Below are 576,716 nucleotides of genomic sequence, written 5' to 3' on the forward strand. Positions count from 1 at the left end.
GCATATAAATAAAGAATAATTATTGTCATATTAAAGGACATTGAATTATTTAAATTTAGTAACAACTTAGAAGAGTTAGAAAAACTTATTAAGAATAATTAAGAATACAAAATTTCAACTGCATATACAATTTGCATGTTAACATTTACTCAGGATAATTCAAACTAATAATGGTCTGATCTGGTAGATAAAGAAAATCTATCACTGCAGTTCATCTCAGTCTTTTAGACTGAGATAAAAAAAAATCCAGCTGTGGTTAGCTGTTGCTCAGACAATGTTGGAGAGGCAGGGTGGTCCCTCATTAAAAACATCCAATTTGCTGGGAGAAGAATGGCAATGGGCCCAAAAGACCTCTGTAATGCCGAGGATCTGCACAACCTTTCACAGCGGTGTGTGTGTCCTTGTGTGTTGCTTGTATCAATTAGGGAGGCTTGTTGGGTTTCTCTCTTCAAAGTACCTAAATAATTCAAGCATCAGGGGTCAGACCCAATTAACCAGTATGACATCAGGTCTACATCGTGGCAGTGTTTATAGAGCTACAAATTATTGGGGAAGCGAAAGCGAAACAGGGTTAAGAAAGTGTGAAACTACATGACGTTGCCTTCCAAACCTTGTCTGACAGTGAAAGGGTATCACTGTTATAACTACAAGTATCTGATACTCATAGCCACTGCTAAGGTGGGAGGGCTTTAAATTGGCTCTGCTGATTCTTTAACTGCTCCCATCAAACTAGATTAGGGAGGTGAGCCGGAAGATGGACCCCTGATGGTTAATTGAAGTTTCATTAATGGTGCTGAAATTCAACTAGAAAAAAGCCGATATGACCGCAGGGCTCGTGGGGCGCCTTCCACATTGCTGTGTTTTAAACCAATCATAGCTGTCTTCCAGTGTCTTTATTCTTACGTACCTATTTTCTTTGACCTTGAACGTCCCTTTACGGTGGTCTGCTCTGAGGATCCAGGCAGGCGCCCCAGTGAGAATTCTATGTATTATTAATTAATTATTCATCAGCTCATTGCTTGCAGCAGTCTGATGGAAGGACTGAAACATTAGTAGTTCGGGGCAGTCTCTTCACTCAACCTTAATCAGGTGTTGATTATGTAACAATGCTATATTCAACATTGACTTTCTACTTCTTTGTACCACTGTCTCTCTCTCTCTCTCTCTCTCTCTCTCTCTCTCTCTCTCTCTCTCTCTCTCTCTCTCTCTGTGTATATATATATATATATATATATATATATATATATATATATATATATATATATATATATATATATATATATAGATAGATAGATAGATAGATAGATAGATAGATAGATAGATAGAAGTACTGTTCATATTCCACATTTTAGTTCATCATTAGCTTTGGAAAAAAAACAAGAGATATTGCTAAGTAGTTTTGAGACTTCCTTAAATTATTAGCAAGAGACGATGTTCTCTCCTCATTAAAGTAATTTATCTTCTAAAGTTCACACATGGCTCATATTGTAAAAACCCTGACGATTGCATTTCACATTTCCTCCCTAAAAACTTAAGGCGCTGACTGTAGTTATGAATTGGAGAGCAGAAGCAGTGGGTCCGCACAGCGTGGAACAAAATCACACTGAATGAATGGATGTTTAAGGAATAATTAGACATTTTGGGAATACACTTATTCATGTTGCCAAGTGTTGGATGAGAAGTCTAATAGAGACTATAAGACCGTTCTAAGCTACGCTAACAGTCTCCTAGCTGTTTCTTCTCATTAATTAAAGAACAGATAAGCGTGGACTCGTTCCATTCCTTGTCTAACTCATTAAAGCAAATAAGCGTATTTCCAAAATGTCCAACTATTCCTCAAGTGTTGAAAGTCATGTTTTTTTTTTCTAGCAGTGACTCTTTTCCAAAGGTGAGTCAAAAAGAATGAGATTTAGATTTTCTGATCTTCTAGCAAGTCCATGGTTTGGAGAAAGAGTGTATGATGCAGCTGTCTGTGGCTGTTGTGAATTGACACGTTCGCTTGCTGGTGTTACTGATGTTAAGTCAATTGAAAACAGGCAGTGCTTGCGGTCATAAATGTTACTGTCGTGGTTACTGACAATATTTACTGCCTTTCCAAGATCAAGGTTGCCCCTGCACACACAGTTTTTTTTTCAATTTACTTCACTCTTTGCCAGTGAGCACCATAAATATATATTTGAACTCTCAAAACATCTTGCCATATGCATGTAGCACCTTGGAATTAGACCATGAAACTATATCTTTATCGTGTGTTGTGTTATCTTGGAAATACACAAGATAACATGTTTATCTTGTGTATTTCCAAGTGATTAAGAGTTGGCCATTTTTTTTCCATATGTGTCCTGTAATTTGACTCGGGCACAGTGTGCCACGATCCCCCGTGGACAGGAAAATAAGGTGTCAAAAGCACTTTCCATATTGATTGAGCATGTCTTCCTGCAGGATTGGATCCAAACCAAATAGCCCCTATTAAATACACCCAGAAATCGGCTGCAACAACCTTTAGACTGACGACCCCCTTGTGCTACTGCAGCTTCAAGTCTGTATGACATTAATATTCATTTTCTTGGTTTTAACGAACCAGGCAACAGGCATGGGGTGCCCTGGGAGCACTGCGTTTAGCATCAATGGAGATACAGTCAAACAACCAAACACAGAGGGAGGAAGTTGGCTGTCTTCTTCCCCTGGGCTCCATATTAATGAGATAACGCCACACTGCAGCCAATTACAGCCACTCCCAGACAGATGCCTTTGGTCCAAGACAACCTCCCACTGTAGACTCAACCCCCTCCTCCTCCCAGTCACCATTCCTTTACATGAGCATATATACATCATTTCCCCTTAGCCCTGACACAAATCCATACAGGATATACATTATGCATCATTTTGCAGATAAAAAACACCACCAACAATGGGCTCTAAAAGGAAAACCTCAAGTGCTAAAAACCATAAAGAAAAGGTCCAATGTCCCCTTTTCCTTGATCTACATCCAATATATTAACACCTGTATTATTTAATTTGCTTGTCAGTTATCCATAACCCCATTCTCTGAAGCACTCCTGTTCAGGGTCATGGTAGGATGGTGTATTCTAGCATATACTGTGCTAAAGGCAGTGCACTTGCATTTTATACAATTGACATACACACAACCACATACTCCCATTCACATCTACAGATAATGTCATCGTCTCCAATTTAATTATCCTACATTCTGCAATCTTTGGCCTGTTAAAAACCCACACAGACATAGAAAAAGCAGGAGAGCAGAAAAGTGAACGCAAACTCAGAACAGAAGGCTCTATCAGGTTGAGTTAGGTTTACAAAGCATGACCTTCCTGTTGTGAGGTGACCCCCCCTCAATAGTGGAATATGACTCATCAAAACCTTCCCAACAGAGTACTGTAAGAGTTTGGATCGTGGCCTCCAATAAAGATGCCATTACACAGTGGGTTCAAACAGAAAGCCTGGAAAATGTCATCCTCTAGGTGACCAGTCTAGCGTGACAAAAGCTTCCAAATAAGAGTGCTCTTGAACGTACCTCAGTATTTAAAAGTCCTTGTCTAACCAATGTGAAGTGGCTCATTAATTGTGCATTACAAAGCTGAGGCAGTGGAAATAGGGCTACCTGCCTGGCTTCACAGCAGCACATATATTGGATGGCGCAACTACATGGTCCTTTAAATAGGCAGGCTTAGTGGTATGGCTGTACTCAGCACAATGGGGGAAAGCAGCTGCTGTTTGCCTACTAAACTCTGAATTGAGACAGAGGGCAATACTCATTGCCCAAGTTCCTTATAAAAATGTCTCATGGCCTGATGGAATGCACATTTACCAAGAAATGCATCAATGCACAGCTGCTGAAAAATGTGACCGCATTACAAACAGTAACTTCAAATTGTTATAACTTTTCCTTTGTTCTTAAATTGATAGCCAAAATATGATGCAGAACAAATGTGATGCACTGGGCATGAAACATGTCATTATGTTATTTAAAATGTTTCAGCCTTTGATGGTTGAAATCCAATTCAACAGTAGGCGTTTGTGCAGCAATATGTCTCTGTTACATGCAACATACAATACAACCTATGAAGACTACCTGCACAAAGATTGTGTTCTTTACTTTGTAAGGTTTTATGATTTCATCATCATTTGAAACTGTGGATTCCTTGGTAAAATGTATCATATATAGGCGGAACATTGTTAAGCAAAGAAAAGCTTTTGATTTTGACATCATCTGTGGGTGTGGAAATAAAAAAACTCCTGAATCTGCCACAATCTGGCAGCTACAACGTGTGTGCAGACAAAAGACTGGCCCATTTTGAGAGTGGAGGCAGACAGATAGCAATAGGGGCCTGGGGACCTGAAAATCGTTGGGCTTGGCTGGTATTCAGGGTGAATCAGGGCCAGTAGTGCGATGCATGGGCCCGATACAACTCAGGGGAGGGGGAGGGAGTGGCATGACTGGAATTAATTCCCTGTGATTGAGGCAATTGCCAAGGTTACTGCAGATAATCAAACAGTGGAATGTCACAGGAAGTGTTGTTTTCACAGGCACAGTATCTTTGGCCACAGCTCATACCAAGGAGATGCTAATGATAGCTTTATCTTGTATCTCTTTGTAAAACTCATAAAAAAAACTTTTCCCACGAGGCAAACTTAGGTAAGAACCATCAGAGTCTTATTTTCAAAAGAAATGTATCCAGCCCCGCTGTTGCGGGCACAGTGAAAAGACAATACATGTGTATCAAAACAATTCAGAGGCCAAAATTCAAGCGTGATTCCTTTTTTGCAACGATAAGGTATGCACCCAAGCAAACTGAGGAACAGTTGCATTTTGCTAAATGAAACATTCGGGTCTTCATGATGCATCGTCATTGTAGTGCAACTCTGGGTAATTACAATGTGCTCCAGGTTTGTAAGGACCTAAGGAATTAAGTGTAACAACAATAAACACAACTCAGGCAACATAAGTGATTTCATCCAAATGTATATCAGATTGTAAACCTTGTGTAAACCAACTGTAAACATTGAGTCAGTTGTACACATATCCCATGAGCCTTATCCAGTGGGACGCTTTTAGAGCCTCGTGAGAGCTGTATTTAGTAATTGCAAGCAAAGTAATTGTTTTACAGTATAATATTTACTGAAATGATGAGAGGCTTCTACTATCCAATGCAGCGGTGAATAACCATTTATTTAAATGAATATATAATTAGTGGTTAGCATTGTCATCTCCTTCTGTCTGGAGTTTGCATGTTCCCCCCATGGCAGCATGGGTTCCCTCTGGGTTTTACGGCTTCCTCCCACAGTCCAAAGACATGCAGCTTAGGTTAATTGGAGACTCTAACATCGCCCGTAGGTGTGAATGTGAGTGTGAATGGTTGTCTGTCTCTCTATGTGCCCGGAGATAATCTGACGACCTGTTCAGGGTGAACCCTGCCTTCGCTCAATGTCAGCTGGGATCAGGCCCAACGTCCCTAAACTGGATAAGAGGTTTAAAGAATGAAATGGAATATTTATATGTAAAACTTTTATTATGACTATAATGATTTTTTGACTGCCAAAAAAGGTGTGAATTCGATGTGTTTTAGAATAAGTAAGGTCATAGTTAGTGGTGGTGTTGTACTGAACTGCATTATATAGAAGTGTTTAGATAAAAGTGTATAATCGCCTGAAAATAAGAATCGTGGTCTTTTTGTTACCTTAGAATGTTAAGAGGCTGTATGTTCCAAATAATTGTAGGAAGTAAACATTACAATATTTACTTCTGAAATGTAATGGAGTAGAAGTATAAAAAGGAGTTGTAGTAAAATGGGACGACAACTTGTTACATTCCACCGCTGTTAATCGCAGAGCTATTTTATTGGGTGCCCATTTCACTGTGCCCCATTTCGTAGCGTCCGTTGCTGCACTGTAGCTTTCGGCCACTAGGGGCAGCCACCCATTAAATCAGCAATGAGCGCAAAGCTAGCGTCTGAAATTACAAGCCATGTTTGTTGATTCTTTTCACGTACCCCATGGACTAAAAGCCTCATGGTAAATGCTCATTTTGTTAGCCTAAAGGCCTCTGGCGATGATGCAAAATTTCTTGAACTACTGATAAGAAGTTCACCTGTCTTCCGACAAAAATACATTTTCAACGTGTGTCTAATAACCAACTTTATTAGTATCAAACGCCCGTTCAGCTATCACCCAGACGGATACAAACGGCCTGACTACGACTTAAAAACGTTACCAAAATGTAAACTTTGTGCCAGTGAAAGCAACGCTGTGGGGACATGACACGACCTCTGAAGTCAGATCACCAGCAACAGGTGCTATCATCCGTTAGACCTGCTGCCAGGAGCCAGCCATAATCAGACATCAGCAAAGATAATGGTATTGTTGCAGCAGACACATTAGTCTCACCGCAAGCATCAGGGCTGTCATCAGCAACGGAAGTCGTGTTTGCTTTGGAAAGCTTGTAAACTGACAGCTCTTACGGTGCACCAGGGCAGATAAAGCAAAGATGAGAGGGAACTCTGCGGGCCTGCAGTCGGGACCAGCCGGAAGCCATGCGCAATGTCATGGATGTTCATCTCGAAAGAGAAAAGAAATTGGGCTGAGACAACACATTTGTTCCAGCCAGGAAATCAGCAAAAGGATTAAAAAATGGTTATCTAAATAAAGAAAAGCTGTTATGGAGCCTGCCAAGGAAACTGCTGTTCATCAAAGGTTTCAGAAAACTGCTGAACCGAGCTGTGAGGCACTGACCTTGAAAGGAAACATCTTCCCTTACCGGTGACCTGTTGCATAGCTTCCTTCCAGACAAACTGCACCAAGAGAATAGTTTATTTAATCACCATCAGGAGGGTTTGGCATTGATTGTACATTGCTGTCATTGGCCCAGAACTGACTGACTCTGTGCTGTCATTGCTGGCTATGGAGTCCATCCTGGTGTGATCGATGGGATTTGAGGATCGGATGGATCAGTTTGCACTCGCAAAGTCAAGGAGGAAACTCTACCAAAGGTAATACCTCATTAACTCTGTGTAGTGTAATACAGTTTGGTGGTTGGATGTTTGTTCATGGTGCAGTAGACTGAATGTTTATTGCGGCTTGTCTCGGTTTGGCTTGGTTGCGCCGCTCATGATGCTTAATGAACATCAGCCGTGCTTTGGATTCATCTCTATATGACATTGTTTTCATAAGCTGCAGTTTACACGGACGCATCAGCCTGTTGTGCCCAGTCAGCGGTTGGTGTTATTGCTCTTTGACAGTCTGTTACCTTTGCTGCTGTGAGAGGAGTAGCACGGCTTAGTGCTGAAGTGGCAGTGGTGGGCAGTCATTCAGATGAGCTCTCATATGAAACTATAATTATGCAACTTAAACATACATTACATGCTCTTCTTTTTTTTCTTTTAACATTTAGACCTCATAGTGTGACTTGTATAATTTGCCCCATGATGTATCTGTACGTGGTAATGACCATTTACATTGCCATAGACACAGTAGGTTTATGGGTTGAACTATAGTAGTGTTGTATACTATGTGTATATATTAAATCTAAGGTGCAACTATAATAAATCAATAATAGACTAATCTATAATTCAGCTCAAAGCTCTCGACAGTCTTTGCTGTATTCAACCTGCTATATGGATGTGAAACTATAGGATCTGGTCCTGAGGCCACGGTTATCTGTTGATGTGATCATTTGTAACCTTTAGCTTGTGGAGGCTTGTTTAGGAACCAAACCAAGACAGCTAGTTCTGCTGACCAGTGGCGAAGTGGTGCCAATGTTCCATCAACTAGAGATGAGGATTGTACTGCAGTTAATGTTTGAGAGGCTTATATAAGAATTTTCAAGCATTGGTCATACTCTGTTCATGAAAGAGTGGAATGAGAGGGCTAAACCAAGTGTCAAAATTGTGTGAAAAAGAGAGCGCTGAGGATGCAAGTTAAAAGGAAATTAAAGGCGTAACTGTATTATTTTAAAGAAATTTAGGTATTTAAAGACATGTCATAATACGTGTGGAGCAACCGCGGCCCTTCTCCTCCTTGAGTTTGTCAAATCCTGACAAGTGTGTGTAATGCCCTGCAAAAAACACAGTTTTACTCTCCCCATTAATCAAAGTTTTCCTTGATGCACTGTAGAAGGTTGAGAGATATGCCACTATGGATATACAACTACCAATTTATATTAACGCTAAATTAGTAACCACCTTGTCATTTTGTTGTTGGACCAAACCTACTGAGGCTTGCTGTGCACGTCCAGTGTCAGACACTCTCATTGTTGATCAGAGTATCGCCGCTCCTCTCGTTTTCTCACACTGATAAGTTGATGTCGGAATTTACTTTAATTAGTTAAAGCAGAGTCAGGAGCAGAGTCTACAGCTGGTATCTGTGATGTGACAGAGAGGAAGCTGTCAGCATCAGACTGGACTGTTTGTTGTGTACATAATGTGTTTATGTATATACATGACGTTGTTTGAGTGGCACAGCCGAGTTGTGTCAGTCGCAGTGTGGTTAAGACGAATAGGAAAAGCAAAAGATAACGAGGAAATGACTCGTTGAAATATAAATTGTTTACAGCTGCACTGACTGTCCTTCGTCAAGTTTCAAAATATCATCAGGACAATAGGCCGATTTGTCTTACTAAATAGGAAACATAAATACCATGGATAGTTTGTATACTTGTGTTGTGTCAATGAAGATAGTAATGATAGTAATGTTTCTTTAAAAGTGATTTGGTGCGTTTGGTGACAGTAGTCAAACTACATATAAAAAGCAGGGTCTTACATCTGCAGGGGTTGCTGTAAAGTTCAATCTGATTTAACACAAACACAGATGTTTTACACAAACGCAAATGGCCTTAATTAAAAAATAAACAGAAGAATGGGTTTGCCTTTGCAGCATTAGAACACAGTTCATCTGGTCCAAAGGGACTGACTCGGGAAGTTCGGCCACCAGAATTACACTGCAGTAGAATTGAAGTTCAGAGATTTTGAGAATATGCCTACGCTATCTTTTTATTATTGAGAGAGAGAGAGAGAGAGAGAGAGAGAGAGCGAGAGCGAGAGCGAGAGAGAGAGAGAGAGAGAGAGAGAGAGTGCAAATCACCCTTCCTAAGAACTTAATGTATTTCAGAAAACTGTACAGTGGAGAGAGAAGAGAAATTTGGCACAGAGTGATCAGAAGAGCTCCGGGAGGTCTCAGATCAGCATATTTCCCTTATTGAGTCACGTGCCAGCAAAAACACTGTACTACAGAAACGGTAAAGCATAGTCGGCATATGAAACCGTTGTGTTGTAATTTATACTATGACAGTCTTTAAAACAAGTAGAGACAATGTTTGACGCACAAGTACCCACAAAAGAACTCATTCACATTTTAGATGTATCTAACCGTGATCGTTATACACCTGGCACACCGGCGATGCATTTAAATTGAAACACAAATTAACAGTCACACTTTTGGGAAACAAATTGGGACTTTATGCTATAGCACCATGACGATGCATGCAGAATGTAATTTTAATGATGAGTAATGGCAGCCATTAACAACCGGTTTGAAATTTAATATGAGAAAGACGGCAAATAATAAGCAACACTAAATGGCTTCTGGATGAAATGTAATATTTAATCGATAGCAAAAGAGACACCTTGAAATAGCTACACATGGGTACGGCTATGTGTAGCTAGAAGCCCGGCTGCGCTGTGATGTTTATCACATTTTGTTCTCAGCATAACAAATAAATAAAAAAAAGGAATAAATGGATCAATACATTATAACATAAATGACATCTTTAGAAATAATAACAAAATAGTATGCTGACCAGACCAATTCAGTATTATAAATGTAATGATAAACATATTTACATTTAATGAAATAATTTGTTGAGGCATTACTTGATGTCATCTGAAGGACCAAACAGCACAACATGAATGGAGCCGGGCACTGCGTCAGGCATTTTATTCACACCTTAATTTACTGGGAGGAAAAAAGAAACATCACATCAGCCGAGATGATTTTGCCTGGAGACCAGAAACTATGATGCCATTGGAATCAACTCAAAACTCCCCTTTGGCAAAGACTGTCCAACCTTGGAGGGGTCGCTTTCGCCTCTGTCCCGATAACATCTCTCTGTGGCTGAGGTGTGGTCCTTAGTGACATTTACCACTACGTCTAAGTAATGCGATGTGGGCAGACAGAAGCGCCCTTTGCCCTCCCTGTTGCTTCCCACAAGGCAAAGAGAGGCTTCGGTCTTGTCAAGGTCAACTTCCCTTTCAAGCAGACAGCACTTCAAACTGCAGGGGCTGTAGTCACCTCTGAGCCACCGAGGTGCCTCTCACTTCTGGCAATTACTGTCGAGAACACCACACTGCTGTTGCATCTGCAGAAGCTGTAAGAACAGAAAGAGAGAAGTGTAAACAAAGAGGTGGTTTAGATTTACCGCTGACACTTTTGGCCAATTACTCATGTCTGTGGTCTGCAATCGGCTGTCTGGAAGGGAGAAAATGGGTCTGAAGTGAAACATCATTGAGGTCCAACTACACTAAAGGTAATTTTGTTATGTTTTCCCTTCTCGCCGTCATTGGAATAGATTTGTTCGGGATTCAAGGCTCTATAATTAATTTGATAAATGGTTTTTATCAATCTGTGAAATGTCATAAAACACTCACGAAAGAGTGCTTGTACCTTTCGGAAGGAGACATCCTTTACTACTGATAAAATAGAGATTGACTTGCAACGTCTTGTCAGGTTGCGTGGAAGCTGGTTAACAGTGCCAATAACGTGTGTTCAAATGGAGGTGTGGGTGTGCTGTGAACAAGGCCTTTTGTTTTCCATGGTTTGTACATATTGCATTTTTTGTTTATCAAAATCAAGCATAAGCCAAAGCAGGACTGCACTATTATATTAAGTATTATTATACTATTAAGTATTTTCCCAGTTTTGCCTTGGTTGCTTAAAATAACTGGCTTTGCAACCTGTTACCTTTGCTGTAGACCAAATGTGCTCAATTTACCTATTTTACATCCAAATTAAACCTATTAATGCATCAACAGGCAATATAGTCATACTGCAGGCTTGCGTTGCCAATTACAGGAGGCAACACGAATGAGTACATAACCCTTACTCTACCAACGCCGATATGGATACCATGCACTGAGCGTAATGCAGACTGTACCAAAAATGTGCTGGCTGGTGTGAGAAGTGTCAGGGAAGAAATGTGCATTTCAGTGCATTCGTTGATCCTGCTGTCGCTCAGGCCTGGAAGGAGTTTGAGATGCAGCCAGTGATTTTTTAAATTTATTTTAGCTGATTGGATGACGCTCCACAGTATTCATGTTAGTCAGCCAAAGGGAAAGATAGAAGACACTTGGTGCTGGCAGTTAGTTTCTGTGGCCGCTGTCCTCAACTACTACAACTACTACAGTCTTATGTTTTCAGAGTGTTACTTTTACTCGATGTTGAATGTCCGCTTGTTGATGGGCCTCCCTCGAGTGTTATTAAGGTGAATGAGTGTCCTATGGTGTAGTGTCACTGATGACGAGTCGCATCAGCTCTTTCCCTTCAAAAGGAGTCAGTAACTCGTCCAAAAAAAAAACCCCACTCCGCACATCTTTTGACACGTCTGTGTCAAAAGATGTGTCTACCACGAAAAACACTGTCTCTTTTTCCTGCTTGAGGGGTTTGTTTCTTATCCACTGACAGTTCCACAAATGCTTGACCTAGCCTGATCATGTGGGCCATTCATGTGCAAATCTTTATCATCCTTGACAAAAATGTGCCCTGTATCTCCCACATTGACGTCAATTCCATAGGTTGTCGGCAAAATACCAAATGCAACAGAGCAACTCGCAAAGAAAGCGTGATTTCTTAACTTTCAGGATTGGCGCAATCGATCACACCAGTATGTGGGTGGGCACATGGGAAACTGTGGCTCAGTGGTAGCGCAGGGTCGTCCTTCAATTAAAGGATCGGCCGTTCGATCCCCAGCTCCGCTAGTCCACGTCGATGTGTCCTTGAGCAAGACACTTAACCCCGATTTGCCCCCGGAGGCTGTTCCCGGTGTGTGAATGTGGTATGAATGTTAGATAGTCCTAATGGGCAGGTGCTACCTTGCAAGGTAGCCATCAGTGTATGACTATGTGTGATTGATGACAAGTAGTGTTAAGGTGCTTTGAGTGGTTGTTTGAGTGGACTAGAAAAGCGCCATCCAAGTACAGTCCGTTTAACATGTATGTATGTCCATCATCAAGCTCATATTATGATTCATACATGGAAGTGAAGAGACAATCCAGACAAGTGAATTATCATCAGATCACATTTAATGGACTCATCTTTTGATCCATAGAATGTCAGAAAAAATTCAAAACAAATGCCAAGTACAATTTTCTAAAGTGGATGTTAACAAATTGCTTGTTTTGCCAACAAATCATTCTCACAAAATATAATAAAAACAATGTATCTTCAAAATTGAGAAGCTAAGACATGTTTGCTATTTTTCTTTACATTTCATTACTCAATAAAAAAGTTGGTGAAAATGTGTAGATTTGTTATTTTGGTGTTATGGCGTAACATCTCATACTAGTGGAAAGTGCCTTTAACCAGTTTTTTGTATGAGTAAAGTATGGGCTCCAGATTGTCTTGAATTAGTTGGTTTAACTATCAAAGCCTCTTGGCATCTAAAGTTGTGGGGACACATTTTAAATACTGAATCTGATGAAAGAACGAAAGCTTCCGCTATTTCATGATGATGCAGATTCATGAATGTATTCTCAATGTGAAGTGAATGGTACTGCAAAGTGACAGAAACAAGAGAAAGGTTGATAAAGTAAGATAGAAAACCCATTTCTGTCCTCCTCCACAGTTCCCTCCATACCGTCTGTGTTTTTGTGAATTACCTTTCAAGGGCACAGAGTTTCAGCAAATATTTCATTTCCCAAGATGGCCATCACTCAAGCTATCACTTGACCAACTCAAATCCGTCTTTTGTGAAGGAAAAAGGGAAAAAGATAGAGGGTATATAGAAAGTGGAAGATGACTGAGATTACGCTGTGATCTTTTTTTTTCCAGTGTCAATATCTTGAGACAGAGGTTGGAAAAGTAAAAATTGGAATCCTTCAGATTTCTCTGTTATCAGTGGACAATACCTTTTGAAACGTATCTCTATACGATACTGAAAATAAATTGAAATCTAATTATTTTATATTTAAATGACACCTTTGCACATCACATGAAAAGTTTCACTTCAGCTGATTAGGATAAAAAGGACCTATTTTAAGGACAAAAAGAAACTGCCCGAGACACGGAAAAAAAAACTTATTTTTTGCTTTCTTCAAATGTATCTATTTTTAATTGATTGGGTCTTTCACTACTTGTTTGTCTGTCCATCTGAGGGTGTGAGAAACATGGCAGTTACCCAGCAGCGATGTAAATTGGGCTTCAAAGACTAGGTTTATTTTTAAAATCAGAGAGCTTGCGGTTCTTATTCAGGTTGATTATGTCGACATCCAAAGGCTTGACGCAAAGTATTAGAGAACAAGCGGCAGCATGTGGAATCAATGCATTCCATTTCCTTTACACATTTTGGACTCTTTGTGCTCAAAGGAAACATCATGATGGGCCTCATCATGGCACTTTGAAGAGTAATGGTCTGTTTTCATGAAGCATTCCAGCAAACTGATAACACAGTGTCAGCAATTCCTCGGCTGAATTAGGTATGTCGACAACAAAAGAGCCAAACAAAAACGATTGCATAGTCTGCATTTCCAGATAGGGAGGGGGGCATTCAAACATTTATCACACCTCTGTGTAAATTGCCTTTTTTCTCCTCACTATCTTTAAATATCATATGATTATTATGTTTTGGGGAGGACAAAATAGTCAGTGTTTGATGCGTTCACTTGTCGAGGACAAGGCTCTCGAGGTCAACGCTCTCAAGGTCAACGTCTTACTGCGTGCTGCTTTCACAGTGTTGCAACAAGAGGCAAAAGGTCAGCTTACCCCCACCAGGATATGAAAAGAGAAAATAGTGCATTAGCCAGCCTTTTGTTCCTCGAGCATGCATGGACTTTTCCCACTGGTGCTGCCGGTTCATTGTCCCCTGGGTCTCAACGGGTCACAGGCTTTTGGGGGAGAAAAGACAGCGGGGTTGTCACACTGCTTTCCAAAGGTCTGTGTCTACGTCTGTCAAACCCCTGAGCCATCAACGGGAAACAACTGTTGCCCCGTTATCGCAACACAGGGATATTAAAACTATTCATCTAGATGCCCTGCCTCTGCACAGACGGCTCGGAGGGGTTCTGATGCATGCTTAATGCAGTAATCACGCTCTCTCCCTAGGACCCCTACCCTAATCTCTTTCTCTCTCTCTGCTCCTCTCTTTTGCATAACTTTGATAACCCATGCAGTGCAAACACAAATTGACAAGTAGAACACTGAAAACTACTGACATCCCCTGCACAAATACATGATTGTGCGCTTGCGCTGTCTTCTGCTGTCTCGTACACAGAAAGACACTCAGGACAAATAGGCTGATTTTCTATATTTTTCAAATGCAGAGAGCTTCATATGAGGGCTATTTTGATGCCATTGTCCCATCCTACACCTCCGTCTGCGTGTGCATTTGGTGTCTATGTATCTTTTTATGTTAGGATGCTGGCATGTGGTCGCGGGTACTCTGTGTTATCCAACAGAACTGCTGATGTAATGGACATTATACCATCACCGAGGCCTGGACATTTTCAGAAGTGATAATCATTTGTTATAAGCTTAATCATTTTGTAAAACATCGGATCGGATAAACTGTCCATAACAGTTTTCTTTTGTTATGTCCGGGCTTCTGTCTAAATTGAAAGATATTCAGTTACAAACTAAAGATGAGCATTAAATACCCACAGCGGAGGAGCAGGAACTGCAATGTTTTGCAACTCAACTGGGAGTTGTATACATCAGCAATGAGGTAACATTATTTTTAGAGCATAATCAACATTACTATTAGATTTAATGTCCAATAAATATCTGTCAGAAGAGAAGAAATGCATAATGATTCTGATCAAAACAAATGTCTGTAATCCATAAATGACAAATCAATATTTTAGTGTGCTAGGGAGTGCTACCTAACAGCATGTTGACACACAGCCACTCATGTGGGGCAGTAATGGCACGGCAGTCGCTGTGAGAGAAAGCTACATCCTTACACATCGTCAGTTGTCCTGGATTGTACCGATGCCCACGATGCTGAAAACTGCAACTTGATGGATCAATTGCTGTGGCAATTTTCCTTTCACACTGTTCACAGCTGTTATAAATCGATAGCTTTTAATGATGGGAGGGTCTATGTTTTCTCGGTTATTGTTGTCAGTATTCTTTTTGGAGAGAAAAAGTCTGACAGTAATGTTTGGTTGCCACAAACCAATTCTTGTACTATTGCCTAGCGTAGAGGTAAAATACATTTTCTGGCCATTTTAACACTCTCCAGTTGGTGAAATATCAATACTAAATATTGGCAAACCATTACTTTTGCTACTTCTAACTTTTCGTTCACTTCCTCTCGATTTTTAAGTTTTATCTGTTGAGCTCTTTTTTATAAGTTTCATTAACCGATTTATTTGTTACAAACGAAAGAACACCTTTAATTGTCACGATACTTTCAATATCGACTATATCTATTTATCTATATATAGATATATCTATATCTATTTTTCTATAACTTACATATAGACATAATTAATTAATTATGTCATAATTTCTAGATATTGCCTGCTGTATTTACATAAGAAATTGTAATTTTTTCATAAACAGAGTCCAAGAGTCCGTTTAGTTTATTCCTTTTGTTTTGTGGTTTTATTTATTTGAAATATTTTCATTATTTTACACAAATTGCTCCTTGAAAGGGTCCACTTCCAACTTCCAACTCCTACCACACGCTGTAATAACCCTCTACTTTCATGCACATTTCTGGTGCCTCAGGTTTTCCCCCACTGAAAGGGGCATATGTTTTCTGATATTAAAATGAATAGCACTCACTTGTAATGTTTGCACTGACATTTTAAAGGAAAGTGCATTGTGCTAAAACTCCACTCAAGCCATTCGTCATTGAAATTCACCTGCAACAGTGGTTACGAAAGCTTTATGTGGAGTGAAACCAAATGCATCTGAACTGTGCCATGCATGCTTTTGCTTTGCTACACATCTATGGTAATTAGTAGAATAATTGAAATAAAGATTTTGTTTGATTGTTTTGAGGTTATTGCGTTATATTACTTAATGCTAATACATTTGTTGCTAACTAAATTGGTACTATCAAAACAGTTTTTTCTTGTCAGGATTTGACGCACAAAACAAAATCATACTAAAATGTAGTAAGACAACAAATGCTTCTATTACTATTAAGGTGAGCAGTACAGTCAAACCGAGTCAAATGCTTTAACTGTTCTTTTACTGTGAATTCTGGCCACAACTCCAGTGTGGCAGCTTCTGGTGTGTCTGCAACAAACAACATCATGCTGAACCCCAGGTTAAGAAGTCAGTTGCTGAAAAAGAAGCGCATGATGTTTTCATGGTACAATGCAGTTTGCTTTGATTTGCTACAAAGCAAGCGAAGCAGATCATTCTACTTTACACAGCTCCGCTTTCCACTTGTTCACCTCTCTTCTTGACTTTCGTAAATGTTGTCTAAACAGGCATTATTATGTAGACTTAGTCACATTTGAGTTGTATGTTTCTTAATGTGCTCAAAGCACATAAGGCTGCTGAAGGATAAATACAAACTATCCAACTAATTACCCCATCCACACACATAGATTACACAAAGAATACAACCCATTCAATTCACATTTTCAATTATAATCAATGTTACAATGGACAGTAATGAACGTTGAGTGTAAAGCTATCGCACTAGATGTATATTACTTATATTTTGCAATGAAACTGACTGTAAAGGAAGTCGGTCTAAGAACTAGAATGAAAAACTCTCAAGCTCACCTTGACTATTCTTGTTCTTAATAAAATAAAATTAATACTCAGTACTTTAGAAGTACACCAAATGTACTTTACAACATGGTTATTTTACAGATTATTAATGTATTGAACTACCAGCAAACATGACTTTAGATTTTAAAAGATGAAGATTTTGGTTGTATCAGAATTTCACTTATTTGGTCAATTTATTTTTCTGTGGTATACTGTCCGAGCGTGATTAACAATATCGGATGCAATTTAGAGACTTTATTGAAAGCAATGGCTGTTCTTTCACTAATATTTCCTTTCAGTCACAGTGAAAAAGATGGCAACAGATCAAGGCTTTAGTAGAGCTCAGTGTGGAAATGTGTTTGATGACTGAGTACCAGGCAGTGAAGTTAAAAGCTTAACCACGGTACCACCCTGTGTAGCTTTTGGTTGTCAACCTAAAGTATGACATACTCAACTCAGGTCTTATTTATAGGAGGTGGGGTTGACCTGGGAGGTTGCCGGTGGCTCAGATAGGACTGTGCTTAATTTAGACTTAAGCGCATTGCTTTAGAAGGGAACAAATATTCACTAAAAATGTCTCAATAAAAAAATCTGTTGTTTTTTAATTAAGAAATATACGAACGCTAATGCACAGAAAAAATCCCTATTTTACAAGCTACCGTAGCGAGCTCTCATCAGCTCCGGCTCTCATTGTTGTCGACGTTTATTCAAGGCTTTCGTCATACAGAAGGAGACATGGCCTCTTTTCTCAGCACCTTTGCCCACTTTAAAATTATGCCGTGGGTGTCCTGAGGCTCAGCCTATGGGGTTAAGGTTACTCTTTATTATTGAACGTCACTGAAGTCTTCTTGAGAAATGCAGGCCTTGAAAGGCCATATCTGTAGAAAATGTTAAGCAGAGATAATTGAGTGATTAAGAGACAACATATTTCAATGGAAGGGAAGTGAATGTACTAATGATAGAGCCTACCTCTTTATACTTACTGAGTGAGGTTCAAGGTCACTCACTGAGGCTGACAAAGCTATTCATCACGGCCATAACATATTTCCACTTGCTCACTCTGACTCATCACACCCGTCCCACCTCGATAGAAGATTACTTCCGTGCCCTCTGGCTCAGCCCACTTATCAAAAAGTTCTGGTCGGAGGTCATTAGAAAGCTATCTGAGATTCACAGTCAGAACCTCCCCTGACTGTGGGACACACAGTAAGGGGAATTCTCACTGACTGAAAATACCCAAACACCCTTCTTTCTGAGCTTAGTAGCCAAAGTCAAAACCAGAATTGAAAAGACAAAACAATACTATCCTCAAACGAACGGTTGAACCTTTTAACAAATCGTATACATTTTGAGAAATGTATAGTATCCAAAAAAAGACAATGATAATTTATTTCGATAATCAAGCTCTCACATCCTGTAATACCTCCAGCACTAATTTGTCTTTTGCTCTACATTTCAATAATATTATCTCTGTTTCAATTTTCATTGCCTCGTTTGCCAGAACTTTTGCAGGACTTATTGATTAAAAAAAGGATATTCAATTGTTTGAAAAGACGAAGCATACCCACAGTTTCCACTTTAAATCCAGCTAACACAGATTCAGTCTCATACAACGACCCTGCATTGAATTGTACCTCATTAAGATAATGTTCAGCTTTGTTGCGGTTTATAGAGGTGTTTGTTCACCATTGTAGAGGCTGTAGTTTGCATGCTTTTCAGTTGTACTAAAATATACTGAGGTGTTACAGTTTGTACTCCCATTTATCTATTTAAAAAAAAACCCTAGATAAGGATTTAATAGATAAATACCTCAGGTATGAATTCTCATGATTCTATTGCCTGTCAACGATACTCAATGTAGCGCAACCCGCAGTTTTCTTTACCACTGCACATGCCGACTTTTCAGCTGAAGTGAAGTGGTTAACAACACCACGATTCAAATTTCACGCGCGTTTTATATCAGCCCAACATGGTTGAATCAGAGATGCTAATATTGGTAGCGAGAGCGACAAGCTCGCAGACGTCCGAGGGCCGTCTCTCTGCTCCCGGCACAAGGGGAGTGTGCGAGCTCCACCCCGGGTGAAACGGCGATCAGAGGAGAGCGAGAGGAGAGTGCCGGGCGTGACGGACAGTAAATGACAGCAAAGCGCAGTAAAGACTCCCACTGAGCTGAAACCAAACTCCCGAATATGTTCCCTCACTGCATCGATCCAGAGTCGTTCATGTCTGCAGCGTGATGCATCCTCCAATCGATACATTTCCACACTCAATAAGTGTTTTTAAATGTTTGGTTTTATCTTTCATGGGCAAAATGTAAAAGAAGCTCCCTATTTTAGGAATTATTATTAAATGTTTAAACTTCTTGATGGAATACCATTAGAAGTATGCTTTGCTTATGTATTTGTGATAGATACATCAAATAATACCTTAACATTATGTATCTTTTTCAAATGTAATTTAATCTATTTTACTGGAGTACAACATATACATGGTTTGAATTAATTGTATTCTATATTTACTTATATTTGTATGTATGTAAACGGCTGCTTGGGAACTTTTGTAATCCTTTTGTAGTGTGGTCTTTGGTATTTACTTTGTTCTTGATGAATAAGGATTTATTTTAACATATTTCCGACAGGCAGCACTAGTTATATTTCTCTCAATAGTGCAGCTGTCATTTTCTAACTCCTTTTGAATATGGCTTCATAGCGTTTCTTGACCTCATATAATTTGTTTGCAGTTGAAAGAAACATGGTCAGAAAGTAACAAGCAGATGTATTTGTTGGCTGCATGTTTCCATGTGAAAAGCCAGCTAAACTAAAAGACAATGCTGCTTCAGTGCATTATTAATCCCTCACCAAGAGAAGAATTTAAAATAGATTACAAATCTGTTAACCAACTGAATGGCTCTATCTGTTCCCGGCAAGACATTTGCATGACAATCCCAGCTTTGCCTCCAAAGTAGCTAATAGGTGACAGAGACCAGAAAGTGTAGTATGCCATTATGGCTAATTGTCCCTCATCAATATTACATTACTTAGTTAGCCTAAGCTTGATATCATCAGTTAAATGCTCTGGACAATGTCTTCAGTTGGCGTGAGCCGCTGAAAGAATCCCTTGAGCCTCATTTAAGACGAAAAAGGAAAAAAGGAAAAGAAGCAAAACTGTTTATTCTAGTGGTCGGTTTGTTTGAATAATCTTGATAAGGCTGAAAGAGAAGAGTTTCTATCAAATAAACGGATTATTATGCCAGTGAATGTCAGCCTCCTATCACAGACAGTAATATTCTGTAAAGAACAACGCAGCCATCCATTCAGAAGCTACCTATATGTATTAGTATTTAAAAGATGTGCTCGGGAGGTTTGACCCTCAAAGATGATTAAAAGGTTAAACTAGGCCCCATTTTCTTCCAAGGAAAGCTCATTTATTTTTTTAAATGAAGATGATTCATGTATCGTCATTTCAATGATCTCGTAAACAAGAACTCAATTTGGTTTCTAGTGGACTGCTAATCATAAATTAACATCAGAATAATTAAATTGTGCTCTATTTAATGCTATCGTGTGGGTGTGACATTGTGAGAAATGCTTCTTTGCAATATGTACAAATACATCTCCATACAAACTAAAATCTGCAACAAAAAAAGGTAAAAACTCGGCCAATTATGGCAGCTCACCATACGGTTTGGTTTACTGCAAAAGTAATATTGTAGCTTTCCAATACAGATGGCGAACAACACTCATCTGTTCTCGATTACATTTTCGAGGATATCATACATAACCTTCTTAACAGCCTCATCTCATCACTTGAGCATAACGAACACGGTATAATCAAACAGCAGTGATTGTATTTTATTTATTGATGAGAGGAAATCAAAGTGAAACGCCACTGAGCAATTACAATGCTGGTCTTAATGAGGGCCTCATTTTACATTAGTTGATTGCCAAAGAGTAAAGTAATGTTTTGCTGTACTCCTCAATTGATCATTGAAATGAATCCACTAAATGTGCATGATGAACAAACAATAAACTAAGTTTATGATAATTTACTAGCAAAGCCCATAATACATTGCCTTCGACACCAGATGTTGTGTTTATGTAAATGTATAACACACGTTTTAATATGTAAAGCAGGCAATCAATGGCTTTTGACGAAACACGTGCAATGTTTTTGGCTTTTGGTTGATGCAGATTAATGAAAGAAATAGTGGCAGGTATCAAATGATTTGATTTCAAATAAACTGTAAATGATCATGCGACATAATGCATTATCAGCCGATTTTATGTTGGATTGGCGTAAATCTGTGTCCGACTTACTGCTGCAACAGCATTGACACTACAGCTTTCAATCAGTAAACTCAAATCAATGACTGCAGCACAGTCGGTGCACAGTGACACAGAAATGGTGCAAAGCTGGAAACATAGTTGCTTACAGCAGTGCTCCTAAATTGGCAACTGCATCACTAGATTTAATAACTTCTCAAACCTTCCTGGTGACTGTATTTCTTAAAAAGCTGACCGCGACACATTTTTCAGAATATCTGCGAAAATGATAGAGTATACATTTCAACACATATTTCTACAATTGACATGTGTTCTAAACAAAGTAGTTCTCAGCCAATTGCCACTCTGGGAAGAAAAAAAAAGTGAAGCAGGTGGGCTTTTGATCTCCAGTGACCTCGCGACTGGTCTCAGATGAGCGGAACACTTTTGCTACAGAGTCTGCTGCAGGCCAGGCAAGATAAAAAAGACTCGTCAGCAACAGGCAATAGGTGCAACAGCAGCTAACCCACACACACACACACACACACACACACACACACCAATATGTTTGCCATGAGTGATTTAAGCAGTAAAGTATAAAAAAGTTTTTACAGTAAAGGAAAAAAAATGAGTGAACCCTCTGCACTGAGTCGGTCCACCTCTGGCGCCCAACTTCCTGTCGTGTCGTTTTCTTCATATTTACTATGTCAGTAAACCTTGGAGTGCATTGTTGGATTCGTACCAAGGCTACCTACCAAAGACAGCAGAAACAAAAGCCAATTAAAGGGATTTTTGTTGGAAAATAACTTTAGTTTTAAAACTGGTTCACCATTTATGATTATAGTCATTTAAGGTTAAAGTCTGAGAAGTAATTCTTGTGGGTGATTAAACTATCACACTGTGTTGTCTTGTGCTTTGTGTTGGCACATTGGGTATGCAAGGTAAATGAGCAAATCATGTGACCAGGGAATTTAGTAGGTAGGTGCAGTATTTCAATAGACATGATTTTACTGTTGTTGGTAATCTTCGTTTTCCACAGTCATCCAAAACTAGGACGTTTATAGAGCCCAATATAATCTTCAAAACACAACGACATGTTTTGTTTCAGCCATTATAGAAAGAAGTGGACATTGTTTGGAACAAATATAATTGGCTGCTGAAGTTTTTCATATACAACTATTATAACCCTGCAGTCTCTATGTCATTTCTTGCTATTTTAAGAAGTAAAAAAAGAATGGTCAGGAATCTTTTCATTCAACTTCATAGCGACAAGATGCATTGATGGCATAGTGCAACAAGGGTTGCCCAGCATATCTCCATTATTTTCTGTCACTACCATAGAGGGCAACGAATTGAGAGATTTCATCTTAATACAGCGCTAATAACACTGCTCCAGAGCTGGGCCAGCTACTTTATCAGACATCAGTCAGGCTATGAATAACAATGTTCAACAACAGTTACACTATTACTATATTCAGGCAGAAAAGACACACGTTAATGAAGGTAAAAATGCATAATTTATTTTGCAGTAAGGCACAAATAATTGTAATTTACTGAAAATGTCATGTTACCGTCTTCCAGGAAAATATATTACACGCGATGCCTTGTTCTGGTGATGAGTGCTGAACACAATTTTATTTTGCTGGTATATTGATTATTCATTGGATACATTTAGTGTACATTTATATTTAGTCTGTGTCATTTCTTTACAAATGTAGTGTGCAGCACTGTGTAATGAATTACATAATTACCATTGCAACAACTTAGCCAGCAGCTCTTATTTCTTCAAAGTTATCTGATTACCCTTGATTTCCTGTAATTCCACAGATGCCACTTTATCTGCGCTTTCCCCCTGAGACGGCAGCCATGAGGGAGAGGGCCTCGATGACTGAAACTAAAGCACAGGGAAAAAGACCCGGTCCCCTGTGAACTGAAGGTGTATCACAGTGTAGGACCCTTGTGAGAATGATAAAACTAAAACACCCTGAATAGAAGTAAGAGAGAGGGGGCCAGAGAGAGAGACAGAAAGATATTGCTGTTACATTGCTGTTACAACGATACATTTATCCATTTTCGATATTCACATACTCTGTTCAATGTCACAGGGAGCCGGAGCCTATTCCAACATGTATGAGGTGTGAGGCTGGATACAACCGCCGCAGGTCTTCAGTCCATCACATGGCAAACTCAGTTACACAAACAGAACCTGAGTTTCCAGTCCACCTCACCAGCACGTACTGTACTTTAGGTTTTCTCACTTTGAATGAGCCAGCTGCCCGTTACATCATTTCATAAATCAATTAATAATTCAAAGCACCTTGACTTAATAATGTGAATTCACAGACCGAATCATTTATATACCAAAACTCCTTCCAAGTCGTATCACACAAAGTTACGCACACTCACAAGTGCCACTGACTGCACACGTACACCAACAAACATGAATCACAATAGGTTCATTACAGTTAAATTATAGATGTAGTGGTGGTAAATTACAGGAATTTACACAGAAGACAAATTCATTTAAAGCACTATTTAGTGCCAATATTTACAACATTACAACAAACCCAATAAATACGACTGTGTACGTAGTTGTTGTCTTGTGTTAGTTTCTGTTTTTAGAGTAACAGCAGTTTCACATTTCTTCCTTAATTTTGGTGTTGGCGGTTTCTCTTCCCTGTTTTTGTTTTGATCACAGATTGTGACATGAATAAAAATAATAATAATAATAATAATACTGACCATTTTACTGCTCAAACTGTGGGCAGGAAAATTATACTTTGAATCACTATGTTATAAAAACCTGCATCTAGTCATCCCTGAGATGGAAAAAAAAACAAAACTACACCAGACATACAAAAGACCTCATATTTGTTTGTTTATTTCCAGACTACCCTATTAAATGAGGGTGGGTTTAGCATATCAAGCACTTGGCTATGTCCAGCTTTGTCCCTACTCAATTCATAAAAAAGACAATGGAAGAAACAGAAGTATCCCAATACTTATTAATAAATGTTTCAATCTTTATTAAATTGGTTGCAAATTGGTTTATTTTTGATTATGTTTCCCTCCGCAGATGGTCAAATTGCAAGTCAGGACGCAGGCTGTTTCTAATCCAAATTAGGAATATTACTTCACTGGGCTGATAAGGCACTAGTATGTGACACTCAATTTTTAAGACTCAAACCCTATCAAGGAACTATCGAGTGATAAAATAGCTTCAGGACTAGTAAGTGAATGTCTAATTAACTTATTATAAGGCATGTCTGGCTATCAAATCCCTCCTCTGGGCAGTAAGCACCAATGCATCCATCTGACCTGATTTGATTGCACCGCCGCATTAATGAGCTCTGAGATGTCCCACATACAGGCTGAACTCGCTTCCCAGCTGCAGCCAACAGCAACGAGGTATTAGGGGTGGGAGGTTGATAGTGTGTGTGTGTGTCTGTGTGTGTGTGTGTGTGTGTGTGTGTGTGTGTGTGTGTGACAGCGAGAGACCAGACTTCTAATAGATAAACAATGAGTGTAACCAGCACTTAAATGCCCCTACTGGTACTTAAAGGTTAATTTGTTTGTTTCTGTGATTAAATGGGCTCTCCATTAACTTTGTGCATCAAATAGATGTTCGATAAGTCGGAATCCTGTCAAGTGTGTTGGTGTGTGCCTGATCTCGGCGTGGTTATGAAATGAGGGGGAGGAGTGAAATAGGACGACAATTAGTCTCGAAGCAGGGATATTCAAAAACACTTCATTTGGAGACACACAACTCGCCCGCACAGCTTGGACAAACAACATTGTGTGGAACCAAACCCCATGTTCTATCTATGGGTGTCATGTGTCTGTGCTGGTGGGAGAGAAGAAAGGGAAAATGTATTTTCATGCAAAATGAAATAATTTGCATAACACGCGTGAAACTCATTTGCCCAAACTTTGCATGAAAACAACATAGAAAACAAGCAGACAGAAGAGATAAGAAGTCAATCGTATAGCCGACTGAATCAACTACTCTGTGGAATTCTAGATAGTGTAACGTTAGTCAGGTAGCTAAATATTGACACTTTTCTGAGTGTTTTAAACCTTTGGCATTGACTTCCACCCATCGATTAAGTTGCTTGTTTAACACATCCTTGACTATAGTGAATGTGACCGAAAGTATAACCCAAGGTCATCTCCTTAAGTTGATTGTGAAAGATACTGGAGAGAGATTTTGTTAGGATTATCGTCTCTGTGTCTATAAGCCCTGGGTTTAAACTTTCACTTTATCCATCTACTGTTCTTTCTCTGAATCCCTCCGCTGGCTGAAGTCAAGAGAGGTTCACTGCACTGCCCCCTCCTGTATGGGAACGACTATGAATATAAATAGGTGAGCTCCTCAAGGTATTACAACTCATCCATGCTTGGCAGCTAGTTGAGAATGTCAATACCTGAATAATACAGGGATTGTAATTTCCCTCAGTTTCTAAAGGTTACAATGGCTGAAGTTTTCACCTACAATATAATTTATATTGGCACCATAATATGCCAATGGCATATGGCGAATCTATACGCTGATCGATCCTCAATGTAACCCTTTATTAAATCTGGTATTTTATATATTTGGGAATAAATGAATGATATGGTACTATGATAGATTGTTGGTGATGATGCTTCTGGGATTTGAAAAACACGCATGCATTATTATGTCTATTTTGTTCCAGATGTTTCTGTTTTTTACATTTTTTATCTCAGGGAATATAAAGTTTCCTGTCTATGGCACCAGTGCTGATACTCAATCAAGTGAACAATGTGAAACAGAAAAGGCACTTTTGGTTTAAATTGCTCAACTCTCGATTTATGCAGCCTTGAGGAGTTTACCACAACAGTATTGTAGTGTTTGACATAATGTGTCAAAGTACAAAAAGCAATATAAGATTCTGTAAACTATCACAATGATCTGTTAGTGGACCACCGCATACCTGGTACAATACGACTCATCAAATACCAAAATGATCACCAAGAGCATTATCATGCAGAAGACAAATCCCGAATCAAATGAAAGAAGACAATAATGCGGTTTTAGCAGAGTAGACCATTAAAATTCCATTTGAATCTTAGCGGTCTGCAATAGTGAAAAACAGCAAAGCTGGGTAACGCATAAAGCCTGGTGCTGGGACTGTGTGACTCAATTCTCCCATGAATTCAAAAATGTTGCTCTTTCCTGTGATCAGTCAGCCTGGGGCAACACTGGCATTGCTGGACTGTGCCTGAGTGAGGGCGAAAGAGAGAGCAAGACAGAATGAGAAAAGGGGAAGGAGAGAGGAGAGCGATGTTGGTGTGTATGTGATTCAGGCTCTAGGCCATGATACCAAACTTCCTTTGAACCAGGCAGCAGTGGGCTGCAGGACTGATACAATATTTAATGAAATAATTACATATACAGAGAAAAATGCATTGGTTAAGGAGTGTAGCTTTCATGCTGAGGATCTGGGAAAATGCGGCACTAATAGATATGATTTGGCTACTTGCCCTCATCTCTCTCTCTCTCTCTTCTTCTCTCTGTATAATGCATGCAGCCCAACACTGATATTACAATTTGTGCATTAATCCAGAATTTTAAGTGTCTGTAATATATGCCTGCAATCATTTTTATTTATTTCTGCGGGCAGTCTCATTGTCAGCAGCATTACAGAGAAATCATTAAATGCAGTGTTTGCTTTCACATTTATATTATATAAGACTCAACTTTTCAATTTAAAAGTTGTTACCATATCATGTCTAGAATAAACATGATAAAAATCCCACAAGGTTTATTTAAAAGTTGTGTTTCGCCAATAGACTGAAGCGGAAATGTCTGTGCAGGCTTTTTGTTTCCATGGTAATGTTCAGATAATAGTGTTTATAAAGTATACAAACACATTGAGAGCTATTACCTAAAAGTACATACAAACACAATCAGCTTTTAATAAAGAAATGCTAATATACTACATAATAGTTAATACATGAAATAGTGTTTCTTTTTTATCGTGTAGAATAATGTTGTAATAGACATAAAGTAGGTATTTAATTTGAAATAGATTCTTTGGGGTGTTACGACGTCCCATGTGATGTATGCCAACGTGTCAACGCTCTCATCATTTCTGCTTACGCCGCATCCCCTGCCAAGCGGTGCATATATCAAATCCTCCCAGAAACCCATAGCTCATCTTTCCTTTAACAAACTACAACACACTATGCACTGTTACCTGGAATTTCACAGAAGATTTATCGCTTAACTCGGAAGTGTTGGACAACGTAGAACCTGCTGATAAATCTGTGCTGCCTTAAAAATGTGCCGTTCCACCCATAGCGTTCACTTTAATACAGAGAGCCTCATATTGTCCCGTTTCTGCTGATTGGAAATGTATTTCCATAATTTGGTCTCGCTCAGTCTGAGGTGATCAATTTCTGACGGCGTGCAAAAATATATCCAACCAAAAAAAACACAGTTTTTTTTTTTTTTTTTTGGTGAAGTGCCGATATTACCAGTGATTTATGCATAAAATAGCCGAACCCACAACAAGTTTTCTCAATAACAGATAGATGGTGTTGCCTAGCAACTGCTGAGTGCCATAACAGCAACTAGTACCTGCTCCTGGAGGCAGACTCCATCTTGTAGGTTTCTCTGTCTTCTAATTGGCCAGGTGGGTAAACACTGATCCCGTGCTTCTCCGTCTTCCCATTTCAGCCACGGTCTTAAATGATGGATAACGCTGGCATTATGCTAACCTTCCGGGTGAGAGGGTGTGCACAAATGCACCGCACTCGGCATGAATTGACAACAGCAAATTCAGACGACTTTCACTCCCGATGAACGGTGAAGCGGCCTAAAAGTATCCTGTATTACAACAATACTTCAACGTGTGTTGTCCCTCATTCCCAGTCAATTTGAAATTATTCAGTAGGTAAATTGCATGAAATGTGCTGGTGGCACTTCAAGCGCAGAGAAGTCAACAGGCTGCAGGGAGAAATTGGTAATTATAACCAGAGGAGCTGAGCTGGATGCAAAACATAATTTGGGCCGTACACCTTGTCCTACTTGCCAAAAGATGGACATTGTTGTTATGTTTGCGTGACAATAGAACAAAACACTGTCCTTTGACAGATGAGGAAGTATTAGAGTGTAACTTTCACCATGCAGGCTTTGAGGTGTTTCACTTCCTGTCTCTGTTTCACCTTTGACCACACGGAAATACTGATGGGTGTGGCCTGTATTGACGGGCAACAGTGAAGTCACAGCTGTCACACCCTGTGTACATGTCCCTGCGTTTGTTTGTTTCAGTTCATTCTGGCGGTGAGCATTTGCCTTGAGATCATTTTTTAGTTTCATGTCTTAATTGTTGGCACCAACCGAGCCACCAGGTTTGATCCAGGCTATTTGACTGTCCTAGCCAAATAAAGCAGATCGACGCGCCTATGCATATGCGAGTGAAAATTAAAATGTGTCAATGTGAAAAATGATCTGGGCGCCCCTGTGAGTAACTCTGAGTTCAGACATTGAGGTTGGCAAAATACATGAATTTCTACGCTCTGGCGCTAATTATCATTAGCAAAATAAAGTGTACATGACATTAGGTAGCAGTTTCTCATTTTCAACCGGTGCTGACCGTCGGTGGCTTTCATTGGTTAAAATGACAAACGGTGCCTGGGGCTGGTCACCAGCTGTTGCTTATTAATGTTAATTCTGTAACTCGATAGAAGGCCAAAATATAACTCCTCTACACTTGTCAAAGATTGTGCGTGTGTGTGTGTGTGTGTCTGTGCGTGTGCGTGTGTGTGTGTGTAAGGGAAGAAGCCACCACTGTTCAACGACAAGTGTCCTGAGTGTTTCCACCACTCCTACAGGGTGATACGTCTTCTCTCTCGCTTCTCCTTCCAGCAGTTAAACTTCCATTAATTTTATATCAATAATTTAAACATCTTTAACATTTCCACCAGGTTGGATTAAGTAGCTTGTGCAATGAAAAATGTACCAAGTTGTGTAAGCTAGCTGTTATTTAAATATGTCAGATACATGTTCAGTCAGTATTTGAGTTTAACTGTAAGTATCAGACTCCCTTTACATCAGATACCAATTTGTCAATATGATAGTTTTAGAGTTTTATATATGAGAATTCATTTTTAGTTCTAATTCATTGTCATGTTTTGCTTTTGTTTGGAGTAATCAAAAAAGAAACATAGACATATGTCTGAAATAATGTCTACTATTCATTTGCATGTCCCTTTTTTATCACAAGACTTTAAAATCCATATTTAAGTTTATTTCAAACGTCTGTCCCATGCATACACAGTTGTGATATGTTTCTTCTGTCTGCCTTGAAAAGATATGTCACCTCACTACTTATCAATACTCCCAACTCTGCCTAATTAGCTACAATTGAGTCTGCAAGGAGCTGCAAATAGTAGAGCAAAATAGAACACTTAATTATTTTTCTCTCAAGCTGTTTTCAGCCCTAGAAGGAAAACGCGATGCTAATTAACTGGTCCCTAAAATAGCCTGCGTTTTGGATTACCTTTTATCAACAATAAAACCACACTCAACTGATTTCTCATTGATGTTTTGCAATTTTATCATCTGAAAGAATGAAAGATGTCATGTAGTTACATTTGTGACCAAAACACTTAATGGGATATATTTCATGGATGGTGAAAGCCATTATCAGTGGGAATTTATTGAGCCTGCAACTACTACAAAAATCTTCATTTTGGATTACCTTTTGTCAACATGTTCTGAGATATAATCTGCTTTCAGATGCCAAATAAAAAGTTGACGAAATGTGTAGTATAGTACAGTGTGATGCTCTGTGCATTATGGTAAACAGGCATTTCCCCACTCCCCCGTGAAATGGAGCCTCCATTTAATCAATAATTCAAAGTACTTAGGAAGATTCTCACACTGAGACGTTGAGCTCCTTATTGGCTGACATCACCATCCCCAATGTTTACAGGTTTAATCAAAGTGCGTGCCCATATATAAATGAGACTGCATTGATTATTGGCATCTAATAAGCACATTCCTCTTCTATCATCATTTTGTAATTCCATAATTTTCTCCACATATTCCTATGTGAGTGTGTGCATATTTCTCACATGGATTTGTGTGTGAATAAATGAGTAGGTCTGCATCCTATTGGTTACAATATATACAGTTACCGGGCTTACCTCTACATATTTCACATTAGGACTTATAGATATGGAACAGCAGCCATGTACCTATAATCAGTCTTCCTTCATGTCTGCAACACATGTAATAATTGCCTTGGATGGCCTTCAACTTCGGCTGTCATAACCTTGCCGATTCTCTCTGCGTGTCACAGTCTCTATCCTCATACGTTATCAGTCATGTCTCCCCATTTATCATCAGCCCCGTGGCGTGCATCAGCGAAAGTGAGAAGAACTTGGATAGCCGTGTGTCACTGTGAAGACAAGTGTTGGTGGCCATCTCAGGACATTTTGAAGGAGAGCAAATTCATTCGCTGTGGTGCTGATGATGATGCAGGTCATCCGTACGGACTGGATGGCAGTCCCTCCAGGAGAGAGGAGCAGAGGGGAGGAAAGGGGAAGAAATGGAGCATGGGGAAATGGAGGGGGGGGGCATCCAAGCCCCTCTCACACTGAGCTGGGAGGCGAGAAGGAGAAAAAAAGCCATCGTGGCTGATAAAAGAGCCATTCAGCTGAGAACACCAAGGACCTAATCGCCAAAACCAGTCTTGAGATTGAGCCAGATCCCAGAGGAGGGAAGAATGGGGAGATAGAGGGATATCTGTAACTCCTTCATTAATAGCATTTATTTATATATTTGTCCGCATGACTTATATCAAAAGATATTAGAATCAAATTGAATTAAGGTCCATCGGTGTGGGAACACATTTGAGGAAAAGGGAAGGGGCTGGAGCCCAACTGGGTAAGAAAAACAACTTGAGCAACGAGTTGAATGTTTTAGGGATTAGATAACGCCTGTAGACAATTCAGGAGTTGCAACATGGCTGGGAATTATGTGTTGCAGCAAAGTGTGTTTACATTTTTAAATGAAATCCAGATGGAAATGGGATTTTTAGCCTTTAGTGCTGTTTGCCATTCTGAGCAGCTTTAACTCTTCACATTTGATTGCCTCTCATGCAACAACTTGGAAAGGGCTTTCCACAGCACTTTAGGTGCATTCTGGAGACTAACATTGTATTTTAGTCTACTTATATTATTCGAGTCGGTCTCTATTGGGAAACATTTAGCCTGATGTTTTGGTTTTGTTTATCTTTTATTGAAAGTAAATTCCAAACCTGTTTTCCTAAAGTAAAATATAAAGTGTAATATATGATTTGTTGGTCAAAAATATAGCAATGTCATTTATATTACAGGCTTAGTGTAATCGTTAATGTAAATTCTCTGAATATAATGGAAACTATAGCTGTTAAGATGTAAATGTAGTGTAGTTAACTGTGAAATTGCATTATAAATTATAAAACAATATTCAAAGTAAATGACCAGTACATCAAATCCATATTTACCTCCAGAAGCTTTAGAAGATATTACATTTATGTGTTCATGTACATGTGTTTAAAGCTGAGCAGCATATTTATCCACAACCACTGCAGCTTCAGGCAAATATTCGTAATAAAGTAGGAATTTGTTTTTCACTCTACTTAACGGAATAAACAAACATCTGTAGACATCAGTGGTTTAGTAAATACTCTCAGCAGAATTATTCTATATATTCTAATTTCCTCGGACCAGATATGGACATACATGCTACGGGAGCCTGCAAGTTTTCATACTAAACAATGATCATGCCGTGTTAGAGCATTGTTGCTGCTTTTCTTGAAGACAAGTTAATCAGTAAAATAACCTGGGCAACCTTTTGGAGGTTAAACACTTAAATGGTGTTAAATGCTTAGGAAGAGGCATTAAGTTATAGCCTGAAAACATATATCACAATAGCAAAATGAAGCATACAATCAACGAGGTTCTGGTAATGGGTGGACTGAAAAGCTGCAGGCTATTTCCCCCTCAGGGCAGATGATTTCTGGGCCCTAATTTTCATTCTCTCAGTCTCTGACGGTTCTCTGATTGAGAACTTACATCGAGATAAGAGAATTGCATGTAAAAAGTGTGTGATGTACATAATGATAGATGTTTGGAGAGCATTGGATTGAAGGAGGTCATGAGAGGTTGGAGCATTTATTCCGCTATAAACTGTACACACGCGGCACTGATACATTCACAGCTGTATAACATTACTTAGGGCTCATCCTCAGTCATGCGCTCAGTCTCGACCGGACTCTTGTCAACATTACAGCGGGCTTGCAACACACTGGCTGACACCCAGCTGACAACCTGGCAGCAAAACTAAATGATGTGGTGGAGACTTACTGGGGACTTCCTGCTTTGTGCGTGCACTGCGGCTGTTGATAAATGATGGATTCAACCTGTTTATGCAACTGCGCATCAGCTCAACTGACAAAAGGTTTTACGGGTGGGAGTACATGAGAACCGTCTCGGGCCCTCTATGAGTGCCTCCCTCCTTTTGAGCTAATTTTTCGAAAGCATACTGAAAGTTTGTCTAACCAAACAACATTAGAGCTCATCTCTCCTGATGGAAAGTCTATGATTTTGTTATTTATCCATTATATGTGCAGCAAATAATGGAAAAGGCAGAGAAGCTTATAGGGCTCTCCCTGTGTTTGTGGAACAAGTGTTATAATACATAATGGTTGCTCTTTTTCACACAAGCGGTGTCCTGTAATGAGGTTGTTTTGGCAGACGGAGTGAAACCGGATAACTTTTTTGTCTCACTTGGTAAGACTATTAGACTCGTCCTGAGCTTCAATTTAGTGCTTCTCTCAGGTCTAGTTGTCAGGCTTGTAACCTGAGAAAGGAAAACACAACCACACATTTAACTTTGTTCAGAGAATCTTTGCAATATTAACAATTAAAAGAACTAAATATGCCAGACATTTACATTTGTGGCCGGAACTGCATGAATATGATAAATTTCATGGACGATGGGGCTATTATGAGTGTGGATTTAGTAGGGCTGCAACTATTAATTATATCATCTGAAGGATTTTCTTGATGAATTGTTTTGTCTGCAAAATGTCAACAAATGGGGAAAATGGCTCATTTCTTCCAGGAAAAAGTCCACATCCAGAAGACATTCAGTCAACTATGACAAAGAACAGCAGCATGTCCTCATATATGAGCAGCTGGAACCAGTGAGTGTTCGACAGTTTGGCCAGAAAAAAAGATTTTAAAGGGATATTTGTTTATCAAAGTAGTTAATCTGCTATTGTTTCCGCTCAGAAGTTCTGGAGCTGTATTGCGACAAGATGTCCCCATCAAAGGCTGTATTTACAGTATATAGTGAAATTAAAAATCTGTTCAACCTTTTGTTCCCTGGATATGCAAGGCATATTATTATTTTTATTAAATTTGGGCCATTGACATTGCACTGAGAATCAACATGTTTAGCATGTCACTTGAATTTGTTGTGCAATATGTTTTCTTTGACGATTACAAATTAATTCTGTGACGGGAATGCACAGCAACTTCAGAAATCGCTACGGAATATGAGGATGCACTTTGACAAGACATTCTTCCAGGTAGACACAGTTTTATGTTGCAACAATGCCAAACAAAAGAACGTGGATTCTTCATCAACAAAGGCTTGTTGATGAAAACCTTCCCTTTGGGTTTATTACCTCGCTGCAGTCATTTGAGGCAAGGCAGCAGGACAGATATGCGTTTTCCACCTGCAGCCTCTAATTTAAAAAGTGCTGCCAAACAGCAGTGACACATTACACAAAATGATTCATTGTGGTTACTGTGATTAAATCTATCTCAGTCAGCACCAGGCTGCAAAAAAAAACAAAAAAAAACACACAAACTTCTGTGCTTCTGTGCACATTATGCTGGCTGGATATAAATTGTATCATTACAGTGTATACACTGGTTGAACTATCAGATGCACTTTACACAGTTCACTTTTATTCAATGTCTTTTCCAACCAGTTCAGTCCCTGTATCCTCATCCAAAAACTCCAGTTAAACGAGGACAACAATTGCATGAAACTTCTTTTTAACATGTTCGGTAAAGTCGGTGTTGCAATTGGAAGTTTTTGTTTAGACGCTGTCAATCTCAGAATGACGTAATCACATAGCGACAATGATCAAAGCAAGTATTTAAACAAAGATACAATCCTTTATTTTCTATTCATTTCACTGGTGTTTTTTCTGCAAATAATATAAATCATAGATGAAAATAACAAAGTGGAAAGATTTTGGAAAGATTTATAGTTACATTGACTTTTGAATGGTTGAAATTAAGAAACATTAACATTGACATTCAAGGGAATCCAAATATACTGTGAAAAACACAGTTATCGTCTATGCTTAAAAATACATTCACCCCGCCCGAACTGTTTACCTGCTTTATTCTTCTGCTGATACGATCTGTAACTCATAAACAGTGATATGATCCCAATTGTGCATTTCTTGTGATCCCTAGCACTCCCAGAAGAAATGCAGTGGTTTGCCAGTGAGCTTGACACGGACCACTATTGTTCATGAAAAAGCCTTCTACAAAACAAGACAGCGGTCATTTTCTGCATTGTTTGACAGCGGCTCAGTTTGAACTATAGCAGAGTAATGAAACATGGAGCAGTGGCAGTGAGTTGTTAGATGAAGAGCTGAAGGCGACAGGCTGCAAACCTTCAACTTCTTAGCGAGGTAACCAACTACTTTCACTTTCGCTGTTCACTGACTCACCGTGTGCAGCATAAAGTCAGATCACAGAATGATGGAAAAGGCCAATTATTGCTTGACTTCTATATTAGAAGGACCATAGTTAGTTCTCCTTCTCTCTGTGTTATGGGACCTGCATTAATAAATCATATTTGATTTTGCCACCAGCAGGGTGTTGCCAAATCAACTAAGACTCAACTTTTAATGACAGCCACTTTAAGGATAGTGAAGGAAACAAATTCACTCTCCGGACACTTTTAGCACCAAGTTTAGTGTCTTCACCTGGGCCGTCCTCTGGTCGAAATTTAGAAGAAGGAAAACAAATGCATTTGTGAAACCGAGCGTCGTCACCGGCGTCTTAAAAACAACCCACACACAATTGCAGTGAAGTTCATTCATGACAAGCACTTTGTAAATGCAGGTTCAGCAGTTTGTATAGAAAATGGAACAACATCCAATGACCGATTGTCTGCCCCGTGATGAACTGGCGACTTCTCCAGGGTGAACCCTGCCTTCGCCCCCTGACAGCTGGGATCAGCTCCAGCGCCCCGCGACCCTAATGAGGATAAGCGGTTTGGATAATTGACGGATGGAGTTTTGTTAACACTTATTTATGATGAAGACTTTTATCTGTGTGAGAGTCATGGATATATACATCACAAAACACAATTGTTAATCCTTCTGGGTGCAATAATTAATATTGAGACTGATCTGACCCCATATTCATTCTATTCAATTATATTTGTCCTCATGTGCGCTACGATGAATATTGTAGCCTACAGGGGCTAATATCATGGGTTTAGGCTTCTGTCTTGATTAAATTAATGCAACCACCTCCTGTGGGCATTCTCATTCTGCTCTTTGCATGTTCACATGGTCTTAACGCTGCAATTTGTGTTTTAAACTTGTTGGAACAGAAGAATGAATTTTCCCAGGTTTCTGTCTCTCTTGGCTGTGAATGATTTTATTTGCCTCCCAAATGCCTGAACTATGACAACTTGTCAATTAAAATCAGGATCACGGCTGCTGACACATGACACTTTTCATTTCATTCACTGCCATGCCGGGGCGCCGCTCCATATTTAATCACAGCCAGCCATGGGAACTTTGAAATGCTTTTTAATTGTACTGTATTACGTATACAGCCATTTTGCCATCTTCATACAAACGTCCCTTTTGAAGCCTCAGGTCGGCTGGGCCTTGACGCCTGAACCCAGATTTGTCCCTTGCACGAAACTTTATTTGTATATTATTTCCGCTGACTCTTTGAAGGTCTTAACTGTAAATGTTTAGTGAAGGGGAGGAAGTAGCATCAGCCACACACTACTCACTGTCCTCTTCCAATGATATGAGAGCAAGGCATATGTCTGCTCCCACTGCATGCACATAAAGGGATAATACATGCATATTAGACCCCAGTCCTTTATGTAATGTACAACCTGAGATACAGATCTCTAACAGTGGTGCAGAAGGTTTACACAGATTTTTCAGGGCATACTCATTAGTTCTTCTGAAATGTAACCCTCACACACACCCACAGGCTAAAACGCATGCAACCGGTGCATCTTACGGAACATTGTACGCGTTCATTCAGTCCACAATGGAAACTGAGCAGTGAAATAAGAGCTTGACCCAATTCACCACCAGTTTACACGGTGACAGAGTTCACTGTCAAGGGTAAACTCTGCCAACTGCACCTACATTGAATTATGCAGGAAGTAGGCAGGGGATCATTATATGACATCTGCAGTGCCACCAAGCGCTGGCAAAATTATAGCCTGGAGTACTGTGTGATTGACACTTAATGAGCAAATGTGAGTGACAATGAGCCTTAGCCTGGGGGCAACAACAGCATGGGGTGGTGGTAGGTCATGAATGTGGAATAATGAAACCGTAAACGGTCTCCATCACTGGTATTGATTTTCTTCAGCCTTTATGTTTTATGTCTATGACGATTATCCACCAACATTGTTGCCACTCACGCACAAAGCAGTTGCAGGCGCTATGCATGTCGTTAAACAGAGACAGGCACACGAGGATGAATGACCTATTCCTTCCCTGATGGACTCTTTTAGCCCATATCTCATACGTTTTCATATGGACTGACCAGACTTTATTAAACTGAGCTCATTTAATATGTGGCTGTACCTTATATGATCTTGTACAGTGAAAGTCCTGATAAAGGTTCTCTGTCATCACTTTTAAAAGGACAGGAAAGAGACAGGCTTGCAGAAATTATACCTTAGCAGAGGACTTGCACTTGACTCCTGCTCTGTTGTCTTATCAAGTATTTCATTAGCATGCTGCTGCTCGAGCGCTTCATAAATGTAGCTGGTAATTCACAGGCAGCACCCCCACCCACTGAGGCCTTCTCCTCCCCGTCCCCAGCCATTATGCAATTCCTCATGGTTGTGTGAATTTTCTCCACACCCACCTACCTCTTTGCCAGTCTAACTCCCCTCCTGTCTGCCACTCACATTTAATCTACAACAGCCTCCGCTCTCCACAGCTGCTCTTACTTTTCATTGTATGCCTCTATTCGCTTTCAGCTTCTAAGAACGAGGATGGGTATTTACAGTCACAGAGCTGCCAGATTTTGATTTTATGTTTCATCATCGAATTAGCTGTGCGCCACATTTGAAGGATCTGTTTTTTCCCTAAGTGATGTTAACAGGGGGATATGATATTCTCACCAATGCATTAAGGTTATCTATGCATCATTACTAAGCTTTGAATAACGATACAAGTGGATGCCTGCTGGGGAAAGATAGGGGCATACTCTAGATTCTCAAATGTGTTTCATTCATCAACATGAAAAACTTCCCATTGCGAGACAACAAATGGGATGCAGCTTGGTCACGTTTTAAAGAGCCATTGAATTAATCAAGCGGTAACTTTTCCTTTATTTCATTGGACTTAAATAAATTCAAGATTTTGTTTGACATTTAGAAATACATGGCGCAGTACCCAAAAACCCTAAGAGTAGCATATTTAAATTCAAACATTCGAAAATTGTATTTAATGTAAGATGTGTAAGCCAGCAGGACTTTTTTTATTTTAGTTGTTTATTCGAGCAAACTGGGTGTTTGTGGTCGTGTGAGGTTGAAACACAGTCAAAATAAAAGCTCACGTTACTAATATGTGATCGATTCAAACGTTCAGTCAGGTTTTTAAGACATTTCTGAATTTGCTTACCTTTTCCAAAGTTGAAATATATTGGTTCAGTAAGGACAGAGAAAACAACAATATGACAACAAGATAATGTGCCAAATTAGAAGCTATGGCATCACATGCGCTTGGCAAACTTGAGCCAAGTGGGAGCTGCCACAGTGTCCTGAGGCATGCTACGGTTAGCCTTTGCGTCCACCACAACAGACAAATGTCACTGACCTTCTGTACTGCTTCGCAAGCCAGATATTGGCCTGAAGTCTGCCTACTGTACCTAAACGACTTCCATTCATTTACGGGAGGCTTTTGCTTTTCTTGGTAATTTCTCTGACAAGAAACTGTGTGCAACATGACCTATCGGATACATTATTAAAAAACCCACAACATTGTAATTTTGAAAGGATGTTATTCATTTACAAACCACATCACCTTGTTTTAGATGTCAACTCAAGATTGTTTTCTCAAGCTGTAATTCTTTTCTCTGTTTGAAGCTGAAATGCAGTGTTTCCCCGGAGAGTTAAGGGTACGTGATAGCTTAGATATTTCTGTCTCTAAAGAGGAAAGAGTGATTTCAGCGTTGCAAATGCTATTTAGTCATTTGTGATTAATTTGGCATGCAACTTTCCCTCCCATCCCTGGTCTTTAGTAAAGCCTGTCTGTCTGTATAATTTAACCGTGGATATAATACCATCCAAAAAATGATCAGTTAATGAGGATTGATTGTGTCCTTAACTATCACCCATAATAAGTATCTTCCTTTATTGAATAATGCTGTTGGAATGGATTTATTGTTGGTTAGTGGTAATACACTCGTGAGAAACACACATCAAACTTTACCGGTCGGTGTTGTCAAACTGCTCGAAAATTCAACGCTGTTTCTCAACTTTATGAATTCATTTAACAATTCATAATGGATTTTTATTATTTATGATTGTGTAGCATGGTACAAATGTGGTGGTGTGCCACAGATGGCCCCATGCCTGGGAAACACTGAAAATCCAAAGAGCCAATCAATTCAATATGAACCGAATGCTGTCTCAGATAACTTGCAGCGTGCACCAAAATAAAGGGCATTTTCTGCTCACGCGGAAAGAATGCCTTGCACTAATGAGTCAGACTTTCCACTCTATAGATCCATTTGAGAAAGAAAAATACTATCAGTTTTAGCACGTCGGCAACCGAATCATTAATGATGAAATTCACAGATGAAAATACCACCACCGTCCAGTAACTGTGCCGAAATACAACCTAAGCCATCCCAAAATGAATCGTGACCGTTGCGGCTGTCATGAGGTCAGAGGCCGACAGTATGCGCTGTGCTTGTGTGGTTTAAATCACTTTCATAGCCGTTGATTGTAACGTAGCATAGTATTTGTCTTCCAAATTTTGTCATATTTTTAAACCCGAAATGTCAACCTCAGGCGTAAAAGTTAATGGATCACCAACGACTTCATAAAACATTGTCAATGCACTATGGGTATCTGTACCGAATGATGTACCAATCCTCATTACTCTCTTTAACTGGAAGTATGTTATTATTCTAGCTTCTCTCATCACTCTTATTTCCTGGAGTTCACTGGCAAGTATAATCACTTGTGCACTCAGTGGAGATAAGCATCCAAGACACCAAATGACTCTCAGGGATTGTTTTTAATTGGATCCTATGGATAAAACAATTTGTTATCTCAGTTTTGGGGTTTTTGTGACTCCAGGCAACAACAGAGCGATATGATTTAAATGAGTGGAGCGTTGTAGCAGTGGCAGACTTTTCAATCTTTTGCAAAAGTAAGAATGACCACACATACATACTTATATGCATGAATAGAGAGCGGACTGACTATAAATAGATTTGGACCCTGAAACCAAACTAAACATCCATAATGTATATCTGAAAAGAGACAGAAATGTCAACATATCAACAAAACACACCTTAATGTTTAGATTTTCACTAGCAAACAAAGAAATGGAGCATGTACAGTACAATACAAACACTACGAAAATATAGGAGGAGGAAACAAACCAAAAATAAACTATATAAGGAACATCTGTGAACTGAACATTGAAATAAACCTAAACTATTGAAATCCCAGCTGAAAATAATTGAAAGTAAAGTACCAATTAAAAAGTAAAAACATGAAAAACATTGTTGGGCTCTTTATTGCTTGGTAACACTTCTGATATGTATATCAGATTAGGTTTTTAACCTTCAGGCACACGCTGACAAGTACATTTATGAGGGCTGAAAGTTGTAATATTAGCCAAAAGTAAAAAAAAATCTAAATTTTTGCCTTTCAGCCATAGTCTTTTTTTCTTCCTTTCACAGAAAAACTCATTGCAAACTATTCAACAATGTTAATGGTTGACTCGGGAGTGCTTATGGCAGATGTTCAGGGTTTATGTGATGGCTCAGGGGTGTGAGTTGTCACTGCTGAAGGTCTTTTATTCAGTTATTGTGTAAGGAATCTACAGATCAACTTCATCCTAGCTTAAAAACCCTTTGCAAATGGCCTATTGATCCCTCTCTCCCTCCCTCTTTCTCTCTTTGTGTGTGTGTGTGTGTGTGTGTGTGTTGGCGTAGCGTAACTAGGTATGACTTACTGTCCTTGTTTGCGAACTCACTCACACTCATTCACACTATTCACACACGTGCAAACATGCTCATGTCTGGGTCCTGGAAGTGGAATCTGAATGCAGTGGGCTGTGAGGACGGGTAATGGAGGACAGTATGTGTCCTGGGATCACGGCGGATGGATCCTCCATTGCGAGGGCGATGAGACCTGAAGGGCGACAGGGAGATGGAGGCATTGAGGGAGAAAGCAGCCGCAGACCAACGCTCTGTTAGGCGCCTAATGGAGAGACCGCAAGGAAGCGCAAGCACCAAGCACCATAGGGCCTTCTGCTAACAGAGCAACGCTGGAGGAACACAAACTAGCAGACAAGGAGGAAAAGCCGAGCTGCAGGGGCGTCTGCAGGACTGGGGCATTTCTGATTGACAGAATCCTTTGGTCCTGCATTAGTAGAAGAGTTCTTTGAAGGTGTAACAAGGTGCCGCCCAGTGGCCCAAAACGACCATAATGCACGTCGGAGATTGACTGATTTGTTGATCAATGCCAATGACATAACGATTGCTTCTTCAACATGTAAGTGGCTGATTTAAAAGGTCAAGTTACTGAAAGAGAAGGCTTTTTTTTTTTTTTTTGCTGAAGATGTAAGACCACTCGCCTGTAGTGACATCAATATATGGACATTAGCTGCTTAGACTCTGGTCATTGTAGACAAACAACACCAAAAAAGGACAAAAAAAAGACAACGTATTAAGCCACAATGCAGAATGAAAACATTTTTAGCCGTCCATAAACCAAAAGATTTGTAAAGTTTTACTCACTCCCTGGCTTCTGAACAGACATAATCGATCCTGTTGGTCTAGAAGACTGCAATTAACAGTAAATGAGCTTTTATGTTTTATACCAGCGCTGCTTCCAGCTTCTTAATTTGTTTGTCAGCTCACTGCTCTCATCATGGCTTGGAGATCCCTGATTTACAGGAATTAAAGCCTCGCCCTAATGCTAACCACCAATATCCCTAAAAGTGAGTATACAACGGTCGTTGTTAAAACCTCCACACTGCCCCTTTTATTTTACTCTTGGAAGGAGTGTATTTAAGTCGGGTTAAAACGTTTTTGGTGGATTTATTGGTGTTTCTTTTAGATCAGTTTACATTTTTCTGTAAAAAACATATATGTATCTTCTGAGATGGAAAAAGATGAAAAAAGGACTACACTGTATTCCAACACTGGGGCTGCATATGTAAAAAAAATCTTTTGATCTTTAAGTCTGGGACAAATACAGATGGTGGGACCCATTTTTTCATTTTCTTCAATTTAAGACTGTATTTCCAGATACAGCACACAACTCCGTCTACCTTGGACTGCTGATATCCCGCTTAATTGGATCAAAGTCTTCCATTGAAACAAGAATTACAATTATTCTTCCTCAGTGGCAGAGCTATTTTAATGAGTTCCTTTTCAAACACCCTCACCTTGCTAGCAACTAATCTACATCATTGCTGTTTTCTGTAGAAACAGCCTGAAAAAACAAACAGGGCTTCATATAAATGAGATTGCTTTGCTTGACAAAAAGTTGAGCAACAGTTAATTGTGCCTAATTCTGCAAAATACAAACATGCACACATAGTACATCTTGCAATAACAATCTTTTCTTTGGTGTGTTGATTCAAGTTCATCGCTCTTCTTAAAGCTCATAAAAAGCTGTGCATTTCAAACATTTTAAACACCTTAACCACACTTAGAAAGTTACCGGAAAACAATTTAAATTAATAATTGAAATGAAGGCACTGCACTTCAATGATAGGATAAGAGCACACTGGTTACATAAAAAGCTATGAGTAGGTTGTTCAAGTGTGACCTGCACAGTAAATTATCTTTCTGTAGATTTCATACATAATCACAAGGTGAAGATGAGTGCAGACTGCACATTTCGATGGTTATACAGCAAGTCCCTGCAATCTACTGACTTGTGCACACATATTTAATGTTGCTCTCAACATAAAACATGTTCAAAGTATGATAGTCACTGACACGCCAATTAAGGCAACACACTTAGAACAGGCACAAACAGCCTGCTATGTCTCCTTCTGTTTTAAAATGCCTTTGTTTTGTAAAATGTATGAGGACAAAAAAATATTGCTTTCCAATTATGACTATCTTCATCTGTGGGAAGTACACTAAAGAGAGTAAACAGCTCTTTCAAGAGTGGTATGAGAGTCTTGTAGTAAACAGAAAATCCTGTCTTGAAATGCTTACTACGAACAGGAGTGTATTGCAAGGACTGCTTCATTAATAAGCCACACCAAATCTTCATATATATTGAGATGTATATACCAGTCATTTACTTAATTGGTTGTAAAAGTGTATTAATATAAGAGTAGCAGCAATTTACAGTAGCTCGAAATACACTGTGAAAGCTATTACTTGTAAAACATCAGCATAGAAAGATGATGAACAGATACCCACACTTAATTAATCTCATTCTCCTCTCTCATTGGCCTTTCTTCTGTTTCCATCTAGTGAACACATGTATTCACAAATGGGAGCAGGTTCTTTGAAAAGACACAGAGGGGGAACTAGGTTAGAGAGCTGAAGCCCCAGAAGGACTGCACTTCACTCCACTCAATAAGAAAAGCCCTAAACGGATTTCTGTGAGGAAACTGCTCAGGGAGAACTGAACAGATTGATGGATACACGTTCTGCATGCTATTGCTGGTGGAACAGCAACACCAAAAGCTTCTCATCGACAATTACAGCTCAGAGAGCAGAGAGGGAGATAAGGCCAGGGGAGACGATGCATTTCAGGAAGATATTAGGTTTGGGCAGGGGGAAAATATATCCACACAGCCTTGTTCAGTCTGTTTCCAGCACGGCGTGTCGCGAATCCTTGGCAGTATTACACGACTGTGTGCAATTCAAATCCTCTCATTGTATTTCTTCAGATTCAATACGTTTCAAGGTCACTCATAAGCACCTGTAATTGATTATTGCACGCAAGCAGCACCATACTGATAAGCTCCTTTCACCATCTTAACACTGAGCCCGTTTGACAGAGACTGTATTCATCCCTACTGATGAATGGTGACACGGGAGGTGTGGCCCGTTAAAAGACGCAGGCAATATGATGACGGATCTTTACAGTGCCATCTCAAGACACGGATAAAGCAACACACTGATATGACTGCACAGGCATTTTGGCTCCCAAGACAGCCATGCATTGTACATCAACCATGCAGCATGGTCAATCAAGCGTTGTGTGACACAAAGCAGGTGTACATTTAGCAGGCTGGAAGAGAAATGGATCAGGTGTCGTGAGGGTCGTTGGGAGAAAGCGACATGTTGGATCACAAACAGAAACGGATTTGTTTCTTTTCTTCGGGTGTCTGAAAGGAAAAAAAAACAGGATAAAAGGGGACCCGACAACTCTGCTAAACTGTGTAATATAACAGTGTGGACCACAATCTCTGTAGGAGAATAGGCTGTGAGACGAGCATCCCCACGATTCAAAGGGACACAAGGCTTCAACAACACATCATGGGTACCATCCAATGCATATGGCAAAAAAAAAATAACATCAGTTTCTGGGGGGCTTCGATAAGAAATGTCTCTCCTTTTTCCCCCTGCACCACAACTACTGTCCCTCCCACAGCGGGAAGCGTGTGGCTTGGCACGTTTGAAGTCTCACTTGGACACGCGGCAAAGGGAAGGGTTGCAGGTGTTGATTAGACGTCAGCTTCACTTTGGGAGATAAGTTGCTGTGTGAACAGGCCATTCTTGATTTTCAAGGGCACAGGATGCATTTGAGAGACTGCCAAAGGTTTGCCTTCATGCTGCTGTTCACACTGAAAACGACCAAGGGAAGAGTGATACTGTAGTTTTAATGTTGGCTTTTTGAACACCGTGAAAAAGCTGGAAAATATCAGTCATGCACAGAATCTAAAGCGAAAGAGCCTACAATTAAGCAATACATAAGCTGTGCTCTCAAAATGAAATGCTTATCAACAGATTAAGTGTTATTGTCTTAATCTTGCAGCTCTTTTATTTATGAACAATTAAGTCCAGATTGCCAACAAAACATATTTTAATAATCAGCTAGATAAAGTATACTTATAAATTCCAATTCATATAATCACCTATGAATACTGGGTCACATGGAATATGCAGAAAAAATAGAAATGATCATGATTTGCTTTTTTTTTGTTTTAAATATTCACTTAGCTGCAGGCAATAGTACCTGGTGAGGACAAAATCACTTGAACGTGAACCTCCTCTTTCTACAGTGTGCTTTGGGACTTGAGCTCAGCCTATCATTTAGTGTGTTAAAACAATCCTCAAATATGTGTGTGTGTGTGTGTGTGTGTGTGTGTGTGTGTGTGTGTGTGTGTGTGTGTGTGTGTCTGTGTCCATGCGTGTATGAAGGATGGTCTATTATTAATTGAAATTACAGTTATTTTTCATATTCTGGCAATTCTTTCTCTCTCAAGGAGTGAGGCCATGTGATAGCAGCGCTCCTCTGCTTATCAACATGCTGCGCTACAGGGCTGACACAGCTCAAGGCCAGAAGTGGTGAATGAATTTATGTGTGGGTGTGGGTGTGTGTCCATGTATGCACAGTTTTTCTTTTGAGCAAACAGTGTGCATAGTTCAATTAAAAATCCGAGTCCCGCAAATGAGAAACCTCTCCTCAATGGGAGAGAAAGTCGGTCACTGTAGCATTTAAGCTGCTCATGCTGTTGACCCAAACAAATTGAACACACGCCTTGTTTTTCACAAGGCAGCACATAGCGTAACTCAACTGTCATTGCTAGTTTCAGACCGATGCAGTTTAATTTTAATGCCCAGCTCTCAAGTTGTGTATGAAGCAAATGTACTTGCGCCCATCTGTTTGCCCATCTGTGCGCCCATGGGCCTGTTGGTCTAAAATGAGGTGTGGTTAGGCCTGTTGTCAATGCCTCGATTCTTGAGGCAGTAGAAAGTTATTCCACAAACGAAAATCTGGCATAAAATCAATGGCACATTATTTTCCTGCTATTTAAAGGGCACATTATTCAGCTAGTGGGATGAAACTTTGTAGGCGAATTCACAACAGAAATTCTGCGTCCTTCTTGTGAACGGTTATGCACCATAATACTGTGGAATGTTTTCTTTTTACATAAAAAGGAACCTCATATTTCTTATTTCCATATTTGTTTGCATGTAGCCTTTAATATATATATATATATATATATATATATATATACATATATATATATATATATGTATATATATATATATATATATATATATATATATATATATGTATATATATATATATATATATATATGTATATATATATATATATATATATATATATATGTATATATATATATATATATATATATATGTATATATATTCACTGCAGAAACTCTTCTCTAATTTGCCAAATTTAGCATTTAAATGGCAAGGTGTCAGGTTCAGGCTTTTAAAGGAAATACAAGATGACACTCTGATTAGTTAATTTCATGTTATACCCAAAACACCATATGATTAAGAAACATAATACAACCCCTCTAACCTAGTCCGCCAGATGGTCTGTTACCCAGAGCCATCTGAGAAGTCACCATTAGAAACTGCTTCGGAAAGGGCAGGCACTTTAAAAAGAAACTTTCAAACTCTTGCCAAAGAAAGGCTCGAGAAGAGCGAAGACATCTGGTCCATCGTGAAAAGCCTTTACTGTCATTCTTTGCTCTTCTTACAATAAAGAACAACTCTCCAGTTCTAATGTAACTGATGCTATTGCATCATCTATCCTAACGTCTTTACAAGCTGCCATGGTTTCGACTCTATTGCACTTGAACCTTACTTTGCGTCCAGATTATGCATTGTTTACCTTGCAAAAGTGGAGGAGGACGCGCTTTAAATGCCCGTTAGAGCATGCGCCTTAGAGAGTTTAAATAGGGCTGTATCCCTGGTAAATTAGTGCTGACTGAATCCTACTAACAGGCCAGTTCCATTTCTGGAGGCAACAACATTATTAGATGTCGACCATGTCCTAAGTCCTTGCATTGCAGCCGGTTTAGGAGAAATGTAGGTCATCATAGAAAACCCACCTTCAAGCCCCCCTCCAGCTCAAATCCAACTGACATCTTTGTGGTAAGAGATGTCTTGGGCTGCACACTAATCCTTCCGGTCATACTGAGTTTCAAATTCCATCTCCGTTTTCTCATTATAGGTTTTGGAGATACTGAGACCCCATATTGGTCAAGCGATAGTTTAGCTAATCTGATAGGGTTCTGTAGTAAGGCCTGTCGAAACCAATGATCCTGGATCCATGGGTTAGGGATATTCTCAGCACAGAGCAGGTGGTGAAAACTCTAGAGAGACAGTGGGCTAGGGCCAAGCATGGCGAGTCTATTCCCACTGATTGTTATGTTTGTACAGCTGAAAGAGTGATTCATTCTATGCTTTGTTCCCGGAAAAGTTGCACTGATAAAATTAAGAAATGAATAGTATGGAAGGAAGAGGCAAACAAAAAGTATGCTGCACCCTATAAAGCAAAGATTTGCTGATTGTGAATCCTGTGAAGAAACTCATGCAGCAAATGTAACGTGTGCCCTTGGGACTTAAGAAAGGACTAAAAATACTCACAGGCAAATACACACAAGCAAATAAATACATACACATATATATATATATATATATATATATATATATATATATATATATATATATATATATACATACATACATACATACATACATACATATATATATATATATATATATATATATATATATATATATATATACATACATACATACATACATACATACATATATATATATATATATATATATACACACACACACACACACACACCTTTTATTGTTGTACTGCTGTTACTCTGCATTTCATATCATTGCGTTTTTTCCTTGTGCCTTTTCTTGATTATACAAAAGTTTTTATTTTGCTCCAGCCTTAAATGTTTAGGAAAAATCACAGTAATTTGATATCTGTGTGACAATCTAATTCAATCTCATAATAGACTAATATCCTCCTCATTGGGGTTAGCAGTAAGATCAATAGAAAAAAAGGTTGGATGTGTCTGAATACACATATCCAGTATGCCGCTGTCTGAGACCCTGCATAGCTCTGCATGTGGTTTGCTCGGACGAGGCAGACTCAACATACCATGTAACCAGTCAAAGAGATAGAAGAGGAAGCTATGCTGAGAAGAACTGGAGGAGAATGTGCAAGGTTGGTTGATGTGTACTGCTCATCTAACAACGATGTTGTGGATTTAATAAACTACTGATTTAAAAGACGATCCGCATTCTTCTGGTGTCCTCAGTGTGGGAAATGTCGCCACAGACACGAGCACCACAGCTCCGGTCTACTGAGAAATACAGAGAGCTTTCCCTGGCGGCGGAAGGCTTAATCAGCATTGTGTGAAATCGTTTGCCAGGGGCCTGAATGTAACGGACGTTCATTTATATGCAAAAGTCCCGTACTCTGGCTTTAACATTTTTCCAGGCATCACCAGAGGCGATTTAGCGCGCACACACACACACACACACACACACACACACACACACACACACACACACACACACACACACACACACACACACACACACACACACACACATACGAACGCACACACACACACACACTTGGAAGAGCTTAGCCACATCTGCACATGGATGTGGGTGTACACATCGTGGTGGGAAAATGACCTTGGACCTTGGTCTGAAGCTCTTGTTGCACAATTGTTCATTAGTCAAAGTTTATGTAGCAGTTGCTCAATTTCATTTGTTTGGAAACATTACACGTCTCTAAAGTGCTTTCTTTGTATCCTCATTTGTTTTTATATTCTCTTGGACTCTCCAGTTGTTGGCTCTATGAATGGTTTCTGTTTTCTTTTTCCCTGTTCAAGATGTTCAGGGCTAATCTCAAGCAGGGTTCTGACCCATTTAGACCGTCTTTATGTAAGGCAAATACAACTGGAGATATGATGCACATCAGTAGGATATTGAGCCGAGGCTGACAGGCGAAATGTCTCCCAAAATAGAATGACAAGTACAATATCTAGGTTTTCAGCGGGAGTTGATTTAAGTTATGTCCCAGGCTGTAAGAAGCAGAAAGTTGTGTATCACAGTAGGCAATTTGGCATTGTGCTACTGGGTACTAGACCTTGCCGTGGACCTGTGTGGGCAGATGTGCTGCTCTGATTTGGCTGTAGGCTCACAGTGGGAATGCAGTCGGCAGGATGGAGATTGAACATGGAAATAGATCACAGATCTCTCTGCGTATATCATGCAAATACTTTGGAGGAACATATCAAATTTGAGAGCTTAGTGAAATTATCACAGATTCTGAAAAAACATGTTTGGATCAAACTTGCTTTGGAAAAAATAAGTGATTAGAGGTTGTATTATTTTTGTTTCAGCATTTTTGGATTCACAAACATTTTACCCATCTTAAAAATGGCTCAAAAACGATGGTTAACAATCAACCATTTCAAAACTGTATGATTTGATAGAATAGGAAGAATGTGTTCATTCATAGTAAGTTTGCAAAGATACAGTTCAATGTTTTTTTTTGGATTTATTAAGAAAAATCACACTTTGCAACAAGACACCATTAATTATGATTACTCTCTTTTCTCTTGTGTCTCAAACAAAGCCAGCTCCAAATTATTCCAAACCTTCCACTGATGTTCTTTTTAATATTCTCTGGCGAGTGAGCCAATGCACTCATATCACTGTTTGAAAAATGGGACCGCCTTCCCCTTAATTAAAGTCATATATGACCCCATACATAAGATTGACCTGTTTGTGATGTGCTGAGTGAAGTCAATATCATCAAAGCCAACCTATCTCCAAGGGGATGGCTTGCTGATTAAAGGTGGCTTTTAAGACAATCCTCTGCTGACATTCACCTGTATTGAAGGCTTATATTGTGTTTATAAGCTACCTGACTGACAGCTGGTCTTTTTTCGATGGGGGATCATGCTTAAACACATGCACACACACACACACAGACACATAGAGGTCCTTGGTTTAGACCCAGACCATGGGCACGCACTGAACTGCAATCCATGGCTACAAGCCTGGCACGCTTAAGTGCACAGCTATGGATTAGCGGTTAGCCCAGCAGTACACCTTGATTATGCACTTTGTGGTGACAACCTGAGCACGACTCCATTATAATTGACCTCCTGTTAAACCAAGCAAGCTCACACTTTCACATAATGGTGCCTTGAATAAACCTTTAGGTTTCTTTACCTGATGCATGGCCAAGTCACATGGTATTTGGCTCTGTACTCACCAGACAAAGAAAGACCTCTTGGTCCTCAGACTTTATCATCGCTGCATTCTCTTCGGGTCTTCAAAATGGCAATCATCTCACAATGTTCACAGGTGATTCATCGTTAGTTCCATTATTCTCTTGGTATAATGCAGTTACATTAATTAATGGCCTTTGCCCTCTTGTTAGCTTCCAGGCTACAGTAATGACACATTTGAACATGACTCAGATTTCAAATAAAAAAGAAGGTTTTAATAAGGGGTAGTGCTAATTTAAAATACAATATTTTTTTACCAGCAAGACTGGCAGTCTGGTTTTTACTCACCCCATTGCATGTAATGCATGTAATCGGCATGTAACTCATGGCAAAAACATAATAAAACTTGCCGAACTGTCTTCTCGCTCACAACAGTTAAGTGTCAGCGATGAAGTCAGTCTTGTGTTTACTGGTGGTTCCATTAGCTGTCAGCTATTAGCCAAACACACCGTCCTAGATGCTGAAAGAGAGCATATTCACCTGTGTAAACAGTAGTGAGTGAGGAATCAGCAGGCAGTCATTGGCAGTATCAAAAAGGCAATAAAAAAAGGTGTGAAAAAGTGTGAGTCACTGCAACCACAGGGGTTCTTGAGAATGCATCCATAACTGGGCACCCGATATATTATGCAGTTCACTGCAGCAGAATGCCAGATTAGCCGTTGACAGACACAGAGGTGTAACACGTACTCATGGATTCTAGATCATAGGAAACCAATCTCATAAGATAAAGACACAAGAGTGAAAATACAATTTAAATCTAATCTAAAACATCTGGTTGTAATAAAAAACTAGCGCATTTTTATTTTTTCAAGCCTGATTTGAACAACTGAAAACAAAGTGAGAACATGATTTGAATTTGGAAATGTATTTGTTGAGACAAATCTGCTCAGTATTGTGTTTGTTCGAGGTGGGTGTTTTTGTCATTGATTCTACTTTTATTTGGCTACTGAGGCATGATAGTCATGGTTCTCCATCTACATTACAACAACAAGAAGCCTGAAACAGCACCATTGTATTGCACTCTACCACTAGCGTAACTATCACAGCGAGGAGAGTTACTTAATTGGGTAGAGCTAACAACTAACTGAGCCAATTAAGCTAACAAAGTTAAAGACTAATGCCACTAGCAGCTAACTCGACATAATATGGATTTCTTTTTTTAAATAAATATGTTTAATCCTGTATCTTCTGTGACTTTTTCTTTTAAAATGGCCGAATAAATGTAATCATTTTTATTTGTGATTTTTACTATGCCACTATCAACTCACATCTATTGATGATAACAAAGTAGAGAAGCAACATTTACATTTTTAATTAATAATATATTAAAATAATATATTAAGTTTACTCAGGTGTTATAGTGTCGGTTGATTTTTGTTCGTAAATATTGTAATTAATAGCACTAAAAACTGGTTTGGAATGTGAAGAAAGGCAAGACATCAAGTTTCATTAGACTATGGCTCAGTTTTACGCTCCCAAAAATATTGCTGAACATTTCGAGGCATTTCTTTGTTTTATTAATCTCAACATAATTCCAATTAGTGGGTGTAATTCACATTCATGTTAACTGGATCAGGTTACAAGATTGGTAAGTGCAATACATTTTGTTTAATCAAGTCAAGCTATTCATAGAAGTCATCTCGAGTTGTTACAGATGGAGACTTTAAGTGTCATGTCATATTAACAATACTAATTTCAACTTATATAGCGCTTTTCATAGTACACAAAGACGCTTTACACAATAGACAATAACAGACGGAACAGAACACAAACGGGAAGACAAGAGCAAATAAAAACAAACAGGTTCATTATCCTCACGTGAGGTGCTAACTGTATGCTATATCTGAAGTTCTGCCAAAAAGCCTTCTGTCAATATGGCAGCCACCAATGAGCAATCAAGTTGCCTGTTTGTGAAGTGATTACAATCATCCAGCTATTCCCTGCATAAAAATCTGTGTCAAAAGAATTTAGATCTCTGGCCATCATTGGAAAGAGAGGTTCCTGTGGTGCGTGTTGCTCATCTGTGTGATTGATGATAGGGCCTTGCTCTCTGTGGTCTATGACAGGGCCTCAGTGGACTAGTCCCATAGCAACTACTCAAATGTGACAAGCGGACCAAGCTGGCAGACAGTGGCCAAGGTGAGAGCAGGACAGATGGGAAGCCTCTCTCCAGAGTATCTGCCACAAAGCAGAACCAAACAAACTGCTTAAAGATTCACTTTAGATTCCCCTCCCTTACCATCTTGCAGGCATGGCCCTCTTCCGGCTCCTCCAACAGGTCTGTTTCGTTTATGTTTTGACGCTGGTGTTCTTCCCGCTCCCTTTCCACACTGAGCCCCGGGTCTTCAAGGTTAATCAGTCTGGTTGGTTGTATATGCCAGGATGCAGCTGCGATCTCATAGACTTGTCTATACATCACAACGAGAACATTAGGGAAAGCCGGAGCGCAGCTTCTCTCAATAACCCACAACAGCGCACTGATAATGCGTTTAGACAGACAATGCTCCCCTTTGATTTGCTGTCAAATTTTACAACAATGAAGAGGGGTGCGAGTGGATCTCACGTGAGTCACCTGAGGGGACGACAATGCTCACACCACCAGTCAACCAGGTCCGGCTCCTCCTCTTCACGCCTGAATGGCATCCTAAACATGGCTGTGCTGACCTTGCAAGCAGCCATTAAACACCTGGAGGAATTCTCCCCATTTAATTACATTTGCCACTGTCAGCCCTTCAGTGAAAACAGGGACTGTTCCCCATAGTGATGTTTTATCAAATGTGAACAGTGTCAAGTTTAAGTTCATTTTTAATTATTCCGTGATAAATTATAGCCAAAGCAGAGTATTTGGATGATTCAATGTTTTATAGCATAACAATGGCAGGATGTATTTGTAATGGCATGGATAGTGTGTATCTGATGTGATAATAAAACATAAGATTCAGTCAATATAATGTTCGGATTAAAACAAAAAAATATTTTAAAAAAAATTTGTATTTTCTGTTTACTTTCTCAATTAGTCGTGGTTTGAAGAATGTGATTAGATAGTTAGATAGTACAAATATTACCATAATACCTGAAGAACCTGAAGATAATCGTCACCAAATTGGTTTTGCCTGACAGTTCAAAACTTTAAGATGCTTAACTCAATGTCGCATGAAACAGATAAAAGCAAAATATTCTCACAATTGAGAAGCTGGAACTGAGGAGCTACTTTTTGTCTGAAAAATCCCAAATGAGATTATAAAAATAGCTCCAGATGAATTTTCTCCAATTCATACATTAGGTGAAAAAAAGTTGTTGCGAAAGGTATTTAGGTTTCTTTTCTAACGTCTTCATTTTCAAGCTATACATTTTAGATTAGTAAAAGTTGAAATTAATCAAGCTTTTGCAGATGGGGCATGGTCTCCATATGCACCAAGTCAAACATAAAGAAATCTGATTTGCAAATTGATGTGCATCTACCCACACTCAATATTTGTCTCTTTGATTACACAAAGCTGAAGACTATGTTCTTCTGGACCCATGCTGAAAAACTGCAGTGGGTCTGACAAGTGTTGGAGCAATTCCAAATAGGCCTCATGGTTGAGTGAATGAAAGGCGTCAGTAATAGCACTTCATTGTAGATAGACAGGATGCTGAGTAGAGTGAGGCGGGTGGGGGACCGTGGTGGTATTTTGATATCATTGAAAAGCTCAACCATGACTTCTCAAGGCAATTACTATACTGTCATTGTTGAAAATGGAGTGTCAAAGTCAGATCACTAGAAATATTGCAATTAAACCCAGACCTGACAGGAATGAGAATAACTCCTATTGTTAACACAAAGGCTGACCGATGCCTTATGCGTCTCTCAGCACAGTCATATACAAATTGTTCAGACAAGCGAATAGACAGAGTGAGAACGTTGCGGTCCTCTACCACCATCAGCTTGTCAGAGAATAACACAAAATTAACTTGGTGGTTGATAGTTTTCAATTTAATGTCACTTTCTGGAATTAGAATAAGCTGTTTGAATTACTCTGTTTATGTTTTAGATGAAATTTAGGGAACTTAACGTTTCATTTAAAAAGTAAACCACTTTTTTTTTCGAAAGTAAAGACAGTCACTTAATTACACTATCTATAAATCTAGCCCACCTTTATAGTTTAAAACAAGACTTGTATTGTGTTAAAGTTTGCATACATCTTTGATTTTCTAATGAGAGCGTGTTCAGGCTGTAAAAGGGTGTTACATTGCTTTAACTTTACGTTTAGCAATTTATTTAAAATTAAAGCAAGATTTTGGTCAGCTGTTGGTCAGATGTAATCATGGTAAAATCTTAGCCATGAACTTAAACTGCGTACAAAACAGATTTTATTTTCCATAGAGTAGGAACTGCACCTCTCATCAGAGTTGTAGGCTGGGGGCGGATGAATAAAAGAATCCTGAGTATATTGTAATGTTTTCCAATGCCTGAAATAATCTCTATTCTTTGTGAAGCTTATAATGTGCGTGTTGAAACTGAGTCAGAGATTTTATAAGGATTCTTTGAAGCTACAGTATAGTTTGGTGATATTGTATAAGATTGTATTACATAGTGACAGGTCTCCCTTGCCTAAATTTACCGCCCATCCACCTCTTATCACCTTCCAGTGTGATATCAAGCATCCAGTTCTTGTTTGTTCATTTTTCATTCATATATTTGCATTTAGGATGGCGTGCTGATTTCATATCATTTTGGAAGCCCAGGCCCAAATCACCCAGGAAGGTAGACTCGGCTGTGTGAACAAGTGATGAGTGATTTGATTAAAAAATGCGTTATTTGTAATTACGTCGGCTATTTAAAACTCTACTTGGGAAAAGCAAGAGGAGAAAGTAATCAGGCATGTCGTCTATTTCCTCCCATAGGGACCGAAAAAAGAGCTTTATCTCGAGAAAGCTAACTAAAAGCTTTGGATATTTTTTGCTGTAGTGAAAATAGGCTTTGTCACTCTGCGGACACATTTCTGGACTTTCCCTCCTTTCCCCACCCATCATCACACCTGTTCCCACTTTTCCATTCAGCTGTGCGTGGCCTTCCCCATCTTCTCATCTGTATCCCATTCCCTCGTCAGCCACTCTGCACATACGCTGGTCCAATTTATGCGTTTCTTTGTCTGATCATCAGAGTTGCAGTGCTGTGTTTTATCTGAGCGTTGCTTTACTACCTACCTGCTCTACCTACCTGCTGTTACCTGCCAGCCATTTGGACTCTTGACCTGCCTGTGAGCAATTTTAATACATATTTGAAGTCCAGTTTTCCTGTTTGGTCAGCGTTTGGTTCCTTTTCTTGCACCCTACAGTTGCCAGCATGACTTGCCTGTTTCCTTTGATACTTTGGCCAGAGAATTACCTACTCTACACGATATGTCCTCTGCTACTTTATTTGAGTTTTTTTGTGTTGCTGTTTATGCTTTAATACTGCTAAATAGTGTGTACTACACATTATAAAATGTTACCCAATATTCTTTTACTTTTCATGTTCAAGCCTTTTCAAACCAAGGCCGACACGAATATTTGCAAATTTCCCGAAAATTAAAATGTCAGCCCCAACCCACAATCTTCAGTTAATTTGAGTTTTTACTCAAATAAAGCATCACTCTACACACTGAATAGTTTTATTCCATATTCCATGTATTCATTATTTTATTGATTGGCTTGTTTATATTGGCATCAGATATTGAAACGGCTGCAAAGAAAAAAATATGCCCTCTGAAATACGAATGTTTTGGATTCGGTCTGGAATTTCATAGAGATAGATGGTGTGAACTTTGAATTTATAGTGGATTTATAAGCAGACATTATTTGCATTTGGTGTAAAAACCTGACCTGAATCCTATCCAGCTGCTGCAGAAACCCAACCAGGAGCTCAAAAGCAAGTGTGTTGTTTCAGCACTTTTGGCAGAGTAGCCTTTTAGCCCAAAAAGTCTTTGTGTTAAATGTTAGTGTCTTATGCAGCCTGTTGTGATGAACACAAGTTTAAATCTGAGAAACAGACCCATATAAGGGCTCAGTGTTAGTTGGTAAATTGCATTACACTTAAAAATCATAAAATGAAAACTATAAGAGAGATGCAATTTTGTGTTGTGTTGTATGGCGATTTAATAATTAGTGTCTACTCAGGACCTGGGTGAAAAGTGAGCATATAAAAGAGAGTAACTTGAGAGTAAATATGAAAACATTGCTAAACTCTTGACAGGAAAGCCAATAGAAGTTCAAACCCAGCTAGCATTTAGTTCACTTGATAGCTTCATGGCAAAGTAGAAAAAAAGATACATCACAGCAGTATAAAAACAATAATGCAATAATATGACTGTCTAAAACACAAATGATAAAACTGGAGAAAAGTGTGATACACAGCTTTTGACAGTGAATTTGTCCTAAAGTCAGAATGACTCATGTGGTTTGGAGTTATTCACCCTCTAAGGAGTCTACCAAAGAGGATATGACCAATTCACTTGCAATTTGGAGTTACTGATGCATTGATGTAAAACGGTATTTTCCCTGAAGATAGGCCTTCATCATACCTCAGTCTCTCCAGAAAGAGTTATAGTGATGAGGATGGATGAGGATCTGTGCCCTTGGTCCTTCCTTATGAATATTGCTTCTATTAGTGCACACATAATAACATAAAAAAATACCTTTTTTTTCATGATAGTATTTAGATATAATCATTCCACCAGCAGAGCAAATCCCTTTAGCTTTAAGTGGACTAGACATGCGTTAACGTGCTTCTGTTTGTTGTCAACTTGTTGTTTACTTTGTCTCTGATAGGGCTAAGACAATACAAGCTTCTCAACTTCTGTGGACGTAAACAGTTCACTGGTTGACATGAGCGAAGCCCTGAGGGGTTTAGGTTCAGTGGTCAGGCGGCTTTCTGCCAGTTCGACCACTTTGTAGCATCTCAACTGGACAAGCACTCTGATCCTTTAGTTGGCCCTCTAGTCATCTAACTTCTACTGTGCTGTCAAGAAAACAGAATTATTTCCTAATTGTTGTCGAGTTCCTAATCAGTGCACAGATTGTTGACAGCTTGTTGCTTGAAAATAAAATGTGCTAGTGCTTAATTATGTGCACAATAAGGTTAATCCTCCAAATCATGACTAATCCACCAGGAATACATGCTGCACATTTATTCCAAACCCAAATATTGACATCTTGCAAAATGCATTGCGATTTAAAAAATAAAAAAAAAGAATGATGCACCTTCCACACAGCTTGCAGGATGGAGATAATAGGTGGGAATTTATTCATTCAAAGTCTTGACCTTTTATTAAAATTGGCACATTGTCATGTGTTAATGGCAACCGTCCCAAACATGACCTTATGTAACAATGATACAAATTTGGTCTGAAAGCTGAAAACTAAGTTACGACATGAGAATATTGCGCATTGCGTGATTATTAGAAATCACAGAGCTTTATGTTGCTTGTATAACTTGCAGAATGCTCAACATGTCAGTACTGCTCTAAAGTCCTGTTACTTGAGTGAAGCTTGTTCGTGAGTGAAGGCTTCCAGGTGTCATGATGGCTGAATGGACCAGTGGCTCTGTGCAATGACATGGTAGCATTTCATGGCACTCCCCAATGGTCAATGACTCTCTTTTTCATCATTGTTCCACGCCATTGTGCAGCATTTTATGGGCCCAGCTGCCACCTGTCCTCCATACAGTGTTATCCAGCATGTGAATGGCATTTTGACTCTGTTAGAGCAACAAATGACAAGCTTTGGACAAGCCATTTGAAACACAACACTCTCAACAGACAACAACTTTTAAAATCAGCCTCTTTCACACATACATCCTGTGAAGTTACAAAAGAGATTACCTTTCAGGCTCCGCTGGTGATATACATATACACACATGCACTTTGTTCAGGAATATTTACATTTTGGACCTTGAACGTCATAGCATGTGTACATGCTATGTTCCGAGGTATATGGCCCAAGAGACAGTCCAGCAGATGGCGATAATACAACATTGGGGCAAGATCGAATGTACGTTTGTTAGTGTACGTGGCGGACGATATCTCTATTATTTTCAGGAACAGGGCAGATTTGTGTGTGTGTGTGTGTGTGTGTGTGGTAAATGTTAAAAAAATGCTTGTTAGTTATCAAAGCATCTGTTAAAGCATTGGTGTGAATGCTAAACCATAAAGAATTCGTAGATTTAGATTTATGTTATTGGTTCGCTTCCTTCACTTGTGTGTCTTCCATCCGATGGACGGACCGTCTACATGCGTGTCTCTGCATTGCTACTGCTTTCATTCACAAAAAGGTCTGCATATTCCCCTGAATATCATGTCCTGTTCCCATTCACACAGCACCCAATGCAGGAAATGTTCCCGGACATTTTAGGGACCGTATCTGTGAAAAAGCCTTCAGCCTCTGCTTTTGTATGACATTATTAACAGGCTGTTATATTTAGCTTATCTGTTGTAGCAGATTGACTCACAAAATAGCCAGTTTCATACTTCTTGAGTGGTATTCCTCCAGCTCTTCCATTAGCTTGCTGTTAATTTCATGCAGAACGATCCACTGTCCTCAACATCCTCCCTGTGTGCGAGCACATAGTGCCTGCATATTAACTGCTGAGTCAAATCAGACATTTACAGAAAGGGCAAGACATTTGTATTAATGGATAATTGACATATTAGTTTTATGCAGAATATTACACCCACCCAGTCAATAATCACTTATGTGCTGAAGTTCAGCACTGGAAAATTAAGAGTTTGAAATGGTATTTTTTTCTGAAATTTTGAATCAGTTATGTTGCTCTGTGACTGTCTGAAATGGTTATTTTCTTTTGGATTATTATTGAATTTTATTAAATGAGTATTATCAAAACACTTAAAAGAGAATGATGGGAGAAATACAGTAGCTCCATTAATACTATCAGCACAACATATCTGCATAGAGTTGCCTCATCGTGCTAATAACAATGCAGAAGCATAGACATTTGTGAAAGTAGTCCACCAGCAATTAAGGAGTTCCTCAAATGAACTGGTGTGAGACGTATATTTGATTGTCTCTGTTCTTTATCTTACAACTATAAACACTGAGTGGTTTTGTCCTTGAGAGTCATAGTGAGATTGCACAGTGTTAAGAAATTACTAATTATGTAACCATATAGCACGATAAAACTCATCTGACACTGGAAACCATGCTGCTTCAATAGTCCTCCAGCAGTGCAAAATGCCTACCTCTTCATATGCTCTGTATCCTATGAGAGTGGAGTTCTTAATACAACCCAACTGCATTTTCACCCTCTTACTCTTTGCTTATGTCAGCAGGTGATTATCTTGCACTCATTATAGCATTTTTTTTTCTTTCCATTCAGCAGTCAATTAGAACAGCCTCACCTGCTGCCTTGACTCTTTAAAGTGGAAGCACATTCCAGTTTGTACCTTTACCTGTCTTCTGACAGACATATTTGGGATCATACTGCTGTGGTCTAATGTTTGAATACAAAGTTAACTTGTTATGAAACCATCTCAGTTTAATAGTCCTCTATATGACCAAGAAAAGTAAACAAGACCATCAGCAAGAAGATTCACTATTTCTATGTAGTTATTCGTAATGCTTGTCATCAGTGCCACTGGGTCCGATTCCACGGGAAATCGGATGAAATCATGCAGGGTTACCACAAAGTCTTCCTGCTCAGTCTCTAGAAAGGCCTCCAGCAGCATCCAGTTCACCCTGGACAGACCCTGATCCGGCTTCGACCTGCAGTCTGAAGCTCTACTGTGCAGAGGAGAGCTCCGCGCCACATGAGCTAGCTAGCTAATATTTGTGGTGAATGCAAGACATTCAATTCCAGCTTGAACTTTTACAAATGTGCACCAGTACCTTCATTGATCCTTGTCTTGGTAGTAGGCCTGATAATTTAGGTATCTTCTACTTCCAGGTGGTGGATACTTTATGTTTCTTAGTTTATTTTCATTGTGTCGGTTTGTTGGTTTTATAAGTACAGTAGCTTTAAAAACCGAGTTTACAAAGTGCTTTGACAGACAAAGCAGCAAAAGCGAGGCAATAAAACAGAAAACTCAACAGTGAGGCTTCAACAAACGGTAAGGGTAAGAGTTAAACCCTGATGAAACGGTTCAATAGATGAAATTGTTATTATTACTTCAGTGATATTGACTTGGTTTGTGTCTGTCATTGAACTTTAGTTCTCTAAAGTCTACTTCCAGAATCAGGAATCTTTGAGAAAATGTGTTCATTGTTGTTTCAATTTTTTATGACTGCTGCTAAATGTTACTAAACAGATTGTATTATTATTACAGCTTTGGTGCAAATGTTATTTTTATTAGAGAATATGAAAGCTCTCCATCTCGTCAAGAACATACAAGATTCGAGTGCAGTCAAAAACAAATAGAAGCTGTAACAACAATGAGACTTGTGAATGCCAGACAGGGCTCTGATATTCAGTTAGAGGAAGGTTGTATGCCATGTGCAACAGTGAAGCTGTTCGGTCCAGACCTCAGTGGTCCTGTTAGCTTGTTTAGATGACTGGTCCGGTGAAATGACCCAAATTAGGTTGTTAGAAGAATAGCTTGTATGTGCCAAAGTGCCCCCCAATGGGGATGCATGAACAAGTGCATGCACAGCTTTCAATCTGGTCAGTGGAAAGTTTTCCAATATTTCATCTGGATTGTTGGAAGGGGCTCAATGAGAGCTTTATTCCACATCTGTCTAACTATGTGCACAGGCAAATATCGCATTAAAACTATAAACAGCTTTGATTGTCCAAGTCACCACGTCATGTAGCATATATTTATTTTGGAAATAACAAACGATTAACAGTTGCTATGACGCAAGAACACTCATAAGTCTCTAAGTCTGTTTATTGAAAAGATCAACAAAATGTTGAGTAAATATTTATTCAAACTTAAATGTGCTCTGACTACTGGGCCCAAGTTGTCCTTTGCAAACATGACAGAAGTGCTTGTAACATTTTAATCTCCATTGTGTTTTCTTCTTCTCGTAATTACAGTTTTGAAAGTTAGTCCAAGTCGATGTTTTATCCATTCTGACTCAAAATAATTTTTCACTCAATTAATTGCTCCTCTCAAAACCAAGTTATGGGAATACTCAGAAGCCACGCCTATGGAGGGACACAGCCAAGACATGAATAATAAATGATGATGTCCGTAATATAGAAAGAAGAAACCGTCACACTCAAGCACATGGTTACTATCAAAACGCTAGCTCACCATAGCGTGTCCACGGTTGCTGTAATTGCATATGTTCTATGATTCGTTTTAATATAGAGTGTAATGAATGTGCCAATTACATTTTCACTATGAAATTATGACTCTGTAATTTAAAGTATCCGGGAGAGTGTACTGTATGGTTTACATGGGTTGGCACAGTAATAAGCCTCAAATGCTGACAGTGCATCAGCAGCAAAGCACCATGGCCCTCAGAGAGCCATCAAGCAGAAAATGATAATTAATTAATCATGGAGTGTGAGGCAAACTCCATTCTATTAGCCCTTTGGTAATTCCTTCCCCCCGGCCTCCACACTAACCATAGAGATCATGCCTCTCCAATAAGGCTTGTTTACTCAGTAGCACTTTGGTCACTGCACTGACAGCTGGTTGGAAAATGTCTGTGACCTTCAAGATTGACCTCCAAGATTCGCCTGTTGTTTATAGACAACACAACACAGATGAATTGCTTCCTACTTTTCTTTCGATAAAACCCCCAAACAACAATAAAGAATTTAAAATACAATCGGAGCAGAAGGTAGAGTCCCATTCAAATCAATGAAGCCTCAGAAGCATATCGCTCACGATATGCACCTAATAGATGAGGGACCATTTGGTTCGGCTAATTTTCTCTAACCAGTTTAACATTTAAGTATTGTGGAATTAGCGAGCTACTCGGGCTCCACTCCTTTAAAACAAATGTATCCCAACTGTGGGCTGGTGGCAGCGCTGCGTCCAACTATCCCCCCGCCTCACTCCCAGTCTCTCCGGAGAAAGACAAGCTAGTTACCGAGCTAAATAGCCAGCCATCCGTCTTCAGAGCTGCATACGCTCTCTTTCCGGCGATCTACGCCAACACAACGCTGACATGGTTCTCATCATAACAACCAATAATAATTGCCGTTTTCTTATTTACTCATCAAATCAGGGCTCAAGTTTTGAAGACAGGCAAGTGTGACATATATCCCCCTGGAGCCGTTGACGGAGTGGGAAGTAGGGAGGGGGGTCTTTTGGTCTGTATAGTCCAAGCTCATTTTCTGTGTTATCTTAATGGAGACTTACAGTTTCCACATGTTACCTACCTATAGATCTTTATATTGTTACTATACATACTGCTTTATAACTTGGTTCAAATATTGCAAGCTGCTGTCATGCTTCAAGTCCACATCCAACTCCTCTCCCACTCGTCCAAGCTAGATTCTGCTGAATCATGTCTCCCTCATCTCTCAAGACTTTGCTAATTTCATGAGTGTGAAATTGAGATTCAGCAGAACTTGATTCATAGGCTAAACGGTTGTGCTTTCCCTCTAGATTTTATGCAAAGTGTAAGGTACAACAAAGTTCCACTGTTGTATAATAAACTGCTATTTGCTTTTTGTATAACTGCTACTTTAGGGTTGTGTATTTACTGAATAAAAATCAATTAATACTAAGTTACTAAATTCAGATTATGTTTGAGTAGAACAAGTAAAATATTGCTTGGTGATATCAAACAGTCACAAGACTGTAATCATCACTCCAACACACAATACATTAATGGCTGGTTGACAAGAGATAAGTATTGAATTTCATTTCACAACGAATAATGGTTACAATTAATGATTCTAATTAATCACTGTAATTAACAACGTGATATATAGTGTAACTGTAAAACCTCAACAAATAAGATAAATGTTCTTTAAAAATACACAAGAGCCAAAATTTGTATTTTGTTCTCATTAGAAAACTTGATATACTGAGATTAAAATGCTCCTCCAGGCACAGGAGTCATCGCCATATACACAGTCAAAGTAAAGATCCATAAATTGATTTCTAACTATGTAAAATTGACTGTCTGGCACTAGCAACGTGGCCCCGCACACCGGCTATTACTTATTGGTTGATTTTGTAAGCGCAGACTTGCCTCTGCAATTACAAAGCAAGCCCATAAATTAGTCGCTGAATCTGTCTTAAATCATCAGGGAATGCATCAAATACTATCTCTCCCCGTGAAGATGAGTGTCTACACTGTAATAGGAGCTGGAATACTGAAGTTGCAAGTGTGACAACAGATAACTGGCCGCCCCCCAAGGAGAGAGAGGAAGATAACTCTTTGGTAGTGGGAGGGAACTGAACTTCTGAGTTTCAGAAAGGGATTTTCCTCTCTGGCACAACCCTGGAGATATAAGAATGTTAAGATGTGTTTTGACAAAACAGACTCATAACATTTCTACAACTATTTGGTTGTATTTGCCATACCTGCGTAGATCGCGTCGTAAGAATCTGACGAGAGTGAGAGAGACTGTATGAGGGTTCAGAGGCCAGGTAATGTGATTCATTTTAAGTCACGCGGAGGCACAGTATGTGCCAAAGTCCAAAGAAGACACAACCTTAAACCGCACTTTAAAAGTGTTAACAATCTGGCAAGATTTTACCATGGACATAACAGCCTGTGGTCTCTACTTTTAAGCTGTTCTGATCACACACATGCAGATGCTTTATCTCATGAATTCTAACATCAATGCATGCCCCCATTAAACTGGGAGTGTTCAGGGCATGGGTTAGGGTTTTGTAGCATTCATGTTCGTACTTGCCTAAAGTTATTACTTTACAGGATGCATATGTTTTAGAAGTTACGCAACTTCCCTTGCAGTTAAACATGAAACATGTTCATGAAACTGATGCCTTTCAAATCTTTTAACATCTAAAAGACATTACCTCTATTACTGCAAAGACAGCAGAGCCGCATGTGCTTTTATTTCGGCTCAGTGTCCCATGGGAGCGATGAAAATTTCCATTTTGCTACAAACCATTTCACCCATGCAGGTCTGTATATATGGGTATTTTATAGGCCTGCGGTCTGGCAAGGACAGAGGAATTAGCCTGATCCACATTCATTAACCTCATTCTCATTCTCCAGAGCAACAGTGCTGTAGAATTATCTGTCACCACAGCACAAAAAAATGATGAATTGGTAATCAGTTGAGAGCTGTCAAGAAAGCCCCAGGAATGCAAAATTTACTCACTTGTTTGCCCTTGCATTAACCGTTTGTAATCAAATCACTATTTATCGTTGGTTCAGTCAGACATGTTTTATGCCACAGTGTTGTCATGTATAGACAGGAAGACAACAGTCACAGTCTTTAGGTGGGAGGTGGAAGTGTCTATTTCAAATAACTAGATACCCCCCCTAAAGCTTATAATGTGGGTTGGTTGTGATTCATTTTTAATCATCCTCTTAAATTATTCATAATTTCCCTAATGAAAATGGAGTGGGTGCAACAACAAATCAATATGTTTAGCTGTGAAAAAATATAAATAATCCCGAAGGTAAGAAAAATACATTTGACATTCCACTAAATAAAATCGCTCTAGTTTCGAATGCACAAACCATCAGACAGAAGTTAAACTCTGCCTATATGTGCATCCTCAACAACAATTAGAAGACTGTCAGAGACATCACTACCAGGGTTTAGTGCCCAACCTGACCACTCCATGAGCTTGAGAATCCCGCGGAGGAATCAATACACCGACAGCTGAACTCCAGATCCAGACTGTATCCTAATTAGGTGGTCAGTGGGTTCCAAGATTTCTCTCACTCACCTAATTGTGCTTTAAAGTTCAGACACAGAGTGCTTGGATAGCAAAGTGCTTGGGAGGCCAGCCGATGGGTAGTCTACCAACCTGTTAATGGCTCATGTTTTAAAAGTTAATGAGAGCTGGAGTTAAAAGCAGCATTAGCTAAAGGCTAGGTGGAGTTGAGCTATGTGGATTAACTTTTCATTACCGCCTCATTAGGTGGGCCTGGGGATTAGAGAGACCCCTGTATTAAATGAAGCATGGAAATACCTAAATGGGCCCGCATAAAGACAGTTTGGAAGTGGGAAAAGTGGAGGAGTTAAAGTAAGTTATTAAGCTTTTAGCCTCTCCTCACCGCTAAGAATCGTCTCTACAGTTGACATCGTTTGCTCCCTATTAGCCAATAAGATGGCTTGTAGGAGCAGGCAAGCCTACCTGCAGAGGAGGTGACTTTAAAAACTAGATTGGGTCATTAAAAGTAGAATAAGAAGGCCATTATAATGAAGTTGCCATTTATTTGCATTGTGAAGTCCCTGGTGTAGTAGTTAAATGTCACTTGCCAACTTTAATGAGAGTAAAGTTAGGGAGTGTGGCCAGAGCTGATTAGAGTGTTTCCTACAGCAGCTCCTCGTCCAATGCTGTGTCCAAAGGAATCATCAACACTTCACACTGAGAGACTAGTGGACAATCAGGTCCAGACCTCCCCCACCGACTACACCCATCACTCCGACTTAATTAGCCTCAATGAGGAAATAGAAGGCCACTGATCTTCACACCCGCTGTAAGTGATTTGTAATGTGGTGTGCCAATGAGACGTGCCATTAAAGACCGTGCGTGAGCAGCTGTCTGTGTGTATGGTATGCATGTTTTTTCCTCATGTATTTTGAACATTCATTAAAATTATGTTGCAGGGGAAAATGGAAGGTCATATCAACATTGAACACGCAGTGTCTTGAGTGGGTCGGTTTGTGACAGTAACTCCAGGGACACTTTTCCCCCCCCAGTCTGCCCGTGATGTGGACTATACAGCACTCACAGAAGGCCTAGGTCTGAAACGCATGGCCCGCCACTGCATTTTACCAACTTACATTCAAGTAAAACGTCACACTGTAGCTTTTTTTTTATTGCAACTGCTTATTGATAGGGAAAACCCCTGTGGTAGAGTCATTCTTGGGTCCAGAGGAACCATAGTCAGACTAAAAAAGTCCCATTGTGTTTTTCTTCTCAATTTACATTGGTCTATCACAATCACTCTCACCCGACCCCATTGCCTCAGTGCTGTCATTAAACATTGCCTCTGCAAGCTTTCCATATGCCCAGAACGCTAAGTAGCACATCTAGGTAGGGAGCACATATTAACGTAACACTGACGGTGGCCAAACCACCATTGAGGTGACTCATTTAATCACAGTTGGCTATTTTGACATAGCTAACAGATTTTGTATTCTTATATAATAGTTTTTAATTAACACGTTGCGGTACATGTACATTTTACAACCACGAGCCTCTTCTTGAAATCAACACAAGCATGATGATAGAGAGACGTCTTTCTATATCCGTCCCATCCCAACGTGCTCTATATGAATGAGTGCACACGCTCAGCTGAGAGGTCGTGTCCTGCCAAGTTGAGAGCAGAGTCTTTTTCAGTGTTTGACAAGTATTAGCAAATTCACTGATGACTGGGGACATCCTCATTAGACTCAAGCTTCTCCAGAAAATGCCGTTGGCAGCAACTTGACGATGACAGAGTAAGCATTAAAAGGTCCACTGAAATGCTGCTTTTTCCATTTAAACCACACATAAACAAACAGATGTTTTTAGGCATAATGAGCAAATTAATGAATTATTGTACTTACGATAACTATCATTGTGGCATGTCTTGATAAACCTTGCTGGGAAAGTGTCAGTAAATAAATCAAAAATAATAAATACGTCTAATGATTCTTCCTTACAAAAGTTCTTGTCAGTCAGGAATGGGCCTAGTTTTAAATATGAATAGCTATTTACAGACTGGGCTAAAATACACAAGAAGCCATGTGTCTTCTTTACAATCATTCACTACATTTTTACAACCAGGCAAACTCAATAAAATATACAGTAATGAAGATCAGTGTAAATGTTGGAATAGCGGCATTAGAATATCCCAGAGGAACCTCTGATGTGGGCCTTTTACTGGCTGCCTTTTTCATATCTGTGTGGAAGGCCTCGCAGTGGAGCAAGCAATTTTGGGTTAAGTGTCTTGCCCAAGGGCACATAGATATGGGCTAGCGAAGCCAGGGATCAAACCCCACATCCTCTGATTGAAACACAACCCTGCTCACCACTGAGCTACACTCTGTCTCGTTATCCTCAGGTCTGTTAGGATTGGGTTCAACCGAGTCTGAGACCCCTTTGGAGTGGGTCCCTCTTTTGGGAACGATTATGCATGTCTGATTGGTAGGTTGGTCCAGTTTAGATTGGATCAAAGTTTTGGACCCTGGAAGACCTTAACATGCAGTAATTTATATCCAAAAATACTCAAAGTAGTAGGTAACCAGAGCCGTTACAGATAGTGAATCATTGAACGTCATTAGGACGAAGAAATAACTTGGAATTGTAAAAGCAAATTGTAACTTATTGTTGTTGCTCTACCGGTTCTGTAAGAAACTGATGTAATCAGCTAAGAACAATCAACACCTCTAGAAATATATTAAAAGGAACTGTGTTCAACGCCTGCAAAGTTCCATGTTTAATCCCTTGGAGATTTTTTGTACATTTGTGTGACCTGTCACACAAAAAATAAAAATAAAATGTGTGATAACAACCCTGAGAGGTGTGAATATAATCTGAATTAATGAGGCCATGTCATATGAGAGGAACAGTCTGGATGAGTGTGGATGAATTCACATCATTTGGATAATTAAAGCAACTTATTTTGACGTTTGCCGCACGTTTATGAGATTCACATTAATAATAAGCGGCATAGTAGCTGGCCTTTTGCTGACTGTGTTTATGATCAAGGAGTTGTCCTAGTTTATTCTGCTCTGAATTGTAGTTTTGGTTTAAAAGAGGGAGAAACCACAGGAAGAATATTTTCACCTCTCATCATATACGTACTTTATATGATTATCCTTGAGACTCATTCTGTGATAATTAGATGTAAAGCATAGCGAGGCATCATACTCTTTCACCTTCTAGAAATGTCGCTATCCATTTAACTGCATAATCTTTCCTGTAGCAAATAGAAGTATATTTTTAAATATCTGCTAATGTTGGCCCTAAGTTCCACATACCACTCCCTCATTGGGCCACGTTCATTGTAACGACATTTCAATGGCAGATGTCCCTTGCTGGCCAATTAAGGAGCAGCTCAAAGGAAGTTAGTTGTAGTCACACTCTTGTTTTATTTCCTGTAGTGGAATGAAATGTTCACTCACAAGCCCATGACACAAACAGAACACAAAACGTCCATTTCTGGGATATTATGAAACCACGAATAATAAAATTATATTCTATACCATGGCATTTTGAGAGGGATAAATGCTCTGTCAGAGATAGGTGAAAATTCACAGATCGATTCATAATGGATCCTGCATTTTGTATTTCTATGCCGGGAATTTGTATGTTAGTCATAGTGACTCGTGCAAAACCTCACAGGGAGGTCTGATAATAATATTCCAAACTGAGAATGCCAATTATCGATCTTTATGCGAGTGGGTATTTATCATGCATTGTAAACCCCAGGGTAATTAAATGCAAGTAGTATGCTTATGATAGCCATCATCAGTTTCTTTGCCAGAGCGGTCAATCATTCTATTAGAGGCCTTGCAGGAGCTCTGTATGCTACAAGGCCAGTGGCAATGCACTGCCTCGGGCGAGCAGAACTAATTAGAAGGTTGCCCAGTGGAATTCACCACCATGTCCAATCCACCCAGCACATTTCTGCTTTTCGTCCCAATTTCCATCTTAATTTCAACATGCTATGTGTCTCTGTTTCTCTTAATTCCCCCACCGCCCTCTCTAGGGCCATCCATCACATTTGCTTGATATGTAGACTGGAAAATGTGATGCCACCTTACAATACAGCAGGGAGTACTAGAAGTGAAGTCTGTGAATTGATATGATACTCTCACACGGCATGCTTGATATGACAAAAAATATATTTTATATGGTAAGGATTCTTCTTTTTTATCTCTTTAAAAATATCCCACTGCCATAAAAAATGACTTTTAAGCTATTTCTTACTGCTGGCATGAATCACTATTCTGAAAGAATATATCTTTGCGTCTCCAAATATTACCATCCCTCCTTAGAAGACACGTTGTCAGGAAGAACATGCTAATTTGTTATTTATTTATTATTCTGATTATTTTCTCAATCAATAAATGTGTTTTTTCTTTATCAGAGGATCATTCAGTCTAATGTGAGCAATTCTCTAAAGTTGTTAAATAGCTTATTTTCTTCAACAAACAGTCGATATATCTAAGGGTGGATCTACTATTAAACAAAACAGAGAAAAGCTGCAAATTCTCACATTAGAAGAGTTGTCAGTAGGGTATTTGACTTCTTTATGACCTCCATGTAATTAATTTTAACTGCTACATCAAATATCTAATAATTTCAGCTCTAGTTATTATATTATGAGACAATCTAAACCAACAGAGGCTGTAAGACATCTAATCAAATTGAAACCTCCAGACCAAAGGTTTTTCTCTTAAGTCAGTAAAATCCAATAAATAATAAAATGTGGAGATTTGTTACTATCCCAGTCTACAGAGCTTTTAGTCACTGATATATTAATCTTGATATGTTTATTTAGAATATTTACAATGGTTTTTGTCATTCCGATAGCATATACTATTCAATGTTTTTTATTCCTCCTAATTTCCTACTGTCCACTGAATCAGAAGTAGCACCATTATGTTAGTCATATACACAATGCCCACTTAAGTGCCAATTAATTTACATTAAAGTATATGTATGTGTACATCACATTTTTTGCATGTATTACACATTGCTATAGTTGAATAGATGGTTTGTTGTGTACTGCTACCAGACAAAATTGTAATTCTCAATATGAATACATGTTCTATACATTTTACACAATTCCCTCGAGTTCTGAGTCAACTGTTGACAATACTGGTGGTTACAGATTGCCAAACACATTTAAAAAAACAGATCCCCTCCCATTCTGTCTGGCACGCTCTCAGAAACAGGCACATAAACAGCCGTACACCTGCCCAAGCATATCTTAATGAGTGTTTGATCCGCCCCCATGCTAGTGCCCAGCCATCCTTCAACTGAACATGATGAATTACTATCTCAGCTAGTCACATGTAAAATCAAAAACATTAAACAGAACGCTGGTAGTACAATGATTATACCCAAGGGTTCATCCGAGCATAACTTTTCTATTCATCTAGAAATCACTGTATTCCACATCTCAAAGTTGTATCATGTAATTGTTGTCTTGTACTGTATTACCATTGGATGCTCAAGCTCCAAGTATCCCATCTGATCGAGCCAATGCTCATACAATACTGGCCTTTTTATTCAACAGACCTGCAAATATAAAAACAGACTGACAAATGGAGACGCAGACACAAATAAAGACACATAGACCAAATCAGAGAGAACACAGAGAGTAAGAAGTAAAAGGGAAGAATGTGAAAAGCTCGATTTAGACTGTGTGACATGAGTTGTTTCCGTCAGTGTCAGGACTACAGACATCCTCTGGGGTTTGTGGAGTGTTCCTATACACTGCCAAAGATGGATAATTGGTTATTTTGAGTAATTTTATGAACAAAGCTCAGCTGCGGCAGCTCAACCTCAAGTAAACAACACACCTTGGGAATAGCCTGTGTTCATCCGTCTCGTGTCTGTAGATTCCTGTCTGGATGCATGTTTTTGTCTCCCATATTTAAAGAATAGGCCTCACCCTTTTAGCCCAGATGGAGCTATTTTGATCCACTCTGATCTATACATAAACACCAGTAGAAATATAGATTAATTGTACAACAAATAACTACAATTCATTCCAACGGCAAGCGATAATTGTATTGTGCTTAAGGTATCACCATGTTAGTGTATGCAAATGTGTGCATTTAGTATATTTAAAATCAACATTAACTTCAGTATTTGTTGAATAACTGCTTTAGATTTTGTATGTTGTTATGCACCAGTACATTTCCCCATATAGAAGTTATTCCAATCTGTTGAGAAACTCTCGTTATTAAAATGTCAGCTTTCCAGAAATTTTGAATAACAAAAAACCCTACTGTTTGACATTTCAAACTTAATTCTTGTTATTTTTTTGTGCCCAGTTTCTTCTCTAGGGGTTTGTAACGCACTGCTGTAGACACAGCACAAAAATGATCCAAGTCACAGAAATCGGAAAAATTAAATATGTACTCACCCTTTTATAAAGTAACACCACACACCACTGCAATACTGGGGAACGATTAACAGGATATGGACTGGCTTAATGACATTGTAATTTATTTAATAATTTATTAATTATTGACTAATTAAGCTGATGGAATGTATTAAGCGTTAAAGACAACCCAGGATTAGAGGAGCAGGCCATGAGGATACACACATCATCTTCATGTACAAACAGATTCCCTCCGGTTGCCCCATACTGTATCCCCCTCCTTAATGAGAAGCAGGATTTCACATGAACATCTGTTAGCACAGCTGGTTTCATTGTCCAGATCTTTGTATAATAGTATTCACAGAGGATCCGGGTCTGAAGGGTTGCATTGTTCTCTGCTGTTGGCCTTGGCCAAGTTTCCTTCCTGTGAAGCCAGTTTTGGGAAGTAATAACTAACTATCTATGACTATCGCCTTAACAGTGATCTCTGTATTACCTTGACAATTAATACATTGATGATTAACTGGGTAGTTGCAAATACACAAATCAAAGATAGGCTTTTGGACAGGAAGCAAACAGGTTTACCTGGGCCGCATGGAAGGCCGAAGTTGCACGTGAGCTCGATCGTGACTAATTTGTTTTGCTAGAAGAGCGTAATAACTGACTGGAACACGTTGATCCTTTAATTATTAACATTGTGTTTAACACTACATGAATCGAGAGCATGCAGCGTGGTATAAGCATTACAAAGATTGCAGGTGTTCAACACTGATAGTGTCAACTTTATATTGTCAAATGTATTGTGTGGAAATCAATGTGAATTTCTGCTTTTGAACTGAGGCATTTCCAAATGGCAAGATGTAACTGTAACATTTCAGCAATTCCTTATTCTTAACTATATGATGCCTTATAGTATAGTTGAGGTCTGAATCATTTGTTTATTTAAATTATACTTGCGCTGATCAAACGAAAGCGTTAGGCATTTTTGGTACACAACCGGTCTGGGTTTATTAGAGTAAAATGTTTAATATTGTTGAATGGCGTTTAGCATAATATGTCATGGCATCAATGGATGGATAACTTGGCACATAGAGAAACAAATCTCACAGTAGATATGATGAATTGGCTGCTGTTCATTGAACGGAAAGTGTTAGTAAGCCATTTAAAAGTCTAGCTGAGATGCAGTATAATACATCAAAACACTTACTAAGGAGAACCAGAAGAACACATCGTCTGCTTTTTTTCTGCTTTTTATTCAAATCAACTCTAATATTTCATCATCCATCCATTTAATTTCAACTGCTTATCCATGTCAAGGTGTGAGCAGAGCAGCCAGGTGTCCCTTTTCACTGCAAATTCCTCTAACTCTTACTAGGGGAACCCCAATTGTGCTGTGTTTGGAGCACCTCGAAGGAGAATCCTGCAGTTGCCTGAACGCCTTCACATTTTGGCTTCTGTTTCTGTGGAGGAGTAACAGTTCAATACCGAGGCCCTCTCGGCTCATTTAAGTCATCACCTTATTATGCAGACCGAGGCCAGTCACCCTATGGAGGTACATCATGTCCTCCTTTTTAAGCCACGTCTATTTATTTAGGTCTCAAGCAAAACGATCTTGACTGACCAGTGAATCGAGAGCATTGGATCTCGTCCAACATCAGCAAACACTCTTAACTTCAGATAACTGTGGTAATGATCAGCATGAACACGATGAATGCCACCTGCGTATAAATCTCATGAGAAGTTGTGAATAAGCCATTGCACCAGCCACTTAAGAAGGGAGCTGTTTGTACAAGTGGTCCTTGCATGAGGCCCATTGCTCTGTGGCTGGCAGGCCTCAACCAACTACATCATAGTGTTGAATATGAATCTTGAAGCCAAACGTCCGTTGTGATCTTCGGTGAAATGTTTGAACTGCAGTAGATTCTCTGTGGTTGGTGTTTCTTCTATGGTAAAAAGACACATGAGCATTGTCAGAAAACAAGAGTTAAGAGAGATAACCACAAATTCAGTGTCTAAGCTTTTAGCTGCGCTCGGAGCAGGAGGTCAAACATAAATAACCAGATGAGGCCCTGCTCCAAAACGTAAGGTTCCATATTTTAAAATAAGGAAATTAAGAAAAATTTAATTAATTGAATTTGCACATATCGGACTAAACATTAGTAGTCAGTTCGAAGCTGCGTATGACTAAAACACACTCTCTGTGCCAGATACACAAAAAACAAATAAGCCATGATTAAATGCCTTCGATGTCCCAAACTGGTCAGCTTCATTTTCTTAAATACATATTATAAGCTAACAACACAAGCATTTGTTTTCAGAGTCGAATGTAATACAGTCATTACGTTAATTGCATCACTCCAGATATACGCTCAGTGTTCCTCTGTGTTGGTAGAGAGAAGCCAATCACCAACACACAATATCTAAGTGAAGTCTGACCAGTAATTATTACATTTTCATTCAAGTTGATGCTATTATATATATATATATATATATATATATATATATATATATATATATATATATATATATATATATATATATAGTTGTGAATAAGCAATGGCTTATTTATATATATATATATATATATATATATATATATATATATATATATATATATATATATATATATATATATATATATATATATAATAGCATCAACTTGAATGAAAATGTAATAATTACTGGTCACTGGTATATATATATATATATATATATATATATATATATATATATATATATATATATATATATATATATATATATATATATATATATATATACACACACACACACACACACACACACACACACACACACACACACACACACACACACACACACACACACACGTTTGAGAGGACTTTCCTTCCGAGACAACGTTGCTGTCCTATTGTGACAGCAACGTTGGTATTTTGGATTGTTTTAAAGTGAACAGCGATACGGATAAATGTATTTTTGTTTTATGTACACTTTTTTAATTTTATTTGAGATTCTAATTTGGCTGTTTTCTTTTGTTTGGCTGTTGTTTTTTTAAAAATGTATTAAGTTGAAAAAAGTATTATTAATAAAAGTACAACAACAACATTGTTAAATTGGCAGAAAAAGAAAAATGTTGAGAAAAAAAATAAACGTTGTAATAATACTCTAATACAACACTGGAAAAGTTAGGTCTTGCACTATCATCAAGACAGAATTCATTATTGTCTTGTACCTGTTTCCCACAATTGTGTCAACCCCCAGTATGTTGTGGATTCATCACTATTCCTCCCACTATTTTGGGAATTAATTTCTCAGTTGTGTTTTTTGGTTAAAGCCTGCACAGATACCACATACAGAATGAATACTTAATGACCAGTAACATTTTAATTTAGAATTCAAGACGGCCATGTGGCTTTGGCATAGAGAGGAGGATGTCCTCACTTGTGAAATGAAACCAGTCTTGATATTCAACACGTTCCAATATTTCATATAAAAATAAGCTGCCACGATAACCTACACCAACCCCATTTCTACTGTCAATTTTCATTAACAATAATATGTGATTTGAGTATTCAACCAGCGTTATCTATCAATCATTCAATAACAATTCCATTAGCACATCTTTCCCATGTCTACTGTATATTCAGAATGTATTCTGAGTCGAGATGAATATATTGTCATATTAAAATAACAAGGATGTGATTGAATTGACTTCCTGCCCACACGCTGGTGAAGAGTGATTTGTGTAAAATTGCATGAAGTCCCTTTCGTGTGTCATTGACCAATATCATCTTACCAATATGCTCCAACACACAGCAAACAGGCATAAGCAATATCTCTTCAAAGTGCCACTGGATTGAAATGATGCGATGAAAGTTTTCGACACTGTTTTGTTTGGAAATGTTTTGAAAATAGTGATATATGCACATTAAGTGGTATTTTTACCTCCATAAAGTGAGGAACTCATGTTTTAATATTGAAAATCTAGTTATGGCAGTTTCAATATGGAGTTGGTTCTCCTAATCTAAGAAATGTGTATTTTAATTATCCTCAAATCTCCTCATGGCAAAGCACAGAGCAATTTAAAAAAAAGAAGAAGAAAAAGCAGTGGTGTCATTTAATAAAATGGCTATTAAGTAATGTATCTGAAAAACTACTCATTTTATCTTTTAAGCTTTTGGTATGATTCAAGGCTTTCTTTTAGAAGCTAAACTTCTTCTGGTATTTGGTAAGAGATCCATAAGGATTTGAATTCAATAAGAATATTTGATATTGAACTCAGTGTTGACAGCTGACAGGAACCAACGGGCTTCACAAACAACTGTCTTGCCCTAGTTGAGCAAATTATTGTGATTGCCAATTACAGATCACATTACTGTATCGTACTGTAGTTCCCTGGAGGGATGAGCCAGGTTTTGAGCATCGATAGAAATGGTTCCTGTGTTTTATACACAGAACTTTCTGGAACAGATGATACATGAGTTGTTTACATTATTTCACTTATTAATATTCAACTGATTGATTATTTATTAGTCAGTTAACCTTTTAACAATATTTAGAATACATATTTAATTTCTAAGCCCCAAAAAGCTCTAATATTAAAGTAAGGCTGTATGTATGAAATTTGTATTTAAATACTGCATTATGATATATTAACTCCCGTGTGCCACAAATATATAATGGCATTAACCTTTAGATTCACAACTTTAAACTGCGTTCAATCCTTTAAGAATAAGAAAATCAAAGTTAAAAGACAGTTTGCAGAATCAAACCATTACATTTTAGCCATTTTGATTAAATGTTTATAAATAAATTGGTCAAAGTACAATACAGTTTTTCTCCGTATCGTGACTGCCAATATTGTCTCTGACTGAGCAGTTTCAGCTCAGATTACCAAAACATGCACAGTCATAGTACTGTTTAAATATACAAACCGTTGGTAATATTAAGCGTTGCTCAAATCTTGAGCATAGTTTCTGATCAAATTGCAAGGAGATGACAAATATCATCTTCTCTCCACAATCAAAAGCTTCTCTTGTATAGGATCAAACTGTATTTGCTTTACAGTTAAAGTGTGATTGGGAACAAAGCGGCAAAAGCTTATCCGTCAATGAAATGCAGAGTTAACTATTTGCCTTTTGCCCAATTAAAACTCGCTATAACAAGAAAACTTTTCTCTTAGCCGAGGCACTAATGAGTAATAAACTCAACAATGGCTCAATGCGAGAAGACAATGAGTTCACTCCAAGGAAACATAACTCTGGAGCTAAAGCTCATCTGTCAAGTGTTTAGCCTCTCTTGCCTTCTCCTTCAACAACATTTCCAAAGGTGAACAATAGCTACTGTATAAACCAAGAGGAATCTCTTGTATACAAGCTGCTGTAATATTTAACAAGGAAGGTGTTTGTTGCATAGCGAGGGTGTATACCGAGGTGTAAAGGCAGCCAAATGCACTGAAAAGAGAACTTCAGGGTGGAATGTACAGACGTGCTCAATCCACCGGCACATGAAGCACGAGACATCTCATTAGCAATAATTACTGATGTAACCAAAAATTATGCACACGCACTCAGTACAAAACACTTTAAACTTGTGCATGCACACAAACATACACACACACACACAGAAATACACAAACTATGCAAACGCCACAAAAAGAGGGACACATATTCCTGCTTTGTGCAATAAGAAGGTTAGCCTCGTTACTAATTATGAGGCTAATTAATTATGAGGGACAATTAGAGCCTGGCCTCTGCTGCGCCCAAACTCCAATCAGGCTGCAAATGAGGCAGAAAAAAAATGGGCTGAATCGGGTAATGGAGAGACTCTTCAGACATGTGAATTCTAACACCTGCACACGAGGAACTCAGTTCTACATTGTTAGGTACAATAAACAGCGGAGTTACAGCGGCGTACAAGCGACTGGAACATTATGCATTTCTGGTGCATCCATGCATGATGATGTGCACCCTCACCACACACACACACACCTACATTTGAACCAAGTGATCAATGGATCTATGCTTGTTGTCCTACTTGTGAACTAGGAAGCTTACATCTGCCACTGTTTTAAGTTATTCTTATCATAATATTCAAAATCCAGATATTTAGGACTTACCTGCTTGTGACTATCGACACTGGGAGATGACCAGACATCTATGTATTTGTGTCCTCACCTTTTCGCCTCTTCCATATCCATTTTGGATATATACAGCGAGTATCCAGGAGGACTGTGGCCTTTTAAAAGAGACTACAAAGTAATACACTGGTGAAATATCCTAGAAACCCTTCCCATTGTCTCTGTTGTCCAGCGTCAAGGGAAGCATCTTTTCTGGAACTCCTCTCGGCCATACTTTGACAGCTAATTAAGAGGATGATGAGTGCGACATTGCTCTGATGTGACGGTGAAAAATTAGAAATGAAAGAGGAAATTACGTTTCTATTAATAACATGTTAGTTTGCTCTTTCCACACCTTTCGTCTTATGGTGCACAACCAAAGTCCACTGAAACTAAGAGTGAAATTTGCTATTGCATACAAAACTTATATTGCCAACACAATAGTTTAGTGTTACTGTACATAAAGCGAGGGCGACATTGAAATATTAAGATAATATCCACAAACACCTCCATTCTTTTTGAGTGGAAGGTGAGAACATTAGTGGCAAAAGAAAATCATCTGAAAAGCAAATCAAATTCTAAATGCAACACCGCCTGTTTATTTTAACGCCAGTTGAAAGCTCTGCTACGCTTTAAAAGATATTCTGCTGTGATGTGTTTTAATAGATATTGCTGTATTGTATTTACACAGCATGTTTATATACCGATATTCAAAACATCTCTGTGAAACACTAAGCAGACATTTATACTCCACTCGAAGCATTTAGAGCTGCTGTTGTTCTGTATTTTCCTTTTGTTACACATTTATTGTTTTTCTTGTTCTTCCGTAACATTAAGAACATCTCAGGATGTAAGTATAATTTCACAATGGTATGCAAAGTGGAGGAAAGAAGAGATTTGAGTTCATTCTCTTCCTTTTACATCATTCTTACACCACTCATTTGACTAATGCTGTCGCACAAATATCTGGTTTATCGACCTCCAGAACCTCTCAGACTGAAGGAAATGATGAAATTCAATCAAACCGCCAACGAATTGAGGTTGATTGATGACTTGCTAGTGGTCTGGCCATTGTTATTCCAAGTGAAATCGGATAGACTCTCCAAATATTCTCTGGGTGAGGCCACTGGGAAAGAGAAAAAGATATCACAAATTTAGTAATTTGCACACTTGATGAACTGCAGACGTTGAGTAGAACATCCATGCACGCATACGGTAGATGGAGACAGCAATATTAAGAAGAAATTGGATCGAACGCACCTTTAAAAACGTTCATTATCATTCATTCTTCCCCGGAGGATGAATCTTGTCTTTTGTGAACTCCTGTCTTGTCTTGTAGCATTAGCATGGCATTGACAGTTTAGTTTTTTTAGTGAAATATCTCCAAAAGTACTAAGTGGATTGCCTGGGTATTTTATACAGATGTTCATAATTGCCAAAGGATGAATCCAAATTACTTTGGTAATTTACTGATTTACTTCATCCAGTGCAATACATGGTTAATTTTTTTCTGAAATATCTAAAAACCTGATAGCCCAAGATAGATTGGGTGAAAATGTTGTACAAAAATGTATAATTTCCAGAAAACGTATGCTTAAGATTTTGATCTAACTTTTCCTCTAGCAGCACTATGCAGATGATCTTTGTGTATTTTAGTGAAATGTTTCTAATATTGGACTACTATTGGATGTATCACCTGTAATGACATTCTCATGAGCTTCAGGTAGACTTTGTATAAAGTGCGTATAAGCAAACTGTAAACATGCTACCATGCCAAACAAAGCTGCTGAACATTCTGTCATACATGCTAAACATCAGCATGTTAGCATTTAGCTCAGTGTCCCTGAGCCTCCCAAAGCTGCTAGCGTGGCTGTAAACTTTAAAACCTGTATTCAATCCATTGTTTAAGTTGCATAAGCTGCTATATCACACTTTACTGCCAACCTCTTAAAACTATTTATCTCAATAGATATATTTCACACCTGTCTTAGATGAACAAACATTTACTGGATTTCATTTTGGAGTTTACACCCCGCATATGACCGAACAGAAGAAAGAAGAGACCTTTAAGTGCTTTTTGTGAACAGTTCATCTGGATATTTGTCTTTGCTATATTAAGATAAACTTTGAAAGTGACTTTCTGTCAAGGCTACCTCCAAATGTATTTGAGGCTTGGCAGCACAGCTCCCTGACAGGTTGTGCCCCCGCTGCCCTACTTGCTGCTTGGCCCTCCGTTTCTCTGTATGGTGAAAGCGCCACTCAGTACTGGCATGCCTGTGGAGAGGCTGTGTGTAGGGGTGTGGGCTGGTGTTGCTAGTTGTGTGTGTGTGTGTGTGTGTGTGTGTGTGTGTGTGTGTGTTTGGAGGCCTTGGCTTGTGACAATTTCCTTTAAATAAATCATCTCTCTGGTTAGTAGTCTTGATTGACTGACGACGAGCACGGAGGGACAGAAACGGTCACGCTGCTTTGACTCCATCTGTATCTCAAAGTCATATATTTTGATGATTTTTACTGAGTCATTTCCACAAGATTAATTGCTCATTACTAATAAAATATGTCACAACATTTCAAAGGGGAAATAAATAAAAGATTCTCTTCACACAAAATAGCCATAATCCATCAGGGTTTGATGAGGTTGTTGATCCATATTCGTACATTAAGAATATTTGGATTCAGTTCATTTTTGGCGGAGGTTGTTGACTGTAGAAGAAACAAGATGCCACACCCGCTCACATTTGTATTTTACCAACAAGCTGGATGTGCTAGACTTTTCAGCTCGGGCTACGAAGGCTCATTGTCCAGTTAAAATAGGACAGGACAAAGCATTGTTGTTGTATGTTACAATGTGATATATTACCTCTTTAACGATTGTTATTAAACTAAATTGTTTGCTTGAATCACAAGGACACCGTCACTCAGGGGTATTGATCGAGTGTGCTGTGTTGGTGGGTTGGTGTAGCTTGATATTCCTCTTCTGACACTCAACACACCCACACAGGATGCTTGTGTATGCTTGTCATGTGTGGGCGCTTGTTGACATGTCATCATGGATGTGCGCATTGGTAGCAGGAAGGCAGAGAATATATAAATGTAAGGCAATGTCGAATCTTTTCTTTGTAGCCACCAGTCACAGTTTGTCACACATTTGCAATGTGTCCGAGCTTCATTCAGAAGACAGCCTTGGTAATTGTCCATGTTGGCATTTGCTTCAATTAAGGCTAACCTACACGATGATTAGAAACATTACGTTGTCTTCATTGCTCAACCAGCGAGGGTCATTAAAACACAGAGAGTACTGTCTCAGGGTTTGTACCATCAAACCTAATGAAAACAACTGTCAGTGAAAATGTTTTGCTGGTGAACAGCCACCAGATTACAATTGGAAAATCTGTAAATTTATATACGTATTGATTATATCATTTAATTAACACAATGTACTGCTTCACCGCATCGCTTTTTATTAAACTGGCCAGATTGTTATTCAAGTCGTGCAACTTCCACCAGGAAAATTACAAGGTGAGGTTAAGGTAATAGCAGAGTTAAGTAAAATATGCTAACTGTGAAATGTTGTACTGAAAACTAACTGTGGTTAACACATTCATACATATTTAAAGACGCAAACTGTGCACACACATACACTACACACACTGTTGCATACAGGCACAGAGTGGGTACCTGCTGGGGATGTCTGTGGGTCTGGACATGACCCTGTCATGAGTCTTCAGGAGATTAATTTCCCAGGCCTGTTTTCTGAGATAAAAATTCAGACAGAATTTCAAATATGAGATGTGGGTAACAAATCCGAAAATTATATGTATATTTCAACGGGATTAAGGAAATCAGCACATTTCTCAGTCTCTTCATTTGTCCTTTGTTTCAGTCCAGTATTTAAAGGACTGTTACCTTTGTCCGAATGCATGACGTTGCTATAGGAATTTCCAGTGGTGGACATTAGCAATGCAAAATAAAGATTGGGAGTCCACGCAATGGTAATCTAGCCAAAGAAAAGCCATCCTAAGTAATTTATCCTCCACAGTCGTTTCAGTATTTATGGGATTCACCTTGAAAATGTAATGCAGCATTGCAGAGAAAAAACATGGGAAATGAGAAATCCAGGAAGAACGAGAGTGACGGAAAGAAATCCAAAGTAGGGGTCATAAAGTAAGTGCAGTCTATATCCAGACAGGTCTCATGTGACCTCCATCACCAGTGCCACCACTACAACCTTCACATCTCACAAAGTTGGGAGGACACAGTGGAAATATGAGGCTGTCTCAGCCTCCTCTATATTTGAATGCACTCATTATATCTCTGTCTGGATAAGAGCATCTGTTAAATGACTGAAGAGTAAATTGTGTGCTGAGGACAGCAGACTAGCAGGGCAGATAAAGGAGCTTTGTCTTAGTTACATTTCAGCAGGTAGCAGCATGGCTTAGACTGCCAACAGGTTTTGCTACTGCGCAAGCCTAATGGTGGATGACTGAGGGGAGGAGAGGGAGTCACTGGGAGAAGACATGTGATTTTCCACTTGTCCAAGCAGTTTTCTGTGAAATCACACAAGTCTCTTTGCACTATTTTCAAGGAATGCACAATATAGATTTAGAAATATGCATTTTATGTCAAATGATGCCAGATATTGATCAGATAACAGTGATTGTAGTTTTTTTTTTGACAGGAAAGACTATGCTCATGCCCAGTTTTTACAATAGTGGCTCTTTAAATTGTTGTGGTCGTTCCAATATCAACTGATGGGAATTTTGAAGGTTGCTTTTGTTGGATTGTTCAAAAAAATAGAACATGTGTTTGAGCTTTGGATTGAAAACTAAATGTTGCCACCTGTAGTTTTAATAAATGTGTCACTATTCAGTGGGAGAGTGGGTAATATTTTCCCCCAAGAAAATGTGAGAAACTGATTTACAATACTCATGGTGTTAGTGAATGAAGACAGGCCAATATTCAAAGGTCCCCTGTGGCGTTTTTAAATTAGCTTTTTTTTTTTTTTACACATTTCAGTAAAGAAAAATCATGCACTTTTATTTATATAAAGATAGAGGTGTATTGATAAATATCAGTAAGCAGTATGACATATTGCAAATAACCTATCCCAACCAGACATTCTAGTCATGAAGACATCTCTGAGATACTACAAGCTAAAGAAGCGAAAGAAAAAAAGATGCTCTTTTCATTTATTTTTTACTTCTGAGGATTGTGTGTTCGTACTTGAACATCATCCAGAACAGTTTTCTTGCAGCTGATCAGAATTCTTGGCTTGCTTTGCTCTTCGTTCAAACCTCCTATTTAAGGATTGCACCCCCTCCGAGCTATTGTACCAGTGCCACTGTGCTAATCAATCACAGACCACGCTGTGTGTGTGTGTGTGTGTGTGTGTGTGTGTGTGTGTGTGTGTGTGTGTGTGTGTGTGTGTGTGTGTGTGTGTGTGTACTTGCACATTCGTGAAAGGGTGTTTAGCTGATGCTATTCGAATGATTATGAGTCCTTAAACATCAAGCCTATTGCCAAATTGCCCTTGACAAACAGGAAATATGTTCTTAGCTAAGATAATGTGCTGCCTATTATTTTAGGCTATAGTGCTCTGCCAGAATGCAGGATTATTTGGAGCTTGCAGGGCGGCGGCAGCTGCACGCTTAGAGATACACAGAGCTGAAACGGGGAGCATCACCACCATTATGTTGCCAGTTATGGTGACAAGAAAGAAAATTGTAGGTTATACCTACAGGCAAAATAAAATGCCTTTTGGCACCTCAGCACATATAGTATTTAAACATGCAACAATTCTATGCAATAAAAAAGCAACAGGATTTGCTTAGTGTCATAATGATACACTCTTGGCCCTGAAAAAATAACTTGTACACAAGGTATGGTAGCTACAGAGATTTGCTTTGTGCTTTCATGTGGTCCAATTTAGGAGGTCTCCAGCTCAATTTCCCACTAAATCTAAGAAAACGCTCTCTTTTTTCTACATTTTTCCAACTGGTGAGTTACATATCAAAACCAGTGGGAGGAAAATAGATGCAAATAAAAATCAGTTGTCCTTTTCACAATACTTTTGAAAAGGATATAGAGGAATGTCTTCATGAGTTGACTTTACTTTTATCTCGTTCAACTAATTGCGTGTTGGCCATCATTGTTGTTTTTTTACATAATCTATCTCAAGATTGTACTGACAATCTACACTATGAACATAAAAAAAGCAGCAAACAACACATTGCTATGGAAAGCTATGAGGAGATAGTAGAGTAATGTCTTCCTGAGCAGAGAATGAAGTCACACTCCCTCTGTGTGTCGTTGTTATTGCTTCTTTTTGCTTTGTTGACATAGCTGGGCTCATCGTGGGTGATTTTGATGCATATTGGTGCATGTGAGCGGGCCTCACTGGTTAGCTCACAACTGACAATGCCGTCCCCAACACTGTTCGATCCGTCGATGTGTTGATAGCTGTGTGGAAACAATAGAAAAGCTCCCAATCTCAGATATTTTAGATTGAAGACATGGAGTAATGTTAAACTTTTTTCTTTTGCATTTGTTTAAGAGGTACCTGCAATAATGCTGGACACAATGTTTGCAAATACATGTGCATCCATGTTGGTTTGTTCTGTATTTCCATGTCTAAAAATGTAAATCAGTTCTATCACTTTCATTCTGTAGAAGCAATATGTCATCTTAAAGCAGGCTTTCAGATGAAGCAGGGAATATGTGCTAATAGCTATTGTCCTCCATATTTTCACTATATGGCAATGTTTGTCTGAGGAAGAGACTGTAGCATAAATCATTCATCCGTCCCACGATATACCATCTCCATGAACATGGATGCATGTGGCATAAGAGAATCTCTCCAGGTGTCAATCTCACGTGGCAATTCATGGCAGTTGAACAGAAACAGAAACAGTAGCATGATGAATAAATACCCCTGACGTAGATGCACCATAAAAGCAGCTTAAGAGGATGCATGTTCCACTGTAAATCAAATGTCTTCCAACAAAACTGTCAGGGCAGTGCTCAAGTCAATCACTCGTCTATGTTAAGACTGGGGAGAAGGCACAGGCGAAAAACCTGAATATTACAGAATGCATTTTTAAAGTTTAAGGTCTTAAAGTTAGATTCACAGTGTTAATCGTTGAAATAGTATCATAATTGCACATGAATGACCTATATGATCATATTGTGTGCTGTGTTTTTTTTCTCTCATAATTTCTTTCTTACAATTTTTCTGCCAATGGAATAGTAGTTAACTAATCGTTTCAGTTTAATATTGTATGATGATCATTGGTGCATTATCATGCAAGCTGCATGTGCATTGTGTTGCTTGTCGAGGAAACTTTAAACAGGATAATAAATTAAAACCTCAAATAATGCATCATATTTTATAAAATCTTAATGAGCGAAGTAACTAGTAAAGTAAATGTAGGAAAGAATGCAATATCTCCTTGAAATAAAAGTACTAAAATCTGTACTTAACTGCAGTAATCAAAATATACTTGTTTACTTTCTACCACAACATTCGGGTCCAACTTGCACCACTAATAATGTCAAGAAACAATTTCATGTTCAGAATGTTTGGTGTTGAGGTCCAGAATCACTGCCTTTAAAACATTGCAAACGTGTTTGAATCTGACTTGCATATCTTCATAATAAATGAAAGAAGTGGCAAAGCAAATATGGAATATTAGGCTGCAAATGCAAGAAATGAATTAACTCATGCCATGTCTTTAAGACTTGCATTAAATGTGCCCATAGCTTCACAGCAGGATATTATCATGGATGGATGTCAAAGAGGGGAGTCTGGAAAGCTGCTAGAGCTTGTACCAATTAAACCAGTTTGTGTTTTGTGGGAAATTGTACAAATACATGTTCAATAGATGACAATAAATAAATGGGAACACAGCAGCTGAGACCATTTCTGCATCAGAGGCTTGCCATGGCTAAGACCGTGTCGGCAAGACTAACACAACAGATGCGTTGTACACCACCTGGCTGATGCATCCCACAGACTACAGCATTTAATCACTGACCCTTTGGCTCTGAGGGAGAAAGAGAGAGGCAGAGACTGCAAGAGAGGCCTCAAAATTAATTCTGAATCCATGAGATGTCATATGAAGCTTTAATTTTAGAAGTCTCATGTAGCGAAATGACCAAATGTATTAACAGCCAAGATTAATCCCTTTTATATAAATCCCTACATTTCCTACTTTGTCTTATTATGAGGGGCCCAGTGTGTCTTCTGGATTCTATTCTCTTTTTTTCCTCCCATAAAAGCATTAACTACTATGTGTGAAGTGGTACACAATGTCATCCATCATGATCAATATCTCCATGTGACGATCATATCATTGGAAAACAAAAACTTGCGCTACTCGCTGTTCCCAATGATGCAGAAAATAACGGAAACACATTACAGAAGTGAATTAGAAAGCCAAGTAAAACAATAAGTATCAACAAAATAGACAGCACACGTAATATATTGTGCACAACAACGTTTTACATTTAGTAATTTACTCCTTCAGGCGGACACAATCCATGCTGCCTTACTGGTTAGATCGTATTTGCTTATAAATCTCATTATGTTTCTTTAAACTACGCAAGTATGATTTTCTTTGAGTAAAACATGACTCGGGGGAGGGGGGGGGGGGCAGTAAAATAAAAGAAGTCGCAAAAAACGAAGTCCAACAGTCACATACTAAATCCTCTAATATCACCGAGAGTAAAATGCTTTGGCAGGGCTTTTAGATGGCTGAGGTCTGGAGAAGATTATTTTTGCTGAGTGGAGTGACAGCTATAGCTTGTGAGCAAGTTTAGCTGGTTAAGCTTCTTCCAGGGAGGATGATATGTGGCACTGTGTCGATAAAGTGACACTATATATATTTATATATATATTATATATATATATATATATATATATATATATATATATATATATATATATATATATATATATATATATATATATATATAATAATAATAATAATAATAATAATAATAATAATAATAATTGGTGAGGTCACTCAAGTCACTTTTATATATATGTTTTTATCTTTTTCTCTATCTCTGAATCATGTATTTCCTCAAAATCTCATTTGTAAATAATCCGGAGCAAATTCACAGCAAACTCATCCATTTTGTTTAACTGTATTAAAGACATTATTGTATATTATTTTGGTCTCAAGGAATTCAGAGATACTGCATGAGCATATAAGGATTTAGAAGATGGAAAACAATACTCAGTACCAACTTAAATAGGAAGTAAAATATACAAATGGGCATAAGGCTGAGAAATGGCTTTTAAACTATGTTGTAGGTCAGAATCGTTTATACACAGCATATATATATATATATATATATATATATATATATATATATATATATATATATATATATATATATATATATAAAATAGATATATATATATAGATATATATATATAGATATATATATATATAGATATATCTATATATATATGATATAGATATTCCCTAGGAAATGATTTTCTCTGCCATACCATCAGTAGTTAACACTGGTAGTGGTAATCTGTATTGTGTGTCATTTTTATCTATTTTCTAACAAGAATGAATTTTCCACTAGAGTGAAGCTCTCTGAGTAATTTTAAGCTCTGCTCCTTGGTCAGTGTTCTCTTCGTGGTGTTGGTTTTATCAATAACACTGTCTGGCTGCATGTCCTTGTAAATAAAACAGCACATAGCTTTAGTATTGGAAATAATTTGGGCGAACTCACCCAGTGTTCCTTGTCTACTTAACTGCACACATTGTGTGGTTTGGGATCACAGATATCGTGGATAAACTTGTCTTTTGATGAGACTTCTGTGAGTGAATGCGTCAGATCAGAACGCCGCTGTGGCCGCTTGTGTGTGTCCTCGCTTGCAACCTGCCTGAATAGATACTGATCAGATATGTTTCAGTCAAAGGAGCGGCTGTAAAAAGGTGGATAACAGCATTTCATTTCCTAGACAGTAAATTCAAACGTGTTTGTTATTATTACTGCTTGCTCTTAGTACACTTCTTTAATGGAGGAATAGTCGCAAACAAAGCTCCAATAATTTGGTGTTACTAATCTGGTGACCCTTTCCGATATATTTCTACACAATAAAGTTCCGCCATTATTTTGTTCTTCAAAAAGCTTTTAATTCTAAACAGCAAAATAAAACTGAACATAAACACATACAGGTTATGGGTTGGAGCGCTGTCGCATTACTGACTGCAACAATTAATGTTTTTCATGTACTATAAATGCAACCAATTTGCTTTGGCTAAGAGGCGTAAGGAGGAATTGTAATGACACTTGGATTTCATTTACAAGCAACATGAAGCGCCAATACGGGAAGTAATGTTACTAAGTGTGTATACCGCTGGATTGCCAGTGCACAAACATCATGACGTGGACCACCCAGACATGTATGAGAAAAGACATGAACATGATATAATAAAGATAAATACATAAAAGAAAACCTTAAATCTAAAACATGGCTGCAGATTCAACAAATAAATTTGGTTGCCAATAAAATGCAATTCATCACAGAAAATGTATTTGTCAGAAATAGAATGCATAAGCTTTGGTAGACAACATGAATCCTAATAATGTTAAAATCATTACATTTGCAAAATATGAACCATGAGTACAGCTGTGTGCACTAAAAGGTCTATACTGCCCATACACTGTATGTAATCTGTACAATCCGTCCATACGGTTGTGGCAGTGCAAGTAGTAGATGTAATCACACGTTTTGGCTTATAATCTCGTCATCAACCGGGCAATGGTTTCTGAACGTATTTTTTTGTTGCAATTTAGCTGTTAGTCAAATGAGGCCAGTGCAATCAGCCTTGACAGATTTAGAGCACGTTACAAGCCCTGTTTGTCACAGGCTGTACCTGCCACTCAACCAGCAACAGAGAGAGAAAGAACAGGAGAAAGGAAATAAGACCATTTTGTCATTTGCTTTTTGAATATCTTTAGGTAACCTGAAAATAAGTAATTTTAGGGCCCCCTGGGGCTTAAATGCTGTGCCTTGATTTTGTTGAAAAGCACTGCCACCCACACAGGAAACGCTACTAATTCCATACTTTCTGCTAATTGCTTGTAATTGCCACGCAAACCTTATATAGTTCAAGACTGGAAATCTTATTAATAGATTTGATTGATTTGAAGTCACGTTGACAATGAAGATGTATCTGTTCTGTTGGAAGAGCTTTGTAATACAATTCGAAGACAATTCAATTATTATTATTGCAGATTTCAACTTTAGAGAATCTGTAAGCGCCTGAATGTCCCCGTCTTGATTGGTTACCATACCATATTTTCACCAGGGTCTGGATTACTGTTTGGTTTGTATTATTGAACACAAGGCAGAAGCCATGGCAGACAATGAAAAGCTTATATTTGTCCACGTGTCTGCACACCTGCTTCCTACCGTCAAAGTGCATCTACATTGAACCTTTTCTATTCATCACATTACAAGTTTAAAGTCCTTTTGTCCCAAAGTAGGTCAATCGTTCCTGACAAAACCACAAAGAAAATGTGACTCTTTGAGTCCTCTCTTGATAGCCTAATTTAAACAGACATGGATTGACACGGCAGGTGACGATTTCAATGTTTAAGAAACAGCAGGTTTGAAAATACGCGTCCAATCCTATTCAGCTTCAAGGTGAGACATTGGAAGGTGAGGAGTGGTTCGAAGAAAAAAAGAAACGAGCCATGGTGACAGAAATAGTGAAGAAATAGCATTTATCTTTGTGCTTTGACAATTGACATTGGCCAAAAAAATAACATCATACTCAAGTGTATTCATATTAAAACAATCAAATCATCATATTACAATATAAAGGATGTTTTACAACCACACAGTATTAAGGTAAAACACAGCACTGCACAGGATGCATAGGGGAAGAGAGCAGAGGGTGTAGCCATGTTTTTTTCAAATTCTCTCCACATAATCACCTGCAACAGGATTAGTTCAGGGGCTCAGGGTCTGTCACGAGGTCCTAAATATGTTTGCCAAAAGCCCCAGCTGGCCTTCCCCAATATTTGGACCAGGTACGGCAAAGTCCTCCCACCCCCCAAGAACATGCCATGCCTCCATCTTTTTCTGCATCCTCTCCTCTGTCCATCAGCCCATGCCCATCAACAACACTGGCTTCTCTCTGTGTCTCCTTCTTGATGGAGCCAGAGGCACCATAGTTATGTTCGTCAGTGCTTGATTACCCCTGCAGTATTCAAAAAAGATGGACAAGCAGACGGACGCTCTGCTCCACTAGTAAAGGGGCTCCATTCACTCTGCTCATGTCATTTAACTAAGGTCATGTGTCGGGATTTTTGTTTCATGCAGTGTCATCATTTGCTGATTGAAGGCGTTTAAAAACTGCATGTTTGTATTTTTTAAATGACCGCTCTTAGCGAGCAAAGCAGTAAGCAAGCTAGCTAAGAGTTGCCAACACAGCTACAGGGTCCATGCAAGCTGCATACAATGCACATTTGAGAAAAGCATGAACATGAACAGGATATTTTTGATGTGCTTTACATTTCATGTTGAGATGCATCAATTTAGGGACAACATATGTTGATGGTGTTTCATCACAAATATGCTCTTTTTTATTCATGGTAACAATAATTGTGGAAAAACAAATGTGGTTTTCAAACAAGGAACTGCATGTGGGTGCTAGATGTGTGATTTTACATAGAAATGCTTCTAAATATCAGCGAATAAAAATTATTCATAAAAACAAGGTAAACGAAGTTGCATCTACATTTGCAGAGACACCAGAGCAGTATCTTGGCGGTAGCATCAGAAAGGCAAAATAACAACAACATAAGGCTCCATTTTTAAAATCAAAGAATACATTAATGAATCAGAGCACGCTCATAGAAAAAAAAGATTTTTATTTTTTATGAACGCTTCTCTAAAATCAACTCCCACTACATAGAAACAGCAGTTGGTGGCTTGCAGCTCTCTTTCTCAATTGAATTGGAAATGTTCTATTGGCATACATGTAACAAGGTGGTGGAGTGGCTCGCACTGACGCCAAACAGCATGAGTGGCCAGGGTTCGGATATCGGTCTGGCAGGTCCTTCTGTGTGGAGTTTGCATGTTCTCTCCGGGTTCTCCGGCTTCCTCCCGCGGTCCAAAGACACGCAGGTTCGTTTAACTGGACTCTAAATTGTCCGTATGTGTAAATGTGAGCGTGAATGGTTGTCTGTCTCTATGTCTGCCCTGCGATGGACTGGTCACTTGTTCAGGGTGTACCCTGCCCCTTGCCCATTGACAGCTGGGATCGGCTCCAGCGCCCCGCAAACCCTCAAACCGGATAAGCGGTTTGGATAATGGATGGTAACAAGAACATGTCTGTTTCTATGTCTGTTTCTCTCTAGGTTTTCCAACCAGGAAAAGCAAGCCGATGAAACCTTGTCTGTCACTCTGTTCCAAACAGAGCGGTCCACTATCCTGAAACAACAGCGAAACAATGGTTATAAGTATCTCGGACAATAATTGTTTTGCTTTTACGTTTACTTTTTTTTATACCCAATATTAAAAAGAGGGTGCTCAATGAGCAAAAAAAAAACTGAACAGTCGACGAAAGGCTTGACTTCAGATTTGACTGTCAATTTTTAGTCAGGGACTCCGTTGCTACTGTGGACCAAATTCAAAGGACCCTGTTTGTTGCTACTCTTTCAAAGCCTGCCCAATCAAAGTACAGCTCATCAAGAACCAGTGCACTATGGTGGGCTGTTTATCTTTTTGAAATAGCCAATATTGGCTTTTCTTCAGTTTGAACAGTGCATGTCTATAAATCATATCTATCTAAAAATGTAATGATGACTCATAGGCGTTGAACTAAGCTCCCGGTACCCAAGTCAAGTGGCGAACGCAGCTCAGACCGCTTATCATGTGAAGACAGCCTGAGACGAGTGAGAGAGTATGAGGCTGTGTGTGTCTGAGGCTTGGGAGGCAGGAGCGAGAGATGATACAACTGTGACAAGGTCGCCTGTCTTAATGACAGGTAGTCACTGTATTGAAGCAATATAGTGTGCTTTTTACATCAATAATTAAAATACAAGGGTTTATGCATTTTCACCCGGCAATGCATCTTTTCAGTTTGTTGCGTCTGACTGGAGATTTTTTGTAAAAAATGGAAATTCCTCCTCGTTGACTACTTTGAAATGTAGCAATTTTCTATACACATTCCAACATTTTAACTTAGCTGTTGAAAATTAATAGACAGTGTATGTTGTTGCATGTTGTTACTTATATTCTCCAAACCTTGACCAAAAATTTGTAAAGAACTACTGGAGTTACAAAATACAGCATATCTTGCATTGATGAAATTCAATAATATGGAGAATAAGTAGGATAAGAGGGTTTAGTAAGCATGCAAGAAAAAATCAAGCTCTTAAATTGCTTTAAAAAAAAAAAGAAGATAATCCTGAATACAAAATGGGCTATTTGGCTTTTTGAGTTAAATGTGCTGATGACTATGCCAATAATGCATCATGAAAAAAACATGACTTTTATTGATTTAGCTTGATCTTTCGACATCGACTTCTCAAAGTATTACTGTAAATAATCACAATGTAGGTGATATATGAGGTTTTTTGTTTTTTTTAAATGCAAAAAATAAAGGTTTGACTATGCACAGCCAGAGTGTGAAACCCAGAGTCAAAGAGACATATGCACATCGATCTTAGGTCAAGCATAAAAGATTGAGATTCTAACACCTTACAATCCTGCTAATCTCTCTATGCTTATCAGCGCGGAAGGACTAGGGAAAGATGAGAGCGTCCTGCTGTTGCTTATCCCTTCCCAGCATGGCCACCACACTGATCAGAGAGGGAGGACACAGGTGGAGACCTGGAAGCGTGTCATCATCAATGCTCAAACAGAAACGAAACCGTCTGGCCCCGGCACCAGGAGCTGGATTTAGCCAAGGTGGAAAATGCCAGCCAAGTGCCTTTCTGCTCTTCCTGATTCCATGCTCCCTCTTATAACAATATCAGGGGCTGTTCCACGGATGGAGAGAAGGCTAATATTGAACAGGCAGGCCAGACAAATAAGAACAAAGTGTACTTAGCCACCTGTGGCCCAGCTGGAGAGGAGATGGTCATAAGATGGCATGGAGTCCTCTGAGATTCAGCCTGATGAACAAAATGAATGAAAACAACAGAAGCACTGGACCTGCTGAGGCACAGAAATTATACAAACCCTTTGTCAGAATGGTTCTGCACAGCACCTAAAGGCATCTGTGACTTGATGAATAGTGTGTGCGGAGTCGCTGATATTGTTTTGGTCAAAATAAATCCGACTGTTATCCTTTGCCACTTGCAGATTGAACTGCAACATTTTATAAAATGTGTACTGCATTTTGTAAAAAAGTAGTGCTAAGTTGGTTGCTTGAATTCAAATTACATTTCTTGTTTCAGATCATTTCTTAATATCTCCCCTTGTCGTATGTATGTCTCAATTTGGACAGAAAGGGTCTATCTACACATTCCTAATCAATAATCAGTCTGGTGCTGAAATGATCATTTCAGTCATAAAAGTAGTCAGATTCAGATTCTGTGCTTTGAGGCTTTGATTCATTATGAAACAGACAAAAGCACACGATTATCATTGCCGCACCAAGTAGGAATGCAGTGTGTTGATGTTAAAGTTGAAAGTTAATTGAAGAAAAAAGGAAGTAAGAGCATGGCAATAAATCATTTTAACAACATTACGCATTATTTTGGTTTGAAAGTCAGCTGCTCGGCAGTACTAGCTTTAAAAGAATAACGTTCAGCTGAAGCTAGCTCAGATAGTTACCACCAATCTACAATATTACATAATATTTTATATGGGCAATATTACATTATTATATGTAATTCAAACTTTAGGGATAAAATTCAAAAACGCTCCGTGCTATGATGGACAGACTTCTTGAGGCCTTGTGAGTCCTTTATGCACATTGCTGACAGAGGGAAACCTTTCCAAGTACTGTTCTGAGAAGCAGCGGGAAGGGAGGACGAGATTCCACTGTGTGTCAAAGCAAGAAGGTGGCCCTTTCTGATCGTCGAAGCGAGCTGATAGCCAGGAAGCCGCCATGCGCTGTGCTTCTTCCCACACATGGCCTCATGTTGCGAGTGGAGAGCGAGCCCAAAGAACAACAAGGGCTGGTGTGCTACCATGCCCAAGGCTTGAGCCTGCCAGCAAAGAAGAACCAGTGGGAGAGCTACAAGCAGCAGCCATCTCAGTCCTTCGACTCCAAGGGAAAGAGCTGAGGACCAAGGCAATGCAAGAGAGGAAGTCTATTCTTTAAGAGGATTGGCGAAGATGAACCATCAGACCATTTCAGTAGACTCAGCTCTTTGCGGTGCTCTCTGAGTGTGTGCTACTAAATCTGAGAACTGGGGGAGCATATACTTGACCTGTGGCCATAAATCTTCACGTTGATATTACAGTAAAGTGCAGTTTGAGAGATTGGCGAAGTTAGGCTAACACCCACTATCAAGCATACTTGACAAATGGTATTTTTTGTGGCACAATATTGACCTAATTTCTAATCATTGCAAGCTGTGTTTTTGTTCAGGTCATACGCAGTGAGTTCACTTGAGTAATGGGCATTATTAACAGTGGCATTGTAGCACTGCATTGTTATATCTATCTTACAAGGCATTATGTTTTAATGAGAAATACATCATACTGTGTCTATAATTATCCATCACAATTCCCAAAAATCAAATCAGTGGTTATTTCCTTTCAGATATGTGTAGCAGTTTTATCACACTAATAACATTTTCTAAACCATTTAATTACTGATAATACATTCACATTAACTCACTATATCCAATTATCTGCTTTACACTGACATCAGTCCACCCTGTGCTCCATGTTAGCACTGATCAGTATTAATATAATCAATTATAGAATCATTTGACAAGCCAAAGGCTGCACAAATCTTATACTAACTGAGATCTGTAAAACATGCCATGCATTGTAATGAGTCTACTTGAGGATATCCTCCAGCCAGACACATTTGAGAGGAAACAAGGGATGATTGGAAATATTGAGCATTCAAATAGGAGAAAACCACCATGGCATTGTTGCCAATTATACATTCCTGAAACTGGAGGGGTGTGGCCCCCAGAGAGCTGACTTTCCCCACCCTTGATGCACTTGCTCAGAAACATCATATCCTTGGTAATATTGGCTGAGCTGCATTCTGCAGTTCATTAACCTATAGTTAAAAAAAACTCCCCAGATGGTTGATCTCATAGCAAGGACACAGTACTCTATCCCCGTTGCTGCAATAACTGAAGAGTAAAGATAATTAGGGGCCAGTTTACAAGAGGAGATGCAAATTCTCTTTTCCACATTATAGTTCAATTATAATTTGCTCCCAGTGGTTGACTGCCATGTATACCCAAGGGTCAACCACATACACTCCTTCTGCTTATATTGGATGGCATTTCCACAGTAAGGCAGGTGTAATCCACTGGTTATTGCATGTCAATAACCACAACTCAAACGGAATCCTTCATTTAGCTCACACTTGGGGACAAAAAGTTGGCCCTTCTAATAAGGGGGGAAGTACAAAGGAGTATAATAACGCCAATGCATAATGGATTAGCACAGGTTTGCCGGCTGAATATCAAGCAGGCTCTCTAGGAGGCCACCTGAGCTCTGTTGCAACAGAGTTGTTAAGGTGGGAATAAGCCACTCAGTGAACGCCCACCCTGACACTCACTTTGACACACGTGATATAGATAAATGAGCATGCTAATGAGCTTTCTAGAGGCTTCCTACCAACAGGAACAGATAATCTGTAAGGACTGCTTGGATTCATTGTGTAATAAGAGAGGGGGCAGAATAACCAGAGCCCTATATATGTCTGTCTACTGAAGAGGAATATTGTATGATTATGAAGTCATATATATTGAAGATTATTTTTTTTTTAATTGCACGGTACTTTAATTCAAATGTATATTTCTCCTTTTAAATCTTCAGTCTTTTGTAAGATGCATTTCATTTAAGAGAACCTGTGCTACAGTGTCGTGGTTAAACTGGAAAAACTGATTAGGTGGTGTCACAATGTTGGTATTTTCAATGACCGCAGCCAAGATGTTCACATAAATACGCAGATGTTGAATGGGTGGAGGATGTCAGAGTGAAAAGTTGCTGCAGCTGGTGCCAAGATACACAGCGTTTGGAAATAGACACAGGTACACATACCCGGCACTGCCACGAGCTACTGGCACATGTTGAAGTGGACTTGGCACGCATGCTTCGAACAGATGTTATTCCAGGACAGATAATTACATCAGTGAGTGAGCAGACATTTTTCCACTTAATTTCCGTCTTTTAAAAGTGTGACTACTCCCCGGAGGCATTTGCGTAAGAGATGCCTCTGGACCTGGTACCTGGGAAGAAGCCCAAAGCACCCCAGTGAGAGTGCTGATCACTGGGCCTCAGTGTGACCTCGTCCTCAGTGGGACGCCTGTCAGTTTTTCTGTGTCACTTCCACAGATCTGTTGCAGTGTTTGTGTGCGAGTGAGAGAAGTTAAGTTGTCGGCCAATTGCATTTCTTTGCTGTTATTTCTAAACATCTTCAGAATGCTCAAGTTAATTATGAAGTACAAAGGCTTTCATATTGTTGTGCGAAAACAAATTTGCTTTTTATTGTCAATTTTATTCTGTGGCAAGTACCAATTTCCTAAACTCCTAATTTTCAAGAAGCAATCTTCTTGAAAAAATCTTGATTGCTTTAGACTCCCTCCTCAGCCTACTGTTTCCATTGCAACTTAACCTGCATTGCCTTGTTAATGAGTCATCCATGTCTCTACATGTTACCAATTTACCTTTGCTTGAAATATAGCCATTGTGGTTTTTTTTTAGCCAACAGTCAGGCTTGATATTATGGATAGCATGATAGGAAATTACTTTAATATGCTACATTTCAATGTCAAATGATTCTTAATTGTTGTCTGTCTGGAAACCGGTAAGTAGGTTAGATGAGAACAGGACAATTCATCAGCAGCTCTTGATTGTAATTTAGAAACCCAGATCCACAATGGCAACGAGTTGAGCTACGGACAATGGTTCTCTCCTGCCCAGGTCACAATAAATCTCACTTTAAATTAAGTTAGCATGTTCTGCTACATTGCTTAATGAGCTGCACTAGTAAACAATGGTGTGGTACTCTCCCTGATTGATTGTTGACGGCAGCTTTACTGCTTTCCTAAGGGTCTCAGAAGGACATTGGGGTGTCTTATGGCTGATGCTTTCATCACTTACCCCTCGCAAACAAATGCGGGCACTTTGTTGCCTCAATACACAATAAAGCTGAGGGAGTAGTCCTACAAAGGGTGACTTCAGGGGTATTATGATTTTGTACGTGTGGTTGATTGTGGTGTGTGCTTGTGTGCACACATGCCTATGTTTGTAGGTTAGTGTAGAGGAAGGGCGCAGAACTACATTAGGGAAATTTACAGTCCATAAGACATTAGATAATTCATGGTGTGGAACCATGCGATAAATAAAAGCACAAGCGTGGGTAAATAGTCTGCAGCAATGAGTGTCACACTTGAAAAAGACCTTCCAAAGACCTTTTTGCCTTTGACAAAGCAAGTGGGCACCAATAACTCCTCCCTGCCACTTGTCTGAAATATAACTGCCCATTTCTCACATGCTCTACTTAAGACAGTCTTTTTCTAATGAAATAGATAGCCTATAAAGAACTGCAACTTTGAGTCAGTTATGTTATTAACGCCAGTTTGGATTGTGTTCCTGGGTTTTTTAATGTGTATTCTGTTTCTGTCCCTGTTTTACTCGGGAAAATATACATTAATTCTTTACAGTGACGTGTTTCTGTCTTCCTCTCATTGACAGCTAAAGATAACAAAGTAGGAACAAAAACCATTCTATGTGGTATAATTAAATGTACGGGATGGGAAATGAAGTGTGCAGTATTGAGCAGTGTTGATATCCAAAAAGCCCTTTCCCATCGATCCTGAGGAGAACTTAGTTTTATGTCCTTGGGAAGTGCGGCAGGTAATCTATTGAGTTATCAAACTGTGAAGGGCCAAGGAATGCTGAGGCAAATTGTGATTCCTAGAGGAATTCTTGTTGCACCAAAGCTTTCACCACCACCAAGCTCTCTCCCATTCTAAACTCCTGCACAAATGTACAATATTAATAGACCACCCATTTATCTTCTGACTTTAGATTTTACAGAGTTTGAACTTTGGTGAAGGGGAAAAACGTATTTAAGTGAGAGCTGGCTTTGGGTCCCGATGGAATTAATTTGCTATAACTTTTTGTTGACAGGGAGACATGACAAAGAGGCATGTCATACATAGGAAACATGGTAACACTTCCAATTATCTCTGGTGTGAAAAGAGAAATCACCAGGATAACATGTGTGCAGTGTGGAGGCTTGTCTTTCTGTCACAAAAGACAAGCATGGTAAGGCTGCTTACCTGCAATTTTAAATTGTGTCATTTTTGACGCGTCCTTTCCGATAGTGTTCAAACCTTTGAGCTCAAATGAAGGTGGCCCTCATTCAGGCAGTTTCGTTGCTTCATATAGGTGATGAATTAATTTAAAAAAAGGGCAAGTGGCAGATGAGGCTCAGCAATTGAGAATGAGGACATAAGCCAGGGTGTATTAGGGATGCCGATATGCATATGCATACATATTTAATAACTCATCAGGGAGCAGGGATAACACTAGCCCAGACCTGGCACATTGTACAATGGTTTAACAATGTCTGTGTGTACCACAATCAGGCAGATGAGCACAAATGACTAGAGAAGGAAGCTGAGAGAATGAGACAGTTCATTCATCTGGGAGGACGGAGGGTGAGAGCTGGAGGTATGTACTCAGGTTGTGCCTCTTTGTCTCCACGGCCAGGCTTGTGTTTACCTCCATCTTATGTCCATCTCCCACAAGAAACCTAAGCTCAGCAACAATATGGTTCAATTATGGACAGCCATTACCCCTACAATTCTCCAGTGGCATGCAAGGAGGTATTCTAAATATGTAATATCTGAGGAACCACACGCCCAGATACACTGCCCTGATATGTGGGTTGTGAATCCTCCTGCCTGGAACTTTTTTTCTGGAAGACTAGTCACAAGAAAAAACATGTTCAATAAAATTGGTCACACTGTCAGGAGGGGCTGAGCTTGAGGACAATAAGCGAGTTTACACAATGTGTTCGATATCGTTCACAGTACAAGATATTTTTTCACAAATATCGGAAGGGGGTTAAGTGTGTGTGAAGTTGCAGGGCTGAAAACAGATACTAGGAGATGTCATTACATGAATGACACCTAACATGCAGAGTGTTCTTGCGAAAAAAAAAGCATAAGGAAATACAGCAGGTCTGATATTTGGAACACAATTTCATCTTTTCAGGTAAAGAGGAAGTGTCTCCTCACTTGTATAGTTGAGTCCGCTCAAATAAAAACATACACACAGAAAAGAAAGACCTCTACAGTGCCATTGCCTGCATTCAAAGAGGTATACACAGGTTCACCTTCATGACAATATCCCCAACATATTGCAAGCCTGTATGTATTGTAACGATACACATGTACACTGGTGAACCATATCACTGCCATATCATGCAGATGAATGTCATACAATGTTTGTCCCCTAAGAAAGCATTATGGCACCTGATAAGAACACAATGTAAATTAGGCCCCAGGCTCTACTGTACTATAAGGGAAACTGTCACATCCAAGAATTAAATGCAAATCATGCATTATCGCCAAGTACACTCCCTGTCCAGGAGAGTGATGCCTTTGTGTTTTCATGCAGCAGCAGAAGGTTCAGGGCCTTCTGAGGAAAAGAAGAAAAAAAGAAAAGCAGGCCGTACAGAAAACTGCACTCATGACTGAAAGGGACTTGTCAATCACATGAACAATACCCTTCCCTTGCCCTGTAATTATGGGTTTCATTACACAGCCATGCACCGCTCTCATCCTGTTGCTATACCTCTTTCTATGTCTGCACTTGCAGATACAGGCAATCAAGCACACACATGAAGTGAGATACAGAGAGAGGGAGACTAACTGAAAACAGGATATATGACAAGACTTGCTTTTTTTCTTGTAATCTTCTTAAGGAAATGTACGCATCAAAACAAAATGCAGTACATTCTCAGGCTTGGCTTTTTGGCTTGAGGGAGGAAAACAAAACCGTGGCAAGTTTGAGCAATGCAAAGACACAGCAACAAAGAAATGTCAAAGGAGATTTTAATCACAGATTGTGTTTGGTGCCTATAGAGAGTTACATCTACAGACAGCTACAACGGGACTCAGAGCACTCACGTCTTTTTATTCATTTAAAAGCTCCTTGCATATGCAGTCTGCATGAACAAAGTTGGAAATCTCATAAAGAGCATCGCAGTGATTTAGGAATTTATAATTTTGTGTTTGGGGTAAAAATACAACTCGTTTTCACAGGTTATGATTAAAAAAGGATGTCTATGGTGGAGTCTTTGTGTACATGTGTGAGCAATTACACTCCATTTGTTCTTACATGACTGAGCTGTAAACACCTGCTTTGGATATGTGTTTGGAGAAGCCACTCACGCAAAGCTCCAATGTCCCATGAAAACTATTGAAAGACATTGAAAATTGGTGGTTTGGTTGTACACTTTCAAAAGCGCATATTGATTAATGTCAGTAAGTTTACAAGGGCTGTGTGTGGATGTGACTGCGGAGGTTTTAAATAGAAACTTATTATGGATTGACAGCACACACAAATGTGTATTGTGTTGGATGTTGGCCATGTTACATTCATTCTTTTGACATTTGACAAAGGACCTCAACATTTTTCATGAACTCCCCCGAAATAATAAGCCAGTGGCATGAGGGTAGTCTACTCAATCTTTCATTCACTCTTTTATTCTCATATGCATGTGCTATAATGCGGTGGTGGAGGCCATTCAGAGCTAATGAATGGATATAATTGAGAGGCTGGAGAAATACACAATTGAAGTCTTTCACGGGTTTTATGGATCTGAGGCTAATTAATGAAAAATAGGAGCCACATTGTCTCCCATCAAATCCAATCCTTAATTCACCAGGGTCCCAATCACCCCTTCACTGGAGCCTTACATTTTAATCATCCTACCTCTAGAGCACAAGGCCAGTCCCCTAGTCGATTATTGCAATTCAATTTAGCATATTAATTCTAGCTGCTGCTGAAGGGAACGCTCTTTCTTACAGTGCTAGGTTGAATAAAAACATAATATTGCAGAAGACCACTAACCTTTACCAACTAGTGGCTGAGTATCAGTCATTATATATATATATATATATATATATATATATATATATATATATATATATATATATATATATATATATATTATATATATATATATATATATATATATATATATATATATATATATATATATATATATATACTGTGTACTGTGACTAGACCCATGTGTCTAGTCACAGTACATGTATGTGTATATATACACATACATGTACTGTATTTCTCTGGCCGTGTTTAGGGCATGTATGCATTGTTATTGTGGGATACAGAATGGAAATTTACCTCCCTGCACCCCAGACACAAATGAGTGGACAACTCCACAGAGGAGCTCCCACTGTTAATCCTTCTGTAAAGACTAATAAGATCAATGATCTCCCCCCCATGGGAGGTCAGGCGCTTCGAGAGATTTGTGTGCTGGTGTTGCAGATGGCCTTGACCTTTCTAAAAGACCTTTGTGTGAGTGATTTAGAAAACTGTGCAAAGGCAGTCTGCGGTAAACTGACCCACTCTGGTCAAGAGCCGTTGGCTGAACAAAAGGAACTTCAAGGCAGAGAAAGTACTCGATGCCTAATGCAGTATGTATGTTAGAAGCCACAGTACGAGCGGCCTCTTTGACTCCCAGCCCAGACTCATCGTCATCACTAGGGTTTCCACCGGTGCATTGCAAACCCGGAAGCCAACAGTATATATTTCCTACTTAATGAATGTGCGGTTTAGAGCGAGAGAAAGATTGCATTTGTGTGATGATGAGCATGAAGTTAGGAGTATGCTATAGCAGTGACCATAACAATGCAGTGTGTATACAATTAGGACTAGGATTGCTCCTATATACCAATATTGGGTATTGGTTCGATCCTGTGCTCATTTACTCATACTCCTAAAGATACTGTGATACAACCACACCCAATGCTATTGTGTGCATTGTCCTTGACAAATGCAGAAACTTTTCTCAAAAGTCTCCACTAGGGCAGTTTGTTGAGGTGCGAGCTTGTGAGCTGTGTCTGCCAGGCCTTCGTTGTCAGGGTTTCACACGATAATGGCATTAATAATTACTGATGACTTACTCTGTATTTGCAAATATTAAGATGTAAGTTGTTGATCATATGCTTGCTTTTGAACACTTTGTGGGAACAGTGCAACGCTGGTAAAGACGACGTGTCATTGTGTAAGTGCCACAACTCATCAAGCCTGCTCTGAAGTCTGGTGGTTCGGCAGCTGATATCTTCGTATCTCTTGCCAGACGGCAGCAGAGTGAACAGGCTGTGGCTTGGGTGGCTATTGTCTTTTAATATCCTTCGCAGGCACCTCTTGTCACCAACATCACAGATGCTCAGTAGATGGGTATCAATGATGTTTTAAGTGGTTTTAATCCTCTCCCTATAGAGCCCTCCTGGGCTGTGAACATCCCAAGACAGTTTGTAAGGTTTCCAGTCAGGAGGCTTCTATTGCTTCCATCTAAAAGTTAACTATGACTTGGCATGGCTAATTTACCTTCTTGAGTCTCCTGAAGAGATACAGCTTTTCATGAGCTTTCTTCACTAGGATGGAGATGTGTGATGACCATGTCAGGTTGTTTGTGATGCTGATTCTCAGGAACTGAAAATGTTTACCTCAGCTCCATGTAGACATGAGTGGGCCTCCTTTTTTTCTAAAATCAGCGTCTTGGTTTTACTTACATTAAGCAGTAGGTCAGAGTACCACTCTGCAAGATTGTTGATTTCGTCTCAGTATGAAATCTAGGTGTTTGAAATTTGGCCGATGGCCGTAGTGTCATCTGCAAACTTCACAACAGAGTTTTCTTCATTTTGCTCGTGGCAGTCATGGTTGTACGGCATGAACATGAAGGGGATGAGCACAGAGCCCGAGGGGCTCCGGTGTTCTACACTAAAGTGGAGATGGGTTATCTGCCAATCCGAACTGCCTGGGGTTTGTTTCTAAGAAATTCTAATAACAAGTTTCATTGAGACATTGTGTAAAATGTAAAGTTAAAATCAACAACAAACATTTTGATATACAGTAGGTACTGTCATTTTCAACATGTGTGAACGGTGTGTTCTGATAGCCTAAAATACTTGCCATTACTTTCAAGTTTCATCAGTTAATACAAAACGTTGTCTGTTTCTTGCCATTTAATGGTTGACAGCCTGATTTGTATACACTGAGAGTAAAACAGCCAAAGGCAGGCTTTGCACATTAGAATGCTGCAGACTCTGCGTGATGTGAGGTGATGATAAAGTGAGTCCCCCTGCTGTGGGTCTCTCCTTGCTTGGTGCAGAGGACTACCAACCCCAACGCAGAGGCCTCGTCTCTGCTGCGCTGTCCCTGGGCTCCTGGCATTCCTGCCCAGACCCCTGTCAAATCCCAGAGAAGAGGCAGATGGGCTTGGCTTTTTATGTACTAATCAAGGAGGAATTTGCTCCCTCACAGACACGTCACCTCTGACCCATGTGTCTAGTCACATTCATTATTCATACTCACCGAGGTGAGCCGCTGTAAAGGGTCGAGAACAGAGTGGAGGATGAGCAGGCGAAGGGGAAGAGGATGCGGGGTGGGGTGGGCCGATGAGCGCTTGTCGTGGTCGGCTCCAGCTGCCAGCTCATCCCTGCGTTCAAGTGTCCCTCAGTCCTTCATACCAAGATGGAGGCCCTTGTGTAACATTTAGGTCAAACCATTGTGGTCCATAAAGTGCCTTTCACTCCCACACACTCCATACCTCCTTCATGTATTTTCCTTTTTGGTGATAACTATGGACAAACCATTTGCAGGGTATTGTCAGAAGAAATGGCTGAATTAGGAGCAAAAGAGACAAGAGTCCAGCTACGGGATCCTGATGAAGGTATGTGTGATAGTTACCTTGCTGTAAACAATATTAAAACTTGTTGCTGTCCGAATAATTCTTAATAACGATATTGCATATGATATTTTACTGTACGGTTACTGTAATACCATTTTATAGGCCTACTTCAAATTATCTTGAGGTTTCCTGATGACCTTTTTCACTGAAAGTTTTTCACGTTGCAAGTCCGGTTGGACAGTAGTGTCTGGATTTTCCATTTCAAACCATTCACATAAAACCTGCAGGGCTACCTTAGATGGCTGACAAAAAGTTGATTAAAACCCCCAGGTTTTGAGATATGTGCTTATGCTATAATTTAATTTGGCAATTTGTATTACCACTGCTACGTTTTAGATCGTAATGCTTCATCTTTTCTTCCTTCATAAACTTGCTCAATTTACCATGAGAGAGTAAATCACAGAAGTTTGAAGCTTTGTAGCCTTTGCATACTAAAGGAATCTTATGGATCTTATTTTTCAAGCCAGGAGGAGGAACACTAATTGTAGTCAATAAAATAACCACATTCAGAAAAGGTATATGTTTTAGATCATTAAGTACCCACCTGTCCAATAGTTTTCAGAGCGTCAACTAATGCGCCAACAAGCAGAGTTATCAAAACTGTCTCTATACTGACAACATGATGACAAATGAATAAAACGTTCACTGTGATAGATGGCTTCCCTTACGTGAGCAAGTATCACATCTCTGTAAGTTTATTTTAAAACCATACTGAGTTGAACTCTAATACTGCTGGATAGAAACTGGTTTGGTTATTTTCAGGCGACAACCCACAATCGGTTTTACATGAACTTACTACACAGATTCACAAGAGACTATAGAAATGTATTGTCAGTTTTATACTGCAATCGACGGCGTGCTGACTCCTCCCTCACGATTCCTAACTGGCCCCGTTGGTAGCACCGCTGAGGGAATCAACCCATGCACTGGTAATCTAGAGAGAGGATTAGCCAACGTGAGCTTGTATTCATTCAGTCGCCCAATACGTCCGTAGGTGTAGAAGACACACATACTGGAGATCTGCACTCAACTGTGTGCACCTTTCTTGTTTTAAAAATGCATCTAGTAATTTTAAATATAAGTATGTGACATGTTTAAAAACTGTTTGTATTTTTTTTTTAAGCCATTAAGACTGCTGTAAAAACATGTACACGTACAGTGGTACATTAGCTACAGAAACACTCATGTGCCTTCTAACGTTCTATTCTTATCACTTTAAGTTCATTATAGTCATGACAACACATTTATGAGAACATCAATTTATATCAACAGAATGGGAGGAAGAGAAAAAATCTGGAGTGAATACAATACAATGCAATGACTATTAGCAAGACACTAAAATGCTAGAATGTAATAAGGTCAGCAAGTACCAGAAAAATGTGATCACACTTTTCAAAGGCTAATTCCATATTACATTCATGTTAGCGCACTAATCAATTTAGATTCACCCATCAAGCTTAGTCAGATCATTAGGAAGCAATTTTCATTTTGCCTGAGAGTCCATTAGTTGCTTGAGTAACATTGGACTCTAAATTGATGCGCTCAAATTGCATCTGGACTGATTTCAGAACAATAACAAGCACAGAGAATTACATGCAAATGCATCATTACATTTAAAAACACATTGTCAGTTGCCACCACTGATGGTGCAAACACATCAGCAGTAGCATCTTCGCATTACTTCCAACGTTACCAATCATTCCAATCGCTTCTCTTATTGATGTGTTTATGGTGGCTTTGGGCACCCTTCCTCCTACACATCTTAATAGATGGAAATAGCAGTGTGTACACTCCACTGAACATTACAGGAAGTGACTTTCAGCTACCTTACACAAGGTGGGCAAATCAGTGGGGAGCCAGCCATTATGGCAGTGTTGTGGTTCATTTGAGTGCCATGCAGTGTGCAAGAAAACATGATCTTTCCAAGTGGCCAGGGGATTTGGCACAGCGGGGTCGCTGGGGAAGAGTTGCCCCGTAAATTACAACTAATTACAGCTTCTATTGAGCTGAAATCCAGTCTGCTCAGACCCACAATTCCACTAAGGCACAGGAGGGATTTCACTTTTCCCCACTTAAAGCTCACTACCCATAGCCAGCGCTGAGAGACTTAACGGCATTCAAATAAGCAGCCTCACATGATGTGCTGTGTTGATACATGTGGAAAGAGCAGAGTGGGCTATATGCAGTCATATACACAGGAAGAATATGTGAAATATAAGTCTTATAAAATAATAATATTTCCATTAGTGTAATCTCATTTCATTATAAATTAATAATTGCCGTAACATTGACAATCTATCTCAAATTGCTAATAATATTATTACTGTTGTATAGACCATGACATTTGAAAAATTGCCTTGTTTTGTTTTCCCACAATACTGCAATTAATATAAATAAATTATAGGCTGGACATTCTGCTCAATGCTCGACACTCTGCTCAATGCTAGGTATGATGTAAGTGTGATGCAATTCCCTTGGCCCATGGTGTCAGAAAAAGCAAAGCCGATTTCTAGTCTAACACAATTCTGTCAGAAAAGAGAAAATTGTTTTTTTTTAAATGAAAATAGAAATCTGCATCTTAGTTTACTGTCTCATGGCAAAATACACAACCTGTTATCATGTGCTGCTCCACTAGACCAGTGCCTTTCATGTCCCTTTAAAACCACACATTATGCACACAATACGAGCTGCAGCCCAGAGGATGCCAGCATTGTGAATTGTGTTTACAAGCATCTTCTCACAAGAAAGAAAAGGCCCACAAGCTAAATAGGCTACACCCTGAAGGAGATAGAATGATAGAAAGGTTATGGTGTTACCTGAAAGGGACACAATCAGAGTGATTAATTCATTTCAGAGATCAGTAAAATAGAAATACTATAATCACAAACTGTTCCAGGGGTTTGCTCTGTGCGGGGGAGATAGATGTGTTATATGACCATTGAGAGAAAAAAAAAGAGAAAGATTATCGTCCATGTTTGGATTCCTTTCAACTCCTATCAGAAACTCCACAGAACCAGAGTGACCATAAATCCTCCCGGCCCCACTCTGCTTTTTTAAAAAAAAAAGATGATCTCAAAGGAATTTTTCATTGTACTGTTACCATGGGCACAGGAACAAATTTCCCCTCTATTTTTCTCAGTTTGAGACACTATTAAGGATAAAAGAAAAAGGTATTACTCAATCACTGCATAGCATCAGACTTACTCGTCGGACTCACTCAGCCTGGCACACGGAGGATTGCCAGCAGCCTGGCCTGCTATGCCAGTCATTGAGATGGGTGCAGCTCTCTCACCAGCTAAGAAAGGGGAATTGGTAGAAAGGGCCTGGGGTGGTAACTTTTGAGCCAGACACCGGGCTGTTGAAAGTGAGTGTGGTGCCCAATCTTCTCAGTGAGGGTGGCAGACAAGTGCGCACATTAACACCTGTGAGACTCGTAAGCCAGAGCTTTGGCAAAGCCTCTTAGCCCGGGCCTGTGGCATTCATTTGATGTGCCGCTGGCATAGGATACATTTATACACTGCTGCATTACTGAGGAGTATATGCTTGACAGCACGCCCTCCGTGAAAAGACACTGCCTTTATCTTGGCACAGTGGGGCCTTCACATTTGCGTGACTTTCACAAGCAGAGCGGGGAACTTTATGCAACTTGGATAGATGCATTGCAGAAGTGTCATGTACACACACACACACATACACACACACACACACACACACACACACACACACCTGTATGTAACCACACTAACCGTTCATGGTAGTTTACAGAACATGCACTCACAGTTCAATTCCAAGCTTCCAAGCATGTTTCAACCGTTTCAAGCTTGTCTACGATCCCATTAAGAAGGAGTTAATCGGTGAGAGGAAGACTTATGTTGCTAGTTTGTTGATGGTAATCTGGTGCAATTAGTTTGCAATGCAGCTGTGCGGCGTTTTTTGAATCTCTGGCAGTGACTGCTCTGTCGGGTGTGGCGTTCCTGATGTGGGGATGCAATATTCAACTTCGAGTGTTCAAGATTGATTAGTGCTCGACCAACTGTGAAACACATCTCATCTCCGTTACTTGAAGAACTCTTGCAAAATAGATCAAGCCAGAATGAGCGTACCCTTTGCAACTAAAACCGTTTATATGAGATTATATTGAAACATGCAGTACAGCGCTACGACTTGAAGGCATGCAAAAATCACCATCGTGATGTTACTGCAAAGTAAATGTACGAGGAGCATTAAAGTAGTGTCATTAAAATGTTAGATATAAGAACCGCAAAAAAACATTATTACAATATTAATACTGAAGAAAGCAATTTCATATTTTTCATTTATAAAGCACTGCTGTTGAAGTTTCCAAACAACATCACATCTCTTCTCTCATTTAATTCCAGTAACCTTCGATATCCCTCATGTACGCTCTGATGTGGGCAGAACTGGTTTCAGTTCTCCTTTTAAATGAGGGAACCGCAAACTGCCCTCAAACTAAAGTCCTGCTTTCCGTTTGGAGATTGTAAAGCTTTGTATTCTGATGTTTTTTTGACTGATTTGTTTTCAATTCCTGTTTATTGTGTAGTTATGTTGCTTCTGTTTTGCTGATTATGTTCTTGTGAATGTTTTTTGTTCACTCTCTTGGAGTAGAGCTCTTAATCTCAATGAGACTGTCTGATTAATAAAGTTTGAATAAAAGAAATAAAATGGCGGTTGCTGTCAAGACTTACAACTTAAATTGATTCAACATTGTGCTCTAGATTTTACATATTCCACAGATATTGTTTTGTGTTTGTTAAAACCTTTTCTCTGAATTACATTTTGCTTTGCTTTGTCGTATAAATATGTGGTTAAGTCAAGAGAACAATATACAGTGTGATCATTAAAGTTTCATATTATTTGCCCAATAGAGTACAGAATGCAGGAAAATGGACATCATTACTGACTACCACTTCCAGGGAAACATAATTTTTTTCTTCTTCTGGCTGACATTAATGATTGGCTTCTTTGTCGTGCCATGGCACGCTAGTCAGATGCAGCTGCTATGGAGATGAGATCCACCTCAGGCAAAACCATGTTAATAGGATTCCCACACAAACACCTATCACATATATCTTTAAGATGCTACACACCCACTTCGGCGTATCCTCGCTGCAGCAGCAGGACACTACAAATCTAAACGCTTTCTCTTATTCTGCAATGTTTTTCTTAAAAATTGACTTCGACAAAAATAATAATAGGAAAAAGTACATTTAAAAGTTAAACATCTGCAAACCTTTTTGTGGATTTCTGGGTGACCCCTTTGGCTCAAGATATGGCCGAGGTTAATACATGGAATTCTCTTCCCTGAAATGTATGTCACATTAACACACTTTTACTATCAGTCCTGTAACTTGACATGGGGCTAAGTGATGTCACCGCTGTGCTGACAGCTCTGCAAATGCATGGGGGTGGCGAAACAACAGTTGCGAGGAAGTGTGGAAAGATACTGGGGGAACAAGTAACAGATGATGGAGGAATATGGAGGACGCACGTGTGTGGAGGACGCTGCGGCATGGAAACACACATACTCTGCACCAACAGACTCTTATCGGGAAAGGGGGCTGCAGTGGGCTGCAGCTTATGCCACATCCCTGTTGCGTGGCTGCAAAGAGGAGTGGAAGCTAAAAATGATCATTTAAGTCATTAAATCCAGTTGACGGGTTGCTGCAATCAGGTAAATGCTGGATTCTGTCCAGTATTGGTGGGATTAAGCAGTAACGTGAATTCCTTGTCGGTAATTCTTCAAGACAAATAACAGGGCTCCCTAGACACCGCCCTCTTCATGGCAGCAGGCAGCCTGCACTAATTAGCAAGGGAGGTGTGAAGGAGAAATCATTACTTCATCCACACACTGTGCCCTACATACCCCTCTCTTTCTCTCCCCCACAGACACCATCAGTCCAACTCACATCTATCCTCTTCCCACAATCTGCAACATGGTGCATGGTCATTTTTCTATAAGCCTGTACCCCACCCAGCATCACAGAATACTGCTAAGATCAAAACTGAGTCCACAGATACAGGCATGAACCAGAGATGGGGGGAAAAGAGACAGAAGGGGAGGAAAGATGATGATGGAGGTGCTGGAGGGAATAGAAAAGAGCGTCAGACTAACCACTTGATAAAAGAGGTGGGAGGAAGGGAAGGGAGGAAGGGGCATGTGCTGCAAGGTGTGGACGGCACATCGCCATGACTCCCCGGGTGTAATTATGATAGAACGGTCTCTGATTGATTGTTTGATGCTGAGACCCTCGCCTGTGGACCTCAGCTGGGCTCTTATTCCCAGAAGCATGATTCATGTGCGCTGGAGCACACTTCTGACCCAGGTAGGCCCGCAGCCCAAACCATCAGGTAGAACTCAAAACAAGTTGACTTCCGAGCAATTAATGAGCTAAAGTAGCTGAGGGCAACCACCACCAACTTCCCCTTGTCATTCTCTTGTTTTAAAGCCTGCATCCACAGTTGTTCAGGACACGATCTTGTTACCGCAGAGCACAAATAGCCAGAAGGGGAAAAAACCCACGATGGGCTGATCTTGCTAAAAGCGCGGCTGTTCATATAGAGACACAAACTGCCACGGGCTTACCAGTGGCAGTACATAGTCAAACCAAACAGATTTACGGCTAAATGCCACAAGTAAAGTGGTGCACTTAGTACATCCTGGCCACTATCTCTTCAAGAGCATCTTGAATATTTAACCACGGCTCAATTTTACGTACAAGCTTTTAAAATACGTGATATTTATTTCATGGGGACAGAATGCATAAAAGCCCCGAAAATTCCCCCTTTCAAAAAAATCACTTTTGAGCAGCACTTACCAACACAATGCACTCTTTATGTTTGTGCCAAAGTTAGACTAACTACTATCTCCAAATAACAAAAGTTAGAAGTGAATGCAGGAAAAAGTATGTAAGAAAGAAAGATATTGGGGAAATGTAACGGGAAAGCATGCCCGTTAAGACATGCGTCATTCGTACAGAAGAAACAACTGCTGCACCAACACAACACTGCAACACAAGAGTCACTCAGTAAATCAAAAAAACAAGCCAAAAGGATAGCACAAATGAAAACGGTGCTCAAAAAGACAGAAATCTAACATGAATAGATGGATCACAAGAGCATCTAAGGCAAATGATAGCATTGCACATTAATCCCCCTCAACAAGCCACCCACTCTGTCCCCGCCCCTGGAAAAGCGCTCTTTCAGCACATATTCATAAAGGTTCTCTAATGGCTTCCAGAGGGACGAGGGGGCCTTCTCCAGAGAGAGAGAGAGAGAGAGAGAGAGAGAGAGAGAGAGAGAGAGAGAGAGAGAGAGAGAGAGAGAGAGAGAGAGACACAGAGAGAGAGAGAGACACAGAGAGAGAGAGAGAGAGAGAGACACAGAGAGAGAGAGACACAGAGAGAGAGAGAGACACAGAGACAGAGAGACAGAGAGAGAGTATCATGAGTGGAATAGGAATGACGCCCCACTGGGGTCTATTAGTGAGTCTTTACATAAAATGGGAGCATCACCATCTTCCAAGCGTGGCAACAATGCAAAGTCTCCATGCAGCTCACTGTGGCAGGAAGATAAAGGTTTGTCGAGGAAAACATACCTCTTGTCAAATCAAGTAGAGAGACTCACAGATTGCACTGGGTAATACTGCAGGGTATTTTTGTGACGAAGATACTTGTGTCAACAGCATGCCTCTTAGTGGGACATAATTCAATTCAACAGTACCTCTTGGACACTGAACTGAATTGGAAGGGAGGAGCCGGGAATCGAACAAGCAACTCAACAATTAAGGATCTCCATCCTAAAACAGAATATGCACAGTTTATATTGTGGTGGAATAGCCGGCCCTTATTTGGTGTGTGTGTGTGTGTGTGTGTGTGTGTGTGTGTGTGTGTGTGTGTGTGTGTGTGTGTGTGTGTGTCGTACATAGGAGATTTAGTCACTCAATGACACTGTTTGACTTTGGCTTTAAACTAACTTTAGCTTCAAACACACCTTGTTGGATTAAACAAGAATTTGACTGGTGAGAATGAAACTTTAAGGTGGTGTTTATTCTTTATTCTTCGTTGGATCTCAATGAGCTTCCACACAGTGCTGACTCGTCTTTCTGTTCTGTTTTTGTTTTGCCACTTTACTTGTGCAGTTTTCTCAAAACTAGGAAGGTGTTCTTATTTCCCCGACATTATGATGTGAAGCTCTGGTTAAATACCACACAGTGAATGTGATCAATCGTCTCCTGCTGCGGGTAACGAGGCAGATTCTGACGTCTTGTCTGGCATCCATTTTGTGGCCTTGTTGTGTGATGTCGCTCCTCCGCTCTTTTTCTCTGAGAGTTCATGTTGACATACCACTTCTGGCAGCGACGTTAGTTTTACCAGCCTTGTTACTGTTGTATGTACTCATGGCTTAAATATGTCATCACCATGACAAGATTATTTAGATTGTGATACGATCTATTTTCATCACATTAAACATTTGACCAATGCCATATGCTATAGAGATGTTAGACACATTAGGGTTTGGTAAACATTGCTTTTCTAACTCTGAAAAACAAAATGTAATACATACATATGCATTGAAATAATTGTTATTCATTATTAATAATACATTTTACACGAGACATTTAACTTACTTAAAATAATAATTGTAATTTGAGTGTCGACCTTTTAAATGCAACAGATTGGTCAAACTTTAAACAGAAATTAAAAGTCCAGCATGTCACGTATTTACTATATAAAGATAGTCTTTGATTGAAAAGATAAGCCCCACTGTCACTGGTATCCAATCCAGCTGTTTAAATCAGTTCCCCGATAAATTAATATCAGTGCCTCACTAACACACATCTTCTTCTTGAACTTTTAAATTGTGAGTCTGGTGGCAGGGGAGGAAAGACGAGCACACAAAGCAAGACAACACTGGCAAAAGTGTGTAAACTTTACAAATTAATAGCAACACATTGATTTATATTGAAGGACCACAATTAGGCTTGGTTAACTACGAACTGCGGCCCAATTATGGAGAGCCTTTAGTTCAAGTGCATTACCATCTCTGCCCCAGTGCTGAGAATCAGAAGGAGCCCATTAACAATTCCTCCTGAACAGATTCCTCAACTCAACATGGGGCTCATTAAAATTGCATTGGGAAGGTGCCATTTTCACTTATTAGCTTAATTGTCAGGTCATGTAGATTGAACAGATGACAGTGAAGGTGTCAATGCCAAAGGACATGTTATTCTCGGTCAGCAACTGCTGCTCGACAGTATAAGCCATCAATTGCAGAACACGTTCATACGTCATATATATACGGGCCAAATTAAGCCACAGACAAATTAAACACGCGTGCTCGTAAATTATAGGACAGGGACGGGGCCTCACGATACATCATCGCCGTGTAAGTCATCAATCACTGTAAGGTTGGAACTCTTAACTTCCCATCTCATGGATAACTGACGGTTATTCTCTCACCTGCTCTTTCAGCGGCACTTCGCTCCGAGATGAAAGTGAGGCGTCAATGTCGAGCCGGCTGCCTCGGCAACTGCTAATCTCACCGTCTTCCTCACCATGGTCTTGCTTCATTACACTGCTTGAGTTCTGAGTCAACGCGTGAACACATTGCTACAACCTGATGAGCTCATCAAGTCAATCATACGAAAACAACACAAACATTAAAGAATGTACTAATTTAGGCATGAAGCCCATATTCTGCCATCTTCAGTCATATTGTATATTTATCCGCTCGGTCAATGGTACTTTCGACTAGGAAATATGCAACGAGTGCGAGGATTATAAGAACTCTGATTCTTTGGGGTTTGAATGTGCTCTTTATAGCGCGGTTCGTTTGCAGGAGGCGCTGTAATGTACATCCTACACAGTTAGTCAATCCAGCAGCATTTCGCCCATTGGGCCTATAATAGCTCTGCTGTAGACATATATATATATACCAGGTCTTTACATGCACTTATCCCTCACTTTGCACTTTACAGGCAGAACCAGCAGCACCTTTGTTGAAACCAGACCAGACTGCTTTTCATGGCTGACATAATAGTGCATATTGCCCGATAGGCAATTGTATAGGAGACACTTCACACAGGTTTCTTTAAAATTCTACAGCTGCAAGAGAAGTGTTTCTTTACTGTTCCTGTGTATCCATTTTGGAAATGCTCTGCTTGAAATAAGTCAGGACAAATGAGTCTCTCCTCAAAACGAGGAACTATTGTTATGAAAATGTCTTGGCTGGGCTGCTGTCAGTGCTATTCCACAATGTGCTATCGTTTCATGCTAGCAGTCCAAATGAGAAGAACGTGTGTCATGTATGAAAAAGAAAAACTCCCCAATAAGCCCATGTCAATATATAAGTGTCAATCAACGGCATATTTAATATGTTTTTCAACTGCAAATATGTCTTATTCATCGCATTGATTCGCATCATCAAAATGATTGCCATCATTAAAAACCTTGATGGATTATTTACAAGATGCTGGAACATGTCCACAAATGACCATATCATGCGATCCTCTTGCGCTTTGAAAAACAAAAATCAATCATGAAAATTAGCTCAATTCACTGAAGTGAGACACCGACACAGATGTGACTGAAGGACACACATAACCCTTCAGTGAAGACACTTTCTACAATAACCTGTGAACCCGCAGTTATCGACACTTCTTGTATTTCTGAGACTTATTTTTGTTTTGTAATCTGTTGCTAAATGTTATCGCTCCAACCTTTTGAAGAACATTAAAGTGTTACCTGGCATGCTCTAAAAGCATCGCTCATTAATCACTTACTCTCTCCATCGCAACCACAAACACATCAGTTTGATTAAGAGTAAGGAAAGCCCTTTGAAAGATATGCTGTTCATATTCAAAGCATTTAAAGAAGAAAAGAAAAGATATAGAAAGTGTACTCTACTACCCTCAAGACAGATTCAATATTCACATTAAACTAAGGTCATGCACTGCTGAAAGAATAAGAACCCATGAGGAATAAGAACCCATTCTTCACCTTGTACCTTATCAAGAAGATGTCATCATGTCTTTAGCGTCGCAGTACATATATCTGAAGAAGCTAAACTGTACAGTTTTGAACATAAAGTGAGATGGCAACTTTTTTTGCTTTGGCAATAACAACAAAGGTATCACAGGTGCTATACTCCATGCTCTCTTAAACCTGCACAATGGCTCTCCAAAAAGATAAAAGGGAGGAAGTGAGAGGGCTGTGCTCTGTGCTTCTCAGGTGAACAGCTGGACTGTGGAATATTTGGCGGGCAGAAAGTATGAGGCACAGCTGGCTTTTAAGAGGAAGAGCTCCCCTGGAGCCTCTGGGAGGTCACAGCCTGCTAGGCCGTGAAGCGCTGCTCGGCAGGAGCCGTGTGTAAAGGCAGAAGGCCTGTGCCACTGTGTGCAGATGTTCCCCCCGCTCTGCTGGCTGCCTCAAAACACACAACACACACACACACACACACACGATGCACAAACCTTGGTGCAGAGATGATTTAACACACAGAGCAAACACTTAACACAGACACCTTCGCCAAACATATACATAAACACACAGACACTACACGCTCCTTCATTCTGCACGCACATATTCCCTCCTATACCCTGTCTGCACCATCACGCCACTTTCTTGTGTCCTCCATAGCAACAAGCACCACCTCAGTGCTCCTGAATGGTGCTGCTGGAAACAATGAGGTAGGGTTTAAATGAGCTCTCCAAGGTCTGAAACACACAACCCAATGTAGAAAGGTGCCCCTCAAATGCACCAGCAAGCTGTTTTTACTCACTTAATAGCTGAGCAACTTGAATTCAGTTACAGAACAAAAGTAGAAAAAAGCTCAAGGCCTCCTCTTTATTCTATCTCATAATGTGTGTCTCCCAAACTGTGACACCTTTGAACAACGCTCCGCAACAAACACAAACAGTAACACAAAAAACGTCCTTCGTTTTATTCTTCAGCTAAGTTTATCGACCCGAGTGCTCCTTGGGGGAATATATTAAAGGACGACCCACGCTATCCGCAGCGAACTCAGCCTAGGTTTGCGGTATCGCAACGAAATAACTTGGTGAAGAATGTCAGTCCAAAGCATGTGTTGTTGGCATTCTACTTCAGGTGAAACATGTAGCAGGAGAGATGCCAGTATAGGATAGGTAGAGTCATCAGACACCAGCATCAGCAGTCTACTGACAGTGATGAATAGAGAAAAAGACAGTATGAGTGGCAGGCCCTAGTGAGGGACAGCACTCAGCTCTGCAACCTCCTCTGCACCGTCTGTCCACCCCGACAAACCCTCGCAAACCCAGGAGACAAATCCTGCTGCTGACACCGATGAACAAGCACATCTGGCGAGCAGAGTCCATCGGGTTCCTCAGTGACATCCCCAATCAGCCACTTGATATTCACTATGCCGACTCCCCATTCTCTCAGTCCGATGCCAGAGACAGAAGGAAAGCGAGCAATTGAAAGAGGCGCAGTGGTGGCAGAGGGAGGGGAGGTGGAGGGGGGGGGTCAGCCTTTCAACAGAAAATCAAATGTTAATCGGCCCAATCACAGGCATATCTCCATAACTGCAGCCTGACGTTGATATTCACCCAATCCAAACGCCTAAATATGGGGAGATCACCATGAGATAAATAATAGAACAATAGACAGTTCAGAGTGAATGATGACAATGGGCGCATGAATATGAATGCTTCAGTGGAGTGCTAATTATTTTTTCCAGAATTCTGTCACACAAAAAAAAGGGAATGTTTTTTTTTTTTTTTGTCGATCTCAAGTCATCAGCATGTGTCAAGCCTAAATGCTCAAGTATCAAAGTAGCGTGTCCTCATTGTTAAAACCCGCGCCGTTGTTTTATAATACATTGTTAGTTCTATTGCCCTTTCATTGATTATGCACCAGAAAATGGCCAAAGGCTATATTGTTGTCTACAGTAAAAAATTAAATATTGATAAAGCTCCAGCTTTCACCCCAGATTTCATTGTGTTAACAAATATGTTTTGTTTGCAAAACAATTTGAATTTAATAATTCATCAAAACGGGGAGAGGCCATTATCATTCAGCATGAGCCCTGTGCCGGCTCCAGATGTCAGGGATCATGTCCTCATACTGACAATACATGCAAAGTCTGCGCCCTCTTTTATACATTATTGAAAGGAAAGTCTGCGAGGTGGGTTTAGACATGGGCATGGGGGACTGATCCATAGCGTGTATAGAGGTGACCTGAGACTATCAGGAAAAGATTGTGACAGAACTACAAAAACACATGGACACCTCTGTGTGATCACTCCTATACAAGCAATCGCTTTTACTCAAGAGGAATTTTATAACAAGTATACTTATTCCTTTGCACACTACATGATGTCTGTGTTGAGCCCTGCGTGAACTCACCATGACTACTGGCGGTCAAATGGTTAAAACTCAAAAGGCCACAAATGCGATGTACAGAGGGAGTGTAGCGTCCCAGCGGGCTATAACATTAGTCACCAGCTTCATGTTGGTCATAAATCTAACAGAGCGGCATCTTGACTGCGCCTGGGAGCACAAATGTAATCCTTAAAACTAAAATTATCCTTTATTTGTCATAATGGGCTGAAAGGAGGGTGAAAACAGTGGCAATCACAACCTTAACCTGGAACATCCAAACTCCATTGCCCACTCTGTCAGCCTTCGGTAACAAAGCTTGACTTGACATTCTGTTAGCGGCGGTGCAGGGCCGGCAGAATAGAGGGGAAGTGGTGGCTGATGGGCGTGACGGAGAAGAGAAAGAGGGAGAGACAGGGGACGCCTGTTTGGGATTTACAGCGGTGGTATGCTCACCTAGCAGCTGACCGTACTGCTTCACAGGTCAGCCGCTATAACCGGACTCCATTAATACGCCAGTACACCTTGTGGCACACTTACTGCTCCAGCGCATCCACCGCCTTAGGGACAACTTCCCTGGCACTTTACTCTAGAACAGAGCAAGAAAGAGAGGAGGCCCGGGGTCCAGGAACAAAGAACCCTCTGAAAATAGAGGAGGGATAAGAGAAAAGTCACTCGGAAAGTTTGAAGAGTTTCTCTTCAATACATTACTGTAAGAACTGCAGATGGAGTGAACTTTCACAGTTACATGTCTTATAGAAAAACAACTCTTTCTGCAAAGGTCAGAGTCTGTTGTTTTTCTGCTTTGGAGTGGACCAGGTTCCACTTTTTTGGCCACGTAGCCTGAAGCACACGTTAGGGATGGGCATGGACATCATGGTATAAATGTGTTTTATGGCCAGGCAGCTGCCGGGGGCAGGCTGTTTTTTATGCTTTCTGGCCGAGTACAACATAGCCACCTGCTTGGCGTAAAACCCTCACTGCAATGCTGGGCTTTATGGGCACGTTCGGCAACTAAACAAAGATATACAAGGACGTGTGTGTGGAGAGCTGCCTGCTGCATATGGTGAGCACTTAAGCAATTCATCGGTGTCATAAGCATCGGCTGGAGCAAATCCTCAGCTCCTTGTGGCTTTCAGAGCACCATTGGACCTGAAGGATACCGCTTGCTTCATGAACCCACTGATGAATTACTTTCCCCCTGCAAGTCCATGTCGCCCCAAGGCGTGACTGTATGTGTCACTCCTCTGACAACTCTGTTTGCCTAAGCTCCAGAAAGCCGGCTGATTATCCTCAGACCCTGGGTGGAGGTACTGCAACTGGGAGGAGATTCACAGACGATCACCCCTTGGATTCACAGAGGTGAGCCTGTGTTTGGGCTGCAGTGGGAGGTAAGTGGCAATCAACCACCTGCTCTTCTGATAAACAAGTCCATGTATGGGGAAGAGAGAAAATGATTATTAGAAGGATTTCAGAGTGTCATCCCTCCCTCTCTGCCGCTATCTCACTTCCACAACTGCGAGCGGCAGAACAAAATTACTCCCCGCCAGTGAATAATAAGGAAGTTTATGAAACGTGACGAATGCGACGGCGCTCGACATGAAATACCAATGAGGGAGGCGCCCCAGCGTAGCAAACGCTACATCCTAATATCAACAGTCACCTTGTGCTACTCCCTCTCCTCCCCAGAAGGACACACCACGGAGAGAGTTTGAACACACGGCGTAACCGGCCGCCCGGGATGGGGCTCGGGCAGGTGAACGGACACGTGCACACGGCATACCACCACAGCGGGCCGGCAGCAGGACGGGCACAGAGGGGGAGGCCGAGTGGAGACGCAGTGTTGTCAGACATTGTCTCAGTGTCGGAGGGGGGGTGGCACTGTCACCTGCGTGCTGACACGCTGGCTGCATATTTGGTCACAGCAAGGGTCAGTCAGAGGAGGCGGGCGCATGACTGTGATGCAGCTGTCACTCAGTGTATAGTGAACGCCTCCGCTCACTCACGCTACACTGGAGGAACGTGCGAGCTCGGTGCGGCCTCGTGACCTCTGATGCATTCAAGGTCTCAATACCAAAGGAATACTTTGTTCAAAAACTGTCGTAGGTATTTGTCGATGAAACTTTGAGTCCTAAAATAATGTACGGTGAAAAGAACATCTCAGCCGTTGAATATCTGTACACGTGCTACCTAAAAGTGGAAAGATTATGACTTAAATCAGAAATTGTGCTCATAGAATAAGATAAATTATGAATCTGAGCGAACATTTAGTGACAGTGTCACTGACCTTAATACTGTGAAAGGGTTTTCAACAAAACACAGGGAATATTATTGTCACATTGCCCAGACAAGACTATTATTCTAGTAAATGATTTGTCTGTGGTATTTTTTTCATTATAAAAGATTTGTGAGGCTGATTAACTTTAACTCTTTGAGATACAATATGGGTCAAAGTGACACTATGGAGTTTTAATTGTAAATATCTTTGCAATACATTTATTTCATCATTCACCATCACAGCATTCCTCAATTAACTTGTTTTTTTGCCATCACAAATTCTTAGTTTTATTTGTCCTTTTGTGCTTTTTTAAAGATCATTTTTGTATCACTACCCTTCTGAGGCACAACGTGGGTCCAAAATGACCCGTATTCATTTTTTTTTTACTAAAATAGTTTTTGCGTGTCAAAAATGACCCATGTGTGTAAACTTCATGTACAAATGCAAAAAAAAACCATTTTTGTTCATAAAGGAAACATTTCAATAATGATTTGTGGTAATCAAAAACAAGATATTTAATGAATACTTTGATCATTAAATGATAAAAAATATAGCAAAAGCTTCACTGAAGTAACATTGTGGGTCAATACGGGTCATTTGTGACCCATGTTGTGCCTGAGAAGGGTTATTTCTTTGTCAATATCTGCATCGTTCATGTTATGTTCATGTTTGCTAGCTTACAGCTTTCTCATTGCTGCCTTTGCCAGACAATTACAAGGTTTCTTGACGGTTGCCTGACTCCTGTCAATGAATGCTCCACAGCGCTACTGGTGGTCTCTGGCTGCAAAGGACACCTTCATACATCCATGTATACATCAAACATAATCATCAGCCGACAGCCATGACGGTAAAGGAATGGACTCCTCAGCTTCTATCTTTCAGCTTGTTTAGCTAGCTCAACACTGACATTGCAGTTTTTAGTTTTGTATCACGCTGCAGGTTCATCCCCAGGTTACAGCCGCTCTCCCTCTCCCTCCTCTCACCTTCCTCCACAGCTGAGTGACAAAAGCCTCTCTGGTGTTAAATCATGTGTTTCCCGCTCGCCTTCATCTCTGATGACCATTGCACTCGCCTTGCGGGTCATTATTTGTGGCTGAGCGAGACAAAGATGAAAAGTCTACGTTGTTTGCCTGCTCGCACACTTTAAACCTTTCAGTGGAAAATGAGTTGTTATTTTTCAAGTAGAGCATTATTAATAATCTCGGGTTAAGATGCAGAGCCTGTATGGAATGCACTCTATTTTTTATGAGTTACTGTGTGTGAGTGTGTTTGTGTTTTTGTACACATGCGTGTAAGTTAGTATTTGTGGGGTCAACCCTTTTATCCACGTCTTTCAGGAGAAAGTGCGTAAGTGTTTGTGCATCCTCCACAGGGACTATTTCAGTTGAGGGCAAAGAACAGAGAGAAACTTTGAAAGAGCTTTCATGTACTTTTGAGTGAAATGATCCTAAGAAAGGCTTTTTATAAAAAAAGAAAAGAAAATACTTTTTATTCAGGCTTCTACGTCCAGAAGGGCACTTACTCAATTACCAAGCTGCCTCCGTCCCTTTTTAAATCCATCAACCTCTCCTCTATTCTTAGGCCTGCATCTGTACTGTGTGTGGAGGCATGGCCATGGGCTAAGAGCATGAGCCTCGTAGTAGAGTAATGTAGGGCACGTCAGGGAGTATACAGTGAGTCAGGCATTACTAACCACTTTTCGGTCATATTGTAAGGCATCAAAACAGAATGCAACCAAAAATAAGACAACATACTTGATTACTAATCCCGCTAATGTCTCGCTTTCTTGAAGCAAAGGTTTATTTGCCGCGCACTTTTTCTGGATGAGTCATATTTGACTTTTGCGATTTTTCCAGAAAGACCACAAAAAAAAATTGTTTGATATCACACATTGGCTAAGGTAAAATAGGGCATGTACAGATAAGGCTGATACTGTATGACAAGCTAACTGAATTAGAGGTAAACTCATTCTGTCGCCCTCACTTTTGCATCTCGGCTCTCTTTTAACTGCAGCCTTGTCACTCAGTAGCCTGAAAGGCAAGACCTCACACGGGTTTGACAGATAAAAGTCTCCTCACTTCATTGCTGTTTGACATTCTGCCTCCCAGAAAAGTTTCTTTCTCTCTTCCTCCCTTTGCATGTCTCACACACACAGACACACACGCACACACACTCCCCTCACCTCGATGTGAGTCCATCTTCTCTCCTCCTGTCCATCTGCCAGGCAAAATGGAACCTCAGACAAAGGAGACGGAGGCTTACTCAGTGATCTGAATCAAATGGCAAAAGGAGGAGGGTAGAAGAGGGGAAGAGGAGTGATGGGTGCCAGGGAAGGAGCAAGGGAGGCGTGGGAGACGGAGGGGGTTGGATGGTGAAGGGAGGCATGAGGGGCGAGATGTGAATTTTGTCTGACAGGTTGAAGTCTCCTCTGCGCTGACCCTCTCCCTGCTGGGAGCCATGTCTCCCGTATGTGGGTGGTGTGAGGCAGGATGGAGAAAAGGAGATATAAAAAGGAGCAATGAACTGTGATCATGGAAAGTCCACGCTGCATGCAATAGAACCAGCAGTGATCAATAGTAAGCATGCAGTATAGCCATTTGAGCATCACCAAAGCGCTCGCTCTCTCTCTCTCTCTCTCTCTCTCTCTCTCTCTCTCTGGAATCTGCCGGTATTCAATTTTCCAAGTCAGGTTAATACCACCATCACTCAGTGTCGTGGAGCATTATTGGACACGGTGTTACAAGCCGTCACTTGAAGTACGGTGACACAGAAGACACATCGGCTGTCTTAGACATTTTAAAATTTCATGTTGTGAACAAAAAGTATTGATTTGTATGTAGTAACACTCTGGCACTGCAGACTGGACAAACACAGTGACAAGTGACTTGCAGTGACTTCAGGGTTGAGAGAGAGAAAAGATATCGAGGCCAGATCTTTGTTTTTTATGTCGGAGGGGGATTCCCGGATGTCTGAAAGCGAACAAGACATTGCTAAGTGAATGTGCGACAGTCAGATGGTTGGAAACACGCACACAGCTGATTATAGATGTTGATGCAGGGCAATCAGTCAGTCAACAGACACATTATTTTACTTTTTTATTTTTTCAAAAATGCAAAAACATTTCATTCTCATGCCAGTTGTTTGTTCAGGGATCAGTTTTACACAGGAGCTGAGTACAGTACGCACACTATTGAACTGAAAGAATAGAAATGGACCGCGGATGTTATAACACTTATTTTGATTTTTTTAAAAATGCTATATATGTAAAAAGTATAAATCATGAAAAAGTTATCGTATAGTGTGTTAAAAAAGACAAAAAGAAAAGAAAAATTCAAACTCATAGATCAGCATGTCGAAAAATGTCAGTGTGTTGAAAAAGTCAAACTAAAGTATGTCGAGTGTGTGTTGAAAGAAGCCAGAATAAAAGTTACAGTGGAGTCTGTTTAAAAAAGCCATGGTGTAGTTTACCATGTCAAAAGAAGCAAGACAGAAATGTGTATTTCAGCATGTTTAAAAACTAATAAAAGAGTCATAATGTCATACAAAGTCATTCTACAGTATGTCATAAAGACGTCATAACCCAGTATATCATTAAGAAAGTCATAGTATGGTAAATGTCAAATAGGTTCTCCATAAAAAAGGTCATTCAAGGGTAAATGTACAGTATGTCATAAACAAATCATAAGGAGTTATAGTATGGCATGTCATGAAGAATTGAATTCAACCTTCATATTATAGTATATATAATGTAAAAGTCTGAGAAATGTTTTATAAAAAGTAGGATAAAATGCATCATAAAACATTTCATAAAGTCATAATTTATCTTTTTGGTGAAAAAAGCCTTGGAATATAATCTTATTAAAATCATAGTATAGTATGCCAAAAAATAACTTTCTTCCGTTTACTATTACAATGTGTTTAATGTAAATACAAATGTTGAAAAGATGTCAAACTATTCGTCATAAATGTCCTGATATAAAACACATGGGATAGTATGTCATAAAAAAGTCTGAATTATGTTAAAACAAATTATTTAAAGCTCCCAGTATGTCATAAAAAGTCTTCACAGAGTAGACCATAAAAAAGTCAGACATTTCATTAAAAGTGAGAAAAGAAAACATTGTATATGATGTCATAGTATAATAATGTCAGTATAGTACGTCATAGTATCTCATAGTGTCTTAAGAGTCCTAGTTGGTATGCTATTAAAAATATGTCATAGCGTTTCATGAAAGTCTTAAAAAGGTAAAGTTTATTATAACATAGAATGTCATAAAAAGTGATGGAACAGTACTTCAGTCTATGTTGTATATAACACAATTTGTCGTAAACATGTCATCATATGACATTAAAATGTAAAAGTCATGGTGTATAACCTCATGAAAGAACCCATGAAAGGCCTCTGTAGGCTGTCCAGGCTCATACATGAGTCTCACCATCAACAGCCAGTGACCATTGGCGCTGCATTGCAGTAGATGGTCAGCTTATTTAACTCCCTTCAATACAGAGCTATTTATGGCACACACACCTGCAGTACATTAGACAAGAAAATTCTCTCACAGGTATATTTTTCAAACACCCATTTACCCAAAACACACAGATTTATCAAACTCTCATGTTCAAGTCGAATGTGCAGCTTGAATGAGATTTCTCCTCAGACATAATTAACTCTGATAAGGAGGGTATTGTGACTGTCTGCTTTGTCTCATCTCCATAATGTTTGCGTATTGTCAAGTAGGTTGAAATGCAAAATGAAACGTAATTATGTTGTACTCCTGCTGACAACTGATCCGTCACCAGCCGCATTAGAAACACGTCTGTTTATAGCTTGAAAAAAAAAAAAAAGAGCGTGGGGAGAGAACTTGTGTGGGCTCGGCTCATCTCTCTGATTCTGACAAGGCTACTTACCTGGAGGTTATGAAAATAAATAAAAAAACAGGATCAAATAAACATAACTAATACCTGCCACATGCACACAACTGTAGCTTATGAGCCGCACACACATTCCATATCTCAGTCCTAGTGCTAGCCTCCCAGCCAAGATGGATCTCTCACCTCCAGTACAGAGCACAATTATAGCAGACCAAACAAATCGAGCATGGGGAAGTAATCTTTCTGAATCACCTGGAAAGTCTCGAAGATAAAAAAGCCATCCTTCTCCATAGATGCAATACTGGTGCCTTTGTGAGGAACGAGGTTGGCCTCTTTCAGAATGTTTACTTGCAGCCAAGTACAAATTAACCTCCCAAGATCAACAATAAACCTAATTAGAGTTGTGTTCTGCAGCACACATCTCTAAACACAGATCACAGCTTGTTGAGAGATGAATCTCCATCTGTCTGGCTGCAAACTGGGAGGAGGAGAGACTCAGAGAAGTCCCAAGAGTCACAGAATGAAGCTGTGTGTGTGTGTGTGTGAGTGAGTGTGGATCTGTGTGTGTGTGCAGGAAGAAAGTGAGGGAGGCCCTTGTGGCCACAGGGTTAGTTCCCCATGTCAGCCTTTATTTCATGATGTCATGCTGCAGCAAAAAAGCGGGACATGGCACATGCAGGGAGAACACGGCATTGGATTTGAGCAAGTTTGGGGGGGAGGGAGTGTAACGCTAAGGCGCTTGGACAGGAACAGCTCTGCCCCGCCATTTGACTCTCACTCCTGGGACTCAGGCAGCCAGACGGGGAGGAACACATGGACGTGCAAACAGGAAACAGGAGCGTCTATGCACCTCACACAGCGAAGCACACACACACACACAGTGGGTCCAATGTTCCCACATTTACTAAACTAAAATATGGTCTCACAGTAAATTATTAATCAAAGTCATATTGTCCATAACAGAATCGGGCACGATGCTTGTTTTTGTTTTTTTCACGGTGTACAAAAGACGAAATCCACAGAAAACATTTCCCTGCTTTTTGCATAAAATCCCGTCAGTATCAAACCATGAATACATTATGGGATCTTTATGATTTCTCTCCTTATCCTCCAACATGCGCAGAGGAAATGTGTAGTGACAAGGGAGATTTAGGGTCCGGAACAAATGATTAAAAAAGGGCAATTTTTCTGGAGATGCGCTTTCTGACTCCGTAGTCATTTCCGTAAACGGCCGTTGGACATGACAGCATTATCCCTTTGCCTTTGACACTGTGCAAGATAAAGCAGTGGGGGCACCGAGGTTCAAACATGTTGCTTTTATGGGGAGGAGGTGTCCGATTCATCATGCACTTACACCTCGAGCGCTCTGTAATCCCTGTCCATAAATCAGCATGGGGCTGGCATCTCCTGCCCAGCACAAAGTAAACTGAGGATACAACTTTACGACAGCTTATTTGGGGGGGAAAAAGAAAAAGGGGTTGATAACGGCATGTTTCAATACTTCTGATGAAGTAATAAATAAATACAAGACAAAAAGACAGAGAATCTTTCAGAAATCAGTTTATATAACAAAGTGGTTATCATATTCCATTACATAATCTATGGTAGGACAATGTGCATAACCATTTATTTTTAAAAAAAATGGTTTTAAGGATACAAATAAACTTAAAATGTTACAAATATAAATGTTTCTTAAGACAAAACATACTTAATGACAACTAGGAGGGTAGGCAGGGATATGGCAGCGTACACATGGTGGTTGGAAAAGGTTAGTCAACAGTCATGAGCGTTGTCTGTCGATTCAGCCGCAATAGGTCTTCAACAAATCAACAGTAAGCACTCACAATGTAGGAAGAACTGGCGATGTGGCAGCTGGAACTATTCACCAAAAGAAAGACTCTTTTTGCAAATATTTCACTCTTGTTAGTAGCAACGTTGTATTCAAACGTCTCAAACAACTTTTCCTCTGCCTGAGCTTATATCTCATGAGGTGAAGTGTCCAGTCATTCACTGAAAGTTAGGCCGCAAACTTTAGTAGTTAAATCGCTTCCAATCAACAGCAGCGTGGCTTCCTTTACAATTCTTTGAGGAACCGTTCATACCCCTGCCTCCTCTTGCTTACATTTACCATGAGCACAAGTCAAATCAACAGTTCTGGTTTGTTAGTCACAAGCTAAAGTACAATGGGATGATTGGCGTGTTTAGAGGCCTGTTTTTTACACCACAATGATGGAATAAATTCAGGTTCTTTGACAAGAAACATTGTCGCTATTTTCTATACAAACACATAATTCTTACGGATGATCCTAAAAGATGAAATGGCGGAGGGTGGGGGTACAACAACCACATACAGGGATGATGACGGTGTTGTCGTTGCAGAAGTTTCTTGTATCATCTTAAATTGCCTCAACTTTAGCTGTTTTCTTTGAGGAAAATTATTTTAATGTTTGTGGTTTTATTCACTGCTTTCCAGTCATTTAATATATTGAATGGCAACAAACTTGAAGTTTCATAATGCGCTTCTCCTCTTCAGTTTTGTGTTGCATTGTCTGTTCTTAGTCATCACTGTTGCAGCAAAGATGCATAATCTGAACTTCTACAATTAATAACACCTTCGCTCATCATGTTCTACAATGGCATCATGACAATAGATTAATTTAAATTCCCATTACTTTTTTTTTAAAGAAATACCACATATCTATCATTTTGTTTCACCAACATCTCCTACTTTGCAGTTCCAAGTTGGATCTGTTTATTAAACAATGGTTTGAATTAAATACAAATGTGTTGTTTTTTTATTCCTGAACAATGTTTCCAAGACTTTGACAACACCTGTAAATCCCTTTGATATACAAAACAAAATAAAAAAAACAAAAAAAAACACAAATTTTCCGTCATTGTACAGAGAGAACTGTGTAGGCACCCACCCCCGAAAATTTGGCACATGTAGAAAATCTAATTTGATTTAATAATCAAGAAAAGGTTTTGACTCCGATGGTAAAACACACACATCTGGTTGTTTTTGCATGTGCGGTATCCGATGCCAACATCCCAGAAGACACGGGTGTTGAGGGAGAACTGATTTTCAATACTTTGCTTAACTGTACTTGATGGCGGGTTTGAGGACAGAGGATGAGTCACGATTACAAAAAGGAAATCAGTGCCTTTCACGGCACGTCTCTATCGCTGCCGTATACAAGACAGCCCAAAACTCTCATCCACACAGAATCCCTTATGCGGAAACCTCATTCTCCACGCTTCCTCTGTGCAGCCGCTCAAACCTTATATTCAGAGGAGAATTATTGTCTTCTTCAAAATGCAGACTTCCCGGAGCATTGTGGATGCACCTTGAGCCAAGACGACGTGTACAAAATGCATTTTTAGAAGCGTGCGGGCTGGAAGACGAGGGTTCATGGAACAGACACATCACGAGCAGCACCGGCAGATTGTTTCAATGAAAAACCTCCATCCAGTCAGTTCAGGAGTCAAGCACACCGAATCCTACATTACCTGTGTTCCTGTCAGACTGCTGAGCACAGCACACACACACGCACACGCACACACACACACACACACACACACACGCACACTAAGCCTAAAGCAGAGTTATAGTATTATTAGAGTAACTTGTGGTATGGAAAAAGGGTCAGTTATGCCATTAGTGGGGAATCGGAGGGCGTGGGAGACTCACTTGCCAAGACAAGCATCATCATCGTGTCTTCTTGGCCCCTTAGTCGAAGATTGTGATCGAGCCCACTCTCCGTGTGGATTCAGCGGTTGTTTATAGGAGCATCTGCGTAGAGTTTAGGGCAGTGATGGGACAGGGTCGCTCCAGGCATGAATATATGAATAAATAGTTCACGTGAAGAAACTGTGCGAGAGTGGTTCCTTACAGCGAAACAAAGCTTACAAGTTTCAGCTATTTTGTACACAAACAACACGCACCAGGTGCTGAAGCTTCATCAGTATGAATAAAATATGCCGTGTGGGTCATTTAAGCCTAATAAGATTTTGTATTTTAATCTACAACACTTTGCCATTGAAATCTCAGCTGTGATTTTGTAAGCTGCTTAGCACTGTTTATATTATTCAGTAATATTCATTACATGATCTCTTCAACATAGAAAAATATGTATACTTGTTGAATTAAATGTGTTTGTTTGACATTATTTTACTTGGTTATCCTGCAGGGATTATTGATCATTCTTTTTTAAACGAGATATAGTTTGAAATCTTGGAATTCTATATATATGGAGTGAGTCATTGAGTCGTATTAAAGCACAACAAACCTCTCCTAATAAAAACCTGTGTGACTTCAGGAAATGTCAAAGTGTCGTGTTAGCTCCTCTTGGCAGTTATATGCATTTAGAAATGTGTCAGTCTCTCATGTTAACAGCGACCTTGGGACAGAGATCAGCACCTGGAGGCATTGGTCAGATATTACACAACTAAAAATAAAATGCATCCTGTCAAAATGGAGATTACAGTTTCAAGATCCATAAGTCACATGCTCTGAAATGTTGGCGTGGGCGGGCCAGCTCTTGTGGCTTACGTGGAAATATGTAATGAGAAAATATTCAGATGGACTCCTCGTACATGTCCTCGTAAAACTGTCTCGATGTTGATTGACGGAGGGTTTGACAAAAAAAACAAGAAAAAACATTTTAAGCGACTACTCTCTCTTCTGTGAAGAGTTGAGAGACTTGTTGAAGAAAGCACCATCTTCCTTTTTATGGGCCGCTGTCCCGCTGCCCCGCTGCTGGATGAACGGTGTGGTATGTTTTTCAGGACGATTAGCCGACCCAACGGTGCAGTCCTCCCTGGCTGGATGTTTCGTGTCAAATCTGTCTCTGAACTGTACTATTTTGTTGAACAAAAACAAAAAAAAAAGGTGACAGGACGTTGAGACTGACACAAATCAAAATGGATTTCCAAGCACAGCAAACCTTTTCTGTTAAAACAGCAGCAGCCCTAAAAAGACGCTACGTTGTTTTGTTTGTATGAATCAAAACCATCGAGAGAGGACATGAACATTTAGAGTGAAAGTGTTGAATAAATATGTAAGGCATCAGATGAACGGCATGGAAATGAAATGTCTGTGAGTGATGTACTGCGGATGCTTCCGCTCTATGTGGATTCTTTCGTATTTTCTGATCCACGTTTGTGTGTGTACGAGTGAGCGCTACAGTGACAGGTGTCCCTCCTTCAGACGTCATCCAGGTCTCCACCCCGCAGGCCTCTTTGGCACTTATCTAGCGTCTTGTGGTAGGCGTGGGCGATCATCGAGCTTGGTGATTTGCGTTGTGGCGCGAACGGGACCTTTCCAGGACTGCGCGACGGTTGTCTGTTCAGAAAGCAAACAAACAGAGAATCAGGAACAAGAAAGTGTTGTTACACTGATACATACTGGCCAGCAGGAGCTCAACTAAAGGAAACAGTGCAGAGAGAAAACTAAAGGAGACAGGGAAAAGAGAGGGAGGAGCAGAACATTTGGACAGTTGGAGTGCAGAGCAGCAGCAGAGGCCGGAGTGACAGAAGAAGCTGATGGAGTCGAGGTGCTTGTGCGTGGTGCGACAGCGACTCCATTCAGCTCCTGATCCGGGCTTCCCCTCGACTGCTCATGCACAGAGGGAGCACACGAGGACAGCGAGGCGTGTTTGTGCTGTGTGCGTGCGTCTAATTAGTGGCGGTGGCGGTTTCTCTGCCGTGTTCGTGGTCGGGAAGAACTTTGGGCTTTCTCAGTTCACAAACACTGCTTCACCCTGCGTTCCAACCATGTCTGCCCAGAAATGCCCGTGGCATCCGCTGGGCAGCCAGGTGGCAGGTTGGGCTGGACACAACCAGGAAGCACAGCCACGGAGATGACTGCAGGCACACCCACACCGGACTGCCCGGTGTTTCCAAGCGTGCCACCACCACGATGCCCATTACTCAGTGCCAGCTGTAGGGTGCCAGGCGTCCCGGGCTAGGCGTTGTTTAATGGCTTTCGCTCCATCCATCATGTCAGGTAATGAGCTGAGAGTGACTGTGATGGCTGGGAACACGTACACAAAACATGTGCGCGCACACAGACACACACACAGACTCCCGACCATCGCGGTGTAGAACAGAAAGCACTCCTTCAGATTGGATACGAAGCATCATGCGGATGATGCGCGGGTGGAGAGAGGAAGAAAAAAACAAACAGATGGAAGATTCTGTGTTATCTGCTTCTTTTAGTTTAACATATGTGCTTATACAGGTGATTGTTCAAGGTAACATGTTCTGGCAGCGTGTCCAAAAACATCACCACTACTTACCCACGCGCTCATTTTTTACATGCACAGGTTGTGCTTCAGTCTCAAAACAGGACTCAAACGACCTTTTTCCTTTCAAAACAAACATTCATAGTACACACACACACAAAAAAGTGGTTCATACACTATCCATCCCTGCCAATTATCTGCAAGCCCAATTGCTGTAACCTAATTTCTGGGCAAGCAGTCCCCTTCAACCCTCAGCCTATCGGAGGAGCATGAAAACCAGAGCAGGGAGAACGCAGGCGCTCTGCTTCTGATGCAGGGGGCTCTTTAGCTACATCTTACTGTACACAAGATGGGAAAAGACAGCGCAAAGGATGAAAGAAAATACTATAAAGGCCATAAATGAATTGGGAGACAAGTGAAATCTTAAAAAACTGGAACAATCCACAAACGGATCTATAAAAATCTATTGGGAGTTGAATACAGGATGCATAAGAACTATTTTCCCAGTAAGGCGCAGCAAGATATACACACATTTTATACAGAATACGCACCATTAAATCAACCTTTCGAAACAGTTTTTCATTTGAATTGAACACTCTGTGGTTTGTGGGAAGTGATTTCAGTACAAAAAAATCATAAGCAGCCAAGTCTTGCCACCAGCTCCCTGCAACAATGCAGCGTACTCGTAGTTAACCCTGGTGTTGATTTAAAGGAGAGGCGTATTGATACGTGCATGAGAAGCGTACGTTTGCCAGGACCTCTCAGTCGTCTTTGTCATTTGAAGAGGCAGCAATTTGTGTGCTTTGTGAAGTGAAAACAATGTGGCGCATTAGTGTGACCACTCGTAAAAACCCCACAACCAAGTATAGCAGGCGGCTTTCTGTGGAACAGCAAATGAAAAGTGCCCTTTTGGGGGGTTACCTAAATACATGGGAGGGCTTTCGACAAAGACTTCACAAAACGGGGGAAAAACTTCCAGCGAAATGCATCTCCCATCACAAGATCCTTGAACGGAGAGCCATTGGCTTCTCGTAAAGACTTTTCCGTGCCTATCTTCAGGTGCATAAAAGCCCATCTTTTCCAACCCCACATCAATCTATCACAACAATTGAACAAACAGCAGCCACTTCTACTGGGGGACAAACATTACTACTAGCCTTGGCTGAATTGAACATTTCAAGCACACCTACACACACATTATACAGACGGGGAGGGGAACAAAGTGAGACTGGAGGATAGGAGTAGAAATCCACACATAAGACACTTTCTACGCTTATTTGCAGCACTGATTGCAACTCTTTCTACACGTAATGGTTTTGATGGCTTCTGTTACCTGGTTCTCCCAGCAGCGCCATCTTTCCAAGTTACAGAAGGAGAAGAAATTGACAAAAAGAAGAGCAGTTTTCCATGTTACAGCCGGGAGAGGTTGGCACCCCAGAACTTACTTAAACGCTGGCACCATTTCTGATACACTCTCTCTCTTTCTCTCTTTCTCTCTCTCTCTCTCTCTCTCTCTCTCTCTGTCTCTCACACACACACACACAAAATAAAATACATTGTTGCTTAGTCTTGAAATGTTACACAGAAAAAAGCCCAATGCATTGCTTTGAGAAACTCTCTTTCCATCACACACACACACACACACGCACACACTTGTATGTATATCATGATGATCTCTGCAACAAGGGAGCGGCTCTGAATAAGACAAGGGTAATAGGAGGAGGGGAGGACGCCAAGATTACTAAACAGCCAGAGCGAAGGCCTTAAGCCGGTGCAGTTAACTCCAACCCTCTCCTGACTGTTTAGAGGGTCTCCAGTGAGATGTCGCGTCATGTTACGATAGAGTTTCCCTGGTGGATTCCCCCGAAATAGATTAAATATCATAATGACTTTTGTGTTACTGTCATCTTTGGCTAATTACCGGGAATTACATCATGATAAGGCTCTATGATCCGCAAAAGAAGGAAAAGCTGCCAGTCATCTATCAAACGCTTTCAGCATGGGATACTGTGAGGAATTGCCTCTCGGTGGCCGTTGTAAACAGGAAGACTTTTGGAGGGATTATGCTGTGTTTGTTAAATATCATCTGGGTAGCGTCAGACCCTGGGCCCGCATCTAAACATGGTACTCACATTCATCAAGGCCACAATAACAAGGTCAGGCTCACATAATCACCCATCATGTGTGTAAATAGCTGCAGAAGGCAAACAGGATGCATCATGAGGCTTCACTCGAGCTCCATCTATTTTAGAATTAGCTTTGCAAATCATGCGTTGACTGTCTTTTGTGTGTGAGCAACGACATGATTTCTCTGACATGTCACTGCCTTTGTCTAATTCACTCTGAGTCTCTCTGCACTTTATGTCATTTTTGATAACGCAAAACATAATAAAGGTGATTAAATCTGGGCTTGCTGCGCATCATCATGTTGTGTTTGCTTCTCTGTCGAAGGGGAAAGCGTCTGCAGCATTAGCAACAGCAACAACCTTCTATCACCTCTTTTCATCTTCTGCACCTCCCTTCCCCCGTCTCCTCTGCCAGCCTCCCAGCTACAGAGTAATGGAACTCCCTACACAGAAACAAGATACGCTGTATAAATGGGATGCAGAGGGAGAGAAGCTATTTCTTCCCACTGAAAGTTATGGCCCGGCTATCGCAAAACTACAGTCGTGGCAAACACAGCCCCTCGTTCACTGGTAAGAGTAATCACCCCAACGGAGGAGGAGGGGAGGCGGAAAATAGTGCAACTGAAGAAAAGGTGATTTAAGTTGTGGAGATTGAGCTGGAGGAAAAAAACAACTGGACAAGGACGACGGTTCAAAGAAGAAAGAATGTCAGTGACCCTTTTCTATCAGATGCTACAAGTCACTTCTACGTGGATTTATAACAAGCAGTTGAAATGAATACGAGTGCAAAGTTTAAAGGATTAAAAGTCCAACATGCTCTCTCAGCTACTGCAACATACAGGTTTAGCTTTTTTGGGGGGCGAGAAATATCTAGGTTCTCAAAAAATAACTATTTAAAAGTAAAAACTTTGGTTATTAATTTTGGAATCGAAATTTAAATGCAATTTCCATTTGTTTAAAATGATTTCAAAAATATGCATCATAATGAGGACATATTTTAAATATTGCTACTTACAAAAATCTTGGATCGGTATACCTCTTTGATTAATCAATGACTTTCAATTCCACTCACAAACAAGGTGGAGGCATAAACACACGGAAATGTTGTGTAAACAACAAAGCTGTTCAGTGTTTCACTTGATGTGTTTGAATTTGGGGATATGCCTTTTAAGTGTATGTTTTATGTAATTTACATTATTGATATATGCAATGTCTCCTATTCTGCCTCACCAACATGTTCACTGACCGATTTCCTATATGTCCTAGAATGACTTTCACAAATTCTCTGGGTAATAAACTCCTTTCAAAGACAACCTTACGTGGCTTATAGTTATTCTTTGTTCGCAAACCTGTCTGGGAATACAAGGATACATCCATGATCCTCACTGTCAAAAGCAAACAAATACAAACTGTCTCTGACTTTTCTCCCATGTTTAACCGTATATTAACCTGTATAGTGTGCTTTAGCTCCTATAATGTATTTCTTGTGTTGGTATCTTCTAAATGAGGGGAGTGTACACATGTCAGGGTATCTGAGATGTGGGGGCTGCGATCCAGTGCTTGAAGTGTTTTGCTGTGTTTTCCCAGCATGCCGTAGCAGGCAGAGGCGATCAGAACGGCATCACAGAGGGACATGCTGAAGACAGGCCGAGATAATTCTCCCACTCTGTGTTACTAACCCCCTTCTGCACCACATTGTCTCTCTCCCATTTTCCCTTTTTAAATGTCTTTCTCTTGCTCTCCTCTACTTATATATTTTTAATCCTCTCCATTGCTGACATTACCTCCAGCGTTCATTACTAAAAGTCGACCGCTTGTGATTTCTAAAGACCCAGGAAGCCGAGAGAGCGATCTAAACACTGACAACACACTTTAACTTGAAGAATTCAAATTCTGCATGCATGCATACGAGTCCACCGTGCTGCTTGACAGTTTGTATACCGCATTCAGAGCAAAGTGAGTTTAACTGACAGTCTGTTGAGATAAACGGTAATGAGGAGAGGTTCGCAGAGAGCAGGGTGGTCATAACACATGCAATCGGTTTTGACAGCACAGGGACGTGTTTAATCTTTCCATGCTTCTATCACCACTCTATCTCAGTGGGTACAGTGATGTGCATGCTTGGCAATACTGGTGACTGACCCAGATAGTAAATACAGCCAGTCAACCCCGCCGCCACACGCCTCCCAAACAGTCTCTAACAACTCTCTCTCTCTCTCTCTATTCACGGATTACATTTAAGTTCAAAAATTCTCTCTGGGCTGTGCACCGTCACTCAAAAAATGGCACCAGGGCATTTTTACCCCCCCCCCCCTCCCATTCCCAATTTCAACTCGGTCCATCTGTCCTCAAAGTGTGATTATTGTCAGACATACTGTGTATAAATGCATCCTATTTTTCTGTCCTGAATACACATGTACACAGCGTATAATATGCATATATTCACTTACTACCCCTCGGCACCAAATTTTCAGTTTCAGGAGAGAAGGAAATCACTGCATATACAAATGGAGGGAAGAAAAGTACTAGTTTATCTTCTCAGTGGGTAAGCTTTGACAGGTCTACCAGGGACAAAACAGCAGGAGAGAAGAAAAGAGGTTTCACATGTTGTTGTTAAAACCTGTGTGTACTATATGCTCGTGTAACTGTGTAAATCTGTGTGTGGTAATCTAAAAAAAAATCCATCTTTCTCTTTGAAGCTCGGCTAACATTTGTTAGATTTTTGATTGAAAACAACAAGCTTGACAGACCGCTGCAGCACAGATTCCTCATTGGGCCCCTCAGGTTCAGAAATCTCCTTCAAAATATCTCTGCTGGACTCGATTCCTCAGTCACGGAACAATACCTCTTTGCATTCTGGGATGCAGCGGAGGCACACACAGTCCAAATGAACAGTTATATGAAAACACTTTTGTTATCGATCAGTGCCTGAGGCAAAACTCTCATTCATGATTGTCCTCTCAGCAGTCAAGTTTCAGGAGGCAGGCTTTAACTCCAAAAAGTATGACAATGGGAAAAAAAAACCTCATATCCTTTAAAATCATGAAAGTGCCCACCTGTATGCATGTTTCAGAATATTTTTTGCCTTTGACATTATCTCCTTTCCTTGGCACAACACTCAAATATACAGTGTAGCTTAGAGGCCGAGTGGTATCAGGATGTGTCGTACATAAAGTGTAGAGGGAGCAGGAGCATTCCTACGACTGTTAAATGTGAATCTCTTGATTAATAGATAACTGTTTGCTCAATTAAACATCAGATATTATGAGACAATGTGTCCTAACAACAAATATCTTGTTTCATCCAAACAACAGAAAATATTTAATTAAGACTAAACAAGAATTTGACGTTTGAAATCCTGGAACCATGCTTAAAAAAAGCCAAACTAATAATTGCTTATTCAAACAGTTGCAGATTATTACTCTACTTATTGATTCACCTTAATTAACCTCCATTTACTTGAGTCTACTTCCTGCATGAGGGCAACCAGCAGTGTCAGAATGTGTACACTTGACTTAAGCTTTTTTAACAGATTATTTTCTGTCCATTCGTCACCATTGTTGGACAGATGACAGCGTAGAGGCACACTGGGGTTGAGCGACATGCAACAAGAGTTGGAAAAGCTGGAATCAAACCCAGAATGTTGCATTTATATGGCATGCACTGTCACCGTTTGGCTGCCACTGCACTCCTAGACTGAAGTTTTTGGTTTGGGGCTTTACCAGCAGCCAAAGACTTTGACCACAAGGCATGCAGGAACCATGGAGAGCACAGATGGGCCCTGTAGCAGAGGCCTGTGTTTCACAGGCCCGAGCCAGGAGAGAGAGCAATCCATCAGGCCAAGGCACTTGGGTGCCTAGGGGGGCCCGTCACTGACCCTATAAGACTGATTGGAGCTCTGTGGGAGGCCAGACCCCCTGACTACACGGACATCAGTGCCTGGCTTGCTCCACTGAGGCTTGATCTGAACTGGACCCAGCCAAAGCAGTGACCTGCTTCTGTTTGATTTCTGTGAAGGGAGCTATCTAGATCACAGATAATGTTCAGTAGAAACATGTGAAAATACAGCTTTAACTTTTATACTTCACATAATAAACATTTCATACGTCAAAATAGGTCAACCGTCCAAAATTCACAGCCTCTATATATTTAGCCTCATTTCAACCCTAAAACTGACATAATTTTATGATAACAATTACATTGTGCTGTAGTTAATACAGTGTAAAACCTCAGATGAAGTGATAGGAATCTAATTACTTTAACGGTCTTCTGATCTGACGAGGTCAGACAAAGCATCAGCCAGACGTGCGGCTGGAACCTGTGGTAGCCAAGGCGAGCCACATGATTGACAGGTGAACGAGTAAACAGAGAGATAGTTAGACAAATGGAAGCTAAGATATAGTTTGACAGACAGATGGGAGCGTAAATGGATGGTTTGGCAGCATGATAAGGTAAATAGGCTGATGGATCACAAAACAAATGTGGGAGGAGGAAGGAGGAAAAGAGAAGAGAAGAAAAGAAAAGAGTGCCTGCCTGCAGACAACAAAAAATAGAGAGCCAGATAGTCTGATGAACACAGATGGATCGTGTTGATTTACAGGGAGGTGGGGCAAGATCAATAGATTGTTTTATTCTATTTGCTTGGCAAACTGGAGATTTGATGAGGCTGATATCAAGGTGATCTGCTTCTGACGACTCCAGGCATGACTGTTACAGATGGCGAGATAGCGACACATCTCAATCTTTGGCGAGCTGGCAGTCTATCTCAGCTTCAGTGCTCGCACCACCACCATCACTTCTGAGCGTGCTATCAAAAACGCTTCGTGTGCAATGTATCCTTTCCAATAAATTAATCACTATACTTTCAAACCTCACACAGGATTTCAGAATGGGTGGGTCTAAATTAGTGAGTGTGAATCACCAGGTGAAGTGAGGACGCCACGAGGCGTCAAGCCGCTGGTACTGGCAGGAAGCTGTAGCTCCAAGTGAAGCGGGTTTCGGTGTCTCAAAATGGTGAACGGGTAGGATTCTTTGCTTCCACTCAGATTTGAGAAAAACAAAATGGATGCCCTGACAACCCCGACGCCTCATTACTGCTGCTTGCGTTTATCATGTCAAAATGGAAGACAAGGGTATGTGAAGTTTAGAGGCAAGGGCTCTCCTAGTTAGAAAGGTGGCTTTTCTCTGTGGCTGCTTGAGGGACATGAGGGTGCACTTCAACAGCCTTGATGAGTGTTGCAGGGCTTATAATAGACAGGGAAGGCCCAGAAAGCATGCCCTTTAGAGGTGCAGCATCTCTCACAGTTTGACAGCTTACAGGGCCTCGGCTGCACAATGACACCTTCAGTGCGCTCACGATGACACACAAACACACACACACACGCGCGCTCACAGGTGCATAATGCTCAGCCTCACATTCTCAGAAACACAAATAAGTTTGGCAACACATGCGCACAATTACATAGAGACGCACCTAAACTCATGCGTGCACACACTCACGGTCATGCACGCACATACACTAATCCATCCTGGAGGTGGATATAATACTTGACAAGCTGAAACTCAGCATCATCCTGACAGTATTAATACTTATAAAACAAGCCAGGCTATAAACACATCCTGCATTCTCTCCAAGAAGGGGGTTATGGAAACAAACATCTGTTTGTGCCATGTTCAGAAAGCAGTACAGCTCCCTCACTGTAGACAAAAATACAGCGAAAGCTCCATCTCTAGGAATAGTGTTGGATTTATGTCAGAACCACATAGTAGGTGAAGAAGAGTATCCAGAGGTGCTTGTTTGACGAAGAGTTTGCAGTGCACGTATCAAACCAAGTGCATGAGGATAGAGGGCAGCTGTGGATCAGGATATAGAGCAGGTCGGCGGTTCAATCCCCAGCATCCATGACTCAACAGTGTGTGAATGTGTGTGAATAATCGAATAAAATGTGATAGCACCTCGTATGGCAGCCTCTGTCATCACTGTGTGAATGTGTGTGTGAACGGGTCAATGTTGGCATGTGGTGCAGTAACATGTTGGCCCATCATATCCAACATTTCATGATTACATGACGTAAATGTGTCCAAATGTGCTGCTTCGCTCTGTTTTGTATTGCAAATTGAATATCTGCACTGTTTTGAAATTTTGATTTAACAAAATGAGCTCGGGGAATATTTTCTGACATTTTGTACACCAAATAATTTATCAGTTTAAAGTTCTATACATGGAATTGAGTACATAAATAGAGGAGTAAACAACTTTGCAATGTAAAGTTATAGTGGAGTAATAATAATTAACATTCACCAATAACAAAAATAACTAAATCTTAGTTGCAGCCCTCCTGTAGAGTATCGTAATGTAAGTGTTGATGACTGAGTTTTTAAATAACTGTAGGAATGCACATGTAAATGATAAAGTAAAATGAATAAATAAAAACATAGTCAGCTGGGAGTTACTGTTGTGGACATTACATAAATAAATTAGTATTTATGCGTCTGCTTTTCACTGTGACACACGCCCACTGATTATTATATGAATCTATCACAGTGATTATCAGATTTAGTCAGGAATATAACAGACAGGTAACTACAAAGTCATCATGACTGATGGCCCGGGTCAAGAAAGACTTCCTCACAGAACCTGCAACTGGTTAGACGGCTGCTACAAGTTTTCCAGCAACAAACCAAGCCGCCCTCCAATCTCAGGATTCTGTGGGACCGCTCACCACGGATGCCTTCCCTGTGTTAATAAAACATGGTGTTGTGTGTTATTTATTAATTCCCTTTTTGATGTGTCCCAGCGCGCAGCAAGAGTGGTGGAGGAAATCATAGAAGGCTCTGCAAGCGAGCAGCCTCGCTCTGCCTCCTCCATGCCATCACCATCAGACCCATTTGGCCATGAGAGGAAGCTCTCTTCTGTTCACATGAGGGGGTTTGCAGTATGGGTGTGCTTCCAGAAAGACTTTTCACTTTCTTTTTTTCTATGAATCATTCATACTGAGAGATGCTCCCTCATGTACACAAAACACCAGAACCCTTCCTGTGATGGGCTACACTTTGCTACCTTCATGTTTTTGCTTGTGCGATTGTCATCGTGAGTTTCTGTGTACAAGACTTAGAGGAGAGGTGGTAGACGCACAACATGAAGGCGTACTGTGTCTTCTTGTGTAATTTGATTTGGAAACTCCTCTTGATCATCATGAGCCGGTCAGTTTCTGTTGATATTGTTTGGTTATTGTCCTTCTCAGAGGGAAATAATCATTTTTAAATTTCTAAAAGTTGAAAAGTTCTTAAGAGACTGAAACCTCACTAGCAGTCCTATGAAAGAGTAAATACTAATGCATCTCTTCCTTTGCAGCGCCAGACAATAATTGCTGATCAGAGCTCCATGTAATCAACAACTTTGATGGGGGATATTGTGTGTTCTTGCCTTTATGTGTGATATAATCAATACGTTATGAGCTCACACACACGTGGGTGTTGTGCATGTGCGCTATTGTCTGAGGGTGGTTATGTTTTTTTTTTAACCGCCTGCAGGTTGACGACATACCAACAGACCAGACATCTTAGGCGACAATGAATTCTGTGTGAATGAAAAATGTATCTGTCCCCTTCACTTATTCATCAACGAGGAAGATATTTCTGCAGGGATGCCCTCTAGAGATGTGGCGCTCAGATGGCAGGCGGCCTGCCGCCACTTTACCCACAAGGTTTTCAATAAAACAAGCAAACAACACAATTCCAACACCTATAAATAAGTGATCGTTCCTGAATAAAGTGCTGTACACAGAGCCCCTCACTGAGGTCACTCATCACACTTTAATGGGGCCCTGTACCGGCCAAAGTTATTTCTTTACTCAGTCGCTCTCTCTCTCCTCCTTTCTATCTTTCTCCATCTCCGAGCAAAGTGAGGGAACAAAGTCATTGGAGGTAGCTGAAATATGAGAAGCAGAGTCACATTCAGATCATCATCGTGCCATCACCTGGCTCAACACTGGTTAAGATACAGCACTATCTGTTTCATGATTTATGAGGCTATCAACATGCACTTTCTTCCCCCCTCTACCTCTTTCTCTCTCTCTCTCTCTCTCTCGCATCACTTTACCACACACACTCACACCCACACACTGACACGCAGGTACACACAAACTCCCTGAGATTCCTTCGCAGTTATTTTCTCTCTTTCTGGAGACAGGTTGCTCACAGCAGTTTGAACATTCAGAGCGGTGGCTCGCCAGATGCCTGGGCGTCTGTCAACGTGGCGCTATTGTTAGCTAGTTTTTGATAAGATTTACATGGCAGAAAAGCCATCAAATAAGATATACTACTGAGAATATGAGAAGGGATCACACCTAATCCGCACACCTGCGTCTTGGCAGTGCCAAGTCTCTTTTCTATCCAGACCAACACACACACACACGCACACACAGATACATGCAACCATGTGCCCACACACTCTGTAAACTTCTGGGAGTTACACAGCAGCTTGAGTTTGATTTAGATGTGGGTTTTCCCGGGGCTTAAAGGCTCAAAATTATCACATTTGTTCAAAAACCAACACACATATAGGACACGACTCAAGCTTGTGCAGGCACATACATACAGGAGCATTAATGTATATTGCGTCTTCTGGCTGCCCCTCACTCCAGGAGCTAAATAGAAATTTTACTTGCAATTGGGCCGCAGGAACCATCCAGGTGTATCTTAACATTTGCAAAAATGATGTGTCAAACAAACCAAGTGGTTGCTTTAGGTTCTACCGGTCTAATGAGCCTAACCTTTTGCAGTCCTAATGGGAATTTTAAGTTGAGCAAATTAACTTCTAGTCTCAGATTTAGTTCCTGGGGCCCCTTACTTTCTGGTACTATTTAGCTGGAAAGGCCCATTATACTTTTTCTCTCTCTGTCTGATGTGTGTGCACACACAGACACAGACACACACAGACACACACACACACACACACACACACACTGCACATCAAACCTGTGCTGATTAGAAAAGAACTGGGTCACTTGTGCCCCGGCTAGTGGTACTTTCTGCTCTGGCCCTGTAAGCCCCTCGGTAACCCAGAATCCCTTGGCATCCATGTCAGAGCCAGGGCCTGCGGCAACACACCTGTGTCCACACTTCTTCACTGGGATCAATTAGCATTAAAGTTTCAGCGCTGCTCTCCCGCAGTGTGGACATAGTGTACACTGGAGGGGTACAGCCTCAGAACAGCCACAGAAAGAGACTGACAGAAACGTGAAGGGAGAGATAAATTTGTAGACACACGCCACAGCGGTCTGACAGACAGACACATACACAAGTTCCTCTGCTGTTAACCCCTGGCTAGCTGCAGTGCTGGGTCAGGTCCAGGGGGTTCTTTCACGGACGAACAAACTAACAAATCACCGCACATCACAGAAATGTTTTCATTGCAAACTTCTCAAAGTTCAGAACTCATCCACATATTGTATCTCACATGTGTTATATATTCTGCTGTGGCTGCACCTGTATTACACGCCGGCTGCTTTTCTGATCACTCTTCCTCTTCCGTTCTATTGAATTGATCCCTCCATGACAATACTAATGCTTTCTTCTTTCTTATCTTTGACTGCATAATGCACTTCTGAAGAAATGCAGAGGAGATTATTCCACTCACAGACTGACAGGATTCCAACCTCTATTTTCCGTAACACTGGTTTTACATTATCAACATCTTTTTTTTTGTTGGCAGATTGTCAAGTCTTACAAACACAACTGGATTCTAACGAGGTCATCCATTCTGACTTGGAGTATATGACTTCTCAACCCACAGGTTGCAGTTGTTTTTTAACCTTTACCCTTTCAGTGTTCAGTATCTGGCTCTAAACATCTTCAGTATGGGTGTCTATCCTTCCAGTTCAGCCACAAATATGTCAGAGCTCCAATCCTCCCAGACCCTAACGGTGTCACGTACGGCTAGTCACCAGGAAACAGATAGTCAACAAGTAGGCGGTCCCATTGGTTTTGAAGAAACTGAATAATCCTGGGGCTTTCTCCCTGAGGGGGGTCGAGGGCTTTCCCACCACCATGTGGCAGTTTACACGAAGCATGTTTGTCTGTTTATCCCTGCATATGCGTGTGTGTGTGTGTGTGTGTCTGTGTGTGCCAAAAAGAGCACTGAGGCCAGCTGTACCTGTGCTGCCTCGTGGTTGTCTCTTGACAGTGCCCTTCACATCACAGCATGGGCCCGGACGTTGGATTTGACAGAAGTGACCTGCATGCCACATCAAGCTCGCAAGACACACAAACACAAGCCTACGCACAAACACAAACACACGCGCACCAAACCCAGACAGACAGAGCTGCACACGCACCTGCTCACTCTCTGGCATATATGAAGATGCCACACGTATTCAGACGAAACATGGTGGCACATACACACACAAGAACCTATTAAGCTATAAAGCAAATGCCATACGTTCTAATGCGCTCATATGGTGTACGGCCACCACACCACCTCGTATGGGGTACTTAGCCATCCAGCCCCCCTGTCAGGCCGCTGTCAATAAGGATTGCAGAAGAGCTGCTGCTTGACAGCATGGGTAAACAAAGAGGGGTTAAAAAGAGGAAGAAAAAAAAAGTCTGACTGGGGTCCCTGTTATTCTCCCCGAGCAGGAAATCATTTGCAGGCAATTTGTGACTCATTTCAAAGCGTTTTGTGTGGGGGTGTTTTTGACACATATGTATGTAGTGATGGGGGAGTGGGTTGAAAGCAGTCGTGGTTTGGTGGTAAACTTTGACTTAAATATTACAAATGTCAAGCATTTTTGTTCTTTACAATGCTGCTATTTCCAGAGAATTGTTGGCTAATCAGAATTGGACCTGCATGTGTCAAACCGTAAACAGTAATTGATGGCATTCAGTGCGGGCACAATTCATTGTGATTGATAGGGAGCAAAAGAAAGCACTAAGACTTGCATTTTTTCGCTCTCTGTAAATATTAAAACAATATACAGTTTGTGTGCCGCTGTGGGGAATTCGGTAAAATGATTATTTCATTTGGCATGTCTTTTCTAAACTTGTCAATCACTAACCTCGACACCTTCTTCCATTGATTAGCCTCATCTTAATCCCCATAAACACAATGTCATTTCAAGTAAATCCATTTCCTCTGCACTATTTCCAACAGTGACATATTTTCCTGACCTCCCCTGGGCCTAATTGAAATTAAGATCGGTGACCTTTGGGGAGGCTATAGTGGCCTCCTTGTTCTACTAGCTGCTTACTATATTTCATTTGCTAGAAACTCATAAATCAGCCTGTTGAACTGGGTCGCAATGATGGTCTCGACCTTTCTCATGACATTTCCAAATGGCCACATCCTCTACCTAGGATCATGGCACCGTGAAAGGCACCCAACCATGGTATATGAAGATGAGAACGAGCCCACTACACCAGGCACAGGGGAGCAAATAAACCAGTGGCTTGGGAAATGGCACTGGGAATTGGCATCGATTGTCAAAACCGCTGTTCTGTGTGCAGAGGTAGTTTCTTATTGAAAACACTGCACATTCCTCACATATCTTAAGTATGTTGAAAATGCTTTTGACTTTGAAAATGCTCAGTCAAACCAATTAACAATACACACTTGAGTGCTGTGAAGAAACGTTTGAGATTTTCTAAGGACACGATCTAAAACACTGTTGGTGAGGGGAAAAAAAGCCTTATCATTGAGACCATGCGGGTTTACATGTTCTTCACTTCAGCACCCTTTGAACAAGATCCTCATTGTATGCAAATCTACATTGGCAACAGCATAAAGTAGCTTTCCGTTCTGTGTTGCAATGCATGTGCTATGTATAGTCTGCTAAAATCCTGTGTGTGTATGTGTGTGTGTGTGTGTGTATGTGTGTGCGTGTGTGTGTGTGTACTGCAGGGAGAGAAGTAAAGGTCCACTTGTGACAAGCCTAGTGGGAACAGAACATCTGGTGGACCGGCTGCTCCTCTGGTTAACATGCTCCTCCTCAGTGGCCCCCGACGACACACACCTTGGTACCACATGCACAGGTACATGCAAATACGCACACATAGAAATAGATAAAAACAAAGTCAGGTGCATGTACAGGAGCAGACGTGTGTACAAACCCACACTCATTCTCCTTTCATGGCTGTTCTTGTCATAAACGTCCAACGTAAATCCACATCTACATTAATCTCAGGAAAATAACAGTCCATCATGTCAACAGACTCAACACCATTATCACACTGGAGAGAGGTATAAATAGAGGGCCCATCATTCATGCAGTGATGCTAAGGAGCAACAATGTCCAATTTGCACCAGATGCTCTTCAGAGCCGAATTAAGCCGGCATTATTGCTGGTGGAAAATGTCATGTTATTGGCAAGGTGAACGCTCTCCACTCCAAGCCCTGTGCTTGATGCAGCATTGCTGGCTCACTCCCATATTCACCCTGTAATCGACTAAATGCAGAGCCATTCCTTATTATTTTATTTTTTTTATCTTTCTCTCTCCGTCACTTACACATATTAACACATGTACTTCAAGTCATCACTTATAGCTCTGCTGAGCTTCCGTGAAATGCCATTTAGGCTGCAGTGGATGGCATCAGTTAACACTTTACCTTCGTTAACTAAGTTAAATTACAGGCAGACGTCTCATTAGCTCCGAGTGTATAGCTGTGGAACAGAAGATGACATGAAGAGGGGATTACTATTCTTTCATGAAAGGTTAAATAACTTGGTAGAAGTGGCAGCAGTCTTGCTAGAATGATTGCTCACTGCCTGCAGGCCTGGCATTTGGCGCCCTAGGCGAGATTTTGGACTAATAACTCCGACCTTCCTTAACTCTGTTCCTCCTCCCTCTCTTCCTCACACACACACACAGGCATAGATATTTGTTCCATGTCTGTGAGGACTGAAATTTCATTTTTGGGGTCAAATCTTCCGTTTACAATACCGCAACCTAAAATTACCATAGCTCTAAACCCAACTCCTTCTCCAGAAATAATCCAAATTACCTTGGGAGGAGTTAAAATATGTTCTCATGTTTCATGAGGGTATTTGTTCCTCACAAACACACACACACACACACACCTAATCTGTGGGCTGCAGCCAGCTCTCAATGGAGACATAGTGGGAGGAGGGTGTTTGTGTGGTGGGAGCAGACTACACTTCCTGCATGACCCTGCCAGTCGGAGGAATAGTCAGCTGGTCTCCTGCCAGGGTCTCAGCACCCTTCCTTCACCAATCTATGTAATAGTCGCGCTAATGATAGTAAAGCAGCCAGTACCTCAGAGAACAGTGTTTTAGGCACTGCGAACACTATCACCAGTGCCGTCATTCCATGGCAATATGCTCCTGATATCAGCTACTCCAGCACCCAGCGGTTTCTTTGTGGCAACATGACAAAAGTAGATAATTAGACAAAGAGCGTGTGCACACACACTTTCAGAAACTTGGAATCCGAACAGAAAACACCACTCTTGACTTATTGTAAGTGTTTACTTTCTCAGCTGTTTCTCATGGCTGAGAGAGGGAGTGTATTGATTTTCCTTTTTCTGAAAAATAATTCTGAAGAAGAAAGGAACATAAATAAAGGAAAGCAAATTTGAGAAGGTTATGGAGAAGAGAAGGGACTCCGGAAGGCACCGAGGAAGAAAAGAAATTGCCAAATATGAAAAGGCTTTTTAATATTATTGGGAAACAGCAGTGGATAGATGTTTGAACGCTTGGAACAAGGGGCCACTTTTAAATCCAGCACTCATGAGAGCTTGCATGTGTCGAGCGATAAAATCTATTCAATATGGATTGACATCCCTAATATTGAACAACATATCAAAGTAGCTTGAGCAATGACCTCCAGCAGTTGACCATCACTCACACCCGGCACCCAAATTGATAAAATCTCACCAAGGGTTCCCTGTGCTCAGCAATCGTTATTGCCTGATAATAGGATTTGTTTGTGTGCATATGTACAACTTTGTGTGTCACGCTGCACCTGAGCAAATAAAAGACCACAAGATCACTAGTAAAAGATTAAGAGAAGACACAGACGCACACACACAGAGTTATTAACAATGAGACAAAGTCCCGTTCTGGTGCCTAAATCACAACTTTTTAAACTTTAGAAATCTGGTGTTGCCCTCGCCAAATGGTCCATTCAGCTGTGTCTTTGTGGGCAGCACTAAGGCTGATGATGTTATCAAGCTGTATTTAAGTCAGACATGCAAGCTCTTTAATAAATATCTCTTTTTTTCAAACCTTTTATTGTCCTCAGTTAATTAAACACAATTTACTCTTTTATGTTCTTTGGTAATTGGCAGTTGTTTCTCTCGATAAAGATCTCTGAGGTTTCCTGATCCACGATAATAATGGAGTTGGGAGGTAGTTCCATAATGCGATAGGAAAGTTCACACCTCAATCTTGTCTATTACTTTCTTGTATCAAGACATCTCTTGTGCTTTATTGGTTATTTAACCACATAATGTTTACTTAAATCAAACCACATCTTCTCAAGCAAATACATGAACATCTTTACTGATTAAAAATATAACCATGGATGCATCAGAGTGAACAACTAAAGTTGTTCAAGTAGCTGCAGCTAATTTGATTGGGATACATTTTGACAGAAAATCAACTTTTAATGAAGAGCCGTGTGGTGGGAGAAATTAGCCATTACCCTACAGAGCTGGCATAAAATGTTTATAAATGACAATGATGTTGGCGCTGACTGTGAAGGAAGTGCATAGCTTGGGGAACATCTTGACGTTTAGGCTGTCAGAGAACAGGGCACAGCTTTTTACCTCGTCCAGGGGTATGGAGAGACAGAAAAGAAAGGGAAGGAGAGAGTGTGAAAGCGGAGGAAAAAGGAGGAGGAGCAAGAGGGGAGGTCATGCAAAAGAATTGCAGTTATGATGTGCATGAGAAGGGGAGACAGTGAACGACAGGGCGAGAGAGTTTAAAAGGCACGGCGTCTGTTGGCTGGCAGGATGGACAGAGGGAGAGAGGGAAGTATGCGACAGCAGAGCATGACAAGTGCGGCAGAACAAACCGGTGGTGACTCATGGGCTCCTTCATTCACTACTGTGATCAGATCCAGCAGGACAGCCCACCATATGGGATGGCACAACTTATTCATCCAATCACTTGGACTACATACACGACCAGAGGAGAGGGGATGGTGTGTGCCTGTGTGTGTGCTGGGGAGAAGGTGCCTGAAGGTTTCTTGACTATGACAGTAAAGGAAAGGGGAAACGAGGAGAACGCTACTTCAACAAGGAATGCATTTAATCTGCTAAAGGTTCAACATGCTTTGAATCAATATAAAAGAGGCATAATTGTCACAGGTAATAATACATTGCATTAGAAAACATGTAGCGCCCCATGCTTTCCTAGTTTGGATTATAAAAACTGATCAATTAACTGAAACACTTTGGGGTTTCCCTAAGATGATCCTGTAACAGTTTGTTTCCCTGAATTACATCCAATTTACATCACACTCTTGTCCTAGACACCACACTAATTTTTCCCACAACTTGAAAATAAAAAACATGAATACAAGACAATTGAATGGGGAATTCTCAAATAATAAAATGAGCTTCTGTCTCCTCATACTCTATTTGTTATCCTCTTAAGGAAAAAAATCTAACCTCTGAAATCCAGATGACACGTAGAAAAGAGTCAAAGACATAAAAACAAATTATTAAATAAAGGCTTCTGTGCACATGACGTTGTGATAATCACTTGTGTCTTTTCCGGGCCTCCGTTAAATGCAGATTAGGGCTAAGCTATGAGAGGTGAAGGGCCTGGCGAATTGAGCCCCAACACACCAAGCTCAGGAATAGAAACAGACATAATCTAACCAAAGCCAGATATTTTTGTGAAGAAAAGAATGTTTTACCCGGTTGGCAAGAGTCGCCGTAAACCCTTTCGTAAGGTACCTAAACTACACAGTGCTTCACTGAAAGCAGAACAAATTTGCTTAACTTCACAACATGCAGGGGCCCTCTGATAAAAGTGTCTGTCCTATGCGGTGGCTGGCAAAGATATTGTTATCCACTTTGTTCCTCTGCCACCTTGCCAGCTTAGTCAATTTTTGCAAGACAGATTGCCATCGTTGTGGGGTAATTTAGGGATTAGACTGGAGGTGTATTGTAATCGTATGCTTCTGGGGTAGAACGACAGTCATTTTGGATATAGGAAAGGCGAGACTGTCCAAGATCTACCTTTTGTCTGTTATCTAAAACAAAGGTTCTTAGAAATCCTCAGACCAATGCTCAATTTAGGATTTTTTTTCATGGTATTCGCGTACAGTTGTGCCTACGGTGATCCCACAAAAAATAATGTAAAAAGGCGGATTGAGAACATCTGTATGTGGCAGTATCTCAGTATTTGGCAGAATACGAATATTAAAAGCTTTCCCAATAATTTATTCTGGTTTAATGTTTACATAATATTTAATAAGATCCTAAGAAACTACTTTACCAGCATCATTTGAAATGTAATTGTAATAGATTTTCTCATAGCGATCAATTTAGTCTCAGTCCTTATTAATAATCTCTGTTTTGTGACACAGATTAAACTGTAACTAAATCACTTCAATACACTTACGTATACAGGAATCACCTAATGTGTGGTTATTCACTATGAAGCACTATACAATTAGAACATTATGAAAATACGTGATCATTTTGTGGGAAGGTCAGAGGGCAGAATTAGCTGAGGTAAAGAAACACATTACAAATCCCAAGAGGTTAGTTACAGTGTCATCACATTGGCAGTGAGTCTTATTCACAGCCGAACCCTCTGCTTCCTTGTTCCCTCTGCCCTATGCCACAGGCTCACTTCTATTCTTAGATCCTCCACTCCAAATGATCTACTTTTCACTTTTTTGTCCCTTTATTAAAGTCAATTCAGGAGAAATTCAGTGGTACGACACTGCACTTGAAAAAGGTTTTACGAATTGAACAACGAATGTCACGTCATGTTGTATTATGTCATTGTTGTGGAGCTGTCAAAAAGAATGAAATATCTTCCACGGACTAAACAGCTTAAAAAAATGCATTTACTTTATATAAATTGCTTCCTAAAAATAACAAACCTATTCAACATTTCAGTACCAGTTTTAGTAAGTTGCCACACCCTTATAAATACAATGGATAACAACAATATATTGATTATGAATAACCACATATTCCAGCAGTAAAATCATTCAGTGGTCAAAGAGACAAACCAAATGTTCCTTCATCTAGCTGCTGCATAATAACCAGATTCTGAAATAGTCGGGTAAGAGCCATGTGTTACAGTCATCAGTGCAGAGCTCCATCTCAAGGCTAAGAAGACATTAACAGTTCCTCTATCTGACCACTGCCTGAAGGCTCCCGCACTCAACATTGTGCCTGTTGCCCTATGTGGGGCAGCAATATTTGATGAGGTTTGACAGTAGTAAAAGACTGTCCGCATCAAAAAAGAAAAAAAAAACGTCTTATTCTGACTCGAGATAATAGATGTTGCCATTCTAAGCCAATAATAGTGTCTATAATGAAATCAGTGGAGCAGAAAAGAGGCGCTCTTTCATTTCCTTATGCAGGGCCGTGCGTTTTGTACATCCCATTATTCATCAGGTTCTGGCCGCTGATAACTGTCCCATTTGCATCTGAATCAAGAATGCCTTTATAACCTTCCCCCCTAACGCAGCACTTCCAAGCTAATGAAGTGACCTAAAAAGAGCAGGTACTGTATTTAGGTATTTGTGAGATACTGTGACCTACTCTGGAGGGTGTGTTCATGTGGCTGCAAGATGCAACCTACAGTAATGGCAACATTGTGTGTACAGTAGCAGGATACTTGCATGTATCACACGTGTGTTAACACAGCGGTTTCTATATTACTTCCAACTAAGGATGTTTCCACAGAATGTCTGTATCCGTATTGTTTCTCGGGCTTCCCTTTTTTACTTGACATATCCTACTTGAACAATTATCTGAGAATCCAGTACAATCTGCAGTTCAAAGGTGCTCGACTTCCCTATTTAAAATCTCTGCTGCAAGTCAGGAACATACTCTGTGATATTTGTGATCAATCATGACTGTGGAAAAAGATTGCACTGGCTCAAAGTAATAAAAAAAGATGCTATCCATAAAGTGGTGATCTGTTGAGGGATGAACTCCACAGAGAAAAGTCTAGCTGTGCCAGACAGACTGTTCAAAACCCCCAGTAGACGGACAGATTAATGGAGTATGCCTTCATACACAGTCGTCTTAAACCCGAGATGAAGTTGGGTGCAATCCTCAGCTGTCTCAGTGAAGCAGCATATAGTGAGATATGTGTCATTTGTTGAATCCCAGGTGGGTTGCTTCAATGTGTCAACTGACATCTACTTATGTGCGTAACATTCAACAATACTGAAAAGCCTTTTCTATAAACCCTGCATTTATACAAAAATTAATGAACAAAAACTCACACACCGTCCGTTTCACACATGTAACCAACACAAACACTTCCAAATGCCAAAGGCCAAATGGGTAGAAAAAGAGAGTGGGGGTCTTTTGCACACACTGAGTTTAGGTCGTGGCCATTAAATAAGCTGGCGCTGCAGAGGTGAGCAGCATTGACAATGATGTATGAGAGAAACACAATCCATTGCTGTTATGAATTGGTTGGCTCTGGTGCGGCTATACTTGCACACGTGCACACAGACAGATACCCACAAACAGAAACAGACACTCACAAGCAATTGCGCTGACACACACACACACACACACACACACACACACACACACACACACACACACACACACACACACACACACACACACACACACACACACACACACCAACAAGAGGCAGTGGTAGAGCCAATAGTATCTTCCTCTCATCCAGACAAATTCAATTTCCATCCAGGACATATGTAAGCTGATTAAAGCAGCAAACAAAGACTGGAGAAATATGTCACATCCTTCAGGACTGGACACAATATTGAGTGCTGTTTGGGTAATGGGAGGCCTCCTCTCATTCCTCGTCCCCCTCTCCCAAAACTCTGCTCTTTTCTCTCATGACCTCTCTGTGTCACCTGACACAATCGTGCAAGTCCCCTTCTTTGTTTTCTCTTCCGCTTTCTTTTCCTTTCCCCCCTTCGTGGTTCTATTTCCAACTCTTCTGCTCATGAAAAGGCAAACGTATTACTCAAAATATGCTCTGAAAAGCTACAAGTTTGCAGTAAGCTCTAGCAGGAAGCAGGTGTATTTGCTGGCGCAGACCATGTGAAAACAATGACAACTAAAAATATAAACCTTCATTTTTAACAAATAAGCCTGTAATTGTAACATAAAGAAAAGAAGTGGCGGCAGCTTTGTCTTCCTCCATGCACTTGTGGCTAGGGTGGAGCTTTGACAGTCAAAAGTGTGTCAGGCAGACACACGCATGCATATGCACCTGGGGCGTCACAATGTCTGTTTAGCCAATGCAAAATAATGTCGTATCACCAGAAGATGTGTGAAGAACACATCTGAATTATGAATAGAGGGAGGTTAATTATGGATGGAGGGAGGGCAGAAGTAATGCCTTAGACATTTCCATGAAACACATGGTCGGATACACGGCGACATACTCGCTGCACACTTCTTGGCAAGTAACAAGTCAGAGAGACTCCATAATTAGCTAGTCGGCACTGATAATAGTTAGTCTCTGTTGCGTGTGGATGTGCAACCTAATTTTTGTTAAAGAACACTCTTCAAATGAGTGCATAAGATGAGTGTGCTTAACTTAACTTGACAAGGAAAACTGTACTCTTGTCGACAATAAAGAAGCAAAATGATTATATGAAACGCAATTATAACCACTGCTCATCCTTAGGCTGATGTGAAACGTGATTGTCAAGACAGACATAAAAGAATTCCATTAAAGGAGAGAATAAAGGATTGAAGTTGATTCGTGTCAAAACTTTCTTTTTGTGGAAATTATATCAGTTTACTTAGCTTTGTTTTTAGTTCTTTTGTACGTTTTGGCAGATGACACACAGCTTGACAGCTTTAATATTTCTCCTTTTCAAAGATTTAGAGTTATATATGTTATCCGTTTGAGGCAATCAACCGCCATTTATGTGGACGACTAATTCCCTTGCAAGTGGTCCGCACCTGGAGCTCTGATGGATTGAATGGGCTGTCAACCACAAACAAAAGCAATGCCCTCCAAAAAGGGGGTCAACGATGTGGTTCAATAGCTAGGAATTGGGGGATGCGAGCTGGGTTGGTGGTTTGAGTTCAAAAGAAGCAAAAGGATCCGGGTGGAACTAACAAGGGGCGTGCCTTCGCCTGCATGGGAAAAAAAGACAAGGCCATTGGGAAAGAATGATGTTCCAGACACCCATGGAGTCTTGTTTTAGGGGCTTGTGACCCCTGGAGGTTTTGTGGAGTTGTAGGAGGATTAGTCAAATGGCCCCACTGCTTTTGTGTCATAGTCACGAAAACTCACCCTGTGCAGCTTGTAGTCATAATTGAACTTTTACAAAAAAACATCAGTTTCTCCTTAGTCACCCACCAGCTAAAGGCACCATCCATCCATCCCGTCAGCTTCAAATCAGAAAAATTAAAATATCTGAATCATGGGCATGTCAGTTAGTCAGAGGGAACTAAAAATATTCTATTACATTGACCTGCCTTCTGTTGGTACAATTTTAAAAGAATGTTACACATCTTTTGAGATCTGAACAGTCTTGTTACATTAAGCTTACTCAAATCTGTCTTTTCAGCCATGTGAGCCATTTATCTAACTCTCCATCACCTCTGCTAGTCCACAGATCAAACCCCAAGCCGAGCTATATAAGACTGCAGTTTCTATATACAGTAGATTACTTCATCTGCATAGTTATGACATGGTATTCTAAGTTCATGCTACTTCATTCAGTAGGTATTTGCAGCTGATTACCAGCCTCAGCATGAATACAATACCAATAAGTACAATTGCCGAAAACCTTTCTGATAGGTTCAAGGTTGAAGATAATAAAGGAAGGGAGGGCAAGGGGTGCTGCACAAGACCTTGCCTGACGTCTGACTGTTGCAATCCTTAGCACTTGGGACCTTGGGACATCAACATGGCCCATTCACCCAGCTCTACTGAAACATTCAAAGCATTGCTTCCAAAAGGCCAAACTTTTGTTCCTTCACAAAAGGCATGGCCAGAGGTTCTCCTATAGATGAGAGCTCCGTTCAAAATCTGATTATTTCCAATGAAATCCTCCTTTCTCCACCTGCCAGTTAACTATGTCAGTGCCATTGTGTTTTTCCTGAAAAAGCTCTCCATTTTGGCACAATGGAGGCTGGATGTGTATTATTGCTTTTACTGCCATTTGCTCTGGGAGGAAAGCGGCACACCCCACCCCCACACTCCTTCTTCTCCTTAGAATTTCTTTTTTTTTTCAAGAAAAATCTGGGCCACATGCCCCCAGAGGAACGCAAAGTGCTTTAATTCATTCGCACCTTTTCTCTCTGGCTGCCATCTCCAAGGCCTCTCTTTATGCCCAGAAGTGATTTTTTTTCAGGCTGGACCATCAAAGCAATTATGGTAGCGGCCTGCTTCCCTATTATGAGGAGAGATGACTGACAACAGAGAGATGGTGTGCGGGTGGGAGGGCACTTGGCTCCAATTTATTTGATCTAAAAACATTTTTTTCTTTATTGGCATCCACTCATGTAAGAAAACACAAACAAACTCGCCAAATTATCTCCTTGAGATTTTTTGGACTAAAAACATCTTATCCAATTCTCAATATAACGTTTTTCAATTACCTTTCTCACCAACCTGGCACAGGGATTGTGGTTCACAATTGGGTGATGGAAAAGAGATAATGCCAGGAGTGTAACATAAGACTGAGGGGCATAGCAGGCAGTGATGTGTGGCAATTAATGTAATGGACATAAGAGAGCGCACAATCCATGGGCTAATGAGAAAGTCTTATATTACAGTGCAAATGCACAGGGTCACCAAGACTCTTATCATTACAGGGCTATAGGAAGATGGCTCACCACAAAAGGGGATACTCCATAAATGGATAATGCGGAGAGCAGAGTACGGCGCCACTCAGCCGATGTTCCATGCAAGAGTAATAATTCTGCCTGGAGTGACACAGGGTCATTGGGATGGATGGAGACAGGATGTGAGGCTAAATAACACATTTAAAGATGGGAACGGTGAGGAATGTCGCAAAGTGAGGCTGATGAGGAAGACATTGGAGTAATACAAGAGTAAAGCGGTGGAGGTGGGAGTGAATGAGTTAGTAGGGAGAGTAATAGACTAAGACATGGGATGAGTGAGAGGGCCAAACGAGATGAGAGAGCATAGTTTACAGACAGCAATGAAGCAATATGACACATTGACTAATCAGTCTGCTGTCTTTTTCTTTCACAAGCTGTCATTGCGGCCATCAAGCCATCAAGACCTTGGTCCTCTCCCCCTCTCATTGACTGATTCCCCTGTTCAATTATTCAAGGTTTATAAGCAGGATCCATCTATTCAGCAAGCAGCAGATCCAGTAAAATAATGAAAGGGCTGCTTCTTCAGCCATATTGACTGTCATAAAACTTTTACAATTGGCAAAAGAAAAATCAATTCTTCAGACAGACTGTTTTCACCACCATCAACATATTAATGGTGGTGTCACAAGTGAAGAAAGAGCCGTACCGTGTATGCAACTTTAATAATGCAGACCATAAACGATTTTACATGCTCTCTCACTAATCATAATGTATGGTGGCTGAATATTTACAATGATGGAATGCTATATTTAGCCAATACAGAATATTTATGCAAATTCAACGTTGCCAGAGCTGGAGTCTGTCTGGAATAAGATTCAGGCGACGTATCTGTGGCAGTAGTTTCTACGCTGACCTTACTGTCTCCTTAAAAAGCAAACCTGTGTGAGTCACAATGTGACACAGAAATCCGGTCAACCGCTGGCCTGCCAAGAAACGCTAAGCTTCAGTAAACATTCCCACAATCACACGAGAAACAACGTTGACACACACAAAAAAAAAGATCAAACGTATGGATGCACACACCCAGACACACAGTATTTTCCCTCACTTGTCGGAAATCTTAAGGAACATCACAGCTTCCATCGGCCATAATCCGCCCCAGGGCAACAGTGACCTGAACCACTTGAAAAAAGTCAAAAAAAAGAGTGAAATGAAAAAAAAAATATATAATAATAATAGTTGAGTTGTAATGTAGTGTGCAGCCTCATCCGTTACTTGGCTGGCAATGCCTTCAAGGTGGAGATGTTAAAATTCAGCAACCTCCACTGGACTTCACTAATGCATGGCCCATGCCCACAGTGTGCAGCTACTTCTCAAGCCCTCATCCTGCCGCCATAACTTTATGTTATGACCTTTACATGTACAAAGAAACACACACACACACACAAATCACACACAAATACATCTTTGCATGTAAACAAGTCAAGTCAGACACCACACTCACAGCGACACAGACACAAACACACCAAATCACAAATCTCTCCCCTTTACCTTCTATCTGTTAACCCTCATCCACTGGAGGCAGAGGGTCTGAACTGTGGCAAAGTGTCTATTTTTAAACTTGACATATTAGTCATCTCGAAGGGGAGCGACATTGTAATTTATGGAATTCATGAATACCAAGCTGTTGTGTTTCCTTCTTGTTTATTTCCCCCCTCCTTCTCAGCACAGTAAGTGTTTTGGATGAATTCAAATAAACTCACAGATGCAGTTGGGTAGGATCCATATCTCCGTAAGAGCACAGATGCTAATCAGCTCCTGCTGAAGAGGGAGTTTGGTAGCTCCTCATATCATTTTGGGCAAGTGGTAAAAATGTATAAAGAGTTGTAACTGATTCATTTCCTCTTCATCTCCCGATGGAGGGATACAATTGCCCTCGAATACACAGGTGCAAACACTCTGTATTTTGGTTTTCCTGTCTCTTTCATCCTCTCCCATTAATCCTATAGTGAGTCTTGAATCAGACAATTGACCCCCTTATTAGAGAAGATCCCCAGCTCTGTTTAGTCCCCCTTTACCCACCTTTAGAGGCATTATATTTTTAAATCAGCTGGAAAATCTCCATTTATATTATGCTGCTGCTGATCTGAGACTTACCCTAGGAAAAAGTTAATCAAAATTGCAGATTAAGGAAACTGATTCTCGGAAATTTAACGATGAGGATTGTGTGGACAGGAAGGATGCTTAAACAACGACCCTTTAGCAGTTATGTACTTGGCATTCTTCGTACCACTACAAGAATGAACCAGAGATCTTCTGCCCAACCTCAGGACAGAGATATTGCTTTCCAAAGCTAATGATCTCAAATTGTACACTTGTGGCCAATTAAGCATCGCTGTTCCCTCCCAGAAGCTTACGACAGCAAATGTCATTGTAAAAATAAACAACAATTACACTTACATTCATTGCGTTCTAATTGCATCATCCTATATAATAATCACAAGAAGCAAAGGGACTTCTCTTTAAAAGCTTTAACAGAAATCATGTAAAGCCATAAAGAAAAAAGACCATAACCCCAAAACTCAACAAAAAAAATTGATTCATACAAAAATAGAAGGTTGTGTAAACACGAGGCATTAAATAGAGCATGCATTTAAAAACCCTTGTGGGTATTTGGTGGTCAGCTACAACAGCAACGTGCTGCATGCTGCATGCACTTAATGTGGCTGAGAGTGCTGCTGAAGCTTTGGAAAACTCAAGCACGGGAGTAATTTGACCCCACTCAAATCCTTCCATCAGACACTAACCAAATAGAAGTCAAAAGAACGAATGAAGAAAGACAAAGAGATAAAAGGGAAGAAAAAAATAGAGAAGCGGCTAAACCATTGGGATTAGTACTAAGTAACTAAATGGGCCATATCACTTTTCCATTACCAGAAAGGAATGGCTATTTCAACTGCTGGAATCTAAATAAAAAAGGTGAACTCTGTCCTCTCGTCGTCTTTTGTTCATTCATGTGTAAACGTTGCACATTCTTATAGCCTCCCTGTTTCTTACTTCCCTATATGAGCAAATGGAGATTTGCCATCATACCCTCAAGGCCCATCAATAAGTAAAATGACACAAATAAACAGATAAATAAATAAATGTGAAGCGCCTACCTAATGGGCATCAGTCAGCATCAGTGATGAAACCATGTCAAGCACAATCATGCTTGACTGGAGGGGGAGTGCCTGAGTGTAGGGAGCATTCTTGCTGATTGCACACCTAGTATGTGTGTGTGTAACAAAGTGAGTAGAGGGGGGTATTCTGCCTTATTCTGCTTTTCACCTTCATTTTACCCTCCCAGTCTCTTCTCCCGCCCTTTTTCACTCTTTATAGCTATCTATTGCTACAACTAGCACATAGGCCCTATAGTCATATATAACTATATGATTATACTATCATACATATACATTGACATTATTGCACACACACACACACACACACACACACACACACACACACACACACATATATACACACATATATAGCCTCTTATATTCTTAATTCTAATTCAAATTTTTACCTTAAGTTTATTGTAATTCTGTGTGGAAGAAGGACCGACCAAAGTATGTTTTTCATTGTACGGTGTAACTTTGTTATCTGTGTATGACAATAATTTTCATTCGCGATCATATGACATTGCTCTCCTGCGGATCAGGATTCACTTGACGCTTCACAGATGCCGTGCTGACCAGCAATCATGAACAGATTTTTTTTGGCCTTAAACTCAGACTCAGGTCAGTGCTTATTACCAATATCTGACTTTAACTTTTGCTTTTTTGTTGTTCAGAAAGCCAAATAGATGGCTTACTGCATACATTCTCATGGAGTAAACAAACATATTTTTTTGTGAAAACATGCTCATCCTACTAAGGGTATGGGAGGCTCATTGCTGTTGTGAATGTTCTCAAACATTATTTTCTGAGTGTTGATTGAAGGATGTGCACAATAATCCAATTAAAGCTTTTCACATCTTGCCTCTGATCTCCAAATGAGGCCGAAATAGGTTCGCAACAACATTTTGAAGACTAAAAGAAGTTATGTATTTATATCAACTATAAGTCAACACCTACCACACTTAAAAAGTGACTTTGTTCAGTATTGTAATCAATCATGCATTTGTCTGCAATGTTCTGCTTTTACAATGATGTACTTTAAAAAGCCTTCAATTATTTGTTTTGTGTTTCCATTTAGGAACTACAGGGGCTTTTCTCAATGCCCTTTAAAGATCTATGTTTGAGATCACAGGGTAGTGTGTAAGAAGGGTATGCCATGATTAACACACCTAAATAACATGTTAAATTCATCATAAAACACTATTGACTTAAGTGAGACTTCTAACTTCTTCAAGCTGCCAGTGCGATATAGTTATTATCCTTGTTCCCAACATCACCTTTACTAGTCTATTTTATTAAATGGAACATTTACATTTTTTGACACAATCTCTTTTATCTGGATCGGGAATTCGCCCAAACTGTCGTTACTTTCCAATACCTCCCTATTACAGACATCAGGCCTGCCTAATGCAAATGTAAAATATTAATTCCGCCTCATTGAGGCTGACAGATTGCTGTGACTGTCACTTCAAATGCAAACATCAGTCTGGGCATTATATCGTATACTTCAATAATAGCCACATCATAATAAGGAGGTTAAAAAAAGCTCATGAGTATGACAGCAGAGGAAGAAGCATTTGATTCTGGCACTGCCTCTTATTGTCAGTGGAACACATAACCATACAGGATGGCATACTATTCAACCGCACATTATTTGTTCTCTAGCTGATCATCAGTAGGCCCCGCTGTATGCCTAATGAGCGATAAATAAGGTTTAATTCAACCGACACAAGTCGCCCATCCTTCAACACAAAGCATTATGGCTTGGGTGAGATTCCTTTAGAATTATATGAGGGCAATTTTTCAGCTTGTGGGATGGTCCGACTTTCACAGGCATTCCTGTGGCTTAAAGCTCTGCAAGTTTATAGGTCTATTAGGAATTCATCAAACAATGAACGATATCAATCTTATTGTGTGAGTGTGCCCTGGGTAAAAATAAGATGAAACCTTCCATTATGGGGCCTCCAAAGCATATTTGCCCTCTAAAATTGATCCAGCATTGACAATTTACACTTAGGGTGACCTTTCATAACTGCCCACATACTTGAAAGCAAATATTGTTTGGAGAGTGAGCAAGAAAAAACCACAGCCCACTGCAGACACTCTGGGATATTATTGAATATGATAAGCTAGTCAACATTTTTGCTCTGCAGTTGTTCGTTGACGGTCCACTAGGCGGGAGGGCTGAGTACTTTTTACATCAATGAGGCCCTGTGCCAATAAAGTCAGACAATATTGGACATAGGCGTTGAGAGCTCTGAGTCCATTATAGCACTAGGTCATTGACGTTATTTCAAAATAAGAAAAGAAAAAGTAAGTGTTACCATAGGGAGCTGCACTCCACATGCTACGTCTTCTCAGACATGGAGCTGTAAAAGGGCATAATAGCATCAAAAGGGCACGCAGAGAGCCCCCTGTTGATACCCTGTACTCAAGTAGATACCGTCAATATAAAATAAACAGCAAATAGTTTAGGGTGTATTTAACAGCAGAGGCTGAGCCAAGAGACCCCCAGTCTCTACTCAGAGCGCCTTTTATTAAGATTTGATTTATCAATTGGCTCCATGTCACACTTCACCTACTTTAGGTCCTGTCTTGGCAGAGTCAAGCAACGGATCAGTTATGCGCCAAGGGTACTCAAATGGTACATCAAATCTTCATCTATATTTCCATGATGGCTTTTCTGTTGTGGATGAAAAATGATCAGGTCCAGAGAAAGGCCCTACGGGTCAATGGGAGGGACAATGGCTTTGTCTATGCTCTAGGACATAAAATGTTAAATGAAGTGGCTGTCCATGCCTCAGCTCCTTCCCATCTGCCTTTCCCTTTGGCTGTTGATATATATCCTTATCTATGAGTAGCAGGTGATAGATTTCGAGCAGCACGTCTCTACAGAGCTCTGCTCTCATCTACTCAATTGATATCTCACATCTACTAAGCGATCCAAGCTAGCAAGAGGCACCAACACCCTCTGGGTCTCTTCGCCCCAAATCATGTTAGCTCCACTTCCTGCAGGATCGCCTCTGGGGTTGCTTCGATGAATAACATCTATCAACACCCTGAAGTGGAAGCTAGGAGCTTGTGGAGGCGAAGGGCTTTAGCCCTCAACTCAGAGACACCCTACAGCAACAGTCCCTATCTGATAAGTGACACAAGCTCGTGTGTGTGTTTGTGTGTGTGTGTGTGTGTGTGTGTGTGTCTAAAACAGTACAGGAGAACAACTGCTGGAGGTTGAGAGACAACAAGAGAGAGAGATAAAGCGATGCGTACAACATATGTGTGAGCAAATTAATTGCTTAGGGATTTACGATCACTATCACTTCCTGCGATGTTATTGAAGAAACAAAACAGTGATTTTCCCCCGGATCAGCGTGAAGATAAGAAAATAGCTGCCAGGCTGAACATATTACATCTGTCTATATCGGGGTGATGAGGATAACAAATGCAGGAGTAGTATATTTAAGTATTAAAAGATCATTTATGTCACCAATGAGGTTGGGTGATATTCGAGAACAAGTTGAAACTATTTATCTTTGCTGTCATCTCCTTCTTACAGACATCCCTTTGGTCTTTTCATTTGCCTCTTTGCAAATCATCCCCTTTATTCTTTCAAAATTTCATGAGAGAAAATAGGTAATTTAATCTTCATTAAACTTACAGGGGGCCTACTCTCTGGCCTGACCAGCTGAATTAACTGCCAGGCTTCGGGGGATTAGACAGTTGGGCTGAATTTCCGTAACCCTGACAAGCATTATATCACTGCATCTCTATTTTTTTAATGGGCATGAGATGATCCCTCCCTGGTCAATGTCAAATAAGTCCTTAAGAGGCTTACTATATAGAACACAGGAGGGAACTTTTGATGGACTGACCTGTGAAGGTGAAGCAGGAGAGTGGGGCAGAGATATAAAGAAGAGAGGCGCTGGTTTGGGATTGTAATGACGTTGAAAAGGCAGTAAAAAAAATAAGATTGGCTCGGTTCTGTTTGAAATCTGATTGATGTGTCTTTTGGGATGCCCCCCAGTATGAAAGACCTACTGAGTCTGTGGCTTTCATCACTGACCGAAAATCGATGAGCCAGGATGTACGAGATGCTCCTGTTCTCTACCCACGAATCTCCTGCAAGATACCCAGGTAACTGTCTCATCGGAAAGGGAATAGGAGACAGAAAAGGAGTAGGCTAACTCAGATTTTTTTAGATCAATATCAACTTAAACGTAAAGAACACTGTCTACTAAAAAGAGTTATATACAGGCTAAAATTAACTACATTTAAGGCCACTAAAACTACTTGATATTTTATCTCACTGAAATGAGTCGAACCAACAACAGAAATGTGGATTCTCTGGTCTCCATCAATCCATCCAGCTTCTGTGTGTTGAATTAGGACTGGCTGGAGTAATTACATAACACATGAGTATGGACTACTGGGTTAGATTTTCCATCTTACACAAAGTGGAGACAAGGAAATAGGAAATGCTTCTGGAATTGGGTGTAATTGTGACTGGCAGCGCCTAGAATTGTGTTCAGCTTGACACTTGAGGTACTCTGCTGGAGTAAAATTTAGCCTGAAGGACGACAAAAAAACGCCAGGTTTAAATGAAGTTCTTCGACGTAAGCGAAGATTCTCCTGCGACTCTGAGAGACTCTCTCTTGTACACGCTGCTCGTTTGAAAATGACAGGAGGTTAATCAAGCTTTAAAGCATGAGATTACAACAGACACGACAAGCAGGAGTGAATAGATTTGGTACAGTGTTTGATACAACGGTTTAGAGAAGCTCCTCTAACAGTAAATTCAGAAACTGAAATGCCATCAGTCTAAGAGTGAGAGGGAAAGCAAATGTATTCACAGAAGTACAGACGTATAGACACATAAATGTTGCTGTGCTGACCCTAACATTATAACGTCACTCTTTAAGTACTGACTAAGGCATTGACAGTTGCCACAATGCAGAAAGTAGTAACAACTCAAAGAAAGCTTTCAGTGACTGAGATGCCTTTTGTCACAAAATCATCCGTCACTGGGGAACTTAATTGTTTTTCTTTAGAGTCGTTTAAAACATTCCCTCAAACTGTGTGTTATAACATCTGTTAGGCTCTTTCCTTGGTTTCTAAATACAGTTGCAAGACAACATAGGGGGAATTTGTCTCAATTCATTAAAGGAGACAGAAATGCGTATACCCCCATATTCTATTCAACTGAAGTCACTTCCAGATTCTTTTGAAAAAGAATCCATGGAGCCAACATGTAAAAAGGATTTACCCCCCTCATCACCTCAGAGTAAAGAATGCATGCAGCTGTTTATCAAAACCTTTTTTGAGGTCCACATCAGGGGACCGTCAGTGTATAATACATTCTGGTAGCATAGGGATGTTCACTTGGAAAAAAGTACACTGAGAAGAGTGTCATGCACAATGCCATGCAGGAGAGAGATCACAAGGAACACAGCTATCCTAGTTGTCTCACAAGAATAGTAGAATACAAAATATTCAATTAAATATCAAGTATATTCAAAAACAGAGACAGAGCGTATATAGTTTCACAATTATTCCATTACACTTAATTTAGTGCACGCGGAACCAACTTTTTACCGGTCTGTATGAGGGTCCAGATGGCATCCATCCAGCCACATCCAGGCAGGTTATATCAAACCAACAATCCTTCTCTGGGTCTTTTTTCAATTGGCCAATTAAAAAATACATGAACAGATCAAGAAAGATGATCAGGAAGCATCCCGATCAGATGCCCCGCACACCTGAACTGACTTTGGAGAGCTGCAATTCTACTGATGTCTTTTTTCCTCAGGAGGAACCCAGACTCTCAGCAAAGGAAACCCTGCCATCCCTACTCATGAACTACTTTTTTTCAATCACTGCCCAGAGTTTATAACCATAGGAAAGGGTTAGAACTTAAATTGGTGCATTGCAAGCATAACCTTCTTGCTCAGCTTACGACGACTAGGTGGTACCCTCTCCAGGTCCCACAAGGACTAAAAGAAAGCCTGACACCCAAAACTGCCACACAGTTACAGTCAGTCAGATCCTATCTCGACCTTTATGTCATTGAAATATTGATCATAGCAGAGCTGTCTTGGGGTTTGGGAGTATCCCCACCAACCTGGCGACACCTAGTATGTCCACACATGATCAGGAGTTTGGTTCTGGAGATGATGATGTACAAAGAGGTGAGCCTATCGAGAGCTTAGTATTGCTCCACATTTTTGTATTTTTCTAAATTTGAATATATATTAAAATAAATATATTTGAATATGAAAATTCTTATTCGATTGGGAAAACGCATAATGATGGTCGAGAAATTGGCCACAGAGGGAACGAGACAAGATGTCCTTGCTGCAAGCACAATATTACATCAAGTACAAACCACATAACTATCCGCTGTGTGCTCCAGATCAGCTTGGAAACATAACCACATAAAAAAAATAGGTGAGCCCGGAGCTCCTCATCCATCCGCCAGAAAAAGTCCGGCAGGTGACGCGAAACACGCCATGGACGATGCCAGTAAATGAGTGGGGTGTTCCAAGCCAATCGACATTTATCTGCACACACTACGATGACACAGAGCCGGATGAAAATCTGCAAGGTTTCACTTTGAAGACAGTCAGCTTGCCAAGGACCTCTCTTTGGGTGACTGAAAAATACTTTAACCAGGCAATTTGTTTTTACCTACAGTTGCCTCAAAGAAGGACGTCACAGCATGGCAAGAAGCAAACATATCTGGGAAGCTTTTGGACATCAGTTTGACATTTACAAAACATATAGGGTAAAAATAACACAAAACCATGAATGGCCAACGCATGGTCCAACAAAACACTGCCTCAATAGTGCCACACAACAGGAAGTGAGTTCATGCTTCAACAGCACAGGCTAACAGGTAAAGCAAGACAATTAGATGACAACTGGAGCTGCTCTACAAGACAGAAATTATGCCAAATGGATTAAAAAAAATTGTCCTTGAAGTAGCTTGGCTGCTATTAGTGTTACAACTTTAAACATTTGCAATCAAGCGGCCGACTCAAGGGTAACTTCAATACTAGTGTACATTACTCTATTGGATTTTAAAGGTATTCAATGTGAGATTTACATCATGTCACTGAGCAGAACCAGCAGTAGATTAAAGGCTCAGTCCAGTACAGAGTTGTCTTCTCTACTGCTACACCTTTTAATGGGATCCTATGCTCAGAAAAGATGTATTACTGGACATTAAATAAGCTGCATTATTTAAGTAACATGTGTTTTTCTGTTTGGTAGACCTTTGTTCATACTGATTCATACATTTGATGTGCCCGCCACTGGTGTTGACATCTACTCAGCTTTTCACAATTCCTGGAATAGTGTGACTTGATTGTATCTTATAAAACACAGTACATCATATTGTCTGTGACAGTTAATATATATATATATATATATATATATATATATATATATATATATATATATATATATATATATATATATATATATATATATATATATAGTGAGCTGTGTGTGTTAAAGTGTGTTGTCTTAGTTTTAATTCAAATGTGTGTGTATGTCATCAAGCTAAAGTTGTTATGGTTGCCATTTTAAATAGAGTAAATCTTACTCTCATATTAAACATTTTCATGCTTTGCTAAGTCAAATTTAGTAGCACAGGACTCTGCATGTTGTAGACCAGCTCAGCGTGAATTTTCTGACAGGAAGGATGCGTGAGTTATGCAGCAGAAGGTGGTGCTGGGTCGGCATTTAAACGGTAGTTAAATACACACACCTAGGGTTCTGTTACCATAGTTAGCACCCGGCCACCGAGAGGATGGACTGGAAGGGCTTTGATCACCTGTAACAGTGTTGGTGGTAAATAAGATAAATTAAAATAAAAACATGGAAAAAATAAATGGAAAAAGAGAAAAGGGAGAAGGGTGGAGAAAAGGGGAAAGAGAAAAAGACATCAGAAGTGACACATCTCGAGTATATTGGCAGGAATTTAAGAGAAGAGAGGAAAATTAAGAGAAAAGTGACCAGACCAACATGTCTTGGCCATGTCACCAATCAGGTACCTTTTCACTGCCAAATGCAAATAAAAAAACACACAGGACACAGCTTTTTTCTGTTACTACTAATCTTCTCTTTATCAATTAAAAAACACCATATCTTGTAAAAAAAACAGAGAATATTTTCTACTAATAATGATTCCACTATTTATAGCAATTGATGATTAATCTGAAATGACTTGGTCAATCTGCATTACATAGACAAAGATTAACTAAGAGTCTATCCGCTAAAATGTATTGTATTGTGACTCTAGAAGATTGCTTATTGCAAATCAACAGTCTAAAAATATTGTTTTGACAAAGATTTACCTGCTTAGCCTCAAAATGAATGCTCATTTTTACAGATGATTCGCAGTGGTGCATCTGTCTACTGCAAAACCATCCAATCAAACCACTGGTCTGATTTTTTCCCCCTCCATTGTTTTCCCTGATTGCCAGTGTGGTGATCAGGCAGCACCTGTAGCTCTTCTGCAGAACTCTGACTTGCACATGAAGTGACCCGAGGTGGTACTCCTCTGGGTGCGGGCCATTCAGATGGCAGAATGGAATATGTAAACAACAGGATTACACTTAATCACTCTCTGTCTAAATGCACCCAGGTAAGACTGCCAGAAACAAAGAGTATGACTTGGGACATACACACAGTGTTTTTGTATGACTTACCATTGCGTGGTGTGCGTTTTCGCCGATCGCGGAAGGCTGCTCCGGACTGTAGAGCTTCCATTAGGCTATCCATCACACCGGTTTCATCTCCTTCTGTAAGAGAACAGATAACAGAGGCAACGATGTTTAGAGGACATACATTAACACTGTACATGAACACATTAAACACAGAGAAGAAGACTACTTCATCGACTAATTATAGGTATTCGAGTGTGGAAGCAAAGGATGCTCTCTAACTTAAGATGCATTAACAATCACCCTACACGGTAGCAAGAGAGAGCTGAGCGTGATAAACAAGCCTTTTATAGAACGTATGAGTGAGACAGAGGCCTGTCACTCAGGCCTGTTCTTCTTTTCAGTAAACAGCTGGGGAGGAGGAAAAATACACTTAGAGCTTAGCAACTAATACAGGCAAAGGAGCCTCAGGATGAAAGCATCCACTGATGGTCATCGACAGATATTCTTTCTGTGGCTAACGCAGGGGAGCTAAGTGCTCCTTACAAAGATTTAGTGTGGAGCCCGCTCAATACTCGGGCGCTCTATCATTGTTCAGTCAATGACACCAGGACCGGCCTTCGAAAAAACATCCCCCTGGCCCACCGTTCCAGCTGTCGTGTAGCTCCATGAAACTAGAGAATTGGAGTCAGTCAGCATGGCTGAAAAGTCAGGTAGGAGACACTTGAAGCACTATGAGGCCGACAGCAAGGCAAGCTGTGCACACACTGTGCAGATGCAGCATACTGCTCAATGGAAACAGGGTTCAAAAACAGGCTTAGATTCTATATCTGGGTCATCTATCTTTACACCCCACTACTAATGAGTCAGAGAAGCACCCTTTTTATCATTCCGGCCCAGTACAGACATTATTTTAAACTAGGATCATTAGGGTGACTTATTGTGGAGCTGGAGACTTGGCCATCAATTCTTTTGCGTACATGAGTGAACTAGCTCGTCCCCAATGTTTACCATCAGGGTTCAGGCACCTTGTTTCTCTACTGCGCTTAGAGCTATGGCTGAAGGGAAACGTTCGAAAATAAGTGGAGACAACTGCTACTTTCAGCACGCAGCACTTTTCCCGACGCTGGGGTGATCAATCTTTTGTTACCCGCGTGTGTTCAAAGAGACACGACACATGGGCAAATTGAATTTATGAACAAAACACGTTGACACGGAATGCTACACGATTGATTTAAGGAAATGGCACATATTTTGCCATTACTAGAGAAAGTTGGTGTTGCACATGTTTTGCCTTTCTCCTCCAGCAACAAGCCATCTCACCTGCAAGCAAGTAAAAGAAGACAGTACAACTAAGAATAGAAACAGGTCTTATGCAAATAAATTTAAAAAAGAACTCTTCACTCGTACTCACACTAATTTTACTCTCTATCTCATTCCTTCTCTTTCTTCCTCAAGTCCTTCCCAAGGGCTACTTTGAAATCAAAGTATCTGTTCCGGCTGTGTGCTGTGCTTAAAAGCAATTCCGATTAAATCAAGCTTAATTAGACCAGCTTTATCAGAACAAAACCCAAAGCCGAGCCAAGTAGTGCTTATCTCAAATTGCAGCACTACACCTCAGATAGCAGGCTCATTGGTTTAAAAGAAGGAGGGGTGGGGGGGGGGGGCATGGGTTTTGTCTTCTGCGGACCTAAAGAACAATATGGTGAACAACTTGCAGCTACCATAACCTATCAACTCCGAAGATCTTTAGCTCCTTCTTCTTATGTAGGCTAGCAAGGACACGCGGTGAGGCTGACGGAAGGTAGAACGTGTCAAGTGGCAGGTAAACATTTATCCACAACCACCTTGGCACAAGAAACTTTTTGACAGCCCCTTCTTCACTGCCGTCTTCATGGAGACCGAGACATCACAGGGGGCACCTGACACTTTGATCAATTTGTCCTACTTCTAGCTTAACTGTAGCGCAATTCATCATTTGTAATGGCCAGGACTCGTGAGCCATAGTAGACTGTGGTTCAGCAGGAGGACTGCAGACACAAAGAACCAAAATGACTAAAATGGGAAACATACTCCCCAGTCACTCCACAGTGCTCAATTAACTCTGTTCTGTTGGACCACAGTTTAAACTCAAGCAGGCCTTACCCCGAGCAAAGAATTGTCACAAATGAGCCTTCAGACTGTGCACTTATTAACATAGAAATGCATTTGTGTGTGTGTGTGTGTGTGTGTGTGTGTGTATATATATATATATATATATATATATATATATATATATATATATATATATATATATATATATATATATATATATCAAAGACAATGTTAACTCTGAGTAGACAAAGAAATAATGCTGAATAGTATTTGACGACACTTATTCGAGTAATCCTCAGAGCAAACTTTCTTCATCACTTATTGTAACATTGTCCACTTCAGTGGACATTTCTGCCACGTTCCCGCAATTACTCTTGTCTTATTTTGAGCTGCTAAACCTAGGGCAAATATTCATCCTCTTCTCATTAGCAGCAGTGGTAGATTGCATGCAGGGGGGAATTACAGAAAAGCTAACCTTTTATGCCCAAAGATCTTTCTCAAGAGGAAAGATCCCCTCTGCTCACAGGAAATTGCTTTCTAAATGGGTTAAGACGGGCTAAGACCCAAGACATTGACAAACCCTTCCAGTGATGAAACACCTTGGTGGGCGCCTCAACAGACAGCCCCGGGGTCCTTTAATGATCTTATTAAATCTTGTGGAAGTGTGGAACATGGTTGCGGCTTTTGCACTTTTAGGTACTTTCTTAAACAGTTAAACCTTTAAGAGCAGAAATAAAGCTCTGTGAAACTCTACCTCCCAGAGAGAGTCGGTGTACCTATTCCATATCTTTCCCTTTGATCCCTGCCGACCTCCGCTCCCCCCGCACCCTCTCCCTTACCTGAATATCAGGTGAACCCAGAGGCTCTGCCAAATGTAACAGTGAGCCTTGGGGATTGGCTCACTCTGCAATATATTTACAAGCGGCACTATCACGTTTTCTAATTAGAAGGGATAACAAGAGCAATGTGCTCTCAGCAGGATTCACATACAAACTTAACACACAAGATTAGTTTTTCCCTAAGAAGAAAAAAGTATCCACAGTACAAGTGGAAGAAAGCGGCTGCAATGTACTATTCCCCGATCCCAGGAGCTGAACACAAAGTCAAGTGTCAACAGTTGCAAGAGAGAAAAGGGGGGGGGGGATAAGAAAAGAAGAAGTAGATATTGTGAAATTGTATAAGAAAGGAAGTAGAGGAAAAATATTAGAGAGGAGGCAAAATACAGGGAGAAAAAAAGAGTAAAGAAAGCAGCTGGGGAGAAAAGTGAAGAGGGTGTCTTTGGATGCGCCAGGCAGTGCGGTGGAGTGGGTTATTGAGAGGGACTAGTGGAGCGAGGCAAGACGCAAGGTCATAAAACACCTTCCTGGCTACTTGACGGCCTGAGCCCTGTGACATTTAATTATTTCTAAAACATACAGTGCAGTATGCAAGCACAGGAACACAGACACGCACCTCCACTTAAAAACCTGCCTATACATTTTGAGTGATCTGCATGTTGTACTATTAGTTCTAACTAACTAATCTAAATGAATGGGCAAACGAGTGCTTGACAAACGGAGACAGTGAGTGGTGGATAGATAGTTGGATGGAGGCAGCGAGAGTGTGTACTCCAACTAATGTCAGCAAGATGACCTCTACTCACGGCTGCTCATGGCAAGATCAGTTGGAGGAGACACAGACATCCAGCCAAGTCTTTCAGAAAACCAATGCATCATCGAAGCACCCATACAAGCTTTAAAACCACAGCCAAGGACTAATTAGGATTCAAGCAAACACGCTTAAATTATGCAAAACCTGACATCTTATTTGTTTATGTCTGCCAATTACAATCAGTCATCTACAACAATCGAAATATAGTAAGTGTAAAAGAACAGCTGTCGCCTCGAAAACGTGACCAAGCCTTTCACTCAATCACCCAGGCAGAAAATGTATTTGAATGAAATGCTGGGCTTTTTTCTTAAACTCCAAAAGCAGGGCATTCCTATAATTATGCCGCAGTGTCAACAAAGCTTGTTCATAAATTCGCTATCTGTCATCACCTGCATGTTGTGCAGGGGAGAAAGAACACAGTAGATCGATAGAGAACTCAATTTCAGATGGCTCACATGCAGCCTTCATGATCCATGGGGGAAAAGAGAGACGCATAATTTGTAGAATTCAACGCTTTTCACTGATACACATGGGTTTCTAATATAATGGCAAATTATGACATCTTTTTTGCCCCAGAAGGAGCTAGAAGTGACAGTGGCATGTTAATTGAAAAGATAAATAACAGTGTATGCATACAAAATAATGACATTGATCATTGTGACATATTTGAATCAATCACAGCTATAAATCTGAATTTATACAAGCGCAGTGCGCTCCTCCTTAAACAAATGACAGTGTTTAACATGAGGAACATTGGACATAGGAGATATGTCTATTATCCACTCCACTCCTCCAGCAGCCACTTCCTGAGTCTAATTTGCACTGTAATGAGATCTAATGAGTGCTTACAGGCCTTGTGCTTGATGAATTAAAACCACTGTGTGAAAGGATTGCAGTGAGAGTTTAACCTCACCCAAGTTGCCCTCTACGACTCCAGGAGAACAGGTGAGAAGGAAATGGAAGAATCAAGAGGAGAGGAGCACGTCATTACAAGTTATTTGTGCTTCCTGCAGATTGTTTTTGAACACATTTGAGCCCATCTGTTCCCCCACAGAGAGTCACCTGTGCAATTAACCTGGACCATTAGCCGTGAAACAAAGGACTCGGTGGAGGGGGGCTGCTGCTTTATGGCCAGGTGGAGAGGCAACAACCACACTTTATTTTAATCTCGTCTCCCTTTCTCTACTCTCACTTGCCTCGCACCTGGTTTTGTGTTCCTTCCACATCTGAATTCAGGCTCCGCCACCTAGACATACATAAGCACCTGCATTACTTTATCCCTGTACTCAGGTCGCTCTGGTGTCTACTCTCTTACTGTCTGGCTTTGAGTGGAGTCATCCCTCCCCTCGCCCTCTTGCCTGCAGTCCCAGCAGCTCCTGAGGCCCGCGCAGACATAGACCATACTGCCACAGAAAGCACAGAGAACTCAAGTGCCCAAAGGACAGCAGTCATGCACCTGTTAGATGTCTTTCCTTTGTTTTCCATTCTCTCCCCCCCGTTTTTTTTTTCATCTCCCTGCAGTACAACCACTCAAATCTGACAAAAGCTTTGACACAATGATCCGAGAAACTTTTCAGACAGGCCTGTAATTTGTAGGTGTGTGTGTGTGTGTGCATGTTTACTAGGCTACTTTAGCGAAACCGAGAGGAAGAAAGAGGGGAACGGAAGGGTAAGATGGCTAATAAAAAAGATAGATTTGCTTGCTGATTCATCTGAATTGTTTTACTGTAACAACCTGATGGGCAAACCCACTCATGTCCTCCCTAACTCAATTAGAGATGCTCCCACAACCCTCCATTCCATGGGGAATGGCCGGGTAGCTTCCACTTTTCTCTTGATATGGCCCCTGTGTGGCGCCAGGGTCAGTCGGGGGAGAGGAAGGGAAAATGTGGAGGAGGCAGAATGTCTTGAAGGTGGGTGGGAGGTGAGAGGTATATTGTGTTTCAAATGCATGAAGTAGAGGCAAGTGTTGATGCTAGCGTGGCCTGGTCACTGCAGGCCTGATCTCATACCCTGAAAGAAAGAGACGTCCTGGCTGTGTGAGACTGTGGGAAACGTGGGGAGAAGTTGGATGTCGACAAGGGAGCGATGAAAGTGGATTAGCCGCCGTGGCGATTTGCATTCCGTGGTGGAACGAAAGCCCCTGCGATGCCCCGAATAGCTGGATGCATGAATAAGTAAACAAACAAAAACAAAAATAAACCCTCCATCTGGATGGATGCTGCCAGGCCCCAAGTGAGAAACAGTAGGGAGGGGAGGTTGGAAGATGGGAAGGGGGGGAAGAGAGATGCATGCAATGCAGTAGTCACCCTACTCTGCTTCTTTGGCTATAATTTACTTCTACTGCCTGCGGGCTCCCCCTGTTACCATATTGCTCTCCCCAGCTATCCACTGCTTCTGGCTAGTCTGCCCAGTAACTCCACCAACACACAAGGGAGAGCTCCGACACAGCACTGACAGATGTTAAGTTGACACACTTTCTCTCGGCCACATGGGGTCAACATGTCAGGGTGCCAGCAGGACCACAAGAGCCTGTCGTCACAGCAGAGTAAACCACTATTGACAATACTAGGCTGGGTACTGCTAAATTTAGCAATATGGTAAACCCTGAACTGTATACATTCATATTGTGGTCTCACACCAGGCGTGAAACGCTCATGGTGTCTGCTCAGTGTAAAAATATCCAAATGTATGGTCTTACAGCACAATCTTATAAGACTCGCTCATCTTATTAAAATTTCAGCACATTTGCACCTGTGAAAAGCAAGAGTTGCTCTGTTTCGTTTGTTAGGTTAAGACGCAAAAAAACTTTGTATTTCCCACGTTTTCATGTTAAAAGAATAAAAAAACATGGGGGCTGTTGAAACCAGCAAAACTGTTTGGAAATATATGTTTGAATTCACATTTATATATTGAGTAATTGTTAGCGTGAACAATTACTGGAAGCCTGGTGTCGCCTCCAGAAGAATTCAGTTAAACAACTTCTCTCCTCGTAATTTATTCTCTCAATCACAGGTAAAGTAACAAGCGTTGCAGTTGCAAAAGCAATGAGTTGAACAACCAACTTTCAGGTAGGCAAAAAAACAACTGCCCCACAAACAAAAGTATATATATATATATATATATATATATATATATATATATATATATATATATATATATATATATATATATATATATATATATATATGCATACTGATAAACAGGTGTGAGTGTTGAGGAGTGCAGGCGTGTGACTGAAGTTCCCTTGAGAACCAGACATTTCATTGACAAAACCCTCTGCAGCTGCACATTGGTTGCTGACCTTGCTAACCAAACCTGAACTTCACTAGACATCCACAGAAATGTAAGATTTATATTATCAGTAATTGATATGAAAATGATAATTATGAAGGTGGAGGATTCTTTTCATCCTCAAGTTGAGTGATGAACTGCTCAGTGAAAGACAATTTCAGTGCTTTAGATGAAGAGGTGCAGGTGATGGACATTTCTATTGTTTGGGTGAACCTCAAACCCTTTTACAGCGTTCACTGTCCAGCTCTGGCGTAGGGACCAGAACAGCCGGGCTCCATTAGTGCTATGCCAACATACCAGGGTCTGATCACAGTATGTGGCAAGGCATCATAACTGTACTGATTTTTGGCATAAATTAATTACAATGGTGGGGGCGTCAAAGAGGCTTTGGCATGTGGAAGTATATTGGAAGGACACTTTAAACATTTTGGGTTTCATCCTTCCTGAGCAGCAAAGTTTACACATTTTACACGCGTGGCACATTTGGATAGAGGATGCAGAGATTTGGAATCCAGATCAAGATAATGTCTGAACTAAAAAAACATGTGGGCTGTTTGCATCAGTGAAAGGCAGTGCTGTCTGAGGAGGCTACGGGTTTGACAATGGGATTTGATAGTCTTTGTAGTGAAAGTAATTAGCTGTGATTGACTATAAAGTGACTGGAGAGGTCCAGATCTGGGAGGGGAAATGATCTGACATTTGAACCGTCCACAAATTAACGAGATTCAACTGCGCCAGAGCCGAGTTCACCAAGAAGAAGAATAGGGACATTTATAAAAAAGCAATAAGATGAAAGAACAGCACATGGCGGGATGAGTATCGTGAGTGTGAGACACCGAGAGAGAGGCACACAGATTAGAATAAGAGGAGGGGAAAAAAAGGAAGTAGATATCTGATGCATGTCTCACTTCCTTGATTGCGACCTTAACTACATTAAGTTAAAGATAAAACATAAGTGTTTAAAAGCTTTAAGGTGCAATTTACTTAGTGTTCTATGTCTTTCTCTCAATATTGAGTGCCACAAGACTATAAAAAATAAATTTAAAAACATATTCAGCTTGAAAGAATCACTGCAAGGAGCAGAACGACTAAACGTGAGAGAGACTATTCCCTAGTGTTGCCTTTAATTGCTAATGCATGGTATTTATTATAGAATATTAAAAGGCTCCCTATGAAGCCAGGCTTGTTCTCCTCATGCTGTCATATATCCATATAAATGCATTGGAAATGGTACAATCTGGGAGGATAAGTATGTTATGGTAGTACTTTCACTTTCAACATGGCATTTTGCCGTCAATCTGATGTTGTTAATGCTCGCATGTCATTTATTTATGAATTATTCTCTTTTTCTGCACGTTTCTATTTATGCTGTTTGCTCTTAGTCGAGATGCAGTGAGTCGTATTCTGTGCGGCATCATCGCCTTGGGGCAGATTCTGAATTCGACCGGAGATATAGCACAATCTAATATGCTGTTATTTATTACAATGGGTGTATGACAGCAGATAATCCTGGTGCCCTTGTTCCCATCTTTCAAGGTAATGATGGAATTCGCCAATCTATACTCAGGAGTTCCTCAGCACGCCTCGCACATCCTGCACTCTGGAGCGACAGCTCAAATGCAAGGACGAAGAAAAAAAAGCAATTTGCTCAGAGTTTGGCATTCCCCTGCAGCAACATCCATATGCAGATGCAGTGAAAGATCCTTCAATTTTATAACTCATCAGATACTACAAATATATAACCCGGCATGAAAGCCATCAGTGGCATGACAAAGAAATGACACTTAAGGGAATAAACAGGCCACAAATTCAGAGGCATTTTTGCCATAAATCATCATTACATCCTGGAAAGGTCTGTCCTTGTTTGTTATATTCTGTAGCGAACATGAAGGTCAGCTTTAGCTTCCTAATACTGGCTTCATTTCCCAAGCTAAGCTGAAGAATGGTGAGTCTTCGAAGAAACATTTCTTTTATCTCCATAAGTTTCTGACCTTCACGTCGCTGTAAGGCTATCTCCCCTGGTGATATTGTTTGCCATGTCGACTGTGCTGCAGAGACACAATGCAAACTTATAGCGCTAACCCCGTCCACCCCGCCGTGGCCTGTCAGCCCTTGTCTATGATCACCTAGCTGGCACGGCTGCGACGCAGGTATGCGCTGGCCTTCCGGCAGCTGTCAGTGCCTCACAAAGCCATCAATCCACATCTCTGCCACTGTCATTGCTGACAGGGCTTTGTCGGCCACAGTCGGTCAGACAACTGCAAGTCAATTCAATACGTCAATTTAGTTTAGCATGCCACACTAATAGACAATTGAATTTGGAAAAAAAAAACTGTCTTTCGGGAAAATGCACAGGCAGGAGAAACCATAGGGACAATAGACAAATACACTGTGTTGAGGACATGCGAGCTTCATACAATCAAGACAGGTGATCTAAATAAACTTCATTAGCCTCTACAAACAGTTGAATGTGAGTTTATGTGGATCCTAAATGTGTATTACCTTGCAAATGCTACGCAATACTTCTTACAAGCATGTTTAAATGTCTGAAAAGGACTGATAAAAACATGCAGACACTGAAAGGCAGCCAAAACTAACTTATTTTGATTTGTATTTAGTAAACCGAATGCTTTTTTGAGAGGAGCCCACGTTTATTTATGCCAACATACCCTAGTTCATCCTCAGCGTGTGAAAGGTTGACAAGAAGGATGCATAAATAGAAGCTGTAGGCCCATCATTGTCAACATGCCAACTGCTCTCTGCAGAGAATCATAGAGACATGGAGACCTCGTCCCTGCAGGCCTTGCTGAACGTAAAAAAACAACAACTAGACAACTATTAACAGCCCCCAAAAAAAGAAGCTTTTGGGTAGTAATAGGAAGAGGCTGAATAATTGTAAAATACATTGAAATATAAGCCCATTTAACTTATAAGAGACAATAAACCATACGCCGCAAGCAGGGTCTTAAATTATTGGACATTTTGTTAAATATCTCATGCTGTGTTTCTTTGAGATGTTAAATATAATAAGACTGACATTTTCTAATAATGGGCTCAGTCAATTTTATATATCAGTAGACACAACTTCCAGCTGTTGTGTGAACAAAGACAACCACATTAAAGAGGATAATGATGTGTATTCAATACTTACATTAACACCTTGACAGAACCTATTTTATACGATAGTATTCCCTCAGAGCAACTCGCTATATGTGTCTGCATTCTGCTGGTGTCTGCAAGCTGTTGCAAGAATGGATTGAAGCGGCTGAGTGGGCTCTAATTCATACAGGGAAAAATGATCACTTTACAGGTACAATGTATGAAAGCTGCATCTGTGCAGCCTCTTAATGTGTTTTTAAGGTTTTAACATTACTGTCTTGGGCCATTTCAATAATTGTTTGAACAAAGTTTTTTTCCATCAAATCATTTTTGAGAGCTTCGATTACTTGTGAAAATAGTTTCCTTTCATACATAAATCCAGTTGGATTATATTTAATGTGTGTAGTCACATAGCAAAATAGCAGACTGTCGGTGCACCCATAAAAGGTGTTGTAAAACCCGCAGGCTCCAACCAATATGCTCCTAAACTTGATATTCCTCAGGTTAGCAATAACAATGTTTTTCAGAGGTTTCTATGGTGAAGTAGGCTGTGACGCAACTACAACTTTTCACATACTGACAACCATACTGTATAAAGTAGACCTGAGCAAAGTTGACAGTAAATATGTCAAACACAAAGTTCTTCACTATTTCTCTCTGGTACATACAGTACCTGGGCAGATTGCCTGGACTTTATAAAATGTTCAAATAACTTTTTTTTGTCCTTGTTTGTTTATTTCTGTGTGCCTAATGCCAAGCTGCATTGTGCTCAAAGCGGCATGAGCGCTTTCCGGCTCTGTTCAAAGCTTAGTGGATTTGACTGGGCTACACAGTTGACATGTGGGTGCAGACACTTGCCCCAGACGGGGGCAATGACCCCGGTGATGTCAGCCGAGTACGCGACCAGAGGGGCCTGCTACTCCTCACAAATGCCTTAGAGAAACAAAGTCCAGATGCTCTTCCATGCTCCAAATCCTGACACACTCGGCATGCTGCTTACAACATTGTTTCATTTGTCGCAGGCAAAAAAAAGGAAACAGAATCCCGCTGTGATGAACCACCATTTCTAAACCATCTTTAAACAGAAGCAATAGTTTGGGTTTATTCTGCAGTGTTCAACAGTTATTCCCAGTGAAGTAAAGCAATTTGGTAAATGTTGAACATCTGGTCAGTTCAAGAGAATATGGAAATCCACTTAGAGGAAATTAAAACAAATGGAGTGAGCTGGTAATGATTTCATAAGCAATTTCCTACATGAGGATTTCTAATACTTTACAAGGAAAACACGTTTAGCTCTGCACTTGTCTCATCTATCAATCATGCTTGTGGAAGAACTGCACATATCAATCCACTTACAGAGGGTATAATCTCAAGCTGCATCAAATAGGTACAACGTTTATATATTTTTTTAGATTAGTTTCCTAAAAGCGTTTGTCGGTTTTCCCTCCCCCACCCATTCTGGCACAGGCTAAATTAATTAAACTCTCATTAAATATGCATTTCATTGTTAATCATTTGCAAGCGAAGAGGATTAGGTCGCAATTTGTGAAATTACATCAAATCTATCCCCTCTCAAAAACAGGCTCTTTAAATTGCACCAAACACAATAGTACGATGCATCAAAAAAGTCTTAGCAATAAAATCAGTAAATCAGTAAATCCATTAAAGAGACATTGACCTGTACTTAATTCTTATAATGTAATGGCCATATGTTTACTCCATCTGTTAATGCTTATGGATTTCTAAAAATACAAACCATACAAATGTACTACATTTTGGTCAACAATCGTATCCATCCGTCTGAAACCAAAGTTAGGATCAAAACTGGAGATCTATGTATAACGCATCATTTAGCCTTTCAACCTTTAAAATGAAAAATTTATGTGAAAAATGTTTGGACATGATTAATTAATGAGAAGAGGAATTAAAAAAGCCGTCTTTGTGCCAAACACTACCTTATTTTCATCAACCTTCACAGAAAACATGGCTGGAGCTCGGCATGCAATATTGATGTGAAAAGGCTCCTCAAATAACTAACTCAAAATATCTAAAGCACACAGAATTTTAGAACAGAAAGGGAGAGAAGAGCCAAGACACTCAAGCCAAGCCTGTCAACTGAGAGAAGTAGAGGCAGAGAAAAGAAAGATGTGCAACAAGAAAACACTGAATATCTTGCTATGTGTGTTCCAAACCAAACAGCTTAAAGAGAAACTGAGAGAGAACACAAGAGCAGAATACCAAACTCGCCGCAACCTCCAACCTGCTTCTGACTCAAATTCAGATTTCCATTCACAGCATTCATTTAAAGACCGCCACATCTGATTGTCCTTTCTCTGATTACATTAGAGACAAGTTAGTACACAGGGAACTATTCAAGGTTTAATGAAAATGTGTAGTCAATGCAGGTAAGAGCCTTGATAGTCTAAAACAGGTAGCTTGGATTCAGCCCAGCTTTGAATTCAAAAGTGTGTATTTCACAACGGCCAAGGTCATTGTGATCGTGACAGTCCAAGCAGCTAGGTATTGGTGTGGAGGACAATTCCCACTATCTCTAAAGCTGCAGGCAATGCTGCCCATGTCATCCTCATGTTTTATTCATGCGAGTCATATGATGGCATTCAGAAACTGAGATCAAAATCTGCTCTGGTAAAAATATTTAATATCATACCTTTAAGTTCATCTGGTTAGCCAGCATGAGAGAGAAGGGTAGACAGACTCCTTCAGCTCAGTCATGTTGGATTATTAAAAGTGAAGCTTTCAAAGAGGTCACTGCTCAGGGTAAAAAATAAGAAAAAAAGCTGTAGCATGCGTCAATTATCTGAGAGAGTTTGTGGCATACGGAAGACTGTCTTGTCACATTTCCCCATGTGGCTGAGCTACAGAGAGGTCCTTGGCTGACGCTGACATTTAGAAGCTGGTGAATTGTGGAAATCTCAGCTTGTTTGTCAAAAAATTTGACAAAAGACCACACTCACTACTTGCAAAGCCCCTTCAGGCTTGAAATTCTGTCTCAATGTCATTGGTATAACTAGACACAGGCATCCAGCTCTGTTGCTCTAATTTTTCATGTCTGAACAACTGCAACTTCCACTGATCAATACATGGTTGACTGGCGTCGCTGGAGGACAATAGAGTAGTTCCAGCGGTTAACAATAAATACAACGCGCTGCTGCAAATAGTCTTAACTGGAGGAATGATTACTTATCTGTCGTGTTGCTTGCACATGACCAGTAATAAAAACAAACAACAACAGCATGCTCGTGTTAGAAGTGCCATCGAGGGCCACTTTCAGCCTCTTTAATAAGACAACCACAGCTTCCTGTCTTTACATGTGACCTACGTATTGCATGTGGCTGCCACTTCTAAAGGACTCAAAACAAAGTCTAAAACCTGGTACTATCACTGAATTATAACAATTAGTTGTGTTAAATCTTCAGACGTGCATATGCATGTTATTGCAGAAGGGAGTGCTATTTTCTGTGTGGGCAAAAAAACAAACAAAAAAGGCTGAAAGTAGCATAATCTGTCTGTTGTTTGGGAGCATTGTATTGGCTATGAGAGTAAGATATTCCTTTACAGCTGAAGAAGATGACTCCCCCCCACTTCTCCACATTATCCTCTTCCTTCAGAGTTCAAATCTGTGTGAAGCACAATTCCATGAAACCTTTCTATCCTCCTGCTCTCCTCGTCCTAACTCCCCACCTGCCTCCCCGTCTCGGTCTCTGTGGTGGCGCCGGGAAAAGTGGCGTACCTTTGTTCATGTCAATCAGCTGCTTCTTCTTCTGCTGCCGCTCCTGCTTCTCCCGCTCCGCTTTCTCCTTCGCCAGCTTGGCTCTCTTGATCTTCTCCTCCATCTCCCTCTTCTTGTGGTTCTCCTTCACCGCTTCCTGATGAGGCACACACACACACACACACACACAGATATAATCAGAATCTGTCTCCTGCCACCTCAACTCTTTTAGTGTCTTTGCTACTGTAGAGTGTTCAGAAGCGGCAGCATGCCATCAGCACATTCTTATTCAGAGAAGGGTTTGATAGTTGGAGATAAGCTGCTGGAATAAACAATAAATCATCTGTTTTAATACAAGCATATTTGTCTGCAAGGGTTCTGCACTGCTTTACATATTTTCAATGACACACAGAGCTGATTTGTTGTCAATAATACATCAAAATAGCTCTCAAAAAAAGGCTAGATGATCATCATACATATGTACAATGCGAGGGTATTTCCTTTGACAATATGGGGGAGCCATTGCATGAGAAAAGAGTCACAGCAGTGGGCCAGTCTCTGAGGACAGAGACAGAGATATTATCCTCCTCCTCCTCCTTCGTGACCGGCTGAAATGTCAGAAAGGAGTCAGAGAAAGAGAGATAATCAACGGTACGGATTCAGCCTTTACAAATGTGTCAGTTTGTTCTCAGGCCAACAGAGTAAGATGCAACTGTGTGACCTTTGAAGACAACAAAATGTTCTCTCATCCCAGGCCTGTGGCAGAGTGCTTGACAGGACCCATCATAGGTGTTATGTGTGTGAGAGGTCATACTGTATATGGATACATACGTATAAGTCTGTGTGCCTATGCTGTCCGCGGGCGTCTTTGTGATTTTGCTCATCTGTGATGTTCTCCATTATGTATGCATATATGTGTGTGTGTGTGTCTAAGTGAAGGCATGGCCCGGTCTGTGCACTGATATAATAAGTGTCGACAGTAGCCCTCCCCCCCACCTCCACCCACACATCTAATGCCCCTGTGGTGCTGATGTGTGTGTCGTGTTGGCAGCTAAAACAGAGGGATTACAGGGATTGTGGGGAAGGAACAAGGTAAGAGCAGCTCATGATGCCAGTCAATAGTAGAGCTTTGCTCCATGTCCAAGGACACGAGCCCTCATTGTCTCCGTCTCCTTGTTGGATGACAAGGGCGAGAGAGAGAGAGAGAGAGAGAGAGAGAGAGAGAGAGAGAGAGAGAGAGAGAGAGAGAGAGAGAGAGAAGAATAATAACAGGGACTGAATGTGTTTTCGTATTACGTGCATTACGAGAATATAAAGGGACGTTTTGCTTCGTCAGCTCCCGGTGAACACTCAAAATCAACCTACATTTTATCACCGCATCACGGCTGTGTAAACGATGCAGCTACACTCTATGAGGGCTATCGACTGTGTGCACTTTGCTGCTCCTTTGAATTACAGTGGATGAGGGCTGTGATGTGTATTCAGCGACAAAATAGTTAACGTGTGCATTTTGTGTTGGGCTGCACACATCAGATTGATTACTGTCCTCGTCCACTGTCAGGAGTCAGGTCATTTTGGAAGTAATATCACTGCATTGCTCAGCCTCTTCATCAGAAATTGGAGGATAAATTATGCAGATTACAAATACAATCCTGCCGGCTAAACTTATTTTAAACAAACAAGTAATTCTGACTGTAAACATGATTATGCAATGTAATTATGTTGCTCTAATCACACAGCACTACTAATTGCCATAGCAACAAATATGTTTTCACTGCTCTCTTGATTTTCCCTTTACCATTCTCTTTGACGGCCTCTATTTCGCCGTTGGCAACAACCGATCGTATCAGGTCCCATTTTCTTGCCAACATTATATTGTAGGAGGACATATGAGAGATAAACAATCCTCATGGGATGTGTTTTCTCAAATAATCTTCAGCGCACAGAACCAGATCTAAAGCTCATCTGAACACAATTCAAAAGATCTGGTTTCTCTTAAATATTTTGTATGATTCTTGAAAATTATTTTTAGAAAAAAATCTCTGGGTTTCATTTAGTCTCTTAAGGATTCTCATCTACAAAAGATCAAATCACAATATACGATTTCAGGTGACCATAGAAACAAGCGAGTTTGAGCATCTGTCCGTTGTTTAAGATAATCACAACCGTTATGGAGAGCTTAATTATGTATTAAAAGGGAAACCATCTACTTTCTACTTTGAACTTCTACTCGAGCTAAAAATATAGTATACATACAGCGAAGTATACATTTATAATACCCATGGAGAGCTTAATTATGTATTAAAAGGGAAACCATCTACTTTCTACTTTGAACTTCTACTCGAGCTAAAAATATAGTATACATACAGCGAAGTATACATTTATAATACCCATTAATTCCCACAGTTTACTCAAGACGTGTTAACTTTGATGGTCTTGAAACATGACATAATTAAGCGCCACAGAAAAATGTAAATATTACAGAAGAAATCAAAAAAGATCTGAATGGAAGTATCTATGAATTTAATTTAATTTAATTTATCATTTACCATAAAGGTACATTCATTCAATTACATTCAGTATTATTTGTTCAGCCCAATATCTAACATCTTCTGTCCTTGGACACAAGGATCACTTACAAGCTTTTCCAGAAATATTGACCACATTACATGGCCTTCTGTGATGACAGATGTTATTAATGTTTTTTAGGTACCGAGGCTGATATTTTTGCTTTGAGCTAAGAGATGTTGAGAAGAAGAAAGAAAATAACACACTTTATTTTTAGTACTGGCTACCAATCAACAAATGGAGGATTCTGTTCGCAAATAAATAATCAAATTCTTATAAATAGTTTTTTTTTCTAACAAAAAGAATAAAGATTAAACCAACATAGACAACCACAGGCACATATTTTTGGAAAGTTTTGACAAATACAGCATGAGGAGTTGAACAAAAGATACACCAGAAAGAAGTCAGAAGTCTAGTGCAGCTCTTCAAACTAACCCACACGGTCAAAAGATATTTCCCCGAGGGTTATCTACCGTGATAGACTTTGTCCTTTGTGGCCTTGATTCTACCTAATAATCCTTTAACCCTCCTATTGCCTTCACATTTACTAACACCTTTCACCCTTGGGGTCAATTTGACCCCAGCAATTTAAACCTTCAGAAAATTAAAATTATGAATATTGTTTCCAAAGTTTAAGCGTCAGGTATTTTTATGTTGATTTGTTGACGACCTAAATAGCCCTTTAAAAACACTTAACCCTGCAGTCCTCAGGCCACGTTTATGAATGGCTTTGTGCCCTGAACCCTTCTGGTCTTCAGTTGGAAAATGCGGCCCAGGTATTGTATACATATTGCTCAAGGGGGTATGTAAATGTTATGTAAATCTAGAGTAAGAATCTTCTTGAAAAGACAAAACAAAACGTGTGGTTTAGCATAATATCACCTTAATGCCAGCTGGGGTTGTCAACAACACTATTGAGGCGGCACATTGAGGCTTTATGAGCCAAAAAGCCTGTCCATCTTAGACACACCAGAGGCCATGAATGTGACATGCACTCATTTCTTCTCATGGCCTCCGGTGTGTCTAAAATGGAGATTTTAAGTACTCCTCTATCTATAACTGGCTGGGAAACTGAATATTGTGCAACCCACAGGTCCAATCCACCAACAAGGGCAAGGCAGCATTTTCCTTTTCGGGGTTTGTTCTTTCAATAATTCATGTAATGTATTTGCTGCTCTTCCTTGACCCTGCACAGCACAATACATCTCCCACAGCACGGCTCCCTTCCCGTGCATACGAGTGTGCCAATCCAATGAGGGAGCAATGAGTATTTCCAACTGCTCAGTTGCACCAGTGATCTCACACAGAGAGTGTCACTGCTATATCTCATTTGAATTTTACAAACACTACAGCGTCTGGGCTTTAAGCTGCAAATGTGTTTATTAGCCATCTGTTACACTGTGTGCCAGGGTGTGTGTGTGTGTGTGTGTGTGTGTGTGTGTGTGTGTGCGGGAGGGGGGGGAGTGGCTTCAAGAAGTTATAGGTTACAGATTGTGAGACTTCTGCTCTGCGGCATAGATGTATTCCCATATTGAGAGGTGACCTCCAAAATCTGGTGCAATGCTCTTTATGTGTCATGCTAGTGTAAGAGAAAATAATGAGGAAACATGACAGTTATTCAGCAATAAGGTGGGGAGAGTGACACTGACAGAGCATCCACTTCAGCAATATTAGGATAATTTGTCATATTGTGAAGGAATTAGTCAGCTTTAGAAATAGCAAATGGGCTCAAAAGTGGACACACACACGCACACACACACGCGCACACACACACACACACGCACACACACACACACACACACACACACACACACACACACACACAAACACACACACACACACACACACACACACACCATCATCATCATCATCATCATCATTCTAATCTCATAGATGCTCTATCTTGCTACTTTTGGGAACCCAGTCTGAATCTTTTGGTCTTATTAGAAAGTCACTCAATTAACAAGGAAGACTGTTAGCTCATCCCAGCCCATCTGCTGCGCTTTGATAACTCATTAATGGAAAAATCCTCATCCCCAATGCTCCTGGTCAGGATTACACATACAGACCCTGCGATTGCATTTCACTCATACTCCATTTCAGAATATGGAAGCAGCATTGAATTAACAAATTGTTGGACTCTTCGAATACTGTCTCCATTTACTGGAATCAAATAATTTTTCATTGGTCACAGAAGAAAAAAAAGAATGGGACGGGAGTGAGGGAGAGAAAGAGAGATGAAACATAAGGGAAATAGAGTTAATGGATTCTCTTATCAGTTACATTCAGTTCTGTGTGGACTGTCTGTCAATGCGTTTACTCAAATGCTCATGTCGGTCGGGTGCATTAAGCCCTCGCTTTTTAGTAAAAGCAATTTAAGGTGACTGCATTCCAATGGAATTCTTTAATACTGCAGATGCTTTGTGCTGTGAATGCATTACACAGGGCAATGCAACAAAGACAGAAGTTAGCAAACATGTTCTGTCTGAGTCAAACAACTCAATATTGAAATAAAAGTCTGAGGCACACCAGGCATATCAAGAAGTTAAATTCAGGGCTCTTCCCTAAAATATTAGCTGCCAAGAAGTCATAATATTCATTAGATTTGCCATTTGAAACAAATCAGTGAGGGTTGATGTAGGTCGACTTTGTCAAAGATAAATAACTAGCAGACATCTCCCCAAAATTCCTTCACTGACAAAAAAAAAGAAGAAAAAAAAGCTGAGGAGGATGCTGCAAAGGAGCTAGCTCAGTTATTTTCAGAGAAGGAAAATAAAAACATTCAAGTAGAAACAGCCATTGATTCCTTGTACTCTGCAAGCAGATGGGATTAGCCTTTCTGTCAGCACAGCGGAGGAGCCAAAAACTATAAATAATATCTGAAGAAAATGGTGATTAAAGGATTGTTTTTATATGAATACATTAACTTATAACCAGCCCCCCCATTGCAACAGCACAACACTTTATCCCACTCAGTTCCCTCCCCTTATCCATAGCAGGGAAGTTTAAATCAGTAATAAAATATTCATATGCAGCTATTTGCTTGAGAGAATAATTTATTTTCTTGGGTGGATGCCTCTTTTAGAGATATGCAACTCTGGAATCCTTGAGGGAGCGTTGTGTTGTGTGTTGGTACACTTTGATCAGTGGGAATGAAAAGTTGGTTTCAGATGGGTATTAGAATAAAGAGAGAAGGATTCAGACAAGAGGACCCTGCCATTCACAAAAATGGATTGAGAAGACAGAGAGCATAGATACCAAGTCATCATCCTGACACCAGGAACATTGGGGTGGTGCCAGGAGGGATGAGCAGATGATGTGGTGTTTTCTTGTCATTATTATTACCTCTTTAACAACTGATCTGGTTTTCCCTGTTGGCTTCAGTCACTGCTCTCGGTGACCACATTTCCTAAAACACTGCAAGAAGCGGACTTTTCCCACTTGTATTCTCTTTCTAGATTTATCGGAGACATTTGGACAACAATTTAAATGTGTTACATAATCCACACATTGCATGTTATAGTGCCCATGCAGGAGCGTTTATGAACTATATTTTAGAAAATATTTATTTTTTAGTAGAGTGTCCCATAATTTAAATTTTAGTAGAAGTAGATACAAGACTTATTTCACCCCAAGCATAATCATTTAAAACTCTCAGGTAGAGAGTGGATTGCATTTTCACAGACTTCAGGATTTTAAAATCCTAACCTCCTCTCTAGACTCATTACCCACTAATACATTCCAGTGGGCTCTGCAGAGATGCCCTGTAGCGATGGCACATGCACACACAGGCACACACCACTGCAAGCTAATGAAACTACGTTTAACAGGTAAAGCAGCTTGCTCAAGCCTTTATCGCTCTTTTATCAGTACGACACTGTTATTATTCATTATCCTATACATCACACTATGTATTTAGGGTATACAAAGGGTATCATTTGTTTTCTTATCTTCTCATGTATCCAGATTTAGAACACACGCCAGATATAACATGTTAATTGGACCAAACTAATCTTAAATAAAACATCAGCAACCCCATTTTTAACAACAGAAGCGGGTAAGTTTTACTTTACGTGGCTCTAAGTTAAAATAATTCACAAAAAACATTTAATAACTGGTTTATAATGTAATACAACGTACTTGTGGATAGATGTAAGGACAGTTTATTAATGTATGTGATTTGTAAGCTATTCGAAATTCTCGTATGAAGACATATTTTCTTCCATTACAAATGCTTTTTACTATATTTTTATTTATTATCTCATTATACAGCAACCTCCAGGTAACCACAGGATGGGTTGTAGTTGTTCACCAATGAATTATTAAGCACATATATCCGCTAACAATTACATTATCATTGGTTATAAACTATTTATATACTGATTATATATCATAAAAATGGGCTTTAAAGTACAGTGTTAGCACGACCAATATTCATAACCTTCCAGACTATGATGGCATTGGAGAAAATTACAAATGAAAGTGAAAGTGACAAAAATAGAGGTTTTGTCTGTGATTCCTAAAAAAGATCTCTGGCAGACGCAGTGGCATTATGTCCGACTAAATAATGACTTGAAATTACACAGCAGGTGCAACAACTTAGGAGAAAAAGTAATCAGCATTTCAGGGTCAATCAAGGGAATATAAAGACCAAAATAGGTGGCCAGAATAAAGGGTGCACTCTCCATCACCAAAACCTTTCTTGCATGTTTTTATACGAGGAAAGTGAAATTAGCCCTTGAATTGAAAATAGAAATTGATTGGCTCAAATGCACAACTCTTGATGGACCAACAGATGTAATGTTTCACTTGTTACTTACTTCTAGATTACAGTTGTATAATGTCTTCAAAGGCTGGCATGAAAAAGTGGAAACACCACCTGTGTACTGTTTTGATATGACTGCATAATAACAGGCCATAGCAAAATAATAGAGATTGATTTTCACTTAATAATTTCCCAAAACCAATAGCGACACTGCAAGTGACACTGACACAGTGAAAATCTACACTGCTTTTTCACGATGCCTGGCAGATACAGACATGTGGACGTAATTAGCAACTTTATGTGAGACATATTGTTCAGGTACAATTTCATAATGGTAAGAGATCAGCTCCTGTTTGGTAAGTTTAAGTTAAAATGTTGTCCATCACATTAATCATACCGTTTATCATGTAAGTTGAACTATAGGAAACGTAAAATGTTGTTTATTCTTAATATTAATAAACACGTGCAGGCAAGCGTGTATACAGGACGGCTACTACTAAGAATAACATTGTAGTGTTCGTAAGGACCTCCTGGAAATCTGAAGAAGATCTGCGCATATTTAACACACAAATTCTGTTCACATTTCAATGACACCAAGTGAAACTGTGTCCAAACGAATGTGCATGTGTGGGCTTCTGTTAGTTTGCATGTTTTTTAACTTGAAAAGAACCACAAACATGAGATATTTCATACACGTGTGCCAAACAGCATTCTATATACTCACCATGAAGAGGATGCGGAAGTTGGCCAGTTGTCCAAAGAAATCCTCCACACCGACCGAGTGGGGGTCAAAGGCCAAATAGCTTCCTATGCTCTCATAGAGCTTCTGCATGTTTTTGTGCATCGTGGACAGTTTTTCATACTGCTCCCGTGAATGCTTGGAGAAGTCGTGGGAAAGACAGCGTTAAGGAAAAACACATTACAAACTAAGAAAAAACTACTATAATACTGCGGTAATCCACAATGCAATGACACTTAACAAACATGTTCATCCCTGACAAAACAAGCCATACTGAGAATAGATCACTTCAGTCTGGATTGCGTTCAAAAAGCCCACCAATGTCAATGTCAACGAAAGACTGGGTGCAGAAGGGTCAGGGACAATCTAATGTGCCATTACAATAACCTCTCTAAATCACTTTGGAGTCAATGCCATGGTGAGCTAATAGCTGCATCCCTGGAGTAATGGAAAGGTGTTTTGTAGTCAGCAGCATGACACAGATGGTTGCTGGAAAAGCTTATTGCAGTCATTGTTCTATTGTTTCTCCCAACAACAGTGGGGTCAGGTTGTTGTGAACCTCAGAGCTCACGTCGCACTGTGTAATTTACTGAACAGGCGAGCACTTTTCTCCTGGTGAATGGCTATTGACAGCCGGCATCAGTTCAGCATTATCACAGCAGCCACTGACCTAATGGAGACTGCACTGTGCGTGAGTCTGAGACTACTAAGAAACACGCACACGCACGCACGCACGCACGCACACACACACACACGCACACACGCACACACGCACACACACACACACACACACACACACACACACACACACACACACACACACACACATCTATACTTAGTTGCAAACATAGAAAAGAGAAAACTACCCACGCTATAAACTCCACCAGCACTAGCGTCTATGCATCAACAATTTGTGCCGACCACTTTAGGTGCGTTTTGTCAAAGTGACCGTTCACATTTGTTTTCTCTGACTATTTGAGTTAATGCAGTGCATGACCTGGTCACGGGCCCAAGTTGTCTCTAAGTATCTAAGTATCTCTTGGGCAGAGGGGCTTTGCATGGCCAGGCATGAACACGCTATTTACTCCAATTTAACTGATTGTAAATATATTGACACAGTTACTATCTAATGCTGACAAACGAGAACTGTGATTTAGATTGCGCCACTACGCGTCATGCTGATGTACAAAGGCAGCAGCGTCACAGGTACAGATATACACCCGGCCAGTGGTTGTCAGTTCCCAAGATCTTGTTTTTTGTGATCAATTTGCCATTGTCATGTGAGAACCACTGTTTCTCTGCCATGCCATGTATTCATGGTTTGTTTGTTGTCGTCTTTGTAGATGTCCATGTTGAGGTTCAGGCAGTGCTGTGTGTCCTTCGGCAAGTTATTAACTCACATTTCCCCCGATGTGGATAAAAACAACACATTTGTGTAAAAGAGGGAATAAAAGCAGAAGGGTAGGCTGCTTGGATTACCTCCCTGCAAGTGTTTACGAAAACAGAAGTATCACTGGCACAGTCTAGGTTAGCAGCAAGCCCACACACGGGCCCGAAGGATGGACTGGTCTCATCCTTCTGTCTTTCCTTTACCCTCGCTCTATCCCCTTGTCTGCCTGGACTTGATTTATCCCTCTTGTTTCTGTCAGCCGGCCCTTATCTCTTCTGTCGTCCACCTCCCCCTCGCTGCTCTTGTGTGTGGAAACTCAGGGGCCCGGTAGACCTAGAAGTAAAAGTTTGCCAAAGAAAGAAATCTTTTTACCATCCAAACCCGACAGAGTTGTACTGTATACTACAGTTGTGTGTGTGTGGTTAATTCTCCAAATGAGTCTTGTAAATCCAAATAATGTGATGAACGTCTTCGCAAAAAGACACGTTGATATTATTTTATCATAACATTGACAGAATAACGACATTTAGATACATTATTGATTCTTCTCTACGGAGTCCATAATGCCTGGACCTCAGGGAATGTTAAGGTCACAACTGTTGCCTTCCTTGTCGAATGGTAGTTTAAAAAATGGAGGCCGTGGTAACTTTTGCTGCTTGTTGTGGCTCTCGGTGTTTCATTTTCTTCCCCCCCCCACCCTCTCTCTCTCTCTCTCTCTCTCTCTCTCTCTCTCTCTCTCTCTCTCTCTCTCTCTCTCTCTCTCTCTCTCTCTCTCTCTCTCTCTCTCTCTCTCTCTCTCTCTCTCTCTCTCTCTCACGCTCAAATACACATGTATGCACACTGGTAAAGTGTCCTGTTGGGGACTGGACTGAGGCTCACTGGGTGTTTGCTCCTTGCATTTCCACATCAAAGACATGTCATATTGATGGAGCCTGACGCACACTATCCTGCAGCGAGACAACCGGTATGCTGGAGCCTTCATCAAATACACACAGACACTGAGCAGGCGAACACACACACATACACACACTTAGATATATATAGTACGCATTCACATCGTCACACACATATTCTTTAAATGTTTCTCACTCAGGTTTTCTGTTACTCTTTTCTTTATCAGTTCCTCACAGTCATTGTAGCCTTTATTGTCTCTCGTTCTCCAAAGATAAATCTTGTTCGATGTCTTTCTCCTTGTTTCCCCGTCCACCACCGTCTCTTTTAAACACAGGCCCTTTATAATTCTTTCGACATTTCCCCTTGATATTCCCTCCATAAAAGTCTCTCACTCAAACGTAAACTTCTTTCTTTCTTTTCTACTGAGAGTGAATTTTCAGCAGCAGGCTGTCTGAGCTGTGTCTGGTATTCTCGATGCTGGGGCTTGAAGCCGAGCAGGGAGCAAAGGCGACGGGTCTCATGGTAAAGCGGCATGCAGCCTTTGGTTGCCCCGACTCCTGTTTGTCAGTCTCCGCTTTCCTCTTCTAGCCGTCCTCAGAGAAGTGCTGCACTTCCTGTGCACTGCACCTCCACAACGCAAAGCAAGACAATTGCTCCAGAGCTTTGAGTGCTCAACATTGCAAATGTCCATGCTACTAAAGATATCCGGGGATTTTATGCTGCGGGTCAGATTAGAACACAAATATCCTATGCAAATATGGGCATGTTATGGCTCAGTGTCTTGTCTTTCTTGGGTTTCTGCAAAGCCCTGGGATTGCTAAGACTATTTCAATAACCGAGGCTGGAATAACTGGAGGATAAACAGAGTTCAAAAAGGGCTTGTGGAATAGTCGCATGTCACTAAACATAACACACTACACGGCTTGGCTTAAACAACTGCAGTTTCTGACAGCATGTCATCTGACAGTGTTGATTTACAAAGACAATGTCAGATGTAAAATGTGATGTCAATGGCAGTGCTCTACTAGTTCATGTTTTTATAATTTTCTCTCTCTCTCTCTCGGATCTCTGGTTGTTGCCAAAAGCCGCCCTGTCCTTGTTAAAGTCTCGAATTAGTTCCTTGTCCTGTCACAGTGTCCTCATTACTGTGTTTAATCAGTCACTTTTTATCTGTGTGTTTGACATGCCAAAAAGGGTACATTTAACATCAGTAAGCTCCGATTAAGGGCACTCATTTTTAACACCACAAAGTGACATCAGAATCATATCCAAGTCAGACTTACCCTAGATGTATAAAGAAATTTAAAAAAAAAAAAGAGAAAAAGAGCTTTTTGGAGCCAAACTCCATTCAATTTTGTGAGAAAATCGAGAGAAAAAGGAGGAACGAGCCAAAACTAAGTTAAAACAGTTTTTACAATGGCCACCTATGAGGATGGCCATAAATTACCTGGTTTGTTTACCGGTGTGCATGAGAGAGTTATTAAAGTGCTGCATAAAACCCAACAGTGGAGGCCCAAAAAGCCTCCTTAATAAATCTCCTGTAACCTAGTTGCATTAATGTTTATTTAATGCTTTTCCTATGTGCTTGCTGGCCCCTGCATCCAAGGCCCCACACTAAGCCTGCTTTTCTCCAAACCCCACCATCCCTGCTCCCTTTATCCCCACACCTACTGCCAACAGCCCCTGTGGGCCAAATTACACCAAAGCTGCCCACTGACTGGACACAACCCATCATGTTGAGAGCGAGGGCAGGATGAGAGAGGGATGAAGGAATGGAGTGCAGATGTAGGGCACAAAGTGAGAGAGAGAGAGAGACAGAGAGAGAGAGAAAGATGTAAAGGCCACTAGATGTAACATATTTTTAGCTACTGAAATCTGTGAATGAATGAACTATTTTTATGCTGTAGTACATCTAAAATTGTTTGTCTTTGCTTCATCATTAGAAAAAAACGCCTGTGATATAGATGTCAATAAGCAGAGTAAGTTCATTAATACTGTGTTGTGTTGTTTTGTTTACAGGGGTTTTCTTAGTACAGTAGGCTAGGATCCTAAGTGAGGAGGACAGGTCCATTCTGATGCTGACAGCGTCCTGAGTTGGACCAAAGCACCGGCAATAGTGTTCCCAGAGGGAATTAGTAGAGCAGCCAGTTCCGGAAAATTGGAATGGGACCTGGTGGTGAGGTGGAGGGAGGAGGGAAGTGTGTGAGAGGAGGGAGGTTATAGTGAAAAGAGGGAGGGCAGAAAGGAGGGAGGATTTGACAAAATTTAAACAAGGCAGCATATTGTCCATTTAAAAGTGTCGTCACATATCTCATTAAACAACATGTTAAGTACAGAAGTGCTAATTTTTGTTGAATACACTACATCTACAAAGTCAAAGGAAATAAAACAATAGGAATTAAAAATAAAAAAACAGCCTTTTCAGACATTCTAGCTCTTCTAACGATGTCTGTGCATCAAAGTAGTACATCTAATTTCTATGACATCAAAATCGACAACTTCCATATGCTGTGAAAGAAAATTCAGGGCATGAACAAAGTCGTATATTTTTCTACCATTGCATTCAGTTGGCACTTTTAATTCATATAATTCAATCTGTATCTGCATCAAATTCCACTGCCATCAATCCAATATGTGTGGAGACGTTTCACTCTGGATCAAAAGGGGTGGACTGACCAAATGATTGACAGGCCAACAGATTCAGTCCTGCAGTAACCATGTCCAAAAAAAACACAGCAGCAGTTTAATTTAACTCATTTTGTATAGCACAAAATCACAAATACACATTTGCCTCAGAGGGCGTTACAATCTGTACATGACTTCCCTGGCCCGGGACCTCACCTCGGGGACCTCACCTGGTTGTCTCGTGTCTTTGAGTCAACATAGATTTTCCGAACTGATCTGGATAAAAAATGACTTGAGACTTAAAGAACAAGGTAACATTTGTTTGAGGCTTCTACAATCCCAGCTTGTGTGAAATGGGAGCCTGAGAGGCCAAGAATAACGTATTCAAGTCATGTTTATTTCACATGGTGAAAATAATTAAATCTGTACCAAACTGAATGGCTTAGTGAAACAATACTACTCTCTGAAAATTGCTGGACTTTGTCCAAAGTAATCAAAGCAACACCTTGGATGAAAATCAATCGTGTGCCATCGAGAAACTCTATCCTGTTGATCCGTCTTTGTCACTGCACACAGGCAGATATACACTGTACGCACGCACGCACACACACCCACACACAGTCCCGCCCTCCCACAACTCCCCTCTCCGTTGGATTACAGAAGGTGCCAACGGAGTAGTGATTACTTGATGCCATCTCCCTCCCCTTCACAAAATGTAATTAATGTAATACTTAGTGTGCCACTGCAGCGCTATCAGACTCTACCTTAACCTAAGTGTCTATATATATATATATATATATATATATATATATATATATATATATATATATATATATATATATATATACATACATACATACATACATACATACATACATACATACAACTGTGAGGGATGTGTTTTTTACACATCACAGGCTCACTAAATAATATTTCCACTTTGCACAGAGGTCATGACCTTCCTCTCTTCTTCTCCATCAGCTCCCCTACAGCTCCTACATCCTTTTTCTCTTGAAATTAAAAGCCAGATCTGATGTCAATTTTACTGTCAATTTATTCTGCCCGTCTGCCTCTGAAATATTTATACCTGTAGAGAGGAAGGTTGTCTCTGCTTAAGCATTCAAAGCTCTTCACTACAGCACCCAGCTGGTGTTGGAACAACTCAATGAGGGGCAGAATGTTGGTCGTAATGACTACATCTGATAAAGGAAAAGAGACTATATAAATAAGATATGAGGGGATTAGGTCCACGGGAATGACCTGTTGAATCATGTATAGGCTATTAAAAAGCCGAGAAAAATTTGAAAAATAATGCAGTGTCCACTATAATGGTGCCGATGATTGAGTACATGTGAAATGAACACAGTCCTATTGAGATTAAGATTATTGAGACACACCCTACTGCACACACAATTGTGCTGTTGTCATCCTTTCATCCGCCTTCAAAGCAATCTCATGTCACATCAATGCCCAGGGCCTGTGCCTCTCAGAGTACTTTTCAGAGTGGTAACATGATGATGCAAATCCTCTGTGTTTACAATGTTTATACTTGTCAAACTGTGAAAGGTCAAGTCCCTTGCTTCCCCTGACGCTGATCTAATCGCTACACATCAATCCCTACCGCTACATTACAATAGCTCACGAGGTTCCCCTTGAAGAGACAAGCATGTGCCGGGACGCAGACACATGCCATTTAATAGACACAGGTACGCCTGTAAACCGTATTAGAAAGATGAAAATCCACAGGAAATCCAATCGGAGTGCATGTTTCAATATTTATTATTTGGAGAGAAAAAAACACCCATGAGTAATCTTTGAGGTGGAAGTGATACGCAGTGTTGCACATTCATTGATTCGGTCTTCAATAACTACAACATCTTTTCCTGAGCAGAAAGCTGTCGGATACCTGTCGGAAAAAAAACACAATATTTTCCTGATATAATTACCCATTCTTAGTTTAATGATTTACTATTGTTTCAATTAACTTGCTGTACACCTATGAATACTAGACCAGTGCCTTATCCACACAGCTTAATATCCCAATGTGCTGCCATTGGCGCCACATTGTGTCTCATTTACATTGCCCCAGTTTCTGACCTGGCTCGCTTTATTTCTAGATAATATATTAGCCTCCTTGCTTCGTACTGGGGAGAACAACCAGTTATTTTCTCACAGTATGATCCATTTAAAAGACATGTCTACTGAGGGAGTACAAATAATGTGTGGCACAGTATGGACTTGTTTCCTTGCATATATGTCTTTGCTGTTCTACGTGACGATGACAGTGAGGAATTGCTTGGCTTTCATGCCCTGTCTCTGTTTTAAGTCTATCTGCCTCTAACAAGTGTTTCACAAAATGACTCTCACACAGACTCGCACACTCTTTGTCAAGCCTGTTTTCACCGGCTGATACCTATTGCAGGTGCATGGCTGTCCTACTGATCCGTCTGAAATAAATTCAAATTAATTGAGGATTCTGCTGCGAGGTTAATATGGATACGGCTAAACTTTATGTACGATTTTGTGTTAATCTTCAGTAAGAACTTTTTTTCCGAATCTGATGTTACAATATCTCTTTGAATTTTCTGATCCGACAATTAATTCTCATGGTCTGCAGGGCATGAGGAGCCTGGGAAGCCCTTCAAAATATAAAACACACAAAAACACAGCACCAAGCTGCCACTGTGGTTTGAAAGACATAAATCACTGCAGCTGCTGCGTCTCCAGTCATGCAGCTACTCTTGCTTATCTTCACTAGTCATTACGATGTGGTAAAAGCAGAAACATTACACGTGAAATCTGGAAGAACGCTTGCAACGAAAAAAGGAAAACGATGCGAATGTTAAAAAACTAAAACTAATTATCACTTATACCAACTGACAAATCACAATTGCCTGAGTGATTGTGACGTCTCTCCAATCTGCTACTTCCTAGAAGCTTTAAAAAAAATAAAAATAATGTCGGGAAGTATTTGAAAAGTGCTATTTGACCAAGGTCTGCTCTCAGCATGTCCAGATTTCATCTTCTTCCTGTGATCACTGTGCATAAAGCTGGAAACAAGACCTCTTAGGTGGCCACTTAATGCATGCCTCCTGAAAAGAGCAGCAATCAAGCCTGGCAGCTCTGTTTGCATAAAGATATCATGTCGAGCTGCCTTTGATGTGTGCCTCTTGACTGCTGGGAGTGTTTATATGTCAATGGAATCTCCTGCCTTCAAGCTAGACTGTTTCAACCTTCTGCGCTGCAAAAGGAACACAACATGGACGAGCTGAATGTCTTGATAATATGTAAATGGGATTGATATGCTGTAAATAACTCAACGGTAACATCACAGGTCTGTCTGTATTTGCATGGGATGGAGAGCAAGGGTTAGCGCACCAACAAGGAGAATACAATTGTGAGTGTGTCTGTGTGTGTGTGTGTGTGTGTGTGTGTGTGTGTGTGTGTGCGTGTGTGAATAGGAGGAGTCTGACACCTTTGAAGGTCAACTCGGGTTGTTTGTGTGCAAATTATTAAATTGCTCAAATAAGAGGAAATTTCACTTATTCATTCAGAATATGATAATCAACCTTTCCATCAAAGATAAGGCTGTCTGGAGCAACTGCTCACATGTGTTAATACTTATAGCCTTCAGAAGCCTGAAGTGTTGATATGAAGATGCTTTTAGTTAGCACGCATCAGTGCAAATAGTCAACAATTGATTGAGTCATCTGTTTGTAGACAAAGTCATAATACTGGCAAGAGCAATAAAAGAGGGGTTGAGAGAGAGAGAGAGAGAGAGAGAGAGAGAGAGAGAGAGAGAGAGAGAGAGAGAGAGAGAGAGAGAGAGACTGCATATTGATCAGATTCCTTCAGTATGACCACTGGCCCAGCAGCTGGCATGCCAGAGTACAGCTCCATTCAATAGCCTTATCATTACCACAGCACAAACCCATTCAGAAGGTCAGCCTGTTTGGCCTCTGGCTCTGTGTGTGTGTGTGTGTGTGTGTGTGTGTGTGTGTGTGTGTGTGTGTGTGTGTGTGTGTGTGTGAATGAAGGGGTGGAAAATAAAAGGAAGAGTACATTTTGAATGTTTAAGCCAATGAATAAGACCACTTCCAGTACACTTCTTTGTTCAGGATACTTAGTCGAGTGAAGTGTCTTAAGAGTAGAGTTAGAAGTAAAAAGAACATGCACTGCAGAGTAGAAAGATAGTGGATGTAAACAGCTTTTCATATGTATCGTAATCGTAGGTTCAGTTTCCTGTAACGGTGTCATCGTGCTCTATGTTAAACATGCTGTAAATTACACCTAGTTTTCTAAACAATGGCAAAGGGATGCATGACAAACACAAGATAGCTAAATTAAAATCAGCGCTGGAGCAATAAGCCTAAATTGGTTTGCTTTAAATACAAAAGGACATTCTCCTCTTTTATTAGATTAGAGTCAGACATGAGTGGCAGAGGTAGCTGTCAAAGCCGGGGAGCGAGAGAAGAAGAGATGCAGACCGGAAGCGAATAATGAAGCAGTCTCCATTGGCAACGCAGAGGCACAGAGGCTATTTTTAGCAAATTAATTTAAGTCTCTAAATAATTAACTGATAATTATCTGGCAATCAAGATGAGATAAAATGATCACCCCAAGAGTTTTTCTGTCATGTGGCACATCAGGCGGACAGAGGAGCTTAGTCTGACTCACCACTCAAAAAAGTGCTGGGTGGCATTGTATAGACAGGAAAAATAAAAATAAATGACAGGGGGAATACAGTAAGATTTACTCGCGAGAAGGCAAGTGGATTTGACAGTAAAAAGTGCCTAATGAGTGACAGAAAACTGGCACTTACGATCTATTTGTTTGGGGATAATACACACACACACACACACACACACACACACACACACACGCACACACACACACACACACACACACATGTAAAAATAAACAGCCACAGAAGGCACACAAACTACCTTGCAAAAAGCACCATAAACTGCAATGATACCACAGTATTTCTCCTCATTCTCTACTAACGTTTGCCAATTTATAAAGATTGCAGCCTCGTCACAGTGTGACCAAACAGAGAGTGGTGACGAAAGGTGCAATGCTTTCGGTTGTAAGTTCAGAGGAGATGCTTTGTGTCCGAGTTAGGTTATCGCCACACCTGACCCTGACAAGATTCCCTCTAAAGAGAGAAGAAGAGCGGGAAGAGAGCAGTGACAAGCAGTTGATGAACTGCCTCTGGCTGTGTGTGTGTGTGTCCTCCAACTTGTACAAATAAAAGGTCCTTTATTGCCAGTTCATCTCCTTCTTACCAAGTATTTTCCTCTGCCTTCTTGTCTTCATCTCTCTGACCCATCTCTCTGAGTCATGTTGCACTCCTGCTCTCTCCATCCCATTACTTCCTCCGTCCCACCCGACCAACATATAACTGCAGAAGCTGTCAAACTACGTATGCAGGTCCATCAATCCATCTTTTCTCTCTGTTATTATTTTTTTTTTAGCAACTTCCTTAACTTCTAAATCCATGGAATGTGTCTTACTGCAAAACACTGTTTCTGTTGAGAAGTGCTGGGTGGAGAAAAAAAGGAAAGACATTATTTGAAAAAAAAAATAAATTATAGGATGATATATGAAGAATACTCTTCGGCTACAAAATGAAATGTGTTAAATGTCAACATATACACTAGTGAAACAAGATCCTCTTATGTCGAAACCAATAATACGTTCCATTTCTATAGACGGCACTTTGCAGCTTGTGCACACAACTGATCAAATTGAAATATATAAGCACCTGCATCGGTGTAGCATTATTAGAATAACCAGAGAAGACGATACAGCAAGCCGGGTTATTAAGCCACATAGCATATACATAGCGTGATACTTTATATAGAAACATCAGTGGGCAGCGAGATATGTCTTTTGAGTGCGGATGCGACTTGAAACATAGAACAATATCTGTGTGAAAAGGTAATGAAGTAACAGTAAAAGTATACAAAAAACATCTTACATATCTCTGTGTACTGTATCCATTTTAGGGGTTTTGGAATTACAGAGAGGGCACAATTAGCTTGACAGTGTAATGTGCTTTGGTGAGAGCTACGGTTGACAGGCCTACCTAGCCTCCCCACTGCGCAACCTTTTATAAAAATCAATGCCACCACTAAACACAACTCTCCCATGTGGAGCTGGGCCCTGTTACAGCCTCCTCTCCCTTCTAGTGTGGGGAGGAAAACACAGACAAACAGATAAATTAGAGCCTTCCCAACTGCCCTCCTCTCATCCGCCAGCCTGTCTACCACTGTGAAGTGACAAAATTACTGTCAGTAATAGAACAAATAAATAAAAGAATTATGTTATTGAAACAAGAACCCCTGCTTTTAAACATCACTTTTTTCCGGCCAATTATATTTTCTTTTCTCTCCAAAAACATAGAACTATCTGTGAAAATCATTATTATTGGCTTAATTGGTTGTCGATGGGTGACATTGCAAAAAGGTTTTGAAGGCTTTGTACACATCCAAGAACAGGATCTTAACGGTGAGCGGACAACTGAAGAAAACATTTGCTCAAACTGTCTCTGCTGCAATACATGACTTGCTCTCCCCTGAAAATACTGGAAGAAATATGTATTATCACAACAAAAATAGAAAAGTGTGTGAGGAAGCGGAGTAGACAGGGGACAAAAAGCATGTTGTGTAATCGGAGTAAGTAGACAATAGGCGTATTATCCTATTTTAAAAACCTTTTGGGGACTTGCACCTCAAGGAGGAAGCTTTCATAGACAGTTCTGTGAGCACATGTTTAAGGAGGGACTAGCGTTGGGGTATAAACAGTTGACATTGACAGTGGTGTCGTGTGAAAAAGCCAGAAATCAAATTCTGAACACTTCCTTTGTAATCGTAACACCCATCCATTGCTGCAGTGTTCAGTTTTTCTTAGAAAATCAAAAAGCAAAGAGACACTAAGATCAATGTGGGGAATCATCGGTTTCACTGAATTTCCATCAAGACGGGAATCTGAGTAACACGCAAACACACCACAACACTATGGGTATGTGGCTGGCTGTTACCTCCTCAAACCGCTCCATTTGGCAGTCTGTTGCTGTAATTTGCATCAGATTACATGCCCACAGAGGCAAACTCTTCTTAATGGGTAGCATCATCCTCTGCAGGTGGCAGGGGAAGAAAATGAGTTGGGAACACAAAAATGATCTGCCTCCTCACATGCTGATTGCTGCTCCGATGACATCCGTTTGTGCTCTGAGATATCATTTTCAAACGCTCAATCTCTCTTCATTAACATGAACTGCACCATTCCACAATGTGGACACATTAACCCAGTTATTATATTCGTAATTATCATTTCCAGGCTTTTTTTTCCTTTTCATTCTTGGCCTGCGTTCACCTAAAACCTTGGAGAGTTTATAGGCCACTATACCGCTTTAAAATTAAGCACTCTTCTATGCTCGTGGATACTAATTCTGCGTTCTAATTGTCACTTTCAGTGCGGTGTGTTTGGTAGATGTTTTTAACTAAACCAGGTGCGGGCCTCTTTGTATCCACGTGGGCAGGAGTGGTGGGTTGACGGTGGTATTGAGCAGGAGAACAATCTATATCAGTCATTAAAATGCAAATGGTTTACCAAGTCTAGCTGTTATGCTGCACAAATAACAAGCAGAGGGAAACGACCATGAATCAAACTTCTGTAGCGACCTATTGAACACACACCAACGCCATGTAATGAAACAAGAGCTGGAATAAGTGCAGGTTCGACAGACAATACAAAATCCTGGAACAGAGACTTAAGCAGCACAAGATGACACTGGCATAATTCCCAAACTGCATATTAAAGGAAAGCTAGATGTTATGCCAAAATCAAACACTATTGCAAGTGAGGCAGAGAGGAAATGATGGTGTGCTCTGTAAATAAGCATGTCGGAAAGCACGGCACCTATTTATGTATAGGGTCTCCGCCTGACGGTGTCAAGTAAGCTACAGTTACACACTCGGTTACTCGTATGAATACTTGTGTAATTATTGGCTTCCGCTCTAATCCATTGGTTCTCAACCATCGTTGGGCTTATAACCTCTAAAATGGCCCCTCATTTACAGGTGCATGTATGAGCTGAGAGTACGTCATCTTAAAAGTAAGTGTTTCTTCCTGGATTGTTTGATTTGGCCATTTTCAGAGGCCTGAAAAGGTAAAAATAACCAGCACTAAGCAAGAGAAACACTTTTGTGGAGAACAATCGCTTTAATGCACTGAAGCTGTTGAGAATGAAACGTTGCCCCAATACAATTAAGAGAAAACAATGTAAACTTTACATTTCATTTAGCCGACGCTTTTATCCAAAGCGATTTTTTCTATGCACCGTCGACAAATCGGGGTTAAGTGTCTTGCTCAAGGACACATCAACATGGACTAGCTGAGCTCGAACTACCGATCCTCTGATTGAAAGATGGGCATGCTAACCACTGAGCCACACTCGCCCCATCAATAACAATCTTGCTCGCCAGTATAGCAAACCACATATAGTTGTAAATATTGTAAAATTGCATTTTGCACTTTAAAGCAATCCAACATTCAGTATGCAGACCAATGCACATTTTCACCACATCTCTCAGTGCTACAGCAAAGCTTCTAAAAACTACCGTTATGATGGACAGAAAGAAGACGCTCTTTGGGGAAAATACCTTAATTCATCTGTGCTCTCTCATTAAGCACCTAATTGGCCGTGACGACTCCTTTCCCTTACTGGCTAGTGATCTGTGAACATGTGGAGACTATCGAGCAACACACCCAGACCTACATGAATACACTCCAGATGAGCACAGAACAGCAACAGGAAGGCTTGGTCCCTCCCTTTACACAGGGCCAATTGTTTGTGAAAACAAAAAGAACAAAAGGAACTAAATCCATACCAGATACTCAGACGCTTTCCTCCTACTACTTCATCAAGCTTTTAGTTGAACAATGCATTACTTTTTAGACCAGAGGCAGTACATATTATCAGCATATTGTCAACAAGTGGTGCAGACAATGGTACAGCTAATCACTAAGAATGGACACGAGGAAGCTCTCACATCTGTGGGGACAAAATGAAGGGCTCCAAAAAGCTAATGGATGCCCTGGGAGTCCGTAAGGCAACACAAAGCCAATTGGGGCTCTGTTCAGAAGATCTACTTACTCATACAATCTCTTCCTCTTAGAATCGTAAAAAGAGTTAGCAACCCACTTTCAAGCTTAGTGAATCTGAAAGAAAGGGATAAAGAGAAGAAAGACGATGGGTAACATGAGAGAGTGTGGACAAGCCAGTAATATATGGGTGAAGGAGACAGAGGGAGCAAGTGAGAGAGAGAAAAGGGGGTCTCATCTTTTGCAAATCGTATCATCTCTGTGAAAGCGGACAGAGGAGAGTATTACTACTAATCTCCAATCCGCACCTTGAAAAGGAATCTAACTTTCATTTGCCACTGACAAGCTCCCTCTTGTGATCTCTGTGAATGACAAAAGCACTTAATGAACAGATTACATACTGTATTTACTGTCCTCCAGTACAGAATAGTCCTCCTTGATTTGAATGAATTTAATTAAGCAAGTTATGTCATGAATGTTTTTAAATACTAGGCTTTAAAGAATCCAAAAAAAAAAGAAATACATACATACATACATACGTACATACATTAATCCATATAAAGTTCTAGCGATCGGTTGACTGTGAAATTAAAACTAAACTCAGAAAGGATTACCGGATTATTATCTCTGATCAGCCTTGCATCTGGGAGAATACTTGATACTGCTCTGTTTCAGATCAAATCTAATAAGCTTAAAGGTAAGTATAGGGCTTAGTATTCATTTGTGGATAGAGAAGTCCATTCTGAACATAGTTCACTTGTAATATGATAAGGAGATATTGTTGGGGGATTAGGTTATCTCCCAGGAGATCTATTAGTGGATAAGTCCTACTGGCTGTCTTATGAATCATTACCTTACTGGTTACAATCTGATCTCCTTCAACTACCAACACAATGACCACACACACACACACACACACACACACACACACACACACACACACACACACACACACACACACACACACACACACACACACACACACACACACACACACACACACACACACACACACACACACGCACACACACACACACACACACGTTTAAGGAAAGCATACCCACACACTATGGTTTAAACCCTCACGCCTGACAGCACACGATGCCCTTTCAAAACATATCTTAACGATGACTAAACACAGAGTGCCACAGTGGTGCCCTGATAGGTCACTTCGGAAGAATAGTGAGATGGTAATCAGTGAATGGCCAACGTGTGTCTGCGGCACAGCGGCGCATATCCATCGCCCTGTGTGGGATGATAACTAGTGAGGTAGAGAACAGATGCTGCATGAGCTGTAAATCCTGTAATAATGGCTAAAGTGACATTCAATGACACTGGGACTATATCTTCTTCGTGGAGAATACAGTTTCAGTCAAACTGGCTCCAGCAAAGTGCTTTTTAGCTATTAGCACAATAACCAAAATGGAGGGCTATAACAGGATGGTAATGGAGAGGCAATTGGTAGAACAATTCTGTGAAGTCACAAAGTCTAATGCCATTTTCAACACATTGGCACGATGTATCATCAGGCCGGCTCTGCCGTTACACATTCAGCTCAGACATTACAGTCACGACTGTGGTATTTAGCAAGGAGAAGAAGAAAAAGAAAAAAAGACAACAAACTGAAAAGTGTTCCTGCACAGAGCCTAAGGGTTAGACGGGCAAAATTCAATCCTCTTTTTCCCCTACCTGTTAGAAATCTATTAGAGGCCAATAAGGATGCGGAGGGGGGAGGTTTGAGATATTTCAGGTCAGCCTTAGAGGTTAATTGTTGATTCGTCTGTCTGGTCAGTGAGGGGATCACTGTGTGAAACCAATCCAGAAGGCAGGGGATGAACGGTGAGTGTGGATGGCATTCAGGAGATTAGAGCGGTTGATGGGAGAGGCAGAGATAGTGAAAGAGAGAGAGAGAAAGAGGATGGAAACATGAACCGAAGGACCTCAAATCAACGTCCTCACAAGGCTGCCAATGCTAACCGGGTGTAGACATGCGCTTAATGTGCTTGAGAGTGGTTATGTGTTATAAGTCCATTGAGGCTCGCGGCACTTCCATTTAAAGTATAGGGCATGGTTTACCATTTGTGTCAGCTCGAGAGAGAGATAATAGAAATGTTACTTGTGTCAAAATAAATGATCTCCTGACTACTTATGACCTACTGCAATATAGAAAACAAACAGGCACATTGAAGCCAGGCACACACGTAAGACAAATAATTAGAATCAGTTAAACCGAGGAGACAAACCTCGATTGCAGTCCAGTTTATTCACATCCATAGAAACCTCAAGGAACTTCCATTCGACTACGGTCACTCCTCTTATTCAGCTTACCGTTGAAGCAAAATGCAAAAAACAACCAGCACTGAGGTTGGCAATGAGGAATGGTTTTCTTTGTTGTGATGAAGGTCAAATTAATATGTAGAGTGTAGACTGTGGTGGGGTGATGATAAATATTTGGCTGTCTGTTCAGATGCACAGTGAAAAGACGTGGCCCTCCTGTGGGCATCGCTCCACATCGCTCTGGCCGCCTCCACGCCAGTCCCATTTCACAACTTGTTCTACATCTGTGACACACAAACACACACATGTACACACTCTCACATAAACATTAATGCGGGGAAGGACCTTTCTCACAGGCGCTCACACATACCGAATGTCCCTCGTCACCTTGCTCAGAGATGAATGAGTTTGCCACTGTCCTCTATCATTTTAATCACTTTAAAGGAAAATACCTCATTCACTGCTATCGTTCTGTGCTGCCTTGCAGCGATCTCATGTGTACACATTCCTCACTCCCTCAAACGCCCCCTCGCAGGCACAATGACCATCCCTCTCCCATCGTACAAACCCCTGTGATACAAGAGCTCCTTCTAACCACCTCGACTATCTTTCCTGGCTAATACCAAGATGCCTGATCACAGTTATTACAATTATTTAAACACACACATTAATGTGTATACATATAGTTCACAAACACACAGCAGCTGAGGCTAATAGCAAGATCTACAGTTTGAGTTTATATGAGAAAAATAAAACAATATTATAGTATTCACACCATGATGTTTACTATGCTATCTATTTGTTCCTTATGTAAAATATATGATTACAAAAACATGAGCACGTACAAGTTCATTTTGAGGTTTGAGGACAGCTGAATTTAAACCCACTTAGGAATGATTGTACCATTTAACTGCCTTAGCTGAGTATAGGATACTCAACAAAACACAACTCCTCACCTCATTGTGCTGTTGTTCAAATAATAAGGGAGAGTACACAATCATATGACGAGTCTTTGGAACATTTTGAATTTCAAAAGAACATTCATGTGATGAATATCAATGATAATATAGATGTGAGGCTTAGATAAGGTTGCCCTGAATGTTTTAGGGCGCAGAAGCTTCCTGTGTAGCCATGGCACTCCAAGCAATGAACATGCTAACATTAGAAATGTAATTTAAATGATTCTTCTTAAGGTAATCTCTAGCCTTCATGCACAGAAAAGGGGAGGGTGCGACAATCCATTATTTTTTATCGGACAATGGCAATGCTAAAATGAGAATTATAATTCAAGTTGTTTTTTTATGTTTGGAAAAAAGGTAATCTCTTGTCTTTATGAAATCCACGAGAAAGGGAAAGGTGGAATGACCCATTATTGTTATTGGACATACAAAAGCAAAGACAGATTTGTCAGTTGAAGAGCACTGCCCTGAGTAGGAATCCTGCTCTGCTGGTTTTGGTTTCGACATGTGAGTCTTTTCTACAGGAGGCAGCCCCAACGACGATTACTACTTTGCATTTTCTTTTGAAGCATATTGTTTTTCTTTTTTTTGTTACTTGCGTAATTGTCACAGCTGAGATAAGTTCATAGGTCAAACATGTTTTGGTTCCCAAAACTGCAAAAGTGAATCAATTATGCGTCAAACATTTTTAAAGATTGTTCTTACTATGGTTTGTTAAAATAATGTAAGACAAGCTTTCCAGACAAGTTGCAAGTGTGTGTTACAGCTGAACACACCGTATGAGCGCAGAGCAGCGGCATTGAGCAAACCCGTGGAGCACGCTTACATGCACTAACATGCACTCAGAGCATGCACGGCCTGCATGTCTATGTCATCGAAGCCAGGAAAAGCTCTTATAACAACGCCATCACAAGGAGAGCGTCTACGTCATCTTCTCGAGTAGACACTGGTCCACTATATCTTCACATAGCAAATAGTTGCTTTCGGCCATATTGATGTTCAAAATATTAAGTAAAGCTCCTTTAGGCATCCATTTATGTAACCCTTCTCCCCCCCGGAAAATAAAAACAAACAAAAAAAAAACAATAGGCATTGTAGTATTTGTGTGTATTACCTTGTTCACAGTGTAACCTTTAATGATTCAATTGAGATTTCCGAACCAGGTGGCACAGAAAGAAAAATCATAGTTCAAATCCTGTCACCAGTATGAAGGGAAAGGGTCAAATAAACACAGTCCCATCACAATATATATTGTTTTATTTAATCAGTCTTTAAAAGTGTCATTGGTACACACAAACTGTAGCTAATGGAGCACACGCAAATATATGATATTTTAGATTCAGCACATTGACCTTGCTCACAGAGGTTTAGGAATATGACTACTTGATCAATCGAGCCTGAGGCATCATAACGCCGCTGTACTATTGATCACAAACATGACCCAAGGGCACATTCAGCCTTCGGGTGCGCATACAAAATGCAGTCATTTAAATCGCTCAAGTTAGTCTTTATTTTTGTGATGTTTCAGATGTTTCCGATTGCCTCAAGAAACATTGTGGGAACCTTTTCAACATGTATCAGTGATTGGTGCCAGGATCTGCTCTGTGCTGGTTATCTTATTCACTGCATTTTTACAAAAATAATGCAAGAATAGTGCTTTGACGATGTCAACCACTGGCCGTCAGTCTGATGCACAAGTGAACCATTAACCAGACACTTTCACCTACACTAGCCGCACTTTCTGAAACACTGTTTTTCTGTTTTCTCAATGTCTTCTTTTTTGGCTTTTATATTTATCTTTTGTATATGTTCGAAGAGCAAAGAAAATACCGGATTCAAATTCCATGTATGTGAAAATTCAAATGGCCATTAAAACTGATTCTGCCTCTGATTCTGGTAACATCCCCACGTCAGCGCTGAGCTGTGGGAGCACCAAAGTGACGTGTGCCTCCAGTTAAAGCCTGTTTCTACCTACACCTCTGGATATGTGTTTTCACACCTGCGCCTGTTCTGTGACGTGTAACATCAGGATACAGTGAGACAGAAATGTGCTTGAATATATTACAGTTGCAGCCGCTGTTAGTGTGTTCAAACATTTCTGCACTCTTGGCTTGGAAGAGCGGAGGTATATACATGTTTTGAAAAACAAAATAGAAAAATAAATCTCATTATCACAAAGGAATTGTGTGAAGTGGGAGGAGACCTTGGTTTCAAAGGCAGTTTTGCTCCACTGTTAACTAACATTTCAAAGACGTTTTTTCGCAATAACCTCAACGCTCAGTGAGTCCAGTAGCAGAATGGAAGTATCTTGGACAATGCTATGGGAATAAGGAGATAATGCTAATCGTCGTCGTCTCTCTCTCTCTCTCTCTCTCTCTCTCTCTCCCCCCCGTCGACGGCTCCAGGGGGATATATGTCACGCTAACATGTCTTCAAAACTTGAGAGCCCTGCAGCACAAAGTAAGATTTTAATAAATTAAAGGGTCTTTTCTTCCTCAGAATGCTGGTCATACCATGTGGGTAATTCACACTTAATTTTACTTTGGTGAAAGTGAATGAAAGAAGAAGTAATTTCCTTCATAGAGAGGAGCAAGTCATCCTCTTCTGTATTGTCCGATGGAATCGCAGACCAATGACAAGACAACCCATATGAGCAAAGGAGAGTCAATGTGTTTCTAAAAGTGAGTAGAATTCTACAGTCTGCAATTTAAGGTTAAGAAGAGTATTCAATATGTGTATTATAAAGTCGTTGTGTATAAAAATGCGCAGAATCTCAAGGGGAGTTTTGCAACTTCTGTACACCCTGCACCCTGCACTGGTACCTTTGAAAGTCGTGGCACAGTAAAATAGAGGAAAGCCACAGAAAGAGAGATATGGTCGCTTTATCTCCATATATGCTCTCTTCCAACCTATATTCTTCAGTTAGGAAGGAAAGCTGAAAGGCATCAAGGCAAAAAGCCCAGGGATCAACCATAAGTCTTAATCATAGAAAGTCAATTCAAGGGCAGCAGTTGCAGGTTCGGCTAGCAGATGTGTCTCACACATTCCTGTTGCCGTTAAATGGCAGGGCTTAGACCCACCAGCAGTATACAGTGTGAGTGTGTGTGTAATGTGTGTGTGTGTGTCCTCAAGAAACAGAAAGAGGAAACAGAAAGGGGGGGGAAAGGATTAGAAACATTTACGGCACTAATCAGTTGTTATTTTGGATGTCACTGCTATTGCACCTAACAGCAAGGTGTAAAATGCCTCTGTGTGTGTGTGTGTGTGTGTGTGTGTGTGTGTGTGTGTGTGTGTGTGTGTGTGTGTGCGTGTGTGTGTGTGTGTGTGTCAGTGCACCAGCACCGCAAAATGGCTCATCTCATGTAATCATGTGCATGGAAGAGCCATCAACAACACAACAACTGGCACTTCTGGAGGTTACCTTACGTATGCATGCAGTCCATCTGCTATTTAGAGGTTAATTGTCAATAATAAAAAAAAAAAAACACACAGCCATGGCTATTGTTTTGACTCACACTACCGTAGCCCTTTAAATGAAAACTACATAAAGATATAGCGTGTCAATAGTTAATTTGTCGTGTCATGCCTGACATAAAACTGTTTTAATGAATTGCAAAGCGGTTATGAGGATATCAGTCCACAACAATGCAGATGTGGGAGTGTGTGGACATATCAGGTGAGGTTATAGACTCTGTGCCAAGTCAGTTAAGGTAATCTGGACCACAAAGATAGATCAAGTGAAAAATAACAAACACAGATGAAGCAGAATAAACCAATATTCATGTCTAATTGCTGTTTTTTAGAATTTCAACCGCGTTGCTTTTGCTTTGATCAGTGAACCAAGATCTACCTGCTTTGCAGGAACAGTGTTTTTCATAATTGTCTTCTGTCTTGATTGCCAGGTGATGTGGTGGTCAACTTTTACACTGCAGTCTGTTTAGCTTCTATCTTTCTACATGTTTTCAGTGAATCAGTTAGTGACAGTGTGTGCTTCATGGTTGATGGAGTAGCCGCGAGGGTAAGGGTCAATTGATAAAATAGTCAATTATTGACTGAATATTTATTGACCTGTCGGCAGAAGCGGTATGTTACCTGACCCAGCATTTAATTGGCTTGCTCAATCATTGCAGCACATTGCTCATCAGGATCATTTTAAGTTCAAACAAAGTTTATACAATGCTCCCATTCCATACCAGTTCTAGTCCCCCTACTAATTAAGACTTTTGAGATGTCAGTATTGAAAGTTATTTTCACACAAAAAAAAAACTGAATATAAAATTAGCAGTAGCAGTATTTTCTTGATCGCTTGAATGAAGAGGAAGTATGGAGGCCTCCTAGCACATGTCACAAGCAAATAATATCCTCTAAAAGCTGGAATTCAACTGTGTGTTTTGACAATTCTGTCTCGGCCTTGACTGGCAGAGAATGCCAGCCAATCCCCATTTGAAATGCGACAAGGAAAAACAAAGCCTGTCAGAATGAGTTGGAGAGACGTTTACTGAGAGCCACATGTGGTGGGAAACAGAGTCGGGGGGGGGGGTGGATGGAGAGGGAGAGAGAGAGAGACGTATAGGGAGCCTGAGAGAGAGAGAGAGAGAGAGAGAGAGAGAGAGAGAGAGAGAGAGAGAGAGAGAGAGAGAGAGAGAGAGAGAGATAGAAACTATTCCTTCTCTCCATGACTCTGTCCCTGAGACACACGTCATGCTGCTCCCCCAACAGTGGGTGACTCTGACAGGATACTGTCTGTGCAGCATCCCCCCTCTGTGTGATTGATGAGCCTCATTTTGCCAATTACTGGAGAATCCCCTGTTGACTACCATCAGATTGCCGTTTGTAACTGTTAGTGTTTCTGACTGTCACAGATTCATTTTAATTAGAGATCTCTTTCTCCTCCGACTTTTCCATTGTGCCTCAAATTTGCGAAGCTGAGTGCACAGCGACATGCTGGGGAAATGGTCCACTGCGTTATTTGCTGTCATTCATTTATTCACAAGTACGTGTCTAAAACTGTTAAAGGCCACATCTTTCTGATGCCGTCAACCCTGATGTTGACTATATACAGTATCTTATAATCAATTAGCACATGTAAGGTAATTAGTGCACTTTATTTGCATAATGAAGTGCTTAATTGCCCCCAGGCGTGCAAATGCAGTCAATAACTTCAGCTAATCGCTTGTTGGGACAAGTATATATGAGCAGACTGCATCGTGATCTCTGGGTCCTGTCGGGGGGAGGAAGGATCGCCACCGCCGAGCAAAGTTAGAAATCAACAGAGAGTCCAGTAGCAAACAGCAGAACAACACCAAATTCCCTCGACAGCATCAGCAAGAAAAGAATAACATTACTGTGGGGAGAGGAAGTGTTTGGGCATTAGTTTGATTTACATTTTAGAGAGGCTTTCAACTGGCATACACAGCAACTTCAGCTAATGATACTCAGGCCTCTTTTTTTTTATCAAGGAGCTTTCCCCAGTCTTTTGGGTGCTGCCCCATCATAATTATTTGCAATAAGGGGCAACAAATGGTGCTACTAGGTATTATACTGGTCTGTAGAGAAATAAATATCTTCCATTGTGTAACTATGTGCTCTCTACACTATCTACTACCATTAAGTACATTTCATCCAACTCATTTAACAATTTACCTGAATGGATAATGCAGTGGGCTATCAAGCACATGGAAACAGCATTTAATGTGTCATTTGGTCTGCATGCTTTTGTCCTGTGAGTCAACCTGCGTTATTCAACTCCAACCATCTTCTATTGTGGATTCAGATGCTGGAAAACACCCTAAATGCTTGGTGGCTCATATTCACTAGACAAATAACTCCAGTCACGTTTCCCTTCCACTTGCATTTGATTGAATAATTTGCCAACAATAGGGCTGCCATTCAACTGAGACTCAGGGATTTCATTAAAACATCAAATGAAAGTGAAATCATGAGCCATGACGATGGAGAGTGGGGATGGCTAAGCAGAGAAGCGTGGCTGGTGTCTACTGCAGGATTAGAGCTCAGCAACAAGTGCTCAAGGGGGGCTTTGCATCAAACCCAGGAGCCCATGACAAATGAGGGCGGCTGGGCTTCTGTCTATTACCCTGCACTAAGCTTAGGCCTTTTGGGGAAGTAATGAGGTGCAGATTGTTGCTGCTGCCACTGGGTCCTTAGCCCGACTTTCTGTAGAGCAGAAATAATCAGTGGAGACCTGGGCCCACAGGGACAAAGCAGCAGAGCAACACATGGATACATGGAGATAAAAGAGATTAACTAAAATAATTTCCTATGAACACTAAAGTCTGTGACATACATTGGCTCCTCTCCTCCTGCATATTGTCCGTGACCCTGTATACTGTGTACCAAGCATACACAGGAAGTATGAATGCATATGGCGTGTGAGGAGGAATTTCTGATTGCTGAATCCCGATAGGACCCAGTAGATCCCAAAGGACACCCACCAAGACTGGCAGGGCATGGAGGCTTTATAAGTGGAATATGACAGTTGTTCACTCAGGAGCAAAGGGCTAGATCCAGTGTACATCATTGGTGTACCTCCTGCACTCCAACACCACACCCCCTCCTGCCCCTGGGAGCTTTAGTCCAGGCAGCTTGTCAGCAAGCTTACTCTACTGGTTAATGGAGCTGCCACATCAGGCCGGGTGTCACAGCCTAACAAGATACTGATTGGCGAACTTCTAGGGAATTCACTCATATGACCAGAGGGCACCAATATATGGTCTTCTGCCTGGCGGTGAACACGACGGCCGACAGACAAGGCAATGGCAACATGATATTTTTTTGTACAGTACATGTATTCTGTGAAAACTATCACTTTTTTTTTCGGAGGGGATTCATCAGACTTTGATGCATGGCTGATGTGTCTCATATATAATTCTGCTCTGAGAGGCAGAGCTGTCTGAGCCAAATTCAAAGATCTGTGTGAAGAGTTGTAGTTTGAATACGGAATGTCATGTGCAGCGCAGCAGCATTATGTGTTGGAGCTGCAATTCAATATATTTTATTTATATCTTTGGCTTCAAGTGTCAAGAGGTTTTAAAGCAATACATTTAATTCATAGACAATGGTCGGGGAAACGATAACATTTTAAACAATTATTTGTAGGGCTGAAATGATTGGTTATCAATTGACTTGCCACTCATTTAATAATGTATTCATTATTTTATGAAATAATTAATGTATCAAACAAACATTAGGTGGTTCTACCTCCTGAAATGTGAAGATTTGCCTTTGTCTGTTCTTTTTCTTATTTCAGATGATATTGATCGTGATTCGATGCAACAATGAGCAAGACTATGAATCAATGAGATACAGATAGTCTTATAAATAGTGAAAACATTTGCTTTTACAATTATTGGATTAATTGAAAAAACAATAACAAAAAGTATAAGCAACATTTAAAATATATATTAATGTAGCCCAAGCGAGAAAGTTAACTGACATTATTACAAAAGTGATTAAACAAAAAAGTGCATACCGGTACTATATACGGCAAAGGAGCAGTGAGGGTGTTGTACTGTAAGAATCCCAGCAGGGCAATATGAGCTAAATACTGTACGATAGTTGATACTGGCTAAGGTGGGTTGAGAAAGCTTTATAAAGCAGTAAATGCAAATTTTGGTCACAGCGTTTGTGCTTTGGAAAGTACATTTAATGGACTCAGTCTGCAACAATGCCAGTTCATGCCTTACTTAAGGTTATTAAAAACTCCATACGAATGTGGTGCTTTCTTAATTGTCATCAAAGGTAATACGACAGCATTGGCTAAATAACGAAAAAGGAAATCCTGGTTAAGGCAGCAGCATAATCAACAACCTTTTTTAATTTACATTTTGGGCTATTTCTTTGCAAAACCATAATTACAAATATCATTTTAGTTTTAGCAAATGTTTTTTTTTTTTTTAGACAGGCACCTATTAAAATGTGTTAATTAAAATTGTAATAGCCCCTCTGACATGTGGAATGCAACATGAAAGATTAATATTTATTGTAGGGATTGCAATTTTCTGTTTGAACGAGGCTGGACTTTCATATTGAGGGGAGAGATACAAACACAATATTCATCGAGCCAAATAGTCTGCTTAATGCACCTTTATTTATTTACACTGGTTTCTTCTCATTTTTGATAATTAAAAGGCTTCGTGGTTTATCTGTGCTTCAGTTAATTGGCCACACAGTTCACAGTGAATTTCATTAGCGGTAGAAAACACTGCGTGTTGGGGGGGGACTTAAAGTAAGGTGGTGATTAAGTCGGGAATTGTGTATAAGGCAAGGGGGTGGGTGTTTGTGTACATGTGCTTTCAAAATTGTAATGTGCAACTGAAAGTGCCACCAGCATGATTTAACCCAGTTTTTTAATCCACAAACATTCAGAAATAAACATGAACATTCTGTAAATAATTTGACTTACCTCTCTTTCACACCCATAAAGGTATGGTAAAGAGGAATAACTTCTCCAAACAGCACTGTGTTTCTCCAGACAAAACAAGCCAGAAGCAGGGGATGTTTTCGCAGTTTAAACTCAGCAGCCTGCTAAATAGAACAATTGCTTCACTAACAACCATTTATTTAACCTTAAGTGCCTGGTGCCGAAACAAGAGAATGCCGTGCACACCTGTACACAAACCCAGCCTGAAGACAACATGGTCCACAACTACTGCTGTCTGACGAAGGCCTTCCATAAACACATCGTCTTTGATGTGTGAACTAAATCAGGCTGAAGTATCTTAGAACAACAAAAAAGCTGGTAACTGTATAAATGCATCTGTCGATTTTTAGGCCACAAAGGTGGTATAGTGATATTATGGGCTAGCCTCGGGACTGGGAAACGTGTGTTTGAGCTGACCCTGTGTGGGCAGATACAAATTTGGTGTGAGAAGCTGGCAGTGGTAGGTGTGTGAGCTTTGTAGGCTCATAGGACTTGAGGCTCCGAATTCATCAACAGGTAAGTCAGTAAATCTGTATTGCTGCTTCAACAGCTGCTTCTTCGTGACGGCAGGAAATTGTCAAGGAAGGCGTCAATATGATCGACTTGTTTGGAATTGGAATAATTCCCTTCCCTCTTGAGGAAGAAGGCAATTTCCCAAATGCACCTACTGTTACTTAGATTTAACAAATACACTTTAGATACATAGCCATCACATATCTAAGCTCATCAGTGCTGCCCAGTCCTTGACTATTTTAAAGAGGTTGCTTGGAAATCTGGGCAAATTAAGATAATAAAATGGCCATGAGCAATGGCTTCAAGCCACTCACCTCCATTCACTCATTCTTGTAGCTGTTTAATCGTTCATTATTTTTACTCAGTGGATTCAATGACTGTGTAACTACAGTACATATACATGCACAGGGGAAAACACATTTTTCTGATTTAAAAAAAAGTGTCAGTAAATGGCAGCATAAAAAAAAGTATTAAGACATTGTGAAATAAATAAAAAAATAAAAGATCTACTGGAAAATATGAAAGATGCAAACAAACAATGCTAGCATCCATAAATCACAATAGTTCCTTACAGTTCATGATTGTTACCATTGAACCTCAACTCTTGGTGTTAGCAAGAGGAACAAGGGTGGCTAACCCTCAGGCAAAGTTTTGATTTGTTATTTGCATTAGACGATTCTGAGAGACACAATTAACACTAACATATCCTCATGAAGCTGGCCCCAGAAGACAGCAACGTGTCACTCAATGTCTGGGAATTGGAGAGAATGGTGTGATCTGACTCTGGCCTCGTGGGAAATAAAAGGCTAAGCGACATATCGGTGGGTTGGGTTAAGGCACTGAGGACAGTGGCGGAGATGCATTGGACATGACCAGGCACCCAAGGTTCAGTCCGGTCTCTCATCATCCCCACCGAGCCACCTCTCTACTATTAATATTCCAGTATGCAGAGTCCCGCTCCAAGCCCCCAGCGCTACTCTATCATATCCCGCAGGAACTGGCAATGGGTGTGTGAGAGTGAGTGTGTGAGAGTGAGTGAGTGGGTGTGTGTGTGTGTATGTGTGTGTGTGTGTGTGATGGCGATAGCCTCTCTGGTGAAATAGGGCTCTCTGGGGGCTTGTGCCTCAACTCTACAGCCTTTGTGGGCTCCCATTACTTCTGACAGATAGAGATCACTAAACTGCTGAACAAACACCCCATTCAGTCATTTGCATATATTACAGTAATGGAAAGAGAAAAATGTATCAATAAAGCCAAATGAAGTGCTTCCACTAAGCTCTTCACCGCTTTCTTCCTATCATTCCATACTTTCTTTCTTTCTGTATCTTCTCTTCTTTCTATATTTTAGTATTTTATAACTGCTACTGATCTACTGCAGCACAGTTCTTGTCATATTATTTTGTGGAACGATTTTGTCTGAAAGGTAAACACATATCAGATGACTGATAAAGATGATAGATTCTCACACATTGTTTGTGCCAGACATAAATCTGACTTTTTAATGGGTCAAAACCTGAAAATTCTGAAGCCCAAACAAATTAGGAACACTAATCATGCGTGGTGGGGAAAAGACAAAACATAATTTATTGTTGAAGGTTTAATTAAAACTATGCTGCTTTGGGGCACATATTACATTTAAAATACCCTGCAGTGACCATGGCCTCCTGAAATTAATCTCAGGAAAAAAGCTTACAAAAGTCAGTGAAATAGAGGCACATGTACTCACCTATGTACACACTGTAAATTACTTTTTTTTCCTTCTCACACACACACACACACACACACACACACACACACACACACACACACACACACACACACACACACACACATCCAGACTGACTCATTCATCACAGTGCCCAGCAGTCGAGACAACAGAGCTTCACTTAACTTTTTCAGGGTTGCTCAAGCATCAAAAGCATGACTTTTAGCTGTTGTTGTTCTTCCATCTGTCATGCTTCAAGGAACCAATATCCTTTGTTTTAATCTCAGGGAAAAGTTTAAAGAGGTATGATTACCTTGACTCTGCTATCTTATATGTACCAAAGGAAATGCCAACCAAAAATATACAGCACTGTATTCCACACTGTCATTGTTCCAACACTTTGCTGTGTGACACAGATTAGAGTGCTACCTAAGCTCATTGCAAACACTGGTACTAAAAACCTCAGCAAATCAAGCACAGCCTGGGCTTTCTATCTCTTGCACGAAAACAGCCCGAACTGGAATGTCTTGGGAGATTTCAGGCAGTAGAAAATATTGTCCTTGGTGACAGACTTCAGAAAAGTAGGTTAAGTTGAGACACACACACTTGTATATATATACACAAACACAAATGTCCTGGTGTAACAAACAGACGTGTAGCTACTCCAAAGGCACTGAGGAAAATGTGATTGCAGACTAGTGTCGTATTATTATGCATTGTAGTATGAACATCAAGACAAAGATGGCAAATAAAAATGTTTTATACTAGATGGGACCAAAATACTCACTCCCACATAGTGAGAGCAAGCCTCGTTATGATGACATTATTATTAATTATTTCACCGTATTACAAACAGGAGATGAAATCCTGATAAAACACCTGGTAGGGAAAACAAACGAGCATGCACTTTTAAAAAAAAAAAAATTTAAATACCTTCCTGTGCCTTGATTGAAAAATTCAAGAGTAAAAATTATTATTATTGTTAAGCAATTCTGCCACTTGGAAAATCAAGGGATGGGAAAGTACTAATTATTACAAAAACACTCCAAAGTAGGAAACCGCGCAGATGGAGAATTAAATATATATGCTTGTCAGTGCTTTCCGACTGGTGGATACTTTAAATAAGGCAGCAACCAAAATAGATCTCATTAAATCCTATTAAGCCTCCTTCCTAGCACCAAAACTCGATCGGGTGGGATGGGGCGAAAGGGGGAGGAAGTGGGGTGTTTCAGGTCACGGCCAGCCAGCCAGCTTCTCTCTGCCACTCTCTGGGGAGGAACTCCAGACAGTGAGGGAGAGCCATGCTGCAGTATATCTTCTCTTCTCCATTTCCTCTCACTCAAGCCTCTAGTTCTCAGAGGAGCCTGGGAATCAATACTGACATCGGGGAGCAGAGTAGCTTGCCTGCTTTGCCTCCGAGCCGCCGCCAGGGAGGTCTCTGCTTCAGTTTTTTTTAATTACACAAATTTAAGTGCCCTTCTTTGACTGGGAGCAGATTGTTAATGTGTTAGGAGGCTATTACTCTTAAACCACCCAATGTGCAAACTCAGCCTTAATAAATCTTTGATTAAAAGGAAGCAAAAATCAGGTTGAATTCCATATTACGTGAGGGCGCCGAGCATATAGATACACATACTCACTTGTTAAATCACTGAAGTAGTCCTTTCTTAATAATGCCAAAGACAAGCAAAAAAGACACTGCTGACTGCTTTACTGCCCCCCCGCCCCCATCCCCTATGAAAGGCACCCTAGTCTCAGGGTATTGACAACAAACTTGATTTCCACCATTGATCAAACCTATACAGTGAGGACCTTTCCTCTAAGAAAGGGCATTCAAGAAAGTGCAGAGACATGGCTAATTCAATTTGAGAGCAGAGACGCTTGGCTTTAAGTGAAACACTTTGTTATCGAAACAGGAGAGGTGCCATGAGAGATAGTGCACGGATGGTTGTGTGGACAGACTCGTGGCCGGTCAGGAGATGAAATCAGGGATAGGCGATAAGTTGGTGTGAGGGGCTAGTGCCCCTATTAGAGTCTCCCAGGGGACAGGCAGTGGTGGCAGAGTGCGGTAAAAATAGCCACGGGCAGGATTTCACTCTTGGGACACAGGGAGGAGTGAAGGAGGAGATCCGATCAACATCTCATCGCAAGGCAGCCAGATCCATTCCCTACAATCCCTTGGGTCCCACCTATCACACCAAGTGACTCAAACTGCTTACCACTGCCAGAGAGAACACAAACAGCATGCTCGTTTGCCACTGCTGTCCACAAAATGAAACATACGATGCCTAATATGCCAGAATACATGTGCTTCTGTGAAGCAGAAAGTCTCAAACTATTCAAGGTATGACCACCATAAAAAGGATATCATCATCTTCTCCACAAACTTATCTTGTTGGTCATCCGTCTTGGGGAAGTTCTTGATGTCGTTCTCAAGCCGCTGGATGTGACGTTCCATGGTGGCCAAACTGCTGTTCAAGATGTCAGCCGACACTGTGGGACAAATGAAAGAAAGTACACATAATAAATTAACCACAATTCAAACACGCTGGGCGCATTGACAGGTTTCCAGTAACGGGACATGTCTAAAACAACCAATAGAATTGCGGAAGTTTACAAATAAAAACAACCTATGACTGAGTTAAACATACGTAGTGACATACTGACTCCTGCTTCATGCAGTTGTATGTAGCCTAGAAAGCAGTCATGTGTAAACGTGTCTGTACAGTGTGCGTGTGGCTCATTAATCAGTGTGTAATCACTGCTTGCAGAGTTGCTGTCGAAATCCACAGTATTCAGATCAGGCCTTTCAAGTGGAGACTTCAAACAGTAAGCAGTGTCTTAGGGGATCAGACGGGACAGGAGCATGGATGCTGTACCAGGTTTCGGTTGCGGCTCAGGGTTTAGTCTTATTGACATACATTTACTTACACACACGCACACACACACACACACACACACACACACACAGTATATAGGTCTCCCAAAACAACTGGTGTTGGAAAAGAAAAAAATAAACATTCAATTAAAAGTTGCAGAAATCAGAAAGTCTAAAACATTTTCCTTGATCTATTTCAAGATGTAAATATATTCAAATTGCCAGTTTACAATTCATTCATCACAGGCAGCGTATCAGTTAACTAAAATATAGACTGGATTTCGTAAATAGAGTACTTGATAGATAGATCTTGTGTTTTTAATAATGTATAACACAGAATGTATTATATTATATAACATTTACTGTATTATGAATTTATATTGCTTTTGAAATTATTTTACACAGGCACAGAAGTGTCTGAAAAGACAGACATAGGACAAACAAGAAAGTATGGAGGGCAAACCACTGCCAAAACTATTTTTGTAAGCCTTATGTGCAAAGCCAACATTGTACTGTAATGTTGCCGTACTGTAATGTACCATACGTAGGTTTATTTTCCTCTTTGAGACGACGTGAGTTGGAAGCTACATTTATCTGAAACTTGAAGTGTGTGCCTGTGCAAGAGGGACGGTTGCAGGGTCACGAAACCAAAGAGATTCTTCCTCCTGAGATTGTTAATATGCACAAAACATCCACTCCCAGTCCAGCCATGTTGATGTAAAACAAACACATAAGCAAACCAATGGGTGAAGACAATCACACATCATAAACAAACCCTGCTGCACGAATGATGTCGTCCATTGATCAGTGATAGTGCTGGGGGAACTTGCTTTGCCTTGTTTGTGAAAACCCTGGTGTCTACAGACTGTAAGTGACACATGTCAGATATATATGAGAATGAGATGATAATTATCCGACCATTGACCAATCATCACAAGACGGAATTTTGTATCATGCGCGAGTGCATGATACAAAATTCCGCCTTGTGATGATAACGGTCATAGCAAATGGTCCATCCTATTGTGCGGCTGGTCTTTGTGATTTAGACACTGGTTGATAACCAAAATAAGGCCCAATAAGCACATCCCTTCTCACCAATTTATGTCATTTAACCTACACTAGTCCCACATCTGCTAGATTAGCACATCCACTAGACTGCAATTGAAGTGCTGAGGGAGTGAGGAGTTGGGTAATGGACAAGCTGTCAAGAGATATGACATCAATGACATACGGGTCAACCTTGTCTTGCTTTACATCCATTCCATAGCTTGGATTTGCTTTTCCTCCCTCTCTCTTTTTCTGACAATGAGATTGAATGACACGATTGTGGACGCGCACCCCCGGCACCCTGAAACAACCTTCAACACAAATACAAAGGTATCTAAAGAGAATTCCCACTGGAAAGCACACATTCACAGATGCACACAAACTGCCAGCTGCGATCAGCCTCGAAAAAAAATACAATAACTGTAAGGAGTGAGGTCACTGTCATTATTAGACTTTGCAGCCAGCCGACTGGCTGGACAGATCCAGTGACAGGGAATTTCACAGTCCCTCCTCCTCAAATCTAACAGAATTGTCTCCTGGAGGATTACAGTGAGAAAACCACATTATATGCCTGTTCCTCCACTGATAGGCCCTCTGAGATCCACATGCTCTTGTCACTGTGATCTCAGCCTCAGTAATGGTAAAAAGACTTTATGATATAGTTGGAAAGATGGATGCAAGAGACAAAACAATTACATTCAAAGAAATGTATTGAGCCGGGGAAAGGTCTTCTACACTCATTGTGGCTGTGGATAGTTACTTGTGGCATGAGTGATAGTGTTTTGGTTATATTTTGTCCCTAACACTGATCATGGTTGCCAAAGAAACAGTGGCTCAAGTTAACTATGATGGCGTTCCAGGGGAGCCATCATGGGACTACAATACAGCGAATACGACAACATTTGTTGACATGGGAATCACTCATAGTTGAGGCAGACTGACACGTCAATGTATCGACTGACAACTATAATGTGTTGGTCTTCATACAAAACAATCTTACCTTGTAACATTATACTAATGACTGCAAGGCCTGCCAGTATCTTTCAATGACACTGAACATATTGTTTTTGGTGTTTCTAAGCCAGCCACCCAATTTCTTCTCAGGGACTGTAACTTATTCTTCTCAACTTTTGTTGGCCTTCTTGTCAAGCAAAATAAATAACTGCAGAGGCAGAGTGACGCATGGAGGACACAAAAGAGGACAAGAAAGACAAAGGCAATTTGGAGGACAAGAAGTGAACTTATGTGAATAACAGACAACATAAAAAAGCTCCTCTGTGGTCAATATCTTTCAGTTATTGACATGAGCTCCGTAATGGTGGCCATGGATGCATTATTCATTCCCATGAACAAAAGACAGACAAAGCGTAATTCATTAAGCTTTGCCCCGTTTCCTTCAAATAAACTGCCAGGGAAAAATACAGTGTAGCTCACAATACCAAATCAACTGCTATAATGTGAATATGTCAACTTTATATTCAGTCATTTGTAGAAGGGGGTAATTTTCATTTTGATTTATAGACAAATAATACCAATCTATCATCCTCTGCTCTTGCAATGCCACCAAAGGTTACAAAGGAAATAAAGATTTATTTTGAGTGTTGCTGCCAACGCAGAATAAAAGATCAAGTTTTAAATAATCTACACACTTGTGAAAACAAAGACAAATGCAACATAAAAACAAAGGAGAAGGTCGTTCGTGAATGCATTCATCACTTTAGCCAAATAAGTGTATGTCTGTAGGCGTCGAAAGGCAGATGAGCATGAGAGAAAGGCAAACAGACAGAGACGACAAAAAACATAATCTGGTGATATATTTTCCTGGACTGATCTAAACAGTTTTCTCTCCTGTATTTATGACCAGGTGAAAAAGCATTTACCAGGACAATCTTTAAAATGTCGTTACACTTTTGTTTTCACCTGTAAAACATGTGGTTAAGGAAAACGATCCATGCAAACGTTTTGAATTTTTTAACCTGGCTTTACTTTTTTTTTCTCCAGCTGATTCACAGATGGAAACCATAATATATAAACCCATAATATGTCCATATTGCATATTTAATCATGTTTCAGGATAGCCTATAAACAAATCTAAAAATAACAATGAAGTAAACATCGTGGTGAACCATATCAAAAAAGTTTGTGTTCTACATGAACGCTACATTGTAATGTTAATATTGGTGGAGGTCTGTAAATTAAATTAGGACCGCTGGACATTTATGCCATAATGACTTGCATGATCAAGACAAAGACTCGTTTATGATTTAATGGGAGAAACAAAAGTAAGGAAAACAGAGACACGTGAACATATGTTACATGTTATATGTTAACCGCGCTGATGCTGTATCAATGTTGGCACAGCGGCACTTTCAGCTACATGCCAACGTCATCATTTGAAACCAAAGCGCTGAAAACATTTACATTTTGATTATGATCACCAAAGTCATTCCAATTCGTCCTCAGGTGGACACTATTTATCTTCAGTTGAATTAAGTCTGTTTGGCTGCTGGAGTGCGGCCATGATAATATCAGCACTATATAGGTAAAAGGTCTTTCAAGCTCCAGAGATTATAGATGTTAAAACCTTTCAGGGCCCTGAAGAAGTAATCTGGCCCTAGCTTGTTATCTTTTCATCAGACCTCCTCTCACTGCCTCTTTGAATATACAGGGGAATATGCATGGGGTGTAAAGAGGGAACGACCTTGAGGGGACTCTATGCATGACCAGATACACATGTCTGCCAAAGGGCATATTCATCACATCGGGGCAAAACTGACTATTGATCAGCCGCATGATACCAGGACAATAATGCACTGTCTGCCGATTCAAAAGCCTTTTGGACCAATTAGAGTCATTTCAAATGCTCCCACCCCCGTTTAAAATGAACAATTGCATGCTTTCCCCAATAAAAATCATGTTTTTTGTTTTCATTTAGCTGTTAGTGGCACCTGAGAGTGAATAGGATATGAAGTGGGAGGCAGACTACAGTACATCAGAGGAAAGAGACAAAAGGATAAACACAACTCTATGTGTTCCCCTTTCAGCAGGAATCAAAGCAGCTCCAGTTGCAGGAGTGAACGTGATATTGTTGCTGTGACAAAGCAGTCACATTGTTTTTGTCTGATTACCTCGGATCATGTGATGTTAAAAACAGCAGGCTGGGAAAAGTGGCAAATGAGGGAATGTAATGGACAGCGTAAACCAAAGAGAGGAAGGAGACCTTATGGCATATTCAACAGTATGGTCCAGGCGGCAAGCACATTATAACAGCTTGTTTTGGATTTCCAATGCAGTGGAAATAAAACATCAAGTTAATTATCTACTTGTAAATAATGAAATGCACTACTTTGTTGCCTTATAAATAATTACACACATATAGAATAATTATATTGCTACACCATACCAGTAAATAAACAATGACAATGGTAGACAATGCAATGAATCTAATTCGGGTGACGAAAATCCACACTATGCACGATCACAATTTCCCATCAATGTTACACTAATTGCTTCCACATAAAAGGGTAAATCCTTTTTACTTTTGCTCTATTTCCTGTTTTAATTTGCATTTTCCTTAAACCCTCCATGTTACAGAACTGTTATCGTAATGAAGGATTGGTTTTCTGATTAGAACTGATGGCCCCCCATAGAGAAACACCATAAGGTTAAAATATGTTCAATCTGCAAATGCCTAATGCAGCAGGGATCACACACCCAAGCCTTTTCAATAAATCAAGATGTAATTAATATTGTTTTTTAATATTATATTATGGAGATGCATATGTTGTATGTTAAATGCGCTGATGCTGTACCAATGCTGGCACAGCGGCACTTTCAGCTACATGCCAACGTCATCGTTTGGTCAGCAACCAAAGCGCTGAAAACATTTACATTTTGATTATGATCACCAAAGTCATTACAATTTGTCCTCAGGTGGACACTATTTATCTTCAGTGGAATTAAGTCTGTACGGCTGCCGGAGTGCGGCCATGATAATATCAGCACTTTCAGTCTTTTAAGTTCTAGAGATTATATAAGTTAAAACTATATATATATATATATATATATATATATATATATATATATATATATATATATATATATATATATATAAAAAACATGAAATATATTTTGCATCGGGTCATCCAATATCTTAAAACTGCTTTCAGGATCTATAATGGAGTAGAAGCACATGAGCCAAGAAGAATAAAACCTGACATGGGAACTGCATAATTGTGAAATTTCAACATTTGAATGGAAGTATGAGCTGGAGCCAAAGAGCAGGCGTAGAGCCAGACACGAAAAAAAAAAAACACTTTACTGTACCTCCCACTCTGGAAGGAGGACTTGTTTACAATGGGGGTCATGTCTGTGAGACTTTATTGCTTTCGGCAGCCATCAGAGCTGCAGCCCAGTGCCAGATCTCTGGAGGAATTACAAATGGAGTCAATTACAATATATTTTGATGCATGGGAAAGTTTAGACATTGACCTGGGGTGATGACAATTTCCCAGGAAGTGCTGAGGAAATCAGTCAGGGTGATGTGCTGGTGCTATACGCGAGACTCTGCCCTCTGCAATAAAAAGAATCAGGAACTCACAGGGGCACAATGGTTTACCCCCACTCGACTGACAATCAACCATCTAAATGCTTGTCATAGACTTACTAGAAGATGGTTATTTCTCGTTTCCAAGGTATATTTTTATGTGGTATTGTTGTGGTACAGTTCTAGTGTCACAAAAACAACTGGAAGTTAGGAGTTAGGAGTGTACTGGGTGGCTGCAGAGACAAGGTATTTGATGCATGAAAGATACTGATGCGTTGTTTACGAACACCGTGGTTAGAGCCGTCTGGGTTGTTGAAAGAGTGAGATGTCGGATGAAGGAGATGGCTCTGCTGGAGGATATTTTGAGTAAAATCTCAACTCTACCCCCATCAAGGTAAATTAACAGATGCAAAGTCTCTGGTATCTTTGTGAAAGCCACACATAGTAAAAACCCTAATTAATTACAGTTTGTTAATGACTTAGCTCAGCGGCTAAATGACTGATAAAACTACAGACATTAACTTTCAGTAAACAAGTAAATATAAACGGATTAATTTCAACATAACGATGCAGGTAAATAACAGACTTTAAATGTTGAATACAAACCAGACTTGCTTTCACAGGAACACGGTGTTCTGGAGGCAGCGAAAGCACATGACTTGTGTCACCGGAGAGGTGCGGCAGTCATTTTCGCTAACAGAGGTTAACTTATGCCTCCAACCTCATTCACAACTTCAAAGTAGCACCTTATCACACAGCTGACCTCCGAGGGACACTCCCCTTGACATTTCTAGAACCAAGAGACCCAAACCCTTACTTGATTGACCAGGGATCAGTCACAAAGAGGGTGAAGAATCTACAAAATGAAGCAAAAGCAAAACCTCAGCTTTTACATATGTACTATAAAGTATGGCAACGTCGATGTGTGTGCAGCTGCAAGCAGCCCAATTATTAGAGTGTGAATTATGATCACGCTTTTGGCTTCCTACATTCAAAATCAACATGATTGCCATTTAACTTGTGTGCTCCGCATATGGGAGGCTCCGCTGCATATAAAATAAAGCGCTCTCTAAACTAACAACCAGCCACCAGGAGGCGGTCGCTTGCGGCTGCAGTCCAAAGTAGGAGAGTAAAATGACATACATTAAAATAAATTATTAGCAGGAATGTAGCATGACGTGGAAGTGAAATTTGAATGTAAAAGTGCAATGAAAAAGTGTTCGCCTTTAAATCAAAGAAACATGATAATTAATAATAGTCTTAGTATTGATCAACATAGTTATAATTATCATTTTGGACATAATTGTGCTGGCCTACAGCACACACATACACTCACATGCACACACACCATTTAAAATATGTATATCAGAATGATTGTCGCAAAATAAAAGATTGTGATATAAACATCTTTGCCACACTATCATCTTCATTTTCATTAATGAGTCGTGGACAGCCATGGCGGCAGCAGTAGAAATATGGTTTGTGTAAAGTGCAGTGTTTACTGGGTCGGCCTGGCAGGAGCAATACACAAAAAGGTGTCAGAATTGATTTTAAGATTTACCTGTTTTTTTTTAAGCCTTGAATGGTCAGGCTCCTGCCTATATCTGTGATCTACTAACTCCCTATGAGCCTGATCGGTGCTTGAAATCCTCCAGCAAGGTTGTGCTAATGGTTCCAAAATCTCAAATTGTCACTAAAGGTGACCAGCCATTTGCAGCCCGGGCCCTCAGCCGTGGGCAGACTGACTCTGTGACGTCTCTTTTACCTCTTCTTTTATCACCGTGCTTTTTGTGACACGATAGTATTTATCTTGGCAATTTATCAGTTTATTGTAACTAATAATATTTAATCCCTTTAATGTTTTCTAAGGTGCTACATGCATGCAGTCACTATTTTTATGATTTTGTTTCTGTTTACCAGCTTATCATTCATGATTGACAAAAATGCCACACATGGCAAGAGACACATATTTATTAATGTTATGCTATAGCTCAAAGTTCATATGATCTATGATGTTTTGCCACTTCGGCACAGCAATATAATATATAATCACAGCATCTGGCATTGTATTTGTTACATTATCCAGTTGCTGAGGATTACTCAGTAGCAAACACTTCTAGTTTAAGTCTCTAGCAGACAAAAGAGCCACGTTAGCGGTTACAACTATATTTAGTTACTTTCTGGCCTCATGCTACATGCAAATAATCCATTTAGCGCCACTTAGGTCTAACAAACAAATATGCTCTACTTAATGGCAAATTGTGTCTGTCTGATGTATGCTACTGAGCACGTAAACACACATTGGGTTAATACACTTTATAGCTGTGCAGAGCAGAGTTTGTCGGCGAAAAAGAGACTGAAAACAGCAAAAGAATTTTGTTCAAGAAACAAGACGCTTATAATTCTCTGTGGAATACTGGTGGTGATACCGTGTTCATCAAAACATGTCTGTCCTAATCTATCATAGCTGACCCAAAGTCGACCATGGTGTTTACAAGAAGGAACATTTTTTAGCCATCTATAGGTCTATTTATGAATTTGTGTTGTCCTGTTGGATTCAAAATGTATCATCTTTGTACATGGAGCAAATTCAAGTCCAGTGTGTTCATGAAACATGCAATGTTTCCACTCCAAGTAGTGCATTAACCTCTTATAATAATGATGATACAGTAATTATAGCAACTCCAATTAAATCTCTCTGCGCATTAGTGGTCAGAAGTGCCTTGAACTCGATAATGAAGCCCTGCGTTTTGGTCATATGGTTCTTCGGCTTATCGGTGAGCCATTTGGTAAGACATGGTTTACTGATGTACTCTACAACCTCAAATACTGCAATTGTAACCTCTCAGAAAAATATGTTTATATATATATATATATATATATATATATATATATATATATATATATATATATATATATATATATATATATATATATATATATATATTTAATTGACGTTAACATTATTTGTCATGCTTATGGCATTTCAGTATTTTTCTTTCTTTCAGTAATCTCAGTGGAAAACTGCCTGGTTTTCATTTCCAGCAGCATCGAGGTCAACTGGCTGGGAGTAGGTGAGGTATATAGTAGATGCCTTGATTGCAAGGCTTTAAACCTTTTTTGCTTTTCCAAAACATGTTGCTCAGATTTCCCCGTCTTTTCCCTCATCCTGTATCTTAGTCACTCTTTGTTCTCTTCTTTCCTCCGACTCGGTCCCTTTCCCTCCAGTCTTTTTGGTTGTCTGTTATGTTCACATTTGTAGCTCAAGAGCTCCCTCTGTGAGAGATATCGTTGCCGCACAGAGAAAACACTGTATGGGCATGTTTGCACAAACCTTACCAAATAAAAATAATGACATTTTGTTTTTAAATAATCTGGTTGAGACAGATGAGTTTGATTCTGTCAATACGGTTCCTAAATAATATTGTTTTCTTAGAACATCTACAATGGTCTGCTTTTTTTTGACAATATTTTTCTTTGTGATGATGGAAATAAGCTATGACATTACATACATAAATTGTGACTATAAAATAAAACGTCCGACCATGCTTTTAATTAAAATCTAAGATCTTGAAAGAAAACAGATGCATACATTATGATTAGTTCTACCTAAAAATCTTCAGCTATTTCATTTTGTGAAATCTGTGTTTGTTCAAATTATTAGGTGGACCATTGAACATATGTTGGTTATTAGATTTTTACCATCTGCACATGTGTGGAGGCAAATTACTCATGAGAAGAGGGTGGGTGATTCAAGGACTGTGCTTGCCTATTCCCTCCTTTTGTTGATGAACCAATGAGATATGCCCCCCCCCCTCACTCTCCCCCACACACACTCATAACCACATATTTTATTACTCAGCGTTTGTCATTGACGCATCCGGGTGAATCATTTATTTTTTTGCCTTTCTTTTAATCTTTTGATGAATATTGTAGTTGTGGGGGCCTGCGCCAGCTTTTTGTTCTGATGCTGTTTGGACACTTTGATACTTCTCGTAAACACCCAATCTTCTCATCTGACTAACAAGATAAGACACATGTTTCCCAAAAGCTGTGACTAATTCTTTTGATTAATGTATGTATTTAGGTACGTACAGACAATGGGATGTTCAAAATTAAAAGCAAAATAATTTCACTGCCAATATTATGAAGACTAACATAACGTGACCTCAAAGAGCTAGCACAAACGAGACCTTCTTTGTTTTATTAAATGATGATGCATACTTACAAAGGAGCATTAGAAGCCATTCTGCTGATAGTACGTCATGTCATGTGTCGCAAGCGACCCCACTACCCAGCACTCCAGTGGCTCAACCATGAGGAATGTCGGTCATTAAACACGATTCACACCATCCATTCCATCCAGGCAGCAATCCTTCACATTGTTCCAAACATTGCTGTGAACTCTGGCCATCGTGCCAATTGCTGCCATCCCCATCCCTGATTATTGATGAGATATGATTTAGTCAATGGAGGAGAAAAGACAACCAGCCTCTTCTTGATCGGCTTCAAGCTGAGCAGTCATACTAAAGAGGAATCTGTCTGATGGTAGGTTGTATCTTCTCGCGCAGATGACTGGTTATGGTGTTTTCCTAACAACAGAATGCCAGGGGATGGGAAGGTAACTGAATGCACCGAATAGGCTCACTGACTGGAAGATGTGGAACTGGGTACAAGCTATTTGGCAGCGGCAGCAGGAATACTTTATGAAATATTTAGTTAAAGAAGCCTCAATATAAATGCAGCAAAGATATGACATCATCCAAACCATAGCAACTCATGCATGTGCATGCAAGGAAGTAAACAGCCAGGGGTATTGGATCATGCACTTACTGATCCCACTATAACCTAACTTTGTTTTTGCGATTCAAAAATATATATCATATAATCTGAATATCTTGTCTTTGAAATCCCAGCAAGTTATACCACTCAATAATTACCTATGTTTCACAAGTGTTTATTTACACCACACTGATAGGTAGTGATGATGACGCCCATAAGGGGCATTCATGGGTATATTTAGACGGTGGCAGTTTGCATTTGCAGTACTTGCAATTTGACAAGTTTGAAAAGTGATGTTTTCATTTTCAAAAATCAACTGTTTACTAATTTCTGAGAACTCATTGTCTTAACTCATTTCAAGAGAATCTGGTAAAAATATGTAAAGTAATTATACAGGCGTGATCCAGCAGCCACCACACTAATCAACACAAAACAAACTGTGACCCTGTGATGAAAATTAAATGTAACACACATTTCTGTCTGATTGGTGCCTCCTCCATGGACACAAATTGTGCAAAAATTATATTATTTTTTAAACTCATCTTTACGCAACTCTAAAATGAAATGTGTTGGAATATGTAACTAAATTAAATACATTTACCGCACATATTTTGAAAATTAAATACAAACGTAGGCCGACAAGATACGTACAACTACTGAAAATATGTTGTAAGAAAGAAAGGCACGTTACCCGTTCCATTTCTGCTTGTAGCTGTGCTGCGACCTACATGTAACCGCCTGAACTCGGGTTTCTTGTGTCCCTGTATCACACTGATAAAGTAGATGCGGAGAGATTCATATCCCTGACACAGCGAGAAAGGTCAGATCAATTCTCCCACCAACCATATCTGTCTTCATTTAGCAGCCACCATATAGAGACGACATAGGACATAACATCTCATAAGAAACATATGTTTAAATAAGTGTACACTCATGGAGTATTTAAGCAGGGATGTGTTCGGTATTAATTTGCCCGGAGTGTCGGCATGTCTTTTGTCTTCCATCCACATGAGACGAGGAGACTTGGCACGCACGATTGCGGAGCCATAAACACAGCCCCTTTCCACCTCAGGCAATCCTTAAACTCATCAGCAGTGTAATGAGACTTTCGAGCTGAGAGATGAATTAACTAGCTGATTTTCTTGTTTTTTTTAACCCCCCCCTTCCCACGTCCCTCCCTCCCTCTCTCTCTCATACACAGTAGCTGAAGCTAGCACAGAGAGCAATCCAGGACGTGATGTATGTAGCATGACCACGACTCAGAGACATGTAGACGTGTGAAAACAGATAAATTGATTGTCATTTGCTGAGTACAATCGAGCTTTTGCATTAATCAATGTATTGAAGAAAAAAAAAGCAAGCTGAAAGGCACCCTTAAGCAGTGAAAGCTGTGATGTATAAGCCCATGGTCACACAAACGTACATACAAGCACACACGTATAAATAGAAAAGAGCATATTTTATCGCAATTGCACATCTTTTATTTAAAAAAAAAAAAAAAAAGGTTCTAGTCCGTGCCCAGGTGGCACTGGGGAAAACCACTTTTCATCCACTGCAGGGAAGCAACTCAGTATCAAAGCAATATCAAAACAATTTCTATGTAGTGTGTCTAGACTGGCTAGTGCCAGAAGCTGGAGAGGGATCATGTTACTGATGCTGCACTAGCCACTTCTACTAGTTTGGTAGGATCACTGCAACCTCACAAGCGTCCAACCATACCTCCCTTGTCCCGATCTCAGAAGCTGGGCTGGGCCTGGTTAGTATTTGGACTGCTTGAACATATCTAGAACTACCGAAGCTCACACAAACGGATTCGCTGCTCTCGCTGTGCAAGTGTTGTGTTAATGAGAGGCAAATTGGTTGGTAGTTCATTAAGCAAATTGTTAGGTAGTTCATTAATCGTTCAGGTAGAATAGAGCAGTCAATTTACCACCGACAAGTTAAAAGAACTGGGGACGACAAACGACGATCTACACCCTGAACAGAAAGGGTTAGTTCAAATGCAAATGCTGATTTATCGGGTGACCATATGAAATTGGACATTATACTCTGAATCTCAATAAACTATAAAAGTTATCTAACTCACCAACATGTTTAGATTAATCCAATTTAAGTTCATGGGAAGACAATTCTATTTAAATTATATTCCAAGTTATAAAAAATAGATTAAATGAAGTAAATACATTTCAATCTTTATGATTCTTGCTTTTTATCAAATCAAAAGTTATCTTATAATCTATTCCAGTCGCCACAGCCACTGGACTACCAAGGAACGAAAGAACAATTTAAACAGTTTTTACATGGACCAGGTGGGTTATTCAGATGTATTCTGTGGATAACAGTAAGTTAAGGCTAATATGCATCCTCAGTATTATAGCTCAACAGCAATAATCTGCATCCAATCATGCTGTTTCTTAGACAATGTCTAAGCTCTCCCTCAAGGCCATCAGTTTACCCAAAAGTAAAAAAGGTTTCATGCAGTAAAAGCATATTTAAGTGGACGGTACCAGACGTGTGTGTCCCCGCACACAAATGGTACACACTACAAAAATTGTCTTGAAAGGTATTTTCAAGTTTTTGTTTTCAAAATGTCAGTTGTATATATATATATATATATATATATATATATATATATATATATATATATATATATATATATATATATATAAATAAACACAAAAAACAGGTAAAATAGACAATGTCAAAAACAGCCATAGTGCTGACAAAAACATTTGTGAACTAACTGCAAAAGACATACAGTAATCAGGGTGTTTGTGCTGTTATCTTGTAGCCCAAGGCAGCTTCAATGTGTGCTCCCATTTAGACATTACTTAGGGGGTTTGTAGCTTGCAGCCAATCAGCCTATTGTAATAACCAACAGCTTTAGGCTTTGCTGAGAGCTGCCATTGCCCTGAATGTACAATATTACCCCATGAATATAGGTCACCAAGAAAATAGAAAATTTAACCTGTAATGTACCACTTATATGTTTGCGAAACATATCTTTCGAGACGCCATTCCTTTGGAGGGTAATTAAACATGACCTTTCTTGAAATTATACTGCATTAAGACAATGTTTCTGAATAGTATATGGATCATACTGTGGATATAACTAAAACAAAACAAAAAGATCTGAAGGATTGAATTAAGTAACTATTTTTTCCACCATTGGTGACAGCAGATGGTCAGCATGTGAAGGTAAATTGGGGCAAGAGTAAACCATACAACTTGGCAGACAACCAGGGGCCTGACCAGGGACATGTGTTCTGTGTCCATCCAGCTTCATCCACACAGTCAAATTCAGACTTTACCCAAATACGACTTGAAGCTGCAAGTAGTTACTTCCAGAAGTGAACCTCCCCTCGAAACATTTCTGAAAGAACAGAGGGGGGGTCTAGCTTTCGGTACCCATTTTCCGTTAAACCAAGGGGTGGGTGTGTATGTCAGTACAATGGGCCATGAGATAGCTGACATCCAAACACATTGTTAAGATCTATGCTGCATGCTTGAGAAACACTGATATGATTCTTTTCTGCACTTGATTAAGTCAGCTTGGAAACATAGCCCAAGGGTGGAAAGAGGGGATTACCATCATCTTCCCCAAAGAGGAAAGCTTTTAATGTTGCCATAAAATTACTAGAGTCATTGTCATTTCCTGCTAATGGCCTGCCTGATTAGCTCCGAGGCTATTGCCCACCTTCTCTGGGAACAGGTGGGCAGTCTTTAGCTGGCCATCCCAGATAACGACTGGTGAAACAGAGATAGCACACTACACTGAGTATGTAGTGGCTCACAACAAGAGTTATTGGTAGGCCAGGCAATCTTGAAAAATACATTCTTAAGACTAAATCACAAGCAAGGTTCACACAAGCCAGGAGTGACTGCGCTGTTGAGGCATATCCAAGTTCAAGGCAGATCAAAAACACAGTATGCTTCTTCTACCGAGGTTTTACACTCACAAAGGCAAACTATCTCTGTTGCTGGAGGGAGAAGGCTTGGCTGAGGACGAGCAGTAGCAATGCAGCTATTTTGCTGCTGTGTCTTCAATACAATCAGATGAGTCAGGCCTATCTACTCCATGTAATACGATTGCGTATCGAACTGCCAGTCGATAAATATGCGGAACGAGTATTTTGTATCAAAGTGAACTGGTCAAAAAGTAGATTGACAGCGGCACGCTCAGCACGCACTGTTACACTGTTACAATCAATACATTACGTCCAGCTAGCATCTGGCTGGTGGAATTGCTGTATTATGGTGACAAGGTATGAGTTGATCAGCCATATGCTGGGAGTAACCTCTAATCATGTGTACCGCTCCAAAATGCATGCATTACTTTATTGAGAAAAAAAGACAATTCATTGTCCTGCTGGGTGTGTGGTTCAATGAGAAAATGGATGATTCTGTTTGTTAAAGCAGGCTCCGCTCTGACCACATACTTCCCATATAAAGAGAAAGCATATATCTTCTCTTGACCCACGCTTCACAACTGCAAGTGAGTCATGGCCAGCATAATGAAGAGTAAAGGCCCACAATCAACTCAAATGCAAACAAATTTCAAAGCATCACATGAAAAACTTTGCCTCTTGAATACAAACAAAAAAGGGGACAAAGGAAAAGTGGCATAGAAAGCCAGAAAATCAAGGCAGATGCCTCTCCAGGTGAAAAAAAGTATACAGGGGAAGCTGGAAACAATAATGGGCTGACATGAAACATAATCCCCTCTGTCTGCGAATTTATTGGCAGCCCCTCCAAAGAATGGTGGCTCCCTTATTATGACTTAACACATCAAAATCGCAGCATAGCACACACAGAAAAGGCCACCTGATGATAAACACAGCAGACAGCGTCAGAGGCTTTATCTTGCGGCTGCCTGCAGCTCGACACAGGTTCAATTTGGCCCGCAACAATCGATTCTGTCCCTCCTTACCTCTGCTTCAGTCGGTGGAATAAGAACAGACCTTTCTGTAAGGGGCAGGTCTCAGCTGGTATGCCATGTCAAGGCAAAGAAGAGGAAAAGTAGAGGCAGAAACACACCTGAATTCTGCTCGCTGATGAAACTGGCACACTTGCTTTTCTTGGCAAAACCGTTTTAATCATGGTCACAGTAAAAAAAACGTAAATTTTAAATGTATAAATTCATTTAAATGCAAATGAAGTGTGTGAGGATGGCTTTCAGATGGTCGAATCAAATTCAAATTCAGCCTGCAACATTGCTTCAAATTGAGGTTAGTTTATGAAATTAAGAACAACCTTTATATATATATATATATATATATATATATATATATATATATATATATATATATATATATATATATATATATATATATATATATACACACACACACACACATCATAATGAATACTTTCATTCCTTCATTTTAAACACAATTATACAAAAGTGTCGGTTCACTTTGTTTACATTGTTTTGGTTATTTAAAATATGCCATATGATAATCACAGAGACAGAGGATACCACTTTAGTTATTGATGTTGCAATATTATTCAGGTTTTACTGCAGTTCTACTGAAACACTAACTTGACTTAAACTAGCATCCTTCTGTATCAATAATTAATAACATGATTTAATCATACTACATTGAATATTGTGCTGCAGTATGACAATTTTTTTTGCAGAGCACAAAGGGAAGGTAATATAACCTTCTATGAACAAGCATTATTTGTTTCTTTTTCTTTTCTGGTCGCAACTATAAAAAGGTTTTTTGGCGTGTGAACAAGCTGCTGTCTTGTCAGTAATTTTGTCCTAAAAAGTGACACCATGTCTGAGTCTCTATTTAAAGAGAGTATAATCATTTCCTGAGCTGAAAGGGTTGAGCATGATATCAGATTCATTACATGCGAGGAAAAACACTCTTTTATGGCAGTGCGCAATATAGAACCTTCCTTTCATGACAATTATTAATACCCTGTCCCATTTATTTGCAATATCAACCCTCACTGAAATGAAGGTTGTCCCTCTGATCAGTATGCAGGCGACCTGGCTTCAAATTGTCAATTTCACATGCAAATGCGGTGCAACTGATTTAAATAATATTTGAATATGGATCACACAGTGTGACTTCATATCACAGAGCTGGGAAAAAGGTGGAAAATGCAAATCATCAACATGTAAGAGAAAGGTCATAGTCAGGCCCTGTTGATTTATTTTGGAAATAAATGGATGGCTGCTAAATTAAAGTCATTCCATATTGCCTGAGGACAGAATTGGAGGAGATCTGTATGATTTACATCATAAAGACAAACAAATGCAATATTGTTACACACAAAGGATGCAGTTTCTGATGTGGTGAGCTTAGCTGACGTATATGTAACAAAGGTACCTGTTTTGATCCTACATTGTAAAGCACAGAATGAGATAAAAAACTATTACAAGAGAACGGTGACATTTTAAAAGTTACAAATTACAAAGAAACAAATCCTTCAGAAAATACACATTGTACGTTCACAACAACACAACTTTGATTAATTTGAAATTCACCTGAGCATCATATCCTGGAATGGGGTGTTGCCGTTTGAGGACAAATACCAGGAAGATATTCCATAATATAAACAGAGAAGTGTTTTTTTTAGATCCTAAACCAACCTGAGAGGAGCATATACATGTTGCAAAGCAGGCAGTGAATGCCTATGTTTTGCTCTATCTTTGCTCCTCCTCACAAGTTATGGTGGAATCTTCACACATAGCGGCATGTATTAACTGAAAAAGGCCTGGTGAGCTAACTCCCCTGTGCCTAGTAAAACTCCAATGAGCATCTATGCAACGCTTGCTTCAGCCATGCCTTTAAATTATATATATATATATATATATATATATATATATATATATATATATATATATATATATATATATATATATATATATATATATATATATATATGACAGCCCAAGATAAAAATGACCCAATTTGGTATCCAAAATCAATTCCCACCCCCACTGATGTGCAGGGGTTTGGCAAAAGCTGCCATGGTTCTTATGACAGCATTTGAGCCACAGACACGTTCTCTCAAGCGGTGGTCAATAGAGGCAAAGAAAGTGGGAAGGAATGTAGAGAAAACAGAGCTCCTTTTTTGCAATGACCACCTAGTTGGTAAATGATCAGTTGCCTTTCTGGCTATGTCTGGTATGATCAGTATTTTTTTCCATGGCATGGTGTGATTGGTGTGAATAAAACAAAGTGGATGGACTGAAATTGGCCGAGCATGAGAGCTATGAACTGCTTTTCTGATTAAAAAAATAAATAGCCTCATCTATTGTTCATAAAACATAAAATTGTGACAAAGGCCTGTGAAGGTCTGGAATACTGAAGTATTTGTTGTAATTTGTTTAAACATAGCAACGACGTATGCTTATGTTGGGATACATTAGTTGTGCAGGAAGCCTTGCTCTTAAAGAGGACAACACCCAAATGCACAGCAACACCAACACATAGACACACCGAGCTTTATCTTTGTGAGGCACTTAAAGCACATTTCTGCTCACATAATGCTGAAACAAGAGCGTTACGTCTTCACTCCCAAGGCAGTGGAAAGAATCATAAAAACTCAGAAGTGATTTGTATATTTTACTCTCCTAATCTAGCCTAGATTTTTGAGTTTTCGAACACTCAAATACCCCAAAGTGTTCAAAGAAGCAACCCGACACATAAAAGCAGTCAAGTTCAGGTGCCCTTTGTTGATCCTGGAGGCACATTTTTCCTTGATTATAGTTGATAATTATTACATTTTGTATTGCCTTTGTGTAATTGTATCTCTGTTTTGTTTAACATTATACTGTTTTGCAAGTTAATTTGTGGGATGCACTACTATAATTAATTGATTTGATCATTTATGATAAGTTTAATTAAACGTTGCTTAACTTTTTCCAGGTCAGTTTGGCAGCATGGAAACATCTATTAAGTGATAAATGTGAGACATCTGAGGAGAATACTGTACTGACCTGATGATTCAGTCTATTTTTATCCAAACTACTTTCGATGAAACCACGCCCAAGTTTCGAGTGACGAAAGCCTAGTCGGCTGCATTCCCATTAAAACCGTGCTCACACAGTCCTTGTGAATTATGACAGTAAGTTGTGAAAAAGCAATATTGGGCACTAAAATTGATTGTTTTTTAGACCACAAATGTGACATGAAATAGCTAGCTCTCACATGCCACGGTCCGTCTGCCTCCATCCCCACCGCTCGGAGACTACTTCTATGTTAGGAGAACGGGGGGCAAAATGTTTGTTTCTAGTGGCTGTAGAAACTGTAATTTAGCCACAACAAGCCGGCGTCTAGCGACAGCGATGGGTTTAACCGGTGACAGAGCAACAAAAGAAAGTTTACTGATCCGACAGGAAGTCTGGGTGGTCCGAGATCAGCAAACTTCCTGTTGCTGCAAACTGAAGGTCTGTCTCCAGAGCTGCCATCCGCTCTTATCACGGCGAAGAAGGGTCCTAGTGCAGGGAGTGAGGCGGAGTTTGATAAAACTATATCAGTCATCCTTGGATTCTGAAATAACATTTCATATCCCACTTGTGCTGGAATAGAAAAGAAAATACAAGTGGTATGTGGAGTAGAATTTGGAAGGGCACTTCATGTTAATACTAAAATGACTATTTAACAATGGTATGATACCTCTTTGGCGAGCTTAGCCTTTTAATATAGATCTCACCACTGAGCCATCACATAAGCACGCGACATAAATCCGGAACAGGGTGGACATATTGCAGTGTAGATTATGCTCTTTCAGTCAGTCAATATTACAAATCCCTGCACTTGTTATTGTTATGCCTCAACAGGGCCTTATCTGGAGGGTGCAGGGATCACCTCGGAGAAAACTCAATTTCCTGCTCATTTGTGCATTTCACATCATTATCTCGTTTATCAGAATCGCCTGACAGACATACTATCACGGGTTTCTCCATTAAAACAACTTTAAAGTTCCCTAATGTTTAGTCAAATGTCCTATCAGTGACAGCTACGGCTCATGAATACAGCAGTTCTCAACAATTGTTCTGAAGGCTGAAAGCATTGGCTCTGCCACACCTCATGTTACAAGCTTTTATCAAAACACAGCAAACTGTAAATCACGCTTTGTGATAATGTCCAAAGTGTATGCAGACGTCAAGCATTGTGATAATGTGCTCAGCCAATCACTGGAGATCTGAACCACTGAGGAGCGCAGTGCCGACGGACAGAAATATTCTAAATGTATTCTACAATCTAAATAAACACTGCAACTGAATTAATAAATATGCAGGTGCACAATCTGCCTGATTAAAATGTAAAATGTATTCTCTATGAACACATCATTAACATTTCTGAGGGGAAAAATAGACATGACTTTAATTGATACGAGTACCACCTGCTTCCTACAAACATGCTGAGACAGGTGGTTAGCAGAGAACATAGCTACATCCACTGTTTTGGTAAGGATTTAGCAATCCTACTAACACAGATTGAAGGCCAATTATGCTGCTAGAGAGCTTTGAGAAGCATATTTGAATGCTTTGTTATGTTTTTGTGCAGCGACTCTAGGTTGCCATTGTTGTCCATTGTAACTGTTTGAGTCCACGCTGACTAGCTACCTGCTAGCTGCCTCCGTGAATGAGCGACGCTACAGGGGTAGAGACTGCTTATAACAAAGAACATTGTTTGAAACATAAAATGTGTTTAAATCATTTTATATAACTGAAATGAACAAATTGGGAAATAATATGGGTTATTACTTGTAATTAAGCCATATACTGTAGATGAGGAAGGAGGTAAGTGCAATTAACAGATACCATCTGCTTATTGCTGGAGAATTATCGTCAACTGTGGTCATCGCACAACAGGAAAACATCATTTTGCTTCCATTCTTCAGCTTAGCAAAAAACTATGGTAATGTGTATTTTAAAGGAAACAGGACACCATCATTGATAATGACTTTACAAGTAAACAGTTCAGCTCCCCGATGTGCCCCTGGTGCACCAGGTTGCATTCCCTCTACTGCAAAGGCACACTGGCTAGCTACCCATGGGATTTGCCTGGTCTGGGTCTTGAGTTCAGCCAGTGTATGTCATTAAACAAGCCTTTATATTTGGCAGTGTTTGAAAGATCTGAACGCATATGAACTCGTTTGAATTTAGGTTACCCCTAACAGCTGTTCTCGAGGCCAGTTTGTTGATCCAACCTGAAAATACTACAATTATTTTACATTGTATCTACAGGGGTGGATTGGTTCTTGTTAGGAGTTAGTGCATAAAACACTTCTTTGTTCACCTCAACTCATGAAATACTCCCAGCATGGGGAATGGTCTACTGTGGCAGGCTGAATTTCTAGGATGGCAAACAGCATTATTCTCACCCCTGGTCCAATTGTCACCTCTCATTGAAATCTGCTGTCATGGAGTGGAGCCTGATGTTAAACAGGGCTGCTGGCCTCCCTGCATGCGTCTATCTCTGTCTGCATTCATACTGGCTGGCCAAAGTGGTGATGTAAGAAATCAGAGGTGGGGAGAAAGAGAGATGGACATAAAGAAAATAAAAGGAGAGAGAATAGTTGGTTTTGGTCTCAGAATGAACTACTCGTCCACCATGAAGTGAGTAATAAAAAAAGAAAAGGAAAAAGAAAACAAAATGTCTCTGGAGCTCATCACTCATCCTGAGCTGGTGGAGCTAGACAGGTCTGTTTCCTCTTCCTAATATTCTTCATGACAGACTGTCCATTTAAATGGCTGGCCTCACTGATCCTGAGCTATCACTTTCAGGGTCCAGGGATGAGGATACCTTAAACAACGAGTGTGTAAATTGTTTCCATTTCTAGCCACAGTGAACACGTTATATTGATGTATGGCTTTTTGTACTTGACGTTATGCTGGCGGGCAGATAAAACATTTTTGATGTAAAAATGTGACTTTACTACTTATGATCCAGCAGGTTGTGGAAGCTTTAAATGATACCAGTGTGTCAGCCATCGCAGTTTTTTATGTGTATGTTTTACTTCCAAAAAGGACATGTTGTTTGGTGATTCTTAATAAACTGTAAATAATGAAATTATTTTGGCTTTAGTTTGCTATGTTTTGAAAATACTCCAATCTCTATGCAGCAGTGCATAATATGTCCAGTCAAATCAACATGAAATCCGGTTCTTAGGAGTCAAAGACAGCCATTGGTTGTGTATTACTGAAGACTGAGCTTTCAATAATACAAGTACCCTTTGCCAAATTTCTTTGATGTATAAATGATGAGTTCTCAAACAAAAAAAAAGCTTCCGAGGAGATTGCCTGGTGCCTGGACTCAGAAATACAGCAAATGATAGAAGGAAAGGTGCAGACCTGAAGCAGCGCAGGGTAATAAAATGTAAACAAGCCCACAATCATTCACAGCACTTTTATGACTTGACCAACAAGCGATGGCCAGAAACCCCAAACATAATAAAACATAACTGAAGTGCATGTATCCAGACTTCAATTGAATCTTCAGCTAACATGCCAAATCATTAGGGAACAGTGTTCAGATGTTGTCATCCTAAATACACTGTATTCAATTTACTGGATTTTGATTTCTTAAGATCAGTCAAACATGTTATGTATTGTCTGTGTGCACCTACTCCAGTCATCTAGCATTGATAACACCTTTCTTACTTTTGACAGTATAAGTTGAAAGTATAAAACTTAAACAGGAGAGTAAGTACATCAAAAAATGTATCACATTTGCCAAAGAGCGATTGGAATACTTTTTGTTTCTAGTGGGAGCTCTTAAACTTGTGGCTGTAGTTTCGAGTCATCTTTGGTTTGAGATTTAGCTCTTCTTCCTTGCGGACCCTCTTCATCTCAGTTGGACTGGATGGGAAACATCAGTGAGCTGCACTCTTCAGGTCTCTCCACAAGTTCTCAAAGGGGTTTAAATCCAGTCTTCCGTTGGGCCTCTCAAGTAGATACAGAAACAAAGCCACTCGCCTGTTGTCTTGGATGTGCAATCTGGGTCATTGTACCACTGTCAGGTGAATCTCCACTGGGTTCTGCAGTTATGTCAACATTATTTTACTTGTAGTCATGATCAGCGTCTCTACTGCTGGAAATATTGCAATAAAGACAATAAATTCAAAAAAGGAAGACTACTTTCTCAAAAAATCCCAGATTAAAAACATCTTTACTTTTATCTCTACGCAATTTCCGACTTTCTAAACAGCAATAGACTTAAAATGCCTCACATTCATGAGCCTCATACCACACCTTATTAACTCCCACGATTACATGGCAAATGGAATTCCCACTGAGAATATTAATATGCACCTAAATCCAATTGTCATTCAATTACTTCTGATGGAGAATGGAGGAGTTTGACTACAGATCTTAGAAGGGAAACATCACTTAGTGTGAAATAGATTCGTATTATTTTTTCCAAAGGTTGAGATGGTCTGATGTTGGTGTTGTTGATAGTCATTGTTGTGACACTCACAATTTATTTTTCAAATAGCTGAATATCTCAGCAGATTTGAAAGCTGCTAATTCAGAGAGCCAAACCAGAATGCCAACCCGCTACTGAACATAAAATAAAGTGTCCAGATATGAACATAGAAGAAGGAGCTTGTTACTGTGCACTGGCGAACCAAAGGTAATACTGGTTGTGGTCAGAGGGCACGGGTGATATCGTGGCTCACAGCCTCTGTAATTGGAGAATCCCTTGTCAGGTTACCACAAGGGAAAAAATACCTGGCAATGGATTGAGCCACAGAAGCTTTTCCTTTCTCTTGTGTACATATGACTACAAAATAATGTAATATTTGTAAACAACTTTGTCATTCTAACCTGGCAACTGATGTCAATAAAACTAGAGTACATGCCTAAATGTTCAGTATAAAGAGGAACAATTTGGCTCTGTTGTTTGATAAAATGCAGAATTTCACTAATTCCTTGTGTCCTAAATATTTATAGATCACTTGTTTGACATTGGGATTGGTAATGGACTTTAAACATGGTTTATTTCACAACTCCAAATATGTAATTCATCATTTATGTTTCTGATTTTAAATTATAAAACAGTGCAAATCTAACTCTCTGTTCCTCTGCAGTCTCGTAAAAAAAATCCACTATATTATAACAACCTAAAATAGTGTTTTTGAGCTTGCCGCTGGCTTTTTGGTAGCACAACCCAGCTGTTAGCTTTCAAAATGTTCCAAAAACAACAATACATTTTGTTTTTCCTCTCATAATTTCCTCTGCAATCATTTTTTTTTTAAATTGTTAGTCAACATATCTGCAGTGAAATAAAAGATGGAGCGACTGCTTCAGTGCAAAGCATTACCTTGTAGGTGACTCATTTCTCAGACAAACATCTCTTAAGTAAAAAAAAAAGAACATTTGGTCATGTTGCAGTAGTACTTAAGTGTTTGGCTTGAATTACATCCATTCTTCCTCAAGCCTCTGCGGCTGACTACTAGGATCCCCTCCACGGACTGCCATGAGGGAATATCTTCTCAACCGCATAATTCCCTGCAACTCCATTGAAACCAAAAGACAAACGACCCCTACTGTGTTCCACCCCATCCAGAAAGGCATTTTGTCTACGTAATACAAAGCCAAGCACTGCTATGAGTTTAAATGGGAAATGGGCACTGCTTTATTATGCTGCAGAGCCTTGAAATGAATGTGGATAATAGATATATTCACAGCGGTATTAATATCCTCAGAGTTCATCTTTATTTTTTTTCTCCCCTCATTCTCCATTTCTCTCTCACAGGCTCCAAAGTATTTTGCCCTTGGCTAAGCCCTATACTAAATAGATTTATGAGAACATTTGTGTCATATTTCCTCTTTTCCAGGATTGTCAAGACAGATTGTCAGCGCACCACTGATTGAGTGGAATCACCACACAGACTTAGTTCCCATTGTCAGACCCCACATATTCATCTCTGGGGGGAATTTAACGAGGCAAATTGGCCACTGACACTTCTCTTAAGCTTTACCGCTGCCATCAAGATGAGGTCAGGGGTATGAAAATAGTGTAATCTATGACTACATTTCAAATTATAGTCTCTATAACCAATAGTACAGTTATAAATAATTGCATAAACAATACATGAATAGATCATTTGCAACTCAGTTTCATTAATATTCCCTGGGAGGGCAAAACGCATGTTATAGTATGTCATATGAAGAATATAGAAAAAGGAACATAATTAAAATCTGATATATTTACTGAACCCTTCATATATGCAATACCTACTGTATATATGTTTATCATATGGAATGGAGTCTTATTCAGTGGTACGTCATCCTAAAAAGAATGAGCATGTGAAGACAATACTCATCTATGTTTAAGAAGGCATATGACGACGGGGAGTTCATGTGAATTGCTTTTGTATTGTTACGATCTGATCCGTGGCATTAATATATGCATCCATCACCAAGACACTCATGGTATTATTAAACACATATCGCACAAGAGATATTGATGGAGAACATATGGCTGAGCCTCAAGTGAGTTATGATTGGCATATGCTAACAAAATGATGAGGAAATCATTTTTGTTCTTAATTTACAACTAATATGGGAGAAAATATCAGTCAAACACAGTGAACAGCTTTCATTTGTATGTATGGAGAGAACTTTGGATTGTCAATATGATATATCACACATGTTTGGTACAAGAGTGCCAGCATCACATCTCATATTTATAATCTCAAATACATGATTAAGTAATACAATAGATCACATGTGCATGGCACAATGTTTAATATGAGAATGGTAACATCTACCAGGATTGTGATGATTAACTTACTACATACATTGTAGTGAAAATGATTTGTGTGGCACGATACAATATTTATTCAAGGCAAATGAAGGATGTACGGTGTATCTTCACAAAGTAAAGCGCAGTGTGCTGGTTGGTGTGACCAGTCGTTCTGGAGGCAGAATAGGAAGAATGCATTTAAATTAAATACATTTTCTATGAGGAGACCTGCACCCGTTGAAGCTACCCAGAACTCCTTCAAATCCTTGACCCCTCAGAGTGATTTATCAGTAGAGATCAACAACGGCATGGTGGCAGGAGAGGTTACCGATCCTCTGCAGAGACAGAGATGGAGCGCACAGTGAAATACGCTCGTATGGTTACAAAGCCGATGAAAAAAGCAGAATCTATATCATAACAGAATTCAATAGATTGTGGCGAAAGCTCTTTAAGGCACCAGCCTTGATGTTTTCAAAAAAGGGCAATACAAATAATAATTTAAAAAATGCATCCTGCACAGGATTTCATATGTGCATGTATATGTGCTGGAATAAGGCAAGTTTGGGTTTTGTGCCAACCCAAGGGACTCGATGTGTACTATCCACTTTGAGATGAGCACAAACAATTATTTGATGTGCTGCAAAACGAGATATACTGCTTCAAACTTTCAGCTGCCATAGACTTTCACAACTTACAAATAACCTAATCAATTCAGCGCTGTATAATGTAGTATTACTACTTGACTACCTTTATTAAACATATAGTGTTGTCAAAAAGACACATTTTTATCTGTGAGACATTTCCATTTTTTTATCTTAACAATGGTACAAAAAATGGTTGTACTGGTGTCAAGATTAAACTAAAGATAAAATACTCAATATCAAGGTTAAAGATTGTACTGTGCAACACGTGCAATTCAATAAGCGCCATGTGATATAATATCTCTTCTCTCCACAAGGTCCATTCCATTTAAAGTTAATTTGAGTTCCTGAATAACAGTGGTTTGTCTTTAGCAGCTGAAGAAAAGTGTGACTAAAGATGCTGGTTCAAGAAACATGTACATGTCATTGTCTGTTATACAGGTTTCATAACCGATGCTTTTAGAAGAAATAAATAGAGCAGCACGCTCCTCTCTTTCACTGACCTTGAAGTAAGAAACAATAGGTGCCTGCTTTTTTTCCTTGTGAATACAACTTGTCAAATAGAGAACGATTAATTCTGAAATAGATCTCATCTTAGTTGGATATGAATCTGGCTCTATGACCCAAAGTGTATACACAGCAATTCTCAAGATGCGTACGATGTATTTGTATGCAAAATAAAGAACTCCATGGTTTGCTGCTGCCGCCGTTTGTATTTCTTGTGTTGTTGACAGTTGAAAGTGTTTAGAGATCAAACACATTTTTTAAAATGCACTGTAGCATGTTTGAATAATGGACAACTATTATTAGTTGTAAATTGCTTGTGAATCTGAATTTGTATCAAAGGATACATAAAGACTATTACATAGTGATGCAGTCGTATAATCAATGGATCTATAGTAGGTCTATAGGAGTCGTCACAGCAAGCGATGGTGGTGCAAAATGCATAAAAAATCAATGTTCCTTAGCCCATTATTAAACTTTTCAACATATTCCATTGAGACCGTTTACGTGTTTAATACATTTTTTAAAAGATATGCTGCTAACAACCTCCTCGATGAAGGTAATTAAGATGGGAAGGCATTGGCAGCCGCAAGACAACCAGATCAAACAAAGTGAAGGCAAAGTGCTGCCCTACATTATACTGAAAAGGGCCTCACTACATTACACTAACACTATGTCCACAGCTATTATTGCACAATACTTCCTTGATAATCCCTTAATTTATTCCCTTGAACAGAACACCTAAAAACAGCTGTATTAGTGGCGTGGGTAGATTGCATGCAAATTGTCTTTGAGAAATAAAGTTCACATCAAATAAACAAGTAGTTCTTCTTGTTTTGTGGTTTTATGACTGTACTGAAGAGAGGTCTTTTTTTTAAGAGGCTATGAAGTATTTTTTAGCTCAGTGTGGTTATGATTTATGTGTGCTTACTGTGTTACACCAAAACTTATTCTTAGTAATAATAGTAATATAACAAATATCATATATTATTTACATTTAAAGCTTAAAATGATGTCTTAGTCTTGATAAAATCATGTCTTTATGCTAAGTTTGAGAATAAAACTAGAATAAGGGTTTTGCTGTTGTTTACCTCTGCCAACCGGAGACATTGCAGTTGGTGGTGCTAAGGAAGGTACACAAACAAAAACATGTATTTTTAGATTCTATTACACATTTTCATTTAGATCTTAATTTCCATTGGTTGTAAGAACATGGCTGCTTAATGAGTACCAGAGTATATTTATTTTACTAATATTACATAAACTGTTATTTTCTGCTCAATGAAGCCATTAATCCACAATGAAGGCCAATGCACAGGTCCTATGCAAAGCTTCCTGCACTTTCTACATAATAATGTATGTTTTAATCAAAATTGACTTTGATACATTTTAGTCAAACATAAACTACTGTTATAGCACTACAGTGAAACTTTGTAGTGGTATATTTAATAACAATGGATACATAGTGCCATGCTAATAGATATATGCAATTACTTTTTTAAATGTATATCACTACCTATAGGTACTGTCAATACTGTCAATATGCGTGAGGTGTGTGTGTGTGTGAGTGAGTGTGTGCGTTTGTGTAGCGGCCCCACTTGTGGAACTCAAATAGCCACGTATACGCACATTACGCACAAAACTGAAGCGTGCGAGGAGAAAAACGATCTTTGAGCACTAGAGTGTCGCCTGGTGCGCAACTTGCATCACTGCTCTCCTGGTGACAAAGCCTTCACCTGGTGTTTATTTTTGACAGTCGGTGGGTGGACCCAGTCAACATTGTATCACTCAATTTAATTGGTGACAATCGTTGTCTTTGGATTGGCCGGATATCAATCCCAACACAGCTGTCGAGCAGTGGCATCCACAACTAAACACTACTCCACTACCTCTCAGAGGTAACTATTGCACTGCCGTGTAATAACACTACACACATATGCTTATACATGATACATTGCTATAGATTACATTTACCAACAGTATATCAAATAGTTAAAACCGTACATAACACACATTAATGCAGCAATAATATATATCCTGAAACACGAACAGGAACATTTGAGTGCACATGCACTTTTACTTTCGGTACTTAAAGTAAATTTTTCTGAAAACAACGTAGCAGGACTTTTACTCATAATTGAATATTTGATCTGTATGGCATTAGTACTTTTACTTCAATATAGGATCTGAATACCTTTTAAAAAGTACAATATTTACCTATGAGATTTAGTGTAAAAAACACAACATTAACCTTTGAGGCATAAACATGTTTGTGCCCGCTGATATTGACGGTATGCCAGTAGCACCTTGGATTATCAATTAAGGAATTAACAATGATCATTTATTAAATAATGAACAGATCTGTCGCTTAATATATTTAGACATTTTAAAATGTACACCATTTGTCGGTGAAATAGAAATTGTGTCTAGACGAAAACAACTAAGGTTGCAATCTAATTTCTTTGAGAAACTGCATGAGTGAAAGTCTGAAGCAGCCAATCAAGGCAGGGGAATTATGATTTCCTTGGGAAATCACCACGGCCTGATTGCAATTATTATTGAATAAAATAATTGTACAATATCCAGCTATTGAATATGACCATTTGATTACATTTGAATCCCTCTCCTGAAATCCAACAAAAATAAATAATGTGCAGCGACATGCTTTACACAGGTTTCTTAAAAAAAAGATGAATGACCCAAGTCTGCAAAACAAGATGAGCTGTTTCACTTATATGTGATATTTTAGTTGTTTATGTACAAGTATCATGTTGGTAAAGCTTACTCATGTAATGCAAGTGCAGACATTTATTATAGTGTATAATCACTATAATATGAGGCCCAGTAAGAGTGCCTGTTGCCATGGTAACAGCTAATGGGTTTCCAAATAATCAATGAGGATTTTTTTCAAACTGTGGCTAAATGAATAAATAATGTTTGGCATTAAAGACATTCCAGTCATTCAAGTCACTATGGCCTACGCTGGAGGAAAACGCTCCAATCAGAGAGTACAAAACTAAGTAAAAGGAGGTTAAGGTAAAAAGACTAATGCTAACTTAAAACATGAGGAGAGGAGGCTGTCCTTCAGTGTATATTGGTAAAGGAAGGGTAAGCAGCTTTAGGGGAAAACCAATTTAAAGTATCTAAATAAAACAAATCATAGCTCTTCAGACCTCCAATTGTTTTGCCCACCTCGCCTTGTGGAAGACTTCGGTCCAAGAAGGAGACGGACAAGCAGGTCGGCCATCATCCAGTCATGATGGCCGATGGCCAATAAGACGGGCTTATTACAGACCTGAGTCCGTCACAGATACCAGAATATTTTTTTTGTTTATTTAATTAACATGTTGTGTATTCATTGCGTTCATGATGTAAAGAAAATAAAATGAATATAACAAAAATGCTTCTAGAATCATTTCCTTGCCTTTGCTTTAAGATAGAAAGGAAGCTTTGTGTATTTTCTTTAGCTAGTTTACCTGATATGAGACCAAAAGCTTGTAAGGGATCTGAAGATAGTGGTAAATAATTTAATGATGCTCTACTGTTTCTACAGGCAGTAAAAGCTTTTCAAAGACTTGTAGTCGGCCAGCACATGGCCTCTGGTCACTATGTTCCTTTGTGCCTCAAAGTAAATGTGATGAAATAGATTTTTAGAGGCTCGTCAGCAGATATGTAAGCTTTTCTCATTTACCTAGCTCCAACATGCTAAGGACACTGTGAAATAAATAATGCAACACATACATTATACAATGCGGCAAAACAATTATAACAACAATACAACACTAAGAGAACGATAATTAAAAAAGGTGCAGATGTTTGTGTTTTAGCACTTTTGATGTGAGGTGGTCTCCTTCACTGTTATCGTAATCTCCTGAAATCCCTGTTGAATTGTACGTGAAGTTCAATGACACAAGAGCTGTATAGTATGAACACAGTAAAGTCGGATATTTTTTTAGTCCTCAGTCAATTAACTGACGTCTTTTGGAATAAATCATTTCCATGAAATAACAAATTGATATAATTCAAAATGTGCAAATATAGACATCTAAATATATATACGGCGCTTGAGACTATTCATTCCACTTACACAATGGCTGGCAGCCTCAGTCAAGTGCATAATTAGTTGAATTAGATTAAATAACCAATTACGAGGCTAACAAAGTAAATAAGCCTTCAGGGATTCCACCAAATTCTTGGGGATAGATTTAAAGTGGAATTAGTTTATTGACAGGCTGAATGACAGCGTGGTCACACAAACAACTCTATTCCTGTCACGAAGAGAGAGCGCTAGCTGCTGTCAAAGAAGGAAATACGATAAGTAAATAGTGAAAATATGTTGATAAGAAGCTAACATAAATGAATAAACACCAAGCAATGCATTTATTGATATGTTTCGATAGTCGTATCAGCCACGTCCCCAGCCTGGTACAGGTTACATCCATCACCAGATGATGTTGGTGCTGTCTAATGTATGTGTGGATATTATAATACGCATCGACCTCAATACATAAAGACATACCTTTGCTGGCACTCTCCACATGCTCCAGTTCATCTGGAAACCTCAGAATCTCTTGGTGACTCTCTTCACACTTCTCAGCAAGGAAATGTAGCAGTGTTGTCTTCTGACTGATGGATTTAGTGTCTCGTAGCTAAAAAAAACACACAAGAAAATATGTTTTAAAGAGAAAATAATTCATGTACACATATTTCTCCCACTGATTTAAGTGCTAAATGTACCACACAGCCTAATGATTAAGGTGCATACATAATGGCAACAACTGTGACTACAAAAACCAAGTACAAAGTCTGTTTATGCTCTTGTGGGTACGGTACACAGCCACCAAGATAATGAGTACATCTCGAGGATTTAAAAGAGGGACTGGATAGAGTCACAGTGGATGAGGACTTCATAAAAATAAATTGCAATATGAAACACAACATATAGTTGCATCCAACTACAAAAAGTTAGAAAAACAAACTCACATGCTCAAATACTGTACAGTAGATACACACATAAAATGATGGTGCATTGATGAAACAGTGTGGCAGGAAAGTCTGATGAAGGTAGTGTACTCTGTTTGCCAAGAGAGTGTGTGTGTGTGTGTGTGTGTGTGTGTGTGTGTGTGTGTGTGTGTGTGTGTGTGTGTGTGTGTGTGTGTGTGCGCGTGCGTGTGTGTGTGTGTGCGCGTGCGTGTGTTCATACACAAAAGCCAGAGTCTTCACATCAAACTTGTCCCATATTCATTCCCCATCGTGATTGCCATGCTGTTCGAATGGCATGCTGGGTAGACTAATTATCACAACCCACCTCTGTGTACTCCTACTGATAATATCCTCACTGTAAACAGCCTGCATGTGGACATGCCCACTTATGTGTACACACACTTACACACTATCTCTCACACAAACGCACACACATTTAGGCAATAGTGAATTGAAACAATCACAAGCAGTCAGAGGCATGCAATCACACACCAACACAAAAACGCACACACTTTCATTTGGTGAGGATCAATCATTTGCTCACATTGGGTAATCACATTTAATTTCATGGATTTTAAATTCAAATGTGTTTTTTGTTTGACCCACAACTGTGATTACCGAGCAACGAGGTGCATATGTCGGAAAAAACACTGGAATGTGTAACATTCATTGTACATTTTAATGCTATGTCATATGTTGAAACACTTCAAATGGTCATTGCACTTTTCAGTAGCGGATTAGATCATTTACAAGGGGACTAGTTTATATGGCAGGAGCAAAGATTCCGTTTTTAAATGTACTTTGCTGAAAAAAAAAAGAAAGAGTTGAGATAACACATTCAGCTAAGCGTCTCTCTGTAAGGGCAGGGGGAATCCTACATAAAACCCAAGGTGCTGATGCTATTTTCACACTATTTTACATCAGCAATTTCATTCAATGCAGCTTCTCGGTATCGTGAGAACTGTTGCCGGGGGCTGTGGAGCATCTGTGCAAAGGTTGTAGTGAGATGGTATATGTCAAAGTCCTGGCCTGATTTAATCCTAGTCCATCCCTTATCCTGGCCATTTTAAGTTTGTGCTGAAAGCCAAAAGTGAAAAAGGCTTTTACTGTCAGCGCTCCTATAGCTTTGAAATGCTTTACTTGAATAGCGTATGTGTCTTATCCCATTATGTTTTAATGGTTGAGCTGGATGGAGTGTAAATAAATGCCTACTCCTTCAAACAAGTCGGCTCATTTGAAAAAGATAGGGAATGCTTCTTCATTAATGTTATGCCGAAAGCAAATTATGGGATATCATTCAATCTTTCATAACATAAATTGCCTCGAGGTAGCATTATTTCAAATCCCTCACTACTTAGCACAATACATTCCAATATATTCCACATTTAGATCGGCAAGGTATATTACAAGCAAACTCACTTCCATTTGAATATCCAGATCGGATATAAATAAATAACACGATAATTAACTACTAACGGAAGAAGTGGCGGTGGGAATATAGAGACACTCGCACTAACAGAAGAATCGTCGGCCCTTGATTGCTCAATTTGACTTCTGCAGATGGAACAGCCGGTAAGGCCAAACACATTGCACACTACACACAGTTCTATATTATGCCGTATTAGATGAGAGGAAAAGGAACATAAAGTATGTATTATAAACAGGATAGCATACAAGGCCAAGAGCAACTCTGTCAACGCAGGTAAATACATACTGATATACATTATCACATGTGCTGTGGACATTTTGACGGCAGAAGAGAAGGTCGCATTGAATTTGAGTAGATGAGTCCAAGTCAAGCACCTAATAGGTAGCCACTTCAGTTCAACTTAAAAATCAACAACAAATCATTGCCTAGTGGTCATAATTATAAAGCAGAGCATGTTAGAAGTGTTCACCTCTTAAGTAAGACTGTGGTGAAATAATATTTCTTTGTTTTGATACATGCAGCAGATGGTTTGATCCAATATGTAATTATGTCATTAGTCACTTCTATAATCTTCTGTGAAATAAATGCATACATACAAAAACTTTTCTATTGTGAAATTTGCTCACACGTTTTTCCCTCGACGCTGTAGAGACATGAAATCCACATTTCATCGCGGTCCTTGTGAAGCCAGAGCCGATGCTCGGCTTGATAAATATATGAGACCAGTCTAGCTCACAGGAGATTTGGGTGTCCTTGGCAAGACGTGGGGCTGTAATAGAGGACGGAAGCTGGAACGCAAAGGTGAGTCAGCCTATGCCCTGCCCCTTTCTGCTCTTTTCCATCATCAACCTCCCACTCACTGATGAGCCCATTAGGTACCCCAGACCTGCCACCTAGGGGGCCATTTACTTGATTGACTAAAGTGAGAAAGCAGACTTTTTTTCTTGTCCATCTATAATAGCCCAATCAGCCTCCCAAGGCATTACCAGGCTCTACACTGACACTCCACACTGATTCAGTCAGCTTTCAGGAATAAGAAAGGCACACTGCATTCACTGTACTAAAGCCCCTTTCACACCTGCAAGATTGCTGGCTTTGCAGTGACTGTTAGGTGTGGCTTTTGGCATTCACAGTTGGATCTCCCATTTTGAGGGTTTTCACGTCACATGACGGACCTATTTCACACGTTTTTTTTCTCTTCTTTCTCTGCTTATTGTAGCCCTTTTCCAAACAGCAGAGAGTTTAAAAATGATGCCACCAAAAGTAAATGTCCTACACAGACTGCCTTAAAGATGGAATTTGCAACACGTTTATCCCCAGAGCTTGATCGCCAATCCAAGGCGTGTTGGGGAGGCTTACACCTTCTTAAGCACCGCCACAAGTTCTCAAAGCACTCTGAAGGCATTGTGTTCATCATCAATTAGATAAGATATTGACTATTGTTGCCTATGCTACAAAGCACCACACATAACTACTTGTAAGGGACAGGACAACAAAGTACTTTTTTGGCTCTCTAAAATACAAATTTGTTGACATGCTGTTGATTTTGAAGCTATTCCTTTTTTCTGAATTTTCATCTTGAAAGTATTCTTGCAGAGCCAGAATACTTGCACATAATATTTCTCCACAGCGCTATGTCAGCACTAATGAAAGGTCTCGCTCAACGCAGCATCACCACTTTGGCTTGTTTGCTTTCCTTTTTGACTATCACGATCATTGTGGGCGGCACTACGCACAGGATGCAGTAACAGTGCCCGTGCAAAATAGATGGTGCAGATAGTGGAAGGATAATGCAGGCTGAAGTAGAGTTTACATCTGCTGTGTCAAACTAGTCTGTAAGCAGTTGCTATGAAAGAATCTTAGGGCAACTCGGTCTGATTTCTCTCATCTTTTTTTTTAAAGCATTTTGCATGAGGCTGTATCTCAGTGTTTTGGTCGAGCGCCAGGCAGGAAAAAACTCTCAAGACAGCTTAAATATTAAGGAACTCTAAAAACTAAAATGTTCAAAATATCTTCAAATAATTTCTTAGAATACTTTAAGTGAACTGGATCTGTTTGTCATTTCTACAACTACACTCATATAATTATGTTTGAAAAATTGTTAGAATCTGACAACATGAAATCAATTGTTCTTGTTCATGAAAAAACTAAATGGGAAATCAGAGAAAAAACTATGTAAAAATAAAGATGTATACAGCATTGTCTTGAAAACGTAGAAACGTGTCCAAATACATGCAGACTATACACATGCACTTATGCAATAATGCAGAAAACCACCCTCTGAACAATATGGTCAATTCTGATGCCATAACAGTATATCACTTTACACTATACCATACATTTTCTTAATTCAACGCACCATTTATGGAAAAGCAGCTAGACTTCTATATCTTCCTACTCTTGCAACCACTTTCTCTGGTGGTTCGAGTACCTTTTGGAAATCCAAACCTAAAACCTTGTTTCCATTGTGACCCTAGCGTTGTCTTTCTCAGAACACTGTATAGAAAAATCACACTTGTCATGTTTCCTTATGGTCAAGAATCTTTTTTTAAATGTAAAAAAAAAAAAAAAGCCGATTAAGTGGCATCCATCAACTGGTTTGGATTGATAAACTCAGCTACAGCGTAATTTGTTTACAAGTTTGCATTACTGTAAACCACCAGTAAACAGACAGCGGAAACAAAACTGTTGCCTTGTACATCTATTTCATCTCAGAGAGATATATCAACAGAGGTCTCAGGAATTTGTTTTAATTGGGTTAATTTTTCTCTCATCTCGGCTATTATTGACCAGATTACATATTGTCTGGAGACAAAGACAAGCATTCATATGTTATGGGAATATCCTAGAAGCAGAAACAGCTGAGTTAAATGTTTCCTAAATCCACATTTATTCTGCTAAGTCATCTCCTCAATGGCCAGAACCACCTCAACATGAGTAAAACAATTTTTGTTTCACAGTTGAAAAGGTATTATTAAATTTGTCCTTTTTGCATACAGCTTTTCTCATGCGATACACAATGCATATAACATGTGCTTACTGCTTAGTATAGCATCCTCTCTCTAACACTCTGCATGCTCTGACAGTGGACACAGCTGCTGCACTTTCCTTGTTCAAGTTCCACTGTGCGCCTCATCATGGTTTGTTCTATTGAATAATTATGCACTTGAAAGGTACTGTTGATTTTTTATAATGTTAAGTCTCTGATGAGTACTAAATTATTATCATCCTGCATACATACATACATACATACATACATACATACATACATACATACATACAATCACTGCCATGCATGTTAAAATGCATGTATCAAGGAATTAAGCGTCATCACACTACTCTGTAATTTCATGTGGCGTGGATTGAACCTAATTTTACGACGCTTCTAACGCATATGAACAACTTACAAAAATCAATGTATGCCTTTCTGTCTTCTTTTTACTTGTGTGTTGATGTCAGTTCATGTTTCCGACATTTTCACAAAACGGCGTTCATCTGGGTTGTGCGGCGTGGTGGAGCGTTACCTTGCAGAGGAAGTTGATGTTGAAACCGAACGTCTGGGCGTTCCTCGAGCCGGCGTTCATGTAATTGCCGACCAGCAACACCAGCTCCAGGAGTTGGCTCAAGCTTTCACTCTTCTTCACCTCCTCACAGGCAAATGTCACATTCATGATGTCTGGCCGAATGTTATTCACCTGCTCCTCAAACGTCAGCTTGAACAGAATGCCGTTGAGACGTGGTCGTAGGAGTTTGACTGAACTCATCTGAAGGCACGGAGAAAAAAAAAAAAATAGAAATCAACAAAATAGTAGTACTTTGTTTTGTACATTAAAACAAAACAAGAGTTAGTTAGTTGCACATTAAGCATGTATTATATTCTTCCTTCCAACTTTTTATATATATATATATATATATATATATATATATATATATATATATATATATATATATATATATATATATATATATATATATATATTATTACTTCATTAACTTTAGGCAGCTCTCCTCGAAATATTATAGTGAGCAGCCCAACAAGGCCACCCACTACCGTTGGTATTCATTTTCAAACAAACACTCATGTTCTCTGCACAGCAGGAAATAGCATGCTGATTTATTTACAGCCACTACTGAAAACAACACATTGCTTTTTGTAACACAAACCATTCTTTTTAGGAAGCAACAGCATAAGAAACTGACACAATCGGAATTGTAGGAAACAAGTGCAATGAGCGTGCACACATTCAGTATTAAACATCAGCCCATTGCTTGTGTGATCCACCCTTAACTAAAGAGCAAAGAGCAAAAAGATGTAACACTACAAGTTGTGGCTCACTTGTCAGATAAATTGCACTTAAAGAAAATGCTTCCATAATGAGTTCAATACAATTGTGACTTGCATGGTTGTCTTTCATTAATTATGTTTCTCTCTAGCTCAGTTATTTTACCGTTATTGTATGTGGGCTTCTACAATAGCTTTTGGAGAGAGCAAAAATCCTAAAAAAGTTACACAACCTTGCCACTACCGCCACGTTGACTCTCCAGTGTAATTACGGCTACAACTAGTTTTAAAGAACGTAACATCAACTACCCTTTTTTAGCAAATAGGATTAACCTCTTTCCTGCCTCCATTGTGACTTTCATAAGAATAAAGGAATCTCCCATTAAACCGATTTGTCATGAATAACATACCAGCCTCAATCAATACTTATGGGCTTATGTGCGGAATTACTGAAGCCAGAAAAAAAAAAGAAAATAGCGAAAATAATATTTCTGGAAATGGGAGGAAAATTAAAACAAATGGGGTTTTGGGTGTAAGATATGTGGCAAAGCAGCAACCACAGACAAATTCCACAGATTGACGCATAATCCGGTGCTTCAAGGCAACCTTCAGATCCAACACGTTTCATTACTGCTCGAAAATATTCATGTGTATGGGAGAGTTGTCTGTCAAATACACACACACACACACACACACACACACACACACACACACACACACACACACACACCCTCTCCCTTACTTGAATTGATTTGTATACAATAAGGAGAAATCACAATGAAAGCGAGCACACTGGTGACAGGTCTGGCAGAGAAAAGCTTGAACACAGCTTATTTCCCAGGGGAACTAAATAGCTCTGCATTGAGGAGCTACTTCATCAGTGGGGAGGTATGTGATCACAAGATTGGAGAGATCACCAGGGAAACTGCCACCCCTGCTTCATTGCATCTCCTAAAAGACATATGCAAAGAAGCCTTCAACAAATAAGGAACATAGCTCGGGAGCTGGAGCACATCTGCGACCCTAGGGTCTAATTGAACATTTCTTTTGTAAATCCATGTAATGTACCTCTATGATCTTGTTGTAAAGTTAAGTTTAAAGATAACACTTCATTTTACAGTTGATTAAAGTGTTGGGTATTCACTTGGTAAATGGATGGAAAGAGCAGTTAATTAAAACGTAATTATAGCTGTAAGTAAGCCGAAAGGTCAGGCAACTGATTTACAGTACAATTCTGCATTTTCTCTCACCCTCAGTTATATGTGGGAATACAGGTAGAACACAGATCGGTGAGAAAAAGTTGGAGGTCAATATGTCAAAGTGTAGCTGACACAACGCACGATTGGAGTGTGAGCATGTGTGAAACACATGTTGCTCTATTTTGTTTTCATCATTAACTTAAACATCTCAGTTATGTCAACAGATAAGGTCTAAATTACAGATTGAGCCTATACAATTTGACATATTAATTCCAGCTGGAAATAATTTCTCATCAAATCAATCAAATATATCTGGGGAATACCAAGTTCCTTTGAAGACGGAGCATAATAGATTACGTTGCTATATATATATATATATATATATATATATATATATATATATATATATATATATATATATATATATATATATATATATGTTGGTCACAGCATTATTTATCCTATTGATGCGATGGATAAAACTTTGCCGGTCATTATAAATTAATCAGAGGAGTGTAAAGCATCACCAAGCTGATTGACTACAGTGGCATGCTTTTCAAAGAACTTTTAAGCAGGCATGATTCATAGCCTTAGGGTATGGTTTCATCAGGAGGAAACGTTGACAGTTGATGTAAAAAAATATGGCATTCGCTGAGTTTTTGTTGCGGATTGCTTATCAAAATCAATTTGAATGTTCTTAGCAAGAGTCAAAACACAGCCGCTGTCATATTGATGTTGGGCTGCAAAAAGTTAAACTTTTTTTATTAAATATGCCCTTTATGTTGTTGGATGTTTCAATTAAACATCACTGCGACTTGCAGGAAGGTATCCCTCTAAATTATTTCTGAATCCCCTTGTCTCTTTGCTAAACTGCTGTCCACATCCAGCAGTCCACCTCAGAAAACAGTGTCTGAACAATGGCGCAAGACAAAGAGATGGTCAACATTTAGTGTTTGTGAGTCTGTGCGAGGTATAGAGATACAGAGAGAGTGAGCAATGAAGAGAAATATAATTTCTCAACTGTGCATGTGTTAGAAAAATTCACTCGACCCCTCAGAGTAAAATCATTAAAACAGGAACATGTATTCGTTGCAAGGAAGGAGCAGAGTTAGAAGTACAAGGTGATAGACAAATTGCATATCCAAGACTGCTCAAAGATCTCTCAAAGAACCACCTCTTAAATACTCATCATGACTCACAAACAGAAACCCTCATGACGTCTTCGGCCTAATCGGGAACCTTTCCCCTCGTCCCATAGAGCGGTTTGTAAGAAAGGGTCATACGATAACAAAAGGAACTGCTCGTTCTTTCAGACAGAAAGATACAGATTCCCCTAGTCTCCCTGCTGTCAGGAGACATGCTGAGTTTGTGTGTAAGATTAAACAGAGACAGTAAGATGAGAAGTCTGAATATAACAGTGAAATAGTACATGATTAAGTGTGAATATTGTTTTTCTTCCAACAGCATGCTTGCAAGTCTTTGACTATAGCAGACTGGGACTATTATTGTGTATACTGTGCATTCTCTTGGGGCGATCTAGTAGTCTCCAGGAAATTATACTCACCACAATGCCAAACTGCTCCGACTCCACCAGCTCTTCATATTCACCCTTTAGTTCTGCGAGCGCATTCAGCTCTTTCTGCTCCGGCAGGTTCTTTATCAGGTTCTACAAATGGGAGAGCACACACAAACACAGACATACACCACACACACACGGACAAAAACAGAGAGAGAGAAATTGTTAATGCAAATTTAATTTTCTGTCCATGTCAGGATAGAAAAATGACCTCACAGACATGGATGGAAGGGTATCTTACAGAGTAGCAGGAGAGAAGAGTCCAACCAGGCAAAGCTGATGTGTATAACCGAACAAGCATTATACAAATATGTGCCTTTGGGTGCGTTTTTCTAAAACCATGGAAGAACAAAGCATGCCCCTCGCATGTACAGTAAAGCTGCTAGTCATACATTTAAAAAAAAAATACTGGTTGTATGGAAAACCTCCTTTGGGGTCTGACACTGTCAAAACAATATCCATCCTATGTCTTTATCCTTATTAGACCTGATTTCAGTCAGAATGGATGGAGGTTTTCTGGTGAGCTGATAAGTAGATAAGGTCACATCATCACTGCTCACTGTTGGCTTTTTACTGTGACAGTCGTGGCCCTTAGCCAATTACTGAACATGTCAAGGACCTTCAGATAACTGACCTTTCCTGTATAATCTACACTGCCTTGCAATTGTCTTAAAAGCACATGCAACGGTTTTGCCATTAATTTGCAACTTGCCTGTATAATTTCCTTTGCAGAAGCAGAAAAATAGATGCTGCTGGTGTTAAGGTTGAAGATTAAGATGGAGATGAGGAAGATAATGGGAGGGACTGTGTTTTCTGTAAATGTTAATTGTTTGTGTGAAGGTCAGCCAAGTTAATAAAATTGACCACAGCGACTCTTCCCCCTTTTTCTCAGAGGAGAAGAAGAAGAAGAGGTGCCCTTTTCCAGGTCTTCACAAAGCTTCCCTCCTCATTAGCTCCCAAAATGTATTCAGCGGGAGCAGACGACTGGCGCAGCATCACGTGGCCAGATGGGAGCCTCGACAAGGAAAACACAGAGTAGACACTGCTGCTGGGCCACGGCCCTGGCTGACCACTCCATAGACCTCAGCGCCACGGCCAGTGTCCACTGCCCACTAATGATGACATCTCTGTCCTTCCCTCCGGGAATGCAGCAATATAAAAAGTAAGCTATAATGCAGGCCTGGCATTCCTGTTTGGGAGGGAGCCATTATATCAAATGTTGCTTGCTTTTGCTGAAGCTCCAATTAGGGTCTGCGGCAAGCGACGGTGCCATCGTAATGAAGGCTTTTGATCATATCAGCTGACGCAGAAAGGATTGTTGATGATATAAGAAAGCAAAAAAAACCCAACATATTTGTGTAATTGGATTTGTAAGGACGACTTTATGGAGTTAAATGATGACTGGGCACATGGGTTTCCTTTTTGTGTCTCCTTTTGGTAGAGAGCAATGAATATACTGCATTCAGCACAAAGCGAATGTTGTTAATTATTCACTCATGACCTTTTGTAAAGAAACTTTTCCTGATGTGGTTTCATACAGTGCACCTGATAACTTTTTTATGAGGGAAAGGCAAAAGAAAAATAACATATTTCTGAACAATAACATAATCCTTAAACTGAGGTCCCCTTTCAGAGCCTGTAATTCAGTCCATTTCTATAATGTATGTTGTTCTGGAAAATGACTTTGTTTTCATTTGTCAGCATGCAGAAGTCCATGATGACATATAGAAACATAGACAGAAAAACAAATAACATCCGATGGATTCGCCATTTCCAAAGTGGAAAGTTTATAATTACATTAGAATGGATTGAACGGTTTGAGGTAAAATCATAACATTTGAATGCTTCAGCAAGATCGTCTGAAAAACACAGACAGAAGACAAGGTAACGGAAAATCAAAATTCACCTTGTGCTCGTCATTTCACTTGTCTGTCATCTTGTTAATTGTTAGAGACCCCATCGAGCATAATTGACACAAAGACAGCGCCATATGTGTGGCAACGTGGGAGACTGGGTGAAGATGCTGGGCCAGACTCCTCACCACAGGCCACCAGACGCACACAGTGGTCTAGAAGAGATTTCTGGAAGTCTGCTAGCAACACTTCAGTATTTAATATTACGCAAAGATGGAGAATCAACATATGAGCGCATGAGCCTAAATAAATCTATATGGCAACAAAGCAAACGGCAAAAATATGGTTATTCCAAACATGGAGACCTTTAAAATATTCTGCTTCTTTCAATAGTTGTAGTTGCCTCCACATTAAAACAACAGTCAAAGCCTTCACTTCTAGATGTATGCTTCCTTAGCTGACTTTCACAGTTCAAAGGTAATATGTATACGTCATGCATATCTTTTTCTGGCTCAACAAAATCTGTCTCACAAAATCTGGGTGTGATCATTACAATATGTATTATTAGTAACTGCCAATCAACCACATGCTCAGTCGACAAATTATAATCAATTAATCTTTGTCAGGGACGGCGGTCGTCCAATAGCACATGCACAAGCACAATGCATTGCTATTAGGGTGAAAATACGAAAATACACGATCTGTGCCTGCCTGTCAAAATGTATCAATGTTTCATTTAAAGTATAAGCATTGAAATGATTGTTCAGGTCAGTGTTTCTGGTTGTTATCCTTTTCTGAAACAGAATAAGGATGTCATTCCATACAAATACTCAATATATGTATTATAGATTTACTGTCAGCAAGTCAACTGAAGAACTCTGAGAGAAGCTCACAACACTGCTACTTTACCTTGGAACTGTACATTTTTAGTACGCATACAGAAAAGACAAGGAAAGTAAACATTACTGGAATATTTCCCCGACTGCTTTCCAGTCCGTGAAAGGTGTGCTAAAGAAATGGAAGCGGTTGTGAGGTTAAAGTAATGAGATGCAGGTTTCCGTTCACTAAACATTTGTAGAAGACGACAGCATCTGTAGGGTTTTCACTTCCACACTTTGATCTCTGCCGCTGTCAACTAGCTTCCAGTGATTCAAGTTTAAAAGAGGGCTATTAAGCACGTATCAGGAACACACTTAACCATACAGTTTACAACACTGCACGCTGTTAGAACAGCAGGTGCTAAAGTGCTGCAAAGTGAAAATGCTTAAACATTCAGCACACAATGAATGTCAGGAGGTGTACACTATTCCACATATGGATCAAGAACACTTTCTGCTAAAGGCTTTGAATTGCATTGTTGAAATGTGCTATATAAATAAACTTGCCTTGCCTTATATGCTGTATACGTGTATATTTATTATATGTTGCCTTACTGAGCCAAGTTATATTGGGCCCTCGTCGTGCAGAGAAGGACATGTAACATGTACCACACCTAGTTTATGACCTGTGCCTTTTGAAATTTAATTACAGCACAGAGAACCACATTCCACACAGTAATGTCAAAATACTAAAGAAAGCCAAGAGATCTGGAGACACGTCAATCGATGAAGCTTTTCTCAGAGCAATAAAGGCTTTAATAAGATGGGTTAAACAAAGGAGAAATCACCTGATGTCTGAGAGATGATCGGAGTAAACTGTGTTCCTCTCTACTAGGCTTAAGGGAGGTCTACAACAAAGAGGAGAGAGGAGCCATGTCTGCCATGTGCTTGACAGATGTGATGTTCTCCTTTTAATTGATTTCCTCCTCAATGTTGGGAGAGAGTGAAACATGTGGCACTTTGCCCATGATTTGTGACGTGGAGTTACATGGGAGTGCCATCTCCCTGCCGTGACACCTCAGCAGGCTCCCTACCTGGCTCATGGCAAATCAGTGAAGACTTCAGTTTGAATCAATAACAAAACAATAGACAGACAAGGCGGCTTCTCAACATCCTACAAGCCTTAACTTCTGAAACCAACATTTGACAGTTCTAAAAAAGACGTGGAACTTCTTTCTTTTTTTTTTAAACTCAGCTTAAGAGCCAAAGGAGAAAAGAGTAACTTTGCACAGCAGTTTGTGGGTGTAGACAGCACCCATCTCAAACAAAAGGTTACTACCAGAGAACTTAAAAATGAATATGTGGCTGTGGAACAAAGGCTATCAAGTTGTGTTTTTGTTTACAAGAACGGGGACAGTTTTGACAGATAATGCTTAGTAAAATGGATCGCAGCTTCTTTAAAAATATTGGATTCCTCATCTTAATATTTTGTTAATTTTACAATACAATAAATCAAAATTCTGTTTTGTATGGAATGTTAAGTATTTACAATCATTTTGTAGGTTATTGTCTAAAATGTTAAATCAGTAGAAGCAGACATTTCCAACATTTAAACTCAACATTATAAAAAAAGCAAAGAACAAACAAGAACAACAACAACAACAACAACTGGCAAATGTTATCTAACAGGTAAATATGTGAAACAATGGCCATCAGTTAGGCTGTTGTAGTCTTATAGATTCAACACGCTGCCAAACAGCAAAAACACCTCAACCCTCACTATGAGCAAAGCCACAGTGACATGTTGACAGGCAACACACTGAGTGTGGCAGATTCTAAAATCGCATTAAACCAAATGAGAAATGTAGTCTGGGAAAGAAAGACACAAACGCAGTGAGAGGGAGGGGGAAAAGGTTGAGCGAGAGATATAGAGAGGGGAGGGATTAACTTGAGGGTTGGGGCTGGAAAATCTGACAGACTATCTGTGACATTAAATGTGTCTTTTAGAAGGAAGTATGTTTTTTTTTTCATGTGCATACCTGAGCACCTACTTGGATTGTGAAGGTGTGAAGCAGGATTAAGAGAGAAATTAACCAGGCAAATAAGAGGGGGGTTACATTAAGAAAGAAAAGACACAAATACAGAGATGGAAGTGTGTGAAGAAAGAGAGACAGACAGAAAAGAGTAAGACAGGGAGAAAAGAAACAAGACAAAATTTAAAAAAACAACAACAACGTATTGTTGAACGCGTGTTCCACTCTAACCTGAATCTAATGCGAGCCCTGAGGACTTAGAGATGAATTGAATATAATAACTGCAATGGGGAAATGCTTCAAAATGTGAATACATATATGCTCATTTAATGATATCAACTTTGATAAAACTGTTTTGCTTAATACACAAAGACAAATTTGAAAGGTTTGAAAAAAAGGGGATGAACTCCATCGCACTGCATTGAAATCATCTCTCATTTGGGATTATTCTTCTTCGACAATATCTCAGACAGTCATCCTTATGCAGCGCCGGTATATGATGAGACTGTCAATCAAATAAGAAGAGAGCTAGCATGCAAAACAGTAATATAAATTAATTTGTTTGTGGAATGTGCTGTCTGTGAGCGTCTCTGTGAGTGATGTGCCATCTGTCACAGAAACAAAGACGCTGAATTGGAGAGTAAAAACAGAAAACAAATTTTACTCGGTTAAGATAACACAGAGCCCAGTGTGCCCGAGGAGAAGCTGCATGGACTCCAACTAATCAAAATGTTACTGCTGTGCTGTATTGCGCATGAACTTGTCTGTAAGTGTGGATGTGTGTCTGCGCGTGTGTGCGTGTGTGTGTGTGTGTGTGTGTGTGTGTGTGTGTGAGAGCTTTTAATCAATATTCAACCTGAGGACAGAGTGCCCGGCCTGGACCCTGTAGCTGCAGATCAGCAGCGTGCTGATGATCGGTGAAAAGTACATGTAGCACCTGAGGTCCTGGCCATCAATTTGATATTGTACCAAGCCGTGCCAAGCCGCACCTCTCGTTCCCCTGCCTTTACTTTGTTTATTCAATACTTCTCCTCCTTCTCTGTCTTATTTTTTCCAGCCCTAATCAGCATAATGCATTTCACATTTCATTGTTAAATTAGCATTTGATGCCGAAGACAGTTATGTGCTGTGTGCCAAAATAAACCACAATTAAGCCCAAGGGGGATCCCGTTTCTCCTGCTTAAGCTCTAATCCAACAGGCGCTCTGCACAGCCATACTTATCACCTTGCCCCACATGTGCACTTTTACACCATGCAAATGATGCCCGACAATGTGCCAGACTGCTAAAATCACCTGTTGTTACAGCGGAGAACAAAGGCTGGCACGGGCACTGCCAGACCCGGCAGCCAATGAGCTAGCTTGTGAAATGATGGGCTCATGCATACGGATGAGCTTCGTGGTGATCTGTGTGATTGACAAGAGGGATAAACAATAATAACAAGCATGGCTAATACGAAAGGCTCCTGTGAGACCCGGCGGAAAGGTTGTTGTCATGGTGAAGTGAAGAGAAGTAGCGCAAAGCCGAAAACTGACAATGCTGATGTTTACTGCGAGACAACCACGTCAGTGTGCATTATATTTATGTCAAAAAAAGTAATTTGATACAATTTAAGAAATAAAGGAGTATATATATATATATATATATATATATATATATATATATATATATATATATATATATGAGCGAATGACATTTTTTGGAGGGATGAAAGTCATGTTGTTATGGGGAAATTATATTTAATCAACCACAGCCACATAACCATGAGGGGAACATATTGGTAAATATAAATACCAAAATTGTACATTTGACATGAACTCACCAGAGCACACAGAGCAAGAGGGGCCTACTTCATGCAGTAAAATAACATGCAGACAAGTAGATGAGTTCTATATTGAAACGTATACACTTATATCGAAATAGAAAACTCAAAGGTCATGAAATTTAAAAAAAAAGAGAGAAATATTAAAACAGGTGTTGATCTGGTCCATCAATATAATCTTACATGTTATAAAATCACTATAAAACATGCTGTGACACTGATTCCTGTTCAACATTATTCTTTTTTCCAGCGGTGCAAAAGTTTGATTTTGACGTATATTTCCATGCTGAAAGTGGATTTGCAAACATTGGTTTAGCATAGCAACATTCTACTCATGTGTAACATTTTACTGCTCAAAAGCCCTGCAATGTCAACCAACGAGTGCCCACTATGATTTGCACACTTTGATATTAGTGCATTTGCACACAGAATACAGCACAGCTAATTACAAATGAATAGCGATGGTGCGGTATTAGTCATTAGCCTTTCCTTTTGAAAAGGAGATGGGGTAATATAAAATACACTGGCAGACATTAAACATTAAGAAGCCACTTTGATATTCCACAAAACAAGCCCCCAGGGCCATATCATCCACTGACTAGAGTTAGCTTACCACACACACCAAAAACTGGGCTCGCTTAAACATTTAGTGATGACTCCCTCATTTCAAGCAGCGAGATCACATAACATGCTCTGGATACGGGTTGGGCCAGAGCGGCTCTACAGCAGTCTACTCATTGCTTTGACTGTTCGTTCAAAATACATCCTTAGTCTGTGTCATGTCTACTGTGTGTTTATTTACTATATTCATATCTTTCTCTTTCTTTAGCGACATGGAACTGGTTCAGGTCACCTTTGGTCTCTGGGCCTCTATTTGTGCTTCATCACATTCCCAGTTTTGCAATGTTTAATTTGTCATAATAGCTAGTCAGCAAACAAAAACAATATGGGCATAATCCAAATTACATGACTTTTTGTTTTTGAAATAAATATTTGAACTTTTAAAACAATCAATTGTTTCATTTACATTTCAAATGTGTGCCTTAACATCTATGAAACACATTCCAAGCACTAGAAGATAACTGACTCAAGAGTTGTAACACCAAATAGTTGCAATATTACTGAACCCACACACACTTGCATGGCAGCCTCACAATGTATTTGGGGTTAAAGTCAAGCTCTTGTTTAAAATAGATAAAGCAAGTTAAGTGCACTAGAAAACTTGTTCCACAAAAACTCAGAAAAACCTGATAAGCCTGAAGGCATGTGCTGGATGTGGGTCATTTCAAATCAAGTTATGTACCTGTGGAGCACAAGTCTGAATTTATATTACTTTACTGCTGATATTTTTATGTAACTTTTGAACTTCAGTGCTTGACTTATTGCCAACAATATATATATATATATATATATATATATATATATATATATATATATATATATATATATATATATATACACACACACACACACACACACACACACACACAAGGACCCTTGTCCTGCTTTTGCACATGATGGAGGTAGAAAAGCTGATTAGACCTTAAAACAAAGCTTGTATTTGCCTGGGGGGCATTACAAGACAATATGCATTTACTGTATGAAATACAAAAAAAAGTTTAAACTGTAACTGCATTGTAACATCTCCCAAGATGAGCTAATTAAGCAACTAGGGAATACAAGGTAGTCCAGTAGAATAGTCGTATTCAAGTAGAACAACATAAGAGAGACAAAAAAGAGGAAGCTTGGGGAGCTCGGAGAGTACATTTGCTCAGCATTAATCTACATTCCTGGAGACTAAGACCACTTAATCCCTTCTACTGTGAGTAAGAAATCTTCCTAACGGCGCCTTTGGACTCAGTTCCTCTCAGAGACTATGTAATACAACAATAACAACATTGTCAGCCACTTGAACTCATTTAAATTATTTCCAGAGACCATTTTCACAACAGAAAAAAACAAACAAAAACAAGATGAAATACATGGCCTGTGACTAAACAGTCTTAAGTAATGACCCTACAACCACAAAAAAACACAAGTAACATGGTTTTAAATACATTTGTTAAGACAATGCTACAATTATTTATGCCCATCACATCATAGTTATCGTGCCAGTTAACCTGGCCATTGTTTGGCCTGCTACTGTTCAGCTGGCAGGAACTGAAATGCAACATGGGACCAAAGACAATTAGTATGCTAGTTAAGCCTTCTACCTGGGGCAACTCGGCTTTAGGCCCTTTTGGAGGAATTAAAACGCCAAAAGAGAGTGAACAAGTCAATGACAGCAGAGTCAAATAAATGGCCAGATCATGATTTAAACATGTGAGTGAGGTATATACACAAAGATACAATGGAACGATTATGTATCGCCAGATCAAATGCAAACATAATACAACCAGGTACTCGCAGACTAAGACCATGTGGCTGACTCTTTCCCACACGAACAAGGTCCACAGAACCTTCCTTTGTAGCTTCTGTTGCCAGCTAACAATAGCAATGAATAGCTTTGTCAGGCTGTCAGCCTGTTAAAAGCAGACCTTTGCCAAGCTTTCTGAGGCTCAATCTGTTTTCATTGAGCCAACGTTCATTATTGTCTTTCATTGTCCTCTTCATTTCATTGTTCTACAAGGTATGGTAGTCAGGTGGCTCTGATGGCTTTTTGAATTTGATGAAACTGACCTGATATACAAAAGCGCCCTTTGTCCATCAGCAATATGCATATTGGAAGCAAATGAGATGTAGAGAGAAATAATATGAGAGAGATTGCATGGACCTAACATGCATGTATCGTTTGAATGATAAATGACAAAACTCAGCAGGGACTCGAACACAGAGGGCATAACTAACAGCATCTATCCATATGCATTCGCTGTTTGTATGTTTGTACACTCGTCACGTGGGGATGGAAATAAGTGTAGATTCATGCAAGGATTCATATGGAGTCTGGATGAATGGTGAGACCAAGGACTGTCTGCCAGCATCCAGGGATGTGTACATCATCTCTGAGGCGTTGATGGGCCCTAATGCAGAATAAGGAGAGCCAATCAACTCCTATATATCCACTATGCCAGGGTGACACATTGTAGGGGTAGTTTCAAGGCCAGCACACTGCCATATTCTGCTGACAAATCATTACATTAGACCTGTCGACGAAGATGGAAGATAATAAGATTGAGTTACAGAGTTTTAGATACATTATGAACACCTCTTGCTTCCTTCCATTTTCACTTGTTCTTTCATTTATCAATTACCTGCTTGCTTGTCATTCCTCTTTGCAAAATAATGCAAAAGAAGATATTTATTTGTGAGTTTAATTTGCTCATAATTTTAAAGTACAATATGGTCAGTTAAAACAGAGCCATTTTTATTATCAGAGCTCCACATTAGAGTATCAGAATCAATCAGAAACTACTCAGCATTGTGACATTTGACATCAAATTGTCCGCGTCCCGGTAATAAGCCACTTTTGTTTGGCAAAGCCTATTTCATATGTTCCAATTGTTCAACACAAAAGCAACAGGTGGCACCAGGCATCAAAACTGTAAAACAGTAGCTTCGGCGACAAGAGCAGACTAATTAAGCAGTTCAGCAATGGCTGATCAAATGCAATAGAGGTTTCATCTTGCATATACCCTTGATTCCAACAGCTTTAGTTCCTTCTTTCTTGCACCATTCAACTCCATGCATTGCAGGCCTAGTCCTTCTAGCATTTGCAAGATGGTAAATGCATTTCCTCTTAGTGTTGCCCGAGCCATTCAGATGCATCTTCCTACTCAGTATGTGTGTGCAGTTGTCCATGTGGATAAATGGTGATTGGCGTGTGGCTTAGAGTGGGTGGTGTCGAGCGATTAATCAGCATAATGAGTGTAGATGAGCCCAGTGCAGATGGAGCCCACACTCAGGACTGTGTCACCCAGCAGGAAGTCTCTTTGCTCCCCTTCGATGACTCCGTATTGCTCTAACAGAATTTCTTAGGTCTGTGTCTCTGACTTCCTTGTTTAATTTGTGAGCTCATGTTTGCATGATTTCAGCCTATAATGATCTCATTCTTATTTCACCAGGGGGTTATCCAGGTATACAATATGTGACCTTTTCATACGAGTAAAACAAAATAGCACTTTGACAGTAAAATGTCCATGCTGTTGTAAAAACAGCATATTGTACAGGCAGAAAAACACAAATACAAGGACGGAGCTTTCAGATCGTCTTCATATGAAGCAAAAGCCAGCCTGGCAACAGTGAGGCAGACAAAAACAGTAATATGCACTAGTGGACATATTGACAGTTTGCCAAGGCCTACTACTGCTCCCAGCTTCACATGAATATATTTTAAAACACTACAGTATGCATTATATAATGGAATAATAGAGTCTAAAGCATTCAAATGAGTTCAACACTGTTCAGACACATATTCAATATAATTCAAGTGAACTAATGAACCCCTTGAAATAAACAATTACTATTTGGATCTAAATACAACTAATGTAGTACATATCAATTATATTTGCTATGCTTTCATCACTCTTGTTAAAATTCTAGGTATTTTAACATAATATTAATGATAACATTCAAACAAACAATATGACATGTTATGCCTGTAAAACATTTAGTTATTACTGAGTGTAGAGCAAAACTAAAAGGATAAATATTCTTACCTTCATATATGTCCAGTATCTCTTTGTTTAAATGTTACTCACATTGAATACTACAACACTGTAAAATATTCGTAAAAGCAAAACTGAAGGGGTATAATTGTAACAATAGGTATAACAAACAACAAACAATGGGATAAGAGCTTCATTCTGTAACACTCATAAGTATTATTGTTGCACATAAAATACCAAAAACTATTATTGATATAACTAACTAATGTATAAACACTATGGTTAACTTGTAGCTAACAGTACACATAAAGGCTGGGGCACGGTATACTGTTGGTATAAAGTTAATATCATAATTATACTAACATTACTCCTACATAATACTACTACTAAAATGAATAATACTAATGATAATACATATTTTAGAGTGATGTCATTGTCCAGTCCAGTCATTAATCTGTCTTCAGCATCACTATATGGACGGCAGCGACACACTTGCCAGATGTGTGCTCCTTCTGCACCAATAAGTTAACTCAGTTGGTCCTCCCACCTCCCCCTGGACCCTGTGACATTCGCTTGGTTCCCAGATGCTTATGCTGACTCACACTTGTTTTTGGTTGAGCCCTCTTTTTTTCCAGCCTAATTGTCCTGCTACACATTTATTAAAAATGGAAATTAAAGAAGTGTTTGACACAGTGGCAACCCTAAAAAAAAAAGGGTGGTTGCATGTGGAAAGGAAACGACAAAAGCACAATTGTTGTCACTTATCCCTGACCACTTGTCATATCCCCAACATGATTGAGTCAAAAAGGTTTTTGTTAAACAATGAACAAAAGGAAATTGAAGGTTACAGCGAATGCCTCTAGCAAGGTAACTGCATCACGAAAATGATCTGAGAATGGATGGTGTAGCTTGTTTTGTTGTTTCTATTCGTCTCGTGTCTATTTGTGCTTTTTAAGTGCTGCATTTTGGTACTATTGAAAGCAGCTTAGTGTCGGTAGCTTGGTCAGAGTCGGTTTAATGTTAGTTGTCTGATAGTGGCTCTTTTCCACGTAGGCAACCAAAGTACATATGTGCAACGAGGCCCTGGTGGGGATCTGTTAGGGACACAGCTGTCTACACTATTTCTATTTTACTTCAGAAAGGCTGAAGGTGGGAAAAGGTCAACACCTTAACTTCCTTTCCCCCTCACGAAGCAGAGAGGGGTCTGCCATCTCATACCATACACTCTGTACTTTCTGCCAGATTTCTGGCCAATTAAAGGTTATCAGAGCTCAAAATAATAGTCCGGCAGGGTAGCTCTCTAGATAGGCTAAATCTAAATATATATTGCTTCGCCACCTTTTAAAAGTCTATGGGATCTAATCAGGGAGGAAGCAGACCAGCTCCTGTGGAAGTGTTGGTTTAAAAGTCAGGTAGGAAAGGACATTTACTGTATATCAATACAAAGTTAATGTACGTATCTACTGGTTGGTAAGATAGGAAAGACCACTGAACTTTAGCTTGAAAGCTGTACTTCAAGGATGCCCACTGCTGGCTGGGGGAAATCAAGGATTATTGGACACAAAGTGTATCACTGCAATTTGTGTATTGGAATGAAATCTTCCATTTGCAGCTCACTCTTGAAATGTACACCTCCTACTACTGAAATAAAACAAACAAAAGACGACAGCACTGCTTTGGTGCTTATCACAAGGACAATGCAGCTTATATTATTGCTATTGAGGCTCATGCTCTCAAGTGATGCGCCTCTACCTCGGATGCACCCTTTCTGCTTTCAATTAATGCTTTCTGAGACAAAACAATGAAATAAAATGGAAGCAAAAACAAGTAGCCTTTAGGAAGCTCATCAATTATGGTCTAAGACAAAGGCAAGAGGAAAGGAGGGTGGAGTTGCGAGGACTTTGCCAAGCCTTGTCCTTCATCATCCATTATAAGAGGATGAATGGGGGGTCTCTATGGTCTGCATGAGAATGGCAGAAAAAGACTTGGGCCAAACATGGACTATAGCTGGTGTAAAATGGGGTTGAAAAACAAGCTGCTAGACACTGAAATTAAAAAATATATATCTTTTCACATGAACGGGTATAGAAAGTCTCTGTCACTCGCTGCCACACAAGTGCACACATTTTTCAGAGGGTAAAAATAAGTGTGCCCATGTGTTTGTGTGTGTGCCTGTGCAAAAAAACTAACACACCACACTGAACATCAGTCTTACCTGGATGAGTGATTCGCTCAGTCTATCCTCGTCCACCTGCAGCACAATGTCCCGGATCTCTTCATAAGGCAGGCGGAACGAGCCCAAGAAAATTGCTGTTGTGATAGAGAGAGAAGAGAGTCATTTCCTCCCCTTTTTTTCTTTATTAGACCGCAGGGTTCAAAGAGACATTTCAGCACTCATTGCTCCTCTGACAAAATGACCACAGACCGAACTTGTCACTTGAAAAAACAAATACACTTTCTGGATAGTTTGTGTCCCACTGACAAAATTGTGAAGAAAGGAAAACATTAAAATAAACAAGCAACATAGAAAGATGCCAAAGTCATGCAAAACAAAGTTATAAACAGTGAACAATACTGCTAACATTAATAATAGTTAATAACAGTAAGTAAGTCGTAGTTCTGGTAGCAGTAATGGTGTCATCTGGCAGGGCTACATGGGTTTGTTGAATACAGAGAAGTACACTGAATTTGCCTCAGGGAACAGCCTAGTGGGTGTTTCACTCTCCAGGTGGGGTGCCTACAGTGGAAACTGGAGCTGATGGTGTATCCAGGTGGAAGTCACAGGTGGAGATTTGGTAATGAGTTGGAGGAGACTCACTCAACAGCTGCTATTCTGCTGCTGCAGTGGGACCCGACGTCTGTATTTGACGCGCAGCAAACGGAGACGGAGAGCATCTTTTTTGTCACAGTATAACTATGTATTACACCATTAATATTTACTGCAATTACTCAGTACATAGTCATGGCAAACCTCAACGATTGCTTTTGATGTGAGGTTTATACACAGGTGTATTTACTTAACATTAACATTCATGGCTTCATTGTGGCTCAGAACTGAAGAGGAAGTAGCTCTAGAAATATATGTTTGTCGTTTTCTGTTAGTAATCTATATGTACACATTTTTCCCCTCATTAGCGTGAAGTGTTCCTGATTTGGATTTATTTCTCATGAAATGGATCGTGTCATCCTTGTTTGCTGTCTAAATGCTATACATTTATTAGTGTCACTTCAATATGTGCTATATCCTCCCCATATGAAACCAACAGCTGGATACAATGTTCTCTTGGGGGAGGGTTGTCAAAGGTAATCCTGGGATATATTGTAAATTACAAACTGAAATAGATACAGACAGGGGAGAAGAGGCAGGTAGAGAGTTACAGACTCTCTACCTGCCTCTTCTCCCCCGTTTGTATCTACTTCAGTTTGTAATTGTTGAGGTTTGGCTGAACATTTTACTTTCGCTGCCATCTCCAGTAGCAGGCTTTTAACTTGCTCAAATCTCTGTCAGTGATAGGTGTGGTCACCCTGCACCTGCCTGGTCCTGGCTGCATGCTAATCTAACTGTGCCATGATAAGCAAAGGGGTGCAGATGGGGGTTTGGTTTTGCAGTTTTGGTACACACTTTGGCAACAACTTGCCAAGATTGCATCTCAAATGTTGCTTTGGTGCGATACAGTTTTTGGAGGAGTACAAGAAGTAGTGGTGTCTTTAGTTAGAGGCAATGTACTTGTTTTCCACACAAGCTGTGTGATGCAAAGGTTCTCCACAGTTGCAGCTCAGAGATGTTTCACAAATTGAGTATTAGTGGGAAATCTACTATTTCTGTAAAGGAAATTGTTTAATTAACAAAACACAATCAACTAGAGTCCACATTAGTTGTATAACTGCCTTGAGAAGTCACTGTGCTTGAGATACATAAGAGAACAGTGTGCACTTTTAGAAATAATCTGTAATATATGCCGAGCCTGAGTGCACACCTACACTGTAGACTTGTCAAAACTGGCATGAGTATATTGTTTTCATATCTATACAACCACATTTTAACAAAATTAACACACACTAGCTTGAACAAATATTTGTATTATATTAATTTCAATTTCCTCTCGACTCAAGTGAATACAACCTAAAATAATGTGTGTCAAACTGAGTACACTTATAATGGCTGATACACCTCCAGTTACCTCATGAAGTTACCTAACAACGTTACTTCTAAGTCTATCGCAGGGTTTACTTCTGGCCAAAGATATCCTTTTCTAAACTCACTGATTAAATTATCTTAAACATTTCAAGCAGACAGTATGTTAATGCAATCATTTCTTATTAAAGATTAAAGATAAATGCTTATAACCTCTCACCTACAAAAATGTCCAATCTGGCTTCTGCTTCTGTTTTAGCAATGAAACTTCTCAAGACTAGAAATTGTTTCCTGATTGCCGATTATTTTAATTTGTATTATTTATTTTTTACATATAATTTATTTAATTCAAATTTAATTAACAGAATTGTAGTCGATAATTACAAAAACAACATTTTTATCTACTTAAAAAGTCAAGATATTTTAATTTGACTCAGTATTGTTCACCCACAACTTGATGGATGATTCACTAATATAAAGGAAAGTGTCACAAACCTGTGGTCTGTTTGTCTTCAACCTTTGCAAAGTGCCTACAGGGTAATGCAACTATCCCTGACGTAACATACTAGTCCAAATTGATTTTTTTTTTGTTCATTGCAATAAGTATTCCATGCAGCTGTCTCATCTCATTTTAACAGCTACAATAATCTATCTACACGGTTTAGCCGTGAGTCAACTCAACTGAAGCGCTTTGTAAAAGTTATGATTTTACCAGAATACATAAAGTGTCACTGGCATTACAATCATTAACTTTGTCCTGATACCTATCCCAGTCACTGAACCTTCAATATTAACACACATCAAAATTAAAAAGGGAGCTGAGACAGATATGAAGGCAGTGCATATGATCATGGATACCTCAGTGTATTGCAACTATTATTCAATTTAGTTTATTTTGTATAACCCAGAATCACAACTTACACATTTACCTCAGAGGGCTTTACGATCCGTACACATATTACATCCCTATCCAAGGACCTCACATCGGATCAGGAAAAACTCCCCCAAAAAATGAAAAAAAAAAAAAAAAACAGGAAAAAAAGGGAAGAAACCTTTAGGAGAGCAACAATGGAGGATCCCTCTCCCCGGATGGACAGAAGCAAAAGATGTTGTGTGTGCAGAATGAACAACGTAACGACTTACAGCACATTCAATAAACATGACAGACTAGTTGATTAGGACCACATGCCTTCCACCCATTGCCATTCTGGAGGTGAGATTTTCTACACTTATCTTTGCTTCCTGACAAATGTGAAGCCCATCTGCTGGGGCTGTAATCAGAGATGATAGTGACACCTATCAACATGGTCACAGCCCTACGCAAGTGCAATGACATGTGCACACTGAAACACACACTCGCACACACAAGCAAACGCACACTCGCACAAGCAAACACACACGCATATGCTACTATGTGTCATACCCACATGCCCCATCCTGATGTCATACCCCAATATGTTGCCTGATGAGCTCATTCATCTGGCCTCTCTTCATGGAAAACGCTAAAATTTGAACCTATTGCATAATATTACCAGCAAACAGGAAGGGAATGGGTTGGAAGCTCATATAGTAGTGCGTGTTTCTCTAATGTAGGTTCATCCCTCAGCTTATTTTGATATTCTAGTTTGCCTCTAGTCCCCATAAACCGTGAACAGGAATTTATCCACCAACAAAAAAATACTCGTCCCAGTTTACAGTGTGCTATTTATAGTTTTTGGTCATGTGACTGGTGTGGCGAACTAAAAGGCAAAACAATGGTCTGACATCACCACTAACACTGGGAACTCCATGGAGGTACCGTACAGCACAAGCCTGCCGGATTGTTATCGCTTGATCATTAGATCACCTCTCAAAAGAGAAACAAATAAAATATATAAACAAACTGTAAGCCTTAGACACAAGTGACCCACATATAGCATCCACTGCTGTATTTCAATCATTATAAACAGATAAGTCCCTGTCAGAGCTGTACTTTGTCGATGTTCATATTATTTAGAGAATCTATACTGCTCCCAAGATGAAAGCGTACAAAAATAAGGAGAGTTACTACTATTTTCAATATGAATGAGCCAATAATGCTGTTCAGGAGATAGAGGACAATACATTCTTCATCGTCAAAGCGAAGATATGTGGTAATTGGAGACATGCCAAACATATTGTGTGTGAGGAAACAGCGTGCAGAGCCGTACTTTCACATCTAACACAGTACATTAAAGATTTATTTCAACAAAACCACAGTTGGTGAGTGTTGGAACAATGGGAAGGCTAAAGAATAGGATATTAATGTGTTTTAGCTTGTTTCTGCGAAGTGAATTCAATATTTTACAACTGATTACAATGATCAGTTAAGTAGAATTACAGTTTCTGTCAATGGAGATTTGTAGCTATGAGTAAGTAATATCTAAATGATGTATTCTTTATTGGCTTACGATAAAGAATGTGTGTCAATTTTGTGGCGTGAACACTTGACCCATTGTCCAGTGAACTATACTCCTAAATGATGCACTGTTGACTGGTCTAGTCTGGGTCGCTGGAAGAGAAGAAATTAGTGTGATTTGATTTGCATGGCAGGTTTAGAAAAAGTGTGCTTGTTTCCTCTCTGGGTTTTTCACTCTGAGCTGGGATTCTGTAGAAACACAGCCCTGGCTTGTCTCCTCTTTGGTTTGTGCATCCAATTGAACAACAAATATCTGTCATTTTGGCTAACAGTGGGGTAAAAGCTAAGCTGTCGTTGGCGGGCAGTGGAAGGCCGCTTTGTTATGCCTTCCAGGGGGGCGTTCCCATACAACCGTGACATCACGTGAACACTATGAATTGCATACCCCTCTACTCGTCCTTTAAAGAAGAAAGGAAAGAAAAACATGGAAAAGCAATGAGCAGGGATAAGGGTTGAAAGGAGGGTGACCTGTAATCTTAGCATATAACATGCATATTTCATAAGGTGTTAGTATTCAGCATTGTATCTCAGAGGTAAAGGATGCCGAGGCTGCAGATGAAATCCCAAAGAGTTGGAGAAACAATGAGAAATGCTCTACCCACCAATCAAAACAAGGCTGCCAGCAGCCAGTCAATTTTTGTGTGTGTAATGAATTCATACACACATTTCATGGATTTGGGATCAAGAAGGTTCTCATAGAAGAGAGAAGGTGCATGGGTTGAGCTGGTAGTGAAAGCCGAATACAGCATATTTTTGCAGATCATTTGCATCGAACCTAAAATGATCCCTAACCGAAAAACCTTTTCTCCACCAGAACAAAAACAGGAACACTTTGAAGGTGAGGTACAAACTGTGCACTATTATCAACTTCACATTTAGTCCACTTAAGCTCCTGGGGGTTTTAAAACACCTACAAGTAGCATTAGTGCTCAGTCCTAGTAGGACTTTGCTTTACACATGATTACAGACAGGGAACTTGGACACAAGCTGTATGTACTTGTGGTGACCGCTAAACAACTACCAAGGAAACATGTCCCCAATGAGCTTAATAAAACACTCTCACTATAGGGGGCTTTCTACTGTTGGTTTCCCACAAACAGCTTTGTTGCATTGTTCATGGTGGTATAAAAAAGAACAAAGACCGTCGTGGAAATAGCACTGACATTTTTGAAAAAAAATGTCATGGTTAACAAATAAAATACTTCATAGTCTTTTAAAAAAACATAACTGTATACTTACAAAGATTCTGTGCCGTTTTGGAATCCAGGATACGAAGCTCTTTCGCCTTCTTCTTGAATTGTTGCATTCTGTCATCGGTTTCATCTTTTACATCTTTTTTCACTGCAAGGAGAAAAAAACACTTTCATTACTACATCAACATTTTGAAAAATGATATGCAATGCAACAAGACTGTGCATCACACTTTAGTCAACACGCTACCCTGACAGCTTGTGGCGCTGTATGCTGCTTTGAACAATAAAATGATGTTGAAAAAAATTCCCAACACAAAGTGGAAAGACAATTGACGTAGTTGAGAATCAATACATTAAGTCATATTAAAGCCTGAGCTGACGGGCAGAGATTGGTTCCATGTCAACAAATGGCCTTCAAAACCATCGTTTCCACATCAACAAAAAGCCTACTCTCAGAGCTACAACTGCTGAAAAATGTTATAGGCTACTTAACTGAGCACTTCATGATGAATACTGCATCCAACACTGAATATGATATATCACAGTGTATGTCTTAAACAAGATGTTGTACCAAATAAATCAAAAACAATTGCTCTCGCATTACACATTACTGTTGTTCAATTGGATAACAACATAAAGTGACTGACAACTTTAAAAAAAAAGGTTATATTCTTGGTGTCCAGCCTTGCATTCGTAAGGCCACTGCACAATTGGTAAAACATTGGTTTGTTTAAAGGCAGATGTGATAGATGACAGCCCCCTTCCACATTATAATGGAACTACATAATGAGCAATAATGTCATTTGTATGATCATAGTACAGTCCTGCGGATGACTTCCCCCTCTTTATTTGTTTGCATGTGCCATCGTTTCTGCCATTGTGACAGTGTGTAGATGGTTGATAAACACAGCTCCTTCCCTTTGGCCCTATTTGTCAGCTTGCTAGAGCAAATGAGATAATTGTTTAACCCCCCACAGTTCCAGAAAATGGCATTATGTCTCTGTTACATGACTGAACACAACAACAAATGGGTCCAAGAAAAAGGAGACCTTTGTTGCCATAATGGAGACTTTATTGAGGCAGAACACTGGGGAAACACCACAGGCCAGTGTGTATTACTCTTCAATTACACTTCAATAACATCAATCTCTAAAAACATGGATACCAACATACGGGACAAAAGGTCAACAATATGTCAGACTGGAATAACAGCACTGAAGATGAGTTAATAATATGGAAGAGGCAGAGATGTGAGAAACGGTCCCTCTTCTGCCGATGGCTTGTGGGAGAGACAGCACACTTTGTTGCTAATAATCACAACTGCTCTGTTTAAGCCCAAGGTGAGAGTCTCCCAGGAAATCTAGAACAAACAATCTGCTCCCCAAGCACTGGCTTGCATATTTAAGAAACAATCAAAGAGGCAACATCTCCTGGGCAGCCAGAAGACGCAATGCTGAAGGCACCTGCCTAACTCCAGTGCTTTATATCAAAACATGACATCAGGGATGCAGTTGTTTATTGTATTAAGTAGGGATAAAAATGGTTCAAGTATGTACCAATGCTATGGTTTGATTTTCTGTCAACATCTGAGGAGGTTCCTAAGAGACTGACAAGACTCTGCACTCTAAATTTTAGTCTACTCTGACCATGGTTCACAAAATGCTGTATCACCTGCAAACTCAATGGAGCTCAGGGATGCAAATCAGCCAATGGCTTGAACTTTTCTGTTTGTTAACAGGAGCAACATGAGAGGAGCTTTTCTTGCCAAAAATTGGACACAAACCTTTGATTAGTGCCTGTAATCTTGACTACTGAGAGGAAAATCTTACACACTTTTATTTACACCACTTTCATGGTGCTTTGAATCGGTGTCAGGATTGTATTACTACTTACAAGGATTATTGACTCCTCAAATAAATGCATTAAGGTCAATACATATAATGGTGTATACATGTGTAACCACTGATCTAACATACGGGGAGATATGATACTTTGATCTGACAAAGATCAAGTCAAGTTTCAATTAAAGTGGCACTTTCTTTTACAGCTTTAGATTTTAAATGGACTTGTATTTATACTGTTCAAACTGGTTATCACGAGATTAGAGGAGGACCCTCTCTACCTCTGAGCCAAAAAGACCCTCTTCATCTCTTTATTTCATAACTCAGTGGAGCTGAATGGGGTGAAAGTATTGTATTTGTAAATGACGCTAACGCAGGTCTTCAATTGCTGACTGTTATAACGCCAATGTGTTCACCTGCTGTCAGAAAATAAAATATGATAAACCTGATGTTTACTCTGCCTTTAATGTAAGACTGGCAGATATGAATGTTAATGTTTCAGTGTCAGCTTTTTTCTATCCAAATTCATCTATAAGCAGCAATATAGAGAGACACAAAATAAATATTACTAACTTCATAAATAAATCAAATGATAACAACAATACAGCCACAATACCCTGACTCACATAAACTGAGTGAGTAACCACTGAGGCCCAAGGAATCATGCTGGATTTCTTATATGGCAAGTGCCTTGGACAAAGAAACTGACGAGCCAGCAAAAATAAAAGAGGAGGAAACAATGATGTCCCTGAGAGAATAGTCCACAGACAGAGGGCAAATTAAACTTAGAAGTGGGATTTGGTTGCTCACGGTACTAAATTGTTCTCCAAAACCATTCTTTTCTCTGCTGCCACTTAAATCTCTCACCTTGGTACCTTAAACTCTCAGCAGGGTGCTTGCTCTCAGCCCATTCGTCAGTGCCTCAGCAATCTTTGCTCTTACCCCATGATATATCAAATTAAAAAGGAAAACAGTGCCTTTAATAATCTAAAACAGGGACACGTCTTTCTGGTGCCGCCCTATACAGCTCAGAGTTCTCCCGCTGTGCTATGAGTAGTGGCATCAGTTGGCTGCTCCAGTATTTGCTGGCTGACTCAATTATGCCACATGTTTCCTCTGAGCACTGCGTGTGGACTGATGGTCCCTGGAGGGCTTGCACACATTGGAGTTGCCACATTTGTCTGAGTCCCAGGTGTGTGGAAAGGATGACTATAGGTGGCATATTCCAAGCAGATGGTCGACCACAACAATAACGCAAGTTTTAGAAATGTCTCCAAAACATAAAAGTTACTAAAATTCACAAGCTCCACTCAACAAAAGTTTGTGTTTTCGTTAAAAATAGAGATGCATGTTCCATTAGCATGATTTTCAGCAGATTGTGTTTGACATTTACATGTGTGCCGCATGGTAGTTTCATGTTGGCAAACAGCGGAACAGACAGTAACGTTTACAGTCACAGACGCACACCAACACACAACATGTTATTTGTGTGGAAGTTCCTCAAAGTGAGTAAAGTCCCAAATAAGCCATGAAGGAGGAAGACACATTTCAAACAACTAACTGAATCATAGTAATTATATTGTAATTAATTATCATGCATTACAGTTCAATTTAAAGGTTAAGGTAACAACTGAGCTAACAGCTAACATTGACCGAGGATACATTTACTTGATTATAATGCACTCAAGCTCTGCTCAGTAAAAAAAAAAAAAAGGTAGATTATAACGATATTCAAATATAATATTGTAAAAAGTAGTTTTGGGAAACTTGAACTGAAATAAAGACATTTATTTGAAGGTGTTTTTATAGCATTATAAATTAGATATCAGGGAGGAAATTATGACTTGTTTAATTCCCGAACACTAGCTCCAAGAAGTGTTTTAATAATAATAAAACTACTAATGCCAAAATCATTTAATTAAATCAAATAAGGTATTTAAATGAGAATAATATGAACTGTGTATGTTATGCAAATAATCACTAAAGATAAACATAAAGTAAAGGAATTAAATGCAGAATATGTGCCGGTTTACACTGACTTTGGCATCGTTCAAGCTTTGTTCTGGAACAGTGATGAAAAAAATTGACAGAAAAGTCCATGACATAAAATGCAGACACATTTATAATCAGAAGTGGAATTGTCTCTAGTTAAAATGCAACGTTTATTTTTCTGCCAAAAAAGCTTAACCTGTCCAACAGTGTAGCGCCAAAACAGCTGATCAAAGTCATTGCCAACATTTAAACGTGCTTCATGAATTGCCCAGTAGCTAAAGAGTAATACTCTGACAACAAAACCATCCATTGTGCACAGACACATATTTGTTATTGAAATCTCCAAAACAATGAGTCAGTAAAGAGCCATTTGTGATGGGCAGTGTGGGAGGGGCCTTTTGGCAGCTCGCTGGTTTCCCTGAAGCCATTTTGTACAATAGTGACATAAATTCACTTCACATCGAAATACATTATGTCAGTTTATGTATGAAGCATATAATCGTAATGTCAAGATGATAAGAACAGAACCATTTATTAATCTATGTTAATAGATTAATACATTATGGGTTGTAATTAGTTAAAAGGTCATGATAGGAATGTGAACAAACACAGTATGAAAGTGTGAAGAATATCTGTGGAAATAATACGATTTGAACTGACTGTATTATGCAGCACTTCGGCAGATGGTCCTCTAAGGAAAATAGTAGGTTCAAATGCTTCAGATTTGATATCAGCCATGCAATCTAACAACTAACTCTGAATAGTTAGTAATTCACATTGATTTGTTGTAATATATTACATCACAAGGATGACAAGACTTGAGAATAATGTCAGAGAGGAAGTGTTTCAAAATCACAATTTAACAAAATACATGAAAGATTTATCGGGGCTAACAAAATCACGTGACGAGAAGTCCCTGATGAGCGAAACTGTTACACATCCCATTAACCCAGGAGGAGTTAAAGCTTGCCCCGTGCCAAAAGGAGTCACCAAATTAATATAGGTTCCACTGAAAAAACACATGAATGTTTGCGCAAAAACAAATTTGGCTTATTAAAGATGACTTGGCATCCATTGCAAGCCTTCTCTGTGGACCATGGACTGAGGTATACCCTTGGGAAGCTCTGTGATAACAAGAGTTTTCCAACACTTGGACATCCAGTCTGTTTGCTGGCCCAGAATCACTATTCTGGTTGCCTTCCATGAGATATCTCCCTCAAGACGTCCATAAAACCCACGGCATTACGAAGCTAAACACTACCACATGTTCACTTCCGGACGGAGCCTCGCCACCAGGCACATTATAAAATGAGCAGGCCTTGAAGAGAAATAAAAGAAACCGCAGATGACAGGTCTTCAACAAACATATTTAAAGGCAAAGCAACACAGAGTGGAATAGACAATGTGGAGTCTGGTCCTCTACGAGGCAATTTATTCACTCAAATGTGCAATCTGCCTGCAAACATGTGCCCTGTCCTCCATCTCAGAGACTCCCACTGAGGATTGAGCTACTGGGGAGCTGCCAGAGCGTCGAAAGGAGATGGATTCTGAAGTCATTGACCTCAGTCATGTCTGATCCACAGAAATACAATTACACACACACAGACACACACACACACACACACAAATTGACCTATGAATATAATCTGAATCCTTTGAAGTTACATATCTGTACCATTTTAAATTGTCAAACCCGAACAAAACAAAAACAAAACAGATGCGATGGGAAAGCTATGAGTGAATAAATGGAAAGTATAACGGTATTAGGACACACAAAGGTGTTTCTGAATGTCTGCTGGAAAGATAAAGTGCCTTGCCCAGTTATAGCTGGAATAATGAGCGAGACCTTCAAAAATAGAGAGCACTACCAGATCTGAACGTACCAATTGACCGGTGAAATCCAGCTGTGACCAATTTCTCCCACTGACTAAGGCTAAACAGAGGTCTCTTTCTCAACCCCAAAGCCAATTTGCTGTGTGGATTCACACCTCTCTATCTACTCCTCCCGCTATCTTCGATCTCAGAAGCATGCTCCCGCTTGCAAAAAGGCAATCCCTCTCCCAGACACTTAAAATCATTTATTTTACTCTCAGCTTGGCAAACCTGCATTGATTATGTATACCAAAACATAATTGAAAAGTATCTACAAATGCAGGATGACTGAGACACGACATATTGGCTCTGACAACAAGATTAGAGCCTGATAAAAACACTTGATAATATACATAATCTACGTGTGTTAGAATGAATAAATGACTGCCTGCGAAAGGAATAAGCATCGCTTTCAGCAACAAAAGTACAACTCCAAGTATTCTGTAACGATTTTTTTTTTTTTTTTTTTTTTTCTTTGTCAGGTTTTGACTTACAATGCAAGAATGTTGAGACAATGGAGCTGCAGGTCATCATCATGCCTTGTGATACCAGGGGGTGATAACGATTATGATGAGAATGGAAAATGGCGATAGTTTATTAAACGTTACTCACAACCACGTATGACTTTGTGAGTCTTGAAACCAGTTGTCTTGAATTATCTGAAGCCATCTGGTTCTGGTTATCAGAGATCTTGAAAACAAAGGTGTGTGTATAGGGAGCAGAAGTCCCACTGAGTGACACTCTGACCTGTGGCCAGTAATGTTTTCAGTATGCAGGGAGAGGCTCAGCCCACGGTGGAAGGTACACAGCTGGGCTTGGAGCAAGGCCCAGTGAGAAAAACGCCTCCTCCTTTAATTGAGACAACACAGATCTCCCTTAGTGACCCCTGTTTCTATTCCAAGAGGAGAGGAGGAGGCCTCCTGCAAACGTTTAATGTCTCCTATTGAAATGCAGTACTGTTTGGGCTCTCATGATTATACATGACTTGCTTAAGTTTATGCCTGTGATTAGGAATCTCTTCTAGGGTCAGTTTAAAAATGAATATAAATCCTGAGAAATGTAGTAGAGGGATTAGCTTCATGTTGAATTAAAAAGGGGAAGTATCCACGGACTTTAGCAAAGCCCATAGATTATCTAACACAGTGAGACTTTATATTCATGGAGGGAGGAGCTACTATGCCGCAGTATCTCAAAGGTTACAAGTTAACTTTTACTCCAACACGGAGCAAATATGTTCAAAACAGACTGTGAAAATGAACTTAAAAGTGAAAACAACAATGTGGAGCAAATAAAAAATCCCTCAAATCAATAACTCTGAGCATTGTCAATGACCCGGGGCTTGATACGGCCTTTTAACAAGTATATATTTAATCTGCCCACATCTACACATGACTGTTGTTCTCTCTCTGAGGCAGGGAGTGTGGGAAGGCTCTGACTCTGCCTCTTAAATTGGTCATGGAGACATGCTCCTGGGGGCAGCGAATGGATTGAGCCTGACAGCCAATCAGTTCTAGGAAACCATTCTCTGGTGGTGCCAGGGCAGCTCGATGTGACCCACTGCGCTTGAGTGCTGGTGGGAAGGCACTAGCTGATGGTCCAAGCGGCTGCCCTGCCGTCCTTTACCACACCACCATGTCGTCCGACCTAAAGCATGGAGTAGACATCGCTGAAGCCCCACTCCCAGTGTCCCAATGATGGGATGAGGAATACAGATTCATAGGTGTTCTATTGGATAGCTGGCAGGATGACTGTTGCCCCCACGGTCTCCATTAATGTACCTTTCCCAACACAGCGCCTCATGGGACCAAAGCCCAGAAAAGGGAGTCCAGAGTATTATGGGCTGAAATGTGGAGATTATGAGGTGTGCACCTGTACTACTGGTTATCTTTAAAGGATATATGGAAGGAAATGTTTTTGTGGTCAGGTTTTCCGGCAGTTACATGAGCAGATCTACATCAGTCTCGCCCCTGTGCTTCAGCAGAGAGATTGGTCCTTTCCATGTTTAACAATGCAATACTGGGAAGAGCAGGAGACCGTTGCCAGGGTTTGTCAAGGCATTGGTTGTATTGTATATGTGAAGACATGAAATATTGAACCACACTTGAGTCTTTTACGTTGAATTCCTTTCTAAAAGACATCTCGCTAGGGTAAGTGAAAAAGGTCATGGACCAAACTCTTCATTGAGGAGATTAAATTGACAGTGGTTTACCTTGAAAACGAAGTACAATAGGACACACGTTGTCCTGGTTGTCATTTATAGTACATGCTGTCTTTGTAATGTCCTACTTTGCAGTGTATACAACATAGTTGCATTTTGTAAGTTTGTCAGCTAATGGAACATCTTCCCACATCTTTTCTAAAGCAGTTACTCCTTCACCCTGTTTACTCCATTCCATGAGCAAAAAAAACAATGTTTTGATTCGATATGTGTTCTGTCTCAGGACATTTTAATGTGTACTGTATCCACCAGTGGATTTGCTCAGGATTTTATAATTATAAAACAGCGTTCCTGTAACGTCTGATTGTACGAGAGAAAAACAAAAGACTCAAGGGTCTGTGCATCATTCATCTGTTACAGACCACACCCACTAGTAGAGAGAGGTAAGAGCAAGTTAAAATGTTAATATTACGACTACCACTACTACTACTTATAACGATACACACGATTTGGTTAAGTATGTCTTTTTCAGTGTAACATCATTGCTTTTTGGAAAATGCAATGTGCACGTGTGTCTAAGCAAGCAGCTTAGAAGAGTGACGCATGAAAGGTTGTCAAACAAGGAAAAGAAGAGCATGCACATGTTTTATTTTTAAGAAATGTGCTCAAGTATTATCTCTTCTTCTTGTGAAGGTTAACCGATAGGTTGATCCAATTTGTCAACTGAAGCGTGAAAGGACTTAAGAAATACTTCACATTTCTGTGCTGGAAAATGTCAAGGTTTGCTGAGAGATGAGGACAAGAGGAGGGGAAATGACTTTTTCTCATTCTGGCAGCTTGACTCCACGCTTGTTAGCAGCAATAGGTTTATCCTTGGCAATCAACGCCGGGACGGATATATACAGTAAAGTTGGAAGTCCCCAATCAAATTAAAGACAGCTGGTGCTGTGTCTGTCTCTAAAATGCATGCATGGCCCCCCGCAAACACACGCAGGTACACAAAAACGCATGCATAATATAAAAAGCGGGAATTGCTCGCAGAATGTGATTGAGGCTGTAACGTCGCTATCATGTCACCTCCTGATGACTATTCTTTACACAGCTACAGAGAAGCATGTTCAGGGGACATAAGGGTGTCAAGGCAGACATGCCCTGATTAAAGATGCACTCTGCGGCACCTGGGGATGGAGTTAACAGCGAGGGGAAAAGAACATGAACGCAAAGAGAGGCACTCAGTCATGAACTGCATTTGAATCCCAGAACCACACCGGTTGTTGAGCTTCTCAATGGCCACAATGTTTACAAGGTCTATATTTCTCTCACTTCATGTTTCCCTTTTTCTATTTATTCATCATAGCTGTTTTCAACCTGATGATACTTGTTGACCTCTTCATTGCAAATAGTGTGTCCATCATGCCATGATGACCTCCAGCGACAGCCAACTACTATTATATGTCACAGCAATATTCCAAACTAAATATAATAAAAAAAACAATAATAATGAGCCAATGTGAAAAAACAGATCAATTTATATAAAAAATTAAATAAACAAGTGCCACTCTTGTTTCCAAGACAGCCTGCATCATACTGTACTCACTCACAAAGCCTTCGAGGAAATGTACTTACCACTTGCTATATAATAACTACCTCTCGTGAAATCACTATACATCAGCCACTAACGGAGAGACGAAAAGACACGCGAAAGACATAATTGTGGGGAGAAACACACTGAAAGCACACAATTCTGTAAGAAACAGGAAGAGAGCTTCACAAGTGAGTGTAAAGAAAATAAATAGATGGACTGTACACTTGAATTTGAGTCATTATCCTTTTGTGATATGAAAAGCAGCTAAACTGTAATTATTTGAAATAAGGCTTACATGAGTACACCTCATGATACTGCTGCACAGTACAGATACAAATCTTGAATACAATGATCCTTTTTTTAGTCAGTGGGAATAAAATACAGGTTAACTGGCTTAATGATGTATAATGGCACATTGCTTTTGTGCTGCAGAAGGTAGGAAGTCAGAGCCCAGTATGTAACACAGGCTTTTGTCTCTGACATTGCAATACCTGATGACCCTAAAGCAGCAGTACTGTAATTGGATGCCTGGCTTGCGATACTGGAAGTAAGAGTATCTATGGTGTTTGGGGGCAAAAACCATTTAAGTGCAACTCACCTCTTAGTGGGCTGATTATGATGTTTTTATGAGTCCTGCTGTCAGGCTGACTTGGATAGGATTGGGTATGAACCTGTAAAAGGAATGGTGCTGCACTGAGTCAGTCACTAAGTGGAGTTTCTCTTGTAAAAGTGAAGCCTGTGAGCGAGTGGATGGGCCCAATAAAAGACTATAATGCTGACCTAGGCTTTTAGTTGTTACTATCCTTTCCGTGCAATACACTATCAAATGTTATAATGGCATTACAGCTGGCCACCGCAATTACACAGACAAAAAAGGTTGTTTATTTGGTTTGTCTTTTTGTGAGTCACCGATAATTCTTTTCCATTTTCGTTTCAACTACAAACAGAATCCAGAATGTGATGGTTATTAGCTAGCTGGAAGCGTTAAACTTAAAAGCAATACTTGTACTGAAAGAAGCTTTTTAGTCAATGTGTTCACAGCCATAGTTTTTGGTGCAATGGGAAAACAAGAAGCGGGATGTAACATGACAACACCTGCTTTCTTTTAAAGCAAGGACGTGATCAGTATAAGTATTAAAATTAAACACATGGATGCAGTGGGAATGCATCGTAAGTAATGTACTGTATACCTCCTCTAAGTGAAAGGACATTTGTATAAAATCAACCTTCTGATGACTTCACTCAACTTGAGGCAAATGCACAAAGAAAGTGTGATTTGACATTGGATGTCTGTGATAATCCCCTTTATTGAGTAATTCATTTCATATAAGCAAGATGTGAAAAATGATGATTGTATTGATAGCGATTCGCGAAATGTAAACGAGACTTGAGCCCAGTGATGTTCATATCAGAAAGCCAATACATAATCCACTGAGGCTTCATAATAATTGAGTTAAGGCATGTGGTGAAACATATACTTTGCAGGGGTTGCTGTGGAAGATCTGATCCAAAGGAAGAATACATGCCTCGGAGCCTTTCAGTAGGTACAGCTCGATGAAGAGAAACAGCATGAGGGCACATACATGTCCAATGGCAGAAGACGGTCTCCGGTGAGTTCTCTCTCGAGTTTATTTGGCCCGCTCTGCCTACTCTGATATACACTCTCTTAAACACACACACACGCACACACAGACACACACACAGACACACGCACACACACACAGCCTTTATCTTGACATGAGCCTTTAGACTTTCTGACTCACTGGTCCAACACTGATAGATTGAAACAACCTCTCCAAACAAATGGTGCACACATTTAGATTCCACAAAAGAATATGCACGCACATCTGGAGTACACAAAATAAAAAAAAAAGAAGATCGTTGCAAAATTATCTGATTGTTCCACTCCCACTTGCCATGTCATCCCATAAACAACAGATCGACACAGGTTGTGCTACCACCAGATGTTATCTCCAGCCAAGTGTCAGGTGTCAGGTAGATTTTATGGATCATCCGAGGTGCCTCTGACATATAAAGCGTAAGTGCACACATGTTAAAGAAAAATGGCTGAATCCTGCCAAGACCAATCGTACAAGATAAAAGACAAATTCATAATGGCATTTCTCCAGCTGCCAGGGAGACAGAATTGGGTTAAAAAGCAAGAAAATGTGGGGAAAATATATGCATATCGATGACACTAATAGGCACAATCTGTTTATTCCATGGTGCATCGTTTAAATGCGTTATCTGCTGTACAGAGCAAAGCAGATGCAGCGTTTACTGCAAAAAAGATTTGTTGGTAGAATACGAGGGCACATTTTCAAACTTTCCTGAACAAAAGAAGGCTGCCAGCCGGTTCCACACACTGTACTGTGCAGTGTGCTGCAGTCTGCTATCTCTAAACACACGATATTTACCTACAGTTGAAATGCTTTTAAGATACCACTCCTGTACTGTCATTATAGCTTTACAGGAAGATTTGATGGTGCTTTGACATGTAAGTACATCACTTCAGCAATGTGGTGCTCTGAATGGTTTTTGCTGTCATTCTCTTAAGCACCAGCCTGCACTAAAGAGCCCCACCTGAGAAATGTGCCTGTGTGACCACGTACTGTCGCAAGTGTTTCATAATGCCGGGTTGCATGAATAGTTACATTATAAATTATAGAGTGTGCTCTGCCGTGCCGCATTCCTTTGAAAGCCAATGTTGGAAAACATGACACAAGTTAGACACATTTCTGAAGTGAAATGGACAAAAGGATGAACTTGAAAAAGTCACTGATCCACGCTCATGTGAAAAGAAAGAGTAGCACGATTACATTTTTGCTCCTTCCTCCCTTTTCTCCTTCCAACCATATCGGCACCTGATTCACACTGATCCTTGCAGCAGTGCTGGGACAAGAGAGGAGGGGAGCCCACAACCCGGGATAAGCCTTCCATTGGAGGAGGTGGAGGAAAGGGGAAGGGATAATCTTGAAAGAGATATACAGTAGTCTCATGCTGGCCATGCATTACACTGGTTGAAACCAGTGTAATGCAGGATTGTGTGTGTGTGTGTGTTTATGTGTGTATGCAAATGATTACTGTAGGTGTGCTCACATGCACACAGAACTCGACATGTGTGCTGGATATGGGGTCATTTCACTCATTCTGACAGACAGCTTCCCTGTTCCTTCATCTTTTTCAACCCAGAAGCTAGTATCTGTAAAAGCAGTTGAGTCTGGTGGGGTGGGTCGCGAGTAAGATGCACAAAGAAACATGCGGGACCACCAGGCCGCTGTGTTTATCTCAGGCCGATGCAACCAGAAAAAGGGGACAAAAAATAATCTTGACATTTACCAGGGAAAATCTGTGCAAATTAAATGAAATAATAACAAATTAAACATTTTAGAAGGAATGCCTGAATAAATCAGTTGGAGCTCCGATAACCTAGTACAGTACATCAAACATTAACAAAGGTTGAAAGGGCAGAAAATCTTTGTCTCTGACTCCCTCTGTGTGTGTGTGTCTATATATATATATATATATATATATATATATATATATATATATATATATATATATATATATATATATATATATATATATATATGCCTGGAGGGCTGTTTGTATGAATCAATATACAGGATGAATTGCCTTTTTAAGTTGTTACTTAAAAAATAAACATATAAAATACAAATATGAATAAATATACGAGAGTCTTCGTTTTAAGATGGTTACACAGCTAAGTGGACCAATTTGGCTACGTGTTCAATCTCAGACATGTCAGAAAAGTTCATCCCCTTTCACAAGACGCACTCAGAAAATGAATCTGCATTACCTCCAAGCTGCACATGCACTTCAGGACCAAGATAATTGCACGGCAGCCTATTTTAGACAACCAGGTGGCAGCATGTGTTTTTGAGGCTTATGACTTTCCATACCACCCACAATCGGCACCGTCCTCCAGGACTTCAAACACTCCCTCTGTTCTCCAAACCCTCCGGTCCCCGCTCTCTCGGGGAACCAAGCACCTGGCCCAGAGTTTCATATTCCTCTCAGGTGTGCCTCCACCGCATTGCACGAGCCTGATATACACACATATTAAGTACTGTATTGGCATTCTATTTTTCCAATAGCTGCTATTTTACTTTTAAAGTAGGCCACCACTGAAGGATGGAGCACATTCTCCAACTACCAATTTCACAAGATAGCAAATGAATGCTCTCCATATCCCCTCAGGTTCAAAGTGTTGTGCTTGTGTAGTGAACTCTCAGAAGGTGTTTTAAAAAAATAGAGACGTTAACTTATTGATGTTCACATTTATGTTATTATATTTGCTTATTAGCATAAACTCCCTGACTATTCAAAACTAGAGATATACTTATTCCTTGTCCCTTTCAGTCCTAAAACAATACCCTAAATTGCAGTAGTTTACTCTCTCACTCCTCTGCATCGCATTCCAACTTCATCTCCTCTGTCCTTCCTCTACCTCTGTTTTAAGTAGCTGTCTTCTTATCAGAGCGGGAAGCTCACAGAGTATTCCCTGTGGTCATTCATGGGCTTCAGCCTTATGGGAATCCACAGATTTAAAAGCAGCAGAGGAAGCCCACACTGACTTTGTTTCCCGGGAGAACAAAGTGCATAGGGGAAGATAGTGGATACATTACAGGTACCCTCACATCCCTGTCACTTACAAAGTCAGCCTCGAGTCATGACAGACCCTGTTGCATGTAGCAACAGCAGCTCTCCACAGCACCGGGCTTGACGTTCTGCATTCTTTTGTACATTTTTGCTGTTTTACAATGCAGTGTATGTGATTCATGAACATGCTCACAATTTACAATTTCAAATTCTGTGAAAGCAATTACAAACAGCGCAATTCAACCAAAGCAAATCATATTAAATGTACTGTTATTGTGTACAAAATGTATTTTACTAAACAACAAAACATTTCTTTAAAAAGGAGATGTTCTGTGTATCCAACAATTTAAACAGAAATGTCGCGTTGCATATCAAGCAGGCCCATCACCAAATTAACCCAATAGAACAACTGATCCCCAGAATAACACATTCCACGAGATTGTCATCATCAGTTCACTACATTTTTAAGAAGAAAAAAAAAAAAAGCTTGCATACACAAATAAACAAACAAACAAAACAAACAAACCCACTTCTCAAGAATCTTCATTCAAAACAAACATCCTGATCCCGCTGTGTGCTTTCGGTTGCTTAAAGGGCAGGACAATCATAGAATAACAATCAAAACGCTCCGCACTTAAAAGCCTGGGCAGGAATTCAACAGGAGCACGTGCCGGCTGTGCTCCTCAGATGCTGGATGAAATAATTGTCAGCAGTCAACTACATGTTTACCATCCGTCTGTTTTATGCTGGACTGAAACGGACATAATTCTTCTTCTTCTTCTTTTTCAGTTTAAAGTAAAAGGAAGGGAGCTCTCTGGTCCATGTATGGGATTGAGATTATTAACCATGTATTACTACACAGAAGCGAGTAGTCCATGTAGGAGTCGCATTTATACTTTTTTTTGATCAAAGTTATCATATTAAGCTGATCGTGAAAAAAAGATTTTTAATGAGTTGTAATTTCTCTACAAAGACACACACACACAGGCCACAAAGGAACTTGCAGCATCCATTAAGAGCAATTTTGTACCAGAACGACTCCACAGGAGGGAGAGGTTAAGTGAGCTCATAGGCAAGAACAATCACTCGCATGGCTCCTGGCACTAAGAAAAGCACACTTAAATGGCTCGTGGCTCTGTTGTAAACAATAGGGGGTCCTTACCTGAGAATGTTCAGAAATTACATACATCCGCCACTTGGGTGTGGAAACTGCTTTGCTATACTTAAAGCTCAAATAGGCTGTATTCCTCAGACGACTGGCCTCATTGACCGGCAATAAGAGTATGAAGAGCACATCATGTTTGTGATGGATGCAATAGGTTCTATGCTATTTTCTCTCCTGTAGCAGAGCAAATCCTGCACAGGGAATGAATGTACGTTTCCATCTAATGTAATGCCATCACCCCGTCTCCAAAACACAACGGCTGCCTCAGTGTTCACTTCTTCTGTCCATCACTTAAAACATCTGGATTCATTTTAGAAGGTCAGGGCCAGTGAAGCGAAAACTGTCAGTGGAAGTCGTCTTGATGCGTTTCATGAAGAGAGCAAAGAAATGCCACCGTGAGATGGACCGGGAAATAACATTCCTGTTGACAATGTAAAGTCTGAGAAGCCTTCTGCTGAGCCAAAGGTGTGAATGACATAAACAGCTGCATGAAATAAATATATAGGAAATAAGAAATTGAAGCTGCATATTTTTTTGTATATGTATAGAATACTTTAACATACAATACAAAGACGTTTAAGAGAAGGGAAAAATTATTGTTGAATAATTTCACCAGACTAAAATCCCTTCCTGCCCTGATAACAACTAAATCTTGCATCGACACATACAAACCTGTGAAAAATTGTATCAAGACACCCTTTTTTTTGACAAAGATATATTGTAGGAGAAGGAGGCTTGCCTTTCAAAGCCCCCTTATAAAAATAACCATATTTTCATTATGAGTATCTTTATTAGGTGTGTGCTTTTGGGTCCTCGCTCATTTCTGCAGGGGCAAACAAAAGTAAGCTAAGCACTAGCTCCACAGTCCCTCCCTCCCACCCACCTCACCATGCCAATACTTCCCTCTTAACTCTCTCCCTTCCTATCACTCCTCCTCCTGGATTAAAAGCTCTTAATTTTCACTAATTACACATACTCATTTCTTTTTCTTCATGGCTCGGCATTTCTTCCTGTTTTCTCTCCATGGGGCTCATAAACACGTTTTGAAACTGGGTTTAATAAACCTGCCTTCTGAGGGTTCTGGGCCTTTAATGGACACAGGGCTTGTTTGATAAGTCTCCACTTCATCACACACTTTATTAATTAAAGTCTATATTACATTAGAAACAAAGTTAAAGCTATTTGCTCCCCATTAATGGTTTCATGTAGCTGCATATCTATGGCCAATTAATTGGAGTCTTGCCTCCCTGTTTGCATTTTCCCCTTGTTTGACAAAAGTGTGTTCGGGTTAGCTTCAGGCAATGTGTTGCAAGCAGGAGCAATACTGCACTTGTAATCCATAATTAACAGAGGGTTGACTGCACCAGTGATTTAAAGGTGATGTTTAGGTGCCTGAATGTGGCAAACTATCTGCAGACTGCTGGCTCCCTGCTAACTGCGATACAAAAATCAAAAGTCCATCTTATTATGAGATAAGGAACTATAGCAGATATATGATCACACAAGTCTCATATTGACTGTGAACGATAGGCATAATTTCTGAGCTGCAGTTAACAGATTTGTTGTACAGGTGTGTAATCACTGAAAACAAAAAATACATGCTCGGCATGAAATAGCCTAAGATTTCAAGAAAAATAAGCTTCAGCATAGTAAGTAGGTGCAAACGAAAAACTGACAGACACCCTGTGAAGCTTTTCCGAAGCCCTAAATAAGTCGACCCGGTGCCATCATACACCGTGTGTGTGTGTGTGTGTGTGTGTGTGTACTGTAAAGGGGGATGATGTAGGAGGCAATGCACAGGAGACAGCAGGAGAGCACAAGTGGTCTGGCCTGTCAGACATAATGAGTAAGCAACAATACACACAATAATTGTAGCCAACACCAGGGAAGCCCCTCTGTGTGTGGTTGTGAGGATATGGACATACACACATGCCCACACACACACACACACACACACACACACACACACACACAAACACAGCTCAGACACACGCTGAAAGCAATAAGTTGAAAGAAGAGAGGGCACATTGGGGGCAGTCACACCGGGTGAGACTGAAGGGAACAAAGAGGGCTATAAACACTTTGTGTTGCATGTTGATTCCCCAAAAATATTTTAAAGGCACAATTGGCACAAAGTTACAACTGTAGCATAAAGAATAGGCGATAATCCAAACACACATTAAAAAACCTACATCTATACGATGCAACTATATATTTGTTACACACGGCACCAGATTCAGTGTGTAGTCCAGATTCATTTATTTTCCTTTCAACAGTGAACACTGTAAATACAAAGACAGTCCCAAATAAGTGTCTAGCTGTTATCACTGTAGACGTCTTTTCTTGGCTGTCACTTCTTTGTTTTAGACAGTAAACACAAATACAACATTAGCTGTGAAACACACAAACCGGACCTATAAATAGCCAATGCTAACTCAGTATTGTAGCTGTCGCGAGACTCATAACACTGGCGTGAAACAGCTAGCGCGCGAGTAGCATCTGTTGCTAATTAGCCGCAGTCAGCTGTCTTGAGTTTCAGCACTAAAAACCCTTCCTTAACAATCAAAACACTAAATAATCAAAACATTTCACTGTGAACGTGACGGAACTCGACACAAATACATGTATGCTTGTATGACCTAATCTCACCTGTAAATACAAAGACAGTCCCAAATAAATGTCTAGCTGTTATCACTGACGACGTCTCTTCTTGGCTGTCTCTTCTTTGTTTAAGATAGTGATGTGTCTTTCGTGAACGATTCGTTCAAAATGAACGAATCCTTACGAGGACTCAAAGGTAATGAGTCTTCTCAAAATGAGTCTTCGGTATGGATCTTTGGATTATTTTTCACGTGACCAGCAATGGCTCAGAAGAGGAAACAGAAAGTATTTGTTTACCTCACATTTTTTGTACTTTACTTACAGTTCAGCGTAATTGTTTGCCGTGATAATTAAATGGTAGTGTGATAATAAATGAGCCTTTTCAACTAATCCAAACTGTCACGATGCATTATTTTAACGCAGGAATTTTATGCCCCCCCCCCGCTTACCCTCCTCCCTCCCGCCTCCGCACTCTCCACCCCCCATCCCCTCCCCTCCCCTTCCCGAAATGAACGAGTGATTCGAAAAAAGATTTGTTCATTTTAATGAACAAGATTCAAAGAACCGATTCGGTAAAATGATCCGGTCTTCACGTCACTAGTTTAAGTTTCTGCGCCCGTTACATCAACACCCGCCACTGCCACTCACTGGCGACAATAAGTATTGTCCCGCAGCCAGGACAGGCGAGTCCACCAGTAACAAAGCATTTTAAATTATAATAATCAGAAAATAATGCTGTCGGGGGGCAAGGTACTAACAATGTACAACAGTAACACTTGTACACTTAAACAATGTTAGCCCTTAAAATGTCCAGGGTGCCACATATCCATAGACGTGCACGACATATTATACCATTACTACTACTTTACTGTATAGTGGTATAATGAATGCCTTTAAATATATACAAGCACAGTTTTTTATTCTTAAGTGTAAAGCCACTTGGACAGTTACATTGAAAATAAATAGTGAAGTGTTTGTTTTATATTTCAGCTTATGACAAGACCTTCAATTAATTAAATGTGTAATTAACAAATATATTTCACAAAGGGAAGAAGAAAAACTAGTATAAAACTAGAAAGTACATATAACCAAATTAACCAAATTATTAAAACTAAACAAAAGGTGCATGTCTCATTTCATGCACTTGGTTAAATAATGTTACAGCGAAAAAAATCATTTATTGTCATATTAATTTGCTTGCAAGGGGTTCAGTGTATATACAAACTAAATTAGGCTATCATAGAAATATATATATATATATATATATATATATATATATATATATATATATATATATATATATATATATATATATATATATATGAAAGTAGAGGGACTAGTCCAGCATTGGAAAACATATCATCAGTATCAAATGAATAAATATTAATGAGAAAGGAGGGAATTAACAGGATTTAAAGTTGATTGATTCATTGGATAAGGGCAAAATGAGATTACGCTGAGCATCAACATAAATACATACTGCCATCTACTGCCCCCAAACACTAACACTGGTGTGTCTTTCACAAGCTATAAGTATATGTAGAGGAGGTTAACGGGGGTTGGCCAGCAGTGGTCCGCTCCTTGTGAACACTGTGGCCTGTGGATGACCAATACTTTGTTGCATTGCCTGCTACTCCAGATTAAAGGAGAGCCGTACCAGCCGTGGGGGATGGGAGGTCATATCATTGTTTACCCTGTGTCAGGACACCAACGCAGGGCCAAGGCAATGCTAAAATGTTCCTCTATTGTGTGTCTGTCTTCCTTTGTGTGTTTGACAAATGAAGTATATAGCGACACAGGGTGGGAAACCAGGAGGGAGGGGGAGAATCCCACAAAGGCAGCAGGTGCACCGGGACAACTAATATTTGCACAGCAGCTTCTCCGGCAAGCAAGCAACTCCCCCCCGAAGAAAAGGGACAACTGTCTCTTCATAAATGGCTCTGTTACAGACACATAAATCCGGGGCTGACTCCACCAACCTATCTGTATCCCCATTCCCATCCCTCTTCTTCTCCCTGCAAAACCCTTCAGTGCGGGACAATTGTGGGAATGCATCTTGGCAACATGTGACATTGTAGAGGTCAAGCTGGAACATATTGTGTGAATGCAGTGTGTGTGTGTGTGTGTGTGTGTGTGTGTGTGTGTGTGTGTGTGTGTGTGTGTGTGTGTGTGTGTGTGTGTGTGTGTGTAATGTACCCACCTGCAGTGTGCCAGACATATTGCCAGCCACACGTTAGTCTCAGTCACACTTTTACCGTGATGAATGTAGAAGAGTACTATTAGTTTTGTCTGTAGCCCAATTGATCGTCTACTCTATAAGGATGCAATGGACAACTTAATGCACAGGTCACAAAATCCTAAAGCTACAAATTCTGAAAGAAAACATAGTGAACAAATAAAGTGTATATTGAAACTGTATCTTACAATAGTGGCACATGCCTCAGTATTTGTTTTTGTCAAAACATTTATCATGCCTCTGAGAATAAGCCGACGGCCAAGGCTTTGAAAACCAACACACAATGTGTCCAGTTGTGTTCATGGCTCGGCTATCACTAACTTTAAAAACGATTCAAGCAAAGACTAAACTATAAGAGATACACAAAAGACACTAAGCCCTCATATATATGCATAGGCTTTGCTCAAAACAAGCTGATCTATTTATGTTAGGAGCCCCCAAAAAGGTGGGGGTCAATCTGAAGGGGGCTGAGAAGTAACTGAGTGATTGTGTGAAGGCAAAGCCCTTTATCTCATGTTTTCTTGGTTCCTAACCTCTCTTTTTGGTGGTTGGGCATAAGAAATGAAAGCTTAATCCATTTAGATGGAAAATCTATGGCAGCCGCCCTGGCAGTATGGGGGTATTAATAAGATGACAATGCAGATTCATCAACAGGACCAGACTATTCCACTGTTCCATCACTGCCTGTCCAGAGGTAATAAGTAAGCCCCACACCGGCGGAAATGCTGAACCTCTCTAGACTTTCATGAAAATCCACTGTGGACATGTATAAAATATTATATATCATTAGATGAGCCGAAATAGCTATAGATAACGTTCCAGCAGGCCAAAAAGTCTCGGCAAATTCAGCTGAAATGTCATATATGCTCATTTAAAACAGAACCAGATCAATAGCTGGTGAAGAAAAAAAGAAAAAAAAGGTGAAACAAATGTATAATATTTAGTTGTGCTATATACTTTAGTTATAAAGTGTACAATATAATAAGTGATATAAAATTATATTAACGTTGGCATACACAACTCATTCTAAGATCTTGCACAGAATGCAAAAATCTATTTTTGGACTTTCTCTGATATTGCGTCTGCTGAGAAACAATGTTGGCAGATGTACAGATCTTTGCTTAAAACACTGATAATAGTTACCAGTGTATCGACTTCCTGCCTGCGTAGTGCAGCATCAGCAGCCGGCCAACCATCTTTAATCACTCAGACATATTGAGGGTTTTGAAAGAGGGTAATGTGTATATTTTCATTCATAACGTGTGTCTTTGGTTTGGTAATTTGTAGAAGGCAAACCTGGAATTGGGCAACATTTTAATGAGAAATAAACAAGTACAGCTTTACTTGTGTAAGATATGCCGGTTTAGATGAGCTAAAAACCTGTTTTCAGGTGTGAACGTGAGTGTGCCCATCCGTCTGCGCGCCAGCACTGGTAGACTGGCCCACTCCTCCTATGGATGGGTGAATGTGTGGATGGATGGATGCTTGGATGATTGAATGGATATGTCATTGTTCGTCTCTTGAACGAATAATATGTATCGACAAAGAGATACCTTAAAAACGCTGTGATCGAGGGTGCAGTGATTCACTTGGGTCTAGCTGCTGGTGTATGAACCTTTAGTGGGTACCCAATCCTACAAATCCAGATGGTCCATGAGAGTTGTAGTCACAGAAGCTCAATTGTGGGTGACATTTTTGTCCTAGCTGGACACAGCATTGTTGTGGATCCCAGTTGGAGTAATCACAGGATGACAACCGCTGGGACTGAAAGACTGAATGATACAAGAAAAAGAGATACCAACAATGTGCAGCTCCAACTTCAAGAAACCTTAAAGTCACAACTGAGAACACTACATGGTAAATTACAAAAGCAGAATACAGTTGCATGCGGGCTACAAAGGTGAACATTCAAATCAATAACACATGGACATCTCTTAAGACTTGGCAGGGCTCTAGGAAAATACAGCAGGCAGGAATTGGGCGGGTTAGGGGTACTAGCTTGGTCAATAAACTGGAGTCCTGCCCCAAGGCAGCACACTGACTCCAGCTGTGGGACAAGACCGTAGGCCAGTGTTTAACTTTCATCCTGTCAGCCAAAGGCTCTCCCACTGCTCCCACACCACTTGCCACTCAGCGCGACATTCACCTCTTCCTCAGTGCACACCCCCGCCATTTGATGAAAAGGCAATCAATGAGCTGGACTGGCCTGCATGGAGGCCTGAGGCGAGACTAAAAATGCTGTAGTCAAGATTTTTCTATGTGAGATGGCACACATTGGGTAAGAAATTGCAATATATATATATATATATATATATATATATATATATATATATATATATATATATATATTGTTACAATTACTATTTCTACTACGGTATCTGAGAACTTGCTATCTTGAATTAACACTTACGTTCACTGTGAATTAATGGAACTGAATTTGTGGCAAACTAAAACCTAATCTTGTGCACATCACAAATAGCAAACTTAGGCACTAACTTTTGCTTTACACTTAAATCATAGAAATAGATCCTTAAAATATATGTATAGATTAGATTGCACACATACAAATAGAGCACATAACAAGCGTAGGGGTGTCAACTAAATGGACAAAAAGCCCTGTCCACAGCACATTGCATGTGATTGTCATGGTAGCAGAGACGCACCGCTTCGGTAACTAATAACACAAATAATGTAAATTGTGAGAGTTCAAAAGTGACACTATGCAAACACAGACACACAGTCACTCATGCTCACTCGCATGCTTATGAGCACCAAATTTGACTTTTATGAATCGCTAAAATTTGCAAATTGAAGGAACAATCTCGTGAACTTGAAGTAGCGTACTATTTCCACACTAATCAAGCTGCAAGTGAGAAAGTGAGAACACAGAGGTGACGAGATGCGGAAAGCACGACATAAAAATGTCACGCTAACAGGAATACCTCAAGAACTTGATGAAAACTGAAAGACCCCTGCCATTGACTGCAGGGAGGTGAGTAATTTCTCAGCCATCCTTTTTAGCCCCAAAGTGACAAAAGACAAATCTACAGTTGCAAATTAACCCCAGAATAATGAATGAGGTATGGAGCCCTGAGGTCTTAATTGAATATTTGCTGGACTCATTTTGTTGACAATGATGGATGTCTGCAAAAAAAAGGAGGCCTCAGCAAACTCATAATTCATATTTCATCGTCTCTACATCTGACTACAGCTGTGCAGATTTATTGATTGGTAAATGATGAGTTTTCATTGTGCAGCAAAACTGAATGAAGGTTGACATGTTCCCGTGAGGTGTGATGAATTGGTGAAATCTGGACGTTGAAGAGATGAGCATGAGCGCCTCATGGAAACATCTGGAATACCATGAAGGTAGATGAAGACCAACAGGGTTTGAATCTGATCGGATGTATACACCCATCTGCTGCATGTGCTAATTTGTTAATGTGACCCTGTCCTACCCTAGCTTTGAACTGTGGCCCTGTCGTCCCAGTTTTATAAGGAATGGATTGTCTAATAATAGGAATCTGTCTAAGGTCACTTTGGGCCGCAACCAGACTTGAGTTGTGAGGTTTTATGCTGTGAGCTCAAAAGATAGTCTAGCAATAAGCAGTAAGTGTATTTCAAGTACATAAACCCAAATTATGTTCTACAAAATATGATTACGAATGTCAATCAGGCTTTGAGTTAAGATTAGAAAGAGGAAGTAGAACAAGGTTGTGCTGTGCTTAATAGTGTATGACCTCCAGAACAACTATTGTGTGGCGTCCCCATCCATCCTGCAATTGGCATCCATAAATAGCTTGATACATTAGAAATGTAAGGCCTCTGAAAGATGTGTATCAATATTGTTTATGAGCACTACCATCCAAAGCTTAAACAATGTGTCTTTAAATCTTTATAGTGTGTTTATGGTACTGGTTCTCTGCTTTCTTTCGGGACAAATCTGCTGGATGGCAGTGGACCGACTTTGAAAATGAGAATGTCATTTCAAGCATTTAAAAAGACTAGAGCATTTGGCAGCGACCTTGTTTTGGTTGCTATTTCTGTGGGCAAGCAACACTAAGCACGTTACTAGAGTAAGACGATTTTGATGTGGGAGAAGTCACTCAAGGAAATAAGTCAGATCGCAATGCCTGAAGCACTTTAAGGACATGTTGGATATGCACAATGCAGTGCTGATCACAGAGCACACTGGGGTAGATCTCTTTAAAATGCTGCTCTGTGAATGTGACAGTGCTGCTCTAGGCATACTTATTCATGGGATTAAAAACAGCATAAGGCAGTGCAAGAATTCCACAACTTTTGTCCCAGTTGTCAGAACGGTGCTTCTTAAGAGGGGAAAAAAAACATTCATTCAGAGAAAAAAAGGTTTGAACAGTGGATCTTGATTGTGTTTGCTCGAGCTATCAACACAGCGACTGATTTACACCTGGGCTGCAAGGTGACCGCAATTAACGACCTCAGTGGAAAGATAAGATAAAAACATTCACACAGGAACACAAACTAAGTACATATTCAAAGATAAAGCCAACAAGTATAATTAGTTGAATATAGCAATGAGTGAATTACCTTTATTTTGGAAAGCTTTTTTGTTTTGGATTTCAATATTAAGCCGGTTACAATTAGTTTCCTTCTTGTTATGTTTTAGGAATCAGGCAGGGATACAATATTCCACACGGCCCATGTAGCAAGAGCTTGTACAACGAAATATGAATAGGACCAAATTTCTCAGGGTACAATGTTTTAGTCCATCCACAAAAAAATACGGAACTGCATCATGAAAGGTTTCTTATAAAAGGCTTGACCAAGCCAACACCAAGTGATACAAGGTATTTGTCTTGTCTCTGGAAGCATTGGAACAAGTGTCTGTATGTTTTTAACCACAAGTGACTTTTTTTAACTAATGTTTATACCTGTGTCCTTGTATTGTAGTGTATATCATACAGTATTTTTTATAGAAGAACACATGTTTTTGTTGATCCTATATTGCCGTGAAAACTGAGAATACATATTAACAGTATGTTATTGTCTTAGCACGAGTATTGGGACAGTTGGCTGTGGAATGTAAAGAAGATGTTAAGGTTAATGCACTGACTTTCACATTTAACTTCAGGGTGAGTACTGTACATTAACTCCTGATGAACTGTAGAGCAATTCTAAAACATTATACAGAAGCCCAAGACTTGAAGACGAGTATAAAGCCTGCATTCACACCATGCATATTGGAACAACCCAAACATCCTCAAGCTGAAGGTCAGTGGTCTTGGTTATATTTGAAATGCAGTAAGTTGGAGTAGAGCCAAAACAATGGAACACATTTCACTTTTCCAGTACTTTCAACCAGCACTGTGTCCATTTTGGCAGAAATATCCTCCTCGGATCATATAGTTAATCTTGAAGACACTCAGAGTAATAGTGCAGATAAAAAGACAACTTCTGGGAAGTAATGTTAGATCATGAATAAATATTTTCCTCAGATGATTAAACTGGGAGCACGGGGTAAAAAGGTGGGTGAAGGTGGCCGTGGGCCCAGGCTGTGTGTGTGTGTGTGAGAGAGTTTATGTGCAGGAGGTTAGGTATGGAGAGAGGATAGGAAGGCCGCTATCTGGGGCATATAAAGTGGTGGGAGGCTCTGAAACGGCCGAGCCTCACCCCACCACCCTCAACCAGCAGACGCAGCTGAGGAATGTCTCCCTTGAGTTCAGAGGCCGCCAGAAGCTTCCTCTATGTCACAAGGCTCAGCTAAGACAACACTCCCTGCCAAATAAACAGCAAGACACAGCAAAAAGGGAACAGATAATACCACAGAATCATTGCAAGAGGAAAAGCAACTGAGGACTTTGTTCTGTATGTTACACAGAAACGCGACTCATAGAAGAACACTAAATATATGCAAATGTGTATTTCAAATATAGAGTTTGATCAGCGACTTCATTTTGATGTCAAATGGAAAGTACAGGGAAGAATGGCGGCGCTCTATTTGCATGTGTGTCCGTGTATGTTCTGAAAGTATGTGAGCACTCATGTGTTGTGGGTCTTTACAAACTACAGTACATCTGGAGAAGATGCCTTTGATTGATTGAGCAACCATGAAGTGGGCGTGCAGTAATTGAGTTTCACATCAGCTCTCGCGGTCTTGCGTCACTTTCCTGTGTAAACTACAAACAAATTGCTTTCCAGCATTTTTTTTTTGATTTACTAAACTCATAAATAAACATATTAACTTGCACACATATAAACTAGGGCTGGGCAAAGTTGAAAAAAATTAATCACGATTAATCACATGATTTTTCTGCAATTAATCGCATTATGCGCCAATTCAACAATGAAGTAAAAAACTAAGTTATGTTACCAGAACAATATAACAGCACTCTGGAGCAACAACAAGTTAACATATATATATATATATATATATATATATATATATATATATATATATATATATATATATATATATATATATATATTCGTATAAGGGCAACAAATGGCAAAAGTTTATGCCAAACAAAATCAGTTTTGGCATGTTTTCAGATTGCTGTTGACTGCAGCTCTGTGCGCTCACAACAAATATACTCATTGAACATTAGGTCTGTCCATTTAATGGCTTCCACACCAGATGGAGCTTGCAAGTGACAGTGGGAGCAGACATGACTTTCAAGTTCCTCATAACAAGAAGTCAACATACTGAAGAAATAAACCAAGATATGCAACCCACAACCAATTACAGGACATTGTTGAAAAGTAACAGGCAAGAGGGGGCAGTGAACCACATGTGCAAAACTTGCGAGTGCAGATGGCCATCCAAAGAACACCGCGGGATTGTAGTCAAATGTAGATGTCAAAACCAATGGCTTACACCCTACTTACAGTTTTACACAACTGTAATTAGTCATTGGGGATCAGGGTCATTTTATGGGATATTATTATTATTAATATTGGTTATGTAAAGCACAATGGTAGCTGTCAAAAACACCCCATTAAAACAAAGGAACCACAAAGTGTTGTAAACTTAGGCAACATGGAGTTCACAAAATCCATACTAACCAGCAACCAACAGTCTTCAATAATGATGTGAGAATATGGCAGTTGGCAATCAGTCAATGACAATTGTTTTCTGTGTGTACTTTATTTTAAAAAGTGAATTTGGTTTATGCCTCCCTAAAATTATGTTTGAAGTTGCAAGACCTAAGATTGGGAGCATTTCGATGTTGCCGGTGAGCCGGCAGATAACAGCAAACGGTGCTATCGGCGCTAAAATTGCTGACAGAGCTAACGGTCTTTACCTGTGGAGGAGCTGGAGGGTGGGCGATATATTTCAGCGGCAACGATATCAGTCTTGATGGCACTATCAGCTGTAACTGCAGTATAAGAGCCGTGCAGAGCAGCAGTTGTGAGCTAACCAGAGAGCACACTCGCATGCACAAACATGCACAAAACTAAAAGCATGCGCTGGCAGAAGGGCTGCAACTAACGATTATTTTAATAATCGATTAATCGGTCGATTATTTTTTCGATTAATCGATTAATCGGATAAAAAAATAATAATTTTAAAGCATTAATTTGCAACCTTTTATTACAAAAACAGAACTAACAGTGCACATTCACAACTTTTTTCAACTTTTTCAACACATTCAACTTTTTTAATAATCGATTTTTATCGATTTTATCGATTCGTTGTTGCAGCCCTAGCCACCAGCCCATTTATGTCACCAATGCACAGAGAAGCTAAGATAGCACAAACAGATGGAGAGCAGACTCGTCCTCTGCTCAGATAGACATTATGCCACATCTTTACTTGGCAATTATTATTTTTTCCTGTATCACAACCTTTTTGACTTGGGATGAAAAAGTGTTGTAAAATTGAATGTAGATTAAAAAAGCATGTCTGGTTCACAAAAAACATTTAATATTCATTTTTATCAACTTCTATTCAATTTGGTTGTTGAAATGATCTCGAAATGGGGTTTTCACGATGCATTCACTTGACAAATATATAACCTTTGTGTCATCTGAGTCATTGCTGCGTTAATTATTTTTCAGGAAAGGCGGTCTCCCGACCAACAGTCATATAATCTATCAAACAAACATACTGTATATCTGGGCATGCGGCGTCACCCAAACAGATGGCCTCAGATTGGGCCTGGCAGGGAGTCGAGGAGAGAGGAGCATACTGTAACTGTCAGGCCAGGTCCCTTGAATCCCACAGCTTTCTGCAACACTGATCCCAATCACACCGTACGCCTGCTCTCCATCTCTCCCACTTTCAAACTTCAGCAGTAGGACAGACTGAGAGGTTTGAGGAAGATGCGAAAAAGGGAAATTACTTTCCTCGATGCTTGAGCCCCAACTTTAGACTTCAAGTGAAGGCTGATCCAAGACCACTTCGTCCAGAGAACTTTTCTCAGGCTTTTCCAAAGAACACAGTCGGTTGATACATGGCAGATTTGGTGAGGTCACAGAATAACTGGAGGCCATCTGCCTACTCATGCTGGACTGTGATTATGAGATTTAGAACTCCCTAAGGTGAGAGGAGGGAACACAGGCAGTTCACTCTGAAGCCTGCTGTCTCCTTGAGTGAATTTCACACTTACGTTTGGTCAGTTTGTCTTTTTATTTCTGTCTGCCTGCTATATTGCCCTTCTTCATGAGCCCTCGACACTGTGGCGTCATCAACTTCACCCGCACTAAAGTCTATGTGTTGGATATTATTTTTTTTTTCTAAAAAGAGAGAAAAGAAACTTCCATCCTACAACACACACGTGAGGGGATATTCAACAACTCAAAATATGTTCACCTTGTTCAGCGTGTACGTCTGTAGATCGGGCTTATTCAACTGTGGAAAATATCATATTATTTGTTTGGCTATTAAAGTTGTATTAATTAATTATATTATTTCCAATCATAGTTGTTCTCTTTACAGTGTTTTTTTTTATACGCACAAATAATCTAACACATTTAGTGATAGCAGTGCAATGTTTGTATTTAACTTTTACTTTACAAATACATTTGTGCTGGCAGTCGTGTTTTGCCAGCGACAGCACCAATGTTTAATTAATGGGTTTTCTTAATTAACTCATCATTAATAACCCATTATACATCAGTTTTTAAGAAGGAGCAATCCACTACTTGAAGGCCACTAACTTGATGAAGTCATGAAAAGCTAATTCTTAGTTAATGATTTGCAATTCAACTGCATGTGTGTGCTCTGTGCCGTGAAGGGACAGTTATTAGTTTGTCCATTTAATTGCAGACAACTATAAAAGAAAACATGAACATGCTTAATAACTCAGAAACCACTATGATGGAAATACGTCACTTCTTGAACTAATTTATGTATTGTACTTGCATTTAGGTAAGCATGAGATATTGTTAATTATTGCACAACCCTGATAATTCAAGAGGTATTACATGCATGAAATCATGCTGTTTCATGCGTGAATTCACAGCAATTAATTCACCCTAACAATGGGTCGCCACATTCTATATTCTCACATTTCCACAGATATCTGTGGGGGACACGTTTAAGCATTTTCTAAATCTGCAGAAAGGTAGACGGGATTAGTATACTTCTACTTCAACAACTTGATTACATGTGAGAAGGTTAAAAAAACAATAATAATTACGAGCAGATATGGATAGAAAGACAGAACAAAAAATAATTTAAAAAAGCTAATATTAAATGCTATTCAATCACTGTGTCCGCCTGAGTCTGACAGCATTTTACAACATCACTGATGCTGGGCCAAGTGTTTTTGAGTTTTAGAGTCAGACTATGATTTGGGAAGCATTGAAGACATGCCGTCTATGGAGCACAGAAGACAGCAAGACTCAACTGTTGACAACGATGGTAATCCCGCCCTTGGCGCTGATTGGCTAATTGTTAGACCCCCCCACTACACTCATTGGTCGATTACTTTCTAACTGAGACACTGTGCTGTCATGTCACAATGCCATCTGCCTGTCCACACTAGGGGTGGGGGAGAGTAGGGGCACATGTTGCATGCCTGCTAGCATGGCTAATCAATTATCTTGTTGCTAACTGTGGGGCCCACAATAACAATGAAACTGGACATGGACCCCCCCACCCATATATTCTCATTTGTTTATTATTTTTATTGATTGTTCATTGTTTTGTTTGTTCGCCTGGCTTCCTTTGCAAGGAGGTTTGGATGATTTGAGAGCTCAATGCTTGGTGATGAGGATTAAAGTTCAGGCAGGCACTTGGGTCAGCTCAGGGGTCCTTTAGCAAGAAAGCCAGGAAAAAAGTTACGCCGTTTTACTCAGTAGTAGTGGACTAGAATAGCCTGCAGTATGCAGTGTATGGCTGATCAGAGTGTCTTTCTGTACTTTCAAGTGGGTGAAAGTGATGAAATGGTGTAAAAGTAGCGACACATGAGCATAACCGTTAGTAAGGCAAATATGAATGAATGTCGAGTTTGGAAGTTGAATGTCATGACGTGTCAGGAATATAGTGAATCACTTAGCTAGCTAGCGAACAGGGAACACCATAGTAACCACCAGTAGCCTGTGAGAATGAGCGTTGTGTGGATGTGCAGAATGTCGCCAGTGTGAATGAAGTTGTTAGAGCGACAGTACAAGCCGATATGTAATATGTATGTATGTGTAAGAAAATGTTTTTTATTCAGCAGTGGGCTAAAATTGTCTGCAGTATACAGTGAGTGGTTGATCAGTGTCTTTCTGTACTTTCAGTGCTGTCAGTAAATCAATTCTTAAAACCCATGCACGTCTGGATCTCCTGTGTCCAAGTGTGCAACATAACATTTGAAACAAATTTAAAAGAGCATTAATATAACTTTGCACCTTCTACAGTTCAATATGGCCTAAATGTGAGCTCCTCACCAGCAAGCTGGATAGCTAACAACTCTAAATAAGCCAGGCCTCTTTCTTCCTTGCTTGCACACCTGATGGCTAGATAGGCTTTTACCTTGACTCTGTTCCTCTCCCTCTTTATTTTTCTCACTTATTCGTCCAATACTTGGGGATCAATTTAGAGGCAATGTAATTGCCTGAAACTATTGTAGCATCATTAGACCAGAGTTCTAAGATGGCATTTGCAGGAAAAAGAAAGGGCATAGCTAACAGCTTCTCCGTAGCTTTAAAGGTTACTTTTAATCACCCAATGAGGAATCCTCGTCCACCTCCCCATTCCTTGTTTAATTTTACTCCCAGTTCCAGTCAAGGGTCCACATCCACCATGCATTGGCTTATCTGGCAGGCAACTCTACTAATTAAGTGGTGGGTTTGTTTGGGAAAAAGAGAAATCCAGGGCACACAACATGTGGCTCTCTATGAGGCAGGGGAACTGTTCAAAAGAGTACAAGTGCCGAGTTTCTTACTATAAAGGAAGTTTTAGCATTTTGAATGCATGTGTTTTTGTTTTTTTTATCTCACAGAATGTATCAAATATGTCATGTACAGTTAACAGCTGAAGGGTGTTATCAAGACACTTAACTTCATGCTTAAATGGCCTCAATCTTAAGTGTCCAAATCATGTTGAGAAAAAGGCATGGTAGCAGATGTAGATTTTGTGTCATTGGAAGATGATTACACGAGAGTGGACCTTTCATTCTTTCATTCCCGGAAGAGGCTTCACTTTGCTCTACTAACAACAAAACAAAGTGGTTGGGGCAGAATACCAAGCTGCCAAATTGAAACGAAGAATGCTATAATTCAGTTTTAACCCTGTCAGTGCATACACTAAGCTTATGACATGATTGTCAATGATGAGTCTTCCATTTTTCTGCTTCTGTCTGTCTGACTTTTCAACCACTCGCTCCTTCAGGAAAAAGGAGGTTTTTTTTATGGAACACAAGTGACTCTTTCATAAAAGGCAGAAATGAGAGGCAAATTATTATACACAGCACAGCGCTGAATGTTGATGGTGCAGCCACACAAACGTGAATCAGACAGACTTTATTTTTCTGACTACATTATTTCCTTGAGGAGTGAATTCAGGCTCATGTCAGTGAGAGGGAATTTCTGGCTTGCACTACATTTTTGCTCAGCTACCCCGTCCCCCATCAATGGAAAGTGTGTTCAACTGACAGTGTTAAGACTGACATACATCAGGCACACACATAAACCAAAATCTAGGTCAAAGATTCATTAAAATTTCAACAAAGTCCTGTGCGGTGCCATGAAGGTGCAATGATAACAATTCAACTCGAGGAGGAATGCCCACAGGGCTGTGCAATACCTTCCACAGTGGCCAGCAATACAACACACTATAAAGCCTGGGTAGGCTGTGGACCAGTACACAGAAGAGAGAGAGAGACACACACACACACACACACACACACACACAGTAAACCTCAATTCGGTGTACTTCTTACATTGCACATATGACTTAATCCTAAGCAAGATTCATAATCTTACAATATCCCAAGGGCGGACGCCAACTTTCACAAAAGCCTCCCCTATCAAAGTCTACAAACACAAAGCAAATTACAAACATGGATACCTTATTGTCTGTCTGACTTTGTTTGTGTGTGTGTCGGGCAACATGCAATGCACAATCCAACGCACATTCCTCAATCCCTGCCCACCCACAATGACACACACACACACACACACACACACACACACACACACACACACACACACACACACACACACACACCTCTAGCAGAGTATAGGTCATGGCAGTGTCACATAGCTGGCAGGGCTGAGCTTGAGTCACAAGGACAGAAATTGTACGCCTCACTAGCAGTTGCAAGCAAAACTTTGGAAAACCTTTGCCATTTCACGTATCCAATAACAACACAACAAAAATAATTGAAAAGCTAAGGCCCAGCTCGATTAAAAAAGTCAAACATTGTCATTCTTCATGGTTTTTCTTTTGTTTATAGAAATGTATATTCTTCAAGGATAGTTCATTATTTTCCTCAGCATGGCTGTGGGGTGGGCAATGTGACCCTGTAGCAAAACAAGTTGTATTTCACTCACAAGAAACTTTGCTTGATTTTTTTTTGTATTATTATCAACACTTCTGCCAAAACAAACCAATGAAAATAGTATTTCAAAAAAATGTGGGAACTGAAAAGAGCCAAACAGCACAATACAAAGCAAAATCACAAAATAAATATATATTGGTATTTTTTTTTTTCTATTTGTTTTTTTTTAAATCCATAAAAGTTGACCACAAAACATAACACTGCAAAAAGAAAATACCTTAACAGCAATTCATGTTAGTTTTTTTAAATAAATCAGGTAGAACAAAAATTGTCTTCGCTGAAAAGAGAAAGAAACGAAAATAAATTGACTAAATAATTCAGAAAAAAATATATGTGTACATTTCTATTGAGAACACGGTAGGTCATGGGGTTGAGTTGTAGATGTACATGTAGAACTCAGTGATTCTGAAGCAAGACAGTGCTTCTAGGAAAAAAATCAAGTAAATTGCCTTGGTAGAAACCGGTGTACACAGAACATTTGACTTGTAAGAGTCTATATCAGAGGTAGACATGATACCACTTCTGTGTAAGAGTTTTATACACTGGATGTTACTTTGGAGCACACAGTGGGAGGATGCCCCTAGTAAAATCAAACCATTTCCAGCACTGCTGGAGGATTATATCTGGTAGAGAGCACATTCAAGTTGATAAATTATCCTCGGTGGATTCCACTGATCACAGTGGAGACTCCTGTGTTCAGAGATGAGGGTTGAAGGCACAAACAGAGCGCTGCCCAACTGATATGAGCGTCCAAACTCACTGGACACTGGGGAATGCTAACAGTGAGTGAATTGGAGACGTAGGAAGAGCAAGAAAACACACAGAGAGTAACAGGCTTTGGTGGAATATGTTGTACTGTATATTGTGAAGGGCCCCAATTTAGTCTGCTCCTGTGTGTGTGTGTCTGCTGCACCGGCTGCTTTGTTTACCTATGTTGTCCTAAAGGTGCCAAAGAAGCCAGCGTCTGAAACCCCCTTTGCTTCTTAACCTTAGTTTCCAACCCAAAGCAGAGGTACTAAAAGGGATAAGCTCTTGTTGTTTGTATGCTTACGATAATCAAGAAACTTTGATTATCGACCGACCAACATTGGAGAAACTAAAAAAAAACGGCAACCAGAGGATTATTATGGCAGCAAAAAACTATGTGCTATGTAAAGATATAATGTTGTAATATATGTACAAGCAGAGAATGCCACCGGCTCAGGCATCATCATGTTGAGGGCCATTGAGGGGCAATTTATAAATGCTCCTCATCTCGTCTATTGCACCTTTAATAGAGCCAATAGCCACTGAAGAGAAGCTCATAGGGCTACATATATTTTGTTGTTAAAAAAAAAAAAAAAATAAATCATATTTATCTTGATGTAATCTGACAACCTAGCTCTTTTGCACTATTTTTGAGTATATTGTGTTGTCAGAGGGCAGAGCTGCAATTCCAAAATATATTTTTGGTTTTCCATCAGTGGCCATCAGCAATTACTAAATCATTAATAACTACAGTGCTATTCCAATGACACTAACGGTATGAACGTGACAATCTGAATATTGACTCGTATTTCATTCTAAGCACTTGCTGGTGACATTTGGAAAACAGTGTCAGATTCAGGAGCAATTCGCAGTGGGTGCCGGCAGCGCCTAATTAAACGACAGAGTCTACTTTGCCTCTCTTCTCTGTCTTGAAACTAAACAATCTGGATCCAGACTCTCTTGTCTTCTTGTCTGTCTGAGTGCTGGCCTGCATGTGTGTTTATACAATCATATGCGTGTGTAACCTAATGAGTAGTTATGACTTTGTGCATGTTGGGTCTGTATCATAAGGAGAAACAGCAGAAATCGTATGGAAGAGAGTTATGTTTCACCCTGTGCCATTTGCCCTGAGGAGAGGTTTGCCCATAGTGCTTAATCTCTGTGGGGATGTGTGTATGTGGGACTATCAACCTCCAACGAAGCCAGATATTCTCATATCTTCCCCTGCCGAGCCAGCAAGTTCCCCTGCTGAAGGAGAAATACACACACGTGACGCTCGTCCACAAGAACACACCGAGGCAACCACGACTGCACATGCAGAGGGGATGAACTCAACACAGCCAACACCGAGATAGCGCCCCATTTGAAGCTGCCGTTTACATCGCTGCTTTACTTGATTCCCTGTAACTGCAAGGTGTACATTATTAGGACAACACAGAAGGCGCATGTCTCAATATAGCACAATCAAACGCAATTTCCAGACTGAAATTATAAAATGGTTGGTCAACACCTCTCTGACACAGCTAAAACACAAATGAAACATTGCAAGTTACAAAACTAGTATTATTACTAGGCAACTGGACTGCTTTCAACCACCCACATGTACAAACACGGCGCATCAAAGCCACAGCAAAAGTAATGCTTAGTTTCAATAAGTGTTTGAAGGTTTTGGTCGTATTCAGTCACAAGCCCCCCAAAATGCTAAAAAATAAAATAAAATATTCAGAAAAAAACCAGAGGCAAGTGTGTCCTTGTACATTTCCCTTTGCAAGACATTTTCATAAGTTTTGCTCTCCTTTTCATGTTGTAATTGGCATGCAATGAAGGTCATCAATGCTGTGCTGTCACTGGCGGTCTCTGCGTCTGATTGGGCACAGCACAGTCCTAATTATCACAGAGGAACACAACGGCGCTGACCCATAATACCCTCTCATAGCATGCAGTTGAGTTTTTGCACACTTGTATGTACACGCACACACAGATGAAATGAAGCCCGGAAACATGTCATGTTCTCAGCCCATAGAGCTTGCTGGTGCCTACCCATTGCATGTCATAATGACAGTAGCCCTAATACATTCCTTATTAACAGGAGAACGGCCTGCCTGGGGTTTTAATTGGTAAAGTGAGCCGGTATTGGCAGTGAATCAGATATGATAGTTGATGGGTATTTCGAGTGGTCTGATATGAATTGTAGGGGGTCCCCTCCATGGCTTTGTTGTGGTTATTAGTCATATGAACAGATAACAGATTGCATCTTAATTGGAAATCCCACCAGAAACCTTGGTGACCATATTGTAAAATGATCCACACCTTTGTAGTTTGTGTTTCCCGGAGTGCTTTGCTAATGGTTACAGGTTAGGAGAGACAAGTTTTTAGGAAAAAGAGAAATATAAAATAGTGTAACTATGTGTTTAAATATGAGGAATGGACAATGTATTTAATGAAAAACTAATAGGTAGATATTAGTATTGCATCCCAGGTCATCATCTTCCCAAATCCATGAATACTCTGTTTGTAATTGTACACAGCGGACACTGCCACTCATTAATCCATCTACTTATCTTTTTAACAGTCTGCTCATTGTCGCATGGAGGGAGTCTACAGCAGTTAGGGCTTGGGGATGATATCTAACCCTGCAGGGCACACATTGGTGACACAGGCGAGGTGCAGCATACAGAAAATAGGTCAGGTGGGATCATTTTAAAAAGATGCTTAGTCAATAAATTGCAATGATGTGATCCATACATTTCTCTTAATGCATGCAATATAAATGATTCATTAAACTGGACAAACTGGATGTTTGGAAGTTACGTGACAAACAGCAGCAGACGTTCAGACCAGAGCAGGTGGCAGATGGAGAATGCACTGATAACCAAAGGTAACAGCAGCCGTATTCCCACTATCAATGGATCCGTTTTCAAAGGACCGTAAACAAGCCGTGGTGTATGAAAGCCAAGTCTGTGGTCCAATTCAATGACCACATAGCCACAAGTATGTATCCACTGTTGCTGTTAATGAGTTATTAAAACTTCCCTGCACACTTTTTGTGGTGATTCCAGTAGTGCGGGACCAGTGAATCAGCCAATATTATTATACAGCAGATATACTGTTAGCAGTCTTAGCCTAAACTAGGGCGCAGAGGGGCCCAAGCCTAACCTTTAAAAACACTTATTTTAGCACATAAAATGATAATAAAGCTAGTAACTGTAAGCAAAGTAATCACAATGACAAAATGTGCGGTGCCCTCTTTCAAGCAAAGATCAGGTAAATAGGACAGACGACAGTACAACAATGTAAGTACATAAATGACAATCTAGGTTTGAGGTCATTTAGTAACAGTGTGATTATATTACATAGTGTGTCCACCAGAAAGTACTGACTAAATGATTTGTCAACTGTAAAATGTCACGATCATTATCTTGTAGTGTCACGATTATTGAAAGAAATAGCAATGCTTATAAATAACCACACTGTGAAATAATAGTGCCCTTATGATAAGCTCTATTGCATGTTTGATACATGAAATCGCCTTCATGTATCAAACGCTGCTAGGACCTTGCCGAAGGACCACTTAAATGAGTACAACCATCAGGTGAGCTGAAATAATGTAAAACATAGCATGAATGTTGCATAGTATACATAGTAGAATAACCAGTGTCAATAAACTGACTTTAATTGGTATTAGAAGTGTATAGGTCCGATCGGATCAGAAATAGAAAAATAAATGCATCGAATGCTCTGTAGCGTCAGATTCCGACAGTTTAAAAGGCTGATTGAAGGTTACTGAAACGACACATTGATATTAACATGGCTTGACCCTGTTGAATTGTTTTGGATGGTATCAATTGTTAATGCACCTGGTTCCATGAATATATTTTCACTGGGCTTGTTATGAAATATTAAAGGGATATCTTTCAATGGCGTTACCGCTCAGTTGGACAAACCATACATAGGCTCTACAGGGAGAGACAAATCAAATTAAAAAGAGGGAACCAATGCACAGTTAAGTGTCTAGTCAGTATTATGCCTACCTAGAATCCAAAAATATCAAAAACAAATCTGCAGATTATCAAACACATGTTACAACATAACATGCCTGTCAAAAAAGAGAGGACATTTTAGATTTTGAGGAAAATAATAAATCGCATGAAGTCTTAAAAGGGGGTTTCTCTGCGTTTGATGGCATGGTTTACTTAACCCAGATCTATGGATCACATGACTTTGAAATACAAACACTACATTCTTAAGCAACAGTTAGATCCCTCCCTCAGCTAGCCGTTTTTTTTTTTTTTTTTTTTCAAAGCTGTCTCAACACATAAAGCAACGTGGTGGAGATCCCTTGGCCAAAACACTAAACTTGCGGTCTTAAGGACACAAGCTCCTGAGAGAAATGGTTCAACTGGTCTTGAAGAAAAAAAAACATTACACCTGATAAAGAACAGATGGACTGTGGCATTGAAATACACATATTCCTCCGGGATATGAAACATGTGAAAGTTATTATTTTGGCACTCATTCAGAAAATGAGTCGATTTTGGTGCGACACAGTTCAAACATCCTGAGTGGTCCCTGTCTCAACATATAGAAACCCCTCACTGTGTGATTTGATGGAATTCTGATGGTGGATATGTTATGTTGGCTTGTATTAGATACTTCTATGATTTCCAAAGCCCCAATGAGCCTTTGCGAAGATTTGTACTTGCTTCCACTTTCTATAGATTCAAACCACAGAGAGGCTCCACTCATTGGCCTGTATCACAGTGCCCCCTACTGGCAGATAGACTCTCTGATGCCGGCAACTTGTGTGGAACGATGGCAGGTAACGTGTGGATAAAGCACTCATACAAGAAAAGAAAAGACTGTGGCATGCAAACGACAAACATGTTTCACTTAAAGTGGATGGGGAAAGAAGGATATAATGATATGTATAATGCCGGAGCCAAAGATAATGATGCAACATAAAGCTTTCCTTTGGTCTACATTTTCCTTTATGCACTTGCTATGAATCCAGTTCTGATTTGTTTTATTCAGGTCATCATATTTCAGGATTAAATATCTTCAAGAATAATGGTAAAATATGAATTTAAAACCTAATGGTTCACAGAACAAGTCAATATCAATGCAGACTAAAGTTAATTACTAGATAAACAAAGCTTTGTAACTGAGGAGGTTAATATTGTATGAATTGTTTATTTTCCTTATTAGTGGATATTTACCTTTTGTTTAAATGTGTACTGAGGGAAGTTTTAGTGAGCGCCCTGGAGACATTTTACTGGCTGGAAGTTCATGGTTGTATCGAAGTCACACCAGGCTCAGCAACACTTTACCTCCTGCAAGTGCTTTCAGATAAACATGTCCACCGAAATTAGTGTTTGAACATTTGGTCATTTAATTGATGTTATGGTTGACAGAAAATCCATCAATGTTCACAGAAAAAAAACTTAATCATTAGTAATTTATTAAAGAAAAACTACTAAAGATTGGCTTCACAAAAGGCAAATACGGGCTTTTCACCCGTAGTTGAACATTTCTAATATGTGTGCTTCTTGGAAAAAGCCAGAAGAAAAACAACCGTCTCCAGATACTCGTGATGGATCTGTGTCATTATTTTGCACCTTAACACTTTTCCTGCTGGGCTAAATAAACACCAACACCTCTCCTTCCATGTTTACGGTGCTCATTCCCAAAAGAGCTGGCAATGACAAGTTCCCATGTTGCAGGTGACAGCATTTTGTGCTGACTTGGTCTAGCACCAGAGAGCAGGAATAGATTTCCTCCAGGTTTGGCAGCGAGTTCAGTGATGATTGTTGGAAAGTAGCGAAATACCCTTGACCTGCCAGCCCTGATCAGCAATTAACCGCTTTAGAGACTTTGAATTGTGCAAAGAGCTATTCACATATTCTGGTGAGAATGTCACATTAATTGGGGCTTATTTACTCTGTGCTGGAGGACACGAACATCAAGCCACATTCAGCTAAGAAAAACTCAGACTCCAGTGAACCAACGTTGATTTTTGGTTTGACGGCATGTTTTTCTTAATTACAACAGACAGAACAATAATACTAGTGCAGGCAGCCTTTTGAGGCCAGAGTGTGTTTGTGTTTAAATGTGCATTCATGGCCGTACGTGTGTCACAGAGTCCACGTGTGTTCATAATATACTCACTTCAAAACCCTATGTCGATTAACCTTTGTCCAATTTCAAACACCAACACAATACAAGTGTAATAAGAGCGTAATGTCTCATTGCTAGTGAAGACACAAGTTGGAAGTCTCACTCTTCATCCAATAAAGTTGACATTGGTGTGGAGCAGTATGCACAAAACCGCGACTGAGAAATGTTATCATTTTCTTTAGCAGCAATCGCAGCCTCCACGGGCGAACTTATCACATCCCTCTTACTCTTTTACTGCCTTCATCTCAAATAACACTACTTATTTAAACATCTCGTTTGTGTCTGCTCCATCTATGTCTCTCGTATGAGCCCCATTTATTTTATTTTCTCGGTCTTTCACACATCCTCGCTTGCTCTTGCATATTCTGTCTGACTACTCAATTCAATAAAAGTTCTGTGGCATGATCGTTAGATCAAAAAGCAAGTCCCCAAGGTATGTATGATATATGTATGTATGATATATGTATGTATGTGCATATATATATATATATATATATATATATATATATATATATATATATATATATATATAGATATAGATAGATAGATAGAGATGAAAATAGTGAAAGTAGTTTTTCTAAAACATTTTTCCAGGGATCCACTTTAAAATATAAAGTCAAATCCCCACTTCTGAATCAACAATAGGCCAAATGTATATATTGGGAGAAGAACACATTTGTGGGTAAATGAACGTTGAGAAGATATAAAAAAAATTATTAAAAACAACTTTGTTATATTCATATACAGTTCAACGATTTAAAAATTAAACTTAACACATTTAGGTGGAGTTACCAGGCAATCTCATTATTTTGATTTCCTCTCATCAGTTGAACAGACTTCATACTAAGTGATAAACGGTAGGAATAAACAAAACATAACTGTAGTTACCAAAAACTCTAATATAGTAAAACGTGGTCAGCAAATGTTCTGGTAATAATTTGTTGCTTTGAAAACACACTTGTCGGTCAAAACATTGGTCGAATGCTTGGTAGATACTAAAAAGGAAGCCAAAAAAGACGTTTTTCCCGTTGACTTTGCTGGGGAAAGAGAAAGAAATTCAGCGGCTAAATTGTATATTTTAAAAATAATTTGCTCCTGAAAGTTGTAAAAATAAAACACCAGTATCCAGAGTTGTTTTTCTTCGGCTGTCCATAAATGAATGAGGCAGGACGAAGAGCTGTGAGGTGGAGTTGGACAGATTACTAGCGCACTTGCTCTAAGGGAAGATCCGGGGAATTTTTATACCTCGAAAATCTAACTTTCTTTGCTTCATGTGACCCTGAGCAACTTTCTTAGGGGACGAATGGGGCATTGCCCTTGACGCTGTATTCAGATCTCTTTTTGCATCCATGACACTGACTCCGTCTTCGACCAAACGTATTTGCCCACCTGTCGGCAGCAGCTCCTGGGGAGCTGAGTGGACAGCTGCTCGCTAACCTGCCATCACCAGGCTGAGTGACAGCAGACATTTACTGAACCAAAACAGTTTTCATGTCGGCTTCATTGGAAGAAATGAAATTGATTTTATTTTCATCCACCTACCATAGAGAGTGAGAGGAATCTGCCTGAAGTGTAACAGGTGAACTCACCGACAGGCCTCGGTCAATCATAGATACGGTTGATATGTTAAAAACACATATTGAGCAGGATATTTGTGTGATTTCACTAGAAGCATAAAAAAAAAAACACAGGGTTTGGATTGGTGTCTCCCAGTCATAGGCGGACCAGTAAACAGCACCTTTGTGTTTAAGTGCTATTCAGTTAAAACTTGGGCTAGGAGGCAGTGGCCTTTAAAACTTGGGCTAGGAGGTAGTGGCCGCCTAGCCCAACTTCAACTCAAAGAAGGGGAAAGGTAAACTCAAGAAGGGGATTCCGCGCTACATGTGTTACTGGTCTTGGCTGCCTCGCTTCGAGTGTAAAACGTGAGGCTTTTTGATACATTTAGTGTGTCAGTGGTTCAAATTATAATAATAATTATAATTATAATGCCAATATTTTTTGGGAATGGGAATATTAGGCACCTTTTAGGCATGTGTATATCACAAAACAGGCAGAACAAGAGATTTATTTAATTGCTCCAAAAAAGTTACGATGGTGCCCCCCCCCCCAAAAAACAAATACACCATGAAAGAGTTATGCTTATGCCTTCACTGCACCACAGTGAAGGGGAACGTCATGAATTCATTGCACTTTATTATCTAGTATATTGTACTTTATAAAAGTATTTCATCTGTATTAATGCACAAAGAGCAGGTCTGTCCAAATAAACCACCTCTGTGACTTACATGACATCTGATGCAGAATTGGATTTGCGTGCCGTTGTCAATTTCAGGTATTTCACTGTCAAGAGCAGCAGAACCCACTCAAACTCGTTTGAGGAATTTTCCAAAAAACATCTGATTTATTCAATCCATTGTAGTGCAAGCTGTATTCATGGCTCAAATACTCACGAAGGAAATATTCAGCCTACTGCAATGCATGCAAACACCTCTCAATTTGTTTTCAATTCAAAATCAGGCATTTCAGATTGTAAGAAAATAAATGTTCAAAAATTGTGTCTTTTTGTTGCAGAATAACACAGAGTCTAAAAGTAATGTCATGTTTGTTTGGAAACAAGCAACAACAAAAGTCTGGCTCATGGCGCTCACATTAAATGCTGATCAAAGGTCACCCGTGCGTAAGTCTGTGGTACCCCAGTAAAAAAGTGATCTTGACATGAACCTGGGTGGTCAGTGTGTATTGATAGAGTTTAAACAATGGAAGTATATCTGTTCCATGAGATGCACGGATTACAGAGGTAGAGAGAGAGGTAGAGAGAGAGAGAGAGAGAGAGAGAGAGAGAGAGAGAGAGAGAGAGAGAGAGAGAGAGAGAGAGAGAGCTGGCCACCATTAGATGGTTGTAGATAAGTCGTACTTGCTATATTCCGAACTTTGCATGTTGAAAAGGGAGACGGAAGTTTTATTAAACTGAAAAAAATTAGTGGTCTGAAAAAAAGAAAAAAAAAGCAGTCTGAAAAAATGTGTATTTAAAATGTTTTTTTTATTTGGCCAACTTTGACAGCCCTTCTGTTCAGTGTTCACTTGGCATCGGAGATTGAATCATATGGTTTTCCTCTCGGTTGGTTTTGGTGTTCTGTCAATATCTGCTTTTTACATGTAGTGTCCATTCAAAATAAACTTCCATTTTCACTGAAAGTTAGGTTAAGGAAACGATCACGGTTGACATTAGCACCACTGACAAAATGACTGGCGTGACCGACGAGTGACAACCGAACTCACTAGCAGACTAGCAGATCCCGTGACTCGTGCGACTAACAAGATCTGGGACTAACAAAGCTTTTCGGTAAAATGGGTCGAGGATGAGGGAGTTTGCCACTGACTAGTCGGTTATGGCCACACAGACGCAATCACCTCTATCACTTAGTACATTGTGCAGTTGATGTCTAAAATATAAAACCAACACTCCTTTACAACACATATAATCCCAGAGCAGTCAAAGATGTGTTTTGTCAGCATGGGATTAGGAAAAAATATGTTTCCATATCTGTATAATACATCTGTAAACAACTGCCCATCCCTACCCTACAAGCTGCGAGAACCACCAGCAATGCCATTAGTGTAAACAATGTGCCGGCAGTTCCTTTTGACAATGAAATGTCATTGAGTCGGTTATAGCTCTCATGCTGGTATCAGCGCCCACCTGTGTCTAAGTATGTATCAGAACACCCTGGGGGTGACTGCATCGGATTCTACAAGGTACCACCACGTTCGGAGCACAATGTTGCACTTGCTGCTCTCCTGTGGGGCCCTTGGTACTTCTCTAATAATCTACCCAGCATGTGTTTATCTTTGTTGGACCAGGTTGTGTGGAGGAGGCGGCCGGGAGAGGAAGGCTGACAGAATCCTGCCAGCCTGTATGTTAGGAGCCTGCAAATCCTGAGGGACTGCTGGCTTTGTCTGGGCGTGTGTGTGTGTGTGTGTATGTTTGCGCGTGTGTGTGTGTGTGTGTGTGTGTCTCAGAGACAGAAGTGGCAGCAATACAGTTATGCAAACATGAATTATGGTAGTACTTGCACAGACACACACAGACACCGACACACATACACACACACAAAACATTTAATTGCCAAAAAAAAAAGTCTCTCCAGGGCTCCATTGTGTCTAATGTGTTCAACGTTAATCTTACCCTTTGGGGACATTTGCTGTTGTGTTAATTACACACCACCAGGAGTCCTCATTAACACACATACAAATACGTGCACGCACCAGCACACACACACACACACACACACACACTACGTACACAATTTAGGATGCGCGAGTGAAAGCCCAGATTAAGTGAGGCAGTCCAGTATGGGAAAAGCAAAGCTGATGAGGCATTTACAGAGAGTGGGTTCATTCAAGTGTTGCCTAAGGTCAGACCGTTTACCACACCTTGCATGTACAAACCAAGTCTCAGTAGAGAGGGGTTTGAGGGCCCGAGCGGCCAGTGCGCCCTGCTTAGTCATCCATTACACCGCTAGCTCATCACAACCTGGCAGAGGCCTTTGCTCTCACCACGGCATGAGCTTTGGCTAATGCCAGTAAAGTGAAGCAAACTGCAATCATGACACGCAAACAATTAACCCCAGAGTGTTTTCACTGGCCCGCCTGTTTTCAGCGCTCATTACAGCCGACTGCATCCATTAACACCAGGGAAAGATAACGAAACATTACCACAAACTGAACAACAATTTACAATTTGTTTGTCTCACTCAAGTCAAACTACTCTGAGGAGCGCATGAGAAGAGTATTATCAGCACGCTTGTTTCCCCTCACGGGTGCACCCTCCTAGAGGTTGGACCACGAATGTCAGGGGCAGCGTAATGGGCTCCAAGGTGACCCTCTTGTGCCTGTCTTTCCCGAGCTTTCTTCCCATACAGCAGGTTCTCTAATTGCATTGTAGTGAGAACCAGTCATAGATAATCAATTGTAGATACAGCGGCAGCATATTTGGACAAGACGTATAGTATTTCCTTCGAATAAATTGTCCCAGATCAATTGGCACAGGTAACTGGTGAGTGAAGGGAATACCTCTACAATTAAACATCTGGTCATTTGGCGCCAATTAGTATAGAAATGAGTGTGAATGCATGCACATCTGCCTAATCAGCTTTGTTTTGGTCGTTATTACATCTGTGGAGAGGCTACTAAGAGGGGTCATCCCTCTCAGGGCGTGTCATGTGCCTTACTGATGCAACAGCATTATGTGTTTCATAATTAACATGAACACATGATAAATATGAATAAGAAAAAAAATGCATGTAATAGTGTGAACAAGATGTGATCCAGGCATAAGTGTTAATTGACATTGTATCCACAAGATAGGGAATATTCACATTGACATTCCTCCAGCACAAATCTCAATTTCAGTGTGCCGGAACTTTAATAAAAAATTGTAATATGTTCATCACATTCACATCAGACATAAAATATTCAATGCGTTTCGCCGCTTAGTGTGATTAAAATAAAAATCAAGGCGTATCAATCCTCTCAGGTTAATTTGTCTTACACAGTGCATCTGTGGAGTTTTTCCATCCTGGGGATGCCTGTGGCCTCAGAAAGGTTAATAAGCTGCTTTACCTCAGCCAGAGATGGATCGGAGGAGAGTTGGAAAGGTGAACACCTTAATGCAAATCCACACAGTCAAAGTAATCCGTCTAGTCTTTAAAACCACCGTTTTAACAGTTTCCAACCACGGCTGGACCTGAGCTTCCCATGTAGCGTAACATTTATCCATGGACTTGACAACTGTCAGCCCTCATACAGCAATGAGCAACTGGGGTCAAAGATCTGGACAGGATGTGGTGGTGATGAAATACCTGCTGGAATATATTGTTCAGTGCTCAGCCTGCATACTGTGGATTTTATTGCCGGATGAGTGAACGTTTCAGGGGAATGAGCTTGATTTGGCGCCGCATTACAGCTGGCTTCAGCGTGCTTGTGTATACAGCACAAGCAAATGCTAAATTCCCATGGCCCTGCCACTACCCTGAAGTGTTACTGATGTCATTTTCCCTTGCTTGCGTGTGTGGGTGGAGCAAAAGTGCAATAACGGTGCAACACCAGGGAAGGACCTAAAGCTGAACATGGATCTGTCTGAGTGAGGCTTTACAGCCGGCACAGGCAAGCCCGGAGTTTGTGAATTTCCTGTTTGTTTGGACGGTAGCAAAACCACAAGCCAAAAACCACATTAAAATAATAGTTTACACTTACAGCAGAGTTGTTCCATTCTCTACGCGTTCATCACAGAACGGCTTACAGTTTTTTTCTGCTTTGTTTCAACACTATACTGTGTTTAATAAAACATGATCAAAAGGAAAAGTGAAAAAAAAGAAACGATCTGCAAATGCTGCAATTCAGAGAAAGTCTCTTTCCCCTGAAGGCGTCTGTGCTGCAAAAATAAATAACACACATTCATGTTTCTATAATTTCTCCTGCACAAAAGAGTAAGCTTTGCTATCTTGATTTAACACGTCAAATCTTAAATGATAATTTCACTATTCATCTTCTTCAGAGGCTGCAAAAAGACAGACTAAAGGAACTATAACATATGAAAAATAAAGCTGTTCAAAAATAACCATACATGCTTGTTAGATGAGTCGATTCATTATCAGGAGGTTTGGAAAGTTATTTTTTACCATCTTTCTCGGTTAAAGAAAGAGGGAATGCAGGAAATTGGAAGTAGAAGTGAAGAAAAATAAAATAGCAAGATGGTAAACCGAAAAAGAGACATATATAGTTTTTATTTTTGTATATATGTTATCCCTATTCTTATTAATTTTATTTTATTATTTTGTGTGTTTAGTTTATTTCATTTGATGTCTGTAAGTGTGATTACAGACATCCCTGGGGATTAATAAAGTACTTTTCATTAATTGCATTCATATGGACAAAGGAATACAGACCGATGTAAAATATGTTTGCTCTGGATACTACGGCAAGACAATGATGAGAGAAAAAAGAAGGGAAGATACAGACTTAAAGTTCAAGGGAGATGACAGGGAGGGAAAGACGGTGAAGAGTAAAGAAAGGGTGGGGGGAGAGGGACGTGAGCCGAAAGGGGAAATAAATAAAAGAAAAGGCTAACTGTATGCTAACTGTATACTGTAATATGCGTATCCTGAAGGGAAACTGGAAAACGTGAAATGGACAGTTTATGTAGTGTCTTCCATGTAGTGGTGCTCATTCTTCTGGCGGGCGTTCTTTTAGCAAAAGTGATGCATCTCAACTCAACATTAATTTCCTCGTGCATGTTTTGGGACTGAATCATTCCTTGCTCTATTGAGGTGATTTTAGTTTATCTGTGTTGTCATGTTGAAGCATAGCTGAAATGTAGGAAATCCTTTTGATTGTTCGCAGATAGAAATACTTTATTGTTAATGAACACCCAAAATGCCAAATGGCACTTAGACCTCTGGTGAAAAGGTACTTCACAAACTGCTAAATTAGCTGTCTGAAAATCACTGGAGCCTATTTGTATGTTTTATTAGCTGCTGAATAACATGTTTTACCTCCCTGCACATTATACAAAAACAACAATAAATCAAAATCTACCAAACGAAACTGAAACAGCAACACAAGTCATAACCTTTTACATTTTAGTATCCCAGCTTTAACAATTTCCCTGCAGTGTCACTCTGTTTTTGTTGTGTTGCGTTTTGTCGCTTTTGTTTCTCAGGTGACTGAGGATAACAGACTGTAATCAGACGGGTATGTCTACCTCACTCTCCCCTTCCCTCATCTCAACCTTTTCTGCCTGTGCAGTAATTTACCTCGCTGTGGCATGAGACGCCATGATTGTTTATATTCAAGGAGGCAGCATCTTGAACACGCAGGACTCTGATTGTTTACCCATCCCGTATGCAACATCGAGGTTTTTTCTCGCTCCTCCCCCCACTGTTCCTCTCTGTCCCTTTCCAGCCAGAATGACGATGGAGTATCACCCCCTGGCACACTTGTAGTCACAAACCAATTCCACCAAAGACAAATTAAACATAATGCCATGTAACAAACACAGCGGGCTACTGTGCATCGTGTTAGGCAGTGGGGAGACGGGGCTTGTGTGCACTTTGCTGTCTATCCGTATTGAAATCATGAGTCAACATGGAGCCGGATGCTTCGCACATTTGAAAAAACAATTGCAACTGATGAATTCTGTCGACTGTGTGACCGATGGAGTTTGTGTTCAATCTTTCTTCAGGGGAGATTATGAAATACAGCAGGTGATTAAGTTAAAACAGCTTGAAAAACAAATGAGTCTACAGGCCTATCAGAGAAAAAAGAAGGAAAAAAAAGCCAACCATTGCTTGAGTGTCACTGAAACACTTGGCCACAACAGAAATAGAGCTTTAGAAAAGGCTTTTGTTCCTTTACAAATGATAATTATTGGAACATATGTGCATTTCCACCTCTTTCTCAAATAGTTACTCCTTCAAAAGAGTCACAAAAACAAAAGCAATGGGGCAAACTTTGACTGATTTCTCATCCTCTCACACGGCACTCAAAAACAGTCAATCAATCCTGTGCAGCGGTACAACCCAGTGGCGGCCGTGCGTTTTTGACTTAGGCCTTCAATGAGTGCCGTACAATCCACATTACAGGCGAACTGAGGGAGTTACTCTCACAGATCGACCCACTCAATACACGGCGCGTTCATACAGTCCACCATGTGTGCACAGCAGACACCCACTCTGCCACACGGCACCACCACAAGCATGGAGGGAGGTCACACACCGGGCATGCGGGACCGATCCACGGAGCCACTACACCACTATTACGGGAAAAAAAGGAGACGCTACCGTTGAAGCCACTTCAACCACCAGCGGACTCTCCTGTCGAGCAACGCACAATTACCCAGCACCTCAAGGTCGGACGCCTCGAGGCTGGAGGCGTCTCTACACGTTTTCTCTACACACGAAAACACATGAAGCTCTAGTGTAAGTTCAGACCGGAGATCACCGTCAGAAGCACCCAGCTGTTAAACAGCTGGGTGCTATGACTCCGCACACCCGCACCAGTAAATCCTGAGATTCGAGGTTCCAGGTTTGAGATCCTCGCCTCACTGGCCAATCACAGCGCATGTTAATGACGCCACTGGTACAGCCACACAGGTAACCAGTGAACTATCACACGGCAAGTATTTCCTTTAAAAAAAAAAACCTCACCGCTCTCGTACTCGGAGCTGGATTAGATATGCACTCCATACTCTGCTGTCTGGGATCATGGGGGTAAGTTAATGAAGCTCTGCTGGGGCTTTTCCATGTGAAAAGCTCCAGTGACAGCGCTGACATTGTCCTCATTTTAAACGCAAGTCCCATTGTTAATAAGCGTCATATGACTCAATTAGGCAGGTACGCAAACACAAAATACATACTACAAGGGGACATAACCACAAATGCACATGCACACATCATTCATTTTGTTTTATAACCAAGTCTCACTTGGATATAATAGACACACTTACAGGTTGATATTTTCTCGGAGGGTGGTTGTTATTATGCATGGTGGAACACGTATGGTAATTCTGGTAAATGCCATGGCATGGAACTGGTGAGGGAACATGGTCAAGGTCTTGATGTGAAAGCACAAACACAATATGCAAAACCCCAAAATAAATACAAGCTTAACATTTGACGATCAACATGTATTATGTTTTGAACTACTACATTCAGGAAGAGAACTTCTCTTGGATACTCGGTGTTCTGTTTGAGTCACTTTCTTTCTTTTTTGTCCCTGTGTCCTTGCTCCAGACTTATCGGTATTCAGCAGGTGAACAAACATAGAGCTCGCTGTGTGGGCTATCTGAGTATACAGAACAGTTCCAGACATATGAAGAGGCAGACAATGCTTATGCAAGGGTGACAAACTAATGTGAAAATAACAAAAGGGATACATAAATGAGATTCCTTAAATATATTGTTTATGAGTTACAAGACAAAGTGAAACACACTATATGATAAGGGCCAGAGGAGAATTAGATAGAAACGTAGAAAGATTGATTTATCCCAAACGTGTTAAATGAGGCTTTCCAGCAAGGAGAAAAATAAACAAAATATTTAGACGCACAGGGGATATTTATTTTTGAAGAGACCGATTTTGATGAACATTACAGTGTACCTGAAGGCACATAAAAGTAAGCAGGGTGTAGACGAGGAACGCTGCAAGCGGCAAGTATCAAAGGAAGCTAATATTCAGAGGGCTAAAGTTAAAGTGCACCGTGATAGCCAGAATGGCTCTCATCTGAGAAGAGAAGATTAAAATCAGTGGGACATCACAGCATGGCAATATGAAGTAGGAATGAGAGGAAATCGCTCTCCCTCCCTCCCTCTCTCTCACAGACACAGATGCACACGTACATAATAAAGTCTCCTACAATAAACCAATTACATGTCATTAATATTTAAGGGTCTAATTTCCATTCATATGTGATATATTAAAAATGTGCAGGGATGAGCAAGGAAAAGGGCTGACCCTGAGATATTCACAGTGGGCTGGCTGCCCCAAACAGAGAGTAATGAACATCAGGGTGTTTTGTGTTTTAGTGAGACAAATGTCTCCTGCCTTTGCCAGCAATTAATGTCCTTCTTCTGAAATGAGGGAATCTGTACCATTGGAGGCCTTTCTTTTCTAAAATGCTATAATACCCGCTTTGGTTTGCTTCAAGTAATAATGGACATTTAATCCAAAATGCATGATTTACTGGAGGAAGGGTCTTGAGTCATTTCAACAATTCACCAAAGGGAAACGTCTCTCCACTGACGACAGTTAACAAAATGAGCATCTGCTAAAATGCCAATTGTGATCGTGTTTGTGGGACACTGCATCTGTTAAACAATGAGCCTGAGCGAGTGAGTGTGGGGGATGTTTTTTTTTTTTTTATTAACTAGGCTGGCCCTGACTCCAGATGGACAATGTCATGTCCAAAGAGATGAAGCAAGCAGAGAAAAACAAGATAAGAAAAAAGAAAGGGAGCGATGGCAGGAGAAGAAAAGCCCGGGAAAAAGACGCAGAGGAAGCTGCCTTGGCGAACGCACCATCCTCTCAATTAACAGAATCCGTAATAAACAGCCTCGCTCTCCAGGGAAACATGGCAAACCATCGAGCCTGACTTCCCAACACTTTGACATAGAACGTATCAAAAGCTTATCGTTGTACACAGGCTATTAATACAAGGCAGACTATTCCACAGTGGGCTGCAGTGTCTTGAGTTGAGCTTAAACTCATTAGACAAAAGCCTTTATTACATTGCGACTATCTGAGAAGGCAGCGCTCCAACAGCAGTCTGGGGATAGTGTTTTTTTTCAAGAGCAACAAGCTGTACAAAGGTTTCTACCAACAAGACATATTGTTAGTGAATGAATACAGCTTAATAGGATTAAAATATTTTTTGAGTGACACTTATAGTGTCTGCAGTTGCTACTGTGTTCTGTGAGCCAAAACGTGTGTCTATAGACTTGTATTGAACATACACTGTAGAGCCCCAGAGCACACAGTGTGCTAGTCAGCAACAGTTTTCTTGCCTGACTGAGAGGTTGCCGAGTGTCATGTGGGGCGGCCGGCCATGCGTGAGTGTGTTTGATCTGGTGGCAGGGTCAGCCTTGATGTTAACAGAGTTATTAGGGGACTTATTAGGGAGAGTCAGAGAGCCAGCTAAACCCCCCACTGATTCCATCATTACTGCCGTTGTGGCAGGGTCATTACCGCCCTGCTGCTGGGGCTTTGTAGCAAGGATTGAGAATCTGCTGGTGTGCACACCACATTGGCTCAGTGGGAAGAGGACATGTGTGTGGGTGGAGTTGTAGGGACGGAAAGAAAATGGGTGTCAAGAGTGAGGAGAAGTCCTGAGGGATTTGATCAAATCCCATGTGATGAGGGGGTGGATAACTGCAGCCATCACTCGTAGGGAGGTTTTAACCAAGTTAACTTTCCAGGGCTGACCTTTACAGACACAACACAAGGGTGAGTTGTTGTTTTTCTAAAACAAGATGGTAACACAAGTAACACAGTTAAATAAATGTCTTAAATGTTCACATGTTCACTTTTAAAAAGTGCACATGTTGTAATTTAAATATCGGGAGAACATGATGTGCCAAAATCTGCTTTAAAGTTCTCCAGGCAAAGATTTCCCATGACGTTCACTCCAACAACATTTTCGATGCCTCTCTTTCCCTCTCTCAAGCAGTTTCAAGATATATTTCCAAAGGTGCTGTTTGGTTTAGTAACACTTTCCACCGTCCCCTCCGGCCTTATTCGGATGTTCATTAGCTGCCTCGCCATCATTAACACAGAGGCATGCTGGGAAAGAAAGTCCCAATGACCCTGCACACAGGGGTGGCCTGCAGCCTTTGATTCCTCCTTCAGCATGCACATGCATCTTCATTAGGCCTCTGTCCCTCTCTGCAGAAGTATGAGTGTCACTGACTTTCAAACCATAACGTGTATGAATTTATTGGGCCACACAACACCAACAACCCCCTAGAGGAACCCTTAAAGATGCTGTAAAATATGCAGGTTAACAACATGACTGCAACCCCAAAATATATGTATTTGATTATAGTAACATCATTATTTGGAGAGTCTAATATTGAAAAATTATTGTTTCAGTTATTGTATAGTTAAGTATACAGTATTTGGATTGTCGTTGTTGAGTTACCGCTCTTCTTCCACGGTGTTGTTTCTGCTGAGAAGCCCAGACACGGCCATTACAAAGTGGCATATGCCCTTTGTCCATCAGCAATTGGTGCGTGCAATGGAGGAAACATTTTGGAGGAAAGGGGGTGTGAAGTTTGCCAACATCAATCTTGTTTCAAATTGAACTGCAAAGTTCCAGCTGAATGAATTGCCTTTCAAATGCAGCAGGCCATGGCTACACACATTCAATCCCGAAGTGAATCTGATTTGATCCCAAGAGCCATACAAAGGCACAACCCACTGATTGATAAAGCGCACTGAGGGGAGATGAGGGTAAAAGAAAAAAGGGAGCGCCAAGTCAATGGAGAAGAGCATAAAGAAAAAAGGAATAAGCCGATACAGTCAAGCGAAGGCAGAAAAGGAAGAAAAGGACAAGAGAAAGGACGAAAAAGTGGATAAACTGTTTTTTTTTTTTTTTTATGGAAATGGAATAACTATGACGTTGCCAGGTTGATCTACAATGTCTATGTCTTGTATTGTATACAAGTTCAAAAGATTTTGAAATACCAGGGTGGTGAGCTAGAGCAAATCGAGAGATGTGTGCCTTTGATAACAGATTGCTCAGTTCTATGCGTGGGTGGTAACAATTTTGCGATCACAAAGTACTTGATGGTGCCAAAGGTGGAATACCTGCCTTGACATCAGCGACTGAGGTGTAGCTTTAAGTGCAACGCTTTTTCATCTGAAGGGAGGAAAGCTACATATTTTCCAAACGAGAACAAGATGCAGCAAAGAAATACAGAAAATAATAAAATTACAAAGAGTATTAATTCTCACTGCATGGAAGCTATAGAAGCACGTTACAAGCTCAAAAACATGATACATCACAGAGTTGCTCCTGGAATGAACAAAAAGCTTCATTGTCATTTTTCTGCAGAGGGATGAATCATAGCAACATAAGTACTTATTTTATATATGTGAAAATAATTACCTAAACTGCCTCTTGTAAATTCCCATTGCACTGTGCAGAGCTACATTAGCCTGTGTTTAATGCAAGACATGCTGTCGGCTACTTACAGTGGCTACAAGGGACAGATTTAGATTGAATGTTACTTTGAATGTTACTTTGAACATGCAGTTGCATGCACTGACCCAAAGTGAGTTACACATTGATGTCCCATAATTACCTAATCTGTGGTTGTCAAACCTGATAACTGACACGTGTAGAATTTTCAATCAGGCTAAAGAACCATCACAAATTAAATGACAAAAGAAAAGTCACTTTTAGAAGATTGAAGCTGAGGTTGAAATCCCTCTTGACTATCATTTTCTTTTCTTGGAAAAACTCATTAAACAGTGGGACTCATAAAAGCAGCAGGGGAGATGACAGTCTTGCATTCTCGGTTGTTTTAGAGGCCTCGGAGTGTAATAAGCATCTGAAAATTGGGGGCTGTTAAAGTGATTCTTTTTTCTCTCTTTTACTGCTAAAGTGTTGTTCTTCAACAATGCAAGTAACAAGCAAGAATCCCAAGGAACGTGAAGTTAACAGACGCCTCTTTCACCAATTTCTGAGGGCTGCTCTGCAGGGAAGGCATTTACACCTGCTTGCCTCATCTTTCACGATACACTAGTCCCCCAAAGTGTGCTTTACTTATAAATATCCACGTCTAAGATGTAGCAACGCTGGAAATACCACGAGAAAACATAGTAAAAATAAAAAACAAAAAACAAATGTGTTCTGAAGGTGTGTGTGTGTGTGTGTGTGTGTGTGTGTGTGTGTGTGTGTGTGTGTGTGTGTGTGTGTGTGTGTGTGTGTGTGTTATTAAAAAAGCAGGGGCAATATCGCAGACAAATGAAGTCGGTTTTCACAAGTGACATGTTTGTCAAATCAGCACACAGGATTTATGGTCCGTGGTTACAATAAGAGGTTACAATGAAAGTACAAGACCTCAGGAATTAATCTTGCAAGACTTCGTCTCTCCACCTGATCTTCTGAAACCACTTTTAAACTACAACCAAAACCAGTTAACCAATTTGACTTGAGATGAAGGAGTACTCACTACCCAAATAGGTCAGATTCAAAGCGGAAATAAAGCAAGGATCTTTTCGACAAAGTGTTTCATGTTCAAGCACACTTATTGTTGCATATCCTCAGATGGCATCCATTTGAAAGACGATACCGCATGAATCATGTAACAGAGGAAAGAGAAAAACAAATGAACTATCTCATTTTGGGAAGATTTCATCTAGCACCTTTTTTTGCAGTACCATCTACATCAAAGGCCTACTCATTGACTTTCAACTTCGCTGACGAGGGGGGGGGGGGATATCAAACATTAAACAGCATTTTTCATTCATGAGCAAATCATGTTCTCTTTCAACAATAGAGGGAAAAGAGCTGATTCAGTGAAGTCGCTGCAGGGGTAATTGATAGGGATCCAGCAAAGGTAACTCCCAGGGGAAATGCTGGATCATGAATTCCTACCCTGCCAGCGGGAACATGGACTATCTATAGTGCCTTTTTTTAAAAGCCCAGTGGGTGAGAAAGTGAATTTAATAAAGAGTCTAAGAGGGCATTTAAAGCTGAATTAAAGTCATGTGTCTGTGGACCTCCAAATCGACAGTTGTATTTAATCTTAAAGAATCTATTTGAAAATGTCTTTTATAGCGGGTGTGCTCTGCAAACATGCTGGTTTGTTGCTTAACTAACTTTAATTATTACATTTATGTCCCCTCAATAACAAAGGTTCTACTAATACAAGAGCAAAAATGTATACAAGGTACCGGAAGGGTTTGTTAAAGGTCTGACTCAGTGACTTTAGAAATGTCCCATGTTGAAATATAAAATGTCCGACAGATATCCTCTTGCAAAAGAAGAGAAGCCCATCCTTGCAACTTCTGCCTTGCAACAACCCAAATTCTACTTCCATCTGTATTATGCCGGCAAATCACTTTGCGGCAGCTGAGGCAGAATTGCTATTTATTATTATTATTATTATTATTATAACACTGAGCAAAAAAGAGTCAAGTCTAGTTTGTAGACCTTGAGGCTGCAAGAAAGAAAGTGAGAAAGCTGCTGGCGGGCTGACTGGTGTCCAAACAGACGGTGGGAATATGGGAAAAGTTGGTGGATTCTGTACAGTTATGTCCACACACCCTGACAGAGCTCCGGTTTGACTGTTCTGCGCTTGACAGGGCTCTGACTTCTCCCCTCCTACTGCTGCCAGAATTAGAGGGGTGTGCTACACAAATGCACACGCACTGTCAAAGAAGTGGAAAACACTCAAATTGCCACGGGAGGAATACATCAAGTGCCTTCACACACCCTTTTTTCCATACAAAAACAAACTTGCTCTGTACTGCTTGTGTTATTCATCAGCAACTTAGGTAGCCTGGTTGTGTATCTGAGAAACAAACTGGCCGGGACAAGAAAACTCCCAGAGCTTCCTTCACAAAAGCCTCCCATCTTCCCCGATGGAAGATTGGCCTACTGGACTGGAAAAGGCAAGAAGCAGACGAAGCATAACCTTTCTCGGTTCACACATACACTGTACGCACAAGTTCAAGTTACGCACACGCACAGACACACAGATTTGAAACTACTCAATGGGTGCAAAGAACACATACAATGTGCAGCCACGTTGCATTCTAGCTTTCACAAAGACCCAAACACATAAAAACACTGTAGCAAAAGCAGCTGTATCGTTAATTGGCACAGCTTTTTAGAAGCATACATAGACGTGTTGAAAGCAGTGAGAAAAGTGCTAAGTTTAAAGATAATTAACATTTCAGTGAGAAAAAAATGCTTCCGGAAAGTGTCACACGATGAAAGTGGCTTGGCATCTTTGGCCCGAGAGGCTAAACGAAGCATGTGTGTGTAGATTAATTAAGGGAAGAGTGAAGAGAGATGACGCCTCCTTACCTTTGCTCTGCGAGGAGAAGCAGAGGGAGAGCTGAGCAAATAGGTCAGGATTCTCGAACTTCTCTTCTTTGACTTTGATCCAGAAGCAATTCTCTGCCATTTCCTGAGGCACTATCTGCAATGACACAAGGATTCCATTATCACAACAATCACAGACCGCCATTCCACCAAGCTGCCACTCAAAAAGTTCTTCTCACTAGAAATGGGGTGTGTGGGTGTGTTTTTTTTTTTTTCTTTTTCTGTGTGCGGACACACGCGTGCCCTTGTGTGTGCATCTCGAGCATCTGAGTAGCAAACGCAACAAATGAGGACAAGCAAAAGAGGAGCTTACGGGGTTGAGGAGATTTTTTTCATGGGCGGACAAATCGCAGGAGTATGACCATGTCAAACCGATGATGTGTGGTTAGACCATTCACATCAAAGCACTTGATGACCTCACAGAAATGAACGAAGTGTGTGAGTTTGCGGCACAAAACATCAGCAACCCTGTTTATCTACTCCTCCTACCTAGAACAGCCTGAACACCTGCACATCTACACCCTCTCACACATAAAGGTGATAGCAGGCCACAGGGATCCCTTCACACCGCTCAGAGAACACGAGTAGGAGCGTACAGAAATATTCAGATGTAAACAAACCCATCTGACAGTTATTACTACTGTAGCTAATAATGTGTGTGACACTGGGATCAGCTGTACACTGTTTAGTGTGATGGTGAGCTCTCTTTTCAAGGGCCTGTCATAGTAATTGTCGTAATGCGTTGTTGTCGTTAACCTTTGTCAAACCACGGTAATTACAGGCTGGAAGAGTGGTAAGTGCAACTATAATGCATATAAAGCTGGAAAATCATTCAAGTCCATATGAAAAATGTGGACAAGTATAGCAATATTGCAGAATCCTACAATGGCAGCAACAGGTGCTTTAATGAGAGGCTTATGAAACATTTAACATAAGCTGGTGTGGAGTGTATATAACCTCTGTCCACAAACTCTCACACCACACACACAAGTCATGTGAAAATATCTATAATAATAATAATCAGGCTATGATGGCCAAACCCAGATGAAGAGGTAAAACGCCATATTGTGATTTTATAAACAAACTCCTACTACACCATTATCACTACCTGTCACGTGGGGAATAGGGGGCACAAAATAAAACACGTAAAAACTGTGGGACCATGCAATGTATATTTTTACCGACAAAACTGGCAGACAGAGGGAGTCAAAAAATTAACAATTTAAAATCACATTGAAATGTGAAACAGGCGAATGACCAAAAAGGAAAAGGAACTTTAGAAAAACCACACAAGGGAGGCAGGTAAACATAGCCGCACAAATACCAGGAAAAGACACAGAAGAGCCAACCCTGAGACAGGAGGCAAATAAGGTTTAGATACACTGGGGAGGTGCAGGTGATTAGACACAGGTGGATTCAATTAGGGGCGGGGCAGACAATCACAAAGGCGGGAAAACGTACAAATGCAGCAAGTGCAGGGAAATTCAAACTAAACAAATAGCAAGACCATGACAATACTACCAATACTATTATTATTAGTAGTAGTAGTAGTAGTAGTAGTAGTAGTAGTAGTAGTAGTATTAATAATAATAACAATAATAATACAAATACAGCATATCTTGCTACAGCTCATGTTGCAGGAGTCCCAAACATCAGCAACAATTACCTGTAAAACTGTAAAAAGCCTGAGACTAAATTATTAATTAATTCAAATTGTTATTAATTCTATTATATTCATTCTGTCTTTCAATAATTGTATTCATCATTTGCTCAGGTGCAAGTGTATAAGGCCATTGAAATGCATGTGCGGATCTTTCAGTCCACTGAATATGTATCTGAATGACAGAATTAAATGCTGAAAAATCAATCTCAATTTACCTTATTACCAGTTAATTGTTGCTATAATCTGCATCCTTCTTTAAATAAGCTCTCCCTGAACTGTCCCTGAACTACAACGAGTGAAAAACAAAATATAATAGGGTGATTTCCACTTTGAACTCCAAACGCTGGTAAAAAGCAGCGCAGTATAAGTAATCTTTTTGGTGATGTTTTAGAAATTAAAACAAGCTGCTGAATAGTTCTTTGATTTGAAATTGTTTTGTTTGAACTGAGTCAGGTAAAAAATAAAATAAAACAACATTAGCATCTACATTTAACCTTTATCAACTTATTCAAGGGCCAGCTAATTACTCATCTGAGACTCAACAGAAAACCAAAGACTGTTTTCATGTCATTCAGCATGGTTACTGATGTAATAACTGTTAAATGTTTAGCATCCTGTATTTGCGTTTCGGAAAAAAAAAATGCCAGTCAAGAAACAAAGAAATGCTATTAGCTTCATCCTGCTAAATCCCGATACCATCATGCTCATATCAGTCATGGTCTTCAACTTGAGTGTCAACTTTCTAACAAGCGAGCAGGATCATTGCATAAGCTGACAACGCCATGGCCAGGACGCCCTGTTGCTCCAGAGGGCAACAAGAGACATCACTAGCTTCAAAGAGGATATCTGTAGACTCTGAACTGCAGAAGAAAGACTCTTTGCTGATAACTGTTATCAACATGGCAGCTGCAGATGAAACAAAAAATCATCCATAAGCTTGTTCATTTCGACCATCCTGTGGGATCCAACGTCTCATCCTCTGTTGACTTGATACCACATGTTACTGAGACCACACAAACAGTGATGACCTTGTTGCTGCTTTTACACAGTGCTGGAAAGTGCATTGCTTCAACAACTAAAAGAACCAAAAGTCTTTCTGGCTGAATGTGAGCTCCATAGAGAACAGTGGAGCAACACAACAAAATAACCCGAAAGAAAAATGTTTTGGAAACATTTCTGAACTCATAGCCCACTTTGGTGAGGCCCTGACTCCAAGGTAATACTAAATAATGCACATTTAAGTCACTTTCAGTAGAAACTACAATATAAAGGATTAGTGATTATGAAAGTTTTACAGGCCTACCCCAAATAAAGTTGTAACCACAAAAATCTATTTATTCACAGGCATAATTAAAGATTGTGCAGTGCGCTGACAACCCCCGATGGACCGAATACATATCTGGTGAAAATGCAATGATGATTTTCCGTTACTTAACATTCAGCCTGGGGCATAACTCTTGTGGTTTTCTGCTGGGCCTGACCAAAATAAAGATGTCATCGCTAAGTTTAAAAACAGGGATGAGTTACAACTTGAGATAATTAACTAATGTTGAGCTTAAACAAATCTCTTGGTGCTGTATACTACATTTACCATTTCCTTCATCCCATTGCATACATGCTGCCATTTGTTCTGCCATCCCCATATGTTTACAGATGACCTTAATTAGCACGGCAAGATTTGCATTTTTTTGATTTTTTTATGGGGAGTCCATATAAAATGTCACGATTCCCGTTTTTGTAATTTAAAACTTAACAGTCGAAACAGCAGCTCGAACTAAATTGTTTATGTGTTGTTTGGTTTGGCATTTGGAGGGATATTTATTCTTCACTAATAACTTTCTTTGGGAATCACTGACACACAAATATAGAAGTAAATGCAGGGAAATGAACAACTTGATCTAAAATGCATTTATTGCTTAAACAAAGATGGCCGTTCCTGATCTGTGTCTGAGCTGGTCTTTCCCCATGTGGGTACCTCGCACTGCTCCTGACTGAGAAATCACCACCGACACTTTATTTCCTCCGAAGACTTCTTATGTACAAAAAAAAACAAAACATTTTGAAGCGTCACCGGCTGATTGTGAATGTCACTCTAGCTACGGATCCATGTATGCAGGATATTTGTATGTTTATTGGTGCGTCGGTAATCATCATCTGTGAACAGAAGATGCAACAAATCATGAACCTTTAGCTGCCCCCATATCTTCATTTGAAACTCTGTTGTCCATTTTATCCTTCTCATCTAATCTCTGGGATTCTTCCTCTTGACCAACATGTTTGGGGTAGAGAAAAATAGGGGATGTAGGTACGCAAAATAACAAGTCTCTTTTCATCCCCCTTTCTTCTTTACACAACCGAATCATAGTTGCTCCTGGCACTCCCATACTTCCATCTGCTGCACACAGAGAAGACAGACGACTCTTGTCCCACTTAATCGACACAAGAGACACAGATTGTTTTTCCTCAGGTGGTTATGAATTTCATTTGCATCGCCAAACTACAATTCCTGTGGAGGCAAGGTCAATGCACCTGAACATTAACCTCTGTGCACTTCCCAGACAATGAGCATTTGCACATCCACTCATGCACACAAACCATATGTGCAAAAAAAAACGAGTAGATAATGCACAAAAAGTGACTAATAATGTTGAAAATATCACAAAGCACCATCAACCCCACCTGATATTAACAAACAAAAAGATTAAATTGTGTTTTTTCCTACTGATATTGGCTGTTTTTCTTGTTGATATTTCATCCTGCAGTATGATACCATCAATAATTGTACATAGCTTTTTCAAAGAGTCGTTGAGGTGACAGAAAATTCCACATGCAATAGTCAACATTGACTTGTATTTTCACATTTATTTCTCAGATTTATATGTCAAGTGGTGGCCTATTGTTGAATGAATAATTAATCACCCAAACAAAAACAAAAAATACTAATTTCTTATTGAGAAAATTGTGAATAGCCAACTTTTGTGCAGTGGCCTTTGACACAGCAAAAAGTCACTTTTAAAATAGTTTTCCAATATAAAACTTGGTTCAACTAAAACCATTAAACATAATGTGCAGCACTAACGTAAAGTCAAAAGAACTAGTGCAATGTTTTGGTTGCTGTCAGTATTTGAAGAAAAAGACGCACGGTCACACGCAGCATCAGCAAATAACCATTAAATTAGTACTAAGGCAACAGATACATTATCTATGGTCAAATAGAGACCCCACACAAAATAATACCCTATTGAAATTGTATTCAAGTCTGATGGAACCTTCGATAGTCCAGTCTTCATTCAATTATAGCAATTGTGCAAATCCAAGGACATTTGAGTAATGAAAATTGTTTACTGTAAAATCCTTTGAAATGGGTGCTGGATGTGAAATAGTTTAGCTTTTGGCTGAACGGTTGCCTGACTAGATTGTATTGCTGCAGTGCATTTGAATTGAGCGCCGATCCTCAACATCACATCGACGTATTGTGTGGGTTTACTTGAAGTCATTATTTTAGTATGTCCCTGAAAAGTCTCACACCACCAACATTATTGATCTTGAGAATATTTGCTCAGGTTTCCATACCTTGGTCCAGTTCACCCTTTTCATCACAGTTTCAGGCTTGTAGGTCTTCTTGGGCTCCAGTCCATAAGGCAGTTTGATGACGGGCAATGGAGGTGGTGGAGGTCCACCTGGGCCCCCGAAGAAAGGCGGAGGAGGTGGGGGCCCGCACCCAGGGGGGGGTGGAGGAGGCGGAGGTCCTCCGCCAGGAGGAGGAGGCGGTGGAGGCGGTGGTGGAATGCCAGCGTGACCAGGGAGAGGAGGGGGAGGAGGAGGTGGAGGAGGACAGCCACCAGGTGGAGGTGGAGGAGGAGGAGGAGGTGGAGGACCTGCTGCTCCCCCTGGTAGGGGTGGGGGAGGTGGGGCTCCAGGCGCAGTTGGCCCTGCCGCTATCTGCAAATAGAGGGTAGAAATGTTAATAGTGGCCTACAAATCAAAACATCTCAAATCTAAACATTGATCTCATGTCACTAATAGCCATATTTGTTTTTTTTTCTTTGCTAGTGAGGAAGCATTTTTGTGCTGTGAAAACCGTTTTACTGCCTGCACTTTAGTATCTTAGTAAGTAGCCATGGGCTATGACTGTCAGCAGAGCATGAGTCAAAAACAAGGATTACTATGTTCTGTGGGAGTTTTGCGTCTAAGTTCAAATCACATGAGGAGGCCATGTTCTCTGCTGTTTAACTTTTCTGTTTTACAGATCTCTAACACAAAATTTGGCATACAAAAATGCAGGCAAACTCCGTCTTTAAAAAATGTGAAAAATAAATAGTCATTTTGAAAGCTATTTCATGCAAGCAAATCCTTGTGCAGCTACCGAAATAGAAAAAACATGCTTGTATTAAATGCATTTAGCTTGTTGAGAGAAAACAAAAAGTGTTCACATCTGGTATGTATTGGGGGAAACAAATATAATTTCCGAAGGTGGATTTAAACTTAGTGGCGACGAACAATAGTTTAACATTGACTTTCTAGATCTACTGATATTCATAGCAAACATATCGATGGAGAAAAACTGTTGAGTTTCAAGTTGGGATATACTGCATAATTGTCTGCCTACATGGGTTACGTCAGAGGAGAACAATTATGTATTTTTGACCAATTGAACTTTCAAGGCAAAAATAAAATACACTTGCATATAACAGGAAACTCTAGGTGATTTTAACGACGCCTTAAAAGCAATGTTAAACACAGAGTGAGGATATGTTCTAGCCAATGGTCTTGACAGATTGGTTGTGTGTAGTGTATTGATTATGAGATATGGGCCTGTACAGCTGTTATGAACATCATGTAAGTGTTATTATAAACAAAATCATTAATTGTCAGGTGGTAACAACGGTACTGAGTTCATCAACGTCAGCAGACATGTGATTATTAATCATATAACCATAAAAAGGCAGATCTGCTGCAGCTTGGTTATAGTTGCTTATTGGAGCCACCAATTTGATTTACAACTCTGATGTTAAACACAGTCAGTTTATCTAGTTTTATGACAACACTCTTGAAATTATATTGTAAAAAAAAACACGATTTATGTGGCGACTTGTAAATTGGCCAAAATGTTGGCTTAGTGTGTACATTAATCTCTGCTGATATACATGTAAATCTAAAGCTGTTGGAGAAACACCTGCGTTCAACAACTGTTTTAATTTACAATAGATAAGAATGAATCAACTCTTCATCACAATGGCAGGCTATTACACATTAGACAGGGATGTAATTAGACCCCGGAAAAATAAGACAACGTCTTTCAGTCCTTTGACATGTCTGCACTATCACACACACACACACCATGTATACAGGTAGTTAGGGATAATGCCCATGAAAAAATGCGTGAGAGAAAAAAAGTTATGCAAATACCACAATTACAGACACCTGCAATAAGACGGGGTTTGATCCCTGAAGGTGATTAGATGTCGGCTCTTACCAAAAAGCATTTCCATTTGCACTTCTCATTTCCACACCCAATTCCCCACAATGTGCTTTTGCCTCAGTCACTTGATTGTGTGCGTACAATGTAATTGGCTTCATATTTAAAGACATTACGTTGTGTTTCATTACATAATGGCATTGGTAGAGTGTTTATTAGGGACAAAATTAGGAAGGTGGTCTGCAAGGAGCTTCTTGCACAGAACGCCCAGAGCACTTCAGTGAGAATCCACATCCAATGATTACATGTCTGTCAATCTCAAACCCCCTGTGGCCCGCTTCCGCTTTTAAGATTAATATGAGAGAATGGAGGCAAATTAGCTGCTAAATTAGAGCGCAGTTGTTTCCGTTCTGAGGGACTGGACGAGTCTCTCCCTCTCTCCCCCTCCCTCCCCCCCCCCCCCCCCCCCCCCATACCGTCTGCATCTCTCCCCCTCTCTCTCTCCCCCCCCCCATACCCTCTCCATCTCTCCCCCTCTCTCTCTCCCCCCCCCCCCCCCTACCCTCTCCCTCTCTCATCTACCCAGTGATCTACTGGACCCTTGGGATCCAATACCATTGCTACTGGCTTCTTTGTCCTCAGATACCAAAGCAAACATCAAACAAAAAAAGACATCCATATATTGTAAAGTGTATAATACTTGTGTATGTTGACTGAAATAATAACTGCAGTTTTATCCTGAATTCTTATGGGACAATATCAGACTTTAATTGCGTTGTAAGTAGCTCATACATGTAGAATGTGCCATCTTACAAGTGTCTGGGTCTGAAGTAGCAAATACAATGAATATAGGTAGAATAATACATGAAGGTACCATGTGACTGTGAGAACCACACACACACACACACACACACACACGCACACACACACACACACAGAGAGACTCTTAGAGGAATAGCTATTGTGTTTCTCGGCAGCTTGAGAAGGTCTCTTTGAGGCTTGTCGGCTGATGTTACTTTAGATCCATCTGGAGCTCTGTGTATAGTAGAAAACCGGACTCATGAAATAACCATCCAATTTTGATTGAAATAGTCTTCCAGACTCAATTGGGAGGTCAGAGTGGCAGGTAATCAACTCGGAATGTTATGTGATTAAATCTTGGCAATCAACCTCATCTCTGATAGAGAATTTCAATCACAAAGGGTTTACTCATGAACATTGCATTAAACAGGCAGGATGTGTGTGTGCAGTAAAACTACCGAGTGCAACAATAGTTATAATGGAAAGAATACATTTCTGATGATAAAGCATAATAAGAATAATCATAGTAACAATCAGTTTGAAATTAATCCTTCGCAAGTCAGTTCACATGTATTCAAATATGACAATGTAATGTGGGAAATGTACACTTTGGACAGTTCTGATCACTTGAATTCATTCACCTGGTGCAATTTTTTATTTTAATTTTTTTATTTTATTATACACAACTGTGATTTGCCGGTGATTGAATGTGTGAATTGGTCAAGGTCCGAGCATGCAAGAAGGACACCCACCTTAGCTTCAGATTCCCTGATGAGTTTCTGAGCCTCTTTGAGCTTGTCTTTTTCAATAGTTAACTGTGTTAACACACACACATACACACAAACCACAGATACACACCATGGGAACACACAAGTCACAACAGACACAGAGGGCATCAGAGAGGCACAAATCGGAGGGAGGCGTTAGACAGAGAAGAAGGAGAAGACTAGTACAATGGAACAGGTACAGTACTCACACCAAACACAGAAAAAGTTTGAAAACAAGGCAAGCAGGAAAAAGAGGATGTCCTTTAAACAGTTAATGACAAATACAGTGTTATATTCCCATTTTGTCTGAATGAGCTATTTGATGTGCAAAAGGCAGAGTGTACTGTACTTTTACACCTAAAACAAGATGTAATCTACCTTCAAAAGAACATCAGTGCAGTGCACTGACTGCAACATAAAAGGACCAAGGCAAAGCACCATTGACAGTTGGTGCACCTTCAAAATCCTTCTTACATTTCCCTTTTCTTCTTTTCTGGCATTGTAAAATGCATTTCAAGTTAACACTCTCAGATGTGTGATGGGCACTGATTTCTCACTGCGTTCTTCGTTTTAGAAATGTACCCCTTTTGCTTTGATATTTCTCTGAGCGACCTTGTCAAAAGAAAAAGGATGGAAACGTATCGCACAGAAGAGGAGAAATGCAACATTCTTATGAAGAGATTCCTAAAGAACACCTTTTTCCATGAACCATAGAGAACTAAATATTTAATATCGGTAATGGAACAAGAGATGGAAACTTTTAGCAGGGTGACTCAAAAAGAATATTAATTGTGAAAGAATTTCTGAAAATGGTCGTAAAGTGCAATATTTAAAGCCAAGAAAAGTTGTGTAGTATTTTCATCTTCAGGGATTAATAGTTAGAGGCTTTGAGATGTTTCATTTTCAAAGAACAAGCCTCAGAGATTTACAGGTCTAGTACATTATGTCTTGCTCTTCTGACCACCATTTTCTGTAGAACTGTTAATGCAGGGATGCATGTACAACACATTTCAATGACAGTGAATTTGACTGTACGTATTTTCTCGATGAACAACTAAACTGGCTCCATCTCCTAACAGCAAAGCATACGTTATAATCGTGAGTAGATTGTGAGTTTTGCTGCCATTATCCGTCGAGTCAAATTCTGTTATCAGCCGGGGAGAAAGGCAGCCTGGCAGGAAAAGAGAGAGAAAGTGGTCCACTACACCTCCAGCTTCTCTTGGGGCCGAGCTGGGTCAGCTACAAGACCGCCAGGTTGTTAAAACCTATTAATGGGATGGCGCAGAGTGCTCCAATGTACCACTGCAGTGCTACATTATTCATCACATCCAGAGCCTATTCAATGAATACCTTCCTTCCCCTTTCGCCTTGGAGGGCTGCAAGCAAGGGTTTGGGGAAGGGTAGATGATTTCCACTTGTTGCGATTCCTCTGTCCTGAGTTGCTGTTTACAGGCAGAACCTCCACTCAACACAAGTGGGGGCTAGTCAAAACACACACATCAAACAGGCATCTACAATGCCAAAGGTCCCAGACAAAGACTCTCATTAAATGTGTTGCTTCATAAACAAGGTGAGAAGAAGCGACACAGGCATGCATGTGTTTTAATATCTGACAGGAATTCTGTCTGCGAGATGAAAGATTTAGGGTTAGCTGCTGCTTCATTCATATTCAGCAAAACGTCGTGATGGCACAGCAGCTTTGATGGACAAACTGAAAGCGAGTCCTTACGGTGATTTAAAGGTCCTGCGCTCTCACAGTTAATGGTCTTCTACGACACTGCGTCAAACGTGAATTAGGTTGCAAAATACACCCTGTCATTCTAGGGTCGTCCTGGAGTAGCAGGAACTCTAGCGTCTGAGAGGACGACACTGTTGTATGCATTTCTTGAAGTGGCAATGAAATCGAATGGTCTATGTGAACACCTGCCCAGGAAATAACTAAAGTGTTATTACAGAACTTGCATACATTAGATTTTTTTTCTTTCTTGTTAAACTCTTACAGCCCAAAAATGTACTCTGATCAAGAATAAATTAATATGTGAGACCTTTGAAAATTAACTGCACTTTGCATCAACCTGACTAATTAAATAGATTCACATTCAAAGTTAAGCATATTTATGCTCAATAGTGTATCCCTTTTGTGCAAATATTTTATTCATGTTCTGTCACAATGCAGAGGAAACATATCTGTAGGACCTAATGCAGGTTTGCACTAAACATGTGACATATTTTCCCGCCGAGGTTAATGTCTGTTGATGTGTGGTTCTCCAGCAGTAACGGCTCTTTGAAGGAGCATGGAGAAATGCATGAAGAGTGAGCTTGACTCTCCAGGGCTTCCCTGCTCTACACTACCTGTTAATGCACCGCAGTCAGTCTGTCTGTCTTCAAAAGGCAAGAGGCCTGCCATGGGAGGGTGAGGGGAAGGTGTGTTATGAGGAAGAAAACACTTGGAAACAACATAAAAAAGCCCCAACAAGCGAAAGAGGGCAAGCAAAGGTAACACCGCCTGATGCATTCGTTTCTGACAGAATGCGGAAGAGGGAGCGAGCAAGGGAGAAAAAAGGCCGAGCGGGCAAAGCAGGTGGAGAGAAGGTTTAGATTCTGATGGTCTCGTTAAAACAGGCAGGCATTAATCAGAAACACAGTGAGTGATGAACCAGTTCAGGGACAAGTGCAGGGAACAAGTGGTGAGAGCTACACACGGGTTAAGTTTGATGTAAGGGCTGCAGGATTATTGTCACAAAATGATAATCACGATTATTTATCAAGAAATATTCTAATTCATTGATTTATAATATATATATATATATATATATATATATATATATATATATATATATACACACACACACACACACACACACACACAGTTGTCCCTCGCTATATCGCGGTTCACCTATCGCGGACTCACTGTTTCGCAGATTCGGGCTTATTTTTTAAATCTGCGAAACTTTGAGAGTGTTTAAATAAGAGAGAAATGTGAGAAAATGTTAATGCCTGTCTGAGAAAAGTGTATAAAAGTGTGGGGTCAGAGGTTTTACACCCTTAAAACATGTATAATAATGGTAAAAAATGAAGCTCACCACTTCTAGGATTTTGTCTATGGCGGGTTGCTTTAGGAAAGTATCCCCCGCGATAAACGAGGGACCACTGTATAATAAAATGTTACCAAAACCCCATACCAAAAACTTAAACAACAGAGCACTGCGCTACCTTCCTGTTAATTAACACATATTTGCATTCAAATAACATTGGAAATAAGGTTCTTCTTCCCGTACGTTTTGTGCATTTCCATTATGCCCGTCTGCTCTCTGTATATTACTCATTTACTTGGGATTGCAGCCACAACATTCAGGAAAGTTGATCACAGTTTGCCGCAGGACAACTCCACAAAAGTAAAGCCAAAACAGCTTGATCGCCCACCCTGCAGCAAAGTTTTCTATTCTAAACATCAACTTCGCATCATCATTAAATTGCGGGAAGCCAAACTCTTGAAAGATTGATAAATTGTGCAGCACTAGTTTTAAGAAAAAAAAACCTTGTGCGACTTTGGTGAGAACAAAAGCCAAAGCTTGTACGACATAACATTTGTTTTGGACAGAAGGATGATCGCTAGAAGACTGAAGTAACAGTGACGCACGGACAGTTTATCAGATGGGGACTGCTAACCAAAGCAGCCAGAGATATATGTTTGAAAGATAAAGCAATATCTCATCTAAATGTCGCTATACCATCTTTCAATGTTGGTTCATATTAAATTCACTAAGCAGGGATGGAAACTGCCCTTTTGTCCCAAGGCAGTGCTAAAGTATTTGGAATTGGGTTAAGGGGGAAATAGAAGTCATTTTCCGTGCTCAAAATGGAGGGTTTTGACTGGGAAGAAATGATGTAGAGAGAGAAAAGAAATGCAATCTTTCTCTGTGATGATAGAATTACATAGGGAAAGCTTCAATAGAGCAATTTGCTCATATAAAGAGCTACAACTTAAGAAGGAGATTGACCCTTTATTAAATCAAATGTTCTTGCATGGACGATAGCTTCCACTTACAGCAGTTGCACATCTGTAAGTGAGGTGGAAAGCTATCCTTCTGAACAAATCCCCCCTTTTTATAGTGGAGCCATTACTTCTCATTGCTATGATCTCAAGAGAAACATTTTCATTCTGTATGAGATGCTTTTAAAATATATTTATATTAAAAACAACAAAAACGATTAAGAAAGCTTCAGGAAATAGAAATTTTCACTATCTTCTTTTCCATGCTTTTTTTTGGGAAAACATACAAGATAAAGGATCCCTGGGGGAATGTAACACTGTTTTGCGGAGTGAGGTTTCTCTTTATGAATTTACCTGGGACTCCAGAGCCTGGATCTTCCCCTCCAGCTCTTTGATTCTCTCTTCCTTTTTTTGAGACTCGGCCTGGGCCTCCTGCCGTGCACTGAACTCCTCATCAAACTGCAGGAAAAGAGACACAAGTATTGCTACGTGCCCAAATCAAGATAGATGCACGCACACACACACACACACACGTTGTCTCCGGAGAATAGCCACAGGGTACATCAAAAGACACCGAAACATGCTGTCTTACACTCTCTGGCCAATTTCTATTCATAGCTCTCATGTCCCTAGAGCCCCGTTGTCTTGTGTCTTTGTTTCCGGCCTGGCTTTCATGTATGTTGATGGATCTAACCTTTGCAGAAACCAAGCCATGTCGCTACAATGACTTCACAGGCCCAGCAGGGTATGTGGTGTGCTGACGGGACCGGACTCTTAAGAAAAAAACATCCAGGACCCCCTTGGTCTCCCCAGACAGTGGCAGTGAGGCTCCTTTAAGATACATTAGAATAGTGTACAAAATATGCAGGAGGTAAAGTTTTAGATCTACAGTTATTGTATTTCTCTCGAACATATACAAAATAGAAAAAACATGTAATCAATTTAACGATTATTAAAAGGAAATGTGAGCTAAAGAGGGAAGGAGCCGGCACATAACGTAACTCTGTCCCAGCAGTGTGAACAAATAAGTACACATCAGAGCATCGGCATTGATTCTTGTAATGCTGATACGGATCATGTAGCGTCACACCCAGGTATTGATCAGGGCATGGAAAATCAATAGCTTGTCTGGGCGCTCTGAGAAAGGAAAAAACTTCCATGATGGGAGCCGGCCAACCAAGAGGGGTTGTTGGGGTGATTAATGTCTCACCTTTTTGGAGAACTCTGCAGCCTTCTGCTCACTCTCGTCCACTTTGGCTTTATCCACACACTGATCTGCAAGACAAGAAAGCCAGTCACAAGGCGTGTTGCGCATCATTAGCTCCTCATGTGGGATTTTCAATTAGACCGAGGACTTGTTTCTCAAAGTACTTTAGAGTGCACGGGACTGGAAATGTTTCTTCAAAAGTCTGTTCGATCCGGAAGATGTTTACAACTTAAGATGCTCTTGAAAATTGTTATAGCTCTTGGGTGCATTTCGCCATACTGGAAAAAAAGCCAAGTGTGTTTTGAGTAATTGATCTTGACACTTTAAGGTTTTTCAGCGAATGAATTACATACCACCTACCCTTATATGTTTTAGATGAGATGCTTGACTATGTGGTCTAATATAAATGTTGTGTAAAATAGATAAAATGCTAAACTTATTGATTGTTAAAATAAACAAAAAAAATGTATAAGATGTGAAGCTTTGGCAACTGCTGCATTGACCTTGTGAAACAGTATTTTCATGACATGTTCTATAACTGCTTTAAATACAGCAAGATCATGCTGAGCAACTCTTTGCTCGTGCAAATGTGCTAATAGTTTCGCCAGTATGTTTCTAAATGTGGATGTCATCACCTAACAATGTGACTTGTTATCTGTAAAACAAAACACATCCTTGAAAGTTTCTTATTAACTGATTAAATCTCAGTAAAGTGAGTGACAAAACTTATTCACTGCTGCATCAGTCCTCTGTGGATAGATTGAGAAACTTTTAATGGCCCCTTTGTTGGCAAGTTAGAGAACTGTTAGAGAAAATAAATAACACCACTGTGTGTCTCTCTGTGGTGTCACTGTTCGACAAAAAGTGTCTATTATTAATCCAGTGTAAATAGATGTTTTCTCTATGAATCCATTGACAAGGCTGACGACTGAGTAACTGAGATAAATTACATTTGAAATGACTCTAAACAAGCTGAATTCATTCGACCAAATATAATGTATTATTCATCAAGAATTAGATGACCCCCATCTTATATGTCGAGCCACTGCAGGTGTTTGTCAGAGGAACTTTCAGGGAGATCTGGGAGGATAATGAGAATGACTGCGAGGTACCGAAACATTTTTTAGCAACATCATTGATATGCCCCCTGCAGCGCGGAGTTTAAAGAGAAACAAACTGATCTTGAGAATGATTTCAGGATATAAGAATCTGAACTGCAAGTCTTGGGATACTTCCAGTTCACATTTTAGACTTTTGCCAACATGTGTTAAATTAATGAGGGAAGAATTATGGAGCATTTCAATAGATTTAAGTACCAATCAGATGGGTGAAATCCACGTCCAATCTTTTACTGTAGCCGAAGTCGGGGTCCATGCCATTGCGATGCAGGACCACCTGAGACACGCATTCTTCTATCACCTTGTAATACTGAGGCCTGAGGGGTCAGATAACATAAAGCAGAACAATTAGACAAGCCATAGGACAAATATGACTGACATAAACTCTACAAGACTAATTAACCACTAATTATTCCCTTATACAAGCTAGAGGTCACAAAATGCCATGTCAAAAACAGAGCTGTTGGATGGAGAAAATAGGCACCCTATTAAATTTGATCACTTGCTTCAGCGCAATCATGAAATTAGCCAATTAATGGGCACACAGAGCCCAGGTCTGTGTTAGTCTGTCCATTTCAAGGTGACAGACGGTAGCCAAGGCTACGCTTGCCCTCTTGCTTAATTTGCAATCATCTTTGCCAATTAGAGCAACCATAAAAAGTGAAATGTAAATCTAATCAGTGTAATGTGCGTAATTGAAAGCACAATGACCAAGAAAACATGTCGGCCAGTTAGGAGTGTGACTGAGTGCTTGGTGTTGTCGAGCAGGGTGTCTGAACCAGCCTGGGAGTCTGACACACAGGTTGCTATGTGACCTTTCCTCACTAACATTATCAACTTTAATTGCAAGTGACATTTAGCAAATACAAAGGCACCTTAAGTCAAACCCCAAAGTGAGAAAGAATTATTTCATAAGCATGACATTGACGAGAAGTGGATGGTTAACTTTGCCAAAAAAAAAGAAAGAAATGTTGTATTTCTCTAAAGACTCTAGCTTCATTTCATGTAAATTGGAGGTTGAGGTTTGAACTGAGGTAGGTGTAGAAAGTAGACCCTTTATAATGAAAAAAATATCCCATTATAAAATGATAAAATAACTTTTCCCTTCAACAGAAATAACACCAATAACAGGCGCATGTGGCCGTGACCAGCTAGTTGTTGCAGCTTGTGAAAAGCTGGGCAGTCACAAATCTTGTCGAGCACTATGACATCTGGAGTAGAGGTGGAGCGGGATGAATGCATTACGAGTAGGAAGAATACAGTCTTCTGATTCTATAATCACACCAAACTCCTTTCATCTGGTTTTACAATGGCAGCTTAGTCGAGCTTCTAGAGTAGAGGCTGTGTTTACCTTCCAGTCCAAAGCATAAATATCCAGTACAACTTTCCAAACATCCTTCCAGTGGCAATTTTGTGCAATAAAAAAAGCACATATATCAAAGTTTCAAAAAAGAAAATGTGATAAACAGAAACTTCATATTGTAAACATGAAATGGAATAGGTGTTTCCAAGGCTGTAACTAACTGTTGCCCATAAATTCACAGGCTGGGTTGTGTTGCTGCCTTGTGGGTGGACAGGCCGCATCATGCTATGAACTAAAATACGTAAGAACACAAAATTCGGAGCCAAAGCAAATGGGAATAAATCAGCATTTAGGTGCACTGTTTTGAAAGCATGAAATGCCATACATTAAGCTTGAGCTGGCGGATTCGCCCACTCATGATTGGAACGAGCTAGTGAAAGCGCACACATCGCCCTGCATGGCTTAAGCACTGTGGCACTCGGCTTACAACTGTCACCCATGTACACCACATTATTATCTCAATAAGCCGCCCTATTTTCCCTTCGTCCTCTATCCTCCGCCACCACCGAGCAGATAGTGACTGGGTGGAGATAACTACAGACGGAGAGAGTGACCCAGAACTGTCAGGCCCCTCCACAGTGGGCAGGGCTGGGCTCCAGAAGCAAGCCTATGTCCCCTGCATCATATCCCACCTCGTCTTTTACGCTGGCACCTTCGTTTCTTCCAATGATAGCTTGCAGTTCAGCACAGCCCCAGCCACTTGATCCAGCTCTGCTCCACATAACCAGTGTAATCCCCATATCACTAGACTCCAAAAGAGCAGATCTGCTCTACATTTACTGGGTGGGTTTGATGTGCTCCCATTCATTAAGCTTGCAGTGAGAGATTAATTATCAAAAATAAACCAGGGCCCGGAGGGGAGCGCAACAACTAATGTTGTGTTACGAGGAATGACAGTAGACAGAGCACTTAAACCACTTGCCCACTGCAGACCTTCTTATTATTAGAATACTTATTATATTATTCAATTAATTATAGTTTGATGTAGATTATCCTTTGACACAGGAATCAAGATACCAAGTGTACTATCAATTCCAATAAAAACTGATCGAAACAACGTGACCATTCACTTAAAAAAGGATATGATCAGCACAAAATATAACATTTCTAAATTAAGATTGCACAATTAATCGATTTAAACTAGAGCCATACATCGCTATGACCTGTCTATTTCTGTTTTGGTTACAAGTTGAGAAAATAGTATGCATATATACTACACTACTATCGTGAGAGCTTAGTATAATTTCACATACATCCAATTTTGACCGCAGCATGAAAAGATGGTCAAAAAAAGAGAGCTATATAGTATGTATTGGAAATAGCTGCATGTACTGCAATCTTCTATCATCCTAAATCACACATCATTGATATATGATGAATGAACTAGCATAGTCAAAATGAATTCCGGGTGTTAATGCATGTGTGTGCACATGTGTGGGTTTGTCCTTGCATTTGTGATGAAGGTGGGAGGGGAAAAATATTTCAAAAACATATCTTTAAAAAGACCATCGGTTTCTTTTTCTCCTTTTTTTTCTCCTTCTGAGCGCTAGTACTGATCCCTTGTTATTTCTGTCTCACAGAAGGGTACATGGACACTGGAGCCGAGGTGGACGTGGCTGTACTAGCTGGTTAATGTGAATTCTATTTCTCACTTCCTACGAATAGATGTGGAATACATTATTCATAACTCCAAGGGAACGGCAACTTGTCTATGGTAAATTCATCTTCTTCCTTACATTCTGCCTCCATCGTTTAAAAATATATATATTTAAAGTCTTTTTTTTTTTGGCAAAAAGGTTTCACACAGCTGGGAAATAATCAGCGGCGTTACAGCCCAGTGAAAGACATAACTGCTCTTTGAAGGAAAAGTAAACAGTTTAAAATGACCTAATAATTCAAAAATACAAAATATCATCCCTACTCCATCATTTGCCACCTGATCGCCATTGCTTTGGGTTAGAGCATATATATATATATATATATATATATATATATATATATATATATATATATATATATATATATAAAAATCTATATATTTATATCTATATATTTATATATAGATATAAATCTATATATTTATATCTATATATTTATATATAGATATAAATCTATATATTTATATCTATATAATATTTAAACTTAAATCTGCTCAGACAATGAACTTAAACAATAATTGAATTAATGAATGAGAGGGCTGAGCAAAACATTGTTGCTTTCTTGGTGAATGACAAAAGAAAGATACAGTTATATATAAGTTGTTCAAGTTTGGCTTCCAAACATCTCTTACTTTTGGGTAGATGTACGAAACACATTTCTACCCGACTTTTACTTTTATGTTGTCAAAGCCAAACAAACAGACCCACGGAGGCAATTACTACCTCCTGGAAGTAAACAAATATGTGTTCAGAGAGCTGCATGAGGTGTTGCTCATGGACTGCTAAAAACAAAACTAAAAAAGCATCACATGATGATCAGTGAACGAGAGGCCAGTGGAGACGTAAAGATCAAACAGAACGTACCTGATGTAATAGTCGTTCCTGATGAGCAAAAGGTGCTGGAGGACTGACAGGAAGTACCCCTCAGAGCCAGTATCTTTCACCATATTGGACAGGAGATGGTACACCTCATTCATATCAGTGCAGGAGCAAGGTTAAGGAAAGCAACTTCATGACAGTGTGAATTCAGTAACTGTTAAGATTAACTTCTTGAGAAAAACACAACATTTTGAGTTCAGTATAAAGGTGCATTCAACTCTGTGTAAACATTTACATTTGTATTAGTACTTGTATTGTTTATAACTACTTATTTTCACCCCGCTCTTGTTTTCTGACAGGCATCATTGTTCAAAAGCGTGATTCCTCTCATCCGCTGCCTCTCCGGGGAGCTAGTGGCGTGTAAAGAGCTAACTTGAGGAGGGGGACTGGTGATAAAGAATGCTCCCTCTGGTTTACCTGTCACTCGAACCCTCTCGGCACAGAGGGAATTAATTACACGAAAAACTCACGGGTTGAAATGTTTAAGGCAAGAATGATTGGGATGTAGTTCAGCTCTCAGATTGAAAATGGCATGTACTCAGGAGCAGAACTGCATGTTATTACATTTGCAAAAGGTATTGATTATGTGTCTTGTGTTTGCTTTCCGCAGGAGGAAGTAATGCTGGCTTTGACATCTAAAACAGACCTTTGAAAACTGTCTGTTTATTCTTCCTTGTTACAATACCACATAATGCATACATGTATTGATTATTTGCTGAGTACTTGTAATTCCTCTGATTCACAAAAATACTAAATGTCTGATATGGACATTTTTGAATCAAAACCAATGCAAGGACTATGTGACAGGATAAACACCAGCATTGCAAAACATTTAAAAATCCAATCTATATGTTAATGGTTGATTTTCTAGAACAAGGTTAATTTAGAAATAATAAAACTTCTATTAGTGTTCTAAAAGTGAAGCTCCAAGAAGCAAATAACCCAGGAAAATGAATGATTTGGAGCCTGTTTAATTTGTTTGCTTGAGAAAGGAGGATTTCCCCGTGGAGACTCATCTTGTTTGAAAAAGTGAAATAAGCCTCTCAGATATGTGCACATATGCAGGAAAAAAAGAAAAGAAGACTAAAGAGACAGTACCCTGTTAAGCTCACAGTGATGAAAAAATGATTGTCATAATATAAAGTGCAGTTCTTGACAATGTGTGCCAAAACATTTGCATAGTGCGACATACAGACTGCAAAGCACTAAAGTGACACTTTCAGCATGGCGATAGCGTATGTTGTGATTCTCCTCCATTCTGCTTTTGAAACATAAATGTTAGTACAATGCAGTTCAAGTTTAAGGATTCAGTGTAAATCCAAGTCAATCGAAACCGAGCAGCAAAGCAACATGTTATAATAGTTAATGGAGATACTCTGTTATGGATTAAAAAAAAAAAAACACACAATATATGAGAGAAGACCTCACTACCTAATATGTGTTTCAAAGGTCAATGTGAAGATGTTTACAATTTTTGATTTGTTTCCAAATAGTATTTGTCAGGTTTCATCCACAGCTAATGAGGGATGACTCTGTTATAGAGCATCAATAATGCAGATAATGTATTTCCGGCGAAAAAAAACCAGCACATTCTCCATTCCCCATGCTATCATCCACACTAACAATCTGCAACCGTTGCAATTGGAAAGGATCAATTATTTTAAATACTGTTTGACACTTTTCCTATTAATTTCAACAATGTCTGTAATTAAACTCCTATCCCATATCTTTTTTTTTTTTTTTTTTTTAGAGAGAGGATGGGATGGGAATACAGCCTCCTCTGCAGTATCATTGCCCTCCCTGGTATTAGCTGAGTATGAAGCCTGGGAGAATTACCAATCCTGTGAGATTCAATTATAGCCTCACCACAGCAGCATTTGAGAGGACATGAGAAGGAGCTCAGACTGGGAAAGTATCCAACTAGCTTCATCTATCACTAAGCTGCAGACATAAACCTAATGTCGAATGCCAATCCGTTCAATGACAACCCCTACACGCTCGTTCTCGCTCTCTGTCTCTCTCTATACACTCCCTCTCCAAATAATGAATAAACATAAGTGGCAGTCATGTGTGACGTAGGCCGGTGGTGGGGTCAATCAATCACCATTTCACAGCTCATTAATATTCATTAGTGGCCTGCAGTCACCTCCTCGGCACCTGGACCCGGGCCGGACACAGAGGAGCCGAGTCTCTCCAGGTTAATATTCATGAAACCGCCTGGAGAAACAAGACACATATGCAAGGCTCAGGTAGTACCTGCACTGCCAGCGTGATACCGTATGCGTTTCAGTGTGTCCGTGTGTGTGTGCTCTGCAGGGAAAGCAACAAAGGCTAGTCGCCGAGGCATTCGAATCATGCTCGGAGCCCACAGATCAATACCACATTGTCCTTGGAAGCGAAAAAAAAAAAAACATTGGGCCTTCTCATTTGTGAACTTGCTCAAGCACATCATTAATCCGGGTGCACTTTTTTTTCCTACCTCTCCATCTTCTCTCCAAGTACACGAACACATGACCTCGGGGCCCCTCACCTACACGTGTCACTCAGGGCAGCACTTTGTGCTAGGACTAGAACTCTGGGATTTGGTGGACGAACGGTCGTGGGAATGAACATCTGCATAACAATGTCAGCGTCTGGTCTGTCTGCTCACAATGTCTGCCATTCACACATAGCCTCGGAGAAGATTTGTGAATTATTAAAGGGGTCTTCTTCGGGATGCTTGAGGAAGTTTCCGACTCTGGATTAAATTACTGCTCACCTTATTAACTTTACTCTGCATGTTTGGAGTCGAATATAGACATTGGTAGAGAGCCGGGGGAGAAAATTCTCATTCCTAAAAATGGAACAGGAAGACAAGGGGTTATGATGCCTTTACACGAGAAGCCTTGTTCAATTAATCCAACCTCACTCCACATAAAATGTTTAATTGTCTGTTGTGAATAGTAAATGGAAAGAAGGGGAAAGCGTATTTCTGTGTGATATCTTCCTCTTGAGTCTTACAACAGTCCTACTCAACAGACAAAGGATGAAAAGTGAAGAAGAGAGGAAGAGAAGTGTAAATAAGACGGGGAAAAAAAGGCAGAAGGTTCAGATGATTGGATTATTTACCTAGAATAACTAGACAGAGATGGATATCGAGCTCTGGCTTCTCAAATCCTTCTGGAATGAACCAACCCATGAGAGGGTTTGGCCTGTAAAGATTGACCAACCCCACAACATACACTCAAATCTTGTTCTACTTCTGCAAGCCTCTTTATCTGTGTATTCACACAGAGGGAGAGAAAAAGGATATTCCATCTCTGCTCGGATGTCATCCAGGCGATGGGAGAGTTCGATAGAGTCCTCTTCCTTATTCTCGTTGAACACCTTCAGCTGGATGTCCAGCTCCTCTGTCTCTTTTAGCTCCTGGAATGAGTTACACAAACAGTACATAGCTGAAAATGTGAAGTTACACAAAAGGTCATCTTGCAATGCGGATGATAATAAGCAATTGTAGCACATTCAAAGAATAACATAGACACAGTGTTTAAGAATTATTTCAAGATCTTGCATGTGTAACTGTTAAGCAGGCCTATTGGAAAAAAAAACATTGTAATCCTAGGGTATTAGTTTTCCTGTTCCAGCTGTAAAAACTGTGAACCGAGACGCCCTGAACCCCCTCACTAGGTATTCCAGACAGTACCCATTCCTGCACACCTGTTCCAGCCACGAGGGGCTACAGCAGTGCTCTTTACCACCTCTCTATGAATCACCGGCAGTGGAGTTTACAGACGGAGACAGGGCCAAATGTAACCCAATTTCTGCAGGTATCAATCAACCTGCACTGTTTTTTTTTTTTGTTTTTTTTTTTTGGGTGCACCATCTGTCTTGGGCAACAGAGGATCGGAGGGAGGTGCACAATGCCACCAAACAGGGGGGAAGAATGAGGGGAGGGGAGGGCCAAATACACGTGTCAAGGACTATAAGAACAAAACTAATCGTGACTCTTTTTTTCAGCGCAGTTCACTTTTTCTTTGCCAACAGCTACACTGGCTCCAGAGCATAACTCACAATTACATGAACGAGTGTCAGCTTGAATGTGGGCATTAAAAGCGCCGAACGTGGCATTCATAAATGACTGTACACTGAGACTCTTTCATATCGGGGGGCAGAATTGAAGATAATTAAAGTAATGACAGTAATAATCAACGGGAGCAGCTGGGATGACTTATTAACAACTGGCTCGGTGACACGTTCACCCCACTCGCTACAAATGAGAGTTTGAGTGATGAGTTGGAGCCCGTTTGCCTTCGCCTCATGTGAAGATGTGTAGGCCTGCTGATAATGATGCCAGGACGACCTGTGTGAGGAGGTGTTGGCACTGCATCACACTTGACACAAGCTACAACGACTAATTATACCACCACGATTAATTGCATTAATAATAATTAAGGCTATTCTTATTCATGTCACTTGTGACACCTGAATTATTTGGTTTGAAGCCCGAATGTTTCATCCACACACAATTACATAAATATCACGTGCATTTCAAAGTTGATGCATGACTGAAAACGCTGTGAAGCCATCTGTTACTTATAGTCGATGAAATTGTATTATTTCCAAATTTGGGCACTTAACCAGCATACATTGCAGCTGTAATGTATCATGCTGTAAGGCTTTAATTCTGTTTGGTGGACTGTACTCAAAAGCAAGAGGTAAGACTAAGTGCATGGTTGTAACAGAACAACCACCGCAATACCGTACTGTGCTCATGACCCACATTTTGACAGAACAGACTGAATTCATTGCTTCATTATTTCCTGTGATACAGGAACAATTTGATATTTGGGCCACGACCTCTTTCACAAAGTCGAGGCTAGAACTTGGATTTTCACGCAAGTGAACAATCGAACGACGTGCTGTTAAATAGCTTGATAACTCACGGGCAGGATCTTCTTCAGGCCGCATCTCAAGAACTCATTGCGTAGATGTATTCGGAAGTCCAGGTCATCTGGGGAGGTGACCAGGGCATTGATCAGCTGCATGCACGCAACCTGTGGAGTACACGGACAAAATGACAGAGAAAGAAATTAAAGAAATAACAAATGAAACCAGAAAAATTGATTTTTCATACCAAACAATATCAGTATAAAATGTATTTAGAAAACTAAAGAAAATAGATTGCAAAGAGGAGGGGAGAAAAGTAGAGAGAGAGAGAAGATACAGGCCAGGTGAGTTTCAATGTGTATTATTAATAGATTTATTGGTAAGGAAAAAGCCTCAATGTGTGTGCGTGTGTGTGTGTGTGTGTGTGTGTGTGTGTGTGCGTGTGTGTGTGTGTGCATGTGTGAGTGTGTTGGATGGATGAGGGGGTTAAGAGGAAATCACTGGTGGAATATAATGAGCAGTAAGGTGTTTCAGGGGAGCAAGCCATGGATAAGACAGGTTTTCTTGGACAGACAATCGATAGCAGGCTGAAGGATTCCCATGGACGATGTGAAAAATTGTCTCCTGAAACCTTGACCTTGTACTGTTGGCTCGTATCTGGTATTAATAAAAGTACACTACAATGCTGATTCTCCGTGGTTTCCTGAAACAGCTTTGATATTGTTCAGGGTTAACATGTTTCAAACCTCTCAACCTACAAATGCAGACACTTCTTATGTTATGCCATCTGCATATCAGCTATTTAATACTTTATTTTCACTCATTGTTTTAAATACAGTTCCACACTATTTTTGTTACTGTAATATATAATATTATATATCTTATTGGAGTTTTTGTTTGGTGACTGGCAGAACAAAAGGTACTTTAAATGCTTTCAGGAAGCTTTTGGTTCCTTAAATGTACGGTATGATACTGCATAGTCCTTTGGGAAAGCACTATCGTGTTGCAGTAAGGGGATGCGCCGCCATTGGCAATGTTGCACCAGAGCACTTCTCCATGTTCCACTAAAGTGCGAGAGCCTCTCTGCATGAGCCTGACATTTTACTGAATCCACCAGAGGCTGGATTCAAGAAACTCCACCAAATCTTCACAGAATTCATGCAAGTAAAGAAAGCCACGGAGCTCATGAAACATTCTTTCTCTTCTTCTGCACATAGATTGATATTTAGTTGGAGCACCTCAAACACACCTCAGTTATGTACTGTGGAGTGGGAAGCAATTGTGTTGTGGGTGGGGGCATTATCTGTATTAGGTTTGGAGAGCTGCAGTAAACATTGTAATTAAAAGTGGCATGGCTGGGACATTTTTTTTCAAGTTGGAATGCTAAGTTTCTCTCGTGTTCACCGACAAGTACAACCAAAACACATTTTAATCACATTAGCTGAGTCTACTTCCACAGCCCTTCACAGGTTTTGGATAAAAAAAAGTCTATTAATTTCCTTGAACCCCCTGCATCAGCAAAGCATTTTAATTTACTTCACAATTAGCAGAGCTTCATTTCATTAGCCGCAAAATTTAAGGGAAAGACAACAACCTCCTAATAAAAGAATATCTACTTTCACTTCCACCACCCGCCTCATCAGTTTCCTTCATGACTTTTCCTTCATGACTTCACAATCCATGCCGTTAAAAAAGTAATTCCTTAAGTAATTCCCTGCTTTTGGTTTCACAAAAGCATGTTTTAAGCGGTGTTTCTATTGCTTGTTGTGTAGTCTTTCCTGCTGCTGGAGAAAAGTAATGAAAACGAAGAGTGGTATGGTGCTTTAGTTGCCCTTTCACATTGAATCCTAAGAGACTCAACTTGACAGCAGCATGGAAAAAAAAAGCAAGGGAGTATTTGTAAGACGTGAGAAGACATGAGAAAGATAGTAAAAGAAGGAGAAAATGTGAGAAAGACAGAAGGAAGACAAAGGCTGAGAGGAATTCAATCGGTGCTTTCTTAAACATTATATTCTGGGGTTCATAAAATTCAGCAGAGGTTCTCAATGAAGCAGGCGTTTCTGATTAAAGCAGTGGGGATGGAGCTCATGGGGCATTCCAAATAGACCAGTGATCACATGCCATCATGTGCAAGAGGTGTAGAGGGGTTGACAAGTGGACCCGAAGACAGTAAGAGAAGCAGAGAAAAACACATGTATGAGGACAGCTGAGGCACAAAGGGCCCTAAAGTGACACAAATGTCACTTCCAGTCCTGCACTGAACGCATCCAGGACAAAACAGAATGTGTGTCAATGTAAATGGACTGAGCTGGTTTCTGCCCACTGGAGATGGCCCAGCTGCTGCTTTTGTCAATAAGTCACTTACCTCTTTTTAAGTTTGGGTCTTATCAATCAGTGTGTTAGAGACATTCTGAATCATATACTGCAGAACAAAACAGTATTCAAAGGTCCATGAAGTAACAGTGGTAAATATATGGGCGACTGAACCATCAGGGTCACTTTTATCCTTTAAAAGAAATATTTTAATAAAAAAGCAGCTATGAATACATGATGAATGTCAGACAGGTGCGTTAACTTCTTTCTCCGTGTGTTTCCTAACCTGGAGCTGCTGGGCTTCGTGGTTCTCCAGTCCCTCCACAATTGAAGCAAATCTCTCTTTATTGTTCCTCTCTGCAGCAATTGTCATGGCAGCTAGAATCTTATCCAGGCTGGAAGAAAACAGGGAGACACAGCACAAAAGTCAACACATACTTTTATCACCTCACTGACAGAACATTTACTCACAATTTCCAGCTCCAACACCAGCTAGCTTATCTTCCTTTGTGTGTGTTGGTGTGAACATTTGCTCGGCCAGTCTTTGGTCACCCTGACAAATGCTACTGCTTTCCTTCTCTTTGATTGCAACCCGGTCTATTATGGCCGCAGTATCCAATTTTGACCTCATCATGCTTGTTGCTAAGGTGATACCAGACAAAAACAGGGTTTTACTGCAAATGTTCAGTTGTCAAAGCAATTGTGGTAGAGTTTATTTGGCTGGGTGAGAAACGGTGCAAATTATAGCTGGGACCAGACTAATGTGCAAATACACCTATTGAGAAGGTAAGCAAATGGAGTCTTTGCGAGGGCTCAAGGCAGCTCATCTAAATAGCACATTGGACAATTTCAACCTCTAAATGTGAATGAAAGAGAAATGATGTGCTGCATATACAAACACACACACAGACCGCAATTTCAGTAAACTAATGTCTTCTGAGCACTTGTGTAAACACTGATTTACAATACGCGTACATAGTAATTGGCTACAGGTGGTCTCGCTGTTACTGCAAAGCCACGTTTGCTATTTTGTCTTCATAAATTGCAAAACTGAAGAGCTTAATCCGCTGGGCTGAAACCTTCTTACTCCCGTGGGTACAAAAGAGCTATTAGCTTGATGCACAAGTTTGCTGATCCAATAAATAAATTAAGAAATAAATAAATTGTCGCGCTCGCTGTCAGCTGTAGGGATAAACCAATGTATGCACGTTCAGAAGTGTCCTTACACGAGCCACATCGGCTTGCCGGTGCCATTTGTATTACCTTATATCAACCCCGCCAAAAAAACAAAAAAAAACACTTTCAGGATGACAAAATAGGAGAGGACTGTATGTGTGGAGAAAGCTTGACAAAGAGATAAATGGAACGGCCATGCTCTGTGATAGGGGTTACAGAGTCACAGACAAGCATGGGGAGCTGCATACTGAGTAGCTTTAAAGCCAGTTCAGACGGTGCTTCAAAACAGGCGAGATAGATCTGCTTAACTTGTCTTGTTCCCTTTTGATGCTGTCAGCTGAAGTGGGTGTTGAACATGAGCCAGCGTCACAACATTGGTTGGCAGAGAAGTTTCTGAGCAAGAAAGTGACGCCTCAGCTACTTTGGCTGTCATTTCTACGGTAGGTAGGTACATTTTAATGCAGGGCTATGATCATGGCAGAGATTTGGATGTTTACTTCAAACTATTCGTGAATACTTTGAGAATGAAGGGAAAGAGAGACAGAGATACACTGCCTAGCCAAAAAAAAGTTGCCACCTGGATTTAACTACTACTGCCTACTGTACAAGCCTGTGGGGGCAGTGCTTTGATCTGGGGTTGCTGCAGTTGCTCAGGTCTAGTTACAGCAACGACCAGGTTTAGCAATGACCAGGTTATTCCATCAGTGGAAGTTTTCTTCCCTGATGGCACGGGCATATTCCAAGATGACCATGCCAGGATTTATTGGGTCCAAATTGTGAAAGAGTGGTTCACAGAGCATGAGACATCATGTTCACAAATGGAGTCCAGACTTTAACCCCATTGAGAATCTTTGAGATGTGCTGGAGAAGGCTTTGGGCAGCGGTCAGACTCTACCATCATCAATACAAGATCTCGGTGAGAAATTAATGCAACGCTGAATGGAAATAAATCTTGTGACATTGCAGAAGCTTATCAAAACAATGCCACAGCGAATGTGTGCCGTAATCAAAGCTAAAGGTGGTCCAACAAAATATTAGTGTGACCTTTTTTTTGGTGGCAACTTTTTTTTTGGCTAGGCAGTGTATTTGTACTATCTACACACCACGCATCTACTTAAATATGTTTTTTTTGTGTGTGTGTGTGTGTGTGTGTGTGTGTCAGAGTGTTATCGTGCTGACTCTAATAAACAATTTTAAATAAAATATGTGATAATTTAAAAGAAAAGGTTTTGTATAAAAATACCTATTGCATTCTGTGTTTAATAGAAAAAAAATGTTTTTTAGAATGTGATTTAACTGAATCTAAGTAGTATGCTCTTCATGCAAATTGTCTGAAATTTAATCTTAATTGGCTCAAATTAATGTTAAGTGCAAGATTCATACTCCTTGATGTTCTGTAAACCATGCAGAGTGCCGGTGCCACATGCATCAAGTCCTATCTGGATGGTCAGAGATGTGAGACACACTGTTGAACTCAGCTCCTCCAACACAATTTGTGGGTCTGTTTATTTCCAACACTGCATACAGACTGACTTTGAAGTGCTATTGTTATTCTAGTCTGGCCCTGTGGGAAACAATAAAAAACACTCCCCTAAATCCAATTTATAAGCTGTCAGCCAGGTTGTGTGTCCGTGGCAAACGACACCGAGTAGTTCAACACATTAAACAGACTAAACTGCATCATCTGACCATGTGACCGGACAAACGTCTACACTGTCTGAGGTCGTCTGTAAATGCAGGATATCCTCACAGTGGATAACCATGTGGTGTGCAATGCAATCTCTGTCTGAGCATATGCCACCCGGTGGGAGAAGATTGAAGCAATAGGGATTTTTTTTTAGTTTACAAGAAACAGCCATCTCCTTCCCTCTCGCTAAACATCACAGAGCGTTTACCCACAGCGGTGATGGAGCATATCTCTTTCATTGTCATATGTTTTTTTCTGTCATCAGTCAGGATTTTGAATTGGCTTTGTGCTGTTTTCATATCAGCTGTGATTTACTGAGAAAGATAAGGAAACATGTCCCTCACTTAATGTTGAATACTGAAAATGTGCTTGCAACTTTGAAGGAAAGAGGTTAGGCAAAAGTGTTTAAAGTGACAGTACGTCGCAAAATAAAAAAATGCATATCTTCCTTTTTATATAATTCTCACATGTTTTTATTTATCTATCTTCTTCCAACTTCTCAATATAATGGGACTATATGGCACCCAGCTTGGCATTAAAGGTTTATTAATGCATTAAACTGCTCATAACAAGGTGTGTGTATTATCTTGAGAAACCAGGTCAGGATTTATGGGAAAAGACATTGCTGTGGATTTTTTTTTGTTTTTGCGTTTTTTTTAGCACCTTAAGCCGAGCGCCAAGGAGTCTTATTATATTTGAGAAAAGGCCGACTTCTCTATGGCCAATATCTGCAAAACTAGGCAACTCATAGCAAAATAATCTAGATTGATAAAAAACTACAGCACTACAGTTAAGACTTAAAATTAGGTATTGGTAGTTTGCACAGTCCAAGTAAAAGGGTTCCTGAAAGGGCCAGGTAAGCCAAATTACAAAATAAATACCCTGACATAATCTTAATTTTACTTAGCATTCCTGGGACATGAGTAGGTGGGCAATTGACAGTCTATTTAGTGATGTCTGTTTAATGGTACGCAAGATGCATGAGAATGTGTGCAAAAGCAAGATGTGTGACAACGAATGTGACAGATTATCACATTGACTTACATATTTTCCTCTCCAATAATACAGAAAGCAGAAAGGATCTTGACAGTCTCGGTCATCATGCTGGTCTGTTTGGGGTCAATCGCTCGTGCCAACAGCAACAGGCTGCGCTCATCTCCCAAGATCCTTTGCAGTCCATACTGTGAGACACAGAAGGGAGGAGGTAGGTCCATTGAGTATAAATTAATGAGAACATTTGCATGTATGGAGAACTTTCAGTTTAAGTGGGAAATTAATTATAAAAAGAAGCTTATATACGTAATTTATCGTTAGCCTTCATTTTCCTTTAAGGAGGGACAACGAGGCCATGGGAGAAAATGGAGAGGATGATGAATTAATTCAATTTAGGACAGGACTATAGGGACAAATACTTATAGTATAGTCTCCCGTACCTTTAAGTCCCCCCACAACTGAAGGAATGGGCGGAGATGACCACATGTGGGGATTAACTGACAGAAGCAACACCAAGAGTCCGTCTATCCTTGAAATGTGTGCCACTTGTAAGAAATGACCAAGACCTTCCCAAATGGATAATTCAAAGATCTCAGACTGTTGCCTTGAAATGGAACAACGAGCTTCACTTTTCTGTGCCCCTATCCTCGGCTTGTCGTAGTCCAGATTCAAATCAGGCTTTGAGTCCTGGCCACCGGAGCTCTGATTAGACATGTCGGAGATGTTTAATATTAGTGCACAGAGAGAAGGCCCACTTATTTGTGATGGACATTACATTTACACTCCTACTCTTTCAAAGTAATTTAGGACCGCATCAAGCAATATCATTTCATCATGCAGATATTTTTAAGCAGAATTAATGTCATCAATTTCTCTTCGTTGTTGACTCATACAAACCTTATTGTTCATGAAAGCCTTCAAGCACTGGATAAGTTTGTGCTGGTTCCGCTTATCAATATTCTCTTGCCTGAAAAAAAAAAAAAAAAAAACAATGAAAAGGAAGTTGTGATTATATGAACACAACCTTCTATTAAAATTACACGGAGATGGGATGTCATCGGGGTAAACTTACTGTTTTTTGTCCAGCAGCTTCTCCAAAGCTTCCAGAAGAAGACCAAGGCCTTCATGACCGAAGTTATTAACCCAACTAGAAAGAAGACACAGACACACAAAGAAAAACAGTTACTCAATGTTCAGAAACAATTGTTATTGCCCTGCAGGTTCGTTGTAAACCACGCTGATTCACAGAAGGAAGCAAACACAAGAAATATTATACTAACATCAAAACAAATAAGTAATTCAGACTGATAAAGGTTTTACACTCACTTGGATACATTAACTTGCAGTTTAAAATTCCTAATAGGGGGAGCAGCAAAAAAAATATCATGCCCTCCCTGATAATGCAAGCGCTCTAAATGAGTTTGAATTTAAACTGTACCCATCTACAAGCACATTAAGATCCATCCATCTTAACTAGTGTTCCCATCGCTAAGCAGTTTGTTTCCAGGCACCCCTCCACCCCCCTGTGAGCTGCTGTGTTCCTGTGCCAAAAGATTAAGCAATGCAAGAAAGATAACACTGTAATCGATAATGGATTGCAAGAGATAATTGGCTATAAACCACAGCGTATCAAGAGACGGCAAATGATCCAGTACAGATGAGCCCGTTTGTCTACGCCAGGAGCAGAGCGCGGCGGGAGCAGGGTTGGCAGGACCGTGTGGCCGCAGCCAGATTATGTCATTAGCATTGCTTGTTTTCAAGGCCGCTGACTGTCAATAACGCAAATGCATGAAACCATCTTCTGACATTAATGGGGCGTTTGTCAAGGATTTAACCCGTCTTTTTGACAATGATTTCAAATAATAATGGTTTGAGTATTAAAGTCGTTTGTATTGACTCAGTGAGTTGAAAGGAACCCTCAATTGGGGTGAGATGCATTAGCCTGAGGAGACTGGCAAAGTTGGGGTGCGGTATTTCTTTGAACTGTGACTAAATTAGTACGCGCAAAACCCCCAACCTACAATTACTCAAATTACATTAACAGACAAGATGAACCACTTAATATGTTTTTGATATTTAGTGTCATGTATAACGATGATCGGTTTCCTTAATATTTTTTTTTTTTGAAAAACACCATAATGTTGCAGATGTATGAACGTCTGTACATAATGGACCTTCCAGTTGGAAGGTTTTGTTCCACACTGGAATGCTGGCACATGCTTTGAGCTAATTTAAGGACATGAAAGAAGAAAGAACTGGCACCATTTACAGCAGAATAATAATACAGTCATCTATATGTATAGACATTTGTGATACGGAGGTGGTAGGAGTAAATGAGACATCAGGACCACAAAGAGGGAAAGGACACAACATAGCTGAGCGAGCACAAATCAGTAAAGCCACAGTCTTTGTTCGTGCTCCTGATGGTTTTGTCAGTCTTCAGAAAAAAAAAGAAATGGGAGCAATAATTGTGATGAGAACCATGGTTCATTACACGGTGTAACTGCAATATAAGATTCGGGGATGTGGTGTCACCAATAAGAACAGCACCGGGAAGAAATACTTTAAAGCAAGGACAACAACAACATAAGCTGTAATGCTATTTAATTTATAATCATTTTATAAACTAAAGTGAGGCATATTGTCACCGCACATGTTGATCCCTTTTAACAGATATTTTATTATCTGTTCAGTTTGTAAATATTACTAAATTATCTCATTAATTTAGGAAAATATCTTCTTTGAGAGGATTCTGTCCCCACTGTGTTCTTCCAAGTAATGCAACAGCTGGCTGAATATTCAGCTAGATTTAGATTGTACAGTTTTTAAAGTGAAAATTTGTTATGAACTTTATCTTCTTTCCCCATACTCTGTTTTTGGTGTAAAACAACAATAATTGACTCTCTAATATAAATTTTAAAATGATCCGTGTTTTAAATGTGTGATCTTTATCTTCATAAAACTCTACTCAAGAAAAGAAAAATGCAACCATATGAATGTCTTCATGGGGACTCTCATGAAGGCTCTCGTGGACTTCTGGTAGGTTTGAAAATGAGCTTGCTTTTATAGTCACGCACGCACACGCACACACACGCACACGCACACACACACACACACACACACACACACACACACACACACACACACACAGAGACCAGTCAGCGAACCCATCTATTGACTGGCTGTGACCAATAGACTGAGAGACCATTCCAGTGGAGCAAGCCAAGCCACAGAAAATGCAAAACAACGCTCCAACTCCCATTCTGCATTTCTCAGAGCCAATTGGTTGAGATTTTGTAAATATTACGATCCATTGTATTTTCAACTCTATCACATTTGTATGTAGTGAACAACATCCTTGTTACATCCCCGGTTCTTTTGAGTAGCCACAGGATAGGACTACTATGTGAGAATCAAAGTGAGAATTAAAAACTTGGATGAAGATGAATATCTTGAGGAAAGTCTAGTCTTGCAAAACATCACAAGTACAGATGTTTTGCTACAAGTTGTTTCTTCACCGTTTCACAAAAAAAAAAAATCAGAAAGCTTAACTAATAACTACCTTCGACAGAGAAGTTGCACTAATTAAAACTGAATATAAATTGAAAATTTGGCAGCAGATGTTTGTGCAAATTGTCTGCTGTCTGCTCCATGTCTACCTTCTCTCAGTTTTTGTTGGACTGAAACAGAATAGAAAGCGGGACTGGGGTTGCCCGTGCAGAAAGTTTCTCATCTAAAATGTATGCCTTGCTGCAGGTTGCAACATAATGCTGTCCTCCTCAAGGTTTTTAAAGCACTAAATGCTTTGACTCCTCCCTACATCCCAGACTGTCTATCATTTCCTGTCCCCTCACGTATACCCTTAGGTCCTCCGCAGCTTGCCTTTTAAATGTCCCCAAAGTTACCACAAAAAAAAGAGCTATGGTCCTTCTCCAGTGTTTGTCCTGAGGCTCTGCAATGTCATTTATCTGTTCATCTGAGAAACTGCCTCAGAGGACAACTTACTATTACAAGTAATAACTCAAAAAACAACACTACTACTAGGCCTTTTGCTTGTAGTAATTATGTTACCGCCCACGTTAACAGGCTGCTGGCTGATCAGTCTTCTTTATTTCAACATCCCATTAGCATTAGCTCATAAAGAGCAGGGACTTGTTGTGAGGCTAAAGCGTTGTTTGGTCAAACATGACAATAAAAAAATATAATTTATCATTTCAACGTTGAAGGAACAAGAAGTTGCATCCGTTCCTTATCAGTCTCTGCCGCTAATGTGGCCACACATCCAAGGATTTCATCAACTTGGGGGAGAACTTGTTCATTTAATATTGAAGTGCCACCAAATTGAGTTACTTTCTGCAATCATGTATATTCCGCAGGCAAAATAATAAATTCATGGCCGGTCTTTGGGGAGCAATTTCTTATTTTATATGTAGTGTTATTTCTAGTGGCTGGATGCAATTATGTCGCAGTTATGCTAACTGCTATGAAACGTATGCATTGAAAATCTCAGTTTAGCACACGTGTGCCGGCAAGATGCATGATCACTGAAGAACTCTATAGCCGCATGGAAAGTCCATTAAGTTGTGGACTTTCTGTGACCTTGAGACAACAAAATCTAAATGTCTTGCAGGGAAAGGACCATCTGGCTCTATGTCGAAAGAACATTTTTTTCTTTAAACGACTAAAACATGATTGTCTTTCTGAGATGTGCTGCCATAACATATGTAGTTATGCATAAGCAACAATTCATCAATGCAATTTATACACTGCGTCCTTTCCAGGGGTTATGGGGGGACTATCCCATCTCGCATTGTGCGAGAGGCAGTGTAAAACCTGGAGAGGTCACCAGTCTATCACTGGACACACACACAGTCAGAGAGACGGAGAAAAACTCAACGAAACCCACAACTTGTCAACTCCAGAAACACCCTCGATGGCCTTTTCTGCTGTGAGGTGACGACATAAAACACTGAGCCACCATATTGGCATGTGTGCAATGTGTCTATGTCTGTTCATATACTACAGGGTTTTCAAGATAAACAGCAGTGAGACTTTAATAAAAACGATCATATTCAGTCGTCAAAAAGCTCACTTCAAACTGACCTTTAAGGTGCTTCACGGAAACGTAGAAACAGAGCAGGAACAAAATAAGCTGCTGTGGCACTTCAGTCACTAATATACATGTCGTCTCAGCACCTGATTTTTTGAATGTCTCCTACCACTTACATGCAGTTTGCTACATTTTGCCAAAGTGGACAGCGTGGTATCCCTTAGTGCCACTCCAGGCCGTGTGCAGTACCTTGCTCAAGGGAATACAAGTAGTTCAAGTGTATTAAGCGCTGTATACGGATACAAGTGTTGACAGACTATCACAGCAGAGGGTGTGGAAAACGATGTAGAGCTCTGCAAATACTTGGCAAGGGAAATGTTAATGCATGACAAAATGTTACTGTGCATCGCCAGCCGCAGTAAGTGACTCAACAGCGGCAGGAACAGCGAGAGGCCCGACACCCTCTCGCCCTGCGTTTGACTGATGGCTGCGCTCGTGTTTGGATGGCTTGTCAGCGCATTGATTTCAGTCTATGGACCGGTGTTATTATTTTATCATGGCTAGGTGGGGAGCTTTTTTATTGAAAGCTTCTGTGCAAGTGCAATATCTTTCATATTGTATTACAGGCAAAGCCATACAACTGTCCCTCTGTGTGAGTACTGACCTATTCAGTGCTACAGTGTTCCAAATGAAGCCCCAAACTCGGAGCAGCAAAGAGCTCTGAACATTATAGCTTGAAACCGAGCACCACCACTGTCTTGCGTAGTGATTTAGCACACCATACATGGAGCTATATTATACTCTGATCAATTTAATAGCCTGCTGAAATAACAAGAATGCACAAGGCATATCACATGGCAGAAATTAGATATAAAATATTTACCTTATGTTTCTGGTTATTATAACAGAACGTGTTTCAAGGAAAAGCTAGGAGCAACTTTTTTTCTTCTTCTAATGTGACCATATATATATATATATATATATATATATATATATATATATATATATGGTCACACTGGATACATCTGTTCCCAGTGCAATCACACTTCGCTAGTATAATTAAATCATTCACTTGTGTGCTGTTAATTCTGTGCATCTTGGTGCCTTTACGAGTCAGACTCTCAGAGCACTAGTTTGATTAATTCATCCCATAGTTATGAAACTACATGAAACCTTACAGACTGCATAACAAGACAAACACACGTGTTGTAACCTGTAAGCATTAACAAATATATGTGTTTTCTTAAAAAAATCCTTAAATCCAGCATACACTGTTGCCACTGTGGTTTTGAATCTTCCATTTCACACGGAAAGTCCGTTAAATATTTAAAAGATTATCGACTCATATGGTAGAACCAAGGTTACATAAAGAGAGCGCCAAAAGCATTGACCTGTGCTGTCTTTAAAGGACGACGAGCAGCTGCTATCCTTCACGTGTGACTCCAGGTAACATGCACTCTCTCTCCATCCAAGTGACAGGTGCTATGTCACTGCACTGAGCTGTCCTGATAATATCTCAGGTCTCCATCTCCTGCTGGCCTGCACAGTTCTTAAATATAATACATCACAGCAGGTAATATGTTGTGGCTGGACAACAACGACCGGAGGTGTGGACTCCAGTCACATTACTTGGACTCGAGTCAGACCCAAGTCACAAAATTGATGACTTTAGGTTTGACTTGACAAAACAAAAAAAGACTGGACTTGAAAACCAATGGCTGTAAACAGTACTTGAACTTGAGCGTTTGGCTTGAAAATACTACTAATGATAGAACAAAATGTTTGTCAATGAGCAAAGTCTGCTACAAATCTGTTAATTTCCTGAATCAACTAACTTCAACATTATTCATTCAGAGCAAGTCGACATTGAATTCTCCAGACTATTTAGTTTAAATCAATGCCACAACATCCAATCACATTGCAGGACAGAAACATGAAGAACGAACGGTAATTTACTGAGTAGCAGTTGGGAAAAATTAGATCAAGGATCATTTTGTTAGTGCATAAAAAGTCAATAAAAAACTAAAGGAATCCAAGCGTTCAGGACTAGAGACTTACTTGTGACTTGCAAAACAATGGTATGGTCCCAGTTCTCTTCGTAATGTTACACACCTAATTTGTGCTATTGATTTTGAAATTTTTCTTCAAATTATGTTTTATGACATAAAAAATAAAAATAATTTAAGCCACTGAAAAAGAACTGTCAACAGGAGCAGTTTCACTGTTTGATATCGGTACTAAAGCTAGTAACACAGTCTGAGGAAAATATTCCTGGTGTCAGCACTCCAACAATATGATTGCTGGTGTAACCAAGCAAGCACAGACACAGCAGCAGTGCAGTACTCCAAAGGAGCACTTTGCACTTCTAATAGTATTTGAGTCACAGCTTGATTCCAAAACGGGTCTCTAACAAAGAGTGAAGCTCCGCCTTAAGACATGAACAAATGCTCCACTTTTCCCTGGTTGAACTGAAGCTGCTCGGGTGTGTTTGTGTGTGTGTACAGGTGCACAAAACTCAATGAAGGCAACAATTGGGGAGTATCCATTAGAGTTAAATCAACTTGTAAGTGTCACTTTGAAATGAACCCCCAAGGAGTGCAAAACCCCACATGATGTTTCTAATTACCCCCTGAACAACACCCTTCAGACTCCTTCCTGCTCGATGGCGGCCGACAGAAACCACGAGAACAACGGGCGGATTGCAGCTTGATTAGACAAACTCATTGAATTATGTGTCTGGCCTCCGCAGAGATGAGTTTCATCTTCCAAGACAGAGAGAAACATGCAGCGAAAAGCACATATTTGAATAAACGGTTACTCTTAAAATGTTTATTAAATATGGGCTCAGGTCAGAGGATTATGTCCCACGAACAAAAAACAGGAAGACAATAATTCAAGTTTGCATAGATGTTTGAGGATATATATATTTATATGTACACCAGATATTTTGTCAAACTGTACTGTTTAAATACATGTCAAAAATACACTTTATTGTATATCGTTTTGTGTACAGGCATCATATGTGCCAAATTTAGAAACATTTTTTTCTAAATTATGTAGTATGTCTCACGTAGGGCCTTAACAGATATGGGTATCTTGGAGGTTAACAGATGGTGTAATAAAATGAAATAGGCATCACTCTTGAAATATACCCAGGCACTGAGGACATTTATGTCTCCAAAATCGTTTCCACTGCCTCTGAGGGAGAAGGGCGAACGTCAACTCTGAAGTCAGCCGCAAGGGTAAAAACTAGTTAACTTGCTCATTTCTGACTGCTCGTCACGTCTGTTGGAAACAGCGTCATAACATTTGTGCCAAATTTAACAGTCAAATAAATCTCTTTGAATGCTATAAAAAGGAGAATGATTGCACCATCCTCAGACATAAAAGACAAAATGAGTGTGGATTCACTAATGAGTGAATCATTTCTGTTACTTTTGAAAACACCAAAGACCAGAGAAGCCTTTGCCTACAGATCATTGAGAAGTTGTTATGTCATTTCCTCATCTTCCCTGTCTTGTTTCACCTTGACAAGTGACAGAAGATACTTGAATGAGGCCTGAAAGGCGAGAGTGGTTCATAATGACACTGGGAGTCTCGAAAGTAGAGTCCCACAGCGTGGCGCAAAGGAAATTCCCCCAGTGGAAAGTTTCCCCCTCCGCTTTACTTCTTTGCCTTTTGTCTAACAGCCACAACATATGTTATCGCCCTGACAGGATAGATTTGTGGATATCTTGTGTCTCTCCTCCCACCTTACTCATCCCTTCCGGTAAGATGTTAAAATTGTGATCGTCGTCGGGAAAAGTAATTGATATTTATTCTTTTTTTCCATTACACTACAAAGGGATGGGAAGAAATGGTGCTTGATCCAGAAATGTCGAAGGCAGCAGACTGTCATGTGTCCTGAAATAGCCTGCTCCACTGTACTCCACTAAGCACATCCCAATTGTTCATGCTACATTTAAGATAGTCAAATTGACATGGAGTCTGATTGTGCTTACAAATACCCTATCAATTGTTGATAATGGGGTGGGGCGATTACAAATGACAGCGCTGAAACAGTTATTTATCTCTGTGAAGAATCTATGTCACACACAGCTAGTTGATGTCTATGTAACCAAGTCCTCAACAGGTATCATTTATGAGTGCAGTGTTAAGTCATTGCAGTTGTGTTGAGAGCCACTATTCACACATTGTGCCTGCACCAGACAAGATTTCTGGACTAATCTGTCGAGAGAAGGTTTATACAGCCGCTGGGACGTTTAGATGCTTGTATTATTTGGCGGAGTCACAATAGCAGATGGATATGCTCTTTTGTGCTGGTGTTGATTGGCTGTTGTGCACACAGTGGACAGAAGGGACCGAGGGAGAAAGAGTCAGTGGTTGTAAGTGTAGCAGTTAGTACTACTAATAAAATACATTTGTGCCAAGGGAGGAGATTCTGTTCACACCTTTTAATTGTCTTGGTTTTAATTGTACGAGTAAGTACCACACACATAAAATGTAATGACAGTCATGTACAGTAATATATTTACACCTTTTGGTTAGCATTCGCTATTTTTATACATCAGAAAGCATGATTACGCTGATATATATATATATATATATATATATATATATATATATATATATATATATATATATATATATATATATATATATTATAATTTGATCACGAGATGAGCGAGTGCTTTGCTAATCATTATAAAGGGAGCACCACCACTGCACTTGGCAGGCATGTTGAACAGAAGGGTTTGTCAGTATGTTGCTCAATGCTTTATCAAGCTGTGCATTAGGACAGACAGTCAACAAGACGAGCAGCTTCATGTGAGCAGGCATAGTAATTTCAAAGCTCGTAAAAAGCCCATTACTAGCGTTCCATGCATCCCTCTGTGCTCGGCTACGGGCATTCAACTGAGAAAAGCTGGTGAGACTGATTCAGACTGTGAGACACCCTGTGTGGCAGAGCAGCAAGATCATCACAACAACCCACACCTTGAGTATCCCGACACAGAGAGAAACTCTGGTGTCAGCAAATGTCTCCCGCCTCCATAAAAAGAGCTCACAAGAAAATGCCCCTGAGAAAATGTCTGACTTGTACCGTGAAGATTTCACATAATGAAAAGTTGGGAGCCCAGTTCAATTTTGCTTAAATATGTCTTAGGGATCTGAGAGCTAGCAGATCTAATATGGAAGTCACTTTCGGGATTTGACAGAGTCATAGTGTAACGCTGAGGGCTAAACATAGGGAACTCAAAAGCTGGGGCCATGGATGTGTGCTCTGCTGCTCAAAACCAGCCTCCTATTTTTATATTGGGAAGTCTATTCATGGAGCTGCAGCTGAGGTAGATCAGAGGAGGTGAGCGTTTACCCTTCAGCTGCAGACTGAATTATCAAGTAAAGTGGAAAAGTATGGTATGCACAATAATGCAAAGACAAAATTCAAACACATATGATACAACATGAATGAGTTTTGCATTGTGACTGTATTTTTGTTCATGATATTAACTTTGTGATATATTTTGACATGCATTTCATCAGTTTCCCTCTATGCCAGACAGAGACTGGAAATTGTGAAATGAGTGTGAAAAAGAAGGCCGGACTGAAACACCGCAGGATTTCTCTTCCACGAAATGAGATAATAAGAGGGTTGTAATTTTCTGTAAGTTGGCATCTCACTTCATGTCAGTGGATTAAGAAATTAATGAAAAGGAGCGAGTCAATCTGACACTTTTAAATTAAGAAAAGAGTATCCAAATGACAGAATTAAAATGGGGAGAATGAAATAGAGGATAAATAATTGGCTGGGGAGATTCTGACAGAAAGAGAAGTGGAAAACATGGCAGCTGAGGAAAAGAGAGTGGAAACAGAGTAAGCAGCGGATGCTCCAGGCAATGCCATCTGTGGGTGGATCTGCAAAGGCTGCATGCCACACACCTGTGTGGAACTGCCTGGGAGATAAGGCCCTGAGCGCAATGGCCCTGTGGCCACCTGCGCTGCCAAACAGGTGCACAGCCCAGCCAATTAAACTATTAGACAAACACAGGCCTCTGGGAGCAAATTAGCAGGCTGCCCAAACATCACAGCAAAAACAAAAAGCAATGGTAAGCACTAACTGTGAAAGAACATTTGATGTGAGGCTCTCCTATCAGTGTATAGAATTATTAAGTTTAGTGTTACAAAACAAATGACTGGTTTTGATTTTGTTATCACATAAATGTCTTTTTTTATATAAAAAGTATGAACATGAAATTGCTTAGCATGTATTAAAGCTCAGGGCTATATTTTGCTACAATATATCCACATTAAACTGATATCGGTTGATAGAGAGAAGAGAAGAAGACACACTGGATACAGTAGGTAGTGAACTCAAGATTGCAAATTGAAGTATTGTACTATTTGTGTCTTAAAAATATTGAAACTTATCCTGTTTAGCTTCAGCTATCCTTCATTCCTTCTAGATTGAATGTGGCCAGATATTGGATCAAATGTTTTGTTACTTTAATAAAATACAGTTAGAAATAAATAAATAAATTATACTTTATTAATCCCCTTGGGGAAATTCAGAATCATATATGCATTCTTCTGATAATTTCCGACTGATTCTTGTAAAATGGTTGACAATTCCAAAGCCCAACATTAAAATGATGCTCTGTATTTCACCAAATCGTGTCAATACAGGCAAGAAAATCTTAGACAAAGTTTGCTAGGCCTTTTCCACTGTGGAAAAACTAGAAAGTAACCATCTCTTGACTGTTTATCTTTGTTTATTAGGCACCATGTAAATGCCATTACCAGTATAGCTATATTAATACATGCAATAAGGAAGGAATTTCCTAATTGCACTAAGGGAAATTCAAAATATTGTCCCCAAAATATAAATATTCAAAAGCAAGTCAGATGATCATAATTTTAAGGTGTAAATTGCAACAACCATGAATGCTCTGCCATCTACTTCATGGTGATGTTCAGTATATTATAACATAGCGTACAAAGGTTACATTAACATAGTGGAGTCAGAGGAGTACCAAACCAAATGTGGATTTCCTGTGTGTTGTGATCCATGACAATTAAGTGCATTCATATTCATTAGGGGTAACCTTATCCATGCTTCAAGAAAACAATCAGTCCCTTTACCCAAGAGAGAAATAATGAGAGGCGTAAAGATGAGCAGGGGGCCGTATTCAGTCAACACTCGCACAGTCCAGCTCGGCACAAAACACCCAAAGGGGGCTTTCTCCCTGCATGGACCGTGCCATCCTTAGGAGGCATCACGTCCACAAAGCACTGGTCTCTTACATGCTGGTCAAAGGTTCAGCCATTTGAAAACACCCACAGGGCAAGCCTGGCCTCACTTACGTCCCCTCGGCACCAGTTGGCCTTTCTGAGTGGAGAGGCTGACTTGACTCCCCACAGCTTGCTGCAGACTCGAGACTTCACAGCTCTGCAGTCACTCAAGGGACATGTACATGCTAGCACTCCATAACACAGGGAAACATTATGTATAATAAATGTGCATCTGAGTTAAGCTTGGCACATTTTACAGCTATCTATGGTTCCTGAGTGTGCCACCAGCTAACATCTCGTTTTAAGTCAACTGAATCTCTTTGTAAACTTCTCATGAATCAATCTAACATGTCCGGTGGATTCTTTCCTCTCCTGAGTTTGTTTTGTGTTAAGAGTGTATAGCTACGAATCAAAAATGTCCACCGTATCTACACATGAATGGTTGTCTCCAGCGGCTCGTTTTAGTTAGAGAGCACAACTCTTTGTGGGTTTGTTTCCTTTAAGATTGCTTAATGCAGGGATGCAGCGGTTAAGCTGGCGGTAGCACAGATTAAATGAAAGGTCTTCGGGGCCATGCTGGCAGATTCTTTCTCTGTATCACGGGTGAACATAAAAAAAGCATTCCACTTATCCGATGACCATTTAATATGCACCACTCATTGATTCACATTAAGAAACATCTCCTCAACAGCGGGCTGGTAAATAATTTAAAGGATCTGCTGTCGCTTAGGGTTCCGTTGCAATAGTGGGAGCAAATTAAAATTGAACATCCCATTTAAAGAGAGAAGGCGGAGAATTTGGGTAAAAAGTAGAGACAAGCCTGAAAAAAAATAAATCAATGAGATCTTATAATGAATGACTTTAAGACAATCAAGGCTCAACAGGGTGGATGGACAAAGAAATAGACAAAAGAATAGAGTAAACTCTTTGAAACTCTTGTTCATCTTGAAGGCATTCATGTAAGGCAGGTACATGTAAACCGGTTTTCAGTGTATTGGGTAAACCTACACAGTCCTGCAATCCTGTGACCTTCACAAAGGTTACAATGTTCTGTTATGTCAAAGAGGTGTTGATTGAACAGTGTGATCCTTTTGGAGGATGCTGTTCAACTTTAGTGGATCATAGAGGGATGTTTCTGTTATCTAGCTTACCCTGTGTAAATGGATTAGATCAAATAATTGACACCTGTCAGCATCATGTAATGCAATGTAACTGCACTAAAATGCAGCCTCAACAATGACCATAGAGGTAAATCAACAATTCTCAAAAGGTTTTGAAAAACTGAAGATTACAAGCTTCATGAACTGAATGAGCTTTCTTTTTTTTTTTTAAGGATTCTTGCATTAGTTCTGGCCGTGTGCACCTACTAAACTGGGACTGAGTGTATATCCAAGGCATTTTCATATACCTTTACCTCCACGTTCATCCTATACAAATTTAAGCAAATTGTGTTTAGATCCCACTAAGATGGAGGGAAATCAACACCTTGCATTCAACTTAATCTCACATTTAAATGCTGCTCAACATGAATAAAAAGCTTGATAGCATGATAAGAGCTTGTGTGTGTCCTTGCACTTTATCACTTAGTCTGAGCTTTTGTCAACCCACTGTGCTGTGCTCTCCTGTAGACAAAGCTGATTCTTTAGTGAAGTCAGGAAGACATTTGATTTTACAATACGCGTCATTCCACTACATCCTTTAAGTGTAGATGTCTTCAAAGTTCTCTACTTGGGATAATGTCACGTAAAAGAGCAACCAGGGCCACACACATGAACTACATTTGTCTTATATTACCTGAATAGAGAAAACACGTAGTTTTGAAGAATCCACTTCACAAAAAAGTGTCAATTTTCTTAAAGAATTAAAAGAAGATTTGCAAAAAGTACAACTGCCAAAAGCTATTGTGGAATATATCCAGCTGTGCATATCTGTAGTGTGTGTGAGACGTTTGTTTAAAAAGGATACTTTCAAACAGCAATGTCCACAGCATACCTAATTAAACACTGGTTATCAACAGGATACTGTTGATAACCAGTGTTTCACAGCAAGCTCCGTATATAAGTTTAACAAGAGGAGTCCTCTTTTGATTTCCATGAACCTTCTCCTCATTGTGCTTGTAGTCAGAGACACTTTGAGCTTTTGATATTTGTGAATATTACTCAGAACATTTCCAGGCACAGTAAGGAGTGTGTGAAAAAGTGACTAACCTGACAGGGTTACTCGTGAGGGACACTCTGAGAGACTCCAGGCAATTGAGCAGCTTCTCCTCCGCGATGCCAGAACGCAGCTCGTGGACATATTCTTGGGATGAAAGTGTGCACTCATGCTTGCTGTTCCTCAGTCCTCCCTGAAAACAAAATATCAACAGGACAATTATTAGAGCAGCATCTAAAACGCCTTGGTAATGTCATTAAAAACAACAAGGGTCATCGAAAGCAAAAGAAAGTTGTGACCACAGTTTAAGGACATTGTGGTTTAATTTCCATCAACATCTTTAAAGACTTGGAAAGGTTACTGAACGATTAAAGACCGATAAAATCTGAATAAACCTTTGTTTTTGTCTGTTTTCTCGGGAGGTGTAGTTGTAGAGACTTGTTTTGACTCACAAAGATGAAAATTTGGCCAAAGCGTCTGTTTTCAGAAACAGGATGAGTGAGCGTCTTGAGATGAGTTGGCCAATTTCTCCTTTTCTCAATGAGAAAATATTCGTATGATGGTCTCTCCTCACAAAGAGCCAAACGCAACCTCTGCCTTCTATCTGCAGCACCTCCTGCTTGAAGGAAATGGATTCTTGTGTTTAATCTCCACACAGGTCTCTGGAGACATGTTGCTACACTGATGCGTACACAATAACACTACCTATTGGCACCAATATACACAATTACACCACAACAGGGAAACGTATATCTGCACACTCACTCTCCCAGCAAACTGCAGTCAACATTGCACAATAAATTGAGCCCCGCCTTGAATCTAAAGTTACAGAGTGACTGAATACTTGGCCCAACATCGTTGCTATGCAGTCCAGCAATCAACATACATTTTGAGAAACACAAATGGAAAAACATTCATTGTACTCCATTAGCTCTCCTCCCAGAACAAACTCCAAGAACAAATAGGTGTCACATGTATTATTTTCAGGTTCTGTTGTCAAAATGAGCATCATTGCAGGTCGGGGGTTGCGTCGAGGTATTTTACAAAACAAAATGAACAAACACACCACAAAAAAAAATCTTTACATGCCTGAACCGGACTGCCAGACCAAATCATCCACACTGTGTTCATCCCTGGACGGATGGTTCCCCACACAGCTGAGCTGTGCTAATAGGCAGTTTGGTAAGTAATAAGCTCGCTCATTTATCTGGAGGAAAGAGGCATGCTGCTCTCCTGCAATGCACGTTCAACATGAAAGAACCATTTTGTTGTCGGTTTTGTGTTGTTGTTGGAAGAAGCTGAGGCAGTCTAACGACAGCGTGCTACTAATAACTCCATGCTTTAGGTGTGAACTGAGCTCATGGTTTGATTGTTAGTAAGGAGTGCAAGTGTGTATTTGATGCAGGCTGACGCAAAGCCATGACACTTCAACCCGTAGAAGTGGTGCCTCTTCTACAGGGAGTGTCAAATGTACATTTAATGAAAGCACAGTATGTCTATGAGCAGGGCATGAAAACAAGGATATACTAATGCCACTCCACTCAATTCCACCATTTATTTTATTATCCTGAATGACTAAATCATTATTATTTATTCTATCGTTATTATCCGCCATATGCTTTCTGCTATTGTGACACAAACAAATTTAAAGTCTTAAAACCAAGTTAAATCTATATGCTTTTTTTTCTCCAGTGTACCAAACAATAGTTTGATTTTTCCATGAATGCATTTCTGTGTTTCTGTCGTGTCTCTTTCGTTCTCATCTTCATCTATATGCCATTCATCTTTTTCTCAAGCAACGTTGTGTGAATGCGGGGGAGCGACTGGCTCCCCTTTTATCTGACTGAAGGTAATTATCAGACCGTAGGGAGAGAACAATCCTTCTCGCTGCTATCTAGATGTTTCTTTTTACCTACCACAGACTCTTTGTTGCACATGTTTTCTCCACACATTGTTTTATATTTACGAAGAAAATTATTTACAAAAAATGGTAAGACTATACATACACAATGTGGAAGCTCAATTAACTGGAGCAAAGACATCATTCCAGACACTTAACAAAACCCCAGAGGTGAAATGTTGGGAGTTTGAAGGTTAAACTTAGACACAGTGATGTAAAACTTTATAGTTAGCACAACCATCTTCTCTTTTCTGCTTGTTTAAGTATTTCAATGTGCTTTGAATTCCTTGAGTGACAGTGCTTCATTTTTTTTTTATACACTCTTGAAATCAGTGCACGGAGTAATGTCAGTCGTGTCTGACTCGCTTTTGAGAAATGTTCTCAAAATGTTATCCTGGTCATGGGAAGAAAAGAAAGTTTTCGTCAAGTATTCAAGGTAACACAGGGTCAGTCTTTTATATATTAATGGTACTTTTGTGGGAGATGTATTCTAGTACAGAGTTCAAGGTCAACAGCATGTCTCAATCATCGCCCAATGATCTTATGTGCAACCAAATTTCAGATCATTGACAGATACAAATGTATTAACAATTTCCTCCAACTGCATTTTGCTGATCAACCCTTTGGTGGAGAATGATCATACATTATGATTGAACCTATAAATAAGGTCATGAGATGAAGAAATAAATGTGCTACTCAGTTAGTATATGAGGCTAATACTCCCTGGACAAAGATCGGCCAAAGGCGCTGGACTACAATGGATTGGCACGTTGCTTCACAAGAGCCCGATCTAATCATGCCAGTAATGCAGGAAAAACATACAGTACGTCTAAGTGCCCTTTGTTTGCCAGAAGGTAGAGGGAAAAAGATAAACAACGGCGGTTATTTATAGTCTATCTTTAGGCAATCACAATTGCATCGCAGTCAAATCATCAACTGTTTTTGCCGTAGCCAAGGCCGGGGTTTTGAAATACACTGCTGTCAGCATCGGATTGGTTTCAATGAATAACAAATGCCAAAACAACACAGTTGGGTTAGACAGTAGAGAGGCAATGTGTCACCACTGTGCTGCATAAAGTTTCAAATATAATGGCTGGTGAGATGTCTTTAAGTCACAGTCCTGGGTTTCATGCAAGTCTGAAGACCAATCCCCTGCCATTTGGCCGAGGCGGCTGTGTCATGAACAGCTCGCACGCAAGAGCGAGAACTGTGGTTCACATTGAACTGAAACTTTAGATGTTATTGATCAAACTTTAACTGTAAATGTATGTAATTTGGGCTTAGTAATCAGACCTGCACAAAATAAATGTTGACCCAAACATAGCAAGAGAATAAACTTGCGATTCCCTTTTTGGTCATGGACGATTAAAAGGCTTCCTTTTCAGAAGATTACTTCCAATAATACACAGGGCAGTGAGAGGAAAATGCATCACCCACTTTGTATTTATCTTCTCACTTCTCGGTAGTTCCCAGCAGGCATACCGCTATGTCCAGAAAAACTAGAGCTCTGGTTTCACCGCCTGCCCTGACCTCCGGAAACCAAAGACTCTGACCATGAACTGCTTTTTCATGACCCTAGCCCAAATCAATGGAATCCTTTGGGGGTAATATCAACATTACACCACCAAACTGGCAGCAGAGAAACAATCTGAGGATTAGAGTGAGGTGGCATTGCCTGCTGGCGACTGGGTAATAGAGTTTCCTCCTTCAGGCTCACAAAAATGGTCAACAGAAGAAAATGGTCAAAAAGAGGCCCTAGAGGAAGGGAGTAAGGGATGGGGGAGAGAGCTGTTGTGTGGGTGGTGTGTGATGAAGTAGTAGGACGTGAAACGTGAAGGAAGCAGAGGGAGTGTGAGGGAGATATGAGGAAAAAGTAGGGGCTTGGCGCAAAGACATAAAAGGTGTATGGGGGAGAAAGGGCAGGGCAGAGAGATAGAGCACCAGTAGACAACCTCAACAGTAGAGGACAGACACAGCCTTTTGACCACAGCCTAGAGCCTCATCTCCTGACGCTTATTGAATCCCCTATTTGCCGATAACAGTATTTCCTGCCAAAGAAAATAGTGCTGGGAGCAATTACTTCGGTGAGCCTGTCAATTTCATTTTGGGAGGGGCGGAGGGGGGGGGTTAGGGGAGCATTGTTGCTCGTTCCCTCCTCCTGCATCACCTCTGTCTCCCTTTCTCTGTGCCATAGGGAGTGACAGAGTGCTGTGCTTTCTACCGAGGGCAGGGCAGGGAGACAATGCCAAGGCGGCGGCACCTCCACATGTCATCTTCACCTGTAATGAGCCTATAACAAGCTGGCAGCTTCCTCAGTGCCCAGTGCGCGGCACACTCAGGCAGACTGATAGATACATTATTCAGCTTCTTTGTCAGCTTCCTGGAAAACCACATGGCTGCAATGTGTCTGGCCTGGAAGCCAATGCTGGGAGATAGCTGATAGCTATTGCCTTGCCTCTTCTATTCAGTCTGCCTTGCTGCCTTTCTCTGTCTCACTCAGACACATACATATTCTGTGAAACAATGTTCCCCCAACTCTCTTATCTCTTCAGTGTCGCCTGATCAAGAGGTACAATTAGCAAGTGAAGCAAGAACAGTACTACGCTCAAGTCCGTGTCATTCATCACAGCATGAGATTAGCACGTTACACTGATTCCTTTAGACGGCAAGTATGAAAGTCATCCGACGCTTTGTGTCTGAATGCGTTACCCTTTTAGAGATGACAAAAAATGAATCATGACCCCACTGGACCCATTGCTGCACTTAATGCTATTTAAAGAAGAGCACATATTTTGCAATCAGTTTATTCTTAAAGCTTATTTTAAGGAGAAGCAAACATGTGACAACCAAGACTGCAGCAGAACTGTGCAGAATAACAAATCCCTACAACTCCGTCGAGCGGATTTGATGATCTGAATATTACAAAACAGCTTTCTGAAGAGCGATGATCTTAAAAACACTGCTTGTTTCACTGTTCTGAATGAAATGGTGTCGCATGGAAGTCTGAGAATAGGTAAAAGAGTGTGTTCAAACTCCCTTCCTGATATTTCAAGGTGACAACGATGACAAATAACTGCATGTGGGGACAAGTGGTATGCAGGAACACATTCTGTTAGTGTGACGTGGTATTGTATGGACAGAGGGCTTTGCGGAGGGGATTTCGAGGGAACATCCATGCAAATGTTTCACATAATGTCGAGAACACTGTGCTTTGGAGGTAATGAATTGAAATATATGAGGACGCGCACACACACACACACACAGACACACACACAGACACACACAGACACACACACACACACACACCCCATACACTTCCATAAAAAGCTGACAAAAAGTAAAAAATGTAATAATGAAAAATCTAATTACTTATTCTTTGTGCGTAATTAATGAAAATTACTAGCGCTCCCTTATACTCTTTGTGAAAAAGAATAATACAGATACAATCAGGGCAATTAGAGCATATCATGCTGTATGATAGCTGCGTTACAACTTAATTTCCTGCTCATTAGTGGTTAATGGATTAGTTGAGAGAAAAGATACCACAATAATTGGTAGAAAACTACAGTCAGGTAGATTCAAATGTCACGCCTCACCCTTTCTCTTATGATACAAACATGACCTATGAAGAACGCTGTCAAGTCAACCCAACTGTGCAAGGAAGGTTTTCAAGCGACGGACCAACGGACACACACACACACACACACACACGAGACGTTATATAAATGAGCAATCTTACATTTAACACAATCTAAAGTTTGGCATGTGTCGGTGGCAGCAGTGGCAAAGGTCAAAGGAAACACGGATCAGTTGAGATGCTGGTTGGCTGGACAATGACTTTTCCCCAGCCCTACTTAAAGGACAGAGTCCTGCTGCCGGCAGATAAGACATTTCATCCAACCACCAGGACGCTGGGCTCCCAGCTCAGAGGGGGATTTCCCACCAGACCATGTGGCCAAGCAGGATTCCCACTCTTTGCTAGAGATTATTTTCCAGGACTTTTCCTGGATATTTCCACTGATTATCTATTGCCGCCATATAACCAGACAGTAATAGGTTCTGCTCTGTGGAACATTTGAAAGACATACAGTCTGTGGTTGTAATTTATCTATGAAATAATCTCTTAACCTAATCTTCAGTAATTAGGACAAATTGATTTTAGCATGATGCAAACACACCTGCGGATGTTTATTGTGAAGCGTTGAACACCTTATGACAAGTTATAATCCATTTGACATTAACAATGCAGTGTCGCGTTTGAAGACCCAATGCTCACAAAGTAAAAATGCATTTAGGGACAACACAAGATTTTCCAGGACAAATTACTTTTTTGCTCGATTTTGTGTGTTTTCATGTCCGAAAAACTGTTTTCCAAGTTTTCCAGTATGTGTGGAAAACCTGCCAAGCATTTCACACACACTTTCTCTCCAATTCAGTTTTCACTACTTTTTCTTTCCATTCTGTTTTCCTATCTGTCTTTTGCTGCCTTCTCACCCCGTCCATACTGAGGAGTTCTGAACCCTGGGTGACCGTCACAAATATCTGTTTATCTGCAACATGACTTTTTCTGCTTTTTGTATTCATTTTCTTCCCTTTATCTTCCGCCTGTTGTGGACAGAAAACAAAATCTACAGGCTGCTTTATTCTCTCATGTCTGCACAACTATAATTTTCTGATAACACAGACACAATTAGGCCTGCAACATTCCCTCAATAATCAGGATAGTGGCATTACATAGTGTGTCCAGACGAGACAAGCACACCACAGCTGAGAGGCCGACTGGGAAGAAAACACAAAAAGAAGCGAGGTATTAGGCTGGAAACAGCATGAAAATAACACCGCAGGGTTCACTTTGTAAGAAACACTGGGCAGCGGCCAATGCGTCATGTTGTGTGTGTGTGTGTGTGTGTGTGTGTGTGTGTGTGTGTGTGTGTTGATCCCCAAGAGAGGAAGAGGAAGAACAAGCAATGACAATAGCAACCACAAAACCTGAGGATATTAAACGATTCGGTTCCCTTTTTTCATTTCAACACAAATATGCTCACAATAGTTTGTAATGGTTATTCAATTACAAGCAAGAGCGGTATCCTATTTATGTGTGTGTGTGTGTGTGTGTGTGTGTGTGTGTGTGTGTGTGTGTGTGTGTGTGTGTGTGTGTGTGTGTAAAAACACACTCAAAGGTCAGTTATAAAATATGGGACAGCTCAACCATGGGGTTGAATATATATGAGATTTATTTATTCAGAACTAGAATTTATACAGGAAAATGTTTTTTATTAAAAAAAAGGGTCCATGTTTTTATAAATTGGTTTTAAACTTTCAAACTAAACTAAAAGGGACAAGCCACCTTGTTTTGTCTAGAATTAACTTGTCATGCAGTGATGAATAAAGGATGCTTCTCTTCCTAAAGTGAAAGCCATACAATACTTCAGACATCAAAAGATACAGCAGTAACTTCACCTAATAGCTGATAAAAGACATTTTATTTTTGTGAAGATAAATATCTATAATTTTTTCCCCGAATTAATTGTATGCTCTTTTTGACGCGATGAAATCAATAACACAATTTAAATAAATATATACATTTTCAACAGAGAAAATAAGAAATGTTTAACAGCATATTGTTAAATGGCTGCTTGGCAACTGTTGTGGTCGCAAAAATGATGAAAAATATGGAACACTTTTGTTGCAACCTTACACCACTTTAATCCTGCCAAAGTCAAAAGTGGGTTCAAGGTTAAGCTGTTTGTGATACATCCACCTTGACCCTTACCAGAACAACAACAAGGACGATCGAGTTTACCTCTATCAAAGTGGCGCAGCTCCCCCTTTCTCTCTTAACTTTAGCCTGACCCATGCCAGATAGTTCAGACTTGGGAGAACCCCTCGTCCACACACACACACACACACACACACACACACACACACACACACACACACACACACACACACACACACACACACACACACAGGCTGTGCCCCAGATGTGGACAAGGGGAGGGCAGGCCAACCAGCACCGTCAGCAAACTCACTTGGCTATAGTCCCACTGAAAGTTGACCTACAAGGTACCATCATCAGTGTTTCAAAGAGTAGCTGAAAGATGTCCACAATGCTTGTCCACAAATCAGCCAGGGGCAGCTGGGTTCTTGATCACTGCAATCCCCAAGGGGTAAAGCAGTCTCCATCAAAGTGGATCAAAACTCAAGTCTACGTCCTGGTGTTACAAATAAACTCCAAAAGATACTCATTCAAAGAATATGCAAACAAAGCCAAGTAACTGAACCAGCGTAACCCTTTTAAACTGAGGGAAACGAAAGAAGGATTTAATGCAGGGGTGTCAAACATACGGCCCGCGGGCCAGATCCGGCCCGCCGTGGTGTCCAGTCCAGCAGAATATATATATATATATATATATATATATATATATATTTTTTTTTTTTTTTAAGACTAAAATTAGCAGAGCTTGGATTCAAACCTCTGATCCTCTGCTTATAAGACAGGCATGCAAACCATTGATCCACAGTCACAATTGATGTGACATTGTGTTGCAAGTCGTTAAACATGGATCACGTCATGAAAGTGGCGTCACAAACGTGTCACAAAGCGAGGGAATCTGCAGAGGAGAGCCCAGGCAGATAAACACAGGGCTGATGTCTTAATTTATGGTCTTTATGTAATTGTTGAAAGACCTTAAAATAGAGTTTATCATCTAAAAACCTTCACCAATGATTGAAACATAGAGAAACATTGTCGTTATTTAAGCGGTATTATGCTGTGATTTTTCTGGTTCGGCCAACTCAAAATGGACAGCATGTGGCCGCTTCACTAAAACGAGTTTGACACCTTTGTCATCTTGATCATTGATAATTCTTGGTTTTGTTTTTTGCCAACGAGAGGTGAGAACAGAATGGAAGTCACTGTTACAAAACATCTCTGATTCAATTATTAGTATATAAAAAATAAATAAATACTGATAATCAAATAAAAGCACAAGGCCAGGAGAGAGGGACGGTGGGAAGCCGCAGTAAGAATAGCAATTGAATACATAAAGAAAATGTCGGAAGATCAAAGAGCTCCGTTTTGAAAAAGGTATATTTGAGCAACACAATCACTTATTTTATTTGTTCAGCAGGCAAAGATGAAAGAATAAAGACAATTCCCTCACAATGTTCTCGTATTCTCTTTTTTAGGCACACATGTAACACACTTGTAGTACAATCCATTTAATCTTGTTCTCACATTTGTCTTTTGTTCATACTCTTGTTAACATGTGCTTTACTTCTTGTGAACATTAATAAAAGAAATCTTGAGGAAAGAGATCAAATGGAACACTAAAGCGTTACCTCGTCATTTGAAATGTGCTTTCATCATTTCAATCAATTGTGAAATGTAATCTCTTTGATATCCTTTATTTATGTGTAATTTGTATATACCCTTATGAATACTGTATTTTGAAAAATACGTATTGAACTAACTTCACCATCACTATCAGCTGGATCTCGGCTTTAAATACATTTACCGTCGGATGATTTGACCCAAACATGTTGAGTAACAGAAGAAAACAACTGTGATAACGAATCAATTATATCATTATCTCAAGTTTAAAAAGCGTGTTGTTTTTTTTCAAGATAACGTCAATTTTAAATTTAACAATATATTTAAAAAAAACATTATTTATCATCATGTCACTTTTACATTTTCCGTATCTTTTGCAATCCGTTTTGACCTATTTTTTTGGTGTAAGGACTGAGAAAACTACAGAGTGGAGGACACGGTGTTGTGTCGCCCTCTGTGTGTGTGTTTGAGACAGAGAGAGAGAGGGTGGAGAAGAAGGTGTTTCTTTAGGTTATTAATAATAATTTGAACGTTAACATTGTGAATGGAGTTTCAAAGCTTCAAACTATTGTGTACAGCCCTAGTAATTATCCATGGAGCCAAAGCTCCAGCGGGAAAGATTTCACCTCTTGTTAAAATGTCTTTCAAAAAAAAAAAAGGCAAATGCACCTAACTGCCATCTTTGACTTCTTAGCAAAAGAAAGAGAGAGAGATTTGCAAACTGTGCAGAAAACAAGTCAGGAATAAAGATGAAAACACACAAATCCATTCCCTTCTTGAAACTCTCTATAAATGTCAGTCTGCCGCCGACCCCATCCACGAAGAGCAGCCGGACCAAAGCACCACTGTGGTGAGCAATAACCCTCCAGCATCGGGGCTTCCCCAGCCGCAACAAAATATAAATGAAAGCAGTAAATTCCAGTTGATTGTTTTTGATTTATTGATTAGTGGATTTAATTGTGTGAAATAGTGCTTACAGTTTTATCTGTTTGTGTCTCTCTTCAGCATTTTTTTTTCCAGGCAATCATTTTGTATGTGGTTTTTCTGAAAGCAATATCAGTCAGTGGGGGGGACTTCTTTGCTCAAACCTAGCTGACACTGTCAAATAATTGTTTAGGGAGAGGAAATAGTGGGCAGCTATTCACCATTGTGACGTGACAGGCCTGGAGACCAACCTGCTCATGGTTACCTAATGTGTGCTGTTTTAGAGCTTAAAGTACCAAAAGTAAAAGTATACTGATTAGACAGAATGGTCTTTCAAATAATATATGTGTAATTATTAATAACCTATAGCATATTATTATTACTAAATTATTATGCAAATGAAACTACTTATAAACACTGCTAGTTAATAATACATCACATTTATTTGTTGATGTATATATTTTATTAAGAATCAAAGAATGAATTAAATCTGCACAGTGGAAATTAACTAATGTTGTCAGTTAAAGTTAAAAATACAACGTTTCCCTACTAGTAGTATAGCGTTACTCGTATACAACTAGGTAGGTTACTAGCACCTCAAAGTTATACAGCACACAAGTAGCCTGAATGTACTCACATGCCAACATGGCTACAACCAGAGCACACAATTGTTTCCAAGAGCACAAGGTTTCTCACAGACCTAGGCTTTTCATTTTGCTCTCAATGTGCAACAAATTGATGCATTTAACTTTAAAATGCGCATCATTTTATTCTAGGAGAGCATGGCCTCGGACCCCTGTGGAGGTTCTCAGGTCCGCCCACTATAATCTGACTAAATCCTGCAGGGACACACTGAACTCCATCACTCTTTTTCAAATATGCATGTGTGTATTTAATTAAAGGTCATTAATGCCACAGCTAATAAATGCCTCTCTCGAGGGAATGCTGTAAATCGTGAATTACATATTTTCCGTGTTTTGTGTCTTTGTGTGTACGAGTGTATGTCGACATGTATTAATACGGTTTTACTCAAATCTCTACGTGCTTGTGTGCCAGTGTTGGCACATATGCGGTTTTGGTGTTGTGTTTGTGTGTGGTACAGAATATTCCTCTGAGCTGTTCTCCCTGTGCTTTGCAGGACTCATGTCTGCACTGAATTTAAATGACACCTCTATAAAGATAGCAGCAGATGTCAGCCAGCTCGCTGAAAGTCAGGTAGAAGAGAGTGAGAAAAGTAGAGTGAGCAAAATTGAGTGCACACTAGCTGCAGAAAGAAGTCTTAAGTTATGTGTCAACCTGCTGTGGTGTAATACAAGAAAAAACTAGGATCTACTGTTGAGATATACCATGAAGGAAGACAAGTATTTCAACATGAAAAACAAGAAACTCAGAAACTACATCAGACTGAAAGTCGGCTGATGGACAGGTTTCTGAGAGTTGAACCTTTGACAATAGGATTATTATGGATTTTCTCCCACCACTAACTCAACCTAAGAATAAGTCCCGGCATCACTGATTCACCCACATGCTTTCAAGAGAATGCACTGCACGCCAATCACTCGCCGATCTATTCAAGGTCAGCATATGGCTCAATGTTGTCGAAAAGGTACCCCAAAAGACTAAAAGACAAGGAGTGTTTTATATGTAAATGAGGCAAGAGAGCTGTCAAATTTCCACAGTGATATGAAAAGTGAAAAATAATGACTGAAAACAACCTGAAAGTCATGTCAAGCCATCTTGGCACTTCTTTCCCCCGCATGTACTCCCAGCATTGTTGTGGAGGGGGTTACCAGTGAGCTGTTAAGCAGGTAAAGTCACACAGGATCTAATTTAGGTTTTCACTGTGGTCTCTGCTGCATTGATTGCAATGTGAAGGCCTAATGAACTCTGTGCTCTTGCTTCCAGCTCGGGGAGCTTGGGTATGAAGCCAAGAGCTGCAACTGCTGACTAAAAGTTTGGGGAAGGACTACAAAAAGGATTGGGAAAAAAAGGGAAACAGCGCTGAAACTATGAATAAAGGAGGAAGAGGACTGATGTTGGTTTCTAATACAAGTCCCCTTTCATTCTCCTTCGTCCTTCTGTATCGGCCATCTCCATAAGGAACTGACCTTGATAAATCATACATAGGGCAAACATGCAATGGGGGCAAAAGGTCGAGGTCAACCTGACCGTCTTCTCTTCTGCTTTCCCCAGTGATTCAGCTGAATAACAATCCTAGTGCCTAGAATAAACAACACTTCAATTATCTTATTGCGAGAGATTGTGTGTGTAGACACAACCTGAGGCAACATATCACAAGTAGAACCTTCAAAGAGTGAGAGAAGTGGGTTTAAGTTTGTCTTGCCATTTTTGGGTCATAAAGCTAACTTATAGTGCTATAAAAGGATTGAGAGTCACAGGAAGAAGTGATATTATCATCTCACATGTTCTAGATATTTTCAACAGTTATACACGTTCACCGACAAAAATGAACAAACATGAGACAGACATGCACAGGCCGTTTGTTGTAGGGTCTCTCTGTGGGGAACCAGAATGTGGTTCTCTCTTTGTTGTTGGGTGTGGTGTTATTTGTCCCACATGGAGCCCTTTGTTTGGCTTACATGTGGCCCTCGCTAAAATTTGCATGTACTGGTTGGTCTAATCAAAACAGACTCAGGAACTCTTGCAAATGGCTGTATAAGCAGCTGTCTTTGTTTCAGCAAAGATTGCTTTGTCTTGTCTTCCCTTCTTTGATATAATGCTGCACTCGTCTCACCATGGTGACATGTCAGTCTCTGCCTTTAACATCTGCATGCTGCTCGCTCTCTCTCTCGTCTGTCTCTCGTCTCTCTCTCTCTCTCTCTCTGGCCTTCATCTGACAAAGTCAACTTGGAAGAGTCGACTGCCCTGCCGCACCTGTTCAGTAACAGCAGTCACTCAACTTCACAAGATCAGCGTCTTATAGGAGTGAGTATGTCCGTAAATAAATTGAGAGAGAGAGAGCAGATTAATTATTACGCATTATATCATTGCCACAAAAATGTCCTAGCTCCGCTGTGATGTATGTGTTTCACACATCACCACCCACCCACCTCAAGGCTCTGTTGGCTTAGCCTTGGCCCTCTGACCCTCCTATGGAAATGTGTTAGAGTGGTGACCCAAACCCTTACATGACCAGAGGTCACAGCCTTGTTGTATTGGTTCCACATGAGGGAATATCTAGCTTCACCTATATAGCCTGTTACAGGTTGAATCCTGGGTGAAACATAACAATGATCATGCCCTATAACCCTAATTCTATAAGTGCAGGCAGATCCCTCTAACCTGCTCTCTTGCTTATTGACTGTGGATGCAAACTTTTGAGGGCACGGTCCATTTATATAGCTTGTACCAAGGAAAGCTGCTGGGTCTATCCTGATTCACTTCACTTTTAATGCACTCCAACACAGCTTGAGTAGGCAAGCATGTCGAGCCAAACAGAGGGAAGCTTGTGCCCATTGAACACATGGCGTAATTTGTACCCTTCCTTAGTTAACCTCTGCTCCTCCAATAGTGTGCACTCTTATCAGTCCAGCACACAAAACCCACTACCCATCATTCCCTAGTCATCTTTTCTAAACTGAGAGTAAACTGCCAACAATGTGCAATAAATAACAAAGAGGAAACAGATAGGCAGGACAAAAACTGGGCTCAGGTAAACATGATTTGGCAGGAACATTAATGATGTCCAATCCCTACACAGGTTGTGTGGGCAGATTCTGATGGAGGGGACAAGCATGATTTACAACAATGGTAGTCTGGGGAGAATGGTGATGGACCTTGCCAGAAGCAGAACGGTTGGTATGTGAGAGGGTTTGTATTTGTGTTCATGTTTGTGTTTGCAGTACTGACCCTCAACTTGGACAGGATTGTAAATGGGAGTAGACTGCGCTCTGATCAGGTAAACACACATGCACATGCACACACAAAAGCATGTGTACATTACCACAAGAAAAAGCTCTTATATTTCCTGAAACTCAAGACAGTGGGTTGGGTGCATTGGATTGAGTTATTATTTCTAGGGCGGTCAGCTTTGATCTCCCTCTGATGTCTGTATTGGGGTCGTTTCATCTTTAATAATCACAGATACATTTCCTTTCCTCTTCCCTGTTAGCTAAATAAATAGGATTTCAAATTGTCTGGTGCTCCCCCATCAGAAGAAAAACATGATCTATGAAATATCTTCCCACGAAAACCCATTCTGAAAGATTATCTTCTCATCACACAGACAGCACAGCTAACAGATGCGGGTAAAAAGGTGATATGTACTGAAAGGGAAACACATTTTGTATGTGTAAAGTGGGTAGAAGCGTGTGCATGGATGTGTATTCGTCGTTTTATGTGTGTCTGTGTGCCTGTTAACAGAAAAAAAGTTAAATAGATTTAGAGAGAAAGCAAGTGCAACGCAGTGCCAATGCATTTTCAGCTATTTACTGTATGTTTTGTCTCACACCAAAGGGGCTCCCCTTCCAAACAAGCATTATTGGATGTGTTCACCTTGAGATCTCAGGAAACAAAAAAACTTTTCTTCTAATATCCACACTATTACTCCGTCTCCGTTGAGAGGCTTCAGCCTATTCAATAGCAGTAGGATTACCTATTCATCAGGACGCCTGTGTCTAGGCCCTGCTTAATAACAGATGGAGAGATCTTTAACTGCCCGTGAATGAAGGCTCCAAACTTACAAGAAAAGACTTGCATCAGCAGAGCAACAGCTAAATGAACTCTGTCCCAGGTTGGGCTTGACTACTTCACAAAGCAAGATTAATTTGCCTGTGGCATTGAGGCCAATGCCCGAGCCATGGCATGCTGCCTAGCTGATGTTAAGGTGCAGTGGTGCCTCCAATGCACCAGAAACATTGGTATAATGTCAACAGTGCAGCATCACAGGGAAAGGCAGAAACCGTCTTCCACAGCTTTACTGAGGAGAAGCGAACATACATTTATTTAAATGGATGAAAAGATTTTCAGTTCCTACCACAGACCATACAGAGAAAAGATAAATGGATAGTGGCTGTACAGATATGCAGCTAGAGACACAGAAATGAACACATCAGTGATATGGGAAATGGTATTCAAACAGTGCCAAGCCAACATAAATATTAATAAGAACTAGAACAATTACAGCTTTGTTCAGGTGCTATGGCACAAGGGACAATTTAGATTTCAGAGTAAAATAATATTATTTTTAAGTATGGTGAAGTACCATTAGCACAAGATTAATTAAAGAGATATCTTTTTGAAAATATAATGGCTCCAAACTATATAAATATTTAAAGAAAACAATTGTGTCATTGAACACAAAAGAAAATATGGGGAAGATAATATGTGACATTAATTAAATAACTCGATCTGTGCAACATGTGAGCTGAGGATGCAGCAAGCGAAACTTGGTCAACAAAGAAGTGGAAGAAGAAATGTAATTAGTTCAATAACAGCGACTTAATAAAAAAAAAAAAACATACACACACCGACACGTTCACACATTCATGTGTCTGTGTGTCTGTGAGCTTAACTGTTTGAGGCACGAGGAAGCTGTACCTTTTCAAGCAGAGGCCACTACAGTGCTGGCTTCCTTTCTAACCTCTTTTTTCCCCCACCTCTGACAGGTGTGACCTTTCGGCTCTGCTGGTAGTGGCCACTCTCGCCCCCAGACAGTAGGCCCGGATTAGTCACCATCTCTGAGGATTCTGTTTTTACGCCTTGCACGAATGCGCATGTGAAGCCCAAGCTCTCTCCAGCATGGCCAAAGGGCCTGCTATGAAAAATAGAACACCTAATGCCTGAAGATAGAGACATTCATCAAAGACCAGGGCCCTGCCTGCCTGCTTTGTGCGCTGCCTTCACTCCGTATTCTCTATTCAGTACTGAGATGCAGAAACAACTCACTTATTGGAGAGTCATAAAAGAGAGATGGGGTGTTTTATTATTATTGCTGTAAGAATTTTATGTTATTACTCGACCTTTTTTCCTCATGAAAGAGAGAGTCCCTTGGTTTTTATTTAATATATATTTATTTTACAACCATTCTGATGTTTCAAGTGATCTCTTATGTTTAGAAGGAAAAAAGGATATTGGAGTCTCATGAGGTTATACATCAACAGATGGACGTGTGCGAAGCCTCTTCACCACTTGATTCAGCACAGTGGGTTGCCTCCATTGGCCACATTTTGAATGACAATTGCAGGATGGCTACTGAGAATACCAGGAGGGGGCCAAAAACAAAATACCCTGGGATATGGTAGCCATGCCAACTGGCGCAGATCAGCCGGACCAGTTAACCTCTGCAGCGAACTGCTAAACCCTGGGGTATGCCTTGGTAATGACATATCTTGTTCTATGTCTTTGCTCCATCACTGCAATCTTTAATATTGATCCTGGCAGGTCACAGAGGAATACTCTGGTGGAAGATGTCGCCAAATGTGTGTTTATGCCCAAATATAATCGGATACAAGGAAAGACCACTTTCTCTTAGTTTATTCAAATTCCACTCTCCCAACAAAGGGGGTGAGTATGATACTGAAGGGGGGCAGCTATTGGAAATACCAAAGCCTAAAGGTTCTGCGCCACGGGATTTCTCCTTTGCCTGGAAGACATGGTAATAAGAGCAAACTTCTGGGGCAAGAAGAGTAGACAGCTCAGATACAAGGTTTCACACATTGAAATCAGGAAATATATATATATAAATAAATAAATAAATGTCATAAATATCATGCTTCCACGTATCGACTACTCAAAACATCCAATAGCCATCGCAATCTACTGCTTCAATTTGCACTCATCTTACGGGACGGAAGTAATGGGTTCAAAAAGCTACGCTGACGAGCAATGCCCCAAAAGATTGGCCTTCTTTCAATGGGTGAAAGTGATTCTTCACACAGAGCCAGTACATAACAAACACAGCAGAATATGCCAAAGGCTAGCCGGCAGGATTTCAGATGCACACACAAACGCACACACACCATATTTCTCAGTAACACCAGAGCTCCAGGTGCCTCATGGGGCCACTGCCTTCCTTCCTCCATCTATCCACCCATACCCCGGTCTTTCTGATCCTCATCTTTTCTCTCTCGAAACCGTAGGTTTACATGGGCCTTCGGTGTGAGAGCTCCTGCTGTCATACCTCGTTCTTCCAAGAAGCAATAGAAAAATAAAATATAAATGAGGCAATACTAAAACAATAGTTCAGCAGTGCAGCAATCCAAACGTAAATCCTTCCCTCCCATTGTTGTATGTAGTAAACAACCCATGGAGAGGAACCGCATGAGGGTAAAAGCACGGTTTCACTAACAAGAACAGACACACTGGAATGCTGGTTTGGGTTCACGAATGTGTCTGTTTGCTCTAGTGACTGAACATTGCATCAGGCATGTAGATGTGCCATTGTGTGTACGTGTGTGTGTTCTCTGCCAATGCCAAGGGCCTCTCAGACGCGGAGGGTAAAACACTCTTTGAGAATGGGATTTAGTAACACACAGGCAGCTCTGGCATGGTTGCTTCAAAGCGGGAGGCAGGCGGAAATTCCTTCCGCACATGTGTGCCTTCATGTGATTGTGTGCACATGTGCGTGTGTGATGTACGTTTTCTCATGGATAAACCCACTGCCGCTCCAAAGGAAGCTCAATTGAAGAGCTTCCCATGGCGGTACCGCCACGCTCTTGGATGATTCCTGATATTACTAAATGTATGTTAGGCAGGGACACAGAGCGTAAGAGGGCGGACGAAATAATGAGGTGAGGCACCTCCAGTTTTAGTGAACTAGTAATTTCTCCAATGCAGATTCTGTCTCGAGACAACAGCATCAGGGAGAAGCTCTATCAGAATGCTTGACAGCTTTTCTCTAATGTAATAAAGAATCAACAGATGCAGGAGGCTTTCACCAGGTGAGGGCTTTATAGCGTGGCACAGACTCAAGCACCAAGACACATCCATATGATGCATATAAGGACACACAACCACGCATTTAGACACAAGGATCTATATTCAACCACACACAAGTAATAAAATGAATTGATCACGTGGCATGTGAGGAGTCTGGATGTAGTTGAATGCGAGGAGGCAGATGTCGGAGTGTATTTTGACAGTCGTGTCAGTCTCCATCTCTTCAACAAAACATTTAAGATGAGCAACACAAGCTCCTGGTATCTGACTTTCAATCATGCCAGTGTGTAATAGGACATGAACATATTACTTGCCCCAGAATCACTCAGCGTTTCATCTCATTCCATTTGGTTTAGCTGACCGTAACTCTGTCTGGTTCCAGTGCCCCCGCCAGTCACCACAGACTGATAGGCCTCCTCCAAGAGCCTGATGAGTAGGCAGAGATTGCTCAGACTTCTGTTCGGGGGCTACCCTCTGCCAGACAGCCAGCCACCCATCCAGCCAAGCTAGAAGATTTATAATTTGATCTGAAAATTAGTTATCTAAATTTGTCTGGTGACAGGGACAGGATTTTATGATCTTTCCATAGAGACCGTTTTCTGGACTGCCTCTAGACTGACAAGGATAAAAGTGAAATGAAGGAGTCTGCCAAGATGCCAACCATAAAATTCCATCAGCCAGAGGACTTTACTGCTCCGGGCCCTCAACCAATGGGCAACAGGAGACAGAAAGAGAGCGAGAAAGAGACACAGAAAGAGAGAGCACTATGAAGGAGGAAACGGGAGAGGATTTACGATGGGTGACCGTCTCCTTTTAACCCCAATATTTGCTAAGAGGAAAAAGGATGGTGAAATTACATTACGCGGGCAGCGATCAATAACCACAAATATTAAATAGTGCTTCTGCCTATACACATGGCTTTATGTGGAGCAACACCACTTATTATTAGCTGGTGTAGCGGTGACAGATGCGTTCATGACGCAATCAAGTGCTACTGAGCATCATGGCCCGGCCTTATCTTCATTTTTTACAGGTCACTAGTGAGATACTATAAAACCAAAGCGCAGAGTCAATACTAATGAGAGGAGGCATATTCCAAGTGGAACTGGTGACAGCAAGTGTATCAGCAGCCTTTCCCACCACTATCTGCCGATCAGTGGGTGAGCAAGGCCATGCTGGAGATTAGGTTTCAAGAGAAATACGGTGAGTGAGTATGACTTGCCTGTCACTGCATCTACAAACACCTCAGAGAGTTGTAACAATAATGGAATTTTTTGTTTGGAAAGATGGTGGTAGCAGTGGGAGCACAGAGACATACAAGAGTATAGGCTCAGGTGTCAGTGCAGATGTGAATCGGGACACTAGATTATCAACTCTGATTCGACATCAGGACAAAAACATATGTACCACAATTTGCACCGGATATCATGATCAGAAAGGGATTTTGCAGCCTTAATATAACATGTTTTTTTTTTGGGGGGGGGGGGGGCTGAACCTTGATATATCACATTTCTGTTTGAGCCAACTTTAAACACGTCTGCCATGAAACCAGTACTAGAATCAATGTGTCACTACTCAATATGCACAAGCAGAAGCAAGGGCTTGAAACAGCTATTCTAACGTTTGAGCTTTGTCTTTTTCACTTCCTCATTCATATTTAATTTCAATTCATGCAACACATGTGTTTAAATCGGTTCATAACACAGTCCACAGAAATATAGATTGGCTAACTTCACCTGTGTGTCTTGTAATGCAGCTCTGCTTTGGCTTTTCAAGTTCTTCGCCAAAGTATTTTCTCCCTCGTAACATGAGTGCAAGACTTGGATGATTAACATGCATAAAGGCACATTCAACTTGCTATGCACCAGTGACAGCAATAATGTCCCGCCGTGGACGCAAAATCCCTGGGGCTTAATCACCTCTATACAAAGCCTCCAAAGGAAGAGCGCATCCTCATTCTGAGCAAGAGTAACATTAGCTCAGTCAGGCTAAGACAAGCATCACATTCATGGACCAACAATGGAACCAAGTGCTGTGGTAAATTGGCCTGTATAAGCCCCATAAACCATTTCAGATAATGCGCAACTAGTTAGTGGGCTTACATAATGAGGTTTATCGCATTGTAAATGCACACAATTGGCTCTGTTTGGTAAAATACGCTGAATGCACATGGGCACTGGGGTGTGACCCTCTTTAAGCGTCTAAGATTTGCGGAAGCTGGTGATGTTGATGTGTGCTTTCACACTAAATAAAAAATGTGCACTATCCAGCATGCAAGAGGATTTAAAAAGCTTAATTGATCTATCATCAATTAAATTCCTGAATCTAATGTCAAGGACCAGATCATCCTCACGCTTGATATCAACAGCATTTGGTATTTTTAATGAAGACTTCCTTGAAACTGCAGCATCTGAGGGAGCTTTACTCTATTTCCCCTGGTGAAAGCTCAGTCCCGGCATGAGTGAAGTGAATGCTGCTTCCCAAGTGGCATCCTGAGAATGCACCTGGACTCCTTAATGGAGACACCCACACTGCAACAATGAAATAATTCACAACCATCCCACAAAGCCTTTCAGCTTGCGCTCTATTCGAATGTGACGACAATAACAACCAGAGGAGAGAAAAAATATACAATGGCAGATAAACAAGTGTGTATTAACGTTGCACTTAGCAAAATCTCTGCCCTGGCAACAGTATCAAAAACATCCCGGCTAATTAATTAGAGAAGGGGACTTGACCTTCAAGGTGCATTCACTGCAGTTGTTTGTTGATAGAAAACAAGGACGGATTTGCTTATTTGTCATTAGAGGGTGGGGGGTATAAATTAATAATATATTAATGGCTGTTTATTAGATGACATTCGGATGAATTTGTTTAATGCTGGTAGAAAAAAACAGCAGACTAAGCCAGATGACTGGTATCAAGGGGCCAGACTATTTCTTTTTTCATCATTTTAGACCTCCATCGCTCTTAAAAGTGAGGCCCAAGTGACATATCACTCAACAATAGAATTAAGAAAACCCACCATACAAATACACATTCAAAAAACATAATGCCCTCCAGGATGCTTGAAAAAGATATTGATTCAGACATCACTGAAGCAAAATAGATGCAATTAACAAACACATTAGCAGATATGAAATCTAAAGAGCCCCATTTACATATATTATTGCAGATACTTTGATTGAACAAACATAGGTCATACCCACTCACCACATTGGCCAACTGCAGCACTGGCAAATAGTCAATACACAATTATCCATTAGTCTCAAAACTCCAACAATCATAAATAAAACATGGGAAAAAAGATACAATAGATAATGAATCGAATATTTAAAAAGAAAAAATCAAATACAAAAACAGCACAGGTAACAAACTTGAGATGAACTGGGGATATATATTGAAAATCTGATCACACCATCTTTATTAATTATATATTTGTTATATTATTTAAAATGGACTATGTACAGTATAAAACATGAATGTTTTTACTTGAGCAGCATATCTCAGGACTACCAAAACATACTGAACATTAAATCAAACATTACTGTTACTAATGGAGCAAACCTGTACATACCAACTGCATGAATACTGTTCACACACTGCGTCGTTTAGAGAAAACTGTTCAGCCTGCATTATCATTCTGCACTTATTGTTGTTTAGGTGTGTGTGTGTGTGTGTGTGTGTGTGTGTGTGTGTGTGTGTGTGTGTGTGTGTGTGTGTGTGTGTGAGAATGTATTCACACACACATTCAGATTTCGGTTCGCGAGCGTGGTTGTGTGTGCTGTATGCGTTTGAAAGGATGACAGGTGGTGGGAGGGTAGTAGATCTTTTGAGACTTGTCATGGTGTTCCGGTTTATGAGCCAATGACAGGAGACACACACCCATCCACATCAAAGTTTATTACAGTTCATCACCTCCCCACCTGCAGTGTAATGACATTTAGCCAATCCTATAAAAATCCCAGGAAACCTGTGGGTATAAATCAATGCCTTTCCACCTTTCCAGCTGCTGCTCGCATCCATTATTAAAGCTTCCACATCATACTTGAGTATGAATGTGCTCCAATGACAAGCACATGTACAGGTACGCATTTATGCCCGTCTTCCCACAAATCTGGCTCAGGAGAACAAATAAATAGACATTACAAAAACACAGCACACACAAACAAACACACACACATACACACACACACACCAAACTGTTGCAACTCCCCATCCCGTGGAAAAAAGGATCAGTGGGTGTCTCAGCTGACAAGCAGTTTATATAAAATCCCATTGGTTTCATCTAGGCAACCCTGTGTAGGGTTTGTTGCAACCTGATACAGGGCTGCACCAACTCCACCTGTTTGGGACTACGGTTTATCTGCTTTAAGAAAAAAAAAGAAATATGTTCCGACTTGCCATCACGTCTCCAGTCCCTCTCACACACACTTCCCTAATGCCGAATCAGATACAGATGTAACGCTTAGATCGAGTCCAGAATATGGTGTAATGATAGAGGCAGGTTTGCTCCTGTGTTACGGTGTGTGGGTGTGTGTGTGTGTGTGTGTGTGTGTGTGTGTGTGTGTGTGTGTGTGTGTGTGTGTGTGTGTTTGCTTGTGCACCTGCATACAAGTGCGTACATGTAAGCCTGTGCTTGGCCATCACATAGAATGAGGGGATTGGAGTGTGGTCCTGATGCAGTCATTGACTACCCTCTGCAGGCAGGCTCAGTGAACATCACACTGCGAGAAGAGGAGAGGGATGGCGAGAGGAGAGGAAAGATTATATGACGCAAGGAGAGTAAATGTTGATGTACAAGCATATTAAAAATGAGAACGAAAAAAACAGTGCCCTGTTGTTTTCAGTTTATTTGTGATTAGTAGCAGTCATTTATCACCAGCACTTACTGCGATACCGGATGGTTGCTTGTATTATTTTCCAAAGGACACATTTTTAGAACCATTTACCCAATTGATGATCTTTGGGCTGCTTTTTGACTACTTACTGAAAACCATTATTTAAAATGAGCCATCATAGCAGACAAGCACATTATCAATGAGGGGAGAAAAATGTTTTCATTGCAGCTGCGTCGTATACGTTCATGTTGTTAAAGAGAGAATTGTTTTCCTGTGACAATCTGTGTCTCAAGTACAGCTCATTTAGAGCATTTTTCACATCCAGTACATTCTGATGTAAATGTTAGCGCCTTCTAAATATAATATAAAGCTCAGAAAAAATGATGATGATCCTTCATTATATTGAATTCCGAACTGAATGGAATGGCATAGGTTCAATGGTGGTTATGATCATTTTGATAATAACTTTCAAGGACCAAAATTCTGTCTTCATTCATTTGCAACTTGAATCAGGTCGGACGCGGTAGCTGATTGCTCAATATGACTATTTCAACAACAACACATTGTATTTCTTTCAGCTCGCACCGTTGAAGGAATAGCTCAATGTTCGACAGATCTACATGAAAAACATGAGCATCAGAGAAACTATCAACAAACAGGAGAGCTAACCTATCAATATCGTTGAAAGGTATGTGCACATCCACACCGATTTCATTTCCATCTCTGTGAAGATGGGAGGTACATCAAGCTCTATTCCCCATAGGTTAAACAATGCCAGCTGAAGAACCTCATTGCTGCACATCAAAACACAATGCACCACATGAGTCTTTGAATGAGCTGTTGAAGGAAAACATCCAGTTTCCTGTCAAGGTGAACATCCTGAAATTATTAGCATTATTTACTGCACCGGCATACTGTGCAGACAATTGAGGCAAGAAACAGTACTTGAAGATTGCATTTAAAAAAGGTGAAATATATTGACTTGCTTTTTAGGAAAAGGGTTGAAAAACATAATAATTTAACGGGGTGTAGTGAATCCTATGGGGGCCTTAAGTTCTCTCACACACCAGGCTGCTGGAAAGTGAAGTAAACATTGGAATCAGTAACTTTATGGTCTCAATCGCCGGTTTTCAGTCTTTTTTGATACAGCGGGATGTTCACTTAGTAAACAATAGTTCCTGTTGGAGTAAAATAGACCATGAAGGTGTTTTAGGCCGTTGCTCTCCCTTGTGATTTGCAGGCATTGTCTGGTCGACATCTGTGTTTTCTAAAAGTATTTTTTTTTAATATTTTGGTTGCCTAAAAATGTCTTTTTTGTAATTGACCATCTTGTGTCACTTCAGGTAGCTAAAAATATGACGGCTTAATTTAATGCTTCAAAGATCAATGGCTGAGGTTATGGTGACCACCTCCACTTCAACCCCCCCCACACACACACACACACACACACCTCTCCTCCCGCACACACACACACACACACACACACAGACACAGACACACACACTTTCCTACAGCCTGACTTTCTAGTCCACTGCCCTGGCGCTTAACACATGTTAAGTACGAAGGTCAGCAGGATGCTAGAGGTCTCTCTGTTCTGTGAAAAAGAAGAATCAGCTTATTAAAAAGGGAGCTCTGGAGGAAGCATTCATGCTCTACCTCCCACTGCACACAACCACTTTACTAAGCTAATTAGATACTTGGGCCAGTAGCTGGTGTCAATGGACGAAACAACATATGTCACCCTTTCAGCTTCTACCAGTGACCTCAGCTGAACTTTTGATACACTATTAAAGTAGAAGCCCAGAGACGTCAATGCCGCCCAGCGAAATACGCTCATCTTTATAAATACCTACAGCCAGTGTCATCAATTAGCTTATGGGTCTAAAAAAAAAAAAAAAAAAAAAAGTGAACTGTTTTTCTAACATAGTTATGACTGTGTACAGTTGAGTTTTTTAATGTGCTGCGAGGAACTTTGCTACCACTTGGTTTTTAAGGTGGAATGCTTCCCGGTGCTATAAATGAGCTACAGGATCCCAACATAACACTGATGATTAAAACAATTTGACATGCAAATAGCAATTACTGTAGATACACTTCATTTGACATTAAACTGCTCTAGCTTTTCATCCACCCAGTTTGCTGTAATCACAGTTGAGGATCAGGCCTTTGCAGGAACCAAAAATTGTGAAAGGTAGAAAGAAAGATCAGACTCAGAAGGTTTCTGGATATTTCCTGTGAGTCTCCCTAAACAAACACTTACTGATTGCTTCCTCGTGCTGCCTTCTGGCACGGCAGCACAGATCTTTGATTAGAAGAGACTCCCCCATAATCACTAGTGTATGATTATGGCATTTGGCCGGATTCTTCACAACAGAATTTGCAATCAAGAAATTGGCGTGAGTGATCGATACAGTGCAGCACCTCATCGGATGGCAGAGAGGGGAGTGCAGATTGTGTGTGGGAGGAAGAGGTTTAAGATCAATTAGGTAGCGACTGCCACATCCAGACATTACTTTTAATCTTCTAATGCATCGGCATAAAGGCGTGGGGGCCCTGTGTTTGTCGACTTATAACCGGAAGGAATCGATCCTTTCTGCACATCTCGACGCCAGCGCGTCCTGGGCCGTTTCAGCAGCATTCGAAAAATAATGAAAGGAGAAAGTCTAAATCCGCTTACCCTCCCCTAAGTGAAGAAACTGTATTTGATGTCACACTTTAGGTGAGGCTGAAACATTTTAATCCTTTGAAATAGTTTCTAATACATCTGAATACCTGGTTAATCTCTCTGATGTACTGTAGTCTTCTGTAGAGCTGGAGGCTTGCCTACTGTGTTGACATCCTGTTTCATCATACCGATGCACCGAGCGTACACAGCGAGGAAAGAGGTCTTGATTGACCTGCGGAGTAGCACAACCAATAATCTCTGACAAACACAACCAGATGTGGGAGTTTTTCCTCCTGTTCCTTTACGGTGAAGACAATTACTGAACTCAGAATTGAGAACCCGTGATGCACTGGCAAACTATTGCACTGTGGGTAATATTGTTTCATGAGATAATAACTGCCAGGAACAGATTCTCGCCACAATTGTAGTAAAAGTAATAATACAGGTGACTCGATGTGTTGCATGGAGTCCTTATCACTGTAGTCAACGCGGAGTGTTTGACTCATTCAATTAATCAGGCATCATTTAAAACCAGCAGGCTTGGTGACAGGGGACCCAATCACTGGTAAAAAAAAAAAAAAAAAAGAAGTAATTCCCGACATTCCTACTTCAAGTCCCCTGGACTAATGCACTGTGGCAACCTTCTAACTATCCAATTCCAGACCCAGACCCCTACAGTTTACACAGTCCCTCAGCTTCTTCCCAGTCCCCATCGCTTCACTCTCATTAGACCCCACACCTCTATCAAAGGCAGAGCGCAGGCAAGCCGCAGCTCTATCTCGTGTCAGAAACTCGCCTCTGAGGTCTGGGATTGTGCGGGGAGAAGGAGAGAAAATGAGAATGACGAGAGACTGAGGAGCCAGGAGCCTCCTCGAGTATTATCATTCTAAAGGAAGTTTAGCTAGAGCCCAAAAAATGGAAACGGTCATTTGACGAGGCATGCATGTGTATGCGCACATAAAGATATGTACATGGGTGAGCACATGTGCACAATAAACACTGCATCCAAAAGGATGTTAACATTCAGAAGACTAAAGCACAGCTACATACTCCAGCGATTCCCAAAGTGTGGACCGCAGCCCAAGGTACTGCAGGCGGGCCGTGAGAGGTCATTTATAAATAAATAAAACGTTTTCAATTTTAAATTTTGAAAAGTTTAAAATGAATAACAAAATAGTAATGATTTAAATTGCGTGTTATTATTTTACTGGTGTAACAGAGGGTTTTTTTGGGCCTATACTGTGTGGTATTAATGAAATAACACGATCGTTCGTCAGCCAAGCCGGCAACTTCTTTATTAACGTCTTTCCTTTTTCACCACCAGCATTTCTCCGCACCTCTTCTTCCGTTTTCTTCCTTCAAAATAAAAGCCCCGGAAACAAAATACAATAGCTTACACTGGCAACAAAGACTATGCCTGCGGAATTAAAGGCGGTTTTGAATGAAGCGGTGAGAACAATAAATTTCATCAAAAGTCGTCCACTGCACCTGTTTGCCATACTATGCGCGGAGATAGGAAGCGACCACCGGCAGCTTCTCCAGCTCACTGAAGTCCGGTGGCTTTGCTGGTAAGGTGCTCACCGACTTTTTGAACTGCGTGACAAAGTCAGGACATTTTGTGTGAACTCCCGGTTTGAACTGTCAGACCAATTATGTGACTTCAAGTGGCTTTGTAAGTTGGCGTATTTGGCCGACATGTTCGGTATCTTAAATGGACTCAATCTATCAGTGAAAAGCAGCTCCCTGATACGTCGGTGTTTGACGCATTACAAATACTTTGATTACACATGTATTTTAGTTGTATTGTTTATTACAAATATGTTTAGGAAAAGAAAAGAAAAGGGGCGGTGTGAGGCCGGTAACGGGGCCGGTCTAAAGACCGCTTGCCCGAAGGTGCCAGTAACGGCCCGCGTCGCACCGCGTCCAGGGACATTAACGGCCCCCGTCGCGTCGGGCCTGGGGGACGGTAACAGCCCGCATCCCGCCGGGTCCGGGCTGCTCTAAGTCGGGTTGTCAGCTGCAGCTGGCACTGACGTACGTTTGTGTTTAACATTATAAAACAGTTCTGTATGACCAGTACAGTTAACTGACGTGAAAAAAAGTCAAATGGGGCGCCCTCTTGTAGTATTAAAGTAAATATATATATGAGCTCTGGAGAAAATGGCATACAAAACATACATTGTTGTTAATACATTTTTAATCACTTGAAGTGATTTAATAATCCCTAGTTGATGTATGTTTTGATCAGAGTTACAGGGCTCTCAAGTGTCACGCATTGAGCATGACTGTCACTCATTTCAGTCTTAACTCACGCCCTACCGCCACACAGCTGTTCGGCAGCGCGTATTTGTCGTCTGTCAAAAAAAAAGAAAAAAGTCTGCTGATTAAATGGTTTTCATCAGAATTACGAGTCCACATTTAGATGAAAACCATCATCATCATACAATCATAATACATTTTGCATTCAAGGTTGAACCCACGAACACCTTCACAAAATGCATCGTATGAAGATCATAAAATGCATAAATTAAAGTGTTGGTTGTCAGATTATTAAGTGATTTTCAATCATCAATGAAAAAAATAAGTAGGAATAAGCCTATTTATTTAGTTCAAAGTCGTCCTGATTTCTATCTCCAAAAGGTTCAGGAACAAAAAGACAGCCCCTTTTCCAAAGGCATAGTGTGCCTTTACGCCATAATAGCTCGAGATATTGTTATACTGTAGGGTATTTGTTATATTTTCCACAGCCTGTGGACGTGCGTGTGCACCCAACAGTGAGAGGAAAACTAGTCCTGCTGACAGATTCTAAAACTGACCTGACTGGTGACCCCGAGCCGCAGCAGCCCATGTAGAAAAAGATGGACAAGCTGGCAGGATGCCTGAACTTGCCAACATCTTCTCCTTGCCGAGCGCTCTCAGGAAATCACGGGACTTTCAAGGTGCTGCTGAGATGCTGAGACCAGTAGCCTCCCGCCCTCCTCACACACACACACACACATCTAAGAAGAAATGATATGCTGTCCTGCGGAGCGAGGAAGTTATAAATCTGAGATCTACACCAGTCCGATGATTAAAAAGGTGGAGTGAAAGATGGGAGAGGAAACTGGCAAATGTTCAATGTGACTGTGTAATTGTAATTTTATGTGCGGGTGAGGATGTGTGTGTGTGTGTGTGTGTGTGTGTGTGTGTGTGTGTGTGTGTGTGTGTGTGTGTGTGTGTGTGTGTGTGTGTGTGTGTGTGTGTGTGTGTGGTTTTAAGTAACAGAGATAGCTCAAGGGAAAATTATTGCTCCAAAAGTAGGAGCTAAATTGAGTGGGCATAAAAGTGACAAAGGGGTGCACTGCCTTGATGACTCAGGCCTTGTTTTAAATCTAACCAGAGACCCAAATGACGTCATCAAATCAGATGCCAGACATTAAATAAAAACATTTAAACTAAATTGGGAGCTGGAAAATAATAAAACAATTCAAGTGAAAAATAAAAGTATGTGTTAGTCTGTTATCCTAACAGAATACACAATGTGCAACAACCATGTGTCATCTCATTTTAAACCTCCCAGCAAACTTAATTTTAGCTCTGAATGCAGAGACCACCTTCAGAAATTGAGAGCAACAGCAGTATATTATTCAAAGGTTCAAAAATATGCAACACACCGTACGTACACACCCTCGCTCCATTTAATACGAGCAGCACAACTCAAACCTTCTGTACTTGGCTTTTCAATGTACATCCACGTTTAAAAACTGCAGCGAGACAGCATATGTGGGTTATTTTAAGGAAAATGGAAGTGAAGGTGTAAAATGAGATATATACAAGGTGTTTGAGCTATGCTGTGTGTCTAAACATAACGGTCTGGCATGGTCATTAACTCGCAAGTTGAAAGTGTACAGGGTAAGATAGAAATAGAGAGTCCCTCTGGGTCTCAGCCACTCCAATTTCAACCGTAGCGTCCCAATTAAAAGAGTTGCAGGCGGAAGAGGTTCCTCTGAAACGCTGGAAGAAAGTGGTTCACAGACCCCCATCGGAGAGGAACGACGAGGTGGCAGATTTAAACCACAATTTCCAGAGTAAGGATAAAAAAAACCTCATCGCCAATTTATGTCACAACCTTGCCCAAATAAACATTTTTGCCGCCAGAATACGACCACCATGTATCGACCGATATTCTAGATATGTATGTCTGTGTTTGTGGTGTGTATGTGTATTTCAGATCAAAACACACATGACCATTTTCCGTTTTGCACTATTATTTCCATTTCAGTGTCAGTGATGTTGCGTTTTTTATGTTTATGTTTATATATACTTTTGGGTATACATTTATAGTGAGACATAGTAGATCAAATGGTAATGCTCACCTCTGTTTCTCTTTGTTGTCATTGTTTTGTTTTATGTTTGTCTATTTATGTGTAAATATTTCTGTATATTTACGTTTTGAGCATTGGAAAATCCAGATTCAAAATCCCCTTGTATACGCAAAAATGGCCAATAAACCTGATTCTGATTCTGTTTCTGATAACGTAGTTTTGACAAAGATGGTTCACTTTGAAAAGAGACCGCTGCAAAACAGAGTGTGAAAAAAATTATCTAACTTTCACACAATAAAAAGGTTATTCATGGTGGTGGTAAGAATGTCAAAACAATATATTTTAATTAAAGCAAATCGAAGTGTTGGGTCTTTGTTTGTCTTCTTTGTCCCAAAGTACACACATTTCCGCTTTTCCAGACAGAAAGTGACAAAAAAGAACCATCCCAACAACAGCATCCTTTGTATTTTGCTTCACTTGCCCTCCAATAGTTCTTCTAAATCTGACTGCCAAATTACTGCTTTCTTTCACGGCAATTACATTATTTGTTTGTTTTTTCTTCCTTTTTGGAGTCATCTGCAAAAGGAACACATTATTTCGTTACTTGCTTTCCGTCCTTAAAACCTAATGAAACAGACAGTCACAAATGGGCTGTATAACCAACTGGTCCGAGGAAGGAAGTTGCTTTAAAAAGCCTTTTGTTTTCATTGATGAACATAAATGGAGACATTAAAAACAGCAGAGCAGAGTGCTGCAGTTCTATCTAACTGCAGAGTTCACAAAACAAAGGATTGCACAAGATTCTGCTGACAAAAGGTCAAATAAAAACATAAATCCCACTCTTCACACTGTCACAAATATCTGTTTTATGGAAGAAAGTTCTGTCATAAAATCTGTGTCATTTTTCATGTAGCCAACAGAAGGGAAAAATAAATTAGGTGCAAATATATGAATCATGTGACAAAAAAACAACAAAAACAAAGACAGTAGTAAACATGTCATCCCCCACCATTATTTCATACCCTTCTGGACCTTTCAATCTTTGATTTGCAATAGTTCCACTCTTCCACATTTATGATATTTCACCGCATTACAATAGGAAAAAACTCTGTAAAAAAGATATATCTCATATCACACTATCAATATTACATTGATATTATCTCCCAGGTCTCAAGTCTCTTAAATAAAAAAGGAAAAAACATTCTCCATAAAAAAATAAAATAAGTGTAGGTACAGTATAAAGGTTTAAAGATACGCTCCATTATCAGACAAACTATGGTTTTTGTCAGAAACGCATTTGAAGGAATTAGGAGGTACACTTAACGATTACTAGAAAGTACAGATCCCAGTTTTACCAAGTTTTTTCTGACAGTGCATTAACTGAATATCAACTCTGAGATGGCAAATACACGCTATTAATCCATTGCCTTCCAACTGATGCAACACAGAGGCAATCAGCCAGCTTTATGTGTAACTTCACCATCTCCTGCCTCTGCATCTATGGCAAACCTTTCCAGTATGTGGATTCAGGTGCGCAGTGAGGATATTTAACTGTCTGTCAACTTGCATTAGGGCAAAAGAAAAAGTTGTCTGTCGAGGGGGAACAATGGCCGACCAGGATATATGTGTGCCTGCCTGACTTGATTTTCACCTACTGCCAACAACAGGGGGTGAAGTTAATGAGGTTGTTCCACCGTCCTATCACCACCCACCCCGGTGTCCTCTAGCACTCCATATATTCTCATTTCCTACGCCGTCATTGTGAAGTCTCCTGCTCGCCATGTTTTTTTCTCCTGAAAGACAATGCCTCCACATATATAGAAAAATAAGAGCTGGGACATTCTTTGTTCATTAACACAGGCATTGAAAAGAGAATGGACCGAAGCATGGCTGTGTGAAGTGGCAGTGATGTGTCATGAAGTCAGAGGTAAAAAAAAGACAAATGGGGCAATCATAACAAGAAACAGATATAAGTGACTGACAATGTACTTGTATAGCAATGTTCCAGTCTTCTGACCGCTCAAAGGGCTTTAACACTACTTGTCATCCTTCCCCCATTCATACACAGATGGGAGGGGCTAAGGCTGCACCTGCCCATCAGGAGTAGCTAACATTCATACACCGTAGGCTGCGGGAGCAGCTAGGGGTTAAGTGTCTTGCCCAAGGACACATCGACATGGGCTAGCGGAGCCGGGGATCAAACCGCTGATCCTCTGATTGAAGGACGTCTGTGCTCACCACTGAACCACAGTCTCTGTGTGTTTGTGTATGTGCACGTCTGTGCAGATACAAACGGCAGCATGTGAGCCGACTTGAGTGAAGTAGGTGGGATCACCGTCCTCAATCACAGGGTTGAAATGATGACAAGAGTTAGTGAGAAATTTGGGGGCAGAAGGTGGTGTCAGAGTGCATACTGCCGTTCCACTTCCTGTAAGAAAATCACTCCTAAGTGCAGCCGTTGAAAAAAACTTTAAATTGTCTGCTGAACCTCAGCAACCCTAAAATATTGTGGCCTCACATCTCTTAAAAAAAATAAAACGTACAGATCTCCAGCTTTAAAGAGGGCAGCATAGCTGAAATTAGAATTTTTGCCAAGCGTGGTCTTCATAACACTTTTCAACATACAATAATACACACAGCTCTTTTTCTGGAATGCTTACCTTTCTCATGCAATCATTACTGTAATAATACAATCGCTAAATTATTAAGTTGGTGTTACAGTGGCCTAACCTCATCCAATCACGCCGGTGTGATCTATAATTCAACAAGGGCTGCCGAGGTTCCCTTATTATTACCAACACGCTGGAATTCCAAATGAGCTCACTACTCATCCTCACTCTGTGTCACTCTCTCGCTCTGTCTCTCTCGCTCTTTCTCTCCGTCTGTCTCGTCTGTCCTCTGTGACTCCATCTCTTTCTAAACTTGACAACACCCCACTCTCTTAAATTCACCGCATACAGTCATTACTGCCGCGCATGAGAATCGTCATTAGCCGCCACTACTTTGCAGCGAAATGTATAATTCCAAATGGAAATTCGGCATTGGTATCAGTGTTACTCCAAGCGGCATGGGAGACGCTGGGAGAGTGAACGCCACCAAAAAAAAGCCTGTTTGATCATCTTCCTAATTACGTCTATAACAATACCCAAGTTGTTTTGCACAGAATCAGCGAGAGAATATGCAAATAGGCACCGCTGCACTGCACTTGTATGCTGTGCCTGGGCAGAGGAAAAAAGTGCATTGTGGCTCTTTCTTGTTTTGAATTTCAAAAGGAAAGTGAAAAACGTTTCCAAGAATTCTCTTTATAACCCTAGGCATTAATTCTGCATATTACAATCAATTATAGAGATCTGAATAGCAGATTTATCTATGGAGAGAACATCTGGAGAGGAGTACTTCAATGAGACTATTGTATCAAAAAGGACTCCTCTGTGGGAATGAAATGCTGCGCTGCAACCAAAGGCGGTGAGAGAAAAGAGACGGGTTAGGGGTGCAATTAGGACAGTGGAGACAGCAGACAACTCCCTGATTGATGGTGTTGCATATTCAGCAACACACTGCTAACACAGGAGGACAAGCCACGCAAGCCTCCACATAAACACCTAAAAATACAAGCACATGCACTCAACCACACACACCACTCACATAAGCGCGCACACGATGTAGGCGAAGTAAAGCACGACAGAAACTCAATCTCATTCAGTTCCCCGACTTCACTGAACCGCTTTCTCCCAAACACGAAACCACAAGTACTCAACACAATAGCAAAGAGAAAAACCCCAGGAGATTAAATACGGCGGATTCCAGAGAGCAGCTCTTGTCTCATATCCAGCAATCCTCAAGGTATCATGTAATATAAATCTTGCAACAAAAGTATCAAGACTAACACTTCTCAATGCTTGAATTCTTCAATAACATATGGATGAGTATATGATAGGATAAGATTCCTGTGCTTTGTTGTCTTGATTACTTCTGCAATTTGCATACACCTATACATCAGCAAGCCCCCGGGGAAATGTAACGGCGCAAGTGACATATCTGCCTGTGTGTGTGTGTGTGTGTGTGTGTGTGTGTGTGTGTGTGTGTGTGTGTGTGTGTGTGTGTGTGTGTTTTGAGTTAAAGGCAGAAAAGTCACTGGCAAAGACAGTTTTGTGCTGCGCAGGCCCCTGTGCACTCATGTTCTTCTGTTCAATAATTAAACTGACAGAGTTCAGGCTGCGAACAGGTGGGGCCTGTCTCATATCTATCCATGAAGGTCCATTGAGACAAAGACATATGCATTAAGCAAAGCTTTTAACATCCCAGAGCCCAAGTGAGAGCTGAACTTTTGCCCAAAACAGGAAACTGGGAGCCTGAACAGGGCCCTCCAGAGTCTGTTCAGACCTGGCAGGACTGCAGCTACAGCAAGGGAGAGGTGGCTCGTTCTCCTTCACATGTCAGCTCTCCAGGGTTGTGGAGGCTAGAGAGTACACCAAGTTCATCGAGATGTGATGGAGTGCTTGTGAAAACAGGCTAGGGACAGAGAGGGGGAGGCGTCGTCTGATGCATAGTGGCATTTCAGAGAGAACGCGGACAAACACCCAAACATGTGACAGAGTATCTGAAGCATATGTTGAAAGCTGCACATCTCTACCGCGAGAATTTAAGTGTTGATTAAATGGTGTGTAGGAACAGAATACATGTCATGTTTCTACTGCTATCCTACAGAACAGCACTGTGAGAGCATAAGAATCGGGGAAAGAGTCAATTACACAATCTCCTTTTGTGGAGCCTTAATAAATGTTTCAAAGTCTTTGCAGCCACAAGAACAGGACAAGTTATTCTTAAAGAGTAACTAGAGAGTTTGGGCTGAAATGTCTTTACCCTGGATTTTACACACACAAAAAAAATCTTCTCGAATGTGAAAAGAAACTACTCCTTACTCTTTATAGTGTGACAATCACAGCACAAGCCTTTTCTCCCTTACTTGCTAATTCCAGCTCATTACAGTTAGAGAATATAAAAAATGTGCACCTCGTAAACTGCAGGGCTACTTTAACATGGAGCCGGACTCAGCGGTTTTTAGCTTACCTTTTACGAAAGCCGTTACCTTTTCGATTAGCTCATACTGTTCATCGTTAATACTATTCACTGGCATGCTGACTGTTGTTGCGATTACGGTTCGGTAAGCTAAGTGCTGGAAAAGGTCCGTGATACTGACACAATACAGTGTAAAGCCGAGCATATTAGCACAAGCGATTTACAGGATAACTGACAGGCAAATAGCTCTCCTTTGCACCAGTCCTCCCTCCACGGTCTGCAGAGTCTGTGGCGATAGCTGACTCCATGTACATCAGATCAGCCATGAACAAAATGAAGTTGCATTAGATGATTGTTGCAAAAAGGGAGACATGCTCTGCATGTTTTGTAAACACACTATGTCGGATTTAAATACTTTGCACGAAAATGTCAAAACTAGGACCTAAACATCTTATCAACATTACTAAGAAACATTAATCATTTTAAAATAAAGGTGTTTTGGGCGGTTTGGTTACTTTTCAAACAGTATGCTTGGTGAGTCCGAGTCTATAACCAAGTTAGTGTGCACCTTTGTTGGTTTACTGTCCAGCTCGCCACCAAACACACACTTACTGAGATGTTTCACGTGGCCCTCGTGCTCCGGCACAGCTTGGCCACCGCTTCGCCAAATAGAGAGCGGAGAGCCAAAGCGCACGCCTTTGCATGTGAAGTGATACGGGTTTGAACAGCCGGGCAAAAAGGCCTACACAAGTGCACCAAGAGGAAAAGCAGCAAGTATGCACACACATGCATACTCTTCATGCAGGCATGGAAGCACAAACGAATACACAAATGCCATAGCCAGCTTGCCATCTCTCTGCGGACAGGAGGAACACTCCCGCCACATCATCTCAGAGTGCTTTTCATCACAGTGTGACAACATGTCAGCTCCAGTCCCCGTCACTACGCCACACTGCATTGATATTCACCAACTGTGCAGCAGCCTGGGACACAACACAACCATGCCAAAAATATGACACTGGAAGAATAACTCCCCTGCATTGACTTGCCCACACATACACACACACCCAAAGTGTCAAATATTTGTGTGTGTGTGTATTTGTGCATACACACCAATTGTATTCAATGGATGAAAGCCGCAAGCAACTATTCACACAAAAGCGTTGACATAACTAAGTCTGTCTTCCGTATGGCGTCACCTGTACAGAGTTGTACAACTCATTTACGTCCCCATCAGATTAAATTGTGCTTTTCTTTGTGCGCGGCCCTTGAAGAGAGGTTCTGAATGTCTCTGCTCATGATATCAGGGATCCTCTCTCGACCACGAGTCAGCTGGAATGACAGACGGATGTATTGACTGGCTGACTGACAGTGCCAATTCTGTATATATTCCCTCTGCAGCACCCACTCACATTTACACCCCTGAGGCAAAGAACAGGAGACTTTGGGTGAGGGAGGCTGCTGTTTAAGCATTGGGCGGCACGCTTGCGTCCCTCACTCTGTGCGTGCGTGCGAGCGATTCTGTGTCAGTGTTTGTGGGGTTGCATTGCAACACCATGGTGTGATTTAATTACAAGTTCTATCTGTCATTTGCTGAAGAAAAAAAGAAAGTGTGGCAACAAAACAATCATCTGACAAAACACAACAGTGACTGGTAAACAGTTTTATTACTTTGCCGTAACATGAGGGTATTATGCATTTTTATGAATGCGTTTACATTGCAGGGAGCTGCAGTCTAAAGTATGAATCATTGATGGTCTCCCTTGACGTGGCGGGGATATGAAATTGATGAGGAATCAAATAGGCAGCCAAGTCAATCCGCTCAACAAATATTGCAGGCGCTGGAACACCAGGTAAGCATGGAATGAAATTTCTACTTTGGTCTAAAACTCCTGCATAAGAGTGTGATTATGCGTCCTCTCCTTTGACGACTCTGTGTCTCTCGCAGAAGCGCGAACACGTTGGCTGGGGAGATGCATTCAGTGGAGCAATTAAACGTCCCTGTGCGTCTGCATACAAACTATCAGCCAAATCAGACTCTACAGGTATCCTCTGTGGAGAGGAGGTAGTGTGGATTAATCCACCTCTGCGTGTCAGAGCTGCATGGCTGCTCCACCAGCCGGGACTACTGGGCTTGTTAAAGTTGATTTATTAGGCCTCTGTTTACTCTGGCTTTCCCAGGCAAGGCAAGGTCAACAATAATGGTCCTCTGAATGGAAATAAATCTCGACCTGGCTACATGGCCCACACTGCTTCTCCCCAGCAACCTTTCATGGCATACGAGATCAAATCACCCCCTCATCTCACTCTCATGCACACACCCACACGGTTTCCATCCCTTAGTAACCAGGGGGATCACTTGGGATCACTCTAAATTGGTGCCCCTCCGTACTGTACCCTCCAACCCTCCCTCGACTCTTCTAGCACTGCTTGTAGTCTGCATCTGCTCACATATGTGGGAGTGAACAACCATTGAATCAATTAAGGCCTTACGTTTTACGTAGCCAGAGGCAGGAGGGAGAACAGGAAGACAGAAGATTCAACATGGCCTCCACATACCCGGCCTGATAACAAGGTGTATCTGCACACTTACTAGCTCTTACTAACTGCACTGTTTCTCTCTCTGTGAACAAGACAACATGAATGTGTGACTTTGCAATAGTAGAAGGACTTTGATTATTCATCTAATATTTATTTACAACCCAATCCCTCAATCTGTGTCTGTGAATTGTCACCTGGCACATGGATGTTGTGTTTTTCTTTTCATAAATAAAGACAATTCCACCATAAATTGATGCAAAAAAACTCAATACAATTATGTAAATGAAGTGTTTTTGATGCAAAGAATGTTTCAAAAATGTATTTTGTATCATCATTAATGTAAAAACTAAAAAACCTACACCCTTCAGCCATACCGTGTGGAAGTGGAGAATCCTGAAGGTCTGCACGGAAATAGAGCACTTTAAATCTCATAAATGTCCACCCATGCAGATGAACAAATGAAACTGGTCCAGGCTTGGTTTACGTGCACGTAAACATGTTTGTCTCAACTAAATATTCCACTTAAGTCAACAAACCATCTTTCTGTGCATCTGCCTCACTTCACCTCGCAGTATAGAGCTCGGACAAAATGAGGAGGTGAATGTGCTATTTGCAGGCGTTTCAACGATAAAAGAAGAAAAAGTGGGGAAAAAAAGAAAAAAATATGATGAATATTTTAATGCCTTGTGGACTTCTCTGCATGGTCAGCAAATAAAGAAATATGGATGCTTTCTCAGAGTTTCTCTATTTACAGATGAAGCCTTTATAGAAACCTTTTTTTTATTATCATTTCATGCTGCAACACTAATGCAGTGGTGCTCCACTGTGGGCACTCATGGACCTCTGAAATCATAATCCAGTTGAATCCACCTGCAGAGAAGCACTTTACGACTCAAACATTGAATCCGGCCTGAAAATTTAAAATCAAAGGAACGGATTTTGTTTTGCAACGGATGTAATCAGGACCTGAAGAAGGAGGAAAGACAGCGCGTGCGCCTGCGACTCTGCTCTTAAAAAGTGACTCACCTCCTAAAAAGGTATCTCACCTTGTGCTAAGCCACCTTTCATTCAGTGCTGCCAGGGGAGATATTATAATGGGGGAATAAAGGTCGTCATTTGAGCCCTGCCATTAATTCTCATCTTCAGCTGCCCCTGCACAAAGACTTGGCCATGTCATTGACCATGTCATTAGGCCATGTGCCATGCGTCGCCTTCCAAGGCACTGCATCAGGAAAACTCACTTTTAAAAGACTTTATAGTTCGAACAGGACTTTTAAGTTCGGCCATTTCAAAGTGTTCAAACTGAATATGGCTGCCTAAGCACATCAGAAGAATACTGAACCTTTGAAACACCGGTGGCTCTAAAAGAGCACACGATCTTAAGTCCCCACCTCAATGTCTATTGATAATATATTACAGCAAAAATTGATCTGAGAAAAACTGCTGCATCCAAAAAGGTGCAGTGAATTAGGGCGTGAATTACACATGCACCAATGTGTGTGTGTGTGTGTGTGTGTGTGTGTGTGTGTGTGTGTGTGTGTGTGTGTGTGTGTGTGTGTGTGTGCGAGAGAGAGAGAGTAGTTTGCAACCTTTATCAAATGGCATCCTCTTTTTCACACCTACATTTTTCATGTTTTGTACTGTATCTAATGAAGCACAAGCACAACAAAATAAAATTCGAAAAGAATACAAAAGATGCATCCTAGGTGATTTGTCAGGATTCTGACATGTTGGTGCAGAGCTCAGCTCAAAGCTCTTTGATATAGTCATTACCCTCTCTGTGTGGTTGATGGCAAAAAAACTTAAAGCAACTTCAGCAGCAGCACCACCCCCCTCAACCCCTTCATATTCACCCACTGTTCCTCCATCACACAGCAACGTAATCCTCTTAATAACAAACAACTAGCTATTTAATATTCCCCCACAAGCGCTGAAAAACGTCTGTAATGCCCCAGGAGACATGCTGGTCAGATTACCATAAAACTCTGTACCAATATGCTTAGTTTAATTTTAAGAAATTACCTCTAGCCTGCAGCATTCCTCCAAGCTCAAATGAATTGTATGTCAATGTGTTGCCGCCGGTGCTAGCTCGCTCAGCAGCAACACGTTGTGCCGCTATCTAAAAGCTTGCTGTGTATTTAAATGCTCGGCGGAGGAGGAGGAGAGACAAATGTAACAATTAAAATGTTGCAGTAATTTATTTTTCCCTGGTGACACATTTAAATGTAAAACAGTAAAGGTTTCGAGAGCGTATTTATTAAAGGGCTGATCAATAACAGAAAGGACGGGAGGAAGCCAATCTGTTGGTACAAAAGAGGTGTCACGGCCTAAAGAAACTTCAAGACTGGGAAATAGTGTTGAGTGGTTTCCAGAGCGGGTCAGCGTGAGCGTCTGGCGCTCTGCTTCCACTCCTTTTGGACACAATGGGCCTGCCAACATTTAGTTTTTGTGTTTTTTACTCTCATAATATGCAAGCTGCAAATACAAGTGCTCTTGCCGCCCGTCCACATGTGGTTGACAAAGCAGACGCGCAAAGCAAAATATGGCACTACTGTAGCCGAGGGTTCGATACTCATGAATGTAATGAAATAATAACACGCAGGTTAAGTCGTCTGAAGCAAGGCGGTTAAATCTAAACTTCCACCACGTAGTCGACAGCAGCTTCACTCTTTCCGTTCGTACCTTTCCCGACAGAAGCTCCAGACATCAACTGCCTACCGGAGCGAACTTAAATTCACTCAGAGCATTTCCCTCCGAGGCAATGAAACAGCTCACAGCAGTGCTCGCACTTATCTCTGCAAGGATTTTACCTTTTATCAGCAGGAGTGTGACATGCGAAGGTGGAGAGACGTGAACGTGCAGAGAGCTCTTAATTAGGAGCTTTTCCAGTTCAGGTTTGACATTAAAGTGTATGAACACTATATACAATAACTCACTCTTTTGTTTCATGGCTTCTTTTCACATACTCCACTACCTTGCATTGACGAAATATTTTCATTTTTCTTCCCCAAAAAGTTTTTGGGAGTTTCATGTTCTTTTTATCCCATTACTTTCCCTGGTGTTTTAAGTGTTTACTGTGGTATTGTTTCAGTGTTAGTATTAACATATTTAGAAAGGTATCGTTCAGAAGTCATGATTTTTGTAACACTACTAAGAAAAGTAAGGCTATGACTGCAAAAAAAGCTCTTGTAAGACAAAGATAAAGCACCAAACATTACGTGTCCTCTTACAGTCAGCCGCAATCTAAAATCGTCATCTCCATTAATACAATCACAAAACTTGACGGAGTTGTATTCCTTGAACCCGTAACCATAAATTAAAAGTAGATTAGCAAGTTTTGTTTTACTGTGATGCGGTTAATAACCAAGTCCTCGTGTTTACAAGAGTTGCGAGGCTGCTTCCGCTCCCTGCCAGAGTTACGGGCAAATCAGCAGCCGCTCTCAGAGTTTTATTCACAACTCCTGCACAACTATTAAACTTGTACCCTCGTGATTGCCTTTGCGCAGTGCAATCAAGTACACGCATGCATACGTGCACTACACGTGCACTCCCTTTTTGAGCAGTCTTCTGCATGAATCAACCGTTTTTTATTCCAGCAACTAATGTGAAGTGTTTTCTCTAACTTGAGAGGCTACGATGGCTGTGAGTGAGCATCATTCCAGTCATTAGATCATGCCAAACCCCAGCTCTTGAAGCGCTTTAACACCCCATAAATGCACCACTCAGTCGCCGGCATTGATGAGGCCTTTGATATGCCTTCACTCCATTAGGCAGTCAGAGGGAATATACTAGCATATAAAGAAGAAATAAAGTCGACTTAATTCCCTTCATACAATATCCTCAGATCAAAGAGCGCCTTTAACAGTGATCCTCGACACAGTCCTTATCAGTATGTATGCATCGTCGTTTCACTCCCTCGGCTGGTATACGGTTTTATAAATATAAAAAGACAAAATGGACAAAATATAACACATGAGAATGTTTTGCTACTTCACGGGGTACGGTCACATCGAAGGAGGTGTGTGTATTGGTGTAAAACTGTGGCAGCACTGTGTTGAAGAATTGCAATTGTTCTCATGGTGCTGCCTCTCCTCCAGACAGCGAATAGCAAATTACATGTCTGAGTACTGACGGGTCAGATCACTCCACCCGAACCAGAACACACTACTTTTACTTGTATCTGTGTTTGAGTGGACGATATGAACTAAAATGGAGTCGGCAGCCCTTGTGAAGGTCGTTCAGTGCATCTCCATGTCAGCAGCTGAAAAAGTATGTTTTCATAGCTTGGTTCTTTCTTTTGGATAAACTCCAGCAATATTGATAAAGCCCCTATTTCCAAATGAAGTCATTGTATGGTCCACACCTTACCCCTCCCTCTCCTGGGATTATCCCCCCCAAAGAGATAAACCAGATAAAGGTTGATCAGCAAAGCCTTTGGTGGTATACGCGATAGTTTGCTTGAAGCAAGAAAGACTAAAGCAATGGACAGGAAATGAGTGACACAAGACCAGGAGTGGGATGAGATAGATAAAGGAAGCAGAAAGAAAGAGATATGAGGGGAGAAAATGGAGATGAAACAGATTAGGTCCGTGTGAAAGGGCATGGGGAGATAAACAGAAAGAGAATTGTTGAACAGAAAATGAAAATGACAAGAATATAGACCCACAGAGATACATTTCAGCAGCGACGAGCATAATTGTGTAATTGATCCAAACACAACAGCACCGTATCTCTTCATCAGCTTTTCTCCTTGGAGTGTTCGCTACCTCTCATGGAGACGCTCAGTACAGTTCAGCACTAAAGAGAGCCAACTGTAATTTCCCACCAAGCCTTAATAACGGAAGTGTAATGGGTACATCTGTATTGACTGCTTGTGATTGACATGTGGCTTTTTAAGTCGGCATAGAGGATCTTGTAAATACAGGTTAGGCTTTGTTTTTAATAATTTCTCCACCTTACAATGAATTATCTGACACTTGTCTAATAGGATTGGCTGCTGCCTGGTCTTGTATTGTATTGCTGCACTTCAATCCCCCTGCTTATCCTGCACACCACTCCACCCACAAGCGACTCCCCTTTCCCTCCAAAATCTTTCTCTGTTTGTCAAACCTTTCAGTCAAATTGAAAACGCCTTTGTAGTCAGGGTTTCTATGGTGACATGGCTGGCAGATGTGCACATGTGCGAGACAGCCACCCAGCAAGATGAAGGTGGCATTGGTGTAATGCGGTAGAACAATTGATTGTGTTGAGTGTTTTTGTGTCTAAGATAATTTAATATAGAGTTTGATTTAGGGTAAGAGTCTGTTCAGTTCTGGCATGTGTACTATGTCACATCCACTGGCTTAATGTTTTGTTCATAAAAAAAGATTACTAGCATGATTTTATTTATTTATTTGTTATCTCAATTGGTATTGGCCTTAAATAAAATCCAGTATTGGTAATAAGACATATTCACAGCAGGGTATGAATAATATGTTAATAAAGCTACATCCAATACTGTAACCTCATGTAATCTGTATCATGGACTCAGGGGCAATTCTTGGTTTTACTCCATTTGTTTTATCAAGCTGATCTTGTAATCCTGCTTTATGAGACAAGCAGATGTTATTGGCTTCCAGGAGATCTGACCATCTGACTGCCAATGCCAATAACTTTATCAGGCCCTTCTGCAGAAATTGGATAACATCCCACCACTACACACTGAGAACTCCATTGGTTCTCTGCTCCCGAGATGTCAAGCTAATGTGCCTGCAAGAGGCAATTACACAAGATACTGAATAAATGTAGGATTTGTTATGGTTTTCTCAAAATATTTTACTGCATTCATGTTATTTGTTCCTGGCCAGACATTCAAGGTTGAAATGCTGTATTTCTTTCCACTTTAGCGGTTTTTTTACATTTCATAAAATATAACAAAAGCTCACCAATCTGTGAAACTCTTTGTTTGAAATACCTCCAACGAATGAAACAAAGTTTATAAGCAGCATCTCTTTGATTTACAGTAGCTAATTCAGGGAGACGACCAGGTGGCCACTACCCATTAGTTTCACACAAAGAAAAAAACTCTCCTGGTTCTCGGTAAATAATTAGTAGATTTTCTGCTGCACTGATTCCCACTCTGATCCGCAGTTAAGACAAAGGCCCATTTCATCGGTGGAACCATCGAGACATAATCTATTTTGAAAAAGATGAAAAGAGATGTGATTCTTATTATCTAATTAATCCTGTCCATGCCCTGAGGTTATTTAATTTGTTGAAAGACCATTAAAAACCCTGCATCCGGCAAATAAAATAATGAGGATCTTAATTTGCTCTAATTCGGGAAAGCAGTGCCATAAACAAGAGCTGGCAATATCAGACCCTACAGACAGGCCAGGCTACTCACAAAATTTGGCAAATGCTACTAACAGAGAACTTTTGGAAATGTAATATCTCTGACAGCAGTGACAATAATTTACTCATTGTGCACCCATGACGTCCCATAAACAGGAAAACAAAGCATTAACTCATCAGAGGGAAGTGATGTCTATTTAACTGACTCCATTGTGGAGCAAGGAAAACTGCTTTTTGTTCGAGAACTTGATGTGTCTATTACGGCAAAGACAACGTAATTCATCAAAGGGAGATTAGGGGGGTTCAAAATCTTGGTTTGTCAGTTGAAGCACATGAAAGGACAAACTGAAACCCATCAGTGACAGATTGCGAGGGAGAAAGAATTGTTTCAGGCAGAGTATAGTTTAATAACAAGTTCAACCGCAGGGGTGAGAATTCAAGGAAATGACAATGAGCGACAAAAGCACTCCCTCCTGTCTGATACACACAAAGTATGGCATGCGGTATGACTTTGTTTTAGGAAGGAACATTATTCAAAGTACTCTGAATCTCATTTGTGAAAAGACTCACTGAATTAATTAGAATGATACAATAGAGATCATCCAAGTGACAAGATAGAAAAAGAAAACAAAAATCACTCCAGCCAACTTCAAAGACTAAAACTTTTGTCTGAACTTGCCCATCCATGAGGTCCTAAATATTCTTACAACCATCTTCTTAACATCCATCATAACCAAGTAGATGTGGCATCAAGTGGCAGCACAAAATGCGTTATCTTAAAAATCGATCTGTGACTTTAATTAATTCTTTCGTTTTCTGAAACCAGCACCCGATCGATAAGGGCTGGGCGCTACTTGAAGAATGTCATAGATACCACTATGATAATTTTGAATATTAAGCTCCACTTTATCTGCAAATGCCATCCAAACTGCAAACTCCCATCAATATTCCTTAGGCATCCCAGTGACAAGATTCATGTTTTCTAATAAAAGCGTGATTCCCCAGCCCTGGTCTGGCTTGATGCCGAAGAATAATGTCATTCAAGGAAGTGTTTATTGAACCCAGAGAAAGATGGCACTGGGCCATTGCTCACAGAACAAAACAACAAGCAACAGACAATAATCATAAAAGAGGGAAAACAACCAACACCACTCCCTTTTCTTTTGTGAAAGAACTAAATTCAAATGGACAAAAAAATCCCAAACCAAATTTTGAGCAGCTTTGCTTACTCCTCTGTGTCTATTTCCTCCAAAGCTCAAATGGCCAGAAGCAGCAGCACGTCTGACCAGCATATTAAAGAAGCCTCATTTAATGTTAGTATTTCTCCAGGGAATAATACATTCACTTGATAATGAAGTAAAGCTTTCGAGAATGGAATTTCCTCCCGTTCCCCCTTCTCCATCCTTGCTCTCTTACTCGGCCAGCCCAAATCCTATTTTGTCTGTGTGCATTGCGCACATACTGATCTCAGCATGGCATGAACTGCATTCCGAGGGCTTTCTTTAGCTTTGTGAGAAAAAAAACTAATACATCTCAAATGCCTGCCCTTCTCTCCCCATGCTGGAGATTAGGCCTTGATAGGAGCCATGGTTGTATATGGGGAGAGGATAATACCATGGAAATGGAACCCTGCTTCTGCAACATCGAGACATCGTGACTGTGAAGGAAACATTGCTGAAAAGCCACTACAGCCACTGATGTCTCTTTAGGTGAGTGCTCGACACTAAAACCCAGAGGAAAATGGTTCGGAGGGACTACTCTTCGCGTAACCTGCTCCAGCTATGATCTGTTGTTACTATAAGCTGAGAACAAAGCATGGAATGAACTTCCCAAGGCTTCTTGACAGGGTTCGTGTCTCCCTACCCTGAACATATACCCAGGAAGAAGCTACCGTTCTAAATCAGGTCTGCCAAAACATACGTGTGTGTGTTTGTGTGTACGCGCGCGCGTGCGTGTGTGTGTGTGTGTGCGCGTGTGTGTGTGTGTGTTTGTAAATGATGCAAAAAATCCTTTACAACTAATGTGTTCCAATCAATAAATGCATAAAAAAACTGAATAAAGGAAAAAACGAGCAATCATAATCTTAACCTGAGGATATAGTTCTCATAACTGGTACAATTCCTTTAAGCATGACAAATACCCACGATACATATAAAGCTATATATTTACATAAACATCACACACACATGCATTCTCTATTTGCTCCATATGACCACATGTCAGACATACTGTTGTGTGTTACGTTAGAAAAACCCACATACATGTGAGCACATCAAAGGCACCCACAGCAGCAATATATCAGCAAGCTGAATACATTTCTTGGGAGCCAAAGACCACCTCCAGCCATACGAAGGTAACATGCTCCCTCTGAGTCTGAGCCAAGCTGCTCCTAAGCAGGCATGTGGGAGTTGACACAGCTCAGCCCACACGGCAATGTGTTTACATAGTGGTACACTCTGTCTCAGCGGGGAATACACGATGGTTGTAGCACAGAATTATACAATATTAATCAGTGTATCGAAGTGTATCTAACGTAAAACAACTTGGCACAAATCTCCTGATGAGATTTATTCTGGCTACCAAAAGGATCCGTTCAAACAATACAAGACTCACAGAGCACAATAAAAAGTTGTTTTTTCACAGGAAAGGGAAACAAAAGTCCCTAACCTTGCACCTTCTTCACAGTCTGTTGTTCAAAGTTGTAAGGAGGTGCAGGCACAAAAGTGAAACAGCTACTCCCCCCACACACACCTTTTAGTGTGATGTATGCCAGCTCACCATGCCACACTAACACAGAATGTTTCAGAGCTCCTCTCTCTTTAAACACTAAAGATCGGTCTCTGCGCTCAGTACCACTTAAAGACTTCAAGGTGATGCAAACGCCAAAGCGTTAACTCTACAAAGTACATAAGTTTCAGACAGAGACGCATGCTCTCGATACAGGGCTGTGAAGAAAGTGTTGGTGGAGGAGGGGAGAGGTGACAGGCATGTGAGGAACACCTTCTGAAGTGTCAAAAGATGGGCTCAGCTGATGAAAGAGGATAGGAAAGAGGAATGGAGGAGGGGGGAGCGCAAGAGACAGAACGAGCTGATGTCACATCTGAGGCTGTGGAGAGGCTTTCAAGTCAGGAGCATTGGCTCCGTGTTCCACACAGGAGCCTTTCTGGGTGAATTTTAAGGTTTGTGCGTGCACACGTACTTGTGCGCATCTGAGAGTGTGTGTGTGTGTGTGTGTGTGTGTGTGTGTGTGTGTGTGTGTGTGTGTGTGTGTGTTTGATAAAGTACATGATGAGTATATGCATGAATGTGTAACAGTTGCTATGTTGTGTATGCTAAACAGGCAACAGAAACGATACGAAGGGAGGAAGATGGAGGAGCGTCTGAGCATGCACGCTAGAGAGGGGGCTGCATGTCTGTGTGTGTGTGTGTGTGTGTGTGTGTGTGTGTGTGTGTGTGTGTGTGTGTGTGTGTGTGTGTGTGGGGCAATATAAAAACGGCTGATATGGAATGTGTGCAAGCAGGTGTGGCATAGTGCTATTCAAAACATGACGAGCTATCAACCATTTGCTAATCTGCACCGAGGGTATTAATTACATGCGGTGGTTCTTCTCATCAGTGCCTGGGATAAAATGCCAAGAGGGTAATGATTAACAGTAATATAAACATAAGACCACCACTCCTGCAACCAAAAATCAATTCGCTGGCCCAGGCTTACATAGAAAACTTGCTGCAGAACAATCAATTCCTCTTAAGTTTTGTGAATCCAGTCGGGTAGCTTAGCCTGGAGCAGGCTAGACAGGGGCATCAATGTGGGCAAAAGGGAAACCCGGGGAAGACAAAGCCTTGTCAATAGTACTTCGTTTTCCATCAACTCTGTTCCTTAATCACCCTGGTCTTAATGCGCCTTCCTATCCGACAGGCCCACACCCATTCCAATACATCCACCATGAGCTAGCCCTAAACAAACATCTACCTGCCTCTTGCTCACTCGCTCTGACACAGCTGCCCTGATCCATCTAAGCCAATAGCAAAGGTCTTCATTACAGACTGCGTGGTGAGAGGACTGAGGAAAGTTTGTCCTTATTGATGGGGTCTCCATTGTCTTCTCCTCATTGGGAGAAAAAAAAGAAACTTCTCTCACCTTCTCTGCACCCCCACCCCTCTCTTCATGGTCAAATCACAGCTACTTGAAGTCCTTGCAACAACAATTAGCTTAAAGGACAAAAAAATAATTCACTATAAGTTCACAGAAAGTGAACAATGAGCAGCAATACAGAAGTAATATATTATCATAGAAATGCCTGAGACAAAGCAGTAAATGGCATTAAAGCAAGAAAGAGCATTACACATCCCTGAGTCAGATAGTAACTGAGCTTTCCAATGGTGCAAAGTATTTGTACAGCTATTTGTATTTCAGTGAACAAGAAAGTAATACAGTAATACAGCACACCGCATTCCAAAGAGTAAGGCACGATAAAAGACTGGAGGAAAGGAACTGGCATTAAAGTGGCATTAAGCCAGATAAGAGTGCAGGCCCACCTGAGCACTGTTTAAGACAACTGTGGCAGAAACCTCATCTTCATTGAGTTAATTAGCAATACCCCACAGTAAGCATCTCAGGGTGTGGGGAGGAGGACCTGAGGGAGAGCAGTCTTTGTGTCGATTGGAGTAAATGGCTGGCCTCCCTGATGAGCTCCCATCAGCCCTTGGAGCATCCTGCCGTCACGTCCCACTTGATGGTAATTATTTGGAAGGCAAGCACTTGGCAAATGTCATTATTTAGATTTGGGGGTTGATTTACTAAGCCTACCGCAAATTACCATCACGGCCACAAATTTCTGTGTTTCTGCACGTTTTCAATTCAGCGGGATATTTAATACTCGTGTTGCAAATGAGCATATCCAAAGTTTACTTAATTTGAACGCACCGTTGCTAATTAAGACCTGATGCTGGGCTGTTCAAGACAGTTCTTGTTTAAACTGCGATCGCATCTTCTTCAAACAAGAAGGACGACGACATGTGACATCAAAATACACGCATTTACTCAAGATTATTTTAATCCAAAAATTTCAAAATAATGTATGTATACAAACGGCTACTGCAGTTGTACTACAACGGCCTGCTGAGGGCTGTAAAATGCCAGAGTAGAGCATTCAAGCAGCAGCCAACAGTGGTAAGACAATAAGGAAAAAGAGCCATTGAGAAATTCAGACTTCACAACGACAGTAAAGATGGCCGAACGCTACATGACCCGTTCATATCTGTAAAACTGAAGCGAAAGGTAAGTCACTGAGAAGAAGAGACAGGAACAATTCAAGTTAAACGTTTGACTTCATTAACAAAACGTGTGCGCTTGTTGATACATTAGCGTCACACATGTTGTTGAACACCATATGGAACGTCACGCCGTCTCAGCAAGTGGAGGTACAGCAGAGACCTTCTCCTGATTTGGTTTGTTTCTACATAATTTAACGGGTAACAGCCATCATCTACCCTCAAACTGTCCGTCTCTGCAGTGATGTGATGCAGTGTGACTGTGAGTGACACTTAAAAGGTGCCATTCTCTGCTTCCCACTCATGCCTGCACAACCTATAAACAAACAGCGAAGTCTGAAGACCGCAGAACCAACCGGCTTCTTGAAATGTTCATATTGGGTGAGTCATCTGTGATTCTCCATCATGGTTGAAATGATTACTCTGTTATCCAATTAGTCTCACAACCAAAAATGTATCAATGACAGGTCTGACAGGAACTATGCAAAATGTTTTCTGGTTCAGAACTTTTCAAAATGTAGGGCATTTGGGTTTCCATTAAAAATCATTTTAAGCAAACAACTCCATCAATGTAAGGTAAATTAGGTAAATTGTATACTTTTTTTAAATAAATTGTTATTGACGCAATCTACATGGTTTAAACCAATGGCGAGTACTAAATAAGTAATGGAGGGTTCCATAACAGTGTGCAATACAGTTCAATGGGGAAGTGAAGGATGACAAATGAGATGGCATACAGCAACAATCATTTTTGTGTACTGCACATGTGGGTAATCTAAGTCAAAGTGAATTACTTTAAAGTGATGCTGCATCCTAATATGGCTGTTTGATAAATGTAAAGCATAACAGAGTCACATCAGGAAGTAAGGAAAAGAGAGAGAGAGACAGGAGCGGAAGATGCAGGGGGAGAAAAAAAAAGGGAAACGAGTACTAAGCCCCTCAGGTATTGCAGCGCTCAGAGACTTCTATTTATAGAGGCGGGACTAGAGCAGAAGAATGACAGGCATCTACTCTGTACCTGGAGCACCACTGCGCTCACAGCAACAAACAAACACACCCAAAAATATGCATATTGATACACTTTTTGGAAGTACTTTCTCTCTTCCTTTTGCTCAAATCGCTTTTTGCCCCACACTATTTTCTTTCTTCCTCTCCACCATATACACTTTAACACATGGTCCAGAAATCTTCCCAAGCCGAGCGTCATTCAATTCAGCAGAGTGAGAGCAAGAGACTGAGGCAGCAAGAAAGAGAAAGATAAGGGGGGCAGACAGGTGTGCGTGTCTGTCGGGGTGAGCATAGCCTGGCATATAATTTGACGAGCAAGACTCAATCTATATCTGTTAACAAAACTCTAGTGCTAGGTGGAAGGTGTTGACAGCAAATAAACAACATTGGGATACACTTTTCCTGAGCTTAGATAGCAGCATAGCAACCGATAACAACAAACATCTCTGTGGCTGTGCCGTAATAAAAGTGTTTATATGGAGCATCCATCTGTGCTATGACATCTGTCACAGCATCACAAGCTGGTGAACTGCAAAGTGGCGACAACTTCACCGCTTGTACCTTTGCCTTCTGTTTAATAAATTACCCAGTAACTCACCAACGTTGAAAATAAAATAATGAGGCTTGCACAATTCACGGCGTTCGTTAATTATAAGTTTGAGATTGCGAACTAATCTGAAAATAGGTAATCAAAGGTAACTGACAGCCGTCGGCGATATGCAGATCCAACCTAATTTAGTTTATTGTGGCCGAAAGCCAATCAACAAGCAGCCTTTGTTTGTTCCTAATTGTGTAATGTGAAACAATGATTCAGTTAGGTGTCATTTCAAGACTTTTAAAACATTTATTTTAATATTGCCACAAATGTACAAGGCTTCTGCCATTGTCACCTCAGAAGTTCACACATTAATAGACGTATACATACATGTACTGTTCATATTGCCTGACATTCTCTCAAACAATCTTTAAATCAAATTCAAATAATGCATTTGTCCAAACCACATACTCACTTGTTGAATGAACAGTAGTTCCATTTAATAATCATCATGGATTTAATGTTTTTGTCATTAGCAAGCACAAAATCAAGGTAGGTAGGTAGTCGAGTGAAAAATTACAAGGCATTTTTGTTTTATTGATGGAGTGTTTGATGTAGCCCATACAACACTGAGCCATATCCACTGGAGAAAAACAGAGGTAAATTTGGCAAGAAAAAAGAGGAACATGAGGGTAAAGAGGAACAGGCAAAGGATGCTTCCAGAGCTCACGTAGATTTTTATCGCTCTCCTTGGTGCTGAAAAAATCTGCTCCTGAAGACACGATATGCTTAATTTTTTAATATGAAATTCAAATTAGCTCATTCTTATTATTCTGTGGACGCAGGACTAGCACCAAGTGTTTTGGCGAACATGCAAATGGACCATCTTGAAACTTAATGAAATACGCCTGATCATCACACAACTCCCTCAAGCTTTAACCTGCCGGACTCTGAAGCTGATCATCATGTGGCCACTGGAATTACAGGTGTGTCTGTTGTAGGACCTATGCTGCTTTGCACACAATGTCACAAAGGCAATGTATAGTGTGGTACCAGTTAAAGGATGCCAGTGAGGATGGAGTGAGTTAAGAGGCTTAGCACCACAGGCAGATCCACCGAGCTGGGCCCTTCTGGCTGGCCCTGAGCCCAGCCCATGCCCTCATTATCCTCCTGACACCTTCAACTCATCCACCTTCAGCAGTGGGACTAATCCAGACCGTGGGGGGTAAGACCTGAACCTGGTAGAGGAGTCTCAACCTGTACTGCACAAAAACAAAGCGCAGTTTTGTAGCGACTGAAAGAACAATTTCCCTTTTCTTTTCTTTTTTTTAACATCAATCTGTGTCGAAACCATCTAAGTGTAAAATTGCAATGCAAAGACAAACCCGCTAATTGTAATTATCTTTGGCAAGCGACTAACTTACGCAAAAATGCAACATGCAGGGCACCGCTTGATCTCAAACTTCTATCCTCAAAAGCAGTCCAATATTCCTATTCAAGCGTAATATATTCTTAGACATTTCAATATGCACCAGCAGACTGTTTATGCATCTATTAATGAGTTATAACATATCCCAAACTGGACCCAGATATAATCAATAAATAATGCCTGTCACATGCAATGTAATTAAATTTTGCTTTGATATTTTTTTTCTCATTCATTAACAGAACATAGAGGATGAGGCAGGGGTGGTGTGTGGGGTTGGGGGGGGTGCAACAGATTATTATTGTGCGTAGCTTGTGGTTCTGTAGTTCCACCATAATGGCCTCTGAGTCTTTCGTGCTCTTGGGATCTTGTGTGTTTTTTCAAGTGAAAGTGAAGCGTGAAGCTATTCCACAGTGTAGCAATCAGTGTGACTGAAGCTTGAAGATGCATGAAACAAACTGTTGGGGGGTGTTAGTGCTTTATTCCCAGAGCAAAAGGGTCAGCAGAAATTCAGTACAATTCGTATCCCATGTTGTCATGCATAAAGCTTCCGTCAACAGACCTGGACCATCTGTCTTGTTATTTACCACATCCTCGTTTTTTCATAACCCAAGACTCCACTTCATGTTGTCAGAGAAGAGCTGCATACATGAATACGATGCCATCAGTAATTAAGAGGCAGTGTTTAAATAATATGCAGAAGAAAACTTTTTGAAGTTTTCGAGACTTTACCATATTAGCATTTTTTTTTGCTTTGGTAAGTAAAATCTTTCTATTATTGCTGTGAAAATGTGTGTTGAAAAGTCAAAAACGGTAATTGGGAAAGAAACGTTAATTTGACAAACCAGGAGAAGAAAGTTAATGAATGTCAAAATATAACCAACATTTTGCGTTGAGTACCTTCTACAGTGTCGTCTGTAAACCGGTTTGGAACATTGATCTGCGTTATGTCAAACAACAAAGCCCGTCTTGTATACACATAAAACAAAACAAATGTCGGCAAGACCTACTATTACTTACAACTACATTCAAAAACATGTAAACTCACTCAAATGAATAAACAAAAATATACATATTCATTAATGTTAAACGTCTGTATTTATCTTGATCTAGATGATTTTCTGGAAGTACTTTGTGTTAAAAGCCACAATCTTCTCATTTGTATCAAAATAAAAATAAAGCAAAGCATGTTTGTGTGTCTGTGTGCGTGTCCTTCACTTATCTCGCGAACCGCTTATCCAATCATCCGATCATCTGATCTACTTCACACTTGGCGGCTGTATTGCTGGCGACTCGAGGGAGTGCTCTGTTGAAATTGGTGCAATTTCGACTCGCAATGCCTTCGATTTTAATAAAGTTTGAGTAAACCAGCGCATAGTGCTCTGCTCATCAGCGCGGGCCCTCTTATTCTTCTGAACCAGAGAGTATTTCACCAGTGTGATTGTGAGTTAGCTTAGTTTTGTTTTCCCCCTTGATTAAGAATGTATTTTCCTGATGTAAGACCTGATACTGAACTACAACACTAATGACGTTACCGCCAGAAAGAAATCCAGCCGTAATTAAAACCATGCTCTACCTTATAACTGTGTTGGTGATGTCAAATAAAGTGACTAATAAGGCTATTTGGAAGTTACCTCCGCTAATGTATTTCAGATTTGTTTCTGGTCGCGAGTTACCACAACTTTAGTCTTTCTTCAGAGGCTGGTTCAGGGATTTGGGAGCTCCAGACAAATGCTCTCTTGCTGAACTTTCACTGGGGATGTTGGTATTAGCAGAAGAAGATGAATAATCAAAACTTTATTTTGAGTAAAAGTATGAACTTATATTTTAGAGTCTGAATCTGCAACATAGCAAGTTTCTCCGTGAGTTGTATGTAGTACAACAATGTTTTCCTCGGTGTTAGGAATTTGTGTACTATACAAATTTTTGAAATTGTTATAATACCAAAGAAAGAGTGAGAATAGTAGCACATTATTATAAATATTATATAACTAAATGTTTCAATGAATCTATTCCAGGTGTTTTCTTTTTCAGTAAACCTGAGTATTTCCCAGGTGTTTGCTCGGCAACCGAGAAGGTGCGGTGTCAAGTGTGAAGTTGTCCGTATAAGAAAGCCACAAAAGCAGCAGGCCAAGCATTCGTCCCAGGTTGACCTGGCATGTTTAGAATGAGCACCGCAGTATAGTGAATAGAAAAAAAGCAGAGAGGGCAACAGAAAGCTTTCAGTCTTATATAAAAGGGAGACAGAGTAGTTGAGGCTGTCGTTCAGGAGATAAATCATGTCAAACTCACGTGAAGGGGGCGGCTGTAGCTCAGGGCGATGAGAGGTCGTCCTGTTACCACAAGGTAGCCGGTTCGATCCCCAGTTCCCCTACAGTTCACACGTCGAAGTGTCTCTGAGCACGACACTTAACCCCTCGTTGCTCCTCAACAGGCGCCCACTGCTCCCCAATCAAGGATGGGTCAAATGCAGAGAAGAATTTCCCCAAGGGGGATTAATAAAAGTGTACGTTTCTGAATGCACGTGAAAGCCTTCTTCTCCCCACAAAAAAAGCTTTCCAGAACTGCATTAAAAAATGTTTTTAAAGTTTTAAAAGTTTGTGCCGTGTTCAACTGCCAAAGAGTTGTGGAGGTGAAGTGAGCTACATTGAAATAGAAATTTAAGTGATTAAACTAGTACACACCAAAAGTCTCATGCTAACCATGCATAGCAAATGGCTCTTACACCTAAAGTGAGGGCATTGTCTTTAATCAGAGGGTAATTTATTGACTCCCATTTACAAAGCCATAATACTAGTGATCAAGCCCCTCAACCGCAAAATGCAATAAACTAGGGAAGTGTTTTGTGAACAAAGGCAAATAACAAGGCCCCACACATCATTATGTTCCCTTCATATCCCATTAGATTAGTTCCAAATGGGCTTTAGGTTAAGGAGGCCATGCCCTATACAGCTAGGGTCATGGGTAAGAATGTCAAATTATCATTACATGTCCTCGATCCACTGTATGAATACTCAGCACTCCGCCCTACCACTCAAACCCACCAGAGGCTAAACTGAATCAATGCACCCAATGTTTTAACAGCTCAATTTGAAATGGGCACAGAACAAAAAGAGACAATGGTTAAATTTGCAATTATCCTGTTACATCCATAGCATCGGCAGTTTTGCTTTGAAGCTCTTTCTGTAGATTAAGCCATTATTGCAGCTGCCAAACACCATCTTTCTCAATAAAAAAATAAATTTAAAAAGTCTGAGCATTCGATGAGCCAGTTGTTCCAAGAAAATCATACCTAGCTGGCTTAAGTAGAAAGATCTTTCAAGAAATTATGCATACACATTCCACTTTACCTGAAGCAGAAAATTGTCTGGCAGTAGATGTATTCGCCCCCATAGCATTTTAACAAATTATTTCTCCCTCAACAGAGGCACAAATACTTGTCCATCGGGGAGAACAAAGCCATGTAATTGGCTGCTTCCCCACTTGAGCTCCAGATAGCACAATGTTAATAACAAACTGATGAGAAATTCATTAGGGCTCCAAATAAAAACAATCTCTCCTCGATAAGATGCAAGTACATTATAATTAAACTGATGCCTCTCAGTTTTCATTAGACCGTGGAGCCTGAAAACCTGGAAGACTAAACCACTGAGATGGATGCAATTAGGCATGATTGTTTTACTACACATTTGGGTCTAAAGTATAAAACAGAGGCCCAATGTTAATACAATAGGTATCCATGCAGCAAGAAAAAGTGTTCCAGGAGTCATGTCAGAAACTAGCCGACCATACAAGCACATTGTGGTGCAGAAGGCTGGTTCACTCTGTCGTTTTCAGGAATTGGTGAGGTCAGGATTTGAACAATTGACTCGGGAGAGGGAGGGACAAGCTGGAGAGTCGAATTAGACATTTTACATCATTTTAAATTCTCTTGTCATCACTTTGGCTGAATGCTTATTTGTCTGAGACCACCATCCTTCTCTCAACCTTCAAACTTTGTTTCCATCCATCTCTCTCCAACTGTCTTCGTCTCTACCCTTGGGGACATGAGACAATGGGCCCCTGAGCACAGAATTACAAAAGGCCCCACCACCTCTCCCTCAGTGGAGCAAGACCAATTTCCTAGTTGATTAGCCTCTGTTTGTCATTGTTTTGCGTCTTTTTGTAGATGTAACACATTTCTCTGTGGTGTGGCGTTGTAGTCATTTTAAGTATCTGCGTGTCTCTCCTTGTTGGCATTTGTTTTTCTTTGCAGTTGTGTCACTTTTTAATTGTTTTGGTCGTGTTGTAGATATTGTTTGTCTGTAGAGCTTTAGACCATGTTTGTAGTTGTTTTGCGTCTCTCTTTTTCGATGTTTTGAGTCTGGTTGTAGTTGCTTTGTGTCACTTTGTTATTGTGTTGATGTTTTTGTAATAACTTGTGTGTCTCTTTGGAGTTGGTTTTCATCGATTTGTGGTCATTTTGAGTCTCTTCTTGGTTGAGAAGTCAACATGTATCTTAGAGTGACATATTGAAGTTACAGGGCACAGGGGGGCCTTGACACTTTGGTGCCCTTTACGCTATCTCACTCAGTATGAATGTGTAATTCCTCTATAGCGTCACAGGATTCTGGGATTGTCCGCCTCAAGTCTAGCAGGAGGGGGACGCAAAGGGATGAGACGAACAGAGTTTTGTGTACTTGTGTGTTCTGTGCTTGTTGTGGATGGAGAGGGAATTGCTCGCTTCTTCGCTGTCAGTGATGCCCTGGCAATGCCTTGTCTGTCCTTAAAGTGAGATAACGGGGGTATTCCAGAAAGGAGGTTCAACAAACTCTGCGTCTATCCCTGAACTCTGAGTTGACTTACTCTGAGATGGGAAACTGAGTATCCGGTTTCAGAGCGGCTGATCTGCGTTAGTTCAATCAACTCTGAGTATGTTCACCCTGAGTAAAGCGCGTGCATGAGTATTATAAAAAGCCGTCATCAATGGAGCCCCGATATCACGAGTCACCATGACAACGGTAAACAAAAGAGCAACATAGTTCGCAGCGATGGAGTTGGAGGTGCTTCTGCAGGTCCACGGTGAATATGAGCACGTATTTCGCCGCAAAGGCAGACAGTTGCAGCAGCGAAGGAGAGAGAGACGGCATGGGAAAAGACTGCTGCCCGAGTCAACGCGGAAGTTTGAATGTACTATTAATCCCCTAATAAAATGTTGTTTTTACACATCTCCTCACTTAATACCCCACATAGGAGACACTTACACATTTTTATTTTATACCTATTGAAGTCATTTAAAATGTGACACTGCAGCGACACCAACACACATTAAAATACTAATTAAAGTATTGAGGTTACCTTTCCTCACTGCTCTACAAACTGTTGCCTTTCCGAAGTTCCCAGCATCCCCGATGTTGTTAAGAAAACGTTTGCAAAAACGTAGCGCGATGCATAAAATGTGCTCTGATGTAAGTGCACGTCCACAGGAAGAGCGGTAGCTTCTAACAGATATTCCTCTGAAATGATAAAACGTCTCATCTGGTCGGAAGAATCTCTCGCGACGTAAAGCATTTTAAATCAATAAGGCTTCGATGTCAATCGGATCCGGTAGGAATGGGCGATCCATGTCCAGCAGCTTTCTTCATCTGGGAGGCGACAGGTAGAAACTCTGGGTTTCTTGTAGAAAACCTGCCAGCGAGCAGGTTATGTTCACAGAGTCTGTTACCATGGTGATTGACTCAGCGTTTCAGTCACCTCTCTTTGTGAACGGATAACTCAGAGTTTCCCTTAACTCAGGGTTAACTTACTCTGAGTTTCCCCATAACCCGCTTTCTGGAATACCCCCCAGGACTCTCTCTTCCTGTCACTGCACAAACAGAGAAACCTGTAAACTCACTCATGCATGCACAGATGCACGTACACGACACGGTGGGATATAAATTCTTCAAAAAGTCGCTAAAATCAAAGTCACCCAGCATTAATAAATAGATAGAAATAGTACAATACATATATGTTATGGAAAGATTGTCTTTTACCAACAAAAAAATATAGATTTTGTTTATTTTTTCTCAGACTTGGACCAAGTGGACTGTGCACAACAATGTGTGTATAAGGGAACACTTTAGCTTACTTAAAGGAGTGAGAATATGTGATTTATATTAATTTATCGCATCTAGCAGCTTGCTCTTTATCCAATTTTTTTGGTAATGTTCATTTGTAAATAATTAAAGCTATAAAAAAATATCTGGAGGAGTCAGGCTGTAAGAGTTTCCCAAATTACTGCCTTTTTGCTTTGTTTGTTTTACATTGTTTGTTTGTTTGTCAGTCATACTGATACTAAGGGAAATGCCGAATGTTAAATGAATGCATTTCCAGAATCATTAAAAAGAAATGTTAAAAAAGGAAACACACACACACGCACGCACAATAAAAGCCTTGATATGAATGAGACCACTCAATAACACCAGTTACTCTGAATACTGAACCGTATTTCCGTCAGGTGCTTTGAATATAAAAGCACAAGAAAATGAATATCCTTGCTTAAGAAAACCTTGCTTTCACAGACAAGGTAACAAGGTTGATGGACAAACTCATAGCCTTCAACGTCTAAACTTGAACTTAATGTGAAGAAAAGAAAAACATGTAGTTCAAGTCAAATCCATCCATATAAAAAAGGGCATGAATGACACTAGGGCTAATTCACAGCTTGGGAACAGTGTACACTTTATTAGCATTAGCCCACTAATAAATACTAAGACTGTACTTAAGGTCCACAAATTACAGTCATTCCACTTCTTATCCGGTGGCATCCCAGATACAAGTAACCATGACTGGAGGAAATGTCTCCTTAAACCGTCAACTGAACATATGGATGGGTGAAGCTTGTGGTTTGACCTCAGGGAAGGAGGCAGCAAGCGGGTCACACTAATGTGGACCAATAATCTCTCCCAGAGTCATTAGGATGATCAATGCCATTCTAATGAGATAACATCTGGAACAAAGGACTCTAATAGCAGACAGCTGCTGGGCAAAGTGAGCTAATTAGGGGAACATTCAGTGATGCTAACTAAAGCTGCAGCCATTGTGCTCAGGTTTTGGACCCAATCCGGTTAACAGCCAAAATACAACATGTTGAATATTTCATAACTCCTCTGATAACTCATCATGGCGCTGCAATATCAGTGGTAACGCATGAGGGAAGAGGGGGAGGGAGAGGGACAGAAATACCACAACATCTCAGCTTGACATGAATGCTTATCGAGCGGCACTAAATTGGTCAATTATGGAGAAAATCTGTTTTGAGGTAACCTTTCAGCTTATTAAATAAGCTATAAATCAATCTTTAGGGCAGAATGAGTGGCTGGCTTTTAATGAGTGAACGTGTCTAATCTCTCTCTTTTTCTGTTTCTTTCTTTCAGTGTGTGTATGTATGTGTATATAGCCAAATACAAGAGGCCTATTACAGTTACGTTGATGTGATTAAATAGGAAAATAATTGTGCAGTGCTGTAGAGTTCACCAGAACTTAAAAGTTGCACACTACACCAGTGTATAAAGTCAATGGAAGTGGCTCTATTGGGGGAGGAAGAAGAGGAGAAGGAGGAGGAGGAGGAGGAGGAAAAATAGAAAAGGCGAACAAAAAGGTCCACCTCCAATCACTGACTGAGTACAGAAGCAGGATCCAATTAGTCCTGTGATTATAAAATAAAATAATGTCGAGCAGCACAAAAAAGAAACTTTGTAATGGTGTCTGTAAAAGTGTCTCGACAAGACTTTGGTGATCACGTAAAATTACAATTATTATGAACAAAGAACATTGCGTGGTCTAACGTGATTTTAAGCGACACTCCAATATTAGACCACGAAATGGAAAGAATGAAAAATGATTCAAACCTTATCTTCCCCCAGACAAAACACACAGTCTTCCTTTAATGTCAATCTTGAAATGTTTACATTTCTTTTTGTTTTTTGTTTTTAGAATTTCATTTAAATAAACCTAAAGAGCATTTAAAGCCAACTGGAAAATGTGATTCTGAGATGTCTGATGTAATATTCTACAAAACTATTCAATGTGGCATCAACTGTTGGCATTATATTTTGTAGTGCCTGTCGTCTTTTTTGTATTGTCCCACATTTCCTCCCGCTGCTTGATGGAAAATGGATTGTTAAGAAACAAGATAAAATAAAATGTGACAAATTGCCTACTGTGAAGGTAAAAATATTATGAACCTAATTTTCAACCTTATAAAAGAAAGAAAATCAAAATGTACTTAAATCATTGCTTTAACTGCAGTTTGCACTATAAAACCCACGGCCACGGAAAGTTGTATTTCTGAGGCTTTGCTTCGAATTCTTTCTCTCACTCGAGAGTATTCAATTACACAAAATGATATTCAACTTAGGGCTACAATTTAGGATTATTTTAATAATCGATTAATCGGTCGATTAATCAGATTTAAAAAATATATAATTTTAAAGCATTAATATGCAACCTTTTATGACAAAAACAGAACTGACAGAGCAAATTCACAGTGCAACAAATATTAACAATAAATAATTTATACAAAAAAATTAAGAAATACAAATCAGAAAACTTAACAGGATTCGTCAGAATTTGTTCTCCACACACACACACACACACACACACACACACACACACACACACACACACACACACACACACACACACACACACACACCTCGGAGAACCAGAGATGATATTCCAGAAGTAACACTCAATGTATCAACGGATAACTTACGGACTGCACTTTACCTAAACAATGGTTTTTAATTAGATATGGAACTACAAATCCCAGCATCACGTCCTCTGCATGAAGCCTCATTATATCAGACTGTTGAACGCAGGTCTGTGTTGTGCACCTCAGAGGAGATATTTACGCGTTGCTTCTCTTGAAGCCTCCGCGGTATTTTAAAACGAAGACGTTATCTAACCCAACAGCTCAAACACGGGGAATGAACGACTAGCTAGCGAGCTAACGACCACGGTTAGCCTAGCTGCTAAGTTATACAGTGACATGCGAGAAGTTACAGCGCTGCACCAGAAGCTCCTGGACATGCGCGCTCCGCTCCACTCAACTGCTTTGTTTAATACTCAAACATCTCCGCGACTTATTGAGTGGCGTAATAATCGCGCGACACAACGAATCGATAATGAAATTCGTTGCCAACTTTTTTAATAATCGATTTTTTTTTTTTTTATCGATTCGTTGCTGCAGCCCTAATTCAACTAAATGTAAACCAAAGAATTCCATCAGTGCTCGGAATTCCTGAAATTCTGTTTCATATGAACAGTCATGCTGTGTGTGGAGGAGGTGCTGTGTAGTGCCACTAGAAAACTACATTAGCATGGGTGGTTAGGGAAAAGGAAGAAATACCATCAGGTCTGAGTGTAGTTGACACGGCAACAGCCCCATTCCTCAGAGAGCTCGACAACGACAGTGAAAAGCTCCCAACTAACAGTAATTGGTTTTAAAATAATAGAATTCATTACAGTTATGGCGCTTGTTCAGAAATGCAAACAGGGGGGGAAAAAAAACATTCACGAGAGACTTGGGCTGAATTGCTTCAACAAAAAAAAACACGGAGAGATGAAAGGCATAATTCAAATGACAATTTTAGAACCCTTAGTTCATTTATATCAGAAGCTCAGAAGATGTTGCCGGCATAATAACATCTAGATTTTTTTCTGTTCTTTTGTTCTACTTGCATGGCTTGGAAGGAACTTTTTTCCCCTCTCAGTATCATTCTTTTGTGGTAGCATATTCCTCCTCCTCACGCAGAGACATGTGAGGTGACACACAAACAATCTAGCAAACAACACCCATCGGCAGCAGAGACAGCCAACTGAAAGCTAACATGGGAAATCTTGACAGGAAAAGAAGAAAAACACCTCACACATGACTCTGAATCCGCTGCTTGTCTTATTAAATGACTGTGTAATTATACACATCAGGGGTCTGCTTTCTAACGTCCTGTGTTTTTAAATCACATCCATTGGCCAACTATGTTTGATTTAAGGCCAGCGTCTCAAGTGTGAGGAAGGTATTCACCCAATCAGCCTGAAAATGATCATCTCTCAGAACATAAAGAGACAGGTCAGCAGCCATTCAAACATGATTGGATGTCACCTCTCACGCTGAGTCTATAACACTTTACATCTGACATCAAATCAACCTTGGGCCAATATCCAGGAATTGGTCCCATTCTAAAGAAGTGGTTGATACATTTAGGAGAGCCAAAAGTCTTTACTACATATGCGAAAATATTAGCAGGGGTGGACATTCTTTTCTTTAGTTTACTCATATTCTCTTGGCAAGTACAGAAAAGTAAAGAAAAACAAGACCACCATATGGCTGTGCATTAAAAATGTATGTTCGTGAGGGCACCTGAGCCGAATGACAAGGTGGAGGAAGTCGAAATAGTGTGGGGAGCAAAGATGTGCCACTCTCTGTCACGGTGTCTATGCTGAAAACAGGCCGGGTCATAAAGGAAAAAGCCAGACCCGACCGTGGCCAAGAATCTGTGCCATGTCAAGCACTCAGCATGTCAAAAAGCAAATATAGCTCACATGGAGAGGTCAGAAAAGAGAAAGTGATTTGACGTTCCTATCTCTAAGGGAAAGCAACAGCAATGAAATACACAAAAGGACTGAGACAGTGATGCGGTGTCAGTCAGCTGGCATAATATATAAGAAGGCTATACAGAGGGAACCAAAAGAGAAGACAGTGATATCAATGGTGTGGTTCTGTAAGCATAACTGATGTGTTGTTGGTGTGGGACTGCATCTGTTTATCAGTGTGGGGCCAGTCTCATAAATAATTCAGATATGACTGCATAAAAGAGCGGTCAATACAACAGGTCTCGTCGATGGCCAGTAAGGGAAGCTTCCTTACGGGCCCTGATCGAGCAGGTGAAGCGTTAAAAAGAGAGAAGACGGAGTGGACCGGTGGAGGTTGGTTGTTGTCCACTGTGTCAGAGGCAGTCTCACTTGTGAATCTTTTTAAAAAGGAAAGATAATAATGATAAATCTGTTCTTTATCCTTTTTTTCCCCACTCTCTGCCTACAGTAGGAGGGTGAAAGTATTGATCAGAGAAGACAGACCAATTTGAATGCTGTTGAGCTATTTCATACTTATTCTCCCCTTTAAAGATCAGGCGTCTAACAAATGGCATTAGTGGCACACATAGTGGTGTGCTACGTGGGCTGAGAGAAACCCATTAGGTCAATTCCATAGCAACAATGTGGCTTTTTCTACCCGATGCACTGCACCAACTGGCCAATTCAATGGGCACCCACTGCCACCAAGTGCTTGCCTTCAGTACTGCAATGCTGGCTGGAGAACTGCAGTTGTCCCCGCATCTGCCTGAGTAGAGGCAGACTATGACCATGCATGACCAGCTACTTTGTCTATCGCTGTGAGAATGATACACTCACGGCAAGCCAAACAAAACTAAGATCCAAGGCTATCAGCGCTGTTGTGAAACATCCCAAAAGACCTACCTAATGCTAGTGTTTGCCCTTTACACAGCAACAAAGTTTGGCAGATGAAAACAAACGGAGCGACCATCTAATTTGCAAAAATTGGCAGTTTCAGATTTATCCTTGCCAGCATGCATGAAGAAGCGGTAGTGCCAACTCCGTCAGAATTAACCCTCATTATCTGGCGCAGCGAACCTGTGCTTTACAAAACAAGCTGAGAGCACGTCATTGCAGCCTGAGCCTTTATAGCGAGCGCATACATGAGTTCATGTATTCAGTCATTCAGTCGCTAAGAAGGAGGGGCCAATCAACCATCTGAGTGCTGGTAAACTGCTAAAAAGGTGATCCTGCTTGAGGGCTGACATTTTAAAACTGCGGCCCAACTCTCCCAAGCACCCTTTGAAAAGAAACCGCAAGGCAGACAATAACACAGCAACTGATCCGGCCTTGATCATGTCACCAATCATTACAACAGAGAGCTGTCTGGGGAATCTGGGGAATCTGGCTGTTGATGAGGCGATTATGTGGCTTTAGTCTTGTGCGTCCAAGTATGACAGTGCAAGGAAAACACTGCGGCTGATAGGCAGAGACTATACCTTGTTAGTCAGTGTTGTGCTGAGTGGACTAGTTGGCTGAGCAGTAAGACGCTCCTAACGGGTCTGGTGGGCTTACTGCTCGAGCAAGGGGGGGGGGGGGGGGATTATAAACAGGCAATCAATGAGACTCTCTCCTAACCCGACAGCTACAACAACTTTGGTTTTCACTCATGTTGACTCATGGTCCCAGTCAACAGTAACAGCTGCCTTCTTGTCCTCAAACCTTGCATTGTGTCAGTAGTGAAACAGAGGTATAAATAATCAGCCAGGTCTATGCATGCACGCTGTTGTTGGCTCTGCCTACCGTGGAATGCACAGTTTTGCCAGAGTGAAATGTGACTCTGGAACGATTAGAAATGCACAAGAGGACAGAGCCTGGCAAGGTTACCAACAGAAGTGCATCAGCACATCACCCACTGCAAGCATTCTCCGTGATAACATCTTGCGGAAAAAGCAGACAACTCCATCAACCAAAGCAAATAACTTACTAAATATACACAGATGTAGAGACGATATCAAAAAGCTAAAGGAGCAAATAAAGAAATCGGGAGTGACGGGAGGAGCAGGCAACCATAAAACATGGGGGTACACAGAATTTCACAGCTGTGTGAACAGTTAAAGCAGATGCGATGGGATGTGATGGTGGATGCATACAGAGAGGCAGGTTGTAAAAATATGCTATAAAGTTTATGGAGCCTAATGCGGCCCTGCAGGAGCCTCCTGCCGAGCTGAGCATGCCGACAGTGCCGTTGAGAGTGTGACAGAGCTGTGGGGGAGAGATGTACAACTGAGAGCATAGCCAGTATTCACAAGCTCCATCACTGGTGTGGGGACGTGCATACAGTACATAAAATTCACAGATATGCAATCAAAATGAACTAAGAATCCTATTTATTCCTCCCTCCTCCTCGCTAAAAGTACTCAATCATACTCCATCTCTCCTGTGCAATATCTAAATCTAAGTCGTAATATCCAAGTCTCTTGGAACGGCATTGAGAACAAAAAAGCGTACTCCATACAACGCGCGCGGACATGCAAGCATGTGCACACACCAACACAAATGCAGAGAGACTATAAAGCACTGCCATAGCTACTGTTCAATCCAATATCAGCATACTGTGACCACTCCAGCCTTTCATGTTCCCTTCAAAATAACGAGATCCAGCTCTCCCCTCTTCTGATTGAAGGGGAATGATTGTTTCTGCCTTTGAAAAGACATATGCTGTATTGAGAGACGATGTGTGAGGGGGAAAAGGAGGGAAGGATAAAAGCTAGCAAAGAAGGAAAGAATGAAAAGATGAAAACTGAAAGAAAATGAAAAAGATGACAAATAGTGATGGAAAAGTAACCTCTTTTTGTCATCCCTACTGGGAGCTAGAGTTGACTTAATCCTTCCCACACAGCCCACCCTCTGTCACAGCTAAACCTTTGCTTCTTCCACAGCCTGCAAAGGTCAATCCAACCATGAACGCCTGAAGACAAGCCGTTCAGCAGAAACTAGCAACATAATTGATAAATTGTATGTAGACCTTAAAGTTCAACTTTGTGACAAATGTGACACAAGCCATGACACCGTCAGCAGACAAATGAATTAGGTGGACGCGTATATATCTATCCTCCATCAGAGTGAACTTTGTCACATTTCATGGATGTATAAAAGAATCTTAGGTGGGTTACATAAACGCAGAAGCAGGGGCTGCAGCACAATGCAGCTTATTGCAATCGTGACGCACTATTATTCAAATGTTGTTGCTTTCCAAACTCCAATATGACCTCTCAGAATATTGAGAGAGGTGTAATAATAAATGAACTGGCTGAGCTCTGGGCAACTGCAGTATGACTGATGGCCCTCACAACATAAAGTGACAATGTGCAAGGGGTTAAAAGAAATTATGGAAAAGGGATTCGCACAGGTGACCCCCAAGGGTAAACTCATCACCCGTCACAGCTTGGTTGTGCGTTCAAACAACCACAAACGGTCTGTCATTAGCATATGGCTGTCCACACACTCCACAGGCCAACAACAGAGGTAGGCTTTTCCAAAACACAGGGGGAGGGGTTTAAATGAATTACCATTGCAAAATTGCCACAACTGTGGGTTGATATTACGAGTATTTGTAACCCCTGAAAGTGTGCATGTCTGTCATCCCTTGATGGATAGTTTTTTGTTTGTGACTATTTTTTACTAACACAATGATGACACAGATTGGCATTGGGAGCAGACTAAAGACCCACAACATATAAAGACACCATATATGACATAATTATGACCTTTGTGGAGATTTTTATTTAGCGAACCTAGCCTTACAAAGTATTACTTAAGATCTGATTGACACCTCTTTTACAGCGGCCATTTAAAAAGGCAAGTACACCTCGGAAAACTGAAAACTATGCTCTGAAATCTTAAAAAAAGAAAATGTAATCCACTTCAATCACCACACATTTGTATTTGTGAGCGACCAAAAAATGCTGTTTCCAAATCTCCACAACTAGTGGATCCATCACATTCAAACATTCAGGGATTGAACCTCCGATCCTCTGATTGAAGGACGACCCTGCTCCGCCGCTGAAGCCGCAGTCGCCCAATAAAGAAAGAAGCCTGGAAATAAAATTCCCTTGTGAATACCACTAAAGAAAAGAAGCAGTTAAATAGATGAAACGACAAATATTTGATATCTATTAAAAACACCTGACGACAGATTTGCAGATACACTATTAACATAAATAAAATAAATAAACCCTTCCTCATCTCACGCCGAGACAACTTTTTATGTCCATCAGATGAACTCTAAAATATTCTAACAGCTAATCTAAGGAACATCTTATTCAAACAGTCCCCTTGAGAGCATGTTTCCTTGATCTTAATTTAAGATAGAATCCATGGTGAACACTGGCTCAGGGCATGGGAGGCACACGCTATTGATTAATTTTTCATTGCCGTTCTTTTAAAGCACCAAGGACATGTGCCACATCAAATCTGCTCAACCCTCAGCACCCAGTTTAATAGCTCGCTTGAAACAAAAGTCTTTTGAGGCATGTGGTTTTAAAAAGGTAAAGAGGAGACTGAAGGAGGGAGGGGGCCTACATTTCCTTTCTGGCACACCATATTTCTTTTTTCAAAGGTTCTTCATAAGCACTCCTGGCACTTGATTGGAGTTAAAGAGGAACCAGATGTCTACGTTGTCCTCATAGCCCTGTAACTCTCTGTTTCTGTCTCCCTCGTTTCTCATCTGGCTGCTTTGCAATCCCCTGGCCTTACCTATAACTACCTGTTTACGTGTTACTCTATGTTCTGTGAGTGACGAGCAGGAGAGCGAGAGCACAGGCAACAAGAGAAACTCACATCACGGTTATTCATTTCACTGAGAGCATTCATTAGAACGTTAGTAGATCGTAGCTTCTCAAACGTGAGGATTGACGTGTGATGTGAGGAGATGTGATTTTTTATTTTTTTGTCAAAGCAATTGATTTATCAAAAACAAATAATGAATGAATTCAATATGGATAAAAGATCATTTGTTCCTGTGGTACTACTTGAATACACAGGCACTAGAGCCGGGGGAGAACAACCTCACATTCATTGCAGGTAAATCAAATTCTTCATCTGAACTTGATAATGAGGAAAACATGTTCGGGTTCAAGGCTTGTCCAATGCTTTGCTTGTAAAACACACAAAAGCATCTTTTTATTTGAAATGTTGTCGAATATGCGGCTCCACAGAGCACTTTTGCTTTGATAAAATTAAAGAAAATGGATGTATCCTTGGAGTCCTTTGAAAAAACATTCAATGACAAACAAGTGCTGGATTTTTAGATCTGAACAATGAAAGGGCAACATATTATTATACAACCATATATATATATATATATATATATATATATATATATATATATATATATATATATATATATATATATATATATATATATATATATATATATATATATATATATATACACACACACAAAAAAAGTTGATGTAAAAAATGTTAGAATTCTGCAGGAAAATAAAACACTTCTATTAAAAAAATAATAAATCAGCTCGCGCTGTGAAGATTATTTCTAGGGGTCAACAGATGGTTGTGGAGACTTTTTTATAACACGTAAAAAAAATGTAACAACATGTTTCAGACTGGGGGAATGTTTGTTTTACATTACATCGCCTATACCAGCAATATAATTTGCCTCCAAATAGATTATATGTTTGTGAAAGTCGAATTTCTGATTTACGGCAGAGAGAAAACATGACTGAATGTATCAAAAATCCATAGTGCCTGCAGCATATTGGACAACACTTAGGTGTGACTTGAAACTAAAGAAAACTGTCGCCACAAACAAAGCTTTATTCATTTGTATATATCAGAGCATTCACAATATGGCACAACCAGATTACTCTGGGGCAGCGCGACTGGAAAAGGTTGAGGACTTCTCCGCTAAAGAACAACCAGCGGAGCCTCATTTGATGTTTTTCTCTCAGGTCTGGGGATCTTTGGTCAAATCCACATACCTACAGCTATACAAAGGGATATATACACGTTCAAACAAGCACACCAACCATCATTGCCTGACATCCCAGAGCTGACCAGCATGTTACCATGGAAATAAGCTGTCATCTGTCCAGTCACACAGATATTGATCCCCTTGCTGTTGTCTGGAGAGATTGCTGCGTTTCAACACACGTGTAGCATTCCATCTGAACTGCAGCGCAGGTTAATGGCAGCGCGGAGACACGAAAGTCTACTTTCATGGCAACGCCGCGGGCGCCATTGATGGATTGTTACAACGTGGCCCTTGACTTGTGACGTAAATCAGGCCAATCTTTATGAAGACCGGCGCTACGAAGCCGCCGTAGTAATCAATAGGTGCCTGCCGCACGCTGCAAAAGGAGAGGCGCCTGGTCCATCCGAGCTGCTCGAGTTCACCTACAGACATGCTCTTTCCCAGGTATGTGTGTGTGTGTGTGTGTGTGTCGCTCATATTTCCCCTCAATCGTGCTTAAGGAGCTGGATAGAGCATGTGAGACTTAGAAGTGTTGCACACTTACACGCTGGTCAAACTGGATTAGAGGCAATTCACACAGTCCTCCATTCCCACCTTATTCTCGATTGGGAGAGGGAAAAGTGCCAGAGAGATTTCATGCCTGAGACAGAGGAGTTACAGTTGTGTGTTCCCTATAGACAATCCGAACCAACACTCTCCTTCCAGCACATCTGAGAGCACTCTATCCCACTGACAGCGTGAAAATGGGAATCTGCCAGCAAAGCAGGGAGCTAACTGTAGCCCAGAATTGGCTAACCCGGCTAAACACTATCCCTTTTTTCCCCCACTTTCAGGGGGGTTTTAAGAATGACAGCAGCTTTCAGTATGTAAGCCATATCTGTAGACTCCTGCTGCATGGTTGACATGGAGGTTACAAAGGTCATATCCAATGCTTCAGCATGGTCTTAAATGAAACTTCTTGAGGGCTTTTAAAGTATGTGTTGGTATTATCACTGCTGGACATTTAACCATGTGACTCTTTCTCTGCTACATGGTCACTGCTCTTGGTCATGTCATGTTTGTTTGTTTCCATTTCACGATGCCCGCCTAATACATTACCCCTAAGGGATAAATTAGGTTTTTTTTATTTTGTATTTGACATGGTTTGCAGAACTTCTGAAAGTAGTTATCCTCCTCGTCTCGGATGATCAGTCATGATACATGCTGTCATATTCCATTTACTGAACACAACGTGGCTATTGCTTTTGATTGAGAGCTGCTCAATTCAGGTCTGTATAGGCTGAGCTGAAAAACTCGCTTTTTCCACAGAAGTTACCAAGCACAAAAGAACAGTTTGATGAAGAAAGAGAAAATGCAATCAATACTAAATGTCTCAGTAAAATGCCTCAAAGAGCGAGGCTTGTCTGAGAGCATGGGCAGAGCAGAGGTCGTGCTGCTTGGCCTTGCCTGTGTTCCTGTTAAGCTCTACAGTCCTCCTAATCCTTACGGAACTCTCAAAAGGCAATGAAACACCATTTAGAGTGGCAATTCAACACTTGCTAAACCAATAACGGCGTCTCTTCCTTTCTTCTTAACGCACCTTCAAAAATAAAGAGAGAACTCATTCTTCAGAAAAGGCCACAGGGTGCCACTTTATGGGATCTTGAGAGAAAATAGGCAATTGGAATATTAGTCAGATGAAGAAGAAAAAAATGGCACCAATACATTGATAGCATCAGTTATATTTGATAAGAGTGCGTGGGTCTTACGAGAAGGAGGTAAAGTGAAACAACTTGAACAGCAAAATGACAACATGCAAGAAAAGAGTCTTGAGCCTTAAACATAAACAGAGTTGTTGACAACAAATTATAATATGTAGCTGTGAATACACTAAATTAATGTAGTTTATTATTTCTGTTCAAGGCAGAAGATGTTTTTGATATCTTTTTCCCGCGGTTCACTAGGTTCAGTGTGTGTGTGTGTGTGTGTGTGTGTGTGAACGTGCATTTAAGTGTGTGCTCGAAGCCTAAAGTGATATGTTTTCTTGGTACGAGTTATGTCCCAAAGACAGAATAAACACAGTGAAAGACATTTAGATGCAACATGCTCTGATAAACCGATCAGACTGCATAGTATGAGTATTTGTGTAAAAGCTATCACTCTTTATTGGTAGCACAATATTCAAATACTAATAGGTTTTACACAGCAATCTATTCCATAAGAGCCAACAAAGACCTCCTACTTCATTTTCAGGCAGTATAATTTCAAAATCCCTCATTTAAAAGTGCTACCATTTACATGCAGGAATTCGGTTTGCAATTTAAAGCTTTTCCAAATTACAGCCCATTAGCAAAATCAGGACTGAAAATAAGAGTCCAAGACATAAAAAAGACCTCACTTGCACAGTTTGGAACATGCCCCTCGACATCTTTCCAAAAGAAGATAAACGTCGGCGGGGGGAGGGGGGTGCAGATACACAGAAGAAAAAGATTCAGAAGCCAAGTAAATAATGGGCTACTTACCGGAACTTTGCTCCCAGATATCTGCATGCAGCGATCAGCAGAGAAGGTTAATGTGCAAAAAGACACAAACAGCACAATCATTAGTAGGCCAGAGAAACCTCTCCATTACACAATGAGGAATTAGCTTGTATGACATCACAAACACACTTGACAAGAAAAAAATAAAATACACGCCAACAACAGAAAACCTTTCATAATTCTAGGCACATACTGAAGATATTGTCTGTGTTTTGAGGCAGAAATTTACAAGTTTTTCTGAAAGACGAAGAAGAAGAAGAAGTTGTAAGGCATTTACATGACAAACATATTCTTAATGCATGGCAACAACATCTGTGGAGGTGATGAATCAACATGTTTAGACATGGTCATTTCCACACAAGAGATTTAATAATTTAATAACGGGGTGAATTCTAACTGACTTGTCATAGATTCATCTCAAAACAGGAACATTGGGAGTGTGGACAATGAGGCTGCAGAGGAGTCAAGCTGATTTCTATCAGCTGCCATTAACGTTGGGCTTCAGGTGTCAGCTTTGTGTGGCAGAGCTAGCTTGAACTGTGGCAGTCAGCACGATTCTTGGGAGTTTAACCTTGTTATCTGTCAATAGTGCCAGGTAGCAGGAGTGTCTTTTATTACTGCCACTGTGGGCCTTGTTTCACAGTAGGAGGGTTTATGTCAGCTGAGTAAATGTATTCTATACTGTGGCTGACAATTCTTTCACTGCCACATGTTTCCGAGGAAATGTACTTTGATTGCAGGAAGGTACAGGAAACAAACTGGGCTCCTTGTTTGTTACCTCTTTCTTTCTCTCCTTGTTTCATTCGCTCCCCTCCCTCTATCTCTTCTAATCTCCCTTTCTATTTCTTTTATTGTCACTTTTAAACTCTCCAAGTCTGTGGCCATTTTATGCTTGATTTCCCCTCTCCAGCCCTCTACCAAGAGTTTATGACAGCCATAAAGTCTCTTTTACTTGTGCTACCACCTGATCAAGCACATACTACTTTCTAATATGTCTCCACATTTCCTTTACTCTCCAGAAAATGCAGCGGCATGTCACTCTCTAACACTGGGAATATCTTCACCTCAATACTGCGGGCTAAACACCTTTTAAATCACATCATCACATTGACGTAGCTCACAGCTTCCACAGATGTTGATGCCATCAACATTGGATATATATTTTTGAGTTTTGTTTTCGAGCAGCTCGACCAAATTACAGACACCAGCTTGAGTGTGCAGAGACAACAATCAGTGAGGAGCTTGAGGGGGGGGACACAGCACAGTTTCATTAACAGCAAGTTTTAGTATTTTCAATACAATGCAACACCTTTTTCTCACTAAAACAAGGGCAAAACATATTACTGTTTAGATCCCTAAGTACTGTTGAGATATCACAAGTGAGATATGATATTGAGCATCTCAAATACAACAGTGGGGAAAATCTAATCAAGGCAGTTACTGTGTATAATATGTATTCTCAACATACTTGTAGCTGTTATCAACATTTTTACTAATGAATGGAAAAATATTCACTGATTGCATGAACACAATGTTTCTGAGCAAATGTCGGCTCCATTCAAAGAATAAAGTGGCCTCCTGGTTCTCACATAAATATTTGAATCAAACTTTAATAGTGATGCTGGACCATACTCCTCATAAGTCCCCCCCTTCTCCAATCACACCCTTCCTACGTCTGAGACACAGCATGTTTGACATGAAACAAGGAAATCATTATTGACAGTAAGAAAAGTACATTTCAGAGAAACAAGCAATGTTTTAGTGTAAAATGAATTGTGGCAGTTTTAATGATGTTGGCACAGGTTTACAGCAAGAAGAGAGAACAAGAAATGAGTTGAGAGAGAAAAGCAACTGTTCATGCAAAGCTAATGGCCAAGGACGTCCACAGACACGCGCCTACAAAAGCAGAGCTGGATTCCATTCAAACGCAGTTCAAATTCAAATGAACAGGGTTAATGCACAATTATCCCTTGAAAAGACGAGGAGGGAAAAAAAAAACTTTGACGTGGACATATTTCACTAAAGTAAACAAAGTAACTATCAGCCCTTTTATCATTTTATGAATGATTTGAAGATAGTTGGCTTAATATCTTGTTTTTTATTTCAACACGCATACAACTATATAATATAAAAATATACATATACAAGAAAGTTGTCCATTGTGGAGGCAACCATGAGCACCCAAAGCTAATCCATGAGGTTAAATGTTTAATTCTTCTGTTGCAGATGAAAATAAGGTTACTTTATTTTGGGCACTCATTGCTCAATTGAGCAGGTCTGCGGAGGTAAATCAGAAATAGGACACAAAATCCAAGGAGATTTCAGATTTAAACTTCCAAAGCCTTTTAAGTGTGCATGCTTTGCATCGGCATACATTAAGACAGAAACGTTGCTGTCTAGATCTTAAAACACAAATTTGAGTATTATGTGAATGTGGGGGAGTTTTTGACATTCATGAATCTCCAGCTTGTATCTCTGTGGCTAAAATAAAATATAAAACAAGACACGCCTGTAAGAGGAAAATTTAAAAAAAATCCCTATCTTGTGAAATGTTCTATTGGGACCTTATAATATCATCTCGAAAGAAAAGCAAAACAGAAAATTGAGATAAACGTGTGAAGCCCTTCCAAGTCCCCAAAACAATGCAGCACACATCTTTGATGAACAAAGATCGACTCCCATTAACAGTGGTGGAATCACAACAGAACAAGACACCCAACATGTCCAAAACGCGCCACGCAGACATTCATCACCATTTATGGACCACATTCATATTTAGCCCACCCTGCATGCTCATCAGCAACAGAAAGCAGCATAAGCCCCAAATAGTGCAGAAGACAAATACGTTTTAGTGGTGCTGTGGGATTCTTTAAGTTTAATGCATAGAGGCTCACACATGAAAAATTGTAGTGTGGATGCAACACTGGAAAAAGCCAAACGGATATATATTTTTTTTATTTTAAAGGGCAAAGCAATCACAAAACCTGCCTTCCAATTAGGTTTCTACATTTTTTACTTGTGATGAAAGACTGTCCTGTGATTTAGTGCACGATGATTCTGGGCAATACACGCTACTGTAGTTAATAAGCATGAACACAAATCCCACTATTTTAAACACTACAGAGCACAGTTTCAGCACGAGGCAGTGAGCTGCATGCTGGGATGCTCCAGCTTCATTGTGACTCAGATTTATCTTTCTCTAAAAAGGACCACGGGATATCAATTTAGTCAGGAGTCAGTTTTAAAGATAGAATAAATTAGGTACGATGCAGTTGAAACAACCTCAAACATCTGCTATTTCAAAAGCAACTAAACATGGTTCAATAGGGCCCTGGATTATTTTTATACAATTTTTACTTAAAAGGCAGAATGAGCAGGATCTTAAAAAATAAATAAAATCAATCATCCCTTATGACCAACTAAACAGAGACCCTTCCTTTTATATATACTTTCTTATTCTGGACATTTCTGGGCATCAAGCTCAATAAAACATAGCAACCAGGTGCCTGATCTTAAAGTCATACGGTCTGCAAAATGGCAGAAAAAGCACCGAAAAATCCTATTTATATTGTCTTTTAGAAAAACACATTTAGAGACCATCAGAAACAATTGCTATTGCTGTTTATGGTTGTAGCACTACGATGATGAACTTTGAAAAAATTAAATAAATATCTTGCTCCAACTTGCCTCATATTTACACAAATAAGTGTGTAGAGTGTCTCTCACTACCAGGGAGATTTGTTGGCAGTGTTTAACGTTTTTTTAGAATAATGCACAAAAGTAAACTAAATTATTAAATTCAGCCAAGTTGTCCTCTCGGTCACTTGTGTAATATCAGTAATTGACAATTTGTCTATGTTTTAAAGTGTCTTAGTGTAACTGCGCTTGCATGAATTCATCATTCCTGACACTCAACCCTCCCCCTTCCTTCAGTCCTATTAAATGTGATAGCAGGGTGCTGACAGACATTACATTTTGTCCTTCGCTACACAGATTACGTTATTCATTTGAATAAAATATCAGCGTTCACAAAGCATAATGGGCCCTGTGAGGAATTCAATCATCTCGTATAATCGTCATTATCAATAATGCCAGTTAATTACCATAACAATGAAGACCGGTAATAAATGATGACGTCGAGAGAGCTACCGGGTTCGGGAAACGATGGGGACAGAAATCTTTTTTTCCCTTCTGTGCTGATGTGAATTTCACCTCATAGGGTTGGCTATTATTTCAATGGAGGATAGAAAAAATCATCACACATTCATGGCTTTCCATCAGATATCTTGACTTTTTAACTGATGTTTTTGGATGAGAGAGGTCCTCCAGTTCTAGATCTATGCCGCAATAATGTCCGCGTAACAATGGGCAACTTTAAATTCAACCTCTTTGCCATAATGTTTCAAAGTGTCCTGTTAAACAGTCTAAAAGACTTGCTATTCTTGAATTTTGTATTTGCTTGTTTCCTACTCGCTGTCATACTGCTGTTGAACCAAGAGGTTGACTGCAAAGCAAATGATGAGGCCGGTCACCACCAACACCAAACCAGCATGCAAGTACACAACTGAGCAATCTGCATGCAAGCACCTGATCATCCAACTAGCATTGAGTGAGTGAGTGACTACAATCTATATCTGATCAACTGCAACAGCAAATTGCTGCAGTGTCAAATTTCTTTGTCTAAATTGCACAAAGATGTGTGACTCAAGCACTAAGAGAGAAGTGAGAGAAAGAAAAGAAGAAAAAAAACAGAGGTGAGTGTGTGCAGGATGACAAAGCAAGCCATGAAGCAGAGGATCAGGGTAAACTCATTCTGGTGATCCACTACAATTATACGGCACACGCTCTTCAGTCTATGACTGTAGAGGTGAACTCTCACTTACAGATTTGGCAGTAGCTGAGATGTACTGGACCACCATCTCGCGTTTGGTGCTCAAGTCTTTTCCACGCAGGGGGGCTTTGCGTTCCTCATTCAGGTTCATGTCCTCCTAGATGCACACAAGACAACCAGAAGAAATGTTATGTCTGTAATGGTAGAAACAGGATGCTGCTCAGAATGTAGTACAACACATGTATGGTGAATGCTGATGAATTGTACAAAATAAACAAGGGGAAATTCTGATTATTAAATTACATATTTAGCTGACGCTTTTTTGATTATATTCTCAAAACACTGGGTCGACTGAGAAAAAAAGCGTACAGAAGTTGTAAACCTAAACCTAAAAGAACAGAGCAACCAGGTGCCTGAAAAAAAATAACTGCATTTCAAAACATTGAACCATATTAATGTCAGCACAACCGTTTCACTAGTAAGAAGAAATATCTTAGACCTACCATCAATTATACTTTTAGTTCCACTATTGCCCTTTCACATCAGATCCTGCTCTTCTACCGATAAATGCATTTCTTTTCCATCCGTTTGTTTCTTTGTCAAAATCAGGAGGTTCAGCAACAGAAAACAATGTCAGTCATAATTAGACCTTGAAACAAAAGTAGTAAGGCTGCAGCAATAGAACTAAATACCCCAACTCAGAACAACAGAGCAAAAATCAAAACGCGCTGCCTCTATTGAGGCCACGCAATCACATCCGATAGGCTAGATAGGCAATATCTGTGTGTTATTGGGAGTATTATCTTTGTGCTACTTTAATTCTGCATCACAAAAGAGGTCTTTCATGTGAGAGACATCAGGGGATGGAGCGAAGGCCGGACAGAGCACTAAAAGCCAGAGAATGACATGATGATTAGAATGGAGGGGGATGTTTATCAGAAGTACTCTCTCACAAAGAGACGGCTGGAATGAACAGAAAAACAGTCTCCTCTGGGTTTTAGGGCAGTGAGCTTGAAGATGTGGAGCCATGCTGCCCTCTGCTGGGGAGCGCAGGAAGCCAAGTGTCCTTTTGTTCGGTTGAACTGATTATTTATTATTTATTTCTGGTCCTCCAATCCGGTTGAATGTACATTTCACCAAATGAATTAAGCGTGTCACTTCTAAACTAGAACATTTTAATACAGCGGTGTTTGAATATCCTACCACAAGTAATCTGATTCAAACTATTCTGCTTCATTTGCTGATGAAGCATAAAAAAGGAATCCCATCCAGGGGCACCGTGACCTAAATTTCTCCTACATGTTCTCTAGTAAATACCCTCTGAGCAAAAAAATGTTAAAATAAAATGAACATCCTTTTTGAACAACATAGAGGCAAAACATGTGGCTGGAAGTTTTGCAATTGGCAGTTTTTTTTCACTGAAGGAAACCAGCAGGTTCTTTTAATTAATCTTTGAACCCTGCTCATCTTTCTGCTTAATTGGCATTCAATAAACGAGGCATAATGTGACGGGGCGAGTATGCTGTATAAGGGGAAGGAGGAGTGGGCCAGCGGGATGCTTGTCATGGGGCATGCTGGAGGAATGAGCCATCCATGTTTCGTCTACAAAATGATTAATGCTCTTTTATTAATTATACCCTCACAGGCTACATAAGGAATCCCAGAGTATCTTCGACTATGCTGCTGGCAAAGAACTGAAATGAGAGGATTTGAGCTTGTATCAATGACAGTGGAGTTACCAAGACATATGTTCTAGATCTCACGTTGGTCTGGCAAACTCTTTTAACACTTATCAGTCTCCACTTGTCTTGCTTATACTACGCCAAACATGATCTCATTTTTGCAACACTTGACAAATGAAGCATCCTGAACTCCATGAATAGGCTTGTGCCGATTGGTTGTTGGATCGGATATTGGGAAATGATGGAATTATATAATTGTTGGCAAATTAAAGGTGATTTTAACTAACTTAGCAAAGCGTTCATCAGCAGGGGGGGATAGTGCAACAAGGTTCCCTGCATTTCCGTACAGAATATTTTGTTAGAATTGTTTTAATAATTACATCTATCTCTTTAAGATGCATTGTTTGAGAAGAGTGACAGGAGAAGGGACTTTGTAATGTATTAATGATGATAATTTGAATGTTAATGTTACGAATGAAGCTCAAAGCTTATAATTATTTTAAGGAACAAGACACTGATATTTTCGCACCAAGCTCAGACACATTGAAGTTGGAATCAAAAAAAGGTCTGAGGGGGACGAGCATACCTCCAACATAAGTGTTTCATATCAATATTGGTTGAGCATACTCATAAATGGACTTGCAGCATATTGTTAAATATGTATATCCCCCTGAGATTTAAGACAATCAACACATTGATCATAAATACAGTCAAAGCCACCATGTTCTTGACTGGCCAAGTGAGCCACCTCAATCCAAATGAGCAGGTGTTTAATTTAGTAAAGACACTGCCCCCAAAACATGCAATATGTGAAGATGGCTGCATGACAGGCCTGGCAACGCATCCGTAGGAAGACACCAACTCACAGAAAAGAGCCTTTATAACTAGCATCAAATATGTCTGAGTCTGAAATGGATCTGAAGAGTATGATGAAAAGTGGATCTAAAAAAAGTAGAGGACGGATAAAAAAATGTTTTGCTTCAACCGTAACAAAGTGATTATTTTGTCCACTGCCCTCCAGTCTGATCCATGTGTGTGCAAGGGCACACGCAGTAACTCTCCTGAGGGCTGGTTTTAATGTCCTGGTGCAGAGGGTAACTGCTGAGGGATCACATAGGAGCTTATTACTCGTGGTGTACATCCTGACAATGGTGCATGGAGGCACATAAAACCCTCAAAGCACTGCAACGTGACGTTCCTCTTTCACTGGTCCTCCATCGGTGCGAGCACCTCACTACCGTCCACTATGTTCGCCAAGGAGAAGGCGCTCTCTGAAGAATGGTAACAGAGACAAATTGGCACTGGATCCAAATCAATTCAATCAATCCTAAGTAAGGATGTTATGCTCTTAGGGGGGTTTCATGCTGACAGACAAGTAAAAGCATAATTTGGGTGAGAATGCCATGCCTGTTAATGGTCACATCAGCAGAGTCCTAAGTTGCCGATATGTGGCAACTAATGACACAAAGTCACGCCCATCAGGGAGATTTTTGTCTGGATGGAGAGGACAAGTTCATGTATCTGAGATCCTCGGATCCCACTTCTGCTTTCTTTTAATGGTACTTTTATTGACAATAAAGACGTGAATGGATGATTAAAATGGGTGTGCATTGCACCAAAGTTTAGTTTAAAGGTCCAACATCTTGCTGAATGCTGTTTAACTTTGTTCACATGTTATTTTGTGTTACTGCGCTCCACGGTCCACCCTCTTGGATTGGAGCCTGCGACTGCAACACAGCTGCCTTCTTAGTGAGATGCAAATATCAGACATTTCATCAGTGGATTTACCGCTGTGCATTTTTATGAAGGGCTCCGAATTCCATTTGTAGACATTTTGGTCAATCTAACAACAGGACACAAAGTCAAGACATACACTGCGCCCTTCTAGAAGGCAATGCTGAAAATGCTTTTTCATGCATTTCCATTGCTGTATTTGTATGTAATATACTTCTACGAGAACGAGTTCATTTGGTTTTCCTCCCAACTGAGTGTTTCTTCCGACATTTCCCCCGATCCCTTTGATGACCTTTCATTAATAGGGTTTGTGCTGTTTAGGCTTTTGGATACAAAGCGTGTATGTGTAAACTACTTTTCAGAGAAAAATATTTTCACTTCGCCATAATCATTAATGCACAGTGGGTGGTCTCACAGATATGGCTCGGGTCATCCTTTCATTTGAAGCAAGCTAGACATCTGAGGCTGTGGCATGCAGCACCATAAAAACAGTCAATAACAGAACGGGTGTAAAGACAACGAGAGCTGAAATATGTCTGTATGACATATAAAGAGAAAGAGAGATGACAAAGAGAGATAGATGGGGAAGAGAAGCTACTCGCATCAAAAGGAACTAGCCGACACTGTCCTTTCACTGTATGCTGCATTAAAAGCAGAAAAGTTTACAGTAAAGTTAACAGAGCAAATAGTGGTGGCTTTAAACACACATAAGTAAATAAACCTTTTTTTTCATTTCATTACTAATTATACCTCCCAACCTGAAGTGTCAAGGCCTGTCAAATGTCAGAGCAGCAACATGGCTTCTGTGTCATCTGTCACTGAGCAAATTGAAGCCTGGATTTAATGTCACGCCGCTGTGAGCACAAACATAGTAATTGAGAGGTGAACTGAGTGACAGGGATGAGCATCCAGGCAAGAAAACACTGAGCAGTAGCCTGATGAAAACCAGGAGCGCTGGTCGCATTTCTCTGGCCTGCGCAATAAAGACCATTGTATGAGAAAAAAGGAAAGGCAGGCACCGTACCGCGCACATTACCCACAATCGTACACACAACCTATGCAATGAAGCCAGAGTAATTCAGCTCCCCACTTCAAAGAGGTGGGCTGAAAGCTTTTTGTTAGATTTCAATCCTTCAGTACATAATGCATTTCAATGGAGAAAATCATAAGTGTGACAGAGCTTTGACCCCCACAGATGTGTGGCAAGTAAATTTTAAAGTTTTCTTGTTCTTCTGAGAGTAGCCTTTGGAGTCTGTAGGTGAAGCCCTGCTTCAGAAAAGCTTAACATCTGAACAGCAGGCGCATTTATCTTTACTATAAATACTGCACTCTACTGCCTCAAGTCTATTTTGAATGTTGTAGCATGTCCTTTGAGAGAGTGAAACTTTGAATGGAATATTTATGAATATATTTCACACATTTGACCTCAGGTTGGGGTCGGTCATTAAAGTAGAGGTCCTCTGTAACCCAATGAAAGGACTCTGTTTTCACGTCACCACGGGAGTCGACTCGTACGCTGCTCTCTGGACCTGCAGCCGGATGTGCCATCGCTCCGCTATTGATTTTCGGGGGCTTCAACCTGCATATTTTTTGTATCATTTCACCAACCTCTGCAGTTACACCAGTGGTTTTCAATCATGCATTGGGATATAAAACACTGATCGTTTTCTAATCTGTCATTATTAAAAAAGGAAAATTATTATTATTATTATTATTGTTATTATTATTATTATTATTATTATAATAGAGGAAGTTTATCTGTCTGTGTCTGATCGCTTAGTTGTTTACATGTTCACAAGCAAACTAGTATTATTGGGTCTTGGATTATGTATGGGGAGTATGCCGATGTTAACATCATATCCTGGTTTCAGATCTAATGTGAGATATTTTGGTCAACTTGAACAAAGCCCTGATATACATTGATTGGAGAATTCTATCAATGAAAATGATTTAGTAGAATGAATAAAAAATGCTACGATGCTGAATAAAATTAAACGAGCTGAGAAAGGCATTCCTTATCATGATTCCTTTCAAAGTTTGGATCTTATCAGCATTAAATCTTTGGGTGATATAGAGATATAGAAAAGCTTTTTAGACTTAACTTTGTCCCTTGTCAAACTCCTCTTTACCAACATACACGGCCGCAGCCGTTTCTCAACTTGTGTGCCTCTTTGCACAGATTTATTCATCAATTTAAAATGTAATGATAGAGTGCACACTTTTTATTATTATGTGGAAGCTGCAATAAAACTAATGTGAAGTACTCAAATTCATCATGAGGAGGAATCATTGCGAAAGTAAAAACAAAGCTCACCATCATCTTCTCGAAGAGGTCAATGATCTCCTTTTCCGAGAGGTTCATGGAGCGGTCGTCAAAAAGCGGCTGTGGAACTGGCAGCTCAACTTGGTAAGAGAGGGGATCTGTTGGGTGCTGTATGAGTGGCTTCTCCTTCTTCATCCCAGTTTTCCTGAAACTGGTGATGCGATCACGCTGAAAGAAAACAGAATGTTTGATATATGAAAAATATGGCACTGCTAACAATCCACTGGAAAAACTGCCTATGACCCAAATGTCATGTTCATAAACATCAGAGTTGTTCTGTGTTCTGTTTTCAGAGGACACTGATCACCATAACTTACAGTAAACAGGACCTCTCAGGGTAATGACAGTTCCTAAGGTGTTTGCTTATATAAAGTGGAAAATATAGGGAATAAAATTAAAAAGAGCTGATAATTTTCCTTCAGATCAATACATCCGTACAATAAAAAAAAAGGATTGGTAATCATCTTCAAAAACCTTTTTGAGAAGGTTTGGTTGGAATTCTTTTTACATCTCAACAGCAATCAATCAATCAGATGTTCTGCCGGGGGGAAAAGAACGGGATCTGTGTCTGTCGCACAACTGTAAAAAGCCCAAAGGATTGGACGGGCTCCCTGCCAATGTACGTGAACTCTAGCTTTAAAGCAGTGCTTCTTAAAGTGGGGTCCGTGGCTCTGCCTGCAAAATAATTTGCTCAAAATCATAAAATTGTGCTGTGTCATTAAAAAGTACAGATGGTGACCATTTGCACCAATAAAAACAAGCGTATTGCGTCTTTTCCACTCACGATGTTAGCTACGGCTCAATAGAAACTCTGATTTGAGTGTGACACACAGCAAGAACTTTGTTATTTTTAAAATGAAGCTTTAGACTGGTAAGTTTCGACATCTGGTTTCATTATGTCAGTATTCCTACTGTTTATTAGAAATGTTAAACAGCATAGCTAATTTATTAGAATAAAGAAAAATAGCAACAACAAATGTTGCTACATCCTTCTTACTAATGGGATGTTTAGGTTTGTACTGAAGTTGCCGCAAGACCGCAGACCATGCTGTTGCCAAAATGAAGAGGTTCACTCTTTTGGGAAAAGACTTATTTTGTATTACTTGGCCAGACGGTGGCGCTAGAGGAACGATCACTGTGGAAAGCCACGATTGAGAGTTTGGGTAATTTTGTGGTCAGCAATTTAAGGTAAAGATCATGACTTCACCCAGCTTACGCCACGCCAACGCCACTGAGCAAAAACGTTGGACCGAGAACTGATTGAATTGGACCACACCTGGACCTCCGGTGAGGCTAAAAACAAGTAAATGTTTATGCAGTAAATATGTCTATTACCTTTTTTAAGTCTACTTGTTTAATATGCATCTTTTGAGAATATTACAAGTTGTGATATACTGGTGGCAAAAACATGTGTATTTGACACAGATACAGTATGACATTCATCAGGACTTCACTTACCATCATACCTGTAGGATTACCTGCTTTGTGCTCAGTTTTTGAACGCAATAACTCATGGTCACTGTGACAACTACAGTGAGGTTCATTTGAATTTACTATATTCATCTGTTAAAGCTATTCTGCTGAATGCAGTGTAGTAACTTTTAGTGCAAAAGCAGAAAAAGGAACATGAAATACATGCAACAAATCAATGTTAGTTGTATTTTGTGACATGGGATGGAGAGAACATGCTGGATGAATGGACACATGATAATTAAAATGGAAAGACAAACATGGCATGATGACATGCATGATGTCAAGACTTTGCTGAAATATTACTGGATGGATCAAACATACCGTGTGCAAACACAAAAACAGCACAAGCTTCTGAGTGTCAAACTTTGAGGCTGTTTGTTAACTATGGGTATTAAAAAAGCCCCAGGCAGAGTCATCTAATCGGAAGTGCAACTGATAATTGCACACTAAATGATCTATGAGCTGCTTATAAAAGTCTAGATGCTGAAGGCTGAATTTAGTTAATTATGAAAAATGTAAGACATTTGTGACACCACAGTAAAAATCCATATTTTATTTATCCAGTATTATGAAGGACAACCAAATAAATAAGTGATGTAACTTAGCCTTAGTTTTCCATGTTGCGTTTGGTTATAATGTTAATTTAATAAATTCTCTCCTGGTACATTTGAACCATCCACACATTTCAGTTATAAGTCCCATGCTGCCGTGACATGACACAAGATGATGCAAAACAAAACTAGTCACACCAAAATCAAACCGAGCACCTTACCATATCGTCAGCCAATGTTTTTATGTGTATGTTCTGTTGGAGGGAGGGCAGAGTGTGAAATACAAAATCCAACAGAAAATGACCACACCGGAAACCGCCCAGTATGTATCCCATCGGAGGTGCTCACACATGTACAGTGTCCTCTGGTTGCTGTCTCATTTCCCTCTCAGAATCCAAATCAAGTTTCCAATGAACAACATACCAGAGTAGAATTACAGGATCTGTCTAAACAGCTGGTCTGTGCACAATGCTGGACACTGCACATGTGTATGATGCGACAATACTAGGTCATCCCAAATAATATGGTTAAATGTATGTAGACGTAAGTGTGTGTTCAAGAGTGAAAACCTCAAGCGCACACACTTAAAAGACACATATCAAAATTATATATATAAAAATGAGTAATTTAAGGGAGCGAAAATCCCACGGCCGCGGACATAATGAGCATACTTGTTCTCAGCACTCTTTGAAAACATGAAGGTTAGTGCTGCTTGCTTTTTGTTTGGCGCATCCCTAAAATAATACACTTTCACAAGGCAATATGTCACACCCTGGCAAAGTCAACCACCAAAGAATTATTGTATCTCTGTGTGTACTAAAGAGCATCTCTTGTAGTGACAGTGGCTGAATCATTAGTGTTCCCCAACTGTTAATATAAAAGTCCAGACAAAGAAACCCACAACTTCTCAACTCTCTGCGTTTGCTCGCAAATCAAATCTTAGCCGCCTCAAAAGAAAATGCTTTACCGTAGAACAAAATTAAAACCACAACTTCTCTTTACCACAGATGTTTATCTTCATCTCAGACACAATAAGACAGGCTACAGCCAAAGGCTTGTGGCTCGGCAAGGGGACAGTCATTTGAAACACACCTCAAATGGGAAGCAGAAGCAACACTGCCATATGCTGCGGCGCTAGGCTGTGAAGCACTAATGAGTAGGGAGATGTGGGGTGGTGATGGCCATAAAGTCTGCCTCCAGCCGAAGATTTCACTCCTATTCTAATCAGGAAACTACTGATGCTGGGGCAAGCAAACAGATTGGCTCTAACCTGCACCTCTCTCTGTGCATCTTCATCAGCTGTCGCTGTGGGCAACACTGAGCAGGCAGTCAAACTGCCATATCTAAAAGGAGCTTTGTCTGCAACTGCTGATCAACAGTTGGGAGATAAAGCGACGAGGCGCAGAAAACAAAGCTTCAGTTTCTATGTGCAGGAATCATGGTTTGTCCAAGCTGTTACTTCCAGTCAGGATAACAAATACGACATTTTCATCCGGCATTATGCAAAGAGAGGTTCTGCCTCATATGTCCAGGTGTTTGTTTCACTTGTTAGGCTGCCTTTAGAGTCGCTGCACAACTTCTTCCAATATCAGTGCAACTAAGAATTTGACCTGGGCAACAACTTTTCCTACTTCTAACTCAGAGAGCATGTATCATTAAGCCCAGCATTCTCTTGAAGTCTAAAACTGCGTGAAACAATAGCTAATTTTCAAATGAAGTACTTAAACATTTTCTAATCAATTTAACAACAATCAAACCACTGTTTGGTTAATTGCCTTGACTTGAGGGCCTTTCCTTGCCCATTATCTTGGCAACATCGCAACAATGCAATTTAACATCTAACAATTAAGCTTGCATGTCCTCTGGGCTTCTCCCGCTTATTAAAGTAAACTTTTTCATCATAATAAATGTTTATTACCAAACACATATTCCTCTAAATAACCTAATCAAATTAGCTCAGGGTCCCTCTTTAATCAAATATTATTATGACTCCTCGTAGATCTTTAAAAAATGAAAACACAGAGCAATATCCCAGAACTTGAGAGTCAATTTGGGGACACAGAACAATACCAGTATGCACATTTCATGCAATGCCTTTTTAAATGAATATTATAAAGTACAATTACTGGTAATATTACATTAACTCATTATAGCCTTTCATTAATCTTAGTTTCATTAGGTGTCACATACAAGATGGACAAAGGAAAAACTTTCTTTCAAATTGGCTACTAGTGCACAGTTTTTAAATAGCAACGCCTGTTATTCCCAACCAATTTAACTAGACCATCTGTATGATGTCATTTTAACTCACTCACTGGAACTATCACTATAAAATCAGTAGCCATTGATGCCTCTGTAAAACGAGTTTAGAGGGAAATTAGGTTTTACTTTAATTAGTTCTAATAATAACAAAGGATTACTGGGAGTTGGCAGTGAGGACTATAATGCAACGCGCTTGTTAACAGTTCGTGGCAACTTCATAAAACTATCTTGTGTTCGTGTTTAATCAACTGCTTGGTTCAGCTACTGGCAAGGTGGCGTGAGCAGCACACACCTTTTTTTAAATGTGGCAAAAAAAAGAAGTTACATTTCCTAAAAAGGAAAAAAAAAAAGGGAAGAGCTGTGAGAAATGAAGGCAAATGGTGTAAATTGTGTAATTACCCTTATACACTAGTATATTTCTCACACCACATTAGGTTAATTTGTTTCATAAACTCAAAGGATATGTGTTGCTTATTCAGAGGGTAACAATTATAAACACAATACACTACCTAATTCCTGTTTGGCATATTTCCTTTTCCCTCTCTATTGTATCTCATTGCTGCAAACATCAACAATTCAGGGCATGTGGACTGACGCTGCATTGAAAATATTTTACTAACACTGCTCAGAACCATGAGGCAATAGATTATTATCAACTCATCAGAAGCAATAGGGCATTGACAATAGAGAGCTTATAGATAGATGCTGTACTTACTGCACTTTACACACAACAACAACAATAAAATACATAAATGAACAGTCAAGATGTCTTTACTCAAAACAAAGTATATTATCAGCTCGCCAGGAACAGACAAGCTGACAACTCGTCATTATAACAAAGTCGACACATACAAGACTGTGTATATGCTGTTAATCACCAATGCACACTGCTTCCTCATAGGTGTTACTGATCTTGAAGTCCTAGAGGGACATGAAATAGTGTTGATGCATAATATGCAGTGTGAAGATGGAACGGGTTACGCAGATACTATGTGATCTCGGTCAGGAGTCACAACTTTAAAAGAACCATTAGGGAACTCCTCCATCAGCATTGTACGGTCTGGATTATTCAGATTATAATTCTGCCAATACAACATTGCAGAGTGGGCTTTTTTTATGTATAATGGTTTACTTACTTCAGTAGCTCATTGGAGTTCATTTGCAATTCAACTAAATGTTCCTGTTGTGACAACAAAACTAAGAGGTGGAGGAGTACACTGCAGATAAAGCACACAACACGGGGCACTGCTGTTTTTGTTCCAACAGTTGCTGGGAAAACTTTGGGTTTGCCAATTTGCTACAGCTTGTGAACATTACAGCACCCGAAAGCACAGTAACAGTAGAAAGCATGCAGGATGCATAGACATGTATAATGATGGCGACACACCTTAAACTCCTAAAGCTCTCAGAGGAATGTCAGCAGAATGAACACAAGTGTTAAAAACAGCTTTCCATGAATATAGCACTGCTTGAATACAGTCAATGGTAAAAAAAGAAGAAAAAAAAGAATGCAAGTTGCTCTGATGCACCATGCTACAGTCTGTATACAAACCCCTGTAGGAGTGATAGCTAATACATGTGTGTACCCATTATCGAATGACAGGTAGGAAAAGAAAGAAAATGTTTTGTATTGTTCTGAATGCCTCTAAATTGGGTGCTTGCTCCTTGACATTTCATTAAGGTGTACCAGAGCTCTTACTCGAAAGAGGTGTGGCGCTGTGTTCAGATCTCCTGACAGACACATACATCTTTATCACAGACAGTAGACTTTAATTAATAAACCATTATAAACCGATGCGAATGGAACTGGGTATAATGTAAAGGAAACCAAAAGGCAGTATTCACACTGAAGAACAACTGAGCTCCGAACTGTGGCAAACTTGTAGTAACATTACAGACTAATGTCTGATAGTCATAGCCATAAAAATCAAAATTACACCATTTGTCTTTGTGTAATCAGATACCGTGCTCAATTTTGGACAAGTGGCATCAGACAGCACCAAATACCAACCGAGTAACTGAATTAGACATAGTCTAAATAAATCTTTGTCCAGATTAATCTTATTACAAAGTCTTCTCATTGGCTGCTTGTGAACTAGGGGAGTTAGAGCTCTGCACAGCCTGCGCCGCTGCGAACGATTTATGGGAGCATGAAAGTAACATTTATCCTTCTTGATAAAATTCATCAAATTAATCTTTATGTTTGCACTCGGAGTAAAACCTTTTCAAGCAGAGAAGAGGGAAAAAGAGTACCGAAGACGCACTAAAGCTGCCTTCAAACGGAAGGCGTGAGCTCATGGTTACGACCCGGCAAGTCACGTACATAATAAGCCTGGCGTTCAAACGCTGCTGCTATAGGCAACGGCAATATTAACGTTACTGTCAGCATCTAGAAGTCAAAGAGGCTAAAATAAGGTAATGCAGGAAATTCAAAAGAGTGCCAGAGGTAGAAGATGAGGCTGCTGTGAATGTCAACAAGACATTGAATTACAAAGAAACACCTTTTTACAATATATTAACTTTTTATGCGCCTTAGAAAGTCTTCCATGGCCGCCACATTTTTTTCTGACAATGTCAGCAAACACGTCACAACACGTAAATTCTGAGAATTCCAGAAATTTCCACTTCGAGGAGGTAATGAATTCCACAAGCGCCTAAATGGACTCTTCTTGTTAACACAGTAAACACAGCCCCATTCGAAGGCAGCGTGAGACCCTATTTACACTTGGCATTTCATGTGACATATATCCAAACTATATTTGGAGAGCCTTTATCCAGTTAGAATATATGTATCATTAAAAATGACTTTGGCAGCCAGGTAGAAATGCAAATAGTGTTTTCGTTCACACTATGCAAATAATTCTTCTAGAACGTTAAAAGACAGTAAACATCTGTTTCATCTGCAATACAGCCTTGAGTCTCATCTGTATTCCAACTTTGGTAGACGTGCTCATCTTTCCAGCTCTAGGGCCTGTTCCAAGAAAGTGCTTCTCCGAGTTGTTTGAATAACTTCCTCAACATTTTCATGGTTCTGAATTTTACTCAATGAAAATCGAGATAATTCAGTCAACCTGCTGCTTGGAACCGAGTTCCGCTCAGTGGACAACACAACAGCATGCCGGGGATGTACATTGTTAATAAACGATTCAAAACGAAAATGTATTATCCCACTGTTTTACATAAAATGTGTCCATATAAATTTGTTTCCATTTGCGTGGTAGCAAGAAAATAATGGCATAGTCACAATGCAATCAATCTTTCCTAAAACACCACTCAGGTTTCCATTGCCACAAATCAGGTATCAGACGTACATGGGGGATATAAAAGTTGTCCAAATGAGGACAGCATGAAATTGGGTAAAAAAAAAAAAATTGATATTGCAATATTTTTCTAAGCAATGTATATTGTGATATGAAACATACCAGAATATTAACCCTCAATTTTGTCTCCATTTTAAATTGAAATGCATCATCTGGGGCAGACGGCACCAGTGAGAGGATCCTCCCACACTGAGCAGGCGCCTTTGATCCGCCGAGTCTTGCGGGCATGCAGGGACCACACCCGTTGAGAAGTGTCAAGATATACCGAGACTGTAATGGGAAGCACTCGCAGAAAATACGTTTGCTAGTTTTCCTACTGCATCAAGCAGCAACAAAGTTGCAGCAGATTACGTTTGAGTTCAAGACAAAAAATGCTGCTTTTCAATCTTATCTGTTCTCCAAGTTAGCTTAGCCCTGACCTTGTAAAAAAATATGTGCAGTTATTACCGATTGACCTTTTTGTCGCAGGCCAGCTGCAAAATCTGCTGTGCAACAAACCAGTGAGGGGACAGTGATGTACATGATGTACAGAAGAAGGTCTACAGTCTTGTGAGCTCTGGGCCACAATGTCACTCAAAATCATCCTCGTTCTCGCTTGTGTTACGTTTCCAACAGCGAATATAGCATACCAAAATATGAGACACATAGGGAGAGGCTAAATCAGAGTCATAGCTGCCGAGAGCAAACGCCACGTGCTTTCGCTCAAATTGCCTTCCGATGTCAGCAGAAAGGGAATCATTCAGCTGCAATGAATGTCAGCATGGGCAGTTTTTTGTTAGATGTTGCTGCCGACGACAACTTAGCAAGAGTCAGCCATGTTTACGGTATTTTATGCATGAAAGTTTTGCTCCTCACTCGCGCTGGAGACCTTCAGGATTCAGAGTGAAAGCCACTGCCACGGTGCAGCAGCTCAGCGGGCAGCGAGCGCCGCAGAAGGGCACGGGGGGGAAAACAGCGCTTAGGCCGGAATATGTTCACACCTTACTTGGCGAATTTAATTATTTCTATTTTTAGGACCCAAAGTTGCTGATTGTTAGAACAGTGGAAAGACGGGCGAATGATTTTCGGGAGTTTGTTTTAGTTAAGGCAATCAAACCGGTCTTGGTTCGGTGATAGTTTCAGATGTATTTTACTATTTAGGAGTAAAAAAAACATCTATTTTGATTAATTATTGGACATAGCAAACATGCCGCTCTCACAGCTAGGGAACTCAAGAAAGATCAACTTTTTCAGTCAATACTGGGGAATTCATTTTTTTGATTGACAACATTTACTTTCGTCACGGATTGGACATCAGCATAAAAGGTGACATCATCCTGCGATGTGTCTGTGAACACATCACAATGTTGATGCTGAAATGATATATTATGCAGCCCCAGTCTCCAAATCAGACATGTTCATGTCAAATTTGTGTGTATATTTCTGATGAAACTGTCATTTTGAAAACAAGAAGTCACGTATGAGCTGCTTCTACCCGCAATGAAAAGAAAGACATCAACATCAAAATGTGCTCGTCTGTGAGTTTGTCACCGCAAATGGGAGTAAAACAGAGAGAGTAAAGTATAGAGTGGATTCAGCACACAAGGTAGATAGTTTATAACTCCAGGCAGTGCCACAAGCATCCACATGTGGCAGGCTAACATACAAACAACAAGGGACACTGCCTCTTATCCTGGCACAGTAGAATCGATCTAACACAAACCCCATAATCGCACACTTGTTCTCTCTGGAAACTGAATCAGAAGCAATTTAATAAGAATGTCATGTTATCCTGAATAAATACATTAAGTCTTGACAGTTTCTGTCTCATGTTTCACTTGTTCCAAAAACATTTCAGAACATGTCATTCATTTAAAAAAAAAAACAAAAAAAACACAATACAACAAAGAATGCACTGGCTTTCTGTGAGAGCTGAAGTGCCTTTAAAAGGACATGGGTCTGTGGTAGCCTTATTATTTCAGGAGAGTGCTGGTACTGTTTACAGTTTCCTAAAACAGCAACTATTGAAAAGGGGGAGAACACAAAAGCCAGTGGAGCTCAGCTTTGAATGGCACCGCACTGGATGGCCTGACCATGTGATTGCAGACAAGCACAGCTCTGCCCTCTGGCTATCGCCGTCTCTCTTGAAAGCAAATATGTATTACTGTACCCTTGAGAGGGCTGGCATGATATACAGCCATTATAAAAGTTAAGGTTAGTCAGAAAGGTTGGAAATGTCGGTCTAAAGAGATATTCCTAAATTGCATCACAGATAAAATGTAATTTATAGTTAGAGACTGTTGTATTATAAGAAATCCAGAAAAGACTATTACAGCTATTACATTCAGAATTACTATTTTAGCTACTATTCTAATTAAGCCATTATTGTGCATTGTTCATATGAATTAAACTTATTTTTTTCTCGTATTGCAAAAACATGTGAACTTATGACCTTGTAAGATATTTTTTAATGTTAATTAAGAATGCTTGCTTGCTTGTTTTTACAAAGAGAACAAATTCCAGCAATATGTCTTTATTCATCACTGATAATGGCAGTCGCATACCTCTGGGATATAATACACAACCATTTCTTGTGAGTCTCTTAAGAAAAGATGACTCGTGACATCCCAATGGCAAGACACTTTCATTGGACAAAAACAAGGCAGTGCTTCACTTCAGTGCGTCTACTCTTTCAGCCAGTTAGTCGTGCTTCTGCATTGACCTCCTTTCACAGTGTCCCACATTACATGAACAGCTTTATTCAACAAATCCTTTTTTATAATTTAATGATTAAATTTTCCAACTTCAAATATTATGAGCATGCTCCACAATCTCTTCATTTACTGCTCGGAAGACTTGCAACTAACCACATGCTTCTCTGACAGGTTATATTGCACCGTATATCACAAAAAAATGGCACATTATGCCTCATATTTACAACTGTCTGTTTTTTTAAGTGTCAACTGACACTGATGAATAACCAACTAAAGCATGGCAGTGACAACGACAAACACCTTTTCTCATCAAAAAGGGAAGCATTGCAATCCTTCAATATTACAAGCAAAGGAGCGAGGAAGCCTCTTCTTCCTGGCCTACATCAGACTCTGCAGTAGCTCTGTCAAAACACAGTCTACCACCCATGAATCATCAAACTACTGTACGCCACTATTCATTCATGTATTGTCGCAAAGAGAAAACTTGATGCTCAAGATACGTCTTATGCAGTTTGTTCTATGATATGTAACTGAGGCAGCTAAATTAATTTCCAATTCTTAAATCTCATCTCCGTGGGTGACGTTAGAGCAGCGAGTCTGTCGGTTTCTTCCACTGTGAGACTAAAGCATTCTTCACCACTTCCGCTCCCAACTTCCTGAATGCCAATAAACCCTCACATGTGGTCTGTTTCCTGCCTTTTCTAACACGTCTCCCGGACACAGCGGCGGTTGCATTCAATAAATGACACTAAGGTATAAATGTGAAAAATTAAAAGCATCGCATGAAAGAAAAATAAGACTACATCACGGAAACTTTTTGAGGTTGGCCAAACAGGAGACAGGCAATGTAGAACACCCTCAAGTGTACGTGACAAGCTGACAACTTGCACTAAACACATGCTAACATGACCTAAAAGGATCCGAGGCTTCCCTAAAGCTCATGTATCAAAGCGTCAAAGGCTTGAAATGACTCCGCTTTCAACAGCAACTCAAGAGTAAGCCATTAAACACGATTCGCAATGTGATACTGTCAAAACTGTCAAAAACATGAAAGTTAACAACACCGTTGCGTCGCAGAATATTTCATGCTGACACAAAAATGTACTACTTTCAAATGTGCGCTCTGGTCTGTAGCAGAGACGAGTGATGTGTACAAACCTCATAAATCCTACCTTGTTCCTGGAGAAACACAACATATCTTTACGTGTCCTAAAACACATGTATTTAGTGGATGTGCATCAGAATAAAGAAAAGTCACTCTGGAACTGCCATTAAGCTTTTCACATGAAAAGAAAGAAATTGCCTGATGTCATTCAATGCAACAGAATTTGTACATGTGACCTTGTAATAAAAAAATAAAATGATCCAACATGATAATTAACTTTACATTACTCAAACACAGGTATGAAGCAACTGCATGTTCATACAATTTCTTGGTAGCCTACAGAATAAAAAGTAGTGTCAGCCTTTCCTCTGAGCTCTCTCCCATGTCCAGAGTCTCTCATTACAGACACCACAGCTGAACTGTCCGTTCATCACTGAAGCCCTAATTGCTTTAATCATAGAATGGCAAGCACGATTACAATCATTAAATCCCACTTTAATTGATAAAGGTTCATTACTAATTACACTCGAAAAAAACCTGACGAATAATGATGGACATGTGTCAATGTTGACACTATCAAGCCTCTCCTTCGGCTTGAGTTTTAGACAATTTCTAAAGGGCATACATTTACGATACAATTTCAGAAACTCTCAATTCCACAAAATAAAAACATGAAAAACCATACTTAATGTGCCCATTTGTCAAGCTAGTGGAAATTAGCATGTTAGAGGTTTCAATACTCTGAATCCACGCTGAATGGCATAGATATGAGGGTCAAGCGATGTTGATTTAGCATTAATCAACACCAGGTGGGGCCTGCTTGTAATATACTAAGGCATTACTTGATATGGTAACGTCTGCAAGATTAGAGTTAGCTTAGGAAAAAACGCTAGCCGTTACTTACATCTCAAACTTCTTTGTAGACGTAATGAAGAAGATCGACCATTGGTCTCTCAAGTTTTGAAGGCAGGCAACCGTGACATACACACCCCTGAAGCCGTCGTCGGCGACAAGGGGATGGGGGGAGGGGGAGGGTCGAGAGAGAAGCGACGATGACGACGACAAATACGCGCCGCCGGACGGCTCCAGTCCCGCCTGTCATTACATCTTACCCGGATACAATACATGCAAAAGATATATTTTTCTGATTGGCTGTAGCCCATTTCTCTTTTTTTTGATTGGCTGATGAGTGGTTCCTCGCGGGGGGAGGGGCTTGATTCCTCCGTGGTGAGGGCAGCGCGCGACCAGGTCAGGTCTGCGCGCTGCGGCACATTAAATAGCCTGGAGTTTTTTTTCAGCGTGAGAAATACGATGTGTGGCGGGAGGGCGTGATTTAAGACCGAAATGCGTGACAGTCACGCTCAATGCGTGACACTTGAGAGCCCTGAAACGGATATCTGTCAATAATAACGCTCTGTGACAACTTGTACTTCCAAACCTTTTCAAATTGCACCGTTCCTTTCACCTTAGCTAACTCTAACCTGTACCGGGGAGACGGCTAACGTCCAGAGGATTAGCTGAAACGATCAAAACGGTGGCCGACACTAATTGAAAGCTGCTGCGTGTTAGCCCTCTTCATGTTATACCCAAAGCAGAAATACATCATAGTCACGCCACAGCAGCGATCACATGGTGGCTGGAGTCCTCATGGTTACTGTCAGCGCATATGCTTCCCTACATTGTTTTTAAAAAATGTGTCCTTATCTAAATCTAGTCGTGTATTACTTACACTTTTCAAAGCACTTGTTCCCCTGTGTGTCTCAGAGGAACAACTTTGTTTTAAACTGAAGAACAATAAAATTGTGTTATAATCTCATTGCTAGTCCTGTAATTGTTTTGTTCTTCCAGAATATGCTATATGTATATGTACAAAAAGTAATACCAGACCTTTCATACTCCCCTGAGATGTCACTTTTTTCTTCTTCCAACAAACTATTAACCAACCAACATTTCTGATCTTATTTTGATCCAAGCCAAGACAATCAACCATTAATCAGTCTCTCGACTGACTGATTACCTTCAAGGTTAAAATCACCTCCCAAACACACTGCTGATGATGAAGATTGGTAGGCTACTTCTGCGTTGCAGTTACGAATCAGTCTACGGTAATCATCAAACATATGTTGCTTTAAACATTATTGATTGTTGAATAGCATTACGTCATCATTTTACTAACTTTCTGATGAGTAGCTAAAGCCATCGGTACGTAACATTTCTGCTTTCCGCATGACAATCTCTTCCAAAGATTATCCTTTTCAAAATAACTGAGAACACAAATCACAAATCTCTGTGAAGTGAATAGTTTTCTTTTTTTATTTTACTGCTACTTTACTACAACTGATTCTCACTTATCATTATCCTCCTCACACCCGATAGGTCTGAGGGTCATGTAAGCTTATGACAAAGTTTCAAGTGAAGAGAAAATGATTGTTGCTGTACATTTGAAATCACGTTGCACATAACAGACAGCTAAACCTAAACACTATAAAGATAGACATATAAGGGTGCACAAAATAGATGTTTATTTTCCACATTCCAATTGTAGGTCTAAAATAAGTGTGTGCCTCCACAGTCTGTGGTGTGAAGTCACATAGTTATATGGATACCCTGGGATGCCATTTACCTCACTCTGTTCAGTGTGAGGTCATCTTTTACTCTGGTATGCAGAGGGAAAATATATTTTCCTTTCCGTCAAACCGGCAGCCCTGGATTCCTTTAAAAGAAATACATCATTCCATCTTCCTTTTTTATTGGATGTGGTGTTTTTACAACATAAAAAGGACATCACAAAGTACAGTTTCAAACAGCAGAAAAGTTTCGAATTATCTCTATCTCTGGACACGGTGGTGTTCTTCGAATGTCCTTGGCTGTGTTGGATATCTAGATTCTGGGCCCAAAGCCCAAATGGTACTTCTGTGATGTAATCCTGCCCAGTGACTTGTTAAACAAACATACAGCTTTCAGTGTTTCTCCTCTAAAGACTAAATTTGACTTTGCAGAAACCAAACTGTACCAGTGTCTACCACTTTGCTTACTGGCCATGCAAATGGTACTGAATTTTTCAGCAGTGACAGCCTCTACTTTAATCCAGCTCATGACATATTTCACCCCAGTCTGGACCACATTCATACAAACTACACTGCATGTCAGGAATGTAATCCTATAGCCCCATATATGGTCAACACTATGAATAGTTAAGTACAACTTAATATTAAAGTGTGTATTGTCAGTATGAGATGACATAATCCTCGATTAAACCTGAAAGAAACATTTGTATTGTTTGCATTCCCCTTTCTTAACAGATTCTGAATTGCAGTTTCCCTGATCAAAACTTGCTTGTACACTTATTTACACATCTGCAAGCAAATTTGGAAGCCACAGTTTACACAGGGGTGGCTCCACCCAGGGATTACTTCCTCCCCTAAACTCTGTGTTGAAATTTCTGTTGCAGTGACAGTTCAGGCTTCCTTTGCCTCTGACTGCTGTGCCTGGAGTATTGAGCAACAGGCCTGAGAACACTTTAGGAACAAAAAGCAATGATCTCACTAAGACGTTTCACTCGTAATTTGTTGAGTGCTTATGTCATCCATGCTCCCTTGAAAGCAATTTACAAACTTGGGAGGCAGGACATTCAAGAGTTGCAGGCTGTGAGGACTTCTCAAGACAACACCCTTTGGTAGCTTTGGGAGTGAATGTCATTTCGGTCCATTCTGGGGTTTCCTGTCTGACAGTTAATATGGTCGCACTTTCCCTTACTGGAACTTTGTTGGAAGATTAGAAGTTTTACCAATCTGAAACACAAGAGTAGTACTGTTTTACTCATTATGTCAATGTTTGAGGCAAACTGCATTGCAGAGCAACACCATGTTATTAGCAGTCAGCTTCTGTGTCTGCAATCAGTCCAACTTGGCTCTTTGGTCACATTCTACAAAAGTAGAAACACAAATCAACAGGCCTATAGAGGCCAACTATAAAGCAGAACTAGTGCCAGTCAATTATTGGCTGTAGAGGGTTTGTCTAAAAAGTTAAACTATAGCCAAGCTTTCCATGCTGACAAATATGGAAAAGCAGAAACGATGATCAACAGCTACCAAAGTCTTTAGTTTCTGATCACCGGAAAAAATGTTTTCAACTATTAGTCCCACAGCTGTGTAAGCAGTGGCATACACTTAACACACTCAGTTATAAAGTTTAGGTTTACAGTTTTACTGTTGCACTTCATTGTTTATCTTGCAAAGCAGCTGGATTCTTGCAACGTCACAAGAATCGCAGGATCACTTATTCCACAAAAAAGCCACCCCGCCAGGCTCCAATCAGCTTTCTTTGAGAAGCTACAGGACTTGGGTGTGCGAGAGATGACATGGAGGGGTGACTTTTTGTTCAATACAACAAAGGCCAAAGAGGTTAGCATCAGTTACATCAGAGCTGGAGATTTTTTTTCTTCATTAAAGGAAGAGCAAATAACAACACTGAGGGTATTTTTTTGGTGATCGATGGAAAAGATGTTTAGGCTCCAGACTGAGAGTTTGATTAGCAGATGGTTCATCCAATCACTTGTCTTTTTTACAGTGCCTGTCCTTTTCCAAACAGTTTCCAAATGACGGTTTGTCAGATGGTTCTGTGTACCAATCCGTCTGTCGGTCAGGTCATTTAGTTGTAGGACGCTCTTGGGAGTAAGAGACACTGTTGTTTCTGCACAGCATGAGTTGTCAATTATAAGTAATTGATCAGGACAACACCTGCACCACACTCACCAACAGTCCACCACACCCCAAGTTTCTCTTTCCAGGCAATGACCAGCATGCAGGAGTAGCATAATGACACCACAGCTCGTATGACGCAGACTCAGGGTTGCCCACTTTCTAAATAAGCACTCTCCTCTCTCTATATGAACTATTCCACTCTGCAAAACCAATAGGGAGGCTATGAATGAAATGAATGTTGACACAGTTTTCAGTTGCTATCTAATAGACTATGTCCTCCTTTGATATTTGACATGTATTGTGCTGTTAATACTACTAAGGCTGACCTTGCACAAGGTTTATCAATCCGCACAGTTCATAAAACCACCACAGACATCATGCTATGCTATGAGCCACCGCAAGTGAACTTTGTGTATGAACAAATTCATTGAAGCCCAACTGTCACAACAAGAATGCTCTTCCAACAAATTTTCCGGATTTGTATTGACGGGGATTATCACATGATGCACTGAGTGCTTTGAACAGTAAAGCACTCAGTGTAACACTATCTCTTTTGCTCAGCTGTAGCAGCTATTAGCTCCCCTGCATTGGGCTACATTAAAGAGTAATAACAACACATCAATAACTATGTGAGCCTCATCCTGCACTAAAACAGAGATGTGCTGTATTAGCAACATGCTGTTTACTAAATGTACAGGAGTTATGTATTAACTGGGTTTGGTTGGATTTGACTTCATTGTTATAAAGACTGTCTTAAAAATTGAAAAACTATCAGAAAGGCAAATAATTCAGTTCAATGTGCCCACTAAAGATGTTTTTGTCCAGGAAAGAAAAAAAGGGGAAAGTGGGGAAACTTTCTGCAACCATGCAACTTTCTCAGTGTTACCGAAGTTGAGAGAAATTAACCCTTGCTTTAAGGGAGGATGTGAAAGCTCACTGCAACCTCAAGCAACGGCAATTAGTCCGGCTGAATACTTACCAGCTTTTTGTTTTTACCCTCGTCCTCGCTGGACTTCTTTTTAGAGGGTTTATTCGGGTCATCCCCACCGCTGGCTTGATCCATTTGTTTTTTTTTTAGTTAGTTCCTCTCCAGAAAGACTTTATGCGACCTCCCTGTCAAAAGTTGGCGAACTCCAGGAGCGAGCTTTTCAGCAAGCACAGCGAAACCATTCAGGGTTAAGTCTTTCCAAAATCCATTCCGTTCAAAAAAGGTAATAAATAAATTCAAGGGAAGCTGCTTTCAAACAGTTCCGGTATAATATCCAAAAGTCGAGGAGACTTGCTTGCAGAAGAAGAGGTGTGGTAGGATATGGAATCCGTCCTGATGCCTCCTCAGCTAGGGAGCAAGTTACTTCACAGCGGACACAGGCTTCCTGAAATGACCAAAATATTATGCAAACAAAGAACAACTAAATAGAGACAATTACTTGGGCGTTAAGTTGCACGACTGTTTGCCTTAACACATGTTACCCCTGAGCAGCCTTGTTAGTATGCAGTGTGCATTCAGTGAATATCGTGAACGGTAAAAACAGATGTAAACAAACATGTAAGAGGAAGCTGGAGACAGCTTGGTTTAAAAAAAAAGAAAAGAAAAAAAAAATCCACTGTTTTTACGTTTTCATACGGAGCCCTGTGTTTGGACACATTCATTGTTGAAGAAAGCAAACTTACAACGGTGTAACTTAACAATAACATTGTAGTAACCGACAAAAAGCGGTCCCGTATCCGCCAGGATGCTCTGGCAGATTTCAACGAGCGCTGACAGGGCATTTATTTAGCGGACAAGACAGCCATTCATCTGAATTAATGAACAATTGTTGTAGTAGTGGAAATCACCGTTGTTCTCTTTGCTTTGAATACTTTGCAGTGCTGTACACTTAGCCGGGCTAGCATACAATGACGACCGTAACCTGCAGAACGTTATACATTTTGACAGCCATCGTGAAACACAAACACACACAACACTGCGCTGTAGATTACAGAATAAACAATTGATAAAATCTCAAAGAAAACTCACAAAATTCCATCCAAAGCTGACATTAGCAACCAAGCTTGACTGTCAGGCCCACGGTGCTCCCGCCCCCGCAGATTCTCATTGGTCCGTGTCATACGGAAGTAGTGCGGATTCCAGTCGCTATTGGTCAGCTTTGTTGACAGTCATAAGGTCGGCGTGACGTCAGAAGGGAGGAGATTGTTGTGACGAGGAGGTCAGTCTGATCTCGCAGCAAGCGGATGGGACTCATTCAGTTGTAAGAATAGATCTCTGAGAGAATTATGAAAGAGGGACTGCGGATGGGAAGCAAGGCGGGAACACACCCTGAGTGTGTGTGTGTGTGTGTGTGTGTGTGTGTGTGTGTGTGTGTGTGTGTGTGTGTGTGTGTGTGTGTGTGTGGTGCGTCTGTTGTGTGGTCACACAAACACACCCCAGATCTGTCTATGTGTGGGATAATAACAGCTGCACAGTTACACAATAGAGCCCATCATGTTAGCCAACTATAACTGTGTTCACAATCACATAGACGGAAAAAGTATGTGTGTGTATATATATATATATATATATATATATATATATATATATATATATATATATATATATATATATATATATATATATATATATATAAATGTTATAAATAAATGTAATATGATGTTATTATTATTGCATATGTAAGAAGGACATTTTAGGGAAATTGTTATATTTTTCATCACAAGCTTAATTGATTATTAGTCAATAAATAGAAAATATATCAACAATAATTGTATCAACTGTCTGTAAATGGCATAATTTTTTACTTAAAAAAAGAATAGAAAATACAAATTAAAAAAATTGAAATGTTATCTTGACAAAAAATATATTTTTATTTTATTTTATTAAGATCTCTTCATCAGTTGTCATGAAAATGCCTCAGTTATCATCATGTAACTCCAAGTTTCGAACTTCAGTCATGAAATAACACATCGCCATATCATCATGCAAAAAATGTGATAATCAATTGACCATTTAAAGGAATTGTTTGAGACTTTGGTAGCTCATTTGTTTGCTTATTTAGACCGGAAGATTGACACTCACCATTGAAACCAGGATAGACTCCGGGAAGTTACTGGTCCAGTTCAAAAAATAGTCCCACACATAAACTTCTGGGAAAAAAAAGTTATTTTTAAATACACATAGTTATTGTATAAAATAAACAAATGAGATCTAACATGTTAGGTATGTGGATTGTATTATTGTTGCCAGGCGAGCCTTTTCTGCCCATCAACCATTTTTTTTGTTTTGCAAAGAAAAACTGAACAAAGCAGCTGTTCTATCGTTTGATTACCAGACATGAGAGCGCTATTGATCTTCCTCTTATTTAAATCTTGGCAAGAAAGGGATTAAGCATATTTCCCAAGTGTTGAGCAATATTAGATTTTTGTAATTTAATAATGATAAATGCCATAGATTTGGTGGTTTCAGCTTTTAAAAATGTCTTATGTAATGGGAAATCTAATATCTTTTGGATTTCAAGATATTAATTGTACATTAACTGAAGGTGAATAAGATCCCATATTGGGGATAAAGTTACATGGATCACAACACAATTGTAAATTAATTTGGCCACAGTGTGCCAAATTAGTCTTCTCAAACTGGTCTTGAGGATTAAATGAGATCTGACTCATTCTTTGAGGTATTTTCATGTCAAGATCAAATTTAAATAGCAGCTCTTCACTGAAACTGCTGTGCATTTTGAATGGAGACAGGGCTATTGCGACACATTTTCCTAAATTCCAATGCAGTTATAAACTTGGATCATGGGATTCCAAAAAACATGGACGGATCTCAATTCATTGACCTTCTGGATGTTATGTTGACACGTTTCAGCAAACAAGCCTTTATCAGGGCCAAAGTACCAATAATTGAGCCCTCAGCAGCATGCGTTGGGGATACAGCGTGAGCTTCAGCATCCCAAGCTGAATGATGGTCTATCACTGTGTCTGATGGTTCACAAAAGCTTTAATGAAGACAAGAGATTGTGCCCTTGTCAACCAGGAGATAAACAATCAAAAAAGACAATGTTGCCCTTTTGTTGAGAAGACATGGACAGAATGATTTGTCTACTTATAGAGTATGTGTCAAATTGTCTGATTGCCCCACAGACACCAGGAAAGTAATCATTTAACCTTCCTGTTGAGTTCAGATCTATATTGACCAGTTCTCAACTTTACATTGAAATGAATGGGGTTTCTTTTGTCTGATCAGTAAGAGGTGTTGTGACACCCTGAACACTAGATGCATGTAAACAAACTATTTAAGAGAAAACATATCAAGAGCTCACGTGCAGCTACAGTCACTCATCTCTTCAATCATGTCCTTCTCTCTCTCACAAATCTCACTTCCCCAATCAAGAAAACAAAACATTAGAAACCAACTCATAGCATATGTTAGTTCTAGGAAGAACACAATGTTGGTCCAACCACAACGTGACCAAACACAACACATCAGTGTTGGGAGTGTTGGTCTATAAATTAGGCTTCTCTATTATGCTCACATATCATTCTGTTGCATTTGACGACCCCGTGCGAGCAGCTAATTGTAAATAAGACACTTGATCTTGTTGATCCTTGTTTGGATCATTTCCCTGATCAGCAGAATAATATGGGGCATGAAGAGGGGGGGGGAAATGAAGTCTCTATGATAGGGGAACATACTAAATAGGCTTTGAACATGAGTAACACATTTTATACCGCAAAGAAATACTCAACTCTTTTATAGACAAACTAAAGTATTAGACAAATTCAAATGTTGACCATGTGATGGTGTGATATTGAAAAGCACCACTAGAATTGAAACATTTCATTCCTAATCACAAAGGTGAGAGAGGAAAGGGGAGTCACAAGAGTCATTAGGATGCATCCTAGAGCGCACAAACATCCGTAGAAACATGTATGCCAAGCCGTACAAGTGCAGGAATTTCACAGCATGTGTGATCATTTTTAGGCACATGCTATTAGTATGCAGGTGTCAGAAGCCAACAATACTGTTTGCACCCAGGCGGTACAGCCAAATGTGACAATTTACACCCAGGTGTATATACTAAATCAAGCTCAGAGAAGGCCAGGGGCAGTTTGGTGATAGATGTAGAGTGATGGAGGAAACAGCTCCAGCTGAAAAAACAAACACAAACATAAAAAGGAAAATGTCAGCATACTGCTTTATGAGAATGCATGAGCCACATAACTACACAACAAGCTGCGTGCCATCATGCTGCAACTCATGTAAATTAACCTCCACAAACACACAAGAACTGAACTGAATTTTGTTTCAATACATGATTTTCAAAAATAAAATAGGAGCACATAACAAAAAGTTACTAAAACAAGTGACTTTCTTGGCAAATTATCTTCGCAAATTTAATTGTTTCTTTTTCGGAATATTACGTATATTAGACTGGCATAGTGATAACCTACCTTGTTGTTGTGTGGATTCTGCCTGATCACTTTCAAGATGAATGTCCAATTCCAGTAAACACTCCCTTCAAAATATGTTAAGCATTTTGGGCCATGTTTTTCAGTTTTCTCCTATGATGTTACGTTTGAGTCCAGCTGCTTCTAAGCAGCTCCAAACAATAAATTAGGTCATTCAGCTTTCCATCTGCCCATGTTGGACTAATGTCATTCGCTGTTGGGTTGGGCCTAGTGAATATTTTGCAAGACACTGTAGCAGAGCAGTGCTTGCAGTTTGTGAATCTGACTAATGCACAGTACATTTTTACAAAAAATGATAAACATTGAAACTTTAGGAGGGATTAATCTGAGAGCATTATGAACACATTCATTGCTACAATAGTTTGCATTCCTGGTACATATTATGTCCAATTTCTTTTGTAAAACAGGTCAACACTATAAACAACGCAAAATGAACATGCGACTGTGAAGCTGATTCTGCAGCTCATAAATAACATCTTGCATGCACTGCGTGTTGCTGTTGTTAATCCAGTGTTAATCCAAATGCCAGCGATGTTCTAGTTATGACCCTGGTGAGTCTGTGTCTATTTTTTTGGGCAGCTAGCATACACTGGAATCAACATTCCCTCGCAAGTTCTATAATTAAATTCATGCAGCTGCTCTGGATGTGGGACATCATTTTCCCAAGAGTCATTAGTTCATTCTGACATGACTGACCATGGCCCTGAAAATGAAGATAATCCCATAATAAAAAATAAGAACGTCCGAATACTTATTCCTTTTCAAAGTCTTTTGTTGAATGCTTCTCCATTGGTGTCAGTCTCCCAACTGCTAGTTAGAAGACTGTAAATCTGAAAATATCCCCACATTAATGTAAAGCCTGTTGTGATCAAAAGTGCACTCTGTATGACGAGGGCTGTTAAAATCTTGCAGTTATTTCATTCTTTAATTCTGCCAAAAGGTTTTCCATATTTACTATTCACATCCTATTTAGGACTGGGCCAAAAGGTCCCAATTGAACCACCCAGCATGCTTTGCACTTGTTATATTGAGCCAATCCTCTCCTATTAGAGTATGGCATGACTTAAAAAGATATGAGGCTGTCGTAGGCAGCGACGTCAAAGAGCACTGTGTTTAGACCTGAGAGATGAAAGAGAAATGACTTGTAAATTATTCATCGCCCCCCACCGTACTACAAGGTAGCACCACACTCCTTCTAGTCTGGCAGAGCTCCCTACAAACTTAGAACAAACTCAACTAAGTTTCTTTACTGCTGCCAAACCTAAACATATTGCTTAAATACACTCTGCACTATGTGGAACATTCTTATCTTGTTTTGCTTAGCTCTGTTTTGTTTTCTCAATATGTCTATGAGATAAACACCTTTTAGTCATATTGGATAAGTATTTGCATCACTTGAGACTTCATCATAGTGTCTAATGATGTGTCATTTCACTACTACAGGTAGAAACCTGGGGTGCAAAATTACAGAAGGATGTGAAAGAACTGAGCAGTGGCTTATCTGACATTTCTCTGTGTTACCGTCCTTTTGCGGCTTCAACTTCTTTTCTTGTGTCAACTGTTAATTCTGAGTAGCTTCATTTCAGATAACATCAGAAAGACATCAAAAGACAGGCTACAAGGACACCAACACTTTCATTGAGCCTTCAGTAAACAAGCACATTAAAATGTGTTTTTCATTGAAAACTGCAGAGAGATATTTGTATACCAATTATCCTGCTGAAGGTTGATCTACCTGTTGCCATGGAAGCCAGCTACAGGAGTGTGCTCGTGAAAGGGCACTTTAAAACATTGCTCATGTGACAACAAGGAGTCACTCACAAAAGATGTGTCTGAGTGGAGCGTGTCACCTCTGAATGTTATGCAAATACAGTATCGAGCCTCTGAGCGTACATCTTCATGTGGTTTGCAGCAAATCAGAAGAAGTGGCAGCAGAGTCTATGAACAATATAATGTTAATATCAGCCTCAATATAACATCAAGGATGATGACCTTTGCTTGACCCTCAGCTTCACTCCACTCTGTGTTTGACATGCAGCAGTTGACAGCGCACAATGATGATAATAAATCATGGGGATATAGATTATGGAACAGTTTGATGATAAGAATTCATTTTTTGTAGGTAGCAAACGCTGCTTGGAAATTGATGAAAGTACTAGTTTAAACTTAAATTCTGGAAAGTAACATTATTACGCTTGCATTCATGAGGAACACATTGTATGAACTGATGATAGACTGCAGGAGTGAAATACATTTTCTAAGGTGACATTGCACTCACCGATTAATTATGCAAGCTCAAACAGATGTTTACGCATTCTGAAGAGTTTTGCACAACACTAAATTCACTTCTTGGCATTGTTTCAGCTTTTAGTGTAAAATGACAATATATCATTGTCCAAAATGTTTTGATAGAAGCATACCTATCGGTTACTGAGAAATGAGCACTACCTATTTTGTCTAAACTGACACACCTCAGTGAAGAGAGACAGAAAAGGTGCATGGGAGTTCGGTGATATAAAACAAAAGGTGGATTTTTTTTTGTTGCAAGATGTTGATTTTATAACAGTTGCTTTGTCAAGCTGTGTCTTTCAGAGTTCACACACACACACACACACACACACACACACACACACACACACGCACACTCACACACACACACACACACACACACACACACACACACACACACACACACACACACACACACACCACTGCTTCTCTTGGCAAGGCCTGCCCTGTGTGGTTTCCATGTGTTTGTATTGGCCGGGTGTCAATGCTTGCCAGCAGTGGGATTCATAATTACGCCTCAACACCTCCCTTTGGACATGTTTCTCCTAAATATAACATGCACAATTGACTGCTGTGTTGGTAACTGACAATTATCTGCAAGTACAAATTATGAAATAATCTGTTATGCTTTTATTGATGACTTATGAGTGCACCAACCTATATCAGACAGTTTGCTGAGCCTAACTGCTAACCAGGTTTTCTTTGAGCACATTCCAGTTGTCAGCACCGAAGTCTAGCCCGAAAACAAGAATGAATCAACTCTTTGCCATCAGCTTAGTTTTACAGACTTACATTTACTGAAGGGTATCCTTTAACTTACTACAGGTATTTACATTTCCCAGATGTTTAACATATGGAAAACCCCCTAAAATCAACCATTTTATGCATGACCTGAGGCTCATGGTTGTGTGAGGTGTTGATTTGTTGGTATTATTCCTGACAAAAACCGACAGCACAGCGATCAGTAGGGACACCTACGACGCCCGTTTCCAGTTGTTTTTCAGAATACACCTTTATCAACTCTTGATTACTCTCGGGTGATCTTACTTGACCGTTGAAAGCCAAAGGGAGCAAAGGGACAAGAAAAAGAGCCCCTTGCTGACAGTGTAAATATTTAGTTAAGCTTCTGCAAAAACTTGGAACAAAATCATCACTGAACAAAACATGCAAATACTGTATAAGGAGCTACCAAATGTATTTGTTTGTTGTTTGCATTTGAAAGCCCTTTTACTCATGAATATACACGGAAAACTTAAATCAACATTATTGTGATTGTTGAGGTCACTCCTTCGGCAACAGTGTTCCAATCACAATCTAAGTGACTGGATGCATCGTGCAATTAAACAGCACATTACATCCTACTGTGAACTTCAAAGTAAAAAAAATGAATCAACACAACATGCGGCTGCATTTTTAAAAGATGAATAAACAGGAGCACAAAATCAAGCTCCAGATTGGTCCTTTTGGGGTTCAGGATGTTCAGTGTAAACAGGCTTAAGTGGACGGCAATTAAAGTGCACAGCCCATGCAGTAAACAACTCGACTCTCCATCCGTAATCGGCTTCACCATAAGAACGATCCATTGTTCAGGCCAGGCAGCATGAATACAGTACAGGACATACTGCAGTTTCCTTTAAACTAGTGCAGACTGGAGCAGCACAAAGAAGCAGTAGCTAGCAATAGTTCTACTTAGTGCTCCTTTGTAAGGACTTAAAAAAACCCTGTAATTACTCATTTCCTACTTGACGGTCCCTACAGGTGACCGTGACCTTAATTTAGATAACAACAGGGAGATTTGAGAAATGTTCCCCACTTTCTGTGGGGTATCCATGTTGATTTTTATTGTCCCTGCAGGGGGCTTGTACTTCTTTTAGGTAATTTAGGTTGACATTCTACACAGGACTGACCAAGTCCCCAATTTAAATTCATTGTTAGGGAGAAGTTATGCTCCTGAAAATAGCTTCAGCCATTAATTTTAGGAATAATTTTCTGAAGTCTCCTTAATTAGAAATCATTCAATGCTCAGCATTATTGCCAAAACCACCTTGTAATTAAAATGCTAATTCAGGCAGGATGTAATTGTTGCAGAGAAACCTGGAATCCCAGAGATGACAGCAAATATATATTAGAAGTGCCACCCAATTCAAAAAATACTTAGGATTCAAGTAGGCAAATCAGACTCTATGAAAAGTGACAGGGCCAAAACATAATAACTTTTTTCATACATAAACTGGCTGATGCGGAAAGTCTCTTTCTAAGCTTGTCAAGTAATTCCTAAACCCCTGTATCTAGTAGTCGAACCCAACAGAGTGCACATTAACATCAACTTCAGCCGATTACCATCATTATTGTTTTTTTTGTTTTTTTACTGTTCTCTATCATTTGCATATCTGCACTTGGTATGCCCACTGCTGCGCCACACAACCCATTCCTCATTCAGAGACCCTGTGGCTATGTGCCCCTGACCAACGCATTTAGCCTTCATATGCTGCGCTGGCCAAAAGTAAAAGCCACTGGTTGTACAGAACTAATGTTTGAATATATAAAACAGGAAGAATGTAAAGCCAATGCTTAGTGAGCCCATAGTACCCTCATACTGCATTGGTCAAAGTAATACTGTAGAAATGAGTCTTTTTCTGATATATTCATACTGGTTTAATAGACAGTCCAAGTCAACCACAGAAGATATTCCTCACAATGTAAAATGGCACTTAGAAATACATTCCACATTGAATTATAAGGATAAAATGTCTAGGTGTAATTGTTATCTTGTTTTATTAGACCTGAGTGCTTTCAGCTTCTCTGTAGAAATGTCAAGATGCCTGTAAAAGATTATACAGCATATAATAACTACAAAGAGGATAATAGAGACATGAGTTACAATATTAGTGCACTCATCTGAAACTGGAAGCTGCAGAGAATACCCAGTAAAAGCAGTAACACAGTGGTACACACGCAGAGAAGGGAACAGCATGACAGCTAACTCAAGCACAGATCTAAGGAATTCAGAAAGTGCAGTTGAACCTGAGCGCAGTGCTTCCTTCTCGGGTTTATGGAAGTTGCATTGTGTGTTTGTTTACATCCAGGACCAGCATGACGCGCCGAGTCTATTGGTGACTAAACATATTCCTCCTCCTGACATAAAGTATATATAGCCATACTGTTCCAGACTCTGAGGGCGAGGTTGCTTTCCGAGAATATGAAATACATATTCAGGAGCACTTCCTTCCATAGGTACGTATTAAAACTGAATCCTCGCGTCCCTTCAGAAAAGTAGTGTAGGTTGGAGAGAAATTAGGTATACCAAATGGGCAGAACGGGGTGGACAGATTGAATGGAGAAAGATTTTTTTTTTTCGTAATCACACTGCATTTAATTATCACGAATGGCATCAACTGAAAAGCATGACATGAAAAACAACAGTGGTTTTGAGGGGTTGATTTGAGGATGCTTTTTTTTTTTTGGATCTGTTTTAAATTATTTATTTATGTAAAAATGAGTTAGAAATATAATCAAAGTTGATATTCCCTAAACAATTCATGATAACCATTTAAACCTTTTTTATGACAAAATATGTGCAGCATTACTGCAGCATTTACCCAAAAAATAAATTAAATGTATTTATTCCACGAATTCTGGAGGCAATGAGAGGTTTAGCTTGATACAAATTGTACGGTGTAGTACACCTTCTCAAGTCAGATCATTGCAAGCCAGCATCTGACCATGGGTAATGTAGCTTTAAGCCCTCAGTCAGTACAAGACTAAAGGTGGAACAAATGCTCACTGAGCTGGTTCATGTGGAGCAGCGACATGAACCGTGAAGAAACCAATAAAGGTGCACAGTGAGGTGACAACAAGTACAAATCATCTAATACAGTGTCATTCCAGGTGCCCAAGGACAGGAAACTCCTGGTAGCAGCAAGTATGTAAAATCTAATCTACAGGGATGCGCCCCTCCCTCGACCATCATCCCCCAGGCAAATTAAGATGCTGTCAGTCACTCAGAAGGAAGCTGTCAATTCAACACGTCTCCAGTGGCCTGACAGGGCCGAGGGGCTCCGTCTGCTGCTCTGTCTCACTGGCAAAATGGAAGGCTGTCAACGTGTTGATTGTTATCGCGAAAGGGAGAGATTTGCATTTTGACCAGAGGGTAAATCCCAAACCCAAACCACAAATAAAACACATACATCCAGAGAATATCTTCCGAACTTCCCACTCGGGTAAGCGGGTGAGTGGGAGTGGCCGGGACCACACACCATTTGGTCTTCTAGGGAACCAACCAGGCCGTCATTGCAAATCAGCAAACTGCTTCCCAGCTTAATCCACCTGAACACAGCTCTCCGGGGCCTGCTGAGCCTGCCTGGGCAATTTGGCCACACATTTACCCACCGGGAGAGAGTGGAGAGTCAGTCAACACACAGACAGTGGCATGCCAGCAGGGCTGTGGCATAAAACATGGAAGCGAAGGAATGTCTTACCTGAAGAGTATGCGCTGGGAGAGCAAATTACCAAGCTCCTGTATGAGGAGGGTGTCATTTGTAATGCAACACTTTAAGCTTTAGGGACAGCTAGCATTGGTTCTGAGAGACTGTCAAACCCAATGCGTAGATTTCAATGAGCAGTGCGAAGGAGGCAGTTAAAGGTTCAACCGTAGCCGCATAATTCAGCTCGTTCACTCATTCTTTAGGCTGGAGGGGAATTTAAGGTCTCGTCTATGTCTCTGGATTCTCTAAATATTAAGCTACGGGGGAAGTACAGTTAAGATTCGAGGCTGAATTTGTAGGTGCAGTCATGACAGGCTGTTTCTAACTGTGAATACTGTGGTTTCAGGTCTGTTGAATTGCAAAGCCGAGATCACAGTTGATGTCATATCAGCCGCTGTGAAACAAAAACATGGCTTTGTGCTACAAGGTTACCAGCAACTTGGCCGAAAGCAAAGAATTATGACTCACTAATGTTACATAGCATTGTTATAACACAGAAGGAGTAAACGGTTTGATGATGCAATGATTTCATCGCAGTCGGGGGGATTCAGAGCGACCAGCGGTGGTTGATGAAGAATACAGAAGAACAGAAGAAAAGGGCAACTTAATAAAACGACAAGATTCTCTGCAATTCCAGTTTCGAGCTTTCAAAATGCTCATGGAAACAATATCCCAGCAAAACAGGACATGAATACAGTTTTAACACAAAGTCCAAAATAAACGTCACCTTCTGCCCATGTTGTGCCAAATTGAACAGATTAAGTGTGATAAGCCACGGTCTATTTTTGAAACTTCAAACAGAGTTGAAGCGAACCCCACCTCTGCTTCTCCGGTGTGGAGCAAGCAGCAGGCACTGAGAGAGGAGGAGGGCAGCTGCGGGACAGGAAACACAAGACGATTTCCCTGGTGGGGAGCCCTATTAGTCCGTCATAGATTTACAGAGAAAAAACACAATGGTGGCTGCAAACACACAGCAGAACTCATTGTTGGAGATCCCCTGGCTCACTGTAATAATCTCAGTATTTACACCCAACATCCATGAACATATATACCCCTCTGAATAGGACTCACCAAAGATGTGAATTCACTAGTAAATGTGAGTGAATTTTATGTATGTTTACTTTAAAAGGTATTTCTTTTAAAGAAGCTTATTTGAACACAGAAAATAATGATCATAAGTTAACTATATGTAACTTGTGTTTGTAATGTTTAGAACAATATGTCCTGTATGTTACTGATAGATAATTCTAATATTTATCAAAAAATTATTCTAAAATGACTTGTCAAAACACAACGCCTTCCAGCATTTTACTGAAAATATTTCCTGGTTTTTCTATGAGTAAATTAGTAAAAATACAGTCTGATATTGTATCTCCAGCCATACACTTATATGTACTGTAAGGCAAGGCAATGTATTAATAGCACAGTTAATGCACAGTGACAGTTCTAAGTGCTTTAAATAAATAACAGACATTAAAATGAGGTGATCAATAAATACACAAAATAATAATGAAAAAAAACAAAACAAATATGTGCACAAGTAAACAGCTATGGTTTAAATGTGTATTCAAACATGTTTCCGGAGATTTTTAGTATGTGTTTCACTATTCTAAAACACACTGGTTACATTGTATTCATAATTGAGAATCTCATTTTAGTATCGTCATTAATCCAAACTGTTTTTCGACTTTTCAAGATTGATGGAGCCAATTTATTCACTAAGGTAAAGTCAAATTTCAGTCCGGGCATCAGACCAGAACAAGCAATAACCGGACAAACTAAATCACTATTATGTCCTCATCAACTCATCAGCACTCCTTCTTCCTATCATATTGCCTAAATTCACCACACTCCCTACATGCAGTTCAATATGTGCTAGCCTGTCCGCAAAGGTCCAGTGGGAGTACATGTGTGCAGTACAACAAATTGGCTTTCCACAGACATCATTGCCCCAGCTATCCGATCTTACAGTGGGTGTGGAGCTTAGCTCCTATCTGCAGTCATTTACCGCTGCTCTATTTCAATTATACAGTGCTGATTGGCTTCGCCTGCATGCTGTGGTCCCAGAGGGTTGTTCTGGGCAAACAAAGCACTGCTCCAGGAAACATTGACCCCAACTTTCTCATGGGTTGCATTTGAGTAAGGGAAAACCTAGGATGATCTCCAAAAAATCTGATCAGACTCATCACTGATAACGTACCATTCCCTCTCTGTCTTTTGGTGCACGATATAGAGCATAATGTACTTGTGTTCAAAGGTAGCCCTTCAACCAGCTTTGCGCTTGAATGTTTGGTTGTATTTTGGGCAATCAAGGGAGAGCAAAGAGAGAGATTGAGAAAAAATATGAATATTTCACACCCTCACAGTACAGTATACCCATACAGTATGTGTAATAATTAGCAGTGTCACTGTCTCTCATTCCTGATTCCTTAATCAGGCAGGGGAAAGCGAACACTATGGGAAAGAAGATGGATAACAATCTCCAACAGAGTGTGGACAACACTGAGCATGATTGTTTCATTTCCATGGGATATCTCATCAAGATGAAGTGCTTTCCTGAGTTTGTGACTAATTGTCTTGGTACAAGATGAAGACAAAACAATCCATTTTGTGATGAAGAGGCATTTTAAGAACTACAACTGAGGAAAATGGATGCTCCAGTCTGTTTGTATTGGTCTCCCTCAAGGGAGAGACATGAGACCACGCACCTGAATTGTCTCAACTTAATTGCGGGTTCAGACTGTCAGCCAAGTGCCCATATCTTATTTTGTTTGATTATAAATAATTGCATTGAGCCAACATGCACCGTCAGTTGTATTGTTTATTTATCTGGAGGGTGGTATTTCACAAGGAGTAACAAAGAAAAATGAATATGATTCGAGTCGTGATGATCACCACCATCTGTTGTGAGAGAAGTGTGTTCCATACCAACACCCTGCTGGATGGCACAGACCAGCGCTTAATCAACAGAGACATCTAGAGGTTGGAAATACAGCTGCATACCTTGTCTTCTGGAAACGATGCCTTGTGCGATTCGGACAAAATCATTTTGTCAAGTGTGCTGAATACCATATTTATTAATATAAAAGCTAAATTGCACTTGAACAACAATGGGAAACGGGTATATGGACCTCTTTAAAAAATACCACAAACTGCAACATAGACAATCCAGTTGGATTAATTTTTGTTTCTGGCTGTGGCCATTCAATTAGTCATGCGCCACTGTAATATGGTGATCAGTGTGAGCTCGGAGGCAAGAAATAACAACATGGATGGCTTCATGAGGCATGGCAGACCAAATGACAACCATTTACCATCAAATTACATCGCTCTGCAAGGTCAACAGCTCTGTGAGGGGAGCTCTGGAAAGAACATTTTGTAAAGCGATTTTTAAAAGCAGAACAAGAAAGTGCACAAATGTACATGCAAATGTTACGTTATCTATACTGTACACGACTCGACGGTTCTGGATACCACCAATTAATACATGCAGATAGGAATTTTCCATCAGGACTAAATTATTTGGGGATATAAACAAATATCTATACTGCTCTGCTAGCTATGAACCACAGACTTTCACACAATAAGCTTGGTTATGTTGTCACCCCTTTTCACTTTTGATTCAGTTAAATTACACATATAAGTTAAAGATGAGTTATGTTGAGAGAAAAGAAAGAAGAGGGATTCTTAAATGAAAAGAAAAACAAAGAAATGTTTTGACATATGTGGTATTTTGTAGGCACAAAGACATAAATTGTTCTTATCGTTTGAGCCTTGAAGGCTTATAAAATGAATTCAAACCCAAGTTTGTGAGGTTGCAGCTTCTTCTTAAAGGGAAACTTCTTATTCTATAAATAAGACCTATTCATCCACTTCGCCCCTCAGCCAGGTCAAGGATGGTACTCAGCATTTGTTATCATCCATTTGGTGCAGGTTTCGGCTGGGGGAGGGAGATTGGTGAATTATGCTTCCAGGCAGGGGTCCCAGCAGCCAGAGTGGTGCTGTTTAAGGGGGCGCACTGTGCCCCCAGCAGCCCATTAGGATTAGACCACATGTGTCCCCTGTCAGCACTATCATACCTGAGCAAAAATGCATTCCTGAGAAAGCGAAGCATTAGGCCCAACAGTGGAAGACTTTGCTTTTTAAGGCACACACTCGCTCCAGCACCTCAGAAGCTTCGCCGAATCACTGTCCCTTCCTCTTTTATCTCCCACGAGTAACAAAACACTGTGTGTACCGCCATGCCATTTTCACTCCTCACCCAACACTGCTTTAGCGAAGCAAGGGAGAGGTCTTCAGTGTGAAATGGATGTGCAATCACAGCCCTTTCCTTGAAGGTTATTACCCACACTTCCTGGCCTGTCTTGACGGCCACCATAAAGACGATGTGAGGAAACGACAATGGCCAGGTTCGTTGAGTCAGAGCGTTAAGCCACAAGCAGGAGAAATAGCTTTGACACTACAGGCTCCTCAAATCACCACGCTGAGCCACCTAAATGCCACAGCAATAAGCAAAGAGACAGGGCGCATTTTTCATCACAGAAGGGGAGCTCGTTTCGGAGCGAAGGGGACCGGCGCATCTTGTTTTGCACATTTCCTGGAACGGGGGATGTGAAGTGTTGTCAAGGAACAGCTTCACAGCGGTGGGACGAAGCTTTCATTAAGGCTTAAATTGAGGGACATCACTACAACCCAACATGTCCTGGGAGCTGTTTAGTTGAGGTAAAGCAATGGCGATAACAAATGGGCCAATTGAAAGCTCATTACACTGCTGAAACATACAGTATATTAGGGAGTCCAAGGCGGCAGAAACAAAAACACAGCTTGGTTCATTGTCCAATTTCTAGGACACTCACTTCAGGTTGAGAAGCATGATTAACTTCAAAAGACACAATTTTAACTTTTTTCCACCGGGACACTGACCAATTAGCATGCCTTATTTTCGCTCTCTCCTCAGTGATGTAGTTAACAAGGTATTTGCCTTCAGCCCCGGTTCCTAAGTAATTCAATGTTTCAGCACTCATGTGCATTTAAGTATAGCTCTTTATTTTACTTGCGGTAGATAAATGTGTATTTGAAATTTGCCACTTTATTCTCCCCAGACTGTGTTGTGTTGTGACTGATATACACCGGGTTGTATTCTGGCTATTGTTATTCTCCACGAAGGCTCCAGAAAAAGCACAGCTCCGACATCCCAAAATACCGAACCCATTATTTCCCCTCCCAGGTTTGTCTTGCCATCTCATGAATCATTAAAATACAAAATCGAAGTGATGGAGGCACCGTCCTCAAATGATAAATGTCATCGTGCATCAAATAAAACAGAGATCACAAATTGCAGGGTGGAAAACTGCAGTTCCACATCGACGTTACCGAGCAGCATTTTTACTCGGAAGAACCCTATAAATAAAAGGGAGCATTGGAAATCTGCACACTACCTCTTTGTTGAATAATTGATAAAGGGGCTGAAGCAATAAACACAGATTTACAAACAACGCACTGTAAAACTTTCCTGGAATGTAAAAAATAGGTTTTAAATGTATCTGCTCGCTGGCGACATGCTGTTATTTTTCTTCGGTCCTCTTTTGTTCTATTGTCACAGCGTTGTGTTGTTCTGCTGCTTCTTTCCTTCAAGATGAGCAAAAAAGTCTTTGCTGTATTTGACCTTTCAGAGGTTTACAATTGCAAATGAAATAAACTCCTTCTGCTCTGACGTTGCCTTTATGTTGTAACAAAGATAGATTATTCTCTGCAGAACTATCAGAGTTCATTTCATTTCTTTTTTATTAAACAAGTAAGGATATAGTATCCCTTAGTTGCAGACTATATATATAGTATTATTCAGAATCTTACATGAAAAAACTTCATATGGGTATAAATGAGTACGGATGGAGATATACTAGCACATTGTGCATGAACACAAAGCACAACCTGCATGTTTACTGCTCAAATAACCACTAATCAGCAAAACACAAGCGTTTCTGAATGTAAACTCCATGAAGATGATAGATTATTACTGGCACAATTGTCTGCAGTATCCGTCCACCAACCCAACACTTCTCGACCACTTGGCACTGAGTTATTAAGTCCCGACAGCCCCCTTTGATCAGGAAACTTATTATGAGGCATCATGTTTTCATTATCATGAAGATGACATCTTGATCACTCTATGATTTATTCTGCCTCGTTCAATTCGCTTAAGAACTCTGGAGGAATGGGTGGGAAACACACACACACACACACACACACACACACACACACACACACACACACACACACACACACAGATGAAAGAAGGAGTGAATGAGGACATTGTAGAAGAGACAGATCCACTTTGAGGACAGAATCCATTATAACCCACCTGTCAGCTCTTGAGTTCACTCCTAATGATTTCACCCAGCAACCCATTTACTGAAAAAGATTACATTTTCTGAAACACAATAACCCGGGAAATTAATTAAATGTTTTAATAGTGCATGTGTCCCCCAAACATAGCATTCACCACACTCAGCTCTGCCTGATGAAGGGCTGTTTGTTGCGACTGTTGTGTCTTAATGGAATAGTTCAACATTTTGGGAAATACTCTGATGTTTGTCTACGATGAATATGAAGCCAGCAGAGAGTTAGCTAAACTGATCATGAAAATAAAAAATAGTCGGATAATTCAGAATTTCTTATATGGCGACTATGCCTCGGTGTTAGAGCAAGTCGCCCTTCAATAAGAAGATTGTGAGTTTGATCCCCGGCTCCACTTGTACAAGTTGATGTGTCCTTGGCAAGACACTTAACCCCTCATTTTCTCTCGAAAGCGTCCTTGTGACTGTTAGCTAGTCCTAATGGGCAGATGGTGCCTGCCATCAGTGTATAAATGGGTGTGAATGGATGAATGTCATGAAGTGCAAAAGCGCTTTGAGTGGTTGGAAGATGAGAAAGGTGCTGTCTGATAAACATTTTCCATTTTTATTCAATTTGAATGAATACTGTAATGGGGTTAAATTACACGTTTACAGGATGGATGTGGAAAAAAAATGGAGTGGTAGTTAAAAATGTACCTGAATAGAAATGAAATGTGTGGTTTTGAATTGCTTACTTCCCAAGGATAATCGGTCACCACTCAATTAATATGCAGTTGGTGATATAAAGAAGAGAATACAAAGACGTTATCCACTAAAAAGATAACCGACCTCTACCATGTCTTGAGGAAACGCAAACATAAAGCCACGAGCATCATGCAATTCACTGTACCTTACAGTCAAATATAAAAAAGTTATTCCATCAGTTATGTATCAGCCAACAAGAACAACATCCTTGGTAAAGTAAAAGTTTACAGACAGGAAATCTGCAGCTTTGTTGCCAAAATGAAGAGACTTCACATTTGTACCATTAAATGTTGTCTACCCTTGAAAACTCTGTCTGAGTCATGTGCAGAGCTGTTAACTTTTGATCCATTGGAATGATTGCAGCATAAGGACGCGTTTGTTTTGAGCTGCACGGAGTTGTTAAGAGTGAAGTTTGTCAAATTGCTGTCAGGCTTAAAGAAGGACACCTGATGTTTGGCATTCACTTGTTCTTGCGAGATGAATTTCTTTCAAACTAACAGCTTTACTTATCCGGCTCGGCACAAATGTACCCTTAAAACAACATTCTTTAGGGGAGTGAGTCGTTGAAGGTCAGGGAATAAGCGCTACAAAATGAGAGGTTGATTTCTTGTATCACGATGCCCTCCTGTGGTAAATATGTGTTATGTCTCACATTTCACTCGACAATCTCAAACAGTCTTTCTTGACCATGCATAAGATAAAGACGTAGGTACAAATATAAATATAACATGTTTCAAAACCAAACTGTAAAGAAAGGCTCCTTAGGATGGATTGTTTTCTTTTGGGCCACTTCAGGCACGCTCCACTGATTCTTCTCGTGAGGGTCAGTTAAACTCGTCCGGAGGAGCGCTACCCAGCCTCTGAAACTGAAACAGACTTGAGAGAAGCAGAGTCTGAGGATTTACCTTGAGTAAATCATCTTTTTAGTTTAAGTTGAGAGACTTCTCAAGAGTGTTTTTTGGACCCATAGAGGACTGAAAGTCAGGGCGCCTGCTGCCTTTGTTAATGTTTTAATCATTGAGCGCATTCAGTACTAAATTATTGCAGTAGGACTATGAATGGATCGATAAGTGTATCCATATGTGACACGTTCATTTTCACACAAGCATAATAAGCAGGATAAATTGAAAAAAAATCGATGACATAAACTAATGACTCTAGTTGGCCTAAACGAAGTATTTCTACGTCCAATTTGATTGCTGCTTATTGTTGAATACGTAAAAATATGTACAGTGTATATATTCTATATAGTTCCAGTGTAGAGCATTACTCAAAAAGTTGCATCTGCAATTTTTTGGGGAATTAATGGAGCATGAGGAAAATATCTCAATGTTTCAAAACTCATATTTACTTTGCCCTTGATCCTGTAAACCTTGACAATAATGCATTTACCAAACTGCCAACAGAGAGCAAGGAGAAGGTTAATCTAACATTTTACCAGTCCTATTCTTCTGAAACGTCGAGCCTTGTGATTAATGGGTTGGAAAATCATTAGAACATAAACAATGGCAGTTGGTACACAGCCCTCGGGGGTTTGACAGTGTGACAAATATGACTAATTAACCCTCTCAACTGACCCACGACCCACTCAACTGTGTGCCTCAAAGGAAAGTACACCAATCACAATCCCAACGAGCAGGACGGCCGCCTGCCCGGTCATTGTGAAGGCACACGATGAAGCAAACAGGACGACCAGCGCAGCTCTTGATGGAGGGATATTGTGCCTTTACTATTGGATGGATTACCTTGAATGCAAAACTCTTCATCTTATCAAATACTTTTGGTCCATAACTGAGTCTAGAATGAATGAAAGAATGAGACTTGCTGCACTGCAATTAAGGAAGATTCAACTTGAGTCGAACAAATCACACTTTTGACCGGTTTTAAGAAAATATAACCTCAACATTCAAGACAGAATAAAAGAATTTCTGCAGCTCAGTGACCATGTACCTGTCGGATCCAGTTAACTTAACGTTATCACAATGTTGTGTCTACAAACATTGTTTAAAGCAACATAACTGTCACAGACTTATATCAGGGGACAGATGCATTTCAATTTATCAGCACCAGCAATAAAAGCTTGCAGTTATGGGTTTTTATGCTTCACTCATTGCAAATATGCAAGTATTTGAACTAGCTGATAGCTAATATATGTAATAGTCATGAAGTTTTCTAGTTATGTGATAAGGAACTGTGTTTGAAAAAGAGGAAACTATATGGTTAAAGAGGACAACAGAGTTTACAATGGAAAATAGTTTCAGTCGAATAGGACCGAGAATCCCTTTGAATCTGTAATATTGACTGCTGCATCAAGGACTTTTTAGCTCTGGGAAGAGGAAGAGAGATGTTTGTCGATAGATGTTTGTCTAAAATACATAAGAAAGAATATAGTCTGGCAAAATTGGATCATTTCATCTATAAGACATTTTCATATTATTAATGAAACTTAAAATATTATATACAGGCAGAACTGTGCTCCAAAAAGATTACAGAGACAGATTTTATCCTCATAAAACAATGGAGCCATAATGGAGAGATGACAATGAGAGGCATGCTAATGCCGCTGGTTTAACTTCCTTTTGACAAACTGTATTTATTTTGGTCGCCACTCGGGGGCAGAACAAGTCTACACAATTCTGTACTCACCCTTATTGGTCCAAAAACATTTTAACCTAAGGCGCATGGTAAAAGAAATGATGTTCTTTAATTATATCTCCGAGAGGAGCTTATGGTCATAGCTGAGGAAGCTGAGAAATTTCAAAGGCTGTTGATTGCATTTCCCCGCACACACTGAGGCAGACACACACAGTTACTGTCGCATTCTCCCTTACAACAACACCAAGAAATCCCTGGGGAAGAATACAAAAATACACACATAAGCACAACAGAACATTAGCTGGTGAGAACAATATAACAGCCACAGTCGATAATTAGTGTGTTATTGAAGAAGAATAAAGGGGTCCCCTCTCTTATCTCAGTGACACCTTTAATGCCATCATTAAAGAGAATACAGACGAGAAAATAAGTACAAAGATAATAAATAGAGGAAAGACAACAAACGTTACCTAACATCTATGTTATTGCACTATTGAGCTTTATCGCACACATTTCCCATTGACCATGTCAGCTCCATGCTGCTGCTGATTAATTCATGTGGTACACACTGCTGTTGTGGACTCTGTGATGCGTGTGTATATCATAATATCAAACGCTTGTTCCAAAAGATGTCCAACAGCATTGAAAATAACTTCCACAGGCACTGATGTTGTTTTTAGAAACTGAATAATCAGCTGTTTAATATGAATATAAACAGATGCAATGCATGGCACTTGTCACCTGTTGTGATAAGTGCCGTCTAATGAGTACTGCATCGCTGGCAGAAAATCTACTCTAAATTTTTAAAAAGGGTCTTGGCTGTAGGATGACAGTGTTGTCTCTCACACACTAAGCTGTGTGGCGTCCATCTGTGCCTGATTTGAATGTATTCAGGGCTGAAAGTGGGGTTCCTCCACCTGTGAAATTGTGGCTACAAACAGCAGATGAAAAGCCTTTTTATTGCCCCGCTGCTTCCACAATCAGTCTGCAGAGAAACGAAATGGTGGTGCCCTACAAAACACCTGTGGAGAGGCGGAGAAAGGGACTCGCATGAGAAGCATTCTGCACCATTCAGTCAGACTCACGTACCCGCAAAAAAGATTCACCAAAGTATTCAAGCGTTCATGCAATCCCAGTACAAAACACCAAACTACAAATGGACACAAACTCAAATGGGAGTCCACTGGAAGTCAGGAAGTTAGACCGACAGTCTCGGTCTTGTCGTGGACTTTGCCCAAGCGGTGCAATGAGTGAGAGAAAATGCAAAGAATTATGACTTAGACATTCAGTTGTACAGCTGTGGGCTGTTTGCATGTATGCCTGCAATTGCATATGCATGCACATGTATGTGTGCAGGCCCATCAGTCTTGTAGTCTATGCTTGGTTCTCTCTCTTCCTTTACAGGCGTATCTCTCTCTCTTTTCTGAGGTCTGAGGAAAAGCGTCAGAAGGAGCTGTCAAATTAGAATTATGGCTGCCCTACTTATTTGCTGAAACGTCTTGCTATTGGATGGAGGGGGACACGTTGACATGTATCGCTGCCTTATCTTCTTGGCACATTTACACAGAACTGTAGCCTCTTTATTGTGGTTAACCTTGTAAACAATCTCAGCTTAACTATTGTTTCAGTGATTAGTGATCTCAGTCATGCGAGCGTTACATGTAGAGGAAAAAAAAATCTAAATGAATGAAGTAGAGAAAAATCACATTCCACATTTTTGTAAAGTGCACAAAGTCCATTGATGAAAACCTCACCTTTTGTTACAATTCACATTTTTGCTGAATGTATGCTGCTCTTTCTGCTCACTACTTCCTCGTTCTACTCCTCAGTGCTGATGAGCAATAAGTGACTCCACTAAAGCACCCACATTTTGAGAAAAAAGGGAGACCCAGATTGCGGTGCAAGGGTTCACAACTTGGGAGATGCACAAGTTTGCTTTTTCTTTTAGTTACCGTTGCCCCATTTTCAAAAAGAGTTGCATAATAGAGGCTTTGGGTAAGAAAACACCACAGAGATCAAATCAAAAACATTTCCTTCTCTCAAGAACCATCACAACTGTATGATGAATGACCTAGAACTTCAGACCTGGTGTAACAAGAGAACAGACACCCTTTTCATGACGTGTGAACGAGTCAGCAGCTAGTTACACCACCATTAGCTGCGTCAGACCTACGCTGGCTAATCCTTTCTATATTATTCCTCATAAATTGCTGGAAGACAGCTTACTCTGCACAATTTCATTTCCCCACTAGGCCATCCAAAGCTTCACACCAGGCATCGCACAACGACACCCAACAGCTTCCAAGACACAGCTTTCACACAATCCACCATCGTTTATTAGCGGTACCCAGAGTTTCTAACACCGCTAACCAAAACAAGCATGTTGAATATCAATAATATCCTACCTCATAAAACATTTGAAAAATCTTTATTTATATTTGGTGCAGTCCTCCTCACTGTCACTGTCAATTTTGTACACATCACCGCTGTGCTTGTGGCATCCATGTGAATGTTTTCACGCACCTGTAACAGCCTTGTTTTCAGCTTTGGCTGCTTCACAGAACAAATTTGACAAACAGTCTTAGATGATGAGATACGTTGTGTTCACAGCTTGTTTCCGCTGCCCACAACTGGCCGTGAGGGGTTATCGCAGGTTTAAGAGTGAGAACGTTCTCAACCCATGAAAGAGCACTCGATACAGAAGCTTCTGTATATCAAACGTCAATATTTTCTCGGGGAAGGGAACAATGTGGTCAAGAACTCCTCATGTTGTCTTTGACATAATGACCTTAATATGTACTCCACACAGTGAATACTATATTTAGTTTGGCTGCCAACCCAGAGAAAAAACACAGAAACTTGTGAGTCAAATAAATAAGCCAAAATACAAGCCCCTTGGGATTCTCAAAATTTGAAGGAAAATCACATATCCTGTATATGCATGATGGGAAAAAATAACAAGCTCCACTGAGCCCACGGGTAAAATTTGTGGAGACAAGGGGATAAATGAAGAGGAGATGCATTGCATAAATGGAACAGCTCCAATAGATTTCACAAGTGCAGGTGACTCGTTATCTCCATCTCCTTCTGCTCCAATAATGTATTCTTGTGTAATAGAGAAAGACGCCAACTGTGCTTTTGTATGTGTGTGTTCATGTATGTGTGCATGCTAGGGTGCGGGGGTCATCTATAGATTTTTTTTTTCACATTACTATCTTATCTGCAAAAACTTCTCTGACTGTATCCTGCTGGATTTCCTGAGTAAGCACACAGAACTTTGCGATAACACTCAGTTTAGCCCGAAAGTGGATAATATTCAGCGCTATAAAGGTAAAAATAATGTGTGGGGTGAGGCAGGGAGAAGAGGATGGGGGGAGGAGGGCTGAGAAAGAGAGGGGGGAAAGATAAGATACAATTGAAGAGATAAAACAAGAAAGGAGAGGTGCACAGAGAGACAGAGAGAGAGAGAAAGAGAGAGAGAGAGAGAGAGAGAGAGAGAGAGAGAGAGAGAGAGAGAGAGAGAGAGAGAGAAATATGGGAAATACAACACCACAGGGTCTATTTAGCAAATGACTTCAGCCTCAAAGCCAATGACCTTCAGTGAGTTCAGATAATCTCACTTGTTTTGCCTCGAGGCTGAAGCTGATGGACAATTTCATGAGGCTGAAAAGTAGATGTAAAACGGTAAAGTGCTGTTTTAAGATTACCAATGCCTGTTCAAATCCTTTGCTACCAGTCAGGCTACAGATCTGCAAAATGGTTTCTATTCGACTAAGAATCAATTTTGAATTCGTTGGTCAACCTTTTCTTCGCATCTTCAGTGTTAACATCTCTGGACACTACGTTTGAAGGGGTAACATTTTAACTAATGAATTGAATCACTTGTCCAACTTCAATGAGAACAACAGTTGCAGGCTTCCATAGCTTCACAAATCCCTCCAGGCAACTGAAAATCCTCCACCCAATGTTCTTCAGTTGCACCTCTGTTATGAAGTTATTTAATGAGAATGTGTTTGCCACAAGGGATGGGCAAACGAAAGAGCTGAGGTGATGTTTTTAAGGCAGGGTAACATTGATGAGTCTCTAATGCATTCCAAGGGGAGTGTTGACTTGGCTCTTTTCCGCTCAGGGATACACATCCCTACCTTGAAAGTATTGCTGTTGTCCTCAGAAAATGTGGCTTGCGTGGATGAATCAGAAGGCCATCCCTACAGCCATACATTCTTTTGAAGAGGCAACACAACAATCAGTGAAGAATTTCATAATTAGAAGTGTCACATTTGCAGCAGTTTACAAACAGTATGCTTATGGTTAGCTTTTGAGTCCATGTCTTTGTGTGTGCTTGCGTTTTTTCTTTTCTTTAATGGACATGTCTGACAGTGAGCCAATCATTGTGTGGGCAGTACATAGCAGCAAATGCATTTCTCATGTTCTCTGTCCATGTCTTCGTTGTTATCCTAGCATAGCTTGCTTTTGAAACAGTGGGCGTTTGGGGGTTTAGACAACAGGACAGACCGTTTGTCAAAACCCTTTCAAACACAATAAGACAAGTCCCACCTTGGGGTGTCTGTGCGAATGATAGTGGGAAAAGCCTTGATTCTTTCGTTTGTGGATTTAAATGTGGTGACTCCAGCCTAAGGACCCTCATGAGGAGACACACAATCTAACGGCTCTGAGCTCACATTTCCACTGCAACCCCCACCATTGTCTGAATTCCCTCCCCCATCTTTTACTCCATTTCTCTTTCTTTGATTCTCTTCCTCTGACATAATTTCTTTTGATTTCCATCCTGTCAGTTTGCATCCCCCTCCCTTCTTCCCTCCCTTCTCAGGCTGTAAATGAATGAACTGTGTGTTCATTAAAAATGGCACTTGGAAAATAGAATAGCTTGCTGTTGATTGAATGGAGTGGAGTATCATAATGAGAGGAAGGAAAACAACACAATCCAGCCATTCTTGATTTAAAAATGAGGCACACACACAAATGACATCATCATGGCCAAGTATCGCTGCTAATCTCACCGTGCTGTTAAAAAAGTATACATTAATGTATGTATAGCATGCAACGCCATTAATGGGGTGGGGAATGCTTAGTAGACAATAATGGGCAAAAAATACATTTTGTGCAATCTAATCTCTGGTAATTCACAGGACTGTGTTGTGTGCACACTTATTTACAGTGTCATCAGAAAGCCACAAATAAAGTGAATGAGTCATTTCAGATATACAATAGAGGGGCCATTATAGACCACTGACTGCTGCGACAGCGGTGACCATTTATTATTGTACATAAATATTTCCTGCATGTATGTATGCTCAATCCATTTCTACTGCTGTAAAGCCAGAGATGTGTGTCTACAGAAATTCAAGGGCTATTTCACTCCAAGTGTGAGAGTCTATTGATCTTCCAGACAGAGAATTGGATGGAAACCACAGGAACACACAGTTTGTCACGTTGGGCAAGATGAGAAATTGTCAACATTGTTCATTCAGACATTGTATATTCAAATGGAAGCTGCTGAGGCAACAATACAGAGATGTGATTTTAAACCTTGTGTAATGAGCTTTGCAATATCATATTGTGTATGAATGAGCAGTATGGAAACATTTTCTGTAAGATTGACCGCCATGCATCAACCAACGATGCAAAAAGCAGAACGTAGTAAAACCGAGGAAAAAAGGCTCCGCGGGGTTAAACGCATTGGGGTCAGAAGGAGAAATCCCTTTCCAATACAGTAGATAGTCCATTTAAGTCCCTGAAGATGAGGATGGGGGAGGGCAAATAACATGAGCTTTTAGTGCAACATGGGCTGTGCCATTAAAGCAGCATGCACAAGTGATCGTGTAGTCTCTGCTGACATGCTTAAACCATGAGTGCACACTGAGCCTTGACGTCAATTTGTCTCTTGAGAGCCAGAGGGGCCCTCCATGTAGAAGCCTTTTTTATAGTAGTGAATCAATCTTATTTAATTAATATTTGAATAATCTCTTAACATAGTGTGTCCACAAACATTTTATAAACCACAAATACTGTCATTCAATTAAAGCAATATGTTGGGAAATACCCTTAATTTTTCACTTGTCGAGAGTTTATCTCATCTCTCTCACGACTGAGCTAAATAAGCTCAGCAGCTGTACAAGACTGGAAACAACTGTCTAAAGCAGAGGCAGAGCCAGAAATGAAACGGCAGCTGAGCCTTAATGGAAGTGTATACAAAACCAAAAGAAGCTGAGTAGTTGCCATAGAGAAAACAATTATAACCATCTAATTACTCCATGTCGTCACTATACACACATATTGAGCTGATGTAGAAACACATACACTGCAAAAATCTAAATCTAAGTAAGATGAAATATCTTAAATCAAGGCATTATACGCTTGTTTTTTGATTGACAAGATATTTCTTCTTATCAGGCAGTTTTTATGTTAGAGCATTTCACTTGTTTCAAGAAGTCTTGGCAAGTCAAATTTTCCTGTTCTGTTGGCAGATAATTTGTCTTATTTCAAGTAATATTTCCATAATTTTATTACTTTTTTCCCCTCATTTTATTACTTTTTTTTGGAAGCTGAATTTTTGCAGTGTATCCGTCATGGTAATGCAAGGCTGGACCCAAAAGCAAACACAAGTAGCAGGAGTGATAGACAATGATATGTATTTTCAAGCCAGAGAGAAGTAGGACTCTTGGGAGCGTCCTCTGCGGGCTGGTTGGGGGAAGGCTGGGCAGTTCCTCCAGAGAGTTCTGGGGAGCTGAGAGGCTGGAAAAGCACAAAGTTACACACAAGAAAATACTCAAGTCCAACGAGGCCGTGGCAGCCGTTCCAGGTGTGTGAACTGACAATCTGGCGAGGAGTGGAGGGAGAACTGGGGTAATATACTGTGAGGTTGATGAGGGAAGCGGGTTGCAGGTGTGTTGGTAAATTGGCAGCAGGAAGGGAAGGCCACGCCCAGGCAGACACACCCACACAGGGCAAACTGAGAGCAAGAGGAAAAACCATAACAGAAGAGGAGAGGAGCACAGCAGGGACAATACCAGGTTACAGTTACAGGTTACAAGCTTGTACCCGCCTGCAATATTGTTTAAGCTACTTTTATGGTATATGCACTTCAGTTATTATACAATATAGATCAACTTGTTATTAAGAGTTTTTTTTTAAATTTATCTTTGAACTGATCGAGCCACGTTCGTGGTTTCCCCCCGTTTCCAGACTTTATGCAAAGCTAAGCTAAACGGATGCTTGCTGTTTGTTCAGATCATCTAACTATTAGCAAGAAAGCTAATAAGTTTACTTCACAAAATGTGAAACTATTAAGTTCAACATGAATTGTAATATTTACGTGGTAAAGTTGCTAATTTAAGATTCAAACTAGAATGTGTGGCATTATAAATTTAGCAGCTGAGTTTATAACTTCACAAGGTCATAAAAATGCTAGATGCTGTCAAAACTACACAGAGCCAGTGGCAAAAATAAATATAAAAAATACCCTCTTTGAGTTATTTTCCAAAGAAAGAGAGATAATTAGGCCTATGAAGGAAAAAAGGCCCCTAAAGGTAATGGGGGTTGTACTGTGCAGTCCCAATGTGTCAGGTTAGATCAGAGCTCCAGAGTGGTGGGCTAGCAGGCTGACAGCAGGAGGGTAACGTTGGACTTTATGCCTCTAAGCTCCTGTGATTGCTTTGACACCCGTGGCATTCCCCAGTAAGAGAGAAAACAAAGACCACAGGCGCTTTTATTCAGAGCGAAGCGAGCGTGGTGGAATGCCAGCTGCATCCCAGTTACATGACAGGGCTTAAGACGTCTACCTTCATAAAATATGGAAGTGGTATGAAGATACATTTTAAGATCACGGTCATTATGTAACAGTGCATTGTCTGGTAAAACACAGTCATCATACACATCTGAATCAGAGATTGGGGGTTTTAATGACAGTTCTTGGGGAGAAATTAACGTTACACTTTCTATTCATTCTTCTTCAGTCTTACAAAATATAAATAGTAATAATAAAAGAAATAATGTTTCAATAGGTGGGATCCAGTTACCAGTGGCCACATGAGTTCAATCCAGACACATTTCATTCATCTAGAAATGCCCCCACGACACAATCTCCTATTGTGACGCTTCAGGCAACTACGGGCACAACCTAATTTGGGAAGTTGCAAGGTTTGACGTCACATAGTGGTCTAAATAGTGTGTTAAAATGTTTTGGTAGAGGAAATATAGCAGAGTAGTTATCTAGTTACACTAGATTTGTTTAATTATTCAACCAAAATCTGACCAACAGTCCTGTAACAAACACAGATACCAAATTGTTTCAACCAATATGACAAAACATGTTTTCAAGATGATTACCAACCATAGCTTTAATTAAATTGAATTGTATTACTTGAGGGGAGAAAGCACAAAGATTTACATATTTTTTAAAGTTAATATGCTGGACTCAAACCACACTGCAGTTTATTTAGTCATGGTTCTGGCGAACGTAAGCCCAAATTCCCGCTCTGGTTTTGGTCTCCAGCATCTCTCTTTAGCCGCTAAATGCTCCACTTTGTTCACCAGCTAGCTGCCTTCTGTCTTCTGTTTGATAATGTGCAGGTAACGTAAATAAAATGACCATATCCACACCACAGATAGTTAACTAAATATTCATTTTTCCGTCAGGACATATCATGGCAATGCACTATTCTGAATTGACATCATTCTCCATTCTGCACACTTGGATAATATGCGATGAGTTAACATTTGGAGCACATCTGTTTTACAGTGACTGAATAATATCTGCAGAGTTGCTTATGTGACAGACATGAAACAACTGTCAGCGGACTAAAAAGTGCTGCGATGCTCAAAGGGGCAGAGAGCATGCCAGCTGGTCAGAGCTGCTGCACAGCCATAAAAAAAGTATTTAAGCCATTATGGTTAATGCAAAACATGCAGCTAGTTAAAAACAGAAATCTAGCAGTATGAACAAATTATTCTTGTGACATTTTTGGAGATCATCTTTAATGACCATTTAGTATTAAAAAAATAAAATTAAACACAAAGTGAATACAACATGTATATCTGTATCATTAAATCCTCTTCTATCCAGTAGTACAGAAGCTTTTGTTGTTTGTTTTAATTGTTTGTGTAAACTATATATCAATCAATAACAATCAATTTATTTAACCTGTAGCAACAAATAGCAAAATGCAAATTGTCAAAAGGAAGTTCTCGTTTCCTTTTATATATCGTTGTACTTTATCCTCGCTTGACAGACAGGCTTGTAGACTTCAGGCACCTAAATATGTATTCTTACAACTCTTTGACAGCTGTAGACACATCATTGAATGTTGCCAGAAATTAATGCATTATTTAACACAACCTTCAGGCAATAACATTTCCTCTGAAGCACATAAACAGGAAGACGTGTCATGCCAGATCTGTTTAGAATACTTAATACGATAATGGAAAATAAACAACAAAGAAATTTAACAAAAACACCAACAAACAGCCAGTAGAGTCCATCGCTTCAGCTAAATCCCCCGGTTCAATTTAGCAGTGTAATAATTATAATCAGTCCGCTAATCCGGCCCATTTAACCCTATTGCGCTCAGCATTAAAAGCCTAACAACTAGCTTCACACTGCTAAACATGGTCCATCCTTCTCGCTTAGGAGGTTAGTCCTTTAATGAGTTATTAAAGACAAGAAATGAAAGAGTCAGATATGGTTTTCAGAAAGGACTATGAGTAACCACAGGTGACAAAGTGAGATTTTAAGACCTCATTACTACTGAGAGATGAGATGGTGCATATTATGTTATCAATTTCACAATCAAGTGTTTATGATATGAGCTTTATTACGTCCTGCGGGGCAGTGTACACTCCAATCACTCTGCATTTTTAATTAACTACTTGGCAATTAATGCCACAATGAGAATTAGGTTGCATAATCGCCTTACCCCATGGCAATTTATAAAACAAATATCTGGCAAAGCAGTGGCGTGAAACAAACAACTCATTCCCTCTCATAGCTGTAGTGTATTCACGGTTTAGTGGAGACTTTAACTGTGGAGTCAAACAGCTCTGGGCATCTTAAAGTTAAGAGAAAAAACAGCGACTCTGAATTAAGTTTTTTAGTAATGCAACAGCCAAATATATTGAATTTATTAAACGTGAGGTCAGAGCGTAGGTCAACTTTCACTACGAAACGCTAACACTTACTATGTCATCACTATCTCTCAATGCACACTCACAATGCAGATAATAGATTTTATTCGTGTGAATTACAAGTATTCTTATTTGCCGTCAAATGTGATGGATTTGGAAACTGAGACGAAAGTCTTTTTTGACGACACCTGACATACCGACTTCCTGTGTACCTGCTCCTGCTGGCTCGCCTCCAATTTGCTTTGCTCAGCGGAGTGGAAATGAAGAATGATAGGCCTTGTAAGTGTCCGGGCCCAAACCACTCTTTCTAAACTGCCCTCTTCACAAGTGTGCCACTTATTTATAGATGATGGGTACGGTGGATTAACAAGAATCCCCAAGACTACAGTTGGGAGAAATGACTTTGAGGGCTTTTTGGCAGGGTCCAGCAGTCCATTTCCCAGCACAAAGCCCAGCTGAGCCTCTTGGCCGGGGCTGTAGACACGGCGCCCATTGGTTTCCGACAGCGCATGACAGACTGAGGCTCTTGGAGGGGGACTCAAGTTTGTGCAAAATCCTGATGGCTGCTGTAGAGGTGCTCGGTTACACCATTTGTTGAGCTATACATCGGCAGTAGTATCACTTTTTAACTTTATATAATTAGTTTAATTTCATTTCGATTCTGTTTTAAGGTTATATAGCATTTTGGTCACAAAATGAAATTAAAACAGTTTTTTCACAATATGACATTCTCCCCTTCCAGGCCTCTTAGGGATATTATTATTTATGTATATTTTGGAAACTGGGTGTTTTTTCTGCCATTAAAAGGCTAGTTCAATTCACTGTGAGGCAGCAGTAGAGAAAACACAGCAGTAGGGCTCACTGGATGTGTGTAAATTAGTGAAAACGGTGCCTTGTCTAAGCCTGTCTGTGCTAGATTAGTTCTGGGTGACAGTTTGTCCTGGCAAAGCTCTGAGTCTTGGCACATGTTGGCAAATCTATGGAGAGACTTTGTCTCACAGCATTTGGCACAACTGCACAGCGTCAGCACACTATCGCTGCAACATTTTCACTTCTTTGAGAGGTTCAAACAGCCTTGGTGCTGGCCAGAACATAAACCTTGAATTGGCTTTCTGCTTTTCGCCCAAGTAGATAAGGAGGGTTGCTCTTGGTCCTACTCAATGCAACACATCCTGTTAGTCTTGAGTAAAGATACTAAGCGCAGTCATGCAAAGCAACCCTGGCGCTTTCAGGTCGTAGAGCAATATTTTATATTTATCAGCTTTCCAAAGAAAGTGCAAGCCTTGCTATATGCTCACAGAGAGGGACACAATAAAGCGTAAAGGTTTTACAGAGTACACCGAGAGATGTTTACAGGAATGAAACAGAAAATGGTTCTCCTGAGTTGTTTATTTAGTTTGAGTTAAAGATTTGTCAGCCTTTTGTAGATAGTTTATCGTGAAGAGGGATGTGACTGGAGAATGAGAGGGTGATGAAAGATACATCAGGTCTCAGGCCCGGAGCTAAACAGGGTCACCCTTGTTTAATTAAACCATTACTTCAGCAGTTTAACTTCACAAAATTTGCTTAAGAAATTCATTTCCCTCATTAGCCCTGGGGGGAAATACTTTAGCAGTGACACACAACATCTTTCCCATTATCATTGTGCAGGAATGTGAGACAGCAGGAAAAAACAACAGAAAAGAGAGACGGAAAAAGAAAAACCATGTTAAGTCCCATAATTATATAACCACAAATTGCATTTATTTTGTATTCCTTTATTAGATTTAATTCATGACACACTGGTTATTACGTTGTATCTTTATAAAAATGAACATATTTATATTGGTGCTCTGACAACAAACTAAGAAACATGTGTTTCCCAGACAGAATAATTAAAACAAAGAAGTCATTCAAAGTATAGTTAAATTGCAAATTAAAGACAACGACTGGTGACTTCAACTGGGTTCCCAATTCCTATCAATGAGGTTCCAAATGGAAATTTGAGTTTCCCAATTAAACTAAAGTGATTTAGCGTGCATAAAATTACCTATAACTAAGTGACAATTCATATTTATATAATAACAATGAATCCCATGAGAAAGAAAAAGGTGAGACTGAGAGGACTCTGTAGTCCCTCTCAGTTTTACAAAGCGACCAGCGATTGTGTTGCTTCGCTGCTCTAATCAGCGTTGTTTTCTGCCACAGGAGGTGCATCTCTTTTCAGTGAAAAAGCTCTGATAAACCCACTGTACCCTACCTGCCAAGACACCAAATGACAAAGTTAGCGACTAGCTGATAAACACAGTGGAGCGTTTAGGAGATAAAAGGCCAGATATTTCTCTCCAAGTTGGTCGAGACCCCAACAGACATAAACGGAGAGTGAATGTTGGCTTCGTGACTCCTCTAAAATAAATCCTCTGTAACGACTCGATGTTTAAACAGGCATTCGACTTCTAACACGTTAACTATTTCCACTTAAAAGTGGGTAATTCATCAGTGTTTTTGTACAACTTGTTTTTGCTGCCCCCAAGTGGCTAAAACAACCTTCTGCTGCCTGTTTAGAGTCCCAGTGAAACGGACGTCACAGCATCTCTTTATCTTCTGTACTGTGACGTATTCACAGTGAAACAGAATAGTTAAGGTGTGTACAGTAAATCAATCGTTTCATTGGACCGGTTGAAAGTGAGCGGGCTCAGAGTGTAGCGCAATAATAAGAAACCTAAAACTGTTGGCTCCACACACACACTGCCCTCGCCTGTTATTACACGCAGGGAGCGATTTAAAAGAAAGATGAAAGAGAAACGTTGCTCATTTTCAACTGGCTGTGTGTTACTGCAGTACATGTTAACTGTGTCCGTCCTCCCTTTGCCAACACTTTCTTACTTTTAACTCGTCAAATGATGATGTTGGTCAGTTTGCCTCAGAGATTGACACACGAGGTAACCCCTCCAGCATTACTTCACTGACTCATTCAAATGCACCATTTGGTCTGAACTCAGTCTCACACACTGACGTGTGAGAGAGAGAACGTGCTGCCTCTACTGGATGGCTATCATGCTGTGAAGATCAGCAGAGTCTCACACAGCCTAAATCTGTGTGCTGAGGGGAATTCTCATCAAGGCTTCCAGATTTTTCTCGTTGGACAGAAGATAGGTTTTCCGTTTTTAATCCCCTGCTTCTGTGATAATATCCATCAGTGTCGAGATATAGAACCCAGTCACACAGCGGAGTCTCTCCACTAGCACAATTAGACTCAGTAGAAAACGTACAAGTGTAAGTACAAACTGTCCGTCTTATCAATAAATTGTTTCGATGAATTTTGATTTGTTTTGCCTTAGAGTGCTAAATTTTGTTTTATCTCACTGTGAGGACTAATCAGATTTTTTTTCTTCTTCTCCAAAGGGAATCCTGTCGGATCGGTCAAGATGGGATTCATCCCCTTACATATAAAAAACGGGTGCTCTGACCACAATCTCTTTCCACTCTACCTGGTGCCCATGGCCTTATTTAAATTAAGATTTAGAGGGTATCCCTGAGTCCTCCTCTTCATATTCAATAAGTTACTCTGGAACTGGAGTGAGAGCAGCCTGCAGAAAGTTCAGACATCTTCCAAGCAAATTCACTTGATCGTTTCTGTCATTTTGCCATGTACTTCACCTCCTTATTCAAGTAAGAGCGCTGTCACGTGCGCCTCATACCCGCCGGCCTCTCCAGTGGGTTTCAGCTCAGAAAACAGTCAGAGCTGAAGATTAGCGAGCCTTAAGTGAATATGCTCATGCTGCACATTTTCCTTTGATTACAGCTGAGAGAGAAGCCTTTGCTGTGGGATACAGCGCTAGAGGGGATGAAGAAGTGCTTTAACTGCTCCCTCACAAATTAGTCCACTGCATAAATGGAAAGAGCCTACGAGGGGATGTAATGAGGCCAGGCTACAGTCCAAGTAATATGTTCTCCATTAATTATTCAGTGTCATTGGCAGTTGTGAATTGTATTGAGGCACAGTTTGTGAATTGTGTTAATGGCAATGGTGGAGGTTCTCCCTGTACAGTACAGCTGTGTACTTAAAATATAATACCTGTATGCTCTTTTAAAAGTTCAGAAAACTGTAAAAGATTGGGGAAAAAAAAATCATTCCACAACTTGAGTAAAGTATCTCTAATTGGATTCAGTCTGGCACACTAGTATATATGTACACCCTTATTTCACTGTGTACCATCAACACAGAGACGTGCAATACTGACAAGGATTTGTTGTCCCCCCTCCCACCCTCCTCACCAGCCGATTTTAAATAACATCTCCTCTATGCTTTTCCACCGCTCGCCGCGGTGGAAAAGCATAGGTGGGAGCAGCCTCCTTCAACAGCAAGTGATCTAAAGGGGTTTCAGGTGGATTACCGTGTTATCCATCCGAGATGCCGCCGCAACCTCATTTATGCACCGTATAAAAGGTGAGCGCTTTCCTCCAGCTTGGCTTGTCTCGATCTCCTCTGGTTTCAGGTGATACTGTATTCTGCGTTCACTCCGGTATTTGTGGTAATCCCTGTGTAAGTAACATTTCTATTCAATGAATTTCTAACAAGCCAGGCTATTAATTACGCTCTCAATACGACCATTATCTACCGCCATGTCCATGGGTTCATTGTACCGTCAGGTAAATCCAATTTGGAAACACAGCACAGGGAGCTTTCATTTAACAATTAAACCTGTGACAGGGAAAGTTGGACAAAAAGCGTAGACAAGTTGGTGGAAGTCTCGACGCAGAGCGATCAAAGTACACGCAACCAACTCGCTGACTGTGCGGACCAACAGCATTTGACAAGGACACCAAAACACACAACGTGAACAAACAGACACACCACACCACAGGGCCCAATTTATCAGCATGCATTTAAATATTCTCTTTAAAGTGCTGCGCAGCTGCAACCGTGCTGTGCCCCGGTAGCAGGCAGGAGGCCTTGGCTTGCATTCAGAAGACGGCGGAGTCGGAGAGCAGTCTCACACCGCCACGGTAAGTAAAGGCAAACCACTCACTTCAGCAGCCATGTCTTTGCCAAGTCCAATTCAATTTTCCCCTGTAGTTTCTCTCGGTATGATACCTCCTGGTTCCAGACACTGGAACCTAGAAAATATGTAGTTATTTAGATTGGGTACCTACGTGTTTCACAGTGTGACGTTATGATTCATCTTGCTGCTTTGGCTTGATCAAGTGCCACCCGATCTTTTTTATTTATTTTTTGGTCACGCTGGATTGTTTTCATGTATTCCAAACAGGGAGTCAGTCACGTGAAGGAACCACAGGGAGATGATGATGTTTGAAACATCACAAGTGTGTCCTTGATGTCCAGTTGGAGCCATGATGCTGCATCGATCCAGTAGCCGCTGAGTCCTTCTGCACAGCCTGCAGACAAGTGCTTCTCAGATCTTGAGACTATAACTAGACGGACAGAGTGTCATGTGAATCTCCGACCTTCTAAAATGGGTTGTCGGTCGGATTAGAGGAGCAACAAAGAGGACAGAACTTTCCTGAACATTTCCCGTCAGAGATGGGGAAAGCGTGCAGTTATAATGAAGCCACCGTGAGCTAATATGGGACTTTCTATGTCTATATTCACACAGTGAGTTAGGAGGAAATAATCACTTCATGATATGTTTCAAAACTAGAAAGAAGTCAACTGGTATAAGAGCAGCACGTATTTCTCCATAAGTATGCAAAGATGACTTGAGATTTAGCATTGTAGATATTAATAAAAAAAAATTTAATGTCATAATGTTACAAAAGAGCCATATTGTTGCTATTTTGTCCCACAATCCCCAATGTGACAGTTGTTCAATAGACAGCAAACATTATGCGGCTGTGAGGTTCATCAACATCTAACTTTACTTTAAATTGAAATCTATGTAAGGATTTTCATAAATGTGCAATAATGTAATGTAAAATTCTGTTTATGTTGTTGTTGCACATTTAACCTCTGGTAGTACACTCCCATGCTAACATATGCCAACAATATGAAGAATATCCTCAAGCATGAAAACCACAATTCACAGTTAACCAAATGTGAATTTACATGGTGCTTACCAGTTTGATGATAATCTGTAATGTGAAGATGCTTTTTAAATGTCAGATCGCTTATATTATCAGGTTGCTGGCTAACTGTGTCAATATATAAAGCTGGAAGTCTGTCACTCATTTATTAAACAACGCTCCAGGGCAAACTCTATATTCACAAATTGGGATGTACAGTGAAAGCAATATGACCCAGATTGTCTCATATATTGAATTGGCTGACCTTTTACATTCAAATAGACCTTCATCAGATCCATATCTCACTCTTGATGTGTTCATCTCAGCATCAGGATTCCCGCATCAAGATTTCCGCTCTATGTGCAGGATTTAACAAATAGGGTGTCCTACAGTCCAGTTCTCCTCCTGCCATTTAGCTGAGGATGCATTTAAAAAGGCTGAGTCAATAGGAAACACGTTTGTGACCTGAAAACATTTTACTGGAACATGGATCATGGAAGAGGTCACTTATTCTTTTTGAAAACACAACAATGCAATGTCAGTGATACAATGGGGCTGAAGAAAATAGTGAAATTACACCTTGCTGTCAAATCAATAGGTGCCCAAACAGGAACATTACATCGTGACTTAATGCATGTTGCACTACACATCTGAGAAAAATACAACTATTAGTCAAATACATACAGCAAGTCAGCACAGCCACATACACCTGGAAATACATTAGATTTCTTAAGCGTTAAAATGAAATAACAGGAACAGTTTGACCAGGACACAAGTTATTATTTAGACATTTAAGTACAGGCCGAGTTTATATACATAGAGTTATCGGCGGATTAATGCCGGTACAGTGTTGTGCGTGATGTGGGTTAATGGAATAATGTGATGTGGTGCGCTCTTCAGCTCGCAAGCATAATGCACATATTTACCTTTCCATTTCAGCAGAGAGGATAAGCAGCACACGTGCATCTCATTTACATCACAATACTGGGTGTACGGGAGAGATTTAGGGTGTGACACAAGTGATGGGGAAGAATAAGGTCTCATCCTTTCTACCCTTGGGAGATGGAGGTTTTTACCCTCTCATGCTGGGAGAATTCTTGCCAAGCACAATGTTGAGCACAACATATTGACTGCATTTCCTAGTGCTTAATCTTTAATCCTTTGCTCCTTCACATAGCACGATAAAAAAAACATTTCATTTAGATTCCCCACTGGTTTCCTTACACTTGCAATTTACACTGAGTTTGAAGTTATTATTTTTTTTATCAGTTCTCTGGCTTCAGGCAACAACAACTGGCTCCTGTGGTTTCGCCTCAGGCTGTGTTTATCAGATTACTCATCTGCCTCTAGCTTTCTACGCACATGTGGTTCAATGGATATGTAGCAGTTTCATTACACTCACATATTCATCACTCGTTTGACAGTGTATCAAAATGCACTTTTAATAGCTAAAACCTTAATGAGGAAATGAAAAATTATTGAAAAAGATGTATATTAAGGTTAAAGCTTGGCTGAGGTTACCTCTCCAGTGTGCTTCTCCAGTCGCTTATTAATAGACCCTGTGCATGTTTTTGACACTGGCTGTCAAAGAAACCATTTGCACACCTAATGAAAGGGGAGCTTTTACATTCTGCAAATTCTGCAGAAAGATGGCACAGCGCAGCAACAGCACTGCATCTCATTTTTATTAATCCATCTCAAACTATAGCGAAGAGGTGGAAAAGCCACAAAGAGATTTGGGAGGAATAGAAAGTGGCACAAAAAATGTAACAACTGATAAAATCTCTGAAACAGAATCATATCTGCTTCATCTGTGTCTTGTAGAACTTTATTCTGCCTTCGTCTCATTTCCCCCTGTAACCAAAGTTAAATGCATAGATGTTTCTGGGTCAGTTTGCACTGCGTACGTTCAATTAATGGATGTAAATGGATGTGTTATTACACAGTAAACACAGAGGTTCAATCAAGTCAGGGCTTGCGGTGATAAATGCCTGAAGGCTGCCGCTTTCCTTCAAAACAGGCCGTCCTCATTGATATGCGTCGCAGGTAATCGGTTTTCAGGCGCACTTCATTCACTGTCACTTTGATGCAAATTGGCATTGTAATTTAGGGTTATGGAATGACCTAAGAACCATGGCACAAAAAAAAAGGATGAGAGGAAAGCCTTGGTACAGAAATATTCTTTCCCCCACGTGTGACAGGTATTATTCCAGCTTTAGTAGATTTTGTCCTCTTTCTCCTTTACACCTCCGTATTTTTCCCAGAACAAACTTCCACGTAGAGACCGCTGGAGTCCATCACGGCAATCTAACCGGGATTTAAGGCTTAAAAGTAATTTGATTGAAACTCATGTTCAGCACAAAGTCATCGGGTATGGAGCTGAAACCGGGCCCACCTCTGTTCGTTCACACCTGAAGAGACTGTCTGAGTCTTTTCCTGTCAGCCTCACCCTCCTCTTCAAAACATTAGACTCTCGACAGGCTGCGTTCCTCAGAGTGATCTTTACATCACAAGGTCTCCTCTCTTAAATTAAATTGGAAGGCAAACAACTCCAGTGCTAACAACAGCTTTCTCTCCCTGTTTAAATCAAAGGCAACTTGCGCCTCTTATTTTTTAAACACCTTTCATGTGGGAAGGCGAAGAAGGTGTTTTAGAGTGGAGTCTGCTCATACATGAGCGAGCACGCTCGCACACACAAACACACCCATGCGAATATGTGAACATGTATGCATGCACACGCAACACACACACATGATCCGACGATGAGTGGCAGACCGATAAGGCAGAGGTGACAGGCTTTTTTTAGTCGCACACACACACACACACACACACACACACACACTCACACACAGACATGCATGTCGTTCCCAAGCGTGACCCTCCCTCTCCATCCAAGAACATTAAGAGATTTCACCACACCCAGGCCCTTCTCTCCCGCCATACTCATAATCGCTCCCCTCATCTCCCATCGCCGTATTTGTCAGCTCTGTTTTGCTGGTGAGCCTCAGAGACGAGTCCGAGCTGGGCTCATCTGTTCACATGATTATCTCAGTGAGGAGATATCTCGCATCTCACCTTTATTTGTCTCTGATACGCACTATAGCTTTCTCATCTCTTATCTGGGTCCCAGTGAGGATGTTAGTACGCCTTTTTGCTGCAGGATTTTTCTCGGCGTCTGTGTCGAGCCCTTCCTTATAGCTGATCAAAATCATCCTTTCTGTATGTTCAGCATTTGCCGGAGGGGATGAGATACACTATCGCGTTGCTCTTTTTTCTTACTCTGATTGTTCTATTGGAATATAGGGCTTTATAATCCTCTCACAATTTTTCCATTGACAGTTTTTTCTGAGCTGCATTACTCTACAACATAATATGTGAGGGATCAGAGATTACAGTCTCACAGGATGCAAGTTTCTGCAAATGTGACGACTCGTTCCGTCGAGTGGAATATACTGTAGAAACCTTGAGAAACAAACACAGTTAATACCAGCATTATTAATAATGCTGTCTTTTAACTAACACGTTGTATCACCCAATATGCATTCAGTTTGAAGGACTTTCAAGTGCTTCTTCTGGCAATCTGGTGTTGCTACTGTACATGCCGGCATCTATTATGGAAGCATGACCCTTTTCTCATAGTTCTTTTCTTTCAAGGCTTCCGAGGAACAACGAGCTTTGAAGTGTAAAATATGATCCCCCACATCTGCCGCTGTAGCTTGGCTTCATGTATAAATAAGTTGCCAAGGAGACGAAACGCATTTTGCTTACTTTACACAACGACACACAACGTGTCAGAAAGAAAGCAAATGCACTTTTAATGTAACGGTGCAGTGTTCAAGAGGCATCGGAAAAGAATGAATGCACTTGGCAGTATTTTCACAGGTAGAAGTTGACTGTTTTCCTGAGACATTGTTTAGCCTTCTCTGAAGGGTACCACATGGATTCACTCATGTTGTGCTGCTGTTGCTTTGCCAAATGGAGTTAAAATGCTAAAAATACATTCAAAGACTTCAATAAATCACCTTTGAAAAATTGCAGAATAATCCAAGAGTTGGACACTAGAAGGCTGTTTACACATTCACCGTATCACCATTTAATAATCATATGATATCGCATCTAATAATATTAATTATATAATCATTATTATTGTATAATAATAAGTCATGTTGATTAAACTAATTTACGTTTTTAGAAGAAATTACAAAGAGACAGCAAGACATGTTGTATTCCTGCGTCCATTGTCTGCAAGTACATGATTGTCTTGGAGATATATATATTCAGTTCTAATTTATTTGAGTATATTATAGTTTATCGTTACATTCTTTATTAGGAGCAGCTAACTAATAGCAAGTTCGTGAACATGCACAACGGGGAAATCCTTTGTAGTAATTTCTTGAACTTTTAAATCCTGAGAACAAAAATAACAACAACATCAAAGCAGGATGTCTCGTACCTTGTCTTGTGCCACCTTTGTCTGCTCATCTGCTCTGTTACGTACGATTTCAACACGCTAAGGAAGTGATGGAAACTGTCAAAACACGACCGGTGCCTTCAGCCCCCAAAGAAGCCAGCGGAGGAAACAAGATGATCAGGACAGGAGACTTGTCGGTGTTGGAACTCAGCCTGACAGCTTCCCTGAGAGATTTGGCTCTGCTGTAGCACAGTCACCTCTATCTCCTCTCTCTTTTAGGGATAGTTATCTACTTGTCAGAAAGAGAGAAGGACAGAGAGAGAGCGTGAGAGAGAGAGAGAGAGAGAGAGAGAGAGAGAGAGAGAGAGAGAGAGAGAGAGAGAGAGAGAGAGAGAGAGAGAGAGAGAGAGAGCATGAGTAAGAGAGCTGTAATACCTGTCTCCACCTTCAGGGACTCCTCACTTGATTAATGAAACAATTGACTCGGTGATTAACACCTGTGCATCGCGTTACTAAAAAAAGCACAGGGAGACCTGAAATGTTGAGATATTGATTTCCTCTCTTCCCCAAGCGCAGCCCTCATCCCCCCCCCCCCCCCATCCTCTACCCTATGACCATGAAGAAAAAGCCCAGCACAATGCTGTCTAATTAATCAGCTCATTTCCATACACACTGGGGTCACATTACGTTGCCTCACTCTGCGGTTATTACGAGACGCGTGCTCCTGTATCGTTCCCTCAATGGGGTTATGTGTGTGTAGTTAAATGACGAGTCTAATTTGGACAGCGTGCCTCTTTGATGTTTCATCAGTCGTCCTCTTTATTGATGGTGAATTGAAGTTGCTCCCTGTATTGGACCCTCTGATCACAGCGTACTAAATGTATGTTCAGTAAAGCTGTGATGACTGACTGGAGACAAAAGAAAATATGTCACGGTTTGGGTTTTTCTGGGTTCCTGTTTAATTTTGTGGTCTGTGTCTCTTGTGTTCTCTGTGTTCCCTGCACTTCCTGCTTCATTGATTGTCTGCCCTGGGGTCCAATCACCCACTCCTCCTTCTGTTCCCTTGTCGGGTTGCACTGTGCACTGTGTGTTTGAGCATCCTGTTTGTGTTTTTGGAAAGAATAAAGTTGTCTTTCTTTCACCTGCATCAGCATTTGGGTCCAATCCTTGACCGCCACGTGACAAAATATCACTTCAATTTGCTCCCATGGCTTCACAAAATCTGACTTTCAAGTTTCCATGTCAATGTTTCTGCTGTCATCATGAGTGTTAACGGCGGGAATCTGGTCTTCGGCAGCCTGCGTGCTGTTCTCACATTATTGCCCACTCGTTCTCTTGATCATGATGACATTTCACGTAGCACCAAGAGATGTGGGAAACGTGGACTCTGGCAAACTTAAATGCATCTACAGTTTGCGACAACACATGCAGGGTTTTTCAGGGGATCGCTTTCTATCTTTATGTTTGATCAAATTAAAAGACTAAAGATTTGACATGAATTCTGATGAATTTAAGGTTTTTGGAAAGCTGTAGGCTTGTTCTCTACGTTATTCTTGCTGCAGTTTGCGGAAACATTTTACAGCTGTTGAGTAAAATGACATAATAAACAAGAGGAGAAGAAGAATTTCCCTGAATGGCCATTTTGTCTTACTTCATTCATTTAGCCTGCCATTGTGTTCATGTTGTCCAATTCCTGCTTGAAAGAGAGTATTTTGTCATGACCTTACCAATTAGTAGGCGGATCCACCCCATTGACTTAACCTTCCAACTTCAGAGTTGTTATTTTTGTGAGCAATGTACAGTTTCCTGAAGCCTCTCTTGTACCCCCGAATGGACCCGACAGCCGCAGACACAACACACACTTCGTAGTTCTGTGTATACTGTCCGTTGAGACGAGGCTTTCCACACAACCCGAGAAGATCACTACGCTACCACTTATAGAGTCCACACTGACGACAAAATGTAAGTCACGCATCAGAATTGTGAACTATAATCCAAAATGGGGGAATAACAGCAAATTGCCGTATAATACAAGTTTCATTTATCCAGTTTCATGCTGACTACTTCCGAAAAACATGCATTATTGCTAAAACGTTGCCATCTATACATCTGCATAGTCAGTCTCACGCTTTTGCAGGCGAGCTACTCTTTCGCGAGTGACCGTGAAGTGTTTCTTAGATTCTTCGATCAGACATGCAAGAAAACAAAGTGTTCTTCAAGTATTCAAAGCAACACAGGGTGAGTAATTGAATACAGAAATGATCATTTTGGGGGTGAAGTTTAAAAGCAATGGTATGACCTCACAACAGATCCAGTCATGCCAATAATGAGGGCAAAGAGAAGAAGGGAGAAGTGGGATGGCGCCAGGAAAACGGGTGTTTACTAACAGATATGTCCGTCCCTGGAGTTAAATTAGCATTTTTCTGTCACATGTATAGATCAGAGGGGTCAAAAGTTCCCATCTCTTTACAAGGGAGGCCCACCTATCCCCTCTTAATACGCCCTAATGAGGGAGACGGCAGAAAGTGTGGATTCATTAATTGTAATTCTGGACCGGAGGTGCTGTGAGTGGGTGAAGGCTTTGAAAGGGAAAGTTATTGGAAAACCTTCAATGTGAAAGTCAGTTGTTCTTCGTATATGGACCTTGGCTGAAGTCCTCTGTAAGCCTCCCCTAGGTGGCAAAAAGGTTTCTAATATCTACTGTAAATACTAAAAAAAGGATTATGTTACATGAAGCAATGCATCAGAAGAAGATGAAATATGTGTGAGGGATTTATGTATCATACTTCTTTGATGCGATGGATCATGAAAAACGGAGAGAATGATACCAGAAAAAGCTGGTTTTAATTGAGTGTCAGTCCCAGGGAGTGAAGATGGATGAGGAGTTTCTCATTCCTCAAGTTACAAGACATCTTTTTTCCATAATTCTGAAAATCTTTTTCTTTTTTTTTTTTTAATCTTTAACATGATTACAGGTAGATCTGTTTATTGAGTTGTATTTCATAATAAAGGTTAAAAAGGTAAATAAATGAAAATGCCCCATCAAAATCTGTTCAAAATAAACACATTTTCCTGTAATGAGACGTGCATGGCCTCCCGGTATGTTTTGTAACGAATAGACTTGCAGCTCTTGAGAGGAAGCAGCAGCAGTATCTCTAAAAGCCGACATTTCTAAACATCAGACACAATTACATTTCATAAATGTGGGCCTGTTTATTCAAACCATTTTATTTATCAGAGGACATTCAAGAATGGGAAGCTGAGGTGAAGAATATATTCTAATACGTAACAAAACATCAAATCACTGGAAATAGAATCAGATATAAGCAATATTGTATTATTTGGGTCTCTGATGAGTTTACTATTTCGAATACGGAGCAATCATGCAAGAAAACAATTGTTCCACAATATAATTTCATCACTGGCTATTGCTCTCACATTATATTTGGATACACACCAACCTCCCAAAACAAAAGACAGCATCCGTTGTTTCAGCAAAAGCCCCAAAAACATCAGTTTACGTTCAAGAGACAAAGCCTTGACATAGTAAATATTCTCTTCCCATATTGTTTTAACCGTGAGGACAAAGATCCTCTAAACGTCAGTAGTCATTCTAACACAATCTACAGCCAGACTCTGGCAGGGCACATAGGGATGGACAACCATTCACGATCTCATGCACATCTACGGGCAATTCAGAGTCGTCAATTGACCTCAGTTGCATGTCTTTAAACTGTGGGAGGAAGTCGGAGAACCTGGAGAGAACCCATGCTGACACGAGGAGAACATGCAGCCCACCCAACCCCTCTTGCTGTGCGGCGACAGCGCTCGCCGCGACACCGCCATGCGGCCCATCTTCTTTCACTTGTGCATGAACCTAATTAACCCAAACCGAAGGAAAATAAGGTTTTGTTTTGGAAACTTATTTGCACAGTTTTGAAAAGGACTGACAAACTATTCCATCCTGCTGAAGGGACGTCTCCGATGCATGAGGAAAGTAGTTCAAACAACTCAGAAGTTGGTACTGGAGAAAGAGAGACCAGCAGAAGTGACAGCTGCACTTTTAGCTGAGTCTGGCTCTTACACCAGCAGATAGAGGACCGCCGGCTGCCCACATGTACTCGAAACAGAGTCCCACTTGGCCCCTGCTGCCCGTGCAGACTCCACATCTCCACTGAGAAATGAGCCGGTCTCTGTGGGACAAAGCGGCACGGCAGCGTTCCCCGACAGATGTCCCCGCTCAATTCATCACACACCGGTGGACCTGTGGCTCATTGACCAGCTGACACAGGTATCTATATCGGTGTACCATGCATCTTAACTCGGGGACATCGAAAACTGAAGCTGTTCTGTATCATTGCTTATGGCCAAATACACTTTATTTTGTAAGTTCAGCGTTGATTGGCAGTGAAGCGAAAAAAGTGCATTCTCGACAAAGCGTCATTTGCTTTTTTGCTCCATATCTGCAGATAATGTAACTCTGACCGGGCTGCCAACTCCCAACACGATCTCAAACTCTAGTTATGGAGCTTTTACGCTCAATATAACTTGAAATTCAATCGTTTAGTGTCACACATTGAAAAAAGAAAATAACTAAAGGTAGAAAAATGTATAAATAATACAAATGGGCACTCATTGTGCCTTCAATACTGTACAGGCTATACATGTAACAATGTGATTGATGGAAATAACACAAATGTTATGCCCATACTTAGTTGGAAAAAGTAATAATTAAGAATAAAGAAATGGTCTTTGTATACAAACAGTAGAAAATAAACCCTGAGAACCAGAAGAAGACGATGCAAAAAAAAAAAGAAAAATTCAGCAGCTAAAATGTTCAAAAGCTTTATTTTTGAGTTCAGGTTTTGTGCCGTTGGATTTTAAATATGAGCAGATGAGATGGAAGTTAAACATAATTTATGTACACAAACTACAGCATATGTATTTGTGCTGTCCTTGAATACAAACATAAAAAAGCCACTGATATTGACATGGCTGGTGCTCTATAATATGTGGTGCTATTATTTAGTGTCAATGCTCACTATGAAAAGTCCCCTGAAGAGAAATACAGCACATGGTAATAAAGCATCACTGAAATGAAAGAAACGTTATGGCTTTAAAGATAGCCTTGAGGCATTGAACAAAATCTATACGCGCTGTCATGATTTCATGATTTTCTGTCAGGTGTGCATTGATTTTGTTCTCTTTCTCCGTTATGGAAAACATGACTTTTCAGCTGTGTTTTTTTATTTCTCGCAAAAGCAAAATATGGATTTTAAAAAAGGACACTCTCTCTTTCTGATTTATTTAACAAGCATCCTCATAATTATGAAAAAAATCTTTGTAATTACCAAGAAGCTAAACACTCACACAATAAAAAGCTTGATTTCTGCTTGAAATCATTTTGCACATTGATGATCTCTTAAGTTACACATTAAAAAAGAATCAAGACGAATGTGGTCGCTCTCAAATGTATGCTCCTTTAATGCAGAGAAACAAACATCACTGTGAGAGCAAAATCAAATGAATTGTTTTGCCTCAAAAAAACAAAATATCATTGCTTTTTAATAAAATTCGGTCTTTTTTTCTTCTTGGAGTCTGTTTACTGCTTAACATTGCTATAGACTTGCCGTTTTTTTTTAAAATTTTTTTTTTACATATAATTCATCAGTAAAAAATATATTGCTCCAAGTTTGTTACATTAATTAACCCATATGGATATTTTAAAGAAACTTCTTCCTCTTGAGTTATTGAAAAAAAAGCTCACATCTGCACAACAATTGCATTGTTTTCAACTTAAATGACATCCCACCACTTGATGGTACACACAGGCATTTTGGAGACAACGGACTAATACTTTTGTGTTTTTATTTCATTTCCACGCGACACAGGGACATGAAGGCGTCTCTGTTTACGGCAAACATGTCACAGTGATTGCAGAGAGCATTCAATGTTTCTGCGGCGACACTTGTTCAGGGTCATTCATTGAATGATGGAGTGAGAGAGAAAGTTGGAAACATGAGGCGAACAGGATGCAATTCTGCTGAGGAAGGGCGCGCGCGACTTGATGAAACATTTCTTGGACGATTACCCCCAGGTTCAGCTCGCCCTCGTTGGCCATTCAGACAACTCTACGTTTTCTTTACTGAGAAGTTATTACGCATCTCTGCTGTACTCAACTTCAACAACTTTTTAAATCTCTTGACTTTACAGAAAGTGGCAAAACTTATATTATTTACGTACACAGGACATCTCCTGAAAGAAATCCATTAAAAGTTACCAACCACTTGTCACATTGTGTCGCTCACGTCTGAAGCATTCAGCCCACCGTGATCAGATCTACCTGAACTCCTCTGAGTGGCAGCATGATTAGCCCGAGTTGACACATTCTCCTCCCGGCACACAACGCTCACCGGCACGCGCAAATGCACAAATGTCCACACGACAAAGGTGAGGATCATGTGCTGTTTACTCTTTATTCACCTCTCAAGGACACCGACCGTTATCAGGGATGACCAGCGCTGTGTGTCCCACCTTGCTGGCCACTGAGTTATGGCGTGCTTGCTGATGCTCCTTAAAGGGCAGCGGGACGAGAGAGAGATGCAGCGTATGCTTAACACTAAGCCGATGGCTGCAGACACTCCCCATCCATCACTGTCTGCCCTGAGCAACCTCTCTTTTCCTGCCATTCCACCACTGAATTGCCGACCCTCCAATCCGTACTTGCATATAGTAGATGTACGCTAAACACTTCTCTGAGAGACTAGCAAATTGGAGGATATCTTGGAAATACAACAGAAAATGGAAATCATTTTGTATTTGCAAACGGCGGATCTCAGGTTTTCATCAGAAGCTAACATCTTCAAACATCGCTGTTGCCTTCGGCACGAGCACCTGACACCTGACGGTCTGTTGAGGTGGAAAAATCATGCATTCGTTATAGTTTAGGTCAGGGCGATATTAAGCTCCTCTCTACTTTCATAGATGCTCAGTCTTTGTTGTACATTGTTGTGCGGGTCTCTCTAAATAAAATCCTTTTATTTGGAAATGTAAGGAAGCCGCCCTCTTCTGTTTTTTGTTGATAGCCCATAGGCGTGGAGTGATAAAATGATATAACATTCCTCATTTGATTTTTTTTTTACGCTCTAGTTTCTCTCCACCTCCGGTGACTGTGCAATTAAAACTGGAAACACTGTTAGTGCATTAAGGTAGACGGGCAATCTGAGGTGTTTCCTCCAGGGAAAAGTAAAATGACTTATCAACCATTCAAGGTTACAGCTCGCTTGGTGTTCAGGAACATTTCTGTTCTCGCTTTGGGAATGTGTGGGAGAATTAAGGCGTCCCGATCTCGATAATGTATGTATCGTGGTGAGAGCGTACGCTTACGAGATTATGATCCAGTTTAATTGGCGGCCTGTGTCATCCTCACTCTGTGGGTGTGATTCCTCTGGTCAAATATAATTTTCTCATCAACACTGCTGGGCATCAGCAGGAGCCAGTCAGAACCAATGTGATTCCAAATGAGTTGGAATTAAGAAAATGACTCAATTAGTGGATATTTATTCACAGCTGCACACTGCCCAGGGAGGCAATTAACTTGTTTAATGCCAGAGCATGAGTCAGAGGTGATCTAACTATGTGCAAGAAGTGAATGACAAGGTCAAGTCATGCATTTGTTCCAAGAGAGGACCAGATGAATTGTTATGCACAATTAAATATATACATCAGAAGTGAAAGGTTTTGCTGCAGATGGCTGAGTCACTTGAGTTGTATTCAGACTCAGAAGAACCAGTAGGAAACAGCTGAATGTGCACAATGTTTGACGGAGCGATTTTCATAAACCAGTAGTTTGAAATGCATCGCTCACAGAGATTGCTACTGCTCTCATATGTCTGGTGAAGATAAAGGTATAGAGCCGGGAGACGGTTAGCACAGCGTAGCATTCACTTGTTGAAAGACGTATACCTCAGAGCATCTGATGTGATCCTTAGGGTGCATTAAAACATGCAGGAGGTCTGTAGTGTATTGGCATCACCCAAAGGTTATCTAGAAAAAATGATATTTTGCCTAATATTTAAACGTACACATGCATTTCTGTCTACGGCCACTAGGAGGTTCAGTGAGCCCCGTGAAACAACGCAAACTGTCCTCTTGTCTCAGGATTAGTCTGTTAAGTTGTGCAAAGTCATGCAAAGTTTACAGCTCACCTCTGAATTTAGCATTCAGCTGAGCACTTATCCCGACTGTCCACAGGTTAGCTCCTAAAGCAACATGATTATGAATCAAATATTTATTATACACTTGTACAGTCCATTTAAATTGCTTTTTTTTTCTTTTGCCAGAGTCTTATTTTATTTATTCTCATATATATATATATATATATATATATATATATATATATATATATATATATATATATATATATATATATATATATATATATATATATAAATCCTTGATGGGTGACCAAAACTGTTTTTAAAGCAAACTTTGTTTATTTGCCATGACCTTTTTCATACCCACTTCTACTGGGCATTTTGTTGGCTATATGAAAATAATTGTCTTTGTAATACAAGACTTAAATAAGAGTAGAACATTTCAAATTGTATTTGCATGTTTAGTTATCAATGGTAATTTATTTTGAGATATTCAAGGCAGGGTGTTGCAGTTTTCATTTAATACAGGGGAAGGATCCAGAGGTTTATTAATTATGCTATGGAAGGTCTTGCTTTTAAGAAAATGAACATAACTTTCAGCCCAAAGGGTAAAACAAAGTATTTAGTTTTGGAATAATTTCTAGAGTTCAGATGGAGTTCAGAGTTTTGGCATATTCATTATTAAAAATTAAATGTTTAATCCTGAACAAATTTGTATTTAACCATGTACTTACTGGTTTTGACATGATCCGTTGAATTGGAAGTTGCCACTATACCCAGTTAGAGGAACATGCATCCTGACGATGGTTCTGTGCTCTCCACCAGTGTTTTTGCGTGTCTGCATGCAGCGTTGACTTGGCACAGGCCCAGATGGCAGCGCCGCAGACTTCACCTGGAGTATGAGAGTCTCTGTGTTGTTCCAGGTGATAATTACGGTGACAGAAAGTGCTCGCTGCTCGCTCATCTATGCAACTTGGTGCCGAGTTAATAATGTGCAGCAGGAAATGGGAAACTGTATTTTGCCACATCCTTGTGTTTTAATTGTGTGCACCGGCCCAGCACATTTGCTTGGAGGTCCATGTTAATTTGGACGCCATGCCCGTCTGACAGGTTTCCTTTTGAATCACCAGTGTCCTTTTCAATGGTGTTTGGTTTGGAGACGTGCCGGTGGGCTCTTAAACACCCGGACATTTTATGTTTGCTTTTGTGGTGTGTTGCTGTGGGACTCTGATGCCTTTTCACTGACGCAATTTCCCTTTTTTTTGTTGTTGTTGCCTCTTTACTTACCAACAATTCGTTGTTGCATGCCATTTACACACCGAACAAAATTTCCCTCCATGTCGCTCTCATGGACGGAAAATGTTTCGGTCTTTGTGCAATCGATAGAAGCAGCGAGTGTGAGCCTGAAAACATTCAGAATATTGATGTCTCTCTGATTCACAAACATACACAGCGAACACACACGCATGCACATGAGAAATGTATCTAAATAGAAACAATCACATACACACACACACACACACACTCACACACACACACACACACACGTGTGTTTCTATAACTTTAGAGGACATTAGATTGACTTACATTAATTTCTTCGTGACTTACCATAACCTAAAAATAAGATAATATATATTATATTCATTGTCGAGTTCCGCACAATGTGACAATGTGTTAATAGATTTATGTCCCCACACAAATATTGCACACAAACACACAAACAACCTTGAGCTTCCCCTTCAACACTAACAAAGCCTCCAGTAAACCTTCGTTTTCCTCCCCTGCAAACACATACAGATTACATTTTATTTTATGTGGACTCGTCTAGGATTTATGGGAAATGGGGCATGTCTATGTTGTGCATCACATTCATCTCATGGACCAAAAGCGCTGCGTGGCTTCAATGTCTCACTAAAACTTGTGTCAGGATTTAGAGAGCACTAAAATGGATGTGGAGCAGCAATTGAGGTATTGTAGAGCGAATGAGGAAGGCGCTACAGGTTTAGGTGCATAACTAAAGCTGCTATTGTAGATGAATTTGACCTAAAAAAATATTGTTGTCAAGGCTGAATAAACAACAACACCTGAGTGCCTAGCTGAAGCTGATCTTTAGTACATGGCTGCTTCTTGGCTTGAGCATCTTTAAATTATTTAACATGGCAATGGCAGGAGCACAGATTTATAATGAAGGCGTTCGTGGCGAAATGCAAGGAAGCTGTCAGCAGGATGGATATTATAATACCTCAGCCCAAAAGGGATTATACAACATGAGGGAAAAGATAACAAGGTTTTTACTTAATTCTTTACAACTTCCTCTCTGTCCTTATTTTTCTTTAGTAAAAATGCACTCTTCAAACAAATCATAAACAACACTTTTGGCCGGATGGTAATTAGTGCAGCTTTTATACCAAACTACTAATTCCATTTCACCGTGCACGAATATTTAGGAGATGAAAATGTCAACAAAAGCAGAGGGCCAGCCTTAATACATGTCCTCCAGGATCTCCATCACCTTTGGGGTGAACATATCACATATTCATATTCACCATCTACCACATGGCTCTCTGCAGGTCTCATTTTTATGACTGTCGAGGGCGAGCGCTTTATTGGGCATTCCTCTTCAGCGTGTTTCCATCATGATTGCCCGAGTGGCAACCGTATGAGCGAAACAGAATTATTACGCAATTACATCTCGCCCCTCCTCTTTGCATCCCCCCGTTGAGGCTGTTGATGATATCCTGAGCTGCTGTCCTACACGCATTCCCTCGCATATAAATCCCCAAACAAGTTACCATTTTGGATTGTATGATGTATACAATCCAAGTCAACAATGCGGCCTCGTGCGAGCTAAATGAAGCTCGGGTAAGATTAGAAAAGTGACACAGAAGAGATTGAATGGCAACAAGGTTATTTACGAAGTGATATTTTTGTCCAATAAAACACATCTTTGTAATAAATGCAGTGTAAGTGAACGATAGTTACAAGCATACGCTCAGAGTTATGCCTTCTCGACGGGCTCCAAACATTTCCATTTGGAGTAATTCCAAAACACACAAGTGAAACATGCCTCAAATGAAAGTAACGGGCTCCAGGCAGCCAAAACAATACATTAACAACAAACACGTTGCAAACACACCAACGCACAAAGTCGAAGACAAATGCAACAGAGAAACACATCCAGGAAACAAAATGGAAGCTCTGTGGCGACATGAGAAGATTTTCTTTTTTACATTTGGTCAGATTCTTTTTCAAAAGCGACGTAAATCTGTTGCTCTCTTATCGTAATCATATTGCAATCGAGCGTACGTTGTGTTTACTTAATATGCAACGTTTTTCTGTTGCATTTGTCTTTGTGAACATTTTCACTTTGAATCGTTTCAATATCTTTCCAGCGTGTTTGCTGTTCATGGAGTTGTTTTGGCTTTCTGCAGCACATTCTTTCATTCGCGGGACAGTTTACGTCATATATGTTTTAGATTTCTACACGTGTTTTTTAATTACGCTCGTTTCTGAAACTGCAGCACGTTGCTCATATTGGAAATGTTTTGCTCCTGTTGGCCACTGTATGCATGTGTTAATAATTCAGCACAACAGCAAATATATTCCACAGAGATTAAGCACATAATCATGATTGATCACCCGAGTGCCTCATTAAATAAAACGCCTTTCTTAGCAAGCCACTGCAAAAATCACCTGTCATTGCACAATAGGCTACGACAAGCGCTCGCGTCCACGTGCAGCATCTTTGTGTGTTTGTGTGTGTATTGGGCGCTTGTGTCTGTGTTACGGTGGTCTTCAACAGTTGCCATAGAGACGGTTGCCATAGAGTCAGAGAATTAGGGGTGGAACAGGCGCTAAGGGAGACATCACCGGTGTTTGTGTATTTGTGTGTTACTGTTCCAATATGCTGCTTCCCCTCCTCCGTTGTCGTCTATTGCGACATCCTTGGAGTCAGAAGTGACTTCCAGGCATCCCCAGCACTATCTCGACTCTTCTAAAGATCTTTTGTTTGTAGTTTTACAAATAGTTTAGTTTTCTGTTGGTAAGGAACGCCTTCATACGCTTCGATTTGGCCTCCCATTAACCATACTTATGGTATAATTTCTCCCTTTTACGAGGCGATGAACAACGTTGGGTTCATCATTTGCCTTCATTACGTAAGTGTCTGCTGGTTTCATTGTAACGTCGTAGCAGCACGCCGACGATAAACTCATTGTCTGGTCAAGAGTGAAAGAAAACAACAGAGGTTTCAATAATTTTGTAGTTTCTCTTTAAGACCTCAGCTCAACGTCAAATCCAGTGCAACCATATTATATTTTTTTAATAATTCCCATCCACCCTCTCCCGCTCTCTCTCTCTTTTCCTACATATATACAGTTTATGGCCATCACACAATGAGAAGGGAAAAAAACGACTAATGTGGACATTCTGTCTAATTAAGGGATTAGATACGCTGGCGTGGTCTTCTAGAAAAAGCCCCATTTATTTCTCACAATTGAATCTCGTTTTTTTTTGTTTCTGTTTTATTTAATTTTACGCTGCAGTTTGTAGTCATTACGGGGGCTGCAGAAAGATGCAGTGTGCATCCAAAACAATGCCACGCAGAGTTTAAGTATCTCCATCTGAGCATTGACTGTAAAGTATTTGTGTGCATTACCGTCCTAATGTTCCTGACTCTCCCTCCATCAAAGAAGGCAGAGCAGACGGCCAGACCGGAGTCAAATGTCATGTCAAGACATTTCCTCAGAGAGCATCAGGTTGCTTGTCAATCATAATGCTATCTTCTGCATACACTGCGCTGTGTTTTAAATACTTTTCTTTGATGCTTTGAGGATTCAATTCTGTCCCAACATGCACAATTATGTTAGAAATAACATGAACACCAATCAATAGTTTTAAAGCCCAAAAAGATTCAAAGGATCAATAACTTTTGACCGTCCAGAGGAGGAAATGCCGTGATGGGTTAAAAAGCTACAAAGTCCACAGAGGGAAGAGGATGGCTTGGTCTACAAAACATAAATAAGTAATTACTTAAACCATGATAACAAAAGTCTGACAAATTATTGCTTTCCCTCTTTGTAAACTTCACAGCTGCAATAAATAATTGAAACAAAACAACCTTGAGGCTACTTAAAACAACACATTCTCACTCCTAACTTATGAAGAAAAGAGACTTATCCAAGTACGCTAAGCTTCAAACTATGATGCTCTACATACCCCTCGAGCGTCAGTTTTGGACGTGTCAAGGACGTCGTGTCAATATATTCACTCGCTACAGGCAGTCTTACCACAATAAACTTCCATCTTAGCAGGAAGTTAGCTTTAGCCAACAAAACTACCTCGTTCAGGTTCGCAAAAGATTGCGGTTCACATAAACTTCACTGACATTGAATCACGTGATTACAGAGTGACTAACAACTCACATGACAAAGGATACCATCGGACTATCTTGCACGTTATACTCCCTAAGTTGCTCTGTGCGTCTAATAATGATGCCGTTGGGTTTACATTGGAGTTAGTTGAAAGCTCGGCGTGTCGAATACAGACACTAAAGGGGTCAAGCGGAGGTTTTTGACGAGTTGGGAGTGAGAACAGAATGGGGGGAAAGAAGAGATTTTAAAGTCAATGTTACAGTCAAAACCTTCAGCTCCCCTGATACCTACTAAAACCTGCTAGAATCTGTAAAAACCTGCACCTTCAGTATCATCACGAGTGTGCGTCAAAGGAATAGAAGTGTTTGCCAGTTACCTCCTCTCCATCTTAGGACAGCAATACAATTATCTGCATTGAGACTTTAAAGATAAAGAAGAGAAGAGGGAGTTCCAGAGTTTCCTTGTAAGAAAGCGGATCCTGTCAGTTAGAGCCAAGGCCTTATCAGGGGATCTCAGCAGGGAGGGCAGAGCCAATCAGCAGAAGGCTGGTTTTGCCAGGATCCATGCCACGTTCAGGCCTTTGTTCCTGCAGCTTCCCCGGGAGCTAGCCATGAGTCTGAGAGATGCAACTGAATGTCAGCTCCTCTGAAAAGCAGATCTCCAGGTGTCTCAGCAGGACACTGTTTGAAGAAGGCCTTCAAGACAGTCAAGCTCAAACCGGCAAAAAGCCTGCCGGAAAATCGCATCCAGGTGCAGAAGAGTTTTTGTGAGCCATTAAATTGAAGCTGACGTACAAGTTCATAGATGTAAAAATAAACGAGAAATTAAAAATAGTAGGGTATTTTTACACCAAATCAGCTCACAGTCCTCGTCATAAGCAGAGACAAAGATTTGAAGATTCAACTTCTTGCAACTTGAAAGTTGGAATTGTTTTGCAAATTTGAAAAGTCCCAGAGGCTGGCTGTCATTTATGAGACATGTACAAAAAAGCAAGGGTCCTCTCTGAGGCATGGAACCCATATGTCAGACTTTTGAAAGCAAGGGGATGATAATTACCAGCATGAGGATGCAAACAAAATAACAAAACATACAGGAAGCCAGGAGTGTGGGCGTTTCATTAACAAAGGCTTTATGTCAGAAGGAAAAAGAACAAGAGTAAGCAAACAACACACAAAAAAAGAAGGAAAAATTCAACGGTTTTTTTTTTGGTCCCTCCTGAGTGGGTGGTGTATCCTTCAATAGAGACACTAGCTGCAAGGCACACAAGCCATCCCGACCAAAGAAGGGTGACCTAAATGTTTATGTACGACTTGGTGATTAAAAGCAATCAATTCAGAAGAGTAAGCATCTTATTTTTGTCTGTGGAAACCAATAGACACAATTATTCAAATTTGAATCAGTGATGTATGAAGACGGAGTTGCGAGAGAGAGATGCGGGTGGCGCTACAGGAAAACCTTTGCCTCTCGCAGAGTAAACCTCGAATCAAACCAATTATCATCCCTAACGCTCCAGATCTCGAGTCTCATGTGAGGAGAAGAGAGAGATGCGACGACTTGCATTATTCCAGAGTCGTCGCAGTCAAACACTGCTGCCGAGCAAAGACGGAGGTGATGGAATTGGCGGAAAGTGACTTCCATTTAGATGACAATTCAATTCAGTTAATTTTGTATAGCCCAAAATCACATATTTGCCTCAGAGGGCTTTACAATCTGTACACATACAACTTCCCTGTCCTGGGACCTCACATCGGACGCAGCAGGACAATCTACCCTATTGAGAGGAACAGAGACACTGATGTGTTTTATTTTATGTGTATGTGTGTGTGTGTGTGTGTGTGTGTGAGTGTTTGTGTGTGTGTGTGTGTGTGTGTGTGTGTGTGTTGGGCTCTAAGGATGCCAACATCTTCAAACCTCTTTGGCCTCATTGGGTGTAAAATGAAGCAAATCCCTTTGCTTCTCATGGGCCTTTCTTCTATTTATTACGCTTACGTTTGTATCTGCGATGAACACATGATATACTTTGACACTGTACCACACAGTCCTGCGCCATATTGTTTTCATTGACAGAAATGTAATGGCTATTTGGAGTTGTTTAGCTTTGCTTTCTGGTGCCAAACCTCAACCAAGTGAGTTCAAGTCGGTCCACCAACTGACTCCAGAGGCGACCGTCCCCCTCATTGTGTAGCCCAGAGTTTATCTTGTTGTCCTTTATTCGACAGACAGATTCTATTCCCAACTATCTCTCTCCTTGTTTCCCGTCATTATTCTAATGTCAACTCTCCAATGAAATACTCACAAAGACAAAACATGTTGTGGATTTCTTCCTTTATTTTCTTATGTGTCGCTATATTGCACTGGAGTGTGACTAGAGTTATAGAGCTGGGTGGTTTTGGTTTGAGAGCGCAAAACATCATCAAACATGATCAGATGTGAAGAAACATGGTTTACAGGTTCTATGCAACAGCATGCCAAGGGGATCTTGAACCTATAGAAATCCACTCTTATAAATGCACTTTATTAAGGCCCCTGTATTGAAATTGAATTTCCAAGAATAATAAAAAAAAAAAACATTTGCCAAACACAATCAAAACAATTGGTCAGCCGTATGCCACTATGTGAACCTCTATATTTGGCTGGACTATTGCACCACTTAGAGACCGTATTATCTCTGTCTGCTGCTGCCCACTGTTGTGGTGAGAATATGGTATCAGCCCACAATCTCTCACTTTCTCACACTCCTCACTTTTTATCCCCCTTCTATTGTCCAAAACTGTAACTTTCTGATTCTCTCTCTCACCCGCTCTCTTTTTGCTCCCGGCTGCTGGTATGAAGCTCTCAAATATTCATAACCAGCGCAAGGGTTGCAACCGATGAGGAAAGAAAATCACACTCACACGCACACACACACACACACACACACACACACACACACACACACCCTCAGACCACACCAGTTTCTTACATTGTGGCAACAGACGTTTGTACTTTCATTTGACGGGATTGTCTCTGGGTTACCAGCGGGACGCTGAGGCGGTATAACAGTGGGGTGCACTTGATAACTGACATGATTTTATTATCTACCCCCCTTGACCACTTTGTAGATTACAAGGGCAGAGTAGCACTGTAATTTGTCAGTAAATATTAGCTGCTGCTCGCACTCTTTTCTCATTATGGGACATTCACATCATGTGTCAAAAAAAGACGTAGGAAATGCCAGCAGAAGCAGTTGGATAAATATAAAAGTTGTTTCTTCCCACTCTCACATGCAGGACACCTTTACTGCCGCAGCAATTGTGCAATATCAAACTAGCTATCTGTAGCGCGGTAAAGTCACCTATTGAACCAAAATGTACCTTCAAACAAAATGTATTACAGATGGACATAATAAACTGCCATAATTGATCTTTTTTACTTTTTTCATTTTCACCAGGTCGGCATGATCATCCTGCCCGACACATCCCTGCCTCCTCTACTGACTGGCGGTAACCTCCAGGTCTGCCGAGTGAAGCCGATGCGGAAATTTCTTAAACGTTGCATTCTCTCTCCTGACCAGCAGGGGGCGGCTCCTGTATGGACGTCTATGAGAAAATTAGAAACTCCTCATTTAATGTATTACTTCAGTAAAAATTGTAAACATGATTGTATGATCTTATGGCTACTTTTTAAGTCTTCTTCAATACAGCATGATGTTCATTTAGTAAATGATGATTTTGACTCAATTAGACCGTAAAGCTAAGTATGCTCTAGGGCAGGCTTACTGTGATTAAGTGACTGTGACTTACCCAATGGAGATAGAACATTTACACTTGAAATATGTTCAAACCTTTTGGAATTGATTTTTTCTTTTTTTCAAAGCATAATGCTGTGCTAAAATGGTTATCTGCAATAATTGCCTACCACTCTACCATGTGAAACCCTCAAAAACTACATTCCCATACAATTAGACCAGGTTGCTTATTGCATGCTGGAAGAATACTACTTAAGGTCAGGCGGAAATAGTACAAATTTGAATAGTACCAGAAACTACTACTCTCAGGAGACCCATTATATGCTTGCTATTGTACACCTGAGAAGGTATACTTCCTGGTGAGAGCATGTACTCTCCTGTAACTCTTTTTTTTTTTTTTTTTGGAGTGTGCTGCAGCAAGTGCCCGTCTGAGCTGTTATTGTGAGTTTTTATCCAGGTTTGCTTTTTTGGAGGGGGTTTAAAATACCAGGAGGCCATGACTATAAAATACCTCAAACTTGTGTTGTTTACAGTGTTTTTGAATCTCCTGTTGTTTTCCAGCTGTGGGCTTATTTTGATGCCAGTGTGAGAACACTGTTACACAACAGATGAAGGGCAGGCCCCCCAAAACTGTCAGAACATTCAAGACATGTTTTCAACAGGTGTGGTGTTGTGCTTTTTTAGAGAAAGAAATGATCATCTTTTCCTTAACTTAAATTACTTTAGTTTGTACAGTTCACATTTAAAAGGGTTAACTTGATCTCACCTCTGAACCTTTTCTCCAGTAGTCTCCTACATCCATACACAATTTAGTGTATACATGCTTTGTGCCTAATGCCCGTAACTGCTCATTTTTTATTTTTATATGAATAAACCCATTGCAGCTGTTGGTTGTTGTACTTCATGCAAAGCAATATATCAAAATGAACTATTTGCTATTGCGTTTGAGAGATCTTTATCTTCACCCAAGGTACTGAATAGAATACACTAAGTTGTTTTAAAAAAAAAAAAGATTTTTATCTTTTAAGCTGTAAACGTCCTTCTGCTTTGGGAAAGATAATGGTATAAGATAAATGAATGATTGGTAATGTCAGTAAATAATATAATAAATGTAGTAAACATCTGGAGGGTTTGGTTGTTTGACCTCAGTATACATCCAGTGAGAACCAGAACATCTTCTTTGTTTTGGTGGAGAAAGTACAAAAAGGAAACTTTTGAATTGTCTTCTGCAGTAGTGTATTGGCAGTGACCCCACAGACGACCAAATAAAACACAATGAATTATTTGAATGCTATAAAACTCCTTTTCAATATATCTAACCTTCAGTCTTGGTCTGGTTCATCCCGTGCCACCTCACGTAAGCACTTTCCTGATACTGCACCATGAATCATCCTCTCCCCGTTTACTGCACTTTGGTTTTTTTTGTTGCAGGCACACTTATTGGTTATCCCCCTTTAGCTGACTATTCTGAAATGAGTAGCATTAGTTAACAGTCTTTTCCCCTGAAAGTCTGCCTTACTCTTGAGCAGTTGATATATAATGCGCAAAGCAAATTATTTTACTGGAAACCTCTCAGTTCTGTTACCTGCTTAAGTAGAAAAATACAATGTCGACCGTTTTCATAATGAAAAAGATAAGGTGTGGTTGCTCCTGGTTTCATCACACCTTATGTAAGAGACTTTTCTTGATGGACTCTGGACACCCCTGGCAGCTGAGAAGAACTTCTGGCTGTTTATTTTACGTAACGCAACTCAAATCCCTCTTAGACCCATTAACTCTGAGAAACATCTCCAGATCCCATTGCATCAATAACAATTGAGAGCAGATAAATTAACCTGTTAAGATTCAAGGCTCCAGACCACAGAGGGGCGAGTCAACTGTGTGTTAATCTGCTCACTTTCACCCTGACTAGTGTTGCGCCTAATTGGTATTGCAGCCTAGAGTCACTGATCAATTATCCACCTGTTTTCAGGAGCTACGCACTCGAACACACTTTCAACTGTGGCGGAACATAAGAGGAGCCTATTCATTGTGGATTCAAATTAATAATTTACAGACATTATTCATTTCAAATGCACCTTTTGGTCTGTTGTGCTGCGGTTCCTATAAAAGAAAGATACGTATCTCCCTCTAAGTAGCTCCGATACATCTTTGTATTGCAGTGTGAGACATTCAGTATCAGGAACTAAACCAATGTCTGGTGCATTTACTCAAATGTCAGATGGCGCTTACTGTAGCTGTGCTGTTTATATGGCCGAGTAAAGTAGGAGCATTATTCATGTTCAGACATCACAGCCCGCTGCTCAATCACTGTTTGTGCCAGATTATTCTCTTGATATATTCCAACATATGCATGGATTATATATATAAATATGTCAATGGACATTTTGAGACTCAACCTTGATGAAATGCTCAATAACATTACATGTGACAAAGCCTCCTGCAGCCATACGAATTATGACAATTGTCCCTCGGGAGGAAAGTGTCATTTACAGCTTATAGCGCCAGAGTTTGCTCAGGGAGGAGATCAGAGAGGTCCAATGGATCAAAAAGATGGTGGACTTTAACATGGGAGACCACTGTTCAGTTCCCTGTTTCTTACTGACAGATAATGTTGGTTCCTTGTCACTATGAATGTTCCCCTGACCTTAAAGTATTTTTTTCTCATCAGAGAGAAGACGAGTTGCAGTTGCACTGCCATGTTTCTACAGTAGCTCAGAACGGACAAACCAAATACTGGCTCAAAAGAGGGCCTTGGATGTTTTTTTTACGCGACGTGAAGGCCACCGTAGTTCTCAGACGTGCTTGTGAAAGTGCAGTGACTCGAGACGCAGAGGGCAAAATAGTGGTATAGCCAGCCACTGACTGAATGTCATTGCATCTGGGGTAGGGAAGGCTAAGATCCTGAGCGATGCCGCTGGGTTACCCTGGTTTGCACTCGGCCCCTCATGTTACCACGGTCTTGGAGCAGGATGCGTGAGCAGAGTTGTATTCGGCCGGTGATGCCACTAAACCCTTTGGGATGCCATTTAAAATGTGGACTCAAACTGGCTATTATTAGAGTGTGATGGACCAAGCAGTAAGGCTCAGTTGTTGAAAAGCCAAGCTAATCTTTTACATGCAACTTAATATGGAATTATGAGAATAAGATTATCAGAGATACAGTGCATTTCCCGTTTGTAAAGTACAACTTTTCGCCATGGAACCACTGTGCCATTTGGGAATCGTTATCGCACCAGATTATCTTGTGGTATTTTGTATTTATTGTTTACTCTCTTTCTCCTCCCTGTTGGGAGTCAACAGTGAATGTTGTGGTTCACACTTTAACCATTTGATACAAGGGCACCTCGTGAATTATTTCTGTTTAAATGGACATTTTTACTGGTTCAAATTGTATACTGTGCAGCACAGGTGATTTTTACAGAAAGGTAGCGGATAAAAAATGGATGTGCTCTTTACTTTGACTGCTTCATGCAATTATGAATCATAGTTCAGAGAACTTTAGGGCATCAATGATTAATTATAAAACCATTAAATAAATAAAAAATGCAAGGACAGAAGTTCAATACAACTCTCAATATACACAGAAGATGTTGATACAACCGTGAGGCACATTTCTGAATTTCTTCCTGCTTCCGCAAACTAATGCAATGTAATGCATCACCACATTGCTTTGCATTCAGTTCCATCACATTCTCTCAACAGCAACATAAAAGAAGCCACAGGGCACAGTGTTGTTGCCTCTCACTGTTTCTAGGCCCGCAAGTGTCACAGACATTACGTGGAAAATAGGACAGCAGTTGAATGCTCCCTCAAAATCCACCACAAGAGAAATGAGTCACACAGACGCTATTAAAAACTGCAATCTTCCAAAAAAAACTTATTTTATGAGCTTTTCATATCAAACCAAAAAAAAAAAAATCAAAATATTTCCCCCAGAAATAGTTTCGCAGCCAATTAAGTACATTTTGCCTCAGTAAGTTGAAAGAAGAACAGAGACACGGCAGAGCACCTTGTTTACTGCTGCGGCGGGATGCCCCATAAAGCTGCACACAGACAGCTGCACATTCAAGTCAACACTGAGAGAGTTGTATTTCATGGTTACAACTCTTTGATACAGCGGCTTGTGTGTCATGAGAGACGCTGCAATTAAGACCCACTGTATCAGAGTTGGAACATGACTCAAAGCATCTGCTTGGTGAACAAATCATTACAAGTCATCTATAGAGAATGGTTGGTGCGTCGCGTGTGTAATGAACATGAGAATAGACATCTAGTACTCAAGGACACGAGCGTGCTGTTTATTCTTGGTTGTCTCGAATGTCATTTACATGTCTGTGTTCAATTTAAAAAGCAGAATCTGTGATTTGTTCAACCACGTAAATGTGGGTTACATTCACATGGTAATAAATCATATAAGTTGGCAATATACAATTAGCACTTTTTCTGTTTGCCCACCGATCATAACTCAAAATGTGGGATTGTTAAATGTTGTCGACTTAAACAAACCTTTCAAACATGGAGTACTTCAAATGAAACAATATGTTGTTCCCTAAAGATCACAACATTGTGGTTGGATCACATTTGCGCTATAAATCACACGTGTGTGTGTGTTATCTTATTCAGCAGTTGGGAGGCTATATCTGACTGTTTGGTGCTGCAGGTGGAAGGAATGCAAATGCATGTGCAACAGGTTTTCCATTGTCTGGTTTGTTATTGGCTGGTAAAAGAAGGAGTGTTATCAGAGGCAGTCTCCTCCTGGAGCTGTAAATAATGTTGTGAGTGTAAAAAGGTGCAGGATTGGCCTCTTGCTGTTTTGGTTTGAAGCTCTTATCTGGACTTGAGCAAAGTGTTCACTTTACTAGACCAAAGCACCAACATGTGTCCACTTGTAGGGATGAGCCACCAGCACTTGCTTTGCTATTTTGTCTGAGGAAACTGTTCAAATCAAAACAGCGGACTATGTTTAAGACACATACGGAAAAGATCAAACAAATCATTGCTTGTTCAATGACTTCTAGACCATAGAGGACAGTAATGTGTTAGGCCTCCAAAGCATTCAGTTGTGACCTTTCCCTCAGTGGCCTGCCTAACCCGTGCCTCCATATACATGTCTATCATCTAAATTTGACCTTTATTTCCATTTTAGTCTGTGGAGCTATTTATGCTACAGTTAAACATAACGGGCCCCCAGTCGAGCTTCTGACCAGCCTCTGTGTATCTCTGGCCAGTTGTTTGGCAATATCAGGAAACGTCGTGCTCTCCTGACAGGGGTCATAGACGGGCATATAGCAGGTCAGACAAAAAGAGCAAGGAACCGACAGGACATACTACTGGATATGCTATTTCTATTCTATCTGGGTTAATGCATCTTTTGCAGAGCCAATGCAGCACTTTGACATATAATTATGAATTAAAAAAGTGCATCAATGGAAGCTTGAGACAGAGTCAATGAGGGCAATTACACTGCAACAATTAGTCATGATTCAAGTCTGTTTGTGCTGTGTGGCGTCTTACACTCATATCTATGGATATTATTCAATCCCCAGTTTCATGTAAGCAATTCACGGACATGGTGAGACTGCTAAACATAGCTTTCCAACAGAGAGTACACGACATTCGTGTCATGTTATGTGAAGGACTACACAGTGGAACTTGGGTAAGTCGGTAAGGCCAAAGTTAAACCAGGTGGCAGCCTTCACATCAACGCATTAAAGCAGACAATGTGGGTCATGACAATGATATTGACCTCTGTTTTCTCTTTAAAATCTGTCAATTAGCCATTAGCTTAGCTAGCACAAAGATTGGTGGAGGAGAAACAGCGAGCCTAATGTGATCCAAATGTAAAAACAAATAAGCTATTCATCTCCTGGCTCCGGCATCATATTCATTGATTGTGTCATTTACTCTCGGCGAGAAAGCCAATTATGTATATTCAAGCATATTTCCCAAAATATGAAAAATATTCCATTAATGGGCAAGCATTTTTATATTACCGAAACATTCATTATACAATGTGGAGCACTGGGTCTCCACAGGTTGAGTTTTAATGGACGGGAGAATGTGAGGAAATATGTCTGCACTGTAATAAAAAGAGTTAAATCTTTAAATCAGCATGAGGATGTGGCTGCATTCTTACCAACATACCCAAATCCAAATGCTGTTTTTCAGGTTGACTTGAGTCTAGTTCACAAATTTGAAAGACTTGAATCCCCCAAAGCAAAAACAACCCTAGAATCTCAAATAAGGTGAACATTTCTTTAAATGCTATTTCTCTCCTATCATAAGTTATTTGAAGGAGGTTGCCTCTGAATGGAGGAGGTTGCCTCTGAATGGAGGGTGCTGCAGTGAACTACGTGCTCATAAATCACAAAAGAGTCTTTGACTACCACTAATATGAATAACATGTAGAGCCCATATTGTGTTAAACTTATTTTGGATTTGTAATCTTCCAATAATTTGGCTGACTGACTCTGTATTGCTTGTCATTTCCTTCGTGGCGACCATTTCTGTCTGTCAAAGCCTATCAGCTTCCTTTTGGATTGGCTGTCTACTTTGGCTGGCTGTATAAATTGAATGGAGGCTGTATGCATGCAGACTGATGGTCATGTCTGTCTGGATCATTTCTTCACTTTATGCATCTGTGAAGACCTTGGGAGTGTTATATTTACACATGTATGTCCACAGGGATAATTCATCCCGTTGCGCCTCCTACATCTCATGAAATTATTTGAAAATACAAATATTTACAATCACTTTTCTCTTAAATAAAGTTCATAATGTTTATTTGGGGGCTGAACACATGACTAAGCAAACAGCAAAGGCCACGGGGATTAGAGTGAAATGGGTTGAGTCCCATATTTATGTATGAGGAGTTTAGATATGACTAAGTATGTTTATCATTGAATGGTGGAAAGTAGTTGAATAGGTGTATTCTTCAAACTTTCAGAATACTTTATAAGTATTATTTTTTTTTCCTTTACAGTTCAAAACACTGCCTGGTTTGACATATTAATTCACTACAGTTCTCAATTTTAGACCTCAGAATGGAAAAATTCAAATCATACAGTGCATTTCTAAAGCACCATTATTGTTCAAATATAAATGTAAATTTAAAGCACCTTTCACATAATACAAGGACACTTTATAAAACTACACAAGCAAAACACTAAATTAAAATGCTTTGCTAAAAGGACAAGTCCTGATTTATTAACAGAGGCGCTCAAAAACCATGAATACAAAGTTATGGAGAAGAGATTAAAAACAACGTGAGCATCATCTTACATCTGGGGACTATTATGACGTCGTTGTGAGATGAATAGATGAGCTATGTCACTGATCGTTTGATTGACTGTCTCTGCTATTATTAAGTCTATTGACTATATTCTTTATTTCCTTGTGAATATAAAAAGACGGCACATCTGCCACCTTGCCAATGACCACACTTAATAATATAAATAAATAGACATGTATAGATATGTACATACATCCTTGCACATTGATGGAAGAGGACAGGTGTTACCAAAGTCCTATCAAATCCAGACCTCTGGGATACAACCAGAGGGAATGGCACCTTGACCTTGTCTCTATGTAAGTTTCGCTAAACAATTTGAGGATAATCACATCTTCCGGCCATAAACAGCATGGGCTGCTGCGCAAAGCCTTTTGTATTCACCCAGACCAACAGCCATGCAGAATGTTATTTACTCTCCAACTGAGGATAAGGAAGAGGTTAGGCCACGAACAGGCTCCTCTAGCCACAGGTCAATCCCTCAGAGGTGGTGGTGGTGGAGGAAGGAGGGGGTTTGGAGATTGCGATTTTGTGCAAGGCTGAGCAACCATTTCTCAGAGACTAAGGGGGTGGAAAACCTCTGAGATACAACTTAGGCAGCTGAAAACCACTTTCACAGCAAATGCAAGAATGCTGGATATGATGACAACATAATAGATAGCCCATAGTCGTTTACACAGAAATGTTGGAAACATCTGTAGTCTAAATCATCTTTCTTTTTCGACCACAGACAAGTGAAGAAACACGCCTATGATGCAATGTGGGTAAATATAAGGACCAATTGCAAACATGTTTACCGACTTCGTTTAAAGGTCAAGTTTGGTATGCTCCATTGGGTCGTCTGGGTGATCGGGGTCAAAGGCCAGCGTGATCAGCACAGCTGGAATCCGATCTGTCATTAGCAAGCCACCCGTTAATATATGAAGCTGAGATCAGGGCAGGTTGAGAGGTTTGGTGAAACCCCTCTGTGGTAGACTTTAGGAAAAACACTTTCACAGCAAACGCAAGAATGCTGGACATGATGAGAAGATAATGAATAGCTAATAGTTAGAGACTTACAGATAAATGTTGTAAATGTCCCCTCTATGGGTATGTTTCTCGTCTAAGTCATGGTCTCAGGCTCTCAGACAAGAAAAGAAAGAGCCTACGAAGCAATGTGGGTAAATATTAGGGCCAATTTCTAACACATTCACCTTAGGTGACTGCGTTCAAAGATCAAGTTTGGTATGTGACCATGAATAAAACAGGACCATGGCTTATGGTTATATTCAGGTAGGTTAGTCAAAGACCACTTTCCATTGGGTTGCATGGGTGATCGGGGAAAAGGGCCAGAGTGCTCGCCAGAGCTGGAATCTGACCTTTCAAGCCAAGCCAAGCAACCCCTTGAAAAACAAAGCTGAGATCAGGGCAGTTTGAGAGGTGAGGGAGTGAAAGGAAAGATTGAAGAGTTGATATTGTTAGCATTCGTGACTTATCAGCATTTTTTTTTTTTGCAGAGTGTTTTTATTTTCAAGTTGCAACAAACAAAAACCTGGTTATACTGACTGACACGTTTCTTTATAACCTGAAACGTGGGCCCTGTAGTTCATTTTGAGTCAACCCCACATCCTGCTGCAGTAAATACAAATGTGTCTTAATCCGCAGCTAAAGAAATATCCAACACATGCCCCATTTACTCCTGTTTGAGTAACTTTTACCAAACAACTACAGCGCCTGGGCACCTTTAAGGAAATTACAGTTTTCAAAAATGAAACTAGATATTTGTGAAACATTTCTATAGGAATAGTTAGATCTACGAGATGCAGGAGGGCCACACCTGGTGTCTTTTAGTCAGACGCAGTCAGGTGCAGGGCCGGACACGGCACCCGACACTCCAAACCCTGAAGCTTCATTACGGCCCTTGAGCAGCTGCACGTGTGCTCACTTGGTCTCTAGACAGAAGTGGATATCTGGCAGGCTTCGTGGCCCGCTTCCTCTCGACTGTAGTACGGTCTCAAGTGGAGGGTGTTTAGGGACTTGACATTGTAATGCTTTTCTTCCTCCTGTACTTTTCCCTGGGTCAAGGCAGGATTTACTAACAGGGGGTGCCTTGCGTATAGTCAATACTATTCATGACAAACGTGATGGTTTGTCCCCAGGAACGGGGCGAGGAAGTGGAGTCATCCATCCGAGAGGCTTCTGCTGCTCTCCTGGGATCCCCAAGTAGTTCTCAGAGCTCTTTCGTCTGCTCCCTTTTAAGCCGCTGTTCAGTCTCGACCTTTAGCTTATTGGCAAAAAGCAGCTTCTCTATCTGGGCACTCTTTTGTCGCTTGTGCCTGTGATAGTGTTTTTGTCTCCCATGAACCTTGAGAAACTTAGTTTGTTCCCATATCTTTCAAGGTGCTGACATGAAAATAGTTGAACTCAATATATTGTGCTCTGTTCTTTTACTTTGATGTGATTGTCAGTAAAAATTGGGGGGATGTGTACATCACAGCATATTATAGTGTGCAGCGGGTGATGTCGCACCCACAGGTGTAATTCTGTTGTTATAATTGCTTACGACCCAGGGATGATAGACACGTTTATTCATAAAAGATAAAAGAGTGTTTATATAAGTAAACAATCCTTTGACAGGGGATCTTTTGATCTGATACACTAAGTTTTGACTTCACATTGGAGTGAAATCTGCCTACCAGCTTGCATAGCAGAGCCAAACACAAAATCAGCATTTAATTGATTCAGTATAAAAAAAAAAATGTGTAAATTAATAATCAGAGTGAAAAGGCAAAGAGGCATTTGATTTTCTGTACATCATAAGTAAGGAAAAATCCAATGCATCTTGTATATACCCATGCTTCAGTGAAGAATGAACAAGGAGATTGAGTAATTGATGAAGCAAAGGTTAATCTGCTGTGTTATCCACATAAAAGAGATACCTCTGCCTGCTTGGGAAACACTAGATGGGCTGGGTGTTATCCAATCGCAAAGACGAATGACTGCAACCGAAGCAATTTGATGGTCGGACCCTGTGAGTAATGTGTCAAACTGACCTCTAATGTCTGATAGTCAGTACGGGTACATTGAACTACGACCTGAGATACTGCACATCTGAAAGACACCTATAGATCCTATCTGATCACCACAAAGAATTATTTTCTGATGATGAAGATACAACCCATTCCCACAAGAGTGATAGTAGACATTCTGCAGGTATCCCTGTATATCTCAAATGAATCGTGACAAATTATGATCAAATCTAAAACTGTGTACCATCATATTGGACTGATACATAAAAATGTACTCGGAGGCAGTGCAACAAGCTGAAAACACAGATATGACATTAGTGTTAAAAATCTGGCAGCTATTTGTCCATTTGCACATGGAGCAGATAACTGACACATTAGCGTTCATTTAAACTCGTGTTTCTGTCCACCTAATGACTGTAAACCTAATAAACTCTAATTTGGGCTCTTCGGCTGCTAAATGCTGCACTTTGTCCACCAGCTGGGTGATAACTGTGTGTCTGCGTCTGTCTGCAGAGCAAAGTTGGGGGATGATTCTCTGTGGGTTTGGCACTACAATACACGCGACTGCTCTTACGTAAAACATTGTTATTTGACCCAGGTTTTATTTAAAATATTAATTAGCATTTTTTAATTCAATTAAGAACGAGTCAACACGCTGTCCTCTAGTGGCCTAAAAGGCACACTTACTGAAAGAAAGAAAAAGACTCAATAACCCCCTGAAACTCACCTTAAAAAATGATCTAGAAATACTGACTCAATCAACTAAAAGAGTTGAAAACTCCCCAGAACCATTTTGAGCTTCTTACGTGTTTCACTCCAGATTGCTCACCAGAATGTATTCATCACTGCATCATCATCATCACCTCAGCCATCACTCCCATGCACCAATTAAGCTCAATTACACACGAGGCAGCCGTCAGAGCAGAAGCTATATCGTTGCTTTAAATCTTCACACCCTTTTTTACACGAGAAAATCAAAACAAGCTGGCGAAACCACGGTCACAAAAGTCACCCGACACCCCCTTCCTCACACTGACGGACTGACCAGTGCTGTCCAGCAGCCTGAGGCGAGAGCCCGCTGTGTGGATGTGTGCAGCCCTCTGGACTTGATGGGGAGGGGGAGAAGTTTCCCCAAAGACAAGCTGCTTAGATCAGAGAGAGAGAGAGAGACGGAGAGAGAGAGAGAGAGAGAGAGAGAGAGAGAGAGAGAGAGAGAGAGAGAGAGAGAGAGAGAGAGACTTCCTCCTCCAGCCGAGTCTCACAAGCTGCTCAGTGGATTTGCTTATTTCCGAAATTAATTTCCTGCAAGTTATTCAACGAGACTGAGGAGATATTTCAAAGCAGAGGATGCTCCCACAGGTCATTCGGAGTCTGTATGTCTTGTCTTTCTGCTTTTTCCAAGGAGGCTTTATCAGGTGAGGCGCACTAACATTGTATTATTCTCATGCTTGTACCAGTGTTCTGTTTCCGTCTTGTTTTCTGCTCGACATCAACTTTTCCACCTTCAGAGGCGACGCATATACTTGCTGTTCCCGTCATCTGTCATTTCAGAGACTTTTGACTTGATTTGCAGCTCTCTAGGTAATTGGCCGACTCGATGTTTGTTTTTTTTGTTGTTGTTGAGACGAGACGGGTTGAAGCTCCCTTCAACTAACTATCAATGTATCAGGTGTCGCTGCCATTTCAGAAAATGTAGTTAAAAACAACACCTGTTATAAAGCGGTCGGCTGTATGCGAGATGCGAGAAGAGATGGGCAAGATTTCATAAAATGACAGAGAATTTCACGCGTCGGGAAAACTGAGATGTCTCGTCACCAACTCAAAAAAGAAAATAAAGTCACAGTATCGTCTCACTTCATCATTTTAACTTACAGGACATGCACGCGTAAAACTAAGTCGGCACGCCAACACTTTGTCATTAAATCACGGCATCAGATATCGCACCTTGTAGTGAGAAGCGAAAATCTGTCCTGGTCGCAAACTACCTGTGGAATTCCCGCCGGTAGTTTGCGACCAGGACTGGTTTCGGGCTTTTGAGTGAGAAGGGTAACGTTAACACTCATGTCTCTCTCTCTCTCTCCTCCCTCATATCATCCACCAGCAACCAAGCGTCCTCCTCTCTCTTCCTTCCTCATTACATCCACCCTTCCGTCCTTCCTTGCTTCCTTCCTCCCCCTCTCTATCCTTCTTGGTGGCAAAAACTTTTATTTGCAATGAACACTTTCCTTATTTCATGCCCTGCCAACCTCAGGTGGGAACGAAAGGGAATTAAGATCTGCATAATCCTGGAGCGGAACAGAGCCGTGACTCCGTGAACCCAGGGGCGAGGAGAGCAGCTCTTAGCCTGGAGAGCAGTCGACTGACAGCACCTCCTCTCAGAAATGACATGCTCTCCTACTGGCTCGTCTGCTCGCCACGTAGGGAGGAGGGAACGAGAGAGGAGAGGAAGGGATCGAGGAGGGCAGGTGTAAAAGACAGGCCGAATCTGATGGAGCTGTGGAGTGGTGGGGTGGAGCGATAGAGGGTGCCGATGGGAATGGAGCACACTGGGATGGAGAGAACTGAACAAGAAATTGAGAGGGTGATTCATTTAGCTGGAGGCTGCCTGGAGATTAGTAAAGTGGAGGACAAGGCCGGGAGATGGAGAGAAATGGTTCCGCAAGGAAAGAGGAGATGAGATTGAGCGTTGGGGAAGAGTGTGAGGGGGGAGGAAGCATAGTAAAGGATTTTAAAAAAAATATTGTCATGGTGAACAGTGGGATTAGAGGAACTGAGAATGAGAAATGGGAATGAGGGGTGTAGTAAATAAAGTTCATCTCATAGTCCGATAGGGTGGTGGCTGAGGGTTTGGAGATCTGTGTCTATGTGTGTGAGAGAGAAAGAGATTGTTGTGTCTCGTGCTGCTGCAACACTTCTGGCTCTTTTGCCTTGAATGTCGGATTAAAAAGAAAACTAAACTAATCTGCCACCCAGTTTAGTTGCATGTGGGTTTTGTTAAGGGACTTCTCAAGGGAGACACGTAACACAAAAATAAAAAGAGAGAGAGAACTGAAGATTGGCAAAGTGGTCGCTTTACAGCTCAAATGATATGTTGTATTGGCTTCATTGTTGCAGGGAGCATATGCTTCTTTGTCATACCAGTTAAAAAATAAATGTTGCTCACTTTTCCCCAGGTAAATATTGCCTGCAGTTACTTGAAATTGTGCTCCCGATTAGTAGCATTTTCATTCGTTATATCGGGCTGCATGTTTCTGGTTGGTCTTCATTGGTTTGCAATCCTCTTTGTTTCCCAGGATGAATTAGTTTGGGGCTGTATATCGGATCAGTATTGATCTAATACCTTGATACTTCACATGCAGTTTTTGGTGACATTAGACTCCAGGGGGCAACATGATAATGGTGGCGACACTGACTATTACACAATGTGATAATCATGGTAACATTTGATTTTCTACTCTGATAAAGGCTTTTTGTCCTTTTTTAAACACATTTTTAATATAAAAATTCGGAAATACATAATAAAATTATGAAAAAAAACAAGATAAGAAATCTGATCTTCCAGCTTTTGTTTAGTACAGGGCAGTTTTTTGTTTAAAAAGGGACCGTGTGGAGGATTGTCTTTCATTGCAGGCTTCATCCACCTCTCCGCTCACTCCATTTTTTCCATGACTGCAATAACGTGAACCGCAGAGGGCAAAACCGTGCTAACAACATTCGCCTAGCTCAGAGGCCTTTAGGAGGAATGGAAGTCAGGCGGTGACTGCCGATATCACAGTTTTGCATTCTCCGACTCACGTTGCAGTCGTTTCACAAATGTGTTGAATAACTAACCCTAGAACACTAACGTTAAACATTGTCACACCATAACTAATGTCTGGTATATTTCACCTGATATAATGTGCCTGATAGAATATACTTCTCATCAAAATGTATTCAAATACAACAATACAAGGCAAGTTGAGCTACCCTTCCTTTATCTTACTCTACAGGACTTCGCATGAAACCAAAAACAGGTATCATGGGGAGACCCTGAATAAAGGCTCAAAATCAGGTGAAAAATAAGGGAATCGTCAATAAAACATAATTAAAAATATAAAAAAAGGAGCGATGAACTTGTTCTTGGGTCCACATGTTCCTAGGACATATGGACCTTGTCATGTGAAGGAAAAGTCTCCCCTCAATGTTAAAACCTATCCTGCCTGAACCAGGGATGAGAGCAGAGAGACACGCCCACCTTCAGGAACGTCAGTGAGCAGCATGAAGCTACACAAAGACTCACGCAACTCAGACAAAATTAACAATATGAAAATAACAAAACCACAATCGCTTGGGTGAAAATCACCCGGCGTTAGTGTTCTGGGGTTAAGGTAACGTACGATGAAGAGACAAAGAGTTTATCCTCAGCAAACACAATGATTCTTAGTTTTAGGTGATTACACACCAAGTAAGAAATGTCATTTTCCTTTTTTGCTAAAAGATCCCCTGAAATCTTACGCACTGGACCTTTCCAGTGCATAGCCGCACCAGTTGACGTTAGTGCTCATTTAAGCACTATAAAGACATTTTATGAATTGTATCGTTAACGCTGATTTGCAACCTCCTCCATCTGGTGTGAAGCGTCATTAACAAGCAGAACTCAAGTCATGCTACTTGCGTTTGTTCACAGTAGGGTCCTAAACAGCAGTTTGATTTTGTTTCTGCTCCACACTGCTGCCCTAAGAACGGCACACCGAGACACTTTCGTTTACCGAAATGATCACACACGCTGACTTCACCAGTATGTGACGATCACTGCAGCGGACACACGAATTGTGCAAATGGATCAAGGCCCTGTTGTCATCTGACATCTGTCATCTGTTTTTTCATTGGCAAACTGTGAGTGAGGTGAAGGTTTAGTGAGGTAAATGTGATACAGAATATTTTTCTCACAGGCTCATCGTAGGAAGTTCATATGGGGATGTAGCTGATACTTGTATAGTACCAAAAATAACTTGAAGCTCTTGTAATGAACAGTTGTTTCAGCGTGGTGGCATTTCTTAAAGCACGGTCAGAGAGGCAATTATAACCCTTTTATTCAAATAAATAAATTAAATAAATCACTTTGAATTAGTGGATTAACCGGCAGGGGCAAAATAAACCCACTGAAAGGTGTTGTGTTAAGTTCAACTTTGGTGTACAAAGTTAGGGTTTTGACCAAGCGCAAACTGACTTCAAAGTGCTGTTCTTTGTAGTAATACTGAACCAAAGCAGTCAAAACTGAGGCAAGCTATTGCTTCTTATTAGCTGTGTCTTATTATCCACTTTAATGGAATCACCTATAAAGGAAAAGCAAGAACTGCTAAAAAAAAGGTTGGCCAACAACTTAGAGGAGTCTCCATCCCACCGTCTGTAAGTTGAAGTTTGAGACCTGCAGAATCCGTCATTACCACTAAATCCCTTATCAGACAATGCTTCAGCAAGATAGCCACCTCATTGCCTCACCTGCACACGAAGCAGGTGAGGCAATGAGGTCGTCATGGCCGTCTATCTCAGAAAGAAGGGAGCCTCTGCTGTGCAAGTGAAAACCCAGAGTTAACCCTGAAGTTACCTCACCAACCCCAAATCCTGCTTTGTGGTACAGGGCTTTGGTCATGATGTCTGAAAAAGGACATTTGGATGCGCTTTAAAACCTCACATTCAAATTACTTGTGTTTTCCTTTGAAGCTTCTAAGAAACACCTGTTACCAGCAGAAAAATAATGCTCACAGGAATCGCTCTGGACTGGCTAAATTGTGTTTATTTCTTTCCAAACTTCAAACACTCAGTGTTTGGACAAGAACACCATCTTTCTGTGATAGCTTTTAATTAAATTCTGATGGTATTCCCATCTGGTATGGAAGTATTTGCAAAAGTGAAGTAATATCTGCAGGCTAGTAAACAGTAGAGGCAAGAGGAAATGAATTATTGTGTGTCTTCAATTCAAACACAACCAACAAAGACGTGAAAACGTGGTTTGACAAAAAATATTTGCATATAGAAATTTGGTTGAAAAAACTTAATTTCCACCTATTAATTTAATAGAAGGTCCTTTTGGTCTTAGATGACTAAGTTTTCTTGAGTCGAGGAGGCAGTTTTTATTTCATGCTGAATAAATTATTTCCACCAAACTTCTGAAAGCGCCTGGTAAATACAATATTTAAAATGGTGTTGTTTAGTTGACAAGTGTTAGTCGAATAATAATTTATTTGGTCAAGGACATCCGTTGAAAAAATAATAAGTAAAACGTGCAGACATGCTTGACATCTCATGCAGGGATTAATCTTTTTTTTAATAAAGTATCAGCTGAATGTTACTGGGGATGTCACCTTGAGTTAGACTATCACAAACACTTTTAGGGCTCTCTTATCCTTCACCAAAAACAAATCCCTGCGCACTTGGCGGATACAAAGAGTAGAGCAGCAAGGAGTGCTGACAAAAAGGAAGCGTGAAAGAAGGACAGATGGGATGTTTATGTGAGTTAATGACTAAAAAATGAGAGCCAAGCTGGAGACAAGAGTCGAACAGACGGTTTGCGCTCCATTTCCAGCGCCACCATGAACCGTAGTGCTGTACTTAGTAATGAAATATGAAGACTAGGGAAACAAAGACAATTCTTTCAAATATAATCAAAGAGTTTGTATTATTGTGCTGGTAAGCTTTAAATTCCATTGATGATATGTCGGAAACGTAATTGTAGCGTGTCAAAAACAATACTTCAAACAAGTCATTATTTGGAGGATTTTGGATTTGTTCATCCTCCAACTGGCTTATGTTTCATCCGTAAAAGTCACTGAAACACTCGCTTCAAGCAAAAGTTTAACGTCCCTGCTCTTTATATTTCATGACCAACGTTTTATTTTTAAAGAAAGGGTGTTGGGTAGCACAGATACTTGGCCACACAGTCAAATCTAAAATCCCTGCCAAGAAAGCAGTGTCTGACACAGATCTGCTCTTTGCTTCAGTGGACATTAGATTGGTGTTTGGATACAGCGGTGGAGGTGACAGCCTACTGATGGTCTCAGCAGTTAGCCAGACCCTTCAGTGTTACGCTGACACCTTGGGTTATTTCAATCAAACTGCACATTACCTTTCCCCGTTTCTGTTGTTTATAATGTGCATAAAAACTTCCTTCACATACATCTTAAAACATACTAAACAGATGCTGGATCATTGGTTTTAGGGTGAATATCCCCAGAGATATGCCAATCATCTTTTCTCTCATTAAGAGTCACACCACGAGTTTAAGACCCAGAGTCATATATATCTTACAAAAAATATATTTTTCATCATGGAAGAGGAATTGGTGTCCATCCAAGCCTATTTCTTGCCTGCTCTAAACCACATATTTGTGATATCCCTCTGCTGCCAGCTGAAATCAATACCACAAGCCACTGAATAATAAATGCATCATGAAGTGTAGCTGATGGGCATCAGCTCAGGGTAAACTTTTAATCCCCACAGATATGTAGCCAGTTAATGGTGAGCTGGAAGAGCATTAAAGTGCAACGTTCTCCACTGGTCATGCAGGGAACCTCAAAAACAAATTCCCTTTGGCCAGTTGTTTACACAGAGGTTAAAATCCGAGGGGTGTTGTGCTTTCTACACATCACTCCCTTCACACATGCAGGAGGTAAAAAAAAAAAAGGGTTGAGCTAGATTTAATCCAAGATAAACTAAAGAAATGAGACATTACACATGTATTTCAAAAATCAGAGGTACTTTAATCAATAGTGTCATTAATAATGGATTAATTAACTATGTAATCGAGGATACATTTCCTCTGACTCTTCAGCTTCCCATAGCTCTTAGGAACTTTTTAGCTCATTACTATGATTCTATAACCTGTAACTTTACTGATTGGTGATCACTGCATTGGTGATCATCATGGTGAACATTCAAACCTGTCAGTTTAACTTCCTGCTCTTCACATGGCTTTGTTAATACACAACAAATCATGTTGTGTGCAGACAAGCTTTCAGCTGAATAGACATGGACAGATATGTTTGTGTCCCATACTACAGCTTGTATATTAACACTGTTATCACTACTGACAATGAAGAGGAATACCAGGCAGATATCTGAGCCCTGGAGATGTGCAGGCTGTAGGTGGCTTCAATGTGGTTAAAAAAACAGTTGTTCTCTCTGTGTTCAACTCAAACCACGCTGGTGTGCGAGTCAACGTATCTAGGTCACAGAATATGAGACACAGTGTTAAGGTTAATGCAATTAAGTGAACATTTCCACTCTCCTTCAGATTAAAATGTCTACTTATTGACTGGAGCAGCACTTTGGCTCTGAGGTTCACTGCAGGAGGTCATTGTGTTCTCTGCAATTAGAAACAGGAAGTGGCGGGACATTATGAAACCCTCCATCATGTCATTATATTGGACCATACAGTCAATGCTGATTAAACTTCATTCTTGTCCAACCATAATATATGGCTGGACATAAAGAAACAGTAGCCAGTGGAGTCAAGCTGAAGCTCTGCTTTGTAATTGAATCAAAAGGAAACCATTATCTGCACCTTTAAGAATGACCACGCTGCACTGCATCAGTAATTACTGTTATTTATAAGCCAAATATACTGCGGGCTAAAGCTAACAGGAGTAGAGCTTACTAATCATGATCTTAAAGTCAAATGCACACCTGAACCAAACCCGTTGGCTTTAAATTTTAAAATTTTAAATTCTAAATTTGTCAAATAATTTTTTCATTTCAACCAATACAGGGTTGATTTATTTCTGATTAGTTGTTTTTTTTTAAAATATATTTGGGTCTCTGACTGGAGTCTCATACTTTGACTCTGTGATGAAGAAAATAAATCGAAGCCTGAGAATATTAGGTACCAGAAAAATTATGATTTCACAGCTGATATTGACAACAATAGATTATGAACACGTTTTCTATCAGAACACATCAGAAACAAATCTCCACCCTCTAGTTTATAATAGTCTTTTTTAGATTAGTTTTTTCAGGCGTCCTCATAAAACCTATCATGTCTTATGTATGAGCCGCTAAATTAATAAACACCTGAATCCAGAACACGTTTTCACTTTAATTTCGTATAGATCATCGTATTGGCTGAGCGATATTGTGATTCCTTTCTTCTTTGTTCCTAAAATTTGGGGGGAAATTCAGTCTCCCTCCAATTGGAAATTGTTTCCTCATGCAATTGATGTTTTTTGCAATAATGCACTTATTATCGCCACTGAAGAGATTTTCCTATGACTGTATTCTACATCTCATTGAGTCAAACCTACACAGACTGTGATCCTCTTGGAGAAGGCACACAGTAACACCCAGGTCACTCACATGAGGCAACAGGCCGAGCTGTAGTGAAAATAAAAGCCAAAACAACAAACAAATCGTCTCTCTTCCTCCATTTCACTCCTTCCGAGGTCACACATGACCAGTGAAGCATAATTTGTCGGCGTAAAGGGGGTCGAGAGGGTTGTTGAGGAGGATTACAGCTGTGCTCGTAAGATAACACAATGGCAGGGGGGTCTCTCCTCTCCAGAAGCATGAAATGAGAGTGGTCCATGTTGGGATGCAATGCAGGAGTCTGCATAACGATCTACACACTGAAGTAATTAGTTTCTGATGTTAGGTCACTCGTACAGGAAGAAGCTAATCGCATAACCCACAGTTTCAACGTCAGTACAATATGTTAGTGGTTGTTTTGTGTACGAGCAGAGCAAACCATTCATTGCATGTTTACTTTATTGACATCGAGCTCTTTCTGCTGTAACAGCAAGATATCCGATAGGGTCTCCAATAATCAGTTTCCACAGATATAGCTCTGTATTGATGGTTGGAGGTGTCCATTATCTGACACGTTGTGATATAAGTGGGCTGTTTTTCTGCAGGTGACTGTTTTTTTAAACACCGTGCAAAGCTGCTTCAAGGGTACCACAGATCATGTACTTCCACAAATCCCCTGTGCTCTGACCTCTGGATCACTGGCAGACGTTTCTCCCCCACATTAGTGAGATGACTAGATGTCCTTGACAGGTGAAGGCCTGTATTGATGATATCATAGTGTGCTCAAGTCAAAAAAAAAACAACGACAGAAGCCAAACCGAGTCTTTCTTTTGAGAACACAACAGTTTTGAGTTTTAAAAGTTGTTGTTGCAAAGCCCAATATTATGTGAGTTGCAGTGGTACACAACTTCATAGAGATCATTTTGAAAGGATGAACTATAACTCTACCAAGGATGTTTTATCATCATAACGACATTGCTGTAGAATAAACCATCAGGAGTAAAATATTTCACATTGTAGTTCCTCAGTCTCACGCTTTACTGTCTGCTAATCATTGTCTTTGTTAATTCCTGGAACTGAGAAAGCGATAAGTAAGCCTTATTTTGGACAAAGACCATTTAATCTCTCTTTTTAGTTCTGTTAATTCAACGTTGTCAACCTAGTCAGCGGATTAATTGATGCACCGATTGGCTTACAAGAAGTTTGAGAGTTATTTGGGACTAGCAACAGTAGTATGTCATAATAATACAACATATTTGAGTTCTTGCTGCTGTGTCTGTAGATTAGTAACCAGTTGTGAACGAAACCGTACATCCTTGTTTTGCACCTCATTTAACTTAGTGGATGGAAATGGAGTACTAAATATATTACGAGTATAGCAGGTTTTGCACAACATGTTTTAGACTGAAAGTAGTCTGAGCCATATTCCTCTCTATTCGATCTTATCTTGAGCATTTCATTAACTCTTCCACCTTTCCTTGATTCAATCAATGGCCTGCTAGGCATTTGTCTTCTACAGAAAGGACAGATTTATGTTAGTTGTTCAAATAATGTTAGCAGGGCCAGGCTGATTATCATCTAATTCACTCATTGTATTAATTAACAGTCACGTTTCATATTTAGGAGTGATATTTATATTTAATTGCAGAACTCTAAGAAGTAATTGTAAAGGCTTGTCTGATTAATTGTATGATTAATTATTAATGCTGTATGATACATCGAGTATATGTGTCAATCTAGACTGTTCATACTGTTTAATATTTTATTAACATACATACTCTTGATTTTGCAATGGTAAATGTAATATTGGTGTTTTTTTGGCAGTACAATGTTTAACATTTTCACCATTTTCAAAATGAAAAGATTGATTTTGATTTGACCAAAGTTCATTCAAATATTTCCAAACTATTGAAACTAAAGTAGCAAAGTTGTATGATCAAGTGAGGATGCAAAAATAAGTCTTCACCGATACACTTCTGAAGTTTTTCACTTCACTGTAGTTGATACACAACTCCAAAATAGTTGGATGAGGCGATAACAATCTGTACAAAATCAGTCACACTTCACCAATATCAAAATTGCAGAACATAATTGTTATACACAACAACAAAGGCAACAAAAATACAATCACTGCCCTTGTTCGATCAAACGGCTGAAATAATCACTTCACGGTAATGATTCAATGTCTTTAATGTCTTAAACTGTAAGTAGTGAGGTGTTAATGTAAAAGCATTGAACGCATATCAATTTGGTCTAATAGAAACCAAAAATACAAGTATGAACGTGTAAATGGGCATATTACGTTTCCTTCAATGACGCCACCTTTTGAAGTCACATTGACATTGAGTAAAAATGGTAGACGTAACAGTCTAGGAGAATATGTTCCCACATTTTATGAGGCTCTTTGGAGGACACAACTTGGATGCCTGCCTTGATGTTCAAAAGACGTGATTTTATCGTGTTTTTTTGGGCTGGTGACGCACACACTATTTGACATGCATGGCCTTACTTTGTTTCCATGTTATCTCAGGCCACACTGGACACAGAGCTTCCTAGCCATCCAAAACAAGGCTGGAGACGCATCTTTTTATCATGTTGAACAGACACTATGCGAGTCCTGAATGTATTCTTTCTCTCACTTTGGTGCTTGACCACTGAGACTCTCTTCATTTGTCTGTGTTACCACACGACGCCCACAGTGTTTCCTGAAAGAGAGTCAGCTCCGGTGGTTCTCTTGGATGGGAGATGTTTGTTTTTCAATAAATGGGTGGTACACTCGATAAATCTGATGATGACACCCCTTTATGTTGTTTGTGTGTAAAAAAAAAAAGTAAAATGTATGTTTTATATTTGTAATGTTTGTCGGGAAAATTCCACCAACACAAAACCTGGGAGGATTTTCTTTTCACTTCTATAATTAATCTCTTGTACAATGAAGTACAGGGTTATTATTGGAGCAATATCATTCGAAATGTATGTGGAGATGTGAAAGTGTATCTTAAACCCTGAATGCACGCTCAGATTTGTAAATGTTTGTATGATTCTGCAAAAGTTTGTTCAAAGTTGTACATTTGTAAACCAATCTGAAAATAGCTTCTCCATGGACCTTGAGATGAGACTAGTTTTACAAGGTCAAGTATCGACTTGATCAATTTAACACAAATTAATTGAGGTAAAAATGTCAGGAAACCCTAATTAATGTATTCATTGTGCCTTGAATTGCAAATAACTTCTGTTTTACTTTTAATATGTAGGTGCTAGAGAGCTGCTTTGAGGTTAACAGGCTTGGTTTAACCTTTTCATAAATCGGTTAATGATTTAGCCAAAAAGATATTTGTTATTGTTATAAGAGCTAAAAGTTAACAATTAATGCTTTTTTTTGTCACAATAATTATTTTTTAAAAAGTGTGACATTCTCACAGGAGGAAATGGAAATCACTGCATGATAAATAAAGATAAAGTGATATACACATGGGTAATATGCTAACCTACAACAGTACAGACCATTCTTACTGAATATTTCATAAAACATCCATTTGGGGCCAAAAATGTACCAAAAATAATAACCCAAAAGCCCAAAATGTGAAGTCAAAGTTCTCATCAAAGGTAAAAAAAAAAACATCCTCTACCTTTAGACACGGTGACGTTCTACATTAACAGCATGAATTGAGAAGCGAGCATTTGACAAAGCATTGTTAGTCTGCCTCCCCTATGGGTATGATTCAGAAAATCCCTGGTAGACGCAGCTCCATGGTGGCTTTGTCATGACGCTGTTGGTTCAGCCAGCAGCTTGATCAAGCGAAACAGGCCGGCGGCAATGCCTGCGACTTCCTTCCTCCTTGCTGTCATGTCCAAAAATATGGGTCATGTAGAGTGCAGTGGCTGTCTTGGTGTGCGTGTGTAATGTGTGTTTTAGTGCAAACCTTTCTCTGTATGACAATTTGCTGTATGTGCCCTGAGCGGAAACATCACTTCACTATACAGATTGATAGCAAAACCCCAGTAGCTTTTATTACGTGGTTTAAGGCACAGGTGGACCATGACAAGGGGCCGAGCTCACGCTGACTCACCCAGTGGCCCTTGGCTTTCTCATTGCTCTCTCTTAATGCGGTAACTGCTTTGGTGCCACGGTCCCTGGGGAAAAATGAGAAAGCCACCAAATCCTATTTCCTCCAAAAGCAGTCACTGCTAGGAGTTAATTACTGTAATGGAGTAGCCAGAGGAAAGTCAAAACTGTGGAAGACTAACCAAGGGCTACTGCCATATACATATATATATATATATATATATATATATATATATATATATATAAACAAAAAGGGATAACACGGTTGCATAAACCGCTCATAGCAGCTAGCAAATGGCTAATAGAACAAAAAGATTACGGCAGCTGGAAATTGCTTGCGGGTAACAGGTAAACAAACATATGCTATCAAAAGATGTGATTTATACCACGATTGATGAGAGCTGAGACCTCTATCCATATTCATATAGGTGCATTTAGCAAATGGGAGACATTAATCATCACATAAGTCGACGGCTTAATTACATGTTCACTGTACACAGATTGTTGACTACCTCTGTAAGAATCGAGCTTGAGAAATTTCCCAGTGGCCTTTTAAACTGAAGACAGACAGGTGTCAGGGGACGCAGAGATCCAACATATGGAGTTGCACATTCTCTCTTTTTTTATCCACTACAAACACTCACACAACGGAGCCCAGTGCCTCATTATGTCAAGCAATTACCATCCAAGTTTGGTTGCATCTACGAATCCAAACTTTCTTCTCAATCCCCTGCATTTCATTACCTGGTCTACGGTAGGGTAAGAAGATGAGAGAAACAGACATCCTGCTTTGATCATGGTGTTTACACCCCCTGCATGTGAACACAAGCATTCAGCTTATGGCACGATTCATAAAGGCAGCGTCAATTGGCATGCATCAGATATGATAGCCCAAGAAAAGGGTTCAACATGCAGATGATGAAAAATATATATTAATAAGCTTGGTTCTATTTGCATGAACCCAGATGTTCTGTACTTTGTGTGTGATCCAAGAGAACAACGTGGACAGTTATTGTACTGTTTTATAGTGCACGGCAACATGATAAAACAAACCTGAAGCTTATGGTGAGAAGCTGACTACTGTATGAGGATAAAGCTGCAGACCATCTCAAGCCCCGAAGCAGACGCATCAAAGCAATCTTTTGTAGCCAGTATAGTCCCTTCTCCCTATCAGAAATCCTGCTAGCTATGTTTCACAGAGAGTGACAGGAGGCCATTCATGCTGATATCAGATCTTTGACGTGGAAATGGTGGCCTGCATACAGAGAGGCTTGGAGAGACATCGGGAAGATGGGTAGGTCTGAGGACGCTCTATGCTATATTCCTCTCCCTTAAGGGGAAAGGTCAGCTCCTTTGGTTTATGACAGAGATTGCCATTTAAACTGCGACTCGTGGAAACCATGTGTTTGTTTGATTCAGCTTTGGGAAGAGCTAACAGGAGGTAAATGCTGAACACTTCATGCAGTTAAATGCACATTTCTCCTTTAAAGATTAATGCTAATGGACAGTTGGAAACGGGGCTTCGTCCACATCGATTCAAATGTCACTGAAGATTTTAGGTTTAAGATAAGAATATATGGATTTGACCTTACTTACTAAAAAGGGGTTTTATCCAAGGCTAGTATGCAGCCGACCAAGCAGACTGTTTGTAGTCCAACCAGCAAAACATAATGCCCAATGATTAGTTCAAAACCCTATCGATATCAATGTGTATGAACTCTACGAGAATGTGAGCCAATAAGTGTGATAAAGTACAGTTTAACAAGTCAGTCAGCAAAGGGAGAAGGTAAGGTTTTAAAATGTCAGATTCAACCTGGAGACTGTGTTTATGTCCGGCGCTTTAACACTACATGACATCATTCACCCATTCACACACTGATGGGAGGAGCTACCATGCAAGGTGCCACCTGCCCATAACAAACAAACCTTCACACACCAGAAGCACAGCTACGGGGGCAATTTGGGGTTAAATGTCTTGCCCAAGGACACATTGAAATGGGCTAGCGGTGCCTGGCATCGAACCGCTGATCCTCTGATTGAGGATGCCAAGCTTCCAAAGAAGTAATGTATTGAGGCGCAATAAACCTAAAAAGGCGTGAAAGCACAAAACCACCCAGCAGTGGCAGTGACAATATCATAACAAAATAGAGGCTAAAGGACACCATTACATTACTTCAATCTGAGTATCTAAAGTAAGCATACCGCATACAGTCAGCTCTCGTGGATCTGGTGTCTCTGCACGCGTCTAATAGAAATTGAAATTCAGATCCTCATATTTCCAAACTAAATAGATGAGCATGAAAAGTAATATTTGCTATAATGTGCGGGGGCTTAACAATTCATTTTGTTGTTACATTTTGAAAGCAGATACAGCAATTAGGAGTTGGAGAAACCTTTTTTTTCTTTCTTCTTTTTTTTTTTTACAGTTTTCTTCAGTTTAATCACACTGCTCCAAAACGCTGCAGATAGAAAAATTAAATCACGAAGATGAATGCATTATACTTCATACAAAGACAAATTTTAGGGCACTACACTGGACTGTGTGAACAGTGCAGGATATTAGTTAAGGTTGCATGGGAAAACCCCCAGGGTGCTAGCTCAGTGTAGTAGAAACAGGCCATCATGAGAATAAATCTGTCATCAAGCTTGAAGCTCATTGAGGCCTTCAGTGGCTCTCGCCGAGAAACATAATTTCTGCTGGGTACTCTGGAGATGTCAAGCCTCACTCCCGCAAGATTAAAGATTGCATTACAAATTAAAACGCATGAGTAATGGAACATAGTTGCGATTTAGTCAGCGTTAGCATGGATTAATCTGAATCATTAAACCCTGGGGTTTGCGTTGAGAAAGCTCAATATACCTTAACACAATGGAGGTTCGTCCATTAGCCTTGGCTCATGGTTGAACTAATTAGGCTTCACTACAAAAAGATCAAAGATAACAAAGAGGAGAAGAGAAATAGTTCAAAGATGGGGGTGGTATTAAAAGCAAGCCCTGTAAACACCACAATATCTAATGGGAGTGTGAGTCTTCTGCCACTATTTGAAGTATCATTAATCCACCAACTATCTTTGTTCTCTGTTCTGTCAGCTGTCTAACCCTTTGAACCACATATAAACTGATTTGGCTTGAAATAAATTATTATTATTATTCCTCTGTGTCATAGACCTCCATTGTTGTCCACAAACTATGAAAAACACATTAATGAGCCACACCGCCGATCTGGCTGACATCTTCCCTCATTACTATGAACATGGGTGTTTTAATTTATTTTGAATCAATTTCACAGACACCGCCCTGGTACCACGAATACTTGCAAGCACACTGTACCTGCAGCTGGAAATTGTATCTCTTATTATTCATTTATGAATGAGTAACATTGGCTAAAAACCCTATCCTGACCCAGCAAATGGTTGAAAAGGCCATGCCCTTTAAAAAAAGTTATACGTGGCAGGTGATTGGATGAACCAACTGTCAATCAAACTGTCTCCCTGGAGAAAATGTATTTTCCGGGGAGAAAAGCCTTCAGCGTTGTTCTTTGCTTTTCTTTCAGTGATGAAATTCTCCTCAGTTCTGATATGAATGATGCTATTGCAGCTTCTATAGGCCAACCTCTTCAGTTGCCTCTCTGGATTGTCTCGCCCACCTAAGCCGCACCTGTAGCTGCCAGTAGCTCCTCACAGGTAGCTAATTAGTCTGAGCTCCAGCTTACCGCACACATACACATCACTTGAAGCCTGACAAGATGGATATTTTTGTGTGAGATGTGATCCTCGCGTGAATCTCCCAGAATCCAGCTGTCATGCAAGGTTAAAAAAAACAATGACGTAAATCACAAGTACTGGCTGCAGCCTCATCCTTCAACAAGAGCAGCAAAAGAGAACGGAGCTCGTTGTCATTTTATTGTTATCAGTATCAGTTTTTCTGCTCGTCAGCGTCCTCCTGCATAATGACAGATATTGCTCTTCGGAGGCAGATCATATTAAAAAGAATTAAGTTTGAAAAATTCAGTAGTAATTTTCAAATCCACCATCTTATATTTTATCTACTGTAGATTGAATATGCATGTATGCCCTGTAGGCTTCTCCCATGACATCGTAAAACCATGGAACAATTTCCAGTAATCTGCCTTGCAAAGGAGACCCCTGTACTGAATACTTAATGTGCACATCATTGCACCTCGGCATACAGCATGTGTAATGTAATGCAGTATATTGTACACTGTATTTTGTCACTAAGTTTAACATTCTGACTGCATCTATATTGGGTTGTTTAATTATATCTTTCATCTTGACAAAGTCTCAAGTTGGGATCCATGTCTCCACCAACACTCGTTAATGGTAAATAAGGCTCAGTAAAAGCTTTTTACTGTCTGACGCTCTGTCTGTATCTATATTTCCAAACCTTGGGGTGTCGCTGTGCAGGACTGGCAGTCATCATGTCATTGAAGATAAATGTGCAAGGTTTAATTGCAGTGTGTTCCAAATCCCTTTCCCCGATGAGCCTATTGATCAAAAAGGGGACAGTAGCCACCGGCCATCAAATACAGAATCGTGAAGACGAGGGCTTCACAGGTCATTTAAAAGAAAAAATGACAAGTCAATGGATTACCGGCAAGCATTCTATGTTTGAATGTACTTTAATAAAAGCCCCGTCAACGGCACGAGTCAATCTGTATGATTTGGTGGTAGAAAGCGGTGTTGATTGTCCAAAAGGTCTGCGTTCAACCTCAAAGTGAGAGCCCTTCTATGATAGCAATATGTTAGGCTCAAGTAAATGTCAAGGGCAATTGGACAAGTAGGAAATTACAGCAATGAGTTTCAACAGGCGGCGAGAGCAGTTTTGCTCCGTTTCCCCATTATGCTAATGGCCCTAAAAAGTTAGTATGTTCATGCATGGATGTCTAATGGGCCCGATATCCCTCGGTGCTTCGTTGTAGGAAACTAGGGAACAGCCACACTGTGATATGATGTGCTTTTTGTGATCACCAGCTTCTTAATGAAAAAGCAATTAAACGAAGATATTCGCACTCCATGTGCAGAATCCCATCCCATCTAATTAGAAATAATTTTCATCGGTTTCTTCCGATGAAATCCGAGGCTCTATGAAGTAAAACAATAACATACAGACAAAACTACTTCTTGTTGTTTCAAGTGGAAACCAGTTAACCAGTCTTGCGGACTGCATCTACACTAACCTACATATAAAAGAGGCAAGCATTTAACATGTATGTCTGTCCATATTTACACACTTGGGCTTTATGTTGTAAGAAGGAAAAAAAGGCGGAAGGGAATTTTGCAGATGTAAAGAAATGTTGGTCTCCTGCTGACCTCGCCTCCCAACCCCTCCCACCCCGGTCCATTTATGTCCTTATACATTTGAGCCGTATGTACTGTACAAAGAATGACAGCTCCAGCTTCTTTTCTTTTGCTACGTGTGGTTATATATTTTCTCGTAACTAAATGATGCAGTACACTGGAAACGGCTACCAGCTGCCTCTCATTTCCTGCCTGAGCTGCCTGGTCCCTGAATTTCAATGATAGATATCACTTACAGGATTTTGTACTTTTTATTTCTTATTTGAAGCTTGTGAATAATCAGTGGCTAAAATTGGCTCGTAAGATCCATTTACCCGCTTTGCAGCTTTGTGATATCACACTAACTTAACATGCAACTCAAAACAAGCTGCAACAGACCAGTATCTGTGAGAATTAAATCCATGTAGGACGATTCCACATACACCTCTCTCTTTACTTAATGAATTTGGATTAACACCTCATAAAGAGGCCCATGATATTGAGGGGAAAACTCTGATGCTGAAGTAGCAAATTTCTGTGATGAAAAATAGGAAAACAAGTCATCCATGGCCATGCATCCATGTCTGCAGGAAATTACTGCACGCTGTTTTCCTGAACCATTGGTCATGTGTAAACATAGATTGATTAGAATGAATGGCTGACTAAAATGTTTGCCTGGAGCCAGGTGGGGTGAAACGCTGCTAATCAAATGCAGAGTAGCTCTTCAGATGAGTTGCTCATACAGTTGCTTCCCATGGTTGATCTGCTGACAGCACAGTCCTGACAGGTTTGTCATAACAGTGTTTCCCCCTCATAGCTGTCGACTGAGCACGGGATGACCAACAACTGAGATACAAACTCCATCCAGAATAGAAGAACTGAATCTTTAATGTGATTACTTTGCAGGTATGTAGCTCCAAAGGATGCTAAGAATAAAACATGTGTTTGTTTGCTATGTATATTTAAGCTTCTCCTCAGAGACAACTAAATATGTACAGTAGTCCTTGCTGACGTATAGAAAGTTCAAAGAAGACTAAATTATTTCTGAGCAGCCGTTTGAATCCTACAGAACCACCTCTGTGTTTATACTTGAAAGTATACACACACACACACACACACACAATTGTGTTTTTGCTTTGATTCAGCTTTGCTGTCAGAGCCAAATTAAGTCACTGAGTAACAAGAGTGACAGCCCAAACTTGCTCTATAGAGAAAGGAAAGAAAGGGTTGTTCTGTATTCTCGCCATCAGTCTGGTACGGATGCTCATATGAAAGGAACGTAGGGGGAGGCAAAAAGGTCAGACTCATTAAATGTCACCGAAGAGCTTTTAAATAATTGAATCACTCAGACAAAGAACCACATCATTTTGCTTTGAAGGGTTCTTAGGAGCCACTTGCAGACTTGTGGTTGTATAGTCAGGAACTGCTGATATAATTTTAGGAGTGACCGTTGTGAAGTACATTAATCTCCAAACAACTAACACCCAGAAAATTGCACAAGATATAAAGTATATTGCTTAGCAGTAAAGACATGAGTTTTTGTAGGGCATCCAGGTTTGTTTTTTCACCTCACGCACTGCTCTCCAAACCTGTCAAGAGGCATCACTCTGGATGCAAATTGTCAAACAGGAGATCAAATCTTTCTTCCTTTCCCCTCTCTGCTAAATAATGTTAAAGCATGGATGAAACAATAGGGAGGAAATGCTTGAGTCCAATTAGAAATGCATGAGGGCTAATCAGGAGGTCTGGAGGGAAAGCAGAAGTCACAGCTTTTCCCACAGCTCAGGGTGAGAAGTTCAGCTGTAGACATCACCACAACGAGTTCACAGCCAAAAATAGCACTAATGCATTTCCATCTTAAAATTAACATCATACAAATGCTGCATGTACGGCACTTCTGAAACCTCTGGAATTCACACCACACGATGTGGAGGTCAGTAATGCCAATCGCTCCTAAATTTGATCAACGAGTCCTTGTGCTCCCAAATATACAATTTAAAAAGAAAAGCTTTTTCATCATTAATCAAAGAAGAACCACAACATGCTGCATGTGTAGGGAACATTGTATCATTAGGAAGATGAACTTACTGACAGCATTATAATAAAAGTAAATACATTGGATCTGATCATTGAGGCCTACTGTTTTGACGCATACTGCTTTATGTGGACTATTGGGTTTGATCGGTAGCAGTAACAGAAATAACAGCTGAGGAATTTCATACGGTTGTTTATTAGCTCCAACAAGCAGAAATGACTCACAAAGACAGCGCCCAGATCCAGTCTGCACTTCACTGAAATTAGCTGAGGAAGTGTTTGTGTTGATTAACAGTTTGGACTTCAAGTGCTCATTCATGAATATACAGTATAGAAATGAACCTCGTCTCATGCCCTAGACGTGCGTCTTGGTAAAACTGACTTCTTTGACTGTCAAGCAGAAATCATCAGCCGGCGGAGTCAAAACGCATTCACATGATCTGCAGTTGCCTTAGAAACCTTTTCTTCTTCTCTCGATATATCTTGACAACAACAGAGTTTATTCTCTCAATCATTTGTCTCTGAAAGCTTGTGACCTGTCAGAGGATATCACACTCGAGACCAAACAAGATGTTTTATTGTTTTGTGCTGATCTGTAAAACAAGCACAACCCAAGACGGACAGTTCGTTATGGCTTTCTGTTCGCGCAAGAGTCTGACCATCAATCGATCTCCCTGTGTACTCGTGTGAGTTTGTAACTGTGTGCGTGCATGTGTGTGTGTGTGAGAGAGAGGGGGATGAAAGGATACCAACATAGTGTAAATTCAGCAGCACTACAGAGTGGACTTTAGCCAGAAGAAGTGGACTGGAGTCAGGGGACCAGTGAGAGTTGAGCTTTATAATGTAAGGAAGACATACGTGCACAGCAGCTCCTCTGGGAGAATCCACAAAAAGGTGCTAGTGCTTGTTTTGTTTTAGCATTACTATTGAAACCTATTGGATGATTAGCACTGAACTGTGGTAAATTACTAAATGAACAGTTTGTATGTTAACATATTAATGTTCTCGCACTACGGTAGATGTGAAAGAAACATGCCGATAATAAAAAAATTGAAAGTCTTATAGCTTTAGGAGTTGAAATACTTTTTTTTTTTCTCCGCTCTGACACATTTTTGCCAAAGCAGAACAAACTTGTTTTGTTATAACATATGCAATCAAATCACACCAAAACTGTGTGTATGGCAACATGCCAAATAGTTGATGAGAGATACCGTGCACACCAGAAAGCAACATACTGTATGTTTACATGTACCTGACCAGGTGATCACCAAGTGGGTGTTTGGAAGTAAAACAATTGTGTTCTTCTAATCACGATCAATTTCTTTGTGGAAACCATCTGACCAAACTAATAGCGCTGGCAAATCAGAAAGCTATCATATGAATCTTTTTTGTAATCATCATAATTATGCATTCAGCAGGCACTACTAAGTGTTGTGATAAAAAATAAATGACATTGGGCCATTTTTTCGAAATTAGACATGGTTTTGATGCAACCAGCAGGCTTACAAGATGTTGAACTATCTGTCTGGCAGAGGTTTAGCCTCTTTAGATTGTATGGCAGGGTAATTATGCCAATGCACCACTTACTCTTAGTTATGTCTCGATTGATTTACACAGATGACTGCGTTCACTCAAATTCAGATATCGAAGGACAGACAATGTCAATGTCGACCAGTGAGGAATTGACAGCATGCTGGTTTCCATCTCAGACTGCCAAGCATTAACAACATGGATCAAGGACACTTCAAGCGTTAATCATTTTCATTAATCATCTTTCTAAAAGTATATCTTTTTGCTACTTGACATTTTGTGGAGAAAACCCACTTATATTTAACCACAGCTTTACAAACATTGTGAATGCTTCAAAATATCTCCACAGTTTTATATCTTCATCATCATTACTGCAGCTAAATTAAAAAATAAAAAATCCTAATTGTTGCCTCTACGATTAAAGTCTCAATCAGCTCATCTTTACCTTTGACGTCCCAAAAATATCCTCCACAAAATCCTTGATCCTGCAGCTCCTGACGATGCACTACATGTGGCTCCAAATACAACTAAGAGGCCATAGGATTGGTAGATCAGTGGCTACACACACGCACAAACACGTACACACACATACACACGTACACAAGAACACAAGGCATCAGCAAAGCTGTGCCTCGGAGGGGATTGAACCAGCCATCTGTACTCGGGAGTTTCAGATCATGACAGATTGTGAACTGTTAACAATTGTATCAAAGGCATGGGGTGCAATCAGCTGTGCTCCAACAGGGGCCAGTGAGAAATCAAATCCATTGTGAACATCAAACAGCGTTTTCCTTGTTTCCTTACATGCTTCCTAGTGTCCTTTTTTTGGGGTTGTTCTTCCTCTCCTTACTTTGACTCTGCCCTGTTGGTTATTCCCGTCAGTGACTGCCAGAGCCTCACTGGAGCTTGTACCAACTCCTTCCTCTCCCCGGTGTGACATTCACAGCATTACAATTGAGCCATCAATCTGTCAAGCCGTACTCCTGCGAAGCCTCGAGCTGTGGGAAGCGCAGGAGAGGGACAAGTGTACCTCTCCTTCTGTTTTGCGTCTCTGTGGTTAAGGGCCTAACAACTACAATATGTCTTACACACGATGCGAAAGAGAGGCGTTTTAGCTGCCAACTGAGACAAGACATTCACTGTCATTTTTCACACTAATTTCCTCATCTACTGGTGGGTGTTTTTTTGCTGATTACTAAGTTAGTGACTGTTCCCATTTTTCTTAGCACCACCCTCACTGCCGCCTCTCCTACAATCAGACACGCCTTCCTCTGCAGTTTCTGAAATGTCTCTTTTCTTTCTCTTTGTGTTGGTTCCCACCTCTCTCTCCCTCTCTAATGTTAGACTGAGCTCCTGTAAGGAGGAGATAAAGCCCCCCAACAAGGCAGGACAGCTGTCGCCGTCTGACTTCCTGGACCAGCTCATGGGGAGAACATCAGGATACGATGCCCGCATCAGACCCAACTTCAAGGGTAACTTCAGTAGGACGCACTCGAAAAACACAGACCATTTCGTCTGTGTTGTGAAAGCTAAACAAATGACCATTGTCATGTATGTGTTGCATGCGTTTCCAGCTTCCCAGTACATAAATATCACATCAGCTCGTCTCCCTTTCCACCCGGTTTGGTTTCACATAGTTCGTTCAGTCTAAAGTCTAAGTAAACCTTTGTGGTGTAGGCTAGTTATTGTGTTGTATTGATGGTGACTTAAGTATGAGATATCACATTTTACCCTGCTGCACGAGTACACAGCAACCCTGTCTCCACAGTTATGTTTTGAAGAAAATGAAAATGCTGCCTGCAGTACGTTTACTGGTAATGTTTTTTATCCAGTACAGGAAGTGGTTTATATTTGTTTCATCTTGCATGAGTCATAGTGAGGGAGTCCTTCTTATAGTTGTGCATTGTGCAAAGTCCGTTTTTCAGGCTCGATAGCTAATTGGGTACTCAGCTGCAGCCCATTAAAGTCCACAATATAAATTACATTAACAATGTAAAGTTTACATTATTCTTGACGTATACAATGAATGAATACATAGGATTTCAGTTGCACTTTAAAATCTCGACTCAAGTTCTGCTTATAAGGAGCATCTTATTTTCTGTGATTTCTAAGCGGATTAATGGACAATACTGTGTGATAAATAATGCAGATAAGGATATTCTGGTTAAGTGCAAATCATACTGATTCTATGATTATGTCTGCGTGGTTAGATTTTAAGTTGTGAATCAGAGGGAGTAGGATTTTTCATGCAAAGCCACCAGGCACTTATGGTTTTGAAGTACCTTCATTGCCTCCTTGAGTTGTGTCACAGCTGGCAAAATCAATGAGCCCAACAACAAAAACTAACATCGCGCTGCGTTGAGAACACCAGACTGCACCTGTCCCTTTTAGCTGACGCAGCGTCTTTCCCTCACATCTCTACCACCGCGTCCGTCTCGGGAGGCCCGACTGTTTTTGTTGCCGACACACTGGTTTCCACACAGTTTGTTTAAAGTTAAGAACTGATTATGGTTTTGAGTTAACTGTTAAGTGCAGAAGCTACTTTTAGGATACTGTAGGGAAAAACAAATGAAACATCGTGTCTTTTTTTAAAGTTGTTTTACTAAATGTATTTGCTGTTACAAAGTAGTGTCATCTAAACATAATTTATAAAGTCAGGGTTGCACAGAACAATTTTTATAGATGCAGGTTGCATGACTGAAAGTGGATGAACAAAATCATAAAGAGCCACATGAGATGTGCATTACAATATAATCGGTATTTTTGTTTGTTTGTGTGTGGTGCAATCTCATAAATCCCCTCTAAAGGGAAAGATGTGTGAATTCAGTCTGTTTTTCTTTCCCTAGGCCCAGCTGTGAATGTCACCTGTAATATTTTCATCAACAGCTTTGGGTCCATCACAGAAACTACAATGGTAAGAAGACATTGGAGAGTTTAAATGTTTCAAATGTTAGTTTTCTTAAGAACAATCTCCCTCACTGACATTGTATCTAAACATGATTATGGATTAGAGTTCATATTTTGTTTTGTTGCGATATATAGAAATCTTCAAGCGCTCCATCCTCTTTCTTCCCTACCAACTTCTTTGCTAATCCACTGAGTGCTGAAGCCGTTCCTTTATTTCTGTGTTTCCTGGAGCATAACAGTGCAACCTTCAGAGACCAATGGGTCACTGACATGCTGATAATGAACTGTCCACTCTGCAATTAAAATGAAAAATTGAGAAAATGGATGAAAGGGGGTATGGGAGAGAGGACGAGGGGTTCAGGGAGAAATGACTGTCCTCAAGTCTGCGATTCCAAGCGATTGTTATAGCTGCTGGGTCAGCACAACACAGCTCTGCTTCAGGGTGTCTGAGGGAGGCCCATGGTCAGACCTCCAGCACAGTCAGCTCGGATGACGACAACAGGAACAAAATCAGTGCATGCGCTGGGGAAGCCTGCTTTTTATTCTGATGAATGAAATGAACAAGAAAAAGAAACCATGTACAATGATGATTTCTGAATTAATTGCACAGATTAGAAATCTAATTAAATCACTCATGTATGTTGGCTGCAGGCAGGAGTGAGTGTCTAGTAGTGTCCTTGGTATGCCTCGCAACGATTAAACAAACACTCCCATCTTATTCAATCAATACTTTAGGAATATCTGATGAATATGGGGAGGGTTTTCTAACACAGGGATGTCTTTATTATCATGAACCACTGAGTTTCCACTGAGGATACATTACAAAGATTGATCATGTGTAATAAAGTGCTTGCTCTGTTATTACGATTGGGAGATATGTTAACATTAAATAGTATTTTTACTTGAAAAAGCATTCATTGCTGGCTGAGAAAATGCAAATCAACCGTATGGCTATTTAAAATCCTCCAAAAAAAACTGTTATTTGTGATCGGTCCACCAATCAGGAAATGAAGCACAATGGACGCTTGTACATCAGAGTGGATTTCTTTGTTCTGTGCAATACATCATTGCATATGAACAAAAAAACAAAAGTTATAGATTTAGTCTTTAAAGTGATATTCCATCCAACAAAGGAGTCTCAAAGTTTCATCATGGTTTCATCTTTCAAAGAGTAGAATATCTTTGGTCATCGTACATTCATCGTCAGTCAGTGACGAGTAACAGAACATTCCCATAAACTTCTCAAGTCACTACCGCAGAATGATCCACGTCTAAGCTCCTCATCTGCTACAAACTTCACCGCTGATATATTATCCAATAACGTCCCCGAGTTCTTCCACAGGACTACAGGCTCAATGTATTTCTACGACAAAAATGGAACGACCCTCGCCTGGCGTACCGCGAATACCCAGACGCCTCCCTTGATCTGGATCCATCTATGTTGGACTCCATCTGGAAACCTGATTTATTCTTTGCAAACGAGAAAGGAGCCAATTTCCACGAGGTCACCACTGATAACAAGCTGCTACGGATTTTCCAAGATGGCAGCGTTCTGTACAGCATAAGGTAAAGATAATGCTCCCAAGTCCTCTGTAACGGACAGTTTGAGAATGACATCATGGATGACACGCAGCTGCAGTGCGATGTGAAAAATCCTCTGCATGCAATTTAATAATTAAACTGCTTTGATATCATCCGATTGTTGTCAGATAAAATTGTAAAATATGGATCTGACAGAGCTGAAAGTGTTTACCTGAGGGGGAACTGGACGCTTCCTCGATGATGACGTCGGTTGAGAAATGTTCTAAATGTCAGATATTGCAAACAAATCACACTCATATACGACCTCTTGGACACAAAATCAGAAGATTGAATCACACACCTCTACATTTCCTTTCCACCCACTCTGGTGCACTTGCAGTTCACTTCAATACTAAATGGGTGCAGGCGTGGAAAAGAAATGCACAGAAATGTCAAGTGGCGAGTCAGTTGTTAAATTACACACTAAACCAGACAGGACATTTGCAAACTGCTTATTAAACCACAACATAGGAGATGTCACCTGTGGCGTTGTGCCTGTTTGCATTTCACACAAGTTTCCTCACAACTTTAAACTGATTCATCTTAAAAATATAACCAAAAGTGAAAGTTTGACATTGTTTTCAATTTCACCTCTGTGGAAGTCTTCTCTTTGGTGCTTTTCTGGATGATATGTTTGTTTTTAAAAGTTAAAATGATATACCTGTTATACAAATTAAAAGGATACCATCATATTTCTACATTTGTTTTGAGAAGAGGGAGAAACAAACAACATAAGTCCGCTGTCGCAAATACACATAATCACCACATCATACCACCGTTTACTGCATCTTGTGGCTTTGCTTACCGACTGTGTTTTGTAATTATGGACCAAACATCTTTAAGTGCCCTAAATGCATGACACAATGAAGCCCATGTTCAGAGAATCAATCACTTTGATAATGTTTTCTTCAGCTGAAAAAGACATTGTGTCATCATAACACAGGAGCAAATGGATGTCTGTGTATACTGCTGGCGGCTCTTGTCTCGCCTCTGGGCGATGCATTAGAGCAGGTAATTACACAGTTTTCCTCCAGACAGACTACCAAATAGCGCTCTCTCTCTCTCTCTCTCTCTCTCTCTCTCTCTCTCTGGCTCCCTCTCTCTCTTTTCTCTGAGGACTTTTGAAGGCTTAATGCATCAACACCACAACAAATAAAAGCAGGGAGTCCTGCACCAATTACTCTGCCATTACTATGGTGCAACAAGTAATCAAATGCCAGAGTAACTCAGTTTTTCAAGCTACCCTTTATAAAAACTAAATCTGTTTAGTTTCCAATTTTATTGAATTAAACACATACTTCTGACTCCTGTTTCTTACTTCGGAAAACAAAGCAGCTTGGCACCAATTTATTTCTCATTTCTTGTAATCTGTTAACGTGTCCTTCCTCCTTGTGCCTTGATGTCTTTTCTATGAGCCCCTTTGTGCTTTTGGGCCTTTTTTGACATCCTTTATTGCTTCTCTTCCCTTTTCCAATCTGTTTTTCTATCTCAGGCTGACTCTTGTCCTGTCCTGCCCTATGGACTTGAAGAATTTCCCAATGGACATTCAGACCTGTACAATGCAGCTTGAAAGCTGTGAGTCTTCTTCTCTTTGACTTCCTCTCGTCTCACTTTCCTCTTTTTTTCTCCCCCCTCACCTGATTTTTTAAAAAACATTTTGCCGGGCTTGTATGGTGCTTTATCTTGCTACATTCCAAGAGATAGGAACTACATCATGATTATAAATCTATGCCAATATCTGTAATATATTCACAAAGTCCATGTGGAGAAGGGTTTATGTTTTGTAATTTCATCTCCTGTGCTCGCCGAACCCCAAAATTGAACATCAAAAGTGTAAGAAATGAATTAAACAGTGTGCGTTTGACTGCTGCCATTAAATCGGCTGTGCAAGCTACCATTGAAAGAAAAATATTTATTTAAAAAATGTCCTGTATTATATTAATGCAATTTGTAATGGTTAAAAATTTGAACATTCATTTTTTAAACTTTTTTTCCCCCTCCTCATCGTAGATTAACATCACTTGCCATCATTTGTCGATGTTCTACTCAACAGTTATTTGTTTAAACCGCCTGACTTGTAGTCCACCATTGCACAATCTGAAAAGCCACAACACACTGTGGGGCGGTTGAGTATGTCCAGAAGCTCACGTCTCATAATCAGGCAGACAAGATCCACGCACTGTAGGTCTACTCTATATACTCAATATTACTTCATCTTCATATGTAAATAGTATTTTAGTACGTCATTTTCAACCTACTTATGAAGCCAACATTGGCTCATTAAGATAACTGTGACTACGGTCTGAGATCAAGAATTATTATTTACATTTACTATACATGTGTTTATCGTGGAGTGTTTAAAAAATGTATAAAAAGACAAACCTTTTAAACTGTTATTACATAGATAAAATGTAGGGGGGAAATCCCTTTCGCAGAGATAGCATCTGCCCTTGTAAAAAACAATTTCCAGGATATAAATAATAAAATTTTAATTTTGTGTCCCTTTTATTATATGTGACCCCTCCCTTGGGGCCAAGAGGTGACCTAATTTCCTGCTATAGGGACAAAACAATGTAAAGTGTAGCAACAGGGAGGAAAAAGAAGCTCGTACTATGACGTCCCTGCACCTTTCCAGAACCATCTCTCACAAATAAATAAGTCAAGCTGAACGCTGGTATCTCTACCTGCGCCCTTATCTGATTCAACAAGAGGTATTGGTTTGTATAGAACTCCTTTACAGGAGGCAGCATGATTTATGTTTACAGAATAACACAAACGGATATCAAAAAATACAAAAGGTTTAGTGCACAATGTACGAATTAAAAATATAAATGCATTGTACCCTTTAGGAGTGTAAGGGGGAGAATAAACAGATGCGTGTTGAAGCAGCTGTGTGTGTGTGTGTGTGTGTGTGTGTGTGTGTGTGTGTGTGTGTGTGTGTGTGTGTGTTTGGCATATCACATCGCCATTAGAGGAGATGTAATCATTCCTGATTAAAGGCCTCTGTTGAGGAAACTTGGCCTTGTGTTGACAAGTGCTATAGTACACCACCCAAGGGTGTGATCACCTTGGCTGAAGCTTAATGTTAAGAGGACATTATAGGTTTTACTGTCGCTATTAGAGCTGCAGAAACACGAGAAAGCTCGAAAGAGGTGGGTGATGGAAAAAGAGGGAAAAAAAAGAGGAGAGTTATCTTTGGGGTTTGAGAGCGCCACGGCCAATCTTCTTTTGTGGCCTTTAATGCCAATGGCTTATATAGATATATAAATAGAACCAACAATACGATTCTGCCTCATTCAGTCACATCAAAGCTTCATATATGGAGCTTATACTACCACACTTTGCCTTAAGCCATTAGCTTTCAGTAACCTCAAATCCACTTTGTAACTTACACCATAAGTGAAAAGCAAGAATAAGAATTGAAAGGCTGCGTTAAGATAGTGGCTTTCATTAGGTGAACCGCTATTTTCTGTGAAAATGAAGACGACATGTGACTAACAGTCATTACTCTACCTGGCAGAGGTATTCCTGACATGATGCCTCATGAATTTCATTTCTATTGCACCTTTAACATTATCTCAATTATGTTTTCTCACCTCTGAGCTGTACCTGGCTTGTTATCTGAGGAAAGCCTCGCTATTCCCCTTGCTCGTTACAGCAGGATGTGTGAATGACAGAGAATTCAGAAACAAAGATTAGTGTCTTTTAGACGTGTTATATACCCAGGACATGGTATAACATCTTGAATAATTGATGCCTTTGTTACGTGGGTCCAGAAAGGGTCCCAGTGGACATCAGCATTATT

At 40.3% G+C, this 576,716-nt stretch overlaps 2 protein-coding genes across 5 annotated transcripts in view; one reads left to right on the forward strand and one right to left on the reverse strand.

Moving 5' to 3' along the window:
* Positions 1–125,483: 125,483 nt before the first annotated feature.
* Positions 125,484–478,250, reverse strand: diaph2 (diaphanous-related formin 2). 3 transcript variants are annotated; one of them, XM_068592213.1, is made up of 30 exons: positions 478,190–478,250; positions 477,152–477,545; positions 462,311–462,343; positions 460,057–460,233; positions 454,379–454,483; positions 449,478–449,498; positions 378,452–378,591; positions 364,980–365,054; positions 364,805–364,874; positions 363,959–364,095; positions 360,338–360,446; positions 357,795–357,905; positions 356,165–356,277; positions 352,858–352,974; positions 349,171–349,289; positions 347,858–347,922; positions 347,002–347,106; positions 339,240–339,608; positions 333,986–334,100; positions 277,470–277,571; positions 271,874–271,968; positions 258,518–258,619; positions 254,997–255,236; positions 249,580–249,709; positions 218,308–218,432; positions 188,011–188,175; positions 179,975–180,110; positions 166,132–166,224; positions 165,189–165,254; positions 125,484–129,280 (listed from the first exon to the last, which is right to left on the reverse strand). In XM_068592213.1, exons 2-30 carry the CDS (start codon positions 477,233–477,235, stop codon positions 129,216–129,218), a joined length of 3,384 nt encoding a protein of 1,127 aa, XP_068448314.1. In that variant the 5' UTR covers positions 477,236–477,545; positions 478,190–478,250; the 3' UTR covers positions 125,484–129,215. The 3 variants fall into 3 exon arrangements, with proteins under 3 accessions (XP_068448314.1, XP_068448322.1, XP_068448331.1); XM_068592221.1 differs by lacking the exon at positions 462,311–462,343; XM_068592230.1 differs by lacking the exon at positions 165,189–165,254.
* Positions 478,251–547,476: 69,226 nt separating this feature from the next.
* The window catches only part of glra4a (glycine receptor, alpha 4a), a 39,015-nt gene continuing 9,775 nt past the window's right edge, over positions 547,477–576,716 (forward strand). For both annotated transcript variants that reach the window (XM_068581547.1, XM_068581557.1), the window contains exons 1-5: positions 547,477–547,632; positions 569,768–569,895; positions 571,270–571,337; positions 572,673–572,896; positions 574,404–574,486. In XM_068581547.1, coding sequence (XP_068437648.1) covers positions 547,565–547,632; positions 569,768–569,895; positions 571,270–571,337; positions 572,673–572,896; positions 574,404–574,486 — 571 coding nt within the window. In that variant the 5' untranslated portion in view covers positions 547,477–547,564. The remainder of the gene's footprint in view (positions 547,633–569,767; positions 569,896–571,269; positions 571,338–572,672; positions 572,897–574,403; positions 574,487–576,716) is intronic.

The sequence above is a fragment of the Clinocottus analis genome, unplaced genomic scaffold (genome assembly GCF_023055335.1).
Source record: "Clinocottus analis isolate CAN_PGR_092001 unplaced genomic scaffold, fCliAna1.0.p SCAF_10, whole genome shotgun sequence".
Lineage (NCBI taxonomy): Eukaryota > Metazoa > Chordata > Actinopteri > Perciformes > Cottidae > Clinocottus > Clinocottus analis.

What these genes read in the sequence shown, in the direction of transcription:
- diaph2 (XM_068592213.1), bottom strand. Translation starts at nt 477,235, where the DNA reads ATGGATCAAGCCAGCGGTGGGGATGACCCGAATAAACCCTCTAAAAAG. An exon ending in ACGAAGCCCAGCAGCTCCAG is followed by an intron (nt 357,906 to 360,337) that starts GTTAGGAAACAC and finishes TGTACTCCACAG; the next exon opens with GTTGCGTGCATGCAGCTGAT. An exon ending in AAAACGCACACCACGCAATG is followed by an intron (nt 165,255 to 166,131) that starts GTAAGTCATACA and finishes ACACTGTTACAG; the next exon opens with GTGATCAAAGCCCTTCCAGT.